The sequence below is a fragment of the Schistocerca serialis genome, chromosome 5 (assembly GCF_023864345.2).
Source record: "Schistocerca serialis cubense isolate TAMUIC-IGC-003099 chromosome 5, iqSchSeri2.2, whole genome shotgun sequence".
Lineage (NCBI taxonomy): Eukaryota > Metazoa > Arthropoda > Insecta > Orthoptera > Acrididae > Schistocerca > Schistocerca serialis.
Window position 1 is genome coordinate 402,513,604 of NC_064642.1, and position 436,385 is coordinate 402,949,988.

Sequence of the window (436,385 nt, forward strand, 5' to 3'; positions counted from 1 at the left end):
CAATTTGGGTCAGTGGCTGTACTTCTCTACAATAGATTATCATTAACTGGAGGTAGCCACAGAGGACCGGCCAAAAACTTCGTTTTCAGTTCCTTTGGCTCATTACCAATATCAACAAATGTCACTCATAATGAAAAATTCACTAGTTATGTTTCAGCGGTTGTTGGATGGAGTACTGAGGGGTTTGAGACCTAGGCAATGCATGGAGTACCTTGATGATATAATTGTGTTTTCAGGAGATATGAAGGGGCATATATGGTGGTTGATGGGGAGCATTTAGTAGGTTACGGGCTGTTCATCTTACTTTAAGTGTGGAAAAGTATCATTATGCCCTGGAGGAAGTGAGTTATTTGGAACATGTGATTAGTTGGAAAGGGGAAAAACAGACGCAAAACTGATGCAGGCAGTGCAGGATTTTCCAGCTGCGTGGATATGTAAGGAGATACAATCATTCTTGGAGTTGGCCCGTTATACAAAAATTCATGAGTGGCTTTGCAGACATTGCATGGTCATCTGTGCAATTACTAAAACAAGGTGTAAAATTTCTTTGGGCATTGGAGTGTCAAGCCACATTTGAAAAGCTGAAAGAGGCTATAATACTGAGTCCATCTTCCTGTACTTTGAGGAGGATTTTGTACTATCATGTGATCCTTCCAACTAGGCAACGGGGTGGTTTTTGAGTCATGTGATACATGATGAGGAACATGTGGTTTACATCTCAGGGAAGATGAAAAAGACCAAGATAAATTGCACCACAACAGAAGAGGAGGCGTTAAGCCTGATATACGAGTTACAGAAAAAAATTCAAAGAGGTAACTGAACGTGCAGCGTTGAAGTGGTTGTGGGCTTAAAGGATCCTTGAAGCAGAGTTGCAAGGTGGGCATAGCGAGTTTGAGTTTCAGGTAGTCCATAAACAAGGCAAGAAGCACGGAACGTAGACAGTTTGAGCAGAAATGTTATGATAGTATGGGCAGTGTGTCACAGTCTTGTAGAGTTGCTGACAGCACAGGCTGCTGATGCAGACTGTAAGCTCCCTTGATGCAGCTGCAGTTCATGGTGCACAATGGGTTGTTATGTAGGACAATGGGACTGGGGCTGCTTAGTAAAGCCTACTAAGCTGAGGGAAGAAGTGTTGAAGGAGGTACCCAATCAAAATCTATCTGGGTATGGAGGCAATAGGGCTATGGACTGAAGAGTGGCAGAGTGTTACTGAGGGAGGACAAGGAAAAGATATATACGTCAGTATATAAAGAACTTCAAAAGTCCTGTGCACTGTGCATGCATGACAATGTGCACAGCGAGCAAATCTGAGCTATAAGCAACTACCGCTACAAAGGCTACCAGAGGCAACCAAATCTTTTGAAAATATGAGAATGGATATTTTAGGACCTTTTAGCCAAACATCAATAGGAAACGATAACTTTCTGACTACGAGGGTAATTTCAAAAGTCCTGCACACTGTGCATGCATGACCATTACAGTGACATAATCAAGTTGAAATTCATGTCAGTTATGAGCGAGACTTAAGGCGTGACGGTCGTATATGTGTTTGCTGTTTCACGTGACTGTGTTGTCAGTAATTCAGTTTTAAAATGGAAGCTGAAACGTAGTCAGATGGAATTACAGATAGTGACGAGCATTCCTCTATCAAAATCGATTCCCTATGTGGAAAGAACCCAACGAAAATTTACAACTCTTTGAGAAAGGTGTGTGGGAATAGTATACTGGATCGTAACACAGCCTCACGGTGGTCTGCTTCTTTCTGTGAAGGTCGGGTAAGCGCTGAGGACAAACACAAGAAGTGGAGGGCCATCTACTGCAACAAACTACACCTATTAGGCTATTGTTAATGACATTTTGAGAAAGGATCGACAAAAAACAGTGAAGAAATTGCGTGTGAGGCTAGAATGTCTGTCACTTCAGTTTACGGAATCATAGTTGAAAAGCTAAAGATGTGAAAAGTTGCTGCCAGATTGAGTTCTGCCTGATCTAAGTGAAGAGGAGAAAGCAGGTCGCAAAAGAGTTCCAGAAAAATTGCTTCAGCGGTATCTAACAGAAGGAGGACACTTTCTGGAAAGGATTGTTGCACTTGATAAAACCTGGATACGAGATTTTGGGCCAGAAGTGAAGTCTCACTGTTCGCAATGGGAATTTTCCGATTCTTCATGCCCGAAAAAATTCCACTGCCAACAATCAAAAGTGAACTGATGATGATCGCATATTGCCCTACCAGTGAGAGAAACCCTCGACAAAAAAGGATTGGAAATACTTCCCCACCCACTACACAATCGTTGGAAAACTTCTGAATACTGTAGGATAGAACTGAAGAAAATAGTTTATTTTAGAGAATACCTTTATAGGCCTTCAATATAACCTCCAGTCTTGCTTACGACAGCTTCTCAACGTTATGGCTACTTCTCCACCTCGGATAGGGCACCTCCTTTGTTGAGCTGCCTGATCATTCGGGTCACCTCACTGGAAGCTTCATCAGTTGTATCAGAGCGTTTCCTATCGAGTTGTTTTTCCAATTTGAGGAGGCAAACCAAAGTCTCGTGCTCTCATTTCATGACTGTATAGTGGGTGGGGAAGTATTTCCCATCGATATTTGTCGAGAGTTTCTCTCACTGGTAGGGCAGTATGCGGTCTTGTATTATCGTGTAAAATAAGGACACCAGTTGAAAGAATGTGAGGCCTCCTTGTCGAATTTTCGGGTACAAAACATTTTGTTGAAACAGCTATTGTACGCGCCTGTACAAACGTCCCCTGGGGCACTCTACTTGTAGCTATGACTCCAGTCATGTCATACGCAATGATCATCACCAGTTTCATCTTCGATAATTGGTGGCGGAATTTTTTCGGGTGTGGACACCAGGAACTTTTCCAATGTGAAGACTAAGACTTCAGTTCTGGCCCAAAATCTCGTATCCAGGTTTCGCTCGCTGTGTTTTTTAGACTTTTCTGTGCGTTGAAGGCGTTTAGTAAACTTCGTGCGATAGTTTTAGCTGACGTTTCTTATTGTTTCTAATGAAATATTTCAGTAAAATTTTCGTTCACTGTTTTAACTTCGCTGAGTGTCCCAGTGGCCGATTGAGTTTTTTGTTCTTAGCTAGTAAAATTTGTGAAGTTTTTTTTTTTGCTTTGGTATTAGTTGATGTTTAGTAGTATTAATAAAAGTTGTTGCTTCCTTAGTAGAGAGAGATTTTCGAGATCACTATTGTTAGTTCTGTAAATAGTTCTACTGGTGTAATTCAACTTAGGTAGCGTAGACGTTTAGTTTTTTTTTTTTTTTCAGTAACTGTAAAATTTTACCGTAAGTGAGAAGTGTGGGATTTGTCGTAGGTTTGTGAGTAGTGGGTTACGGTGTGGGATTTGTTCAAAGTATTTTCACTGGGAGGAATGCAGTGGGGAAGCCAGTGGCCATTCTAGCGAGATTCTCTCCTGTGAATGCAGTTGATAGAGGAGTAGGAGCGTAAGATCTGTGCCCTGCAGGTGCGGTTACAATACGCAAATGGGGAACTAGATAGGTTAACGAGGATGAAGGGTGTTGGGGAATGGGAAGTGGCAGTTGACAAGAAGACAGTTAGGAGGAAGAGGTATTCACACAGTTGTACCTTGCTTATAAGCAATAGGTTTGACCAGCTGTCAGAGTTGAGTGGAGAGAAGCCCCTTGTAGCTGTAGGTGTAGGAAACAGGCAGCAGTCCTCAGCAGTTAGGAGACCTAAGTCAGTCGCAAAGTCTAACAGAAAGAAGAACGTTCTACTGCTAGGAGGTTCGCACGGTAGAGGTGTGGGCCAGCAGTTGCAGGAAGTATCGGGGCGTGAGTACCAGGTCACCAGCATTGTGAAGCCTAGTGCAGGGTTGGCTCAGGTGACTGACACCACAGGGGAGTTATGTAGAAATTTTACGAAAGAAGATCAGATAGTGATAGTGGGTGGAGCAGGGAATAGTCTTGATAAGAACGGGCATTATGATGTAGGTGGAGACCTGGTAAAGATAGCTACTCAAACAGGTGGCACTAATGTGTATTTCGTGCAACTGTCTCAGCGTTATGATCGGCCCCACCTTAATGCGGCTGTTAGGCGTGTTAACATTGGGCTGGAGAAGGCACTGATGGCAGAGGGCATGGGTCTCATTGCAGGGGTGCCAGTTGAGTCTATCAGTAGATCGGGTTTCACTAGGCATGGTCTGCACCTCAATAGGTATGGGAAGAGGAGGCTGGCAAAGTTTATTGGTGACTATGTAGTGGGTGGTGTTACAGCTGCACCTATTTTAGACTGAAGTCAGCTGACAGGTATACCTGCTAAGAGGAAACCCCTCTAATTAAAGTATCACCTTATGAGGAGGTCAGGTATCCAAGTGGATCATGACACTGCACTGAACAGATATTTGAATGTTGTGCAGGAGGAGTTGAATTTATTGAAACTAAACTTCTAATTGTTGTTGTTTATAGGTCCCCCAACTCTGACTTCAGAGCATTTCTGCTCAAGTTAGAGAGGGTTCTTGGTCCATTTTATAGGAAGTACCAAACATTAGTTATATGTGGTGACTTCAGTATTAATTTTGTTTGTGATTCTGCAAGAAAAAGGATGTTGGTAGAGCTCCTAAACTCATATGACCTGATTCAGATTGAGTTTTTTTTTCAACTATGGCGCAGGGGAACAGTAGCACAGCCACAGACAACATTTATATTCATTCTTCATTACTAGATGGGTATTCTGTTAGTAAAAGGGTGAATGGCCTTTCAGACCATAATGCGAAAATTTTAGCTCTGAAAGGCTTTTGTACTCATACAAATGTCATATGTAGGAAAGCTGATACAACGGCAACAGGTAGTTTTTTAAACCTCGTTAAGGAACAAGAGTGGCAGGATGTTTATGGTGCCGATAACATAGATGACAAATATAATGTTTCCCTTAACATATTTATCATGCTATTTGAGAGTTGCTTTCCATTAGAACGTTCTAAACGGGGCACTAGCAGTAAAAGGCAGCCTGGGTGGCTGATTAGTGGGATAAAGATATCATGTAGAAGAAATCAGAAATTATATCAAAATGTTAGAAGTAGTCACAATCAAGCTACAGTAGCTCGTTACAAACAGTATTGTAAGGTGCTTAAAATGTTATTAGGAAGGCAAAGAGTATGTGGTATGCAAATAGAATAGCTAATTCACACTATAAAATTAAAACTATATGGTCAGTTGTGAAGGAAGTGTCTGGTCAGCAGCACAAGGTCGACGATATAAAGTCAGTTAGTAGTAAAAGTATTTCTGCTACTGATAAGTCAGATATATGTACAGTATTTAACAATCATTTTCTGAGCATACTGATGAATTAAATAAAAGTTCTGTTTCTGCACGGAATCATATAACTCTCTTGGAAAATGCCTTCCTGAGACTGATGTCTGAAATACTCCTCTGTGATACTGACAAGGGGGGGATTGAGTCAGTAACAAAATCACTGAAGACTAAGAACTCTCACGGATTTGATGGAGCGCCTAGCAGAATATTAAAGTACTGTGCTGCACATGTTAGCCCTGTACTTAGCCATATTTGTAATTTTTCCTTTAAGATTGGTCAGTTTCCTGAACAATTAAAGTACTCAGCAGTAAAGCCGGTTCATAAAAAGGGAGAAAGGGATAATGCAGACAATTTTAGACCTGTTTCTGCGCGATCAGTGTTTGCTAAAGTTATTGTAAAGGCTGTGTACGTAAGGGTAATTGATCATTTTATATGACATAATTTGCTATCAAATGTACAGTTCGGCTTTAGAAGACGTCTAACAACTGAAAATGCTATATTCTCTTTTCTCTGTGAGGTACTGGATTGTTTCGAACGCTAGGCATATTTTTTGTTTAAGTAAGGCGTTTGATTGTGTTGATCACAAAATACTGCTCCAGAAGTGGGACCATTATGGAATACGGGGAGCAGCTCACAACTGGTGCACCTCTTAGTTCAACAACAGACAGCAAAAGGTCATTATTCACAGTGTTGAGGATGGCTGTGATGTAGGGTCTGAGTGGGGTACAGTCAATTAGGGGGGTGCCCCAGGGATCAGTGATGGAGTCACTCCTGTTCCTTATTTATATAAATGATATGCCCTCTAGTATTTCGGGTAGTTCTAAAATATTTCTGTTTGCTGATGACAGTAGCTTGGTAGTACAGGATGTTGCGTGCAACATTGACTCCGTTTCAAATAGTGTATTTATGACTTAAGTTCATGGCTTGTAGAAAATAAACTCACGCTAAATCACAGTAAGACTCAGTTTTTACAGTTTGTAACACACAATTCAACAAAACCCGACGTTTTAATATCACAGAATAAGCATATGATTTGTGAAAATGAACAGTTCAAATTTCCAGGTGTTCCGATAGATATTAAACTGTCGTGGAAAGCCCACGTTCAGGATCTTGTTCAAACACTTAATGGTGCCATTTTTACTATTCTAACGGTATCTGAAGTAAGTGATCGTTCGACACGAAAATTACTTTGTTTATTTTCATTCGCTTATGTCGTATGGTATTATACACTGCTGGCCACCGTAAATGCAACACCCTGAAGGAAGCATCCGAATCAAGTGAAATTTACACCATGGGTTTGCAGCGATGAGATATGCAACTGATTAGAATTTCAGCGCAGACGCACATCACGCGCGCCTGTGGCGCCACCTCATACCGCCATTTAAGGCTTGGCGATTTCGACGAGTGTACGTTCGGCACGTGTGTTTACCTTGTGGTTGTTTCACAAGACGATCAGTTATGCCTCGTAGACAACAGCGAACATCGTTTGATCAAGTATCCGAGTTCGACAGAGGAAGGATAGTGGCTTACCGAGATTGTGGATTATCATACAGAGAAATCGCTAGTCGTGTTGGACGAAACCAAACAACTGTAATGCGGATATGTGACCGTAGGATGCGGGAGGGTACGACGGACCGACGTGGTCGATCGCATTCACCTCGGTGCACCACTGCACGTGCTGATAGGCAAATTGTGCGCATGGCAGTGACGGATCGCTCAGTGACATCCCGAACCATAGCACAGCACATTGCGTCTGTAACGCATCATCCAGTGTCTGCGCGTACCATTCGACGCCGTTTACAGCACAGTGGTCTGTCCGCAAGACGTCCATTGCTTCGTCTACCATTGACGCAGAACCACAGACGTCTCCGTCGCCAATGGTGTGATGACAGACGGATGTGGACGGCAGAATGGAATGACGTTGTCTTTACTGACGAGGCACGCTTCTGTCTGCAGCACCACTATGGTCGGATTCGAGTGTGGAGACACCGTGGAGAGAGGATGCTGGGCAGCTGCATTATGCACCGCCACACTGGTCTTGCACCGGGTATTATGATATGGGGCGGTATTGGATATTACTCTCGCACGCCTCTACTACGCATTGCCGGTACTTTAAATAGCCGGCGCTACATATCCGAGGTGCTGGAGCCAGTTGTCCTTCCTTACCTTCAGGGCTCGGCCACAGCCATATTTCAACAGGATAATGCGCGACCACACGTGGCCCGCATTGTCCAAAGGTTCTTCGTTAATAACCAGATTGAATTGCTTCCCTGGCCGGCTCGCTCTCCTGATCTTTCGCCGATAGAAAACATGTGGTCCATGGTTGCTTAACGAGTGACCCAGATTACATCCCCAGCTGCCACACCAGATGATCTTTGGCAACGTGTGGAAGCTGCTTGGGCTGCTGTACCCCAGGAACACATCCAACGTCTCTTTGACTCAATGCCGAGACGTGTGGCAGCGGTGATCTCCAACAATGGCGGCTACTCTGGCTACTGATTCTGGCAGGAACCACATGTCACAGACGTCTGTAAACGTAATCATTTGATACTTGGTCAACATGTTATCTACAAAATAAATTTTGTTGTGCTACCTCTTGTCTTTTTTGGTGTTGCATTTACGGTGGCCAGCAGTGTATTTTGGGGTAACTCTTCTCATTCTAAGAGGATGTTTTTGGCTCAGAAACGGGCAGTTCGGTTAATAAGTGGTGTAAATTCGCGAACATCTGGTCGACCCCTGTTCGATAGTCTGGGTATTTTAACATTGGCCTCTCAATATATATATATATATATTCTTTACTGTCGTTTCTTGTTAACAATATCAGCTTATTCCCAAGAATCAGCAGCTTTCACTCAGTTAATACTCGACAGATATCCGGTCTGCATTTGGATCGCACTTTCTTAACTCTTGTGCAGAGAGGTGTGCAGTATACTGCTGCAACCATTTTCAATAAACTACCACAAGAATTCAAAAATCTTAGCGCCTTCAAATTGAAACCGAACTGTTTCCTCATGGGTCATTCCTTCTATTGTATTGAGGAGTTCCTTGATAAATCAAGCTGATTCTTACGTTATATTGTTGATTGCTTTTACTTAAACTTATGGCTTGACTTTTTTTGGGTTCATAAAGATTTTATTTTTTATCGGTTATTACCTTTATGTTGTAATTTCATGTACTGACACGTTCCATGATCATGGAGATTTGCTCCTCAAATTGGTCCTATGGAACTAAACATGTAAATAAATAAATAATAAATAAATAAATCAAGTGCATCAATCCTTTCCAGAAACCGTATCCGTTCAGGTCGATAACGTCGAGGCAATTCTTCTGCAATTCTTTTGCTACCTGCTTTCTGCTCCTCTCTCAGATCATGCAGGACCTACCTGGTAGCGAGTTTTCTCATCACCTTTTCAGTTATGGTTCTGTACACTTAAGTGACGACATTCCGGCCTCATGCGCAGGTCCCTTAGATGATTTTCGTCCATCCTATTTTAAAATGTCATTAACAATGACCTTGCCGGCCGGTGTGGCCGTGCGGTTCTAGGCGCGCCAGTCTGGAACCGCGTGACCGCTACGGCCGCAGGTTCGAATCCTGCCTCGGGCATGGATGTGTGTGATGTCCTTAGGTTAGTTAGGTTTAAGTAGTTCTAAGTTCTAGGGGACTAATGACCACAGATGTTGAGTCCCATAGTGCTCAGAGCCATTTGAACCATTTTTTGAACAATGACCTTATAGGTGTAGTCTGACGCAGTAGATGGCATTCTTGCGTTGTTCCCAGTGCTATCGTCACAGAAACGTGGTACTGTGGTACGATCCAGTACACTATTCCCACACACCACACACCTCCCTGAAAGCGTCGTAAATTTTCCTTGCGCTTTGTCCACGTAGGGATTCGATCTTGACGCAAGTATCCTGCTCATTACATGTAATCCGACGTGACTCGGTTTCAGCTTCTATTTTAAAACTGAATTACTCACGACACAACCTCGTGAACCAGCAAACACATATATGACTGCCACTCCTAAAGTCTCATTCACAACTGAGATGAATTTCAATTTGATCGTGTTACTGTAACGGTCACGAATGCCCAGTGCGCTGGACTTTGGAAATGATTCTCGTATATTTCAAACTGTTTTTTCCAATTTCATTGCTCTTCACTTTCGTTTTCAAAAAACTTTCTGTTCCTTATATTCTGTCGGCATTATTACCTCCAACAATCGATACTAATTGTGTAACCTTACCACGGTCTCTCCTGTAGTTTACTAACACCATCTTAACATTTTACCAAGGGTGGTCAGAAAGAGTCTGGAAAGCTTATAAAGGTACTGCAGAATAGTTTGGGCTGAGAGACAATTTTTAAGAAAAAAATCGATAGCCCGCTATTTCCGAATTAATTAGCGCTGTGCCGGCTGCTGTGGCCGAGCGGTTCTAGGCGCTTCAGTCCGGAATCACGCGGCTGCTACGGTCGTAGGTTCGAATCCTGCCTCGGGCATGGATGTGTGTGCTGTCGTTAGGTTAGTTAGGTTTAAGTAGTTCTAAGCCTAGGGGACTGACGACCTCAGATGTTAAGTCCATTTGAATTAATACTGAATTTATCCAATCAGGCCGTTGTCGCGCAAATTCAAACGGCCCGCCATAGAAATGGCGTCGCCAAACGTGTCCTTCATTTGGTTTCCTAAAACCGAACAAGATAGCGATGCAAGTAAAGCACGGTAGTAAGGACCAAACACAAGCCATAGCCCGAGCAGTCTCGTGCGCTGTCGTCTACACTATGAGAATAACTGAACGTTGCCGCGCAGAGTGGCCGTGCGGTTTGAGGCGCCATGTCACGGATTGAGCGGCCCCTCCCGCCGGAGGTTCGAGTCCTACCTTGGGCATGGGTGTGTGTGTTGTTCTTAGCATAAGTTAGTTTAAGTAGCTTGCAAGTCTTGGGACCGATGACCTCCGCAGTTGGGCCCCTTAGGAATTCACACACATCTGAACATTTGAATAACTGACATTAATTGTACAGGATGACAATTATTGAAATATATGAAAAAAAGTAAATTAATTACAAAATACAGCGTGCACACACTTTGTTCAACATGTAAACGTCACTAAAGATATTCGAAATTAGATTATGACATGTTCAATATGCCAGCCATCATTGGCGATGGTGTGACGCAGACGAATAGCGAAATTCTGCACGACCCGCTGAAATGTCAGAACATCGATGCTGTCGATGACCTCCTGAATGGCTATTTTCATCTCAGCAATGCTTCTGGGGTTATTACTGTACACCTTGTCTTTAATATAGTCCCACAAAAAGGAGTCACTTGTGTTTAGATCCGGAGAATATGGTGGCCAATCGAGGCCCATGCCAGTGGTCTCTGGGTACCCTAGAGCAAGAATGCGGCCCCAAAGTGCTCCTCCAGGACATCAAACAGTCTTCTGCTTCGATGGGGTAGGGCTCCGTCTTGCAAGAACCACATGTTACCGAAATCAGGGTCACTTTGGATAATGAGGATGAAATCATCTTCCGAGACTTCATGTACCGTTTGGTAGTCACTGAGCCATCAAGAAATATCGCACCGGTTATTCTGTAACTGGACATTGTACACTACACAGTTACCCACTGAAGGTGAAAATATTTCTCGATTGTGAAACGTGGATTCTCAGTCCCCCAAATACGCCAGTTTTGCTTATTGACGAACCCTTCCACATGAATCTGGGCTTCGTCGCTAAAGCAAACAATACAATTCCCATCATGCCCCGCGGCCAACCGTGCAGTTTGAACGTCCTAACGCCAACTGTTCAGAAGTTATGACGATTTGATTTCATATACACTCATCCTCATAACTTAAGGATAATGCTGATACATGGTGAAACAACGCTCTGGTGGGCGGTTTGCGGGTTTAAATCACCTCGGGGTACGACTGTGCGGTGCATTTGACCTGCGGTCGTCGCACGGTGGCGCTGGCAGCAGTCCACATACAAAGAGGTGTGTTGGTGCATGTCAGAGTACGGTGCAGCGAGTAAGTGTGCAGACGTCTTCTGACATGCTGATGGTGACTGTGTGTTGAAAATGGCTCAGAGAACACATATTGTAGACGTTATGAGGGGTAGAATACAGTGGCGTAGCGTGAGGGGAGACTTTGAGACTTAGTCTCCCCTGTATTCGTGCTTAAAAAAGCTGTAATAGTAATTCGTAACAGAAATATAAACAACTTTCTACTAAGAGCACTAAATGTGCGAAGACATCAGTTCTGTAGCCCGCGCCGCCGCACCCTGTGTATTGGTGCATCTGCCTGCTTGAGACTCGACTGCTCTCAGTCTCTGCCTTCCCTTCCCTTGCCTGGCTGTGTTAGTGGCATTCTCGGCTCCCCGCCACTTCCCCTCTTCCACGAAGCCCGGTGCGCTGCACTGGCTAGCAGGTATCGAGACTAGTCTCTGCCGCTTCTATGTTGGCTTTTAACACGGAAGTGAACAGTCGCGCGGTTTGTGTTCATAGTCATTCTTGTGTGATTTTAGTGTACATTTTCGTTGTGTCGCTAACATGAGTGAGCCAGCAACTGAACACCTTATAGAATTTTTATTAAAATGCCTTTTTCTACGTTAACGTACGAAAAATGTGCGAATTGAAGGACAAACGACCTACTCCTATACTCAGTGTAGTTTTAGGTGAAGCCAAACAAAAACGCACTTTTCAGACAGCCTGGTACGAAAAGTATGCTTGGCTGACTGCGAATGCAGTTAATAACATAGTATATTGTTATATATGTCTTCTGTTTGGTGGTGAAAAGGAATGATGCAATGAGGGCATTTGTACAGTAAAGAACTTTGACAGGAAAGCACAAAACTATCAGATATCAAAATGTTACCTGCAGAACAAAGAATCATTTCAGTTATTGGGCAAAAGTAGAATTGAGCACGCCCTTTCTGAAGCCGTTCGTCTCACAGAAATAAAATACAACAAACAAGTTGCATCCAGCAGGAGAGCATTGGCTGGCCGGCCGGAGTGGCCAAGCGGTTAAAGGCGCTACAGTCTGGAACCGCGCTACTGCTACGGTCGCAGGTTCGAATCCTGCCTCGGGCATGGATGTGTGTGATGTCCTTAGGGTAGTTAGGTTTAAGTAGTACTAAGTTCTAGGGGACTGATGACCTTAGAAGTTAAGTCCCATAGTGCTCAGAGCCATTTGAACCATTTTTTGAGAGTATTGGCTCGTCTTATTCAGGCAATTTTATTTCTTTGTAAACAAGAACTCGCCTTTCGCGGCCATCGAGAAGACGAATCCTCCAGCAACAAAGGTAACTATCTGGAATTGTTGGATTTACTAGCTCAAGAAGAGCAGTTAATCCGAGACTATCTGTCATCATCTTCAACCTTTAAAGGAACTTCGCCAGATATACAGGATGATGTAATAGAAATGATAACTCTGGCAGTTAATGAGAAAATAAAATCTGAAATTCAGAACTGCAATTTCATTTCGATTCAGGCTGGTGAAACATTAGACGTGTCATGCAAGAGTCAAATGAGTATAATATTCAGATACTGTATTGCAGACAAAGTTGAGGAAAGATTCGTTGGATTTTACTATGTTTCTGGAGATAAAACTACCGAAGGTTTGTCAAACATTATTCATGCAGTATTGAAAGAATGGAATGTGGAAGGAAAAGTGGTTGGTCAAACATATGATGGCGCTTCAGTAATGGCGGGCAGAGAAAGAGGACTACAACATATGATGAAGCAGTTCTGTCTCCACGCGCTGTTTATTCACTGTTACGTACACCAACTGAATTTGGTACTGTTACATGCCTCCAAAATCATAAGACAAGTACGCATGTTTGTAAGTGATCTTACTGCATTCCATTCGTTTGTCAGCAAATCATCAACACGAACTGTATTGCTAACTGAGAAAGCATTTAAATTGTCACATGCAAGCAACACTCACTGAAACTTTCGTTCCAGGGCAGTTTCAACAACATCTAGTCATTTCTCAGGGCTATATAGTGTTTTTTAATTATGTATTTGATGATACAGACTCTCAGTGGGACCCAGAATCTTTGAGCTGTGCTGTGGGAATGAAAGGACGGATGGATGATCCTACGTTTGTCTACTTGCTTTGCTTCTACCGAGGGTGCTTTATTTATGTTGATCATCTCTTTAATGTTCTTAAGTCAAAATCTGTCAGTATAGCTGCTTGCCACGACGAAATAAGAATTGTTTTGAGAAACTTACGACAGTTAAGAACGGAAACATTCGTTGATGAATGCATTGAATACAGCTTGTGTTTGAATGGCAACTTATCATTTTGTGACAGTCAAAAGACATCTCTCAGGGCACTAACTTACGAGATACTGGATTTGCAAATTGTTCGGATGGAAAGAACGTTTCAAGACTTTCCCCAAATTCAGTTTGTTGAACTTTTGAACGAAAAGTGTTTCCCGAACTATCAAAAATAATTCCTAAAGTGGAAACTGCTTCAATTATTACAACAGTACCCTTTTTTCAAACAAGAACAACTTGAATATGAACTGTGTAACAAATACGCTGATGAGAAAAAACACTTATCTCCAAGAATCCTCTTAAAGTACATTGTCAAAAATGATTTAGACTCCGTTTATGAAGAAACAACGGAGTTCCTGCGATTGGTTTTCACCCTACCCGCAACTGCAGCAAGCAGTGAACGAAGCATGAGAACTCTTAAACGGGTGAAGAATTATTAAAGAAATTCAATGTCCAACATCCGGCTGTCGTATTTGAGTACGTTAGCAATAGAAAAGATGCTACTTGGAGAGCTATCCAGTGATCAGATCTGTGTAGACCGAGGTATAGACTTATTCGTGGAAAGAAAAGACTGGCGCATTGCACTTGTCTACAAGAAAATATAAGTGCTTCTTCTCTTGCTGCTTGAGTTCTACGAATTTGTCTTCGTTTCTTGAACAAGTTATCATTATTATTGTTATTATTATTAGTGGCGGATGTAGTGGTAGTGGTAGTAGTAATAGTATTAGTTGTTGTTGCTGTTTGATGCAATTGGTTTCATTTATTTAAATTATTGTACTACTTTGTCTCCCTGTAATAACTGCGGTCTCTCCAACCTTTACAACCACGCTACGCCACTGGTAGAATACTAGGGCGACTGGAGACCTGGTCAAACACAGCAGGTCATATCACGGGCCCTCCGTGTGCCACAAAGTGTGATCTCAAGATTATGGCAACGATTCCAGCAACAGGAAACGTGCCCAGGCGCTACACTACGAGACGTCCACAGAGTACAACATCACAAGAAGACCGATATCTCACCATCAGTGCCCGCAGACGGCCTCGGAGTACTGCAGGTAGTCTTGCTCGGGGCCTTACCGCAGCCACTGGAACTGTTGTTCAAACAAATTTCGGGCTTGCAGCCGGTCGTCGTTCAATACTTCGCACGCTATTTCAACTGGGGACCTGCCAGTCATCTTCAGGTGAGCCGTCGCAGACTGGCGAAAACGTCCTCCGTTCCGCAATATATAGCGTACTGTAACTATTCTGCGCATGCGTCGAAAACTTGATAGTTGAACCACACTGCCCGCCACAGCGCCCTCGCTGGTGGAATAGCGGAACTCAGTCGCCCTCTGCGTTGCTGTTTGCCACGGCGGTCGACGCAATCTGTCGTCTTCGATTCGAGCAAATCGTGGAGATGATGGGATTCCATGCACTGTCCAGCTGGTAGTCGCTGTCACGGTTTAACAGATTTTCCGCCAGTCGTATTTCTACGGATTCTTTAATAATGGAGTCCCAGAAAGACGTTGCTGTGGACAAAATCACTGTTTTCTCAAACTCCATTGAATGTCCAGTAGAAATACAATGTTCAGCAATAGCGGACTTGCTTGGCTGCAAAAGGCGGGTGTAACGTTGATGTTCAGTGCAGCGTTTTTTCACGGTGCGTGTGGTTTGACCTATGTAAGCCATACCACATTGGCACGGTATCTTGTAAATTCCGGCCTTTCGTAGTAACAGATTGTCCTTAACTGATCCCACAAGTTCCGCAATCTTCGATGGTGGGCGGAAAACCACTTTTACCTGAAATTTTCGGAGGATTCTTGCTATTTTAAACGAAGTGTTGCCAACGAAAGGAAGAAAAGCTAAAGATTGTTCCGGCATGTTCTCCTCTTTATTCACTTCCTGCTTCTTAGTTTTAACTGTTAGTGCCCTGTTAATCTGCCGGATGGAATACCCATTTTCGCTGAATACTGTCTTTAGATGGACGAGTTCTTGAGGCAAGCTATCTAGATCTGAGACAGTATGAGCTCTATGAACAAGTGTTTTAAGCAAACTCATGGTTTGCGATGGGTGATGGCAACTCGACACTTGCAGGTACAAATCAGTATGAGTTGGTTTCCGGTAAACTGAATGCCCTAGAGAACCATCATTCTTCCTTCGAACCAGGACATCCAAGAAAGGCAAACAACCATCTTTCTCTATTTCCATGGTGAACAGGATGTTGCTATGAATGGAGTTGAGGTGATGTAGAAACTCCATTCATTTATCTTCTCCATGTGGCCACACTATGAAAGTGTTGTGGTTGGCAGGAGAGCCAACACCGTGTTACTAGAGGAAGCCGAAAGGCACGCGTTTTTGCTCACGCAGGCTGGCGTGAGGTCTGGAACAGGACAAGGAAATTAGAATTTAAAAAAAACGGACGTAGCTGGTGGAATACTTAACTTTAATCCATTAATGGTGAACGTCGCTCTTGACGGTACATGATTCAGTATCAATAGTAGCTGGTAATGGCGCCTTGCTAGGTCGTAGCAAATGACGTAGCTGAAAGCTATGCTAACTATCGTCTCGGCAAATGAGAGCGTATTTTGTCAGTGAACCATCGCTAGCAAAGTCGGTTGTACAACTGGGGCGAGTGCTAGGAAGTCTCTCTAGACCTGCCGTGTGGCGGCGCTCGGTCTGCAATCACTGATAGTGGCGACACGCGGGTCCGACGTATACTAACGGACCGCGGCCGATTTAAAGGCTACCACCTAGCAAGTGTGGTGTCTGGCGGTGACACCACATTCCTCCCCCGCAAATCGGCGTACGTTTGTGGCATGGGGAGGATCCCATGTTGACGTATGCGACGAGGTGGGGAGCCTAACAACAGGCGAGGCTGTGCCACCCGCACCCTGCCATTCGGACCGCGGGGAGCTAGGAAACGCCTGAAAACCTGCTCCAGGGTGCACGCCAACATGCGATGTATGCGCCCGCAGAGAGACAGGAGGGGCCGAAGGGTCGACCTCCATCGGGCCGGGACACCCGACGGGCGAAGACGACATACGGTCCGGAGCGGACAAGAGTTCCATGTCGGAGGACAACTGGTCACGGGAAGTGATCGGCGGCGCGTGACCCAGGGAGGCGCCGGCGGTTGCAGCGACGCGTCCACTGCGGACGTCGCCGGCGGGAGAACCGGCGGCGGCGGCGGCGGCGCGTCGCCATGGGGCAAAATGGAAGGCAGCGTCGGTAACACCTGGGGCCGAGGCGAGCCAGTAGATGGGTCCCCAGGGCGCTGACGGCACCGTCGCTGAAAGCAGACGGGGAGCGGAAGATCCCGTGCGACGACAGAGGCGCAGCTGATTGAGATGCCGACGCACCTCACCCGAGGCCCCCAAAACCAGATACATAGCGCTGCCGAGGCAGCGAAGAATGCGCCCTTCGAGCCAACGCCGTGAACCTCGATAGTGGCGGTAGTAGACAACGTCGCCTGGGGCAAATGCAGGTTTCTGCCGCTGCACAGGAACCTGATGCGGCGGATGTAGCAAAGACATCAAGATTCGATGAGGGCGACCGTGGAGCAACTCAACCAGCGAGCGACCATCTCGGGGCTGAGAGCGATACGAGGACAAAAAGAGCAATAACGCGTCCTCCCGAGAATGCGACTCTTTCAACTTCAACATCTGTGACTTGAAAGTCCTGACCAACCGTTCAGCGGCACCGTTTGACTGTGGCGAAAACGGCGCGGACTGAAATTCTGCGGACATGAATTGTTGGCCATTGTCGGAAACAATAGTCTGTGGAAGACCTTCAATGCAAAAGATAGCAGATAACGCTTGAATGGTGGCAGATGACGTGCTGGAAGACATCCGGACAACAAAAGGAAAATTACTGAATGAATCTACCACAACCAACCATCGAGTATTCCAGAATGGACCAGCAAAATCGATGTGTAAGCGTTGCCAAGGGGAAGTGGCTTTCGGCCATGCAAAGAATTTCCGCGGCGGTGCGGATTGTTGTTCGGCACACGCCATGCAAGAAGAGCACATACTCGTAATCGCAGCATCGATTCCGAACCAAGTACAGTGCTGACGAGCAAGTTGTTTCGTGCGCACTATACCCCAATGTCCTTGGTGGAGAAGCCGTTAAGACAGAGGACTGTAACGAACTTGGGACTACGACCCTGGACTGATCATTATCAGAACGCAACAGCAAAACACCACGTCGAACAAAAAGTCTCTCCTTGTGAGCAAAAAATCGGCGAACCAACGGATCCCCGATCCGTGACTTTGACAAGGGCCATTGCGTAGCAACAAAACGCAGAACGGTAGCAAGGAAAGGGTCGGTGGCTGTGGCTGTAGCTACACGACGAAAATCAATCGGAAACGATTCGACCACGTCATCGGTTTACGAATCAATGAACATGCAAGCAAGTTCGGAGGAATCGAATGCTCTATCCTCAGCAACAGGCAAACGGGACAACGCATCTGCGTTTCCGTGCTTAGCAGTGGACCGATACAAGATATCGTAGCGGTACTGCGAGAGGAAAATAGACCAGCGAATGAATTTCTGCGCTGTATGTGGAGGTACAGGCTTGGTCGGATGAAAAAGCGATGTCAAAGGTTTGTGGTCCGTGATGATGGTAAATTGACGACCATACAAGAAATCATGGAACTTAGTAACACCAAAGACGAGAGCCAAAGCTTCTTTCTCGATCTGTGAATAATTTCTTTGCGCAGACGAGAGCAATTTGGACGCAAAGGCAGTAGAGCGATCGTGCGATCCATCTTTGTGCACAAGCACAGCACCGATCCCGAAATCCGATGCATCCACCATCAATCAAAAGGGGCTTCCGGGCATCGAATGGCGTAAGGCAAGTTTTGGAAAGCAACGCCGATTTCAACTGGCGAAAGGCGCGTTCGCATTCCGTCGTCCAGACGAACGGAACACTTTTACGGCGTAAGCGATGAAGCGGAGCTGAAATGGAAGAGGCATGCGGCACATATCTGTGATAATAGTTAATTTTTCCCAGCACGCTCTGTAGCTGCTTCAAATTCTACGGCGAAGGCAAGTCTTGTATGGCACGGAGGTGCTCGGGACTGGGATGTATGCCTTGGGCATTGAGTACATGTCCCAGGTAGGGCACGTCACGAGCAAAAAATACACATTTGTCCTTCCGCAAGCGAAGACCATTTTGTCACAAGACCTGAAATAACGTTCTGAGATTGGCTAAATGTTCTTCTTCCGTCTTTCCGGAGATCACAACATCGTCCAGATAGTTTGCTGCAGTAGGGACCGACGCACAAACAGTTTGTAGATATTGCTGAAACAATGCAGGGGTGGATGCACACCCGAATGGCAGTCGTTTGAATCGATACAAACCAAGATGCGTGTTAACCACCAAAACGCGCTGGGATTCTTCGTCCACCGGTATTTGCAAGTGTCCGCAGCTCGTGGTCGTGCGGTAGCGTTCTCGCTTCCCGCGCCCGGATTCCCGGGTTCGATTCCCGGCGGGGTCAGGGATTTTCTCTGCCTCGTGATGACTGGGTGTTGTGTGATGTCCTTAGGTTAGTTAGGTTTAAGTAGTTCTAAGTTCTATGGGACTGATGACCATAGCTGTTAAGTCCCATAGTGCTCAGAGCCATTTGAACCATTTTTTATTTGCAAGTACGCATCAGCTAGGTCCAACTTCGAAAAATATTTACCCGGGCACAGTTTGTCAAAAAGATCTTCCGGGCGGGGTAAAGGAAAAGTTACAATCACTAGTTGTGGATTCACTTGAAGTCCACACAAAGTCTCAATATTCCGGAAGGTTTTGGCAAAATTACTAAGGGTGATGCCCAGAGAGAAGCCTGCACACGTTCAATTACACCTTGTGATTCCAAATCGTGTAATGTTTCTGCGACCTCATCACGCAATGCGTGGGGAACATTGCGCGCTCTGAAAAATTTCGGTTGCGCGTTTACTTTCAGTTCCAAATGTGCTTTATAGTTCTTAGCGCAACCGAGGCCCAGTGCAAAAATGTCTGCAAATTCTTCACATCGACGAGAAACACTGTCGGAGGCATAATCTGGTTCACTGATAGGACATGATTTACTACAGACAAGTTAAACAACTGAAATAAATCGAAACCAAACAAGTTCACTGCAGAATAAGAACGAAGGACGTAAAATGACACAAGTTTTGTTTGTCCTTTGTATGTTGCAAGAAGGCTGCACTGTACTAACACAGGGATCGCTTGACCTGAATAGCTACTTAACTTAACATTTGCGGCAAGCAATGGAGGTGTGCCCAGCAGTTTGTAAGTGTCTTGATTGTTCAGTGAAACTGCAGCCCTGGTATCGAGCTGGAATGGTATCACTTTGTCGTTAATGTCGAAGTTCACAAAAAGTTTATTGCTCTGCTGACGACAAGAGCGACTGTCTCGTGCAACGTGAACTGACACTGGTACAAAATCACTTGCGACTTGACGGGAGTTCTGGCGATGTCAACGCACACCTTTTGGGGGACGAACATAGTCACTGTTAGAGAGAGTGGCACTGGGCGGAGTGGAATGAACTATATTAATGTCCATGGGCGAAGGTTCACGAGCCAGAGTATTCTTGGTTCGATTCCGGCTCGAAGCAAAGGGTCTGGAATGGTTGTGAGTGTCCGATCTAAGCTTTTTCTGGCAAACACTCTGAACATGTCCTTTTTTATTACAGTAAAAGCAAATAGCTTGGCGTGACGGACAATTCTCATGCGAATGTCTAGTAGCACACCGCGTGGATGATTTTGGCACTGCATTTGCTTGCCTGCGCGGCGCACGTGGCTGAGAGCCTGGCGGCAGCGGTGCAGCCGGGCGCGAGGACTGTTTACTGTTCTGTGCAGCTCGCCCGGTGGGTCGGTTAACCTGACACACGGGTGGCGAAGTTTCAAATGATTCCTGAGCAAAGTCAAGTGTGTCCTGCCAATCCAATATGTCCATCACTTGTTGAAGGGAGGGATTGACTAGTTTCAAAGTCTGTTCCCTTATACGAACATCAGAAACGTTCTGTGCAATTTCATCACGTACCATAGTATCTGAATAAGGGATTCCACATTGACACTGAAAAGCACAACCCCTAGTAAGGCCTTGCAAGGTTGCAACCCACTCCCGATTAGTCTGACCTGCCGTACGTTTTGTACAAAAGAAGGTATACCGTTTGGCAACTACATTGACTGAGTCTTTGAAATATGCATCTAATGCAGACAAAATTTCGTCGTAGGACAGAGTTGCTACGTCGCGTCGTGGAATTAATTTGACTGTCATACGGTACGTTTGTACGCCGACCGAAGACAACAAAAATGGCTGCCGCTCGTTACCTTGAATTCTGTAGGCGGCAAGATGGAATCCAAATTGGCGTGACCACTGCGTCCAGCTTTCCAGTGCAGCATCAAAAGGACGAAAAGTTGGTGCACCTGCGTGTGGTGGCTACGTTAGCGGTGGAGCGGCGGCTGCCGCGTCGTTTTGCATTGCACGTTGACCCTGGACGAGCTGTCCAAGGGCATCCAGTAATGCCTGCGTCTGCTGATTCTGTAAGCGATAAAATTCGGACAGTACATCTGGAGATGGTGGCGAAGCCATTACATAAGTAAATCAGGGCAGTATAGTTAAGAACGCGGTATTGCCTCGTCGCCAATGTTGTGGGTTGGCAGGAGATCCAACACCGTGTTACTAGAGGAAGCCGAAAGGCGCGCGTTTTAGCTTACGCAGGCTGGCGTGAGGTCTGGAACAGGACAAGGAAATTAGAAATTAGGAAAAACGGACGTAGCTGGTGGAATGCTTAACTTTAATCCATTAATGGTGAACGTCGCTCTTGACGGTACATGATTCAGTATCAATAGTAGCTGGTAATGGCGCCTTGCTAGGTCGTAGCAAATGACGTAGCTGAAAGTTATGCTAACTATCGTCTCGGCAAATGAGAGCGTATTTTGTCAGTGAACCATCGCTAGCAAAGTCGGTTGTACAACTGGGGCGAGTGCTAGGAAGTCTCTCTAGACCTGCCGTGTGGCGGCGCTCGGTCTGCAATCACTGATAGTGGCGACACGCGGGTCCGACGTATACTAACGGACCGCGGCCGATTTAAAGGCTACCACCTAGCAAGTGTGGTGTCTGGCGGTGACACCACAGAAAGTGTCATCCATACACCGCCAAAAAACCGTTGGCTTCAGGGCAGCTGATTCAAGTGCTCTCTCTTCAAAATCCTCCATAAAAAGGTTGGCCACCAAAGGAGACAGGAGACTACCCATGGCGACACCGTCAGTCTGTTCAAAATATTCTTGATTAAACATAAAATATGTTGAGGAAAGAGCGTGCCTGAACAAAGCAGTGATATCAACAGGAAACATGTTACCAATCAGTGTCAAAGAATCTGCAAGAGGAACTTTTGTAAAAAGTGAGACAACATCAAAACTTACTAGGAGGTCTACACTGCTAAGACGAAGAGCCCCCAGTCGATTGATAAAATTAGCTGAGTTTCGTATGTGATGTGAGCACTTGCCTACGAAAGGTCTCACTAAGAAAGCGAGATGTTTAGCTACATCATATGTAGGAGCTCCAATGTTGCTCACTATTGGACGCAGAGGAAGACCCTCTTTATGAATCTTTGGAAGGCCAAACAATCTTGGAGGTACACAACCATGTGGTCTTAACCTCTTGATGGTCTCTTGCGGCAAGGAGGAGGAATTTAATAGTGCTGAAGTTTTTCGTTGCACAATTCCTGTAGGATCGTAATCAATCATCCTATAGGTAGAGTCACTTAGCAGACCATACGTCTTATCTTTATACACACCACGAGGTAACAAAACAGTTGCATTACCTTTGTCAGCTTTCAATACCACTACGTCAGGGTCCTCTCTCAGATTTCGTAATGCAGCCCTTTCTGCAGAGGTTAAATTACTGCATTGAGTAGGAGCCTTCAACAGAGCACGGCAAGTTTCCCTTCTTATTTCGTCTGCAGCATCCAAAGGAAGACGTCGTACAGCTTCTTCAACACCACTCAAAATACTTATTAATGGCGGTGCTGTAGGTGTAGGTGCAAAATTGAGTCCCTTGCTTAATACAGACAGGTCCAATAGAGAGCAACATTGGAGCTCCTACATATGATTTAGCTAAACATCTCGCTTCCTTACTGAGACCTTTCGTAGGCAAGTGCTCACATCACATACGAAACTCAGCTGATTTTATCAATCGACTGGGGGCTCTTCGTCTTAGCAGTGTCGACCTTCTAGTAAGTTTTGATGTTGTCTCACTTCTTACAAAAGTTCCTCTTGCAGATTCTTTGACACTGAATGGTAACATGTTTCCTGTTGATATCACTGCTTTGTTCAGGCACGCTCCTTCCTCAACTTATTTTATGTTTAATCAAGAATATTTTGAACAGACTGACGGTGTCGCCATGGGTAGTCCCCTGTCTCCTTTGGTGGCCAACCTTTTTATGGAGGATTTTGAAGAGAGAGCGTTTGAATCAGCTGCCCTGAAGCCAACGGTTTTTTGGCGGTATGTGGATGACACTTTCATAGTGTGGCCTCATGGAGAAGATAAATGAATGGAGTTTCTACATCACCTCAACTCCATTCATAGCAACATCCTGTTCACCATGGAAATAGAGAAAGATGGTTGTTTGCCTTTCTTGGATGTCCTGGTTCGAAGGAAGAATGAGGGTTCTCTAGGGCATTCAGTTTACCGGAAACCAACTCATACTGATTTGTACCTGCAAGTGTCGAGTTGCCATCACCCATCGCAAACCATGAGTTTGCTTAAAACACTTGTTCATAGAGCTCATACTGTCTCAGATCTAGATAGCTTACCTCAAGAACTCGCCCATCTAAAGACAGTATTCAGCGAAAATGGGTATTCCATCCGGCAGATTAACAGGGCACTAACAGTTAAAACTAAGAAGCAGGAAGTGAATAAAGAGAAGAACATGCCGGAACAATCTTTAGCTTTTCTTCCTTTCGTTGGCAACACTTCGTTTAAAATAGCAAGAATCCTCCGAAAATTTCAGGTAAAAGTGGTTTTCCGCCCACCATCGAAGATTGAGGACCTTGTGGGATCAGTTAAGGACAATCTGTTACTACGAAAGGGCGGAATTTGCAAGATACCGTGCCAATGTGGTATGGCTTACATAGGTCAAACCACACCCACCGTGAAAGAACGCTGCACTGAACATCAACGTTACACCCGCCTTTTGGAGCCAAGCAAGTCCGCTGTTGCTGAACATTGTATTTCTACCGGACATTCAATGGAGTACGCGAAAACAATGACTTTGTCCACAGCAACGTCTTTCTGGGACTCCATTATTAAAGAATCCGTAGAAATACGACTGGCGGAAAATCTGTTAAACCGTGACAGCAGCTACCAGCTGGACAGTGCATGGAATCCCATCAGCTCCACGATTTGCTCAAATCTAAGACGACAGATTGCGTCGACCGCCGTGGCAAACAGCAACGCAGAGGGCGACTGAGTTCCGCTATTCCTCCAGCGAGGGCGCTGCCGGCGGGCATTGTGGTTCAACTATCAAGTTTTCGACGCATGCGCAGAATAGTTACAGTACGCTATATATTGCGGAACGGAGGACGTTTTCGGCAGTCTGCGACGGCTCACCTGAAGATGACTGGCAGGTGCCCAGTTGAAATATTGAGCGAAGTATTGAACGACGACCGGCTACAAGCCCGAAATTTGTTTGAACAGTCAATTCGCCGGGAAAATTTTAAAATTCATTGGAACTGTTGTCTCCTGACACACAGTCTACAGACGATTGAGCAGACATGATTTATTCGTCCGGAGACCTCCAAGGTGCATTCCACTGACCCCTGGTCACAGGAGAGCCCGTAAAGCCTGGTGTCGAGAATACAGTACATGGTCACTGGAACAGCGGTCCCAAGTTATCTTCACAGACGAGCCCAGGGATGGTCAAGAGAGATTCTCGCCAGTTTTTCATCTGGCGTGAACCATTAACCTGTATGGAGGTCGTGGTTTGATGGTGTGGGGTGGGATTATGATTGGTATACGTACACCCCTGTATGTCTTTGAGAGAGGAACAGGTTAGATGTATCAGGACGTCATTTTGCACCAGTATGTCCGCCTTTTCAGGGGTGCAGTGGGTACCACCTTCCTGCTGATGGACGATAACGCACGGCCCCACAGAGCTGCCATCGTGGAGGAGTTCCTTGAAACAGAAGATATCAGGCGAATGGAGTGGCCTGCCTGTTCTCCAGACCTAAACCCCATCGAGCACGTCTGGGATGCTCTCGGTCGACGTATCGCTGCACGTCTTCACACCCCTAGGACACTTCTGGAGCTTTGATAGGCACTGGTGCAAGAATAGGAGGCTGTACCCCAGCAGCTGCTCGACCACATGATCCAGAGTATGCCAACCCGTTGTGTGGCCTGTGTACGTGTGCATGGTGATCATATCCCATACTGATGTGGGGGTACATGCGCAGGAAACAGTGGCATTTTGTAGCACATGTGTTTCGGGACGGTTTTCTCAACTAATCACCAATACTGTGGACTTACAGATCTGTGTCGTGTGTGTTCCCTATGTGCCTGTGCTATTAGCGCCAGTTTTGTATAGTGCCACGTTGTGTGGCACCACATTCTGCTATTATCCTTAATTTACGAGCATGAGTGTAGTTCGATAATTGTCACCCTGGCGGGCCACTTGGATTTGCCGCACAACGGGCTGACTGCTAATTAAATGGGGAACGGGGCTACGTATCGAATATTTTTCTTAATAATTATTTCCCAGCTTAACCTACCCTGCAACACCCTTAAGAAGCTTTTCGGCAGTTTCTAACCTCTCTCTACATCCAATTTTCATGGGGTTGGGTTGGGTTGTTTTGGGGAAGGAGACCAGACAGCGAGGTCATCAGTCTCATCGGATTAGGGAAGGACGGGGAAGGAAGTCGGCTGTGCCCTTTGAAAGGAACCATCCCGGCATTTGCCTGAAGCGATTTAGGGAAAACCTAAATCAGGATGGCCGGACGCGGGATTGAACCGTCGTCCTCCCGAATGCGAGTCCAGTGTCCAATTTTCATGGACGAACGGTCTCTGAAAATAAGAGAAGACAGCCTTGGGGGATCTGGCAGTCGGTTTGGCTCCCAGCAAAGACCGCCTCTTACGATATCCGAAGCTCACCAACGAGGTCATTAGAGACGGAGCGCAAGCTCGGGTGAGGGAAGGATGGGGAAGGAAATCGGCCGTGCCCTTGCAAAGGAACCATCCCGGCATTTGCCTGAAGCGATTTAGGAAAAACCTAAATCAGGATGGCCGGACGCGGGATTGAACCGTCGTCCTCCCGAATGCGAGTCCAGTGTCCAATTTTCATGGACGAACGGTCTCTGAAAATAAGAGAAGAGAGCCTTGGGGGATCTGGCAGTCGGTTTCGCTCCTAGCAAAGACCGCCTCTTACGATATCCGAAGCTCACCAGCACAGAACAAAATAATTGTCTGTAGGCACACTCTACTACCGTCACTCTGAAGCTCGAAATATGGCGCAAATGACTAGCTAAATGTTCGTAGGCTATCGTGGACAATTTGAGACATACTTACAGGGCGTTAATGAGAGTGCAGTTCAATAGCATCAGCTTCGTGTAATACAGCAGTAGCAGTGGTGTGCTTTAAGGTCGTTAGTTGAAGCGTTATTTCCATTTCCGACAATCGATCCAGTATAACTTTCCCCTATATGATAAGTAGCTTATATCGGCGAAATGCAAAAATATGTCAAATTGCCTTCTAGCACTACTACGGGAGGGGCAGTTATGTTACTGAAAGTGGTAAAAATTGAAATTGACATTTTGTATGATCTTGGCTTTTTGCATCACTGACGCGAAAAAAAATACTTCATTATTTAAATGCAACTTCTTTTAATAGTGCACACTTTGATGATTAAATTTTAAATATAAACTGACGGAAAAAAGTCGCAACACCAAGACGGAGTTGTGCGACGTATGAAAAAATTTCGCAGCAGGCGCGTAAGAGTGGTGCTAGCAACGTCATTACGAGGATGCAAATCGGGTTTGCTATAAATACACGATGTAACGGTGGTGAGCGTTAGTTACCTTTGAGATTGGACGTGGCGAGAATTCATTTAAGGCGACAAAGACTTCATTATCAACACCTCACTGACTTTCAACGGGATCGTACAATAGGGATACTGCAAAAACACTTCGCAAGAATGTAGTCACTACATATGATTGCCGGCAGCGGTGTCAGGAATTTACCGTCGTGAGAAAATCGGGTTCCGGCACTAGCGAGAGGGAAGGCCACCGTGTTCTGTGTACGGCTCAGGGGCATCGTACTCCATCTGCGGCAGCAATCTGAACAGCAGTTTGTATCACTTGACACAACCAACTCTTACAAATCGGTTACTTCAAGGGCAGCTACGAGACAGGCGCCCTGTAGCGAGTATTCCACTGAACCCAGACCACCGATATTTGCGACTTCAGTGGTGTTAAGCGAGAGCACATTGGAGGGCAGGGTGAAGCTCCGTTGTGTTTTCTCAGAAAGCTGGTTCTGTCTCGGTGCCCGTGATGGCCGTGTTAGGAGGCCAGTTGAGGACCTGCAACCAATCTGCCTGCGTGCTAGACAAGCTGGACCTATACCTGGAATTACGGTCTGGGGTGCGATTTAGTATTACAAGGGAACATGCTCGTGGTTATCCCACGTACCTGACTGCAAACCTGTAATTCAGTCCAGTGATTCGCCCTGGTGTGCTGCCAGTCATGAACAGCCTTGCAGAGGATGTTTTCCAACAGGATAACGCTCGCCCACATAGCGCTGTTGTTACCCGTACAGAGTGTCGACATGTTGCCTTGGCCCGCTCGATCACCAGAGCTGTCTCCAGTCGAGCACATATGGGACAATTGCAGCGTTATCCACAAACTACATTAGCCGTCCCTGTATTGACTGACCAATTGCAACAGGGATGGAGCACCGTCCCACAAACTGACATCCCTGTATGTCTTTGACAGAGGAACGTCATTTTGCACCAGTATGTCTGCCTTTTCAGGGGTGCAGTGGGTCCCACCTTCCTCCTGATGGACAATAACGCACGGCCCCACCGAGCTGCCACTGTGGAGGAGTACCTCGAAACAGAAGATATCAATCGAATGGAGTGGCCTGCCTGTTCCCCAGACCTAAACCCCATCGAGCACATCTGGGATGCTCTCGGTCGACGTATCCCTGCACGTCTTCACACCCCTAGGACACTTCTGGAGCTTTGATAGGCACTGGTGCAAGAATGGGAGGCTGTACCCCCGCAGCTGCTCGACCACCTGATCCAGAGTATGCCAACCTGTTGTTTGGCTTGTGTATGTGTGCATGGTGATCATATCCTATATTGATGTCGGGGTACATGCGCAGGAAACAGTGGCGTTTTGTAGCACATGTGCTACGGTTTTCTCAATTTATAACCAATACCGTGGACTTAAAGATCTGTGTCGTGTGTGTTCCCTATGTGTCTATGCTGTTAGCGCCAGTTGGGTGTAGTGCCACATTGTTTGGCACAGCAGTCTGCAATTATTCTTAATTTATGAGCATGAGTGTAGAAAGTTTCTAAATAAGTTTTCATGAAATAGTTTGGGTCCATCTTCAAGTGTCTGCCAGTTTAGTTCTTTCAGTGTCTCCGTGACACACTACCACAGGTCGAACAAACATATGACAGTTCATGCTGCCCTTCTCTTTATACTTTCAATATCCCCCGTTACTCCTATTTGGTACGGGTTCCACATACTTGAGTAATATTCCAGGATGGATCGCACAAATGTTTTGCATGCAGTCTCCTTTGTACACTGATTGCATCTACCTAGCATTCTATCAATGAACCACTGTCTGCAATCTGCTTTATCTACGACTGAGTTCCATTTTATATCCCTACCAACTATTACATCCAGGTATTTGCATGAGTTGACCGATTCCAAGTGTGACTCATATTCATATTATAGTCACAGAATACTGCGATTTTTTTGTTTTCCAAAGCACCCAGTTTTATACTTCTAAACATTTAAAGCAAGTTACAAATCTTTGCACCACTTTGAAATCTTATCAAGATCTGACTGAATGTTTACGCAGCTTCTTTCAGACAGCATTTCATTACAGATAACTGCATTGTCTGCAGAAAATCTGAGGTTACTGTTAATGTTGTCCACGAGGTCATTGGTTCAAATGGCTCTGAGCACTATGCGACTTAACTTCTGAGGTCATCAGTCGCCTAGAACTTAGAACTAATTAAACCTAACTAACCTAAGGACATCACACACATCCATGCCTGTGGCAGGATTCAAACCTGTGACCGTAGCGGTCGCTCAGTTACAGACTGTAGCACCCAGAACCGCATGGCACGAGGTCACTAATGTACAACATGAACAGCACTGGTCCCACCACACTTCCCTGGGATGCACCTGGAGTTACTTCTACATCTGACGATGACTCTCCATACAAGATAATATGCTGCATCCTCCCCACCAAAAAGTCCTCAATCCAGTCATAAATTTCACTTGATACCCCACATGATAGTACCTTTGATAACAAGCGTAGATATGGTACTAAGTCAAATGTTTCTTGGAAATCGAGATCTACTGCTTCTACGTGACAGCCTTGATCCATCGCTTTCAGTGGGTCATCTGAGAAATGTACGAGTTGCGTTTCAGTGATGAATGTTTTTGAAATCCATGCTAGTTGGAATGGGGGACGTAACTCTGTTCGAGATACATCTTTAAGTTCGAGATCACAATATGTTCTGAGAGTCTGCAACATATGGGTGTCAAGCATATTGTATGGTAGTTTTGTTGATAACTTCTGCTACCGGTCTTGTAGAGTGGTGTGACCTGTGGTTTTTTCCAAGAACTGGGCACAGTTTTTTGTCCAATGAATCTACGGTAGGTAATAGTTGGAAGAGTGGCAGCCGCAAATTCAGTGGAACTTTGTTGAAAATTAAATTAAGCATTTCGGTTTTTGCTTTGCTGCCATCAATTTCAGTCCCTCTCTCGCCCATGTGCAACTGGACACTAACTTTGGTGCCACTAAGGGCTCTTACAGATTACCACAATTTGTTCGATTTTCGTGAAGGATCTGTCAGCAATATTCTGTTAGGGTAGTCGTTAAAGGCTTCGTACATTGCGCTCTCAACAGCCAAACATGTTTCACTCAGGATTTCTCTTTCTACTACAGCCCTATACTACGTTACACACATCTCATGCAGTCGTCTCCATTTGTTTTGAAGTTCCTTTTTAATGACTGTATACAATGGAGTGTCCCTTCTGCCATGAATTATTGTACTGGGTACATGTCTCTTCTTTTAAAGTTGAGGCATAGCTCCCTTATATGCTCCAGTCCTGAGCTAAAACTAACAAGGTGGGCGGTTCAAACCTGTGGCCGGCCATCCTGATTTAGGTTTTCTGTGATTTTCCTAAATGTCTTCAGGCAAATGCCGGGATGGTTCCTTTGAAAAGGAACGGCTGACTTCCTTCCCCATCCTTCCCTAATCCCATAGGACCGATGACCTCGCTGTTTGGTCCCCTGGCCCCAAACCAATCAACCAACCTAAGCTAAAAGTTTCAAGTTCCTCATTGAAATATGGAACTACTGCTTCTTTATCTAGTTCACTAAACTTATAAATCTTTCTTCTTGTTTCAGTTGCTCTTTGTGTTTCGGTTAACCATTTTTGCTGCAGCTGTCTCTCAGTCACTGATACCAATGAGGATGTGGACGTTGTCGAAGAGGTCATGTCTATTTGCTGCTTGCTGTTACATCTAATACATTTCCATGATGAGTAGGGTTCTGAACCGTCTGTTCTAGGTAATCTGCAGAGAAGACATTTTAGTAATGTTTCACAGCATGTCTCCTCAGGACTACCCCTAGCAAAATTGTAATTAATACAACGAGAAACCATTCATTTAACCTTGAGTCATCCTTGTTAGGTTAAACAATATAGTCATCACGCTTCACACAGAGATCTGTGTGTTTCCATGTCCTCTTTGACACCTTGCAGATATTTTGGATGCACTACCTCTGTTGTCACATATCTCAGCACTCTCATAAGAAATTAGACCAAACCTCTCTGTCCCAGGCAATAAAAATTCTGCTGCTTCTCTCTGAGATCGCTTCCTGAAATTAATTTTTAAAATTTTATGGCCATGTGTCTGCATATTATTCAAATGAACAAGTGTCAGACTTTGGATTATTTTGGTTACTCAAATTTTTCACTTATCAGTCTACATAGTTTAGTGCTAAAGCACATCAGCAAATGACTTTTAATTAGTTTTTTTAACAATGAAAAGCAAATAATGTCTGCCAACAGTATTGTGGTGCAAGTTTATAATAACAACAGCAGACAATGGAACAGGATATGTAAGTCAGTCTTGTACCAATTTTTAATACATAAAATGTGATTTAATGAAGTAGAATTGTGGCAGATATATTCTTGTAAACATACACAATCTTCCCAGGATGAGATTTTTCACTCTGCAGCAGATTGTGTGCTGATATGAAACTTCCTGGCAGATTAAAACTGTGTGCCAGACCAAGACTTGAACTTGGGACCTTCGAGTTCGAGTCTCGGTCCGGCACACAGTTTTAATCTGCCAGGAAGTTTCATACAGAATCTTATCTCAATTATCCATTGCTTCCAATATTTTAAAAATGCTACATAATCATGCAAACATAATCCTAAACAGCATTATTATTTACAATTTAATAGTTCTAACAGTTAATTTTCCCCAAAAATCTGGGTAGTATGACTGCAGTACCTCTGGCAGCCCAGAACCCATAGTATGTGCTACATAGATAAACTGCCTCTGTCTGTCAACGACATGGGAAGATTCATATGACAGCACCAGTGTTCTTGCCAGGGGCAGTGTTGGTTAAGAGTACACATATATAAATGCATGTGTTTCCTAGAGCTGCTGTGACATTCCATGGTGGTAACATGCTGCAGAGGAATTTCTCATGGTACATTCAGTCCTACATGCATCTGATAGGCGATAGTGTCCAGTTATTTAACCATTGAACCTGATGGGTGGTTATTTCTGAGACACTGTAGGACATAGTAATAGTTCTGAATGACCAACATGATTACATAATAACTGGTACTGTAAGCACTGATATGGTGAGGCTTGTTGAAAGAAATATCTTGTTATAGAGGAATAATGCCCTTTTAAAACAGTAATGGATTTGTGTGTGAGACTCATACTCCTTCCACCTGGGAGCTGGAGCTGCAACTACCTTCAGGTCTGGACATCAGTAATCAGTGCTGATTAAAACAATAAACTGGAATGTGTTAACCAATTTGGTACTGCTATGTTCATTTGAATGTCACTCACTTTCTACAGTGTGCAGAAAAGTCTCCATACTCTTAGGTGAAAATAGTATATTGAGTCATCATCATCATCATCATCATCATCATTTAAGACTGATTATGCCTTTCAGCGTTCAGTCTGGAGCATAGCCCCCCTTATACAGTTCCTCCATGATCCCCTATTCAGTGCTAACATTGGTGCCTCTTCTGATGTTAAACCTATTACTTCAAAATCATTCTTAACCGAATCCAGGTACCTTCTCCTCTGTCTGCCCCGACTCCTCCTACCCTCCACTGCTGAATCCATGAGTCTCTTGGGTAACCTTGCTTCTCCCATGCGTGTAACATGACCCCACCATCTAAGCCTGTTCGCCCTGACTGCTACATCTATACAGTTCATTCCCAGTTTTTCTTTGATTTCCTCATTGTGGACACCCTCCTGCCATTGTTCCCATCTACTAGTACCTGCAATCATCCTAGCTACTTTCATATCCGTAACCTCAACCTTGTTGATAAGGTAACCTGAATCCACCCAGCTTTTGCTCCCATACAACAAAGTTGGTCGAAAGATTGAACAGTGCACAGATAACTTAGTCTTGGTACTGACTTCCTTCTTGCAGAAGAGAGTAGATCGTAGCTGAGCACTCACTGCATTAGCTTTGCTACACCTCGCTTCCAGTTCTTTCACTATGTTGCCTTAGTCCCCCTTAAACATCCCAACAACCACCACCACCACTATGTTGCCATCCTGTGAGAATATGCATCCTAAGTACTTGAAACTGTCCACCTGTTCTAACTTTGTTCCTCCTATTTGGCACTCGATCCGTTTATATTTCTTTCCCACTGACATTACTTTCGTTTTGGAGATGCTAATCTTCATACCATAGTCCTTACATTTCCGATCTAGCTCTGAAATATTACTTTGCAAACTTTCAATCGAATCTGCCATCACAACTAAGTCATCCGCATATGCAAGACTGCTTATTTTGTGTTCACATATCTTAATCTCACCCAGCCAGTCTATTGTTTTCAACATATGATCCATAAATAATATGAACAACAGTGGAGACAGGTTGCAGCCTTGTCTTACCCCTGAAACTACTCTGAACCATGAACTCAATTTACCGTCAACTCTAACTGCTGCCTGACTATCCATGTAAAGACCTTTAATTGCTTGCAAAAGTTTGCCTCCTATTCCATAATCTTATAGAACAGACAATAACTTCCTCCTAGGAACCCGGTCATATGCCTTTTCTAGATCTATAAAGCATAGATACAATTCCCTGTTCCACTCATAACACTTCTCCATTATTTGCTGTAAGCTAAAGATCTGGTCCTGACAACCTCTAAGAGGCCTAAACCCACACTGATTTTCATCCAATTGGTCCCCAACTAATACTCGCACTTTCCTTTCAACAATACCTGAGAAGATTTTACCCACAACACTGATTAAAGAGATACCTCTATAGTTGTTACAATCTTTTCTGTTTCCATGTTTAAAGATTGGTGTGATTACTGCTTTTGTCCAGTCTGATGGAACCTGTCCCGACTCCCAGGCCATTTCAATTATCCTGTGTAGCCATTTAAGACCTGACTTTCCACTGTATTTGATGAGTTCCGACTTAATTTCATCCACCCCAGCCGCTTTATTGCACTGCAATCTATTGACCATTTTTTCAACTTCCTCAAATGTGATCCTATTTCCATCATCATTCCTATCCCATTCTACCTCGAAATCTGAAACATTACTGATCGCATTTTCACCTACATTGAGCAACTCTTCAAAATATTCCCTCCATCTGCCCAAGGCATCCACAGGATTCACCAGCAGTTTTCCTGACCTGTCCAAAATACTTGTCATTTCCTTATTACCTCCCTTTCGAAGACTGCTAATTACACTCCAGAATGGTTTTCCAGCAGCTTGACCCATAGTCTCCAACCTGTTTCCAAAGTCTTCCCACGATTTCTTCTAGGATGCTGCAATTATCTGTTTGGCTTTGTTTCTTTCTTCAACATAACTTTCTCTGTCTACCTGGGTTCTGGTTTGTAGCCATTTTTGATACGCCTTCTTTTTCCTTTTACAGGCTGCCTTGACTGTATCATTCCACCAAGCTGTTTGCTTCATCCTACTTTTACACACTACTGTTCCAAGACATTCTTTAGCCACTTCTAGTACTGTGTCCCTGTACCTTGTCCATTCCTTTTCCAATGACTGTAATTGACTACATTCAACTAACTGGTACCTTTCTGAGATCGCTGTTATGTACTTGTGCCTGATTTCCTTATCCTGAAGTTTCTCCACTCTTATCATCCTACAAATGGACCTGACCTCCTGCACTTTCGGCCTCACAATCCCAATTTCACTGCAGATTAAATAATGATCAGTGTCATCAAAGAATCCCCTGAATACACGTGTGTCTCTCACAGCCTTCCTGAATTCCTGATCTGTTATTATATAGTCAATGACAGATCTGGTTCCCCTGCCTTCCCAAGTATACCAGTGAATGTTCTTATGTTTAAAAAAGGAGTTTGTGATTACTAAGCCCATACTGGCACAGAAATCCAAGAGTTGTTTCCCGTTCCTGTTGGCCTCCATATCCTCTCCAAATTTACCCATAACCTTTTCATACCCTTCTGTTCGATTTCCAATCCTGGCGTTAAAATCACCCATGAGCAGAACACTGTCCTTGTCCTTTACTCTAACAACTACATCACTGAGTACCTCATAAAAACTATCCATATTATCTTGATCTGTCCCTTCACAATGCGAATATACTGACACAATCCTAATTTTCTTGCTAGACACTGTCAAATCTATCCACATCAGTCGTTCGTTTACATACCTTATTGCAACTACACTGGGTTCCATTTCTTTCCTGATGTAAAGCCCTACACCCCATTGTGCTATTCCTGCTTTGACTCCTGACAGGTAGACCTTGTATTCTCCCACTTCCTCTTCTTTCTCACCCCTTACCCGAATGTCACTAACAGCTAAAACGTCCAGCCCCATCTTACTTGCAGCCTCTGCCAGCTCTACCTTCTTCCCAGAGTAGCCCCCATTGATATTAATAGCTCCCCATCTCATTACCATTTGTTTGCCAAGTCGTATCTTTGGAGTCCCTGGTTTGTCAGTTAGAGGTGGGACTCCGTCACCTCCAAAGGTCCGAGTCATTTTGCTCTGATTGTTGCCAGCATCATATTTAAAGTACCAGGGAAGCAGGTTGCTAGCCTTACTTGCCCCGAGTCCCATTGGGTTTTACCCCTAACGGCTGAGGCACTAACCGGTGGATTTGGTAGTCTTTGCCGTATGAGCACAAAGGTGACCACGACTCAGAATATGTCCGAGATGCTCAGCCTTATTCCAAAGTAACTGGTATCCCGACTGTCGGGACCACTTACTTGGCCACTCATACATTGCCCGTGGTTCATGAACTAGGACATGACTACAGGAACCCACACCATGAACCACAGTATATTGAGTACCTACTTATAAAAACTGAGAATCCAGGAGATATGTATCTACATCATCATGCTTCACACAGAGATCTGTGAGTTTCCATGTCCTCTTTGACATCTTGCAGAGCATCTCAGGACTTAAACTTCAAAAGGATTCCTCAACATTTTTTTGCAGTTTTTCCATTAATCTTATACCAACATTCAGCCAAGCCACATTTTCAGCTCCTTATTTCCCAAGTTCTAATCTGATGTCTTAACTCATACACCAACTCATGCTGGAGAAATATAATGCTGAGTAATGAAGCAAACTGCACAAGTTTGATAATAACAGAGTCCAAGACAGTGTTAAGTATCCAAATTAATTACTGTTGATGACTGATGCCTCTGCGTCAACTTCAAACTGGATTTCCACGTGGTGAAAAACAAGTGTGGCATTAAGTTGTTTCGAGGCAGACTAGACAGAATTTTTCTCATGCTAACAAGTGTGTCCAATATTCTGGGGGTTTAGGCCATTTATACTATCAGAAACACTATCGACACATTTCCAAGTTAGAGCACCTCAAAGAAAACGATGACTCCTTCTGTTCATACAGATTTGTGACACTGTGGTTATATCCTGACATATGGAAGACTGCTTTCATTGCAGTATCCCATATTTTAATGCATATTTGCAGCTAAATCTGTGCTGATTGGCCAGATATGCCACTCTCAGAAAAAAGTAGAAACTAATATAACATAAGTGCACAATGTTATTTTTGAGATATGGATCTCTCTTCACCCCTCCCCCCATTTCCTTCTTCCAGAAAGCTGGTGCTGTCCTAATACATTTTAGTATCCTATTCTCCTGGTATGTTTCCACTTTTCGGTTTTTTTAGACTGTCTCCTGCAAAATGAAGACATAGGCAAGAATGAAATATAAAATTTAACGCTTAAATAAGCTTTTACAATGGCAGGTTACAATAAAAAATGATAAAACAAAGCAAATATACAATAACAAATGGTAAAACAAAGCAAATGAAGATATTTTTTTATTCTGTAAACAAGTATAACAATATCAAAGAACAAAGATGTATAAACGAGAAAAATACTGTCTTATTTTTATTAACAACAACAACAATAATGAGCAATACGGTATTAAGAAACCAACTCCAGTTGCTTGAAAAATTCATTAGTCAGTTACAATGTTTCACATTTCCGTTTTTGCAGTTATACTGACAGCTGAATTTTATTTCACCTCAACAAAACATTTTAAGATGAAACTTAATTATGTTAATGTCAAGACATAAACAAATTCAGCCATTGCTGTACCTACAAAGAATGAAACATTGTTAGTGATTAATAAATCATTCATCAAAATTTTACAGTCACACATGTGAATCAGAATAAACATAGTAATGAGCAAGATTGAAAAATCTTAATTTGATTCAATTAAAAACACCCAAAAGCCCCATAAATATTATGGAGCATATTCAACAAGGCATATAAAATATTCAACAATTGTGAAACTTGTCTAGCACACATTTGCACTCACATATGCAGAAATTAACAATGACAAAAACGGATGCTCCAAAGTGAACAAACATATGTAACAAAAATTGTGTCACAGTTAAACAAATACATAAAATACTCTTCTAGTGAATGAAAATCTAACAGGTAATATTGTCATTAAACAATCATTACTAATTCTTGCTCTCAGTAAGTGGACATAGTTAAAATATGGTCCAGGTCGAACTGTAAATATAAAACATCAGGCTAAAAACAATAAAGTTATACTTATCATTTTCAGTTTATCACTGGTACTTGGACTATTTAATCATCTTTTGGGCTTCAACACAAAATATGTATGGCACAATACTACTTCACACTGTTTATTTAAGCTTACTAAAATACTATTTTGATTTCGAGAGTCTTTTGCTCAATGCAAAAGGGACAAATATAAGAAAAATAAATCCGTTCTCATACTTTAAGATATATATGACACTATAACTCACATGTTTATCAGGTAAACAACCAGGATACTGCATGAAGGAACACATGGGGTACAGTGTCATTTGATTACATCTTTCCTTTCACAGTTGCTGACCAGAATTCACTGTGTTTTTAGATTATGTATATTCCTACCAGGGGATTTTGAACCAGTCATGTACTAAGAAGAATACCACTACACAAAACATGTGGACATTACAGTACTATCAGAGCAGCAGGAAGTGTTCCTTTCCTTTGAAAGCTCCCTATCTGATAACCAACAGCATTTAATGATTTATTTACACAAACAAAACATAAATGATTTGATTGGACTGTGTAAATCTCATAATTGGCATAATATCTTTAAGATTTTCAGTACCAGCAAATTCATTAATTTGGTTTGTACTGTACTAACCTCCACAAAATTCATCAAAGTGTGTCACATAAAATATAAAATACCAGACCTCCAGATGATTATTAGTGTAGAAAAATAGTTTGTTTTTTACATAATATTTTAAAACTATTCAATCTGCATTATCAAAAATAATTCACATCTTCATGGCAGTGTAAAATTATTCAGTCTGAGTTACATGTCACCTGGAAGTTATAATGTGGGAAGCACAACATATTGCAGACGGACAAAACATCACAGCCTATTTATTGCTTGGTAATGGATACCAATCTAAGAAACGTTCCATAGCATCTCTCCAGCGAGCTAAAGTGCTTTCATATCTTCGTCGTACTTCTTGCCTTGGCTCGAAAACATCTCTGACTTTCCTAAGTTTGCAGAGGTCGTTCTTTGACTTCCATACACCTAAAACAGAAACATACAAAATTTGTCCTTTCTGTAGTTAAACAAAAAAAAAAAAAGAAATTCAAAGAGCAAGTTGCACCAAAAACATTGCACTATGAGGGACACAGAGATGAAACAGTCCTGGTTAAAATGGGACAGATGAAGAAATTAATAATATGTTCAATAGGTCATTTAAAATCATTCATTGCATCATACTGAATAGATGGCAAAATAATATTCTCATTTAAAGCAGAGGTTAGGTATCAGCAAACACAGAAATATGACAAGCCCTAACTTCACCATATTAAACTATGGTCATTTAAAATCATTCATTGCATCATACTGAACAGATGGCAAAATAATACTCTCATTTAAACCAGAGGTTAGGTATCAGCAAACACAGAAATATGACAAGCCCTAACTTCACCATATTAAACTATTCAACACATGCCATCTACACGCAAATCACTCTTATGCAGGGCAAGTAAGTTCCCTATCGAACCCATCTGAGAGGAAAACTGAAATGAACACAGATAAACTCTCACAACACTCATCATAATACAGACAACATCCACAAAACTTAGATTACGGATTAAAGAGATAAAGTACATAAACTATTCTGGAATAAAACATTAAAATTTGTTTCTGAAAAGAAAATACGAAAAGGAAAGAGAAAGAGAAAAGAAACGAAAAATACAGTACGGTAAGAGACGGGCTGGTAACCAACCTCAATCAATCAGCTTAAAATCACAAAGTTTGCCCATTTTTTTAATGAACACAAGTCAACCATCAAGCTCTAAATCAGCCAGGCAAGCAAGAATATTGAAATACAGTAGAGTGTCGATTATCCAAAGTAATTGGGGGACATGGGTGTTCGGAAAACTGGTTTGTTCGGATAATCGAACTGTACATGTTTATTTGCCAAAAAGAAGTACTGAACAGTAAATTTATTCATAAAAAACAAGCATATCTTTTAGTATTACAAAGTAATATACAAAGGCAACTTCAGTAGGAATATATAGTAATAATCTCGTACTTGTCCCTCATAGAAAGGACAACACATTTACATTTAAGCATTTTGTATCGTCAAGTTCACTTCTTCACGCAGCAGCACACAAGTGGTCGTAACAGAGAACAGAAGGTGACTGTTTGCACCGTGAGAAGCTCTTCTTTGGGGTGCGCAAACCTTCAAACTGCGTGGAGCGGCATGCCTCAACTCTAAGCTCGCGCAGCTGTTGCTGTGAACAGCTTTGATACTGCTGCTACTTCTACTGCCATTGCCAAGCCGACAGAAGTGTGCTGATTGTTGAAACACAGCGACTGGTGGCTTGGCCGGTCAGCAGCGCCTTGTGAAGGCCCCATTAGAAGCAATGTTCCACCAGCGGTGCCCAGTGCGGCGACTACTGTGGGAAACTTGCTTTGGGAGTGAGGGGGATGATGGATGGTAGGGTGGGACAGTAACAGGTGCAAGCAAGTACACAGTTCGGTTAAGCGGTCGTTCGGTTGACCGACGTTCGGATAATCGACGGTCTACTGTATTCCTCATAAAACCAATATTACATATACAAAAGCTTAACAAATCACTCATGGTCACACACATCAGAGGGTCAAACAATAGTATCACAGGAAGAAATTCTGCAGATATTAAGCTCTCAAGAAATTTAATGAGAAGCACCTATCTAGTAGCATGTAGCACTCCATTTCATCCTGATGATGGGAGTGATGCATTATGGTGTTGTTTTCACAAGGATTGTCAGCTGTCCAGATCCTTGATTGGGCAGCTAATAACCAGTTCCAAACATATGTCGCAGATATTGTACACAGCGTAGAGATAAGAGAAAAATAAGTCTGAACTTCCAAGGAAAATTTTCAACTGGTCCATGTGGGATAGAATTATACCAAACACAAAGAAAATAAATGTCATGAATTTCAGTTTGAAGAAGGAAAATGGAAATGTCAAATTAAGTTGAACTGGTACCTATATATATTGTCTAACAAACACAAGGGTTCTAGAAACAAATACTAATTGTCCATTGAAGTATTGTGAATATGTAAACATCCTTGTGAACAGACCATCATTATCACATTATTATTCTTAGTTTCATGTTGTCATTGTTAATAGCCAGTGCCTTTCAGTTACATATTTTTCATAAGCAGGTAACATACAATTCTTAGCTATGGAATTCTTTTTAGAGGAACAAATGCATAAACTATTAAAATGTTTTCAAATTACATTAAAGGGCCATAAGAATACTAACTAAAACAGTCATTAGGCTCACTGCAAACGTCTGCTAAAAACTTTTGAGAGTTTAACTACATCACATAAATGTGGTAATGGAAAGCTTTCCTACATGAGACCTTTCACAAGCTTATCCCATTCTATCTGGGACAGGGCCACCTGTGAAAGTAGTCATGTCATATACCAGCTCTGCTGCAATTTCTGTGCAACATTTTACATGGAATACATTTCTCTCGGTAACATATTTAAGAGATTAACACTGCATGTTTACAGGTTAATGTAAGCGCAAGATAAGCCACAGCAAATATGAAATGCTGCTACATTAATAACCAGAGTAGCCACCAGAATGTTGAATGCAAGCATGCAAATGTGTGTGCACGCATTGTGTTGTACAGGTGCTGGATGTCATTTTGGGGAATGGAGATCGTAAGAGATGGAAAAGACCCACCGTGGTTCAACAACCAAGTTAGAAAACTGCTATGGAAGCAAGGGAACTTCGCAGCAAAATAAACATACCCAAAGTCTTGCAGACAAACAAAAATTACGCGAAGCGAAATGTAGTGTGAGGAGGGCTATGCGAGAGGCGTTCAATGAATTTGAAAGTAAAGTTCTATGTACTGACTTGGCAGAAAATCCTAAGAAATTTTGGTCTTATGTCATAGCAGTAGGTGGATCAAAACAAAATGTCCAGACACTCTGTGACCAAAATGGTGCTGAAACAGAGGATGACAGACTAAAGGCCAAAATACTAAACGTCTTTTTCCAAAGCTTTTCCACAAAGGAAGACTGCACTGTAGTTCCTTCTCTAGATTGTCGCACAGATGACAAAATGGTAGATATCGAAATAGATGACAGAGGGGTAGAAAAACAATTAAAATCGCTAAAAAGAGGAAAGGCCGCTGGACCTGATGGGATAACAGTTCGATTTTACACAGAGTACGCGAAAGAACTTGCCCCCCTTCTTGCAGCGGTGTACCGTAGGTCTCTAGAAGAGCGTAGCATTCCAAAGGATTGGAAAAGGGCACAGACCATCCCCGTTTTCAAGAAGGGACGTCGAACAGATGTGCAGAACTATAGACTTATATCCCTAACGTCGATCAGTTGTAGAATTTTGGAACACCTATTGAGTTCGAGTATAATGACTTTTCTGGAGACTAGAAATCTACTCTGTAGGAATCAGCATGAGTTACGAAAAAGACGATCATGTGAAACCCAGCTCACGCTATTAGTCCACGAGACTCAGAGAGCCATAGACATGGGTTCCCAGGTAGATGCCGTGTTTCTTGACTGCCACAAGGTGTTCGATACAGTTCCCCACAGTCGTTAATGAACAAAGTAAGAGTATGTGGAGTATCAGACCAATTGTGGGATTGGATTGAAGAGTTCCTAGATAACAGAACGCAGCATGTCATTCTCAATGGAGAGAAGTGTTTCGAAGTAAGAGTGATTTCAGGTGTGCCACAGGGGAGTGTCGTAGGACCGTTGCTATTCACAATATACATAAATGACCTTGTGGATAACATCGGAAGTTCACTGAGGCTTTTTGTGGATAATGCTCTATTATAACGAGAGGTTGTAACAATGGAAAATTGTACTGAAATGCAGGAGGATCTGCAACGAATTGACGCACGGTGCAGGGAATGGCAATTGAATCTCAATGTAGGCAAGTGTAATGTGCTGTGAATACACAGAAAGAAAGATTCTTTATCATTTAGCTACAATATAGCACGTCAGCAACTGGAAGCAGTTAATTCCATAAATTATCTGGGAGTAGGCATTAGGAGTGATTTAAAATGGAATGATCATATAAAGTTGATGGTCGGTAAAGCAGATGCCAGACTGAGATTCATTGGAAGAACCCTAAGGAAATGCAATCTGAAAACAGAGGAAGTAGGTTACAGTACACTTTTTTGCGCACTGCTTGAATATTGCTCACCAGTGTGGGATCCATACCAGATAGGGTTGATAGAAGAGATGGAGAAGATCCAATGGAGAGCAGCGCACTTTGTTACAGGATCATTTAGTAATCGCAAAAGCGTTTCGGAGATGATAGATAAACCCCAGTGGAAGACTCTGCAGGAGAGACGCTCAGTAGCTCGGTACGGGCTTTTGTTGAAGTTTCGAGAACATACATTCACTGAGGAGTCAAGCAGTATATTGCTCCCTCCTACGTATATCTCGTGAAGAGACCGAGAAGATAAAATCAGAGAGATTAGAGCCCACACAGGGCATACCGACAATCTTTCTTGCCACGAACAATACGAGACTGGAATAGAAGGGAGAACTGATAGAGGTACTCAAAGTACCCTCCACCACACACCGTCAGGTGGCTTGCGGAGTATGGATGTAGATGTCCATGCTTGTCACACTTCGTCAGTCAATACAGGGGCAGCTAATGCTATTTGTGGATGACGCTGGAGTTGCCATCCAATTATGTCACGTGTGTTCTCAATTGGAGACAAATCTGGGGATCAAGCTGTCCAAGACAACATGTTGAAACTCGGTACGGCATGTTGGGTTGCACAGCGGCATGTGGGGAAACATTATTCTGTTGGGAAACACCCCTCTGGAATGATGCTCATGAATGGCACACAACCGGTTAAAAGACCAGATTGACATACAAATTTGTTGTCATGGTGAGTGGCGTAACTACGAGAGTTCTCCTGCCGTCATACGAAATTACATCCCTGACCGTAACTCAACATGTAGGTCCAAAATGTCTAGCATGGAGACAGGCTGGTTGCAGGCCTTCAGCTGGCCTCCTCCCAACCAACACATGGCCGTCACTGGCACCAAGGCAGAACCAGCTTTTGTTGGAAAACACAACAGATCCCCATTCTGCCTTACACCATTGAGGTTCCAGGTAGCGGTTTTAGGCCAATGGAATGCAGGCTACAGGACATCTAGCTCAGAGCTGTCCTTGAAGTAACCTATTAGTAAGAGTTTGTTGTATCAGTGTGGTGCCAACTACTGCTCAGATTGCTGCTGCAGTTGCAGTACAATGCACCAGAGTCATACACCATACATGATGCCCTTCCCTTTCGGTAGTGCCCCGTGGCTGTCTGGAGCTCGGTTTTCTTGCGACTGTATATTCCTCTGACCACCACTGCCAGCAACCATGTTCAGTGGCTACATTTTTGCCAAGACTCTCTGCATTATTGCAGAAGGAACATCCAGCTTCTGATAGCCCTATTACACAACCTCCTTCAGATTCAGTGAGGTGTTGATAATGGCATCTTTGTTGCCTTGAAGGCAACTTGCCTGTTCAGTCTCAAAGGTAACTAATGCTCATGCCTATTACAGTATGCATTTAAAGCCAACCTGATTTGCATCCTCATAGTGGTGCTACTAGCACCACTCTTATGTGACAAGCGTAAAATTTGAATAGACATCATCTTTCAGATAAACTTTTGTTTATGTCGCACAACTCCTTCTTGGTACTGAGATTCTTTTCTTCCGTCAGTGTATATAGATGGGAGGTGTCCTGCAACAAATCTTCCATTCCCAAATCTTTCTGGCCTTGATCTCTGCTAGCCCCCTGCCCTATTCCTTCCCCACCCTGTCTGAGGACCCTAACTTCACTCATCCTGCACCCAAGCCATATTTCCTTCCTCTCTTTGTCACTCCATCCAATCAATTCCTCTACATAATCATCATTGCACACTGTATGAACTTAGCTGTGCTAGCGCACCTGCTGCCTCCCTCTGCGCTATCAAAGACTGGTTCCCCTCTCTCCCTCCCATTCCAACTTCTTTGCTCACCCTGTCCACCAAACACAACCCCTAGCCCCAGGCAAGCTGCATTACTGCAGTCCTTGTACAGAGTGTTCAATCGACACAGCATAGCTGAGCAGGTATGCATGGGTGTGTGTGTGCGTGTGTTTGTGTACTCTAGCCTAAAAAAAGGATTTGTTCAAACACTAGCAAAGTTTTCAGTTTCTCTGTGCGCATGTTAACAACTACAAGTCTCTACTATTTGGTGAATTGTTACCTTTATTCATGTGTTGTTGTTGTTGTTATTGTGGTCTTCAGTCCTGAGACTGGTTTGATGCAGCTCTCCATGCTACTCTATCCTGTGCAAGCTGCTTCATCTCCCAGTACCTGCTGCAACCTACATCCTTCTGAATCTGATTAGTGTATTCATCTTTTGGTCTCCCTCTATGATTTTTACCCTCCACGCTGCCATCCAATACTAAATTGGTGATCCCTTGATGCCTACGAACATGTTCTACCAACCGATCCCTTCTTCTAGTCAAGTTGTGCCACAAACTTCTCTTCTCCCCAATCCTATTCAACAACTCCTCATCAGTTATGTGATCCACCCATCTAATCTTCAGCATTCTTCTGTAGCACCACATTTCAAAAGCATTTATTCTCTTCTTGTCTAAACTATTTATCGTCCATGTTTCACTTCCATACATGGCTACACTCCATACAAATACTTTCAGAAACGACTTCCTGACACTTAAATCTATACTCGATGCACTCGGGAGGACGATGGTTCAATCCCGCGTTCGGCCATTCTGATTTAGGTTTTCCATGATTTCCCTAAATCGCTCCACGCAAATGCCGGGATGGTTCCTTTGAAAGGGCACGGCTGACTTCCTTCCCTAATCCGATGAGACCGATGACCTCGCTGTCTGTTCTCCTCCCCAAACAACCCAACCCTATACTCGATGTTAACAAATTTCTCTTCTTCAGAAACGCTTTCCTTGCCATTGCCAGTCTACATTTTATATCCTCACTACTTCGACCATCATCAGTTATTTTGCTCCCCAAATAGCAAAACTCATTTACTACTTTAAGTGTCTCATTTCTTAATCTAATACCCTCAGCATCAGCCAACTTAATTCGACTATATTCCATTATCCTCGTTTTGCTTTTGTTGATGTTGATATTATATCCTCCTTTCAAGACACTATCCATTCCGTTCAACTGCTCTTCCAAGTCCTTTACTGTCTCTGACAGAATTACAATGTCATCAGCAAACCTCAAAGTTTTTATTTCTTCCCCATGGATTTTAATACCTACTCCGAATTTTTCTTTTGTTTCCTTTACTGCCTGCTCAATATTCAGATTGAATAACATCGGGGAGAGGCTACAACCCAGTCTCACTCCCTTCCCAACCACTGCTTCCCTTTCATTCCCCTCGACTCTTATAACTGCCATTTGGTTTCTATACAAATTGTAAATACTCTTTCGCTCCCTATATTTTACCCCTGCCACCTTCAGAATTTGAAAGAAAGTATTCCAGTCAACAGTGTCAAAAGCTTTCTCTAAGTCTACAAATGCTAGAAACATAGGTTTGCCTTTCCTTAATCTAGCTTCTAAGATAAGTCGTAGGGTCAGTATTGCCTCACATGTTCCAATATTTCTACGGAATCCAAACTGATCTTCCCCTAGGTCGGCTTCTACTAGTTTTTCCATTCGTCTGTAAATAATTCACGTTATTATTTTGCAGCTGTGACTTATTAAACTGATAGTTCGGTAATTTTCACATCTGTCAACACCTGCTTGCTTTGGGATTGGAGTTATTATATTCTCCTTGAAGTCTGAGGGTATTTCGCCTGTTTGATACATCTTGCTCACCAGACGGTGGAGTTTTGTCAGGACTGGCTCTCCCAAGGCCGTCAGTAGTTCTAATGGAATGTTGTCTACTCCCGGGGCCTTGTTTCGACTCAGCTCTTTCAGTGCTCTGTCAAACTCTTCATGCAGTATCCTATCTCCCATTTATCTTCATCTACATCCTCTTCCATTTCCATAATATTGTCCTCAAGTACATCACCCTTGTATAGACCCTCGATATACTCCTTCCACCTTTCTGCTTTCCCTTCTTTGCTTAGAACTAGGTTTCCATCTGAGCTCGTAATATTCATACACGTGGTTCTCTTTTCTCCAAAGGTCCCTTTAATTTTCCTGTAGGCAGTATCTATCTTATCCCTAGTGAGATAAGCCTCTACATCCTTACATTTATCCTCTAGCCATGCCTGCTTAGCCATTTTGCACTTCCTGTTGATCTCATTTTTGAGACGTTTGTATTCCTTTTGCCTGCTTCATTTCCTGCAATTTTATATTTTCTCCTTTCATCAATCAAATTTAATATTTCTTCTGCTGCCTTCACTACTTCCTCCCTCAAAGCTACCCATTCTTCTTCTACTGTGTTTCTTTCCCCCATTCCTGCCATTTGTTCGCTTACGCTCTCCCTGAAACTCTGTACAACCTCTGGTTCTTTTAGTTTATCCAGGTCCCATCTCCTTAAATTCCCACCTTTTTACAGTTTCTTCAGTTTTAATCTACAGGTCATAACCAACAGATTGTGGTCCGAGTCCACATCTGCCCCTGGAAATGTCTTACAATTTAAAACCTGGTTCCTAAATCTCTGTCTTACCATTATATAATCTATCTGAAATCTGTCAGTATCTCCAGACTTCTTCCATGTATACAATCTTCATTTATGATTCTTGAACCAAGTGTTAGCTATTATTAAGTTGTGCTTTGTGCAAAATTCTACCAGGCGGCTTCCTCTTTCATTTCTTAGCCCCAATCCATATTCACCTACTATGTTTACTTCTCTTCATTTTCCTACTACCAAATTCCAGTCACCCATGACTATTAAATTTTTGTCTCCCTTCACTATCTGAATAATTTCTTTTATTTCATCATACATTTCTTCAATTTCTTCGTCATTTGCAGAGCTAGTTGGCATATAAATTTGTACTACTGTAGTAGGTGTGAGCTTCATGTCTATCTTGGCCACAATAATGTGTTCACTATGCTGTTTGTAGTAGCTTACCCGCATTCCTATTTTTTTTTTATTCATTATGAAACCTACTCTTGCATTACCCCTATTTGACTTTGTATTTATAACCCTCTATTCACCTGACCAAAAGTCTTGTTCCTCCTGCCACCGAACTTCACTAATTCCCACTATATCTAACTTTAACCTATCCATTTCCCTTTTTAAATTTTCTAACCTACCTGCCCGATTAAGGGATCTGACATTCCACGCTCCGATCCGTAGAACGCCAGTTTTCTTTCTCCTGATAACGACGTCCTCTTGAGTAGTTCCCGCCCGGAGATTTGAATGGGGGACTATTTTACCTCCGGAATATTTTACCCATAGGACGCCATCATCATTAACCATACAGTAAAGCTGCATGCCCTCGGGAAAAATTACGGCTGTAGTTTCCCCTTGCTTTCAACCGTTCGCAGTACCAGCACGGCAAGGCTGTTTTGGTTAGTGTTACAAGGCCAGATCAGTCAATCATCCAGACTGTTGCCCCTGCAACTACTGAAAAGGCTGCTGCCCCTCTTCAGGAACCACGCATTTGTCTGGCCTCTCAACAGATACCCTTCCGTTGTGGTTGCACCTACGGTACGGCTATCTGTATCGCTGAGGCACGCAAGCCTCCCCACCAACGGCAAGGTCCATGGTTCACGGGGGGGCTTTATTCATGTAAGTACAGTATTTCTATCAGTTAGTTTTCCACATAAAAAACTCTCATAATTACTGTGAAAACAGACCAGTTGGTGAGTGTGGAACAAGATCCAAACTGAACTTACAGTTGCAAAAGGGGACTAAATATAAAACTCGAAAGAGCATTTTCTATCAAGAAATAAAATTATACATTGAATTGCCAAAGGATATTAAAGAAATTACTAAAACAAACTTATTTAAAAAGTCAGCTGAAAACTACCTCTTAACCACATATCCTATACAGGGAAAGTTACTTGGGTAACACAGTGTAGAGTTTTGGTGAAAAAAAAGCCAAATAAGTAAGTAATAATGAAGCACTCCTATAATTTTACAAAACGTTTTTGCTCTATTTCTTTCTCTTTTTTCTGGAAAATGTTACACTAAATCTCTTCAAAGTTTTATACTAACATCTTATCCTGTATCTGTGGACATCATCTCACTCATAACAGAGGGATACTGACTAGGCTTTACAGGCAAAAAACGGATAGTTGCATTGAATGAAACTGGAATGGAAGATCTTCGTCTAGGTCCTGACATTAGTTAATAGTGTGTACAAAGTGTGTGTAGCACATGCAGTGATTGGTATTCAGAAATAGTAAACAGTGAAGAACTAGCCATTTCCTTAATGAAATATGTGCACATAAAGCATACAGTGACTGATGTTGAGAAATGAATGAACAAAGTATTACTAGCATTTTTACATGCGCTGTTTTCAATGCACTGCCCCAGCAGCCAGAGACACTTGTTGTGTGTATGTGTATGTGTGTGTGTGTGTGTGTGTGTGTGTGTGTGTGTGTGTGTGAGCTACATTTTTTTTGTAATATTGTCTTTATTCCATCCTGTATTTTCCATTGTTTGATTCGGCCCTGTATTTAGTAGGATGGAGGCTCTAAAATTGCCATCCAGGCATCCTGCTTTAGGTTTTCTGTAGTTTGCCAAAGTTACTTCAGGCAAAAGCCAGGATGGTACCTACTATTAGGCTACGTGACCTATACTAATGAAACTAGACCAGTAAATAAGTAAATGGCTTTATATATAAAGTACAATTTCATTCCTACAATATAAGCCATGACATGTCCAATATCCTTGTAAAAGTGCCCCATGGATACATAAAACAACAACTACTACTACTACTCCTGCTACTCCTGCTGCTGCTGCTACTGACCACTCAATTATCCAAAACTTACAGGCATTAAGTGAAGATGGGTTGAAAAGTGCTCATGTTGCTTGATGACTTCCAAGATGTGCTCAATATGATTAAAGGTGTGTGATCTTTGTGGAGTGGGGAGCAAGGGCAGAGTGGTAGGAGCAATGGCACACAAGTGCATGTGAAGTTTCCTTTGTAACAATGTTATGAGAAGGAATGTTGCTACTCACCATATAGCTGAGACGCTGAGTCACAGATAGGCAGAACAAAAAGACTCTCACAATTAAAGCTTTCGGCCATTAAAGCCTTCATCAACAATAGACACATATGCAAACACACACTCACGCAAATGCAACTCACACTCATGACTTCAGTCTCAGGCAACTGAAACTACACTGCAAGCAGCAGCACCACCGCATGATAGGAGTAGCGACTAGGTGGGGGTAAGAAAGAGGGTGGGGCGGGGAGGGGGATAGGCAGTATGGTGGGGGTGGCAGATAATAATGCTGCAGGTTAGGTGGAGGGCAGGGGAGAGGTGGGAAGGGAGGAGGGAAGTAGCGGAAAAGGAGAGAAATAAAAAGACTGGGTGAGGTGGTGGAGTGATGGCTGTGTAGTGCTGGAATGGGAACAGGGAAGGGGCAGGATGGGTGAGGACAGTGACTAACAAAGGTTGAGGCCAGGAGGGTTACGGGAATGTAGGATGTATTGCAGGGACAGTTCCCACCTGTGCAATTCAGAAAAGCTGGTGTTAGTGGGAAGGATCCTTTAGAAAAGCTGGTGTTGGTGTGTACCATAATCTCAATTGAAAACTCTGTGTGAGGAGTTTTCAGACTTGTTTTTGGAAGTTATAGGGTGTGCTATGAATTTTTCTCCTCAAAGTTCTTTGAAACCCACGGCCTGGCATTGCTTTTGTCGTGCACATCTGATTTCTGTTGTCCTGAAAGAACAAGTGCAAGCAGAATTGGACAGTCTTCAATCTCTAGGGGTGGTGCAATCTGTTATGGTTAGTGAATCATTATCTCTGCTGGTTGTAGTTGAGAAGCCATCAGAGAAACTTCACCTCTATTGTTACTTCAGTACTATGTCAACAAGCAGTCGATCATGGATACTTATTATCCTCTCCCATGCCAGGAAGAACTGTTGGCAAAATTATCAGGTGGCCACTATGTTTCTAAAATTGATCTGTCTGAAGCCTATCTGCAGGTTCCTGTGGACCAAGAGTCTCAGCAAGTTGGTTTCTATCAGTATTTGAGCCTTCCTATTTGGAATGGATAGCGCCCCTGCTATTTTCCAATGATTTTAGAGCAACTGACTATGCTTCTCACAGGTTGCATTAATTATCTGGATAATAATGTTGACGTGGGCACCTCCAAAGCCAATAACTTGAAAAATTTGTGCACTTTGTTTTCTGTCTTACAGTCCGCAGGCTTATGGTGTATCTGGAGTTTCTTTTAAGCTTCTATTGTTTATTTGGGGTTCATAGTCTCCCAGGATGGGATGTGATCTCTACCAGACCACATCTCCACTGTTACATCTATGCCTCGTCCCTCATCCATGAAGGAGCTTCAGGCCTCCTTTCGTAAGATAACCTATTACCATGAATTCCTGCCTGGGGCAGCCACATTACCCCACCCGTTACGTGCCTTGTTATACTACAATACTGGCCATTAAAATTGCTACACCCCGAAGATGATGTGCTACAGACACGAAATTTAACTGACACGAAGAAGATGCTGTGATATGCAAATGATTAGCTTTTCAGAGCATTCACACAAGGTTGGCACCGGTGGTGACACCTACAACGTGCTGACATGAGGAAAGTATCCAACCAATTTCTCATACACAAACAGCAGTTGACCGGCATTGCCTGATGAAACATTCTTGTGATGCCTCATGTAAGAAGGAGAAATGTGTACCATCACGTTTCCGACTTTGATAAAGGTCGGATCGTAGCCTATCACGATTGCGGTTTATAGTATCGCGACATTGCTGCTCGCGTTGGACGAGATCCAATGACTGTTAGCAGAATATGGAATCGGTGGGTTCAGGAGGGTAATACAGAATGCCATGCTGGATCCCAACGACCTCATATCACTGGCAGTCGAGATGACAGGCATCATATCCGCATGGCTGTAACGGATCGTGCAACCACATCTCGATCCCTGAGTCAACAGATGTGGACGTTTGCAAGACAACAACCATCTGCACGAACAGTTCGATGATGTTTGCAACAGCATGGACTATCATCTCGGAGACCATGGCTGTGGTTACCCTTGACGCTGCATCACAGACAGGACCACCTGTGATAGTGTACTCAATGACAAACCTGGGAGCACGAATTGCAAAACGTCATTTTTTCAGATGAATTAATGTTCTGTTTACAGCATCATTCATGTTCTGTTTACAGCATCATGATGGTCGCATCCGTGCTTGGCAACATCGCTGTGAATGCACATTGGAAGCATGTATTCATCATCACCTGTCGTGATGGTATGGGGTGCCACTGGTTACACGTTTTGGTCACCTCTTGCTCTCATTGATGGCACTTTGAACAGTGGATGTTACATTTCAGATGTGTTATGACCCGTGGCTCTACCCTTCATTCTATCCCTGCGAAACCCTATATTTCAACAGGATAATGCACGACCGCATACTGCAGGTCCTGTACGGGCATTTCTGGATACAGAAAATGTTCGACTGCTGCCCTGGCCAGCACATTCTCCAGATCTCTCACAAATTGAAAACATCTGATCAATGGTGGCTGAGCAACTGGCTCATCACAATACGCCAGTCACTACTCTTGATGAACTGTGGTACCGTGTTGAAGCTGCATGGACAGCTGTACCTGTACACGCCATCCAAGCTCTGTTTGACTCAATCCCCAGGCATATCAAGGCCGTTATTACGACCAGAGGTGGTCTCAGGATCTATGCACCCAAATTGCGTGAAAATGTAATAACATGTCAGTTCAAGTATAATATATTTGTCCAATGAATACCTGGGCCTGGGTCCTGAACTACAAAAGTTCTAATCAAATGTTGAAATCCAAACTAGTACTGAACCCTTGTTTAGATGTGTGTTCTCCCGACCAGCACATAGTTTTGGCGACTGATGACTCTCAGTATAGCATCGGCATGGTCCTAGTGCACTGATATGCTGACAGCTGTAAATGACCTGCTGCTTTTGCCTCTAAATCTCTGACTCTGGAGCAGCAGCGATACACTCAGGTGGAAAAAGGGCTCTTGCCATAGTCTACACTTTCCAGAATTTTCATGTTTTTGTATGACTCCAAGTTTCATCTTATCATTGACCATAAACCCTTGGTTTCCTTTTGTAACCCTCATACTTCCTTGCCTAACATGGCAGCACACTGCCTACAATACTGGCCGCTGTTCTTGTCTCACTATAATTTTGAAATCCATTTTCAACCTATGTCTAAACATGCCATTGCAGATGCCTTGTCCCACCTTCCTGTGGATCCTGATCCCAATTTTGATAATGAAGAATTGCTTTGCTTTCATCTTGATATTGAAATGCAGGCCACAGTCGAGTGTTTCCCAATTATAAGCTCATGCATAACAGACTGCTGTTACTGCTGATCCGATTCTCCACCAGCTACTTCAGTTTGTTCAACAGGGCTGGCCAGGTAAACCACTTGGTTGGGCTTTGGACACACTGTCTTTCCTTACGGTATCTCCTCTCTGTTTTTGATGGTGTTTCACTGTCACCCACAGAAGACCTCTCTCCCAGGTAGTCATTCCCATCACATAACAGCACGCAGTTCTATGCCATCTCCATCGGGGCCACTGGGTAGTTTGGCGCACTGAACTGTTAGCTGGGAGACATGTTATTTGACCAGGGACTGATGGCAAAATTGTCCATTTTGTCACAGCTTGTGAGCAGTGTGCCCCACAGCAGGCAGCTCTGGGGATGTCTCTGACCCCTGACCCACTCCACAACAGCCTTGGGAATGCATTCATGTAGATTTTGCGGGTCCCTTCTTGAATTGCTATTGCCTCTTGGTTGTGGATGCATTTTGCATTTTCCTTACTTGTTCGGTTGTGTGCTGATATCAGCCGAAGCCACAATTCAACTGCTTTTGGGGTTTTTTCTGTTGAGTGGTTGCCTTTTACCTTAGGTTCCAATAATGTATCCCAGTTCATTTCTCACACCTTTCATTTGTTTTGTTCCTGTCACAGCATTCCTCATGTTATGGCTCTCTCATTCCACCCTCAATCAACCGGTAAGGTGGAACAGCTAGTGCATATATTAAAGTCCAAAATGAATAATTTGGTTGTTGAGTCTTCATGCAACTGCTGTGGTTGGGTTCATCAGGCCACTTCATTCCAATTTCACCAGTGTGGGCATGAGAGTTTGTGCACCAGCCCAAGTGGATATCGACCACTGTTGTCCACCACCATGGACGCCATATTTGTGACATCCATATAGCCAACGGGCTGGTGGTGCGCCAGTTTGTTCAGTTGCACTCCCGCTCGCTGCCAGAAGCTACCAGTTCAAGGGTGTGGCCTCCTCATTGCAGTCTGCCCCACTGCCCTCTGCCTAAAGCCCATTGTCACCTGCTGTGGAGGCACCCCTGTCCCACTGGCTGCCTCTTCTATGGCAACACCCTGAGGTTTGAGCTTCCTGGCAATGCACACCAGTCTGTCTCTGGCCTCGGATCCATTGCCGCAGCCTGCTGTTCCAATTGGGCTGCCTCCCCAGTCCCCTCGCCATCATCCCCAGCAGACCCATTTCCATCTTCTCTGCACTGGGACCTGCCTGCTGATGATGATTCAGAGATGCCAATGGCACCCTCCTCCCTGGTGCTGACAGTGGGCACCGCATATGCCCTCTGCCTTCGGGCATGCCCGTGTCTCCACACATTCCAGCCCTATGCTCTGGTGTTCACCCAGCATCTCGTCCTGTCCTTGCCGACGCACTGGGTTCCACCACTTTGGATTTGATGCATTTGTCTATCATAGGCCCACCGGCATCTTCTTCATCGCCTGGGCACACTATTCACGTGACGGAGAGGACAGAAAGAGATCAGCTTTTAACGTCCAGTTGACAATGTGGTCATTAGTGACAGGGCTCAAGCTCAGGTTAGGGAAGAACAGGGAAGGAAATCGGTCATGCCCTTTCAAAGGAACCATCGCCGCATTTGCCTGAAGTGATTTAGGGAAATCACGGAAAACCTAAATCTGGATGGCTGAATGTGGGTTTGAACCATCATCCTCCCGACTGAGAATCCAGTGTGCTAACCACTACACCACCTTGTTTGGTACGAGGGAGAGGTGTGCTCTATCCTGTTACTAGTGCATGTGAGTGTAAGTGTATGTCGCCGTGCATATGCACTTAAAATCAACTGCCAACTGTATTAGTGCGGGCCAGCCACTAGAGGCTGCAGGAAGCATGCACATGACTCAAGTCTCACTGTGTTCTTTTACTTTGGACCACTCACATCATTTGTTCTGTGTATCACTTATGTTGACACTTCAGTATGATTCTTTTGTCTTGTTACATGTGGAGTAATGACAGCAGGATGTACACGTGGATGAGGAAAAAAAATTCCCTGATTGTTCCCGGAATTCCCGGTTAAAAGTACACTTCCTCCCGGGTGAAAATACACTTTTTCTGTGTTAAGTGAGAGTATACTTTTCCTCGGAATAGTAAAACTTATGTCTTTTGAATGGTTACGGTTTTACACATCGGCGTAGAATTTCCCAGCAACTCAGGGAACAAAACATGTTTTGGGAAAATGTCTGACGTGCAGCAACATGTACACTGGTGGAATTCGAATTTATACTTTTGTAATATGAAAATATGCAAACATCGCACATTACTTTCCGAAGCATTGAAATCAAGATTGCGATGCGCATGTGTAAGCCAGTCGTAGCTCTCATCACATGATCTTGCCAGCCAACAACAGTGGATATTCAGAACATAGGACACGTGATGTAGTCAGCCAATAGTAACATTATTGTTAAGAAGTGCGAACACACAAACAGGAAAAGTTAATGGTTTAAATTAATATACTCAGTGTTGCTACAAGAAAAAAAAAGGTTTCACATATAATATTGCCCCTTTTTGCACGTGTTACACTTTAAGATACATCACACAAATGTGCCAGCAAAATTTTTAAGAACAACATAAATGTCAGATGTTCTGGGCTCGAAATTATTCTAAATCATCATACTAAACGACCTGATTTTTAAATGAGAGTCAAATGCTCTGTGATTTAAGAAATTCATTGGACATTCTCACACATAATTCATCTTACGTAAAAGGAAATTTACTTTGAAAGCAACACTTTGCAAACCACTATTCACAATATTTTCCCGCGAGCTGTTAGAAATAGGTTTGTTTCAGCAGTTACCAGAGAGTGCCAGATACCAAGCGTTACCACACTTGCGCAGCTACAATGACGCAGGAAGTCCGTATGTCTGTATGTATAAAACATTAAAAGATCTTACATAATGTCATAAAAGAAACACAACATAAGAGGATACTCCAAGAGTACGGGAATTTTGTGAACCATGCTAAAATGCATAATCCAGCTTAAAGTGTACATTCGTATGTCCAGATTTTGATGTAAATTTTTTTGAAGTACCTGTACTGTATTATTTCATGTTTGGTTCTTCATTATGGCATAATGCCACAGATGCTAGAAGTTGAAAACATGCACTTGAAATGCAGTGAACAGTTGAAACTAGCAAATAGTGTGGAATTAAATGCTCTGTTTCAAATAAATTGGCTGGCTCAGTGGAAAAGATTAATTAAAGCTAAATTTCTTTAGCAAATCGACAAAAATAACTTCATTGTTCTGTAATGCAATTAATGCTTGACTGTCAGAAAGGGGAATTAAATAAAATCTGAAACTAATAACATATTTTAGCCTTCCATAATTATGTGAATGTCTTTTAATTCCCGGCCACAGAAATCCATTTTGTTTTCATTTGAAGTGAGAGCAATAAACGAAAAGGAAACAGCAAAATCACTAAACGTAAACACGGCTCACATGAGACTACCCACATCCCCATTACAGCTGTGTATCAGCCTCGGATTGATGATATTTCCAAACCGGGGCAATACCAGATAATGGTGCCCCTACTCCCTTGAGCATTTGAGGTAGGAGGCCAAAAGTTTTAAAAATCAACTTTTCACAAATATGTCCATTTTGTAGCGCAAGTCTTTCTGAAGAGTCAGGTAAATAAAATGTATGTGTTTGACAAAATGTAAGACATGTTATTTGGTCTTAAATATACCAAAGTGCAATGCCACGACTCTTCACACAGCATTCTTCTATCACATGTCACTGTATTTTGCTCTGTGGAACTCAAACGTGTAACATTTTGTAACGGGTGCCATCATACTATATTCAGGATAGTGGAAATTACAAAGTCCTGTGGTGCCTCTCCTGCACCCAGTCAGCCAGTTTGACAACCTGCCCCTGTCTAAAAAAACTCACAAATACTGGATGGGATTATTTGTAACTGGGAGAACAGGAACTCTTCACAAAATTTGCACTCTTTATTGCCTATTAGCTAATAACTTCTACATCTACATCTACATCCATACTCCACAAGCCACCTGACGGTGTGTGGCAGAGGGTACCTTGAGTACCTCAATCGGTTCTCCCTTCTATTCCAGTCTCGTATTGTTCGTGGAAATAAGGATTGTCAGTATGCTTCTGTGTGGGCTCTAATCTCTCTGATTTTATCCTCATGGTCTCTTCGCGAGATATACATAGGAGGGAGGAACATACTGCTTGACTCTTTGGTGAAGGTATGTTCTCGAAACTCCTGCAGAGTCTTCCGCTGGAGTTTATCTATCATCTCCTGTAACAAAGTGCGCTGCTCTCCATTGGATCTTTTCTATCTCTTCTATCAACCCTATCTGGTATGGATCCCACACTGGTGAGCAATATTCAAGCAGTGGGCAAAAAAGTGTATTGTAACCTACTTCCTTTGTTTTCGGATTGCATTTCCTTAGGATTCTTCCAATGAATCTCAGTCTGGCATCTGCTTTACCAACGATCAACTTGATATGATCATTCCATTTTAAATCACTCCTAATGCCTACTCCCATATAATTTATGGAATTAACTGCTTCCAGTTGCTGATCTGCTATTTTGTAGCTAAATGATAAGGGATCTATCTTTCTATGTATTCGCAGTGCATTACACTTGTCTACATTGAGATTCAATTGCCATTCCCTGCACCATGCGTCAATTCGCTGCAGATCCTCCTGCATTTCAGTACAATTTTCCATTGTTACAACCTTGATGTTTTGTGTGGCATAAAATTAAATATATGATACATAAAACCAGTAAAGACAATAGACAAGCAATACGGTACACATTACTTCAATCTTTAAGTCCTAGCATTGCTTTTCTCACTAACCTCAGTATAGCTTTACATGGCGTGCTGAAATTTAGAAGAATTTGCACTTACAGTTTTCTAATGGTAAGTACAAATTGTTCTAAATTTGGCCACTAACTTCACAAAAAGAATTGATACCCAACTAAAAAATCACGTGTTTCTTATGTAATGCAGTAAAAGTCAACGAAATGAAGCAGACCCACACACACTGACAACATCAAAAGAAATGGCTTAATACACACAAAAAACGCTCTTGAAAATGGGAATTATTTCTCGAAATGCATCGTGTGAAAAGTAAAATAAAGAAACATTGTGACTGGTAGCAGAAGATTTATTTATTAATAAACAAAACTATTGTCTGCACAGAAGCTGCAACTGTTGATTAGCTCATTTTTGGCTGAGATCTGTCAGAATAAAATGTGCAATTTAACTTCAAAGTGCTTTTCAAGTTTTATTCAATAGATTTTCCCTTCATATTCTGTAAATCAGATGCAGTCATACTCCCAATAGAAATAACTCAGTAGTATTTTTTCTAGTAAGCAAATGTAAACAACAACATTCTCAATGACTGAACAGACAAAGCTAAGTACTGTTGATTATAATGTGAAATCTCCTGTTATAAAAAATAAATTAGACTTGCAAATAAGTTTTGTATTATATATGAAACACTTGTGAAATAATAAACTGAAATGATTAAATTTTATAATAATTTATTGTTACAACAATACTGATACCATTTTGTTGCTTCTCAGTATTAATGACCTGTTACCTTAGAAGTTATATCATCATTAAAAAATAAAAACTCTGCAAGAAGGGATGGGATACCCATTACAGTGATTAAAACAGTGTCTGACATACGAGGTGGAATCCAAAATTTTCAGGACTAGTGCTGCCATCTGCAAAGTAGGAGTGGTAGATCTTTGCACCACTAGGAGGCAAGAGCTGCATATCTGATGAGTCACTGTGCAGAGTGGCATTCAGCTGGCAGGACGTCTTGCATGTCCACAGTGATTTCCATAATACTGTGTGTTTGGTATGTGGCGATTTTACTATGGATCCGCGAACAGAACAGTGCATGTGTATAAAATTCTGTGCGAATCTTGGGAAAAGTGCTACGGAGACCCTTGCAATGATTCAACAAGTGTTTGGGGGACAGAGCATGAGAGCAACAATCATCCCACTTGAAGAGCCCGGGCTCTCCAACACCCAAAAAAGCGAGACAGGTGAAGAGCAAAGTGAAGAGCATGATCATCGTTTTCTTTCATACCAAGGGAATTGGGCACAAAGAATTTGTCCCACCCAACCAAACAGTGAATTCTGCTCCATGAAAATGAGCGGCGATGACAGCCTGAACTTTGGCGTCTAGGGAAATGGCTGCTGTGTCATGACAATGCACCCTGTCACATGTCCTTGTTCACCAGGACCTTTTTGACAAAAAACAACATGGCGGTTGTACCCCACCCACCGTAAACACCCTCCCTGTGACTTCGCGCTATTCCCAAAACTGAAACTCAAGTTGAAAGGTCATCGGTTCGACACTCTAGAGAGGATTCAAGAAGCATCATTGGTGGTGATAAACATTCTTAAAGAAGAAGTCTTCCAGAAAATGTTTGACCAGTGGCAGAAGTGCTGGGACCAGTGTATATGTGCGGATGGGAACTACTTCGAGGGTGATGGTGACTATTAGTCCAAAGGTAAGGTTTACAACAGACGGCAGCACCAGCACCAAAAATTTTGGATAGCACCTCCCCTAACGAAAATATTCAACCGTTCTTTTGAACAGGGATGCTTCCTTGGTGTTTTGAAGAATGCTGAAGTCAGATCTCAGTTCAAGAAAGGGCCGAGGGAAGACATCAAAAACTACTGCCCTATTTCTATTCTTCCAGCCCTGTCAGAAGTGTTACAGAAAGTAGCTGCAAACCAGATCAAAAATGTTATTGTAAAAAAAAAAAAGAGATATTATTTTAAATAACCAATCTGGATTTCAACCAGGAAAAAACACTCTGGATGCAGTGAACAACTTTATTGAAAAGATATGCAAATCATCGGATCAGAGGAGTAAAGTTGCAGATATCTTCTGTGATCTAATAAAAGCATTTGACTCCATGAACCACATGCTTATCTACAAATTAGAGAAATAAGGGATTACGGACAATGCTCTAAATTGGCTCTCATCATACTTATACAACAGAAAACAAAGGGTATTTATCACTTCAGATTCAGTGAATTATTATTCTAAGTGGAGTACAGTATCTCAAGGTGTTCCTCAAGGGTCCATTTTGAGGGCAGTCCTGTTCCTATTCTACATAAATGACTTACCCCTAAATATAAATTCCCCATCAGTTCTATTTGGAGATGATACTTCTGCTTTAATTGAAGACAACAATACAGTAAAAATTCCGAGCTCCATCACAAGCACACTGGATACCTTAGAAAACTTGTTCCATTTAAATGGGTTGAAACCGAACATTGCAAAAACCCATATGGTACATTTCAAAACCTAACATTCAAAATGTGTGGAACTTAAAATACAACATAACAATCATCTTATGGAAGAAGTTGACACAGTCAAATTCCTAGGACTAAATATGGACAAGAACATAATCTGGAATACACGTTATTGACTTCCTGTCGAACAATTTTGCAATGCAAATACTAGAAATTTCTGCTGGCTTGAGTACACAAAAAATTGTTTATCACAGTTATTTTGAATCTGTTATTAGATATGGTATAATTTTCTGGGGAAGTTCAAGTAGTGTATCTCGAATACTGAAACTGCAAAAGAAAATTGTCAGATATATGTGTATTGCACAGGAAACAGAGTCTTGTCACCCATTATTGTGGAAACTACAAATCCTAACTGTTCCCTCCTTATACATTTATGAAATTATGATATCCCTACACAGAAGACAAAAGTTCTTTGAGGAGATTCATTTTAATTACACTTATAACACAAGAAATAAAAATAATTTTTTGCTACCCACACACTAGCTGAAATTATATGCACAGACTCCACTGTATATGGGGATGACAATATATAACAACTTAATGGGCAAAAACATATTTAATATGAAGTTGGAAATTTTAAAAACAAGGCTACAGCAGGTTCTGTGGGAGAAATGAAGAATTCATAGAGGATGAAATGATAATTTTGGGAAGGGGTAATTAAGTGTTAGATTTTATTATATGTATATATAACAAAATTCTATTATTATTATTATTATTATTATTATTATTATGCAGTTTGTCAAATTCAGCTGTTTTGTGTTTATGGTGAAATTTTACTGCAATTTTGACGTGTCTCCTGAATCTGAAGCAAAAGATTCAGATTATGTACATCATGAGACAAATAAACCACAATTCACAATAATATTTCCAGTACATAAGACAATTTTATTCTAACTCTGCTGGTGTGTTTACATAAACACAGCCCATAAACAGAGATGTCTGAATAGTATGTTCTGCTTTAAAAGTACTGTCTCTATACTTAGAAAACTCGTAGCATCATGAGTGGAAGAACACACATTGGCATTTTCTACCAAGTTACAATTCTCAAGGGAGGAGGCTTTATCTCAGTACAGCTGGGCCTATTTGGCAACATTTTTGCTGAATAAAGGATTAATTGATTTTGAAAGTCCAGGAAGGAATAACAACAAGATGGAAAGAATAGATCACTACTCATCACATGGAGGATGCAATAGGTCATAGAAACAGGCACAATGAAAGAGATTGCTAAAATATTTAAGCATTCAGACAATGTTCCTCTTCTGAAGTAGAAAACAGATATACATTCACACAATCATAACTAACAACTTTTCCTACCTTCACAACAAAAGTAAATTCGGTCATCCTTCAACTTTAGCTGAAAGGATAGTCAAGCAAATAAAACCCACTGGTGATATAGATGCATCCATTGTCAAAATGTTATTGTATTTTATGATTTAGCCCAATTTTTGGATAACATACATGTTTCAGATGATATTACATACCAGCTGTTGACAACCCACAGGCTTAAGTTTTTTATTCATTTTAAAAAGATTTATCCAATTCTAGTAAAGATAAATGATAGTTTCAGAAGAGGTGGTTGGATGCATTTTCCTGGTTGGTACATCTCTTATCTTTCAAAGGAGAAATTAGTAAATATTGTGTATTGTTTAGACAAAATTTAAAAGAGGTGTTTAGGTACCTTTCTGATCAGTGCTGAAAAAGGCTTAAAATATTTCCAAGAAGGTGCAACAGCATGTTCCAAATCCAATTTACACCAAGAAGTAGCAACTGGTGTGATTCATTGTCCACAGACAACTGATTTGCATGCAGTCTCCATGGACAGTTTCAAAATCTCTCTGAATGACACCAGTATTATGTATGCCACACTGAACATATGCTGATAAGAAAAAATGGAGGTGCTGAATAAGCAATAATATAAATGGTTTTAGAGCCTGGTTCGCACCATTTCATGAAGTTCCCTAATGTATGATATGAAACCAAGATTAATTATTTTCTAACTGATCACCTGCAGTGGCATAAAACATTCCATGTTCAGTATTTTTTAGGACCATCTCATTAAGGCACTTATTCAGTTATAAGAAAGAAGAGCTGTAAACAATACCAGCAGTTTCTTACACACACAACAAAGACAAATTTATGGCACTGGGAAATGTAAATTTCCTTACATCACTTTTATTTATACAGTAACACACCTGCAGCAAGTCCAGCAAGGAAACCTGCCCCCAATGCTGATGTGTCTGCTGTTGTTGAACGTTCAACTTTGACACCTGTCAGGTCAGCTAGCATTTGAGCCACAAATGTGTTTTGGGACACACCACCATCAATTCTGTAAAAAGAAAAACAATTTATGTGTGATTTTAAATTTTCCCAGCAGAGGAAGATTTTGAATATTTCTTCGTTATTCAGCCAGGTGGCATTGTTCAGAAGAATTGATATTTCAGCAAGCTGTCTTCTTGCCATCTTCAGTTTGATGACTGGCAGTCTTCTGCAAGGTGCCATACTTATATCCCCTCCCCCTCTCCACTGGCAGCCTCTAGCCAGATGTCTCTGCGTGAGTATCTGTGATGAGGGAAGCATGCCGCCAGGGCAGAATCCACTGTACTCACTCCTGCTACCATCAACGCTGAATGCAGGTCTCTGCCATCACGATGTGTCTGGTCTTTTTCATGTCATGATGGGAGCGGATTTCCCCAGACTGTCACTGTGCTTTAACTGTGCTCACAGCTGGTCTCACACCTTGCTTATTTAAACCTGCTGTCAAATGTTCATTAGTTCATTGTGTATCCAGATCTCTGCTGCCTCTTTTAGAATACAATCCCAGAAGGTGTTGGACCGTTGTGACAGCTTGCTCCCATTTTAATTCAGCATGCGCCCATGGAAGGCTAGACAATCCAGATGGCACAGGAGAGATGCGCAATGAATAAATCCCATACAGACAACGAACAGCCAACAAAGGCTGGTGTACCAGAGCACTGCATTTCCCACTGGAATTTCATGAATTACAATGGCACTAAGCTGTTGCAACTATCTTACTTCTCCGGGGATTGTATCCTAAAGGAGGCTGCAGAGTTCTCGCTACACAATGAACTACACTGGTTTTCATTTACACGAGGCCTGGGGGCCACCCTCAAGCATGGTCAAAGCACAACAACAGTCTACGTGGAAATCTGCTCCCACCATGGCAACTGAAGATGATAATGACATGCTGTCACCACATCAGAATGCCTGAAAATAACAAGAAGTTTCATTGCCAAAATTTTGCACCTTCTGGACAACATCACCTGGATAAATACCCAATAAATACTCAAGTTAATTTATTTTATTAGTTCAATAATTTATCCTTGAATACCAGTTACCATATTGACTTTTTTGTTATGAATTGCTGACAGAAAAAAGAGAATTTAGTTTCACTATAAAACAATTATTTGGCAATCACATTACATATCAATGACATCATTTCTATGCAATGGCTACATTTAAATTCCACAAGGGCTGCAAGATTCATTAGCTAAATATCATTGCCATTCTTGTGTAGAAAATGCATATTTTGGCATAACTAAGTTCACTACTTCTTTATCAGTCAACTGTTATAAAATATAAATGTTATAGGAAAGTTCTGGTAGGATGTAAATAATTATGGATTAAAGGAGACCACTCTTCAAAAAGCACAAACATTGAGTCATCAATAGCTACATTCAACTTACTAGTTTTCAGAGCAATTCTTTTCCAAGCTAGAGTAAAACACACACACACACACACACACACACACACACACACACACACGCACACACACTTTTTTTAATCTTTTTTTTTAACCGGGTGTGTGTGTTAGGTGGGGTGGGTAGAGGGAGAGAGGGGCAGAAGACAGGAAGAGTGATTGGGGTTGAGTGGATAGTGCCTCAAAGGAAGGCAGCCAGTTTGCTGGCTACGAAGGTGGGGGAGGGAGGGGTTGCATGTACAGGGGTTAACCATGTGATGGACAGTTGTTGGAGCCAGCAGGGCAAGGTGCACACTTAAGGTGATGTGGGGACATTAATTGGGAGGGGGTGACAGGGCAGAGGAAGAGGAAACTGTTTGGTGGAGCACGTGGAGATAGTGGGTTGCTAGAGGCCGAGGCCAGGATGATTACAGGAGTGGAGAATATATTGTAAGTGTAACTCCCACCTGTGTAGTTCAGAGAAGCTGGTGGTGTAGGTAAGAATTCAGAAGGGTGGTCATCTTTGTTCTTGGTAACAGTTTCGCAGTGGCCCTTCATCCTGGTAGACAGCTGGTTGGTGCTATGTTATATGACATGGCTTGTTGCACAGGTGGCTCAGCCTCTGGTGGAGTAAGGCAAGCCTGTGACAGGACAGAGGTACGAGGTGCTGGGTGCGTGGATTGGGCAGGCCTCGCACCTTGGTCTACCACAGTCCTGGATCCCTATTTGTCACTGTTAGTGCTACCTGCCTATACACCAACATCCCTCATGTCCGTAAACTTCCCACTATGGAACTCTACCACTCCCAATGCCCTTCAGACTCCAAACCCACCACCTCATTCCTTATACACCTTACTAGCTGTACCCTGACACACAATAAACACAACTACTTCTCCTTTGAAAAGAAGATACATAAACTAATCTGTAACAAAGAGTACCTGCATTCTGACAGCTGCCATCCCTTCCACACGACACCAAAAAGCCTTCACATACCACCTAGCCACCTGTGGACTAGCCACCTGTGGACAACGTACCTGCAGGGATGAGAAATTCCTTGCCCACTACGCTGAAGGTCTCATGAAAGACAAGCATTACCCCCAAACCAAGTCCAACTCCACCCATCCAGCATCTCCTACTACAATCCATCATTTGCCTATCCTACCCTATCAGAGGCCAGATCACCTGCGAGAGCAGCCACATCATATACCAACTCTACTGCATATGCTGCACAGCTTTTATGTCAGTGTGACTACCAACCAGCTTTCTACCAGGATGAATCGCCACCACCAGACTGTTGCCAAGAACAAAGTTGGCCAATTGGGGATACAACAAGCAGCTGAGCCCAACATGCCCAATTTCAATGGCTGCTTCACAACCCAGGCCATGCCGATCCTTCCCTCCACCACCAGCCTCTCTGAACTATTCATGTGGGAGTTACCTTTACACATCCTCCACTCCAAACTTGCCAGACGTCCATAATTCTGGCCATTTTAATTTGTGCATCTGCTTGCTGGCTCCAGACTTGGGGGAGGGGGGGCACTGATCTACAGCTAGCTGCGAGGCAGTAGCATAAGTGCCCTTTCTGGTGGACAAGAGGTGCACATTTGCGATGAAGAGAAAGCAGTCAGCTCTGTGATTCGGTGTCCATAGACCTTCTGGTTTGATTGCTGAAACAGCATTGTGGGGCTTGGGCATAATAGGGCAAAGAGTTAATGGTTGGTGCCTGTAACCAAATTGTTGACCTGCAGCTTTTTCAAATATTAATTCCACACAACTCGTCTGAGTTATCAGTTTGAAAGGATTGCATTACACAGTGTGTGGGTTTGTTGATCCAAAATGCAGATACCCAGTTATTGAGTGGACGCTGTTCTTGTACGTTGGTTTGTCTTTTATCATAGGTTTTTTTTACGTTTTTTAGTTAATGCCACAGCCATACTTGGCAGCTGTCTTGTGTGGGCATGGTCTCATGGGTGAAACTTTGGGTAGCACGCAGGTGGATCTTGTTCCATTATTGCTGTAACCATGAGCACTTCATTTCACTTTTGTGCCAAGTGTTCACTATTGGGTTATAGAAAGAATCTTGTAATGAAGAAAGATGGTGTTGTGTGTAAAGCAACCAGGACTGGAATTGTGAGGAAACACTCAGGCAGCAGGCACCACAACCTAAACTATGGACTTTGTGTGCTGGGTTATGGGCACTGATCAAGGTCAATGTTGTTGAGTTGATGTGAAGTGTTTGCACAGGTTGCAGCCTATGTCATACATTCCAGCAATGTACTATGGTACTGCTGTTGTTCAGCTTGTCTTGCTTGAGTCTACATCAAGTTGTTAGTTGTTCATTTTCTTTAACTCCGTGCTGATTGCAATAACGGGTTTATATTGATATTTTACACCCTTGCCTGGGTGTGTGAGTCCAGAAATTATGCATATGTGCTGATTATGCAAGGCTTTATTTATTTGGAATTCTTCTTGAGATTTTTATTTTCTTGTGTCACATGTGCAATACAAGTGAGAGGTTTGCTTGTCAGCAGTAGTGCTTCTGAAAGTATTATGCACCTCCGGCATTCTGGTGAAAAATGCCAGGAAGTATATTTAAGGTTTTGTGACAGCAAGTGTGAGCAGAAAACTGATAATTTTCTAAGTTTTGATACAGCACAGTCTGCATGGCTTTTTTTTATACTGGTGATCACTGTTGTATTTAATTCCAATCACAAGCACTAATATTAAAAGAATTTCCTTGCATCTCAATAGAACTATCCCTTAGTTTTAAGTTTAGATGTGGTGCAGCACAATCCACTAGGCTATTATACTTATTAGTTATGTAGCATAAGGAAACCTCTGAAAACCTAAGGGCTGTTGTGCTGGTCTCCTTTAGAATATATCTATCTTAAAGCATGCTAACCTACCTAAACTGTCCTGCATGAGAAATGAATTTCTTGGGCTGCTGATGTTTCGGCATGCAGCAAGTGTATTGGATAACACTGTGCAGCCAAATTGGTGCATCAGGCACAAGTAGTTCCATGTTACATGTTTTTTATCCAGTGGCGATAAGGGAATAGGGTTCATTAATTGCTCTAAGCATCATGGTGGAGTAATTCTTGAGGCAAGGACAAACAACATGACCTATGGATTCACTTGCTTTGGTTATTGTATTGCGCAAGCCGGTTGACAGGGAAACTTGATCAGTGGCATTAATTATCAAAAGCTGAGTGAATACTATCACATCACTAAAGTTCAATTTTTTAAGTAATGACAACATTTAGAGTCAGTTTTGAAATTTCTTTTTTCAAAGTGAGAATCTGTAGATTTTGGAAAGATTTTTTAAAATATTTTATTTCTTCAGGGCTATATAATTTTGTTAATACTGTATGATTAAACTTTAATCTTTTGGCATCAATTTCGAAATTTTTAAAATGAGAATTTGTGTATCTTAGAAAGTTTTTAAGACTACAAAAATTTATTAATACTGGTTATGAAACTTTAAAATTAATATCCCTTCTGAATGTTATTGATGTAAAATTGTCCTATCATTCCATATTCATCTCACATGCCATGCTGTGTGCCATATGTAAGAGATTGATGATGTGATTGGGCAGTGGTTCTTACACCAAACTCAGTTACAGGTCTTTGACCTTTACTGGAGGATCAGTGGTGCCCGACATTGACTTCCAAGCTGTTGGTCCTGCAGCCATGACGGAATATCTATGATAGCCTGAAAAATTATTGAACTTGCCACACACAAATGTTTCAATAAATGAGATACAGCTCAACCTAGTTAGTTAATAGAAGTCCAGTCCTCCATTCCTAACGACTAAAATTTCAGTTCACTGTAACTGTCCTGGCCTCAATCTCCATTCTTCCTCCAACCTATCACTCTCTCCCAATTAACATCCCACATTATCTTCAGCAGGCACCCCCCCCCCCCCCCACCACCACCACCACTACCACCAGCTCCAGTGACTGTGTATCATATGACCAGCCCATGTACCTGCCACTGCCACCCTTCTCTCCCGCACACCTAGCTGGGAAAGTGCCTACCTCCCTCCGAGCCACTAGCCACCCACTCCAATCCCTCTACCTGCCTCCACCTCTCTGTCCCCTCTACCCATCCCATGTGACTCTACCCCCACCACAACCTAGTCCACCTGCTGAAATGCAGCACTGGCACTGTTTGCCCTGCTGGAAACATATAGGGATATAGGCAGGTGCATGTGTTGTACTCTTGCTTGAAAAAGGATTACTCTGAAAGCTAGTAAGTGTTCTTTCTTTTTGCCTATTGACAACTTAATGGTTCTGCTTATTGGTAAGTGGTCTCCTTTAATCCAAATGTAATATACAGGGTCATTACAAATGACTGAAGCGATTTCACAGCTCTACAATAACTTTATTATTTGAGATATTTTCACAATGCTTTGCACACACATACAAAACCCCAAAAAGTTTTTTTTAGGCATTCACAAATGTTCGATATGTGCCCAGACTCGGCGCAGCATGTCCCCATCAATGAGTTCGAAAGCATCGTTGATGCGAGCTCGCAGTTCTGGCACGTTTCTTGGTAGAGGAGGTTTAAACACTGAATCTTTCACATAACCCCACAGAAAGAAATTGCATGGGGTTAAGTCGGGAGGGCGTGGAGGCCATGACACGAATTGCTGATCATGATCTCCACCACGACCGATCCATCGGTTTTCCAATCTCCTGTTTAAGAAATGCCGAACATCATGATGGAAGTGTGGTGGAGCACCATCCTGTGGTACGTTTAGCTCCCTGCTTGCTTTATTCGTCGACTTCCGCGGGCTACGCGTGAAACTTGCCCGCATGCGTTCAACCATTTCTTCGCTCACTGCACGCCCGTTGATTTCCCCTTACAGAGGCATCAAGATGCTTTAAACTGCGCATACCATCGCCGAATGGAGTTAGCAGTTGGTGGATCTTTGTTGAACTTCGTCCTGAAGTGTCGTTGCACTGTTATGACTGACTGATGTGAGTGCATTTCAAGCACGACATACGCTTTCTCGGCTCCTGTCACCATTTTGTCTCACTGCGCTCTCGAGCACTCTGGCGGCAGAAACCTGAAGTGCGGCTTCAGCCGAACAAAACTTTATGAGTTTTTCTATGTATCTGTAGTGTGTCGTGACCATATGTCAATGAATGGAGCTACAGTGAATTTATGAAATCGCTTCAATAATTTGTAATAGCCCTGTAATATACTAATTTCTGGATAACTTTTTACTCCTGCAGGTCTAGTTTTATATCATACACTAAAATCCAATACTGAGTGCTAAAATCAAGTCAAATTTTAATTTCATAATTTGCTAATACATAATAGAAACATATTGATGTGATTTTCTACCAGTTTAATATATGAGAACCTTGACTTCTATCAGTTTTCTTAGTAACCTGATAAGAAAACCCATTTTAAAATTTTTCTTGGTACATATTACATAGCAGTTAATCAACTATGAACTACTGACTGAGTGTATCCTGTAACAACAGCTATGGCCCATGAGTGCACATACTGCACTAAATGGTGTAACAAGAATCAGAGCAGCTATTACTTCTCTGAGGATTACCACTCTCCATCATCATTTCATGCTTAAACATGGCAGGCCTGTGTGAGGCTAGGGGGTGATGAACCCAAAACATCAGAGTTTGGTGTTCATGATCCCAATAATTTAAGAAAAATATGACTGGAATGACAGTCACTGATGTGTTCTCACCCATGAACAGTGCTACTCAACCAGAGCCCAAAGAACCATTCACTAATTACATGGGCTATTAAAGTCATATTTTATCACACTTACTTGTTGCTACTTACCGTATACTAGTACATGTGTAATTGGCCTCTTCTTTCAGTGCTTCATATAACTGCAGCACTCGGAAAACCAAGCTTTCCAAAATGGCTCTAATTATATGTGCTCTTTCTGTTTGGGGAGTTACACCAAGGAATCCTGCAGTTGCTTGAGGATTGTTCACTGGTGCCTACAAATTATAATGGTTTGGAAACTCATTATACAATTGCAAAGAAAAGTATTGATTTACATCTAGCCTATACAGTGTAATATGCTTTAGAACTACAAACACTGACATTGGCGACCATCAATCAAGAGACTCTTAATATAAAATTAATAATGGTCTCTGATGAGTCCAACAAGAGAGTAAAGAAATGTCTTTTAGTTCACGAATAACAATCCATCATCTCTCTGTACTCTTGCCTTTTAGGTTTGTGTTACAGTAAGTATTACAGAGTGAAAGCTCTATCATCTGTATTATTGACATCAAAATGCTGAACTTTCATTGTACACAATATTGTTAGACTCAAACACAAACTTCTGACAACTGCGAATATGACTCAATATCACAGAAGTACTTCTGATTTTTCTCAAAAACATACAAGGTCAGTACTTATGGACCTCTGACAACTGACACTTCACCATACATGGTGCATTCCAAGTAACTGATAGCTGATAAAGAATATCAAAGACTACAGCTCACCGAAGTGTAATTTGAGACATAGTGGTCCTAGTGCATGTTCATGAAAGTAATAATGTATCTGAATAATATTAAGTTCAGTAAAAAAAATATGAAGGAAAATTATATCATCTTCACTAACATTCATTTTGAAATTACAGGAGGGAAGCTTTCAGGTGTGCTAATATGTTTATTGGAGACCATCAGCATTATGATTTAGTTAAAATATTGAAATTATATGATTTAAAGAAACAACAGCTTAGTTACAGATTTATTTTTTATTTATAAATTAGTAAGAAATATTCTTAGTTCGATTGGTTCTAGTGGTTTATACCAATAATGAGTTTTGTGTCTGATTTGTAACATATATTTGTGAACTTGGATATTACTATGTGTTTAATCAGTGAGGTACACTGTTATGTTCATACATAATGTCAGTCAAGAAAAAAAAAGAGTTATACTGAAGTAACTGGGTGTGGCATATGTTTCATTTTGAATTTATAAGTAATTAGAACATTATTGGTTATAATATGAAAATAGTATTACTTTAAATACATGCAACACTTCAAAAAACCTTATACACATGTCTCACAAGGTAATGAGTGCTATTGATAACAGACTCAAGTTGACTCCATATTTCTAAGATTTCCACAAAGTTTTTGACTGTATTCATTAGAAATGACTTCTAATCAGGTGGCTTGTTATCAAGTACTGTCTCAGTCATGTGACAGGTTTGTTGGAAAATGACAAATTAACATTTGTGTTTTTATGTGTCTGTAAATTGTTTGCCATCATAATGTTGGCATAAGAGCATTACTATGTTTCGGATGTAGCAAAAAAAGAAGGTTGTTACTCTAATGTTATTGTAATTCAACTTTCTTTGTGTGCAAGAAAACAATATACAATAAATGGAAAAGTGTGAGTTAAATTGAGTTCTTAATTACCATAGTTCACAACAAATTGGTGATTCCGACATGATTGGTGAGATGACAATATTTGGAACATGATTTGTTTCAAAATTTTTAATGTAACAACGAAAACAATCAATTATTGATAAAATTATTTAATTGTCAAAAAACAAAGATGATGTGACTTACCAAACGAAAGTGCTGGCAGGTCGAAAGACACACAAACATACATGTGTGTATGTTTGTGAACTTAATATTATTCAGATACATTATTACTTTCATGAACATGCACTAGGACCACTATGTCTCAAATTCCACTTCGGTGAGCTGTAGTCTTTGATATTCTTTATCAGCTATCAGTTACTTGGAATGCACCATGTATGGTGAAGTGTGACACACAAACATACATGTGTGTATGTTTGTGTGTCTTTTGACCTGCCAGCGCTTTCGTTTGGTAAGACACATCATCTTTGTTTTTTGATAAATTTTTCCCACATGGAATGTTTCCCTCTATTATATTAAAATTATTTAATTGGATAGATAAAAAATCTACTCATCACATAGTGCCAGAAAACACACTTAAAAGACTGTTATGATTGGTAAGCTTTCGGAGCCAGTGGCTTCTTCTTCAGGAAGAAGGGTTGAAGGGCAAGGAAGAAGGGTGAAGGAAAAGGACCGGAGAGGAGGTCTAGGAAAAGGGGTAGATTTTGGGAAAGACACCCAAAACCGTGGGTCAGGGGAGACTTATTGTACAGGATGAAAAGGAAAGACTGATTGTTGGAAGAGATTTGAAAACCTTTTCAAATCTCATCTGATGCAGTCCCCAACAACAGTCTTTCCTTCTCATTCCGTACAGTAAGTCTCCCCTGACTCACGGTTCTGGTTGACTTTCCCAAAATCTACCCCTTTTCCTAGACCTCTCCAGTCCTTTTCCTTCACCTTTCTTCCTTTCCCTTCAACCCTTCTGCCTGAAGAAGGAGCCACTGGCTCTGAAAGCTTGCCAATCACAACAGTCTTTTATGTGTGTGTTGTGCCTCCACTTTATGTGTCTTCTACTAAGCTCCTGATGATGGTGCTGGTAGAACAGTGCAGAGACACTTCAGTCTCAGATAAAATGCCGTTTCATAACAACTCAGCACGTAAAGAAAGCAAAAAATGTGATTAAAGGCATCCTATGTGTGAAATGTAACTTCTGGTTACATGAAAAGTGTACAAATGTGAATCTCAATTTCATAAATGATGATATTAGGTGGTCATGTCATAACTGTATTAGTGATGAAAGTGAACATTTTCTCAACACAATAAATTCAAAAGACGAAATTATCAAGTTACTGAATAGTGACATTGAGATGCTCAGAAAAGAAATAATACTCTTGAAGCATGAAAATGCGAAACTATTAAATAAAAAATCTTTATGGATTCATGGAAACAGTGAATCAGTGAAGGAAAATGGCCAAATGAAAAAAAAGGTCAAATTCAAACCGTTAAAAGTGATATGCAGACCAAAAAATGTGATAATATTGATGAAGATTGTGCACAAAGAAATACAAAATATGTTGAACATAGAAATAAATGTAAGTGCATTGCAGTAACACACAAAAACAAAGTGAGAAAGCATGACATGTGAGACAAACAAAGCACTGGAAATGACTTCTCAATAATTGGCAATTCACTGATTAAAAACATTGCAGTACCAAATACTAAAATTGATGTCCGCCCAGGGATAGGTGTACATCATGTAAATAATCATTTCAAGGACATGCAGACAACAAAACACAAGGCATTCCTGCTGCTAAAATTGCAATGAAAACTATAAAGGTCTTTTCATCCACAAGGGAACGAACTCGCTACATAACAACAGTGAAGAAGAGCTCATTAACGAAGCATGAAATCTAATCCGGACAGCAAAAAATGTGTACCCAGCATCAAAGTTAATTATAAGTAGTATCCTGTGCAGAAGGTCGGTAAGTGAGAAATACATAGACAGGATAACGAATCCCATCAGAGAGCAGTGCAACAGACTTGGTGCAGTTTTCATTGATTTGAATAAGTTTATCAATCATAAATATTTAGGACAGCATGGGTTGCATCTGAACAGGCTAGGATCAGCAACATTCAGCAATATGTACAGTGGTATTTGTAAGATCATACTTAGTAAGGGAAACTAGCATGCAGAGATGGGGGTGTAAAAACTGATTACAAAGTTGAAATGAAAATACAAAAAGTGTGTTTCAAAATAGATGTCATTAGGGATATTCAAAACACTAAAAATATGATTGTAATGCAATTGAACATAAATGGGTTAAGTTCAAACTACACAAATGGCAGAGAAACAAACTTAACGAGTTGCAAATCATTTTGTCAGAAATACCGAATATCAAGGTTGTATGTTCAAACTAAAACTGGATTACAAAGGATAGTATCAAAATCTTAAATAACCTTGATAATTTTTATGTTGCCAGCAGCTTCTGTAGAAGTAATTGAACATGAGGAGGATTGTGCATACTTGTGGAAAGATCAATGGAATATACAGCAAGATTCAATTTCAATTTCCTTGTATGTTTCATAGCTGCTGCGTAGTGTTAGGGCAAAATATTGTAATTTTATCTGTGTTTATAACTCCAAGTGCAGAAATAACAAAACATTTTTTGTTGAAATTCCAGTGTCTACTGCAAAAACTTCAAAAAGAAACCAAGAAAACAGCCATAATAACTGCTGATTTCAACACAGACCTAGCCAGTGAAGCCAACAGTTCAACAAATTTCATTGGTGCGATTCAAATATCAAGTTTCAGTGCTAATTTTGCTGATTTTACTTGAGTAAACGAAATGTCAGCAAGTATAGATACTATTTTAACCAACTATACTTATACTGAGGCAAGTAAATTTCGTTTAGATTTAGGACTTTCTGATCACTGTGCTCTCTTTATGGAGTTACCAAAAACAACAGAACCTTGCTTGAAAAAAACCTACACCACACACCAGTTCAGCAAGGAAAATATGAACTTATTCCATCATACATTAAATAAGGTGGACTGGGCTACAGCTCATAGTATTTCATATTCTAAAAACTTTGCTACTTTCTTGGAGAAGTTCCTACATGTTTTTAATGAAACCAGTACATTATAATAAAGTAGGAAATAAAGTAAAGTGGATTACTGAAGGAATAAAAATCTCAAGAGCACAAAAACAACAGCTACATAAGGAAATAAAGCCCTGATTTTGTTTCCTATGTAAAAAATTACAAAAATGTTTTCGGAAAAGTTGTAAAGGCTGCAAAAGAACTGGCAAATAATACATTTATTCTGGATGGTGAAAACATATCAAAGGCATAGTGGTCCGTCATCAAAGCTGAAACAGGTGCCACAGCTAGAGGCCAAGATATTCCTGCAATCAAGATGCAGAACAAAACTATTGTAAATCCTATTCAGATTTCTGAATGATTTAATGAATTCTTTATAAATGTAAACAAATCAAACATCAATGTAGCAGAATACCCAGATAAGGTAAATTTCTTCTACAGTGAGCAATTCAAAGGCGAACTTTTCAGAACATCCAAAACTACTGTAGAAGATATAGAAAATGTTATACTATCACTAAAAAGTAAAACATCAGCAGGATGGGATGGGATCCCAACAAAAGGGTTAAAAACAGTTTCTACAATAACTGACAGCCACTATCTACAGTAGTTAACCACCCCCTTCAAGAAGGTTATTTTCCGACACACTGAAGTACTCAGTAGTTAAGTCACTATTCAAAACAGGCATAAAAGGACATATGGGAAACTATCACCCAGTCTTTCTTCTTCCAGCACTATCAAAAGTATCTGAAAAGGTAGTCACCATACAAATTCAAAATTTCATAGAAAAATTTAAAATAACTTAAAAAAATCGGTATAGATTTCAAAAACACAAAACTACAGTCTCTGCTATAAACCATTTTGTGGACAAAATTAGCTCGTCTCTAGACAATTCTCTGCATGCCACAGGAATTTTTTGTGGCCTATCAAAGGCCTTTGAGAGTGTGAACCACTCCTTGCTACACTATAAACTGAAAAAGTATGGAATTAGGGGCATGGTATTAGAATAGTTCACGTCCTATCTAACCAAACAAAGGCAAAGAGTGGTTATATCATCAGCGAGGGGAACTTATATTTCACAACAGAAAACCATGTCACAAGGAGTACCCCAAGGTCCTGTCTTAGGTCCCACTCTGTTTCTGTTTTATATAAATGATTAATGTTGTCTGCCCCCGGCAGCTGAGTGGTCAGCGCGACAGACTGTCAATCCTAAGGACCCGGGTTCGATTCCCGGCTGTGTTGGAGATTTTCTCCACTCAGGGACTGGGTGTTGTGTTGTCCTAATCATCATCATTTCATCCCCATCGACGCGCAATTCGCCAAAATGGCGTCAAATTGAAAGACTTGCAGTAGGCAAGCGGTCTACCCGACGGGAGGCCCTCGTCACACACCATTATTATACTTAATGTTGAGAGTCACACAGTTTTGTTTGCAGATGACACATCTGTAATCATTGAAAGTAACAGTACTGACCAAATTCTCCAAACTGTATTAAATACTTTAGAAAAATTAGATACATGGTTCAATTTAAATGGGTTAAAGTCACACATGGAAAAGACTCAGTTAATGCAGTTTAATACAAACAAGCAAAATTAAATGATATTCAGGTCAGTCACAGAAACCAAGATTTACAGAAGCTAGCTCTGTGAAATTCCTAGGAATGCAACTAGATAAAAATCTATCATAGTCTCACATGTACAGTACCTGCCAAATAAATTAAATAGCCTAGCATTTGCAATGAGGATATTGTACAATGCTACCAGTATGGGCATAAGAAAAGTAATATATCACAACTACTATGAGCCAGTATTAAGATATGGAATTGTATTTTGGAGTAACACACACCATGTGCATCGAATATTAAATTATCAGAAAAACATCATTAGAAATACGCACAATGTAGGACGAAGAAAATCATGTCACCCACTCCTAAAAAAATCTAAGTATATTAAGTGTTCCCTCACTATACATCTATGAGCTGACTATCTTTGTACACAATGACCCTGATTTATTTGTAGCAAATCATTTTCAACATGATAACAACCAGTTAAAACTTTACGCCCAAACTCCACATTATGTGAGTACGAAAATTTATAACGAAGTGATAGAAAGAGAACTCTCAGCATAAATTTAGAAACACTGAAAAAAAACCTTATATGAGAAACCAGTGCAGAAATGTTACTATTCAGCAGAAGAATTTATGAATGACAACCTGAAAATTTGAGCAAGAGAGCAAGTACTTAGGACCGTTAATTTTTTAAAAGTTTGTTATTTTTTAAGAAATATTATTAATTGCTTGGTTAATTAATTATCCAGTACAGTATATTATATTACTGACACTATAAGAAAAATTGTAAACAGTTATTTTGTTTTGATGAGTCTCCTGTACATTATGTCAATGACATGAAATTGTATATTACGAGACAATAAACTTCTATTTTATTCTGTTGACATGTCATTTGGATGTTTCCCACACGTGTTGCACGTAAGTATTGCAATATGTGCTGTGTTAACTTGATAAACTATATTTAATAGTTTACTTTAACATGTATTTATCAGAATGGAACAGTAGCAGTCAATGAGACTTGCTTGTTAACATATACTGCTGAACAAAAATGGCTAGTTCTTCATCAAAGGATTAAGGAGCTTTTTCTGCTGGTGTGAAATTCCATGTCATCTCATCTCAGCATTCCATATATATTATTTCTGAATACACACTGTGAATACAATGTTGATTCCAGATTGACACAATACATGTAGTCCAACCGATTATGATGCTAAGAATTACAATGTAGCAGGATCCCTAGATGAAAAATTTTGGGGTATTAAACTCCTAGTGGACAAAATGCGAATACAATTGCTGAATGTATAATGCCTAAGTTTGATAAACTTTTGAAAAAAAGCTGTAAACTGCTACCAGAAATTTTCATTGGTACAGCAGTAATGAGTACTGCCATCAACTGAGTGCAATCTTAAGTGAGAGAAGCAAAACCTAGCACACATTTAATTCACCATTTATTTCATCAACTACATTCTCATCCATACAGAATATTGGTTTTAGGTGTAAACTATTTTATCAAAAGTACCCGGGCTTGAACTCTGCTGGGGACCCTTTTAGCAAGATGTTTGAATGTCTGTAGAGGAACGGCATCCCATTTTTCCTCAAGAGTGAGAAACAGAAAATGTTGTGATTATTTATTTCTTACACTGTAGCCTGTTACCTGTAAGTTAAACAAAGGACATATTCATTCTTACAAAAATTATTCCTATCAACAGCAATATTTCCCCTGTAAGAAGGTAGTGATGTTAGAAACTGTGGTCCGGAGCAAAGGCAACATTCTAACTCATTCCAAAGGGCAGGCCACCGGCAGGGCAATCCATTTCAGGTAAGTTATTGTCCACAAACAGCTGCCTCACAGATGCCACTTTATAACAGGGAGCACTGTCATCCTGATACAAACTTCATTGTCTCTGAACTGTTCCTTTACTGTACACAATAGACAATGCTGAAAAATGTGTTCATATCCTTACATACTTAGCATTTTCTTAAGCATAATAGGGGATCACACCCTAACAACAGGATATATCCCCATACTGTAACACCTTGTCCTCTGTACTTCACTGCTGGCACTGCACATGACAGGAGAACATTCTACAGGGATCCACCAAATCCAAATACTTCCACAGGAGTGGCACAGCATGCAGAGTGATTCATCACTCCAAATCACTTGTTTACAGACTCCACATCACACCACATTAAGCAATATGTAGCATTGACTCCAAAAATGTGTGGCTTATGAGGAGTTGCTCAACCAATGTACTTCATTCTTTCTATCTTCCTAGACCATGGTCACAAAGCTACCTGGACTGCTGGTAGTACTTTGGAACTCGCAAGAGATTCCTTCCACTAATTTCATACGAATATTTATAGCTGCTTTCCACATTCCTTGATAGTCTCTGTTAATCAGCAGATAAGGACCATCCAATCTTGATTTAGCTGTGGTTGTTCCTTTGCATTTATAATTAACAATCACATCACCAAAAGTTTATTAGGGCAGCTTTGAAGGGGTTGAAATGATCCTGATGGATTCGTTATTCAGGTGGCATTTAATGACTAGTCCACAATCGAAACCACTGAGTTATTCTGATTGACCCTTTCTGCTGTTGCTGCTTCTCTACTGACAACACAATACGCCCCTCCTGCTTTTATACTGGCTGGTCTGCCTCTTGTGCCATCTGGTAGTCACTTCTGCATTACATATTGTTGTCTGGATACTTTTGATCAGACAGTGTATATGCCACTCGATTGGTTGCTAGCAGTATATCAACTAGATAGAATTTAAAATCAAGCACACCTGATGTTACCTGTATCAGAAGAAAATTCTATAAGGTAAATTAATAAATTATGAGACAGATTTTCTGGTCAGTGCTTACTTTCAGAAGGCAGGATTTCTGGAGACAAGCACATACAAAAGTAAAAGACAACTGCCTAGCTTTTGTAACTAATAGAACCTTCCTGCGGAGAAAAGTTGGATCAACTGGGGCAGGTTAAAAGAAGAGCAGGTCACTTAGACCCAAAGACAGGAAGGACCCCACCAGTAGTCTTTGTCTACCCTTGTCCTCACTAGCTTATTTTAATATGTGTATTCTCTTGAAGTTTTCCGAAATTCCTTCACCAGGGAAGACGAATGGAATATTCCAGAATTTGAAACACGAACAGCTGCTAGCATGAGTTTCTTAGAAGTAGATACCTTAAGGGTTGTGAAGCAACTCAAATCGCTTGATATGGGCAAGTCTTCAGATCCAAATTGTATACCGATTAGGTTCCTTTCAGATTACGCTGATACAATAGCTCCCTACTTAGCAATCATATACCACCACTCGCTCACCAATAGATCTGTACCTACAGATTGGAAAATTGCGCAGGTCGCACCAGTGTTTAAGAAGGGTAGTAGGAGTAATCCATCGAACTACAGACCTATATCATTGACGTCGGTTTGCAGTAGGGTTTTGGAGCATAAACTGTATTCAAACATTATGAATCACCCCGAAGGGAACGATCTATTGATACGTAATCAGCATGGTTTCAGAAAACATCATTCTTGTGCAACACAGCTAGCTCTTTATTCGCACGAAGTAATGGCCGCTATCAACAGGGGATCTCAAGTTGATTCCATATTTCTAGATTTTGACACCGTTCCTCACAAATGACTTCTAATCAAGCTGCGGGCCTATGGGGTATCATCTCAGTTGTACGACTGGATTCGTGATTTCCTGTCAGTAAGGTCGCAGTTCGTAGTAAATCATCGAGTAAAACTGAAGTGATATCAGGTGTTCATCAGGGAAGCGTCTGGGACCTCTGCTGTTCCTGATCTATATAAATGACCTGGGTGACAATCTGAGCAGTTCTCTTAGGTTGTTCGCAGATGATGCTGTAATTTACCGTCTAGTAAGGTCATCCAAAGACCAGTATCAGTTGCAAAGCGATTTAGAAAAGATTTCTGTATGGTGTGGCAGGTGGCAGTTGACGCTAAATAATGAAAAGTGTGAGCTGATCCACATGAGTTCCAAAAGAAATCCACTGGAATTCGATTACTCGATAAATAGTACAATTCCCAGGGCTGTCAATTCAACCAAGTACCTGGGTGTAAAAATTACGAACAACGTCAGTTGGAAAGACCACATAGATAATATTGTGGGGAAGGTGAGCCAAAGGTTGCTTTTCATTGGCAGGACACTTAGAAGATGCAACAAGACCACTAAAGAGACAGCTTACACTACACTCGTTCATCCTCTGTTAGAATATTGTTGCGCAGTGTGGGATCCTTACCAGGTGGGATTGACAGAGGACATCGAAAGGGTGCAAAAAAGGGCAGCTCATTTTGTATTATCACGTAATAGGGGAGAGAGTGTGGCAGATATGATACGCGAGTTGGGATGGAAGTCATTAAAGCAAAGACGTTTTTCGTTGCGGCGAGATCTATTCACGAAATTTCAGTCACCAACTTTCTCTTCCGAATGCGAAAATATTTTGTTGAGCCCAACCTACATAGGTAGGAATGATCATCAAAATAAAGTAAGAGAAATCAGAGCTCGAACAGAAAGGTTTAGGTGTTCGTTTTTCCCGTACGCTGTTCGGGAGTGGAATGGTAAAGAGATAGTATGATTGTGGTTCGATGAACCCTCTGCCAAGCACTTGAATGTGAATTGCAGAGTAATCATGTAGATGTAGATGTAGAAGTGATTTGGAAAAACCCACATCATGATGGCAGGATAATGACCTGAAATCTAATTCTGAGAATGACATTCCACTTTTACACTGCCTAATTGAGTCATTCATGTTTCAATTAGGACACTGAGAAAGCATATCCATTATTGGTATGCTGTAAAAGTGCACAAGAATAACAGCACTGTAGAAATCTATTCCTTGTAATGTAAAACTACCCAAATTGGTCATTGATGGTAAGAAGCACATGTGTTTGTCATTTTAAGATTATCTACAGGTCTTGTTATGAAGATCAACAACACATCCAAGTTAATTACTCTGAGATGTAAAACTAGTGCAGGCTGAAATGCTCCAGACCCCCACCCCTCACACCCTCAAATTTTGAAAGTAGGAGCGCTAAACACGTCAATGTGTATTACTCTACAAAAATCCTGTGAAACATCATTCCATAAAAAATGTTTTCAGTGTTCCAGTAACACATACTACTTCTCCATACAATGCATACAATGGCAGCTAGCATTTGCTTACGCAATTCTCAACTTCTGGAAGTTGGTCAAAATAACCAGTCCCTCATTCATAACAATTGTGAGCATAAATGTATACCCAGAAAACTATGGAGCATGTCTGTTAATATGGTAATTGGTGATTCCATTGTCTCTCTGTGACTCATCAACAGCAATATATAACATACAGTAGATGAAGTCATTATGTCTACATAATCGTTTCCTCATTGGTGTCCATAGGTTTTATGATGAGGAAGTAATTTTTAATTGTAGAATTAAAATATGAAAGATCGAAACAACTGTTCAGTTTTAATACAACTGGTATAAAATCAAAGCAGGAAACATCATTTTACTACCAGCATTTTATGTACCATACAAGCCAAAGGGGCTCTTTAAGGCCTATCCTGACTATATATGAAACATTATTATGAAGAGAGTTACTTTTTTTAAAGTCAGGTAAGAATGTTAACAGTCCTCTCTATTACCTGCAACCCACTGAAAGCGGGTATAAAGAAAACTCCACCTGAATCCTTAACAGATGTCGCAAGCTGTTCAGATTCCTCTGGACTTTTCAACCAACCTACAAACAACAAAACAACAACAACAACAACAACAATAATAATAATAATAATAATAATAATAATACAATAATAATAATATTACCAAGCAACAAACCTAGGAACCAACACAACTGGATACAGATCACAAGTATACACAACATTTATTACCAGATACCCAGAATTAAAATTTTTAACAGAACAACGACTAGCTGATCAGATCCATGTAATAATAAAAAATAACAGGATACCCCAGTCAGAATTAGAAAACATCAAACAACAAGTACAACAAATACTGGAACAAAATTATGTGCAATCAGAAGAAGAAGAAAATACAGTAATGGACTCAAACATCCCAGAGAAAACAAAGAACAAAACGCGTCAATTACATAATCAGAGGAAAACGAAATCTTAAGACAGCCACCAGAACAAGCACAAATAGAACACAAAGTGACACACATATTAGATATAGAAGAGAAATTTCAGCTGACATATATAGAATACAAAGACACAAATACAGACATTAGACCATTCTTGCATTGACCCCCAATTAACCCACAAGTCGAAACAACAATATCAACTATCAACACAATCATACACGACAAAATAAATGAAAATACAACTATAGAAGAGTTACAACTACTGGTTTATATAGGAGCACTCACTACACTAGATATACAAACTAGGCAGAGATCAGAACCAACCAACACACAGAAGAAACCCACAAAACCAGCATGGCAACACAGGCTACAGATCAGAATAGAAAAACTGAGAAAAGGCATCGGACAGCTAACACAATTTATAAGAAATGAAATGTCAGAAAAGAAACGAAAAAGGTCAGGTAAAATCTCACAAGAAGAAGCGATAGAGCAATTAGATGAAAAGAAGCAGAAATTACAAGCATTGGCCAAACGACTTAGAAGATACAAAAAAAGTGAAAATAGAAGGAAACAAAACCAAACATTCAACACAAACCAAAAGAAATTTTACCAAACAGTAGATAACACACACATTAAAATAGACAATCCACCAAACATAACAGACATGGAACACTTCTGGGGCAATATATGGTCAAACCCGGTACAACATAACAGGCTTCCACGGTGGATACAAGCAGAAACAGACTCATACAAGATGATACCACAAATGCCTGAAGTGATAATTTTGCAACATGAAGTCACCCGACCAATTAATTCTACGCACAATTGGAAAGCCCCTGGAAATGATAAAATAGCAAATTTCTGGCTAAAGAAGTTCACCTCAACACATTCACATCTAACTAAATTATTTAACAGTTACATTGCAGACCCATACACATTCCCTGATACACTTACACATGGAATAACTTATCTGAAACCTAAAGATCAAGCAGACACAGCAAACCCAGCTAAATATCACCCCATAACATGCCTACCAACAATCTACAAAATATTAACTTCAGTCATTACACAGAAATTAATGACACATACAACACAGAACAAAATTAAAAATGAAGAACAACAGGCTGCTGCAAAGGAGCACGAGGATGTAAAGAGCAACTGATAATAGATGCAGAGGTGACATATCAAGCTAAAACTAAACAAAAGTCGCTACACTACGCATACATTGATTACCAAAAAGCTTTTGATAGTGTACCCCACTCATGGTTACTACAGATATTGGAAATATACAAAGTAGATCCTAAATTGATACAGTTCCTAAACATAGTAATGAAAAACTGGAAAACCACACTTAATATCCAAACAAATTCAGATAATATCACATCACAGCCAATACAGATTAAGCGTGGAATATACCAAGGAGACTCATTAAGTTGTTTCTGGTTCTGTCTTGCTCTGAACCCACTATCCAACATGCTAAATAATACAAATTATGGATATAATATTACTGGAACACACCCACACAAAATCACACATTTGCTATACATGGATGATCTAAAACTACTGGCAGCAACAAATCAACAACTCAACCAATTACTAAAGATAACAGAAGTATTCAGCAATGATATAAATATGGCTTTTGGAACAGACAAATGTAAGAAAAATAGCATAGTCAAGGGAAAACACACTAAACAAGAAGATTACATATTGAATAACCACAGTGACGCCATAGAAGCGATGGAAAAAACAGATGCCTATAAATATCTAAGATACAGACAAAAAATAGGAATAGATAATACAAATATTAAAGAAGAACTAAAAGAAAAACATAGACAAAGACTAACAAAAATACTGAAAACAGAATTGACAGCAAGAAACAAGACAAAAGCTATAAATACTTATGCTATACCGATATTGACCTGCTCATTTGGAGTAGTGAAATGGAGTAACACAGACCTAGAAGCACTCAATACACTTACACGCTCACAATGCCACAAATATAGAATACATCACATACATTCAGCAACAGAAAGATTCACATTAAATAGAAAGGAAGGAGGAAGGGGATTCATCGACATAAAAAACCTACATTATGGACAGGTAGACAATTTAAGAAAATTCTTTCTAGAATGAGCATAAACTAGCAAAATACACAAAGCAATCACTCATATAAATACATCGGCTACACCACTGCAATTTCATAAGCACTTCTACAACCCTTTAGATCACATAACATCAACAGATACGAAGAAAGTAAATTGGAAAAAGAAAACACTACATGGCAAGCACCCATATCATCTAACACAGCCACACATCGATCAAGACGCATACAACACATGGCTAAGAAAAGGCAATATATACAGTGAGACGGAAGGATTCATGATTGCAATACAGGATCAAACAATAAACACCAGATATTACAGCAAGCATATTATTAAAGATCCCAATACCACAACAGATAAATGCAGACTTTGCAAACAACAAATAGAAACAGTAGATCACATCACAAGTGGATGTACAATACTAGCAAATACAGAATACCCCAGAAGACATGACAATGTAGCAAAAATAATACATCAACAACTTGCCATAAAACATAAACTAATAAAACAACACGTTCCTACATACAAGTATGCACCACAAAATGTACTGGAGAATGATGAATACAAATTATACTGGAACAGAACCATTATAACAGATAAAACAACACCACATAACAAACCTGACATCATACTCACCAATAAAAAGAAGAAATTAACACAACTAATCGAAATATCCATACCCAATACAACAAATATACAGAAGAAAACAGGAGAAAAAATGGAAAAATACATCCAACTGGCTGAGGAAGTCAAGGACATGTGGCATCAGGATAAAGTTGACATTATACCAATTATACTATCAACTACAGGAGTCATACCACACAATATCCACCAGTACATCAATGCAATACAGCTACAGCCAAACTTATATATACAACTACAGAAATCCGTAATTATTGATACATGTTCAATTACCCGAAAGTTCCTAAATGCAATATAACATATTCCATACAGTTAAAAGGAAGTCACGTTTGATCAAGGTCCGCGTCACTTTCCATTTTTGACCAGACATAACGTCTGAGAAAAGAAAGAAATAATAATAATGATAATGCAAAACATTTGGCAGCAGCAAGTGGGGAAAAAAGATACCAGAAAAAGCCACTCAATGTAAGTTTATGTGCCAAACAGTTAGTTGATTGTGCGGAAAGCTTTAGACAATTTAAATACACAATTTTGGGCATCTAGCCAGGTTAATAATTCTATTCTTCTGCACAGTTTTTCCACAACTATCACTATCTGGGCTCTAACTACACAGTACTATATTGTTTGCAACATGACAACATACCGTCATATCCATTCTAACTCAATTCCCTACACTGGTCATGTTCCTCTTTACATGCATTTGTCTTTTGGTCATGGCATCAGAACACCACATTGTAACTGGTCCATGGCATTTCCTAACTGACAGATATACATTGATATCAAACAGAGTTCTGCATCCCACACCTTGCTTACAATGAACTCTAGGTTTTTGTTTATGAAGGCTTCCAACACATAAGCGGATTTCACTAAGAAAAATGTGTTTTTGCAAACAAAAAAATGGTTTTTCTAACAAAAAATAAAAACACACAAAAAATTAACATGAAATGGAATAATAAATGTACTGGATTATATTCAAATTACACAGAAATAATGCATCATAGTTCAGCTTTAAACCTGATCAGAATTTCTAGTGATTACAGGATTGTAGCTATAATGAAACTAAAGACCAAATTAATGAGAGCTGAACATATTAAGCACAAATCTTGTTTCACTGCTTCAGGGAATTTACATACAAACAAAGAAAATAAACAACAAGGTAGTTTAAGACTCTAAAGAATGAAAGAACTGCACCCTTAAATGTGAGATATGAGATGGTATTACAACACAGTTGAGCAACCACAAAGGAGCTATAAATAATTAAAACATAAAATGACAAAGTTTTCAGAAGAAACACAACAATATTGACTGAGAGAAAAGAATTAAGTGCCTTTGGATTAAAGGACACCACACACCAAAAGGCGGAAGCACTGTGTTGTGCCAGCTAGAGTAAAAATGCCACATTTTAGCAGGTCGACTATGTTGTGGTGGATGTAGTATCAGCAAGGTTGGGTAAAGGGAGAGAGAGGTGGGAGGTAGGGAGAGGGATCGGGGTGGGTGGCTAGTGGCTTGAAGGGAGGTAGCCAGATTGCCATCTAGGAGTGTGGGAAGGAGACATAGCAGGTAAACGGGCTAGGTATCTGATGCATAGTTGTTGGAGCTGGTAGGGAGTGGTGCATGTTGAAGGTGATGTCAGGATGTGAATTTGGAGGGGGTGACAGGACTGAGGAAGGGGAAAATGTTAGGTGAAGGGCTATGTGAGACAAAGTGGAATTGGAGGTTGGTTGGTTGGTTGGTTGGTTTGGGGAAGGAGACCAGACAGCGAGGTCATCGGTCTCATCGGATTAGGGAAGGACGGGGAAGGAAGTTGGCCGTGCCCTTTCAAAGGGCCTGGAGCGATATAGGGAAATCACGGAAAACCTAAATCAGGATGGCCGGACGCGGGATTGAACCGACGTCCTTCCGAATGCGAGTCCAGTGTCTAACCACTGAGCCACCCCGCTCGGTTGTGGAATTGGAGATTGAGGCCAGAATGATTACAGGAGAGCAGCATGTGTTGTAAGGATAATGCCCAGCTGCATAGTTCAGAGAAGCTGGTGGTGAAGAGAAGGACCCAGATGGCCTAGGTTATGAAGCAGCCATTGACATTGGGCATGCTGTGCTTAGCAGCATGTTGTGCAGTCGAGTGGTCAACTGTGTTCCTGGAAACAGTTTGACGGTGGCTATTCTACCAGGTGGACAGTCAGTTGCTAGTCATAACATAAAAACCTGGCAGTGTTCATAGCAGAGTCGATAGACAATGTGGCTGCTTTCACAGGTGGCATGGCCTCTGACTGGGTAGGATAGGTCAGCGAGAGAACTGGAGTGTGAGGTGCTGGGTGGGTGCATTGGGCAGATCTTCCACCTTGGTCTTCCACGGACAAGGTCTTGGGAGTGGGGGTGGCATAGGGATGGGATGGACTAGGATATTGTTTAGGCTGGGTGGTGATGGAACACCAATTTAGAATGTGAATACTTCTGCATTAAAGGAGACCACTCATGGGTTGTTGATAGGCGCACACAAAAGAAATAATACTTAGTAGCTTTTGGAGTAACCCTTTTATGAGCTAGAGTAAAACACACACACAGTGCTGCATTTTGGCAGGAGGTCTAGGTTGTGGAGGGAGCAGTGTCAAGTGATGTCTGTAGAGGGAGAGTGAGGTGAGAGGCAGGAAGTGGGCTTTGGGGGGATGGGACAGTAACAGTTTGGAGGGAGGCAGCCGGTTCGCCGGCTAGGAGTGTGGGAGGGAGGGGTAGCAACACAAGTCAGGCATCTGATGCATGGCTGCCAGAGCCAATGGGGAGTGGTGCATGGGGAAGGTGACATGGGGATGCAAATTGAGAAGGGATGACAGGATGGAGGAAGGACAAACTGTTGGGTGCAGAGACAGTGGCTACTGGAGATTGAGGCCAGAATGATTACAGGAGAGGAGCGGGTGTTGTAAGGATAATCCCCATCTGCACAATTCAGGGAAGCTGGTGGCAGAGGGAATGATCCAGATGGCCAGCATTGTGAAACAACTGTTGAAACTGGGCACATTGTGCTCAGCTCATGTTGTTTCACCGGGTCATCAACTGTGCTATTAGAAACACTTTCTGGTGGCCATTTGTCCTGGTGGGCAGCTTGTTGGTAGTTGTACTGATGCAAAGAACTGTGCAATGTTTGAAACAGAGTTGTTATATGACATATCTGCTTTCACAGGTGGCTTGGCCTCTGATGGGGTAGGATTAGCCTGTGACAAGGTGAGTAGGGGCACTGGGTGGGTGGATTCGGCTGGTCTCGTAGCTTGGTCTGTCACAGGGATCGTAGGGATTTGATCCCTGCAGCAAGAATTTTGGTATGGGAGAGGCATAGGGATGGACTAGGATGTTGTATAGGTTGGGTGGATAATGGAGAACCACTTTAGGATGGGTGGGTAGTGTCCTAGGTAGAATGTTCCTCATTTCAGGGCATTATGAGAGATAATGAAAGCCTTGGTGAAGGATATGGTTCAGTTGTTCCTGTCCAAGGCAATACTGGGTGTCAAGGGGAGCACTCCTTTTTATCTGATTCTTGGGGGTACTGGGAGGTTTGGGAGTGTGTGAGAATATGGCATGGGAAATTTGTTCTTGTCACTGCGTATGTCATCCACAGGGGTTGTGAGTTTTGAGAGGTTAGATGGCCCGTAAACAGTTTCATATAGGTGGGTGCCATATAGGTGCCCCTGGCTAGGTGTTAGTATGCAATTGTTATGGTGTATAAGGAATGAAGTGGTGGGTGTGGAGTCTGAAGGACATTGAGAGAAGTAGAGTCCAATAACAGCAAGGCCAAGCACATGCAGGATGTTGTTGTATAGAGAAGTGGCATCAACAGTAACAAGGAGGGATCTCAGAGGTAATGGGATGAGGATGGTGGAGAGTTGGTGATGGAGCTGGTTAGTACCTCTGATGTGCGAGGCTAGTTTCCAGGCAATTGGTTGGTGGTGTTGGTCAATAAGAGCAGAAACTCTTTAATGGGGTGCACAATTTCCAGCTACAAAGAGACATCCAGTATTGTTGGGTTTGAGGAGTATGTAGAAGGTGGATGTAAGGGGTGTTGTTGGGGTGAGGAGGGAACTGGACTCACGAGAGAGGCCCTGGAAAGGGTCTATGGAGTTCAGTAGGAATTGGAGTTGTGTTGGACTTCTGGGATGGGACCATTGTGGCAGAGCTTGTAAGTGAGTAGCCAGACAGTTGGGAGAGTCCCTGTGGCTCCTTGCGATAGTAGTGGAGCCATTGCCTGCAGGGAGGATGATTAAGTCAAGACCGGTTTTTGGGTTGTGTATGGTTGTCCTTTTGTCTGTTGAAAGGTTAGTGCTCTTGGGAAGGGATCTGGAGAAGGACAGTGAAGCCAAGTTGGAGGTAAAGAATTACTGGAAGGTGACCACAGGATGGTTAGGTGGAAGGGGCAGGTTCATGGTTGGATGGTGGTATGGACTGGGAGAGGCAAGTTTCACTGTTGGAGCTAGGATGGCTTTGGTTGGAGGGATTGGTGGCAAAGACGCGTTTACACTGGAGGGATTGGGCAAACGAGAGAAGGTCTTTGACAGGTTCTACATAATTAAACTTGAGCATGGAACTGAGGGACACGCCTTCAGATAGGACTGAAACTTCTGTGGGACTGTAATTTTTGGTGAAAAGTTTAACAACAGTGTTTTGGGTTTGCTTGGGTCCTGTGTTTTGTAGGATTTTGGGAGGGAATTTTGGAGGATGTAGTAAAGTGAAGAGGTCAGCTACATAAGGGCTGCGTGCCATGAGGGGTTGGTATGGGAGTTCACTGTGAATAGGATGGGTGTTGATAGATAGTAGTGCCCCAAGACAGTAGTAGGATGTTAAGAGGTTGGATAGTTTATGGAAGTGCTGTTCAGAATGCTTTTCCAGCTGTTGGAGTATAACAGTTTCAATTTTGGAGATGTTCTGTATGTAGTGAGAATTGCACAGTAACAGTATCTTGTGGAGGGAGTAGACCTGGTTCTGGAATGCCTGTACCATGGAAAGGTGTTTGTTCAGTATCAGATTTGTGAGGGATAGGGATTGGCAGAATCTGAAAAAGTGAAGGTCATTGTAAAAGGAGGGGTGGGATCCAGAAAAGGGGATTTTTATAGTTATGCTGTTGGGGGCAGCTTCATGCCTTAGACAGCATTTAAGGAATAGGATGTGGGACTGTTTTAGCCAGGCAAAACATTACTTCTTGAACTGGTGCAGATAGATGGAGCAGGAGTCCACTAGGGTAGGATGCTATTAGGAAATGGTGACACAGGGCATGGGTGAGTGGAAGCATTAGGTGGTAATAAGAGAAACTGGATAATATAGCATAAGTTTGGGTAGCGAAAAGGATGGAAGAAACTGTGCTGGGAGCAATAGATGGCCTTGTGACCTGATAGCATCTGATCACATGTAAGTTGTTAACACACTTGGGCAAGAAGGAGGAAAGACCTAAATTTCTGACAGAGCAATGTGTGAGGAGGTATGGATGGATTCAGTGGTGAAATGTAGTGGTTACTTGTTGGGAAAGTGTGATAACTGTGATCTGGTGGATGGGTGGTATTTAGAACAGCATGCAGCATAGTCATACCTAATCTAATCATCCTCCCTGCAGACACAGGTTCCACCACTGTCATGATGAGTCACAGTGACTACCTGACAGAAGGCATCCACTAACTGTGTGACTACTCCACCTACAAGCTCTGCCATAGTGACCCCATCCCAATATCCACCAAGCTTCCAGTCCCTACTGAAATCCATAGGCTCCTCCCAGAACTCCTCCCATGAGTCCAGCTCCATCCTCACCCTAACGACACCCTACATGCACACCTTCTACATTCTCCCCAAAATCCACAAATCCAACAATCCTTGACATCCCAATATAGCTGGCTATTGTGTGCCCACTGAAAGAATTTCTGCTCTTGTTGACACACACCACCAACCATTTGCCTGAAACCTAGCCTCCCACATCAAAGATACCAACCATCCACCATCCCCACCTCTTTATGTCCTGGATCCCAAATTGTCACTGTTGATGCCACCCCCCTATACACTAACATCCCTCATGCCCATAGCATGGCTGCTACCTAACTCTACCTCTCCTAACATCTTTTAGACTCCAAACCTACTACCTCATTCCTTATACCTCTTACCAACAATATACTGACTCATGACTACTTTTTCTTTGAAGGGAAGGTATACAAAGAAATTCACGGCACATCCATGCATGCCCTCATATGCCATCCTGTTTATGAGTCATACGGATGAAACCTTCCTAATCTCTCAAAACTCCCAACCCCCAAACCGATATCAGTTTCACTAATGATATCTTCATGATTTGGTCTCGGGGCCAAGACACCCTATCCACATTTCTTCACAAACTCAACAACTTCCATATCTGCTGCACTTGGTCCACCTCAGCCCAATGTGCCACCGTCCTGGATGTTAACCTCCACTTCTCTGAAAGCTACATCCATACATCTGTTCACATTAAAACGTCTAACCACCAGCAGTACCTGCATTTCAACAGCTGCCATCCCTTCCACACCAAAAATAATCCATTCCATAAAGCCTAGCCACCTGTGGATAGCACATCTGCAATTATGAGAACTCACTTTCCCAGTATGCTCAAGGTCTCACGAAGGCCTTCACAGGCAGGCAGGCACTCCCCCTCAACCTAGTCCACAAACAGATTACCCATTCCATATCCTCACACACTCCCAATCCTCCCACCACTCCCAAAAAACAGCTACAAAGGAGACCCACCTCCCCAACTCACCCCTCCCCAGTCACCCAGTATCACCCTGGACTGGAGCAACTGATCTATATCCTTCACCAGGAATCTGAGTGTATCTCATCATGCCCTGAAATGAGTAACATCCTAACCATGGTCTTTCCTAGAACAGAAAAGAATTAAAAGACTATATCATATGGAATTTTTGCAGAATTTATTGACATAAACCAAACTTCTGTCAAATGTTTACTTGGGGAATCATAACGGAAATACGAAAAAACCTGAATTGAGACACGCTATAAGAGAGATGCAAATTATCCTGCAAAAACCTTTTAACAAAGTTACAAGAATGAAGAATCTAGGAATATATTTCTGTCTGCTACATATCACTCCCAATGAGAAATGATGAATTGTGTGCTTCACAAAATGAAAATAATCTACATCTAACTACATTAATGATTCACACTTAAAATCAGTCAACTCATTCAGATATTTTTGTGTAACATTTTGTAGGGACATGAAATGGAATGATAACATAGGTTGAGTTGTAACTAAGTCAGGAAGCAGACCTTGGTTTATTGGCAAGGTACTGGGAAAATGCAGCCAGGCTAAAAAGGGGACTATTCACTGGCATCCCCGATCTTAGTACATTGTTCAGTTGTGTGGTACCCATACTAAACAGGACCGACAGCAGATACTGGAAGTAAACTAAGACAGGCAGCAGGAAAGATGACAGGTTTGCTTGACTTTTGAGAGAGCACCATAGCAATGTTTAAAAATTTGAACTGACAGATTTTTGGAGATAGGTGCAAATAATCCCATGAATGGCTACTTACAAAATTTCAAGGACTAGAGTAAGTAAGCTTTAGTAGCCGCATCATGTATAAACGGAAATACAGACGCACTGATACACATGCCATCACTCATGTCTGGGAAGGGCACTTTCTACTGGGGAGCCACCAATATCACAGGCCAGTTATATGAAATTCTGTAATGGACAAATACAAGGCCAAACAGAGGTTGGCGGGATCTCAGTTTTTCTTTCACTAGCTACTATCTGACTCTGCCTCTATGAAGTAAATCATGACCACCACTGCTGTTTCCAATATCTGACATGTTCTGTTTATTATTCAACTTTTTTTCCAACAAAATCCATGTGGTAGCAGCAAAGCTACATTTTTTACATCACTGCAGATCACATGCTGTAAGTTATTAGTTTTGGATTCCAGATTTGCAGGAGACGAATAGTAAACATAAATTCGTGTGTGTGTGTGTGTGTGTGTGTGAAATATCACAATTTGTGCAACAAACTTTTCCAGCAGACTTTGTCCACATGTGGTCCAGAACTGTACTGATACAGTGCCATGCATTTACATAAAAGACTCTAAAGTGGTAAACAAAATCCATTCCGCAGCAGCCAACTGGCACTATTCTCCGCTGATCTGGGCTAGTACCAGGCTCCATTTGCAATGATACAATTTGTTTCCAAGTTGCCTTGTTAGTTTATCCTTGCATTCCAGATGGGAAAGTTGACATTATGGGGATGAGTGCTGTAAGTGTTTACACAGAGGTCATAATGCAGAAGCAAATCATAGTGCTGTGGGCACCAGGCACTGGCTACAGCCAGTTCTTTGTTACATGCAAAAGTGCAAGACATTCCAGCAACTTTTCTTACTAATACCAGCACATCAGTCTCAGTCATTAACCAGTCTGCTTACTTTAATATGGGCACTCCCTTGCTCAGCAAAGTGCAGTCAAAGTTGTGGGACTGTGGCTGCCATGAGGTAACACCACTTTTAGGTTTGTTCAGCAGATATCACTTATAATTAGGTGACTTGAATGTTGTCATTTTGGGTTGTGACAGATCCACTGATCAAGACCATTCTCTCCTTGGTGTACTCTGCTTTTGGATTTTCATTACTTAATGAAATGTACTTATTCTTGTTGGTACCCTGTGAAGCCATTTGATGTATTTTGTATGTGATTTGTGCCATTGTGGGCCATATTTGGGGACAAAGGGTGACTTTCAGGTCCACACTGTCTTAATTCAACAGCAAGTCAACAATTCTGTAAATCTCACCCAATTCCATGGACCATTAAGGATAAAGGTAAGACTGAACTTGATAGGAATATAATAGAGGGAAACATTCCACGTGGGAAAAATATATCTAAAAACAAAGATGATGTGACTTACGAAACAAAAGCACTGGCAGGTTGATAGACACACAAACATACACACAAAATTCAAGCTTTCACAACCAACGGTTGCTTCATCAGGAAAGAGGGAAGGAGAGGGAAAGACGAAAGGATGTGGGTTTTAAGGGAGAGGGTAAGGAGTCATTCCAATCCCGGGAGTGGAAAGACTTACCTTACCTTAGAGTCTGTGTCTGTGTATGTGCGGATGGATATGTGTGTGTGTGCGCGAGTGTATACCTGTCCTTTTTTTCCCCCTAAGGTAAGTCTTCCTGCTCCCGGGATTGGAATGACTCCTTACCCTCTCCCTTAAAACCCACATCCTTTCGTCTTTCCTGATGAAGCAACTGTTGGTTGCGAAAGCTTTAATTTTGTGTGTATGTTTGTATGTCTATCAACTTGCCAGCGCTTTCGTTTAGTAAGTCACATCATCTTTGTTTTTATATATATTGAACTTGATAGATTAGAAACAACAGATTTTGTTCCCTATTTCACAGAGTCAGTGGGCTTCAACATTAATTATGGTTAGGAAACCTGGGGAATCTCTTTGGTTGTGTAGAGACTTCAAGTAAACCATTAACACAATGTAACAGGTTGCCTTTTGGCATAGCCAGTGCCCTCGCCATATTCCAGAGGTTTCTTGAATGGACTATTGTCAGAATTCTGTGTTACGAAATTTTCTTTAACATTGTTCTGGTCATCAGATGTACAACAAATGAATAACTGTGTAAACTAAACTTGGTTTTTGTGACCCTTGCTCAGAAAAGACTAAAGTATATTTATTCCAAATGCAACTTCTTTCAGCCAGCAGTCACTTATTTAGGTTACATCCTCAGGGCACATAACAACAATAGCCACAGTAATAGAAAATGTCACATACAGGTGTTGGAAACAGTCAAACACATTCTAACATTGCTACCCACTTGTTTAGGTAAAAATTGTTATTCGATTTTGGCAGAAATAATATGTTTTTAATTTGCAGGTGATTTAATTGGAACATAAACCCTATACATATAATGATTAGGGGAGGATACAGGAAAGAAGATTGAGGGGAAAAGTGGAAGTTGAGTTAATAGAGGAGCAGTTTGGCTTTTCAACATGGCCAATGAACACTTCCTGTATGTCTGTCCGCAGTAGACAACAAAAATGGCCACGGTGGGAGACTTCGACTAGATTTTCACAACAGAGGATACATCCCACATGCTGGTTACTGACAATGCTCCCCAATTCACAACTACTGATTTCAAAAGATTTTACACCCGTAATGGAATGAAATCTCTTTCCATGTCCCCCTTCCATTCAGCCTCAAACAAGCTGGTAGAACAGTTTGTTGGTACATTAAAAATTCAAGTCTTGAAATCATTAGGGTCTGCTAAATTGGCTTCTACACTAAATGCCTACCTAGATTCTGACAGGTCTATGCCCATCAATGATCAAAGCCTGGCAGAGCTCCTTCATCCTCCTCTCGATTGCCTGTTTTGACATGCAGCATATAAAGTATATGCAGCCACACAGTTCCATGTGGGCTGCACATTTGGGAGGAATCCAGGGTGGATCCAGGGATCTGAGGCAGAACAGCAGGGGTGCCAGGTGGTGTTACTGACCACAATACCTGGGATGCTGTACCAGTATTGCAACCAACTCTGGTTGAGGCACCCTAGTGAGTGACTTTTCTCTTCAGGGAGTCTACTGCCGCTGCTGACAGAACCATAAGGCAGTACTGACCACTCATGGGTCACAGAATGATGACCACTTGGTCATCCCATATGGCTAACTCTACCCTCAGCAGCTTCTAGGCCTACCCAGGATGTTCTGCACCCATCATCATCATCACTGGTGGCCGGAGATGTCTCTTTGACCATGACATTTCCAGGATTCCAGCCCCTTCCATCACACTGTCCTGCCCTAACTCATGTGGGAGCTTCTGTCCCTACATGCAAATTTAAGGGAACATTTTGTAACTCTAGAAAATGTGCAAATGGAGCATATGGATGTATCGGTATGCATAACATTGCCCATGTCCAGTGAGGGCATATTTGGTGGGGAAGCTGCCAACATCACAGGTCAGTCACTTGGAGTTCCTTAGCTAGCTGCTATTATCTGATTGTCTCCATGAAGTGAACATAACACCACTAGTGTTTATTTGGATTGGATTAGACTTATGTTTAGATACTGACTGCTGTGCTTTCTGATTTACTTCATGCCTGGTGTAATGGGCCAGTTACCTGCACTCCACAGGCTGGTATAACATTTCCATGTAGCCATATAGTGCTTCTATTTGATGCGTGTTGGATTTCCCTCACCATAAGATTTATTCGGAACTGTGCTTAGTACTATAATTGGTATACATACTCACAACAAAGTAGTTGTGCTGAGACTTACATAATTTCAATCAGGAGCTACTACTGTTTGGTTTTGTGGACTGATAGACAATAGAATGTCAAATTTATTTTCAATAAACATTTGTTGTCCCTAAAGTTCACATGTTGAAGAATCTAGAAGTATTCTTCAACCCTCTATGTATCAGTCCATCAATAATCATGAAGACAAAATTAAATTAACTACAGTGTGCACAGAGGCATTTAAGCACTCATTCATCCCACAGTCTATATGTGAATAGAATAAGAAGAAACCTTTACATTTGAAATATCATCTGCCATGCACTTCATAGTGGTTGTATAGAATCTCGATGTCAATGTAGATATAGGTGTAGAAATACGAAGACAATTAAACAAATAGTAAAGCTGTGAACATGTATTTCCCATCCACCAAAATGTCAAATTGCATTGATATAAACATGGAGAACATTTTATTGGTTCTCAAAGACTTCTGCAAGTTCATTAAAGAAATGGAAATGTAGCAATACACTGTGTGAATAGACATCATCTTGAAAATAGATATATTTTAATGTCTCGTTAAGAAAGACAGATCAGTAGCTTAGAGTGGATAGTAATAGCCTCTTTCATGATCCTCCAAGCCAACCACACCCTGGCCCACACTTATTTCACCTTCAAAGACCAAATTCTGTTAGCAAATCCATGGTACTGCCATGGTTACTTGAGTGGCAGCATCCTATGCCAACTTTTTTATAGGCTATGTGGAAGAATTCATCCTATGTGTCAAAATGTAAGACCCATTTTGTGGTTCAGATTTATTACTGACATTTTAATTATCTACACTAATGAAAGGGACAACCTTTGCTCTTTTTTCCACAACTTCAACATCTACTCTCACATTCCTTTCACCTGGTCCTTCTCAATTCAATGAGACACCTTCCTGGATGCCGATCTCCACCTCACCACACCTGTTCATATCAAGTGTACCAACCACCAACAGTACCTCCACTTTAACAGTTACCACCCATTCTATGTCATAAGTCTCTTCCTTATCACCTCGAAATATATGAACACCACATCTGCAGTGGAAAGCAGGAGCTGTCCAAGTAAAGTGAAAACTCTACCAGTAACTTCATTGACGGGCAGCATCGTATCCATCTCATCCACAAACAGATCTCCAGTGCTGTCACCTCCTCTGTCACTAGTAAACCTGTTAACCAGCAACCATCTAGCACTCCTCTGATCACCCAGTATCACTTTGGCCCTGAAAATCTCAGTCACTTTTATCACCAGGGCTTCCACCACCTCTTGTTGTGCCCTGAGATGAAGACTACCCTTCTCAAAATCCTATCCAAATCATCCTAAGGAGTGTTCCTGCCATCTAAACCTACATAATATCCTTGTGCATCCCTACTCCAAAGCTGCTTCCATGGGTCACTCCCTTTTGGACGATCCAGGTACAAAACCTGTCCCAAACACCCACTCTTCACATCCCATTGCAGTCCAATCACAGGAATTTCCTACCCTATAAAAGCCAAGACTACATCTGAAAACAGCCACGTTGTACATCAGCTATGCTTTAATTACTGTGTATCATTCTATATGGACATTACAAGTAACGAGCTATCTAGTCACATGCATAGTCACCACCAAACTGTGGCAAACCACACACTGATCATGTAGTTGCATAAAACACTGTGCAGCACAACACAAATGACTTCAACAGCTAATTCACTGTGTGAGCCATTGAGATACTCCCTTTCAGCACTGATTCTCTAAACTACGCAGGTGGGAATTTTTTGGAGATATGTTGACGACATGTTTGTAGTGTGGCCCCATTGTGAAGACAAGTTAAAAGAATTTTTAGATCATCGGAATTCCATTCACGGACACATTCAGTTCACGGTGGAAAATGAAGAAGATGGATGCCTTCCATGTTTGGATGTCTTGGTAAGGCACAAAGACGATGGCTCTTTTGGGCATGCAGTATATCAACAACTGACCCATACGGATTTATATTTAAGTGCAAACAGCTGCCACCATCCTTCACAGACGATGAGTGTGCTCGGAACTCGAGTACACAGAGCACATCTCATTGCTGATGAGAGCAGTCTGGAGTACGAGCTTCTACACCTGAGAAGAGTTTTTGAAGCCAATGGGTACTCTCCACAGCACACACATAAGGCACTAGAAATGAAACCAACTGAGGGTATAAGAAAAGCAGAAGAAGACAAGGAAAGTTTTAAATTGATGACTTTTATGCCATAAGTGGGAAGCCTATTGTCAAAAATAGGATGGATCCTCAGTAAACATAAAGCGAAAGTGTTTTTTCTCCCTCCACCAAAGACAGCAGCATTACTGGGTTCCATTAAAGATGATTTGGTGCTGTGGAAGCCTGTGGTTTACAAGATCCCCTGTGATTGCAGCTGTTCATACATTGGACAGACCACACATACTGTCCAGGAGAGATGCACAGAGCTCTGCAGGTACACCTGGATCTTACAATCTAATAAATCTGCAGTGACAGAGCAAAGTATTGACATTGGGCACTCTATGGTGTACAATAACGTCGAAATTTTAGCCTTGACTACATCTTTCTGGGACTCGGTGGTGAAGGAAGCAATTTGAATTTGGATGGAGATGAATTTAATCAATAGAGATAGCAGCTTCAGCTTGGACAAATCATGGAATCGGGCAATTTCTTTAATAAAATCACAAAGATGTCGCAACAGCGTAGCTCACAGTAATACATCGATATCACTGTGTGTATTGACTGCCCAGCCATAGATCTATTTCCATACATATGCCATACCTCTTTGCCGCCAATTAATGTCTCTGGTGCCTTGTGTTTCTGTGGCCGTATGCACACTGGTGTGGTCCACAGGTTTAAAAGGACAGAGCAAGTGCTGGAGCGTCAGTCACCGTGGCTCACTCTGAAGATGGCTGGACAGCATTCAGCCGAAGTACTAGAAGTTGTTGTTGTTGATGTCTTCAGTCCTGAGACTGGTTTGATGCAGCTCTCCATGCTACTCTATCCTGTGCAAGCTTCTTCATCTCCCAGTACTTACTGCAACCTACATCCTTCTCAATCTGCTTAGTGTATTCATCTCTTGGTCTCCCTCTACGATTTTTACCCTCCATGCTGCCCTCCAATGCTAAATTTGTGATCCCTTGATGCCTCGGAACATGTCCTACCAACCGGTCCCTTCTTCTTGTCAAGTTGTGCCACAAATTCCTCTTCTCCCCAATTCTATTCAATACCTCCTCATTAGTTATGTGATCTACCCATCTAATCTTCAGCATTCTTCTGTAGCGCCACATTTCAAAAGCTTCTATTCTCTTCTTGTTCAAACTATTTATCATCCACGTTTCACTTCCATACATGGCTACACTCCATACAAATACTTTCAGAAACGACCTCCTGACACTTAAATCTATACTTGATGTTAACAAATTTCTCTTCTTCAGAAACGCTTTCCTTGCCATTGCCAGTCTACACTTTATATCCTCTCTACTTCAACCATCATCAGTTATTTTGCTCCCCAAATAGCAAAACTCCTTTACTACTTTAAGTGTCTCATTTCCTATTCTAATTCCCTCAGCATAACCCGACTTAATTCGACTAAATTCCATTATCCTCATTTTGCTTTTGTTGATGTTCATCTTATATCCTCCTTTCAAGACACTGTCCATTCTGTTCAACTGCTCTTCCAAGTCCTTTGCTGTCTCTGACAGAATTACAATGTCATCGGCGAACCTCAAAGTTTTTATTTCTTCTCCATGGATTTTAATACCTACTCCGAAATTTTCTTTTGTTTCCTTCACTGCTTGCTCAATATACAGATTGAATAACATCGGGGAGAGGCTAAAACCCTGTCTCACTCCCTTCCCAACCGCTGCTTCCCTTTCATGCCGCTCGACTCTTACAACTGCCATCTGGTTTCTGTACAAATTGTAAATAGCCTTTCACTCCCTGTATTTTACCCCTGCCATCTTTAGAATTTGAAAGAGAGTATTCCTGGCAACATTGTCAAAAGCTTTCTCTAAGTCTACAAATGCTAGAAACGTAGGTTTGCCTTTCCTTAATCTATTTTCTAAGATAAGTTGTAGGATCAGTATTGCCTCACGTGTTCCAACATTTCTGCGGAATCCTAACTGGTCTTCCCCGAGGATTCGTCTGTAAAGAATTCGCATTAGTATTTTGCAACTGTGACTTATTAAACTGATAGTTTGTTAATTTTCACATCTGTCAACACCTGCTTTCTTTGGGATTCGAATTATTATATTTTTCTTGAAGTCGGAGGGTATTTCGCCGGTCTCATATCTTGCTCACCAGATGGTAGAGTTTTGTCAGGACTGGCTCTCCCAAGGCCGTCAGTAGTTCCAATGGAATGTTGTCTACTCCCGGGGCCTTGTTTCGACTCAGCTCTTTCAGTGCTGTGCCAAACTCTTCACGCAGTACGGTATCTCCCATTTCATCTTCATCTACATCCTCTTCAATTTCCATAATATTGTCCTGAAGTACATCACCCTTGTATAGACCCTCTATATACTTCTTTCACCTTTCTGCTTTCCCTTCTTTGCTTAGAACTGAGTTTCCATCTGAGCTCTTGATATTCATACAAGTGGTTTTCTTTTCTCCAAAGGTCTCTTTAATTTTCCTGTAGGCAGTATCTATCTTACCCCTAGTGAGATAAGCCTCTACATCTTTACATTTGTCCTCTAGCCATCCCTGCTTAGCCATTTTGCACTTCCTGTCGATCTCATTTTTGAGACGTTTGTATTCCTTTTTGCCTTCTTTATTTACTGTGTTTTTATATTTTCTCCTTTCATCAATTAAATTCAATATTTCTTCTGTTACCCAAGGATTTCCACTAGCCCTCGTCTTTTTACCTACTTGATCTTCTGCTGCCTTCACTACTTCATCCCTCAAAGCTACCCATTCTTCTTCTACTGTATTTCTTTCCCCCATTCCAGTCAATTGTTCCCTTATGCTCTCCCTCAAACTCTGTACAGCCTCTGGTTCATTCAGTTTATCCAGGTCCCATCTCCTTAAATTCCCACCTTTTTGCAATTTCTTCAGTTTTAATCTAAAGCTCATAACCAATAGATTGTGGTCAGAGTCCACATCTGCCCCTGGAAATGTCTTACAATTTAAAACCTGGTCCCTAAATCTCTGTCCTACCATTATATAATCTATCTGATACCTTCTAGTATCTCCAGGATTTTTCCATGTATACAACCTTCTTTTATGATTCTTGAACCAAGTGTTAGCTATGATTAAGTTATGCTCTGTGCAAAATTCTACCAGACGGCTTCCTCTTTCATTTCACTCCCCCAATCTGTATTCATCCACTATGTTTCCTTCTCTCCCTTTTCCTACTCTCGAATTCCAGTCACCCGTGACTATTAAATTTTCGTCTCCCTTCACTACCTGAATAATTTCTTTTATCTCGTCATACATTTCATCAATTTCTTCATCATCTGCAGAGCTAGTTGGCATATAAGCTTGTACTACTGTAGTAGGCGTGGGCTTCGCGTCTATCTTGGCCACAATAATGCGTTCACTATGCTGTTTGTAGTAGCTTACCCGCACTCTAATTTTTTTTATTCATTATTAAACCTACTCCTTCATTACCCCTATTTGATTTTGTATTTATAACCCTGTATTTACCTGACCAAAAGTCTTGTTCCTCCTGCCACCGAACTTCATTAATTCCCACTACATCTAACTTTAACCTCTTCATTTCCCTTTTTAAATTTTCTAACCTACCTGCCTGATTAAGGGATCTGACATTCCACGCTCCAATCCGTAGAACGCCAGTTTTCTTTCTCCTGGTAATGATGTCTTCTTGAATAGTCCCTGCCCGGAGATCCAAATGGGGGACTATTTTACCTCCGGAATATTTTACCCAAGAGGACGCCATCATCATTTAACCATACAGTAAAGCTGCATGCCCTCAGGAAAAATTACGGCTGTAGTTTCCCCTTGCTTTAAGCCGTTTGCAGTACCAGCACAGCAAGGCCGTTTTGGTTAGTGTTACAAGGCCAGATCAGTCAGTCATTCAGACTGTTGCCCCTGCAACTACTGAAACGGCTGCTGCCCCTCTTCAGGAACCACACGTTTGTCTGGCCTCTCAACAGATACCCCTTCATTGTGGTTGCACCTACGGTACGGCCATCTGTATTGCTGAGGCACGCAAGCCTCCCCACCAACGGCAAGGTCCATGGTTCATTAGAAGAAGAAGTTGAATTTATGCACCTGCAAACTCGAAATTTTATGGATCAGTCTTTACGCCGTGAAAATATAAATATCTTGTTTTTTACAACTGTAGTTTACTACAGAGCATCAAGGAGAAGTGTCAAAATAAATCAAATAAATTAAATGTATGTTGAGTACCTAAATTCAGGGAACATCATTGCCACCAGATGCAACTGGCATGGGCAATAACATACTTATGACATTGTGTAGTGTCAGCTATTGAGGATTGTAACAACAGATATATAGGCCACAGTGCAGAAAATCACTTGCCAGTCAATGCTGGACAGCAATAACAAGAACAACAATAACAAGAACAACAACAACAACAACAACAAAGACAACTGGTGGGTAGTTATACCATCCAGAACCACCTCCTTACTGTGTAATACAGAAGCCATCATCAGGTATGTGTCACTGCTGTCGACGATATATAGAGCATAGAAATTAATATGGGCACAGAAATATGGTCACTGGAGTCTCAAAGTGTTGCACAGACATGTTCCAGTTATTAGACTAAATGATTATTTTGTGATTCCCCTAAGTTTTCTACTGTAAAACTAGGAGAGAAAAGTGTAATAATTGATTTGTTTTAATGGCTTGATTGATGTCACAACTCACTGATCCCTGCCAAGCAACTCACTGATCACTGAATTTTTCACCTTCGTAACGTATGTAATTTTCCCTCCAAATCATGTTGGTGTTAGTTGTCTGTGTGCATGGTTTTAAAATGTGTTTACAGTAATGTTTTATGTTTCTGTGGTATACTTCAGCTTGTCATTTATTTTGTCAACTTCTCGCAGCATTAACAAGACAGTATATAGCTTGTGAACTTGCACAATTTTAGCTTTTGGAATAAATTGTGGAGTTTCCAAACAAAGTGAGGTTATGGATAAGACAAAAGGTGTTTCACTTTGGAAAGGTATGCCTGTGATACCACTTCTTGCTGAAAATCGTTGTACATGGCAAGAAATTGCTGACAGAATGAGAATAACACAGAAAACTGTCAGCAGAATCAAACTTTCAGTGTAGAAAGGTGTTGAATATAAGCCAAAGGAACGTAAAATGTTGTATGAAGTCTGACCCCTCAAACATTTCATAAAAAAAAAAAAAAAAAAAAAAAAAAAAAAAAAAAAAAAAAAAAAAAATTATCACTGAAATGACTGCTGAGCCAGTTACAGTATCCACTGTTGTGATGTGTTTATGTGTACAAGGTGTGCCTCATATATATATATATATATATATATATATATATATATATATATATATATATATATATATATCCCCACACACACACACACACACACACACACACACACACACACACACACACAAACTGGTGTGTGTGTGTGTGTGTGTGTGTGTGTGTGTGTGTGTGTGTGTGTGTGTGTGTGGGGAGGGGGGGGGAGGCAGGGGGGGGGGGAGGACAGGGGGGGGGCATCCATACCACCTTTGGTAGGAAGAGGCAACTGTTCTCCCTGAATTCATTGCTCTCATATGGAGAATGTTAGCATGATATGAAAGAGGACCCCCTAAGACATCTACCAAAGACTCTCATTGGTGAATCAAACAGTTGCATCTGTTTGTGCACCTACAGTTCCTTACAGATGACCAGTACCTTCAGCTAAGCTAATGCCTCAGTCAGTTACTGCTGAATTGCCTCAGAATAGTTTGAGGAACTCGTTATGGACTCTAGAATGCTTTGTGATCCCTCCACTGAATGTCACTGAGCAAGATGTGTACACCTAGGGCTTTGGCCTAGCTCTTACCAACCTGTCTAGTGGTTGAGTGCTTACAGGGAACCAATGCTTTTAGTGTCTCATTGAGTCCAGAACTTGACGTGTTGGCACCGTAATTAGAATGAAAGTCGGTACTATACACCATTAGGTAGGTGCACAAGACAATTTTTCATGAGTATAAGTTTTCGCTTCATAATTTTCCGATCACCATAAACAACAGAACATAATTTTCTCATTGGTTAAGTGAGGTGACACTGAACATGAACACATTTTCCTCATTTGATTATAGTGCCATGGATAGCAAGAAATACTGAAGCACAGATATCTGAGTGTTCCTTTACTTGGTGACATGTCAGTTTCCCTAAGGTATTTGACAGCTCTCCGACAGCAATCCTGTTCTTCTTTGTCATGGATTAATCAATATTCATTCCATGCTGCTATAGCCCATGAATATTTTCATCTTTGAAATTCCGCACAAAAGATAGGAAGTCGTAAAAGCAATTTCTTCACTTTTCAGGTAACTAACATTTACTCAGTAACTGTCTAAACAACTGTAGACTCATCACTATGTCTGGCTATTTTGTGGCTCACACTACTAAATTTTCTTCATGTTTTGTGTGTACCACGACATTCACAATATGGCAAACATGATATATGTTATGGAAATTTAATACAGCAGATATCTTGGTGTAGTCAGTATGGCACTCATGCCCCTATGCCTCCAATAAGGAATTCAACATTTAAGCACAAATGTCACCTTCTGAATAAAGTTTCCTTAAGACTTAATGATTATAAATAAACTGATTATTATAACAGGAACCACAAGAAGATCTGTAAGCGTACTAACATTGTCCATCACAAGATCCTTTATGAAAATAGCAAATTTTTTTCTTTCTAACCACTGTCAGTTCTGATAAGAGGTTCATCATCTGGCACTGACACTCACACAATTAAACAATTTCATTTTATTTTCTTTGAAGGAGAATCTACTACAAAACATTTTACCATTTTAATTATTTTACAAATGAAAACTCACAAAACCATGTAATATTTATATAGCACTCAAATGCAAAGTTTTTGGTACAGTTAGTAATAATGCCAGACTTGACAATACAATATCCTGTTCTTCTGACATACACGATGCCCAGAAAGTTGCAGTTTATCATATGCATGTAAATTCCATGCTTGTAATTTATAAAACAAGAACTGAGTGTGGTAACTTATTTTTCCTCTGAAGAAAACATATTATGTTAAGAGTGAGTCACTGTGACAGTGCCTCATACAGAATTAGTTTCATTGTGTTTTCACTTACTTCATTGTCAAGAACAGTTAGCTACCTACTGAAACCACACAAGACAGTCAAGTAGCAAAACCAGTTATCAGTACTGGGAAGACAACACGAGGTCAAATGTACATTCATGAAATTGAAACTAAATGTTGTGGAAATAATAGCCTCATAAAAGGGTACAAAAAAACTGGAGTACAATCACATAAGTATCAGAAACATTGAAATAATGTGCTGGTGTAGGGCTATGGGATGGAAGCAGTGGCACTGGTACTGTTTGCATCTCGATTCTAGAACTTTTAAAATAGATTATTATGAATTCATAGCAAAAATGACTGTGAAACCAAACAGGAAAAGTTAACATAAGTGTGGTATCATATTAAATTCTGGTACGCAGACTTGTGTGGTAAGCAGCTATAGTAAAACATATATTACATGTTAAGATATTTCTTTTTTCAACCTGAATATTCACATTTGCAGTAAACTATCAATCTTTTGTAATTTATTTCAGCTGCCAAATCACGTAACTTACCAACAGTTTGTGCCCAGTTAATTAGGGATCCTGTGTCATTTGAAGCCCCCTCTACTATGTATGTAATTTCATCATCCAGCTTCCAGCCAATAAGTGGATATAATCCTGGAATAAATAAATGTTATTTTCATTTATAGAGTGTTTCTCTTGACATTTAGACTCCACATTTATATTACACAACTACTAATTATGTGCAAATCTGAGAAAATCTCATACAACTGCAATTGTCTTTAGTGCAATGTAACTGCATCAGACATGATTTGCAAAAATGAAGCCAGTCAACTGAAATTAATAATAATTTACAAGAAAAATGATTACCATAAACAATATTCAGAATGACTAATGGGTGATATAATTGTAATTTTTACAGTGAGCATAGCAAATTAGAACACTATGCTGGATTTTATATTTTATCTCTAGTTGGACATTTCCCAACTGTCTAAGCCTGTAAGATATATCAGTGGATAATTCAAGCCGGTCGCAGTAAATAGTCTCAAAGTGAATGGGATGTTTGTTTTCAGCATTTTTTGTGACTTGTGGTCCCATCATTTCTTTCCCGTCAACAGATAGTAATTTTGGAATGAATTCTAGTGGATAATTTTTGCCACAGCATTGTATGTCTGTTTGTAATCAGTCTGAGCAATCTTTTTGCAGCAGCTCAAGATTTGGTCAATGGTTTCCTCAGCTTCTTTGCATAGTTTGCATTTTGAGTCTTCTGACAATTTCTAGGTTGGTTCTAATGGCATTAGCTTGAAGACTTTTTATGGTGCTGTAAAAATCAGTCACTCAGTTTAGTTCTTTAGGATTCCATTGCTCAGCCAAGATTAGGTCTTTCTCTTATCTATTTTGCTTTAAATCTTCTCCACAAACTGCCCATGTAATGCTTTATTGGATGAACTGTCAATTATACTGCAGTTGTAACATAACAGGATAAGATTTTTTACAGGAGTAGATGATACACAATTTCTAGTTAAATACTTGATGCATTGCATATTTTATTATGTTATCACATATTTACGTATGTGTTTATTGCTTTCACATTTATTATTCATTATCTAACACTATTTGGAATAACTGTATGTCCTATGAAAACAGTTTCATTTGCAAGATTATGATAATTTGGAATACATTCTCATTCTGTTCAAACAATAATTTTTAATTCAGGAAGATAATAATTCACTCACATTAGATACTTTTGTATGAAGTACACAAAATTAATTAACAGAAAGCTCTAGACTCTGAATGCACTCTTTCCTGACCACATTTTTTTCAATGCCCACACTTGATGTTTTTCAGCTGCAAAATGCATACATAGCTTATCTATACACAAGCCTCTGGCTGCTGGCACATCATAGTTTGCCCATTTGATATTTCATGCCTTCACTTTCTGAGATTTTGCCCTTCTTTAGCATCAGTGTAGTACACTTGTCTAAGCAGAATTCAATGTGAGTGTCACTGCTGAAGACTCAACCTGCAATCATTAGAGAGCGGATTTCAATTTCTGGTTTTCCATAGAGCTTTAAGAAATCCCTATAGACCAGATGTGTTATTTTCTGGAAATTTCTCACTTTTCAATAGCACAGGTTTGTTTTCTGTAAGATGGTTGACAGTGCGATTGGGGTGATGATGAACAGCAGTGGGGACAAGTGCCCCCCGGAAAATATATCTCTTGATGTCAACCAGTCCGTAACATTCATTTCCAACATCACTATCCTGTAATTTTCATTGCTGATGAATAGTGATGCTTCCTGATGCTCCATCACATTTTCTATGAATCTGCTAATGTTTTTCCTGGTTTCCAGGCACTTTATGGTTCAACTGCATGCAGCGAGTCAAAGGCCTTTTTTTTTCAGTCAATCTAAGTCATGTGCAGATTTGTTTCCCCAAATTTGCAGATATCCACATAATTTTGTCAATCATGAGCTGATCTTTCGTGCCCCAGATTCTTCACTTATTACCTTTTTGTTCTGCTGGTATGAGGATGTTTTCTTCCCGAAAGTCCTGAATTTTGCTGGCTATAATGCCTATCAGCAACTTGAAAATGATTGGCAGTCATAATATTGAACTGCAATTTATAGATATTGCCCCTTTAGCTGTGCCCTTCTAAATGAAATACTTTTTCCAGTTGTTTGCCATCCACCGATGTTTCCCACCTGTAGCATTGTATTAAAGTGTTGACCTGTTTTCATATGCTGTTTGGTCACTTGTTTGAGCTAGAAGTCGTGCAGTTATTTGTTGCAAAGACATGTCTCATTCTTGACTTTCTTCACTCATTTCAAATATGATCTCCAGCTGTTGCATTCCATTCTTAGAAAAGTTCTTCTCAAATTCCCTTATCCACCAAGCAGTTTTGTTGTACTCTTTTTCAATTTCCCAAAGACCTTTCCAGAACTGAGTTGTTGCCTCTTCCTTTTGTCTTTCATCTGTTGAGTCTGCTGATTCATGCTTCGGTGGAAATGCATCTGACTGGATTGGAAAAGATTATTTTGCCTGTACTGAATGATAGTGGCCTTTTAACATTCGATTTTTCTGAATGTTGTAGTTACTTATTGCTTCACTTGCACAATATTTCAGCATACTACTATGTTACCAGCATCAGTGCTCTGACGAACTGATTACCTATGACCTGATGCAGGGCTTATATCTCCTATCCCCTTCATCTGACCTGGCATTCTGCACCTGGTCCATGTCCAAAAGTGGGCATTCGTCCATCACCCCCCCCCCTCCTTCCTCCTCCCTCCATCAAGTCCCCTCTGTCCGAAATTCGCCCTCAGGGATGTCTGCTGAGAGCATCTCCACTGCTGCTCTGCCTTCCCCCCAAGTCAGTTCACTGTGGGACACCGCTCTCCTCTTATCACTCAAGACTCAATGTGGGTCCCCAGGCATTACTAAGGACATAATTACTATTGCAATTCATCAGCAGTTCCCTTATTTGAATCTCAATGGATTCTTTAATGACACATTCCAGCAGTTTGATGTCTGTGTCAGAGTCTTAGCATGGTCCTAATCCATTTCGTATAATTTTGATAGGCAATTTCTGTGACTGCCAACTTGTTAGGCTGTTGAAGTCTGGTGTGCTGTCGGTATTCTCGGCAATGATCTTTGACAGCACACACCGTTTGATCTATATAAGTCAGGCCACATTTGCAGGCGATCTGATAGACCCCAGATTCCCGTAGTCTGAGGTTGTACTTAATACTACTAAGCAGTGCTTGTGTTTCACTTGGTGAGTGGAAGACAGTCTTCACTTGATGTTTTCGAAGTATTTGTGCAGCCTTTCTGTATAATGTGCCACAAAATGGATTAAATGCAATGGGCATTGCAGGAACACCGTCCTCAGATTTTCAAGTTCTTGGTTGAGGCTCTCAGTGCTGCAGAGGATGTGACTTCTATGTACCAATGTTTTGAGCATGTCATTCCTCTGCACCAGGTGGTGACAGCTGTCTGGATGCAAATACAGGCTTGTGTGTGTCATGTCTTCTTATGCTACATGCTATGGCCCAATGTGCCATCTGCTCCTCTTTTTTACCAGGACATCCAGAAATGGGAAAACTCCTTTCATTTCAACTTCCATGGTAAAATTGATGTTCTGATGTATGGAATTCAGATGTATGAGGAAATTATTTTTCTTGCCTCTTCTACGTGGCCTTATGATGACGGTGTCCTTCACTAATTTCAGGGCTTCCTCATTAATGTTCCACTGGTGAAAGTGGCATCCCATGGCTACTTCCTCTGTCTGATCCCAGCAACCACTGTTAATGTCAAGACATGCCTATAAAGGTCTGTCAAATTTCTGGCCAATCAGTTCCAAAGATTTGTATACAGGTACTCTGGTGAAAACAGAGACAGTGGCAAAGCTCACAAGGATGTCACAATCACTAATCCTCAGGTAAACTTCAGGAGGATGTGACCATTGCATTTATTCTATTTTGTGGTGCATTATCTACAAAGATTGAATTCATAAAGCCGGCCGGTGTGGCCATGCGGTTCTAGGCACTTCAGTTGGGAACCGCGTGACTGCTATGGTCGCAGGTTCGAATCCTGACTCGGGCATGGATGTAGGTGATGTCCTTAGGTTAGTTAGGTTTTAAGTAGTTCTAAGTTCTAGGGGACTGATGACCAAAGATGTTAAGTCCCATAGTGCTCAGAGCCATTTGAATTCATAAACATCAAGTGAAGATTATCTTACATCCACTAGCTAAAATACAGGCACTGCTTGGTACTGTCAAGAACAACTTTGGAGTATGGAAATCCAGGATCTATCAGATCCCCTGCCAATGTGGCATGACCTACATAGGTCAAATGTGCTTAGTGTCTATGATCATTGCTGAGAACATCAACAGCACACCAGACTGCAGTAGCCTAAAAAGTTGGAAGTTATGGAACATTGCCTTTTGGAATTAGACAGAATGGAGTAAAACCATATTAGGGTTCTGACACAGATGTCTTACTTTTGTGACTGTGTCATTAAAGAATCTATTTAGATTTGTGCAACAGAACCATTGATAAATTGTGACAGTGACTACATTCTTAGTGAGGCCTAGGAATCTGCAGGGAGTCTGATAAGAAGAGCAAGGTGATGCCTGACAATGCATTGGCTCTGGGGGGCAGGCAGAGCAACAGTGGAGGTGCCACCAGCATGCGTCCCTGGGCACAAACCTCAGACAGAGTGACTTGGTACTGGGAGGAGAGAGAGCGGAGATGCTGGATGAACCCCCACACCAGGACACGGACTGCATGCAGAACACCAGTTAGGAACAAGGAGGGAAGAGCTATAAGCTTTATACTAGCTCCTAGTCAATCAGTTCACCAGTGCACAGGTTGATGGCAATGTTGTCAGTTGCTGAAATGCTGTGCTCAGTGGACAGTGATAAGGAGCTGTTCACTCATGAACTTTTTCATCAGAAATTATACTGGGAGCAGTTGAAGAATCACGTTACTCAAGAGTAGTCTCACATGTAAGTAGAAATAATTTGCCTAGTACATCACAGTCTGGATTCCACCAAGGGTTGCACAACTGAGAATGTTTTCATACATTCAATCACCAAATATTACAAGCGTTACATAATAAAATATTACCAGCTGACATTTTTTGTGATCTCTCTAAGATGCTGCACTGTGTAGATGTTACAATCTCAGAGAAACTTATGTTTTTATAGAATTGATGGCTTTACACACAACTGGGTTGAATCATACATAATTAACAGAATGCAAAAAGTTGTTCTGAATAATCTGAATAATGTTGGAACGAGAGAAAATTTTTGTGACTGGGGAAAAAAAAAAAAATCACAAAAAGGGCCCACAGGCTTCAATTCTGGCTCCACTCCCCCACAAGCTCATCATCCTTCTCCCTCTTCTCTCCTGCTCTTCTTCTGAGATCTTCCTTCAGTATCCTCTTTTTGTCTGCTACACTGGTGACATACTATCCTTTCTGTACATCCTTCTATGTCTTCAGTCCCTGGCATAGTGGTCAGTTTCTACTTGTTTCTCCTATTCTCCTTCCCTTCCACTTTGATCCCCAATTCCAACCAATCCTCCTTAAGTTCAGCAACTCATTTGGTTTCGGTTTTTTTCTCGTCCTCCCTATTTTCTCCCATACCCTTTTCTTCATTCTATCCATGTTCATACTGATTACATGTCTGGCAAATTGTGCCCTTTTCCATCTGATTTCTCCTAATATTGTCCTAAAGCTTCAGTACTGCTCCTTCCTAGTTCTTTGCATCTCTCTCTCACCAACTATTTTAGTGCCTAGTAGTATCCTCAGTATTTTTCTCTCGTTTTCCTACATGTTCTGCAGCATTCCTCCTTAGTATTATCTTCTCAGCTGCATACAGTACCACATTCCTCACCATTGGCTTGCAGTATCTTCTCTTTGCATCTGTGGATATAGTCTCTTTACAGTACATATTTCTGATCATACAGAAGCCTGACATCATCTTCTTCACTCTCTCTATTATTTCCTCATTTTTCTTGTTTCTTACTTTTATATATTTTCCCCAGATATTTAAATTTGCCCACCTTTTGCATGGTACCTTCTGGTGTTTTCCAATCTCCAGTGGTATTCAATGCCTTTGTCTTGTTCTAGGCAATCCCCAGCCCCAACCTTCTGGCTGACTGACATAGGTTGTTAGCTATATCTCTGCATCTTTTTCTGTCTCACTTAATACTGCTATGTTATCTGTAAAGGCTAGGCAATCCTCTTGGGCCCAATTATCCTTCTTGCATGTCTTTGGTATATCCATTTTCTCATTTACTGCTCTCCACATTGTCTGATCACTTCATCTATGCTATGGTGAACAAAACTGACAACACTCCATCTCTGTGTGTGACACTGATTTTTATCTAAAACTCTTCCAAGAGTGCTCCTCTGAATCTCACCCAAGCCTTTGTGTCTGTCAGAATTTCCATTATTATTCCTCATGTAATGCCACCTAGTCCTTTGTTCTTCAGGATCCTTCTAAGAGTATGTTTATCGAGTTACTATCGTTTGTGTTTTAAGGCCCTATGTTCTATCAGTTGTTTCAGGTTAAATATCTGTTCTATGCATTCTCTTTCCTTCCTACAGCCTGCTTGATCATCTCCAAATGCACTTTCTATGTGTTGCTTTAATCTCGTCAGGAGAACTTTCAACAGTATCTTGCAGCCAACCTCTAGTAGTGATATTCTTCTTTAATTTTTTGCTTCCCTTTTGACCCCCTTTTCATGTTTTGGTGCTATAATCAAATCCTCCCATCCTTCTGGTAACATCTTTGTCTATAAATCTAGCAGAAAACCTCGGTCATGTTGTCTACTGTCTTGACGCATCCCAACTCTATCATCTTATCTGATACTCCATCTTCTTCAGTTGTCTTACTATTTGGTAAATCACCTACAGCCTGTTCAGCCACATTCCTGATTGGAAGGCATGCCTCTACCCTCCCTTCCCCCTTCCTCTCCTATTCTGTGCCCGTTACCAATTCCAGCTCATCTTCAGGTGGTTTGCAGTTCAGCAGGTTGATTAAGTACAATGCAATTATCCTATAGTTCTCCTTCGCACTAATGGCCAGACCTCCTTTAATATCTTCTACAAACATTTCTCTACCCCTGAAGCCGATCAAAATCTTTTTGAATTTCCTGATATTGTCTCTACTGTTGAGTTTCCTAAACTTGTTCTAAATTTCGTCCTGTTCCATCTTCATCCCCTGTCTTCTGGTCCACCTTACCTGTTCTGGCCGCTTCCTTCCTTACTCTGAAGAAAATCTCCCATTCTTCTGGGTTGTTCTTTCTGCTCGCTCCCATCTTTACTGTTCTTCTCTACTGCTACCCCACCATCTTTGTTCCATGTACCAGTGCTTTTTTTCTTTTCTTCTTTCACTCATAGTTCAGCCTGCTTGCCATGTTCAGCTTCATGATTTCCCTTTATGAATGTTCCACTTCTCCCTTGTATGTGTCTCAACTGAGTCTTAATTTATATCTGTCTATCGTAATGCTTCTTATTATCTAATAGGACAGATAAAAAGTCTACTCACCAAGCAGCAGCAGAACACACACACATAAGTAGGCTATAATTAGGCAAGCTTTCAGAGACAGTGGCTCCTTCTTCAGGCAGAACAGTTGAAGGGGAAGGAAGAAGGGTGAAGGAAAAGGACTGGAGAGGTCTAGGACAAGGGGTAGATTTCAGAAAAGTCACCCAGAACGACATGTCAGAGGAGGCTTACTAGATGGGATGTCTTTCATTCTCATCCTGTCCAGTAAAGTCTCCCCTGACGTGTGGTTCTGGGTGACTTTTCTGAAATCTACCACTTTTCCAGGATCTCTCCAGTCCTTTTCCATCACTCCTCTTCTTTCCCTTTCAACTCTTCTGCCTGAATAAGGAGCCACTGGCTCCAAAAGCTTGCATAATTATAAACATTTTTTATGTGTGTGTTCTGCCACCGCTTGGTGACTAGATTTTTTTATCCATCCAGTTATATTATACAGTCAAAAATGGATATTTTCATTGTTTAATGTTTCTTATTGCCTTATTCATATGCACCTATGGCTCTCCTCCTTTGTTTGGCCCTGAAGTATGTTGTCATCAGTCTCATTTTGTGTCCTCAACGAAGTTCAGTTAATCTTTCCTCATTTTTATTTGTCCTCTGGTGTGCTGAATATTCGCCTACTATTCCCTTACGTTCCCCTCCGGTCTGTACATTACAGTAGTGGAAATCAGTATAAAGGCAGGGTTTCTACAACAGTAATAGTACAATGTCTGTAGCATACTGTATTGAATTTGACATGAAAGGAGTAGATACATGTAAGACATAAACAATTATCACGAAATTACATAGTTTCTTTCATGACATGAGTACCAAAATAAGGTGTTTGTATTTCATGGTTAGAAACTGTCCTGTTGTGTTATTGCATTGTTGGTACTTTGTCCGATTTCCATTCCTCACAATTACCTCAAAAATTCTCTTCTGCGTCAATTTTGTTAGGTTTTGTAGTTCTTACAGTGAAACTGTTGCCCCCTCTTCTCGTATCGCACTTTTCAGCTCACGTACGACCTCAGAGTGCCTTCTATTATGATAAACATGCCTTGCAAGTATTCCCCAAAGGTTTTCCATGAGGTTCATATCTGGACTACGTGCAGGCCAGGGCAAGACAGATATCTTTACCTTCAAATGATTTTTTGGTTGCAGCAGGAACATGCACAAATGTATTATCTTGTTGGAACATTAGACTTCTGTTCCCTAGGTCCTCATACATTCTAATCAGTTATGTCCCTAGCATCTCAGTGTGCATGTTAGAGTTCATTGTAGTGTTCAATCAACAAATGCACGATTTTCCTTTAGTGCAGAAGGCTGCCCAAATCATAACACTTCCACCACCAAAATTTTTGCTCATTCTTACCTGTGCTCTGTTCTCTGATCATGCCAATAGTACTGAAATTCATCAAGCCCATATAAATTAAACTACTTCTCTTCAGTGAAAATCACTCTATCCAATTGTACGCCCAATCTACTGAAATTATCAATTGCTGTGCTTGAACAGTTCAACTTCTTGGTTATTTGATGGTTAGAGAGGCCCATTTCCATGTACACACTGATTCTTGCTTTTTCATCTCGTAATCACTGTTTTACATGTGGCATTCTACAGTCCTGGTTTATGCACACAACACACACTGTCACTAATGGTGTCTGTTTCCTTTCTGCAGTAAAGGCACATGTGCACACACTAACAACACAAAGAGCCAACTGCCTTTATAATGAGTTTCACCCTCTACTACCTGAATTGCTGGTATACTGTACTACTGACATTAAATGCAATACCATTTGACTGTGTTTGTCAGTATACTGGATTTGATACTATTACATGTAAACTGTGTACAACTGTTCGAGCTGACAATGTTAATTTTCCTACAAATATCCATGCCTTTATACTGATTTCCACTACTCTATAATTGCCTATGATTATCTTCATTTGTCTGTGAGGTGTGCTTTTCAGTACAGTCCTATTCCCTATATATGTGAGTGAGCTTCCATATAATATTCATCAGGCAGAGTTGGCACTTTCTGCAGACAACATTAGTGTTATAATAAATCTTATTAGAGGGAAAGCAACAGACGGAATTGTTAATGATGTTTGATAAATTATTAATTAGTTCTCCAAAAACAGACTTGCCTGAAATTTTGAGAAAACACACAAAACTACATTCAGTTATGCACAACAAACAGAGTCATACCAACAATTCATGCAGCACATGAACAGGAGTTAGCAAGCAGGGTAGAATGTTCCAAATTTCTGGGTGTACATATAGATGAAAACTTGAACTGAGAGAAGCATATTACTGCACTGCTCAAACAATTATGTTCAGCTACTTTTACTCTTCATACAATTGCTAGTCTTGGAAACAAACAAATCAACCTCCTAAAGTATTTTGCATATTTCCTCTCAATTACAGCTCATGGAATAATTTTCTGGGATTACTCATCACTTGGATACAAAGCACTGAGTGCTCAAAAGTAAGCAGTATGTGACGTTCACTCGCAATCATTTTGTATGTATCTCTTCATGTAGTTAGGCATTTTAACTGCTCTTTTGCAATACATGCAGGATGTAAAAAGACTATGCATATAAAAGTTTAGAGTATTTATAGGAGGTTAAAAAGAAACAAATTCTTGTGCGACAAAAATGTTACATGTGCACTGTTTCCCCACTAGAGTCCATGAAGGTTTTGATAATAGCGATGTTCAGAAATGCTGTTGAAACTGCCACGTGATGGAAACTGTTTTAGGGATGTTGGTGGAGATGTTGTCTGTTTACATTAATGCACAACTGACACCTGGGTGCTGATCATTTTGTAACATGCTCAAAACAACCAAGTATTTCACGAATAATGACTGCACTTTCAGCCAAAGAGGCAACCAGCTCTTCTCTCTTGGTATCTTGTACACCAAGTGCTTCATCTCCCCACAACAAAAGAAGTCCATAGGTCAGCAACATCTCTAAAACAATATTCATCACATGGCAATTTGAACACTGTCTCTGAACATCACTAGCATCAAAACCTCCATGAACACCTAACAGAGAAACTGTGCACCTGTGACATTTTCATCGCTCAAGAAAAGTATTTGTTTTTCTCTCCTCTAAATACACCATAATTTTGTGTACATATAGTTTTTTACACATTATATATTTACTAACAAAATTCATTTTAGTAATCAATCACACTTTGACAAGTTACACACTACCTAGCTGTCAGAACTTTCAGATGGACGTACACAAAGATTGAGGGGTAGGTGTAAAAGAAAGTAGGTCAGAGATGAGACACTGGTAAGCAATATGTCAGCTTCGGTCCTGAGATGATAAGGACACAGTGAGGAGTAAAGATACACCAGGGACAAGAGAGATGAACAGTGCTACTAAGAACTAGGAAATGGAACAAAAGTCATAATAAATGCAGTATAAAGGATGTCCAAGGATGAATATCAATATTCATGGATGTAACAGGAATGACCATGTGAAGCAAAAATGTAAAGTAAACATGGGTTCTAAAATGCATACCTTAACACCCACGAGCATTACTTCATCACCGATATTGTGAAACAATGCACTTCTACTGCAAGCTCTTTGCTTTCCATATTTTGAGAGATGGCAGTGTGGCACAAAAAATATAGTTCACTGAATATCGGCTCTAAATAGAATACCTCAAGAGCTTCTTCTGTGGAGGAAGTGCTCATAACTCTTAAGGTATGCATTTTAGAGCCCATGTTTAATGCACAATTTTTTTCTTATTTTGATCCATACATCCTTCTCCCAAAATATGGAAAGCAAAGTGATTGAAGACGAAGAAGTGGTCATAGCACTTAATGCATTTTAGAGTCCATGTTTAATAGACGTTATGCTTTGAAAGATCATTCGTGCCATGTTGCTGAAGGTTGACCATTCCTCCTAGAACACCCTGTATGTGTATATATAATAAAAAGTATAAATAAGAAAGAGAGGAGGGATATGATAATGGAGATCAAGCACAGGAGTCGCTGGATGGAATGATGTGACATTTGTATGTGTGTATCAGCAGTACTACAGATTTCACCTCCTGAGGGTATGAACTGGATAGTAATTCTATCTCATAATTTATGTCTGTTTAATTGAATTCTCCTTTCATAGAATTACATGAAAATCTTCTGCACAAATTGGATGAAAAGATGTGCACAAAAATACCTGGATTGCAGAAGGAAAATTTTGTAATTTGTGTGGATGATGCACCTGCCCACAAAAGTGTTTTGGCAATGAGAAGAAGTAAAGTATATAGTGTACAAACTGTTGGTACATATACTATATTCACTGAATTTGGTAACCTCTGAATCTTTCTATTCCAATGTCTAAAGAAATTCATGTTTTGACAATGTTTTGAATTTACTAAAGAGATACAGCAGTGGTAGGCAGGTATTTTGTAGACACACTAAAATTGCACTTCAGGGGGTGAATATATGCAGTGGAAAAATCTTACAAAGTTCATTAATAAAAAAGTTGACTGCCCAAAAAAAGGCATAAAAAATACAGTCTTTGCTGACAGAATGAGGAACTTCCTTCTTGGCCTCATACAGGGAAGTAACAATGGAATAACAGCGAAGAGACAAAATCCAAAATAATAATGAGCAGTAGATGCTCAGTTTGACAAAAATGGGAATGACGGATATAAACAGAACAGAAATGCTTAGGAAATACAAGCAACAATGTAACTATTCTGACCGTAGATGGGCCAACTGGGCCTGATCGACAGTCATGTCATCCATCAGCCAATGGCATCATGTGAATGCAAATTGGATGGAGGGGGGAGGGAGAAGGGGGGGCGGGGGGAGTTCTCATCATCACACTCCTGACCATTGTCATGTTAGCAGATACCACTACTACTCAACCAAGTATCTTCTCATCTGACAGAGTGCACCCCATTCCAGTCCTCGCCTCAAGAAAAATTCCCTGGCAATACTGGGAATCAAACCCTTGTCCCCCATGTGGCAGTCAGCTACATTTACCACTCAGCTCCAAGGCCGACAAGAAATACAAGGATCTAATGGACATTAAAAGTCTGTCATTTCAAAACGGATATAGGAAGAAAATAGAGGAGAGTGCAGCAAGAAGTATAACAATAATTAGAAAGTGACAGGAAAAATCAGGGGGAGAGAAAAATGAGGAAAAAAGAATGAATGGCTTTGTACATAAAGGGACAACAGAATACTGACAGAAACATAGGTATAGACACAAAGAAAGAATGGCAATTTAGAAGAAAATAAATAAAAGAGAGGAAAAGGATGTCATTGGACAAGAAACAAGGAATGAAGAAAATTACGATTAGTGGAAGGTAACTGAGCAGTATGTGTTCATGAGCTGTCTCCCATATTTGAACATCATATACATAGGTGTTGGAAGAGATTGTTCACATAATTTCTGCAGGGGAACAGGACACCAATGCCCTCCTGTTACATTCCACAGCATGCTCCACTGTTGCTACTGTTTATATTTTGACCTCCATTTAGATCAATAATTTACATACATTTATCAACTAGATGTGTTGCCAACAACACTGCTTCTTATCGCACTGTGTAAATAATCACTTGCTCAAATCGGAATGCTGGCAGATAATATAGTATTTCCAGAAGTCAAGTCACAATTTCTGTATTTCGAGCCAGGTACTCATTCTGGTAATTCCTTTCATCACCTATACATAACCATGAACCAGTAAATTTTTCACCTTGGATGTTTATATTTGCACTGTGATTAGTGTGAATATATTGGAAAGGTCTCATACTTGTTCTACTGGGCAGTATTATCATAGTTTTCACTAAATAAGATGATAGAATGTTTCATTACAGTTAAAATGTCTCCAAAATTTTTTAATGAAGGGTAGCAAAATTTAAATAGCAACCATGTCCCTAAAATCCAGAAACCAGTGTAAAAACTGTTCATTTGAGCAAAGTATCACTGTCTAAACTGCTTAGGTATAGAATTCATAAATACATGGCCTTGTTCCTGCCATGTAACTGACACAGAAGTAGCATAAAATTAATTATACAGCGTGATTTTTCCACTGCGTTCAAACTCTAGGGTTTGACAAATGAGAGGACACAGAACAAAAAAGTTATAGTGAGCTTATGTTCAGAATTGCATAGGTTCCATGGCAGAGACTATTTATTCAACCATACTTTGTTACTGAGACTGCAGTCTAATATGCACTGTACCATGCAGCCACAGCTACAGTATACATGACTTCCTCCTAAAGGATGGTACTGTTCGTCATATGCCGTGCCCTAACACTGTCTTCTGCCATAGTAATCGGTAATGTTGTATTTGATTCACTTCTCTTGCTGACTCATGACTCACCTTGTAATGGATGTGATACAGTGTTGTACACAATGGTTCCATATTCCAGTCAAGAGCTTGTCGACATAGTGTTTATGTATGGAAAGACAAATGGCAATGGGTGGCGGGCAGCAAGGTTGTATCAAGAGACCTATCCCTGCTGACAACAACCACAGCATTCATTGTTTGTGACAGTGCTTCACTTTTTCTCTGAGACTGAGTCATTTCAGTAAGCAGGAAACCATAAAGGATGTACCCAAAATGTTCTGACACCTGACTTGGATGAAAATGTGATTAACAATGTGGAAGGCAGCTGCCATGTCAGTGCAAGGCAGTTGGCCCATGAGTACAGAGTAAGCCAGAGGACTATGTGGAATATTCTCCATGACAATTGCTACAAGCCTTATCACTTGCAGCATGTGCAGGGCTTACTAGCGACTGACTTTCCACATCAGGAGCAATTTTCTCTCTGGTTTCTTCACCAGGCAACCTTGATTCTTGCATTTGTGTCATCCATCCTATTAATAGCTGAGTGGTATCTCCAACTTTCATAACATTCATCTACGGGATAGTATGCAGAACCTCCATGGTATGGTGACAGCGAATCATCAGCATTGGTGCAGCAGGAGTGTGTGGGCTGGGATAACTGGCGGTAGTATTTTGGGGCCAGTCTTCCTTCCAAGTCGCCTAACAGACTGGAACTATTGGTGTTCCTTGTGGATGACTTTGATTCCTGCTTGAAGAAGTGCCATTGATGATTCGAAGGGTTATGTGGCTGCTACATGATGGTGCTCCAGCCCATTTCACTGTTAGCATCCGGACGCATCTCAATTATGTCTTCCCTGGTCAATCGATTGGATGAGGGGGTCCAGTTGCATGGCCCGCTCATTCATTCACTGGATCTCAACAAGTGCAATTTCTGGTTATGGGGTCATCTCAAAAGTATTGTGAATGCAGAGCCCATTCCAGACATGAGACACTGGAGCAGCATATTCATGCTGCCTTTGACATTGTTCGGATGCAGCCTGGCCAATGTGAATGTGAGAGACAGAACATGCTACAGCACATACACACGTGTTGAGGCACATGGAAACCATCTTCAACACATACTATAGCTGTGGCTTTGTAGTACAGTGTGTATTAGACTGCAGTCTCTGTAACAATGTATGATTGAATAAATTGTCTCTAGTATGGAAACCATGTATATTCAGACATAACTTCATTAGACAATTTTTGTTCCGTATCCTCTCATAGTTTGTACACAATGGAAGAAATCAACCTGTATAAAAATTTATTATAACAGAATTGTTAACAGCAACAGCAGATAATGTGTGTGCTCATAATATTACCTGCTACAGATGCATGTGGTGTTTGTCCAGTATTTACATTAAGGAATGTTCCAGTACCCAAAGTAACCTTTGCATCCCCTCTGCTAAAGCAGCATGACCCAAATGTTGATGCTGCCTGATCAGCAATCTGTATAACAGGTGAGTGATACCAAATAAAAATTAAATAGCAGAAAATGTTTGATTAAATCTGTAAAAATTATGTGTCAGTTATACATATCAAAACTGACGTGTGTAATCTGAGTAAAACTGATTTAGATACAGATCACTAAGAATCTAACAGAGTTTATGTAATTAAATGTGCAATGTTCATGTTGATAGAAACTTGAGAAAGAAATTAAATTTAAAATAACTTACTATCAATCACAAAGGCCACTATAGTCATGCTTGTGACATCACTCACTGCAGAACCTGAAATGAAGTATTACCAACCCAGTTTTTGTTATGTGTCTTATAATTCTCATGGAATTTCTTTTGCAATCTTTTTCCTGCAATTACTGGATATGGTGGACAGTTTATGAATAAATGTATGCAACACGGCAGAATTTACTTTTCATTCTCTTAATAAGTTATTTATTAATGCTAAATTTGGTTTGTATAATCAACTTTCTTATATGCACGAAAATCAATGTTGTAACGCGGATCAGTATCCTGTACCAACTAGGGGAAGCATCACAATGTTCCCAAGTGGTAATGATTGGCTTAGAACACCACTGTATGCTTTCTGAATACAGAATTGATAATACAGACTCACTATAGATGTAATCATTTTAATTACCAGAAACTGACTGCTGCTTTGTGCACGATTCCTATTTATAGACATGCATAGCACAGAAATTACAAAATGGTAAAATACAGGTTTATTACATTTTAGACATTAACATGAAAGATAAAAAAGGTGAGAGACAGAAAAATATAACAGGCAGTTATGTTGATTTGTTTGACCAAAAGCTGTACAATTAGAAAATGATACAGTAATAGGTCTTATTTTATGAGAAAAGACGTTTTCATGTACACTTGGATTCCAAAGTTCACCAAGAATTATCTGGTAAATTACATTTCACAAGTTGAATAATTAACAAACAGACATGTTTTTTTTTTTTTTTTAAGTAAAAGTTACATTTTTGCAAACAGAAAAATAATCAGGGGTACAAAACTCTAAATATGGATTTTGGAAAGAATTACATTTTAAGCTTGGAAAATTCTGGAACACAAAAAAATATGAATATAAATAATTTGAGATCTCAAGTTTTGGAAAAAATAAAACTTTTGTTTCAAAGAAAAAAATAAGAGCCTTCAAATTAGCTCTGACAATCTTAAAACCAACAATTTTAGCAGGGTGGCCCCTTGATATGTACCCTGTTTACTGCTGTCGCACTTTATGAACATTTCTTTAAATAAAATGTTACCACATGAATTAAATATAATATTGTTGTTGTCAGCCATTTGTAAACTACACTGAATAATTGGAGAAATTAAACATTTTTAAATGTTTAATGCCAAAGCTGCTATTTACTTACTAGCTGACTAGTTTTAGGTTTGCCCATATTCACAAGCCACCTATTACAGAGAACAAAATTTGTTACTAGTGTATATGTCTAGTGTATACAATAAAGATATCAGGAAAAATATGTTTCATTTGGTAACTACTAACATAATTTGTACTTTGGATATTTTTATTTTATTTTATTTTATTGCAAGTTCTGTTGATCCTGATAGCAATGGAGTTGCAAGGATATGGAACGAATCAGTATTTTTACAATGTTAATAATACAGCAGCACACAATATGGTTAATTCATGACAAAACTCATTGTAACAACATGGGGCACTAGAAGAAATAAAAAACATATTACATACATCAGAATTAACACTTATATGTACACAGTCAGATTAACAATATCAAAGTATTTGAGCAACAATATAACATTACAGCAACAAATAGTTTCATTTATGCTTACATTGCATGGCTAACTTGGTTGTATGATAAAAACTTGCTCCTAAGTACTAAAAAATTCACTAATTGAATGACTTTTGTATTAGGTATTACTTCAGTTTGCTCTTCAACTTTGGTGTTTCAGAAGCAAGACTCTTAATGACACTGGGTAGAGCATTGTAAATTTTGATGCGTGTACAATTTACTCCTTTCTGTACAAGGGTATAGTTTGACTGGTTACTATCAAATTCATCTTTTGATCTTGTGTTGTGACCACGATATTCACTATTGGTGTTGAAGAGAGAGTGGTTTTTATTAATGAAACATACAAGGGAGTATATGAGCTGAAATATCGTTGTAAATACCTGTAGTTTCCTAAAGAGACTCCTGCATAAGTGCATTGGTTGCACACCACTCATATGTACTTCTGAGCAATAAAAACTTTTTTTGCCAAGGGCTGGTTGCCCCAAAAGATGATTCCGTAAGCCAAAAGTGGCTGGAAACATTGAAAATAATCAGCTCTTATGGCTTCCTTATGTGTGGTTGATGCAATTTTGCGTAAGGCAAATGTTGCAGAATTTAGCCATTTTTCTATATCTAGGACATGGTTGGACCAATTTAGCTTGCAGTCTATGTACAACATCCAGAAACTTAGCTGAGTCGACTTGCTTTATTTGTTCCAGAATGAGATTTTCACTCTGCAGCGGAGTGTGCGCTGATATGAAACTTCCTGGCAGATTAAAACTGTTTGCCGGACCAAGACTTGAACTCGGGACCCCTGCCTTTCGCGGGCAAGTGCTCTACCAACTGAGCTACCCAAGCACGACTCATGCCCCATCCTCACAGCTTTACTTCTTTATTTGTTGTCCATTACATTCTATATTTATATCCCCCAGTTCTTTATGTGCCACGAGAAACTGTGCATAATGAGGTTTTTTTTTATATTTAGAGAGAGTCCATTACAGTTAAACCATTTCAGAATGTCATCGAATGCATTGTTCACAGATGTTTCCCGGTTGTTTCCTGTTGCTTTGTCAACTAGAAGAGAATTATCATCAGCAAATATGGTGAAATTGCTCAATGATGTCATGTAGTATGGGAGGTCATTTATACGCATATCAAAAAAAGTTTTGCATCACCCTGGTTCCCAGAACTCCTGAAGACAGATGTCGACTGTGGATATTGTATCACAGACACAGTCCCTCTGACTGTTCACATATGACACGAAACCCACCCAAACAGGAGGAACAGGCCTAGTACTTTGTCTGACATCTTCATGGTGAATGTGGAAAATATATTTGACCTGTTGCTTCAGTTAGAAGCTGGAGAGCCTCAAGCAGTTGCAGGTGTATACGGGGCACAACAAACGTTCAGCAGCAAATTGAAAAGTAAGAATGTAGGGAAATCAGTAAAGAGAAAGAAAGTGTTGTTGTTAGGTGGTTCCCATGCAAGAGGTGTTGGTCAACTTTTGCAGGATGAACTAGGATCAGAATACCAGGTCACCAATGTTTTTAAACCTAGTCCTGTCTGGAGCAGGTGACAGATGATTTAGGATCACTTTGCGTGGATTTTCCTGGGTGGGACAGGTAATAGTATTGACAGAGAGCCTGGGTACAGTATAGAGTGTGACATGGCAAAGATTGCATCAGCATCGAAGCATATTAGTGTTGAGTTTGTATGTGTTCTTGGGTGCCATGACCGACCTCATTTGAACTCTTCCGTCAAGAGAGTTAATTTGGAGTTGGATCGGTTGCTTATGTCGGGTGCACAGTCACACATTGGTGTGGTTCCTGTTGATTCTCTCAATAGGTGGGATTATACTAGGCATGGCCTTCACCTCAACAGGAAAGGGAAGGGAAGGGAAGGGTAAACTGGCTGGGAAAATAGCAGGAAAGTTGGGGGGTGGGGGTGGGGGGGGGGGGGGTGGGGGGGGGGAGTAACTGTCATGAGTGATAAAATACCAGTGGTTATAGGGTTCAGAAAAGACCGTTTTTTTAGGGTAGGGAGGACAGAAAGAAACCAAATTTTAAGAGAGGTTAGGAGTGAGACAAGCCTTCAGTTTGAGAAAGAAACCAAAAAACATAATTCTAGCTTATTACATCGGCATAAACAGCTATCGGTTAAGAATTTTCAACAGTCGTCAGATATTTCAATTCTACCCAATATTAACTCAGTCAGTGTGAAATGTCAGCTATCTTTATTGCATCAAAATGTTTGAGGGCTGAGAAATAAAATTAATGAATTAATTGTCTGCATAGACGAGTTAGAGTCTTCAAACCCAACTGACAATCTGCCTCTCCAAACATCATGTGACCACTGGTATAGAACTTTTAAGTGTTACAGGGTTTAGGTTAGCATTTCACTTTTGTAAAGCAGAAATGGAGAAAGGAGGAGTTGCCACATTCATCAGAAACTGTCATAAATTTAAGAACATAGACATTCACAAATTTTGCCGAGTACAGCATATGGAAGCATCTGCAACAGAAGTAGAATTTCACAAAAATCCTTCATACTATTAAGTGTATACTGAGAACCTGCAGGTAACTTTAATCTGTTCATAAACCACCTTGAAGCTGTACTGGCCCATTTAACTACCAAAAACAAAGAAATAGTATTTGCTGGTGATTTCAATGCAGATTTCCTTAAAGACTCTCCCAATAAGAACTTCTTTGAGTTAGTAACACTATCATTCAACTTAATTCCCACTGTAAAGTTCCCCACTAGGGTAACCAATTGATCACAAACAGCCATTGATAATACCTTTATAGAAAACTCCAATGAACAAAATTATATTACAAAACCAATAGTCATTGCACTCTCAGATCATGACATGCAGTTCCTTCTGTTAAATGTTAATATTGAACAGGATATAAAATCTGTTAAATCTGAGGTCAAGAGGGTAATCAATAACCCAAAAATTGATTATTTTAGGGCACTCCTCAGAGGCATTCACTGGACTGATGTTTACTGTGCTCATGGCATGAATGAAAAATATAACACTTTTGCTAATAAAGTGCTTACCTTATTTGAACACTGTTTTCCCCCAAAACTAATGAAGGTTAGAGCAAAGTCCACAAAGAAACCATGGATTACTCAAGGAATAGGGGTATCTTGTAAAACAAAAATAAAACTGTATCTGTCAATCCGAAACAGTTCTGATGTTGATGCTAAAGCACATTACAAGAAATACCGCAAAATATTAAAGACTATAAAATGGACATCAAAGCAAATATATTACAAGGAAAAGATAGTCATATCAGATAAGAAAATAAAGACAATGTGGAATATAGTGAAGGAGGAGACCAGTAGAACCAGACATGAAGAGGGACAAATAGCATTAAGAGTAAATGATACATTGGTGACAGATGTGTATAGCATTGCAGAACTTTTTAACAAACATTTTATAACTGTTACTGAAAATATGGCGTTGTCAGTTTCTGTTGATGCTGCTATGGAATACCTCAGACCAGACATTTCAAGTAACTTCCATAATATGAATTTGACCCTCACTACCCCAGCAAAAATAATGTCCATCATAAAATCTTTAAAATCAAAGACATCTAGTGGGTATGATGAAATATCAAAAGAGTTAATTAAAGAATGTGATTCTGAGTAAGTAACATATTAAGCTATCTGTGTAACCAGTCGTTTATCAGTGGAATATTTCCTGAATTGTTGAAATATGCTGAAGTTAAGCCACTATTTAAGAAGGGAGATAAAAAAATGACATCAAATTTCTGTCCAATTTCACTTTTGCCAGCATTCTCAAAAATTTTAGAAAAAGTAATGTACAATTGGCTTTATAACCATCTTATCTTAAATAACATACCGTCAAAGTCGCAGTTCGGATTTCTAAAGGGTTCTTATATTGAGAAGGCTATCTACACTTACAGTGAACATGTGCTTAATTCGTTAGACAAAAAATTGCAAGAAACTGGTATATTTTGTGATCAGCCAAAGGCATTTGTCTGTGTAAATCACAATATCCTTTTAAGTAAATTAGAATATTATGGTGTAACAGGAAGTGCTGCAAATTGGTTCAAATCTTATATCTCTGGCAGGAAACAAAGGGCGTTATTAGGAAAGAGACATGTATTAAGCTATCAGTCATCATCCAACTGGGAACTAATTACATGTGGGGTCCCACAAGGTTCCATTTTAGGCCCTTACCTTTTCTTGTGTATATCAATGACCTTTCATCAGTAACATTACCAGAAGCCAAGTTTGTTTTGTTTGCCAATGATACAAACATTGCAATAAATAGCAAATCAAGTGTAGTCTTAGAAAGATCGACTAATAAAATATTTGTGGACATTAATCACTGGTTCCTAGCCAATTCTTTGTCACTAAACTTTGAAAAACACACTACATGCAGTTCACAACATATAAGGGGTGTTCCATGAGTATATGCCTGACATACGATGACAAGCAGATAGAAGAAGTGCACAATGTTAAATTCTTGGGATTACAGCTCGATAATAAATTCAACTGGGAGGAGCAAACTACAGAACTGCTGAAGCGTCTTAACAAATCTCTGTTTGCAATGCGAAAAAGCTGGCATACTATGCTTTTCAATAACTTCCCAGCAGCCATAAAAAGCTTAACAACCAATGAAATTCAGTTTAAGAGAAGCCTAAAGGAAAGTACGATATAACTTCTGCACAATTTCAGTGCAGTAATGTGTTCATTGTAAGTAAGTATTATAGTAGTTCTATTACATGTTTATTACCTTATAAATAAAAAAAAAACTTTTTTATTTTAATTTCAGTGCATTAGTGTTTGTAAAATGATTCTTTCATATAGTGTTCATTAAAAAAAATTATGATCATTCCACTTGGAACATGTGAAATGGTACATTAGCTTATTTCTTTTAGTTGTAAATATTTGTCATGTATTATTGTTTTTCTGGCATGTTCTACATCCTGGAGGAACTCCTCACTATGGATCAGTTGGAATGAAAGTAAATCTAATCTAATTAATCTTGTAAATGACTTCCTTCAGGATAATGACATTGTTTGACTAGAGTGGCCAGCATGTTCTCCAGACATGAGCCCTATCAAACATGCCTAGGAGAGATTGAAAATGGCTCTTTATGGACGACATGATCCACCAACCACTCTGAGGGATCTACGACAAATCGCCATTGAGGAGTGGGACAATCTGAACCAACAATGGCTTGATGAAGTTGTGGATAGTATGCACAATGAATACAGACATGCATCAATGCAAGAGGACATGCTACTGGATATTAGAGGTACTGATGTGTACAGCAATCTGGACCACCACCTCTGAAGGTCTCGCTGTATGGTGGTATAACATGCAATGTGTGGTTTTCATGGGCAATAAAAAGGGCGGAAACGATGTTTATGGTGATCTCTGTTCCAATTTTCTGTACAAGTTCCGGAACTCTCGGAACCTAGGTGATGCAAAACTTTTTTTGGTGTGTGTAAATATAAGAAACAGTATGGGTCCCAGTACTAAACCTTGAGGCACTCCAGTGTTGATTGTGCCCCACTAGGATAAAGCTGGGATTCCACTACTGTCAGAAATTATTACCCTTTGTTTCCTATCTGTAAGGTAGGATTTAATCCATGTTCCCATTATTCCACTTAACCCATAGTAGCCTCCTTTATTTAACAGAACTTCATGGTTGACACAGTCAAAAGCTTTGGATAGGTCACAAAGGATTCCAATTGGTGCCAATTTTATGTTAAGAGATTCGAGAAATGATCAGTGAAAAAGCAAATAGCATCATCAATTGATAGGCCTTATACTTTCTGGTATTATGTTAACTGATATGCATAATATACATTTCTCTTAATTGTGGTACCTTCATTATCCAGAATGATGTGATACAAGTGACAACTATATATTATATGTAATGGAGAATTTGTACTCACTGGATTACCTGGTGTCTCATGCTCTCTTATTTAATGTAGGTGCCATAATAATTTTGACAGATGTTGATGTGAATAATTTTTATTGTAAGCTCTTATATAATTTCTGATGCATTCAGTTTACTTCATGATGTACTAATATCATTGACTATATTCAGAGTGAGAGACAGTGTTTCATCACATCACAGTAGTATAATACATTTTCCATTTCCCTTTCAAGACTGTTTAACAGGAAAATATTGTTTCATTCATGTTTCATAGTCATTCACATAAGAACATAACAATACTATGGTATGTGGATCCCATTGACACACAAATGAAACAATATGTTTCCTATTACACAGTGCTGAAAAGGAAATGAATTTTTTTTTATACAACTGTGATGTGATGGAACACTGTCTCTCATACTGAAGACATTGAGTGGTGATAACACATCACACAGTAAACTGAATACATCAGAGATTATATAAGGCCTTATCATAAAATTCTTTGTATAAACATCTGTCAAAATCATGACCATTAACATAATATAGTATAATAAGGTTTAAATACAATTGTGACATCTTTTAATGCAGACCTGAGTAACATTTAATTGTGATGACATTAATAGAACTGTCCACTCCAAACACATCCTAAATACAGAATACATAAGTACTTACCCTGTGAACCATATTATCATCAGTACCTTAATATTCCACATTTGACACATCTATTCACAAAAAATTTTGTTCTTTGTAAGAGATGGGCTTGTAAAAATGGGGACAGCCCGAAACTAGTCAGCCAGTAAATAAATAGCAGCTTTGGTGATAAACATTTAGAGATGTCTTTTCTTCAACATTTGAGAGCTGCAAGAAGCAATACACTGAAAACATTTATATGTTAATACTAAAGTTTCATAAAATATAGCTTAAGTAGAGATTTAACAATTTTAGGTACACATTATGTGTACGCTGGAAAACAAAAATAATACTCATTTATTTAAGAAGCAGAATTAGAGCAAGTGAAGTGATGCAATCTGCTACATCTCAAAGGTAATACATTGCTGAAAATTGAAATTGCAACACCAGAAAAGATAATGAAATTTTAATTACTGTGCATATAGTACATAAGGAAGAATGATACACAAGGTACAAAATTTAGTAATGCAAACTGTCACCTCTGGCAGCAACAGTGACTCTACCTCAGCTGGGCATCAAGTCAAAGTGAGACTGGATGAGAAATATGGGTAACTCACTCCATGCAGCTTCATTTCTTCATCAATCAGAGTGGCTGGCAGGTGGTGGAATGCTAACTTTTCAGCAGTCCATGTTCATATGTTTTCATTGGATGAGAAACTTCGAGAACATGCTGGCCAGGGTAACTGTAGAACACCCTTGTACCAAGACAGGTCAGGACAGCAGAAGCAACATGCAGACTCACATTATCTTGTTGGAAGATAATGTCATGGAGACCTCCAATATAGGGGACAGCCACCACATTAAATGTCAGAACTGTAATTCCTGCTGTCCAAGTTACCAGCCATGTGAACCAGAGGTGAAAACATTGTGTACCCAATGGCACCATACACCATCACTTATATGCTGAGCCCAAGTTATGATGGTAAATGCAAATTGGCAGATTTCATTCTTCTTGGAGCCTCATAAATGGGTATATTCATCCTGATGATGTATGCAGAATAGGGATTCATCAGAAAAGATATGTGGTATCACTCCTGTGTGCAGTGTTGTGACTGGCTGTACCATTGTCAGCATGCCTCTCTCTGATGACACTGGAAGACAAGTCGCAATAATTTTTGTTGTGCTGACAGTCTGTGGTGCTTCAGACATTGTCACATTGCCCATGTGGATCCTTGTCTTGTTGTAAACAAGTCCACTTCCTGATTCCAGGTACTTGATGTGGACGGAAGACTTGGCACTCCCAAGAAACAATATACCAGTCCTCTCGGACTTATCCATGTGTGGTCAGTGAGATGCTGCATGCTGTTGAGTATGATCCTCTTGAATCCACTGACAGGGCCATTTCGAGAACATTTTTCCACACAAGTGACATATCATTTGATGATCCCCTCTCTCCCCCACAAACATTAGTTGCAGTTCATTGTACTCTTGGTAAGACCTTTAAAAGTGTATCTAAATACAGTGATTGGGAAAACTGGTTGTTTTTTCTTTTAAAATAAGTACTACATTGACACCCCTCTGTAACCGAAATGTATATCTTAATCTTATTCTACTCCTAAATATTAAACCAACAACAACTCATCCCTCCAAAATTTTATATGTACAGGGCAGCAATATGATTTGGCAGTATGACTCAAATTTATTCTATAGGCTTACTGCTTTTTAAAGGGTATTAATCTTGACAGCTTCAGTTTATGACAATTGATTTGTTGGTTCAGAATGTTGAGAAAATGATGTTTTCCTGCCATGAACAAGTCTGTCATCAAGGTATATTGTAAATCATCAGGGTTTGGTGTTGTGTTACCTGCCACTAACAAGGCTTTTCTCTCCATTTGTGACATACCAAAGGGTTGCAATAACTTATGAACTTTGTTATCCTTGCAGTGGGGGGAGCTCAAAATTTTCTGACGATGGAGTTAGTTTTTGTAAGATATCCTCCAAGACACCCATCCCTATCAGCTCCCTTCATTTAGTCGCATTCTTGTTGTGGTAGCAATTGATTTTAGGCCATAGTTCACCCCTCGTGTATCTTTGGTTAGTTTAGAGCAATATTCTTCCCAACCTTTACTTTTCTTCTTATTTTTCAACAGTGGTTTTCATTTTGCAACTATGTGTTTCAGATGTAAGTAATTTTCTAGTGTTAACATTTTTCTTCATTTAGTGCCTAATGGCAATCTTTCATGCAGTCACTGTGTTTTGACATTCCACAAACCACCAAAGGCAAGGTAATTGCTGTAATGGTCTAACTATGGTATGTTCTGTGATTGTTTTTTCACCTCATTTTCTACAGCCTCAAGGCAATCATTGTAGTTACTTCTTAAGTCCCCACTGTTTTCAGTGTCAGATTATATTTCTTCCAATTTGTCTTTCTGACATTCCATTGGTATATGGGTACATGGCTGAAAGGATGCTTTAAACAGGTGTGAGAGGGATTATGATTGGAAAATGATCACAGTTAAGAGTGTCCTGTTGTACATTCCACTGACTGATCTCATCAATGAGTCTGATGCCGACTGGCATTGCTGAGGCAGACTAATGTGAGAGGGGGTTTAATCATTCAGAAGTAAGAGATTTTCTTGAGCCATTAGTTCCATGAATAATCTACAAATCTACTGCTGTGCCTGGAATCCCATGCTGGATAAGGGGCTTTGAAGTTTTGTAGCTGATGTCTGATGTATTATCATTCATAGTGATTCTGTGTTTGGTGCCTTGTTGAGTGACCTAAGAGATAACATTTCCAGGAAAGTATCAATTTGAATTGCACATGCCTCAGTCCTCCTGGTATGTTATTTATATTAACATAAATGCATGTGATACCCCTGCAAATAAGCAGCAGGTCCTCCAAAACCATCTGTTTTTGTCTGCTTGGACAACTTGGTAACTGGGAAATGAGAAATTAGCTTTTGGCAATATCAAGGATTCACTAATTATAAATTGCGGAATAGATTTGGGTTGAGCAGGAACCGTAAGAGAGATTTTATTGCCCTTTGTGAACCTTGCATTCCACTGTAACACTGTATTCCCTGATAATTTTACTGACAAAGGAGGTATGGATGAGTAGCACTGACTTAACCTTTCTTCTGGAAGTTATTTCAGATAGCAAATACTCAATGTTTTGCCTCCCTTCATTCGTTCAAAAATTCATGGAATGAGGTCATCCAGATGTTCAACATTAGTACCTGGTGGTACTGGTTCTCTCATTTACTTTCTTGGGTGTGGTAATGATTGATGTCTATTGCAGTACAACTTAGGCCACCAGGATCATTTTTGTATTGAGCCATGGGTGTATATCTGCAACCATTCTGGTGATTTGCAATTCCACTTCACTGAAGTCATAATTCATTCTCAAGAAAATATGTAATTATTGTATGAAATTCCAAAGCTGATGCAATGGCTGTATGTTCAATGCAGTTTGGGTGTGAGTAGGAATTTTACTGTACAGGTGTTTTCTACAGGTCATCGTGGTAAATCTCATGCATTCCATGAGTAATAGGTATCTGTTTACACAGGTGAGCCTTCCATAGGCATACACAGTTGATGACAATGTATTCTGACTGCTTGTGCATATGATTTTTCTCTGAACAGCTTCAGAAGCATCTCTGACATGTTGTGTAACGCAGTGAATTCATGTATTTGTCAGTGTCGTTCATACCCTGCACATAGTTTCTTGGTTGTTGCCAAGTGTGTCTGTCCACATCTGGTGCAGTATATTGGGTCAGAGCTGCACAGGTGTACAAGTGGGGATTGCCTTACATGGCAAACCATGTACTGTTTGCTTATATGTCCGAACTTCAGACTGTTATAGTAGATTCTAACTGATAACACATATGATGCACTGCAAAATGTTCCCATGCTGACAGAGCTAGTAAGGAAGTTATTTTCCATAAAATATCAGAATACATACACTACTGGCCATTAAAATTGCTAAATGCAGATGATAAACGGGTATTCATTGGACAAATATATTATACTAGAACTGACATGTGATTACATTTTCACGCAATTTTGGTGCATAGATCCCGAGAAATCATTACCCAGAACAACCACGTCTGACCGTAATAATGGCCTTGATATGCCTGGGCATTGAGTCAAATGGAGCTTGGATGGCGTGTACAGGTACAGCTGCGCCTGCAGCTTCAACACGATACCACAGTTCATCATGAGTAGTGACTGGCGTATTGTGAAGAGCCAGTTGCTCGGCCATCATTGACCAGATGTTTTCAATTGGTGAGGGATCTGGAGAATGTGCTGGCCAGGGCAGCAGTCGAACATTTTCTGTAGCCAGAAAGGCCCCTACAGGACCTACAACATGCGGTCGTGCATTATCCTGCTGAAATGTAGGGTTTCGCAGGGATTGAATGAAGGGTAGAGCCACGAGTCGTAACACATATGAAATGTAACATCCACTGTTTAAAGTGCCGTTAATGCGAACAAGAGGTGACCGAGGCGTGTAACCAATGGCACCCCATACCATCACACAGGGGGGATACGCCAGTATGGCGATGACGAATACACGCTTCCATTGTGCGTTCACCACGATGTCGCCAAATATGGATGCGACCATTATAATGCTGTAAACAGAAGCTGGATTCATCCAAAAAAATGATGTTTTGCCATTCATGCACCCAGGTTCGTCGTTAAGGACACCATCATAGGTGCTCCTGTCTGTGATGCGGCGTCAAGGGCAACCACAGCCATGGTCTCCGAGCTGATAGTCCATGCTGCTGCAAATATCATCAAACTGTTCATGCAGATGGTTGTTGTCTTGCAAACATCCCCATCTGTTGACTCAGGGATTGACACGTGGATGCAGGATCCGTTACTGCCATGCGGATAAGATGCCTGTCGTCTTGACTGCTAGTGATACAAGGCCATTGGGATGCAGCACGGCATTCCGTACTACCCTCCTGAACCCACTGATTCCATATTCTGGTGACAGTCATTGGATCTCGACCAACGCGGGCAGTAATGTCGCGATACGATAAACCGCAATCACAATAGGCTACAATCTGACCTTTATCAAAGTCGGAAACATGATGGTACGTATTTCTCCTCCTTAGACGAGGCATCACAACAACGTTTCACCAGGCTACGCCGGTCAACTGCTCTTTGCATATGAGAAATCGGTTGGAAACTTTCCTCATGTCAGCATGTTGTAGGTGTCGCCACCGGTGCCAACATTGCGTGAATGCTCTGAAAAGCTAATCATTTGCATATCACAGCATCCTCTTTCTGTCAGTTGAATTTCACGAATGTAGCACATCATCTTCGTGGTGTAGCGGTTTTTTACACACACACACACACACACACTCACTCACTCACTCACTCACTCACTCACTCACTCACTCACTCTCTCTCTCTCTCTAATGACTTTGACAGGATATGGAACCTAGAACTTTTAACAAAAGTTGTTCTACCAATTCATCACTCTCCACTCCATGAATAAGATCTTGACAATGGAAATTTGAATGAAGACTTTGAGTTTTCTGTCCTCCAGTTGCCAACATTATGCAGTCAGCTGCTGTCACTGCAATGGTTGCAACTTTTTTCCTGTCAATTTTGTGTTGACTGTCTGACCAAGTAACCCAGATATTTCTTGATGCCACAATTTTCCTATAGTTATGAGGTGGATGTTGCCAATATTTGACACTCTTCCATTTACAAGGATAAGTGTGATCGAATATCTGTCATCTTATAGAAGTTGATCTTGCAGATACTGTGTCTGATCGAACTCTAATTCTATGTGCTGTAATCTAGTGCACTGTTTATTTTGTGTCCTAGTTCCAATATTGTCTTAACATTTTGTACATCTTGCTTAGTTGATACATTTGCACTGCCAAGTATTTTTCTGTGCTGTTGCGTACTTCTTCCTTGCTGAGTCTTAATTTAGTCAAGGCGGTTTCAACACTCTGTGAATGTAAGTCATTTCAACATCTACTACTCCACCATGGAGCAAACTTACAGCTTCAGTTATCATTTTTGTGATGACTGACAGCTGCAATGCTCCAGTTGGTCACTGTGCATAGCCCTATTCCCTTGTTGTATCAGCCACTGTTCATTCTCGGTGGTGGCTGAAATTTTGAAGCTAAACTGCTACTCTCATTAGTGGGCACCAGAACTAGCCACTAATACTGATTCAACTAGCTGACAATCAAATACAGATTGTTCACTTTCAGGCAGGCAGGTGCAGCTCTAGAATCTGGGTCTTGAGGGGTCATGGTTTGTTATTCTACACCTCCCCCCTCAGTCCTCAACACCCAAAATTCAACTTGTCACATATAATAATAATAATAATAATAATAATAATAATAATTTTTGATAAGCATAGACGCCAAAGTAATGAATTAAAATTTAAGCCAAGGCTGGTAATTGAAGCCGAGTCTCCTGCCTACTAGGTAGATGTGCTATATACTAAACCACCCCAGCATTACAGCTAATACAGCTGATACAACCGATCTTGGGCTGAGATGTGAATTGAAGTTTCCATTAGGGAGGATAGTCCATGTAGTTATGTTATCCACAATGCCAGGGATGTGCCTAGCAAGTGGGAGACCTGGGTCCAAGTCCTGACTTTGGTACAAATTTTAATTCGTTACCTCAGCCTCTATCCCTATCAAAGATAAACTGAGACTCAAAAGATCTTCATGAAACTGTAATTCCATCAGATCACTAATAATTTGTTTACACCAGTGCTGAATACATGACTTTAGTGTAATTTCTAAGAAACTGAATTCAGAGAATAACAATTTTTGGAAAGTGTTCATCATAATATTTTAGAAGTACATGTGTCGTGCAATATTTTGATAACTACACTGCTGGCCATCCAAAATGCAACACCAGGGATGACGGACACATCACAGACAAACTGATTTGGGAGATAAAGTAATTCAAAATACAGCCCCAAATGAAGAGAGGAAGATGATGAAATCAGTACTGAGTGTTGTCGCTATTGTTAGCTATTAACGCTGCTACATGCCTTGTCACTGAATCAAAGATGCTCTAGATGAATTATTGAGGTACTGCAATCCATGCTGCTTCCACAAGTTGCAATAGTTAATATTGTATGACAGCAGGTGATGTATCCCAGCCCGTTGTTCCGCAATCATCGACCAGCCATTTTTGATAGGTGATCGGGAGAACAGGGAGGTCAAGGCAGCAATGCCATCTAATGGGCAATGAAGAAGTCTTGAACATTGCATGCCACATGTGGTCACACAGTATCCTGTTGCAATGCGGCCACTGTCAAGCTCTGAAGGTATGGGAGGACAATAGGCTCCAACATTTCAGAGATGTAACAATGGCTGGTTAGTGCACTGACAATGCATAATAGGTGGTGCAGGAGTGGAATCCAGCAGCAACCCAAACCACAATACCAACAGCAGGACCACTATCGCGGTGCAGAAGGCAACAGTTCAACAGTCTCTCACTACAGTGTCTTCAGACTATAATCCAGTGATTGTGGTAGTGCAGGCAGGATTGGGATTCATCAGCAGAAACAATTTTGTTCTATTTTGTTGTCTGTGTCCACCATTTATCCCACCACTGCCAGTGCAAACACCTGTGGCATTCACTCAATGGTAAATACAGCAATGGACATGTTTCAGACAGTCGACACTCCTGCACGTTGAATGGTCAAACTCTGACACGTGCTCACTGTCTTCTACAAGACACACTGAAGCTGTTGACGCAAAACAATTGCACGAAAGAACAATTCCAGTACGTCCACACGGTCGTTTTTCCCACTTTATATAGCGACTGCAGGTGGCGCTATTGGCGCCTGTGATGTGCGCCTGCAACGAAATACTAATCAAGTGCACCTCTCGTCGCCGCAAAAGTATGCCGCAAATTTCTGCTGATTTGGATGCATCCTTTGGGGTGTTGGATTTTGCGTCGCCAGCAGTGTATAACAGCAACAAATTCTCATAACGCTGACATCAAAAGTTGCACTATATAAAATCTAAGAGTGTAGTCATTACTATGAATGTTTCACTGAACACAGGTCTGCAGACTAGGCTATGTGGGCATGTAAAAGTGAGGAATGTTGTTTCAATCAGTCATTTATGCCTACGCTCAAGCAAGTCATTTTTTCTTTTACATCTTCTTGTGTGTGTGTGTGTGTGTGTGTGTGTGTGTGTGTGTGTGTGTGTGTGTGTGTGAATGAGGGGGCAGATTCTTTCCACATTGATTCATGCAATTTCTTGTGGTTTATCGGTCCAATCTGTGGACTGTCAAACCCTCTCAGGTAGATCGTTGACAACACATACAGGATTATTACAAATGATTCAAGCGATTTCACAGCTCTACAATAACTTTATTATTTGAGATATTTTCACAATGCTTTGCACACACATGCAAAAACTCAAAAAGTTTTTTTAGGCATTCACAAATGTTCGATATGTGCCCCTTTAATGATTCGGCAGACATCAAGCCGATAATCAAGTTCCTCCCACACTCGGCGCAGCATGTCCCCATCAATGAGTTCGAAAGCATCGTTGATGCGAGCTCGCAGTTCTGGCACGTTTCTTGGTAGAGGAGGATTAAACACTGAATCTTTTACATAACCCCACAGAAAGAAATCGCATGGGGTTAAGTCGGGAGAGCGTGGAGGCCATGACATGAATTGCTGATCACGATCTCCACCACGACCGATCCATCGGTTTTCCAATCTCCTGTTTAAGAAATGCCGAACATCATGATGGAAGTGCGGTGGAGCACCATCCTGTTGAAAGATGAAGTCGGCGCTGTCGGTCTCCAGTTGTGGCATGAGCCAATTTTCCAACATGTCCAGATACACGTGTCCTGTAACGTTTTTTTCGCAGAAGAAAAAGGGGCTGTAAACTTTAAACCGTGAGATTGCACAAAACACGTTAACATTTGGTGAATTGCGAATTTGCTGCACGAATGCGTAAGGATTCTCTACCGCCCAGATTCGCACATTGTGTCTGTTCACTTCACCAATAAGAAAAAATGTTGCTTCATCACTGAAAACAAGTTTCGCACTGAACGCATCCTCTTCAATGAGCTGTTGCAACCGCGCCGAAAATTCAAAGCGTTTGACTTTGTTGTCGGGTGTCAGGGCTTGCAGCAATTGTAAACGGTAAGGCTTCTGCTTTAACCTTTTCCGTAAGATTTTCCAAACCGTCGGCTGTGGTACGTTTAGCTCCCTGCTTGCTTTATTCGTCGACTTCTGCGGGCTACGCGTGAAACTTGCCCGCACGCGTTCAACCGTTTCTTCGCTCACTGCAGGCCGACCCGTTGATTTCCCCTTACAGAGGCATCCAGAAGCTTTAAACTGCGCATACCATCGCCGAATGGAGTTAGCAGTTGGTGGATCTTTGTTGAACTTCGTCCTGAAGTGTCGTTGCACTGTTATGACTGACTGATGTGAGTGCATTTCAAGCACGACATACGCTTTCTCGGCTCCTGTCGCCATTTTGTCTCACTGCGCTCTCGAGCGCTCTGGCGGCAGAAACCTGAAGTGCGGCTTCAGCCGATCAAAACTTTATGAGTTTTTCAACGTATCTGTAGTGTGTCGTGATCATATGTCAATGAATGGAGCTATAGTGAATTTATGAAATCGCTTCAATCATTTGTAATAGCTCTGTATTATATGTAAGAACACAAGTCCGGCCAGGGACTGAGCTTGTTGTGAGTGGACACAAGGAGAGTTTGCTGCTGTCCGTAAACAGCTGGAAGCTGCGTTGGCTACCGTCGACAAGCTTCTAGCTAATGCTCGAAGTTGCGGTGATGTCGGGGTGCCAGTGACGAGACCTGCAACGCCTTTTGTGCCACTGGAATACCCTGGTGACCCGGACGTTGCTGCGGCTTCCGGTGCGCAACGTCTGACCGGTCCGTCCTCAGTCCAAAGTGGGTGGCAGACAGTGGTGGGTTCGCGTGTCACTGGGCGGAAGGTGGAAGGTACGAGGTGCTTCCCAGTGTTGTTGATAACTCTAAGCCAGCACGGGAGACCTTTCGTGTTGGGCTAGCAGTCGATTTTCCTGCCCAGTCCGGACAAGTACAGAGAGCGGGTATGCTTGTCACTGGGAGCGCCAATGTTAGGAAGGTGATGGAGCCCCTCAGGGAGATAGCAGGCATGGCGAGAAAGAATTCCAGTGTGCATTCAGTATTTTTGCTGGGAGGTCTCATCCGTGATGTGGAGGAGGCCCTGCCGGCGGCTGTCGAGCGCACAGGGTGCAACCAGCTGCGTGTAGTGGCACATGTCAGCACGAATGACGCCTTCCGCTTGGGTTCTGAGGCCATTCTCGGCTCCTTTCGGCGGCTGGCTGATTTGGCGAGGGCAACTAGCAATACACGCGGGATGCAGGCTAAGCTGTCTATTTGTAACATCGTATCCAGGGTTGATCGCGGTCCTCTGGTTTGGAGTAGAATGGAAGGTCTAAACAAGGGGGGTTCAGACGGCTCTGTGACGGTACCGGATGCGAATTTCACGACCTCCGCTATCGGGTGCAGTACTGTAAGATTCCCCTTAATAGGTCAGGCGTGCGCTACACGCAGGAAGCGCCTACTAGGGTAGCGGAGTACGTGTGCCGTGCACATGGGGCTTTTTTAGGTTAGAGTACCCCTCCCTTGGGAGCAAAGGCGATTTGCCTGTTAAATCAGCCGCAGCGACCTAGGAGAATCTTGGTCTTCGCAGATCAGAGATAGAAAAGGTTAATATGATTTTAGTAAACCGTAGAAGCATCCAAGTAAAGGTCCCAGAATTAGTATCGCTTACTGAAGGTTATATTGGGAACAGAAAGCTAGTTGAAGCCAGACGTCAATGACAACGAAATCCTAAGTTCAGACTGGAATGCTTATCGTAAGGTTAGGTTAGTCGCCAATGGTGGCGGCGGGTTTATTGCAGTAAAAAGTTACATAAAAACTAGCGAGGTTACCACAGATTCCGAATGTGAATTAATCTGGGTGAAATTGAGTATCAAAGAATGGTCAAAAAAGGTGATCGGATGCTTTTATAGACCACATGGGTCAGGATCTGTAGTTGTAGAGCGCTTCAGACAGAGCTTTCAGAATATCATTAGTAATCTTCCTGACCTTGCCGCTGTAATAGGGGGTAACTTCAACTTGACAGGTATAGACTGAGAGTGTTATGCCGTCAAAACTGGTGCCAGCGACAGGGAATCGTGTGGTATTATTCTGGAGGTCTTATCCGAAAATTACCTTGAGCAGATAGATAGAGAACCAACAGCAGATAGATAGAGAACCAACTCGTGAGGGTAACGTCTTAGACCTCCCGGAAACAAACAGACCTGAACTTATCGAATCGGTTAACGTAGAGGAAGGTATCAGTGATCATAAGGCTGTGACATCATCTATGACGACGGGTCCTACAAGGAATGTCAAGAAATGTAGGAAGATATATTTGCTCAGGAGGGGTGATAGGATCTCAGCAATCAGCATCAAATATTCGGTGATGAAGACGAAGTTGTGGAGAACAAATGGAAAAAAATTCAAAGGCATCGTTTAATATGCACTAGACAAGAATGTTCCGAGTAAGGTTTTAAGGGATGAGAAAGAGCCACCATGGTTTAATAGCCGTGCTAGGAAAGCGCTACGTAAACAAAGAGCACTTCATCTCAGATTCAAGAGAGGTAAAAACCTAGCTGACAAATAAAAGCTGAACGAAGCGAAAACGAGCGTAAGGAGAGCAATGAGAGAAGCGTTCAATGATTTTGAAAGTAAGACATTGACAATCGCCCTGAGTAAAAACCCTAAGAGATTTTGGTAGTATATAAAATCAGTAAGTGGGTCAAAATAATCTATTCATAAACCGGCACCGAAACGGAAGATAACAGAGATTAGGCCGAAATACTGAATTCGGTCTTCCGAAGTTGTTTCACCACGGAAGATCGTAACACTGTCCCTCCTTTCAATCGTCGTGCGAACGTCGAAATGGCACATATTGATATAACCGATAGCGGAATAGAAAAGCAGCTACAATCGCTTAGTAGTGCAAAGGCTTCAGGACCAGATGAGATACCTATAAGATTCTGTAAAGATTGTGCGAAAGAACTTGCTTCCCTTCTCGTAGCAGTTTATTGTAAATCGCTTGAGCAATGAAAGGTACCTAACGACTGGAAAGAAGCGCAGGTCATTCCCGGTTTTAAGAAAGGCCGTAAGACAGAGCCACACAATTATAGACCTATATCATTGTCGTCAATCTGTTGTAGAATTATGGGACATGTTTTTTGCTCAAGAATTATGACGTTCTTGGAAAATGAACATCTCCTCTATAAAAATCAACATGGATTCCGCAAACAGAGATCCTGCGAAACTCAGCTCGCCCTACTCCTCCATCAGATCCACAGTGCGATGGACAACGGCCCACAGGTTTGATTTCAGTAAGGCATTTGACACTGTCCCGCACTGCCGTTTAATGAAAAAAATACGAGCTTACAGGCCTGCGATTGGATTCAAGACTTCGTTGCAGACAGAGCTCAACACGTTGCTCTTAACGTAACTAAATCGACAGATGCAAAGGTAATATCCGGAGTGCCACAGGGAAGTGTGATAGGACCGTTGCTGTTTACAATATATATAAATGATCTAGTAGAAAGCGTCGGATGCTTTTTAAGGCTATTCGCAGATGATGCAGTCGTTTATACCAAAGTAGCAACGCCAGAAGATAGTAAGAATTTCTAGAACGACCTGCAGAGAATTGATGAATGGTGCAGACTCTGGCAGTTGACCCTGAACGTAAATAAATGTGACATATTGCGCATACATAGTAAAAGATATCAACTATTGTACAGCTACACTATTGATGACAAACAGCTGGAGACAGCGTCTGCCGTAAAATATCTAGGCGTAACTATTCAGAGCGACCTTAAGTGGAATGACCATATAAAGCAGGTAGTGGGAAAAGCAGACACCAGACTCAGATTCATCGGAAGAATCTTACGGAAAATGTAGCTCATCCACGAAAGAAGTGGGTTATAAGGCGCTTGTTCGCCCGATTCTTGATTATTGTTCATCTGTCTGGGATCCCTATCAAGTAGGACTGACAGAGGAGATAGGAAAGATCCAACGAAGAGCGGCGCGTTTCGTCACGGGATCGTTTAGCTGGCGAGAGAGCGTTACGGAGATGCTAAACAAACTCCACTGGCAGATGTTACAAGAGAGGCGTTGTGCTCCACAGAGAGACTTACTATTGAAATTTCGGGACAGCACTTTTCAGGAGGAGCCAGACAACATATTACTTCCCCCCCACATACATCTTGCGTATTGACCACGAGGAGAAAAATCGAGAAATTAGAGCCAGTACAATCATTCTTCCCACGCACTATTCGCGAGTGGAACAGGGTTGGAGGGATCAGATAGTGGTACCGAAAGTAGCCTCCGCCACACACCATTAGTTGGCTTGCGGAGTCTGATGTAGATGTACATGTAAATGTACAACGCTTTCACTACTTTTTTTGCTTAGTTTATGGCCGTTCAATGGCAACGTTATCAGTGCCTATACGAAAGTTAGTGGGAATGAGTGTGGTTAAAACAGCTAAACCGTCATCGAATAATGAGTTCACATACAGAACTACATTAACTGACTCCAAATCTCACTCACAGAATCACTTGTGGGGAGGGGGACGGGGGGATGATGATCGGCATGGCAACCCCCTGTACTGCGATTACTACCAAGGCTGTACGACGCACTTCGCTACATGTTCACTCCGAGAGCTAGTAGCAAAACTGTAGTTAAGGTGCCATTAATCATTGTCTCCATTCAATGTCAAACAGATTTCATTAGCACTTCCGATGCATTTCTTTAGTTTCCTTATCTTGAATTAGTCACCAAGAACACTGACTTGCTCGTTCCAAATCAAACTGCAGCTGCTGTCTTTAATTTACGACATCGCTATCACTGACAGGTTGAGCTTTGGCCCACTATGTGCTACATGGTCCTTCGGACGACACACCTGTTGCTGTATGACACGTCTAGCGCTGACTTTTGCTGTTCCCAGAGCCCGTGATACACGTAGCAAGAGCGAAAACTCGCAGTGGTGCAGAGTGCTAGCGTGAATGTGCCTAATAATGCATGGGAGACTCTGGAAGAGATCTATTGCCAACAGCGAATGTTCAATAGCTAATTATAATAACGATGTCTACATTAGAATAGTGAGTATAAGATGTTCCTGGTTTACTCGTCACGTCAACTTCCTACAGGAAAGTAGTATCACACGAAAGTTGTGAACAGATCAATGAGGAGTTGAGAAAAATAAATGCGTGGTGTAATGACTGGCAATTATCTCTCAATATTAGTGAGTGTAACCTACTGCGTATAACAAGGCGAAAATTATCATTAATGCATGAGTACAAAATAAATGATCAGTCTTTGGAAGCGGTAACATCAGTCAAGTATCTGGGTGTGACTATTCGAAATGATCTCAAATGGAATGATCAGATTACACAAGTAACGAGTAAGGTGAACTCTAGATTGCGGTTTATTGGTAGAATCCCGATGCGATGCAGTCCTTCAACAAAGGAAATTGCTTACAATACGTTAGTTCGTCCAGTCTTAAGGTATTGTTCGTCTGTGTGGGACACAGACAGACGACGCGCCGAACAGTAGGGGCTGCTCACTAAATTCCGAAACACAATCTTCGCCGAGGATGTGGAGCATATACACTCCTGGAAATGGAAAAAAGAACACATTGACACCGGTGTGTCAGACCCACCATACTTGCTCCGGACACTGCGAGAGGGCTGTACAAGCAATGATCACACGCACGGCACAGCGGACACACCAGGAACCGCGGTGTTGGCCGTCGAATGGCGCTAGCTGCGCAGCATTTGTGCACCGCCGCCGTCAGTGTCAGCCAGTTTGCCGTGGCATACGGAGCTCCATCGCAGTCTTTAACACTGGTAGCATGCCGCGACAGCGTGGACGTGAACCGTATGTGCAGTTGACGGACTTTGAGCGAGGGCGTATAGAGGGCATGCGGGAGGCCGGGTGGACGTACCGCCGAATTGCTCAACACGTGGGGCGTGATGTCTCCACAGTACATCGATGTTGTCGCCAGTGGTCGGCGGAAGGTGCACGTGCCCGTCGACCTGGGACCGGACCGCAGCGACGCACGGATGCACGCCAAGACCGTAGGATCCTACGCAGTGCCGTAGGGGACCGCACCGCCACTTCCCAGCAAATTAGGGACACTGTTGCCCCTGTGGTATCGGCGAGGACCATTCGCAACCGTCTCCATGAAGCTGGGCTACGGTCCCGCACACCGTTAGGCCGTCTTCCGCTCACGCCCCAACATCGTGCAGCCCGCCTCCAGTGGTGTCGCGACAGGCGTGAATGGAGGGACGGATGGAGACGTGTCGTCTTCAGCGATGAGAGTCGCTTCTGCCTTGGTGCCAATGATGGTCGTATGCGTGTTTGGCGCCGTGCAGGTGAGCGCCACAATCAGGACTGCATACGACCGAGGCACACGGGGCCAACACCCGGCATCATGGTGTGGGGAGCGATCTCCTACACTGGCCGTACACCACTGGTGATCGTCGAGGGGACACTGAGTAGTGCACGGTACATCCAAACCGTCATCGAACCCATCGTTCTACCATTCCTAGAGCGGCAAGGGAACTTGCTGTTCCAACAGGACAATGCACGTCCGCATGTATCCCGTGCCACCCAACGTGCTCTAGAAGGTGTAAGTCAACTACCCTGGCCAGCAAGATCTCCGGATCTGTCCCCCATTGAGCATGTTTGGGACTGGATGAAGCGTCGTCTCACGCGGTCTGCACGTCCAGCACGAACGCTGGTCCAACTGAGGCGCCAGGTGGAAATGGCATGGCAAGCCGTTCCACAGGACTACATCCAGCATCTCTACGATCGTCTCCATGGGAGAATAGCAGCCTGCATACTGGGGTCAGTGAAGTGAAATGGAAAGAAGACAGGGCTATGGTCAGATGAGTATAGGGTAATATCAACAGCAGCAGAAAATGGAATATCAGGAGTAGAATTTATAATGAATAGAAAGGTATGGCAGAGTGTGTGTTACTGTGAACAGTTCAGTGATAGGGTTGTTCTCATCAGAATCGATAGCAAACCAACACCGACAACGACAGTTTAGGTACAGTATATATGCTGACGTCGCAACCTGAAGATGAAGAGACAGAGAAAGTATATGACGATATTTAACAGGTAATGCAGTACGTAAAGGGAGATGAAAATCTAATAGTTATGGGGGACTGGAATGCAGTTTTAGGGGAACGAGTAGAAGAGAGAGTTACACGAGAATACGGGCTTGGTACTAGAAATGAGAGAAAAAGAAAGACTAACTGAATTCTGTAATAAATTTCAGCTCTTAATAGTGAATACTCTGTTCAAGACTCACAAGAGGAGGTGGTATATTTGGAAAAGGCCGAGAGATACGGGAAGATTTCCGTCAGAGTACATCATGGTCAGACAAAGATTTCGAAATCAGATACTGGATTGTAAGGTGTACCCAGGAGCAGATATAGACTCAGGTCACAATGTACTAGTGATGAAGAGTAGCTGAAATGTAAGTGATTACACAGGAAGAATCAGTACGTGAAGATGTGTGAGGCAGAAGTACTAAGGAATCAAGAGATACAATCGAAGTTCTCTAAGGCTATAGATACTGCAATAAGGAGTATCTCAGTAGGCAGTACAGTTGAGGAGGGGCCATCACAGAAGTTGGAAAGAGAAACATAGGTACAAAGAAGGTAACTGCGAAGAAATCATGGGTAACAGAAGAAATACTTCAGTCGATCGATGAAAGAAGAGAATGTAGAAATGTTCCTGGAAATTCAGGAATAAATAAATATAAGTCACTGAGGTATGAAATAAGTGGGAAGTGTAAAGTAGCTAAGATAAAATGGTTGGGTGAAAAATGTGAAGAAATCGGAAAAGAAATAATTGTCGTAATGACTGCCTCAGCATATAGGCAAGTCAAAAGAACCTTCGGTGAAATTGAAAGCAGAGGTGGTGACATTAAGAGTGCAAGGGGAATTCCACTGTTAAATGCAGAGCAGAGAGCGGCTAGGCGGAAAGAGTATTTTGAAGACTTGAGATCAAATAAGGCAGAAGGCATTGGTAACATTCCATCAGAATTTCTAAAATCATTCTGGGAAGTGGCAACAAAATGACTACTCACGTTAGTGTGTAGAATGTATGAGTCTGGCGATATATACCATCTGATTTTCGGAAATACATCATCCGCACAATTCCGAAGATTGCAAGAGCTGACGAGTGTGAGAATTATCGCACAATCAGCTTAACAGCTCATGCGTCCAAGCTGCTGAGACGAATAATATACAGAAGAATAGATGACGATCAGTTTGACTTTAGGAAAGATAAAGGCGCCAGGGAGGCAATTCTGACGTCGCGGTTGATAATGGAAGCAAGACTAAAGAAAAATAAAGGCACATTCACAGGATTTGTCAGCATGGAAAAGCGTACGACAATGTCAAACGGTGCAAGATGTTGGAAATTCTGAGGAATATAGGTTAGTTGGTTGATTTGGGAGGGGCCAAATAGCTAGGTCATCGGTCCCAGAGGATTAGGGAAGGAAGTTGGCTGTGCCCTTTCAAAGGAACCATCCCAGTAAGGAAAATAAGGGTAAGCTATACGGAGAGATGCGTAATATATCACATGTACAAGAGCCAAGAGAGAATAATAAGAGCGGAAGACCTAGAACGAAGTGCTCGAACTAAAAGGGTGTAGACAGGGATGTAGTCTTTCGCCCCTACTCTTCAATCTGTACATCGAGGAAGCAATGATGGAAATAAAAGAAAGGTTCAGGAGTGGAATTAAAATACAAGGTGAAAGGATATCAATGACATGAGTCGCTGATGACATTGCTATCCTCAGTGAACGTGAGGAAGAGCTACAAGATCTGCTGACTGGAATGAACAGCCTAATGAGTACAGAATAGGGAGTGAGGGTAAATCGAAGAAAGACGAAAGTAATAAGAAGTAGCAGAAATGAGAACAGCCAGACACTTAGCATAAGAACTGAATGTCACGAAGTAGATGAAGTTAAGGTGTTCTACTACCTAGGCAGAAAAAAACCAACGTCGGACGGAGCAAGGAGGACATAAAGCAGACTATCACTGGCAAAAAGTGCATTCCTAATCAATAGATGTCTACTAGTATCAAACATAGGCCTTAATTTGAGGAAGAAATTTCTGAGAATGTACGACTGGGGCACAACATTGTATGGTAGTGAAACATGGACCGTAGGAAAATCAGAACGGAAGAGAATCGAAGCATTTGAGATGTGGTGCTATAGACGACTGCTGAAAATTACATGGACTGGTAATGTAAGGAATGAGAAGGTTCTGCGCAGAATCAGAGCGGAAAAGAATATGTGAAGAACACTGATAAGAAGAAGGGACAGGATGCTGCTACATCTGTTAAGACGTCAGGGAATAACTTCCATTGTACATGAGGGAGCTGTAGAGGGCAAAAACTGTAAAGGAAGACAGAAATTGGAATATATCCAGCAAACAACTGAGGACGTTGGTTATAAGTGCTACTGTGGGATGAAGACGTTGGCTTGAGGAGTTCGTGTCGAGCTGCATCAAACCAGTCAGAAGACTGGTGGCAAAAAATAACAAGCTGATGGTAGCGTTCAAGCGTGGCTCTGGCCCCAAGAAGCCGTGGACCGAAGTTGTCAACACTACAGTGATTGTGTCAGCTGGTGGTGGCTCCATAATAATGTGGGCTGTGTTTACGTGTAATAGACTGGGTCCTCTGGTCGAACTGAACCGATCAAATGGTTATGTTCGCTTACTTGGAGACCATTTGCTGCAATTCATGGACTTACATGTTCCCAAATAACGATGGAATTTCTTATAGATGACAATGCACCGCCGGCCGCTGTGGCCGAGTGGTTCTAGGCGCTTCAGTCCGGAACCGCACTGCTGCTACGGTCGCAGGTTCGAATCCTGCCTCGGGCATGGATGTGTGTGATGTCCTTAGGTTAGTTAGGTTTAAGTAGTTCTAAGTTCTAGGGGACTGATGACCGCAGATGTTAAGTCCTATAGCGCTCAGAGCCATTTGAACCGTTAGACTTCATTCAACAACAATGCAGTCTGCTACCAGTAAAACTCTACTACACAACACCGCATAGGTATGTAACAAATTGAAAAACCCAAATTGACTACCATTTAAAGGAATAAACTTACCTGAATAAGAACAAAATTACTCTCATTTAAAATATATACGGACTCCAATAGTTTTTACCCTTGACACCTTTTTTATATGCTGATTTTTTATGGATACTGTAGTCTTTTCCGCGTATGAAGCTGTTGGAATGTAGTTCTACATACGTAGGCTCCACTGGGACCAGAATCTCAATTTCGCCAGAAGTAGATTTCGACTCTTTTCCCCCATTATATAATATGGAAAAAATGTCCTAATGTGTATTATGGAAGAGGCGAAGAAAAAAAGTTCCTATAAACATTTGTCATAAACCTAGTATCTTTGGCGGTACGTTCTACTAGCGCCCCTGTCAACAATCACCACGTCTCTGCGCTAGTTTTCACAACATGTGCTCAATGTGAACAGGGTACTGAATATCTTTACAGATGCAGTGCAGCATTGTGGATATTTGGCAACATACAGCTTATATATTTGTAGGATGTTCCCATCCGCTTGCCTGTAACAGAAGACTGTATCTGCCACCTCATGTATTGAATAGTAGGCCTCTATTAGGAGGTGTACATCCAGTGACAGACACGGATACAAATTACACCAATGCGCTGCTGTGTGACAGCAGACAAGGCACCATATAAACATTATACAGGTTCACCAGATGAAAATAACATACTTGACCGATACATTACATTAGTACACTGTAAAATACTGTGCATGTTCTTGCGTTGGGTGTGTGCGTGATACTATTTTCAGATACATCGCACTGGATAAACGTCTGTTAGGACTAAAGTGGTTCATGTACACGATATGCTCCTTGTACACATGCAGGCTATAACACTGAAAACGTCAGGTTTACGAGCAATGTTGACAGGAACTTTTTGTCTTCCTTAATGCGTACTACATAACTCTGAAGACATCAGGTTTACGACCAACGTTGGCAGGAACCTTTTGCCGGCCGGGGTAGCCGAGCGGTTCTAGGCGTTACAGTCTGGAACCGCCCGACCCCTACGGTCGCAGGTTCGAATCCTGCCTCGGGCATTGATGTGTGTGATGTCCTTAGGTTAGTTAGGTTTAAGTAGTTCTAAGTTCTAGGGGACTGATGACCTCAGAAGTTAAGTCCCACAGTGCTCAGAGCCATTTTTCTTGACAGGAACTTTTTGACTTCCCTTAATGCATACTGCATCCTCTGTAAATATTGGAACCTGTTCTAATATTTACACAGGATGTAGTATGCATCAAGGGAAGGAAAAAAGTTCCTGTCAATATACAAGGTGACAAACTATATGAAAAAAAACTAAATCAGTTACAAACTATGGCGTCCAGGCACTTTAATCCACATGTAAACGTCACTATAGACATTCGGATGTAGGTTATGATATGTTCGATATGCTTGCCATCATTGGTGATGATGTGGCGCAGACGAATAGCGAAATTCTGCATGACACACTTAACTGTCGGAACATCGATGCTGTCGCTGACTCCTGAATGGCTGTTTTCAGCTCATCAATGTTTTTGGGGTTATTGCTGTACACCTAGTCTTTAATACAACCCCACAAAAAGGAGTCGCATGTGTTCACATCCGGAGAATATGGCGGCCATTCGAAGCCCATGCCAGTGGCCTCTGGGTACTGCAGAGCCAGAATGCTTATTTCGTGAGATATTTGGCCCGGTCACGATATATATATATATATATTGTGGGTGTATGCATGTGCGTGTTTGTTTTTCATGTACTGTGTTATTTGTTACATTGTGTTTAGCAATTAACTTATATCTCATTTTTAAAATGTTTCATGGACTTTATAACTACCCTGTACCGAGCAGAAACTTTTCGCTAGTTTCTCAGTGTACCACGGGCCCTTAGAATGGAAAGGCTCACTGCTAGAAGATCCGTCACGTGAATGTTTTATATGAGGCTTGTTCGCGAGAACCTCGGATCACACAGAGTATTTATTTATTTATTGCCATATTATAGACCTGTTTCCTGATGTTTAAAGCAGGTCGTACATCTTACAATTTTCGTTTTTCATCTTTTTACAGTTATCGACAACATTTACAAAGAATGATACTTTTCAAAATAACAATAATTTAAGGCTGAAATATAAATAAAATTTTGTTGTTTTTTAATAAGAACATAAAAAGAAGATAGGATAGAGGAGAGATTTCATAGTACCATCACCGAATGTGACTGACGGTGAATACCTCGGAATGGTTTCTTCGAGCCGTTGACCGCCAGTCATACACACACACACACACACACACACACACACACACACACAAATGGTTATTAGTAGAGAAATAATGTTGCTTATCCTATTTATTACTACTCCTATGTATTAATTACTTTCGGTGCCCATCTATGTACCGTATTTGGTGATTTCTTGGCTAGATCGCCAGCACCTTATGCTTATTTACTGTCACATCTCTGCTTCCTCCTCCTGTTCCTCCTCATTGTCACTATTTTCGCTGCCATTGTGGGTATCGCTGTCCACCCTCTGGAGATTGTTGTTACGCTGCACATAGGCATGTCTGTAATGTCGGGTCCGTATGTAGTCTTCATGTGTTGTTTTTGAAATACTGGTTGTCAGTGCATTTAATTGTGCCCATTGTTCTTCGTCTCTTATTGCTGTGTGTATAACTATGTCTGTATGTGTATAGTCTAAGTGTAGTGTATGTCTATCGTCCGCGTATTGCCCGCAGAAAAAGACAGTGTGTTCTGGGGAACCTTCTTCCCCGCATGTGCATGTAGGTGTCTGCCTCAGACAGATCACACAGAGTAGCGGAAAGCTTTTGGGAGAGCGACTGCGGCGAAAAAGAAACTCACGAGGCATCGGATGGGGACGGCCGCACCCAGTATGTCCGGCGCCGTGCAGCCGAAGTCCGCGGTGGCCTCGCAGACGCGGGGCAGCATTGCGGCAGGGATGCCGAAGTAGCCCTCGGCCAGGGAGGACCACTGCACGATGAAGGGGTCGAAGAAGCCGGTGGCGGCGGCGGCGCTGTGGTCGGTGAGGTGGGCGGCGCCGGCCGTCAGCCGCCACAGCAGCCACGAGTCGACGCCGCCGTAGAGCGCGCGGCCCGCAGACGCCGCCTGGCGCAGCGCCGGCACGCGCTCCAGCGCCCACAGCAGCCGCGGCGTCACCTGCCGGCACGCACGCACAAGCACTCCCTGAACCACCTCTCTGCAGACTTTTCCAACGCACATTTAGAAATTTTCATTACTTTGTACGCGGTTTCAATTACAATGAAGCACGACGAAACCAAATGTCCAGTGAGATTTAATATACACTGAGGTTCAAATGGCTCTGAGCACTATGGGAGTTAACTTCTGAGGTCATCAGTCCCCTAGAACTTAAAACTACTTAAACCTAACTAACCTAAGGACATCACACACATCCATGCCCGAGGCAGGATTCGAACCTGCGACCGTAGCGGTCGCGCGGTACCAGACTGAAGCGCCTAGAACCGTTCGGCCACATCGGCCAGTATACACTGAGGTGGCAATACGTTATGGCATAGCGATATGCACGTATACCGGTGGCGGTAGTATCGCGTACACAAGGTACAAAACGGGCAGTGCTTCGGCGCAGCTGTTATTTGTACTCCTGTGATTCACGTCAAAAGGTTGCCGACGTGATTATGCTGCACGACGGGCATTAACAGCCTTTGAACACGGATTGGTAGTTGGAGCTAGATGCATCGGACATCCCATTTCGGAAATTGTCAACGAATTCAACATTCTGAGGTAGATGCACGGTGTCAAGAGTCTGCCAAGGATACCACATTTCAGGCATTACCTCTGCTGCGGCCACATGTAGTAAGCGTTGTTTCACGCAGTGGAGAATGGCTAAACAGAGGCACACCGGCGACCGAGGCGTCGCAAAGTAGGCAGGCACAGATAGCCTCGCTGACAGCAGCAGTCTACCGACAAGTTGACGCAAGGACGCACACAGACAGAGCGCTGCGCAGAGTCTGGAGAGTGCTGAGTAAGGGGAAGTGAGGCCAGCACGCTAAGTTACGCTGCAATATACTGCGGGAGTAATAACAAAAGCTACCACCGAGGGTAAAAAACGTCCTCCTGCCACATATAAATAGTGGAGCGCAGGCAGCAACAGACAGAAGCCATTAGGAAGCAGTTCGGATCTGAGGACGGACATGGTCCGCGTCCGAATGTTCAATCTTCGTAGGTGACGATTCCAGAAGTCTGTTCCAGCTCGCAGGAGTCATCCGTTCGCCGCCAGATGTCGACTTCAGCTCTGGAGGTCGACCCGAGTTCTGTCGGCACCATGGCTGACTAACTACAGCGAGAACTTCCAGCAGGACCGGCCGCAGCGCGATCTCGGTCACAGGCGCCGCCGTGGACTGACGCCCGGACTTCACGGCAACCCGGCCCCACGGCGCGTGGTCCGTCCGTGACGGGACCTCGCGGACATCGCGACTGACGGCTTCCCAGTCGCCGGTGCAGCAGGCGTCGGCAGCTGACCTCACGTACTGGGGCACCGAGCGGCGACGAGTTCATCTCAGCCACAGGGCATCCTGGCTTCAGTGGAGAACTGGTGGTCTGAGGCTCCCAAGTGCGATCAGCGGCGCGCGTTGCGCGCATTGTCGGAGAATCTACACAGCAGCAGCCAGGCGGAGGTATCCACAGGCCTGGGCAGCGACGGCGAGGGAGAAATTGCAAAGGAAGTTCAATAAATAATAGTAAAACACGCAGTCTCAGTCTTTGGCGCAGTCACTGGGTCTGCTGCTAACAAGTGGTGCAGAAGCCGTAACACCTCTCACAACAGACAACACCGTGCCTGGCGGCCTCCACTTAACGACCGAGAATAGCGGCATTTGCGAAATGCTGTCAGTGCTAACATACAAGCAACACCGAGAGAAACAAACGCAGAAATCAATGTCGGACGTACGATGAACGTATCCGATACGACAATGCGGCGAAATTTGGCGTTACTGGTCTACGGCAGCAGATGACCACCGCGAGACTCTTCACTAACAGCAGTGCCCCTCCTGGGCTCTGACCATATTGGTTCGACACTTAACTATTGGAGAACCATGGTCTCGTCAGCTGTGTCGCGATTTCAGTTGCTAAGAGCTGGTGATAAGCTTCGAGTGTGACGCAGACCCCACAGATCCATGGACCCAAACTGTCAACAAGCACTGTGTTTACACGAAATGTACCGGGGTGCTCTGACACAACTGAACCGATCATTGACTGGAAATGGTTATGTTCGGCTATTTGGAGCCCGTTTTCAGTCATTCGTGGACTTCATGTTCCAAAACAACGTTGGTATTTTTATGGATGACCATGTGCCATGTCAGCGGGCCACAGTTGTTGGCGATTGTTTTGAAGAACATTCTCGACAGTTCGAGCAAATTGTCTGGCCAGCCAGATCGTTGTTGGTAAGGCGGGTACCAGGTTGAGATTCATTGGGAGAGTGCTTAGAAAATGTAGTCCATCACCAAAGGAGGTGGCTTACAAAACACTCGTTCGACCTATACTTGAGTATTGCTCATCAGTGTGGGATCCGTACCAGATCGGTTTGACGGAGGAGATAGAGAAGATCCAAAGAAGAGCGGCGCGTTTCGTCACAGGGTTGTTTGGTAACCGTGATAGCGTTACGGAGATGTTTAATAAACTCAAGTGGCAGACTCTGCAAGAGAGGCGCTCTGCATCGCGGTGTAGATTGCTCGCCAGGTTTCGAGAGGGTGCGTTTCTGGATGAGGTATCGAATATATTGCTTCCCCCTACTTATACCTCCCGAGAAGATCACGAATGTAAAATTAGAGAGATTAGAGCGCGCACGGAGGCTTTCAGACAGTCGTTCTTCCCGCGAACCATACGCGACTGGAACAGGAAAGGGAGGTAATGACAGTGGTACGTAAAGTGCCCTCCGCCACACACCGTTGGGTGGCTTGCGGAGTATAAATGTAGATGTAGATCGTCCGACATGAAGCCCATCGAACATTTATGGGACATAACTGAGAGGTCAGTTCGTGCACAAAATCCTGCACCAATAACACTTTTGTAATTGTGGACGGCTATCGAGGCAGCATGACTCAATATTTCTGGACGGAATTCCAGAGACTTATTGAGTTCACGCCTCATCGAGCTGCTGCACTTCGTCGGGCAAAAGCAAGTTGACACGATATTAGGAGTTATCTAATTACTTTTTTTCGCATCATTGTAAGAACTATATAAATTAGACCTTTGACAATAGATGACACAGACCACATTGACAGGGCAATCATAACCATTTTCAAGAATTCGTTTCGATAAATGGCTTAACATAAACTAAGATATGATACAGAACGTGAAATATAACTCTCTAAGCTTTCTTTCTTTCTTTCCAAAGTGTTGCCATCAAGTTAGTTTGCAAAACCGGCATCAAACAGTGCTGCATCAAGGTGGTCCTGTGCCTCTGGCAGGAAATAAGAAGCTGCACCGCCGCTCCCGACCCACACCACAAAATATCTTTCTCGAATTTTTTTATACAGATTTAAGAAATTTTGTAATTTTTAAAGTATATTTATTACAAATGATTATTGAAAAATACGGGGTGTTCCAGAAATGTTGGGACAGCCTTCGAGAAGTTGTAGAGTGTGTCTCGGGCAACGAATCGACAACAGGAACCCGTGTCCGGAAACGTCATCGAACGATGCTAAAGAGCGTTGAAGTTACAGGCGTCCGCTGCTGCCAGTAGGCCACTCCTTCGGCAGCAAACGAGACACTGCACGCTAACACACCGCAGGCGGAAAGTCTCGCAATGTTGTTTGTTAGTCACTGTCACGATCGCCAGCGAAGAAAAACGCTGGAGATTTTAGAGAGTTCTAGCAGAAAAATAAATTGTGTATGTAAAACTACACTCCTGGAAATTGAAATAAGAACATCGTGAATTCATTGTCCCTGGAAGGGGAAACTTTATTGACACATTCCTGGGGTCAGATACATCACATGATCACACTGACAGAACCACAGGCACATAGACACAGGCAACAGAGCATGCACAATGTCGGCACTAGTACAGTGTATATCCACCTTTCGCAGCAATGCAGGCTGCTATTCTCCCATGGAGACGATCGTAGAGATGCTGGATGTAGTCCTGTGGAACGGCTTGCCATGCCATTTCCACCTGGCGCCTCAGTTGGACCAGCGTTCGTGCTGGACGTGCAGACCGCGTGAGACGACGCTTCATCCAGTCCCAAACATGCTCAATAGGGGACAGATCCGGAGATCTTGCTGGCCAGGGTAGTTGACTTACACCTTCTAGAGCACGTTGGGTGGCACGGGATACATGCGGACGTGCATTGTCCTGTTGGAACAGCAAGTTCCCTTGCCGGTCTAGGAATGGTAGAACGATGGGTTCGATGACGGTTTGGATGTACCGTGCACTATTCAGTGTCCCCTCGACGATCACCAGTGGTGTACGGCCAGTGTAGGAGATCGCTCCCCACACCATGATGCCGGGTGTTGGCCCTGTGTGCCTCGGTCGTATGCAGTCCTGATTGTGGCGCTCACCTGCACGGCGCCAAACACGCATACGACCATCATTGGCACCAAGGCAGAAGCGACTCTCATCGCTGAAGACGACACGTCTCCATTCGTCCCTCCATTCACGCCTGTCGCGACACCACTGGAGGCGGGCTGCACGATGTTGGGGCGTGAGCGGAAGACGGCCTAACGGTGTGCGGGACCGTAGCCCAGCTTCATGGAGACGATTGCGAATGGTCCTCGCCGATACCCCAGGAGCAACAGTGTCCCTAATTTGCTGGGAAGTGGCGGTGCGGTCCCCTACGGCACTGCGTAGGATCCTACGGTCTTGGCGTGCATCCGTGCGTCGCTGCGGTCCGGTCCCAGGTCGACGGGCACGTGCACCTTCCGCCGACCACTGGCGACAACATCGATGTACTGTGGAGACCTCACGCCCCACGTGTTGAGCAATTCGGCGGTACGTCCACCCGGCCTCCCGCATGCCCACTATACGCCCTCGCTCAAAGTCCGTCAACTGCACATACGGTTCACGTCCACGCTGTCCCGGCATGCTACCAGTGTTAAAGACTGCGATGGAGCTCCGTATGCCACGGCAAACTGGCTGACACTGACGGCGGCGGTGCACAAATGCTGCGCAGCTAGCGTCATTCGACGGCCAACACTGCGGTTCCTGGTGTGTCCGCTGTGCCGTGCGTGTGATCATTGCTTGTACAGCCCTCTCGCAGTGTCCGGAGCAAGTATGGTGGGTCTGACACACCGGTGTCAATGTGTTCTGTTTTCCATTTCCAGGAGTGTATGTCCGAAACGGTTATTTAGCGAGGCAACAGAGCATCGCATCACAGAGGGCAAGGCCTTTCTACTCAGCAGCTGGCTCCATTTTCTCCAGTGGCGATCGTGGCAATAAGTCGCGATCACTGAATAACAAACAGCATTGCGAAAAGTTCGCTTACGGTGTGTTTGCGTACAGTGTCGTGTACTCCGCCGGACAGGTGGCCTAGTGGCAGGTGGTGGCACTTATAACTTCGACCCATGTACCGTCTTTGGATGAAGTTTCCGAACACGGGATCCCATACTCAATTTGTTCCTCAAGACAACCTCTACGACACCTATAATTTTTTCGCCACGTTTCAGGAAAACCCTGTATTTCTTAAATGGGCTACATAGATAATAAATAATGCACAAAACTAATGAGATCCATCACTGAAGTACATAAATCACAAATTGTATAAATCTTCTAAAGGAATTTACATTACAACAAAATCAATGCCTTACTCTTTATGGCAGCTACTATATTTTTTTATGAGCTATAATATAAATCCTCACCCCATGAACCATGGACCTTGCCGCTGGATGGGAGGCTTGCGAACCTCAGCGATACAGGTAGCCGTACCGTAGGTGCGAACACAACAGAGGGGTATCTGTTGGGAGGCCAGACAAACGTGTGGTTCCTGAAGAGGGGCAGCAGCCTTTTCAGAAGTTGCAGGGGCAACAGCCTGGGTGATTGACTTATCTGGCATTGTAACATTAACCAAAACGGACTTGGTGTGCTGGTACCGCGAACGGCTGAAAGCAAGGGGAAACTACAGCCGTAATTTTTCCCGAGGGCATGCATCTTTACTGTATGGTTAGATGATGATATCGTTCTCTTGGGTAAAATATTCCGGAGGCAAAATAGTCCCACATTCGGATCTCCTGGCGGGGACTACTCAGGAGGACGTCGTTATCATGAGAAAGAAAACTGACGTTCTACGGATCGGAGCGTGGAATGTCAGATCCCTTAATCGGGTAGGTAGGTTACAAAATTTAAAAATGTAAATGGATAGACTAAAGTTAGATATAGTGGGAATTAGTGAAGTTCGGTATCAGGAGGAACAAGACTTCTGGTCACGTGAATACAGAGTTATAAATTCAAAATCAAATAGGGGTAATCCAGGAGTAGGTTTAGTAACGAATAAAAAAAAACATGAGACCGGGTAAGCTACTACGAACAGCTCAGTGAACGCATTATTGTGGCCAAGATAGAAACGAAGCCCACACCTGCAATAGTAGTACATGTTTATATGCCAACTAGATCCGCAGATGGCGAAGAGATTGAGAACATATGATGAGATAAAAGAAATGATTCAGGCAGTGAAGGGAGACGAAAATTTAATAGTCATCGGGGACTGGAATTCGATAGTAGAGAAGGAAAAGTTGTAGGTGAATATGGAAGGGGGATAACGAATGAAAGAGGAAGCCGTCTCGTAGAGTTTTGCACAGAGCATAACTTAATCATAGCTAAACTTGGTTTAAAAACCATGAAAGAAGGCTGTATACGTGGAAGAGGCCTGGAGACACTTGAGGTTTCAGATATATTATATAATGGTAGGACAAATATTTAGGAACCAGGTTTTAAATTGTAAGGCATTTCCAGGGGCAGATGTGAACTGACCACAATCTATTGATTAAGGACTGTAGATTGAAATTGAAGAAACTGCGACAAGGTGGGAATTTAAAGAGATGGGATCTGGATAAACTAAAAGAACCAGAGGTTGTAGAGAGTTGGAGAGAGAGCATTAGGGAACGATTGCCAAGAACGGGAGAAAGAAATACAGTAGAAGAAGAATGGGTAGTTTGGTGGGATGAAATAGTAAAGGCAGCAGAGAATCAAGTAGGTAAAAAGTCGAGGGCTAGTAGAAAACTTCGGGTAATAGAAGAGATATTGAACTTAACTGATGAAAGGAGAAAATATAAAAATGCAATAAATGAAGCAGGCAAAAAGGAATACAGACGTCTCAAAAATGAGATCGACAGGAAGTGCAAAATGGCTAAGCATGGATGGCTAGAGGTCAAATGTAAGGATGTAGAGGCATATATCACTAGGGGTAAGATACATACTGCCTACAGGAAAATTAAAGAGACCTTTGGAGAACCACTTGTATGAATATCAAGAGCTCAGGTGGAAACCGTGTTCTAAGCAAGGAAGGGAAAGCAGAAAGGTAGAAGGAGTATTTAGAGGGTCTATACAAGGGAGGGCGATGTACTTGAGGACAATGCTATGGAAATGGAAGAGGATGTAGATGAAGATGAAATGGGAGATATGATACTGCGTGAAGAGTTTGGCAGACCACTGAAAGATTTAAGTCGAAACGAGGCCCCGGGAGTGGACAACATTTCATTATAACTACTGATAGCCTTGGGAGAGCCAGCACTGACAAAACTATACCATCTGGTGAACAAGATGTATGAGACAGGCGAAATGCACTCAGACTTCAAAAGGAATACAACAATTCCAATTCCAAAGAAAGCAGGTGTTGACAGGTGTGAAAATTAGCGAACTATCAGTTTAATAAGTCACTGCTGCAAAATACTAACGCGAATTCTTTACAGATGAATGGAAAAGCTGGTAGGAGGAGGATCAGTTTGGATTCCGTAGAAATGTTGGAACACGTGAGGCAATACTCACCCTACGACTTATCTTCGAAGATAGATTAAGGAAAGGCAAACCTACGTTTCTAGCATTCGTATACTTAGAGAAGGCTTTTGACAATGTTGACTGGAATACTCTCTTTCAAATTCTGAAGGTGTCAGGGGTCAAATATATGGAGCAAAAGGCTATTTACAAAATATACAAAAACTAGATGGCAGTTATAAGAGTCGAGGGGCATGGAAGGCTAGCAGTGGTTGGGAAGGGAGTGAGATAGGGTTGTAGCCTACCCCCGATGTTATTCAATCGGGGTATTGAGCAATCAGTAAAGGAAACAAACGAAACATTTGGGGTAGGAATTAAAATGAAGAGAGCAGAAATAAAAACTTTGTGGTTTGCTGATGACATTGTAATTCTGTCAGAGACAGCAAAGGGCCTGGAAGAGCAGTTGAATGGAATGGACAGTGTCTTGAAAGGAGGATATCAGTTGAACATCAACAAAAGCAAAACGAGGAGAATGGAATGTAATCAAGTTAAGTCAGGTGATGCTGAAGAAATTACATTAGGAAATGAGATACTTAAAGTAGTAGATGAGTTTTGCTATTTGGGGAGCAAAATAACTGATGATGACGGAAGTAGAGAGGATATAAAATGTAGACTGGCAATGGCAAGGAATGCGTTTCTGAGGAAGAACATAGAGGACAGATTAAGTGTCAAAAAGTCTTTTCTGAAAGTATTTGTATGGAGTGTAGCCATGTATGGAAGTGAAACATGGATGATAACTAGTTTAGACAAGAAGAGAATAGAAACTTTCGAAATGTGGTATTAGAGAAGAATGCTGAAGATTAGATGGGTAAATCACGTAAATAATGAGGAGGTACTGAATAGAATTGGGGAGAAGATGAATTTGTGGCAAAACTTGACTAGAGGAAGGGATCGGTTGGTAGGACTTGTTCTAAGACACCGAGGGATCACCAATTTAGTATTGGAGGGCAGCGTGGAGGGCAAAAACCGTAGAGGGAGACCAAGAGATGAATACACTAAGCAGATTCAGAAAGCTGTAGGTTGCAGTAGTCACTTGGAGATGATGAGATTTGCGCAGGGTACAGTAGCATGGAGGGATGGATCAAACCAGTCTCTGGACTGAAGACGACAACAACAACATAATATAAATAGATTTTATTTTCCATTTCCTAGTGCTTAGCGAAGCAGTCTCGTTGATTACGTCACCGATGTCAAATTTAGGTGCTATGTCGTATTCTACAAACAAAATAGCAGAATTTGTTTCACATATATTCGACATTAAGTAGATTTTTATAATCTTCAGCTTCCTGAAACTGCATTGAAAAGATGCTGCAGTCACTAGAACTGTCATAACTATCCTCAAAGTTATTTCGTTGTTTATATAAGATTTTGTAATCCATATTTTGAAAAAAGAAAAAACTTCAAAAAATCGATATCGGAAGATGTAGTGGTATTGTCCATTAAGCTAGGTGTGCACGCCAGAGGTTTTCCCTCTCAGAGAGCTTTTTCGAGTAATTCGTGCAGCGTAAACAGCGTCAAGAGTCAGTTAGCTGGTAGTGTACGGGAGTGGGGCAAGATCTCAGATAGCCGCGTTCTGTGATTTTAGGTGTCTCGGGTAGACGACAACATCTATCTCACAAGAGCTGCTCGCCGTAGCTTTCAGACAAGGAAAACTAAAAAGACTATATTGGCATTGTCGGGAGAACTGAGAGTATTTCTTGGTGAGTGCTGAGCAGCCATATTGAGCTCAGGACTTGTACCATTTTTTGCGCTACATCTTGGTAATATATTTTGCCGTGCCCATGCACATACAGGGTGGGGCAAATAACAGTGGCCTGGACGAGTGAATACGATTGGACGTGAATGTATGTATACATCCACACCCCATGACGCGCACACCACTTGTACGCCTGCCACGTGATCAACACCGGTTCAGAGCGTTGTGCGGGCTGTGTCGGTGTAAGTGGAACAGTGCAAAAGGGACGACGGTACAGTGGAGCAGCGGGTGTTCGTTGTAGAAAGATACGTCACAACAAATTCGTAAAAACGGCGTGGTCAGATGTTTGCAGAGAAGTTTAATCGTGTCAAAGAGTGCCATGCAACGCTTAGTCCGAAAATGGTGTCAGACACGATCTGTTTTGAAGAGGTCACAAAACATCCCGAAATGTGCCCGCACACCAGAAAATGTGGCTGCAGTTCACCAGTAAATGCTTCAGAGTCCTACCAAATCAACACTACGCCTGTCGCAAGAGACCTGCATATCACGTCGATCATGCTGACGAATACTCAACCTGGACCTGCAGATGCATCGCTATCGAGTGTTTGTTGTTCATGTACTAAACCCAGCAGATGCTCCTCAGCGCCTCCAATTTTATAAGTAGCTATTCACTGATATAACAATGAATGGCTTCAACATAGACCTGTTCTTTATGTCTGATGAAGCCTGGTTTCACGTGAGTGGTTCTGTCAGCTCACAGAATCACAGCTTGGGGAGAAGTGGAGAATCAGCTTAACCCCCACGAAACACCATTGCACGATCAGAAGGTTCCTGTCTTTGCTGTCTTTGATTACTCTACGGCATTGCGCTCGGAGTCGTTTGTATTCAATACAATTCGCCAACGTAGGATGGCGGCGAAAGGTGCGTAAAGCACGTCGTCGAGCACGGATAGCGTCTCTACAAGCCTCATTCCACCAGGGGACAGAAACGCGACGTGAAGAAGAGGTAGTACGAGGAATGGAACGTTCGGCAGCATTGATGATAACAGCCGTGAGGTATTCGACCTGACTGTCACAACTGAGAAAATCGTGGTCCGGAAAGGTCGCCAGGGAGGAGTAAAGTCCCCAGTCAGCTTTCGGTATGTTCCAGCGCGAAGGACGTGGGGATGGGGTGTGGTGCAGGAGACGAACGACACAGGGGAAGTAGTCGCTCGAATAGGTGTCAGAAAGGACATACCACTCGAACCGATGGGCAAGAGTGGTAGAACAGATCGAGAGGTCCAAGTGGGAGTAGGTATGAGTAGAGTCCGAGAGGAAAGTCGGGGCGCCAGTATTGAGGCAGACAAGATTGAGATGGTTGAAGACATCCGCCAAGAGTGAGCCTCTGACAGGATGCAGGAGAGCCCCAAACGGGATGATGGGCATTGAAGTCGCCTAACAATAAAAACGGCGGGGGAAGCTGAACGATCAGGTGTATCATGTCAGCCCGACTAACAGCAGATGACGGTGGAGTGTAGATGGTACAAACTGAAAAAGTAAAAGCAGAAAGAGTAATACGGACAGCTATTGCTTGGAGTGGGGTGGTCAATGGGATGGGATGGTAATAGACATCGTCCCGAACGAGCAACATGACCTCACCATGAGCTGGGATACCGTCCACAGGGGTGAGGTCATACCGCTCTGAGGTATAGTGGGGAAAGGCAATACGGTCAGTCGGGCGCAACTTGGTTTCCTGGAGACCAAGGACGAGCGGACAGTGCAGGCAGAGGAGCAGTTGTAATTCCTCCCGATTAGATCGAATACCTCTTATGTTCCAACGTAACAAGGCCATCGCTAGTCAAAAAGTTGGGGGAACGAGACGGGGGAAGAGCTGGTCACCTCGACGGCCGCGGAGGGCCAGGTTGCGAGGGAACAACGCTACAACCGGCGGGAGGCGGATCCGGCTCCATCGAGTCGTCGCCAGCTGCGGCCGCTGTCCCTGGTTGTGTAGGAGGGGCAGCATCACTTGCCGACGAGAGGCCAGCTGAGCGCCTGGCAGCAGAGCGTCCCGGCGAAACTGAGGACGGCCGGGAGCAGCGACTCACGGATGGAGCGTCAGACGAAACGCGCCGGGGTGGAGAGGGGAGAGACTTCTTCTTGGAGGCCTTCTTGGAAGGCCGAGGAGGCACAGGGATGGTGGGCTGGACCCGAAGAAGGTCCTCACGCGCGGGGTCCGTTTTGGAACGCCGGACCTCAGAAGCTGGGGTCCGGAACGTTTCCCCGATGGACGCCTGAGAAGAGGATCGCTTCTCAGATGGCGGGGGGAGAGGAGGAGGAGGAGGAAGGGTGGGCCCTGGGGCAGAGGGGGCGGGGGCCACGGGGGAGAAGGATTTGGAAGGGAGGGATTTGGGAGGCGGAGGCAGAGTCCCCTGAGGGGCGGAGGAGGCGGAGGGGGGACAGGATAGGGGTGAGGATACTGCGGAAGGAGTGGACACAACTGAGGCAAACGAAGTGGGCAACGGCACGGGATGGAGGCGGTCATACTTCTTCCTGGCCTCAGAATAAGAGAGCTGATCCAAAGTTTTGAGTTCTTGTATCTTCTTCTCCTTCTGATATGCGGGGCAGTCGGAGGATCTAGGCGAGTGGACGCCAGGACAATTAGGGCACCGAGGTGGTGGGGTGCATGTATGTTCCTCATGAAGAGGACGTCCACAATCGCCACAAAGGGGCTCAGCCTCACACCGTGACGACATGTGCCCAAAGCGCAAACACCGAAAACAGCGCATAGGAGGCGGGACGAAAGGTCGCACGTCGCACCGGTAGCACATCACCTTTACCTTCTCCGGGAGAATGTCCCCCTCGAAGGCGAGGATAAAGGCCCCGGTGTCGATGCGACAGTCTTTGGGGCCGCGCTGGACTCGCCGGACGAAATGCACGCCTCGGCGCTCCAGGTTGGCCCTGAGCTCCTCATCAGATTGTAGCAGGAGGTCACAATAAAAAATAACCCCCTGCGTCCTATTTAGTGCCAGATGCGGGACAATGGACACTGGGATGTCCCCTAGGCAGTCGCACGCCTGGAGTGCCGCCGACTGTGTGGCGGAGGTGGTCTTGATAAGAACAGACCCTGAACGCATCTTGCTGAGAGCCTCGATTTCCCCAAAGATGTCCTCAATGTGCTGAACAAAGAACATGGGATTGGAGGTGGCGAACGTCCCCCCATCGGTTCGAGAACAGACCAAATAGCGGGGGAAGTACTTCGCCCCAAGCCGGCGGGCCTGTCCCTCCTCCCAGCGAGTGGCCAAGGGGGAAAGGGCAGGAGAATCAGAACTAGAAACGGTACCTTTTCTTTTGGAAGACTCGGCCGCAGAGCGACCTGATACGTGTTGACGTTTCATGTGCGAAACGTCCGCCCCGATACCACCCACTCCGACCAGGGGCTCTCCCCACGGGCGCCACCCAGCCGCAGCAAGGGCCACCTGGCAGGATGACCATTGCCGGGAGTCCTGATGCCCCAAGGAGACGGGCATCTACTCCTTGGCCAACGTGGGGAGGGTGCAGCTCAGGTATCGGCAGTACGATCCCTGTGTTGTCAGGGGGCTACAACCTAGAGGGTACATGACGACCGCACCACAACGGGCTGGCTACCGTGCTGGACTTCTGGTGCCATGGAAAGTCCATCATGATCGCTGGTGCAGATGGGGACACACTATGGGCGTAACTTGTACAACCCATCACGCGTTTAGGCCCAATTTGAGGAATAGTGGGTATGGTTACAGCGCCAGTACAATGCTGAGTGCCAAGGTCTTAGTGCACTTAGGACCAGTGGTACACCATGTAAGGTGTCCTTCCCCAAAAGGGTCGTACTTCTGTAGAAATTTGAAAAATGGAGGTCAAACCCCAAGGGGGACTATCACATGGAAGGCCGAAACGGTTGAAACTCCTTTTAGTCACCTCTTACGACAAGCAGGAATACCTCGGGCCTATTCTTACCCCGGACCCGAAGGGGGGTCGTTGGGGGAGGGGTGAAGCGGTGTTATGGTCGAAAATGACGAGTCGCATTTTGGCAAAAGAAGTACAACAGGGGGGAACCTCCGGTGGGATTATGGGTTTGGGAGGCTGCAGTTTCAGGTCAAGAGTGTGACGATGTAGTGTTTAAAGTAGTACCCAATCTAAGGAAGGAAGTTTTGGTCAGCTTAATTGAAGATCACGTTGCAGAGGGTTCCATTGTCATTTCAAATGGTTTTTCTTCGTATAGGGATTTAGGGGAAAGGGTTTATCAGCACCTCGTATTTAATCATAATATTGAGTTCAGATCATTATCCACAGGGGCTTGCACAAATGGCATAGAGGGTTACTGGTCAGCTGTGAAATCTCTTGTAGGGAAAGGGAAACACTGGATTTCCACACTTCAAAGTCACTTAGACGAATATTCATGGAGGCGTAGTATTCCCCAAACATATTGCCCGTTTAAATGTTTTGTTAAACGTGTTGGGCAGATGCACTGTCCGAAACATGTTAGCTAATTTCATATTAGGATGGTGGGTGGGTGGGTAGGGGGGGGTGAATGTGTGTGTGTGTGTGTGTGTGTGTGTGTGTGTGTGTGTGTGTGTGTGTGTGTGTGTGTGTGTGTGTGTGTGTGTCTGTGTTTCGTAATGTTTTGTTTGTTGTGTATGTGGGTATGTGATTGTTGTGTACATAGTTCCGCGTAGTCAGCGCGTACACAACTTTCCCACTAGAGTGCGCCCCTCTAAGCACATCAGCGCAGGCGCAGCGCTCATCTGTCTCCGCACTACGAGATGGTGCTGCCATAGAGACGGACCAAATTCTGCTTCCGCCGATCCGCGTATTAATATATAACGCAGCCAAAGAGATTGCTGCTTACGTAGAACCTTTTCTCCTTGCTGATCACACTAGCGCAGTGATACATGAACGCACGAGGTATTATAACGAATGCACAGACCTCCGATTAGGTAGTCTGCATCACTCTGTACAAGCTTGCATTTGTCTGCACCAGTCTGTAAGAGTTCTACATTTGTCTGTACCAGTCTATAGTCAAGTTTCAGTCTGCGCCTAATACGATTACCATATCCCTGTACATAGCCACGAAGATAAATGTATAGACACTTTTGTCAAGTATCAGAGATATATGTGAGAATAAGATTAACATACCAATACCAAAGGAACTTCAGATTGTCAATTGTAAATAGCACCCAGAACCAAGTTGAGTAATTTTTATGCTTGTCATTATTTTAATAAATGTGTGTGAAAATTAATCCAGTTCTGTTTAAAGTTGGTCACCGTCAATCTGCTACTCTAAGCGTGGAAGTGGCATTTCTATCGTCTGACCTAATGGCAGAAGATAAACACGCCACGATAAGACCACGAGACATATTGCTGACACTTGCCTACTTCGTTAGAGCGACAGGTCAAATAATCTGATGGTGTGTGTACTGAAGGTCTTACAGTACGCACACCACAGTGATTTTTGCTGATGTATTTCCAGGGGAGCTTCGGTTCTTTTAAGAAGTTCCTGTGGGGTAAGTTCAGTCTTCCATTATTTTCTTTTACAGCATTTGTCTATTTTGACGTATTTCATTGTTGTACTACACTATTACGTATGTTTTCGTATACTCCACTACGTAATAGGAATTTCGCAGCTGTCGTTCTTCTTTCGTTTCCCAGCACGAGTATCAGTACGATTTTTTCGAATCTGTAGTAGTAATATTAAAGGCGAAACGCCCGACACAACTAAAATTTGTATCCCGCCCTTCAGTTGACCTTTATACTGACACTATCTACTCGAAAAGAACGACGTATGTAAGAATTATGAGATTTACCTACATATGTCAGCTGGAGAGCAGGATACAAATGTTGTGTATAGCTATATAGCTCAACTAAAGAATGGGATACTATTGTCACTGCTGTGATCAAAACTATAACTTTCAGTCGATCCTATTAGCATCCTAGGCGAGAACAAACTGTACCCCATAGTGAAGTACGGGATACAAACTGTATATGTGTCGTCTTATTGTCTCTTCGAGTAGTTCAACTGAGATACAAGTTGCAAATGTAAAGTACGTTTACGTTAGCAGTGTACATATATATAGGCCAACGGAAGTACGGGATACAAATATTATGTACGTAGCTCCTTCTGCCATCGGTAGTGGTACTATCTACGTAAGAACAGACTATTACTGGTAGCGGAGGCGAAAGAAACAACACATGTAAAATTTGTATCCCGTACTTCAGTTGACCTATATAGTTCAACTGAACAACAAGATATTAATGCTAACGAAAACGAAGAAATCGACGTACGCTAAACTTGTATCCCGTACTGCAGTTAGCCAATACACCGAATGAATTTCAAACAACCAATTATTTAAATAAATGCAAACGAAGAATATTTTGAGCAATATGTAGCGATCTCTTTTAAAATCACATTCAACTATTTTAATGTACAATGATAGCGCATGACGTCATTGTTCAAAGGCGACGGGTTGTATCCCTGCTTCACTAGACACGTGGTTCTTTAAGACAACACAAGCAAAAACGTTCAGATAAATATACGTCTCGAAATTTTTAAATACATTATCTGCCTATTTGGCTTTTCAACGAGTATGGGTATCAAGTTGTTATCAGGTGTAACGTTATTTCATCGTAGTTGTTACTTTACCAACTGCTTAAGAGAGTAAAAGTACCAGATTCTAGAAATCTTAGTGTCACAAGCACTCTGTCTTTAACACTAATGGATTTGCAGATAATGGTATCCAATCTCCATCGCTATCACTCTCGTAAAATTTCGATGTTGTTGTAGATCTTCCATCACCAGCTCTACAATAAGATTATTTCATGCTCCAAAATCATCCCACAGCTTAATTCACGCGTATCCAACACGAACACGGTCATTTACGTTTTTTCTTTTCAATTAGAAGTATTAAAAGTGCAGCTGCAGCCCGACATTCTCCACCGCACGCTCTTCCTTCACGCACAGAACTACGACTGAAAAGTCTCGCGTAGAGTGATGTCTCAGCTCTCACTGACTCTTTCAGCCTGCTGTCTGTAAACGTTTCCGACATCTGCTCTCTTAAGACTCTCAGACACTTACTGAAAGTACTCGCAAGTGACTATCATACAGCAACTAACCGAAAATCCGCCCCTATAGTTGATCACTGACAGTCGCAGTGGGCTGGGTGCAACAACTTCGTGCAACGTAACGTTATTTTGTAAACGTCTCTATGGCAACGCCTCAGTATTCTCACAGCTCTGTAGACGACGCTGTTTTCGCCTGCAGCCGTTAGCCCTTCGCAATTGAAATCTTACACCAGTTCTGCGACTATCGGAGCTCATCTTACGCCGTCTCGGCTGTAGCGTAAATTATTCTGGGAGTGCTATCTGAAAGTACCAAACTGACAGAGCAAGAACCTCCCACGTGTATCCTAGCTATCGGATTTTTCTTCTGGCAATGAAAGCCGCTATTTCAATAACTAGCTCAGCTGTATCGGTAGTTCTGATATATTTGGCATCAAAATTTGCTATAAACTTTTCAAAACAAGATACAGAGCTCTCATTTAACACATCCCCGACAGGAAATTGAAATGAGATGAAATGGTGTGTTAGACATGAGAGCTGTTTCCCATTTCATTTACAATTCTGTCAGCTACTTCAAAGTACCCTAGCTTAAACAGTTGCACTCTAGTCCGCAGCAGCCAGATATCGGCTGAAATCGGAAGCCTTCGGTCAAACAGCATACATATTTGCTTTAGCTCACTAAAATTTGCGACCCCACAATTCCCGTAGCGAAAAGTCCATTGCTAAAAATGAGCTAGCTGTGTAGCAGGCAGCTGTATCAACCAAGTGGACCGTTGACACATAATGGTACGAAACACTGTGAAAAAACAGCATTCGCATCTTAACACATACTCCTAAATGTCATTCATAATTTTGCACCACCGGAAAAAATAGTACACATGGAAAGATGGGATCGATTTTGATCCGATGACGGCATTTGCCAACAGCAGGATAGTAGATGTGTTGATAATGGATCCAACGTCGTCCGCCGACAGATAGCGTAGTGTCATAGTTACCAGAGCGCCATCTGTGTCTACCGTTCATAGGGAATGCTCACAGCCAGAAGGCTGAGGGTGGTGCAAAGTTGTGAAGCAAGCAGACAACCATGCCATGGGGACGCACTAGTGCTTCCTATAGCCAACCAAACGGTTTAGAAAGGTGTCAAGTTGTGGCCTTCTAAGTGGTGGAATGGTCCTTTTGAAGAATTCCCACACAAATTGGACGTGCTATGTCAGTTGTGCAACGATGTTGGTATCAGTGGTCACGTGAACATTCTCACACCTGTAGACGAGGTTTTGGACGCCCACTCAGCACAGACGCTCATCAGGATCGTTGTATTGTAAGGGCAGCAGTGGCAGATCATACAGCTACCACATCACTGATAAGAAGGCTTGTAGCCCAGATGTGCTAACACAGACTGTTGCGAATCAGTTATTAGCAGTGAGACTGTGGACACGCACATCTCTAGTCTGTCTTCCATTCATGCCACAGCATTGAAGTGCACGGCTTGACTGGTACCATCAGAGGATCATTTGGAAAATGAAATGGCGCGCTGTGGTCTTCAGCAATGAAAGCAGATTCGGCCTGCACGCAAGTGTTTGTCGTTTGTGTGTACGATGGAGTCCTGTTGAACCCTGTCTCAGAGTGCATGCGTCCCAGACACACTGGCCCCGGCCGTGGCCTTATAGTCTGGGGTGAATAAGCTACAACTTTCGTTCATCTTTTGTGTTTCTGTAGGGGACTCTAACCAGCGCCAGGTACTTGTAGAATGTAGTCAGACCTGTTCTTTTGCCGTTCTTACAACAGAAAGGTGATGTGTTGTTTCAACAGGACAATGCTGGCCCACACACTGTCCATGAAACTGTCTCCGACCGAGCACGTGTTATATGTGATGGGATGAGAAGTGACTGGTGCGACTTGTCAACCAACAACTCTTACAGAACTTCGTGAATGGGTCGAGTAGGCGTGGCATAACGTACCCTAGGACAGTGTTCGCCATATGTACGATCGACTGTCTGCATTGCCGCACGCGCAGGCTACAAATAAGAATAAAAATTTGCGCATACACAAAAGGAACAGTAAAATTGAGACGGTGTAAATCTTATCACTTTACAGATAGAAACAACGAAACTTTGACAATACAGAAGGAAGACACATTCCCGATTCTCTATCGAGCTTTTCCATGTAAATATGTCCATACCACACGGTAGAGTAATTCAAGATTGAGTTACATTGTATTATTTTTTCCTTTGTCTTTTTACAAAATATTTTTTTTCTTGGTAATGTAATCATACTCTCCACTAAAATATGGGTCTGACATATGCAACTCTATTGCAGCTTCTAAGTAGGTACTGTAGAAATCCTTCCCTATACGCTGTGGAATGTAGTCACAGGTGTAGACGTGCAGAATTCTGATGAAGGTCGTGATGTGCAGTGGAGAATTGACTAAATAAGGTAGGTCCCTTTGCCTGAAATAGGAAACAACCTCGAATTACCCTAAATAAACTTTCAAATTTTCTTCTGTCCTTAAAACAATGTAACGTAAAGAAGAGTGGCGCGTCGAAAGTCCTCGCATTCTTTAAAAATTCTGGTTCCAAAAGGTTTGTGATGAAAGAGTATCTAGTACGTTCAAATGGTTCAAATGGCTCTGAGCACTATGGGACTTAACAGCTGAGGTTATCAGTCCCCTATAACTTAGAACTATTTAAACCTAACTAACCTAAGGACATCACACACTTCCATGCCCGAGGCAGGATTCGAACCTGCGACCGTAGCGGTCGCGCGGTTCCAGACTGTAGCGCCTAGAACCGCTCGGCCAGATTATGGCTCTGACAAGAAAGTGAAACAGTCTACAGTGACAGCATCAACAAACTGGTCTCCCGTTGGGAGAAAAGTATTCGTCGCCACGGTGACAGATAAATACTGGTTTGGATAAAACGTAGTGGCAACAAGGTTACGATTCATACCAGACTTTACGACAGACGTTCATCTTATTAGACGCCGTCAATATAATCGCCCCACAATTTCCCCCACAGAGACAGAAGGCTTCGTACACCATCAGCACATCCGTCTCTGTCGACTTCTCGCACGGACCGTCCCATGGCACGGATGACGTCTTCTGTTGTCTTGTGCCACGCCCATGAAGAACTTCCTTCACTTTGGTGAACAGGTCGTAATCACACGGACTCATAACGGATGAACACGCTGAACGTTCCAGTACCTCCCATCCCTATTCACGCAGAAGCTCTGCACAACATTCGCTGCGTGGCATCATGGATTGTCGTGAAGGATAATGGACTGCAGTGCCAGAAGGAAACATTGTTTGCGCTCCGACCATGTGCCTTTTCAATCTTGATGCACAAATGTTGTTCGCGTTTCCTAAACATACTGTTAGGGTACTTGAACTAGCCTCCCGCACTTTCAGACAGCATACAAAGCAGCTGATCCAAACACAGCCATCGCCGCTCATACACTACTTCCACCAACCCTCTGCTATCAGCTACATACAGCGGGCATGCCTTGTGACTTACATCCTTAATGCTTCAGCAGTGCTGCCTTTAATTTTTGTCCGACGCATGGGTTGTCTCATGAAGAATAGAGATGTAGAAGGTATTAACGTTTGCCTTATTTAAAAAGCTTTAATAAGAGTTTTCACATAAAAAAATCTAAGGCATTACATTCCGGCATGCTCTCATACAATGTCCTTAGTAAATTTTACAGTTTATCATAATATATGAAAATTAGTAACCTCGTTTGTTGTCTTGAATTCTGTATTCCCTAACGTTTCGTCAGCGCCAGTGGCCGGCCTCCTAGGAGCTGTCACCGACCATTGCTGGTGGCAGGCTGCAGTCGGGCCCACGGCAAGAACGTACAATTAAGTGGCGACATTGGGACTTCCGCTTGTCGCTAATGACATGGTTTCTCCGCTTCTGTGTTGCAACGGCCGTATGACGTGACGGGAGAATCTGTGCCCTGTATTGTAACGCTTCCTAGCTGAAGCTGCTGCGGTGCTGCTGTGTGTTTAGCAGTTCACCGGACAGCCAGAAGCCAAAAGTGGAGTTACCGCGTGGTTATAATTAAAGTACAGCTACTCAAAACGTTCAGCGTGGGCTTTAATAATCATATGGCTGCGAAGCTTCGTAGATATTATAATGCGCTGCTGTGGAACCGATTCACGCTGGAAAAAATTACTTACATTTTGCCACCAGCTGCAATTCTGGCGCTGTGAATGCAAGAAAGACATATAGAAATGTTTCCATATGTAATCGTTTACGAACGGGACGACGGCAGTAAAGGTAAAAAACAGTGAGAAAGGCATTATGTTGACGTCATTATAAACCGCTGCCTACACAATTTGTCAAATACGAGCACCAGAGACGTCGACGAGATGCTGCATCCGTAAAATTACGTGATCAAGTTTCTCGCAACATTTCCCGTGGAATCTCAGCAGCGTGTTCCTGTATACTGCATACCAGCCTTCACTCAGATACAGACTGAACGTGTCCCTGGTAAACGCGGTTCTTTTAGATATACCGAGAGCGAAAAGTCACATGGATTCAGATCAGGTGATCTTGCAGGCCATGCATAGGGAAGAACCTCTGCAGATAGCACTTGTGTGGAAGTTTGCATTACACAGATCTTCCACTGGACGACATGAAGCGTTGCCCCATCTTGCACGAGAACAGTCGTTTCTACACAGCTGCGTTCTTCCAAAGTAGGAATCACATTTTTAATAATCATTTTCTAAATGTTGTGGATATAGTAGGATCCAGGTGTTCATTAGAAGATGCTAGGCTGTTAATGGAAGAAGCCATACCTATGAAATTTGATACAATTGAAATCTCACCCACTTCTCCCTCTGAAATCAAGAAAATAATAAACTTGCTTAAAAGCAAAAACTCACATGGAATTGATGGCATTTCCAGCAAAATACTAAAAGCTTGTTCTCAACAGATAAGTAAGATTCTCAGCCACCTGTGTAATAGCTCTCTGGAACAGGGCATTTTCCCTGATAGACTGAAATATGCTATTGTTATACCTTTGCATAAAAAGGGGGATAGATCTGATGTCAACAATTACCGTCCAATCTCCCTTCTAACAGCTTTATCTAAACATTTTGAGAAAGTAATGTATTCAAGAGTAGCTTCACATATCTGTAAAAATGAAGTACTAACAAAATGTCAGTTTGGTTTCCAGAAAGGTTTTTCAACAGAAAATGCCATATATGCTTTCACCAATCAAATTTACCGAGCGAGGTGGCGCAGTGGTTAGACACTGGACTCGCATTCGAAAGGACGACGGTTCAATCCCGCGTCCGGCCATCCTGATTTAGGTTTTCCGTGATTTCCCTAAATCAATCCAGGCAAATGCCGGGATGGTTCCTCTGAAAGGGCACGGCCGCCTTCCTTCCCCATCCTTCCCTAATCCGATGAGACCGATGACCACGCTGTCTGGTCTCCTTCCCCCAACCAACCAGCCAATCAAATTTTGAATGATCTGAATAACCGAACAGCACCCATTGGGATTTTTTGTGATCTCTCAACGGCTTTTGATTGTGTAAATTATGAAATTCTGCTAGACAAGCTCAAATATTGTGGCATGAGTGGGACAGTGCACAAATGGTTCAATTCGGACCTAACTAGACGAGTGCAGAAAGTTAAAATAAGCAATTCTCATAATATGCAAAGATCAGCAAATTCCTCAATCTGGGGAACTATCAAGAATGGGGGTTCCACAGGGGTCAGTCTTGGGTCCTTTGTTGTTCTTAATATATATTAATGACTTGCCATTCTGTATTCATGAAGAGGCAAAGTTAGTTCTCTTTGCTGATGATACAAGTATAGTAATCACACCTGACAAACAGGAATTAACTGATGAAATTGTCAATAATGTCTTTCATAAAATTACTAAGTGGTTCCTTGTAAACGGACTCTCACTGAATTTTGATAAGACGCAGTACATACAGTTCCGTACAGTAAATGGTATGACACCATTAATAAATATAAACGTTAATCAGAAGCATATAGCTAAGGTAGAATATTCCAAATTTTTAGGTGTGTCCATTGATGAGAGATTAAACTGGAAGAAACACATTGATGATCTGCTGAAACGTTTGAGTTCAGCTACTTATGCAATAAGGGTCATTGCAAATTTTGGTGATAAATGAAGTGTTGGCAGAAGAGCCAACACTGTGTTGCTAGAGGAGGCCGAAATGCACGCGTTTAATTACACGCTGACTGGCGCGAGGTCTGGGACAGTTAAGGGAATTAATAGTAGCAAATAAAGTACGTAGTTGATATAATACTTAACTTTAATCCACAATTGGTGTACATCGCTCGTGACGGTACATGTTATAATCTCAATATCAAATGCTATGGCGCCTTGCTAGGTCGTAGCAAATGACGTAGCTGAAGGCTATGCTAACTATCGTCTCGGCAAATGAGAGCGTAGTTGTCAGTGATCCATCTCTGACTAAGTCGGCTGTACAACTGGGGCGAGTGCTAGTAAGTCTCTCTAGACCTGCCGTGTGGTGGCGCTCGGTCTGCAATCACTGACAGTGGCGACACGCGGGTCCGACGTATACTAACGGACCGCGGCCGATTTAAAGGCTACCACCTAGCAAGTGTGGTGTCTGGCGGTGACACCACAATAAACATCTTAGTAAATTAGCTTACTACGCCTATTTTCACTCATTGCTTTCATATGGTATCATATTTTGGGGTAATTCATCACTGAGGAATAAAGTATTTATTGCACAAAAGCGTGTATTCAGAATAATAGCTGGAGTCCACCCAAGATCATCCTGCAGACATTTATTTACGGATCTAGGGATATTCACAGTAGCTTCTCAGTATATATACCCTCTCATGAAATTTGTTATTAACAACCAAACCCAACTCAAAAGTAATAGCAGTGTGCATAACTAAAATACTAGGAGGAAGGATGATCTTCACTATTCAAGATTAAATCTAACTTTGGCACAGAAAGGGGTCACTTACCAAATAGTATCAAAAGTCTGGCAGATAACCAACAAGTATTTAAGAAGAAATTAAAAGAATTTCTGAATGACAACTCCTTCTACTCCATAGAGGAATTTGTAGATATAAATTAAGAGAAAAAAAGAAAAAATTATTAAAAAAATAAAAAACAAAAAAATAAAAAAGTTGCTATACTAACTTAAGTACGTTATTAAATTAACTTAATTATGTCATGTATTGGAAAATTTGACTCGTTCCACATCATTACGAAATATCGTATTCATGATCCATGGAACTAGTATTAATCTAATCTAACATGCTGTACAAGGTCTCGATAACGTACAGACGTCACGGTACACCTGACAGGCCGTCTGGCTGTATGCTCTTCAAAGAAGAACGGACCGAGGTTCTTGTGAATCCACACCACACACGCACAGTCACATACGGCGAGTGGAATAGCTCTTCATGCATAACATGCGGTTTAACAGCACCTCAAAGTCGGCAGCTCTGTGCATTCACTGCATCCTGTAGTGAAAACCCTACCACATGTCATCAACTGCGATCCGTGCCAGAAACCGAAGAGCAAATTCAGAATGTTCCTGCAGGTCATGAGACTTCAGTTGTTGCACCGTCTGCAGTTTTTGCGGGCACCACTGTAATATAGACCGTAAAACTTTCCGTACTCTTAGGGATCCGTCGCGATGTATGGGGACAGTCACCATTATGGACCTTCCTGTCCCGACATCCCGACAAGATCCAATTTTGCCTCGATTTTGCAAAATACTGTTACGAGCTTCGCTAAAGTAATGCCATCTGTTAACGCAACATGTGAATGCAGCCTCAGTTATAGTTTTATTTGTGTCAACAAATTTATGTTGAGAAGGTCGTCTCACAGATGGCGTTGCATGTTGCGTATCCTTCATCGACGAGGCATGCACCTTCTGGATCTCGCGCCATCATTCGAGAAAATACCAGATTTCTCCATTAGTGTGGGGCTGGGACTACTTAAGCAGCGCCACGCGGAAGAATCGGGTCACCCACCCTTTTTCCCCCCCTCATCCGTCCGGATTCTCCCCCCCCCCCCCCAATCTGCTTTAGACTGGGAGGCTGTGGTGTGTTATCTTCGTCTCTAATCTCTGGTGCAGTGTTTAAGTGTACAGTGTTGTATGCCCCCTTTTTAAAGTGTTGCAAACAGAAACCATACTGTCGCCGTGTTTCTTAATTGTGCCTATGTACTTACTGTGGGTCTTCATTTGCATCGTCAACCCCGTGTTTTTTCTATTTTAACTTCCGCAACTTTCCGCCATTTTACTGTTTTTACCGAAGTCACCGTTTTATCGCCTTTACATATTGTTTGTCATCTTCCCATTATGTTTTTTTAACTCTTCTATCGGCTGTAGAGCGGCACATTAAGATGCTGTCAGCCCCCCCCCCCCTTTTGGAAAAAAAGACGAAGAATCGGTAAGGCCCCATCTGAACAGCCATCTGATAACACGATCCTCTCCAAACGGAAGCAAAACGTGTAAAGAGCGTAGAGAAGAATGAAGTCTCGATAACTGAAATAAGAAATATATTAATCGACACTCAAACATGTCTTAATGAAGGGAAGACTATCAATTTTATTGGCATGCACACCAAGATGAATTTGAATAAATTAAAAAATGAGAACCCTAACTAAGAAATAATTAATCTGATTTCGATATCTGAGAAAGAGACAACGGCTTTCCATACCATAACATTTGATTACTTACAATGGAACCTCCATATCACACCCCCCTCAGATTTAGTTATAAGCTGGCACAGTCGATAGGCCTTGAAAAACTGAACACACATCAATCGAGGAAATAGGAAGAAGTTGTGTGGAACTATGAAAAAAATAAGCAAAATATAGAAACTGAGTAGTACATGCGCAAGACATGTAACACCAAGGGCAGCGTCAGCTCAGGAGCGCCGTGATCCCGCGGTTAGCGTGAGGAACGACTTAACAAGAGATCCTTGGTTCAAGTCTTCCGTTGAGTGAAAAGTTTACTTTCTTTATTTTCGCAAAGTTATGATCTCTCCGTTCGTTCATTGACGCCTCTGTTCACTGTAATAAGTTTAGTGTCTGTGTTTTGTGACCGCACCGCAAAACCGTGCGATTAGTAGACGAAAGGACGTGCCTCTCCCATGGGAACGGAAAACATTTGATCGCAAGGTCAGGTCAACCGATTCCTCCACAGGAAAACACGTCTGATATATTCTATACGACACTGGTGACGGCATGTGCGTCACATGACAGGAATATGTTGTCGACCCACCTAACTTGTACACTTGGCGAATGGGTAAAAAGGTTCTTCTACCTTGCCCGATTGAGGTTTTCTTGTGGATGTGATAATCACTCTCAAAAAAGTGATGAAAACATAAGAGTTTGTCACATAAACTGCAACAAATGAATGCAACAGTTTCACAGTCGCACAGTTTTCCCTGTGTTCTGTCAAAACATATGTTTTTAACGTATTCAAATTTTTCCGTGTGTAGACAGTCAAATCCTGCATATGTCCAAGCAAATCTGAACACGTCCTGGAATTTTGTAGAGCGAAGTTGATTATGTGTGAGTGCCTGAACTTTGATAATTGTCTGAAAATAAAAAATTAAAATTTTCAATTCAGGGAAGATTTGAACTTGTTCCGCAGCTGCTCACGCTAACCACGGGACCACGGCGCTCCTGAAGTCCCACTATCCTTGATATTGCTTATCTTGCCTATGGACTACTCAGTTTGTATATTTTGTTTCTTTCTTTCTTAGTTCCACATAACTTCTTCCTGTTTTCCCGATTGATCTGTGTACAGTTTTTCAAGTCCTATCCACTGTGCTAACTTACAACTAAATCTGAGGGGGGTGCGATGGGGAGGTTCCCTTGTTAGAGAAATGGGCTACTTCTTTTACTAAATATCAAGTATTTTGTTGGATGACGCTACCTGAAACCCCACACTACGTGATGACTGAAAACACTATTGTATACCTGACTAAAGGCGGTACGAAGGTTTTCAGTAACAAATGTATCTGAAGAGCTTTATAGAAATCAAGCGTAACTCGGAAGAATGAAAGTCTAAACGCTCTGTGGAAAAAAGATGGATTTATCCTGAACGCAAATGCAACATCTGAGAGTATTTATTTTCTATTTCCGCACACAACGCTACTCTGGAAAGAGTATTTTCGCTGATGTCGGTCCATTGGAATGATGAAAGAAACCGACTGCTGCCAGGGACGATGAAATAAATCTTACAGTGCCAGTTTTTAACTACAAGCTGATTAGCATAGGGTTTTATAAATACGTAAAACGGAAAAAAGACTCGCTGAAAAAGGCGAAACCTTCCGAAAGATATGGTGTATGAGCTACTTCTGCCGAAACAAATTGCAACTGTACTCGGGCTCATTCACTACCTATTTTACACGTGGCCCATCTGCAAAGAGGGTTCTTAGTGAACGGTTGCATTTGCGCCCCTAGTACTGAGTCATATATTGGCAACACAATTGTCTATACCACAAACTCGCGCAAAATGAGGTACACTACACAAGTTCAGATGGAAACTTATCTATATACATATAAAAAAAAAACCACTTCTAACTTTGTGGCCATGCATATTAAAGATTACAAATAAATCCGATCTGGATAAATGAAAATCGGTGCAATTCGTACGCATGGTTTATTGTCTCGCACCTACACTCTTTCACGTTGTTTCTTCACGGTTTATTCGCTTACACTGGCGTCCATGCTTACAGTCGCGGCACTTTGCCGCTTCGAACTTACCACCACAACGGACAACGACCTAAAGCCCCACTTTCACTCTCATATCCCCAGTCGGGTCACGCGACACTACATTAATCAAAATAATTCTTAAACATGGCCACAATTCGTTTACAATTTTATAAGATTTAAGTACTTAAACCTAAACACTTTATAAAATTTTACACACATTTATCACCACATAATTTTATAATTCGTTGCAATTAAAAACAAACACTATGCAACGGAACTACGAGCGCACTTCGAAACACAAAACAAGTCCTTTCATGTCCATTTTGCATTACATTATTTTCTCTCTACATTTAATACATAATTTTATACTTAAGCACGAAAAATTAAAATCAATACAAATGTATGACATGCTATCAGATTTACATAATTAGGAATAACTCCATGTTTTGGCAGTTTCACCCCTCTCCCTTCATTTAACGACGTCTTTGCACGAAATATGAGACATACAAATACTTGTCTGGCACTACAAAGATCGAAATTGAATGATGTCTTCATAATAAAACAATGACTTACTTTGCAGCTGTACTAAACATTTTTGTAACTTAATTCTACAAAGAAACGTTTGGATCGAAGTATACCAGCCCAGCATATTATTTCTGCTGCTGTGCTTTAAATTTAAATTACGAACTACTTGGAAGAACTCGTTTTCGCATGACTTCTATTTCAATGATTAGGTATCAAGCAAATCCAAGGACTCACATTACAAGCACACCCTAGATTATTTACTTAAGTGCAGAGTCATGTACAGTAATTATATGCAATTATGTAATCAAGTAATTTTAACCCCTACCTACCATACTGCTGAATGCTGCCTTCTCTTTATCAGGGAAAGATGAGTCTATAAATGTCCATTTACCCATAGCAGATATTTCCATTGCCAGCAGAGCTGCTGTATGGCCATATTATCCCCAGTTACCTTACGTACTGTTGACCATGGGATAGGCAGTTCTCGCACTGCGTGGTCAGTTGCAGCAACAGCGACCTCGCCAGTAACTTCCACTGTTACAGGATGCCGTCCTCTCGCCGGTGCCACACTTGTGTTTTCGAATTTCATTATCTTCTTTAAACCATTTAGTGACATGTGGACCTCTAATCAGACCTTTCATACTCTGTCAGTACAGCACTGTAATTGCTGCCGTTCACATAAAACAGTTTCACTAACAGCGCACGATTTCTCTTCTCAATAGCCAAGTTATGGCTTGCCACGTGGCAGCATGGATGTCACACCACCATACAAACGGCATACGGCGCCAGCTTTGCACCTGGTGGCCACAACTGCAATTAGTATTTTTTTTTCAGCGTAAATCGGTTTCGCATTAACGCATTAGCATACCTACCAAGTTTCACTGTCATACGATAATTACAGCCCACACAGGAAATCCCTGAGTAGGTGCACTTTAATAATAACCACCAGGCACGCAAGTTAGTCGTAAAGTTCTAATTATCACCTTGAAAATATCAAACTCCCACCACAACACTAGGTGATGGTGTCAATCCTCCTCTACATATTCACTCTTCAATGCTACACATTTCTCTCAAAGATGGATGACTTTGCCGAACCTTGGTTGTTGTAATATGAATTTTGGCAGTTAAAGAAAAGTTCCATCTCGAGCACCACCAGGTCGTCGTTCTGGTCTTCATTAGAGAAGAGAGGAAGAAGTCACTGTGTGCCAAGCGCTCCCATACGCTGGGCAAGGGAAAGGAAAAAATATAGTGTAGTCAAGTGTTTTCCTTTCAATAAAATTATTTAAAAATCACTATTACACCGGTTTTAACAGAGTAGGAATTTGAACTTTTAAATGGCTCCTTGCAAGTCGCCACTCGTCTTCCAAAATATTAAAAATTCCTCGTACATACAGGTTTAGCCCCCCCCCCCCCCCCCCCCCTACAAACTACCGTATTGGCGCCCTTGCTGTGTGCAATGTCAGGAGAATAACTGGGAGGGGCAAAATTATTGGACTCAAAGAAGCTGCAAGTGTGACTGTGACCTTTGCAGAATGAACTGGAGTGTTGCCGTGGAGAAAAACACGCTGTCGTGGATAGCTTTCCAAGACGCTTCGTGCAGCCGGCCGTGTAGCCGAGCGGTTCTAGGCGCTTCAGTCCGGAACCGCGCGACCGCTACGATCGCAGGTTCGAATCCTGCCTCGGGCATGGATGTGTGTGATGTCCTTAGGTTAGTTAGGTTTGTTCTCAGTTCTAGGGGACTGATGACCTCAGAAGTCCCATAGTGCTCAGAGCCATTTGAACCATTTTTTGAGCGCTTCGTGCAACCAGCCTCATGCAACCTCGTCAGGAGATTTCGGCTCCTGTGAGGGTTTACCTCTTACGAGCATAACCTGTTAGTACTACGCCACGGCAGTCCCAGAAAACACTCACCATCACCTTCATGCGCGGCCCTTCCCGCCGGATGTTCGAGTTCTCCCTCGGGCATGTGTGTGTGTATGTGTGTGTGTGTGTGTGTGTGTGTGTGTGTGTGTGTGTGTGTTGTTGTTGTTGTTTGTTTAAGTTAGGTCTAGGGACCGATGACCTAAGCAGTTTGGTCCCTTAGGAATTCACACAAACACACACACACACGTATCACCTTGCTCGATGATGGTTGGGTCTTCGCCTTTTTCGGGGTGATGACTACACTCTATTTGGTTTGTTTCTTTGTCTCGGTGTCATTGTGAAAAACCCAGCAGTCGTCCACGGTGATTCAGCATCTACCGAAGTCATCTGAATTGGCCGGACAGAGCGGCGACATTTCCGCCGGTGCCTCAGTTTGGCGGGTGTGAGCAGTCGTGGACGTACAAAGCAACTCCTCTGTCATGTTCAAAATGAGGGGCAAGGTGTTGGAAACCGATGTTTGAGCAATTTTCGTTTTTTCACCATCGCCTCGTCTGTGAAACGAGGACATCTTCGTCTCTTTCAATTCTCAGTTCTTCACAAAGAGACGGTCTGTCACTTCATTTTTCATCACACATACTTTCATGACCACACTGAAAGCCATAGCGCCTCCTAACCACTTTCTCATTTGAAGGTGCATTGTTGCCGTACGCTTCCACCAACATAGAATCGATTGCTGCAATGCAGCTCTTCTGCAAATACAGAAAACGAATTACCTCGCGATAGTTCACTTTATCAATGGCACGCGTCGTTTTGTATTAGGTCCTCTAGCGACGAGCTAAGGTACTGTGACGCACGAATTTGAACGTGTACCAGGACTGTAGGCATGTTTTTGGAAACACGCAAACAATTACATAATTGCAGTGATTCTTCAGTTTCTCCCGGCGTATTTCTTGCTCAAGCAGTCCACGGGTGTACTGCCGGTCCATAGTGTCCATTAGTACTACGCCACGGCAGTCCCAGAAAACAACCACTTCGAGCAATTACATTATTAACTTAATTTATCGACGTGATCCCAACAACTGTCAGTCTGACAAGAATCTGTTCTTCTGACCCTATTTTCAGCCGTTATGCGCATTCCCCACCATTAACTGCTAGTAGCCAAAAGATTCATTCTCTTTCCGACCGCCTAGCCGCGAGTTACAAACTGGACTGCGAGAATCTCCCTCCCACGTGCTGCGCAGTTGCCGAATTTTGCGACAATGCAGTTTCATTCATAGAACGACGGAATTATTCATTCAGATGTCGATGTTACTTTCTTGTAGCAGCATAGCTGTGAATGTGAATCTGTAAACGTTTTAGTGCGGTTTCCAAACGCGACGGCAATAAACGTGAAGTTCCTCACAAGCAACTTTAATTAAATTGTGTGTATATGGAGTATCGTCTTAGTTGTGCGACTGGGTTCGTGACTTCCTGTCAGAAATGTAATCCGCGGAAAATCACCGAATAAAAGATTTAAGAGACAATCTGAGCAGCCCTCTTAGACTGTTTGCAGATAATGCTGTGACTTACCGTCTTATGAAGTCATCAGAGATTACAACAGATTAGAAAACGACTTAGACAAGATGTCTGTATGGTGAGAAGAGTTGCAATTGACTCTAAATAATCAAAAGTCTGAAGTCATCCGCATGATTACTAAAAGTAATCCGCCAAATTCGGTTTACAGGATAAAACATACGATTCTAAAGGCTGTGAATTCAATTAAACACTTATGGGTTACAATTACGAATGACTTAAAATGCAACTATCACATGGATAACATTGTGTGGAAAGCAAACTAAAGACTGTGATTTATTGATAGAACGCAACAGGTCCTCTGAAGAGACTACTTACACTATGCTTTTCCGCCTACTACTGGAGTATTGACGTCAAGTGTGGGATCCATAGCAGATAGAATTGATCGAATAAGTTCAAATAAGGGCAGGTCGTTTTGTATTCTCGCGAAATAGGGGAGAGACTGCCACGGATATGATACGTGAAGTGGGGTGGCAATCATCAACACAACGTCGTTTTTCGTTGTGGTAGAATTTTCTCACGAAATTTCAGTCACCAACTTTCTCCTCAGAGTGTGAAAATACTTTGTTGGCGCCCACCTACATAGGGAGGAATGATCATTATAATAAGAGAAATTACAGTTCGCAAGGAAAGATAAAAACGTTCGTGTTTCCTGCGCGCTATTCGAGAGGGGAGCGGTAGAGACAAAGCTTGAAGTTGAGTCTATAAACGCCCTGCGAGGCACTTAGTTGTGAATTACAGAGTTATCATGTAGATGTAGATGCTTCACAAGCAGTCGAGGAGGATTAAGTACATCATTTACAACATCTTCAAATTTGAATCTGAAACCGATACTTCATTTTTTGATATTTTCAAGACTCAAGAACGAACTGCAGAAGCACTGTACAGAGGATAGTAAACAAGTGTCTGAACTGTACAGAGAATAGTAAACAAAAGTTTCGGAGCTGTAGAAAACTCAAGAAAATTTGTTTTCGTGTCGCCTGAAAGTCATAGAAATCGCAAGAAACCTGTGACACAAATAGACGGTTTTGACAGCGAGGTTTTAAAGCGCTCCGTCTTTGAAATGTATATAAGAAGCGAACACCCAACATCACAAAAACTTGTTGGAATTATGCCTGAGCAAATTGGCTTCAAAGGTAGCGTTTCATCAATGTAAATAAATTTAAAATATATTGGTTTTAAACATGTTAAGAAGAGAGTTTCTAATTAAAAGAAGTGATATAGAAGCAGCACGAAGCACATCCGTTACAAAAATGCACGACACAAGAGGAGGAGGTAGTTCTACATTGTATTACCTTGATGAAACATGGGTAAATCAGAATCATTCCATGAATACCTACTGGAAGATGAGTGATGGTACTGGCAGTTTTAAAGTTCCGTGGGAAAGGTTCTCGGATTCTTATTCTGCATGCTGGCTCTGCTTCTGATTTGGTTCCTGAGAGTAAACTTGTATTTAGATGTAAGAAAAACGGGAGTGACTACCGTTCGGAAAAGAGCTATGTCACTTTCAAGAAGTGATTCACTGAACAATTCTTACTATGCCTAGCTCCGAAGTCGTCATTGTAATTACCGTGTCAGTTATCATTCAGCTGTTGCGAGAAATGAACAAGTACGAGCACCAGGAACGGGGTATTGTGCTCTGGCTGAAAAATGAAAATAACCCGGACAATATAAGCCAGACTCGTGCTGAATTCTTGCAGCTCGTTAATTTAGAAAAGGCACGTGACAAAATGCACAAATCTGACTTTCTTGCATGAGAATGTGGTCACACGGTTTGGCGTTTACCCACATATTACTGTCAGGATAATCCGATAGAATTAATTTGCGCACGAAACATTCAAGATAAAAGGCATTGAAAGGCTTGTGCTAGAAGCAATAGACAGCATCCTCTTTCGGCACACCGTGTGTGTCACGCTAAAAAGTTTTAAAAATAAGTGTTTCATATGGAGGTGAAGATGGATAAAAGCCTTGGACGTATCATCCTAAATTTACAATCAGATGGTTCGGACATGGACTGAGATAGTAGATGGTATTGCGATGTCGACTTTGAAACAAAGTAATGATTTTTCTTGGCTTTAAAGACTCATGGTTTAAAAACTTTTTGACAACATATCAATTGCATACACTGTACACGAAAACTTACAGCTTTTATTGATTAGGAATCTGTAGCCTGTGAAATATTCAGACTATAATGTTCAATACATTGCCCAGCCTGTTTTATTGCTTGCGAGAATGTGGCTTGATAAATTCGTCACAAACTCCTGTTCAAATGGTTCAAATGGCCCTGAGCACTATGGGACTTAACATCTGAGGTCATCAGTCTCCTAGAATTTGGAACTTAAAAACCTAACTAACCTAAGGACATCACACACATCCATGCTGGAGGCAGGATTCGAACCTGCGACCGTAGTGATCGCGAGGTTCCAGACTGAAGCGCCTAGAACCGCTCGGCCACCCCGGCCGGCCGAAGTCTAGTATTTCGACAACTACAGCCCTGTCATTTTCATAGCACGAATTGGAAAATGCCTTAAAATGAAAGGGAAACTGTCGATGTATCGCATGTTTTCGACGTAATCGGTCAGCATTCCATCGAGTTAAATACAGAAGAGGGTTAATTGTTAGCTTGTTCAATGGCTCATAAATGCGTTCTCCCACTGTAATGTCGACAAGTTAGTTTAAACTCATAATGCCTGCTGACACCGAAAAATATGATAACGTACTGACAATTTTTACAATAGTCTTTTGCACTAGTGTTTGCCACCAGTAATTCTTTTTTACAGATGGTGATTTACACTGAACAGCAGCGAAACACACCAAAATACGCCCATTATACACGATTAAAAAATTATATGGAGTAGAAGTAATTACCAAAGAAATATATTGATTTCGGTTTGAGTTTGAAGTTTGTTTTGTTTCGTATTACATTTTTACTCATAATACAGTCTAAACAGCAATAAATGGCAATTATTGCAATTATTTTCGATGATCTTGTCGTTAGACAATCGTGGTTTTGAGAAAAATGGTTCCTGACGTCTTCAGAAAGCTGTATCGGCTGTTCTCGCCTTCCAACGTCATACAGACAATTGCTGTGGAGTAGTGGACACAGCCTCAAGACCCATAAGTAAGGTTTCTCTCATGTAGACGAATGATCGAAATCGGTTTTAAAATGTGTTATTCCCTCGTAGATTTGAACGTACGAGGGCAGTTCAATAAGTAATGCAACACATTTTTTTTCTCGGCCAATTTTGGTTGAAAAAACCGGAAATTTCTTGTGGAATATTTTCAAACATTCCCGCTTCGTCTCGTATAGTTTCATTGACTTCCGACAGGTGGCAGCGCTGTACGGAGCTGTTAAAATGGCGTCTGTAACGGATGTGCGTTGCAAACAACGGGCAGTGATCGAGTTTCTTTTGGCGGAAAACCAGCGCATCTCAGATATTCATAGGCGCTTGCAGAATGTCTACGGTGATCTGGCTGTGGCCAAAAGCACGGTGAGTCGTTGGGCAAAGCGTGTGTCTTCATCGCCGCAAGGTCAAGCAAGACTGTCTAATCTCCCGCGTGCGGGCCGGCCGTGCACAGCTGTGACTCCTGTAATGGCGGAGCGTGCGAACACATCGTTCGAGATTATCGACGGATCACCATCAAACAACTCAGTGCTCAACTTGACATCTCTGTTGGTAGTGCTGTCACAATTGTTCACCAGTTGGGATATTCAAAGGTTTGTTCCCGCTGGGTCCCTCGTTGTCTAACCGAACACCATAAAGAGCAAAGGAGAACCATCTGTGCGGAATCGCTTGCTCGTCATGTGGCTGAGGGTGACAATTTCTTGTCAAAGATTGTTACAGGCGATGAAACATGGGTTCATCACTTCGAACCTGAAACAAAACGGCAATCAATGGAGTGGCGCCACACCCACTCCCCTATCAAGAAAAAGTTCAAAGCCATACCCTCAGCCGGTAAAGTCATGGTAACAGTCTTCTGGGACGGTGAAGGGGTTATTCTGTTCGATGTCCTTCCCCATGGTCAAACGATCAACTCTGAAGTGTATTGTGCTACTCTTCAGAAATTGAAGAAACGACTTCAGCGTGTTCGTAGGCACAAAAATCTGAACGAACTTCTCCTTCATGACAACGCAAGACCTCACACAAGTCTTCGCCCCCGAGAGGAGCTCACAAAACTTCAGTGGACTGTTCTTCCTCATGCACCCTACAGCCCCGATCTTGCACCGTCGGATTTCCATATGTTTGGCCCAATGAAGGACGCAATCCGTGGGAGGCACTACGCAGATGATGAAGAAGTTATCGATGCAGTACGACGTTGGCTCCGACATCGACCAGTGGAATGGTACTATGCAGGCATACAGGCCCTCATTTCAAGGTGGCGTAAGGCCGTAGCATTGAATGGAGATTACGTTGAAAAATAGTGTTGTGTAGCTAAAAGATTGGGGAATAACCTGGTTTATTTCAATGCTGAATAAAACAACCCCTATAAAAATGTGTTGCATTACTTACTGAACTGTCCTCGTATAATACGATGTCCGTAAGGTGAGCCGGCCGGAGTGGCCGAGCGATTCTAGGCGCTACAGTCTGGAACCGCGTGACCGCTACAGTCGCAGGTTCGAATCCTGCCTCGGGCATGGATGTGTGTGATGTCCTTAGGTTAGTTAGGTTTAAGTAGTTCTAAGTTCTAGGGGACCGATGACCTCAGAAGTTAAGTCCCACAGAGCTCAGAGCCATTTGAACCCTAAGGTGAATGAACATGATAGTTGTCCGCAGCAACACAGTTCAGCAACACGGACTTGGTTTGCCCGCTCTCTGCCGCCACGCACACTCAAACCTCATCCCCTCCACGCCTTCCTATCGCTCCGCATGTACGCGCGGAAGCGCCGTCTTACGTGAAGCGGGCTGTAGTACGTTGTGTGAAATGAACTCTGGAGTCAGATCGGGCCTCGAATGTGTTTTTTGCATATCGCGAGTAATCGCCTTTGGCCATTAAGCCATCCTCTTATAGGGCGTGGAAACGCTCGTGGACGAGGAGCTGTTGAAGTCATAGTGTGGAATTGCACGTTTCACTACACTCATACAGTATGTGGTATGAATATATTCTGTTTCAAAGCATCAGAAAACTGAGGACCTCTCAAAAACTGGGCTTATTAGGCACGACTTGTTATAAAAAATGACAGTAAACTAAATACGAGTAGATCAAGACTTCTTCTAGTTGCTTTTAGTGTTATACCTTGTGTGCTATGAAAGTATACCGTTTGTGTACTAAGGCACAATAATTGTCTATCAAAAGCGAATCTTTTTGGTACAATTTGCATATCAAATACCAAACAATGACATTTGTAGATACAGTGTTTGCAGATTTTAGACCACATAAGGAGACGGGACTGCAATATCGAAATTGTAGCTCGGTGGATAGCGTCGGGGGCTGTGAGCTGTGGAGAGCAAGGTAACAGGATCGCGTCCCTGCTCATATAAATTTTTTTCCACCTTTTCTTTTTGAAGGGATTTTGGGACTCCTTTATTCATTTAATAGAAGTATTATCTCAAAAATCGATGTTACTTATTACATCTAATGTACTTGCTGCAATTCTTCTTGCAAACGGCAACGACTGGAATGTTTCCCCAGTGGCCAGAAATACATTTCTTATCTTGCCAGTAAACATCTTTTTCGAAAAAATTTCCTCTTCCATTCGAATGAAATTACGAAACGAAATTCGATCAAGAACTGTATGTGATGAAGTATGTTGTTTCAGAGTGTTGCAAGCAAATGCAACATCGGGAATATGGATATTGAGAATGCGCGAGCTGACATTAGACATTATACTATAACTGTATTCAATTTAAAACCGAAAATGGGGCGAAAATTCTATCGGGTTAACGAAAAACTTTATACCAGTATGTATCTCAAATCGTGGTAGAGCATTAGGTATTGTTCCTGTACCAGAAATTCACTATTCAATCCCTCGACGAGTCCTGAATCTGCTACGCAATTTTTTTCGCTCTTCTTCGACAATCACTAACAGAATTAATGCACCTGTTTTACACGTGTCCATTTCTGTAAAGAAGTGTGGACTGAAGAGATCATCCTTGATTACTTATTCTTCTAGGATGGGATGTAAGGCTAAAAGGAAAACATTTTATTTATTACATATTCAGTTAGGCTTGGGCACGCAATGGGTCCTTTAGCCTGCTGTCTTTGGTGATGTCTATCTCCTGTGGAGGGTGAAATGTGTCAAGGCTGTTATGTGTGACTGCTTCCTCGTGTTATGACAGATTGCCTATGGGGGTGAAACGTTATTGAATTTGGTACTCGATACTTGTGCCATCTTGCAGGGTTTACCACTCCTACCGAGTCTAATTGTCGAACTTCGTCCCTAAGGACATCGATCTTGTCAAAAACTCGTAGAGCCTTGTCATGGACCTTCTCTTGTATAGTGGTTTCGTGGAGTGCGGTGCGGATGTCGACGTTTCTTGTCCACCATGGAGTTCCTGTGATCCATCGATAGCAAATGTTTTGCAGCGCTTGGAGTTTGTTGTAGTTGGAGACGCACGTAGTTCCCCACGAGGTGGAGCCATACAACATTGTGGGTTCCACCGTTGCCTTATACAATTGGAGTTTAGTCTTAGGGTTGAGATCCTTACTCTTCAGGAACGGAATCAATGACCTGGCCATCTTCTGGGCTGCCGTCTTCTTGTCGTCAATATGCTGCGTAAAGAGTAATTTTTTGTCAAGGTAGACACCGAGATACTTCACTCCCGGCGACCATGGGATAAATTGGTCAGCTATTTGGAGTCTGTCATTCAGAACTGGTTTCCTCCGGGTGAACAGAACGGGTGCCGTCTTCTTCGGGTTGATCGTTATCTTATTTTGCAGCGCCCAGCGTTCCATTACATCAAGTTGCCGTTGCATCCTAGCGATTAGCTGGTCCAAGTGTCGTCCAGTTGTCAGAAAGGCCGTATCGTCCGCATAAAAACTCGCCGTAACAAGGGGGACTGTTGGGATGTCATTTATATATAAGTTGAAAAGCAGAGGCGAAACGACAGAGCCCTGCGGAATTCCTGCGGAGATCACTTTCATTTCGGAGTTTTTATCGTCGACTCGGACATACAGTTTTCCTGTCCTGCAGAAAGCTGTCTATGAGTCTAATGTAACAATCCGCAATAGGGGTAGTGCGATGCAGTTTGACGGTAAGGTTCGGCCGCCACACCTTATCGTAAGCTTTTTCGATGTCAAGGAAGACACCAATCGTGAAGTGCTGCTTGTTGTATCCTTCTTGTATCCGTTCGGTGATCCGTAGAAGTTGAAGTTCGGCAGATAACTTGTCCTTGAAACCGAATTGTTCGGCTCGTATAACATCATGCGCTGTAAGCGTGTCATGGAGCCTCTTCAACAGCACTCTCTTGAGCACCTTGCCAAGAGTCGGCAAGAGGCTAATTGGCCGGTAACTGTTGGGTTATGCTGGGTTTTTACCTGGCTTGGGTATTGGAACTACTCGAGCCGTCTTCCATGCCGTAGGAAAATATCCCTGCAGAAGACAGCTGTTGAGAATTCGGGTAAGGAGCACAGTTGGCTTCCCGGGCAACTGTTTCAAATCGGTGTTGCTTATGGAGTCGTTGCCCGGCGCATTATTCCGAGTCTTTCGGATAATTTTACGGATCTCTGCTGGTGTGGTGAGTTGTGGGCGGCTCTGCACAGGCGCAGTACGAAAAGCAGTCCATTCTGCTGTAACGACGGCTTCCTGTTCTTGCAGGCGGACGTCGTTCACGGGGGTCGCTGGTGCAGACATCTGTTCTTGGTAAGTCGTAGCATACAGCTCCGCCTGGGCGAGTTCGTCATAGAGGAGGCAATCGGCTTGTTTAGGTGGCCGTTGGTGTCGTATGTTCTTGACTACCTGGCATTCGTTCTTGGTTCGAAGTAAGAATTCATCCATCTTATTTTCCCAGACCTGCTGTCGCCACTCGGCCACTCTCCTGTGCAGTTCTCGTGTTAAAACGCGTGTTTCTCGCCGATCGATCGGGTTTCTATAGCGGAGCCAACGTCGCCTGCTCCTGTTTCTCTGTGTCTTCAGTTCTTGGAGCAGAGGCGGGAACTCGTCGAAAGCTACTACAGGGTAGACCGTGTGAGTAGTTGCCCTCCGTTTGGCTACCTTTATCTTCTGCGTCAAAGTTTGTACCGCGATGTCGATGGCTTCCGGTGTTGAAACGTCCTGCGTCGGGCAGATATTGTTGTCAAGATATGTCCGAAATTGATCCCAGTTCAGAGTTTGTGAGGTTGGGGGCGGAAGGTTGGCGGTTGCGCTTTCCACTATGCTGATAACAGGTCGGTGGTCAGACGAAAGATCGTCGACGGCGCGGAGCTGGAGGTTCGTCTCAATATTTTTGATGATAGCACTATCTAGGACGTCTGCTTCTTGCCGATCGACGTAAGGAATCCGTGTGGGCTCTCGTGCGCCATGGACTGTGATGTCCAGTTCTTCTTCCATGGCAATCAAAGTTCGTCCACGAGGGTTCGTACGCCGGGAATTTCACGCGACGTGCTTGCTGTTAAGGTCACCTCCTAGGAAGATTTTGTCAAAATTGGTGAAGATACTCCGTAGGTCGTTTGGCACCAGGTTTTTACCGGGGCTGTTGTACGCCGCAATGAAAGTGATGTTGCCCGCCGCCGATCGAGCCGTTACTGCTGTTGCCTCCAGATGTTGGAGGTGTGGTAGTGTTTCATGATGGTGCCGCAGTTCCCTTTCAAGCAGAACTGCGGTCCCTCCACCTCGTTGGCCTTGTCTGTCCGTTCTATAGACGTACATGTTACGAAATCTGAGCTCAGTTGTTGGATGAAGGTGCGTCTCCGATACAAGTGCGATGTCGATTTTGTGACGTTGTAAGTGAATTCGGTTTTCTTGTGTTTCATTCCATTGGCGTTCCATGTACAGATTTTCAGGTTTCTCGTGGTCCCAGGGTGATCCATCTTAAGGTATTGCAGAGGCCTTCAATACACTTTCGATTAAAGAAAGTATCCCCACTAGTTGCTGCACGGAGGTGAGAAGTTTCGCGACATCAGAGAGCGCTGGAGCTATAGATTCCATCAAATGAGCTGGTGAGACGTAGGTTTCCGGTTCCGGTCGGCGTGGTGATGCTGCGTGGGCGTATGAATAATGCTGGCGGTGCTGTCGAGGTGGAAGTGCTTCAGGAGGAGGCTGTGTTACTGGCTGCCGTGTCGCCGCCGGCTGTTCTTGTGGCGTTTGCTGACGGTGGGGCGGAGGGTGTGGCGTCAGGTTGGAGTTCCGTATTACACGAGTCCTCCGTTGAGAGGGCTGCGGGGAAGACCGTCGTCTGTATTTCCTGAGAAGTTCCTGGTACTTCTGGCAGCCACGCCATGTGGAAGGATGGTCCTTTTCACAGTTAGCACATTTCGGCGGAGCCCCTCGTGGATGAGTACATGCTGAAGATCGGTGTTGCCTTCCACATCGAACGCAGCGAGCAGGCAAGCTGCAATAATTAGCCGTATGTTCGAATCGCTGGCAGTGGCGACACTGAACAGGTTCTTCTTGTCTGTTGTAGGTTTCAATAACGACTTTAGTATATAGAAGGTATTTGATGTCGTAAATCTTTTAGTTTTCCTTTTGGGCTGGCAACGTGACACAGTAAGCATCTTGAGGTCGTAGTTCCTTCGTGTTGTCGTCTCGATTTTTAAACTGGTGGACGTTGATGACAGGGAAACCCTTCTCTATCAGTGCGTCTTTCAGTTGTTCCTCCGTAACTTCGGCAGGTAGACGTTTGACAACCGCTTTGAGGTCCTTGTCCACTGCGGCCTGGTGTGTAAAAAAGTGGATGTCATTCGACACAAAGAAATTGATGAACCGCCGTTGATCTTCATAGGAGTCAAAGTGATATTTGATCCTGTCTCGTTGGTAGATGGCCTTAAGACTGCCGTCAATATTCACTTTCAGCGCCTTGTTGAGTTCCCTGTAGTTCTTGGTATGGTAAATAGTAACGGCCGGGACTTTGCGTAGTAAGTTCCGGCCAGAGCCATCTGTCCCCTCTTTATCTGCTTCGACATTGACGTCACTCGTCTGGTCCATACGTTCTGGAGCATCCGTAGTATCTTCCGTCGCAATAGCCGCATAACGGTTGGAAGTTTTCAGTTCTTCTGGACGTTGTCGCTTCCGAGAGTTGTTCTGCTTAGGGGAAGCGTTGAGTCGTTTTCTTTGGCGAACTAGTGTAAAATCGCCCTCTCCGTCGGTGGGCTGCATGGTCCAAACTTCTTCAGAGGAGACTACCTCCATTTCGTCGTCGTCTTCTGGAGGAGAAAATTGTTCCACGTCGTCTACTTGTTCTTCAGGCTGTGAAGGAGGAACTGTACTAGTGCGGTTGTCGTATACTTCCTGACTTTGCAGAATCATGTGTTGTTTTCACGTCTTAGTTCCCGTTGTTGCCGATCGTTCTGTGTTAGCTGATGTCTCTCGTCAGAGGGGTTTGACGTATGTCGGCCTCCGCTCTGCATTCGCATAGCGCTCGTCGTGGTCCTGTCCTCATTATGTTGCCTGTCAGAATCCGTTGTCGTTACAGAGGTCGTCACCACTGTACCCGTCCTGTGGGGAGCGGCCGGCGGGGCAAGCCCCACCGACCGGCCAGCGGCCGGCCCCGGCGCGACCGAGCCGGCTGGCTCGGACGCGCGCGTTCCGTTGCCCACACTCATCGGCATCGCGCGCTCAACTGTGAAAGAAAGTGTGTGGTCTGCGAGCCACATAATACCTACAACAGCCACTGGAGAGCGCTCAGAGCGTTGATCACATTAACCAACGCCCCATGTGCCGGCAGCGCTGTCTCTCGTGAGGTCGAATGTCGACAAACTCTCCTCCTGATATTGCATCTCTTGACACTGACGAGTTCTGTATTGACAGCAGTCATAAACGGCGAACTTTCTTGTGGCTACTTTCATGACAATCCGCGATATCTTAAACTCCTATTGCTAGTAAAATGTTCTACACATTCTCAAAATGTGGGTCAATTGGAGCTACTGTTTCTGGGTGCTGTAATTTTCATAAGTTTTTAAGTGAACACACCGCTATTTGATTATTGTTGTTTATTTAATTATGACACAGATTTCGACCTTTTATGCCATTTTCAAGGTACTGAGTTTATGTCATTAACATATGTGGCACGACAGATTTTACATCTGGCATTTCGTGGGGCGCCAATAGTTTTCTTCATTTATGGCCAATTTCAAGCCTGAGTCCTGCAATATATGTTAATGACATAAACTTATTAACTTGAAAATGGCATAAAAGGCCGAAACCTGGGTCGTAATTAAATAAGCAGCAATACAGTCAAACGGCGGTGTGTTCATTTAAAAATTATTGTATGACTGTAGTTTTGTACTTGTCATCCTCTGGCAAAGTGTCTGGATCATGTCGGAAGCCGCCATTATTCGTTTCCGCTCGCATGTTTCCTCAGACCTTCCCGTTCGTTCCTAACGCCCTAATCAGGGAACGCGCCTACGATCTTTTGATAATATGTCTTCTCAGGCTGAGATGAGATGGAAGCCTCAGTGGGTCCCGGGACTCGACACGCGGCCACTCCTCCTCCAATTTCACCCACACGGCCTGGGACTCCCACTTCTGAAAGCTCTCTATAGCTGCGCCTGGTGCGATTTCGGGAGATGAAAGATAAGACCCGAAAAGGATAAAAAGCTATAATATTCCCACTGTCAGCACCCATCACGTATTTCCACCTGCACGTGTGTTCTATCCTCTTGTGCCCTCACCCCTCGTGCAACCACCTCTACTAGGTTAGTACGCAGTTGGCCATTAAAATTGCAGCATAAAGAAGGTGTCACGCAACAAACGTCGAAGTGGCATGAAATATACTAAATGCTTGGATATGCAAGTAGGTAGCCTTTCAGCATAACCGCATATGGCAGTTAGGAATAATGCCCTCTGTATACAGAGTGATTTTGCTAGATTGGGACAAACTGCACATAGTGATCCTTGAGAGGATTAAAAAAAAAAAAGTCTGGCCGGAAATGCGTTCCAAGCGAGGTAGTAAGGTACACCCGCTTGAAGGCGGAGCTATAAAAATTTTGACAGTGACCACCGTGACAGCACCAGGCAGGTGAGTCCGCAAGCATGGGGTCAGCCAGACGAGCGAGTGGAACATTCTTCACGACTACCACTATTCATTTCACTTATAAAGCCCGCAGGTCTTAGTATCTACGGACTTGGCTTCGCGGCAATGGTTTTGTCACTGGTTCTTCGCACAAGCCACCACAGTGGGGGAATTTCTGTCATCCATCCTATTCACAAATGGGGCTTCCTTTGCGATGGGCGATCCTCAACCTTCACAAAATCCCCTTGTGAGCTTCAGAGAATATCCATGACACTGTGGCGACGAACCACTGCGTCCTTTCAGCCTCAATGTGTGGGCGGGGATTATTGGCGACCGCTTTGTGGGACTATTCATCCCTCCACAGCGCCTCACAGGCAACGCATTTTTGCACTTCCTCCTGGTGACCCCGCTTTTCCTGCTGCAAGTCGTGCCTTCAGTGGAACGAGGGGTATTGAGGCTACTGCAATATGGCGTTCCAACTCACTGCCCTCTTGAGAATGGAACTAAAACACTGATACAGACAGAATATTCCAAATTACTTGGTGTGTCCTCGTGAGTGCTTTCAATCATTGAAACCCAGAGTCTCCACCTTCAAGTACGTGTACCTCCGGCAGGACGCATTTCTGGCTATACATTGCAGTGGAACTGATCAGTGGACCACCTTTTTTTTATATACTTATAGGGAAGTATTCGATATGATCAAAGAATTAGAGCACCCGACATACAATTTATTGAAACTTCCTGGCAGATTAAAAGTGTGTGCCCGACCGAGGAAGTCTGGAAGGTAGGAGGCGAGATACTGGCAGAAGTAAAGCTGTGAGTACCGGGCGTGAGTCGTGCTTCGGTAGCTCAGATGGTAGAGCACTTGCCCGCGAAAGGCAAAGGTCCCAAGTTCGAGTCTCGGTTGGGCGCACAGTTTTAATCTGACAGGAAGTTTCATATCAGCGCACACTCCGCTGCAGAGTGAAAATCTCATTCTGGAAACATCCCCCAGGTTGTGGCTAAGCCATGTCTCCGCTATATCCTTTCTTTCAGGAGTGCTAGTTCTGCAAGGTTCGCAGGAGAACTTCTGTAAAGTTTGGAAGGTAGGAGGCGAGATACTGGCGGAAGTAAAGCTGTGAGTACCGGGCATGAGTCGTGCTTCGGTAGCTCAGATGGTAGAGCACTTGCCCGGGAAAGGCAAAGGTCCCGAGTTCGAGTCTCGGTCGGGCACACAGTTTTAATCTGCCAGGAAGTTTCATATCAGCGCACACTCCGCTGCCGAGTGAAAATCTCATTCTGGAAACATCCGCCAGGCTGTGGCTAAGCCATGTCTCCGCAGTATCCTTTCTTTCAAGAGTGCTAGTTCTGCAAGGTTCGCAGGAGAGCTTCTGTAAAGTTTGGAAGGTAGGAGACAAGATACTGGCAGAAGTAAAGCTGTGAGTACCGGGCGTGAGTAGTGCTTCGGTAGCTCAGATGGTAGAGCACTTGCCCGCGAAAGGCAAAGGTCCCGAGTTCGAGTCTCGGTCGGGCACACAGTTTTAATCTGCCAGGAAGTTTCATATCAGCGCACACTCCGCTGCAGAGTGAAAATCTCATTCTGGATACAATTTATTATTCACAGATTATAATAATTTTGCTTTTCATTTTATGTAAAAAAGTTGTAAAGTAATATGTCACCCTTTCCTATTCACAAAAATTGTACTGAATCGCTCTTAAGTAAAGAACCAAGTATACTAGAAAGTTATCTTACGATTTTTTAGCAAGTGTTTGGAATTATTAGTTACTGTTACTGCCATTGTGGTTATTTCTGCAATTATTCTGCATAATAGTTCAAAATAATTTGTAAAATAAGTAATTAATCATATGTAAACTCGCTGGATGTAAAAAGTCTGTACTTTGTAAGATTGCTGTTCTAATAGTTGTTTTATCTTCGTTCTTCTTGAATTGTAGAGCACTGAGGTGGCAAAAGCCATGGGATACCTCCTAATATCCCATCGGACCTCCTTTTTCCCGGCTTACCATAGCAACTGGATATGGCATGGACCCAACAAGTCGATGGAAGTGCCCTGCGGAAATACTGAGCAATGCTGTGTCTACTGCAGTCCATAATCGCGAAAGTGTTGCCGCTGCAGGATTTTGTGCACTAACTGACCTCTCGATTATGTCCCATAAATGTTCGACGGGATTCATGTCGGGCGACCCAGGTGACCAAATCATTCGCACGAATTGTCCAGAATGTTCTTTAAACTAATCGCGAACAATTTTGTTGCCCGGTGACACGGCACATAGTCATCCATAAAAATGAAGTACATGAATGGATGCATATGGTCTCCAAGTAGCGGGGCATAACCATTTACAGTCAATAATCGGGGCAGTTGGACCAGAGGACGCAGCCATTTCATGTAAGTCAGCACTCACCATTATAGAGCCACTAGCAGCTTGCACACTCGACCCCACCATCAGCTCTTACTACCTCAAATTGGGACTCACGTGACCAGGCGACGTTCTTCCGGTCGTCTACGGCTCAATACATTTGGCCAGGAACCCGTGAGAGGCGCTGCAGACGATGTCGTGCTGTTAGCAAAGGCACTCACGTCGGTCGTCTGCTGCCACAGCCCATTAACGCCAAATTTCACCGCACTGTCCTAACGGAAACGTTCGTCGTACGTCTCACATAGATTTCTGCGGTTATTTCACGTGGTGTTGCTTGCCTGTTAACGATGACAACTCTGCGCAAATGCCGCTGCTTTCGATCGTTGTCTGTGGTGAGAGGGAAGGCCTGAAATTTGATATTCTCGGCACACTCTGCACCCTGTGAATTTCTGAATATTGAATTGACTAACTATTTCCGAAATGGCATCTCCCATGCGTCTAGCTGCAACTACCATTCCTCATTCGAAGTCTGTTAATTACCGTCGTGCAGCTGTAATAACGTCGGATACCTTGTCACATGAACCACTCGAGTTCAAATGACAGCTCCGCCAATGCACTTCCCTTTTATACCTTGTGTACGCGATACTTCTGCCATTAATATATGTGCCTACTGCTCTCGGTGACGTTTGTCACTTCAGTCTGTTATGGGGCGAGTTGGTAATAAAAATACTTATGTGAAGTACAAAAAATGAAAAATCCGACGGACAAAATCAAATGGTGCAATGTTCTTGTCTGAACTAACAAATCCAATCAAACTTCCTAGATTAAAAATTATTCTTACAGGGAGCCATGCTTTTCAGCGAGCCACGTTTTCGACGAGGAGCTACAACAAGCAGAAATGTAAAGTGTGTTTTATCATTGTTCTATCTTCCTTCTCGATTACTATGGTTGCGCTATACTGGCGAAGGAATGGGCAATGAAATGCACTCGATAATGGTTCTTCGTAGTAATCGAGGGGGATGGTCGTAATAATGTTCATATAACCTTATTTGCTCCTTATCCTCCCAGCGATCGTTTCCTGCAGTTTGTCCCCATGCAGCAAAATACCCTGTGTACGGAAAACTAGAAGTGCTGTTCACTTGGCCATGCAGAATCGTTCAGCCACGTCATGTACTTTGACAGGAAATGGGCTCTTTTGGAGCAGGGGCAGTATCCGCAAGGACAGTCGCCGACGTCCGAAGCCCCGAGTCCTGTGAGTATGACAACCATTGTCGACTGCTTGAGGCGGCAGTAGCTAACAGTGGTACGCCGAACGATACATTGGACAAAGGACACATGCATCAGACCATGTTGCCTTGTCAGATGCGTGCCGGTTCAGCGTACAGCATCACAATGGACGTATCCACAACTGGAGGCTCTGAGGAGGATAAGTTCAGGAATTACCACAACCTATCACCTGGTTGTGATAATTTCTGAAAACTTGTTAATATTACAGTTGCAGTATCCACATCCACAATGGATAAAATTTTTATTTTTCTTTCATCAATTTCATCCGGGCCTAGCACCTGCCGTGATCATCTCTGGTCCGCATGAATTTGGACAGGAGCCGTTATATTCCTGACGTGTTAAAGCCGGTGGACATGCCCTATCTCCAAGTCTTCTGACGTTATCTTTGAACAAGATAACACAAGACTGCCACATGTGCTGACTTTATCTACCTCGAACAGAGGGCGTTCGAGCGCTGCTCTGACCAGCACGTCCTCTCCAGATTTCTCACCCAATAAAAAGATCAGGTCACGGGTGGCAGAGAGACTGACTCATAACCACTCGCCACTGCCACTGATTAATTCTAGCATGGAGCTGAAGCAGCGTGGGATGACGTACACGTATCTGTCATCCAACCTCGTGTCGACTCGATACCCAGCCGGTTTAGAGCAGTTCTTGCTGCCAGCGGTGGCATCCTTGTGAACTGAATTTCACATTCACTACACCTAGAAAATGTATTGATGTATTCTTCCTGCAATACGGCATACATACAATTTTGTACCTTTCCTAGCGCTGCAGTTTTAATGAGCAGTGAAAATACAGGGTGGCCCACGAGAAACCGGCTCCGAGTAGTAGACTGCTCATTGTCGCCCGCCAATTGTCATCTATTGGCTCCAAGTTATTGCGACTGCGTTCATAGTTGGCAACCGTATGGACATGTCCCTATGCGTAGGGACTTTCTGACTTTTTCTTCCACAATATGGGGATGGCTTTCCGACCCCTCTGCAAAACGTAGGGACTTTTTATTCAAGAAAGAAAAATTGAATCGTTTATTCCAGAAACCAGTCAAGCACCAAGTTTGTCCATTTTGGGAAAACACAAAAAACTGTCTACCATCATACTAAATGTTTCGGTAGTGACTTCGATATTTGTTTTCTGGAAGTAGTATATGTTGCAAATCATTGCATCAAAGAAAAAATATTTTGGGTTATTTAACACTGCTGTCAATGGAACGAAAAAAACTTTTACTGAACTGTTTTCTGCAGTAAATGAGTAGAGCAAACGTAGTTTTATGGTATAATTCTCCATATTTTTAGGATTTACAAATAAAACTCCTATACTTGGAAAAAGACAGTATTTTTAATGATATTGAGACTATATTACTAATACACAGATGAAACAATCAACTACTTCAACCATCATGGTAGGAGCTACTCAATCGTCATAAACAAATTCCACAGCACATTCTGCCTCTGTAGTAGCCATTGTAAAATGCTGTCATAAAATGTTTCATACCCCACCAGGTACGGTGTTAGGGCATTTAGGTCTCGCAGCTTATGGATATTGATAGAAACGTAAAACAATAACGAAGGAATTAGGGCTCACGAATGGAGAATGGAGAATGGCCAAAAAATATATTATTTCAGACTGCACTACATTATTTCAGGTAAACGTTTGAATGAAAGAGAATAGTTACACCTAAAAGTAATTTTTGTGTAAGTTGCCCAATATGTTATATTATTTATAAACTTGCTTTTCCTGAAGGATAGGCCAAATTAGTGGATAAGGCAGGAGCAGGCTCTGTTTTCAGCTGTGTGAAAGTTGACTGAATGATTCAATCAATATGTGGCTTTACTGCCACTTTTCCGGGTGTATTACCGTTGTAGCAAAATTGTTTGTATGTGGATAACTTGAAATTCTCCTTTTAGTCTTTAGGAACACGTCTACTGGAAGTTTCGTCTGAATTTGTAAGCTTTTTGTATGCATGACGCCACCATGTTTTGAAACTTCTTATGCCTTGCAAGGTAACTTTCAGTATATATTGCTCTGGTGTATAAATTCGATCCACTTTTTTCACGATACGCTTTATAGCCCCAATGTGTCTGTCACGTGGTGAATGCGAGTGACCACGAACAGGGAAGTTGTGGGTGATACTGTCAAATCGCCCTTTGTCTAAGAGGTTCATCAAAACCTAACAACTCTGTGGTTCTTGTTATGCCCTGATGGACCATCACTAAAAAGAGTCATCTCTTTACTCTGCTAGATGTTTCAGTCTCTACGTAATTCAATAAAAACTGCACACCTCATCTGGAGACTTGTTACCTTCATAATAAAGGTAGATTTTGGACTTGTTGCTTTTCAAATCATGGATACTAAAAACGTTAACCGATAACTGCCGCGTGTAAAAAATTTCCTGAACAGTAATACTCGGGAGCGGAAGTTTTGCACAATACACAAAGCGGCAGTTTCTTCGTCATAATTTTGAGACACTTCTTTCATACTCATATAAAACTTTTTGGCCCTCTTCTTGTGTACAATGAGCTCTGCAGTTGCCGTACGTTTAGCATTATCGTTCAAGGATTTATCCTATAGTTTTGCGTTTAGGCTTTCACATTGACCCCATACATCAACCTGTGGTCGATCGAACGAGTACCCAAAGTTCTAACGAAAATAAGAATAGTAAAAATGGTACTTGACAGTATCTTTTAACTCAGGGATGTCATTAACGAACAACTCTAAGTTTTGTGACATTTAAACGAGCATCCAAATACTTTTTGTGTTGCCCACCATAATGGGTCTCTTTAACTTCAAATTTTTCAATATGATCGTGGATACGTACACAAATGTTCAGGAAGAGCATTGCCACTCCTGCTCTGGCCCCTCATGTCTTTGTTGTTGTTGTTGTGGTCTTCAGTCCTGAGACTGGTTTGATGCAGCTCTCCATGCTACTCTATCCTGTGCAAGCTTCTTCATCTCCCAGTACCTACTGCAACCTACATCCTTCTGAATCTGCTTAGTGTATTCATCTCTTGGTCTCCCTCTACGATTTTTACCCTCCACGCTGCCCTCCAATACTAAATTGGTGATCCCTTGATGCCTCAGAACATGTCCTACCAATCGATCCCTTCTTCTGGTCAAGTTGTGCCACAAACTTCTCTTCTCCCCAATCCTATTCAATACTTCCTCATTAGTTATGTGATCTACCCATCTAATCTTCAGCATTCTTCTGTAGCACCACATTTCGAAAGCTTCTATTCTCTTCTTGTCCAAACTATTTATCGTCCATGTTTCACTTCCATACATGGCTACACTCCATACGAATACTTTCAGAAATGACTTCCTGACACTTAAATCAATACTGGATGTTAACAAATTTCTCTTCTTGAGAAACGCTTTCCTTGCCATTGCCAGCCTACATTTTATATCCTCTCTACTTCGACCATCATCAGTTAATTTGCTCCCCAAATAGCAAAACTCCTTTACTACTTTAAGTGCCTCATTTCCTAATCTAATTCCCTCAGCATCACCCGACATAATTAGACTACATTCCATTATCCTTGTTTTGCTTTTGTTGATGTTCATCTTATATCCTCCTTTCAAGACACTGTCCATTCCATTCAACTGCTCTTCCAAGTCCTTTGCTGTCTCTGACAGAATTACAATGTCATCGGCGAACCTCAAAGTTTTTATTTCTTCTCCATGAATTTTAATACCTACTCCTAATTTTTCTTTTGTTTCCTTTACTGCTTGCTCAATATACAGATTGAACAACATCGGGGAGAGGCTACAACCCTGTCTTACTCCCTTCCCAACCACTGCTTCCGTTTCATGTCCCTCGACTCTTATAACTGCCATCTGGTTTCTGTACAAATTGTAAATAGCCTTTCGCTCCCTGTATTTTACCCCTGCCACCTTTAGAATTTGAAAGAGAGTATTCCAGTCAACATTGTCAAAAGCTTTCTCTAAGTCTACAAATGCTAGAAACGTAGGTTTGCCTTTCCTTACTCTTTCTTCTAAGATAAGTCGTCTTTAAGGGTAGTATTTTGAAGTAATAATTGACAAATTCTCCCTAATCTGTTATGTGATATACCATGGATTTCCATAAACACATTCTTGCAAACATGTTTTAGTAAACCGACAATCTTTGGATTATATCTGTAAGAGTGATTTCTTTTAAAACTGCTTTCAGTATGCCTACCACTTTCTTTGCCCGACCTTTTGTCTGGACCATGTTGTCCACGTCTACGCTTAACTTCATTAGCCTTAATCAAAGTATTAATGTAGATATCTTGACAGTTCTTATTTTCAAGAGATTGAAAATATCTCCACGTTTCATTAATGACGTCCTGGTTAATGTTTAAATAAACATTTGCATTGCACTTACAAATGATACTGCTGGGCTTCTTTTTCGTAGGTACTTCGTTGCCAGAGTAAGAAACATAACCTTCACCTTTCACTCTAGCATTCCGAATACGATTACGTTTGTACGAGTCATCGTTTCGTTTTGTGTTGAGGTTCGTCTTCTGCACTTGCAGACATCTCACTTTGATATAGGCTTACTGTTATCACATACTTATGAACACTGGAGAACAGAATGGGAATTATTCGAAAAGCTCAAGCTAACTGACCAGTGACGACAGTGAAAACATATGATAGCTGACTATTGTTCATTCAGAACGCGAGTACCAACTGACAGCAAAGAAACAAAGTGTCCCCACAGTTTACTGCAGAGAATGGCTCTGAGCACTATGGGACTTAACATCTGTGGTCATCAGTCCCCTAGAACTTAGAACTAATTAAACCTAACTAACCTAAGGACATCACACACATCCATGCCCGAGGTAGGATTCGAACCGGCTACCGTAGCAGTCGCGCGGCTCCGAACTGAGCGCCTAGAACCGCGAGACCACCGCGGCCGGCTTTACTGCAGAAACCAGACAAACGGAGTCGTTTGACTGGTTTCTGATTTAAACGCGAAATTAACGTCATGCCAGACAACAGTTGGAGACATTTGACTGCTTTCTGCATTGAAATGTGCAATTACCCTCAAAGACAAATACGGCGCCATTTACTCGTTTTTTCTGGATTTGGCGCTTGACTGGTTTCTGAAATAAACAATTCAATTACGAAATAAGAAATTAAAAAAGAAAAAATCGCAAACTGTATGTTTTAAACAATACACTCGTCTACCACCATTGCGTACGGTAAGTTGGTCTGTAACGGCCTGCCTCAGGGACGAGACGAAGTGCAGAAGAAAAGTATTTTAGTCACTCTCTGGAGAGGGTACATGACAGTGGAAATAACTGACGTGTTTGTTGCTTAGCGTTACTCGTGCCGATAAGCTGCTGCCTCTAAATTTCTCATGGAAGTAACACAGATTAGGTAATGCGCGTTAAGAGACAATCATTTTCAAATGCGGTACTTATTTGTAACAAAGAAGATAAAATAAAGTTGTTGCAATACAACGCAACGATCAGAAGAAAAATGACCAATGTTGAGGAAACCCTGACGCTAGCAATAATCGTGAGTAGAAGAACGCGAAGTGCTCAGAATGAGGCCGACATGCGACGACCGAAATCAGGGATCCATCAGCCAACTTTTAGAGCGTCTACTGTAATCTTTGCACCATTGTTACTTCCACAGTTACATTCTTAACTTCAATGGCGGCGATGTGGTTCTGTCTTTGTTCTGTGTTCACATGCTGAAAATAAACAACTCGAGTAGATCAGTTCCTTAAGCCTTACCATAATCTTCTACTATTTCTTTTTTGGGGTGTGTAACTGTAGTATTAGTATTCTTTTTATTATAGCTTCAACACCGAAAGAGTTACAAAACAGTGACAGCCAAATCCGAAAACAGACATTTAGGAAAGCTTTTGCAGGGCGTATGATATTAGTTTGTGTGCAGGAAGAAGCGAACTTTTGAAACTGCATATCGTGATTCTCACAAAAGTCGAGTGTCACAATTTAATAAACAATCAGTGATTTCATCGTGGGTACAGCAACCTACCACAAGCACCGAAAGTCTTGTGCTTGAGGACACCAAAGGTACTGAAATAAGGTAGGCGACAGCCCTTCCTAGGCACTCAATATCGTTGTCAACGATAGATCACATAGGTGAGCTCATAAAAGACAGTTTTGTCGATTCTAAAAGTGCTCAAAATCCGAAAATTCATAGAACAAAATGCACATGTATTTTGTTTGAAAACAGTGACCGTTCAGTGTACAAAATTGTTAATAAAGGGGAAATGTTACTATCCAATACGTGAACAGCTCTTTTTTTTCGTCAGTCTAGAACTTTTAGACGTCCTTAGGGCCTTCCTAGGTGAATGCAGGAACTTTTCACATGTCGTGTAGGGACATGGTCGAAAGTGCGTTGGCAACACTGTTGTCAGTACGAAGGGAGTTGCGACTTGGTTAAGACGTGTGAAGTTAATACTTCAGCGAGATGTATCCTGTTCAAGAAACAATCGCAATAGCGGAGGCGTACGTGTCTATCGTTTCATTTAAGGAAAAGCGGGACATTTTTGCGGAGAAGTTTCCGTACCAGCAGAGAGCTACACAGGATTTCCTGATAAAGTGGCGTACTACAGGGACAGCAGCATACGCAAAAAAGAATCGGGGACCGTGCGTTCGTACACCTGCCGTGATCGCGGATATTCGAGCAACGTTTTGTCCAGCAGGGTTTCCCACACTGCGCTCCGTGAACACTGGTGTTCCGTGGGGAGTGATTGGAAGCGCTCAGCGAAAAACTGTTAATAACGTGGCGTTCTTTTTCCCAGACATGTTGCCAGCACTAATCACTTTTTAAAATTTTTTGCGATATCTGTGTAATTAGTTATGCTCTACAGTTGAAGTAATCGCTGAATAAAAAACGTTTTTCTCTTTTCTTAAATTGTATTAAGTTCCAAAATAGACAAGATGTTCCATCAAAGTATCACGATTCTCGAAGTGTTCCGTCGGAGGAAAAATTTGAGATCCCCTGTTTTAGACTATATACGGATGAAGCCCTGTAAAATGGTATGTGACCAAGAACTGATGGATGATAACGCAAAACGTGTGAATTACTGTACGTGGCTATATCAAGCAATTGAGAATGCAATGATGGATCCGCTGTTGTATTTCATGGGTGATAAAGCTTGGTTCCATCTGACACTACATGTGAATTCCCAGATACTGATCAACAAATAATCCCTATGCAATTAATGTGCGACCTCTTCACGGTGAAAAAATTGGAGTGTGTTGTGCCGTGTTAGCAAGTAGGATTGTGGGTCCCCTATTTTTTACGCAACAGGAAACACTGCTGTGTATATGTGATTCTTTCAGGAATTTTACGCACAGTTGACCCCCATGAACGTACTTACGCTGTCTTTCAAAAGGATGATTGGATGGTTGATTTGGGGAAGGGGACCAAACAGCGAGGTCATCGGTCCCATCTGATTAGGAAAGGGTGTAGAAGGTAGTCGGCCGTCCCCTTTCAAAGGACCCATCCCGGCATCTGCCTGAAACGATGTAGGGAAATCACGGAACACCTACATCAGGAAGGCCACACGCGGGTTTGAACCGTCGTCCTTGTGAATGCGAATCCAGAGTGCTAACCACTGCGCCATCTCGCTCGGTGAATTGGATGGGGCGACATGCCACATTTCACACGCGTCAATCTCACGAATTCATGAAATATTCACAGAAGAAAGGACTGTCAGCAAAGGATTGTGGCCGCAGCGTCCGCCGGACCAAGCTACTTGTGATTTTTATCTGTGGGGCAGTCTAAAGTCATAAGTGTACGCAGACAACCCAATAAGGTAAGAAGACTTGAATGGTCAATGCTCGTAACGGAATTCTGAAAACTGCTGCTGCAGAGTAGCACATAGCGTACACTGATCAGCCAGAGCATTATGATCACCTACATAATAGCCTGTATGTCCGTCCAGCTTTGGCGCGGATAACAGCGGCGACGCGTAATGGCATGGAAGCAACGAGGCCTTGTTAAGTCGCTGGATGACGTCGGCACCGCATCTGCACACACAACTCACCTAATTCTTGTAAATTCCGTGGACGGGGGCGATGAGCTCTGACGGCACATTCAATCTTATCCCAGATGTGTTCGATCGGATTCAGATCTGGCATGCTGGGGGAGCAGTACATCACTTGGAATTCGCCGCTGTGTTCTTCAAAACACTCCGTCACACTCCTAGCACTGTGACTCGGCACATTATTTTCCCGAAAAAGGCCACTGCTGTCAGAAAATACAATTGTCGTGAAGGGGTCTTACGTGACCTGCAACAAGTCTACGATACTCCCTGGCCATCATGGTGCCTTGCACGAACTCCACTAGACGCATGGATGCCCATGTGAATGCTTCCCAGAGCATAATGGAGCCGCCGCCAACTTGTCTCCATCCAGCACTACAGGTGTCAAGGAGCTGTTCGCCTGGAAGACGACGGATTCGCGCCCTCCCATCGGCATGATGAAGAAGGTATCGGGACTCATCAGACCAAGCGACGCTCTGCCACTGCGCCAACTTCCGCTGCCGATGGTCACGTGCCCATTTCAATCGCAGTGTCCGCTGTCGTGGTGTTTACAATGACACATGCAAGGGTCGTCGGCTGCGGAGACCCATCGTAAGAAGCAGTGACAGCATTCTGGTTGTTCATCAATTTTTAGACTCTGGTAATTTGAGAGAGTGAAATTAACAGCATCTGCGGAGTAGCAGTTACGCTTATGAACTAATTTTTACAACCACAGCCAGTGCCAATAATACTAATACTACTAATAGTAATAATGCTAGTAATAATAATAACAATATAGAGGGTCTATACAAGGGCGATGTACTTGAGGACAATATTATGGAAATAGAAGAGGATGTAGATGAAGATGAAATGGGAGATATGATACTGCGTGAAGAGTTTGACAGAGCACTGAAAGACCTGAGTCGAAACAAAGCCCCCGGAGTAGACAATATTCCATTGGAACTACTGACGGCCGTGGGAGAGCCAGTCCTGACAAAACTCTACCATCTGGTGAGGATGATGTATGAGACAGGCGAAATACCCTCAGACTTCAAGAAGAATATAATAATTCCAATCCCAAAGAAAGCAGGTGTTGACAGATGTGAAAATTACCGAACTATCAGCTTAATAAGTCACAGCTGCAAAATACTAACACGAATTCTTTACAGACGAATGGAAAAACTAGTAGAAGCCAACCTCGGGGAAGATCAGTTTGGATTCCGTAGAAACACTGGAACACGTGAGGCAATACTCACCTTACGACTTATCTTAGAAGAAAGATTAAGGAAAGGCAAACCTACGTTTCTAGCATTTGTAGACTTAGAGAAAGCTTTTGACAATGTTGACTGGAATACTCTCTTTCAAATTCTAAAGGTGGCAGGGGTAAAATACAGGGAGCGAAAGGCTAATTACAATTTGTACAGAAACCAGATGGCAGTTATAAGAGTCGAGGGACATGAAACGGAAGCAGTGGTTGGGAAGGGAGTAAGACAGGGTTGTAGCCTCTCCCCGATGTTGTTCAATCTGTATATTGAGCAAGCAGTAAAGGAAACAAAAGAAAAATTCGGAGTAGGGATTAAAATTCATGGAGAAGAAATAAAAACTTTGAGGTTCGCCGATGACATTGTAATTCTGTCAGAGACAGCAAAGGACTTGCAAGAGCAGTTGAACGGAATGGACAGTGTCTTGAAAGGAGGATATAAGATGAACATCAACAAAAGCAAAACAAGGATAATGGAATGTAGTCTAATTAAGTCGGGTGATGCTGAGGGAATTAGATTAGGAAATGAGGCACTTAAAGTAGTAAAGGAGTTTTGCTATTTGGGGAGCAAAATAACTGATGATGGTCGAAGTAGAGAGGATATAAAATGTAGGCTGGCAATGGCAAGGAAAGCGTTTCTCAAGAAGAGAAATTTGTTAACATCCAGTATTGATTTAAGTGTCAGGAAGTCATTTCTGAAAGTATTCGTATGGAGTGTAGCCATGTATGGAAGTGAAACATGGACGATAAATAGTTTGGACAAGAAGAGAATAGAAGCTTTCGAAATGTGGTGCTACAGAAGAATGCTGAAGATTAGATGGGTAGATCACATAACTAATGAGGAAGTATTGAATAGGATTGGGGAGAAGAGAAGTTTGTGGCACAACTTGACCACAAGAAGGGATCGGTTGGTAGGACATGTTCTGAGGCATCAAGGGATCACCAATTTAGTATTGGAGGGCAGCGTGGAGGGTAAAAATCGTAGAGGGAGACCAAGAGATGAATACACTAAGCAGATTCAGAAGGATGTAGGTTGCGGTAGGTACTGGGAGATGAAAAAGCTTGCACAGGATAGAGTAGCATGGAGAGCTGCATCAAACCAGTCTCAGGACTGAAGACCACAACAACAACAACAATAATAATAACAATATGCATTACTTATCTGACAAAAGAAAGAATTGTTTTTGTGTAATTATGTTGTTTTGTACGTATTTAAATACAGTTTACGGCAAGAACAAAGTAATCTGTAAGCTTTCGTTACTCTCCGTCTCGCGTTTTTGTATAAGTGAGAGTTTTGTGCTCCTTGCAGAAATGTACAATATCCATAATACTTGTTGAACTATAAGGGACTGAAGCAAACTGACATCGATCCCATATTTAAGTCAATATCAAAGAAATTGACATAGTCTTCGTTATTGTTCACACCCGTGTATACAATGTGGGCCTACATCATAGATAAATCTGACTCACCGTAAGATCAATGGATGTCCGAAGCACGAATAAATGCTAGTCTCACAATCGACGATCATGTGCTGTACAGGGTGGTCCATTGATCGTGACCGGGCCAAATATCTCACGAAATAAGCGTCAAACGAAAAAAATTACAAAGAAAGAAACTTGTCTAGCATGAAGGGGAAGTTGGCCCGCTAGATAGCGCTGCCGTAGGTCAAACGGATATCAGCTGCGTTTTTTTAAAATGGGAACCCCCATTTTTTATTACAAATTCGTGTAGTTCGTAAAGAAATATGAATGTTTCAGTTGGACCACTTTTTTCGCTTTGTGATAGATGGCGCTGTAATAGTCACAAACATTTGGCTCACAATTTTAGACGAATATTTGGTAACAGGTAGGTTTTTTAAATTAAAATGCAGAACGTAGGTACGTTTGAACATTTTATTTCGGTTGTTCCAATGTGATACATGTACCTTTGTGAAGTTATCATTTCTGAGAACGCATGCTGTTACAGCGTGATTACCTGTAAACACCACATTAATGCAGTAAATGCTCAAAATGATGTCCGTCAACCTCAGTGCATTTGCCAATACGTGTAACGACATTCCTCTCAACAGCGAGTAGTTCGCCTTTCGTAATATTCGCACATGCATTGACAATGCGCTGACGCATTTTGTCAGGCGTTGTCGGTGGATCACGATAGTAAATATCCTTCAACTTCCCCACAGAAAGAAATCCGGGGACGTCAGATCCGGCGAACGTGCGGGCCATGGTATGGTGTTTCGACGACCAATCCACCTGTCATGAAATATGCTATTCAATACCGCTTCAACCGCACGCGAGCTATGTGCCAGACATCTATCATGTTGGAAGTACATCGCCATTCTGTCATGCAGTGAAACATCTTGTAGTAACATCGGTAGAACATTACGTAGGAAATCAGCATACATTGCATCATTTAGATTGCCATTGATAAAATGGGGGCCAATTATCTTTCCTCCCATGATGCCGCACCGTACATTAACCCGCCAAGGTCGCTGATGTTCCAGTTTTCGCAGCTATCTTGGATTTTTCGTTGCCCAATAGTGCATATTATGCCGGTTTGCGTTACCGCTGTTGGTGTGTTGATGATGATGTTGGGGTTGTGGGGCGCTCAACGGCGTGGTTATCAGCGCCCGTACAATTAACCAATCTTTGCTCAGTCCAATTTCGCCACTTTCCTGGATGATGATGAAATGATGAGGACAACACAAACACCCAGTCATCTCGAGGCAGGTGAAAATCCCTGACCCCGCCGGGAATCGAACCCGGGACCCCGTGCTCGGGAAGCGAGAACGCTACCGCGAGACCACGAGCGCCGGACTCCGCTGTTGGTGAATGACGCTTCGTCGCTAAATAGAACGCGTGCAAAAAATCTGTCATCGTCCCGTAATTTCTCTTGTGCTCGGTGGATGAACTGTACACGACCTTCAAAGTCATCGCCATACAATTCCTGGTGCATAGAAATATGGTACGGGTGCAATCGACGTTTTTGAGATTCCCGATTCTCGCGCTGTTTTTCTGCTACTGATATGCGGATTAGCCGCGACAGCAGCTAAAACACCTACTTGGGCTTCATCATTTGTTGCAGGTCGTGGTTGACGTTTCACATGTGTTTGAACACTTCCTGTTTCCTTAAATAACGTAACTATCCGGCGAACGGTCCGGACACTTGGACGATGTCGTCCAGGATACCGAGCAGCATACATTATCATTTATTATTATAGGCCTACCTCCACTAGAAAATTGCGCCAAATTCAAATTCCAACACGATATTGTCTCGAAAACTGTACTTCTATTTATTATTATCATTTATTCAAGATGTCCGATTTTCTCAGTGAGAAAGCCATTTTCCTTGCATCCATAACAAAAATCTATCACAAGTTCAAATCCCAATACCATAATTGATCACATGTACGAGCTTTCTCCGTCACTTACCTTTTTTCACTGGTAGCCTATCATAATCGCGTCAAATAATAAACTGCACTTATAGTTACGTAAGTCACGTCCTTTGATGTTGCAGGGTGGAAGGGACTGAAGACTTTATTTCAAGCACTACGGTCATCACTTCTTCTCCAACACAGTCAGCACACACATCTTTGTTATCTCAGTGCAGTCACCACGACGTCCGCGCTCCAACTGAATTAGTTCAAATCCTCGCCACCACCTGGCCAGCGCGCGGACACACTGCCTACAACTGTCACGTGGGGCGTTCGGCCACTAGTGCGGGTGTGTGTGTGTGTGTGTGGGGGGGGGGGGGGGGTGAGCCCAGCGATCACTCCCACGTCGTAAACATGTTTTCGCTGGACACGCTGAAACTTGCTGAGTTTGACGTCACAGTGGCCCCTTGTCCGCTCACCATGTGTATTCGTCGCCTCCGCACGTTTCCCGCCAAAATTCTCTGCCTCGCAGTTGACTCACACAACGGTCGACGGTTCGCTGCCACACTTTTGGCGCCAGGTTCAAACCTGTCGATGCCGACCGCTCACCGACCACCACGTGTCCATGTGCGAGCAAGAACGCAGTTCTACACTTTTGGCGGCAAAGTTTGCTCGACAGTGGAATCCGCCATGACTATATGACAGCACGTTTCGACCGCACTAGAACGCCCGCTAATTGACTCGCTCTCGCACGCACGTAATATCTGTACAATCGCTGCACTGCCGCCCCGCGCACACACCCTCCATACACGCGACGGACATAGCCTTCTGTAAATACCTGGAAAATGACTCTTCATTTCAGACATTACGATCATGCATGTGTGTTGCAACTGATTTCTCCATGATGCTGACACAGCGAAACTCCAGAGCGCAGCTGAGATACGCGCGGCCGGCTGAGCCCGCTCCATCGGCAGCTCCCTGGCCGGCTGACGTCAAGCGACCAGCGGTGCCCGCACACCCCCATGGCCAGCGCGCCAAGTGGGTGGCGAGCGGCGCCTCAGGGTCCCGCCACAAACGGTAAGCTGCGCTCGTCTCAGAGTCCGACTACGTAAACATCTTTCCGCGACCGCGAGCACTTATCACCGGACACGATGGAACCTGTCGACCACGTGCCGCACAAAGGATACGTATGGCGCCAGAGTTTGACCGACACTGAAATCCACCATGACCGTATAACAGCGCTTTTGCTCGTCGCGAGAACGATCGCTAATTCACTCTCACCACCCCGCTATATTAAATACTTGAATTTACAATTTCATATACGTATGCAAACGTGTTCAACTCCCTAATTTCAACTACTTTTTGAGGACCAGACCGCCACCTCTTCCTCCTCTTCCTAGGAACCAGCGCCAAGTTTGAAATCTACCAATAAACAAAGCTCACTTGCGCTTCCGCCACCAACGTAAGAAAATTGTTTCAAACTAAGCCAACAGCACTCAACCTCTTCCTACACGTTTCTTGTAAACGGACTCACCCTGCACGAGGTCCATGAATGGAGGAACGAATTTACTTTATTTAGGAATGGAGTATATGTATCACACCGACATGTCCCACATCATACAGACCTGCAAAACACTCCTACATAACTCGTCTATAATGTTCTAGACACACGCTTGCTAATTGTAAACAGTTAAAAATAACTTATAGCACAGCCTACAGACATGCGAACCGCTCGTAAATAATACAAAACATTTACCTCCAAATAGCCAAACAACTGCTAATTTTCGGAAATAATTTCAGTGCATAGGCTGATGGAAGGAGGAACGAGTGTACTTTATTTATTTGCGACATATCTTTTTGAAACTTTTACTTCTCATAGGTTTCGATATGTAACGCTCACATAAGGCAGTTTCTGAACTCCAGTAGTGCACTACACTTGGCAACACAACCACACCCATCAAGATATTCATTCCAGTCCAGACCTGTAACTCCTCTACAGATATATTTGTCTAGTTATTTTTCTACTCACCCACATTCTGACCAGATTGCCGTTATTGTGCAAAAATAGCTCAGACTGTGCTGTGCTGCTTGGGGAAGTAATGAGGGGCTGCACTCTATTTATTTGGAGCCCTTTTATTTAGTCGTGGAGTATATTTGTCACAAAACACCCCCACTGATCCCACTGTGGTCATCTGACACAGGCCACAAACATGTAAGCAACTCCTAATTTCACCACACAATAGCAAAATGGTTCAAATGGCTCTGAGCACTATGGGACTCAACTGCTGAGGTCATTAGTCCCCTAGAACTTAGAACTAGTTAAACCTAACTAACCTAAGGACATCACAAACATCCATGCCCGAGGCAGGATTCGAACCTGCGACCGTAGCGGTCTTGCGGTCCCAGACTGCAGCGCCTTTAACCGCACGGCCACTTCGGCCGGCCACACAATAGCAAACAGCTCTTAAATAATGCAGTACACAATATCAGCAGACGAGCTCTGTACTCTTAAACTCTCCAAATAAAGCACCGCACAGTGCACAGACATGCACGCAAAATAGTGCAACAGGCGCGCCCAAACATCACCAGCTGCCAAACCGTCCAAAAGTCTCTGCTCGGCCTCCCCCAAACATGACCTCAACACAGTCGCATTCGCACCTATCACCGGAGAAACTGATATCGCCTATGCGCCTTAGATTAGGCTCCAAGGCAGGCCGCACGTGCGTGCGGTCGGCGAGGAAGGGGATTCCAGAGTCTCCAGCCAAGTTCAGCTTCCGAGCGCTCGTGACAGCCAACACATATGAAAGCTGCATTGTTCTTCTCATGTATACCGCTGGCGTCTCAGGTCTGGACCTGCCTTCAGGTCTATTTTCAGAATAGCTCATAGCTCGTTGAAACACTCGATTAACGAGGCCGGGAAAACATTTACTACTCGCATGCAACCGAGATGGTGACGGAAAACCAATCACTCTGATCTGCGCTGCAGGCACATGTAATCATTGAGAACACTATTTATTTTTTTCGAACAACTTATTTAACCACACAGTGTATCTATCACGCTATCACAAAACACCAATACCAGATGTGCCCTGGGTCATGTTGCACAGCCCACAGACATGCACCCAATCAGTATTGGACTATTCTCCCGCCAAAATCCGCCATCTTGGATGACGTCATGCGATGTTGCCAAGTCTACATGCCGCCATCTTGGATGACGTCATCGCCGCCATCTTGAATAAATTCGGCAACAATGCAGCGTGTCTTGATGCATAGGTTGTTCCTCTACTACTAGCGCCATCTGGTTTCCCGCTTCAAGCTAGTCGAGTTTCGTTGTTTGTAGTTTTTTCGTTTGATGCTTATTTCGTTAGATATTTGGCCCAGTCACTATCAATGGACCATCCTGTATTCGCGTATGGCTCTCGGCGCCTCAAATGGGTGACTGTATGATAAATTCAGAACTTAGCATACTATAACTCATTCAGAAACCCAAAAGATACGTTTTGCTATAAGTGTAACATACACTGCTGTCCGATCTATGTAGTAGGTGAACTGACATTTCTGAGGAATATGGTAGCGCCTAGCGGGATTCATGTCAACAGCAAGGGGATAAAAGTCTGCTGCAGTGCGCTCCCACCTGATGGCATTGTCGTAAACTTGTAGTTGAATAGTAGGGACTAGCTGGGCACTCCATGAACCGTGCACATTGTACATCAAATCTGTATGAATTTCATCCGTAAGGCAAGTACGTCAAGCCAGTTGCGCATGCGCCAAAGCTCCTTAAAACACGCACAAATCAAGATGTACTCGCGGCCATGATGCCAGCTTTCACGGAGACTTGAGGAGTAGCAACGTAGCACAGCGCAGTACATTAAGTGACGTATAGTTCAGATCATCGCATCTACGTTACGTGTAACAGCATTCAAAGAAAATTAACCAATTAATACGCAACGTGTCAAAAGTTAGGGTGTTCAAGTGCTCCTGTGCTGTTACATAGCAGCTGCCGCTAGTTAGGAGTGTTCTGTGCACTGTCTGTTCAGACACACTTGTACTCTGCCAAACATTAAAGTCTGATGTTAGTTCCGCGACAGCTGACCGTCTGTCCTGCTTTACCAGTGCATGACGTCCGACATCTGTAGTGAGGGGTGACCGCCCATCCCCACGTTTAGACAAGTCGTGCAGTTTCGAAATGCTCGTGCCGAGCCTCCAGGCCATCACAAACTGCCCTCAGTCAAACTCAGATAGGTCGCGCGCCATACCCATTCTACATACGGACAGCACGCAGTCGTTTCTCGCCAGGTGAAGCTGCTATCGCCTGGACTGGTTAATATCGATAGTAGGTTGGTGGTCATAATGTTCTGGCTGATGAATATTTATTAGCATGTTAGGGCACGCGCAAAAGTGCATTGAAATACAAGATTATTTTCAGCATTAAACACAATGTAATGTAAAAGATAAGATCAATTCAGTACCTATACATCTTTGCATTACCTTATTTTTTATTTATTTATTATCTAATTTTTACATGTTTATCTTCTTCCTCTTCATGTGCCGTCTCCTCTAAGAAGGTTGGCTGTCATCATGGCAATTTCTGATCTTGATTTGGCTGATCTAAGGAGTTCTGACGTTGAACAGTTGTACCAATTTTTTAAATTGTCAATCCAGGATGTCTGTCTTCTACCCCTCGTTCTCTTCCCACAAATTTTCCCTTCTAGTATTATTTGCAATATTTTGTAATTTACTCCCCTAATAACATGGCCTAAATATTGTAGCTTCCTTACTTTAATAATTTTAATTAATTCTTTTTCCTTTCCCATTCTTCTTAGGACATCTTGATTAGTAATCCTCGACACCCAACTAATTCTTAGTATTCTTCTATATGCCCACATTTCAAAAGCTTCTAAACTGTTCATGTCCTTTTTCAATGTCCACGCTTCCATTCCGTATAATAATTTTGAGAATACATAGCATCTTAGCAACCTCATTTTTGTGTTTAAACAAATGTCTCTAGAACAGAATGCATTTTTCATCTTATTAAAGATACTTCTGGCCTGTCCTATTCTCGATTTAATTTCTTCTGAGCTTTCAATCTCCTCATTTACAATTGTTCCGAGATATTTAAATTTATGTACTTGATCGACTCTTTCCCTATTGATTGTAAGATTTTCTTGTTGGTGTGTTTTAGATATCACCATGAACTTAGTCTTGCTTACGTTAAGAGTCAAGCCAAATTCTTCACTTTTTTCTGCGACTTTGTCAAGAAGTAATTGTAGATCTTTGAGGTTTCCAGCTAGTAGTGCAGTGTCATCAGCAAACCTAACATTGTTAATGTTTAGCCCATTCACTTTAATGCCAGCTATTTCATCTGATAGAGCTGCCTGGATTATATCTTCTGAATACATATTAAACAATAAGGGTGAGAGAACGCAACCTTGTCTCACACCCCTCTTTATTTCTATATCATTCGATAACTCATTTTCTACCTTCACGGTTGCGGTTTGATTGTAGTAGAGGTTATATATAATGTGGATGTCTTTCTTATCAAGTGTTTTCTTTTCTAACAATTCTATGAGATGATCATGACGAACTTTGTCAAATGCTTTATTATAATCCAGGAAGCACACATATAGTGGCTGGTTAACCTCCATACATCGTTGCGCTAATATGTTAAAAGCAAACAATGCTTCTCTTGTACCGAGGGAACTTCTAAAACCGAATTGTGTTTCACTTATACCTTCTTCTACTTTTTTGTATATTCGTTGGTGTATAACTTTTAGAAATATCTTTAAGGTGTGACTCATTAAGCTTATTGTACGGTGATCATTACAAGTTTTGGCATTAGCCTTTTTGGGTAATGTAACAAAGGTAGATGTCAACCAATCCCTAGGAATAATTCCCGAATTATAAATATCATTAAACAATTGTACAAATATATCTATATGGTCTATTCCTATGAGTTTCAGGATGTCATTTGGTATCTTATCCGGTCCAGGGGCTTTTCCTGTCTTTGATTTGTTGATAACATGTAATATTTCTTGTTTCGATATGCTTGGTCCTCGTTCTCCGATCATGTTATCATAAAATTTTTGATCTTTTCTTGTATCTTCAAATAGTTCTTTGACATATTCTGTCCACCTGTCCAGTTTACCTTTAACATCAGGAATTATTTTGTCATTTTTATCTAACAATAAACTTGTACTTTTCTTTTTATTAAGTCCAGCTAAATCTTTAACTTTTTTGTGTAAGTTGAAACTATCATGTCTTGTTTCATAACTCTCAATTTCAGAGCATTGTTCCTTGTACCATTCTTCTTTTGCTCGCTGTGTTTCTTTTCGTATTTCTGCACGTAATCTTTTATACTCACTTTCATCTCTATTTTTAAGTATTCTTCTTTATTCCATCAATTGTAATATCTTCTCTGTTATCCACTTCTTTTTCATGTTGTCGTGTTTGGTCGCCATTGTGTTTTTACATGCATTATTTAATGTGTCTTTTATAAGTTCCCATTTGCCATCAATGTCTTCTGTTTGATTATTCTTTATCCTAACTAATTCCTTATTAATCTCTTCAGAAGTCTTTTGTTTAGTCAAGGGGTCTCTTAGAATAGTTGTATTTATATAGTCCTTCTTTTGTTTCTTTTGTATGGCTTTCAGTTTCACATGGAACTTTGCTACTAAAAGGTTATGATCAGAAAATATATCAGCTCCTGGATATGTTTTCACACCATGAATAGAATTTTTGTACCTCTTGTTTATAAGTATGAAATCAATTTGATTTCTGCAAACTTCTTCATTACAGTCTCTTGGTGATTTCCAAGTATAAAGTCTTCGTTTAGGGAGTTTAAAAAATGTGTTTGTAATAGACAGATTGTTTTCCTGGCAAAATTGTGACAGCAAATCTCCTCTTTCATTTCTTGTTCCTAAACCAAAAGGTCCAATAAGATCACCTTCACTTCCTTCACCTATTTTGGCATTAAAATCTCCCATGATGATAATAATGTCTCTGCTTTTTGAGGTTCCTATTGCTTGTGTTAATTCTTCATAAAATTTTCCTATTTCTTCTTGGTCTTTGTCGGCTGTTGGAGCATAGATTTGGATTAAATTAATATTTGTTTGTTTCGTTTGTAAATGTAGACTGATTACTCTATCTGAGATTGGTAAAATGCTTTTGACAGATTTACTAGCATACTCATCTAAAATTATTCCTACCCCATTCCTGTGCTGGCTATCAGAATTTCCCGAGTAATATACTTTCATGTTGTCAACGGTCATTTCTCCTGAGTCAGGCCATCTTGTTTCACTTACACCCAAAATGTTAATTTTTAGGCGTTTCATTTCTTGTATAACATTATTTACTTTGCCTGGTTGGTATAATGATCTTACATTCCAAGTTGCTATTGTTGCATTATTTTTGTATTTACTTGTGGCATTGTTCAAGGCTCCCCCCCCCCCCCCCCCCCCGGAGATCCGAGTGGGGGAGTTGAAACTCCGGATAATTTGACATTGAACCCTGCCATGATGAGTTTTCCTGGGGATATCCATTGGATCTTTAATGCTGTGGTTTCCCGTTGCCTTCAGCATCCTATGCCGTTGACCACCCTTGGTGATTCTTCCGTCTTTAGGAGTGATTTCTCACTCCAAGGACAAGAGGGTGCCCTTGCTCTACCAGCTCATCCGCCCTCTAGAAGGTCGTTGGCTTAGTAGAGGGTTCTCCTTATCCCGGGAGAAACTTGGTCGCCAGAGCCTCGTTAGCGTAGCAGGGGATACCACGTGCTGGAGAGGTTGACATTTGTGTGGGAGAGACTATTGGTGACGCATCCCACACCTTATCCCTTATCTATGAGACAGGAAAGGTCCTGGAAGAGCAGCTGAACGGCATGAACAGTGTCTTAAAATGAGGACATAAGATGAACATCAACAAAAGCGAAACGAAGATAATGGAATTTAGTCGAATTAAATCAGGTGATGCTGAGAGAATTAGATTAGGAAATGAGACACTTAAAGTAGTAAATGAGTTTTGCTATTTGGGGAGCAAAATGACTGATGATGGTCGAAGTAGAGAGGATATAAAATGTAGACTGGCAACGGCAAGGAAAGCGTTTCCGAAGAAGAGAAATTTGTTAACATCGAGCATAGATTCAAGTGTCAGGAAGTCGTTTCTGAAAGTTCAAAAGTGGTTCAAATGGCTCTGAGCGCTATGGGTTCAAAATGGCTCTGAGCACTATGGGACTCAACTGCTGTGGTCATCAGTCCCCTAGAACTTAGAACTACTTAAACCTAACTAACCTAAGGACATCACACACATCCATGCCCGAGGCAGGATTCGAACCTGCGACCGTAGCAGTCGCGCGGCTCCGGACTGAGCGCCTAGAACCGCTAGACCACCGCGGCCGGCCATCAATTTAGTATTGGAGGGCAGCATGGAGAGTAAAACTCGTAGAGGGAGACCAAGACATGCATACACTTTGCAGATTCAGAAGGATGTAGGTTGCAGTAAGTATTGAGAGATTAAGAAGCTTGCCCAGGATAGAGTAGCATGGAGAGCTGCATCAAACCAGTCTCTGGACTGAAGACCACAACAACAACAACAATGGTTGAGGAGTCTGTACTCGGGCTTGTTTTTCGTGGGGAGTCCTGTACAGTTTGGCTTGCGGTGTTGCCAGTTATCATTTAGAAAGGAACAGCAGAGACGGGCCTCGCAGCAGCACACGGGGCGATTTGCCCAGCCACTCACCTGCGTGTTCATGAGCCGCAGCACGCTGGCGGCCAGGTAGCGCCTGCTCCGGCTCACCGTGTACAACAGGCGGGCGCCGAACCGCATCGCCTGCGCAGAACAATGACGAGCTGACACTCACACAGCACGGTACAGCACAGCTCAGCCTATATATTGCTCCTGCAAAAACATTCCAAGTTAATCAACTTCATTCATGCAAAAAGCAGCTTCCTTCTAGTGGAGCATATAAAATCTACGTTGTTTTTTCAAAACCACAGTTACGGTGCACAAATGATGATTCACATTTCTTTGTAGCGAAAATAAAGCTTCGAATAACGTCAAAAGTTCAGTACAAATTATCTGCAATGCACTGCGGATCGTAGTTCACACGTTGCTTTGATGAAGTTAACGGTCACGTGATTACGCTATAACGCTTCTGCTGCTGCTATAGTGCGGACATTTAAACGTGAGTGTAAACGAACGAGAACTTAGACCGTTTGGGGGAGAGAAACGGTCCGATGGGAACAAGGCCCGCCTTCCTCTCGCAGTACTGATAATCTACACCCGTGATTTGTACTCTTGCAATAACAGGACTGATACGTCGCCTTAGGGGGTCAGCGGTCTTTTCTGGTGTCGACAGAGTCGTTCTCGAACCCCGTAATCGACCAGGTTTAGTCTCTTCACAGACTTCAAAATGAGAAAAGAAAACAACGAGCAACACGCTCACACTGAGTAAAGCGGAGAACACAAAGCACTCGCCAACGGCTACCGCGCAATCCCATGGTGAGGTCGGCTGTGTCGTGAACGAAAGAGTACAGGCCAGACATCGGCCGGTATCATACAGAGTCATCGTTCAGAAACAGCCTCGCTAAACCTGCCACGAAGAAGTGTGCGCACTATACAATTACTACTACTACTACCACCACCACTAAAAACAACAACAATAATTTAATTTAACGGGTATACCAAGAGAATTCTGGATATCCGACAAACCAAACAGATATTGGAGTACACGGAAAGCAATAAGAACATGAAGCGGATCACCGGTGTCAGAAAAGAAATGGAGGTTGCTGCCATAACAACCTCACAACAGATATGCAAGGCATACAAACATCAACTCAATACTCAAGTGGGAAGTGTGGCAAGAGGCCAAGAAACTGAGGACAGAAGAATCTTCGTCGGAAGGAAGGAAGAAAACGCACAATGAAGTATGAAAGAAACGTGGAGCCTGAAAACAGACAGGTGTCAAATAGACGTTCGCTTGGTCCTCTAGCGTCCTATGCGTGTATAACAGTAAGTTTTGCCCCATTGGCCATCTAAGGACCACGGTATTGTAGCTGCATTTTTCCTTTACTTTGCGCCTGGACTTAACAAATTGACAATTATTGAACTATATGGAATAAAATCGTCATAACTTCCGAACAGTTTGCCTTAGGACGTTCAAGCTTCATGGTTGGCCATGGGGTATGATAGGAATTAGTATGCGTTGTATGGTTTGGCCCACTTTCATTTGGATGGATTCGTCAATAAGCAAAAGTGACTCATTTGGGGGACTGAGAATCCCCACTTCGCGATAGTCTCTTCTTCCTCAACGAATGACTGTGTGCAGTCACGGAATAATCGGTGCTATATTCATTGATTGCACAGTGACTACGGAATGGTATGTGACGTTTTTGGAAGATGATTTCATCCATATTATCCAAAGTTACCCTGATTTCGACAAGATGTGGTTCATATAAGACGGAACTCGACCCCATCGAAGTAGGAGAGTGTTTTGATGTTCTGGAGGAGCACTATGAAGACCACATTCTGGCTCAGGGTAACCAGAGGCCACTGGCATAGCCCTGGATTTTCAACCATGTTCTCTGGATGTGAATACATGCGACTCCTTTTCCTGAGGATATACAGGGTGATTCAAAAAGAATACCACAACTTTAAAAATGTGTGTTTAGTGAAAGAAACATAATATAACCTTCTGTTATACATCATTACAAAGAGTATTTAAAAAGGTTTTTTTTCACTCAAAAACAAGTTCAGAGATGTTCAATATGGCCCCCTCCAGACACACGAGCAATATCAACCCGGTACTCCAACTCGTTCCACACTCTCTGTAGCATATCAGGCGTAACAGTTTGGATAGCTGCTGTTATTTCTTGTTTCAAATCATCAATGGTGGCTGGGAGAGGTGGCCGAAACACCATATCCTTAACATACCCCCATAAGAAAAAATCGCAGGGGGTAAGATCAGGGCTTCTTGGAGGCTAGTGATGAAGTGCTCTGTCACGGGCTGCCTGGCGGCCGATCCATCGCCTCGGGTAGTTGACGTTCAGGTTTCATAACTAACCTTTTTCGTAGGACTCTCCATACAGTTGATTGTGGAATTTGCAGCTCTCTGCTAGCTCTGCGAGTCGATTTTCCTGGGCTGCGAACAAATGCTTGCTGGATGCGTGCTACATTTTCATCACTCGTTCTCGGCCGTCCAGAACTTTTCCCTTTGCACAAACACCCATTCTCTGTAAACTGTTCATACCAACGTTTAATACACCACCTATCAGGAGGTTTAACACCATACTTTGTTCGAAATGCACGCTGAACAACTGTCGTCGATTCATTTCTGCCGTACTCAATAACACAAAAAGCTTTCTGTTGAGCGGTCGCCATCTTAGCATCAACTGACGCTGACGCCTAGTCAACCGCGCCTCAAGCGAACAAATGTACAACTAAATGAAACTTTATAGCTCCCTTAATTCGCCGACAGATAGTGCTTAGCTCTGCCTTTTGTCGTTGCAGAGTTTCAAATTCCTAAAGTTGTGGTATTCTTTTTGAGTCACCCTGTATTAAAGACTAGATGCACAGCAATAGCCCCAAAACCATTGCAAAGCTGAAAACAGCCGTTCAGGAGGTCATCGATAGCATCGATGTTCCGACACTTCAGTTGGTTATGCAGAATGTCGCTATTCGTCAGCGCCACATCATCGCCAATGATGGTACGCATATTGAACATGTCGTAACCTTAACGAATATCTGTAGTGACGTTTACACGTTGAATAAAGTGTTGTACCTAATTTACGTTTTTTTCATATAGTTCAATAATTGTCACCCCGTAACTTTAGCCCAATAAACCCCCGCAATGGATTCACATGCAGTTCCTTCTTCCCTTTTGTCCTCGTATTGCAAGTTTTAACTTTTGGCTTCTCTTTGAAACCAAGATGCTCTAGGAGTTTCTTCTTGAACGGAATATATTTCTGTAAATCCTCCCGTGTTATTCAAACTTCTTGCACGTCCTTTTTTATATGCCGACGTGTTCTCTTGGTCTTTTAGTGAAAAAGTAGCGGAAGACATGGTTGCTCAAACCTTCAGGTATCACATGAACAATGTGGCAGTAGGATAGAGTTTGTCATTTTTTTCTCCATGTGTATACAGTTCACAGTAATGTCGACTTCTAAATTCACTATTTGTTTTGACTGACCTAAGATTTTCCCTGTGATCTGTGTTTCTCTAAAGGGCTCCGTTCCTCAACCGGTAAAAACGGAACCGTTACAGAATCACTTTGGTGTCTGTCCGTCCGAATGTAAATAAAAAAAAAAAAAAAGTTTTGTCAGGAACGGGTAGACGAATCAAGCAGAAATTTATGTCACATACTGAGACGTATGGTCCTTTGGTGTTGTAAAAAAGGTGAGCTAACTCAGTGCAGTCAAAGGTACAGTCATTTATATCACACACTTTAATACTCGCAAACTCACTCATTAAAACCTAGAATCATGAAATTTAGAAGAAGCAGGGCTACACAATACAAGGAAAAAATCTGAAAATTGTTAAATTGTAATTAAATCACACGAGAAATATCTGTTTTATCAATTGTTATCCGATTTCAAACTTGAAGTTAAAACATCCTCGAAAGTCTTGGAAATCCCGGGACCGATACGTTGCCAGTATCAACGCCGATAACAGGAAAAATCTTCGAGATTCTCGATTCCCGAAATGGATGAACTGTCTGTATACATAATTAAGTTTGTACGGAACCTTCAGAGCGCAAGTGCTAGTCGCATCTGGCCAGCTTTTTTTTTTTTTAAATTTGCCTATACGATTTTTTTTTATTCGTAGCAGGGCATTGTGCATCACACTCGGCATCCGGTGTGCCGTAATGTTGCGTCTTACTGTTACTAGATATCTATTTCTTGTTGTAGACGCTCTTTGTTAATTGATATGCCGTTTCCACTTTCCTAATTTCCAACACAAAGGCTTTTTTCTTGGAATCTGTCCACTCTCCTAAGTGACCTACCGCTGTTCGGTATGCCTCCTGACACGTAGTTGCTGGACATCGGGGCTCAGTTTGAAGCGCGAATCATCACTGAAGACAACTCCGCTCCAGTCAAGGAGATTCCAGGCCGAAGACGGCGTCTGGAGACGCCCAGGATACCAACCTGACTCTACCACCATACGGCCAGACAACCAGGAGTAATGGTCTGTGGTGCCATTTCTTTTCAAAGCAGAAACCTTTTGGTTGTTATCCGCGGCACCGTTCTGATAGTACGATATGCTCCGCTCCGTTTTCTTGCTTCTCAGCCCCGTTTTGTTGTCCTTCATGGCAAACAATCCTGGGCTTACATTCCAGTAAGATGATGTCCTCCTTCCGCCCCCCCCCCCCCCCCCCGTCACCGACACGACGGGAGTTTCTAGTGCCTGTCTTCGTGTTTGGCAAACCCTACCTTGTCCAGCAAGATCGACGGATTTCCTCCCAAAGGAGTACATTTGGAGCATACTGGGGAGGGCCTTCCAAACAGCAAGGGACTTTGACTAGCTAAAGCACCAGTTGGACAAAATTTGGTACGATATCTCTCAGAAGGATATTCAACAACTGTATCAATCAGTGTCAAGCCCAGTAACTGCTTGCATAAGACCCAGAGGTTGGCCAACGCGTTATTGTCTTGCTCAAGTTGTGAAGCTCTTTCTTTTGAATAAATGAAGCTCTTTCTCTTGAATAAATCGTACAATTTTTCTGAAACTGTATGCTTATCTGTACATGTACACCACATCTATCAAATTCGGTTCCATTCGAATAACTCCTTCGTTGTGCGTCGCCATTTTGCCTTAGAGTGTAGTTTTTGAAACGGCAGCACGCCATCAGATGCGATGTAACTATGTGACACAATATTACGCATTTATGCAATTTATATGGCATGTAAACTTAATTGTAAATGATTTTAAATATTTTTCCTCTCAATGTCATGTACACATTGTGCTTCTTCTTTCATGGCAATTATGGTTCAAATGGCTCTGAGCACATCTGTGGTCATCAGTCCCCTAGAACTTAGAACTACCATGGCAATTATGTTCCATTTAACAGATGTTCTGATGATGGGTTATGCCCGAAACGCCTAGGCAGATATAATTTTCAACAACAAGTGAGCTGTTAATTTCATCGATCTAATGTAACACAGTTATATAAGACGTGCTCAGATATTCCATCTTTGTCAAATCAAATCATGATGGTCTTGCTTGATATCCTTATATTTACAGATTCTACTGACAGTGAGAGTCGTTATTAGAGTGCGGTTTTTTTTTTTTTTTTTTTTTTTTTTTTTTGCATCTTCTAACAGGATGTCAATCTGAATTAAAAAATATAATGATATCGCAGCCCTGGAATATCCGAAGCTGATATGGTAGAAACTGTGAATGACCTTGCTCAAAATGCGACCACAGTCGTTCTGAAAATATATGCTGTGAAGGCTAAGTCATAGTGCTATTTGGAGAAGCAGTGCAGACGGATCCAACTGCATGTTGGAGATTCGAGTTTGGTTAGCGAGAAAGCTTCAAGTATCTGAGCACGTAGTTTAACGATCGCAATAACTTGGCGCTTGAGACCCAAGACATATATTGCAATAAGAGTCCCTTTGTCATTACATAGAAACAGAGACTTCGAGTACCATAAAAGTGGACGACGCAAACTTTTAATGTCTGAACGAAAAATTTTGTGCATAATCTTTGGTGCAGTGCGAGGTAGCGATCGCTGAAGAAAACTGTACGAAAAGATAACACAACCAAATGTTGTCAAGGAAATGAAGGAAATGAGAAATTAATGGACAGAAAATGTCATTCCCTTTGAGTCATTTATTTTTAGCCATGAATTTTACTCTAATATTTCTAGGCTGCCACTGACAGCGTTACTCTTGTATCCGTTGATTTTAAGTTAATGTAGCTATCGCGTTCATCTACACTACTGGCCATTAAAATTGCTACACCACGAAGATGTGCTACAAACGCGAAATTTAACCGACAGGAAGAAGATGCTGTGATATGCAAATGATTAGCTTTTCAGAGCATTCACACAAGGTTGGCGCCGGTGGCGACACCTACAACGTGCTGACATGAGGAAAATTTTCCAACCGTTTTCTCATGCACAAACAGCAATTGACCGGCATTGCCCGGTGAAACGTTGTTGTGATGCCTCGTGTAAGGAGGAGAAATGCGTACCATCACGTTTCCGAGTTTGATAAAGGTCGGATTGTAGGCTATCGCGATTGCGGTTTATCGTATCGCGACATTGCTACTCGCGTTGGTCGAGATCCAATGACTGTTAGCAGAATATGGAATCGGTGGGTTCAGGAGGGTAATACGGAACGCCGTGCTGGATCCCAACGGCCTCGTATCACTAGCAGTCGAGATGACAGGCATCTTATCCGCATGGATGTAAAGGATCGTGCAGCCATGTGTCGATCCCTGAGTCAACAGACAACAACCATCTGCACGAACAGTTCGACGACGTTTGCAGCAGCTTGGACTATCAGCTCGGAGACCATGGTTGTGGTTACCCTTGACGCTGACGCTGCATCACAGACAAGAGCGCCTGCGATGTTGTACTCAACGACGAACCTAGGTGCACGAATGGCAAAACGTCATTTTTTCGGATGAATCCAGGTTCTGTTTACAGCATCATGATGGTCGAATCCGTGTTAGACGACATCGCGGTGAACGCACATTGGAAGCGTGTATTCGTCATCGCCATACCGGCGTATCACCCGGCGTGATGGTATGGTGTGCCATTGGTTACACACCTCTGTCACCTCTTGTTCGCATTGACGGCACTTTGAACAGTGGACGTTACATTTCAGATGTGTTGCGACGCGTGGCTCTACCCTTCATTCGATCCCTGCGAAACCCTACATTTCAGCAGGACAATGCACGACCGCATGTTGCAGGTCCTGTACGGGCCTTTCTGGATACAGGAAATGTTCGACTGCTGCCCTGGCCAGCAAATTCCCCGGATCTCTCACCAACTCAAAACGCCTGGTCAATGGTGGGTGCATAGATCCTGAGTTATCAGTACCCAGAACAACAACCTCTAGCCGAGATAACGGCCTTGATACGCCTGGGCATTGAGTCAAACAGCTTGGATGGCGTGTACAGGTACAGTTGCCCATGCAGCTTCAACACGATGCCACAGTTCATCAAGAGTAGTGACTGGTGTATTGTGACGAGCCAGTTGCTCGGCCACCATTGACCAGACGTTTTCAATTGGTGAGAGATCTGGAGACTGCACTGGCCAGGGCAGCAGTCGAACATTTTCTGTATCCAGAAAGGGCCTTACAGGACCTGCAACATGCGGTCGTGCATTATGCTGCTGAAATGTAGGGTTTCGCAGGGATCAAATGAAGGGTAGAGCCACGGGTCGTAACACATCTGAAATGTAACGTCCACTGTCCAAGTGCCGTCAATGCGAACAAGAGGTGACCGAGACGTGTAACCAATGGCACCCCATGCCATCACGCCGGGTGATACGCCAGCATGGCGATGACGAATACACGCTTCTAATGTGCGTTCACCGAGATGTCGCCAAACACGGATCCGACCATCATGATGCTGTAAAAAGAACCTGGATTTATCCGAAAAAATGACGCTTCGCCATTCGTGCACCCATGTTCGTCGTTGAGTACACCATCGCAGGCACTCCTGTCTGTGATGCAGCGTCAAGGGTAACCGCAGCCAAGGTCTCCGAGCTGATAGTCCATGCTACGGCTAACGTCGTCGAACTGTTCGTGCAGATGGTTGTTGTCTTGCAAACATCCCAATCTGTCAGGGATGAAGACGTGACTGCACGATTCGTTACAGCCATGCGGATAAGATGCCTGTCATCTAGACTGCTAGTGATACGAGGCCGTTGGGATCCAGCACGGCGTTCCGTATTACCCTCCTGAACCCACCGATTCCATATTCTGCTAACAGTCATTGGATCTCGACCAACGCGAGCAGCAATGTCGCGATACGATAAACCGCAATCGCGATAGGCTACAATCCGACTTTTATCAAAGTCGGAAACGTGATGGTACGCATTTCTCCTCCTTACACGAGGCATCACAACACCGTTTCACCGGGCAATGCCGGTCAACTGCTGTTTGTGTATGAGAAATCGGCTGGAAATTTTCCTAATGTCAGCACGTTGTAGGTGTCGCCACCGGCTCCAACCTTGCGTAAATGCTCTGAAAAGCTAATCATTTACATATCACAGCATCTTCTTCCTGTCGGTTAAATTTCGCGTCTGTAGCACGTTATCTTCGTGATGTAGCAATTTTCACGTTTGGCTGAGCGGAGGGGGACGAGACACCGCTGCCCAGGTAACAATGGCGAGCCGGCTTTCGCTACCAACCCCGCTAGCGGTTCGGATGGTAAAGCGGCCCTGTTGCCACACCATGAATAAACATTAATTACCACATAGTGACACACATCAACGTTTGTCAGCTCTCTTTATAGAGTCGTATTTTCTCGCTTTGAAATGTTCTGTAGTCAATCAGGTATTGTGAACAAGTGTTTCGTGTTGGCGTTGCATCAATAACAACAGTGCAATACATCTGAATACGAGATACGCAATAAAATTGTCGTCCAAGAACACGTTCACTGGCTGACAAGACAACGTTCTGTTGCAAAACATTCCTCGCACTTCGACAATAGTAACGGACAAAACCCATAACACGCTGTTGCGATGCACATAGCTTCAACACCGCAGTGGACAAAAGCTGATATTTTGCTCTGGGTACAAAGAAATGTTCCGTGAGATAAAGTTTAACGTAGCGTGTAAAAGGCGAAGTTAACGGAACAGTATTGTACAAGTCAAAACTCCATGCTACAAGGTCGACGAAATGGCTAACGGTAATGCGCATAGTTTCAATATGCTTCCTCCGTATCAAGCACATTTCAATCCGACTGACAGTATATGGGCCTAAGATGAAAAGTACTGTGGCTAAAAACAGCAAGACGTTTACGGTCATTGATGTTGAAATTCTGACAAAAGAAGCTACTGCAAATGTTACACGACAGGACAGGTCTTGAGTTGTCAGTCATACCAGAACGGTAGTTGAGGAGCCATTCATGAAGGACTGTGACTATTTCAGGGGAATAAGTAACTTCTCTTGTTGCTATGTTAATATCTGCTTCTTTTGTCAGAACACGGCAGAATTTAGAAATATTCATCTCACTAAATTGTAACGCAGTTGAAATTGCGACAGAATACCGAAATAGTGTATTGTTAAACTAACAACTGCGTGCAAGTAAGGTCAATAGTTTACAAAACAGATCATTCTCAGTATAAAAATAAACGTGTAACTTCATCTCTTACATTGTTACAAAATCCACAGCAGTTCTCGTTTAACCAGCTACCGATCGCCCTCATTAATTACATTATTTGATTGAAAAAATCTGTAGTCTCCTGAAAATAGCGGTAGATATGTAAGTTTCGCACATTAATCATATGGCAAAACACTCTCGTCTCTGCGCAGTATCATTTGCCAAGATCTTGTTTCGATATCTCAAAACATTTAAAAGGTACGAAGAATTTACGAGTATTTCATTCTAGCTTTTTCACCGACACGTTTTCGTGAAGGAGCGCTTTACATTTATTCCATTTTCTCGAGATTGGAAACAGACTGCTGGATCCTTACAAATATAAAGAATAATTCAATATGTTACCTACATTTAATCCACACGAACGTCTAACCTAACACGCACCACACACAAATTCATAGCGACACCTGTTTTTCACTGCAAACTAAGAATTTCTTGCATTAGTTTACGTATTATTGAAATATCGCAACGATCATGACCATTAACGGAATGATACGCGGTTCATCACAAAGCTGACGAATTAAACTATAAAATTTGGGAGAATGAGAGTTTACTACCGAATCGTTTCTTGAAAATCGTTTCAGAAAGATCGCAGATCGGATGGCCGGCTGTTCACGCAGTCAAACGACCCTGCCAGATACCGCGCCGAATAGGATTGGCATTATACTGTGGTCACCTGCACACGCTGGAAACTACGCTCCCCTCCACTCTCTCCGTACTGAACTGTCAAAAGTCGCAACTTATTTTAAAAGTACTATAGCTATCCATCGTGTAACGTAAACATTTTCATTCACAAGTACTTTAAATGACCTCACTTAAGTTATGTTTCTGCGAATGTGACTGAAGTAATGGTGTTGACTACGTTTGGCCGCACCTATAATTAAAATTTGTTGTTTATTTTGAAATCGTGGGCTTCATGAGCAATGTTCGCTTTTTTAAATTCTATTTACGATGTATATTTGTGCTGTAAATGCGAACTGATAATTAGTGTCCATTAAATATCGGGCATGCAGCCACGGAAATTTAATTTCTTCCACTGATATTTCGGCCGCATATCGTCCGACCACACTCAGAGTGGGTCGCAAAACTGTCGATAAGGTTCCAAGCGCGGCCTTATACACTACCTGATCAAAAGTATCCGGACACCCCTAGAAACATACGTTTTTCATAGGTGCATTGTCCTGCTACCTACTGCCAGGTGCTCCATATCAGCGACCTCAGTAGTCATTAGACATAGCGAGAGAGCAGAATGGGGCTCTCCGCGGAACTCACGGACTTCGAATGTGGTCAGCTGATTGGGTTTCACTTGGGTTACACGACTGTACGCGAGATTTCCACACGCCTAAACGTCCAATGTGATGGTGAAGTGGAAACGTGAAGGATCGCGTACAGCACAACAGCGTACAGGTCAACCTCGTCTGTTGACTGACAGAGACCGCCCACAGTTGAAGAGGTCGTAATGTGTAATAGGCAGACACCTATCCAGTTCATCACACAGGAATTCCAAACTGCCTCAGTATCCACTGCAAATACTATGACAGTTAGGCGGGAGGTGCGAAAACTTGGATTTCATGGTCGAGCGGCTGCTCATTAGCCACACATCACGCCGGTAAATACCAAACGACTGCCAGTTTGGTGCAAGGAGCGTAAACATTGGACGATTGAAAAGTGGAAAAAGGTGGTGTGGAGTGACGAATCACGGCACACAATGTGGCGATCCGATGGCAGGGTGTGGGTATGGCGAATGCCCGGTGAACGTCACCTGCCAGCGTGTGTAGTGTCAACAGCAAGCCGCCCGCTGTGGTTGAGCGCTTCTAGGCGCTTCAGTCCGGAACCGCGCTGCTGCTACGGTCGCAGGTTCGAATCCTGCCTCGGGCATGGATGTGTGTGATGTCCTTTGGTTAGTTAGGTTTAAGTAGTTCTAAGTTTAGGGGACTGATGACCTCAGATGTTAAGTCCCATAGTGCTTAGAGCCATTTGTATTTGAGCCAACGGTAAAATTCGGAGGCGGTGGTGCTATGGCGTGGTCGTGTTTTTCATGGAGGGGGCTTACACCCCTCGTTGTTTTGCGTGGCACTATCACAGCATAGGCCTACATTGATGTTTTAAGCACCTTCTTGCTTCCCACTGTTGAAGAGCAATTCGAGGATGGCGATTGCATCTTTCAACACGATCGAGCATCTGTTCATAACGCACGGCCTGTGGCGGAGTGATTACACGACAATAACATCCATGTAATAGACTGGCCTGCACAGAGTCCTGGCGTGAATCCTATAGAACACCTTTGGCATCTTTTGGAACGCCGACTTCGTGCCAGGTCTCACCGATCGACATCGATACCTCTCCTCAGTGCAGCACTCCGTGAAGAATGGGCTATCATTTACCAAGAAACCTTCCAGCACCTGATTGAAGGTATGTCTGCGAGAGTGGAAGCTGTCATCAAGGCTAAGGGTGGGCCAACATCATACTGAATTCCAGCATTACCGATGGAGGGCGCCACGAACTTTTAAGTCATTTTCAGACAGGTGTCCGGATACTTTTGAGCACAAAGTGTATGCTCCATCGCGGCGGTACGTGCCTGCGAGACGCAGACGCTTGTCGGCAACGAAGACATCGCTTACATACGCATATGGCGAAGGCGCACAGACATTCGATTCGCTTATCGATGTATGTTCGGCGGCGATGACACCATGACGACTTCATTGCAGTTTAATTTTCCCAAGAGCCGAATTCCACGCTCTGTCCAAATTAAAACCATTACCTCTATTTATTAAATTATTATTAACTAATCTATACAGCTTCCTTGAAGACAGAATCCCAAAAGGAAGAGGTGGATGTTAAAATCTTCACATCACTGTTGTTCATGGAATGCCCTGTATCGATACAATGTTCGGCCATAGCTCACCTGTCTGGTTGTGATAAGCGTGTGTATCTTCCATGATCCACACATCTCTCATGAAAGGTGCGTGTTGTTTGGCCTACGTATGACTTCAAACAATTTCCGCAAGGAATCTGATACACACCCCACTTACGAATCAATAAATCGTCCTTTACGGAGCCGAGTAAAGCTGCAATCTTCGTGGGAGGCCGAAAGATCACCTTAACACAATGTTTCTCGAGAATACGGCGTAACTTCGAGGAAAGAGCACCCACATAGGGCAAAAACGCAGTTGGTCTGAAGGAATTACTATCTTCTTCCTCATCACATACCTGCATTCGCGGTTTTACATTGAATGGTCTACGAATTTGTTGCGGAGAAAATCCATTCGCTTTAAAAATGCTCTTGAGGTGTGTGAACTCTTCTTGCAAATTATCTTCATCGGATATACAGTGCGCCATATGCACTAAAGTCGTAAGGAAACCTATGGTCTGTGAAGGGTAATGGCAGCTACTGACGTGTAGATACATATTTGTATGCGTAGATTTACGATATAAGGCATGTCCTAGAGTGCAATCAACTTTACGGCGAACGACAACATTCAAAAAGGGTGGCAGCCGTCTATTTCTATAGTAAATTTTATACTAGCATGAATAGAATTCAGATGCTCAAGAAATCGATGTAATTCAACCATCCTGTGTCGTCCTCCTGAGGACCGTTGGTTTAAAACTCGTTCAGTCCAGTGCCTTGTCCTCGAAGTCTTCCATAAATAAATTAGCTACCAGACGGGACAGGGGGCTTCCCTATAGCAGCTCCATCAATTTGCTCATAAAATCCACCATTAAACCGAAAATAAGATGATAAAAACACATGTTCTTATCAAAATGTTGGCCGATAAGAGATAAAGAGTCCTTTAAAGGTACTTTAGTATATAATTATACCACGTCAAAACTAACGAGCACATCCGTACTGCCGGCCAGGGTGGCCGAGCGGTTCTAGGCGCTACAGTCTGGAACCGCGCGACCGCTACGTCGCAGGTTCGAATCCTGCCTCGGGCATGGATGTGTGTGATGTCCTTAGCTTAGTTAAGTATAAGTAGTTCTAAGTTCTAGAGGACTCATGACCTCAGCAGTTAAGTCCCACAGTGCTCAGAGCCATTTGAACCATTTGAACATCCGAACTATTTAGCCTGACATTTCTAAGTCTAATTACGAATGTGGTGACTACATTTTCCTATCAATGGTTTTAATAAGTCGTCAGTCTTGCGACTCTCTCTGACGATGGCCGGACAATACGCGACTGAAATATCAGAAGAAGGAATTTTATTTGCACGGCTGCAAGCCCGAAATTTAACGCCGCGAAAAGTTGAAACTGTTAAATAGTGGTTCGTATGCTACAGGATAGCTTGATGTATCTTTTGTTTATATTGTGGGTCCAACTAAAAAGGGCTGGGTACGATAAACGCCGTTACTGAGACCTCTATCTCTCTAGTGGCGATCGCCATCCACAGTTATGTGAAGAAAGAGAAACTGCTTGGCTCTGCAACCTCCAATTGTGTCATCTTTGAATTTAATGTTGTCAGGTTATTCAGCTTCCTTGGAACCAGTGGTCTTCTCTCTAATTCTCTGCAAACAGTCACGTGAGCCGGCCGAAGTGGCCGTGCGGATAAAGGCGCTGCAGTCTCGAACCGCGAGACCGCTACGGTCGCAGGTTCGAATCCTGCCTCGGGCATGGATGTTTGTGATGTCCTTAGGTTAGTTAGGTTTAACTAGTTCTAAGTTCTAGGGGACTAATGACCTCAGCAGTTGAGTCCCATAGTGCTCAGAGCCATTTGAACCAGTCACGTGATAGTGGATGGCTGAGGATAACGATTTGTAAAGCTATTTTCAATATGTTTTTGAAACTCGTAATGTGGAATATGAATGTTAATTTATAGACTTATGATCTGATTAGATCTCTGTGCTAAACATACATTGATTTTTTTTTAACTTTTGTTCTCAAATAATATTTTGTGAAATTTCTGTCATTTCTGAAAGTTATGCAATATCTACCAACGGTTGTGTTGTTGGAAATTGATTTAATTTCGGGGCTAGGTGCTCGGACTGCCTAGCATCATTTTTATGTTTTAGTAAATATGTTAAAAAATTTGTGGGCCAGTATCCTTCCACTCCACACCAGCTCCCTCCCACATGGCAGTTATGTCTGAACATCAAGCCAAGCAATGATAATTGGAATACCGGAAGGAACAAATCCAGCTGGCAGACTAAGGAAGCGATAGATGGACGAAATCATGAAAGATCCACTACAGCGGGGAATTGAATATAACAGGTTACAAATAGGTCAAGCGTGCACTCAATTCAGGAAAGAAAGAGGGAAGATTGGTTTCAATGTTCTGTCGACATTGAGGTCATTAGAGACCCAGCACAAGCTCTAATTGTGTCAAGGATGGGGAAGGAAATCGGCCGTGCATTTGCATGGAGGGATTTAGGGAGAACGTAAATTTGGATGGCCAGAGGCGGTATGAACCGTCCTCCACCCGAATGCAATCAATTCAGGCGGATGCTGAGGTCAGCACATTATCTTCAAGGACGATAAGCGGCTGATAAGTAAGCAAACGGTGTACTTTGGAGTATCTTCTTTATCTTCAATAAACATCTCAAAACGCTTCTCGCTGGATAGGGAGAGAATGAAAGGAGGAAACATAAGCAAGTAAAACAACGCTAAAGTAGACATACTAAGGTCGTTCACATTCGATATGATAACACACAAGAAGCACAGAGCCAAAGACATTACACTGTTATCTTCACACTTCACAATGTATGTATTTCTGAAATTGAGTGGTCACATGAGACATCAATCACTTGATAATCACTTGGTATAATAGTCTAGTATAGCTCATGCTGATAGACTTTTCCTTATATCTTGTTGTTGTTGTTGTTGAGGTCTTCAGTCCTGAGACTGGTTTGATCAAGCTCTCCTCTCCATGCTACCCTATCCTGTGCAAGCTTCTTCATCTCCCAGTATTTACTGCAACCCACATCCTTCGGAATCTGCGTAGTGTATTCATCTCTTGGTCTCCCTCTACGATTTTTACCCTCCACGCTGCCCTCCAGTGCTAAATTTGTGGTCGCTTTATGCCTCAGAACATGTCCTACTAACCGGTCCCTCCTTTTTGTCAAGTTGTGCCACATACTCCTCTTCTCCCCAATTCTATTCAATAGCTCATCATTAGTTATGTGATCTACCCATCTAATCTTCAGCATTCTTCTGTAGCCCCACATTTCGAAATCTTCTATTCTCTTCTTGTCCAAACTATTTATCGTCAATGTTTCACTTCCATACATGGCTACACTCCATACAAATACTTTCAGAAACGACTTCCTGACACTTAAATCTATACTCGACGTTAGCAAATTTCTCTTCTTCAGAAACGTTTTCCTTGCCATTAACCAGTCTACATTTTATATCTTCTCTACTTCGACCATCATCAGTTATTTTGCTCCCCAAATAGCAAAACTCCTTTACTACTTTAATTGTCTCATTTCTTAGTCTAATTCCCTTAGCATCACCCGACTTAATTCGTCTACATTCCATTATCCTCGTTTTGCTTTTGTTGATGTTCATCTTATATCCTCCTTTCAAGACACTGTCCATTCCGTGCAACTGCTCTTCTAAGTCCTTTGCTGTCTCTGACAAAATTACAATGTCATCGGCGAACCTCAAAGTTTTTTTTCTCCTCCATGGATTTTAATCCCTACTCCGAATTTTTCTTTTGTTTCCTTTACCGCTTGCTCAATATACAGATTGAATAACATCGGGGACAGGCTACAACCCTGTCTCACTCCCTTCCCAACCACTGCTTCCCTTTCATGCCCCTCGATTCTTATAACTGCCATCTGGTTTCTGTACAAATTGTAAATAGCCTTTCGCTCCCTGTATTTTACCCCTGCCACCTTTAGAATTTGAAAGAGAGTATTCCAATCAACATTGTTAAAAGCTTTCTCTAAGTCTACAAATGTTAGAAATGTAGGTTTGCCTTTCCTTAATCTTTCTTGTAAGATAAGTCGTAAAGTCAGTATTGCCTCACGTGTTCCAACATTTCTACGGAATCCAAACTGATCTTCCCCGAGGTCGGCTTCTACCAGTTTTTCCATTCGTCTGTAAAGAATTCGCGTTAGTATTTTGCAGCTGTGACTTATTAAACTGATAGTTCGGTAATTTTCACATCTGTCAACACCCACTTTCTTTGTGATTGGAATTATTATATTCTTCTTGAAGTCTGAGGGTATTTCGCCTGTCTCATACATCTTGCTCACCAGATGGTAGAGTTTTGTCAGGACTGGCTCTCCCAAGGCCATCAGTAGTTCTAATGGAATGTTGTCTACTCCCGGGGCCTTGTTTCGACTCAGGTCTTTCAGTTCTCCGTCAAACTCTTCACGCAGTATCATATCTCCCATTTCATCTTCGTCTACATCCTCTTCCATTTCCATAATATTGCCCTTGTATAGACCCTCTATATACTCCTTCCACCTTTCTGCTTTCCCTTCTTTGCTTAGAACTGGGTTTCCATCTGAGCTCTTGATATTCATACAAGTGGTTCTCTTTTCTCCAAAGGTCTCTTTAATTTTCCTGTAGGCAGTATCTATCTTACCCCTAGTGAGATAAGCCTCTACATCCTTACATTTGTCCTCTAGCCATCCCTGCTTAGCCATTTTGCACTTCCTGTCGATCTCATTTTTGAGACGTCTGCATTCCTTTTTGCCTGCTTCATTTACTGCATTTTTATATTTTCTCCCTTCGTCAATTAAGTTCAGTATTTCTTCTGTTACCCAAGGAGTTCTACTAGCCGTCGTCTTTTTACCTACTTGATCCTCTGCTGCCTTCACTACTTCATCCCTCAGAGCTACCCATTCTTCTTCTACTGTACTTCTTTCCCCCATTCCTGTCAATTGTTCCCTTATGCTCTCCCTGAAACTCTGTACAACCTCTTGTTCTTTCAGTTTATCCAGGTCCCATCTTCTTAAATTCCCACCTTCTTGTAGTTTCTTCCGTTTTAATCTACAGTTCGTAACCAATAATTGTGGTCAGAGTCCAAATCTGCCCCTGGAAATGTCTTACAATTTAAAACCTGGTTCCTAAATCTCTGTCTTACCATTACATTTCCTTATATACACAAAAGTAAATACAAATACAGTAATCTCAAAAAATGGTTCAAATGGCTCTGAGCACTATGGGACTCAACTGCCGTGGTCATAAGTCCCCTAGAACTTAGAACTACTTAAACCTAACTAACCTAAGGACATTACACAACACCCAGCCATCACGAGGCAGAGAAAATCCTACAGTAATCTATCTTCGAAGGACAGTGACTACATTTGTGACAAAATACGTTGGTTAATAAGTTGCAATACTTCCAGAATGAGATTTTCACTCTGCAGCGGAGTGTGCGCTGATATGAAACTTCCTGGCAGATTAAAACTGTGTGCCCGACCGAGACTCGAACTCGGGACCTTTGCCTCTCGCGGGCAAGTGCTCTACCAACTGAGCTACCGAAGCACGACTCACGCCCGGTACTCACAGCTTTACTTCTGCCAGTACCTCGTCTCCTACCTTCCAGACTTTACAGAAGCTCTCCTGCGAACCTTGCAGAACTAGCACTCCTGAAAGAAAGGATATTGCGGAGACATGGTTTAGCCACAGCTTGGGAGATGTTTCCAGAATGAGATTTTCACTCTGCAGCGGAGTGTGCGCTGATATGAAACTTCCTGGCAGATTAAAACAGTGTGCCCGACCGAGACTCGAACTCGGGACCTTTGCCTTTCGCGGGCAAGTGCTCTACCAACTGAGCTGCCGAAGCACGACTCACGCCCGGTACTCACAGTTTTACTTCTGCCAGTATCTCGCCTCCTACCTTCCAAACTTTACAGAAGCTCTCCTGCGAACCTTGCAGAACTAGTACTCCTGAAAGACGAGGTACTGGCAGAAGTAAAGCTGTGAGTACCGGGCGTGAGTCTTGCATCGGTAGCTCAGTTGGTAGAGCACTTGCCCGCGAAAGGCAAAGGTCCCGAGTTCGAGTCTCGGTCGGGCACACAGTTTTAACCTGCCAGGAAGTTTCAAGTTGCAATACTGTTTTGTTTGCGAAAGTGAAAAACGATTTCATTGCAAAAAGCGTGAGAGTATTGTTTTGTTGCATATGAAACTATCATTTAAGTGTACAACACATTAGTCATTGAAATGTCTTTTCATAGATATCATAACTGAATAAATGTGGATTGGTGATTGTAATGGTGAGTTAAAACTTGACTAAAATATTAAGTCTACAACTTTGCTTCCGCTGTCTTGCAACAGACGGCAGTAGCGGCAAGTGGGGTTCAAGTGGTTGGTTATAGGTGTAATACAATAAGCTTAGGCATCTGTAAACACAATGCCATAAAAATATTAGTCAATTTGTAATTGCATGATAAGGTTATTCTCGATTAAGTAAGTCAACTTACGTATCCATTTCTCGCGATTTGCGGGAAGTTTTAATCTTCTACTTCAACATGAAGAAATCTGCGGCTGTGGCTCTTGAAGTGCTGAGAAAGAGCAATGATGAGGGAACTATTAGTGGAAGAACGTGCGGAGAATGTTTTCAACGCCTTAAGAACGGTGATTTTGATGTCGAAGACCGGCATGGCGGGGGAAGACAGAACGTTTTCGTAGCTACTGACACAGACGAAGACAGTCACAGGACATCATTATCGAAAACAATTGATGCGTTGGAGTCCAGCACTGAAACACAAACGGCCACAATACAGCGTTAGACACGTAAAGGTAATTTTGCAGCATGTCAGTGCTCGACCCCATGTCGCAAAACCCGTCAAAATATACATGGAAACGTTGAAATGAAAAGTCCTATCCCTCCCGCCGTATTCTCCATTTGTTGCTCTCTCTGACTACCACCTTTTTCGATCAGTGGCATACAGTCTGGCTGACCAGCACTTCCGATCACATGAACAAGTGCAAAACTGAATCGATTCATGGATCCCCGGCCGGCCGGAGTTGCCGAGCGGTTCTAGGCGCTACAGTCAGGAACCGCGCGACCGCTACGGTCGCAGGTTCGAATCCCTCCTCGGGCATGGATGTGTGTGATGTCCTTAGGTTAGTTAGGTTTAAGTAGTTCTAAGCTCTAGGGGACTGATGACCTCAGAAGTTAAGACCCATAGTGTTTAGAGCCATGGATCCCCACAAATGACGCCCAGTTCATCCGTCACTGGATTCATATGCTATCCGAAAGATGGGAGAACGTAGTGGCCAGCTATGGGCAATACTATGAACCATATTTTTTTGTAAGGTTTTCACAATAAAGCCCAGAATTTCGAGAAAAAACGGCGGAAGCAAAGTTGTAGGCCTAGCACCTATTACCGATCGCGCAAAATTGACAAATGAAATTGATAGCGTGTAGGGGCATCAGTATGGATGACTTACTTATGTGGCCTTGTAACATTAGCTCAGGCTTAGCTGTTTGGTCCTGCGAAGCACAAGAAGCAAGGGGAAACTAAAGCCATTATTTTTCCGGAGGGCATGCAGCTCTTTTGCATAATGACCTAAGGCATATCACTTACCCAAAACAGGAGTAAATGCCCCTGCTGATCTACATAAATACACATACTCGGCAAGCCACCATACCGTGCACGTCGGAGGATCCTTTGTACTACTAACAGCCACTCCCTTTCTTGCTTCACTTGAAAATAGAGCGAGGGAAAGACGACTACCAACGTGCTTCCGTACGAGCCCTAATTTTTCTTATCTAGCTTTTGCGGTCATTGCGCGAGATGTCCGTTGGTGGCAGTAGAATCGTTATGCAGTCTATTGAAAATGCCGGTTTTCTAAATTTTGTCAATAGCGTTTCGCGAAAAGAACTTCATCTTCTCTCTACGGAATCCCATTTGAGTGGTGATCGAAGCTGCCATTAACAAATCTATAAGCACGCCTCTGAGCTGCTTAGATTTCCTCCATTAAACCGACACGGTGGGGACGCCGAACACACTAGCAGTACTCAGTAATAGGACACACAAGTGTTCTATATGCGCTACGTTTTTCTAAATTTCTCCCAATAAACTGCAGTTAACCATTACCTTCCCAACTAACGTTCTTAAGTGCTCGTTCCATTTCATGTCGCTTTGCATTGTTACTCCTAGATACTTCACCGACGTCAGTGTGTGAAGCAGTACACCATTAATATTGTATTCGAAAATTACAGGACTATTTTTCCTGCTCATTTCCGTTAAATTAACCATCTGTTAATAGGGAGCATTATGTGCCACTTTTCGCAGTATCCACATGTACTGACGCGAAAAAAAGAAAAAAAAAGACGTAATACCAAGAAGGAGTTGTGCGACATAGACGAAAGTTGGTAGGAATGTTTCTACATCTGAAAGAGGTCTGTCCAAATTTCGCGCCAGTCGCTAAGAGTGGCGCTAGTAACGCCACTATGAGAATGCAAATCGGGTTTGCTTTAAATACACGCTGCAGAGTCGTGAGTATGAGTTAGCTTTGAGATTGGACGTTGTGAGCTGATGTTAGTCAAGAATGCCTTTAAGGTGACGACGATGACGTCACTATAAACACCCCACTGAGTTTAAATAGGGGTCATGTAATGGGGTTACGAGAAACGAATATTCCTTCTGCGATACTGCACAATGACTGGCAGGAACGTAACCACCATACGGGATTTCTGGCAACAGAGGAAGAAGCCCGTGCTCTGGACGGCCACGTGACACTGCAGAGTGGAAGATCATCATCTACTGCGTCTGGCTCTGGCGCATCGTACTGAATCTGCAGCAGCAATTTGAGCAGCAGTTGGCACCACTGTGACACAACGAACTGCTACAAATCGGTTACTTCAAGGACAGCTCCGAACCAGACGCTCTGAAGCGTGCATTCCACTGATTCCAAACCACCACCATTTGCGACGTCACCGAGGTCAAGCGAGAGCTCAGTGCAGGGTGGAGGTCTGTTGTGTTTTCTGATGACACTCGATCCTGCCTCGGTGCCAGTTATGGCCGTGTGTTGGTTAGAAGGAAGCCTCTTGAGGACCTGCAACCAAGCTGTTTGCCTGCTAGACAGACTGGGCCTACACCTGGGGTTATGGTCTGAGGTACGATTTCGTATGACAGCAGGAGTACTCTCGTGGTTATCCCACGCATCCTGACTGCAAAGTTATACGTCAGTCTGGTGATACGACCTGTTGTGCTGCCATTCACGAACAGCACTCCATAGGGTGTTTTCCAACAGGATAACGCTCGCCTACACACCGCTATTGTAATCCAACATGCCCTACAAAATGTCGACATGTTGCCTTGGCCTGCTCGACACCAGATCTGTCTCCAATCGAGCACATATGCGACATCATCAGATGACAACTCCAGCGTCATCCACAAGCAGCACTAATCGTCCCAGTATTGACCGACCAAGTGCAACAGGCATGGGAGTCCATTCCACAAACTGACATCCGGCACCTGTACAACACAATTCACGCACGTTTGCATGCTTGCATTCAACACTCTGGCGGTTACACCAGTTATTACTGTACCCGTATTTAATTTTTGCAGCGGCTTATCCCCTGCTGACAATAACCTGTGATCTTGCAATTATTAATGACTTAACCATGTTACCTAGACAAATGTATTCCCGAAATTTCATTACTCAACGTTAACTATTGCTTGGTTTTGCGTTTTTTTTTCCACCAGTGTAGTTGTCAAGCCATTCTATTCAAAACGACTCCCCGTCTCCAGTGTAGCTGTGTAGATCCTCCTATCGAATAACACCAATGGCCCGCCGATCTTATTGTCCACAGCCAATGTATGGAGCTCAGGCGACAGTATCACTCAACCAGACATTGCGGGGGGATTTGGGATTTAAGACAGAACAGTGCCACACAGTCTGGTGAACAGAAACTTCGCGTGCACAAAATCCCAAAGATGAAAACCTCTTACACCACCGGATTTCGAATAGCGTAACTTCGATCTCAGCACCTATACACTAGCGTTATTTAGCGTATCGGATCTGGACGCGTTTGGTTTCCAGTATCCGTGAGATAGTGCTGAAACGTGCACAGGCAGCCGCTGTGCGTGATCCAAGCTTGTCGATCGAGATTACACTCACGACGAGAGAAAATTAAAGGTTTCTTCTCGTGCCTGGTTGTAATAAGCCGGTATTTCGTGGTACTGAACATCTCTGGTAAAATCTTACCTTTTTAGGACCATTGTTTCTTCTGATATTCTCACAGCTGTTGCGCGATAAGAATCGAAACGAAGAGCGTGAGAGTGTCGTTGATTAATCTGATTTGAAATGTTTTGTATCAAGTTACTCTTAATAGGACCTTGACGACAGACTCAATTAAATCTATAATGAATGCCACAAGCTCAATGCACAACATGAAAATCCAGTTAATATCGTAAATAGACATAGCGCCACGTCTCGAAGCGGTTCTCTTCTTCTTCTTCCTCTCCTTCCACTCCTCTTCCCAGAATCCCAGAAGCGGCGTGTTAAGGCACTCGTCTATTGGACGGGTCACTTCTCCTTGCGATATATCGATCAAGAATTGCGGTGATATGTTATATCATCCCTCACACAAGATATACTGAGTGACGGTTACAAAAAATTAATTCTCTTAAATTAATTCTTTTCACCAAAATACATGAAAATTGCGGAAATAGAAGAAAGTTTTTTTTGGTTGGTTGGTTGTTTTGGTGAAGGAGACCAGACAGCGAGGTCATTGGTCTCATCGGATTAGGGAAGGAAGTCGGCCGTGCCCTTTCAGAGGAACCATCCCGGCATTTGCCTGGAGTGATTTAGGGAAATCACAGAAAACCTAAATCAGGATGGCCGGACGCGGGATTGAACCGTCGTCCTCCCGAATGCGAGTCCAGTGTCTAACCACTGCGCCACCTCGCTCGGTTTTTGGTTCTAAATGGCTCTGAGCACTATGGGACTTAACATCTGTGGTCATCAGTCCCCTAGAACTTAGAACAACTTAAACCTAACCAACCTAACGACACCACACACATCCATGCCCGAGGCAGGATTCGAACCTGCGACCGTAGCGGTCGCGCGGATCCAGACTGTAGCGCCTAGAAGCGCTCGGCCACCCCGGCCGGCCACTGAGGTGATTCATGTGAAAAGATTTCCGACGTGATTATGAGCACTCAACGAGAATTAACAGAATTTGAATCCGGAATTGTAATTTGAGGTGAAAGAAGTAATAAGTAGCAGATGAAAATCCTAGGACTGCCAGATGAAAATCCTAGGACTGCCTAGGAATCGTATGTGGGACTCTTTTGGATCCGTGTTCTGTCGCTTTACAACCGAGCTACCTCACTACACCTTCTACTTGCAGTAGTACCCTGTCAGCAAATCAGCCAGTACTATGTTGATAAATTATCCGTTGTAGAAGCTCAGGACTGAGCAAGATAAATGATGAGCCATCCCAGAATTTTAATGTGCTTTCTCCTAATCTACGCTGGTCGGCTATAATCACGTCGCGGCATTCTTGAAGTTAGTAATCGGAGAAATAAAGACAGTTACTTTAAAAATAGAGAATGATCTTGGTTGGGGGAGAAAAGAATGGGTTAGAAAGAAACAGAGCGAATCGGCAGGGCAGTGAGGCAGGGGGAAGGGGGGGGTAGAGAGTTATAAACGATATCGCTAAGCACCTGTGTTTATAGCTTATATGCGGTAGTCACTAAAAGGTATTCGTGAGCCTACTAGGTAAATACGGGATTCACACACTGCTCTGAAAAGAAAGCCGCAGCTTTTCGAGTGGCTTCGTGCATCTAGCCGAAGGTAAGCATCAGAGCTTGATCTATACTGCTATAGATCAAATACCTTTGCAACAGTACTGGCAGAAAGCTTCATAAGAAACAGTGAGAATATCCCGAACGAATTTCCTTGTCATTCTATTGTAATAGGGCTAAAAAATGGCTCGGAGCACTATAGGACTTAACTTCTAAGGTCATCAGTCCCCTAGAACTTAGAACTACTTAAACCTAACTAACCTAAGGACATCACACACATCCATGCCCGAGGCAGGATTCGAACCTGCGACCGTAGCGGTCACGCGGTTCCAGACTGAAGCGCCTAGAACCGCACGGCCACACCGGCCGGCAAAGTTTTTTTTTCCTTTATTGTTATTTCATCCCCGTCACCCCACTGGAGCACTGCACTTTCACTTGGCAACTGAAGGACATGCACTGGATGAGAAGTATTGAGGAAAGAGAGAATATGATCCACAGAGGTTGAGGGGTGTGGGTAAGGAGATAGTGGTCCGTTAGGTGGGGAAACTATAGAGATGATAGGTGGGAGGTGAAGCGGATAGTGGGAATACAGATGGTGGGAAAGACAGGACGAGGAGTATGGCATGTGTGGAGAAGGTAGTGGTATAACAGGAAATGGATAGGCGTGGATGGAGAGGAAAAAAGAGAGAGCAGCCCTAATGTGGGGTGGGATAGTTATGGAAGTGTTAAAGTTGGTAGGAGAGATAAATATCAGGGCGGATCTCATTGTCTGGGAGTTGGATGAAATTGCGTGGAGATATTGAGTGGAGCGTGTGTAGGTGTAAGGACGGAGGGATACGTTGGAAAATTGCTCTATACTTGTACTGTTCGAACACTGTGACTGCGGAAACAGAGTGAGATGGTCGCACACGAACAAAGTTTAACGTGGTGCCTACTCAACGCTCACTGTTCTTTTGCTAGAATCCTAACCAGGGCCGGTTGAAGGCGCAGACGACACAAGCAGTCGCTTGAGGCGCCAAACGGAGAGGGGCGCCACAGTCGCGGAAATGCAATATTTGTACACCAGAGCGAAAACTAACACGGGTGGAAGTGTACGTGGGTACAAGCGCAAACGTTTCGGTAAACGCGGGTCCGCAATCGACACGTTTGCAAGATGACTGCGAACGTATTTTTACAGATACAGGTTCTCCTTGAGTATCGATATCTTTACCTTACACAGAACGGCCTAGCGCAGCAACACTGCCGCCAGGGGAACCCCCCAGTGGTCGAGAAGCTCGGTTTGGCGCAAACCGTAACGGGTGGCGCGGAAAGAAAGGGGTGGTGGGGAGTCGTATCTGCAAGTTACACGGGGTTGGACAATACAGGGCCGCATGCCGTAAGAATTTCGATAGATCCGCTAAATGTTGCAGTGTTCGTGGACGGGATTGAGAAATCGTCAATATCAGAAGCGAGTCGTTAGCAAATATCGGTAGAAGCAATGGTTGCCTCAGAAAAGTAGTATTTGGGTGATTATAATTAAAGTTAAGCTTTCAAAACGCTGTAGAAATAACACCACTGGTCAGAATGACGTCAAATTGCAATGGAATATTATCGGAGAGGGGGGAAAACGTATGGCAGAAGAAAAAAATAGTGTGACAATTGATCAATAGATGGCGTTGTATGTGTCAGAATACGTAAATGAAAACATGCGCACAGCCTATTGAAATTAGTATAAACAGGCCGGGTACACGCCTTTTCCTCCTTTCGCGTCTGCGACGTTCGCCATGACTGTCTCAATGCAGGATCGCGCTCTGCTTGTACAGCTGCATTACAAGAAAGATGACTGTGTACACGTCGCTCCGCAGAAGTTCCGCACACTGAGCGATTTGAAAAAAGGCGTTCGTCCGATGACTGCAGTAGGTTTGGAGAAAATGATTCGGAAATTCGAAAAGACGGGTTATTTTGGTGTGCAACCTGATAGAGGGAGGAAACCAATTGATTCGACGTCAGTGGAAGCAGTAGCCACAACAGTGCAGGAGGAGACGAGTGGTGGTGTGCAAATGTGTACTGCACGGAGAACTGCCCTAACATTGGGCATACCCGTGAGCATGGTGCGTAAAATCCTACGAAACATCCCTTTTTGCTACCTACTCAAAATTACCCACGTAAAAAAGTTGCTTCCTGTTGAACTGCCAGCAAGAGAGACCTTTGCTTTAGGATTTCTTGCTCGCATGGAAGTGGACAACGATTACCTGTGGAAGATTTTGTGGACAGACGAAGCCCACTTCCATCTGACAGGGTACGTCAATACACAGAACTGTCGAATATGGGCAACAGAAAATCCACACGCAAACCAACCAGTACAAATTCATCACGAGAAGGTCACTGTGTGGTGCGGGTTTATGGCATCATTTATCACAGGGCCATTTTTTAGGACTATGCACTCGTCGCTCTGCAGGAGTTCCGGACAATGAAGGGTTTAAAAAAGGCGTTGGTCCGATGACAGCCTTGGGTCTGGAGAAAACGATTAGGAAATTCAAAAAGACGCGTTCTTTTGGTATCAACCTGGTAGAGGGAGGAAACGAATTGATTCGACGTCAGTGGAAGCAGTGGCCACAGCAATGCAGCAGGAGACGAGTGGTGGTGCGCAATTGCCCGAACATTGGACATACCCACGAGCAGCACGGTGCGTAAAATCCTACAAAACATCCTTTTACTTCCTGTTAACTTGCCAGCAAGAGAGACCTTTGCTTTAGGATTTCTTGCTCGCATGGAAGTGGACAACGATTATCCGTGGAAGATTTTGTGGACAGATGAAGCCCACTTCCATCTGACAGGATATGTCAATACACAGAATTGTCGAATATGGGCAACGAAAAATCCACACGCTAATCAACCAGTGCCATATTTTTTCGAAGAGACAGGTGCCCCGGTCCTGTTACCTGTACCATCACTGGTAAGCGCTACGAGTGTCTTTTGCGCAACCACGTCATTCCAGCTCTCCAACAGAGTGGATGTGTGTAGATGGGATCATTTTTACGCAAGATGGCGCACTTCCGCACATTGCAAATTCAGTTAAGCAGTTGCCGAAGCACCATTCCGGAAATGCTAGAATTCACTCACTACAGCCTGGCCGTCCCGGTCACCCGATCTTAATTCGTGTGACTTCTGGCTGTGGGGCTGTCTGAAAGATGTTGTGTTCAGTGTTTCGATTGCAAACTTAGCTGCACTGAAGGCACGCATTGCGCAACACATTCTGAACGTGACCCCGGAAACACTTCATCAGTAGTGGAACATGCTGTCATTCGATTTCAACTTGCAGAAAACGGTGGACAGCATATTGAACATGTTTTGCGTCAGTCACGCGAAAATTAATAATCCGATTTCATTTTCAAGGATGCTTTTTATCGGTTTTTGGTCTCAGGACAATTAAAAACCATGTGATTGATGCTTTTATGCGGTCTTTGGCCTCAGAACAATGAAAAACCGTTGTGAGTGATGCTTTTTAAGCAGTTTTTGGCCTCAGGACAATTAAAAACCAATTTTTACCATCCGATGTGGTATGACTTTGCTGTGGTGGATGGGCTTACGTAACTGAACGCCCATGCGCACTGGGTAGTACAGGTTGTTGAACGTCAGTCGTACACCTTACGCACTGTTGTATGATTCATTTGTCATATTTAGTCGACCACTATAAAATTACGAAGCTTACAGCGCCAGCTATTGCTACATTTTGTAACTATTTATTTTTCTTCTGCCATACGTTTCCCCCTTATCTGATAATATTCCGTTGCAATTTGACGTCATTCTGACCAGTTGTGTTATTTCTAACTAATCATAAGCACCCTGTACATCTGAAATTACAGTGAAAGTCAGTACGTATGTGTAGAAACGTTACGAACGTGTACCGTGCCTTGCACTATAGACAATGAACCTTTCAGTTCTATCGAGTCAGGTTCTCCTTTCGAATCATATTCGTATCTATGAGAATTAACTGAGTGTGGAGATTTTTAATGCACGTAAGGTGATTTTGATAGGGCTAGTACCGATAGGCACACGGTTCCGGTTTTAGTCTTCAGGTGCATGATCGTTGGGAGTAACATGCTCACTGAAAGCTGTGGAGCATAAACATCAGACCGAGCACCGTGGTTACATCAACACAGTTGGTTTTAGAGAGAAACTTGGCCGTGACAGGTACGAATAATGGGGTAGGATCTTACAATGCAACTGGCTTCAGTATCAAATACTGTTCTAATGGGAGTTCAATAATAGTTTCCATTAAAAAATACATACTAAGACAATATTTCATACTGAAATCAGCGGTGGCTCGTAATAACACATTCGCAATCACCTCACGAACGGGTCGTTCGCGGACAAATGTTTACTGGGAAGTTTTGGTTTCTGTTGAATACAATGACGTGTGTGAATTTTCATTCACTGTAATCGACCCTGCACACAGGTTGAGGCAGCAAAGACAGTCTACCCCAAATGTATACAGACTAAATAACTGTATCAAGGTGTGATTTTCGCCAATTTATAGCGGACAATATGGGAAATTTTCCGACGTTGGAAAATAATTTTCATCGTTTATGGAGCCGAATTACGACACTGGCTTCGTTTCTTTTTTTTCTAATGGGATTATATACATTTTTCTGCGACATTTGAAATAAGCTTTTAAGAGAACTTCAATAACACAACATACGTGGAACTTGATCAAGTATTATAAGATAGCTGCAAACCGTTAGCCCGCCGTTAGGAGAATAGGTTCCATGAACGTCTGCCCTATTATACCAAATGTAAGCAAAGACGTAACTCAGCTATGCTTCTTGTGTTCAACTGTGCGCTCGAAGCCGACCAGTCTTTGTTCTGCTGTTGTAGCAATCCGATAGCCTGCTCGTAAAGCTACTGAGACATTCAGAATGTATACGCTAGTCGAAAAAGTGAATAACGTTAATGGCGAACGTTGCCCAACTATCAGAGCAGCGGTGCGGTCGTATGCTGAAGAGATCCAGATAGTGCCAAGTACTCACGATCAGTCTTTGCAAACTTTATAAAAAGACAGTTCTAGAAACTGGAAGTGCGGAGAATAAAATACGCCAAGATAAAAGAGGAGCAACTGATGAAAGAAGTGAAACTAACAATTTAGCATCTTATCACGGGCGCATTTGGCCCTGACTTCATTTTTACGGATGACAGTGTGTGATCGGATCGAATTGGGCAGGTGGATGAGCTCTTGGAACGAGAGGATATTCGACAAATGGGCTGGCCTGTGGCCTGTCCGTTCCCCGACTAAAATCCCATCGAGCAGGTGTGGGATGCGTTGTAGCTCGTCCACATGCACCAACCACCCCCCAGCTGTTGTGAACCGCGCTGATGGAGGAATGGAACGCCCCACCACAATAACTCTGTACCGATCTCTGGAGAAGCACGTTGCAGAGCATGTATTGCCGTCCGTGGTAAACACAGACCCTACTAAGAACGATGTCCAGCCTTTTGAAATATCCAGTGGATCATCATGAATGGCGATGACTTCGGCATCATTATTATCTTCAAATTTTAGTGTCATTTCTGTTCGTATCAGTACGTATATCTTTCAGTTACCTTCTATATTATACTATAGCAATTCTTTCTATGTGTGGTCCAAGTTTCATCGAGCTATGTAACTTGGCAGTGACACGTCATGTAACTTGGCAGTGACACGTCATGCATGCTATTGTATATCATCTCTGGATCGGTGTCAGTACTGGCACTGAGCGACGGAACAGATGTTTTCGATCCACTTATTGTGTTCACCTGAAATCAATACTATTTGGAATTTTTTAGTAAGATTACTCGTCAAAAACTTACTTTAGAATTCATTGAACGCTTCTTACATTTCTCCCCTCGCCCTCGTTCTGGCGTCGTTCACATTTAATTTGTTAATTAGGCTTTGACTTCCCTTGAATCGGAGATGAAGGTTTCTTTGGTTTCGTAGCAAACCGAACCGCGGCGCGTCTTTTTCATCCCTCACACTTCTGTTCGGCACATACTCGTCTGAGGTATATTGTACAATGACTTTGAATGTTATCAATTTTTGTTGCCTACTCAGACATTCTGCAGTATGTTTCCTGCTCATTCGGAGAGAAAAAGTTTTTCTTACAGACTTAATATTCATTTTAAGACGTCTGGTCAGTGAAGCTGTAGTAGTCTTGTGGCCACTGATTCCCTCCTCTCCTTTAACGGATTCTTAAAGTTTTGTGTGTTAGTTAGAAAGGGATCTAGACCGTTGCTCTCACAAGACGGTACTCTAGTTACTCGAAGTTAATTTTCAGAAAAGACGTCCAGTGCGATCTCACAAGGATCTCTCTCCCGCGAGCAGTTTTAATCTCGTGACTCTCGCATTCTGTAACTGGTTTATTGAAGCCTGCCCCTATTATACGAGCGGTTCTACGCGCTACAGTCTGGAACCGCGTGACCGCTACGGTCGCAGGTTCGAATCCTGCCTCGGGCATGGATGTGTGTGATGTCCTTAGGTTAGTTAGGTTTAAGTAGTTCTAAGTTCTAGGGGACTGATGACCTTAGAAGTTAAGTCCTATAGTGCTCAGAGCCATTTTTTAGCCCTATTACAATAGAATGACAAGGAAATTCGTTCGGGATATTCTCACTGTTTCTTATGAAGCTTTCTGCCAGTACTATTGCAAAGGTATTTGATCTATAGCAGTATAGATCAAGCTCTGATGCTTACCTTCGGCTAGATGCACGAAGCCACTCGAAAAGCTGCGGCTTTCTTTTCAGAGCAGTGTGTGAATCCCGTATTTAGCTAGTAGGTTCACGAATACCTTTTAGTGACTACTGCATATAAGCTATAAACACAGGTGCTTAGCGATATCGTTTATAACTCTCTACCCCCCCCTTCCCCCTGCCTCACTGCCCTGCCGATTCGCTCTGTTTCTTTCTAACCCATTCTTTTCTCCCCCAACCAAGATCATTCTCTATTTTTAAAGTAACTGTCTTTATTTCTCCGATTACTAACTTCAAGAATGCCGCGACGTGATTATAGCCGACCAGCGTAGATTAGGGGAAAGCACATTAAAATTCTGGGATGGCTCATCATTTATCTTGCTCAGTCCTGAGCTTCTACAACGGATAATTTATCAACATAGTACTGGCTGATTTGCTGACAGGGTACTACTGCAAGTAGAAGGTGTAGTGAGGTAGCTCGGTTGTAAAGCGACAGAACACGGATCCAAAAGCGTCCCACATACGATTCCTAGGCAGTCCTAGGATTTTCATCTGGCAGTCCTAGGATTTTCATCTGCTACTTATTACTTCTTTCACCTCAGGCAATGTTTTCAACGTCGCAGCACGAATCGGAGGCAATATTAGGCTGTAGCTCCCCTCAAAACTAACCGGGATTTCTAAGGTCGGAAAGACGGCAAGGGCAATGGTATAACCCACCTCCAACAGGGCCAACTTCTGAGTTGAAGGCAGCTGTACTTTTCATAAATTCACGTAAGTGAAAAGAAATTTGCTTTGGAAATCAACTGCACACGCAGCTTTACAAGTATACCTTTAACAGTGAAACCATACGCGCGGCTAGGCTACGGTAATCGCTCGGTCTGATGAACTAACCGCTGCGTGAACGCGGATAGCTGGCAAGGCGCCAGGAGGCAGATTAAATTTCCTGATGGAGCACGTGGTAGACATAGCTCTCTGAGAGCAACCTCACTTCGGCCTTGTTATTTATTTGGCGCCGCACGGTCTGGGCGTTTTGTGACGGTCCGCACGGCTCCCTGCGTCGGAGGTTCGAGTCCTCCCTTGGGCATGGGTATGTGTGTGTGTGTGTGTGTGTGTGTGTGTGTGTGTGTGTGTCATCCTTAGCGTAAGTTAGTTTAAGCAGTGTGTAGGCTTAGGAACCGAAGACCTCAGTACTTTGGTCACGTAAGACCTTACCACAAAAAAAATTTATTTGGCGTGGCGTCCGCCACGTTGTGTCACTAACAGAACCTGCTCTTGCGATGTTGACGGTGGCGCTGCTTCATTGCCGAATCACGACTATCGCAGTCAAGTATGGAATATCGAATAGATCGTGCCTTGCCTTTTGCACGGGAAAGGTTCATCGTGGCAGTACTGTAACAAGATGCTGGTCGTAGAACTGTGACACCGTTGAGTATAGTATGCAGAATGCAGCGTTTGGTGTTAGTATGGAAGTGGAGGCTGCGCCGTTCCGTGTAGCTGCTCCACCGTTCCTAACGTGCGAGTTTTGTTGTGGATGAGGACGATGAAAGTTCAGGCTCTTTTCTCGAACAAAGCCTAAATGTTCTGCTGACGCCAACGCACATTACGCGGCTCGCTCCATTTGCGTGTGCACCCAGAAAAGGAAGTGACTAGTAGTGGTAAACGGTATTCTCCGCTACGTACCACATGGTGGCTTGCGGAGTATGTATGTAGATTTATCTAAAGACTCCTACATAGTTTAGTAAAACTGTAACGTTATCTACTGCACCTCCTCCACTGCGAAATTACAATACCGAAAATGATTCGTGACGTATTCTTCGAATAACAGAGAACTATTTCGTGCACGTAATAATATTCGCACTAGTTTACAAGTTTCTTACGTTTGCAGTTGAGTTATTTTAGCTTCATGCAATATTTTGACTACTTCCCTAGGTGTCGAGTACAGAGTTAGTTGCTCTCTGTTTGGACTTTAACTTAACTGTAGTAGTATAGTTTTATTCATCCGTAGACAACTTTCCCAAAGATACACTGCTGGCCATTAAAATTGCTACACCAAGAAGAAATGCAGATGATATTCCGGTATTCATTGGACAAATATATTATACTAGAACTGACATGTGATTACATTTTCATGCAATTTGGGTGCATAGATCCTGAGAAATCAGTACCCAGAACAACCACCTCTGGCCGTAATAACGGCCTTGATGCGCCTGGGCATTGAGTCAAACAGCTTGGATGGCGTGTACAGGTACAGCTTCTCACGCAGCTTCAACATGATACCACAGTTCATCTAGAGTAGTGACTGGCGCATTGCGACGAGCAAGTTGCTCGGCCACCATTGACCAGACGTATTCAATTGGTGAGAGATCTGGAGAATGTGCTGGCCAGGGCAGCAGTCGAACATTTCCTGTATCCAGAAAGGCCCGTACAGGACCTGCAACATGCGGTCGTGGATTATCCTGCTGAAATGTATGGTTTCGCAGGGATCGAATGAAGGGTAGAGCCACGGGTCGTAACACATCTGAAATGTAACGTCCACTGTTCAAAGTGCCGTGAATGGGAACAAGAGGTGACCCAGACGTGTAACCAATGGCACCCCATACCATCACGCAGGGTGATACGCCAGTCTGGCGATGACGAATAGACGCTTCCAATGTGCGTTCACCGCGATGTCGCCAAACACGGATGCGACCATCATGATGCTGTAAACAGAACTTGGATTCATCCGCAAAAATAACGTTTTGCCATTTATGCACCCAGGTTCGTCGTTGAGTACACCATCGCAGGCGCTCCTGTCTGTGACGCAGCGTCAAGGGTAATCGCAGCCATGGTCTCCGAGCTGATAGTCCATGCTGCTGCAAACGTCGTCAACTGTTCGTGCAGATGGTTGTTGTCTCGCAGCACGTTGTAGGTGTCGCCACCGGCGCCGACCTTGTGTGAATGCTTTGAAAAGCTAATCATTTGCATGTCACAGCATCTTCTTCCTGTCGGTTAAATTTCGATTCTGTAGCACGTCATCTTCGTGTTGTAGCAATTTTAATGGCCAGTAGTGTATTAAAAATTTATTAATTTTTGACTCTTCATTCAAAGATGGGAAGATGCAATTAGTTTGATATTTTACACATGAGATTTCCTTAATAATTTTATATATAAGTAATCACAAATCATAGACTTAATGTGACATTTAACTCTGAATTTGGGAAACTTATGTATACATCAGCTTCGATTGAAGTGGCTGCAATTCTCCGAGTGTCCTCAAGGTGTTCATCTGAGCTTCTGGCTCTATTTTATTCTTCCTGTGCTTTACTCTTCAAATCAAATATTCACAAACGCACATTCTTCCAAAAAAGGATGACATATATGACGCATGGCTGTCCAGAAAGGGGCATTTGTGACATATGCAACGCCTTACTGTGCAAAAAGTGACATTTGTCGCTGGGTAGCTATGATTTGTAGAAATCAAACGAAGACACAAGATGAAATTTTTCTTTCAGTTGGATATCAGACTGTAACTGGACGCATTCCATTTGAAAGTCTTCTGGAAACATATTGATATTATTTGTAAAAGATGTCGCATAAATACAAAAGTTTAGATTATTTTTTCGAAAATCTTGAAAATGATTTTCACATTCTTGCATCAGATCGAAAAATGAGGCTGCGTATTTCATCCCGTCTTTAGGATTATGTCTCTAAATCTTTTGTTTCGCAGTTGAAACTAAAGTAGGCGTAAGATAACACAATAGTGTGTCTGACGAACTGGGCGGTTAAAAGAACGAGACTTCGGGGGTTCAGGCATAGCACAGGCGGAAATGTTAAGAACGGGGTGGGCCAATGAGAAAATAACAGTGTGTGGCGATAGTTACAATTTGAAAATATTCAGTTTATCACATCTTCACATAATGAGAATAGTGTGATAGATGTCCATTTCTTCAGCCTCATTGGTACTTGCTTTGGGGCGTGCAGCCGGCGGGTTGGGCACCCCCGTATTACAATTTAAGGAAAAAAATAGAAAAAAACATACTTCATGTTACAGGCATTTACATACTTAAGGTCTGGTTTAACAAGGATGGAACAGGTCGTCTGCCGTGGACTTAAAAGTGAGAACGATTCCGGCATTTGCTTGCCTCACCGACCGACAGCGATATCTCTCCTCAGTGCAGCACAACGTGAAGGATGGGCTGCCATTCCCCAAGAAACCTTCCAGCACCTGATTGAACGTCCGCCCCGGTAGCTGAGTGGACGCCGGCACGGTAGCTCAGCGCGTTCGGTCAGAGGGACGCCGGTACCGTAGCTCAGCGTGTTTGGTCAGAGGGATGGCTGCCCTCTGTAATAAAAAAACTGAGGTAATGGATCAACAACGAACTGAAACGGGTGTCTTTCGACGTCCGCCCAGAGCAGATACAACGAATGAAAACGAACAAAATGAGATGGAAGCTGTTTCAAGGCTAAGGGTGGGCCAACACAATATTGAGATTTTTTACCGATGGAGGGCGCCACGAACTTGTAAGTCATTTTCAGCCAGGTGTCCGGATACTTTTAATCACATAATGTATCTAAGAACTTATTCCACATGCTTGGATCTTCCGTAACAGTATGTAGTGGTGCACTGTGCCAAACACTTTCTGGAAATCTGGGAATTTGGAATCTGTCTGTTACCATTCATCCTTGGTTCGGTGAACGTTAGGCAGGAAAAGGCAAGCTAAGTTTCCAATTCGCTATGGGTACATTCGAACTTACTTTTACGTCTGAAGATGTTTCTCTATCAAGTTTTTGCAGTAATTAATGCTACCTCTATCAGAAACAATGATGTCCAGCTTCTCCACAAACTAAAGCATTTGTCAGTTGACCTTGTCTTCCTCTATAATATAAGTGGAGTGTTTAGCACATTAGAGGATACAGAACTGTGGCTACTGACGATGCTAATGTGGGTTGTACCTAAAATCAGACACCATCATACGATACACAGTGGAGAGAGAATACTTCCATCATTTAATATCTGTCATACTTGTCTATCAAGAAAAGCAATCCACTTCCACCATGGGTAAGAATGCTTTCACAACATACATTAAGAGTGATTACTGACACTGGTCGTGAGCCTACAGAGACTGTTGCTACTTCTACATTGCATGCCAGACGCGAGCAGCATGATCTTCACTTTACAATACAGCGACCATCATTCCACGAAAGCTGCATGAGAGGTCGACATTAGTTCTGCTGTATCGGCATACAGATCACACTAATGCATGCTTATTAATAGCCCCTCAGCCAAGACAGCACAGACAATTGTGCTATATTATGGATCATAAGGTCCTCTTTTTCGATCCAACATCAGTCAGTCGCAGGATTTGTATCTGCCACTTCCCTCGACTTTAGTAATGTTCATTATATGTAGAGTCACACACTGAAGTCACAAATCGAAGTTCAGTACTACATTCTTCTTTCTCCAGGGGCCTTAACCAATTGCTTCCCAGTTGTTAGATGCATACTATGGTATTATGAATGCATTGTAGAATGTAGCACAAAATACTGCTTGTTAGCATGAAAAATGCATAGTACCACTGCCATAAAGTTGTAAATGTCTGTCATAAATGTCTCTCATGCCAGAGGTATCATGCAAACTAATGCTTATTGCCACATGGTACAATCACATTAATCTGCCCACCTATGTTCGACATAAGCTCCAGTAACCACTCACAGATGGCAGAAGATAGCACCAATAGTGGAGGGTATGTACAGTATTTTGAGGGGTGTGGAAAATAGTGCAGTCATTATCTTAATACATAAACGGAGCGATTTATCTGATGTCCAACAGGACATGATTATTTCCTGTTGGGTCAAGGGTGGAAACGTTTTGGAAACGACTAAGATAGTTAATTTGTTAGTGTCGCCAAAGACAATTTTAAGTATTGAATCAGATGCTTGCCCTACAGCAATTCTGCACATATTGAGTAAATGTGAGTTAATGTCGTTGGTTATCCGGATTGCAGTGAACTAATTTCCACTAGAAACAAGTGCTTTACATTTATCACACCAATTGAGGAACTGTGTTGAACAATATGATACTTAACATGATATGTATAACAAAGCACTCAAGTTGCTCCGAGAGTTTCTTATATTACCTGTTCAAAAGTAGCTGGCCCAATAGGGAATTGACCACTATATGTCACGAAAGGCGGACCGGCCAGCATAAAAAGAGACATGGAGTACTGTGTTGTCAGTAGAGAAGCAGTAACAGCTTGATGGCTTGGTCATGAGAGCTCAGTGACTTTGAACGTAGATAATCATTGGATATGACCTGAGCAACAAATCATCAGCGACATTTCACACCTCCTAAAGCTGTCCAGGTTGACAGTTGGTGACGCAATTGTGAAGTGGAAACGCGAAGGAACAGTGCCAGCTAAACGAAGAGCAGGCAGAGGCCATGTACTGAAGGACAGGGACCGTCGAGCATGGGGGAGGGTATTTGAAAAAAAAAAATGACGTACCAGCGAAAAGAATAATTCATGAGCTCCGAAGTGCTACAAGCAGTCCAGCTTGTGCAGTGACTTAGCGTAGGGGGTTCAAAATAATGATGGAGTAGCTCCTTATGAGGCACACATTTCAGTAATCAATGCTAAGAAACGCTTGAGGTGGTTTTAAGAGCGATGCCACTGCACAGTGGATGACTGTGAAAGAGTGATTTGGAGTTACGAATCACCTTATACCCTATGGCAATCCGATGGAAGGGTTTGGGTTTGGGGAACGTGCAGAGAACACTGCCTGCCATCATGTGTAGCGCCAACACTGACGCTTGGAGGAGGTGATGTTACAGTAGAGTGGCGTTTTTCGTGGTTAAGGTGTGGTTCCCTTACTGTTCTTAAGCGAACGCTTAATGTGAAACGATAGGAAGACATTTTGCAGCACTGGTACTGCACACAGTAGAGGAACAGTCCGGAGACGATGACTGTTTGCATCAGCATGAGAATGCATCCTGCCATACAATTGCATCTGTGTGGCAATGTTTTGCGGGCAATAACAATCCTGAAATGGAGTAGACTGCCCAGGGTCGCGACCGGCTGCCAATGGAACATCTTTGGAATGAGTTAGAACGTCGAACTTGCACCAGTTCAAATTGTTCAAATGGCTCTAAGCACTATGAGACTTAACATCTGAGGTCGTCAGTCCCCTAGACTTAGAACTACTTAAACCTAACTAATCTAAGGACGTCACACACATCCATGCCCGAGGCAGGATTCGAACCTGCGACCGTAGCAGCAGCGCGGTTCCGGACTGAAGCGCCTAGAACCGCTCGGCCACAGGTGCCGGCACTGTTCCAGTATCCAACGTCCAACATCACATCCTTCTCTACTTTCGGATCTTTAAAAATAATGGACTGCTATTTTTCCATAGACTTTCAGACAACTCCTTTAAATTGTCCCCACCAAAGCTGCATCATAATGCGCGATGGGTGGTCACTTCACATATTAACGTTCACTAACAGATGACACTTTTACTCAGATGGTGTACTCTATCTCTTATCGCCATGAGGTTTCCCATGCAAGTTGGCTTCTGGAGGGGGTGGTTTCTCGGCAGCGACTTACTCATGGTACGTTCTCAACACAGTGACAAATGACAGGCCCAGTGCCTGTACGAGCTTGGAGATGGACTGTCCCAAGAGTCTGGCGCACACATTGTGACTGCTATCAAATGAACCGATATCGCGAGTCTCGCACTACTCCTTTAGACTGTCACGCTGTCTGCCAGTAAAAGAACTGATAACATCCCAGAAGCGTGACAGACCATACTATTCCATTTCCCGTGACGAAGAGGCTGTGCATTCTGCAACACAATAGCTATCTCTAAGTGAACTGTTCACGACTGTAATTAAATTCATAGCGCAAGCTTGTGGTCATATCATTGCATCTACACATGGTCCCAAATCAGGGACAAGAATAGTGTCTCGAACAGAGGTTAATGCTTTTCGTGGACAGTGATTTACAATCTCAATTTCCCACTTCTGTCTCCTGTTTTCTGCATTTCGTGAGAACCTCCAACTAACCGATACTGGTATAGTTAGCGCCCCTAGAGGGGAAAAGGACTACCTTTTAATGCCTGTCCTACAGAGACCACTAGAAAAGACGTTTGTGGAGCATGGAAAACAGGAAGATCTATACACTGATTCAGGGTAATGTCTCCCACCATAAACACTGGTCGTACCACAGAGAACTGATGATTGTAATTCGAGATCCATATCAGATCTCAGATCATTCCGAAATTTTATTGTGGGCATATTCCTCAGCAGATGTGAAAGTTGGCTGATTTCTGCTAAGAGTCTTACTCTTATTACTGCCGCCACAACTATTACCTCCCTATCAGCAATCACTGACACCAATGCCGCAATAACAACACTTGCTGATATCGTTAGTAATTTTCAGCCGAGGCTACAGTAACAGGTACAAATAGCGGCCGTGGAGCTTGGCCTTACGGACTTCTATAACCCTTAAACCGCTAACTGAGGTTGCGCTTCAGCTGCAGATGTTGATGTGCTTACCTTCATGGAGAACGAGTCGTTCCACTGTCGTACGATGGAATCTGCACGAACGTCTTTCCACGTGATGAAGTTGTGGAAGGGCTGGCCAGTTTCCCGGTCCCACGTGATGAATGTGCATCGTTGGCTTGATATGCCCAGTGCAACCAGCTGCGCTGCTGACAAGCCAGCATCTGCAAACACGGAAATTGCACGCTGCTAGAAACTGCTAATACAAAAACGAAACCAAGAGCGAGAGAGGAAGTGAGACAGAAGGGAAAGGAAAGAGAGGGGAAGGGGAGAGAGAGAAGGTATGTGTGGAAGTGAGATAGAAGGTGGTGACAGACGCAGAGGGGGAGGACAAAGTGCGGAAGAGAAAAGGAAAGGAAAGGAAAGGAGAGAGGGGGGGAGGGGGGTAGAAGTGAAGGAGGAGGGAAGAGGGAAAAGATGGGGGGCGAGAGATAGGGTAAAGAGATGGAAATGGAGAGATGGAGACAGGAAGACACATCCACTTTAATACAAGTAACAAAATGTCCGATACTTGCACACTAATCTTAAAAATCTAATGAATGGAAATTTTACAGAAGTATCATATAAAATACAGCATGTTCGCAATTCTCTTGAAGTGATCTACGCAAAGCACATCGCTATGATAAGCCACAAATGAGAACACTGATAAAGGCACAAAACATGGATTAAATGTAAATTTGAAGTAGCTGACGTCATCGACATATCAGAGGAAAGAATAAGATATATCTTGCAAAAAAAAATCCCACAGTTCATCCTTTGTGTGAATTGGGTGTTGTATTATTGAATGTTGAGAAAATGCTAATCTGAATATGGCTCTTTCGACTGTTTTAATAAGAGTCCAACTAATTTTATACGCCCACTCTTTGTTTACTCAAGTAATTAAACTGTTTTCGAAGCGTTGGGCGGTGTCGGTGACACTGTGACAACAAAAGTCGACTTCAGCTGCCGGAGGTAATGGCCAGTGTTTTCTGCGATCTTACTGATTGCCTTTAAAAGGATAAAGTAACAAGTGCAGAAAACTACGTCAGACATCTGAACCAACTGAATGAAAACAAGCACGATAGGAGGACTGAAAAGAAAAAAGAAATATCATATTTCATCCATACAGTGCATTTCCCTATAAATTTGTTTTGGTAAAACGGACAGATGAAGTACAAACTACACATTTACCCCCATTTACCAGATTTACCACTCTTTGATTTCCATGTATTCCTGTGTCGTTAAATTTGTGGCTAGAAAATGTTCTGCGCGCGATAAAGAGGTTATAGCAGCCATAGATAGGTATGTGTAGACCATCTAGGATCACATTTCAAGCAAGAAATCATCACTCTACTAAAATTCTGAACAAAATGCAGTGACCAAAGAGAGAGCAAATAGACGAATGTGAATATTTTTGTCCTAAAAAACATTATTTCAATGTCAGGCGGAGAAAGTTTTACCTTAGCCTCGTGTAACAACCATCGTTGTGTGAAAGTAAAAATTTCTTATTTTGGGGCAGATTCATGACATTCGATAGTTTTTAGCGTGACTGAGCGACTTTTGTCCTGCCAATACTTCCGCTGCCTTTTATTTCGAGGATAACATTGCAGAGATGTTGCATCACTTTGAAAACAAAGCCAGTTAATAGAGCTACTCACATTATACAGCACTAGTGGTAACCTCTGGTAATTGATTAAGGAATAACTGTGACGATCAAGAGAAAACGATTAAAACTACTGGCAGATGGTCTTTCCCGGGCAGTAGTGTTAACAGACTGAGCTACCCGCACACGACCCAATAGGTGCCCGCAAAGAACAGGCGCTACCAGTACATCCTTCCTTCTTTCCAAACTTCACCAACGCTCATTTGCACACCTTGCTGCAGAGGGAAATATTCATGCTGGAAAAAATCCCCTGGACTATGGCTGACAAGGGGAATATCACAGAAACAGTCAACTGATTAGGCTCATGTTATGCAGGTCCCTTGTGCACCGCCTAAAATGAAGGACTCTAAGATATTTTAGTTCATTGCCATCCCTGTTTTTTTACATACGCAACCCTAAAGTTTTTAACGTGCAACAGACTCAGAACTGGCGGAATCGACAAATAATGAAAACCGAGCACTTTTAATAATCATTTACGTGGTCCGAGGAATCGAGAAAGGAAACTTTCACGACTAGGACTTGTGTACCCATACAGGAAAGTGTCGCTGGCCAAGCGACCAAGCGAACTGACCGGGAAAGCGGATGAGCAGTGTCCATTCCTGTAAGTGTTCAGAAGTTTATTGTAATACGTGTTTTCTTAAAATAATTTTCAGATTGCACTGCAGAACATGACTGGGTAACTTTGAGAGACGAAATAACGAAGGTAGCAGAGGATCAAATAGGTAAGGAGACAAGGGATAGTAGAAATCCTTCGATAGCACAATATACACTACTGGCCATTAAAATTGCTACACCAAGAAGAAATGCAAATCATAAACGGGTATTCATTGGACAAATATATTATACTAGAACTGACATGTGATTACATTTTCACGCAGTTTCGGTGCATAGATCCTGAGAAATCAGTACCCAGAACAACCACCTCTGGCCGTAATAACGGCCTTGATACGCCTGGACATTGAGTCAAACAGAGCTTGGATGGCGTGTACATGTACAGTTGCCCATGCAGCTTCAACACGATACCAAAGTTCATCAAGAGTAGTGACTGGCGTATTGTGACGAGCCAGTTGCTCGGCCACCACTGACCAGACGTTTTCAATTGGTGAGGGATCTGGAGAATGTGCTGGACAGGGCAGCAGTCAAACATTTTCTGTATCCAGTAAGGCCCGTACAGGACCTGCAACATGCGGTCGTGCATTATCCTGCTGAAATGTAGGGTTTCGCAGGGATCGAATGAAGGGTAGAGCCACGGGTCGTAACACATCTGAAATGTAACTCCACTGTTCAAACTGCCGTCAATGCGAACAAGAGGTGACAGAGACGTGCAACCAATGGCACCGGGTGATACGCCAGTATGGCGATGACGAATACACGCTTCCAATGTGCGTTCACCGCGATGTCGCCAAACACGGATGCAACCAATCATAATGCTGTAAACATTACCTGGATTCATCCGAAAAATGACGTTTTGCCATTCGTGTACCCAGGTTCCTCGTTAAGCACACCATCGCAGGCGCTCCTGTCTGTGATGCAGCGTCATGGGTAGCCGCAGCCATGGTCTCCGAGCTGATAGTCCACGTTGCTGCAAACGTCGTCGAACTGTTCGCGCAGATGGTTGTTGTCTTTCAAACGTCCCCATCTGGTGACTCAGGGATCGAGACGTGGCTGCACGATCTGTTACAACCACGTGGATAAGATGCCTGTCATCTCGACTGCTGGTGATACGAGGCCGTTGAGATCCAGCACGGCGTTCCGTATTACCCTCCTGAACCCACCGATTCCATATTCTGCTAACAGTCATTGGATCTCGACCAACGCGAGCAGCAGTGTCGCGATACGATAAACCGCAATATCGATAGGCTACAGTCCGACCTTTACCAAAGTCATAAACGTGATGGTGCGCATTTCTCCTCCTTACACGAGGCATCACAACAACGTTTCACCAGGTAATGACGGTCAACTGCTGTTTGTGTATGAGAAATCGGTTGGAAACTTTCTTCATGTCAGCACGTTGTAGGTGTCGCTACCAGCGCCAACTATGTGTGGATGCTCTGAAAAGCTAATCATTTGCATATCACAGCATCTTCTTCCTGTCGGTTAAATTTCGCGTCTGTAGCACGTCATCTTCGTGGTGTAGCAATTTTAATGGCCAGTAGTGTATATTGAGATTAACCGATGAATCGCGAAAATATCGAAATGCAGCAAATGAAGTAGGCGGAATGGAATACAACGTCTAAAAATGAGACAGTCAAAGTGCAATACAGCTAAGCAATAATAGCTAAAGGGCAAATGCAAATCTATAGAACCATGTGTAACTAAGAGAATGATAGATACCACCTACAGGAAAATAAAAGAGGTCTGTGTAGAAAAGAGAAACAGCTGTACGAATATCAAGAGCCCATATGGAAAAACAATGCTATGAAAAGACTGCAAAGCTGAAACGTGCAGGAGAAATGGTCAGTATGTAGGGACACGACAGGAACGATAATTCAGAGCAAAAAGTCTAATAAACATAGACTCTAAAATGTATATCTTAAGAGCTATGAACATTTCTTCATCTGAGATATTGCGCAACAAATATCTTTTTACTGCAAGCTCTTTGCTTTCCATATTTTGAGGGGCGGTAGTATGGACCAAAACAAGAAAAAACTGTCCAATAAACTTGAGCTTAGAAGATAGGTTATGAATGGAAAACCTCCATTTATAGCTTCTGTAGACTTATAGCAAGCTTTAGCCAATGATGACTGGTACACACTCTTTGAAATTCTGAAGAGAGTAGGGAGCGAAAGTCATGAAATGGAAGCAATGGTTGAGAAGGGAATGAGACAGGGCTGGGCCTATTCCCCATGTTATACAATCTTTACGCTGAGCAAGTGGTATAGGAAATCAACGAACAAATTGGAGAAGGAATTAAAGTTCATGAAGAGGAGATTTGCCAGTGACATTGCAAATTTGTCACAGACTGCAAAGGACTTGGAAAAGCATTTGAATCGAATGAACAGTGTCTTGAAAGGAGGATGTAAGACGATCATCAACAAAAGCAAAACAAGGCTACGGAATGTAGTCGAATCACATCAGTTGATGATGAGGTAAATAGATAAAGAAATGTGACACAAAAAGAAGTAAATATGTTTTACTACTGGAGCAGTAAAATAACTGATGATAGCCGAAATAAGGATGATATAACATGTAAACTGGAAATTGCAACAAAATCGTTTTTGTTGAAGAGAAATTTGTTAACATCAAACACAGATTTCAGTGTTAGGAAGTCTTTTCTGTAGGTTATCAGCAGCGTGGCATTGCACGGGAGTGAAAGGAGTGAAACGTGGACGATAAGCAGTACAGACAAGAGAAGAACGAAAGCTTTTGAAATGTGATGCTGCAGAAGAATGCTGAGGATTTGATGAGTAGATAGTGTAACTAATGAGGAAACGCTGAATAGAATTGGAGAGAAAAGAAATCTGGGGCATAACTAAACTAAAAGAAGGACCGGTTGATAGAACATAATCTGAGGCATGAAGAAATCGTCGGGCAGCCAAATGAAAATGAGAACGGATGTCATAAAAGTAGGTAAACTGTTTATTATTTCAAAAGTAATCGTCATAACTGTTGACACATTTATTCCATTGTGAGACGAGAGGGTCAATGCCATCGAGGGGAGTTGTTTGCGATTGTCTACGGAACCACGATTGAACGCAGACGTGCAACTCTTCGTCCGACGCAAATAGACGGCCACTAATGTCTTTCTTCAGGACTGCAAACATATAGAAATAGCGTGGAGACAGATCTAGACTGCTGGAGAATATGTAAGGGTTTACCAGCGAAACTTCTGCAGCTTACTTGAATAAATGTTAGCACCACGTGGGCAGGCCCATGAAAGCATTGACCGTTATGTCCAACAGTGGGATAAATATATAAACAGTTATGGCTACTATTTTTGAACTTTTTTCTTTCTGTCTAGTTTTAATTTAACAGCCTCTTGCAGTATAGGAGAGACAGAGTAGCGTGGAGAGCTGTATCAAACCAGTCTTCGGACTGCATATTACAAGAACACGTACTTTCCTGCGTATCAAAGCTGGTGGGACACGAGGATTAACAAGGTAAAGAAATCAATCACAAATACTGTATAGCTAATAATAAGGTAGATAATTTCTAAAACAACTTGTATTAGTGAAAGATTAACAGGTTAATCCTGGTCGTTTAACGATCCGTCTTTAACTCACTCTGTTACATATCTGCACAGTCACCCGAACAACAGTATGCGTGGTACGTATCATAGACTCGAAGCAAATATATTCGCGGCATCAATACGATCTAATGAATGGAATCTTGAGCAGCTATATCGTTCCAGCCCAACATTATGCAGAAAACAAACTTCCTTTGAATTTTATAATACTTCTTTTTCGAGAGTTAACTTCGATGCATAGTACACTCATGATAAAATCGCGTGATAAATCGATGATGGAAAGTTAATCATGAATAATGCTATGGATCGTTATACCGTCCGCGCGGTTGTGGAATTCCTGCTGGGTTTTCACAAGTGAACTGCAATTATGAAGCCTCGAAACAAAGCTGTCAGTGCACCCTAGAGGCGAAGTCGGAACAGTCTTTCTAGGAGTTTCTTTCATATGACGAGGATTAAAATCGTAATTATTCACTAATCGTAGTTGTTTGAAGAATTTATTTACGTCTGTATCTTCCCGTAATTGCTTATTTATTACCTTATTAACCAAGCTATTCCTACAATTTCGATACGAAGAAAAATGTATATGAAAAAAAAAACGTTTAGAATTCACGTAGGAATCTAGCGGGGTCCCTCTGCCCCTCCTGCTAGTTGCCTTTGTCAGTCAGCCAGTGCTGCTTCCGTGAAGGGCTCTATCCTTATGAGAACATAAGGGCTTAGTCGCAGAAGTAGCTTTACTCGAATTAAAAAAAGAAACACACACACAAAGCTTTTGCAGACTTCATAAATACTAATCAAAATGCCCAATATTTAATTAGCTGTCGATACTGTCAGTTTTGAGAGCACACTACATTGCAGACTGAAAGATTCATTCTGGATGACAAAAGATTACCGATACGAGCTCGAAACATCAACGACTCAATGAATAGCTGTACATTACCATGACCACATCTACCTGCAGCGTGTCTATATGAGTTGCTTACTTTTTTTTTCGAGTCTGTGTCAACACATATAATTCTCCCTGCAACGTATCATGACGTTGTAATGGAATATCAAGTTTTCTAGAATACATTTAATGTAGCACGTAAACAATTCGTCCCGCTTACCTACGAAGTTGCTTTTGTTCATCGATAATGAGTAAGCAGAGACGAAATCAGACTTTATCGAATATTTATTAGTAAATAACTGTACTTTACTGTCCTGAATCGAAAATAATAACAACAATATTAATAATAATCGAATTACAACTGAGACATAGCCTACCAGATTCAGGACGAACAACGGGAAACGTGATATCCTATCCACACTGGCGACATTTATTTACTTATCAGTCATTAGATATAATTAATTGCCACGTGACACATCAATGCATATTAGCACTGTAATTGTACAGTTTTATATATTTATGGCACTTTACAACTGATTCATATATATATACACAACCAAATATAGAATGACAAACATATGACATCAGCAGCATAGCTTTTCTTCGAATTATCTAAATGTCTTTTAAATATAAATCTCTTTGTCTTCACCATCTCAAACGTTTGGATTATCTCTTCCAGTAACCAAAATATTCATTTAAGCAATCAAGTGGACTCTCTTCCAGCACGTGTTTAACATTATATTCAAAAACATAAGTCTTTTCTATATGAGTAGCAATATTTGGAAGGCAATTGTTCGGGCATACCCCGTATACGTTACACTTCTCTCACAATGACCTGTCTGGATCACGGGGTCCCAGGTTCGATTCCCAGCACGGTTGTGGATTTCCTCTGCCTGGGGACTGGGTGTTTGTGTTGTCATCATCATCACCACCACATCATCATCATCATCATCATCATCATCATCATCATCATCATCATCATCATCATCATCACCACCACCACCACTCGTGGTAGTGCCTAGATTGGATTGTGTAAAAAAAATTGGACTGTGTAAAACTTGGGACTTTGTACGAGCGCTGATGACCGCGCAATTGAGCATCCCACAAACCAATCACCATCATCACAATGACCTGTCGAGTTAATAAATTTTACTACAGTTAAAATGTTTAGCAGTTTGAATTTTGGTATATAACTCACTCTCTCTCTCTCTCTCTCTCTCTCCCCTCCTCATTATATTGATTGCTCTTATCTGTACGACATTTTTATTCTTATTTATAGAGCTTCCTCACGGCTCTGAAATTGTGAATTATTCTTCTGACGTTCTCTGCCCAAGTTGATTTACGTATAAGCCAGATGAAGACCCCCCAAAAAATAAAAAAAATACATTTGCTGCTTGCTGAAGTTCTTCGTCTTTGGTTTCCTTTGGTTGTATACAAAAAAACTCTTGATTTGTATACACGAATAATGTTCCGAAGAAATGAGTACTCAAATCGTCAAATTGGGCGGGAGTTCCAGTTAAAATCAAAAACGCTCGAGAAAGAGGTTGAGATTGACACAGAGAGAAATGCCAAGAATCAGTTATCTATCTTACTCTGACCAAATATTCGGAAAATTTGGCAGACACCTATAGTTAACACGAAATTCGGTGTATTTCGCTCCCGTCGACAAAGATGAAACATCGTCTTTGTAATATTAAATACGAGCTATGTCTCCGAGAGCCATTCCATGCGAAAGTGGCATATTCTTACGTCGAGCAGACTATTACAACAGTCAAGGACAGAGGCAAGGTACATCAGCGGCACACCCGACTAAAACAACCAAGAAAATCGGTTGACGCCGAGCGCTGCCTCGAATACAACTATAAAATGAAATACAATGAGACCAGTATAATGGTTTAATCGCCAAGTTTCTTGGAGCCTATCGAAATGAAGGTGTCAAGAAATCTAAAGAAGAGATACGGTCGTTTCAATTTAAACAAGGGTTAGGGTCCGCCACTCAATTTATGAAGATATTGCAGACCACCACATCCACTAGATATGGGAAAAACTGAAGGAATATGCGTTACACGGAATATCAGCGCGGGCTCTGAAAAGCAAATAAATATAAAAGGGCGTAGATCGTGTCGGGAGACGAACCGTGTTATAAATAGTCCGCAGTCTGATTGGGGGTGCAGGCACATAACAGGAAAACTCTCAGGACCTGAAGAACTCGACTGGGTTGGTCGTCGAAATATTATGCGTAAAATGGAATGGAGACGACAACTCAGCTGAACACCGGAAAGCACACACATGGTCAAGTATAGGGTTTCATCAGTTTGTGCGCATTGCCTCCAACCCTACACACTGAGATGACAGAAGTCATGGGATACCTCATAATATCGTATCGGACCACCTCCTGCTCGGCGTAGTGCAGCAACTCGACGTAGCAAGAACTCAACAAGTCGTTGGAAGTCCTCTGCAGAAATATTGAGCCATGCTGCCCCTATAGCCGTCAATAATTACGAAAGAGTTGTCGGTATAGGATTTTGCGCACAAACTGACCTCTCGATTATGTGTCACGAATGTTCTATGGGATTCACGTCTGAAGATCTGGTTGGCCATATCATTCGCTCAAATTGTCCAGCATGTTCTTCAAACCAATCGCGAAATAATCGATTCAGTTGGACCAAAGAGCCCAGTCCGTTGCATGTAAAACACAGCCCACATCATTACGGAGCGAGCATCAACTTGCACAGTGCCTTGTTGACATCTTGGGTCCATGGCTTCGCGGGGGTCTACGTCACATTCGAACCCTACCAGTAGCTCTTACGAACTGAAAGCGGGACTCATTTGACGAGACCACGATTCTGCAGACGCCTACGGTCCAACAGATATAGTCACGAGCCTAGGTGACGCGCTGCAGGCGATATCGTGCTGTAAGCTAAGGCACTCGCGTTGGTCGTCTGATGCCATTGCCCGTTAGCGCCAAATTTCGCCGCACTATTCAAACTAATACGTTCATCGCACATCCCAGACTGATGTCTGTGGTTATTCCACGCAGTGTTGCTTGTCTGTTAGCACTGACATCTGTAGGCAAACGCCACTGTTCTCGGTCGTTACGTGAAAGCTGTCGGCCACTACGTCGTCCGTGGTGAGAGGTAGTGCCTGAGAGAGAATTGGTATATTCTCGGCACACTCTTGACCTAGTGGATCTCGCAATATTGCATTCCCTATCGATTTGCGAAATGGAATGTCCCATGTTTGTAGCTCAAATTACAATTCCGCATCAAATTCTGTTAATTCTCGTCGAGTCCTCATAATCACGTCGGCAATCTTTTCACATGAATCACATCAGTGGCCGGCCGGAGTGGCCGAGCGGTTCTAGGCGTTACAGTCTGGAACCGCGCGACCGCTACGGTCGCAGGTTCGAATTCTGCCTCGGGCATGGATGTGTGTGATGTCCTTAGGTTAGTTAGGTTTAAGTAGTTCTAAGTTCTAGGGGACTGATGGCCTTAGAAGTTAAGTCCCATAGTGCTCAGAGCCATTTTGAACCACCACCTCAGTGCAAATGACAGCTCGGCCAGTGCTCTGCCGTTTTGTACCTTGTGTCCGCTATACTACTGCCGTCTGTGTTAATGGAAATCTCTGTCGCATTTTGTGTATTATCACGTGTAAATAATCTGTTACTGTAACAAGGCATGTCTGGCTGCGAGGCCGGAAGCAAGAGAGAGAGTCTGATATGTTACGTGGAAGGCAGGAGTGTGGTGTACCACAAATACACAAACCACTAGGCGTGCGTGCTGGAAGAGCTCCGCACGAGGCGCAGCGGGGGCGAAGGTCAGGACGCCCCGTAAATAGACAACCTGTCGCGGGAGCGAGACACAGCAGGCGCAACAAGGAGGCGTCCCTGAACGTAGACCGCTCAAAAAAGTTGTCGTCTAACCACTTTCCGCCTCAACAGGTTTTCGCGGCTATCAAGAGTCACGGAGGCAGCTGAGCAAGGCTTTTCACACACTCAGGTTTCCACGAGGGGAGGCAAGAGGGGGCACTCTCCGCCTCCAGGAATCTGAGATAGACTTTTTATTAATTTCAGAATTCTCGCGTATTTCTAGAAACGTGCTACGTTCGTAATTAGGCACGGGATTATTTGGCCTTGGATCGGGCTAAACTTTGGTATAAGGATCCTTGACTGGCAAGCCTCAGAGCCCTCCTATGTACCATTTATTTAACAAACAACCAAGTCAATTTGCATACATTGGTACCTAACAAACAGTTGCATAGCATCATTAATATTCAAATGGTTCAAATGGCTCTGAGCACTATGGGGCTTAACTTCTGAGGTCATGAGTCCCCTAGAACTTAGAACTACTTAAACCTAACTAACCTAAGGACATCACACACAAACATGCCCGAGGCAGGATTCGAACCTGCGACTGTAGCGGTCGCGCGGTTCCAGACTGTAGCGCCTAGAACCACTCGTCCACCCTGGTCGGCCATAAATATTAACAATTAAAACTTAGTACAGGTACTAAGTACCAAAATTTTAAGAAATTATAAAAAAACAGGCAGTGTAAACAGACACAAAAATTTGGTTTGTTTAAAAACCTGCACATCTTAATCCCGAGACTGTAATGACAACCAAGCAAAACTCGATGATTTAAACTGAACGTCGAGTGGCATCAAATTACACAATACTTTGAAATTCAAAATTCTACTCAGCTCGCCACTCTGCGTGAAAATCAGAATCATTAGAAATTAAGAATAGATAAAATAAATATTATGTAAACTGAAGGTGCAAGGGCGGGGGAGGGGGGGGGGGGGAGGGGGAGAAAGGGAAAGAATTCTTGATTCAGCTGCCTCGGGACATTATCTTCTTCCCTTTCCTTTCCTTTCCTTTCCTTTCCTTTCCCTTCTTTTCTTTCCTCCCACCCCCTCCACCTTGAGTTTGCATAATACAGAGGGGTCCATAAAAATGTATCCACTGTTTAAAAGTCCATAACTTGCAAACTAATAGACGGAGTTGTCTCATTTTTGGTGAAAATGTAGCTTAAAGTCCAACTTAAAGATATCACTGTAGGTGTTCGAAATGGTCACCACTAACTTCCACACACCAACGATTCCGCCGAACTGCAGCACGAACTACTGACTTCAAGTGTTCAGTTGGATATTTTCACATGAATGTACGATGGATTCTCGAAGTTCGTCCAATGTGCGTGGCTTTTGTCGATAAACGACGTCCTTTAGTGTTCCCCACAGGTAAAAGTCCAGAGGAGTTAGGTATGGGGAACGTGGTGGATACTTCACAGCACTTCCACGGCCTATCCATCTTCCTGGTAGATTTTCGTCGAGATACGCCCTAACACGATTTTGGTAGTGGGCTGGGGCGCCATCTTGTTGAAAGTAAACTCTTCCGTCTCCATACAAGTCACGATGGCAGGTAAAATGTATGTCTGGAGCTTCTGAAGGTACACCTCACCGGTAACTGTGCCGTTAAAGAAGAGTGGCCCAATCAAACCCCGGTAAGACAACCCACACCACACATTTACTCCTGCCAAATTCACGGCTTTGTCTACATGGACGTTCGGATTTTCGACGGCCCAGTAGATGCAATTGTGGCGATTTACTGTACCTCACTGAGTTTCAACTGTGCCTCGTCAGACCACACAATCATCTCTGCAAACTCTTCATCGTTGCGCACCATGTTAGTAAACCACTTGCAGTACTCGATTCCACGATCTGGGTCGTCCTCGTTTATTGCATGTAGCAATTGTGGGATGTAGCACTTCCAATTTGCTGTCTTCAAAATTCGCCGAACACTTGAGCGACTCACTCCAGTTTCACGGCCACACTGTCTCACAGACAGTTGCAACTAAGAACAAAACATCTACATCTACATACATACTCCGCAATCCACCATACGGTGCGTGGCGGAGTGTACCTCGTACCACAACTAGCATCTTCTCTCCCTATTCCACTCCCAAACAGAACGAGGGAAAAATGACTGCCTATATGCCACTGTACGAGCCCTAATCTCTCTTATCTTATCTTTGTGGTCTTTCCGCGAAATGTAAGTTGGCGGCAGTAAAATTGTACTGCAGTCAGCCTCAAATGCTGGTTCTCTATATTTCCTCAGTAGCGATTCACGAAAAGAACGTCTCCTTTCCTCTGGAGACCCCAATCGAGTTCCTGAAGCATTTCCGTGTCATGATCAAACCTACCAGTAACAAATCTAGCAGCCCACCTCTGAATTGCCTCTATGTCCTCCCTCAGTCCGACCTGATAGGGATCCCAAACGCTCGAGCAGTACTCAAGAATAGGTCGTATTAGTGCTTTACAAGCGGTCTACTTTACAGATCAACCACATCTTCCCAAAATTCTATCAATGAACCGAAGACGACTATCCGCCTTCCCCACAACTGCCATTACATGCTTGTCCCATTTCATATCGCTCTGCAATGTTACGCCCAAATATTTAATCGACGTGACTGTGTCAAGCGCTACACTACTAATGAAGTATTCAGACATTACGGAATTCTTTTTCCTATTCATCTGTATTAATTTATATTTATCTATATTTAGAGGTAGCTGCCATTCTTTAGACCAATCACAAATCCTGTCCAAGTCATCTTGTATCCTCCTACAGTCACTCAACGACTACACCTTCCCGTACACCACAGCATCATCAGCAAACAGCCGCACATTGCTATCCACCCTATCCAAAAGATCATTTATGTAGATAGAAAACAACAGCGGACCTACCACACTGCCCTGGAGCACTCCAGATGATACCCTCACTGACTATCTGGCGACTGTCATCTGACAAAACAAAACAACGCAATATAACGCTTGTGTGGCGATTGCCGGAACTACCCACTATTACACTACTAAAGATGAGACAAGTCCGTCAATTAGTTTGCCAGTTTGGACTTTTAAACAGTGGATACATTTTTTTGAACCCCTCTGTATGTATCTCTGCTGCGGATTCCGCGTGGTGTCTGTTCTTTCGGACATGTCCGAATAAAAACAGGCACCACGCAGTCACTTAACTGATTCGCCTCAATGGGCTATGAAACCACCACCTTCGGTGCGAATGCACAATCACGACCGACGTTCTGCGGGAATCTGAAACTAGCGAACAGAGGTGACATGGACGGGGACTGCAGATACGTGGCGCCAGGTGGAAGTGTGGGTCGGCCTAGAGGCGTATCTATGCAGTCCGCGCAATTGCGATAAACAGTTTCCGAGTGGCGCAACTGCAAAGTAAGCTGGAGATCCCGGGTTCTAATCTCGGTCCGACAAGTATTTTCGCTCGTTCCGCTGAGTCCGCATAAAGTCCCGATGCAGCCGATATCATGAATGCCTTACCTTTCTTTTCCTCGTCTTGCCCCCTCCTTCCACATTAAATTTACATAATGTGTATCACAGCTCCGGATTCTGTATGGGCCGGCCGGTGTGACCGTGCGGTTCTAGGGGCTTCAGTCTGGAACCGCGTGACCGCTACGGTCGCAGGTTCGAATCCTGCCTCGGGCATGGATTTATGTGATATCCTTAGGTTAGTTAGGTTAAAGTAGTTCTAAGTTCTAGGGGACTGATGACCACAGATGTTAAGTCCCATAGTGTTCAGAGCCATTTGAACCATTTTTTATTCGGTATGATACCTCTTCTTTCGGGCATGTCAGAAAAGAAAAATCAATAACAATAAATGCAACAGTAGTCTTAAGTTACATCTGACGTTGCCTTTACCCAAACGTACAGATGATGTCCAAGTGGTACGCATCCAAGAAAACGAAGTCGGCTTTGTCACACCTGGTTCAGGTAAAACGTGAGCTATTCGCACACCCGCCAGAATGCTACGTCTCGTGCCAGTTACCTTATCACACACAATTGTAACAGACTTCTACAACAGAGAGAAAACCAGAATTAATTTACGCATTACCATAATGCAAATCAATTATGCATGAATGCAACAAATCGCCCAACACAGGCACGCAAAAGGCTGAATCAGTCAGTGCGAAAATTTGACACTCTAGTAAATCTCGGCTGCATTACTTAAGACCTGACTATAAATAAGACAACTGAGCAGACTATCATAGTCCAGCGTTCAGAGAGCGCATGCTGGCAGCTGTGTAGCTGGGAAACATAATGTGCAATTCCACTCTTTAGTTTACACGCACAAGTTTGTTACTGACATGCCACTTAACATCCTAACCACCTAGCCAAATTAAGAATACAGGTAATCTGGGGAAACAGTCAAAATGCAATGTCCGGCAGATTCACACCTTAATCAGACGGCAGAGAGGTGGTTAGGACAGCAGCCTTGGAGATGATCCAGCTGTCGTGCCCTGCACACAACCATTCGAGCCAACTACAGCTAGCTGCGCTCTCAAGTATCTCTTCCGGTCGGCGGCGGCTACAAGACTCCCTCCCAGCTGACCATCCGCCTCCGAACTGGCAGTCGGCATGTGACCAGTACACTGTGGTGTCGCTCTCGGCTACCGGCGGCCCACTCTATGCTCGACAGCCAAACACCGGACACAGATAACTTTCCCGCTTGCAGGCGTCCGTAAGACCCTTCCCAAGGCAAAGAGTGCACATGGTATCAGCGGGACGTCTAAGCTCTTTGCGTGAGCGATACTTACCCGTGTAAGAATCGATATACATGTATGAAAATGATTACCTGTTTCGCCGGCCTAGTGTGGCCGAGCGGTTCTAGGCGCTACAGTCTGGAGCCGCGCGACCGCTACGGTCGCAGGTTCGAATCCTGCCTCGGGCATGGATGTGTGTGATGTCCTTAGGTTAGTTAGGTTTAAGTAGTTCTAAGTTCTAGGGGACTGATGACCACAGATGTTAAGTCCCATAGTGCTCAGAGCCATTTTGATTACCTGTTTCTATTCATCCGTAGATTTAGCATTGCTGAATGCAAGAGGATACTGTGGCTTTCATAATGAAGAAAACCTGGTTGTCAGATTGTTCACCGTTTTATTTTCGTGCTGGCGGTTCCGATACCGCGCTGCAGTCCTGGGGAATTAGAACCTTCCCAGAACATTGGCGAAATAGAGTACTCATGTTTCCTCTGTTGCTTCTTTATACAGCCCTTGGCGAGCTTTAGAAAGAGACAGTTCCAAGACCCAGCACAGTACAAACGCGGCTGCACTGTACCTAGGCGACAGACACCCGGTCCCCAGTTCCCGAAAAGAACAGCCGCTTCGCATGCTGCTATTCTTAATTCCAAAAGTGGGATTTCATTTGACATGTCAAGGCTGACCGAGACTTCATTCAGTTTTACAAGGCAGAGCGATTGTATCAGAGTACGAAGAACACTACCTTGCCGGTGTATTCACTTATATTTCATCTCTGAACCCAATTGCAGATGACATATCATTTTTTGCGCCGAAAGGAAAGGTGAATGAAATGTTGTTTGGATCTACTGAAACTGTATGATTCTTAAACTATGAGAGCGCACTGAAAAGTAATGCCTCCCAATTTTTTATGTCAAAACTCAAAACTTTTTCAATAAAACAAACTTTATTAATATTCTATGCCTTTATTCTTCATGTCTACATATTTATTTCTCAATACAGTCAAACCTTGCGACGAACAGATTTCTTCAGACGAGAGATCAGTCTGTTGAAAACGTCAATGTAGAATATTTGGCTCTGTTGACGGAGCTACAACTTCACCCCTGCTTGCACCGCTTCATCATTATCAAAATGAAGTCCTCGAAGGTGTTCCTGGAGTTTCGAAAAGAGATGAAAATCGAATGAAGCCAAATCGGGACTGTATGGAGGGTGTTCGATAACAGTGAACCAAAGGCGTCGGCTTGTTGCCAACGTCACAGCGCTCGTGTACTGTTTGGCATTGTTATGCTGAACGAAAGGGTGCTCCATATGGTGACGAACTCTTCGAATTTATGCTTTCAGTTTTCCGAGAGCCTCGCGGCACCTTGAAGAGTTTATAGCGGCGCCTTTAGGCATAAATTCCGAAGGCTCCACACGTTGACCATCACAGAACACTGTAAGCATGACTTTGCCTGCTGATGGCAAGGTCTTGAACTTTTTTGGAGTCAGTGATACTTTGTGACGGAACTATAATGATGCTCTCTTGTTTTCGGGGTCCAAATGGTGCACCCAGCTTTCATCACTTGTTGCAATGTTGTTAAGGAACCTGTTACTCTCACGCTCAGAACATAAAAGAAATTGTTGACGGATGTCCATTAGCCTCAGGAGTGAGCATTCGAGGCAGCCATCGTGTGCACAGTTTTCTGTACAGCAGTTCTCGTGAGACACCATACTTACCTAAGAGCTGTGTCCGTGTTATCAGACGAATTTCTCTGATGAGTTCATGAACCAGATTCCGATGAGTCTCGTTCGTTACTGTATGCTGTCAACACCGAGCTCTGTGATACACGCTGACGTTAGCACCACCGTTTCCTGCATTACGAGCACGAATAAAACGTCACACATTCCGCTGTCGAAACACCCATCCTACGGATTTTTATTGGAGACTTGTTTTACGCTGTTAGAAACACGATTACAGCATACTGTTTCTTACGCATCGACATAGTTACGTTACACATCACCATGATGCACGCCACAATTCGGAGCTTTCAAGACACAGTGTTGCAACTTGCATCAGCATGTGCGAGAAAGTCGATCGAGTGATATGCATGACATGTAATATCTCAACCTATACTGAGAAAAGAATAAAAAATTTGGAGGCATTACTTTTCAGCACATCCTCGTTTAATGCGTGCAATCCAGCGCCACATCGCGCCCCGAGTTCTGCAATCCTGTTGCCTTGGTTACACATTCACATGGCTAGCCTGGGTGTTCTACGTCCTTAAGACTTTTTTTAAGCGACCAATCAGCTGTCCGTTTTCGTAGGTTCCCTACATCCAAATTCATATTAATAATATTAAAGGATATATTTCTAAAATACCAATGAAATAGGCTTGCCTTCAAGATATAACAGTAATCTGCCTTAAAAAAATACTGACTGGATATCAAACGTTTATGGTACAATAAGCTTTGTGTACTTCCTGTCAAACTTATTTCTTGAGGCACGAGATGTTCTAAAACTCAACTAATTAGTTATATAAAAAATGACACTTTTGGAATCTTGCCTCCTCTTGGATAAATTTCTGCGGACACCCATGTTCTTACACATAAGATGTCTGAAGAGCTGAACTAACAGACCTGGAGGCACTATAGATCATAGTCACCTATTTTCTCATAACAAACATTTATTTCTTGTGATTGTTTAAGCTTCTCGATGAATTTGACGATACCGAAATGCCTAGGTTTGCAGCCGAGTTCTACGTCTACATCCACGAGCGGCTAATGTTCTTATCGGAGCAGAAAAGGGTAATCATGATCCTGTTTAAAAGATTGACTGAGAAGTGGTGAAACAAATGCCTCATTCTTTCTTCCTCGGCACCTTTAAAAATTTTCCCAAAAATAGCTGTAAGTCGCTCATACCCGTCCATTCCTAGTTACCACCTCTCACTCACTCATTCAGCCCAACTCACTGTCACTATCTCTTTGCGACTCTCTGTGCCTCCTGTGTCACAGCCACAGTCTCCTTCGTTCTGCCAAAGTGTTCTCCCCTCTCACTGTCACAGTTTCCCTCTTCTTCTTTCTCTCTTACTGCTACTAACTCATTCACTTCTACCCTCTGCTGCTGTCTCTTCTCAGTGTCACTATCTTCCCCTTCCTCGTTGTCATCGTCATAGACACTGCCTGTCATTATCACTGGCTCTCAACCACTTCCACTTTCTCCTTCTCTTTATTCCTCTCGCACTGGCACTGTCTCCTTCACCCTTTCCCTAGCACTGTTCTCTCAACTATGTTCCACTGCCACTGTGTCTCTCACTGCCACTGTCACCTACTCTCTTTCTACACACATCAAAGAAAGTTTTGTATCACCCCGGTTCCAAGAAATCCTGAAGACAGATGTTGACTGTGGATATTATATCACAGACACAGTCCTTTTGACTCTTGAGGGATGTCACTAAACCCGCCCAAAGATGTAAACAACCATGCAAGAGTAGCGCCTATTAGACGGAGGGGGTCCGTCAGGCGATCAGTTCCAGTCATTCCACCGCGAAGGAGGTACACGGCTCGTGTTGTCTGTAGTTCAACCATGCCTAGACGGTCAATACCGCGGTTCGATCGCGTCCGCGTTGTTACGTTGAACCAGGAAGGGCTCTCAACAAGGGAAGTGTCCAGGCGTCTCAGAGTGAACCAAAGCGATGTTGCTCGAACAGTCCACAGGTATACTGCCGGTTCGTAGTGTCCAAAGGGCACAATATTTCGTCGATCAGTCATGTCGCCATCGTCAGATGCGCTGACGAACTGAGCTCCTGAGAGCGGGCGGCCGATTTAAATCACCTCCCCCCGCGGGCCGCTCTCTTCGCCGTCCGCGCCCGCCTCTGAGAAGGGTGATGGCAGCTGTCTGCACGCAGCTGTCTCCATACATCCAAACATCAAATTCACTGTGGAGACCGAAGCAGAAGGAAGATTACCATTCCTGGACGTCATGGTCAATAGAAGAGCTGATGGTACACTGAGCCACGGTGTGTTCGGGAAGAAAACGCACACTGACCTGTACCTGCACGCAGACAGCTGCCACCACCCTTCTCAGAGGAATGGAGTACTAAAAACACTAGGACACAGAGCGCGCAGCATCTCAGACGCAGAGAAACTGCCCGAGGAATTGGAACACCTCAAAACCATATTCCGAAAAACGGGTACTCGGAATGGCAGATCAGACGCGCTCTCTGTCCCACCACCACAGGACAACCTGTGGAGACGGATGAAGTCACGGAAGAAGAGGTAGCCACTGCCTTTATTCCGTACAATGGCGCACTATCGGGGAAAATCGGCCGTATATTAAAGAAATGCCGAGTTAAATCCGTATTTTTCCCGCCCAATAAAACACGGGGATTATTGGGAAGTGTGAAAGATGACCTCGGTTTGAGGAAGGCTGGCATATACCAAATTCCCTGTGAGTGTGGGAAGACTTATATCGGACAAACAGTACGCATCATTGAAGATCGTTGCCGAGAACATCAAAGGCACACTCGACTGAAATATCCAAATAAGTCGGCGGTAGCAGAGCACTGTTTGTCCGAGAAACACGAGATGGATTATGAGCGTACCAAGATCCTGGCTCAGACCTCTAAATATTGGGACAGCGTTATAAGGGAGGCTATCGAAATTCGCACCAGGGAAGATCTTATCAACCGAGATTGCGGCTACAATCTCAGTAAGGCTTGGAACCCGGCTTTGAATGTAATTAAGAAGACTCTCAGCAAGAAGTACGAACTGCCGACCAGGGCGGACGTAGCAAGCACATCGACGCTACGACAGATTCCGATGCCACTGTCGCTGTCACGTAAACATACGAGTCTGCCCTGACTCGTGAAGAGGGCAGGCTAAGCATATACTGCTATTTCTGCACAAACCTATTTTTGTGGAGTGGCTTCCTCTCGGTCCGAATTGGCCTGAGGTGTTTTCTGGGGAGTGTTGTCCTTGCTCTGTCACGAGATATTACTCTCGTAACAGAACAGGCCAACGCGTGGTTGGCCTGTGGTGAATAGGCTGGCCCAAATCCCTAATGAGCCTATTGTTGGACCGTTCGGCCTGCTCATAGAAGACGCGCGCCGATTGTTTAAATCGGTCGCGGAGTAAGGGGATGTCTGCTTGCTGGTGTAGCCGAGCAGTCGAATAGAGCCTCGGCAGGCACAGTGCGAGCTTGAGCGCCCTGTTCTGCACCCTCTGCAGCTTGTTGATGTGTGTGTCGGCTGCGTTGCCCCACACCACAGCCGCATATTCCAGCACTGGACGAACCAGTGCCAGATATAGCGTGATGCCGTGGTGGGGACGGAAGGCAGACGACGGGTTGAGCAGAGGGTACAGAACGGGTAGGCGTCCTATTGCTCTGCCCCTGACGTCCTCGATGTGGGCCTTCCACGTCAGCTTCTGGTCGAGGGTGACTCCCAGGTAGCGGCCAGTCTTGCTCCACGGGACGGGGCTTCCCATGACGGTGACTGGCGGAAGATCGGGTGGCAGTGGTCTTCGTGTGGACACCACTGCCCGACTCTTCGCCGCATTCTATTTCAGGCGCCACTTACTCGACCACGCACCAAGGGCCGCACATCCACGCTGGAGCAGGCGGCGCATCTCGACCGCCTTCATACTCCGCACGAATAGCGCCGTGTCGTCTGCGTATAGTGCCAACTTCACTGGCGCCTCGCGCGGAGCGTCGGCGGTGAATAGGGAGTAGAGCAGTGGGCCGAGAACGGACCCCTGCGGCACTCCAGCACGGATGGGTCGGTGCATGGACGTCCCCTCTTCCAGCCGGACATGGAAAGTCCTGTCGGCGAGATACGATCGGAGTAGGACCCCGTGTGACGTCGGGACCCCGTGCACAAAAAGTTTGTACACGAGGCCGTCGTGCAACACGGAGTTGAATGCCCTGGAGACGTCGAGGAACACCGCCCCAAAGTATTCCCGAGTGTCCAGGGCACACATGGCCTCTTCCACCAGCCGCATCAGCTGATGAACCGTGGAGTGTCCCCTCCGGAAAGAACGCTACGACAGATTCCGACGCCCACGTCTTCGCGACCGCCGGCGGACGGCGAAGAGAGCGGCCCGCGGGGGGAGGGGGGGAGGGGAGGGGATTTAAATCGGCCGCCCGCCATCAGGAGTGATAATATATCTTTCTCTCTTTGACAGGAACCGCAGGAATGACAAATTTTGTCTAAACTGCACCACCTCGAGCCAAGGATAGGCTCGTATTTTCAGCGACAGCGTCTCAGGAGCTCAGTTCGTCAGCGCACCTGACTATGGCGACATGTCTGATCGCCGAAATATTGTGCCCGTTGGACACTATGAACCGGCAGAATACCCGTAGTCTGTTCGAGCAACAAATAGGCCGGGAGAAACTGAAGAATCACAAAGCGATGTTGTTCGGACATGGAGGAGATACAAAGAGACATACCTTCAGGTCGCCCAAGGGCTACTACTGCAGTGGATGACCACGGATTATGGCTCGGAGGAACCATGACAGCAACGCTGAATAATGCTTTTCGTGCAGCCACAGGACGTCCTGTTACGACTCAAACTGTGCGCAACAGGCTGCATGATGCGCAACTTCACTCCCGACGTCCGTGGCAAGGTCCATCTTTGCAACCACGACACCATGCAGCGCGGTACAGATGGGCCCAACAACATGCCGAATAGACCGCTCAGTATTGGTATCACGTTCTCTTCACCGATTAGTGTCGCATGTGCCTCCAACCACACGATCGTCGGAGACGTGTTTGGAGGCAACCCGGTCAGGCTGAACGCCTTAAACACTGTCTAACGAGTGCAGAAAAGTGGAGGTTCCCTGCTGTTTTGGGGTGGCATTATATGGGGCCGATGTACGCCGCTGGTGGTCATGGATGGCGCCGTAACGGCTGTACGATACGTGAATGCCATCCTCCGAGCGAAAGTCAACTATATCGGCAGCATATTGGCGAGGCATTCGTCTTCATGGGCGACAATTCGCGGCCCCATCGTGCACATCTTGTGAATGACTTTCTTCAGCATAACGACATCGCTCGACTAGAGTGGCCAGCATGTCTCCAGACATGAACCCTATCGAACATGCCTGGGATAGATTGGAAAGGGCTGATCATGGACGACGTGACTCATCAACGATTCTGAGGGATCTACGCTGAATCGCCGTTGAAAAATGAGACAATCTGGACCAACAGTGCCTTGATGAACGTGATGCCACGACGAATACAGCCATGCATCAATGCAAGAGGACGTGCTACTGGGTATTAGAGGTACCGGTGTGTACAGCAGTCTGGGCCACCACCTCTGAAGATGTCTCTGTATGGTGGTACAACATCCAATGTGTGGTTTTCATAAAAATAAAAAGGGTAGAAATGATATTTATGTTAATCTCTATCGAAATTTTCTGTACACGTTCCGGAACTCTCAGAAGCAAGGTGATGCAAAAGTTTTTGTGATGTGTGTATAATACAATCATTATTTGCCATCTTCCAGTATTTATTACTTTTCCATCTTTTTTCCACTGCCACTGTCTCCTCCTCTCTCAGCATAAAAAAAGTGCGAATATGTTCGCACGGCAAAATTTTTGTGGAAAATTTTAATGATGCTAAGGAAGTTAGAATGAGCCAGCCGGTATCCCACTTTTCAGTCAGAGTCTTTTGAACATGAGAATATTCCCCCTTTTTGTGCTCCGACAGTAGCATTTTCCGCTGGTTCCCTTCTTTTCCCTGCTAAAGCAAGGCATGCCACTCATATGAAAAGATATGTACTAGTCTAAAAAATGTTGATAGCTTACTGATGTGAAATTGAAATAATGCAAAAGTAAGAGTAATCTTACACCTCAGACCGGATTTTACATGCACAAGAATTTTACTTGCGCTTCAGTACTACACTAGATTATCACAGACACACTTTACAACATATTTCTCCGTACTACGTCACTCTATAAACTACGTTTTCACCTCACACCAAATTTTACGTGCGTATTTTACGTGTCCCCCCCATGAACCATGGACCTTGCCGTTGGTGGGGAGGCTTGCGTGCCTCAGCGATACAGATAGCCGTACCGTAGGTGCAACCACAACGGAGGGGTATCTGTTGAGAGGCCAGACAAACGTGTGGTTCCTGAAGAGGGGCAGCAGCCTTTTCAGTAGTTGAAAGGGCAACAGTCTGGATGATTGACTGATCTGGCCTTGTAACAATAACCAAAACGGCCTTGCTGTGCTGGTACTGCGAACGGCTGAAAGCAAGGGGAAACTACAGCCGTAATTTTTCCCGAGGGCATGCAGCTTTACTGTATGGTTAAATGATGATGGCGTCCTCTTGGGTAAAATATTCCGGAGGTAAAATAGTCCCCCATTCGGATCTCCGGGCGGGGACTACTCAAGAGGATGTCGTTATCAGGAGAAAGAAAACTGGTGTTCTACGGATCGGAGCGTGGAATGTCAGATCCCTTAATCGGGCAGGTAGGTTAGAAAATTTAAAAAGGGAAATGGATAGGTTGAAGTTAGATATAGTGGGAATTAGTGAAGTTCGGTGGCAGGAGGAACAAGACTTCTGGTCAGGTGACTACAGGGTTATAAACACAAAATCAAATAGGGGAAATGCAGGAGTAGGTTTAATAATGAATAGGAAAATAGGAATGCGGGTAAGCTACTACAAACAGCATAGTGAACGCATTATTGTGGCCAAGATAGATACGAAGCCCACACCTACTACAGTAGTACAAGTTTATATGCCAACTAGCTCTGCAGATGACGAAGAAATTGAAGAAATGTATGATGAAATAAAAGAAATTATTCAGATTGTGAAGGGAGACGAAAATTTAATAGTCATGGGTGACTGGAATTCGAGTGTAGGAAAAGGGAGAGAAGGAAACATAGTAGGTGAATATGGATTGGGGGACAGAAATGAAAGAGGAAGCCGCCTGGTAGAATTTTGCACAGAGCACAACATAATCATAACTAACACTTGGTTTAAGAATCATGAAAGAAGGTTGTATACATGGAAGAACCCTGGAGATACTAAAAGGTATCAGATAGATTATATAATGGTAAGACAGAGATTTAGGAACCAGGTTTTAAATTGTAAGACATTTCCAGGGGCAGATGTGGACTCTGACCACAATCTATTGGTTATGACCTGTAGATTAAAACTGAAGAAACTGCAAAAAGCTGGGAATTTAAGGAGATGGGACCTGGATAAACTAAAAGAACCAGAGGTTGTACAGAGATTCAGGGAGAGCATAAGGGAGCAATTGACAGGAATGGGGGAAATAAATACAGTAGAAGAAGAATGGGTAGCTTTGAGGGATGAAGTAGTGAAGGCAGCAGAGGATCAAGTAGGTAAAAAGACGAGGGCTAGTAGAAATCCTTGGGTAACAGAAGAAATATTGAATTTAATTGATGAAAGGAGAAAATATAAAAATGCAGTAAGTGAAACAGGCAAAAAGGAATACAAACGTCTCAAAAATGAGATCGACAGGAAGTGCAAAATGGCTAAGCAGGGATGGCTAGAGGACAAATGTAAGGATGTAGAGGCCTATCTCACTAGGGGTAAGATAGATACCGCCTACAGGAAAATTAAAGAGACCTTTGGAGATAAGAGAACGACTTGTATGAATATCAAGAGCTCAGATGGAAACCCAGTGCTAAGCAAAGAAAGGAAAGCAGAAAGGTGGAAGGAGTATACAGAGGGTCTATACAAGGGCGATGTACTTGAGGACAATATTATGGAAATGGAAGAGGATGTAGATGAAGATGAAATGGGAGATACGATACTGCGTGAAGAGTTTGACAGAGCACTGAAAGACCTGAGTCGAAACAAGGCCCCCGGAGTAGACAATATTCCATTGGAACTACTGACGGCCGTGGGAGAGCCAGTCCTGACAAAACTCTACCATCTGGTGAGCAAGATGTATGAAACAGGCGAAATACCCTCAGACTTCAAGAAGAATATAATAATTCCAATCCCAAAGAAAGCAGGTGTTGACAGATGTGAAAATTACCGAACTATCAGCTTAATAAGTCACAGCTGCAAAATACTAACACGAATTCTTTACAGACGAATGGAAAAACTAGTAGAAGCCAACCTCGGGGAAGATCAGTTTGGATTCCGTAGAAACACTGGAACACGTGAGGCAATACTGACCTTACGACTTATCTTAGAAGAAAGATTAAGGAAAGGCAAACCTACGTTTCTAGCATTTGTAGACTTAGAGAAAGCTTTTGACAATGTTGACTGGAATACTCTCTTTCAAATTCTAAAGGTGGCAGGGGTAAAATACAGGGAGCGAAAGGCTATTTACAATTTGTACAGAAACCAGATGGCAGTTATAAGAGTCGAGGGACATGAAAGGGAAGCAGTGGTTGGGAAGGGAGTAAGACAGGGTTGTAGCCTCTCCCCGATGTTGTTCAATCTGTATATTGAGCAAGCAGTAAAGGAAACAAAAGAAAAATTCGGAGTAGGTATTAAAGTCCATGGAGAAGAAATAAAAACTTTGAGGTTCGCCGATGACATTGTAATTCTGTCAGAGACAGCAAAGGACTTGGAAGAGCAGTTGAATGGAATGGACAGTGTCTTGAAAGGAGGATATAAGATGAACATCAACAAAAGCAAAACAAGGATAATGGAATGTAGTCTAATTAAGTCGGGTGATGCTGAGGGAATTAGATTAGGAAATGAGGCACTTAAAGTAGTAAAGGAGTTTTGCTATTTGGGGAGCAAAATAACTGATGATGGTCGAAGTAGAGAGGATATAAAATGTAGACTGGCAATGGCAAGGAAAGCGTTTCTGAAGAAGAGAAATTTGTTAACATCCAGTATTGATTTAAGTGTCAGGAAGTCATTTCTGAAAGTATTCGTATGGAGTGTAGCCATGTATGGAAGTGAAACATGGACGATAAACAGTTTAGACAAGAAGAGAATAGAAGCTTTCGAAATGTGGTGCTACAGAAGGATGCTGAAGATTAGATGGGTAGATCATGTAACTAATGAGGAAGTATTGAATAGGATTGGGGAGAAGAGAAGTTTGTGGCACAACTTGACCAGAAGAAGGGATCGGTTGGTAGGGCATGTTCTGAGGCATCAAGGGATCACCAATTTAGTATTGGAGGGCAGCGTGGAGGGTAAAAATCGTAGAGGGAGACCACGAGATGAATACACTAAGCAGATTCAGAAGGATGTAGGTTGCAGTAGGTACTGGGAGATGAAAAAGCTTGCACAGGATAGAGTAGCATGGAGAGCTGCATCAAACCAGTCTCAGGACTGAAGACCACAACAACAACATTTTACGTGTACAAGTAGGATAACTTTGAACTCTACATTTCGGAAACGAATGAATATGTTTATTAGTTTACTCATACTGAGTACGAAGGAGTGATCTGTATTTACTTTCTTAGGAGAGGAAAAACTTCTAAGCCAAAATCGCAATAAAACAATGTATTGTGGATGACCGGCTCGGTAAACTTTGTTACCATCATGAAAAAAATTTTCGACATTTTTCGAGATCGGGATCTTATGAATATATCGCAACAATTACGGCCATTTGCAGTGCGCAGCCGTCTTGGAATCCGCGGCTCGATCTAGATACCCAACGGATAAATATTTTTGGAAACGGGAAGATAGGACTTATACATAAATGCCTAGAGAATATACCATTAAAATTTGAGCAATTTTCTGCTGTTAGTTATTTAGGTATCAACTGGTGAAGGTGAAAAAAAAAATGGTGAAGGCGAAGTAACGGTGAAAAACGCCTTTTTCGGGATTTTCTCAGAAATCGTCCGTGAACTACATGGCACCTCCACAAGCCCCTTAAGCCGCACCGTGGACCACATCTAATGCAAAAAGAACCAATCAATTTGCTCTATTTGCCTAAGCTGGAGGGACTGTGTAATATTCAAACATGGATACTGTGCTGTAGGATAGCTACAGTAAGACGACTCTTCTGACGGGTAAACAAATGATCGCTAGCCCAAGCGCTATCCAAAACACTTGACCCTACCTTTTGATCACCAGTAGATCAAGAGGAAAGCGCCTGAAAAAATCCGTTTTTATATGCGGCATTTTGGAACATATTGCAAGGCATGCTGTCGTATGAGTAGTGACACTCCGCAAGGTATCTTAATGTGTGTGCCATAGTGTACTTCTGGTACCAGTGTCTTCTTCTCCCCCTCCCCCCGCCACTTCCCCTCGCTAAACCCCTACTTGGCGCGTGAGAATAGTGGTAGTCGGTAAACTTCCATATGAGCTCTGATTTCTCGAATATTCTCGTTATGGTAATTTTGCCAGACACATGTGGAAGGAAATAATATTAACTTGAAACAAATGATCCCTCGGAAATATGTTGCCCGACTCTTCTACATGTGCATCTACACTCGGCAAACCACTGAGAAGTGCTTGACAGAGAGTGGATCCCATTGTACCACTTATGAACGTATTCTCTCTGTATTTCAATTGTAAACTTTTCCGAGAATCACTACGCCTCTCTTCAGAACGCAGTTAAGAGCCAAAGGACATGAAAGAGTACGCAGTCGAGATGAGAAGCGGACGGGCAAACCGAAGAGAAATTTGGAATTGGAATTAAAACTGAAAAAGAAAGCAGAAAATCTGCTTGATTTTCTGGTTACATTTGTAACGGTCAGAGACGGCAAAAGACTTCGTAATCAGTTGCCCGGAAGGGACAATATTTTTACAAGAGCTTGTAAGACGAATATGAACAGAAGTACAACAAGGGGAATCGAATATAGTCGAATGGAGTCATGAGATATTGAAGGAAAGAGATTAGGAAATGAGATGAAAAGTAGTAAATTAAATGCACCGTTTCGGCAGCAAAATAACTGACGATGCCCGAGATACAAGGGATATAAAATGCAGACTGCCAATGACAAAAAAAACGCTTGTAGGAAAAAATGTAAGTATAAAGATGCTCATACGTATTATTTAACGCTATTTACGGGATATTGATGATGACTGGTCAGTCGAAATCGATACATATATTAAACATTTTATATACGTACTGACTGGAGGAATACATACTAACGCTCTGATAATAGTATGGCGGACGTGAACAATATAAATTTAATTGACAGGAAATTTTATCTGAAGGTACCTATGTGTAATGTAGCCTAGAACGGAAGTGAAACGTGTGCGATAAACAGGTCAGACAATACATCTGGGAGGTATACGAGATGGATCTAATGAATATCAAACATACTCAACAGACTAGTGATAATTTAGTAGCAATCTTAGTAACGAAAATAATATTTAATTGTTTATATGAATTGGTTGCAGTTTATAAACACTGCTGGTCATTCAAACTGTAGCTCCAACAAAGGCAAAAAATAGCGAAATGTTAATTACTGTGTGTATACAGTATAGAAGGAAAAATAAACGACAAATGTTTTACGTGATTTGGGAATAAACTGTAAGGTGAAAAATTTAGCACATAGAGCTGCCAACTCTGGCAGCAACAATGTATCTATCTCTGCTTGAATGAAAGAGGCGGGTACTTCATTCCGTGCTTCTCCAGTTCTCTGCAAGAGCTCAACAATCATACGGGTGGCGGCAGCTGGCGGGTGGTTTAGTGAGTGAGAGATGTGAAGAACATGCTAGCCACGTCAACAGCTGAACACCCTCTCTATCGAGGTAGATCAGGACACCACGTGCGACATCCTGTCTTGCGTTACATATTTCAAAATTAATGTCACGGAATCCTCGAAAATAGGGTCATAGACACAGGCCTTAACACATCAGGAATGTAGCGCCTGCGTCCTTAATTTAATAGCTACACAACCAGAGGTGACCATGTTGTGTTCCAGTGGCATCCCATACCTTCATGCGAGGTGCTGAGGCCGTATGAATACGTCCACAGTGAGGCTGTACGCAAAGAAATGACCAAACAGACGATGTGGTGGCACCTCTGCGCTGTTTGCACAGTAAAATAAATAAAAAATGAAACCGCACAAACGACTCATCACATAGGAATTATACGGATGGGATTGATAGCCGGCCGAAGTGGCCGCGCGGTTCTGGCGCTGCAGTCTGGAACCGCGAGACCGCTACGGTCGCGAGTTCGAATCCTGCCTCGGGATTGATATACGCAGATGTGATGTACATGAGCAGACAAAAATGATTACTATTTCAGAAAAATTGTATGATTTATTCAAGAATAAGAGCTTCACAAATTCAGCAAATTGATAACGGTTGGTCCACCTCTGGCCCTTATGCAAACAGTTATTCAGCTTGACAATGATTGATAGAGTTGTTGAGTGTCCTCTTGAGGGATATCGTCGCAAATTCTGTCCGATTGGCACATTACATCGTCGAAATCCTGAGATGGTTGGAGGGTCCTGACCCTAATGCTCCAAACATTCTCAATAGGGGAGAGACCTAGCGAATTTGTTGCTCAAGGTAGGGTTTGGCAAACACGAAGACAAGCAGTAAAAACTCTCGCCGTGTGCAGGAGGGCATTAACGAGCTGAAATGTAAGTCCAGGATGGGTTGCCAAGAAGGGCAACAAAACGGGGCGTAGAATGGAGTTGATGTTCCGCTGTGGTGTACGGATGTCGCGGATGACTGTCACGTGGGTACCCCACTGCTGTCCGAGGCGTCTCCAGACACGTCCTCAACATGCAATCTCATTGACTGGAGTCGAACTGTCTTCAGTGACGAGTCCCGTTTGGAAGTAAGCTCCGATGACCGGCGAAGATGTGTCTGGAGGCTCCACAGACAGCGGTGGGGTTCCGACCTGAATGTTGCCCGGCATACAGACCGACAACTAGGAGAGATGGCGAATGGACCCATTTCTTTTCATAACAGCACCCCTTTCGATGTCATTCGCGGCACCCTCACAGCACGGCGTTACGCGAACGATATTATATGCCCCGTTTTGTTGCCTTTCATGGCAAGCCATCCCGGTCTTGTATTTCAGCAGTATAATGCCCGCCCGCACACGGCGAGAGTTTCTACTGCTTGTCTAGGTGCTTGCCAGTCCCTACTTTGGGCAGTAAAGGTCGTCTGATCTCTCCCCAACTGAGAACGTTTGGAGCATTATGTGCAGGGCACTCCAAATTTTGACCACCTAACGCGCCAATCGGAAATAACTTTGCAAGACACCCCTCAGGAAGACTTCCAACAACTCTACCAATCAATGCTTGCGAAACGGCCAGAGGTGAACTAACGCCTTACTGACTTGCTCAATTTGTGAAGTTCTTTCTCTTGAACAAATCATATAAGTTTTGAAACTGTAATCATTTGTCTGCCTGTACATGCACTTCATATCTATCGATTTCCATCCCATAAGAATAATTCCTTTATGGTGTTTTTTTTTCGTTTTTTTGTTTTGGTCTTAGCGCACTTGGGTGCAGCACCGTCGGCGCACCTTTCTGCTACCGCGTCAAGAAAAGCCGTAGCAATCGTAGCTGTGCTGACACTTCACAATGTTGTACATGTAGCAGCACTGCCCTAGTGGACACTTGCCTTGTTGCAAACAACCCCACATACTGAAGTGGCGTGCCTCTACGATCCTGCACAGCAGAGCGAATAATACACACTATCTGATCCAAATGCATCCGCCGACACGCGTATGTAGCGCGGAATTGATCACTACATGTCACGAGGGACAGGTCTGCCTGTACAAGAGGGGGGAGAAGAGCACTGTGTTGTCAATACAGTAGCAGCTACAGCAGAATGGTTCGGTCAGGAGAGTTCAGCGACTTCGAACGTGGAATAGTCATTGGAAGTCAATTGACTAACAAATCCACCAGGGACATTTCAACCCTTAGAAGGAAGCTAAAGCCGACTGCTGGTGATGTGACAGCGACGTGGAAACGCGAAGGAACAACCACACCTAAACCAAAATGGGCAGACGTAATGTACTGAGATGGTAGTTTTAAATCAGCGGAAGGAATCACCTGACAGTTCCAAAGAGTTACCAGTAATCCAGCTAGCACGATGAATGTGTGTAGTGTGGGGCGGCAGATGGATTTTATAATTGCTATTCGTCGCCGTTTTTACACGAGCCTGTAAACTATTTTTGCGGTCAGCCAGAAAGCGATGAAGAACATACTGACCATAATTTCCATTCTGCAAGCCCACATTATTCTTGTGCTCACTGAAAGAAAATGTTCCTGCTTGCCATCCACTCAGCGGAATCAGGAACTATAACTATAAATAAAAGTTTTGAGTTCTAACTGATCAATATATTCAGTAAAAGTTCACATGCACAAACATAATAACAATAATAATAATAATAATAATAATAATGCCCCTATCGCCACAAAAGTGGAAAATAGTATCACCAATTGCCACGCGGTTCTGTCAACATTACGGGTGGCACACAAATCAAAATCTAACAATCCAGGACGGTGTAAGTCCTCGCGGATTCACTTCCTACTTTTACCAAAAATGCGTTTGGTAGCTGCTGGTTGTGACGTCATCAGGGACACAGCGTACGTCGCTGTTTGACTGACGCAGACGGATTGATAGCTCAGTGAGAAGTGTCTTTACTGCTGCCTCCCTGGCCGTATTTGCGTATATGTGAGCGCAGCGCACCGCCGAACCGAACATCTGCTATCAACCGCTGAAGTCAAGGTAGCATCTAAATGACCCCTATCTATATTTATTAGTATCTCTAATGTGAAACAATTTACAATCTTCGTAATTTTTATATAATTAGAGTTATGTTAGCTTTAGTTACTGAAAAAGTTTTAACTCGATTGCATTTAAAGTTTGCCGGCAAGAATTTTTAGAACGGAACCAACAGTAGGACATAACCATGGAACTACCTTTTTAAGAGACAAATGCTTCAAATGTCTCTAAGCACTATGGGACTTAACATCTGAGGTCATCAGTGCCCTAGACTTAGGACATCAAACACATCCATGCCTGAGGCAGGATTCGAACCCGCGACCGTAGCAGCAGCGCGTTCCGGACTGAAGCGCCTAGAACCGCTCGGCCACACGGCCGGCTGTAGGAGTCGTTGTACTGATTGTTATTTACACTAATGTCTTGAAACTTGGTACAGTTCAATTATTTAACGAATATAACAAGTGCTGTAATTAGAACTTTCTATCATAAATACAAATGATTTTTAATTCATTATGAATAAGAATGTTTCTGTTCCAAATTTGATTTTTTAGTAAATAACTTGAAAACTAATAGAGGTAGCTTAATGGAGTCACATAGTTAATGTTTTTATGTGAAATTGGGGGCTACATACGACTTTTCATCTATCTGAGCCTAAAATTTAGCGCGTTCAATTTTTCGAAAAAAAAAAACAACGCTGATTTTGGCCAAAATATTGCTCCGATCAAGTTGAGGCTTGTAGTTTTTGATTGTGACATACATTTGCACATTATGAACTATTTTTTGGCTTTCTAGATTTATTATTTAGCGCCACTTATTTTTCTCTTAAAACAGTGTATATATTTAGTGAAATATATTTATTAAATCACACTGAGCCTTCACAATGTTAAAATAAATACACTGAAGCATACATTCACAAAGTTTGGGAAAGTTACTTTAATTTTTAATTTCATTCTAGATTATGGCGCAATACTCTGTATGCTACGCACAGGCGGATTATGAAGACGTGACGCAAATGCCAGTGAACTGGGGTAAGTCCCAGCACAATCGCTCGCCTCTGTCTCTACAGCAGGAAGTTAAAAAGAATAGAGGAAAATGGTCCAGCTTGCGTAGTGACACTTGAGGGTGGTGTAAAGGGCGACACCTCTAGGCAGTGACTGACTGGAAACGAGTGACTGGAGTGATGGCTCACCCTGTGGCAACAGATGGAAGGGTGTAGTTTGGCGAATGGCTGGAAAATGTTATTGCCATCATATGTAGTGCCGCAGTGAAGTACGGAGGAGATGGTGTTGCAGTATGGGAGTGTTTTTTGTGGTTAGTGTGCGGTCCCTTCATTGCGCTTAAGAAATGCAAAATGATATGAAACATCGTACTGTGCACAGTTCAGACGATGTTGCTGGTGTCAACATAACTAGCTACCCTGTCAAAAAGTAGGATCTGTGAGACAACGGTTTTAGTACAATAACATTCCAGTAATGGACTGGCCTTCCGAGAGTCCCGTTCTCAACCCAACTCAACTCCATTGTTATGAGTTAGAACGTCGACTTTGCTGCAGATTCCAGTGTCCAATATCAGGACTTTCTCTGATTTCGGCTCTTGGGGATAAATGGGCTTCTATTCCTCCACAGAGATTCAGACAGCTCATTCAAAGGGTCCCCTGCAGAATTCAAGCGGTCGTAAAGGCGAGAGTGCACAGACCCCATATTAATTGTTCACTAACATGGCGAGAGTGGACAGATCCCTTATTAATGTTCAGTAAAATGAGTCCAGATAGTCGCGTGGAGCCGTTAAGATCCTGTCTGACGCTATGTATGACCGTCCCGATTCCATCGATTGCATATTTGCTTCACAGTCGTGGGGTCCAGACCAATGCGAGTAGCGCTATCATGGAGTGACAAATCGAAGTCCTGACACACGCCATTATCCTGCAGCTTTCTAATTACGACACGTGCTGGTAGGTAGGCGTTTCTGTTTCTCACTTGAAGCATGGCAAGATCTTGTTACGAACGAACAACATTCAAATTAAGTGATTTGTGAATGGAAAGTCCACCGTGTAATCTTTCCACATAAACAAAAATGTGGGTAGCGTTATTCCTTTGTGCAATTGACCTGAAATTCTACGAGGGCACGCTGGAAAGTAATGCCTCCGAATTTTTTTTGTAAAAACTTTCAAAATTTTTAAATTAAAACAGACGTTATTACTTTCTACAACTCCATTCTTCATATCTACATATTTGTTTCTCAACATAGTCACTCTGGTGCCGAACATATTTCTCTCAACGAGAGACCAGTTTGTCGATACCGTCACTGTGGAATGTTTTACTTTGTTCACGGACCCACAACCTCACCTCTCTTGCATCGCTTCATCACTATCAAATTGAAGTCCTCCAATGTGGTCTAAGTTTTGGAAACATGAAAATCGGACGGGGCCCAGTCGGTACTGCTTGAAGGAGGATCGATGACAATGAACCGAAGGTATCGGTTGGTTACAGACGTCGTAACGCTCATGTGTGGTCTGGCACGGAAAACCAATACCGCCATTAAGACAAATGACGAATAGTAATTAGTACATCTGCGTAATCATACTGAAAGGGTACAGTACCGCCCAACATTGAAAATAGGTACGAAATTCTTGTCAGAACAACACATTTTTTGTGTAAAAGTAACTCAATTTCAATTAATACAGCGAAGCCGGATACCAGTGTGGGAAAGAATGACAATTTATTTATTTAATTGATCACATGTGCACTCCCTCAAAATAAATCCCTACATCCAGTTTGGTGAGATCTGTGAAAGGAATGAATGTATGGTCGTCTGCTAACCACAGATAGTGAATCGGAATATATGATCATCTTTGAGTCGATCCTTTGGCTACCTTTGGTGAGACCAAAGAGATGGAAGTTACCAGAGCTTTGAGCGTCTGAAATGTGGCTGACCAATAAGGTAGCAGGGTGCTTCTCCCACTTCGAGAGAGGTGCGAGAGAATCGAGAATACGGCCATGTTTCAGCACTCTGCCGCTGAACCTTCTGCTGTAAAGACCTGTTTTTTTGTTGTGCTCCGTAATGAAAGAGTGGAGGCATGGTATGGATGTGGAATATTTAAGAGTAGTTAGAATTAATACTTTCTCTTTCACAGGACCTTTTGTGGGGAAAATTACAAAGTGAGGCAGGTAATTTTAAGGGGATTGTAGTAAACCAACGGTCACAAAGAGCCCACGTGTAGTTATAAGTTGAGATACTTCCGTGAGCTTAAGCTGAAATATTTAAGAATTAATAGCGTGTGTACAATAAGCTGAAATATTTAAGAATTAATAGCGTGTGTACAATAAGCTGAAATATTTAAGAAATAGCGTGTGTATCATAAGTTGAAGTATTTAAGAAATATCATTCCGTGTGACGCTGAATTTAAACTCTGAGAGAGAATCAAGGTGAGTCGGCCGTTTTTCCAGCAACGCCACTTGGCTTGCATTGCACAGGAAGACGTGCGTTTATCTCCAGAGTTCACAGTAGGAAAGTAGAATTACAAAGTGGGGCAGTGTCGTGTGAAACTGGGATAAATATTGATTGAAGTGGGAAAGCGGAAAGTGATGAAGTTGTAACCGTTCTTTGTGTAATATTTCATATTGTTGTGTTGTGTATGTCTTGTAATTTGGGTATGTGTGTTTTGCATGGGAGTAGCAAGGTAGTTTCGAAAGATTTGTGGGTATGCCTGTTCCTTCTGTATCGCTCGATCTGGAGGAAAGTTTCGTGAGGATAATTGTGAGAGGCGAAGTGTGAGGTATAATAAAAGATCCACCATCCGATCCAGGGAGTGCACTGTTGCGGTAAATAGATTACGAGACCATAGTATAGAGATTCACTAACGTAAAGCCATGCCCACTGGGCGGAATTTCTCATGTGATTTTGTTGTAGGTTGTAGAATTTGTGTGTTTAGGAATAAATCAAATAGTGAAAAGAAAGAGATTGGTGGCCTTTTTCATTAAATTGTATGTTATCGTAATGTCCCGAATTTATATAAAAGCCGTTAAATCAAAGACAAAAGGTAAATGTGGTATTGCCAGTGCGTAGTGTACAGTCAGAGTTCTATAAATCACTGATAGTCAGATGCGTGTTTCCGTTGCGTATTATTCATACAGGAGGATAATTTGTAACTAAATAGTAAGATACGAGAATTCATGTTGCTCGATAAATTAAGGAAGAATCCACTCGCTTGGCAAACCACTCATCTTGCAGGCCTGACTGCTTGATGCCACAGTATGAGAAAGGCAAGTGGGTGCCTCTCAATACAATGGTTATTCTTAAACTGTTTGAGGTAACCATGAGCGTTGGGTGCCTTAAATTATTTATGCATACGAGGATAGCATTATCGGGGCTTCACAACCGTTGGATTGACCGAAATAGAAAATTAATTATTATGTTCAGCGTTAATAATTATGAACCTGAAACTGCAATAAATATAATAAAATCAAGAGAGCAACTACCAATAAATCTCAACAAAATCAAATCAATAAAAATAAAGAGAAAATAGTTGGGAAGGATGGGGAAGGAAGTTAGTTGTATCCTTTCAAGGGAACCATCCCGGCATTTGCCTGGAGCGATTTAGGGAATTCACGGAAAACCTACATCAGGATTTCCGGACGCGCGTCTGAATCGTCTTCCTCCAGAATCCGAGTCCAGTGTGCTAACTATTGCGCCACCTCGCTCGGTAATTGAGCATGTTATATGGACATATAATCAATAAACTGAAATTAAAACTACGGCATGGCTTTGCACCTGGGACAGACGAGTTCTCAGCAACAGGATAGCATAATATTACAAGTCAAGACTACAAGAAAGAATACACAGACGTGCAAAGACGCTGACGTAATCTGCATAACTTCTCTTTTAACTTGCAAATGTGCTTGTCTTGTAGACCTGGGATGGCCGGTGACTTCTTACTGAAGTTATTGTCATTATGCAGAACAATAAATTATTTTCATAACTAGCAATTACTGTGCTTCTCCAGTTCAAATGAAATATTTTTCTTCCCAAAAGGAGCATGTAGCGCAGGGGTTAACAACTTACTGATTCTGAGCGTGAGCACTCGCGTTTGCTCGCGAGTTGGGCAGTTGCCGCGTGGTGAGTAGTGAAGGAACTGCGCGAGAAGCATGGGGTCCCCACAACACGTGGCGCCAACTGTGAAACAGGGGGAGGGTCAGTTTTAACAACGGTGCCATCTAATAATAGCAATGGCGACTCGGCATTTGTAACAGTAACAGAGTCTTCGTATTTCAATCCGCAGTAAAAGGAATCTTATTATACGCAAAATGATGGCTTCGCAAAATATTTAGTGTATCATAAGAAGCTGAATATCCTCAGGAAGGCACCGTACGTCTAACCCCGTCACTCAATACGGAAACGGAAAATACGAAGGACTCGAGCGTGTACAAGAGGTCTGAAAACCTACAAGGAAGGTCTCTGAAGAGGAAGAACAAGAAGAAGAGAGTGCTGTTCAGCTGAGCTACACAACTGCATTACTTTTAACGAAGTCCTTGCTCCCTCTCACGGACGGTTTTTTTTAATAAAAGACTACTTGGTACTTGCAGCTGAATATTTATATCCATTTCAAGTAGAACAGTTTCCCGTGGTGCCGTTATCAAACATGATAGTCACGCTATCCTCACAGATTATGGCAGACGCTCAAGCACACAGCTGTGACATTGGTAGCAGTCTTGAAGAAAATGTGGAAAATACGAGGGTGGTTTGATAAGTGTGGTTAATTTCCATGCAAGAATGGAACATTATTGTTACGCCTTCATGGTCGGTAAGCCTGATTATTCCACGGATCTTATAAGGAATTTCAACAATGTACAGCGCACAGTTCATTGTTGACAGCCGTCTGAGTTTGTTAGTGTGTTGACTGCAATTGAAAAATGGAGAAAATCGTGTTACGTGCTGTTATTAAACATTGTCATTTGAAGGGTTGGAATGAAGTTTAGGGAGACTCTGCACCATCAATAAAGCTATTTACTTTTGGATTAATGAAGTTAAACGTGGTTGGACCAGCACCGAAGACGAAGTGTACTCTGGCCATCCAACTGAGGTCACCACAAAGGAAACCATTGACAAAATCCAAGATATGGTAATGCAAGACCGCCGAATAAAAATTCATGAGGTTACTGCGACTGTAAGCAACTCAACTGAGAGAGTACATAATATCCTGCGAGTATATAATATCCTGCATAGAGAATTGGATATGCAAAAGCGGTGTGCGATGTGGGTGTCATGACTGCTCACAGTCGATCAAAAGCGCACCCGGCACAACATTTCAGTACAATGTCTGGCGATGTTTAATCGCAATCCGCAAGACTTTCTACGCCTATTTGTGCTAGTTGATGATCCATGGATTCATCATTACACACCACAGACGGTGAAAGTGCACCAAATGAGGCAAAGAGCATTTTGTCATCCCCTACGCTCTGTAAAGAAGCATGGGACTTCATTTCATTTTCAAAAGGATACCCATTGTTTTTTGGGATTCTCAAGGAATAATCTACATCGACTACCTGTAAAAGACAGAACCATATCTGGACTCGTTAAGTTTCATTATCGGATAATTTGAAACTTGCGTTGGCTCAAAGAGGACCAAGAATGGCCGGCACAAAAGTGCTGTTTCACCAGGATAATGCACCATCTCACATATCAGCGATAACAATGGCGAAAGTGCATTAAATGGGCTTTCAATTGGTTCCTCATTCACCAGAATTAGCCCCAAGTGACTTTTTCCTGAAACTTTGGCTTTCTGGGAGGAAATTTTCATCAAATGAGGAAATAAAAGTGTCAATAAATGATACTTTTGCAGAATTTGGCAGAGCATATTTCTCCGATGGGATGAAAAAGCTGTAGGATCGCTGGACCAAGTGTATGTCCCTCAAACGAGACTATCCTGAGAGGTAAGGTGAGTTGTTTACGAAACAAACATTTTTCTTAGTTTTTTATCATACTTATTAAACCACCCTTGTACAGGTTTGTCACTGAATTTGTTACGTTTGTGTATCCACAGACGGACCGCCCATCCTGTTTGTGGGGGGCGGGGGGAGGCGAAAATCAGGATTCGTAGCGCAACTGAACGGAAAAATGAAAAAGTTAGTAACACACGAAAAAGCTTGCATTACTAAATTAGCACTGATCTGCAGCTTTACGCAATTAATCTGTAAATCGACAAAGAATAGATAGAGGGTCTAGATTTTTCCCAAAATCTGCCGCAGGATCGATTTCCTCGTTTGTACTAGTCTCCCCCACCCTATTCCCTGTGACGATGGAGGGGGTACAGTACCCCCTGCTCGCACGCATGCGCTTACCGTCTGCTTGCGGAGCACATTTCTTGTGAAGCCTAGTTCTAGTGTACTAGACATGGGCAAACTGAAACACATAACTGTTTCGAAACAGTGAAACAGTTTGTGTTTCGTAATTGTATAGGCCTACACATTATATGATATTGAGTGTCTACTGTATAAACATTGTCATATAAACACAAATGAGGTGCGAGAGCGCTAATCAGTTTCGTATTTCCTGCAGCAAATGCGCTGCTTTCGTGTTATGTGACTTTCATATTTTCCAATTGGCTGAGGTCAGAGTTTGTATGATTGACATTACAGATTTTGCCAAACTCGTTTCCTTGTACTCTAGTGCCTAATTTTGATGGGTTTTGTAAGTGTGCGCTTGAAAAGGCATATCATGGAATATAATTTATTGAGATAGCATTCTGGGAAGCGAGGCACAGAATTAACATTTATGAGTGTGCCACTCCCACTTTTCTTACTCACAGTTAAATTTTACATTGTTTTCGGTATGTTCCCTTGAAGTAAAATCCAGCCTAAAATTTAAAACAATTCATACAGTGTAATGCCTTGATGATACCTATATCATGGCAGATCTGGCTCTATTCCACTTACAGTTCTTGATAAGGAAGTTTGTTTGATGTACAGGTATGTCGAGTTCCCTCAAGTACTCACAGCAAGCAGATATATTATCAATTTATTGCAAACTTCCCCAGGAAATCATTGATAAGTTAAGTTGCTGTTGAAATGCAATTTTTATCACAGTATCTGAATGCCAAAAACAAAAGTATCAAAGTACCGTTGTTGATTTGCCTGAGAATTATCTATGACACACAAGTATTAAGATGCCTATATTGTGTAATAACCAAACATAGCACGTTTACAACACACAAACATATACATACATAAATCAGATAATTATTCACGAACACACAAATAAACATATCCAAAAAATTAAACTTACTGAATGGTCAGCAAAAACGTGTCTTCTGCGTGCAACAAATCTGAGAAAACTGTTCTTGTAAGGTAGCTTCATGTAAGATTTAGTGGACTAAACAAAATACAGTCAAATACAAATTCAGTGCACATTGGCCAGAGAAGAACAAAATCATTTGAAATTTTAATGTTTAATTTCTGAGTTTATCTACTGTACCTATTCTAAGTTGTAGTTTAGAAATATCATTTTTGATACTTTTTAGCTTGAAAGACGGGATCGTCTGTCTGTCATTGTTTGCCCCTGCTTTGAAATTATGCGCTCACATGGAACGGAGGTGGCCATAACAGACGTTGTTTCATTATTTCAAATAGCGTAGGAAACAACGCATGATTTTCTTTCTACCACACTAATGGATCTTGTGATCTGTGTATCAATGGCATCTTCATATATTTATCAAGCTCGACATTATTTGCAGCACCTGTATGCTATGAGAGATGTGTTATTTGACTGAATGTTTTTCGCACTTTTATTATTTTGAATGCGAATAGTGTGCGTTATTTTATTGTTTGTTGGTGTTTATAAAGCAGATATTACTCCATTTCCGAATAGGGCAATCAATTAGAAACGAAGTTTTATTTTCGGAAACCTTAAGCTTCGTGCTGTTGTGTGTCAAAAAGATTTCGACACACGTGAAAGTGTTTCATGAAGTGAGATGTTAAATGTGTTTCAGTATCTGTACCGTGCCCGAATCTCGTCCGAGACAGAGCGGAATGAAAAGTCACTGTTTCGATACATATAGTCCGTTCCAAGCGTAAGTGGACTGAAACAGTGTTATTTTGAAACAGCGATACAGTTTCTGTGTCTGCCTCGAGATCGAATCTGGTCCCGGTATCCGAGACACCACTGTTTCGAAACAGCGAAACATAGCCGTTTCGAAACACTGAAACAGTTCCACGTATCGATACACTGCATCGAAAAGTAGAAAGAGTGACCAAGTCTATAGTGTACAGTCAGGATGACATTAAAACGCAGATTAAATCGTCCCGGTGCCGAAAGCTACAAACAATACTGTTACCAGTGGAAATCGCGAATAGGACAATGTATCTATTGTGGTGAATTAAAAACTTGTATGAGATCCAATAACACTGACATTAGTGTCATTTGTCACGGACTTAAAACTTAACCTCAACCTCTGTCCGCCGCGTAAACAATGATTAAAGAAATGTATCATCTCTCTTTCACTGCGGACGATAAGAATACTTTTTAGCGTATTTCTGAAATATGACTTTATATTCTGAAGAAACTGTCCTGCAGCTCGGGAGACTTTCAGAATCCAAAAGAGAGCCATTAAAAGTGTTACATGGATCTCAACTAGTCAGGCATACAAACCACTATTTACAACGCTAAAAGCGTTGCCACTGGCATGCAAGAGTTGTTGTTGTTGTTGTTGTGGTCGTCAGTCCTGAGACCGGTTTGATGCAGCTCTCCATGCTACTCTATTCTGTGCAAGCTTCTTCATCTCCCAGTACCTAATTCAACCTACATCCTTCTGAATTTGCTTAGTGTATTTATCTATTGGTCTCCCTCCACGATTTTTACGCTCCACGCTGCCCTCCAATACTAAATTGGTGATCCCTTGATGCCTCAGAACATGTCCTACCAACCGATCCCTTCTTCTAGTCATGTTGTGCCACAAACTCCTCTACTCCGCAATTCCATTCAGTTCCTCCGCATTAGTTATGTGATCTATCCATCTAATCTTCAGCAATCTTCTGTAGCACCACATTTCGAAAGCTTCTATTCTCTTCTTGTCCAAATTACTTATTCTCCACCTTTCACTTCCATACATGGCTACACTCCATACAAATACTTTCAGAAACGACTTCCTGACATTTAAATCTATTCTCGATGTTAACAAATTTCTCTTCTTCAGAAACGCTTTCCTTGCAATTGCCAGCCTACATTTTATATCCTCTCTACTTCGACCATCATCAGTTATTTTGCTCCCGAAATAGCAAAACTCCAAATGTATTATGGACATATTAAAGGGGTCCATACTGGGATCAGGGAAAATAGTGACAAACGTAATCACAATACAAGATTAAAAGGAAAGTTGAAATTAACTCATCCAATACAAGTTTGTATTATAACGGTACGTTCTGCACGGTAATAAAATTGTTCAAAAACTGCCACAAAATATAGACTGTGTAGTAAATAAAAATGCATTGAAAAGATCTATTAGATGATATGTTGAGTACTACTGCTTGAATTCAGTAAGTGAATAAATGAATTTCTAGTACAAGTACATATTTTTCTTTCTAAAGGTTAAACTTGACGTAAATGATCGCTGCTATGTACTACATTCTGCTGCATACCGTCAAATAGGCTAAAGATAATAAGTAAACGGCCCATCAGCACTAGTGGCTAAGTAGTACTGACGAACAATAAGACACACAGGCTTCCATTGCCGATAGCGGAGTACAGCAGAACTCTTTCGTTACAAATAGACAGCAACGACTTTCAGTGTAGGCCCCATCAGCATCGTACTGGATGTTTAATGCCGTTTCACCTACCACTAATAGCGAACTTTCGCTCGTCGCAGCACTCAAGTAACTTCGCAACGGAGAAATCAATTACCTACTTATTTCGTGTCCGCGTTCCTTGTGTCTAACGAGGATATCGTGCTTGTGAATACCTTTTGTTTTCGTAGCGGTTGAGGTGGTGCTGTGGCAGATCACCGAACTCGAATTCTGGAAGAGAACGGGTTGAATGCCTGTACGGTAACCAGATTTAGTCTGCGTGGTTTGACCACATCAGAGGAGGATTTTAGTAATTTTTTTGTTTCAAGTAAAATGACGTACAATGCTAAATATGTTGATACAATTTTATTCATTTCACTTTAAGATATAGTTTTTGTGTCCACATCGGACGTTCCTTGTAACCGCTGCACCAGGTGGAAACACCCTGAATCAGCCAACTACAGAGGTAGATGTTAGTCCTGTTAAGAACTGTGGTCAGTGAGGTCGAGTCATAAGCTCTATCCATCGAGAAAGCGCAGAGAAATTACTTAAGCTATGGATGAATACACTACAGCAAAACTGACCACACTCTTCAAGGTAGAAATTCCATCTTCAGAAGAAAATGAACCAAAGCACTCTTGCACTTTTTGCCATAAATTTCTCACAAATTTCAATTCAGCTGTTGAATATTGTGAATCCCACAGTGAAAAGGTGCAAGTTTTAACTATTATTCCACAGAAATTTTCAAGGAAAACGATTTTGAACCACGTTCCATCAGTATCAAAGTACATGGTAGACAAATCAAGAAATGTGAGGTCTGTAAAAGGAGTCTTTGGAAGACCAGATCCCTATTATGGTCATCCTGTAGAAGCAGCTCTAGTTCAAGTAGTGCGGTCATTTTATCGGGAAGATAAGTGGGACTGTTCTCGCCAGAGTGCCAACAAAAAAGACACTATAACTGTAACAGTTGAAAGTCAAAAAGTTGTGAAAGTGAAGAGGTATATGACTCGCACTATTAAAGAAACTTCTTCAATTTATAAGAGCAACTATACAACTTCACATATTGGAAGACCAAATTTTACGTTTGTGGCATGTGTGTATGACTGGTGGGTTGCAGAGATTATAGACACCAGTTATGAGTTAAACGAAATTGTTGTGAACTTTATACTACCACATGGACCAGCTGCTGGATATATGTTTCCAGCTGAAGGACAGCAACAACGCCATCAGTGCTCACTTCCTGTTCACAATGTTTTGAACCATTTGTTAAGTACTCCAGTTCCTATTGGTTCAACAAGAAGGCATTACTCTATGGAACAGGAAGATAATGAAGCAGTGAGACACATTTTTAGTTCATTGACTGGCTAATTTCAGTACAAATCAGAGTGCACAGAAGTTGTATAAACTGAAACCTTTAAGTCTTTGGACCTTTCACATACATTTTGAACCATTTAAAATGTTAGAAAAAGAGTCTGTTAATCACCTTTCAAAACTAAAATTATGTTACATAAGGCTAGGTTGTGATTTTTATGAGCCTGTTATGTGATAATGTGGTAATAAAACAGGTTTTATGTATGGCAAAAATTTCAATTGTTTGTAAAGCCCGCTCAACCTAAAAGTGGAAGCTCTCCTTTTCATGGAATGTAGAACTATATGGTACTAATCAACAGAAAAAAAAAATCAAAATTTTATGGATTGGCATTTAAAAAAAAAAATTCCATAAATCATAAAAAAAGTTTCAGAACGCTTTGGCAAAAGAACTTTGATAGATAAGTCCAAATGGAGGATTTCTTTGTAATCATAAAGCTTTCAAATAAAAAACCCCAACAAAATATCTAGAACTTCCAGACATACAGCGTTTTATATTTTTTTCCAAAATTCACATCTTTAATATGGTATGCGCAGTGTCGTCTTTGGAGGGCTGTATCTCTGAGCAGAATTTTTTTTGGAGAAAAAAAAAATACGCGTTGCTTACTTAGTCCTTCATTTTAACATTTGCTAAATTCAATAACATCCGAGACTATGAAGGTACGATTTTTTCCTAGCCTGCCTGAATTGATATGGACTATGCCATGTTAAATGAAACAAAGTTTTAATGGGAAATAGCTTTGACTTTTTTACCAAACCACGTACTAATGTAACTAATTTTATTGCAACACACGGATCTGAAAGTATCTGTATTGTCACAAAGCTACCCCTATGATCTACGGAAATAACTCTTTTCGTTGTCAAATGGCTGAAGAATTTTTGTGTAAAATTTTACTCTCGTGTGTAAAATCTGATCGGCACAGATAACTTGTTTATATCAAATTACTTTCAGTTAGTCAGCTCTTCAGAGTTATCAGCAGTAGTAGAAAGTTTGCAGGAAATCTACAAACAAAATTTTGTGCCTTGTCACTAACTCAGGTGTAATGAACGTCCTTGCAGCCTCCATTAAAGCTCTGCTTTAACCTCCATCACTAATGACAGCGCTCTATTGTCACAAAGTAATACCTCAGCCACAAGGTTGCCAGCTTTCACGGTACTGAATTGACAAAAAGAGAAAATTTACAAAGGAGCTAATGAAGCAGATAAAAAAATACAGACGTCTAAAAAATTAGTAAGCCAAAATACGCAAAATGGCATAGCAGGAATATAGCTAGAGCAGTGAGGGGTCTAACAAGGAACGCCTTAACTGCTTTGTTAAGGAAGGCCAAAGATGTTTACGGCATTCGACGCCCCTTATAGCTGGCCGGTGTGGCCGAGCGGTTCTAGGCGCTTCAGTCTGGAACCGCAAGACCGCTACGGTCGCAGGTTCGAATCCTGCCTCGGGCATGGATGTGTGTGATGTCCTTAGGTTAGTTAGGTTTAAGTAGTTCTAAGTTCTAGGGGACTGATGACCTCAGATGTTAAGTCCCATAGTGCTCAGAGCCATTTGAACCAAGGCCCCTTATATCGTCTACCATGCGACCACAACACTAGCTGCTAATGGCAACAGGGGATGGGTATAGAGGTATCCAACAGTGAGTACGGCATGAGGCTACGGTGCGTCGCTGAAATGCTTCGTCAAGGAGAAACTGGCTACCGAGTTACTGGTGTTGATACAAAGCAGAGCAATGACAACGATAAACAAAGCAAACATCGCATTATACCAACAACAGTTGCTGAAGTTGACATTTCGTCAGAACGAATCCAAGAAATTTAGCAGAGTGAGAAAGAAGTGGCAGATGAAATATTAGCGTTTCTGCAAGATGAGTCAGTGAATGTGCGGACAATGAACATGAAGAGTACAATTATGACAATACGTGCTTAACAAGAGAAAGTGATACTGAAACAGTTGTCGAACCATGCGGTTCATCACCCTTGTCGGTCAGGAGCCAAAAATCCCGTCTCCAGTGGAACGCAGCGTAGGAAATCGTTGTCCATGAAGCGGGACCTAAACATAATTACATACATTGAGGATCATTCGCAGCATAATAAAAAAAAACTGTGAATAGATTTCGAAAAAGTCTGCAGCAATACGACCGTGCAATGCATAAGGAAAAACTACGGGCATTCAATGGAGGACAAGGCGCACTTGTTACAAAAACTGGGGTTTGCGCGTTTCACGGATGCTCGATAAAGTTTACAAGATGTCATGATAATGATTTACTACTAATGAACATCAAATTGCACGCGACGTAGATTACAGTGATTTCAAGAGAAGCAAAGAGGTACGATAACGAAATTTCAAACAAAGCACAGAAAATTGCGGAATCGGCCCGAATATGTAAATGAGATAAACAAAATTATCCCACCTTTTAACAAGAAATTTGTTTTCAACTCCGATGAATCGCGATCTGAAGATGGAATCCTTTCATTAGAAAGGAACTCTGGAAATTAGAGGTACCAAGAGCGTTGTATCAAGATCAACCATTATCAGTGCCTTAAAACATTCTTATGCAATTGTGGCGACTTTTCATCTGGATAGTAAATAGGCTGGAAAATTATTTATTGTGCTGCGAGATGTTAGAGATGCTCTGGCCCATAAGAGTCGTTCTCATATGCGTGATCTTGCAAGGGTAGTAGGGAATATTTACGTATCAGTAAGCAAGAGTCGGTAAATGGGCATAAGAAAACTATATCTATGTTATGAGCACTGCTTTTGGCCAATAGCTGGTCAAAATAATTTGCTTTTGCTTGATTTATGGTCTGCTTATGAAAATCATATGCCTTCAGAGGAAACTATCCCTAGTGAAAAGTGCATGACATTGCAGTTCATACTACCTTAACCACTGGACAAATTCAGCCTCTGGATGTTTGTTTTTTCCGGGCCTATAAAACACATAATCGCAGTATCCGCAGCTACACCTTGAAGGATAGCCAGTTTCACGATAAGCTCCATGACAGACTGTTTCGCATTCGGTTGCATGCCATTACATTCAATGAGTTTTGATCGCCTTGTTACACCAATATGATTGTGCACAGAAGAGCCAAAGAAGCTGGAACACCTTCCTAATATCGTGTAGTGCCACCGTGAGCACGCAGAAGTGCCGCAACACGACGTAGCATGGACTCGACTAATGTCTGGAGTAGTGCTGGAGGGAATTGACACCATGAATCCTGCAGGCCTGTCCACAAGTCCGTAAGAGTACGAGGGGATGCAGACCTCTACTGAATAGCACTTTGAAAGGCATCCCAGATATGGTCAATAACGTTCATGTCTGGTGTTTGAACTCAGAATAGTGTTCCTGGTGCCACTCTGTAGCAATTCTGGGCGTGTGGGGTGTAGCGGTGTCCTCCTGGAATTCCCCAAATCCGTAGGAGTCCACAGTGAACACGAATGGATGCAGGTGATCAGACAGGATACTTACATATGTGTCACCTGTCAGATAGTATCTAGATGTATCAGGAGTTCCATATCACACACACCAACTGCACACGTCCCACACCATTACAGAGCTTCCACCAGCTTTAACAATCCCCTGCTGACGTGTTGGGTCCATGGATCCATGAGGTTGTCTCCCTTCCCGTACACGTCCATCCGCTCGATAAAATTTGAAACGAGACTCGTCCGACCAGGCAACATGTTTCCAGTCATCAACAGTCCAATGTCGGTGTTGATGGACGTAGGCGAGACGTAAAGCTTTGTGTCGTGCAGCCATCAAGTTACACTAGTGCGCGTTGGGCTCCGAAAGCCCATATCGGTGATATTTCGTTGAATGATTCGCACGCTGACACTTGTTGATGGCCTAGCATAGAAATCTGTAGCAATTTACGGAGGGGTTGCACTTCTGTCACGCTGAACGATTCTCTTTAGTCGTCGTTGGTCCATTATTTCAGGGAAGTTTTCGGCCGCTGCGATGTTTTACCTGATAGTGCCGAATGGCATGTCTTCTAGTGCAGAGACGATGAACTGGACTTGACACGTCTGTTTCGCAAAAAAAGGGATCCTGACGTTCTCAGTCTATATCTATATGATTACAAGGCGCGGTGATGGAAGTGAGTAGCAGATATGAACACCCATAAGATAGACAGAGCTCCCCGTTATACGCCACCTTCCGTTGTTTTCATTTGCTCTGCTACAGTAGAAGGGTTACTTTTCAGGATTAAAAGCGGCTATTAATCAAACTACGTGCATATGGAGTATCGTCTCAGTTGTGCGACTGGATTCGTGATATCCTCTCAGAGAGGTCACAGTTCATAGTGATAGACGGTAAATCATCGAGTAGAACAGCAGTGATATTTGGCGTTCCGCAAGGTAGTGTCATAGGCCCTCTGCTGTTCCTGATTTATATAAATGATCTAGGTGATAATCTGAGCAGCCCTCTTAGATTGTTTGCACATGACGCTGTAATTTACCGTCTAGTAAAACCATCAGACGATCAATTCCAATTACAAAATGTTCTAGAGAGAATTTCTGTATGGTGCGGAAAGTGGCAATTGGCACTAAAAAAAGAAAAGTGCGAGGTCATCCACATGGGTACCAAAAGAACTCCGATAAATTTTGGGTATACTATAAATCGCACAAATCTAAGGGCTGTCAATTCGACTAAACACCTAGGAATTACAACTACGAGCAACTTAAATTGGAAAGTCCACATAGATAATATTGTGGCGAAGTCGAAACAAAGACTGCGCTTTGTTGGCAGAACTCTTAGAAGATGCGACAAACCCACTAAAGAGACAGCCTACATTACACATGTCCGTCCTCTGCTGGAATATACTGCGCGGTATGAGATCCTTACCAGGTAGGATTGACGGAGGACATCGAAAAAGTGCAAAGAATGGCAGCTCGTTTCGTGTTATCGCGCAATAGGGGTGACAGTGTCACTGATATGATACGCGAGTTGGGGTGGCAGTCACTGAAACAAAGGCGGTTTTCTTTGCGGCGAGATCTATTTACGAAATTTCAATCACCAACTTTCTCTTCCGAATGCGTAAATATTTTGTTGACATCCACATACGTAGGGAGAAATGATCATCATCATAAAATAAGAGAAATCAGAGCTCGAACGGAAAGATTTAGGAGTTCCTTTTTCCCACGCGCCATTCGAGAGTGGAATGGTAGAAAAGTAGTATGAAAATGTTTCGATGAAACTTCTGCGAGGCATTTAAGTGTGAATTGCAGAGTAACCATGTAGATGTAGTGATATTCACGGTACACTCGTGAAAAGGTCATACGGGAAAATCACCACTTCATCGCTACCTCGGAGATGCTGTGTCCCACCGCTCGTGCGCCGACTGTAACACCACGTTAAAACTCATTTAAATCTTGATAACCTGCCATTGTAGCGGCAGTAACGGATCTAACAACTGCGTCAAACACTTGTTGTCTTGTACAGGCGTTGCCGACCGCAGCGCTGTATTCTGCCTGTTTACGTTTCTCTATGTTTGAGTACGCATCCCTGTACCAGTTTCTTTGACGCTTCAGTGTATATGCATTCTTCAGAAATAGACACCTAGGTGAACGTCCTGTACTGTTTGTAACTTTCAAGGAGTTCGCCGTCAATCTTGATGGTGCGAAACTTGGTGATCACTGTGGCGCGCCATTTTTCATTCGACGTTCATGGTGCAAGTTAATAGTCTGTTTTGATCAGTTCTTGAATGTCGACGATGTCCATTTTGGGAAGTGTAATACCTAAAAATGTTTAAATGTGTGTGAAATTTTATGGGACTTAACTGATAATGTCATCAGCCCCTAAGCTCACACACTACTTAACCTACATTATACTAAGGAAAAACACACACACCCATGCCCGAGGGAGGATTCGAACCTCCGCCGGGACCAGCCGCACAGTCCACAACTGCAGCGCCTGAGACCGCTCGGCTAATCCCGCGCGGCAAGTGTAATACCTCGTACATCCCCTAGAAGGCTGATCTTTGCATATCATGAACACTCATTTTCTGTCGCTCTCCTGATGCAGTTGTGAGTAATTAGCAGTTAATATTTTTCTTGTGAGAATTGTTAACACAACACTTCGAAATGAGCCATAAAAAAGACTGAAATCGCGACCCCGCATTCAAGGAGTTCCTTGTAAGTCGAAACAAGACATGAATGTTACCGAACTAACTGTTTAATAAGTCATGATTGCAAAATACTGACACGAATTATTTACATAAGAATGGAAAAACTGGATGAAGCCGACCTAAAGTAAGACCAGTTTTGGTTATGGAGAATGTCGGAACACGTGAGTGAACTCGGACCCTACGACTTATCTTGGAAGATAAGTAAACCTACATTACAGCATTTGTATGCTCACAGAAAGTTTTTGACGAAATTGACTAAAATATATTCTTCGAAATTCTGGAGGTAGCAGAGGTAATACACAATCAGTGAAAGATTATCTAAAACTTTCACACACACTAGAGTGCAGTTATAAAGAGGCAAAGAACATAACAGGGGAGAACAGTATTTGCGTAGGGAATGAGAGAGAGTTGTAGCATAAGTCCGATTTTCTTCATTGTGTACACAGGGCAAGCAGTATTGTACACCATGGAGAAAACAGAAACGGAAATATAAGTTCAGGGAGAAAAAAAACTTTGAGGGTCTTTGATGACATTGTAACGATCTCGAAGATGGCAAAGGACTTGAATGATCAGTTGGACAGAATGGTTAGTGTCTTGAAAAGAGATTATAAGATGGAAAACAACAAAAGTAAAGCACAGGTAATACAACGTGTCCGAATGAAATCGGGTGATGCTGAGGAAATTAGAGTAGGAAACGAGACACTAATAGTACCGTAGTCTATGAGCTTTGCTATCCGGATATAAAAAAAACTGATGGTTGGCGATGTAGAAAGGATAACAAAACGCATACTATTTATAAATTTGACTGTTGCGAAGTTTTTTGTTAAGGTATTTGTGTGGAGTGTGTATGGAAGTGAAACCTGTACGATAATCAGTTCCGACAGAAGATAAGCTTTGTAAGTGTGGTGTTACATAACAACGTTGAAGATTAGGACGAAAGAGATTCAAGCAACAACTTAATTAAAAGAATGAACCGGTTGATAGGAGATATCCTGAGGCAACAAAGAACTGTCCATTTTGTAATGTAAGAAATAAGGGGGAAAAAAGATTGTAGAGGGGATGCAAGGCCGACTGAGTAAGGAGTTTCAAATGTATATAAGTTGCAGTGGGTGCGCAGAGGTACAGGCTTGCTCGGGATGGACTAGTGTGGAAAGCTGCGTGAAATCAGTGTTTGGACTAAAGATCCCAACAACTAAAATTGTTAAAGTTATTAATTTACACAAATTATACTTCACAGAACATTTACAAAATACATATCTATGCCAATAATAAATCTCAAACTGTCGTGACTGTCCATCTGTCTGTCTGAACACACTTCTCCAAAACTACACACATCAAAAAAAGTTTTTCATCACCTCGATTCCGAGAGTTCAGGAACCTGTACAGAAAATTGGAATAGAGATCAACATAAACATCATTTCCGTCCTTTGTACTGCTCATGAAAACCACACATAGCTTGTTGTACCACCATACAGCAAGACCTTCAGAGGCGGTGGTCCAAATTGTTGTACACCCCGGTACCTCTAATACCAAGTAGCGCGTCCTCTTGCATTAATGCATGCCTGTATTCGTCGTGGTATACTATCCACAAGTTTATCAAGGCACTTTTGGTCCAGATTGTCCGACTCCTCAGTGGCGCTGCCCTAGAGTGGTTGGTGGGTCACGTCGTCCATAAACAGCCCTTTTCAACTTATCCCAGGCATGTTCGATAGAGCTCATGTCTGGAGAACATGCTGGTCACTCTAGTCGAGCGATGTGGTTATCCTGAAAGAAGTCATTCACAAGATGAGCAAGATGGGGGTGCGAATTGTCGTCCATGAATACGAAGTCTCGCCGATATGGTTGCACTATCGGTCAGAGGATGGCATTGACGTATCGTACAGCTGTTACGGCGCCTTCCATGACCACCAGCAGCATACGTCGGCCCCACATAATGCCACTCCAAAACAGCAGGGAACCTCGACCTTGCTGCACTCGCCGGACAGTGTGTCTAAGGTGTTCAAATGGTTCAAATGGCTCTGAGCACTATGAGACTTAACATCTGAGGTCGTCAGTCCCCTACAACTTAGAACTACTTAAACCTAACTAACCTAAGGACATCACACACATCCATGCTCGAGGCAGGATTCGAACCTGCGACCGTAGCGGTCGCGCAGTTCCAGACTAAAGTGCCTAGAACCGTTCGGCCACATCGGCCGGCCTAAGGCGTTCGGCCTGACCGTGTTGCCTCCAGACACGTCTCCGACGATTGTCTGGTTGAAGGCATATGCAACACTCATCGGTGAGGAGAACGTTATCCCAGTCCTGAACGGTCCGTTCGGCATGTTGTTGGGCCCATCTGTACCACGCTGCATGGTGTCGTGGTTGCAGAGATGGACCTCGCCATGGACGTCGGGAGTGAAGTTGCGCATCATGCAGCCTATTCGCACAGTTTGAGTCATAACAGGACTTCCTGTGGCTGCACAAAAAGCATTATTCAACATGGTGGCGTTGCTGTCAGGGTTCCTCCTTCCTGGCACAAAGTAACAATGTGGACGCGATCGAACCGCGGAAATGACCGTCTAGGTATGGTTGAACAACATGAGCTATGAATCTCCTTCCTGGTGGAATGACTGGAACTGGTCGGCTGTCGGACCCCCTCCGTCTAATAGGCGCTGCTCATGGATGGTTGTTTACATCTTTGGGCGGGTTTAGTGACGTCTCTGAACAGTCAAAGGGACTGTGTCTGTGATACAATATCCACAATTAGTATCTATCTTCAGGAATTCTGGAAACTGGGGTGATGCAAAACTTTTTTGATGTGTGTATTACACGAATTTTTATGGGGTTTTGAGCAAGGCTTGGGGCATTACATAAGGTTTATGATAGGTGCTACATGATGCGATTCAAAGTAATGAATACGACACTTATATCACCTTCAATGTGTTTAATTCACACTTCCACACTATTTGTTGCACAATGTACTCGCTGAACAACGTATAGCTACTTCAATAGCACATTGCAGAGATGGGCGTTCCTGCGCAAGCCCCTCTGTACGCACTGGTCGGCAGCGACTCTGGCTGCGCATGCCGATGCATCGTGCGTTGGGTCAGCTTGGGAGGGGGAGTATGACACACATCGAGAGTTATCCTTACTCAAGCAGGCAGACATGCGAGGGCAGCTGATGTTATTGCATGTACAGTAGCTTGCTTACTCACCATCGCTCATTATAACAAAACTACTGATATGCGAGTGTAGCCACAGGTAACAGCTAGTAATAAATAATTTTGTGAATTTCTGTTGTGTAACTGAATAACTCTTAGTACGATTTTGGTTGTTATTGTTGTCGTTGTAATCAGCAGAAAGAACTTCGTTGCATCCCCTTACAATAGTGTCAGTCGATTAACTGCACTCATCTTGAGTCATCCGTTCACGGAAACTGTTGCAAAATTCCGTCTGAAACATTCGGCATACTGTCTACAGCTTTTGTTTCAAATCTTCTAATCTGCCCGACAAAAAATGGGAAGCACCCACAATGGGAGCAGGATGCGAGATGGAACTTTACAGACTGTGAGGATATGAAATGTTAATGCAGTGGCTTCAAAATCGAGTCAAATTTACGAAAAACTTGGCAGTATGAGCCCACTTGTCAGTGTGATGCTGCACACACTCTGATCTGGATACATGCACTGATTTGGCTATGAATGGTGTAATAAAACCGCTATATCCCCTACTGACGTAAGCTGGCCCACAATTGTTGTAATTGGCCCTTGATATTGCAGATACTGGCACTGGGATAGAGTTGATGCTCCACACATGGTCTGTCGGGGACAGATCTGAGGATTTTGGTGGCCACAGAAGTACCTCAGCATCACGAAAACATTTCAAAGAGACATTCACACGTGTGGACGGGCATAGTCCTGTTGATAATGGCACTACAAGTCACATGAGAAGTAATAACATGAGCACGAAGGAAAGACTTAACGCACCGTTGCGCCGTCAGAGTTCTGGCAGCCGTGACGTGCAGTTACACCCGATGGCCTCTCACACCATGATGCCAGGAATTATTTTGCTCTGCCTCCACAAAACAATGGAAGAACCGGACGTCTCTCCAGGTCGCCGCCATGCTCTCATCATCCGAGGTAGTGCAGAACCGCGATTCTTAGCGGAAGACAATGCTACGCCATTCATTAGGAGTCCACGCTTCCCGGTCGCGGCATCACCACCCCAAACGCAACCGTTTGTGTAGTGGTGTTAATGCATGGCACAGTGATTCCCTTGTCCAGCTGCTGTTAGTCTCCAGCGAATGGTGTGGGACGACAATGAATGTTGCTTAAAGTGCATTACTTGTTGCCTCATGACAGGCGCAGATGTGAAGTTGTTACGTTGTCTTCTGTTCACAATACGGTGGTCCTCCCTTGAAGTGGTCAGCAATGGTCGACCGGAACTTTGACTAGTATGCCTACCCGCAAGTTCCCATCCAGTTCAATAACGGGGCACTGTCACATGCGAATGTTCACAAACCTTGACACTGAACGATTCGACCAGCTGGCCAAATTAAGCCCCGTGCAACGAGGCCCCTTTCAAATGCAATCACACTGGCGTACACGGCACCTCGGTGTGCCTCACCCTTATATGACCTGCCAAGATTTGTAACCGCAGAAAAGACGAACAACAGTAATCCACTCTGGTAGCCATTCTACCTGATACGGAGAATTGCAACTCTAATGATTTACACATCCGCTAATGGTATGTCAATGTACGAAGTTACGTTGACATTCGATATAATATCACATTCCGCCGTCTGTGATGTTTCTTGGCAAAAAAATTTACAGATCGTTGTTTCAGCACTTCCACAACAACCAAATCGCCCAGCAGGTGAGGAAGCACTGACAAAAGTAAGCTCTCCTACCTTAAATGACCCTTCCGCACGGACGACTGTTGATCAGCTGATTCATAGTCAGAGTGTAGTTTTGTAGCATACACACCTAGCAAGGGATCCGTCGTTACTGGCTCTCTGCTGTGATACAAAAACACCATCCCATGCTGTGCTCGCACTGCATGGCGAACAGACTCAAAACCGCTAAGTATGAATAAGGTAGTTAGGTGGCAAGATCTCACTCAACTCTTTCTCTCGGCCCGCTGCCTGTAAACGCGCGCTGTTTACCACAGCGTCATATCTACAGTGTCGCTTCGTCCACGTAGCATTAAAAAGAAATGATTTCAGACACGTCTATTGCTAACATAGTTAATGTTACAACCATGCGCTTGATTTAGACGTATGACGTCTATACAGCTGTCTCGCATTCAACAACGTTCTTGTTGCTGCTTCACTACATTATAGCAAGATCTCAAAAGTGAGCGAACAAGGGCTGAAATAAATATTCTATTTGCCCGAAGACTTCAGATTGCTTCCTATTTCTGCCGACTGACTGAAGCGACATTGAGCTAGAGTGCTTTGAAGTATTTGATAGAATACTCGTAATAAGTAAAATCAAAACAGAGCTGACATATATCAGAACCTGTAATATGACTTTAATTTCCGGTCACGAATCGCGTTGAATGATAGCTCTGTATCTTATCTTGAAAAGTGTGCAGGTGGTTTTGGCGCCAAATACTGCAGAAGCAGTGACAGAGCGGTTAAGGTCCAAGCTCCAAGTGGAAGAGCTAATGAAGAGCATAACACACCTTCCCATTAGGATATTTTGAGGACGACTTTTTTTCAGAATATGAGGCAAGAGATGCTTAACCAATAACTCAAACAGCTTTCAGGGTATTTGTGACAATTACAATGATTGTAGAATTTTGTGGACGCAGTTTCAGCAAATTAAAGATGGAGAAAGCTACTTAATGTGGAGTATGGGTGAAAATAGACTGTTAAATTGAACTATCTTGCTGATAGAATACGATACGGCTGCTAAATTTGTCTTCAATGGGTTACTTACGCCCAAAGTAAGGAAAGTTGAAGTCAACTTACTATAGATTTTGCCTTTTATACAATTTATAATTTATTGAATATATGTAACTCCTTGACTGCAACATATTTCATAAATAGAGTTCATTTCTTAATATTTTTCAATAGCGCCTCATTTTTTAAACCTAATCACAAAATTATAAAAATTTCTTCCACCTGAGTAGAAAAAACTGCAGTAGTTAGTTTTACGAGTGGGGGTGGGGGAGGTGCAACTTCGTCAGATCTGCTAGGGCCACAGCATAATCTTGGTACGGCCGTGGGTACGACCCTCTTCTATCCACTGGTTCCAGACACCCAACACTCTTGGAGCATCAAGTCCAGCACAACTGTCACGGTATGAGACCAGGCTTCCAGGAGATCAATCATTTTTGCTTTGTTAGTATCCAGTCACGCTTTGGCTTCCAGGAGGCATATTCCTAATTTCTTTCTCGCTGCCTCTTCATTTGATTTCTCTTCACTGCCTACGCTCGACGATACATAAATCGTTCCAGTCACGTTACAGCACGCTACAGCACGCTACTGAGCTTGCTTAAACTTCATTTCTCTCCATTCTTAATAATCTATTTATTTTAATTGTATTTATTTAGCCCCTCGATGCCCATTATTTGGCCAACTACGTTGTTCTTTTAATATGTTTACAATTACTTATTAATTTGATATGTTTACAGTTAAGTTTCAATACATCAGTTTCTTTTTCTTAATTACATAATGTTACCCCAAACAACATAAATATATGAACTTTTTTCTTCCAAGTATCAGTGATGCTGCTGTCTTGTGCTGAGGACGTTACAAACCAACAATCTTATTTAGCTCATAACAAGCTGTATGAGGTTCATTACTGGAAATAAACAAGTAATAGGGCTAGGAAATGACACTGTGAGCAAATAGCCATTTAATGAACATTAATGGACATGTTTTCTTCTTCTGGCAACAGCAGAGCGTTGTGCAGCTGAGGAGTCAATCATGTAATATGGTTGCTGTGGCTCGCTGTATTGTCATCTTGGAATTGAGAGATGGATGTTCATTTCTTGAAAATAACTAGTGACATGGACAAAGATTTCCGGCTGTCGAGCACGGTTCATGATCCCTGTAGGTAGTGCGAGCTCAGTGTGACGACTGCCATACAGAGTTTGGCCTGCTGACCGGAGTATCGGGAATATTGGAGCGGTAGGTGCCAGTTGTGAAGAAGGGTATTTACATAATAATGGGGAGCTTAAAACTCTTACTTAATGTTGTTAATTGTTGACAGTCTTGCTTCCGTGCCTGTGCCACCTTCGTAAAAACTTTTGCTCTGTGGATATGTGCAAGGTAACACCCCATCCCATGTCTCATTCTTACCGTTGATGTTATATGATGTGCAAGACTGAATTCTGAATATCATGTTCTTTTAGAAATGAATTGTTGTAACCTTACAAAGGTACATACTGTCATTATCTGAGAGGTTTCACAAAATCGGTACCACTTACCAGATACCCCTTTCGTAACAGTAGCTACAAAGTCCGTAAAGGATAGAAGCATACGGAAAGGTATTGCTAATTAGTCGACTGTTTCGTTGTCTATGGTACCTGAATGTTCTTTAAATCAGAGAAGTTGCACTCTATTGTGGTGTCTGATACACTGATGAACTAGTTTCTGTACATCAAAGAGATAATAGTTCGTTTTCAAGTTCCAGGATTGATGTTCTCGTCTTTCGAAAAAAAATGGTTCAAATGGCTCTGAGCACTATGGGACTTAACATCGGAGGTCATCAGTCCCCTAGAACTTAGAACTACTTAAACCTAACTAACCTAAGGACATCACACACATGCATGCCCGAGGCAGGTTTCGAACCTGCGACCGTAGCGATCGCGCGAGAATGTCTTACCAGAATATTGTTGATATTATGTAATCCGTTTTGAGTGTATCTTTTATTGCTAGAAGCTAGGCATGGGGTCCTTTTAAGTGGAAGCTTGTAAACGTCTCTGGTTTCCACAGTTGGATGGAAATACGCAAGGCCGGCCGGAGTGGCCGAGCGGTTCTAGGCGCTACAGTCGAACGCCGCGACCGGTACGTCGCAGGTTCGAATCCTGCCTCGGGCATGGATGTGTGTGATGTCCTTAGGTTAGTTAAGTTCAAGTAGTTCTAAGTTCTAGGGGACTGATGACCTCAGCAGTTAAGTCCGATAGTGCTCAGAGCCATTTTTTGAAATACGCAAATACTGTTCCTTCTGTCACTTCGGACCCGTCAGAGTACTAGTATATTGGGCTCGCTGTCGGGCACACCGCTAGAACGGGATTCCGAAAATGTTGTTATTGCAATACCCAACTAGCTGTTCATTCAAACGAAGGAATGAGTGCTACTGACAGGCGATCTCAAGTTATTCAATATTTATATAGTTCCAGAAGGCTTTTCACACAGTTCCTCACAAGAGACTTCTAATCAAGTTGCGTGCCTGTGGGGCATTTCAGCTGCGCAACTGCATCCGTGACTTCCTCTCGTAGAGGTTACAGTTCGCACTAATTGACAGGAAGTTATCGAGTGAAAACAAAAGTAATATCTGGGGTTCCCCAATTAGGTGCAACAGGCCATCGGCAGTTTATCTACGAGGCCGGAAAAAAGCAATATTCTCGAAGATTGTGTTCAATGACACCAAGGTACAATATGTGCATACTATAAGGTTGTAGTGTTAGTGATTCATTTGTCACGGTCATTGGAGCTCAGGAGACCTGTCTGTGTACGCTCTGTTTTGACCATGTTTCCAACATTCATACAAACATGCCACACCGACGAGGATACAGTCCTGCCGAACAGGGTCACATTGTGCTCCTGTGGTAAACTGAAAGGATGTATCGTCGGATTTCTGCATAAGACGGACGCAGAGTATCTGTGGTGTGTCGATGCCTTCAACAATGGTCTGTGGGACATTCCCACACCTACAGATCAAGGTCTGGACGTACGCGTAGTAGAATCGCGGGTCACAATTCACGTATTGTGAGAACAGTGGTGGCCGGCTGAACATCATGCAGGGATGAAATCTGAGCACATGTTGCACTTGCTGTATCATCAGGGACCATTGGGAACCGTCTGGTTGCACCAGAATTAAGAACACATTATGACTCTCGCCAGGTTACCACTGATACCATGACAGCGCTAATCATGGTTTCTCTGGTGTCATGAAAGAGTTGACTGGAAAGTGGATTGGCGCTCCGTTGGTTGACTGGAGGGTGGAATGGCTCTCTGTTGTCTTCAGTGATGGAAGTAGGTTCTGTATGTATGCGAGTGATGGACGTACACGAGTAAGGCGCAGATCTTGTGAGATACCTGTTCCAGAGTGCATTCGCCCACAACACGTCCCATCTAGGCATAGTGATGGAGGGGCCATCAGTCACAACTCGCGGTCAAATATAGCGTTTCTGCAGAGCAAAGAAAGCCGTGCCCGCTACATTTCACAGGCTGCTATTCCCGCGCTGCTGCCACTTCTTCGAGAGGAACGTGATGTGTTTTTCTTTTTCAGTACGATAATGCACGCCCACATACGGGTTCTCCGACGCAACGTGGTCTTCGTGGTGCACAGCAGCTGTCCTGTCCAGTAAGAAGTGACTGTCTCGGCAGCCTTTACTTTTATATGTTTGTTTAATTTGGCCTGAGTTTGTTATCATATACTCCTACAATAGTGAAATACCTGTCACCTCACTTGTCAATAAAACACTCTTGTCCTTGAGCGTGCTAAATTTTTTCCCCGCAATCCCTATAAACGATTAGGAGACAATCTGAGCAGCCCTGAAAAGCCAGTTAAATTTTGCTTGCACGACAAATCAGACCAGTTTAAAGGTTGTCGATTCAACTTGATACCTCGCCATTACAATTAGTAATAACTAGAACTAAACCATCACATGGAAAATGTGGGAAAGGCGAAACAAAGACTGCGATTTGTAAGCAGAACACTTACAGAATGCAACAGCTCTAGTGAAGAGACCGCCTCCACTAAGTTTGTTCGACCTCTTCTGGAGTATTGCTGCGTGGTCTGGGATCCTTACGATAGGATTGACGGAGGACATCAAGACAGTTCAAGGAAGGGAAGCCCGTTTTGTATTACCGCGGAATAGGGGAGAGTGTGTCACAGATATGATCCGAGAGCTGGGGTGGCAATCATTAAAACAAAGTCGTTTTACGTTACGGAAAGATCTTTTCACGAAATTTCAATTGCCAATCTGCTCTTTCGAATGCGAAAACATTTTGTTGATTCCCCATGACGTATGGCCAAATGACCATCGTAATAAAATAATAGAAATCAGATATCGAACAGAAAGATTTACAAGTTCATTTTCCCCACGTGCTGTTCGAGAATGGAACGGTGAAGAAATAGTCCGAAAGTGGCTATAAGATCTCTGCCCAGCGTATAAGCAGAGTAGTCATGCAGACGTGGTTAGAGGCGTCTAAGAACGTTATCAAACGAATACATAAAAGCAAAAATAGGAACAGCAGACATCAGGAAAACGTCCATTCCCTACTTTGGTCCTATTTCATAGAAAATTACTAATTTATTGAGACCATGCAACATAAGAATTGCTTTTTCGAACCAGCAATAAATTATGTACTAGGTTCATACACTACACAAAAAGTAAGAAAGACAAATAACCCAGTTCGGGCATCTAAATTATAAAATGTAAGGACTTTCATGTAATATTCTTTGTAGCTCCGGACTAATCTTCCTAACTAGATTTGAGGAACATGTTAGTGCACTTGGGTACAACATCTCGAGTAAATACAGGGTGCACATAAAGTCCGGGAACATTTTCAATTATTTATTGCACAAGAACCAAACATTGCACAGATATCACACATATGTCATTTTGAAGAGAAACCCTGAATTTTTTTTTCTCATGTATACCGCCACATCGTAGTTTGGTAATTTGCCGATAGTCAGCGCTAATCGCAAACATGGCGAGTTCCGGTGCGAAGCGAGCTTTTTCTGTGTTGGAGTTCGACAAAAACAAGTGTGCTACAGCTGTTCAACGGATGTTTAGAACCAAGTACGGTAAGAAGCCACCAACAAGGAAGGCCATTTACCACTGGCACAACAAATTCGTTACGACAGGTTACTTGTGCCCGGCAAAGAGAAGCGGACGTCCCTGTGTGAATGAATGTGGAGCGCGTACGAGAGAAATTCAAAAGGAGTCCGAAGAAATCCGTACGTCGTGCATCCTGTGAACTCGAATTATCTCCAATGACAGTGTGAAAAGTACTGCGACAGAATCTGTATATGAAACCAAATTGGAGCAAGTGCACTGCTGGGACGGGTATGGCAAGAATTCGATTAATGTATTGATGTTTGCCAGATCACTGATGGTTCGCATATCGAATGTTTGTAAAAAACTTTCAGAGTTTCTGTTCAAAATGCAATATGTATGACACCTGTACAATGTTTAGTTCTTGTGCAATAAATAATTGAAAGTTTTCCCGGACTTTATGTACAACCTGTATTGTGTAGGTACAAGGTGAAAAAACCGCAGATATGGTAAATTAAAATTTATTTAAAAAAATGATACAGTGATAACGACAGAATCAGAGACCGACTATAAGCGTCGGCAAAGACATTAGTTATGAACGGGCAGTAAAGCATAGACAAATGACCATAACACATCATTCACTTTTTTGTATATGATTTTGTTTCAGTCTCTCGTATGTAGAAGTTTGGTTAAGATGTGCTGCTCGGAGTATGGCGGGCTACGAGTGTTTTATATCACATGTGTTTCTGAATAAGAGAAAACTTAATAAGAGTATTAACTATTTTTATTAAAGTAAAATAGAACCAAGTTAAGAGGAATTCCCTCATATTTTATGTCATCTTGAGAGGCACTGCTGTTCCCTGGAGTCCGCTGCCTCCATCTACAATTTGAATGGAGGAAAAGAAGTCCACCGTCATATTTTCGTAAAATTAACGGAAGGAGAAGCTTTCAAAAGACGACAAATATAATCAAAATACACTCCTGGAAATTGAAATAAGAACACCGTGAATTCATTGTCCCAGGAAGGGGAAACTTTATTGACACATTCCTGGGGTCAGATACATCACATGATCACACTGACAGAACCACAGGCACATAGACACAGGCAACAGAGCATGCACAATGTCGGCACTAGTACAGTGTATATCCACCTTTCGCAGCAATGCAGGCTGCTATTCTCCCATGGAGACGATCGTAGAGATGCTGGATGTAGTCCTGTGGAACGCCTTGCCATGCCATTTCCACCTGGCGCCTCAGTTGGACCAGCGTTCGTGCTGGACGTGCAGACCGCGTGAGACGACGCTTCATCCAGTCCCAAACATGCTCAATGGGGGACAGATCCGGATATCTTGCTGGCCAGGGTAGTTGACTTACACCTTCTAGAGCACGTTGGGTGGCACGGGATACATGCGGACGTGCATTGTCCTGTTGGAACAGCAAGTTCCCTTGCCGGTCTAGGAATGGTAGAACGATGGGTTCGATGACGGTTTGGATGTACCGTGCACTATTCAGTGTCCCCTCGACGATCACCAGTGGTGTACGGCCAGTGTAGGAGATCGCCCCCCACACCATGATGCCGGGTGTTGGCCCTGTGTGCCTCGGTCGTATGCAGTCTTGATTGTGGCGCTCACCTGCACGGCGCCAAACACGCATACGACCATCATTGGCACCAAGGCAGAAGCGACTCTCATCGCTGAAGACGACACGTCTCCATTCGTCCCTCCATTCACGCCTGTCGCGACACCACTGGAGGCGGGCTGCACGATGTTGGGGCGTGAGCGGAAGACGGCCTAACGGTGTGCGGGACCGTAGCCCAGCTTCATGGAGACAGTTGCGAATGGTCCTCGCCGATACCCCAGGAGCAACAGTGTCCCTAATTTGCTGGGAAGTGGCGGTGCGGTCCCCTACGGCACTGCGTAGGATCCTACGGTCTTGGCGTGCATCCGTGCGTCGCTGCGGTCCGGTCCCAGGTCGACGGGCACGTGCACCTTCCGCCGACCACTGGTGACAACATCGATGTACTGTGGAGACCTCACGCCCCACGTGTTGAGCAATTCGGCGGTACGTCCACCCGGCCTCCCGCGTGCCCACTATACGCCCTCACTCAAAGTCCGTCAACTGCACATATGGTTCACGTCCACGCTGTCGCGGCATGCTACCAGTGTTAAAGACTGCGATGGAGCTCCGTATGCCACGGCAAACTGGCTGACACTGACGGCGGCGGTGCACAAATGCTGCGCAGTTAGCGCCATTCGACGGCCAACACTGCGGTTCCTGGTGTGTCCGCTGTGCCGTGCGTGTGATCATTGCTTGTACAGCCCTCTCACAGTGTCCGGAGCAAGTATGGTGGGTCTGACACACCGGTGTCAATGTGTTCTTTTTTCCATTTCCAGGAGTGTATATATAGTGATGGACACAGGAAAAGAAACGACACAAGCAAGATTTCGTATACGCAGAACATTTCGTAATAATGCAACTGTACTAACATTCTCCTTTCATTGCAAGCGAAAGGACAATTACCAATCAAATTCCCACCATTCTTTCCTTCTAATATTAATTTTATATTTTTTTATTATAATACAATATGTCATAGCTACTCACGTTGATGAAATAGGACATTCTTTTAACAACATTTTAGGTAACCTAATGATACTTCATAAACTAAACAAGAATTTGACATTTTCATTTACAAAAAAAAAGAAAAATAAATACACTCCTGGAAATTGAAATAAGAACACCGTGAATTCATTGTCCCAGGAAGGGGAAACTTTATTGACACATTCCTGGGGTCAGATACATCACATGATCACACTGACAGAACCACAGGCACATAGACACAGGCAACAGAGCATGCACAATGTCGGCACTAGTACAGTGTATATCCACCTTTCGCAGCAATGCAGGCTGCTATTCTCCCATGGAGACGATCGTAGAGATGCTGGATGTAGTCCTGTGGAACGGCTTGCCATGCCATTTCCACCTGGCGCCTCAGTTGGACCAGCGTTCGTGCTGGACGTGCAGACCGCGTGAGACGATGCTTCATCCAGTCCCAAACATGCTCAATAGGGGACAGATCCGGAGATCTTGCTGGCCAGGGTAGTTGACTTACACCTTCTAGAGGACGTTGGGTGGCACGGGATACATGCGGACGTGCATTGTCCTGTTGGAACAGCAAGTTCCCTTGCCGGGCTAGGAATGGTAGAACGATGGGTTCGATGACGGTTTGGATGTACCGTGCACTATTCAGTGTCCCCTCGACGATCACCAGTGGTGTACGGCCAGTGTAGGAGATCGCTCCCCACACCATGATGCCGAGTGTTGGCCCTGTGTGCCTCGGTCGTATGCAGTCCTGATTGTGGCGCTCACCTGCACGGCGCCAAACACGCATACGACCATCATTGGCACCAAGGCAGAAGCGACTCTCATCGCTGAAGACGACACGTCTCCATTCGTCCCTCCATTCACGCCTGTCGCGACACCACTGGAGGCGGGCTGCACGATGTTGGGGCGTGAGCGGAAGACGGCCTAACGGTGTGCGGGACCGTAGCCCAGCTTCATGGAGACGGTTGCGAATGGTCCTCGCCGATACCCCAGGAGCAACAGTGTCCCTAATTTGCTGGGAAGTGGCGGTGCGGTCCCCTACGGCACTGCGTAGGATCCTACGGTTTTGGCGTGCATCCGTGCGTCGCTGCGGTCCGGTCCCAGGTCGACGGACACGTGCACCTTCCGCCGACCACTGGCGACAACATCGATGTACTGTGGAGACCTCACGCCCCACGTGTTGAGCAATTCGGCGGTACGTCCACCCGGCCTCCCGCATGCCCACTATACGCCCTCGCTCAAAGTCCGTCAACTGCACATACGGTTCACGTCCACGCTGTCGCGGCATGCTACCAGCGTTAAAGACTGCGATGGAGCTCCGTATGCCACGGCAAACTGGCTGACACTGACGGCGGCGGTGCACAAATGCTGCGCAGCTAGCGCCATTCGACGGCCAACACCGCGGTTCCTGGTGTGTCCGCTGTGCCGTGCGTGTGATCATTGCTTGTACAGCCCTCTCGCAGTGTCCGGAGCAAGTATGGTGGGTCTGACACACCGGTGTCAATGTGTTCTTTTTTCCATTTCCAGGAGTGTACATGGGCAGAACATAATCGATGACAAAGCTGAGACAGGGGCAATGAAGTTTTCCAGAAGTTTCTCGCACATACTAGAGGACACACAACAAATTTTACCGCCATTTAGTCTTCAGTGATGGAGATTATACACGGCTAAACTCAATGACCGAACAACCACAACTCTCATGGGATCTACTAAACTGTTAAGATCTTAGCAGTGCCTTGCTGTACTCTTTCAATGTCCGCTGTCGTGCCTACGAGGTAACGATTCCAAAGACTAGAGCAGCTCTATAGAAATGAAGATAGCCCCACAGTGCACATTTGAAAAAATCCTAGGAAAGTACGCTCAACGAGCAACGCTCACAAAAAAACCACCAGTTTCTTGGGCATCTATCACCTCGTTATTGACTATTTCTTTTAATTCTTTGAGCATTCAGGGCTTTAGTAGCATCGGTGGTTTCATTCCAAAGGCACTGGTACATCAAAAGAAAATCAATAACAGCCTGGTTCGCGGTAGAAACCACTGGTATTCAAATGCTTAAGATACTCTTCAAGTTCGAAGCTATATCCATATATTTGTAAACTTGCTCTTGTAAACAGTTCACGACAAGCTATCAGGCATGTCTCTTCGGGTCGTGACAATAAATCCACAGCGAGCTTAGCGTAAATTATATGTATTCGCAATTACAAATATATTTGTGCCGAAACAGGACACGAACTCAGATGTTCCGCTTATCGCGAGCGGTCGCCTTACCATTTGACTATCCGAGCACGGAACCAAACTTTCATCGTAATTAAAAATAAGAGAGGCAATGCAATATCGCACTTATCGTAGTATTAACCGTAGGCTTAACGTACTGCAGTCTTGAGATGTGATACGTGTTTCGGCTTCTAGTGTGTTTGGTGTCGTCTTGGTGCATGTCTTATCCGAGGTTAATTCTACGTCGGAGGACGCTGCCTACCGATGGAGTAGCGCCACTGACTGCTTGTAGCTGTCGTGGTTGTTGTTTCTCCTCCGAAGTTGGCGAATGTAGGGGTTGTGGGAAAGACGGGATTTGGTGTAGAGTCTTCTCGCTGCGCGCTGGCATCTATCAAGGGCGTAGGGCTCGCCAGCAGCGTCATGCAGGTGGTGTCCCGGAAAGTCGTTGGCCACATGGAACACTTGGCGCAGCATTTTGTTCTGGATTGCCTGCAGTCGCTTGACCGACTAGGAGCTGCCTATCCCCATACTTCGTTGGGGGAGCAGACTGGCCGAATGCTCATTCTGTAGGTATAGAGACCACAACTGACCGACAGTGAAGACCTCTCGTTGAACAGTGGATATAGAACGGTAACTTGCTATTTGCTTATGCACATGAGTAATGTGTTCCTTCCATGTGAATTTATGATATAAGAGGGTCGCCAGGTATTTCGAGGACAAAATTCGAGAAATCAGAGCCAATACAGAGGCTTATCGACAATTATTCTTCACACGCGCTATTCGCGAATGGAACAGGGTTGGAGGGCTCAGTTAGTGGTACAAAAAGTACCCTACGCCGCACACCATTAGGTGGCTTGCGGAGTATGACGTAAATGTAGATCCCCAAGGAACACAACACTGGCAACCGCTGGTGGACTACGCTTGGTCAGGATCATGCCTCGGTTTTCGGCGGCATTGAAACCGACCCCCCAATTCGCAGCCCATTCACCAAGCTGATAGCGGGCACCTTGGGTGCGGTTCACATTGAGGCGGTAAAATATGCGATTCGATAAGCGATACAATATACGACGGGATGCGATGCGGAAGCAACCCGCACAGAAACAAAATGGAAGCGACTTAACTGGTCCACACTGGGACAACAGCGATATGACACCGATATGTATCTCTGTCGCATCACCTGGCGTCACAGGGAGTGCTCGTCGCTCCACACAACTCCTATCGTATCATATGTGGGGAGTGAAATTTTGAATCCATCAGTTTACCTAGAAAAATTGCTTTACGTAGATGAAGCAAAGCTACATCCATCTCTGTAGTTAGTTTCTCGGTGAAGCTTTACCCACTGTGTTGGGTTTCGTGTACGTTCTCCGCTACAAATTTTTTTCATTCGATTATGAGGAAACTAAAATTTAAAAAAAAATTAATTTTCCGTATCTTATAGCCCCACATCACAGCATAATGTTAAACTGGCTTTCTTTTCGTTATTGGCCTTAGTTACTGCGATACTTCGAAGTAAAGTAAAACATCTAGCATATTTTGAAAAGTTTGAAGTGAAAAATGTAGTTACTGCATCTGAATTATTGCTAAGATCTAGAAACTTTTTAACGATGGAAGGAGACCATACCTCTTTCCATACTCGAAAAAATACGTGAGATATACGAGGTCTGCTCAAACAATTCCGGAGTATTCGTAATTGCGTGAGAATGGTGAGTTTAATGTGTGACTGCCGGAAGTTTCAGTGCTGCGTATCTGTTAGCTATTGTTCAGTGCTGTATTGAGTAGAACGTTCTGTCGCAGTTCGCGAATTTCGGGAGGCAGAGTTCGAGGAGCAACGCGTCTGCATTAAATTTTGCGTTGAACTCAAGTAAAAATTTACAGTCACACCAAATGTTGCAGGAAACCTACGGAGATGACAGCTTAAGCCGTATCGGTTTTTACGAATGGTTCACACGTTTTAAAAATGACCGGACAAGATGACCCTCGTTCAGGACGCCCTTCGACGTCTACTGACGAAAGACTGACTGTCCAAGAGATTGCAGAAGAATGTAACATTTCAACTGGATCATTTCCTAAAATCCTGACACAGCATCTTGGAATAAATCATGTTGCCGCCAAGTTCGTCCCTCGGGTCTTGAGTCAAGACAAGAAAGATCTTTGCTTCGCAATCTGTGAACAGCTTTTCGATCACGCAAATGAGAAAGAGATGTTCCTTAAGAGAATCATAATTTGTCATGAGACATGTGTCTACGGTTATGATGTTGAGACAAAGGTTCAATCTTCACAATGAGTCGGGAAAGGTTCTCCAAGACTAAAAAAAGCCCGACAGGTCAGATCAAATGTCAAAGACATTTGCGTGGTGTGAAACCAATTGAAATTCATCGACAGTTGAAGGAGACATGTGGTGATGGAGTTATGGATGTATCGAAAGTGCGTTCGTGGGTGCGACAGTTTAATGAATGCAGAACATCGTGTGACAACAAACCGAAACAACCTCGGGCTCGCACAAGCCGGTCTCACGACATGATCGAGAAAGTGGAGAGAATTGTTTTGGGAGATCGCCGAATGACTGTTGAACAGATCGCCCCCAGAGTTGGCATTTCTGTGGGTTCTGTGCACACAATCCTGCATGACGACCTGAAAATGCGAAAAGTGTCATCCAGGTGGGTGCCACGAATGCTGACGGACGACAGCATGGCTGCCCGTGTGGCATGTTGCCAAGCAATGTTGAAGCGCAACGACAGCATGAATGGGACTTTCTCTTCGTCGGTTGTGGCAATGGATGAGACGTGGATGCCATTTTTCAATCCAGAAACAAAGCGCCAGTCAGCTCAATGGAAGCACACAGATTCACCGCCACCAAAAAAATTTCGGGTAACCGCCAGTGCTGAAAAAATGATGGTGTCCATGTTCTGGGACATCAGGGCGTATTCCTTACCCATTGCGTTCCAAAGGGCACTACGGTAACAGGTGCATCCTACGAAAATGTTTTGAAGAACAAATTCCTTCCTGCACTGCAACAAAAACGTCCGGGAAGGGCTGCGCGTGTGCTGTTTCACCAAGACAACGCACCCGCACATCGAGCTAACGTTACGCAACAGTTTCTTCATGATAACAACTTTGAAGTGATTCCTCATGCTCCCTACTCACCTGACCTGGCTCCTAGTGACTTTTGGCTTTTTCCAACAATGAAAGACACTCTTCGTGGCCACACATTCATCAGCCGTGCTGCTATTGCCTCAGCGATTTTCCAGTGGTCAAAACAGACTACTAAACAGGTCTTCGCCGCTGCCATGGAATCATGGCGTCAGCGTTGTGAAAAATGTGTACGTCGCAGGGCGATTACGTCGAGAAGTAACGCCAGTTTCATAGATTTCGGGTGTGTAATTAATTAGAAAAAAAATCGGAGGCCTTAGAACTTGAATGCACCTCGTACTGCTAATCCACAATAACGTCCTCTTCAGAAGAGCTCATGATTGCAGCTGAGCCAGAAACGTGATCCGTGCTGTCTTGTCCTAACACACGTACCACGTACGAGGGGCGTTTGAAAAGTCCGTGCAAAGTCCGAGATATGGCACCCACCAGCGCGTATCGAGGTCATGTTTAGTTTAGTAGCATCTTTGGAAGGAACGCACACCACGTTTCAGCCATATTGGTCTATTTCTGAGTGTTTGGCATTCGTGTGAATAAAGGAAATCGAGTGATTGTCAAAAAAATGGACGAAGAAGAATTTCGCGTGGTGATTAAACATTATTTTATGAAAGGCAAAACGCCTCAGGAGACTAAAGAAAAGCTTGATAAACATTGCGGTGACTCCGCGCCTTCGGTAATAACAGTTTATAAGCGGTGTCAAAATTTTCGGAGTAGCCATATGGGCACAAGTGATGCTGACGTTCTGGACGCCCTGTGGAGGTTACGACTCTAGAAATCATTGATAAAATCCATGGTATGGTGATGGATGACAGAAGAGTTAAGATGCGTGAGATTGCTAGTGCTGTGGGCATCTCGAATGAACGGGTACATAATATTTTGCATAAACATTTGAACATAAGAAAGCTATCTGCAAGATGGGTACCGCGATTGCTCATGCTTGACCAAAAACGGAATCGTGTGAAGTGTTGCAAGGATGGTTTGCAGCTGTTCAGGAAGAATCCGCAGGACTTTAAATCGTTGTTTCCTCACTGTAGATGAAACATGGATACATTACTATACTCTTGAGACCAAACAACAATCTAAACAATGAGTTACCAAGGGAGAATCTGCACCAAAAAAGGCGAAGATCAGTCCTTAATCCTCGTCGACTACCTGGAAAAGGGTAAAACTATTACAGGTGTATATTATTCGTCGTTATTGGACCGTTTGAAAACTCGAGCTGCAAGAAAAGCGCCGGCGATTGGACTGCAAAAAAGTCATTCTCCATCACGACAATGCACCAGCATACACATCAGCAGTTCTGGTCGCAAAATTAATGGAAATAGGATTCCAACTCGTTTTACATCTCCCCTATTCTCCAGACTTGGCTCCCTCGGACTACTATTTATTCCCCAATTTGAAGAAATGGCTGGCGGGACAAAGATTTTAGTCAAACGAGAAGGTGAGTGCAGCAACTAATAGCTATTTTGCAGACTTGGACAATTCGTATTATTCGGAAGGCATCAACAAGTTAGAACACCGTTGGACGGAATGTGTAAGTCTAAAAGGAGACTATGTCGAAAAATATAAAAGATTACCTCAAACACGTAAGCAGTTTTTATTTTTGCATGGACTTTTCAAATGCCCCTCGTACTGTATCGCTACGATATCGTTCCTGTGGGAACGAAAGCGCGTTGCACAGATAAGCGTCACGTCGTGCTCTCTTTACTATAACGAATCGTATCGCATACACTGGTCACCATGCAAAATTTCAAGAATGGAAATGGGTGTTTCTTATGCATTTTACCCCCCAAAAACGAAATTTTTTTTAGCAACCTCAGTTTTAAAGTACTGAATTGCATTAGAATTGTTATAAAAAGCAAGTTGGTAGATTTCTTAAGAAATGCAACCTATTACGGCCGCCCTCATGACGAGATTACTGAAAAGTTTTTCTATAAGCAATCTTTTACAACAGGGCAACAGTGCGTGTGACTCATTGTCTGTTGCTTCTGAATACAAGGTTTTCATCAGTCGTGAAGAAATGCTTCCATTGTTTGGCTGTGCATTCACGAGTGTTAATCAGCGCGATATAAAAAAAACCTTGTGCTGAGTGTTTCGTTTTGCTTTAGTGGTGCATTATTGTTAGTGTTTGTACAAAGTCACGGGTTTGTTTAAATCAACCAAACAACTTTTGCTACATCTGTGGGGAGTACACTATTAAATCATGCAGACGACGTTATAACACCCATAGCGAAGAACTTTTATGATCTTTATGTCGGGTGCAAGTTAGGTGAGTAAGACCGAAAATGGGCACAACATTTATTTTCTGTTTGTCTCGTCCTAATGGATGAGTGAAAAAAAAAGGTAAAGTTGCAATGCCTTTTGCTATTACGACGATGCGTGGAGGGAGCCAAACAATCATGCAGATGACTGATAATTCTGCATGGTTGAAATAACAGGGATGAAGTACAAGGATAGAAAGACGATCAAGTATCCCTCCATCAAGTCAGCTATTCGACCCGTACCGCACAGTTCTTCCTCCCCGTTCCTCCAGACACGTGGTCATTGGAAGTTGAAACCCAGGCCCAATATAGAACAGACGCAAGGAATGCAAGCTCTGATTTCGATGACGAAGAAACATCGCCACATCTCCTGACACAAATAAAAGATTTGAATGACCTTGTTAGCGGCCTGAATCTTTCTAAGCTACAGTCTGAACTCTTGGGTTTGTGTTTGAAACAGTGGAATTTACTAGACGAAGATGCTAGAATTGGTTTCTTTCGACGTCGCCAGGCTGCCTTCGGACCATTCTTCGATATAAAGAGTCAATTACTGCAATGACGTGAATTGTCTGTTTAATTTTATGGGAATGAAACATGTATCAGTAGAATGGCGACTATTCGTTGATGGCACCGAAACTAGTTCCAAAGCGGAAGTCCATCACAATAGCAATGTACAGCCTCCTGTTCCCGTACCGTAAGTCACTATTTTGAAGGAAACGTACAGCAGTATGGAACTTTTATTTAATAAAGTTCAACATAACAGTAGGTTAGCGCAGCGTTTGTTGGCGTCTGCCGAGCGCGAGCCGTTGAAGCGGCAGAACTGGGAAATCCCCTTACAGACTTGCAAGGAAAAACGACAGAAGCAGCGCAACGTGCGTCTGTCAATACAAATTATACACAATCGTCAAAAGATATCAAATAAATGCTCTTGATAAACTTCTAGTCGCTCATTCAATATATGATACAGCGTTCTTTTGTTATAACTCCAAATTTCTAACCCATTCTCTCCATCTTGAAAATGTCGGGTAATAGTCTGAATACTGTAACGTAGGGACATCCTGGCTTTTAACACGCAGCGCCTGCTTCAATGTAAGGAGCGGCAGTTCACGGCCTTGTCCCAGACGGTCAAGGTCGCTCCATGGTGGCCATGCGGGCGCCGCACTGCAGATAAATCGCTGCCGATAAACGATCTGCAGGTGACGACGCCTTAAGCTCAGCTGTGGACAAGCATCTTCCTTAGCAGCGGCGGCGACACTTGTCACTATCACCAACCAGCAGCGGCAGCTAGGACGTACGGCATGCAGATCTCGGTGAGTACCACACTCGCCTGCCATACCTTGCGCCAACGCGTATTGTGCTGTTAGTTTTTCTGCTTTGCTATACACCATTCGCACAAATTAGACACTGCTATCAGTTCCGTAAGGTCTAATCAAGTGTCAGGGAAACCTGTTTTTTCGATTGTTTACGTTCTGCCACGTGACTGTTACGTAGGCTATCTGTAGTCACATCTACGTTTTCGTTCCGCGGCTGAGCAGATCGGTTATGGAGCTACAGTTTGATTTTAATTGGTTAATTAGTTAGCATCTGACGTTTAAGATTGAAAGTTACGACTTTGTCGTAGTCTGCAGTCAGCCACCACATCTTTCCGCATTCCGCAGTGATAGAAAAACGTTTTACAGTCTCCGTCTCCTAGAAAAATCACGAAAGAAACCTGAAATACACTATCTGATCTTAAGTATCCAGACACCTCTACATAATGTGGAATTCGTCACTAGATGTCAGGAGAGGCCAGTAAAAAAAGGAAGTGTGGAGTATTGTGTTGTCAGTAAAGAAGCAGAATCATCAGAAGACGTTGGTCAGGAGAGCTCTGTGACTTTTGAACAAGGACTAGTAACAAATCCACCAGGACATTTCAACCCTTCCAAAGTTGAAAAAAGACAGTTGATAGTGATGAGCATGTGAAGTGGAAAAGCGAAGGAACAACCACATCCACATATACACAATTACTTTGCAATTCACAATTAAGTGCCTCGCAAAGTGTTCATCGAACCACTCCTAGTTCTTTCGGCGCGAGCTCTGATTACTCACTTTGACACTCTGGGGAGAGAGTTCGTGATTGAAATTTCTCCTATCACAGCGAGAAACGCCACTGTTTTAATGACACTCCGTCGTCAGGCCACGAGTGGCCTACCGGCACCATCCGACCACCGTGTCATCCTCAGAAGAGGATGCGGATAGGAGGGGCATGGGGTCAGCACACTGCTCTCCCGGTCGTTATGATGGTATTCTTGACCGAAGCCGCTGCTATTCGGTCGAGTAGCTCCTCAAATGGCATCACGAGGTTGAGTGCACCCAGAAAAATGGCAACAGCGCATGGCGGCTGGATGGTCACCCATCCCAGTGTCGGCCACGCCCAACAGCGCTTAACTTCGGTGATCTCACGGCAACCGGTGTATCAACTGCGGCAAGGCCTTTGCCATTGTTTTAATGACTGCCACCCCAATTCGTGTATCATATCCGTGGCACTCTCTCCCTTATTTCGCGATAATACTCGTACAAAACGAATTCCCCTTCTTTGAACTTTTTCGATGTCCTCTGTCTATCCTGTTTGATGTGGATCCCACACCGCACAGAAATACTCCAGAAGAGGGCGGACAAGCTCGTATAAGCAGTCTCTTTAGTAGACCTGTTATATCTCTAAGTGTTCTGTTAATAAATCGCAGACTTTTGTCTTTCCCCACAACATTTTCTATGTGATCGTTCCAATTTGAGTTATCCGTAGTTGTAATCCCCAAGTATTCAGTTAAATTTTCAGCTTTTAAATTTGTGTGATTTATCGTTTAACTGAAATTTGGTGGATTCTTTTTAGTGCTCACGTGGGTGATTCACATTTTTCATGATTTAGAGTCAATTGTCACTTTTTGTACCATGCATACGTCTTTTCCAAATTATTTCGCAATTCGTTTTGCTCATCTGATGACTTTACATGACGATAAAGACAGCATCATCTGCAAACAACCTTATAGGGCTGTCAAGATGGTCTTCTAAATCGTTTATGTAGATCAGCAGCAACATAAGGCCTATACCACTTCCTTGGAGAACGCCAGATATTGCTTCTGTTTTTACTCGATGGCCCCATCAATTACTACGAACTGTGATCTTTCTGACAGGAAACCACGAATCCTCTCACACGACTGAGACAATGTTGCTAGGCACACAATTTAATTAGAAGTCGCTTACGTGAGGAACAGCGTCGAAAACTTCCTGGTACTGTAAAAATATAGAATCAATTTGACGTCCGCTGTCGATAGCACTCATTACTTCGTGACAAAAGAGAACTAGTTGTTTTTAACAAGAACAGTACTTTCTGAATCCGTGTTGGCCATTTGTCAATAAACCGTTTCCTTTGAGGTAATTCATAATGTTATGTTCGAGCACAATATATGGTCCAAAATCCTACAGCAAATCGAGGTTAGTGATATGGGTCTGTAATTCAGCAGGTTACTCCTATTTCCTTTCTTGGGTATCAGTGTGACTCGTGCAACTTTCCAGTCTTTGGGTACATATCTTTCTACGAGCGAGCGGTTGTAAATGTTTGCTAAGTATAGAGCTATTGTTATCAGCAGTCACTGAAAGGAACCAGACTGATACACAATTTTTCGACCGGAAGCCTTGCCTTTCTGAAGTGTTTAGCTGCTTCGCTATACCGATGACATCTAAGTTACTCGTGTTGGCAGTTGTTCTTATTCGAGTTATGTAATATTTACTTCGTCTTCTTTTGTGAAGGAATTTCGGAAAACTGTGTTTAGTAACTTAGCTTTAGTGGCAATTTTTACCGCGCAGTGGCCGTATTGATTGCGTCTTGCCACTGGTGTACGTCACATACGGCCAGAATCTCCTTGGGTTTCCTGTCACATTTCGAGACAGAGTTTCACTGTGGAAACTATTAAAAGCATCTAGTCCAGAAGGTCGCGCTTCTGTAAAACTTCGCCAATCTTGGGGATTTTGCGTTCTTTTAAATTTGGCACGTTTTTTTCATTGCTTCAGCAATAATATTCAGATCTGTTTTGTGGACCAGATCTTATTTGATACATACCTCTCAACTGCCGTCGATACTATTTCTTTGAATTTAAACCACATCTGATCTACAGATCAACGGAGTGTGCGTTTATATGAAACTTCCTGGCAAATTAAAACTGTGTGCCGTGCCGAGACTCGAACTCGGGACCTTTGCCTTTCGCGGACAAGTGCTCTACCATCTGAGCTACCGAAGCACGACTCACTAACCGTCCTCACAGCTTCAATTCTGCCATTACCTCTTCTCCTACTTTCCAAACTTCTCAGAAGCTCATTTGCATACCTTGCAGAACTAGCAGTCCTGGAAGAAAGGATACTGCGGAGACATGGCTTAGCCACAGCCTGGGGGACGTTTCCATAATGAGATTTTCACTCTGCAGCGGAGTGTGCGCTGATATGAAACTTCCTAGCAAATCAATCCTTTCTTCCAGGAGTGCTAGTCCTGCAAGGTATGCAAAGAGCTTCTGTGAAGTTTGGGAAATAGGAGACGAGGTACTGGCAAAATTGAAGCTGTGTGGGCGGGTCGTGAGTCATGCTTCGGTAGCTCAGATGGTAGAGCACTTGCCCGCGAAAGGCAAAGGTCCCGAGTTCGAGTCTCGGTCCGCCACACAGTTTTAATTTGCCAGGAAGTTTCACATCTGATCTACGCTTACATAGTCAGATTGGAAGGAGAAGGGACTGTCTTATGGGATTTCAAACAATTATCTGTTTTCTTAAACAGATGAGGCTAAACCAAGCCCAGGCAGACCACATGTACTGATGGACATTGACCGTCGAGCATTGTGGCGGATGGTTGTAAAAAATCGCATCAAATCAGTCTAAGGAATCACTCGTGAGTTCCATAGTACTACCAGCTGTCCGGCTAGCTGCTAGCACAATGACTCTACGCGGTGAGTTACAAGGAAGAGAGTACAATGTTCTGAAGCTCCTCATGAACCATATTTTTCTGTAGCCATTGCTAAGCGAGGCTTGACGTGATGTAAAGAGCGACGCCAGTGGACAATGGATATCTAGATACGAGTGATTTGGACTGACGAATCACGCTGTACCCTGTGGCATTCAGATGGAAGGGTTTAGGTTTGGCATATGTCTGGAGAAAGTCACCTGCCATCTTTTGCAGCGCCAACAGTGAAGTACGGGAGATATGGCATTAAGATGTGAGTTAGGGTGCCATCCCCTTATTGTGCTTAAGAAAACGCGAAATGTGGAAAGATATGAACACATTTTCCTGCAATGTGTACTGGGTATAGTAAAAGAACGGTTCGGAGATGACTGATTTCATCAACGTGACAATGGTCCCTGTCATAAATTGTGTGTGGCTATGGTTTATCGACAATGAATTAAATGGAGTGGCCTGAAATGGACTGGTCTGCCCATAGTCCCAAACTGTACCCAATGGAACACTTTTGGGATGATGGTACGGGCGTGGTGGTGGTACGTATAGCGTGCTCAGCAGTGAGGTCGTCATTGCACCTTTGAGGTGAGTTAGAACGTCGACCAGACCGCAACGTCCAACATAACTACCTTTCCCGGTTTCGGCTTTTGAGGTGAAATGGGCTGCCATTCCTCCACAGACATTCACAGACCTCATTGAAAGAGTACCGAGTAGAATTTAAGCCGTCACAAAGACGAAGGGTAGACACCCCTCACATTAATGTTCTCTAGCAAGTGTCCGGATACTTTTGATCAGGTAGTGCAGATCTCTGTAGTGCCTCTAAGCAGGTAAAATATTTGTTCTTACTTTTAATTATGGCAAGAGTTAAGTTTTGAAAGAGGTGAAATTACCCGGTACGGGAAACCCCTAAAATAACTGAACTCACTGACGTGATTTCTTTTTTCATTGTTTACCAAACCACTTCCCTTGGCAACGAATCTTTCCGAAGTGGCGCATCAAGGTGTGTTCGTCATCTGTTGTTGTGACTGGAAGATCTGTGCGTTATCTTTAAGTGTTGCTATCGGTCGTCACCTACTGTAATGTTAACGATGAAATTTGGGATGGCTGTGTGTTCTGTGATAAGGACACCTGCATTGGGCTCGGCTAATTGAGAAAATCTCCGGAAATGGGACAAATCCCAAGGAACTATGCCGAAATTCAGTAGTTTCGTATTTTGATAATTGATGAATAATAGGGCAATTTTTAAGAACGGAGGATGTTTTAAAATAGTAGTAATAACTAGTTTATGCCGGCCGGTGTGGCCGAGCGGTTCTAGGCGCAACAGTCTGGAACCGCGCGACCGCTACGGTCGCAGGTTCGAATCCTGCCTCGGGCATGGATGTGTGTGATGTCCTTAGGTTAGTTAGGTTTAATTAGTTTTAAGTTCTAGGCGACTGATGACCTCAGCAGTTAAGTCGCATAGTGCTCAGAGCCATTTGAACCATTGATAATCCTGTAATCAATATAAAATCTGTTCCTCAAATTCCACGGGGGGAGGGGCAAGGGGCAAGTGCTCCCCTTGATCCTTCCTCTTCTCCCCCTTGCGGTCGCCTGTACTAAGAAAAAATTGAAAAATGAATGGGAATTTTTCTTCATCCCCCTTAGAGTCATAATCTAATGCTGAATGACAATCATCTTTTGAGATGTCTCAAGTACAGGCTTGAGATCTAGTTGGTTTGAGGAATGTAAGCAAGTGAAAATATCAGTGCAAAAGTGGCCCAAACTAGAAGTGACGGAATTAAACGCAAGTTTGAAAAATCTTGTTTCACGACAGTTTGAAACGGAATGGTGATTACGCACAAAAATAAATACGTAAACTTTTCAATAATAAAGAGGTTTGTCATTTTTCATTTGGTTGCTGAACGGTGGTTATTTCTGAAGCGCACCTCGTATGTAGAAGAATGTCGTAACAGCGTCTTTGTAACCAGAAGTTCGGCTGAACACGAGGGAACGTCAGTCGAAATCTTTCTCGTTATCTCAGACTGTGACCTTGAAGCCAAGAAAGTTGCGCCGCCACTGCAGCCGAGGTCGTAAATGCACGCTAGCGCCGTATCGTTCGACCCGGGGCAGGGCCGTACCGAGGCGATCCTGCGCTTGCCCCTCGCAGAACTGTCAAAAATCCGCTCTCGCACCCCCTCTCTCCTCCTACAAAACCACCTTTCAGTAATTTTTTTGCACATTTAGCAAATTTTATAATACTGCAAGTGGGTTTAATAAAACTCAAGTATTACTGAAAAATATTACCTAAATGAACCGTACTAATCGCAAATACTGCACCAACAAATTAGAATAAAAAAGAGCCGCAGGTCATTCCCGTTTTCAAGAAGGGTCATCGAACAGACGCATGAAACTATGTGCCGATATCGCCGGCGTCGGTCTGTTGCAGAATTTTGGAACATGTTTTTTGCTCTCGTATTATGACATTTCTATCGAGACTGGTCATCTAGTGGTAAAGTGCGAGCTTGGAAACCGTAAGGTTACGAGATCGAATCCCGGTAAGACACCGGAATTTTTTCAGTCTGCCTTAACGCTCGGCTCCACATTCCAATGATGTGAAGAAATGTCAAGACGAGACGTGGGGCGCACAAATCAAACTACAAGAGTCACAGAGCTTGAAGAGTCACAAACTGAAAGAACTTGTAAAATCATGTCATACCAATGTATCTACTAGACACAAAGTCTCCTGTGTAGTAATCAACATGGAATCCGAAAACAACGATAATGTGAAACACAGCTCGCTTTGTTCCGCCACGAGACCCAGAAAGCATCCGCAATGTGTTCAATACAGTTCCGCATTACCACCTAATGGACAAAATCCGAGAATAGGAAATATCCGACTACCTATGAGATAGAGCTAACAACATCCATCCATCTTAGACCAACGCGAAAATTTAATGTTTCTCACATCAGATTGTAGAGAAAACAATCATTCAAAAATACCCGCAAGCAAAATGGTATACCATCTGGCGAAATATCCATAGCTCTGTTTACATTGTATCTAATCATCAACGACAAAGTTCCAACCACAGAGAAACCCCAAAACGTCCACACGAGCCTCACGCCCGCCTGCACGGTATGTGGTCACGTGGACGCCTTAATTCATGGGTTCACCTGTGGTACAGCTGGACTGATCACGGCACACATGCGAAGCAGACTGCCGATAACTGGCAAATTGTTCAAATAGCTCTGAGCACTATGGGACTTAACTTCGGAGGTCATCACTCCCCTAGAAGTGGGAACTACTTAAACCTAACTAACCTAAGGACATCACACACATCCATGCCCGAGGCAGGATTCGAACCTGCGACCGTAGCGGTCACGCGGTTCCAGACTGAAGCGCCTAGAACCGCTCGGCCACTCCGGCCGGCGATAATTGACCACACGGTTGCACACAACGTCGACATCATGGAATTAACCAGACCAGAAAAAATACGGTATCCCCGCAGGAAGCAAAATGCCGCCATTTGGATTTTAGGTCAACTGCTGCTTATATTGTCAATCATCGTCATACAACACTTGAAGAATACTGTGCGTATATGGAATACGAACATGTAAAGATAAGAGGACAAAGGGATTACATCGACACGTATGATAGCATGTTGAAAATTATGGTGCAGATGCAATCAACTATTTAGTGCAAAACAATGTATCACAAGAACATGGAAAAACCAGCAAAACTTACTGAACTATCCTATGTTAATATAATAATAATAATTACTATTATTATTTTATTTTATTTTTTTGCTGCCCGGAGTGGTCGAGCGGTTCTAGGCGCTACAGTCCGGAACCGCGCGACCGCTACGGTCGCAGGTTCGATCCTGCCTCGGGCATGGATGTGTGTGATGTCCTTAGGTCAGTTAGGTTTAAGCAGTTCTAAGTTCTAGGGGACTGATGACCACAGCAGTTAAGTCCCATACTGCTCAGAGCCATTTGAACCATTTTTTTCTTATTTTTTTTTCTTAGTTTGGCAAGCAGCCAATTTTAGTTTCGACATGAAGACATTTTCAGTCATCAGAAGATTACTTGTCATCTACCTGAAGACAGATATCACTTGTCATACAAAAGTGGCACTGTTCTTTTTGTTACGGAAAAGGGTAAGAAAAATACAAGAAGGCAAAAAAGAAAAATTTCTGTTCCACAACTATGCAGGAGAAGATTATTTTGGGAACAATAGTAGGGTATTGCTTAAAATTTAATGGCTCCTGTCTCCACCATTACAAATACCAACGTCCTATATTTATATGCAAGGCCAATAGACTTTCAACAAGAACATTTCAAGATTTGGAAATTAAACAGCCCCTTGTGGTTCAGTGTACTGGTGGAGTAATATTAACAAAACCGCTATTTCATAAGATCCATGTGTTGCCGTCTGTATACAAGTTAATTAATTTATCCTGTGGTTCAATGATGGAAATGGAACAGTTTACTACAAGATTACTTAAAGTACTGTTTAACATAAAACTATTGGCTCAAGTGCAAAAATAAATTTGGTGAAGGTACTTATTCTTATAAACTGTTAACTGTATTGCGTTTAGCACGTATGTTCACAAATAAAGAAAATTTTCTTATAAAGTAAACTAAATTGCAGTTTGCACATTTAACTGAAAAATATTTCCGTTGAGAATCTAGCACTTATTGTTCAAAAATGTTAATTGGGTGCTTATTCATGTATGTATGTATTAAAAAAAACACACAAGAAGACTTTCTAGCAAACAGAACTCAGCATTTCATTCTTAAATGAGAGAAACCCTAAGACGTAAAAATAGCTTCGCAAGTGCCCCAAGGGAGGGTTAAACACCATAACTGTCACAATATATATAAATGACCTACTGGATAACGTTGAAAATTCCATAAAGCTTTTCGTGGATGATGCTGTTGTATATAGAGAAGTACAACGCAAAAACAAAACAAAAAAACAAAAAAATGTAGCAAAATGCAGGAAGACCTGCAGAAGATCGGCGCTTTTTTTTCTCGGTCTGGACGGACGTCATAAGACATTGATTCCTTTACCCAGTTTTTTTTTATTACAGAGAGCAAACAGCCCTCTGACCGAACACACTGAGCTACCGTGCCAGCATGCTTGGTGCAGGGATTGGCAATTGACCCTCGGCATAAAAAAAATATAACATGTCGCGGGTAGATAGGCAGAAAGATCCATCATTGTATGCTTGCATCCATTACATATCTAGGAGTATGCGTATGTTTTTTTTATACTAATATCATGCAACGCAGACGCCGTACTGAGGTTCATCGAAAGAATAGTCAGAAAGTGTAGTCCATCCACAAAACAGGAAGGAATTATCCCAATGGAACGAAATCGGTAGATGTGATGTACAGACAAATGATAACAACATCAGAAAAACTAGATGATTTATTCAAGAGACAGAGCTTCATAAATTGAGGAAGTCAATAACGCGTCAGTCCACTTCTGGCCCTTAATCAAGCAGTTATTCTGTTTGGCATTGATTGATAAGAGTTTTTGATGTCCTCCTGAGAGATATCGTGACAAATTCTGTCCATTTCACGCGTTAGATCGTGAAAATGGCTCAAATGGCTCCAAGCACTATGGGACTTAACATCTCAGGTCTTCAGTCCCTTAGACTTAGAACCGCTTAAACCCAACTAACCTAAGGACATCTCACACATCCATGCCCGAGGCAGGATTCGGATCTGCAACCGTAGCAGCAGCGTGTTTCCGGACTGAAGCGCCTAGAACCGCTCGACCAGTACGGCCGTCGTCGAGAAAATCCCGAGCTGATTGGAGGGCCCTGCCCGTAAAGCGACAGTAAAGTTGGTATCTCATCACTGTGCGGGACGTCTCCAGACACGTCTTCGACCTCTAATCTCATTGTCTCGAGAAGACTTGTCTTCAGTGATGAGTCCTGCTTCTAAATGAGCCCCGATGACCAGCGAAGATGTTAGCTGGAGGCGTCCAGGACAGCGGTGGGATACCATTCTGACTGTCGCCTGTCATATAACCCGACAACTTGGAGTGATGGTCTGAGGTGCCGTTTCTTCTCGTAACTGGACCTGTTTGCTTTTCATGCGTGGCACCCTTGCAGCAGAGCGGTACGTCGACGATATTCTACGCCCCGTTTTGTTGCTCTTCGTGGGCAGCCATCCTGGGCTCACAGCAAGATGATGCCCGCTCGCACCTACCGTTGCTACCAAGTTCGTCGGATCATTCCCCAATCGAGAACGTTTGGAGCATTATGAGCAGGACCCTCCAAATATCTCGGGATTCTGACCACCTAATGCGCTAATTGTGCAGAATTTGGTACGACATACCTCAGGAGGACATTCAACAACTTTATCAATCAATAACTAGCCGAATAACTGCTTGTATAAGGACCAAAGATGGACCATCGCGTTACTGTCTTCCTCAAAATATGGCTCTGAGCACTATGGGACTTAACATCTGAGGTCATCAGTCCCCTAGAACTTAGCACTACTTAAACCTAACTAACATAAGGACATCACACACATCCATGCCCGAGGCAGGATTCGAACCTGCGATCGTGGCGGTCGCGCGGTTCCAGACTGAAGCGCCTGGAACCGCTCGGCCACACTGGGCGGCTGTCTTGCTCAATTTGAGACGTTCTTTCTCTTGAGTAAATCATCCAATTTTTCTGAAACTGTAAGCTTTTATTTGCCTGTACATGTAAATCACATCTACCGATTTCCGTCCCATTCGGGAAATTTCTTCATGCTGCGTCGTGTTTTTTTTTCTTTCCTAGAGGGTATACTGTCCAAGAGTGTGTGTGAAGGTACTGTACATTGCTTTTAGTATGATATGTTATGAAGAGCAGATTTAATTTTCTCCCCATAGGTTATTAAAAGTCCTCAGTCAGCAGAAATCAACAAAAATTGAGAATCGCATGCCTTCGATATATGGAAATGTCGTGTGGCTAGGGCCTCCCGTCGGGTAGACCGTTCGTCTGGTGCAGGTCTTTCGATTTGACGCCACTTCGGCGACCTGCGCGTCGATGGGGATGAAATGATGATGATTAGGACAACACAACACCCAGTACCTGAGCGGAGAAAATCTCCGACCCAGCCGGGCCCTTAGGATTGACACACCACCTACGCAGTAATAAAAGAATTCATTGCAGTTCGTAAACTTCCATTGATGATTTCCATGGTGTGGCAAGATTGCTACGACTTCTTACAGCAACATACACGGAAGAACCAAAGAAACTGTTACTCCTGCCTAATATCGTGTAGGGACCCCGCGAGCAAGCAGAAGTGCCACAACACGACGTGGCAGGGACTCAACTAATGTCTGAAGTAGTGCTGGAGGGAACTGACACCATGAATCCTGCAGTGCTGTCCATAAATCCGTAAGAGTACGAGGGGGTGGGGATCTCTTCTGAACAGCACTTCGCAAGGCATCCCAAATTTGCTCAATAATTTTCATGCCTGTGAGTTTGGTGACCAGTGGAGAGTTTAAACTCAGAAGAGTGTTCCTGGAGCCACTGTGTAGCAATTCTCAACGTATAGGATGTCGCATCGTCCTACCGGAATTGCCCAAGTCCGTCGGAGTGCACAATGAATGGATGCAGGTGATCAGATAGGATACTTAGGTACGTGTCACCTGTCAGAGTCGTAGCTAGACGTATCAGGTGTCCCATATTACTCCAACTACACACGCCCCCCCACCAGCTTGAAGAGTCCCCTACTGACATGCATGGTCCATGGATTCATGAGGTTGTCTCCACACCCATACACGTCCATCCTCTCGATACAATTTGACACGAGACCCGTCCAACCAGACAACATGTTTCCAGTCATCAACAGTCCAATCGGTGTTGACGGGCGGAGACGAGGCGTAAGGCTTTGTGTCATGCAGTCATCAATGGTACACGAGTGGGTCTCCGGCTCCGACAACCCGTATTGATGATGTGTCGTTGAATGGTTCGTACGCTGACACTTGTTGATGGCCCAGCATAGAAACCTGCAGGAATTTGCGGAAGGATTGCACTTCTGTCACGTTGAACGATTCTCTTCAGTCGTCGTTGGTACTGTTCTTGCAGGAAATTTTTCCGGCCGCAGCGATGTCCGAGATTTGATGTTTTACCGGATTCCTGTTATTCACGGTACATTCGTGAAATAGTCGTACGGGAAAATCCCCATTTCATCACTAACTCGGAGATGCTGTGTACCATCACTCGTGCGCCGACTATAACACCACGTTCAATCTCGGTTAAGTTTTTAAAACCTCCCGTTGTAGCAGCAGTAACCGATCTAACAACAGCGCCAGATACTTATATAGACGTTGCCGACCGCAGCGCCGTATTCTGCCTGTTTACATATACCTGTACTTCAATATGCATGGCTGTACCAGTTTCTTTGGCGCTTCAGTGTATTACGGACAACAGGGCATCAGCAGCAAGAAGATCGAAAAGTTAACTATTAAATGCTACCGTCGCGTTCAGATCACCCACAATATTTATTGACTTTTTAATTATTATTAGTTTCAGTCTAAATTTTCGGTATAAGCACATCGTGTTCTGTGCCTGGCGGAAGAACCTTTTTTTATTATTCATTTTTGGTGAGACTACTCAATGAAATTTCAAAGTCAACATTACTATTTAGCAGTTTTAAATAATTATATTTACTCACATTCCGAGTTCTCACTATTTTTAAATACCAGACAGCCTCTCCTGGGTGTTATTTTAAGTATCATGAATTAAAAGCGTCTTTTAAAGTATTTCAAAAAAACATCTGTATATAGTTCATCGTTTTAAAATTTTTATTCCATCTTTGTACCGACTCTATGCCTGGGCGACCTGTCTAGCGTAGCGGTAATTTTGTTTATGGGCCACTGCGTAGAGCTATGATTGAAATTCAGAGAATAACGTTACGTAACCGAATAGGAACTCCAAATTCTAGATAACCTAAACGAAAGAAGCAGTGCACGTCAGAGAAGTTTTCAGGAAGCGCGACTTAATCAACAAATAACATGATAGTTCAACTAATTTGCGTGACGTATTCATAAATTACATATATAAACCTTCCTCGTGAATCGGTCTATGCATTAGCGAAAACCATATGAAAATTCCTAAAGTAGTTCCTGAGCTTAGCCTTCACATACAGGCAGAAAAACGCGACAGAGGACTTCAAATGGCTCTGAGCACTATGGGACTTAACTGCTGAGGTCATCAGTCCCCTAGAACTTAGAACTACTTAAACCTAACTAACCTAAGGACGTCACACATCCATCCCCGAGGCAGGATTCGAACCTGCGACCGTAGCGGTCGCGCGGTTCCAGACTGTAGCGCCTAGAGACTGATGACCTCAGCAGTTAAGTCCCATAGTGCTCACAAGGGAACATCCCCATCGCACCCCCCTCAGATTTAGTTATAAGTTGGCACAGTTGATAGGCCTTGAAAAACTGAACACAGATCAATCGAGAAAACAGGAAGAAGTTGTATGGAACTATGAAAAAAATAAGCAAAATATACAAACCGCGTAGTCCATCAAAAGATAGGCAACATCAAGGATAATGTGAGCACAGGTGCGCCGTGGTCCCGTGGTTAGCGTGAGCAGCTGCGGAACGAAAGGTCCTTGGTTCAAGTCTTCCCTCAAGTGAAAAGTTTTAATTTTTTATTTTCACACAATTATTATCTGTCCATCCGTCCGTCCGATGCGATCACTTTTTTGGGAATGATTATCACATCGACAAGAAAACCTAAATCGGGCAAGGTAGAAGAATCTCTTTACCCATTCGCCAAGTGTACAAGTTAGGTGGGTCGACAATATATTCCTGTCATGTAACGCACATGCCGTCACCAGTATCGTATAGAATATATCAGACTTGTTTTCCTGTGGAGGAATCGGTTGACCTATGACCTTGCGATCAAATGTTTTCGGTTCCCATTGGAGAGGGACGTCCTTTCGTCTACTAACCGCACGGTTTTGCGGTGCGGTCGCAAAACACAGACACTAAACTTATTACAGTGAACAGAGACGTCAATGAACGAACGGACAGATCATAACTTTGCGAAAATAAAGAAAGTAAACTTTTCACTCGAGGGAAGACTTGAACCAAGGACCTCTCGTTCCGCAGCTGTTCACGCTAACCACGGGACCACGGGACTCCTAATCTAGCACAACCCTTGTATTGCTTATGTTGCACATGGACTACTCAGTTTGTATATTTTGCTTTTTTTTTTTTCATAGTTCCACACAACTTCTTCCTGTTTTCTCGATTGATTTGTGTTCAGTTTTTCAAGGCCTATCCACTGTGCCAACTTATAACTAAATCTGAGGGGGGTGCGATGGGGAGGTTCCCTTGTCAGAGCCTTTTGTAGCGCCTAGAACCGCTCGACCAACCCGGACGGCAGAGGACTTCAATTTAGTACCATGTAGTAATACCTAGTGGTAGAAAATAGGCATTACAGTTTGTGACATAGGCTGCCTATCGTTTGCTTTCGCGTAACGAAGTGGTGGCGGTCGTGACAGTAGTATATGGTGCAGTCGCATTAACGTGACCATCGGTGCAGCATTAGACGTGGAGTGTATATAAAGCGTGTCGGGGGACTCGCACAACAGTGTAGTTGTTAGCGTATTGCGGAAACGGAGCTGTTTATCTGGCGACCAAAAGAGCGTAATTGTTGGCTTTCGGTGCCAGGGCAAAGTATTTCCGAAACTGCGCAGTTTGTGAACTGTTCGCGTGCCGCCGTGTTTTAGGCAGACCGTGTATGGCAAGATGGCGCTACCCAAAACCGGCGCGCAGTCAGCTGCGATGTATCACGGGCCATAGATAATAGGGGTGAACGACGGTTCCCGAGATGTATACGAGCGAACAGACGTGCAACTGTTCAATAACTGACCGCTGAAATGAACCAAGGGACTCTAACTCCCATTCAGCGAATATTGCTGCGCATGAGCCTCCACATCAGGCATCCGTTCATGCATCCGTGCTGACTGCTATTCATCGGCTCTTGGCTCTGAGCACTATGGGACTTAACATCTGCGGTGTTTAGTCCCCTACAACTTAGAACTACTTAAACCTAACTAACCTAAGGACATCACACACATCCATGCCCGAGGCAGGATTCGAACCTGCGACCGTAGCGGTCACGCGGTTCCAGACTATTCATCGGCGACGAATGCTTGAGTTTGTACTCCAGTATCGCAACTGGACGTCCACTGAGTAACGATAGGTGACCTTTTCAGATGAATCATATTTTACGCTCCGTCAGACAGATGGCCGTTGGCGTGTACGGTGTGAAACGTCTGAAAGCAAGCACCCTGCAACAATCGTCGGGAAGGTTCAGGCAGGAGGAGGAATGTTTTCGTGGTGTTCCCTGCGTGATCTCGCTATTCTGGAACGCATAATGGGTCAACACAAGTAAGCATCTATTCTTGGAGACGATGTCCACCCCTACATGCAGTTTGTTTTTCCTCGACACGACATCATCTACCAGCAACGTGTCACACAGCTCGCAGTGTATGTGCGCGGCTCGAAGAGCGAGAGGATTAGTTTACCATACTTCCGAGGCCGCCACACTCCCCGGATGTAAACCCAATCGAGCATATGTGTGTCCACCTTGATCGGACTGTACGTGCCATGAATCCTCAGTCGAGAAACCTAGCGCAACTGGCCACAGTACTGGAGTCACCATGGCTCCATATCCCTTTTCGCTACTTTCCAGAACCTCACTGATTCTCTTCCTGCACGTCTTGTGGTGGCCTGCGCTGCAAAAGATTTTTGAGAGGCAATCACATTGATGTGACTGGACAGTGCAGTAATCCTAGGTTTCAGCGATGGCCTTTTTTGAGTGTGGAGGGATACGCCTCATTATCAAGGAGATTACAACAGCGTATCCATTGACCCCTGCTATCAGAGACGGCAAAGAAAACTTCATAACTTCTGCCGGATATTCGTTTCCGGGACTTTAATTCGCCTGTTCGTGTCGATGCGTCTTTGTTTGAACTATAAACCGATTTAGTATGGCACGTGTGTGTGTTATCACATCACCGAAAACGCTAGTGCCTATCGCTGATATATCGCATGTACAGATAGCTACTTCCTTCGGACTTCGGCACCTCATCAATCAGTTTTTCTACACAATACTTCTGAAAGCCGCGGGAAAACATTCCACTCAGCATCTGGACCATGGCTATCGGCTTTGTTAATCCCCGTAATTTAATCAGACAACGGCGATATTGTCCAGCGTCGGAGAAAAACGTCAGCAGGAAGGGAACACTTTACAGTGAACAATACCTGAAAAAAATAAGTATAACGAACCAGCGGGAAAACGTTCCTATTGGAGCACAAAAAATGCGCATACGTTCCTGTTTATTTAGAAGAATCATAAAAGTGGTGTACCTGATCCTCATTCTACTTTCCTCACCACCCTTTAAAATGTTCCCAAAAATTTTGGCATGCGAACATATTCGCGCTCCTTTTTATTATGCAACTCCGACAAGCTCCTCGAACTGTCACTAGCTCGTGCCCATTAGTCCATCACTAGAAGCCGCTCCTACCCATCTGCTACCACTTGCCTAATCTCACTCACTCATTCAGCCAACTCATTATCATCAGCTCTTTGTTTATCTCTATCTGTCACTGTCTCGTGTCCCACAGTGACAGACTACTTCGTTCTGTTCTCCCTCTTGCTGTCTCTTACTGCTATTATCCATTCATTCCTTTCCACTGCTGCTCTAACTATCTGTCTCTTCCATGTTGTCACTGTCTTACACTCCATCTCTCATTATCACCGGCTCTCAACCATACCCATTTCCTCCTCCTCTTCATTCCTCTCCCAATGGCACCGTTCTATTAACTCTTTTAGTAGCACTGTTCTTTCACTCCCCACTATGTTCGACTGCCACTGTGTCCCTCTCTTTTTCTCACACTGCCATTGTCCCCTTCCCTCTTTCTGTACCACAACCATTGTCTACTAGCTTCCAATATTTATTACTTTTCCGTCTCTTGCCCACCGCTACTGTATCCTCTCTCAGCATAAAAAAGCGCGAATATGTTCGCATGTCAAAATTTTTGGTAAATTTTTTAAAGGTGCCGAGGACGTACAATGAAGCAGCTTATACCCCACTTTTATGAGTCTTTTAAATAAATAGGAACACATTCGCATTTTTTGTGTTCCGATAGAAGCATTTTTCTGCTGGTTCCCTTCTTTTCCTTGCTGCAGCAGGGCATGTCAGTCATATGGATAGAAATATATTGGTCAATAAAATTCTGATAGTTTACTTATTTTAAATTGAAATAACGCAGAATTCTCAGACCGAATTTCATGTGCAAAAAAAATTTGCGTGTGCTTCAATACTACAATATGGGGTTCCCAAAAACCCTTATCATGATAACGGACTCACTTTACAGCATATTTCCCCTGCTGCTTCACTTTATAAACTACGTTTTCGCCCCACACCGGATTTTACGTGTACACGTAGGGTAACTTTTAACCTCTGTACCTCGGAAACGAATCAAGATATCAACAAAATTTTCAAGATTGTTCTAGATTTTAGGTATATATCTTAAAAATTACAGCCATTTTCTGTGCTTAGCCGTCTTTGAATCCATGCCTAGGTCTTGGTACCCAAAAACCAAGTTTTTGTGTTCTTTCAACATTTCTAGATAAATGCCAAGACAATATACCATAATAATCTGAGCAATCTGGTGGTGTTTCTTATTGATTTCGTCTCATACCGGTTTGTACGTGCGTATTTTACGTGTAGAAGTAGGGTAATTTTTAACCTCTGTATCTCGCGCACGAATGAAGATATCAAGAAAATTTTCAATGTTGTTTGGGAAATATATCGTAAAAACTGCAGCCGGTAGCTGTGCATAGCCATATTGGAATCTGCGGCTCGGTTTTTGTATTCATGGGTATTTTCCACTCTATAACGCTGCCTGCAGTTTTCACACTCAAGTACCATGTTAAGTTATTCCCAGATATCTTAAAACATGTTATCATCCTGTCCCTTCTCGTCAGTTTTTTTAAAAGTTCCTCGACACGCTGATTCCACGCAGGACCTCCTCATTCCTTATCAGTCGGCGTAATTTTTAATATGTTTCTAAAGCACCACGTTTAAGACGCTTCTGTTTTCATTTCCGATTTCCCACAGCCCATGATTCATTTCCATACAATGTGTCCTTCAAACGCTCATTTTCTGGCACTTTTCCTCAAACGAAGGATGGTGTTTTATACTAGTAGACTTCAGTTGGACAGGAATAGCCTCTCTGCCTGCGTTAGTTTGCTTCTTATTCCCTGCTTGCTTCGTCCGTAATGCATTATTTTTACTCCATGGTAACACAATTAACTCACTACTTCTACTACGTTCTACTGTGAAGATCCCAATTTTAATGTAAAATTTATCGCTAGCCTCATTTCTGCTATTCCTCATTACGTTCACGTTTTCTTAGGTTTGCCCTCAATCTACAATATTGGCCATTAAAATTGCTACACCGCGAAGATGACGTGCTACAGACGCGAAATTTAACCGACAGGATGAAGATGCTGTGATATGCAAATGATTAGCTTTTCAGAGCATTCACACAAGGTTGGCGCCGGTGGCGACACCTTCAACGTGCTGACATGAGGAAAGTTTCCAACCGATTTCTCATACACAAACAGCAGTTGACCGGCGTTGCCTGGTGAAACGTTGTTATGATGCCTCGTGTAAAGAGGAGAAATGCGTACTATCACGTTTCCGACTTTGATAAAGGTCGGATTGTAGCCTATCGCGATTGCGATTTATCGTATCGCGACATTGGTGCTCGCGTTGGTCGAGATCCAATGACTGTTGGCAGAATATGGAATCGGTGGGTTCAGGACGGTAATACGAAACGCCGTGCTGGATCCCAACGGCCTGGTATCACTAGCTGTCGAGATGACAGGCATCTTATTCGCATGTCTGTAACAGATCGTGCAGCCACGCCTCGATCCCTGAGTCAACAGATGGGGCCGTTTGTAAGACAACCATCTGCACCAACAGTTCGACGACATTTGCAGCAGCATGGACTATCAGCTCGGAGACCATGGCTGCGGTTACCCTTGACGCTGCAGCACAGACAGGAGCGCCTGTACACAACGACGAACGTGGGTGCACGAATGACAAAACGTCATTTTTTCGGATGAATCCAGGTTCTGTTTACAGCATCATGATGGTCGCATCCGTGTTTGGCGACATCGCGGTGAACGCACATTGGAAACGTGTATTCGTCATCGCCAGACTGGCGTATCACCCGGTGTGATGGTATGGGGTGCCATTGGTTACACGTCTCTGTCACGTCTTGTTTGCATTGACGGCACTTTGAACAGTGGACGTTACATTGCAGATGTGTTACGACCCGTGGCTCTACCCTTCATTCGATCCCTGCGAAACCCTACATTTCAGCAGGATAATTCAAGACCGCATGTTGCAGGTCCTTTACGGGCCTTTCTGGATACAGAAAATATTCGACTGCTGCCCTGCCCAGCACATTCTCCAGATCTCTCACCAATTGAAAACGTCTGGTCAATGGTGGCCGAGCAACTGGCTCGTCACAATACGCCAGTCACTACTCTTGATGAACTGTGGTATCGTGTTGAAGCTGCATGGGCAGCACGCCATCCAAGCTCTGTTTGACTCAATGCCCAGGCGTATCAAGGCCATTACTACGGCCAGAGGTGGTTGTTCTGGGTACTGATCACTCAGGATCTATGCACCCAAACTGCGTGAAAATGTAATCACATGTCAGTTCTAGTCTAATATATTTGTCCAATGAATACCCGTTTATCATCTTCATTTCTTCTTGGTGTAGCAACTTAAATGGCCAGTAGTGTATATCCTGTACTCATTAGACTGTTCATATCATTCAACAGGTTCTATAATACTTCTTCACTTTCAGGGAGAACTGCAATGTCATCAGCAAATCTTGCCACTCACATCCTTTCACCCTGAATTTCAATCCCGCTTCTGAACTTCTATTTCGTATTCGTCAGTGCTGTTTCTATAAACAGATTGAGGGGAGAGATACTGCATCCCCATCTTACAACCACTTTAATTTACATCTCCATATCTACATATATACTCCGCTAGCCACCAAGCGGTGTGCGGAGGAGGACACTATTCGCACCGAAGTCATATTTCCCCCCCTTTGTTCCACTCGCGGATCGCGCGAGGCAAAAACGACTGTCGAAACGCCTTGGTACGAGCTCTGATTTCCCTTATCTTTGAATGGTGATCACTGCGCGATTTGAAAGTTTGTGGTAGTAATATACGCTCTACATCCTCGGCGAAGATCGGATTTTGGAGTTTAGCGAGCAGCCCCTTCCGTTTAGCGCGTCGTCTTGTCCCACTTCAAACTTTCTATGAGATTTGTAACGCTCTCGCGATGGATAAATGTACCAGTCACGAATTTTGCCGCTCTTCTTTGGACCTCAGTCTGTTGTATCAGATCCAACTGTAAGTGTCCCATACAGACGAACAATACTTTAAGACTGGACGAACAAAAATATTGTAAGCAATTTTCTTTGTTGAAGGCCTGCATCGCTTCAGGATTCTACCAATAAACCGCAGTCTAGAGTTCGCCTTACCCATTACTTGTGTAATCTGATCGTTCCATTTGAGATCATTTCGAATAGTCACACCCATATTCTTGACGGATGTTACCGCTTGCAAAGACTGGGCATTTATTTTGTACTCGTACATTAATGGGGATTTTCGCTTTGTTATACGCAGTAGGTTACTAATATTGAGACATAACTGTCAGTCATTAAACCACGCATTTGTTTTCTGCAAATCCTCACTGATTTGTTCACAACTTTCATGTGATGCTACTTCCCTGTAAACTACAGCATCATCGGCAGACAGTCTAATGCCGCTCTTATCAACGCGATCGTTTATGTAAATCGTAAAAAGCAACGGGCATATTACGCTGCCCTGGGGCACACTACATGTTATTCTTGTTTCTGTTGATGTCTCCCAATTCAGGACGACATACTGCTCTCTGTCAGTTAGAAAACTTTCTATCCAACCGCATATCTCATCGGAAAGACCGTAAATGCGCACTTTTTCGAGCACTCTCTTTTTTTAACATATTATACCATTTCTCTGGAAATTTCGAACGTCTTATACAATTTTACGTTGTCAAAAGCTTTTTCTTGATCGAGAAATCCTAGGAATAGAATAGGTACAATGGCTTATATTCGTTCCCAGCAGGCACTGTGTGAAGTGCCTTGCTGCAGTGCATGAGGCGTGATTAAAAAGTAACGGGAATTTTTTTTTTAATTTCGTGTGCTCATACATCCGATTTTTTATCTTGTACAAAATGTTCCTGACGTATTTTTGCATTTTAAGCTCTTTTGAATATTTAATTTACTGTTGACACTCGAAAAGGTTATACGTGTTTTTGAATGGTCAGAGTATTTTTACTTTCGAAAAAGGTGGATCAAAGAGTTTGCATTGAATTTTGCGTGAAAAGTGGAATAAAGTGCAGCACCGCATTTAAATGTTGACTGTGGCTTTTGGCGGATCATCATGGCTAAGACAAGAGTTTACGAGTGGAACAAACGTTTCTAAGAGGATCGAGGGAGCATTGAAGAAGACGACGATAGCCTTGGACGCCATAGCACATCAATTACTAACGATAATGTGGAAGAAATAAAGAATTGGCAAAGGAAATCAGCCATGATCTTTGAAAGAAACCATCTCGGCACTCACCTAAAGCGCGTTAGGACAATCGCGGAAAACCTAGATCTGGATGCTCGGATGTGGATTTGAATAGTCATCTAGTGTCTCACCCCTGTACAAACTCGCTATGTCTGGGTGCAAATAATCGTATAACCGTAGTTTTCCGTAGTTTCCCTAAATCCCTTAAAACGAATGCCAGTTCCTTTGAACGGACGCGGCCGACTTCCTTCCCCAAACTTTCTCAATCCGAGCTAGTGTTCCGTCTGTTATGACCTCGATATTGGCAGTCGTTAAACACTGTTGCTCCATTTTTCGTTTTTACTCAACGATGTAGAAATTCTTTTTATTGTTGTCCCCTTTCAATAGCACTGGGTCGTTGACACAATTTGGAAAAGGGATAGGCATTACATACACAGGGTGTGTACGAGGACAAGGAAAAAAATTCCCGGATTTCTCCCAGATTTTCCGGTTAAAAATACACTTTCTCCCAGGTGAAAACATACTTTTTCCCTGTTAACTGACAGTATATTTTCTCTCGGACTGTATGACTTATAAGTCCTTTGAATGATTATGGTTTTATACATGGGCGTAGAATTTCCCGGCGCTTTGGAAACCTAAGCACAGAAAAAAAACGCGTTTTGGAAAGATCTTTGATGTGCAGCAACATGTATGCTGCATATTTTTGTATTACGACAGTATAAATTCGAATTCCACCAAACACTGCATGTTACTTTCCGAAGCATTGAAATCAAGATTGCGATGCACTTTTGTAAGCCTGACATAGCTCATGTCACGTGATCTCGCCAGCCGATGAAAGCGGGTATTCAGAGCTTAGTACACGTGATGTAATCAGCCAATAGCAACATCATTGCTAAGTTTTCACAAACAGAAAAAGTTAATGGTTTAAATTAATATAAATAGTGATGCTATGCGAAACGCAAAGCTTTCACATATAATATTGGTCTATAAGATTAATATGCTGCAAGAGAAGCTAATCTTTCACATATAATGTTACTCTTTTATGCACGTATTACAAATTAAGATATATCACACGAATGTGCCAGTAAAATTTTCAAGAACGACATAAATGTCTGATCTTCTGGGCTCGAAATTCGTCTAAATGGCTCGTCATCAAATAGTTGACTTTTAAATGAGAGTCAAACGCTCTGTGATTTAAGAAATTCATCATAAATTATCGCACATAGTACCGGTGTAACTGCCAGAATGGTACTTTGATGGCGACGCTTTTCAAACCACCATTCGGAATATTTTCAAAAATGGCTCTGAGCACTATGGGACTTAACATCTATGGTCATTAGTCCCCTAGAACTTAGAACTACTTAAACCTAGCTAACCTAAGGACATCACACAATACCCAGTCATCACGAGGCAGAGAAAATCCCTGACCCCGGGAATATTTTCCCGCGACCTGTTAGAAATGGTTCGTTCCTGCGGTTGCCAGAGAGCGCCAGATGACAGGTATCATCGCTCTTGCGCAGCTACGATGTAGTAAGGCAGGGGTCGGCAAGTAGTTTTCAGTGGGGTCCGGATTCGGTGTGAAATTTTTTATGGAGGTCCAGAAAACAACTAATAATTAAAAGGTACTGTTTTTTATTTTGTTTTCAAGTCGAGTTAGTTTCCAAAAAAAAAAGGGTAAACCAAGTAAAACAAGTAGTTATCAGTTAATATTGTAATACATTCAACGTGAGAAATTACATTGACGGTCTTGAGTCAGTTTTTTAAAGTTCAGTAAACGAGGGGTACAGCAAATGCGAAGTATGTCTTCGAGGTGGGCGTCCGTCAACCTTGACCGATATGTGGTCTTGAAACATGTTTACCCCAAAATTCTTCAGTCGATACAGTTTTATACATTTGCAAAGAAATATCTTCTTGCAAGTCGATTATCTCCACTTGAAGTGAAGACTTTGAAACGCTGAACAACTTAGCAGCCACGTCAGTCCATTCTGCCGATGCATCAACTTCATAAGGAAATTTTAGGAATTGAGACAGCTTTCTAATATCTGTAAAGTAGCAAATCCGTCCCTTAGATCGGACAGAAATCTTACAAACACTGCAATGTCTTCTTCATAATTCTGTTTTTTGTACTCAAGAATTGTTGGGAAATGAATAAATTCGTGCCTTGCAATATCTTTTTCAAAAATATCCACCTTACGACGAAAAGCAGACACGCTTTGTATCAGATCACATATTAATTTCCCATTCCCTAGTAACTCTATGTTGAGCGCATTTACATATTTCAGAATATCCTTCAGAAAAGCCACAGCTAGCATATTGCGCTCGTTTGTTATGAGCTCTAAGCGCTTCTTTGCTCCCTGCGTATCCAAGATTTGCAAGGAGGTTAATTCTTCCTTTATTAGCAAGACACGTTCAACAATTTGACCTTTACTTAACCAACGAACATTGTTGTATTGCAATAAGTCAGAATACGCTGCATCACATTCTGAAAGAAACTTCTTGATCCTTCGGTGTTGAAGAGAAGAATGAGATCTCATAAAATTAATGAACTGCACCAAGCGGTCCATTACTTCTTTCAGTGTAGCACTGAGTTTTCCACAAAGGGCAGTCTGATGAATTATACACTGATACGATATTAGACCTGGATTCTGATCCCTGATTTTCTTTACTGCACCTTTTTCTTTGCCAATCATCGCTGGAGCGCCGTCAGCTGAAAGCGACACTATTTTATCATAACGAATGTTGGAATTATTAATACATTCGTCAATAGCTTTGAATGAATCTTCTCCTCGCGCAATATTGCGAACAATTCTTTCCTGAATATCTTATTTTCAATGTCGAAAAATCTCACGTAAATAGTTATTTGTTCGTCAGCAACAATGTCACTTGATTTGTCAAGTGCAATGGCGTAGCATGGTGCCTTTTCCAAAAGTTCAAGCAGAATGCTTTTAATATTAGTAGTTAAAATTTCCGTTCTTCTTGTATTACTTCTTGCTGACATTGGAATACTTTGAATGCTGCGCGACAACATCCTTTTTTTCTTCAAAAAGTGCCGAGGCTACTTCCAACACAAATTCTTTCATTATTTCAGAATCTGAAATTGGTTTTTGGTGATTACCAAGTGTCCAGCACACACGTAACGCTGCTTCTGCCGATTTTTCGTGCTCACTCATGAAGCGAACAAGCAATTTCTTGCTTTTTTCGTAAGAAGTGAGATATTCCTGTAATTTAAATTTATATTTTATCGTGATAAGTTTACAAAGCAGTTATACATATCACATTTATACTTTATCTAATAGAATTATATTACCTGTACTTTTCTTTACGAGCCTCACTGCCAAGAGGAAAGTTTTTGTGGAATTGTTGATGAGTTGTTTCATAGTGTCGCTTTAAATTGACACTTTTAATAACAGCGACGGTTTTATTACATATTAAGCAAACTGGAACTGCTTGAGGCCTATCAGGTAGCGTAAAATAATATTGTTCAGTCCACTCTGTCAAAAATCTTCTTTTTCAGTGTCCTCTTTTCGCTTTTTAGGACCCATTATTAATGTAGGTATGTATGTACGAAAAGGATTTTCACACGACAAATTGTAAATTAAATGAATAATTGCTCTGCGGCCTGCGTGCGATTGAAGAAACGAAGTGAAGACCGACCGCCCTCTGTGCTCTCTTTGACTAAAACGACAGGTTCGGACTCGTTTAACAAATGAACAAGTAAGCAGTGACGCGTGGTGCGAAGCGCTACTCGCCGAGAAAAATAGAATGAAATGGATCGGCTCGACTAAATGATTTGCTATTCCACTCGACTAAATTTTTGTTTTTCAGGCACGTTTAGTTGCTAAATTACTTAGTTCAAAATGGTTCAAATGGCTCTGAGCACTATGGGACTCAACTGCTGAGGTCATTAGTCCCCTAGAACTTAGAACTACTTAAACCTAACTAACCTAAGGACATCACAAACATCCATGCCCGAGGCAGGATTCGAACCTGCGACCGTAGCGGTCTTGCGGTTCCAGACTGTAGCGCCTTTAACCGCACGGCCACTTCGGCCGGCCTAAATTACTCAGTACTCGACTAAATTACTAGCCTAGTGCGAACGAGATGCGTTATTATACTTAGTTGGACGCCGGACTGTATTTAAGAATATTTGGCGGTCCGAGATTCGACCTTCCGCGGGCCGTATACGGACCGCGGTCCGCCTGTTGCCGATGTGGGTCATAGAGAGCCCGTATGTTCGTAAGTGTAAAACATTAAAAGATCTTACATTATGTCATAAAAGAAACAAGACATCAGAGGATACTCCAAGAGCATCGGAATTTCGTGACCCATACTAAAATGTGCACATTTAAAGTGCACATTTGTATGGCCAGATTCCCAGTGAAGTAGGCCACGACCTGATATTAAGCTTTCCAATGTGGTTTTCGGGATGTAAATTTTCTTGGAGTACCAGTACTGTGTTATCTCATGTTTGGTTCTTTACTATGGCATAATGCCATACGTGCTAGTAGTTGAAAACGTGCACTTGAAATGCAGCGAACAGAGTGTGGAATTAAACACTTCGTTTCAAATATATTGTCTGACTCAGCGGAAAAGATTAATAAAAGATAATTTCTTTAGCAATCCAACAAAAATAACTTCATTGTTCTGCAAGGCATTTAATGCTTGACTGTCAGAAAGGTGGAAATAAAATAAAATCTGCAACTAATAAAACATTTTTGCCTTCCGTAATTATGTGAATGTATTTTAATTCACTTGATAGCTCCCGGCCACAAAAATCTGTTTTGTTTTCATTTGACGTGAGAGCAGTAAACGTAGAGGAAACAACAAAATCACTAAATGTAAACATGGTTCACGTGGAGACTACCCACTTCCCCACTTTAACTCTGACTGCTCAGCGCATCAGCCCCGGATCTACGATATTTCCGAACCGGGACAATACCCCGCCACTTCCTAGAGCGTTTGAGCGTCAAAAATTTAAAAAATTGAATTTTCAAAAATATGTTCATTTTGTAGCGCACATCTTTCTGAAGAGTCTGATGCATAAAACATATGTGTTCGAGGAAATGTAAAACGTGTTATTTGGTCGTAAGTGTGCCAAAGGGCAGTGCCTCGCCTCCTCACACAGCATTCTTCTATCGCACGTCACTGTACTTCGCTCTGTGGAATTGAAACGTGTAATGGATGCCATCAAACCATATTCAGGAGAGTGGAAATTAAAATGTCCTGTGGTGTCTCTCCTACTTACAGTCGGCCGGTTTGACATACTGTCCCTCTTTTTTTAAAAAAAGAAACTCTTCAGAAAATTTGCACTCTTTATTCCCTATCAGCTAATAACTTGCTGCTTTGTGTGACATAAAATTAAATATAGGATACATAAACCAAGTAAAGACATGAGACAAGCTAGGCAATACACATTTCTTCAAGCCTTAGCTCCTAGAACTTTTTTTCTCTCCAATCTTGCTACAGCTTTACGTGGTGTGCTTTCCTTTCTGCGAAAGAATCAATTACCTCATCAAAGTTCGTCAAACGTTTTGCTACATGAAAAGTCGAAATGCCACTGTCTAATACTGAAAAAGCTGTTAATACAAATAGGACCCAAGACTGGTGTGGTTTCCCGATCTGATTAAGTCTATTTTGTCACTGTCTGCTACATAAAAAAATAGGCCTTTCTAACACTGCAACAATTGTAATACACCCCAAACAAACGAGACTGTTTTGGCACAAAGGGTCTTTTTTGGAACGACAGAATATAATTCACAAAGTACCAATATCAAATGCCTATTACGCCTACTACAAGCAAAAAGCTTTACGTTAGGAAATAGTTTCACACTTCATTCATACTCTCCAGTTTCTCAAGCATGAGATCGAAAAGTAGTAGCACGAAAATTTTATACAAACTTGGAATCATCATATTGTTCCGTAATTTGTGTGTTGTCCCCGTTTCTTCTCCTTCCTCGCTTTAACAAACAGTCTTGTTATCACTAATTCTGTAACTATTCCTGCCAATGTCAAAGCTTATTCGCTTATTCTATGCCAGAATCACCCGTTTAGTTATCCCGCGATTATTCTCCGATCAGGCGTTGTTACATGTTCGTACAAGGCGTTTCCGCGGTTCTTCCAGAAATAGAACTTAAAGCGGCTGCTAGCCGGGGACTGTACAACTGGCCCTTACTAGTATAGCGATCTGTATAAAAATTTTCTGTCAAAATTTCATTTTCTTGGGCACACCGAGAAGGTAATACGTAATCTTTCTTACCTGTTATTCGTTTATTTTCACCCCTGTAGTCTGAATCTATGGATTTCGCTAGTAATTATAACAACGCTCATCATCCGCAAACCCAATCAATCACACAGTCAGACAGCGGTTGGCATTCATCCGTTCGGTCTTACTCCGCTGAGCTCGTATAGCCCCTTTTGTCTGTAGGAAAGTTTGTTTCTACATGCGACGAGGATTCCCCTAACAGAGACATCTTGTACACTATGCACGCATTCACAAATCAACTTATGATTCATTCAGAAATCAACTTATAATGTTTTCAATAATGTTCAAAAACCGACAGGGATGCGTTTCAGAGTCATATGAATAATCGGTAGACTGACGTGCGCTGGATGCTAGTCGCTTTGTGAAACAAAGTTTTTTCGCCTCAACAATACGAATTTGCCCCCCTCTCCCCCCTCCTAAAGCTGGGCCTGCTGCGCATGCATGTATCTGGCAGCTTGGGCACTCCAGTAAAATTTTTCCCGGTAGCATCTAGCTGCTTGCTGCGACTGCTTACACATTCTGTAGCCAGAAGCGGGAAAAGGTACTACTCTGTTGCGCCTGAGCATGATCCCGCTCGTAACTGCTAAAACGAATCTAATATAAACAGTTTTGTCGTCACGGTCATCGGAGGCAATTTGTTGTTACGGAGCATTGCATAGTCTTCCTAAAGCCTTTGACACATTTTGCTGCAGGTGGACGCTTGTATGAGCACTGTGTTTTGTTACTGTATATGGCGCATTTCCTTTGCAATTTAAGTTTTATTTTCGTGTTTTTCTCTCGTTCATGTTTTATTGCTGCAGTATTATTCTGCAGTAGCGGGATACAGGAATATCCTTTGTTAGAGTATCGATTCTTACCAGTCAAAATTACAAAAATTTAACTGAAAACATAAACAATGAATAATTCCCAGAATTCTAAAAAATTCCCGGGTTTTTCCCGGATCTCCGGGGTCGTATACACCCTGATACAGCCGCCGCGACTCATGACATCACGCAGTTAAAGGAGATAGTCATGCAAGTATACACATCTACAAAGCAACAAAGAAGTGACCAATGCAGACGATAATACGAAGATTAATTATTAGGCTTTGACTATCAACTCGAAAAATCAAGTTACGTAATTATTTCAGAATGAAATTTTCACTCGACAGTGTAGTATGCGAGACCGAGTCTTGCCCTTCACAGGCAGGTGCTCTACCGACTGAGCTACCCAAGCACGAGGCAGGGCCCATAAAAAAAAAGGTTCAAATGGCTCTGAGCACAATAGGACTTAACATCTGAGGTCATCAGTCCCTAGAACTTAGAACTATTTAAACCTAACTAACCTAAGGACATAACACACATCCATGCCCGAGGCAGGATTCGAACCTGCGACCGTAGCGGTCTTGCGGTTCCAGACTGAAGCGCCTAGAACCGCTCGGTCACAACGGCCGGCCAGCACCCATCCTCACAGCTTTAGTCTCCTATCTTCATAACTTCAGGGAAGCCAGAGCCTGGGGATGTTTCCAGAATAAAATTTCACTTAGCAGCGGGGGTACTGGCGGAAGTATAGCTGTCAGGACGGGCCGTGGATCGTGATTGGGTAGCTCATTCGATAGAGTACTTGCCCGCGAAAGGCAAATGTCCCGAATTCGAGCCTCGATCCGGCATACAATTTTAATCGGCCAGGAACTTCCACGTAATTATTTTTTTGTTTGTTTGTAGATTTTTGTCTACAGTCCCGGTACACGTGAAATCCCCGTGCGATGGTTCCGTAACACGGCACTAGAGCAGCCAAGAGAAAATGGTGCAGGCCATTTTGTCTTGGCTGTTCTAGGGGCGTGCTACCCAACTATAGCTCAGGGATTTCAACGTATACCATGACTGCAGATATGTACCTCCAAATAAACAAGAAATTAATTACATGACCTTATTTTTTCAAGGTGACAGTTAAAACTTTATGTCTATCCATAGTAGTTATGTGTCCCATCACGTAATGATTGCTAGACCACTGTACTACTTCCTTGTTCTTGGTCCTGTTATTATACAGTTTGTGAAAGGCTTCTGAAACAATTTAAAGAAAATGCAATTTACCTACAAAATAGGTTATAAGGAGCACTGGTAAGACCTACACTGCAATACTATTCGAATTTGTATGATGTATTTGCGGTTGGACTGAAAGTGGACACAGAGCCGACCGAGGTGGCCGAGCGGTTCTAGGCGCTACAGTCTGGATCCGCGCGACCGCTACGGTCGCAGGTTCGAATCCCGCCTCTGGCCTGGATGTGTGTGGTGCCCTTAGGTTAGTTAGGTTTAAGTAGTTCCAAGTTCTAGGGGACTGATGACCTCAGAAGTTAAGTCCCATAGTGCTCAGAGCCATTTTTTTGGACACAGAGCTCGCACAAAAAAGTGCAGCGCAAAATGTTCGTAGGCTTAGCTGATAGGCTGGAGAGCGTAAGAGGAATGCTGAGAAGTCTCAACTGACAGAGATTGTAGTACATACAGAATCTAGTAAATACAAAGAGATTTGTAAGTAGCGATTTCCTGAACGAATATACTTCATCCGCTACATACATCTCGCTTACAGGCCATTGATATGAAATAACGCTAATAAATAGTTTACACAAAGAAATATATGCAATCATTTCCCAAGCTCAAGTAGTGTATGGTGAGATTACTGTGTTTTCATCGTTGTTTTGGTATGTATGAAACTTTTGTTGTACATCGTACAGTGCAGCAAAATGTGCGAGCCTTTTTTTCTCCTAAATTGTTGTAATAAATTGTTAAGCAATATGTCTATCAACGTTCTCAGTAAAAAAACAGTAGTCTTAGGCAGTCCTCAAAATTGACCTAGAAATGCGCTGCGCCGCACGAATCGTGACACTTTATTGTATTATTACAATAATATGTCACAATCTTAAGAGAGAATTCGTTTGTGCATCATAGAATCTCTTTTTTACATATGCACTTTATTCCTTTATTTATTTTGTCACAGCCGGCCGGTGTGGCCGTGCGGTTCTAGGCGCTTCAGTCTGGAACCGCGTGACCGCTACGGTCGCAGGTTCGAATCCTGCCTCGGGCATGGATGTGTGTGTTGTTCTTAGGTTAGTTAGGTTTAAGTAGTTCTAAGTTCTAGGGGACTGATGACCACAGATGTTAAGTCCCATAGTGCTCAGAGCCATTTGAACCATATTTTGTCACAACAAGTTTAAAGTCCGAAGTCTCATTATCAAATGCTCCTTTATAAGAAATACTTAAAGAAATACAGTTGACATAGAAATACAACGTTTACGCAAAAGCAATTAAACTGAAGCAGCATGTTATTGGTAATAATTAAAGGACAGGAAAAAAAGCTATCAAGTGGTACGCGAGTCCTTAAGTAATGGAAATACGAGTATGGGAATAAAGCATGTACAACGCAGCAAAATTTTCAGGAGAGAATAAACAATAATAAACCGCATAAATACAAGGAAACACGTAAAATCAACACAATTATTTCACAATCAAAACCATATGTCATAAACATCTACTTCATACAAAGATAAAAATAACAACGGGCCAAATATATCCAAGCTTAACATGAAGCATAAACAGTAAAATTCCCTCTCAAAAAATGGAGAAGTTTATAAACAGCCGTGCGCCATTCTGCCACATGTTCATCGGAAAGCCGTCCTCGCACGATTTCCAATGTGATCATATCTGGTTTCAGATGTACATTTATTAATTGGAACCAATGATATCGAACATAATCCAAAGCACACGCAATTGCATATTCCATCCACAGATGTCGTCGATAAAAACGACTATCTTCTTCTGAATGTATATTCATTTCTAACGTCATGCTGCTGCACACTTTGCGCAACATACAGTGTCGAAGGAATGGTCAATGTTCAAGGATATGACAGGAATGAGCATTCGAAGCCAAACTGTCTACTCAACGTGCGTACCTTAAGATCTGTGAGAACTACTATATCTTCGAGACTGTGAAGCAAATCCCTTCTACTGCAAGCTCTTTGTTTTCCGCATTTTGTGAAGTGGTAGAGTGAAAAAAAAAACCAGTAAATAGGAGCTTAAAGAGCATACCCTAAGAGATGTGATTACTAGTTCAACTTCGCTGCTGTTAATCAGCCCTTCTACTGAACAGGTACTTGTAGTTCTTAAGACGGGCATTTTAGAGCCCATGTTTACTATATCTCTTTACAGTGAATGGTTATTCCTGTCACGTCCCTGAATACTGACAGTTCCTTCCGAGAAGCCCTTTATAGATTGCAGGGAGTGATGGAAGTACAATAAAATAATAATAATAATAATAAATTTTTATAAAACCTTAGCAAAGTCAAAAGAAAAATGGGGTTTGCAAAGTATTCGACAGCGTTCTCCGACATCGAGAAGTCATCTGACCACACAGCGTACAGGTATGTTTGCAAAACACGAAATTGTTTTTTATATCGTTTCGATACGATCGTGATAGCTAAAATAGTTGAAAAAAAAAGGATTTTAAAGTATTTCACGAAAAATTGCCTCCAAAATTCAGGTGCATCTTATACTCTAAATTAATATAAAAATGTCCAATTAGAATTTCCGCCAGTCTTAAAAATGGCCATATATTCTATCTAGCAACGCTTGGATCAGCAGCAGTGCGCCGATGCGACGAACAAGAGTTGCGGTGATTCACAGCGTCTCTGCCCCGCCATCACAAACCCAGAACACTGATGCATCATTGCAGTCTACGTTGCCTACTGTATTTGAAACCGATTTGTGTTATCAGTAACAGCACAATATTTTTGTTAGTAGCTGGTTTCGTAATGGAAAAAAATAAAAGGCATTCATATGATGCTATAAATTGAAAGTAAAAGCATATTGGAAACGACTGAGGAAAATGTGGTCTCAAGAGGACTGAGACAAGTCTGCTGTCTTTCCTCATTGTTCTTTAACACATACCTGGGCAAAATCATCGAGAACTGCTCAGCAGGAAACGTGGAGTTTATGTGGGAGGAGAGAGAATAGAATTGTACCATTTATGGATGATATGGTGCTGCTTCCACCATACTCAGTCAGTGGGTTGTGGAGCTATAAACATAGATGTACGCTGAAGAATTACATTATTAAGGGGAGTGTCTAGTATACACAATCAGTTTGCAGTACGCGAGGTATGCTCGAAAAGAAACTGTAATATTGTAATTTTGCCCTTGCGTTAGTCCGAGTCGCGCGTTTTATTCGTTGTTGTGTTGTTAAACACGTGTGAAAAGAATCTTTACCGTGTTAGCCACATAAAATAGTCTGTTCTAAGCTATCGAAAAGGTTACATACGTATAGCTAACATCGGCCATTATTAATTTTGTATAAAAATGAGTTTGTATATAAATATAACAGAGTTTTAGAAATGTAAAATATTTTTATTTGAGAGTCTGCTGCGACTAAATCTAGGGCTTACGGGTAGTGTTCGGGTTTCGAAGAAAACTGTGAAAATGTTGAGAATGACTAGCACCTTGGACGCTCGTGTTGAGGATGAGTAGCACCTTGGACGATCAAGTACACGATCGACCGATGAAATCGTCGAAAAAGTGAAATAAATTGTTATGGACGATCGCAGAGTCAGAATCAAAGAAGTCGCTGATGATGTTGGAATATAAAGTGGCTCACACCATGAAATTTGTTTTGGGTATGAAAAGAGTGACAGCAAAATTTGGTCCAGAACTGTTTTCATTTCGAACAAAAACAGCGGCGAGCTCAAGTGTGCCAAGAATTGCTAGATGAAGTCAACAAAGATGCAGGACTACTGATATCTTTGATAACAGGTAATGAAATACTGGTTTCCGATGTTGTTGTTTCCGATGTTGTTGTTGTTGTTGTTGTTGTTGTTGTTGTTGTCTTCAGTCCTGAGACTGGTTTGATGCAGCTCTCCATGCTACTCTATCCTGTGCAAGCTTCTTTATCTCCCAGTACTTACTGCAACCTACATCCTTCTGAATCTGCTTAGTGTATTCATCTCTTGGTCTCCCTCTACGATTTTTACCCTCCACGCTGCCCTCCAATGCTAAATTTGTGATCCCTTGATGCCTCAGAACATGTCCTACCAACCGGTCCCTTCTTCTGGTCAAGTTGTGCCACAAACTCCTCTTCTCCCCAATTCCATTCAATACCTCCTCATTAGTTATGTGGTCTACCCATCTAATCTTCAGCAGTCTTCTGTAGCACCAAATTTCGAAAGCTTCTATTCTCTTCTTGTCCAAACTAGTTATCGTCCATGTTTCACTTCCATACATGGCTACACTCCATACAAATACTTTCAGAAACGACTTCCTGACATTTAAATCTATACTTGATGTTAACAAATTTTTCTTCTTCAGAAACGCTTTCTTTGCCATTGCCAGTCTACATTTTATATCCTCTCTACTTCGACCATCATCAGTTATTTTGCTCCCCAAATAGCAAAACTCCTTTACAACTTTAAGTCTCTCATTTCCTATTCTAATTCCCTCAGCATCACCCGACCTAATTCGACTACATTCCATTATCCTCGTTTTGCTTTTGTTGATGTTCATCTTATATCCTCCTTTCAAGACACTGTCCATTCCGTTCAACTGCTCTTCCAAGTCTTTTGCTGTCTCTGACAGAACTACACTGTCATCGGCGAACCTCAACGTTTTTATTTCTTCTCCATGGATTTTAATACCTACTCCAAATTTTTCTTTTGTTTCCTTTACTGCTTGCTCAATATACAGATTGAATAACATCGGGGACAGGCTACAACCCTGTCTCACTCCCTTCCCAACCACTGCTTCCCTTTCATGCCCCTCGACTCTTATAACTGCCATCTTGTTTCTGTACAAATTGTAAATAGCCTTTTGCTCCCTGTATTTTACCCCTGCCACCTTCAGAATTTGGAAGAGAGTATTCCAGTCAACATTGTCAAAAGCTTTCTCTACGTCTACAAATGCTAGAAATGTAGGTTTGCCTTTCCTTAATCTTCCTTCTAAGATAAGTCGCAGGGTCAGTATTGCCTCACGTGTTCCAACATTTCTGCGGAATCCAAACTGATCTTCGCCGAGGTCGGCTTCTACCAGTTTTTCCATTTGTCTGTAAATAATTCGCGTTAGTATTTTGCAGCTGTGACTTATTAAACTGATAGTTCGGTAATTTTCACATCTGTCAACGCCTGCTTTCTTTGGGATTGGAATTATTATATTCTTCTTGAAGTCTGAGGGTATTTCGCCTGTTTCATAAATCTTGCTCACCAGATGGTAGAGTTTTGTCAGGACTGGCTCTCCCAAGGCCGTCAGTAGTTCTAATGGAATGTGGTCTACTCCCGGGGCCTTGTTTCTACTCAGGTCTTTCAGTGCCCTGTCAAACTCTTCACGCAGTATCATATCTCCCATTTCATCTTCATCTACATCCTCTTCCATTTCCATAATATTGTCCTTAAGTACATCGCCCTTGTATCGACCCTCTACATACTCCTTCCACTCTTCTGCTTTCCCTTCTTTGCTTAGAACTGTGTTTCCATCTGAGCTCTTGATATTCATACAAGTGGTTCTCTTTTCTCCAAAGGTCTCTTTAATTTTCCTGTAGGCAGTATCTATCTTACCCTAGTGAGATAAGCCTCTACATCTTTACATTTGTCCTCTAGCCATCCCTGCTTAGCCATTTTGCACTTCCTGTCGATCTCATTTTTGAGACGTTTGTTTCCTTTTTGCCTGCTTCATTTACTGCGTTTTTATATTTTCTCCTTTCATCAATTAAATTCAATATTTATTCTGTTACCCAAGGATTTCTACTAGCCCTCGTCTTTTTACCTACTTGATCTTCAGCTGCCTCCACTACTTCATCCCTCAGAGCTACCCATTCTTCTTCTACTGTTTTTCTTTCCCCCAGTCCTGTCTATTGTTCCCTTATGCTCACCCTGAAACTCTGTACAACCTCTGGTTCTTTCAGTTTATCCAGGTCCCATCTCCTTAAATTCCCACCTTTTTGCAGTTTCTTCAGTTTTAATCTACAGTTCATAACCAATAGATTGTGATCAGAGTCCACATCTGCCCCTGGAAATTCTTACAATTTAAAACCTGGTTCCTAAATCTCTGTCTTACCATTATATAATCTATCTGATACCTTCTAGTATCTCCAGGATTTTTCCATGTATACAACCTTCTTTTATGATTCTTGAACCAAGTGTTAGCTATGATTAAGTTATGCTCTGTGCAAAATTCTACCAGACGGTTTCCTCTTTCATTTCTCTCCCCCAATCCATATTCACCCACTATGTTTCCTTCTCTCCCTTTTCCTACTCTCGAATTCCAGTCACCCATGACTATTCAATTTTCGTCTCCCTTCACTACCTGAATAATTTCTTTTATCTCATCATACATTTCATCAATTTCTTCATCATCTGCAGAGCTAGTTAGCATATAAACTTGTACTACTGTAGTAGGTATGGGCTTCGTGTCTATCTTGGCCACAATAATGCGTTCGCTATGCTGTTGGTAGTAGCTTACCCGCACTCCTATTTTTTTATTCATTATAAAACCGACTCCTGCATTACCCCTATTTGATTTTGTATTTATAACCCTGTATTCACCTGACCAAAAGTCTTGTTCCTCCTGCCACCAAGCCGGCCGAAGTGGCCGTGCGGTTAAAGGCGCTGCAGTCTGGAACCGCAAGACCGCTACGGTCGCGGGTTCTAATCCTGCCTCGGGCATGGATGTTTGTGATGTCCTTAGGTTAGTTAGGTTTAACTAGTTCTAAGTTATAGGGGACTAATGACCTCAGCAGTTGAGTCCCATAGTGCTCAGAACCAAGAACCTCCTGCCATCGAACTTCACTAATTCCCACTATATCTAACTTCAACCTATCCATTTCTCTTTTTAAATTTTCTAACCTACCTGCCCGATTAAGGGATCTGACATTCCACGCTCCGATCCGTAGAACGCCAGTTTTCTTTCTCCTGATAACGACGTCCTCTTGAGTAGTCCCCGCCCGGAGATCCGAATGGGGGACTATTTTACCTCCGGAATATTTTACCCAAGAGGACGCCATCATCATTTAACCATATAGTAAAGCTGCATGCCCTCGGGAAAAATTACGGCCGTAGTTTCCCCTTGCTTTCAGCCGTTCGCAGTACCAGCACAGCAAGGCCGTTTTGGTTAGTGTTACAAGGCCAGATCAGTCAATCATCCAGACTGTTGCCCCTGCAACTACTGAAAAGGCTGCTGCCCCTCTTCAGGAACCACACGTTTGTCTGGCCTCTCAACAGATACCCCTCCGTTGTGGTTGCACCTACGGTACGGCCATCTGTATCGCTGAGGCACGCAAGCCTCCCCACCAACGACAAGGTCCATGGTTCATGGGGGTAGGGTTTTCCGATATGATGTCGAAATTAAGGCTCATTCGTCCCATTGCAAGCATTCTGGGTTGCCAAGACTGAACAAAACTCCGAAACTGCAGTTAAATGGTTCAAATGGCTCTGAGCACTATGCGACTTAACTTCTGAGGTCATCAGTCGCCTAGAACTTAGAACTAATTAAACCTAACTAACCTAAGGACATCACACACATCCATGCCCGAGGCAGGGTTCGAACCTGCGACCGTAGCGGTCACGCGGTTCCAGATTGAAGCGCCTTTAACCGCACGGCCACACCGGCCGGCCTGCAGTTAAATGTGAATGTAATGTTCACTGCGTTCTTACATTTTAAGGGCATAGTGTAACATGAGTTCTTGCCACAAGGAAGAACAATCAATACGAGTACTTCTTACTTCTGCAATGCCGTCTGTGTGAAGAGAGCCGGAAAAAAATAAAAAATAAATAAAAAGCGCCCCGAGAAGTGGCGAAAGAATGCATGACTTTTCCACCATGATAATGGACCTGCTCACATTTCGTTGCTTGTTCGAAAATTTTTGGTCCAAAAAGTACTTTAATAATCATATTGCTGGCATCGTAAGCTCCTGCTGACGCTTTTTCAGCGTTTGCGAATTACATTTTTTGGAAAGATTTTTATCGATTCCTCTAATTAACGTTAGTAAAGCTGGGGATGATTTCTAAAAAGAAGACCGAACGCTAAAACGTAAAGTACACGAAGAAAACTGATCAAGAAAATATAAGTAAAAAGACTAATATCAAAAGAGACGGACAGTTTCAAGCAATTTTATATTGGCACTGAAAGTGTATGTCTGTTCTGTTCTTCAGTCTGAAGGCTGTTTTGACGTATCTACTGAAACCTACAGTCATTTACACTCACTCGAACCTGTTTCGAACATTCCAGTATTGGTCTCCTTCTGCCAATTTTTCTCTCCACACTTCCCTCCATTCACAAACTGACGATTTCTCGATGCCTCGGAAAGTGTTCTGTCAACCGATGCCTTGTTTTAGTGAAATGTTCTCACATGTTTCATTTTTACCCTATTTGATGGAATACTTACTTGCTAGTTACTCGACCTACCACCTAATCTTCCACATTATTCTGCAGCACATTTCAAAAACTTCTATTCTCTTCTTGTCCCGACTAATTATCATCCATGTTACACTTAGGCACAAAGTTATGTTTCAGACAAATACCTGTAGAAATGCACTTCCTAACACTTAAATTTACATTCGATGTTAAGAAATTTCTCTTCGTCAGAAACGTTCTATTACACTAGTGGCCATTAAAATTGCTACACCAAGAAGAAATGCAGATGATAAACGGGTATTCATTGGACAAATATATTATACTAGAACTGACATGTAATTACATTTTCGCGCAATTTGGGTGCATAGATCCTGAGAAATCACTACCCAGAACAACCAACTCTGGCCGTAATAACGGCCTTGATACGCCTGGGCACTTAGTCAAACAGAGCTTGGATGGCGTGTACAGGTACAGCTTCCCATGCAGCTTCAACACGATACCACAGTTCATCAAGAGTAATGACTGGCGTATTGTGACGAGTCAGTTGCTCGTCCACCATTGACCAAACGTTTTCAATTGGTGAGAGATCTGGAGAATGTGCTGGCCAGGGCAGTAGTAGAACATTTTCTGTATTCAGAAAGGCCCGTACAGGACCTGCAACATGCGGTCGTGCATTATCCTGCTGAAATGTAGGGTTTCGCAGGGATCGAATGAAGGGTAGAGCCACGGGTCGTAACACATCTGAAATGTAACGTCCACTGTTCAAAGTGCCGTCTATGCGAACAAGAGGTGACCGAGACGTGTAACCAATGGCACCCCATACCATAACGCCGGGTGATACGCCAGTACGGCTATGACGAATACACGTTTCCAATGTGCGTTCACCACGATGTCGCCAAACACGGATGCGACCATCATTATGCTGTAAACAGAACCTGGATTCATCCGAAAAAATGACGTTTTGCCATTCGTGCACCCAGGTTCGTCATTGAGTACACCATCGCAGGCGCTCCTGTCTGTGATGCAGCGTCAAGGGTAACCGCAGCCATGGTCTCCGAGCTGATAGTCCATGCTGCTGCAAATGTCGTCGAACTGTTCGTGCAGATGGTTGTCTTACAAACGGCCCCATCTGTTGACTCAGGTATCGAGATGTGGCTGTACGATCCGTTACAGCCATGCGGATAAGATGCCTGTCATCTCGACTGCCAGTAATACGAGGCCGTTGGGATCCAGCACGGCGTTCCGTACTATCCTCCTGAACCCACCGATTCCATGTTCTGCTAACAGTCATTGGGTCCCGACCAACGCGAGCAGCAATGTTGCGATACGATAAACCGCAATTGCGATAGGCTACAATCCGATCTTTATCAAAGTCGGAAACGTGATGGTACGCATTTCTCCTCCTTACGCGACGCAACACAACAACGTTTCACCAGGCAACGCCGGTCAATTGCTGTTTGTGTATGAGAAATCGGTTGGAAACTTACCTCATGTCAGCACGTTGTAGGTGTCGCCACCGGCACCAACCTTGTGTGAATGCTCTGAAAAGCTAATCATTTGCATATCACAGCATCTTCTTCCTGTCGGTTAGATTTCGCGTCTGTAGCACGTCATCTTCGTGGTGTAGCGTACTTTCAGTGTCTCATTTCATTATGTAATTCTACTGGCTGGTTTAGCTCGACTACATTTCATTAGCCTTGCAGTGTACTGGCGGGACGGAACAATCAGCTCGTCATACAATAGCCGCCTGAGAATGGAGCGACAGACGTTTATGCGGCTGGGGGTCGCAGGCCAAGCAGGGACCTAGGGCGTTCACCCAGGTGCTGTTGTATCTCCCAGACGGAATCGGGACATTTGCCAAGGTGGAGCGAAAGAGACTTTTGCAAACGTGAAGGCAGAGATGACAGGCAGCAGTCCCATCAAAGTCCGCCTGTCAGTTCCGTTTGTCTTTTAGCAACCACAATGGTAACAACACTGACACTCGTTTTATTGTTAAAGTGCATATTATTATTTTATTTCATTGATAGTGATGGAAAGAGATTGGTATTTGCTATAAAACTCGTTAAGCGTTTACATTAACAATCTGTAACACTTTTATCGGAGGTATTTTGAATCCGTCTTCGTAATTACAAGAAAACGTGTATTTTTGTTACTAAAAGCGTTTCGTTTTATTGAAATAAATGATCATCAGCGATATGCAACGAAAAATGCACTACTCAAAACAGTTAGGGGAATATGAATTTTGGTGTCCGCCATATTCGACTCAGCGATAACTGAGAACTGGTTATGTTACCAAATTACATATTTATGTTTCACAAATTAACTACACAACAAAACATCATTACACTCTCGTTCCTTACATGACAAGAACTGAAATTTCTGACAGGTGTCGAAAACCAAGTGGAGACAATCATTCATCGCGTCATCCTGGATGCTTTTCATTGAAATTCGGGAGCTTCACTAACTTGTATGCCCTTCGTGAGCGTTGATCTCTGCCTTACGTGCTCCATTAAGTCTGCAGAGGTCATCCTGTGGTAGCCGTTCCTGTTCTTCAACGATAGCTGTTGAGAGTTCTTGAAGAGTCTGCGGTGGAGAAGAGCGACCGTGAACGCGTCTGTCAAGTGTGTCTCACGCATTCTGGGTGGAGTTTAGGTCGGGACGCCATTCCTTTACTTCACTGTCCAGGTTTCGCAGGGCACCCCTCGTGAAGCCCGCCGTATGGGCCCTGACATTATCGTGCACGAGAAGGAGTTCAGGACCACCACCTTACTCAGCAGCCACCACACGGTCCAACAGGATGTGTTCGATGTACTGCCTGGTGGTAAGGCGACCATGGACAACGACAAGATCCGTACGGCTGTCAACACTGACGCCTCGCTACACTTTCACAAAATCTTGACCGACTCTGTCGATTTCCTGGACAAAATTTGGCAGGTACCACCAACACCGACTCGAAGGAAGGCCTCGGCGCTCGTTCGTGACGTCACGTCAGCGAACGCCAGGTCTGTTGCAGGCATACTCATAATGGTGGTGCCTCCCTCTCTGACTCAGGAAAATGTGAAACTATTGGCGTTAGTTGACCAACACACATTGTTCTGAGAGATTTCTGCAATCAGTTAATTGTGAAACTCATTACACTTATTAACATATAGCGTACTCAAAAAAATGGCTCTGAGCACTATGGGACTTAACATCTGAGGTCATCAGTCCCCTAGAACTTAGAACTACTTAAACCTAACTAACCTAAGGACATCACACACATCCATGCCCGAGGAAGGATTCGAACCTGCGAACGTAGCAGTCTCGCGGTTCTAGACTGAAGCGCCTGGAACCGCACGGCCACCGCAGCCGGCTATAGTGTACTCCTGAACTTAAATTTCCACCTGTTTTAAGGATTGACATACAAAAACAACTTCATGGTCCAGCAGCAACAGAATTCGTGCTTTTTTACCTTATTTGTAAATCTGAGGAAGTTACGTTTGTACTGGGTTGCTTTTACAAGAAACTGTGAACATATTGGTGCTCTTCTTTAGGTATCTTGGTTGACTATGGGTGAGGAGCACTGAATGTTAATGAAATATCTTGCGATTGTACACGTTGGGGGAGGGGACAGAAGAAGAGGCAAAAAGAGAGATACTTGTTTTAAAAATTAAATTTTTATCTTATAAAGTTTCTCCTTTCAGTTGCAAGAGGGGAATATTTATCTTTTCTAATGTGCATGTTTAAAAAAGTTTAAGCTCAGCAGTATTTTCGATGTATGAAGCTATTTTGTTTCCTGTTTAGAATTCCTTTCGTTGAAAACGACTACAATCTAATGACTGGGAACAGTTGGACATTTACACATGTAACATTTCCAGTGACGATGTCAAACGAAAATAAACAAATAAAAGAAACGAGTTAATTGTAAGTGGGTTGGGGTAAGTTTCGATAGCAAAATGGATCAAGTATATATAGTTACTTGAATGTAAAATTTCCGAAGCTTGCAATGGGGCAAAGCATCTTCTCATATTGATCTACGTTTGTTTCGACAGGATTCAGTAATACAGAATTACGTCTTCATTTGTAGCTTTACGATAGTAAGAAAATCTTTCATCTAAATAAAACTGCAGAATCCAAAACAATACCAAACATTTTGTCCAAAAATAAGAGATTTATAGTGATAAGCACGCCCAGGCGTTTCTGCCTGCAACAGACCTGGCGTTCGCCGTGCCTAGCTGACGTGACGTCACCAACAAGCGCCGAGGCCTTCGTTTGAGTCGGTGTTGGTACCACACACCACCGCGTTAGCGCACACGAACACGAACACGACCGTCGCCTAGAGTCAGGGGATGTCTGGACTCGTCTGCGAATAACACGTTTCGCTACTGATGAAGTTGCCAGTTGACAAGGGAACGGCAGAACTGAAGGCTACCTGCGAAATGGTGTCGTGTATGTGCGGTCCTCAAACAGGACATCTGTGTCTTAATGTCCTTTCTCGCAAGCTGTTCCTTACGGTCAGATGTGGAGTTAAATTCATTTTACGTTCACTCCATCTTCAGACGTTTACATTTATGTACGTCTCGTCATATTGTTTCTTTACTTACAACGTTTTACAATATCTGTCTGAAAGCACTTCTATTTCAAAATTCTGCAACGCTGTTAGTAAAGAATCAATGCCCCCGACATGAAAATAAATGTAAACATATGAAGATGAGATGCCTGGCGTCTTGAAATGTTGTTATGAAAACATGAACTCCTATAAAACAATTAGTTGCAGCTGCTTCATTAAATTACCTTCAGTTTCCATAGTAACAGTGTTGTAATACGTACACCACGGATAATAACTATTTATTTATGTCAACAGGGGGAAGAACAGAGAAACAAAATACAGAAATGAGACAAGCAATTCCAGTCGACAAGCAAATAGGAGTAACGTCGAGATTTTTTGCCACAGGCACATCATTCCAAAGTTTGCAATTTAATATGCTAATATCCACAATCACTATCAGCAAGCATTTTTTAAATATTTGTCCAAAAATGCATTTGATAACTGGTCGCACAGGTATGAGCTGTTGCTGTAAACTGTAAGTAACGTGAGTTGTCAGCTCTGATACAGAGGCGAAAATCCTTCTCCCCGCACACCTTCAAGTCTCTCCCATTCTCTGCACGCACATGAACACATGGGCCGTAATTTCGCGCTCAGATAGGATACGTGGTTCTCTGTTGTGTAAATCCTGCAACAATGAAAGGGCATTCTGCTTGCAGGGAGTAAGTAAATCTTCAAGTAAATCCTCTATTGGTCTGTAAACCCGGGACGAGCCGAGCGAAAATGAATCCCTGGCAGAGTACAACATGAGCGCCTCGCTTTCTTTTCTGCAAATTTCTTCCGCGGTCCGGACTTCGCGGGCCGTTGCCCACCCTTGATGCAAGGGGTGTTGAAATGAAAAGTAACAAAACGTCTTAACAACCAAACCGGTTGAAACTGGCATATCCGCCATGGGATAACATATCTAGGAACTCTAATGTAGTGTCTGACGTAGTTGAGCGCATGCGTCGTCACATCCCTTCAGAAAATTAAAAGCTGTGGCCTAGGCAGGCAAGGTGATGCTGTCTTTTTCGCAGTGCGATAGTCATCGAATTCCACGAGCACGGGGCAACCATTAACCGTGGCGTGTAGTGTGAGACATTCCGTAGCGTATGCGAGTTCATCAAGAGCAAACGGCCTGGAACGCTCACAGAGAGACTGATTATGCTCCACGATAATGCGCGTTCACACGCGTCGAAGGTCAAATGTGTGTGAAATCTTATGGGACTTAACTGCTAAGGTCATCAGTCCCTAAGCTTCCACACTACTTAACCTAAATTAGCCTAACGACAAACACACACATGCCCGAGAGAGGACTCGAACCTCCGCCGGGTCGAAGGTCACACAAAGTGTCATTGCCAGATTCAATTGCGAGCAAATTGAGCATCCGCCATGAAGCCCGAACATGTTGTCCTGCAACTTCCATATGCTTCGTCCGCTGAAAAAAAAAAAAAAAAAAAAAAAGAAAAAAAATGCTGAAAGGGAAGCACCTCAACTCGGACGACGAACTGAAGGACACAATGTAGGACTGGTTCCTGTCACAGCCACAGGAATTTTGGGAACAAGGAATTCTTCGGCTCGTGACACAGTGGGATAGTTGTGCTCAGGCCTCTGGTGATTACTTTTGAATCAAGGCTTCAGTTAAACTCACAGCGTTGTTTCGTACTTTTTTCCTTTGAACATCGCTCATAGATTCTGATCGGAAGCGAAAAATGTTTGAAAGTAAAGGGTGTCATAATTTAGTAATATATTGGCTTAATGCACAAGCTCGTAGCGTTTTTCTCTAAGTTTAATAAACACAACAGATACACATAACAGAGACTTGAGTCATCAGTAATATAGTATCCTCCACTACTTACAAGTCTGCCAACGATGGGGTATCTTTTCGATTCCGCGATTGTAGAAATCACATGGTTTTGAGACGAAGAACTCGTCAAGCCATATTCGGAGCGCATTTTCATCCGGAAAGGAAGTTCCTTGAAGATTGTTCGATAGAGAGCGGAAAAACTGAAAACCTGAGGGTGCAAGGTGAATGCGGAATGACTTCCCAACCCAACTCCTGTATAGTGTTGTTTGTCAGTCTAGAGAAGTTTGGGTGGGCGTTAGCGTGGAGTAGCATCAATTCACGCAGTCTTTCTGGTCGCTGTTCTTGGAGTGCGTCTGCAAGATGTCACAGTTTTTGACAAAAAATGTCAGCAGTATTGCTTACATCTCGGAGATGCAATTCGTCGTACACCACAACGTCTCTGTTCCACCACATGCATAACATTATCTTTTGTGGATGCGCGCAGGTTTTAGTACGGGAGGTTGCTACTTCCGTTTGGGTTCAACCATTCCTTTCTTTTCCCTAGGTTAGCATAAAGACACAATTTCTCGTCACCAGTAACGATCCGGGACAGGAAAGTCACCAGTAACGATCCGGGACAGGAAAGGCCGGTATGGTTCACGAGCCAATTGATGACTAGCAAGCAGAGATGCATATGTGGCCATCCGCTGATTTTTGTGATTTTGGCTTAGAGCATGCGATTTTTGAACATTACTCATTGTACACAAATGTCGCACGATGGTGGAATGATTACAGTTCATCAGATTTATCAGTTCCCGAGTACACTGACGTGCATCACTGTGGATTAATGCGTTATAGCAATCTTCATCAAACCCCAAAGGTCTTCCTAAACGTAAGGAGTCACTACCGACAAAATCATCTTCCTTAAAATGAGAAAACCATTTTCTTGCCGTGCTTTGTCCAGGACATTATCCCCGGGTCAAATGCTTTTGGCTGCCTCCGATGCTGTCACCCCTTTACTGAACTCAAACAGAAGAAAAAAATGGCTCTGAGCACTATGGGACTTAACTTCTGAGGTCATCAGTCCCCTAGAACTTAGAATTACGTAAACCTAACTAACCTAAGGACATGACACACATCCATGCCCCAGGCAGGATTCGAACCTGCGACCGTAGCGGTCGCGCGCTTCCAGACTGTAGCGCCTAGAACCGCTCGGCCGCCCCGGCCGGCTCAAACAGAAGAATATGTTGGAAACGTTCAGATTTCTCCACTTGGTACTCCATTTCTTAGTGTCCACAGCTCCACACACTACCTCTAAATAACAAAATGACAATACAAAAATGCAACCAGCAACAGTAAACTACAAATAGAAAATGAAAATCGATAAATAAAGCCATAGCGAACGGAATAACAACATGCAAAAGAGAAACGATACGAATTTACACAATAATCTAATAAAACTGGCAATCTGTTTCAAAACGTGAGGAAGGTGGTACAATATCGATGGTAGCGTTGAATTCCAATATCGAGTAACGAAAATATGGTACGAGATTTTTACAGTTGTATCCAATCCTGACCGTGGGGGCGGGAAATTCTTATAAGCTGGTATTTTGTTTATGAAGTCTTGGAGGTGATGGAGTAAAAGATGTAAGAGGAATATAGCTTTGGAAGAGAAGCGTCGTCGTCGGTATTTAATGACAGCACAGGGTGTACTGAAGTGAGTTGTTTTTGTGGTGAACGAAAAAAAAGTAATGGTTGCTCAATAGAAATTACTGAAATATCGGCACGTTTTGGGATATTGCACTGATAAGAATTTAATAGTGGGGATGCACTGTGTGTGTGATGGATGGCGTCAGAATATGAAAGAGTAGACAGTTCCTAAAAAGTACATCGATTTCTCGACAGACAGAAATTTAGTGACGGAACGAACAAAGAAATTATTTCACATGCCGCAACACAAGATATTCCTATGATACAAAGGGCGTTCAAAAAGTTTTGCACAGTCGCCTCTAATTTTTTTTATTTTTTGCTACATTGCGTAGGCTCAGTGCATAGCTAAATGTTCCAAGTATGTTCACAAAAATTTCATTCTCCTCCTGGAAAAAAATAATAAAATTAGAGACGACTGTGCAAAGTTTTTTGAACGTCCTTTGTAACAATACTGCGAACGAAAGGTTGCGGAAATGTCACGAAATGAATTGCAAAGGCTCATAGACAGTTTCTACGAAAATCCGATAAAAATATGTAGGTGTGAGTGTTTGCAGAAAGAGATGATCATAAGAACCACAAATTAACCGATGTATAGAGAAAAGAAATTTTAAAGTTATTCCGTTCGTGAATCGAGACACAAGTTTTCTATCTGTGATTCGGCTACACGAGAAAATTGGAAGCTTCTAGGTAATTAATATGACGGATTCTTTTTATTAGAGCATTTTCTTTTATGAAAAGTGGTTAATTTCAAGTAGGAATGAGACAGCGTTGTAGTTAATGATAACTTGTACATCAATGATAGGAATGTGGTAAGTTTCGTTGCGTGAAAGTGATGGACGGATGAGTCGACGATTGCAGAGAACTAGAAGGGCGAAGAACTTTCACGACTGGTGAAAAGTGCACGTTTTGATAACAGAATGTGGACTAATAAACAGTTCGAGTGAGCTAAGGTGCAAAGGCCATTGTGCATGAAAAAGATATTTTTTTATACGCGGTAAACAGTGAAAGGACTGTGATACCCATGTCGCTTGTGTTTATAAACGAGAGTGAATAATTACGTTTCTCTATCTGAATTACTTTGCTTTTTTTATTACGTTTAAAACTTTGCTGCCGATGTTTTTCTCGAAGTTCGAGGCTTTATTGTGAAAAACCTACAAAAATTAACGATTCAAAGTGTTGGTCACAAATGGCCACTTCCGTACTTTCTCCCATATTTCGGGCAGCATACGAATCCCGTGGCGGAAGAACTGGACATCTTTTGAAGAGATACATAATCGATCCAATTTTGCACTTTTCATGTGATCGGAAGTGCTGGTCAGCCAGGCCGCGCGCCATTGATCAAAAAAAGTGATAGTCGGATGGAGCAACGTCTGGAGAATTCCGCGGGTGGGGTAGGACTTCGCATTTCAACGTTTCCCAGTATGTTTTGACGGGTTTTGCGACATGCGGTCGAGCAATATCAAGCTGTAAAATCATCTTTTCATGTCTGTCGGTGTATTGTCACCGTTTGTCTTTCAGTGCTCGGCTCAAACGCAGCAACTGCTTTCGATAACTATCTCCTGTGATTTCTTCCATCAGTTTCAGTAGCTTCGAAAACTTTCTTTCTTCCACCGCCATGTCGGTCTTCGACGTCAAAATCACCGTTCTTAACGCGTTGAAACGATTCCCCACACGTTTTTTCAATAATAGGTTCTTGACCATAGGTCTTCCCATGCATGTGATGAGCGTCAGGCGCAGATTTCTTCATGTTAAGGGAGAAAATTAAAACTTCCCGCAAATGACGAGAATTGGGCTCGGAAGTTGACATATCGAGAATAACTTTTTATGCAATCACAAATATACTAATTTTTGATGGCGGCGGAAGTAGATCTAATATAGTATAACTATGTGTTTTCTGTTACCTCTATACTTGTCTCACGCAAATACGTCGCCAAAATACACTAAAATATTTGTATGCAAAGTGTACGTACACTTTGGAGTACGGAAATGGTAATTATTTTTGTTTTCTTATTGCATATATTTTTATAATGTTTTTATGTACTTCTGCAGATATTTGCCGCCAATACGATCGACAGCCCTCTTATATATTTTTGCAGTTGAACGTAAGAGTATATGTAAAAATTTTAAAAGTTCTCAGAATGTTCAATTTCTATATCACTGTGTAGGTAAAGGTATCTTTTTTTTTTTTTTTTAGTTGTGTAAATATAGTAATAGGTGCTCAAGATTAGCAACATATTGATACAATGGTTATGTTAAATGCAGCCCTTGATCATAGTGACGAACAATGAGTACACGTATGCAAATGTGAGACTGCAGTTACAATAGCCGCCTGGGAACGGTGACGGCAAGCACCTGTGCTCTTTGGAGCAGCACGCCGGAGACGACCCAGGGCATTCACCCAGCCACCATTCTATGTTCGGGCAGGATTCAGGGTGGTCGTGGGCCCGAATACACACACTGTCAACCAGAGTGAAAGCAGATTTTGCAAATGTAAATGAACTTCTGTAAAGTTTGGAAGGTAGGAGACGAGGTACTGGCAGAAGTAAAGCTGTGAGGACGGGGCGTGAGTCGTGCTTGGGTAGCTCAGTTGGTAGACCACTTGCCCGCGAAAGGCAAAGGTCCCGAGTTCGAGTCTCGGTCCGGCACACAGCCGAGCGGTCAGGGGCGCTGCAGTCATGCACTGTGCGGCTGGTCCCGGCGGAGGTTCGAGTCCTCCCTCGGGCATCGGTATGTGTGTTTGTCCTTAGGATAATTTAGGTTAAGTAGTGTGTAAGCTTAGGGACTGATGACCTTAGCAATTAAGTCCCATAAGATTTCACACACATTTGAACATTTTTGAACAACCCCCCCCCCCCCCCCCGTCCTGCCCCTTACTCAGCCTTCTTTGAAAAGTGAACAAGGTTTAGGTAGTGCTAAGCACAAATTTCTAAAAGTGTCAAGTGGTAATCAGAGACAAAAAAATCTGGGAACCCCTTGTACCAGAACAAGAGCTGTGGATAAAACAATGGACACATCCACACGACTTCAGCTCTTAATGGATGGCATACAGTTCGCGAAGCGAGGGAATGCAGTGCACGAACAACTTTATCGTAATAGTACGCGGTCTTTTCGCTGTGAGAATTGTGGGTGGTACTAAATACAAGCCTTGGACAAAAATATGGAAAAGCCCTGACGAATGTGTGCTTGAACATAAAAGCAGATGCTAGCCAAGAGCAGGCTGTGCTGTAGTATTTCACCACGAACAGCACCTCTGCAATGTTCTCCATACGTTGCAAGAATCATTTGTGGTCAGAGCAATGATCTGTGTAGTTGTGAGTGCGTTATGTCGTAGTTAAGTGAAATTGAACGTGAGCACATTGTTAATGCTCGTACGATGGGTGCTTCCGTAGCCGGATTGTTCGATGGTTCACGAGGCACCGTATCGTCGAGTTGTAGAGCATACAGGGAAAGCGGAAAAACATCGTCCGCTAAGTCAAAACGCGGACGAAGTATGCACTGCGTGATCGTGACGTATGGTCAATGAAGAGGATTATGACGAAGAATAAAAGGATGACAGCTGCAGATGTCATTGTAGAACTGAATGTCGCACTCGCGAACCCCCTCAACACCAAAACAATGGAATTGCAGAGCGAGCTGGAATTACAAAAGCACTCATCTATGATGTAAAAGTCCGTAATAGGAAAACGTCGTGCCGAAGCCATAATACCTGGGACATGTAGCAATGGAAGACAGTCATTTGGTCAAATGAGCGTTGTTGCACATTGTTTCCAACTTCTGGCCGAGTTTACGTCCAATGAGTGAAAAATGGAGCTGTTCTATGATGATTTTGGATTCCATTTAGCGACATTACACGGACCCAATGATTACTCTGAAAGGTCGCATTACTGCCAAGGACTGTAAGATCATTTTGGCTGATCAGGTTCCTGCCAATGTACAATGTTTGTTCACTAGTGATGTTCCACGAAGACACGGCCCCTCTTCACACAGCTCGCATCGTCCAGGACTGGTTTTGTGAGCGCGAGGATGACTTGTCGTATCTCCCCTGGCCACCACTGTCACCAGATCTCAATAGCATTGAGCCTTTGTGGTCTACTTTTGAGAGAAGCGTGCGTTATCGCTATCTATCTCCATCATCGTTACCTGAACTTGCCATTATTTTGCACGAAGAGTGGTATAACACCCACTTGAAAACCATACAGGGCCTGTATTTATCCATTTCGAGACGACTGGAAGCTGTTTTCAATGTCATCGGTTTTCCTATACGGAATCAGGCATGGTAATGTCTTGTATTTTTTATGCTTCCATATTTTTTATCCACCCTCTATAGTTAACAAGGGCGTTTGAAAATAATTTGATTGGGCAGAAGAAGAAGATAAACTGGTCAGTCAGGGAGAGAGAGAGAGAGAGAGAGAAAGATAGAGAGAAAGAGCTCTGTGGAACGCTAAGAGACCGTCCTGGTGAGGTAGAGTCGACTTGCGGACTCCAAAGGAGACGCCTTCGAGCGAGATTCGGTAGGAGGCGTCATATGGAGACGCCCGAGTAGAATAATCGATTATGGCCTTAACGAGACTTGGCTTCTGGTCAGCACTGCCGCTAAGACAGACTTCCAGCTGAAACCGATGCCAAAGAAACACACCGCGCCACCACTGGGAGATACTGGTAGCCGACTCCAGCACGTATTGACGTCGCCAGCAGTCTGACCGTCGCCCACTACAGCACTCCCATCAAAATCGGCTTGTCAATTTAGTTTGTCTATTGGCAACTACGAACAAACCCTGGTGGCGACCCTGAGAATCTTTTTCTTGTTAACTAGCTGTCCCCGTCCACGCGCTACTGTGACTCAGTCTGGTTAAATGAAAAAGAAAGAGCAGAGAAATCACCCGTGTTTAACACGTTTGGGGACCGGATATACGTCCTGATCGCATTCTGCCCCCTGTCTCTGTCGTATCCTCTCCCCCCCCCCCCCCTCTTTGACAATCTCCTGTTTTCCCCTCTCTGTCCATCACCTCCTCCCCCTCTCTACGTCCATCTTCTCCCCCCCCCCCCCCCCTCACCATCTCCTCCTGACCTCTCTCTCCGTCCATCTCTTACTTTCCGTTTTCGTCCCCATTTTCTTCCACCCTTCCGTCCATCTCCCCATCTCCTCCCCCTCTAACTGACCACGAACGACCCTTGTTCATTGTTATTGCATATAAAGATTCTATAGTAGTATTCTAATCACAAACCAATAACCCATAAATAGAACTTACCTGTTTGCTAACAACGTTCCACTAATATCCATCCGAATATCCATTAGAGACGTGTTTAAAAATTTAAAGTAAATATTTCAAAAATAGGTATATAAAAACAGGCACATATTCGAATGACACATTGTGTCAAAATTTCGAAGCAATCGGCGAAGAACTTTAAGACATTTACGGTTTTGTACAAAGGAGCATTTACATTTTTACTGATTTCGCCTGTAATTACTACATATATATTTATAACTCATACTTAGCGCTCTAGAAGGCATACAAAAACGCGCGCGTATTCGAATGCAACTTCGTGTCAAAATTTCAAAGCAATTGACGATGAGCTTTCGCAGAGGAGATTTACGATTTTGTACAAGCAAACATGTACATTTTTAACAATATGCAAGTAAATGTTCCTTTTTATAAAATCGTAAATCTCCGAAAGCTCTTCACCAACTGCTCAGAAAATTTGACACAACGTCGCATTTGGTTGGTTGGTTGGTTGGTTGTTTGGGGAAGGAGACCAGACAGCGTGGTCATCGGTCTCATCGGATTAGGGAAGGAAGTCGGCAGTGCCCTTTCAGAGGAACCATCCCGGCATTTGCCTGGAATGATTTAGGGAAATCACGGAAAACCTAAATCAGGATGGCCGGACGCGGGATTGAACCGTCGTCCTCCCGAATGCGAGTCCAGTGTCTAACCACTGCGCCACCTCGCCGTCGCATTTGAATATCTTTATACACCTACTAATGAGCCATATGGTATATAAATATACGTTATATATACACTCCATTTTTATTACCCACACACATTTTCCATATGGCGCTCCAGTAGGTACATAAAAACACACGCGTATTTTATTTGAATGCAACGTTGCGTCAAAATTTCAAAGCAATGGGTAAAGAACTTTCGGAGAGCTACGATTTTGCACAGACGAACATTACGTTTTTTAAAAATTTATACAGAAAGATAGAAGGGCATGTTATCATAATATTTAATTAGCAGTAATGGAAAGGGATCAACTATTTGTAGGAGGGAAATCCAATAATTAAAGAACAAACTGATGTGGAAAAAAATTTTGTATTTTAACCAAATGAGACTCTTACTAGCACTTAACATAATCCCCACCAATATTAATACACTGTCTCAAATATGAAATAGTTTTTTTTTAATATCTGATGCAGAAAAGTCTTTGACTTGTTGTTTGAACCACTTTCCTACATATTTTTTGACCTCCTCGTTGTCGCTCAACTTTTTTCCACGTAATGCCTCGCTGAGTGGCCCAAACAATGAAAATGCGAGAGAGCCAAATCTGGACTTTGGGGAGGATAAGGTTGTCTTTCCCAATACATTTTATCAATGGTTCATCGTGTCAGCTGGGCAGTGTGAGCGTGTAGCAATATCACGCTTTTCTTTGGGATCCGTGGCGTTTTTCTCTCACTGCCGGCCTAAGTAGTAAGTAGTGTTTATTGTATGGTGATCTCCCAAAGACGACACATCTTGGGCATCCCAAAAACACGATCCAATTGACTTTTCCCGCTGACGCTGAATTTCCTTCGAACAGATGAGCTGGTGTGCTTCCATTCCATGCTTTGATTATTGGACTCTGGTTCAAAATGGTGAACCCAAGTTTCATCACATGTTAAAATAAAGTTCAGAAAAGAATATCCTTCCTTTTCATGACGTTCTCTCGAGTCTGTACCCAACTCTTCTGAGTCTTATTTCCTTGTGTTTATAACTCTTTCGGAACTCACCTTGCACTTGTTTTGCTGTACTCGAGCTTATTGCTGATAAAGTTATCAAGTGTGCTAACATTTCTGCAACTGTTTCTTGCTGTATATTTTACTGTAACACGTCGGTCTTCATGAGTGAGGTCAATGCGTGTTCCAAACGTAGTTGACACTTCAGCTGTACGGGCAGAACGTTGCTCGACGGTCACTGAGGTACGCACGACCGTTCTACCCACTTACAAAAATTTCTGCGGTTCATAAAACTTTCACCATACTGTAAAATAATTCGAAAAAATAGTTTAGCCGATTATTCACTTTCAGTAAGCACTGAATATTGTTTAGGTAATTTGGAAACTTCAAGCGGGCACGTCATCCTCAAATAAAATATTGAGATTATAAACAAAACAATTTTTATCCGTCAGCAGTTCTCGGCTCATCCCGATGATTTCAGCCTAAAAGTCGTAAAATTCCCCATACAAACCGTTACATTTCCTACATCAATTTGTCTCTTTAATTGTTGAATGTCCATCGTATATAAATTTATTAAGCATTTATAGCTGCAGTCCGTAACGCTTTTGTTTGAGGAAATTAATTTTTTGACAATCTAATTGCATCCTTATGGTTGGTGCCCCCATTCTCTTTATTTAGTATGCAAATGCCGCGCTCAAGTGCAAATAAAATTAAACTATTACAATTAGTAAGTCCCAAATCGATCAAAACACTCTTGTTTTACTTTTGGTAAAGTTCATCCTATAACCACTTTCGGGGTACTATTGAATTTCAATACGTTCAATTGTCTTCCAAACACTTTGCGGTTCCTGGAAGAATTACAATGACACCGACAAAGCTAAAAGGTTCCATTTTCAGAATTTCCCCTTGGTTTCCTTTACTGCCCGTTCAGTGCGCAAACTGCACGATTTCAGCGATGGGTTACGACACTATATCTCTCCCTTCTCAACTACTGCTTCTTTACCATACCCTTCGAGTGTTACCAAATGTATGTGGTTTCTGTAAAAGTTTACATAATCTTTCGCTCACTACATTTCATCCCTGCCACTTTCATAATTTCAAAGAGTATATTCCAGTCAACAATGTCAAAAGTTTTCTCTGGATATGCGAAAGCTACACACTTTGGGTTTGCCTTTCTTAAATCTTACTTCTGACAAGGGGAGGCCGCCAATTGTGAAATTCAGATTCGATTCATACTGCGCATAATAAAAGCTCATGGCCAGAGGTGTAATGTGGCAAAGCACCAAGATGCACTTCTTAGCTGTTGTCGAGAAAATCGACAGTTAAAAGAAACCGTTGCGGTGAAATATTCTCTACGATGAAAGGTTTACTACAGCGTCGTGGCGCAGCGGTAAGCGCTCGGGTTAGTAATCCGAAGGTCGCAGGATCGAATCTCGCACCATGCAAATATTTTTGTTTTTAGTATTTGTTTTTTGTAATGGCAATCAGTTGCAACAATTATGCATACAATAAGTTGTTGAAAGTCGTTTGTCGTGGAAAAACTGGCGACTTCGAACATCATTATGCTTTCCGCAAACAAAGTTGTATTTCACAAATGTTATTAATTGTCTTCATAATGTTAACCACGTATAGTTAACGGAAGATGTAGAAACGATATTCCGAAACGAATACATGTAGCGTAAGTCAAACGTTCGAATTAGAATAGAGACCCCACGAACACAAATTCGCTGTGGCAGGTATGAAATATAAACTCCGTTACTCGCTCGTTACACTTGAAGGACAGATGTTGAATGGGCCGAAACGAGCCGCCGCATAACAGCGTAGTTACCTGACAACTTTGAAAGAAGGTAGATGGGGTCCCTAGCGCAACTAATAACATCGTCGAAAATCAGTGCGGACGGGAGAGCTTTGGTACACCCTGTTAAAAAAACGGAAAAATGGAGGCGGTACAATCGGAGAGCGATCCGCCTTCACCAACATGCATAAGCAATGCATTAATAGTATATACATATTTGAATTACAAAAAACTAATAATAAAAAAAATTGCATAGCGCGAGATTCGATCCGGCGACCTTCGGATTACAAACCCGAGCGCTTACCGCTGCGCCACGACCCTGTAGTAAACCTTTAATCGTAGAGAGTATTTCACCGCAACAGTTTCTTTTAACTATCGATTTTCTCGACAACGGCTGAGAAGTGCATCTTGGTGCTTTGCCACATTACATCTCTGGCCATGAGCTTTTATTATGCGCAGTATGAATCGAATCTGAATTTCACAATTGGCGGCCTCCCCTTGTAAGATAAATCGTAGGATCACTACTGCCTCGCGTAGTTCTATGTTTCTCCTGAACCCGAACTGATCTTCCCTGAGGTCAGCTTCTACCACTTTTTTCCACATTCCTGGCACTATTCTGCAATCGTGATTTATTAAAGAGATAGTCCGTTGACAGTTACACCTGCCACCACCTGCTTTCTTTGGAAATTGAAAGTCTGAGGGTATTTAGCCTATCTCACACACCAGGGCGACAGACGTCATGGGATAGCGATATGAACGTATGCAAATGGTGGGAGTATCGCGTATTCACGGCACAAAAGAACCATGCACTGAAGGGGCTGTGGTTTGTACTCAGGATATTCACATGAAAAGGTTTCCGACGGGCTTATGATCGCACGACGGGAATTAACAGATTTTGAACGCGGAATGGTAGTTGGAGCTAGATACATGGGGTATTCCATTTCGGAAATCGAAAGGGAATTCAATATTCCGAGGTCCACACTGTCAACGGTGTGACGAGAATACCAAATTTGAGGCATTACCTCTCACCAAGGACGACGCAATGGCTGACAGCCTTCACTTAACGACCGAGAGCAGCGGCGTTTTCGTAGAGTTGTCAGTGCCAACAGATAAACAACACGGTGTAAAATAACCACAGAAATCAATGTAGGACATACGACGGACATATCCGATAGGACAGTGCGGCGAAATGTGGCGTTAATGGGCTACGGCAGCAGACGACCGACGCGAGGGGCTTTGCTAACAGCGAGACATCGGCTGCAGCGTCTGTCCTGTGCTTGTGGCCATATTGGTTGGACCCTTGACGACTGGAAAACCGCGACCTCGTCAGATGAGTCCTGATTTCAGTAGGTAAGAGGAGATGGTAAGGTTCGGGTGGGACGCAGACCCCACAAAGCCATGGACCCAAGTTGTCAGCAATGCACTCTGCAAGCTAGTGATCATAATGGTATGGCTGTGTTTATATGAACTGGACAGGGATCTCTGGTCCAGCTGAACCGACCATTCGCAGTCATTAATTGACTTCATGTTGCAAATATGCCACCAGGCCACAACTGTTGCCGAGTGGTTTGAAGAACATTCTGGAGAATTTGAGCTAATGATCTGCCACACAGATTGCCGACATGAATCCCACTGAACATTTATAGGATACGATCGAGAGGTCAGTTCGTGCACAAAATCTTGCACCGACAAAATTTTCACTATTATGGACGACTATAGAGGCAGCGTGGTTCAGTATTCCTGCACGGGACTTCCAGCGACTTGTCGACTCTATGCCAAGTCAAGATGCTGCATTGCGCCAGACAAAATAAGGTCCGACACGATGTTAGGAGGTATTCCATGACTTTTGTCACTTCAGTGTATTTCTAGCACATCTGGTGGAATAGTTCGTCATAGCCGGCTCTCCCAAGGATTTCAGTAATTTCGAGGGAATTTCGTCAACTCCAGGGGCGCTGATGTGACTTTAAGAGCTCTTTCAAATCCTTCCCACAGTATCATATCTCCCATCTTATCTCCATTTATTTTGTCTGACCTTTTATAATGCTGCTTGAAGTTCACTTTTCTTGTATAGCTCTTCTATGCTTCTTTCTTGCTAAGTACTGGCTTGTCATCTGAGTTCTTGTTATTTACTCACGTGCTTCTCTTTCCTCCAAATATCTCTTAATTATTCTAGAGGCAGCATCCACGTTTCTCACGGTTACGCATGCTTTTACAGCCCTGCATTTGTCCTCTAACTGCTTAGACATCTTGCACTTTCTGTAATTCTGATTATGTAGACAGATGTATCCCCCTTTGCCTTTATTTGCTGCATTTTTATGTTCTCTCTTTTAATCTATTAAATTTGCTATGTCAGTTTACTTTTGTTGCGTGACAATTTAAATTATAATTAACAATGAGCTTTTGGTACGAAGTGATTTTACGTATAGTTCGAGTTCTTGCAATCGATCTTCGATTTTCGAAAATGTCACTAGGACTCTCATGAAGACTGGTAACTGAGGAAGTACTTTAATAATAACGGTTCTGGTACGACGCGGCTTATTCGTTGTCTTCAGGATGAAGGAATCAAATCCTATTGGACAAAGTTAGAACAAGTGATGGTTTGCTTCTAGCGCGGTCCCGTTTCGCACAGGACGTCTTCATCTGCTGCCAGAAGCCTTCATAAGTGAGGTCGCTTATATGCATTTCCGATCTCGCGCGGTTATGTGCCGTTGTAAGGCCACCAAATTGTGCCTTTTCTTCTGAATGTAGCGCAAAAGGATAAATTGGAGCTAGTAAACAAATACTTCTTCAACAGAAATCCGGGCAGCACTACACGTGTTACATCGTCAGTCAGACAGGTAATACGAATGACTTTATTGTCGACGACTAGGAACATTCAGAAGGGAAATGAATGGCAGCCAATATTAAAGAAATGGTACAGGAAGTAGATGAAGGTGAGATGGGAGATTTGATGCTGCGGTAACTATCTGAAAGAGGACTTAAGAGAATTACTGAGATCCTTGCGAGAGACGGCTATGACGAAACTATTCCACCTGACATGCAAGATGTATGAGACAGGTTAAATAGCCTCAGATTTCAGGAAATATGTAATAATTCCAATTCCAAAGAACACAAGAATAGGTGTGAGTGCTACGGAACTAGCAGTTTTGTAAGTCATGGTTGCAAATAATAGCAGGAATTGCTTACAGAATTATAGAAAAATTGGTAGAAATCGATCTCGGGGAAGATCAACTTGCGTTCCTGAGAAGTACAGGAATATCCGAGGCAGTACTGGCACTGCGAGTTATCTTAGAAGATGAGTGAAAAAAGGAAAAAAATACGTTTATGGCTGATTAATTTCCCATGGACTGCGTTCACTGCCATGGAGAATTTTTGAAGGACGTTATATTCGCCGTTGACTTTACAATCAACGGCGGATACGATGTCCTTTTACAAAATACGTTTATGACATTTGTAGGGCCAGACTCTGAAGGGTTAGGGATAAAATACAAGGTGAGTCAGCTGTCCCTACCGTTGTCGTTTTATGCAGCCCGCAATGTTACAGCTGGTCTTCATAAACAACATCCGAAATTTTGAATTATTAGTCCATTTCCCCCCCCCCCGCAAAAAAAAAAAAAAATTCAAAGGATCTTTTTGTAGGAAATTTAATGTAGTTAAATTTTATACTGGATACGTTTTCGCTAGAGGCCGTAGTTTTCCACGTATACAGGAGTAAACGTACAATAGTGACCTTCAAACGCACCTCCAGTTGCACACACTGACCCCCCGGTCAGGATTTCTAGTATGTAATTCATGCGACTCCCTCTTACTACTGTACTCCTGTACAAGTATTTGCGACTGCACGAATTATTTCCCCACATTCGACCTCTTTTGGTCTTTATTAACTGGCCTTTTTGAGCCACCAGTGTTTAGTTGAGCATTTACAAATCGTAAAAGTAAAAGTTATTAATGTGTAAATTTTAGCTAACAGTTTTGTGAATTTCCACAACATAAAATAAACAGCTAAATCGTCGTAATCGCCAGGCCTTCTGACAACGAAACTGCTGGACCTGTAAGGATTAAGTTTGGACCGAATTGTCTACGTAATCAGTTTTAGCGTAACGTTTACAAAAGTCGTTTTTCGTTCATTACTCTATCGGGTATGTTTAAGTTAATAATGATAAAGAAATAGCGCAATAGCCCAATCAATAGACACCAAAGAAGTCGATTATGGGGAACTGTTCCTGTAGTCTGAAATTTTTGTACAGTGGTAGGGGAGTGCTACAAAGAACATGCTAGAGATCCTGACTGTAAAGGATGACTATGGAGTGGAGGTGCATTTCAAAGCCACTGTTGTACGTTCTTCTTGAATAACTGGCAAACCGTGGCTTTCAGCGAAAACGTATCCCAATACAGAATTTAGCTACACTAAATTTTCTAAAAAAGGCCCTGCTCGTTCTTCCTGTAGGACTAATTCTTTGAGCGTAGCATGAGAGCGAATGTGAAATCTCAGGCGTCGTTTTGAAGGCCAGCTATAATATTGCTGATTGTATAAAACGACAGCGGTAGGGGCAACCGAATCACCTCGTATATGGAGCGAAAATTTACCTACAACTTGTACAAAAACCATGCTGCAGTTTTAAAAGATGAGGGGCATAAATGGGAAGCAGTTGTTGACGAGGGAGTCATTCAATTTGTACACTGAGCAAACTGTAAAAGAAACCAAGGAAAGATTTGGAAAGGGAATCAAAATTCTGGGAGAGGAAATAAAAACTTTGAGGTTTGACAACGACATTATAATTCTGTCAGAGACGGTAAAAGACTTGGAAGCGCAGTCCTAACAAATGGATTGTGTCTTGAAAAGAGATTGTAAGATGAATGTTAACAGAAGTACAACAAGGGTAATGGAACGTAGTCGAATTAAGTTATGCTATGCTGATGGAAACATTATAAAATGAGGCACTAAAGTAGTAAATAGGTGTTGCTGATTGAGCAGCTAAATAACGCGATGGTTGGGGTAGAGAGGATATTGTATAGAGACTGGCAATAGCAAGCAAAGTTTCTGAGGTTTGGTGGCATCGAATAAAGGAAGTCTTTAGTAATTAAAACTTTCGGGCTAAGAGGCCGTGGTCCAATAGTATAAATACGTCTCCCTGACGTTTCGTTGCCAGCTGCGGGCAACATCATCTGAGGTGAGTCTACGACTGGCTGCTAGCCGCGCGCACTCGCACATTTAAGGAGGGAGATGTCCTCGACTGTGAACGAAGTTCTAGCGCGCGAGGCGCTTCTCCTTCTGACATGGTGGTTTGGGGAGAGAAATTCTTGGCTTTATGGTAGTGCTTGACTTTGTGCTTTTTTTTATATATAAATAAAAGAAAGATTAAAGGATAGTGAGAGGGACAGTGAGAGAAGTAGAAAGCGAACGGCCTAAACGGCTGGCCGGTGGTTTCAGCAAGTCTCCGCTACGTCTGGTGATGGCCTCGCATGATCGTCACTGAACTTGGCCCTGTTATTTCCCTAATGTATAACATTCCCTGTAGTTGTGGGAAGGTTTACATTGGAACCACAAAAAGAAGTATCAATACTCGCCTAACTGAACATAAAAGGAACTGTCGACTGGGACACACGGACAAATCGGCTGTAGCGGAACATGTTTTTGAAACGGGTAACCATGAAATAAAATTTAGTGAGACGAGCGTGCTAGCTAAGACATCGCATTATTATGCACGTATGTATAGAGAGGCTGTAGAGATTTTTTAACACCACAATAATTTTAACAGGAAAGAAGAAGGCTTGAAGTTAGATAAGATATGACGATCGACTCTGTACCAAAGATGTGATAATCGATTACCTTCGATCGAGAGTAATGACGCCAGCCAGAGATAGTTTTACTGTTGACAACACGTGACGAGTGGTGGCGCCCTCTACACGCTCTATATAAACAGGACCTCCACGGCCTAGCAGCCAGTCGTAGACTCACCTCAGATGATGTTGCCCGCAGCTGGCAACGAAACATCAGGGAGAAGTATTTCTACTATTGGACCACGGCCTCTTAGCCCGGAAGTTTTAATTACTTAAGACGCCTGCCGTGAAAGCTACACGCTATGAAACGAAGTCTTTTCTGAAGATAAGAGGGTTGCCCAGAACGTAAGCTCCGATCGGTCGCGAAATGGAAAACACTGTGAAAACCAAAAGGTTTTTATTTGCAACTGTCAGCTACATCTTTCCACTACTTCTCAACACAGTCGCCATTCTGATTCAGACATTTGTCATAGCTGTGTGTCAACTAACCAACACCCTCGTCACTGAAGGAAACCGCCTGTGCTTTCTGCCAGTTCTCTAAGCTGGTCTGTGGCTCGTTCTCTCTGCCAACGGCTGATGTGAGGAGGCCGAACCGCACAATGACCCTGGTTTCGGTGTAGGGCAGCGGTGGGGTGAGTGGACTGCTGTAGCCTGTTGTGGGGTTGTGTACTACTGAGGGCTACGCCGCTGACGAAGCCCCTCCGTCGTTTCTAGGTCTCCAGATCGATACAATACAATGCCTACGACGGTTGCAGCGCGTATTTAAAACAAACCTGCATCCTGTATTTATGCGACTGACACGAAATTTGAATAGATGTTGCATTTCAGATGTAGAAACAAGCATACCAACTTTCGTTTATCTCGCACAACTCCTCCTTGGTGCTGAGATTTTCTTTTCGTCTGTTTTATACTTTACAAAATATTTTGTAAGGAATAAGATCCATAACGATATTGGCACTTGATGCCGGATGGTAGACACGATGGGCAGTTTTAATTTGGGCTGATTCCATTACAAATACCTAACTGAAAATATTTCCATAACTACCAAAGATAGCGCTCTGACGTCTATCATGAGACACCTGATAAACGGCTTCTGCAAGTCAGTCATTAGCTGTTTGCCTGTTTCTGATACGCAGGATGGTCAAAACTAAACTGGCCCGGATACTGGGCACCAAATTGAAATCTTGTGCAAAGACTGTTCAAGGTACTGACGCATGACGTCATGTGTTCTTTGAGTTCACATAACACGATATAATAAACCAACTCTCTTCGGAAAAAAGAAATTGGTGTTTTATTTCCCGTCGACAGCCAAGTCATTAGAGAAGGGGCACAAATCCGGATATATTAAAGATGGGGAATTAAATCTGTAGTGCCATTTGAAAGGAACTATCCCGAAATTCACCTTAAGTGATTTAGGGAAATTACGGAAAACGTAAATGTGGATGGCTGAATGTGGATTTGAGTGTATGTGATTTTTTTTTTTTCTTTTTTTTTTTTTTTGCAGATGTCCTATCATCCTGTCCCTTCTCCTTATCAGTGTTTTCCACATATTCCTTTCCTCTCCGATTCTGCGTAGAACCTCCTCATTCCTTACCTTATCAGTCCACCTAATTTTAAAAAATGGTTCAAATGGCTCTGAGCACTATGGGACTTAACATCTATGGTCATCAGTCCCCTAGAACTTAGAACTACTTAAACCTAACTAACCTAAGGACAGCACACAACACCCAGTCATCACGAGGCACAGAAAATCCCTGACCCCGCCGGGAATCGAACCCGGGCGTGGGAAGCGAGAACGCTACCGCACGACCACGAGATGCGGACCCTAATTTTCAACATTCGTCTATAGCACCACATCTCAAATGCTTCGATTCTCTTCTCTTCCGGTTTTCCCACAGTCCATGTTTCACTACCATACAATGCTGTACTCCAGACGTACATCCTCAGAAATTTCTTCCTCAAATTAAGGCCGGTATCTGATATTAGTAGACTTCTCTTGGCCAGAAATGCCTTTTTTGCCATAGCGAGTCTGCTTTTGATGTCCTCCTTGCTCCGTCCGTCATTGGTTATTTTACTGCCTAGATAGCATAATTCCTTAACTTCATTGACTTCGTGACCATCAATCCTGATGTTAAGTTTCTCGCTGTTCTCATTTCTACTACTTCTCATTACCTTCGTCTTTCTCCGATTTACTCTCAAACCATACTGTGTACTCATTAGACTGTTCATTCCGTTCAGCAGATCATTTAATTCTTCTTCACTTTCACTCAGGATAGCAATGTCATCAGCGAATCGTATCATTGATATCCTTTCGCCTTGTATTTTAATTCCACTCCTGAACCTTTCTTTTATTTCCATCATTGCTTCCTCGATGTATAGATTGAAGAGTAGGGGCGAAAGGCTACAGCCTTGTCTTACACCCTTCTTAATACGAGCATTTCGTTCTTGATCGTCCACTCTTATTATTCCCTACTGCTTGTTGTACATATTGTATATGACCCGTCTCTCCCTATAGCTTACCCCTACTTTTTTCAGAATCTCGAACAGCTTGCATCATTTTATATTGTCGAACGCTTTTTCCAGGTCGACAAATCCTATGAAAGTGTCTTGATTTTTCTTTAGCCTTGCTTCCATTATTAGCCGCAGCGTCAGAATTGCCTCTCCCGTCCCTTTACTTTTCCTAAAGCCAAACTGATCGTCACCTAGCGCATTCCCAATTTTCTTTTCCATTCTTCTGTATATTATTCTTGTAAGCAGTTTCGATGCATGAGCTGTTAAACTGATTGTGCGATAATTCTCGCACTTGTCAGCTCTTGCCGTCTTCGGAATTGTGTGGATGACGCTTTTCCGAAAGTCAGATGGTATATCGCCAGACTCATATATTCTACACACCAACGTGAATAGTCGTTTTGTTGCCACTTCCCCCAATGATTTTAGAAATTCTGATAGAATGTTATCTGTCCCTTTTGCCTTATTTGACCGTAAGTCCTCCAAAGCTCTTTTAAATTCCGATTCTAATACTGGATCCCCTATCTCTTCTAAATCGACTCCTGTTTCTTCTTCTATCACACCAGACAAATCTTCACCCTCATAGAGGCTTTCAATGTATTCTTTCCACCTATCTGCTCTCTGCTCTGCATTTAACAGTGGAATTCCCGTTGCGCTCTTAACGTTACCACCGTTGCTTTTAATGTCACCAAAGGATGTTTTTACTTTCCTGTATGCTGAGTCTGTCCTTCCGACAATCATATCTGTTAGTGGACATTAATAATCCACATTTCGCCTTTGTGACGGCTTGAAGTCTGCTGGGGACAATTTCAGTGAGGTGTTTGAATATTATAATTCATCAGAAAGGCGTGCCATTGAGTTCAGGTCGGGACTCTCGTCAGCCCGACCATTGCAGGAATCTTACTGTCCACAAACCACTGACGCACAAATGCTGCTTTGTGACAGGATGCACTGCTTTGCTGTTACAATCATCGTCTCAGAGCTCTTCCTCTATCATAAGCTTTACTCAATGCTGTACATCGTTCTTTTTAGTGCAATAAGGAAACCACATCCTAACCGCGAAAGGGATCCGTATACCGTAACACCACTTCCTCTGTACCTTACTGTTGGTACTACACATGATGGCAGGTAACTACACTGGAGCGCCAAAGAATGCGTATTCAAATACAGAGATATGTAAACAAGCAAAATACGGCACTGCAGTCGGCAACGCCTACATAAGACTAAAAGTGTCTGGTGCAGTTAGATCGTTTACTGCTGCTACAATGGCAGGTTATCTACATTTAAGTGAGTTTGAACGTGGCGTTATAGTCGGCGCACAAGCGATGGGACACAGCATCTCCGAGGTAGCGACGAAGTGGGGATTTTCCCGCACGACCATTTCACGAGTGTACTGTGAATATCAGGAATACGGTAAAACATCAAATCTCTGACATCGCTGCGGCCGGAAAAAGATCCTGCAAGAACGGGACCAACGACGACTGAAGAGAATTCAACGAGACAGAAGTGCAACCTCTCCGCAAACTGCTGTAGATTTCAGTGCTGGGCCATCAACAAGTGTCAGCGTGCGAACCATTCGACGAAACATCATCGATATGGGCTTTCGGAGCCGAAGGCCCATTCGTGTACACTTGATGACTGCACGACACAAAGCTTTACGCTTCGCCCGGGCTCGTCAACGTCGACATCGGACTGTTGATGACTGAAGACAGTTTGCCTAGTCGGACGCGTCTAGTTTCAAACTGTATCGAGCGTATGGACGTGTACGAGTATGGAGACAACCTTATGAATCGATGGACCCTGTATTTTAGCAGGAGATTTTTCAAGCTAGTTGAGGCTCTGTCAAAGTGTGGGGCGTATGCAGTTTGAGTGACATGGGACCCCTGATACGTCTAGATACGACTCTGACAGGTGACATGTACGTAAGCATCCTGTCTGATTATCTGCATCCATTCATTTCCATTGTGCATTTCGATGGACTTGGACAATTTCAGCAGGACAATGCGACAAATACACATGTCCAAAATTGCTACAGAGTGGCTCCAGGAACATTCTTCTGAGTTGAAACACTTCCCCTGGCCACCAAATGCCTCAGACATGAACATTGAGCATATCTGGGATGCCTTGCAACGTGCTGTTCAGAGGAGATCTCCATCCTCCCCCCCCCCCCCCCCGTACTCTTACGGATTTATGGACAGCCCTGCAGTATTCATGTCAGTTCCCTCCAGCGTCACACATTAGTCGAGTCCACGCCACGTCGTGCTGCAGAACTTTTGCATGCTCGCGGGAGTACTACACGATATTAGGCAGGTGTACTAGTTTCTCTGGCTCCTCAGTGTATATCCGCGCACTCGCCAAACCCAAGCCCTTTCCATCGGATTCCCCAGGCTGTAACGTGATTCATCAATCTTTCCCAGACATCCACTGTGCAGTGGAGTCGCTCTTAACACCGCCTATAGCGTCGCTTCACACTGACTACAAGAATGTGTGGTTTATGATGAGCTCCTCGAACATCGTACCCCATTATTTTTTACTCCCTACTCACAGTTTTTGTGTCAGATGGACTTTTGTCTGTACTCTGTAGCTCAGGAGTAATTACTTCCGCTGATTTCATGCGATTTTTGCAGCTCCCTCCACGAAACATGACGAACACTGTCCGTCAGTAAAGGAGGTCTGCCTGATCTCGGTTGGCCTATGGTTGTTCCTTCGCGTTTCCAACTCACTATCGAATCACCAGCAGTCGGCTTGAGCAGCTTGAGAGGGGTTGAACTGTCCCTGATGGATCTGTTGCACAAGTGACATCCAAGGACTCGATCGCATTCAAGGTCACTGAGCTCTACTGACCAACCCGTTCTATTGTTACCGCTTCGCCAATGACAAAACCATACTCCCCGGTTCCTTTTGTACTAACGGATCCGCCTCTTGTGGCATCTAGTGGAGAATTCCGTAATACATAGGGGTTTCTGGATACTTTTGATCAGATAATGGCCGGCCGCTGTGGCCGAGCGGTTCTAGGCACTTTAGTCCGGAACCGTGCGACTGCTACGATCGCAGGTTCGAATCCTGCCTCGGGCATGGATGTGTGTGATGTCCTTAGGTTAGTTAGGTTTACGTAGTTCTAAGTTCTAAGGGACTGATGACCTCAGATGTGAAGTCCCATAGTGCTCAGAGCCATCTGAACCATTTGATCTGATAATATATTACCACTGAGCCACCTTCCTCGTTCGTTTCTGAAGACATCCAGAACAGGAGGTCTAGACAACTGACAGTACTAAAAAACTAGTACAACCACGTAAAAAGGGTGCCACCTGAGCGCCTGCCTTGGCAAGCACTACATTTCAACCAAACTAGAAAACGGGATATGGGACGTTCAATGAAGAGACAGAAACAGCAATTTTGTTAAATTCTTTAGGTTCAGAACGGACCAACATCCATTCCTTGATATGGAAGAAGAAGAAGAAGAAGAAATCCAGATGTTCCGTTATCACTGTGTTCAGAAACCATCGCTGAAGTGGCAAGCAAGGGTTGGACTGACAGCTTGACACTGAGGTGACAAAAGTCATGGGATATCTCTCAATATTGTATCGGACCTCCTTTTGCCTGGCGTGGTGCAGCAACTCGACGTGGCACAGAATCAACAAGTCGTTGAAAGTCTTATAGCTGTCCATAATTGTAAAAGTGTTGCTGGTGCAATATTTTGAACACGAACTGGCCTCTCGATCGTGCCCCATAAATGTTCGACGGGATTCATGTCGGGTGATCTGGGTGGTCAAATGATTTGCTTGAATGGTCCAGAATGTTCTTCAAAACAGTCACGAAGAATTGTGGTCCAGTGACATGACACATTGTCACCCACAAAGATTCAGTCATTGTTTGGGAATGGCTGAAAATGGTCTCTAAGTAGCCGAACATCCAGAGGACCCAGTCCATTCCATGAAAACAGCCCACACCATCATGGTTCCACCACCAACTCGCACAGTTCCATGTTGACAACGTGGGTCCATGGCTTCGTGGGGTCTGCGCTACAATCTAACCCCATCATCAGCTCTTATCATCTGAGATCGCAACTCATCTGACCAGGCCAAGGTTTTCCACTCGTCGAAGGTCCAACCGCTACGATCACGATTCCTGGACGGGTGCTGCAGACGATGTCATGCTGTTAGCAAAGGCACTTGTTTCAAATAACTTCCGGGAATTCAGCCAGGTAACACTTTCAGCGACCGCCGATATTTCAGCGGGAGAACACCCCGCCATTTTCAAGGCAAACTGCAACGGACAGGCGGCGTACATGCAAATTTAATACCTCGGTTCTCGGACCCAAGCAGGAAAGATAACACACACACACTGAACACTAGTGCCACCAAAGATGGCCAAAGTCAGAGCTATCGATAGTGAGACTATGAATTCGCAGGAGAGGTAGCATTGAGTCTGTCCCTCTGTTTCTTGACAAGGGAGAGAGCCGGATTCCAAACAGAGTTTAAACAGAAACCTCCATCCCTGTTAACAAGGTTGCTCGCTAATTTAATCTCAACTGCCTCCCGAATAACACTGTCCCAATAGCTGGACGTGCATGCCAATATCTCGGTGTTATTATATAACATGGGGTGACCAGTATCCAAGCAATGTTCGGCAATAGCAGATCTATTTGGCTGCTGTAATCGTGTGTGCCGTTTATGCTCAGTACATCTGTCCTCCACGGTCCTGATAGTTTGACCAATATATGCCATGCCGCAGCTACAAGGGACACGATATACACCCGCCTTACGCAGTCCAAGATCATCCTTAACGGAACTCAAAAGTGCTCTAATTTTAGAAGGAGGTCGGAAAACACATTTCACATCGTATTTCCGTAAAATACGACCGATCTTATTGGACGTGTTTCCTACGTAAGGCAAGAAGGCAGTAGACTTAGGTGTTGACTCAGAATTATCATCAATCACCTGATGTACAGTTGGTCGATAGCGCAACGCACGTTCAATCTGTCTATCACTGTAACCATTTTGACGAAATGTAACTTCAAGATGGGACAGCTCAGCTGGCAAAGTCTCAGCGTCAGAAACGATATGTGCCCTGTGTACCAAGGTACGAAGTACCCCTTCACGCTGAGCCGAATGGTGACAACTATTAGCTTGTAAGTACAAGTCGGTGCTACCTCACCTGCGAATTCATAGTCTCACTATCGATAGCTCTGACTTTGGCCATCTTTGGTGGCACTAGTGTTCAGTGTGTGTGTGTGTTATCTTTCCTGCTTGGGTCCGAGAACCGAGGTATTAAATTTGCATGTACGCCGCCTGTCCGTTGCAATTTGCCTTGAAAATGGCGGGGTGTTCTCCCGCTGAAATATCGGCGGTCGCTGGAAGTGTTACCTGGCTGAATTCCCGGAAGTTATTTGAAAGTTGTATACGCCAGGAGTAACTCAGGTCTCAAAGGCACTTGTGTCTGTCGTCTGCTGCCACATCTCATTAACGCCAAATTTCGTCGCAATCTGCTTACAGATACTTTGGTCGTGCGTCCCACATTGATTTCTACGGTTATTTCGCGCAGTGTTGCTTGTCTGTTAGCACTGACAACTCTTCGTAAATGTCGCTGTTCTCGGTCGTTAAGTGAAGTCCGTCAGCCACTGCATTGTCCGTGGTGAGAAGTAACGTCTGAAACTTGGTATTCTCGGCGCACTCTTGCCACTGTCGACGCCGGAACTTGAATTCCCTAACGATTTCCGAAATGGACTGTCCTATGCATCTAGTTGCAACTACCAATCCGCGTTCTAAGTGTGTTAATTCCCGTCGAGCAGCCATGAACACGTTGGAAACCTTTTCACATGAATCACCTGAGCACAGATGACAACTATATGCGAATCGCTATCCCATGACTTTTGTCACCTCAGTGTACCTCATCCACAGCATAAAATTTGAAACGATAAAGGTGCAGGTCCTATTTGATAATATTCTCACACGACAATCTTCACCACTGATTACTGCCTAACGAGAGATTGAATGCCACCAGGTGGTGCTGCGGGCACCAGATTCAATGACGAAAGTATATAAATGGAGCAGAGACGAATGGGGAATCATTCTAGCGACGATACTAGACGCGAAAGAGAATCCACTGACACAAACGACTTTGATGAAGGGCAGATTATTATAGCCTGGGGCCTGGGAACAAAGCACCTTTGAAACGGCGAGGCTGGTCAGCTGTTCGCGTACTGCCGTCGTGAGTACCTATGGAAAGAAACTGAACGACGTTGGAACTACGAGTACGCGACAAGTGTTGCATGTCCATGCCTTATCACGGAACGTAAAGGACGGAGGATTGCCCGCTCTATAAAGTAGAATAGGCGGCGATCTGTGGCAGATCTTACGACACAGTACAGTGCTGGTGCAGTGTTCCGGAGCACACGGTTTACTGCAAATAGCTGAATATTGTGCTCCGCGGTACATAAACCCAACGTGTTTCAGTATTGACCCAATGACATCGCCAATTAAGATCGGAGTGGGCAAGGCGTCATAGCGATTGGATCGTGCATGAATGGAAAAGTGTCGCCTGGTCGGATGAGTCGCGTTTCGTGTCACACAGCGTCAATGGTGAAAATACTTTTCTCGCCGTATTTATTTTGGTCCCCCTTGATCTCTTCTTCAAATGGTTCAGATGGCTCTGAGCACCATGGGACTTAACATCTGAGGTCATCAGTCCCCTAGAACTTAGAACTACTTAAACCTACTAACCTAAGGACATCATAAACATCCATTCCCGAGGCAGGATTCGAACCTGCGACCGTAGCGGTCACGCGGTTCCAGACTGAAGCGCCTAGAATCGCTCGGCCACAACGGCCGGCTGATCTCTTCTCCCTAGCAGTTTTGAGAGGTAATCATTCACTTCTCATTGTCCAAATCTGTTCAGTGAACTTTGCTATGTTGTCCCTTTTTTTCTCATCCTCTTTAGGTTGTGCTCCTCAGTTTTATAAAAGGCATTTTCAAGCATAGCACCACAAAGCTGCTAAAACCTTTGTTACGGACAATTTATGTCACCATCTGATGAACTTGAGAACAAAATTTTGTAAACCACAAGTCCATTATTTTTTTAAAAAATGTACATATCTAGTTTCTGCTGTGGAAGCAACTGAATTGTAGGAAACTATGCAATTAGTTCTGGAAGGAGGAAGACAGTGACATCAAAGACAAGCGTTGTAAAAAAAAAGTTGGCGCTTACGTAAATATTTCTCCGGCTGACGGCAGCATCCAGTGAAGCGTCAACGAAAAATCAACTATACTATTTCTGAAGATAGCAGAGTATTTTATAGCCTGACCTGTTAGAGCACCCTTGAGGACACCAAGAACTGCATCCCACAGCGTTTCGGGGTCGATTTCCACGTAGCCTGGCTCTGGATACAGTAGCTCCACCTGACCACAGAAAAAAAAAATAATCCAGAATTGGTAGCGGCTAAATCGATACCATATCATACACGTCAGGACCATGCTATGTCTGCTTATCTCTGTAGCTTTATTCCAAACAAAAGCTTTTTGTGCTTCTGGTACCACTTCCCGAGTCTCTAGAATCAATTTTATTTTCTCTCTATCGAGACAACTCAGGACACATTCAGTGTTATGAATAATTGTCTGTGCTTTAGAAAGTAGAAGAGGCACTGGCAGTTTGAAGCTTTGAGACGAATGGTGAGTTTTCAGCGTAGTTGTCACGAGCATTGTCCACCGAAGACGAGGCCCAGGTTCGACTGCTATTAATACATCTACCTTTATAATCCGCAAACCACTACATGGTGAGCGGTGGACGGTACTTCGTGTACCATACACTTTCCCTTTCCCGATCAGCCGCAAATGGTGCGCAGGAATAAAGCTGGTATTCGTTAAGTCTCAGTGCGAACTTCAGTATTACTAATATTACCAACATGATCTTTTCGCGAGATATATACACACATACTAATTTGTAGCCCTCTGCTTCGCTCGTGTAGACTGTACGGTCTGCACAGTTTTTTTTTTATTTTCCTTTAATCGAATTTTATATTGTTCAAAAATTGGACCATCAACTAAACTTTTCATCCTAATGAAGGACATGGAAGCATGGTCTTTTCCGAATTGCTGGAGTCGGAAGTCTTTATTACCGATAATGCTGCCTTTGAGTTCTTGTGATGATAATTCCATAAAAACTTTCATCCCCTAAAGGTACATTTATTTACAAGTCAAATGCCAGGTTTCATAGATTTAGCTTCAAATATGTTTCAATGTAATGAAATATTTTCAGAAAAATTTTCATCCCTTATTTCACCCCCTTAGGAGTTGATTGTCTAAAAAACAAGGAAACACGTATTTTTTTAATTGTTAACTGGGAAGCCAAATACAAATTTTCTTAGTTTCAAAAACGCTTTCACAATCAAATATTTCTATACAAACTTCCATCTCTTTTTTTACCCCCTTAGGGGTTGAATTTCTACAAACACTTAAATGCATACTATTTACTAGGGTTGTCCAGAAAGTAAGTTCGCGAAATAGAAACCACAGTGAAAACCAGAAACGTTTCATTTGCAGCAAGTAAGTACACCTTCCTCCTACTTGTCTACATAGTCGCCGCTCCAACTTCGAGACACTGGACTCGCATTCGGAAGGACGACGGTTCAATCCCGCGTCCGGCCATCCTGATTTAGGTTTTCCGTGATTTCCCTAAATCGCTCCAGGCAAATGCCGGGATGGTTCCTTTGAAAGCGCACGGCCGACTTCCTTCCCCATCCTTCCCTAACCCTATGAGACCGATAACCTCGCTGTTTGGTCTCTTCCCCCAAACAACCAACCAACCAACTTCGAGGTTTGTCGTAGTGTTGCATCAACTTTCCAATATCGTTGTCATAGAAATCAGCCGACTGTGCTTTCGACCAGTTATCCACACTGGTCTGCAGCTCGTTTCTGCGGAAAATTTTTGTCTTCATAGCCAGTGGTTCTTGTGAGCAGAGATGAGACTCAGTGAGAGCCAATTACGAACTGTATTGTGAGTGATCAAACATTTCTCATCGGAAATGCTGCAGGAGCGTCTTCATTGCCCCTGCAGTGTGCGGCCGAGAATTGGCATGAAGAAGGAATTGCTCGACAGTTGTGTTATGTGGGCTGCATGACACAGGCGAAATCTCTAACCAGGCCCTCACACTTGGCGAGAGACGCTATGCCCTATGCATCTTTACGAGCTTACTGTTCACTCAAAACTGAAAAGAGCTACGCGACACGATCGACAGGCATACTGGAGACACTGCCCAACACATCTGTGCAAAGCTTTACCGGATTTTCCCAGTGGTTTCCATACGCGACCGATCGGAACCGACTTCCTGGACAACCCTCGTATTTCTAGCCGAGAAGCCAAATACAGAAGTTCTTAGATTTAGCTTTAAAAATGCTTTCATAATTAAATATTTTCAAAACCATTTTTCCCGTATTTCATCCTCTTAGGGGCTGAATTTTGAGGAACACTAAAACTCGGATTTTCTTTATACCTAACGAAGGAGTCAGATACCAAATTTCATAGATGTACCTGTAATGGACTGACAAGGCAGCCAGTCCACAGTGACGGGTAGCCGAAAGAAAGGCATGCGTACACACACGCCGACTGTCGTGACTTCTGGAACAGGATAAGTAGTGAATTCTAATAAGAAAAGTATGCAGCTCCTCGAATACTTAACTTTAATCTATTCTTGTTGTATACATCGTTCTTCTTGAGACATTTATACGATAGCTATCAAACTATGTAAGGCTAATGGCGCCTTGCTAGGTCGTAGCCAAGGACTTAGCTGAAGGCTATTCTAACTGTCTCTCGGCAACTGAGAGAAAGGCTTCGTCATTGCAGTCGCTAGCAAAGTCGTCGTACAACTGGGGCGAGTGCTCTTCCGTATCTCGAGACCTGCCTTGTGGTGGCGCTCGATCTGCGATCACACAGTGGCGACACGCGGGTCCGACATGTACTAAATGGACCGTGGCCGATTTAAGCTACCACCTAGCAAGTGTGGTGTCTGGCGGTGACACCACAGTACCTTTACAAATGCTTTTTTGTTGTTGTGGTCTTCAGTCTGAAGACTGGTTTTATGCAGCTCTCCATGCTACTCTATCTTGTGCAAGCCTCGTCATCTCCTAACAACTACTTCAACCTATATCCCTATGAATCTACTTAATTTATTCGTCTCGTGGCCTCCCTCTGCGATTTTTACGCCCTGTGCTTCCCTCCAATACTAAATTGGCGATCTCTTGATGTCTCAGAATCTGTCCTGTCAACAGATCCCTTCTTTTAGTCAGTTTGTGCCCCAACTTTCTTTTCTCTCCCGTTCCATTCAGTACCTCCTCATCAGTTACGTGATCTACCCATCTATCTTCAGTATTTTTCCGCAGCACATTTCAAAAGCTTGTATTCTCTTCTTGTCTAAACTGTTTATCGACCCTGTTTCACTTGCGTATATGGCTACACTCCAGAAAAATACCTTCACAAAAGACTTCATAACTTAGTCTATATTTGATGTTGACGAATTTATCTTCTTCCTTGCCATTGGCAGTCTACATTTCGTATTCTCTATACTTCGGCCGTAATCAGTTATTTTGCTGCCCAAATGGCAAACTTTATCTACTACTTTAAGTACCTCGTTTCCTGATCTAATTTCTTCGCCATTACCTGATTTAATTCGACTACACTCTATTATCTTTGTTTTGCTTTTGTTGACGTTCATGTTACATCATCCTTTCAAAACACTATCCAATCCGTTCGACTGCTCTTCCATCTCCTTTGCTGTCTCTGACAGAATTACAACTCCATCGGCAAACCTCAAAGTTACAACTTCTTCTCCTTGGGCCTCAACTCCTACACCAATTTTTTTCTTTGGTTTCTTTTACTTCTTCCTTAGTGTACAGATCGAATGACATCGGGGATAGACCACAACCCAGTCTCTCTCCCTTTTCAACCAATGCTTCCCTTTAATGTTCCTCGACTCTAATAACTGCCGTCTGGCTGTTGTACAAGTCGTAAATAGCCTTTCGTTCCCAGCATTTTACCCCTGCTACCTTCAGAATTTCAATGAGAGTATCCCAATCAAGACTGTCAAAAACTTTCTCTAAGTCTACAAATGCTGTAAACGTAGGTTTGCCTTTCCTTAGTCTACCTTCTGAGAGAAGTCGTAGGATCAGTACTGTCTTGTGCGTTCCTACGTTTCTCCGAAACCCACACTGATCTTCCCCTGAGGTCGGCTTCAACGAGGTTTTTCATTCTTCTGTAAAGAATTCGTGGTAGTATTTTGCAATGATGACTTATACTCGCACCTGTAGGCGTCGGCTTTCTTCGGGATTGTAACTCTTATGTTCTTGAAGTTTGGGGGTATTTCGCCTGTCTCACACATCTTGTGCACCAAATGGTAGAGTTCTTCATGACTGGCTCTCCCAAAACTATCAGTAGTTCTTACGGAATGTCGTCAACTCCCAGGGCCTTGTTTCGACTTAGGTCTTACAGTGCTCTGTCAGATTAATACAGTATGTCCCACCTCATCTTCATATACATCCTCTTCCATTTCTCTAATAGTACCTCTAAGTTCATCTCCATTGTATAGACCCTCTATATACTCCTTCCACATTTCAGTTTTTTCTTCTTTGCTTAGGACTGCTTTTCCACTTAAGCTCTTGACACTCATACTTGTGGTTCTCTTCTCTCAAAAGGCCTCTTTAATTTTTCTTTAGGCGGTATCTACTTTTTCGCCACTGAAGTATGTTTCTAAACCCTTACATGTGTCCTCTACTCACTCTTGTTTAGCCATTTTGCACTTCCTATCAACCTCAGTTTTTAGACGTTTGTATTCCCTTTCGCCTGCTTCCTTTGCTGCACTTTTATATTTTCTCCTTTCACCAATTAAATTCAATATCTCCTGTGTTATCCAAGGATCTCTACTTGGCCTTGTCTTTTTACCTATTTGATCCTATGCTGCCTTCACTATTTCATGTCTTAAAGCTGCCCATTCGTCTTCTACTGTATTCCTTTCCCCTGTTCTTGTCAACCGTTCCTTAATCATCCCTCTGAAACTCTCAACAACCTCTGGTTCTTTCAATTAATCCAAGTCCCACCTCCTTACTTTCCTATGTTTTTGCAATTTCTTCAGTTTTAATCTACAGTTCAGAACGAATATACTGTAGTCTGAATCCACATCTGCTCCTGGAAATGTCTTATAATGTCTGGTTCCGAAATTTCTGTCTTACAATTATATAATCAATCTGAAACCTTCTGGTGTCTCCAGGTCTCATTCACATATACAACCTTCTTTCATGATTCTTAAACCAAATGTTAGCGAAGATTAATGTATGTTCTGCGCGAAACACTTTAGAAGTTCTTTAATAATGATTTATTTAAAAAAAGTTTTACCCACTATTTCGCCCCATAGGTGTTAAATTTAAAAAGATTCTGAAGCACTAATTTCTTTCTTTCTGACAGAAAAACCAAACACCAATTGCCATAGTCCTAGCTTCAAAATTGCCTTAATAGCGACATATTTTCAAAAAAACTTTTCATCCGCTATTTCACTCCCTTAGGGTTGGAATTTTGAAAAAACTCTTCTTAAACCACGCCTTCAGTATATGATCAACGCCCTCTCCAAACTTCATGTTTTTATAGTAGCGATTTGCGCTGGGCGATGGTGGGTCAGTCAATCAAGACATTCCCTTTTATACAGGGTGTTCGGCGATTCCCATTATAAACTTCTAGGGATTGTAGGGGGGGGGGGGGGGTGAGTAGATCATATTTTGAATTGGAATCCATGCTCGGAAACGCACCGTTTCCGTGCTACAACCACTTTAAAAAGGGTTGGTAACGCGACTACTTTTATAGGTAATTAAATAGCCGCAACACAGTACATCACTCGTTTTATAATTCTACTCATTCATAGCCAAAGAAATCGCTCGCGTACTCGTTGATGCGTTTCCTTCTACGTGATACAATACGGTTTCTTCCAATTCGGGTGTGCGGCGTCTCCTTGGAGCACAAGTCACGTCTGCTGACGGTGGTGAAGTTACCCTTCCTCGAAGCTGTTGCGTAATTGTGGCGAAAAGGGTATGCGATGGAATCGGGCGTTGTGGAGAACGATCTTCATGAAGGTGACGAGCAGCTCTTCCACTCCCATGAGCTTCGCCGTTCAAAAGGATCATGTCGGTGTAATCTGCAAACGTGTACTCAATCATGTTGCTCTAACACTCACAGGCACGTGAACTAGACTCGAACCAGGTCAGAGACGTAGAACAGATGCCAAATGACATAAGCCGATCCGATGTAACCCCCTCCCTCCATGACTACCCTGTTGCCTGCCTACCTACCTAACAAACATGTTTTCAAACGGCTGTAGCACGGAAACGGTACGTTTCCGGCCATGGTTTCCTAGTCAAAATATTATGGACTCAGCCCCTCTACAAGTCCTATAAAATTCTAACGGAAATTTTAAAACACCCTGCCTACAGGAATAGTACGAAGCAATAATTTGATTGACTTTTCCAGACGCTCTCAGAATTTTAACAGGAAACCGCAACATAATAAATAATAGGCTCTTGCAGCGTCTACCCCTGGTTTTGGGTGAGCATTTTCGTGAAGCTTTCGCGCTTATTAGACGTACGTTTGACGAGGAGCAACTCTTCTTTGGGTCTCTTCTTGATTACTGTAGCAGCCCTCCTCGCTTCCCAGGAATTCTTCAACGAGCCGCCTGGCATCTGCCTATCCGACAGTTAGTTTTACACTGAAGCGCCAGAGAAACTGGTACACGCATGCGTATTCACCCCAGAGGATACGGCGCTGGGGTCGGCAATGCCTATATAAAACAACAAGGGTCTGGCGCAGTTGCTAGATCGGTTACTGCTGCTACAATGGCAGGTTATCAAGATTTAAGTGAATTTGAACGTGGTATTATAGTCGGCGAACGAGCGATGGGACACAGCATCTCAGAGGTAGCGATGAAGTGGGGATTTTCCCGTACGACCATTTCACGAGTGTGCCGTGAATACCAGGAAACCGGTAAAACATCAAATTTCCGACATCGCTGCGGCCGGAAAAAGACTCTGCAAGAACGGGACCAACGAAGAACTGAAGTGTCAGCGTGCAAATCATTCAACGGAACATACGGCTTTCGGAACATATGAGCTTTCGGATCCGAAGACCCACTCGCGTACCACTGATGACTGCACGACACAAAGCTTTACGCCTTCCCTGGACCGTCACCACCGACATTGAACCGTTGATGACTGGAAACATGTTGCCTGGTCGGAGGAGTCTCCTTTCAAATTGCATCGAGCGGATGAATGCTTACAGGTATAGAGACAACCTCATGAATCGATGGAGCCTGCATGTCAGCAGAGAACTCTTCAAGATGGTGGAGGCTCTGTAATGGTGTGGGGCGTGCGTAGTTCGAGTGATGTGGGACCCCTGATACTTCTAGATACAACTCTGACAGGTGACACGTACGTAAACATCCTGACTGATCACCTGAAATCATTCATGTCCATTGTGCATTTCCGACGAACTTCGGAAATTCCGGGAGGACAATGCGACATTCCACATGTCCAGAATTTCTATAGAGTGGCTCCAGATACACTCTTCTGAGTTTAAACACTTCCGCTGGCCACCAAATTCCCCAAACATTAACATTATTGAGCCTATCTTGAATGCCTTGCAACAAGCTGTTCGGAAGAGATCTCCTCCCCTCATACTCTGACGGATTTATGGCCAGTCCTGCAGGATTCGTGGTGACAGTTCCATCCAGCACTACTTCAGTCATTAGTCGAGTCCATGCCACGTCGTGTTGGGGCACTTATCGTGTTCGCGAGGGCCTACACGATATTAAGCAGGTGCACCAGTTTCTTTGGCTCTTCAGTGTATTTGGTGGTTCCACTTGATATACGGCTTTGTATGCATATTTCCACATATGTAGTGGATGTTACTGCTTCCAGCAATTGTTCGGCAGTCATATAATCATACAGTACCTTAAGATCCGAGCACTACATCTTCGATACTGTGCAATAAATCTCTTTTACTGCAAAGAAGCTATTTGCTTTCCATGTCTTGAGAAGTGATAGTCTGGAGCAAAATAAGAAAAACTGTCCAGTAAACATGGGCTTTAAAATGCATACTTTAAGATCTATGTGCACTTGTTCATCATCGCTACTGTGAAAACATCTCTTCTCCTACACACCCATAGCTCTGAAAGTATACATTTCTGAGCTCATGTTTACTAGACACTTTTTCCTTCTTTTGGTCCATATCACCTCCGCCAAATACGAGGCGTGTTTTTTAAGCAAGTACCGTTTTGAAATGTAAAAAAGACGTGCTAAGATAACCCAATACCTTTATTTTTACATGAAAGCCTGTACCTTAATCAACTTTTCTACATAATTTCCGTCAATATTGAGGCACTTGTCATAACGTTGTCCCAGTTTTTCAATACCCTCCTCATAGAAGTCTGCCGCCTGACTTGTTAACCACTGCATCACCACTGTTTTGACTTCGTCATGAAGACGCTGACCGCCCAGTTGTTTCTTCAAGTGCAGGAACAGATGGTAGTCACTGAGCGCAAGATCGGGGCTGTACGGAGGATGATTTAGAGTTTCCCATCGAAAAGATGTGATGAGATCTTTGGTCTGATTCGCCACATGGGAACGGGCATTGTCTTGCAGCAAAACGATGCCCTTGTTCAACTTGCCACGTCTTTTCTTCTGAATTGAACGGCGCAGATTGTGCAATGTCTTACAGTAAGCTGCTGCATTGATTGTCTCATTACGAGGCACAAATTCCACAAGCAGTGCTCCTTTTCTTTCCCAAAAAACTGTGCACATGATTTTCCGGGCAGAAATTGTTTGCTTAAACTTCACTTTTCTGGGTGAATCTGAATGCTGCCATTCCGTAGTCTGTTGCTTTGATTCTGGTGTGACGTAGGCCACCCATGTTTCATCGCCCATAACAATTTGGCTTAAGAAATCATCACCGTCGTCGTGGTACCGCTCAAGGAAAGTCAATGCACTGTCTAAACATTTGGTTTTGTGCACATGCGACAACATTTTCGGTACCTAACGTGAGCGCAATTTTCGGTAATTCAAGTGCTCGGTCACAATGCTACACAAAACACTACGAGAAACCTTAGGAAAGTCATCCCGCTAGGAGGAAATCGTAAAGCGTCTGTTTTCTCTCACCTTATTGTCCACTTCCTGCACCAAACTTTCATTAACGATCGAAGGACGCTCACTCCGTTGTTCATCATGCACATTAATGCGGCCATCTTTAAATGCTCTCACACACTTTCTTACCATTCCATCACTCAATGTTTTCTCCGTAAACTGCATAGGTCTCACGATGAATATCGACCGCTTTTAGGCCTTTAGCACTAAGAAATCTTATAACAGCCCGTACTTCACAGTCGGCGGGATCACGATTATCGGAGGCATCTTAAACACTCAGTACACAACGTAAACAAGGAAGAATCAGACTGTAATGGCGTCAGTGCGTAGACAACAGATGTAGGTACCCAGTGCGCATGCGCAGAACACCGACCGCAGAGATGCGGCCGCGGCGTGGCAAAACGGTACTTACTTAAAAAACACGCCATGTATATGGAAAGCAAAGAGCTTGCAGTAGAAGAGATTTCTTTCACAGTATCGAAGATGACGATGTGCTCATAGCTCTTCAGGTATGCATTTGAGAGCCCATACTTACTACATTTTTTTGCTTCTAATGCTTGCTCCTGTCTTATCCCTGAACACTGACCGTTCCTCCTGCGACAACCACTATAACAGCATCATCTGCGAAGAGCCTTGTAGAGCATCCGACATTATCCACTCTAAGGGAATATCCGAACGGGGCGGAAATTGGTAGTTGTGGTGTACATGTACAGACAAACAAATAATTACAATTTCGGAAAACCTGGGTTCTGCAGGCAGTTATTCAGCTTCGAATTGATCGACAGAGTTGTTGGATGTCCTCATGAGGGATATCGTGCTAGATTCTGTCCAATTGGTACGGTATATCGTCAAAATCCCGAGCTGGTTGGAGGGACCTGTCCCTAATGCTCTAAATGTTCTCAATTTGGGATAGATTTGGCGACCTCGCTGGCGAAGACAGGGTTTAGCAAATGCTGAAGTTTAAGCCCAGGATGGCTTGCCATGAGAGGCAACATAACAGGACGTAGAATATTGTCGACCTACCACTGTGCTGTAAGGGCGCCACGGCTGATGACCAATGGAGTCCTGCAATGAAATGAAATGGCACCCAGACCATCACTCTTGGTGTCGGGCCGTGTGGCGGACGACAATCAGGTTGGTACCGCATTGTTGTCTGGAGCATCTCACGTCTTCGCTGCTGATCAGGACTCAGTTCGAAGCGGCACTCATCGCTAAAGACAATTCTACGGCACTGAATGAGACTCCAGCGAGAAGTCGTGCGGAGATGGTCCGGACAGCTGTGGGGTAGACTCCTGTTTGAGGATAAAACTCTTTCTCAAACTATGTGTAATGTCTTATGTGTTCCCCTCAAGCCCACTCACCTTTCCTCTGTTCAGCTAATTTAGTTGATTTTCTATAGTGCGTCCGCTTATTTTGATATCTATCAGTCCAGTCTAGTAGTCACTTTAAATTTATCGGTAAGTTTCATAATTCACAGAATCAAACGGAGAAAGTTTCATTCCTGAATCATTTCGTATAGATGAGGACCATCTTTGGGACTGAATAAAAGAATTTTAACAGATGTGCTTCTCGATATTCACATTCGAAGTATATGCAGTGGTTGGACAACAGTGGAATGTGTAAGACAGTGCTAAGCTGATAAACACAAGCAGAGAATCATTTAAGATATCTCGATACATTTTCGGAAGGGGGAGGAGGGGGTATTACTCTTTTACACGTCCAATTTCAAGTACAAAGTGTCAGTACTACCGTAGGAAGAAGAATGAGGCCACTCCACTCACACACGAGACTAACACGCGTGCGCACTTTTCGGCACCCTCGGAGGCGGCGCAACGTTTCAGCAATGTGATTCGTCAGAATCTGTACTATGCACGAGCCATTTGCAGGATAATAAAGTGATGGCAATCTGTAAAGCACTCGCAGATAGATGATTTTACGAGGTTAGTAGCGTATGGGTTCCAGATCCTTCGATATTATGTTTTGCCATACCCTAGTACCGTAAACGACTTTTTACCATTTCTCAACGACGGTTCTCGTCCCTATAATGCTTACTAGTTCATGTCCATGTGCAACAGTGTGAAGGAATTGCCTGATCACGTCTATTTCAGTCAAGAACTCTATTGAACATGACTGCAAATCGCTTAGAAGATATATCGTAGATGGCCGACATGTTGTTAACTTGCAGTGATAAGAGTTATACGACACACTCGTGACATTTCAATATCATATACCGAATCTGAAAGATATTTTCTAATATGTGACATCGTAAAAGTAGACCCCGTCCGTGGGCCCACCGGTAGGGCCTACTGACAGATCGCCGTGTCAACCTCTGTCAAAGGCGCTAATGGATGCGCCATGGCATCAGCAACACACCGCTCAACCACTACTACCCGGTCAAGTAGCTCCTCAGTTGGCCACACGAGGCTGCCACCCCAACACGCACTCCCACCGAGGAGGAATTCCTGGTAGCACCGAGAATCGAACACGGGTCCTCCGCCAGGGAGTCAGCCGCGCTGACTACTCAGCTACGGAGGCAGGTGAATATATGACATCAGACCAAATTAATTTCTTATTTGTAACCTATATTTCATTATGTCTCATCCTGTAACTGTTCTGAGCAGCGTACGTGAACATAGTAAAAAATCCAATAAAGAACAGTTTATACCTAAGGAGAAAAACGACAGTAAAATTAGTAAAATGTTAAATCTTATTGAAAACACGTGCGCCAGAAGTTGTTTACAACCAAATCAGTATAAAACTTAAATTCCACAATTATTTCAAACATATACTTTTTCAAGAGATAAACAGTCTTGGCTGCAAAAAAGGCTATGTTATTTTATATTTGGGAGGCCAAAACCTGCACAACTACATTTCTTACTTGTTTACATTTCGTGATGCATTTGTTTAGGCCTGATCCTGCTTTTGATATCCTTTCGACTCCGCCATATACTCTACAAGGTAATCTACAGTCTCCTTACTTTTCAGTACATAACTTAAAAGAGACATAAGCAGATTACTCGCCTTGAATGCCGTTTTGGTTATCTTTTGGTTTGTTTTACTTTAATAGGGCACTCGACAAGGGCTACTACCTGGTGAGACTTTATGTGTGTTTTAAACGTGACTTCCCGTGTAATCAACACTATTTTACATCAGTAGATTGTTTTAAAATATTCTGTGTCGTGTCTATTGGTGTCTTACGAATAAGAATAGTTACTGGCTCCTGAATACTTTCGGTTATTATATTCCATTTCCTTTTATTTTAAGGGTTACCACACAATGTTCTTAAAACACTGACAATGGCGTTTGTCAGCTAAGACATTTGCGTGGACGACAGCAAATGCGTTTAGCATCTGTTAAGTCCAAAAGTTATACTAAATCGTGTTCGTGGCATTTTCTAAGAAAAGTTTTTATTTTTCTTTGTAGGCCAATCTGAAGATGCCTCAAACAAAGCGAAACACGTTATTGGCAAAATATAAAATAATAAAGCCCATTTTGCAACCAAGACTGTTTCTCTCTTCAAAACATTTATCACTGGTTATTGTATCATACCGCCATCAATTGGAAAAAGTTCCATATACTTTTTCAATTACTTTCAATCATGTTTCACAAGGGACTGAGAATTCTTCGAAAACAGATTAAGCGAAACGTTGGTCTCAAATTAAAAAAAAAAAAAGAACACATCAGCCAGACGACGAGCACGCTTGGAAGCATAAATTACAATTTATTTATCTTCACTTGAGAATGTTTCACTTGGTACTTCTTTCACGCGTCCTTTTGTTCCAGATGCCCTGACTACAAAAACTCTTTCTTCATTCAAATGAAAACGAGAAGTAAGCAAACTATTATTTAAAAAATACTAATAACTGTTAATACATTTATTCCACTGTGAGACAAGGAAAAACGTTCGCCATTATCTACGGAACCCGGGCGTGCAGCTCTTAGTTCGCAGCAATCGGCAGCCACGACCATCGTTCTTCAGGGCTCCAAAAATATGAGAATTGCATGGAAAGAGATTGGGACTGTATGGAGAACGTGTAAGCGCCTCCCAACCAAATTTTTCAGCGTACTCAAGACAACCTTGGCAACACGTGGGCCCGCCCACACTGTAGAAGTTCCGCTGGGAAGCCTTTACACATCCTCTATACAGTCCCGAGCACTCCCTCTATTTTTGGAGCCCTAAAGAACGATTTTGTGACAGGCGATTTGCTTCGGACGAATCACAATCATGGTTCCGTGGGCAACCGCAAACATGGGATAAATGTATTAACAGTTACGGCGATTACTTTAGAAATAATAAGCACTTACTTGTTTTTTCCCATCTGTCTCGTTTTCATTTGGCTGGCCCTTATATTTAAACTCAGTTTGGGGAGAAGAATCTAACTGCAATATGTTTATGGTCATAATCGTCACTATACCGTAGGCTTGCTTTTATTGTCGGTTTCAAGCCCTGGCAAGAAGTCGATGGTTTATGTTTCTTAGCGCTACATATCCCACAATGCTCCTTTATGGTGTGCCTTGATGCGTTTACAAGCTCTAATTTGCAAAGTAGCTACTGGTGCCGTGGCTCCCAAGTTTTCTCAAAGGAGTTGTGTAATGATTCTTTCCTCTTCTCTTTGATATAGCTACCATATGAGTTTAATTTAGGACATTGCTCTACGTTATCGAGTGCGTTACGAAATATAACTGCACAAAGGGATGAAGGTCCCACAGTCGGCGAAGTCATCAGAGGCTGCTCACAGGTGGGAGGGTAAATCGACAACGGAATTTTTCCCGTCATTCGCCACAATCGGTGTAGGGAAACCACAGGAAAACTAAATCAGGATGACTGGGTGGAGTTTTGAACAACGCACCTCTCGAACGCGAGTTAATTTTTCTAGGCACTGCGCAGATTATATTTACATTCAACAGGTGGATTCTACGTAACATTCATGTCGGATGTAGTGCGATGGTTTTTTTGCAGCAAAAAAACTCATCACTTTTGTTAAGATGTTATGCGTAAACTTTTACAACTCTGGAGAGTATAATTTTTTGGCGATATGAAAGCTTTTATCAGAGTTCTAGCTTTAAGAGCAGCGCGCTGCGATCGACCTTTTATCATGTCTCACGAAGAGTGAGATAAGAGCTAAATAAATTTGCTTTCTGCCCAACTGAGAGACAGGAGCTGTACAGTTACGATTGCCGCTCACCATTATTCTGATAGCGCTCTACCAATTCCAAAAATCAGAAAAATTAATAGGAGATTTGGGTTATTAAGTGTGAGATCACAAAGTGTAAACCAAGTATATTACAAAATAAAATCTATCTTTTTTTTCTTATCGCTGACCTATGATGTATGGAATAAAGATAAGTAAATTACATGGCGTTGACTTCGATGTATGCAATTACAAGTACAGGGATATCAAAACGTGATCATGTATTATTAAAAAAAAGTAACAGGAAATGTGTCTCAATCCGTAGTGTTTAAAATTTCGCGCTACGGCATTGTTGGACTGAATCCCTGCAGGCGTCGCGAAACACACTGAAGTCTCACGTATTGCTAGCATTACAAACGAATCCTTTGAGTAAGTTACCAACTCACCTGTCTGACAGCTGTACCAACTACCGATGTGGTTTCGTCAAGAATGTGACAGCGAATAGTTGTTGTGCCCACGTCCAAAGCAGCAACAAACAACCCGTCCATCGCGTCAACACAGCCAGGTGGGTAAATACAACTTGTAAGCTACCTTATATGTAATGATCTCTGATCTTTCGGGTCAGTTCCACTTCTCACTTTGGACGTATTGCACAGTATTTTCAACTCACTGTTGCCTACAATCTTGCACATTGAGCGATATCCGCACTTCCCTGCAACGCCTGACTGCTCACGCCACGCTACTCCTGTCAACCGACTAATCCATGGCTATGAAACAAGCGCTCGCCACTATTCAGCTGTTTCGCGCATGCGCAGAGGTGTTTCTTGTGAGAGTGATGTTAGGTGCCTGTTAAATTTCGCGTAGCGAGTTTGAGTTACAGGGCATTGTAAATACCAAAAGAAATTATATATTGAGATAACACTGTTTTGGATTTACTATACGTGACGCGGGCATGTTGCTATCGTTGCCTGGTCTCCAGTAATGTCTAATTTTATTCATCTTTTGATCTCGGTGTAATTGTGTTACCAAAATAGTGAAGTAACGTCAAAGGGGTTAAAATTTTAAATTTCTTCCAGTTGACCTAGGTATCCATTAGCAGAAAAAATATTAAAAATTTAAGATATATTACTTACATACCAGCCACTACATCTCGGCGTAAAAGCAATCGTACACTCCCTTTCTTTCATTACAATATGTTAATGTTCTCGCGCAGACAAAGCATGGAACTATACCACTTCCATGGGTAAAATTGCACTAACGTTGTCGGCACCAATTTCCGAAAATCAAACCCCTACAACGAGTTCTCAGTTCGAGATACTGTTGCAAGTATATCAGTGTAGTATGTGACTACAGTTGCAGAAACCATGATGATTTAGCTTGCGTAAATTTTGTAGACATCAATCACGTTGACCATAGTGAAGTTCAAACGTGTAATCTTCATAGGACATGTGTACAGTGAATTTAAGGAAAGTACTCGGGAGCAGTGCTTATCCTCTTCCATTTCAAGATCTCAAAAATGTGTGTTAAACAGTTTATAAGTCATTTAATGGACCAGCACCTTGAATTTTTCATAGTTTATCTACAATATATGTACAAAATATGTCACAGTACTTGTCAGAATGGGACTGATGACCTTCGCTGTTTAGTCCCCCTTAAACATCCCAACAACCACCACCACCACTTGTCAGAAACATGCCTATTAAGTAATTTGAGTTTTTTTTTAATTTACCTTCCAATTTGTTCTTATAAATTAAGTATGGCATTAAAGTTGACAACTAGCTGCACTACTGAACAGTCTGTTACCACAACCATTGAGTTCATGTTTGTTGGCTAGACCAACTCCAGTCAAATTGCAACCATCCATCCTAACATAGGGCTACGCTACAGATCTATGTCGGACCACTATGTAAATTTCCTGGGAAAAGTGAGAACATTACCAAGCTAGCCATTATACAGTTATGAATAGCTGTTGAAGTAGAAAATGCCTACAATCGTAACTCTTACACTCTTTGATCTCCATTAAGCCATATGTCTTGTTGGCATAGTGTGCTATTGGCAGCCCCTCCATCCCCCCTCCCCCAGAATCTCATAATCTCGACTGGTTGATCTGTGGTGTAGCCCTAGGTATAGTTTAGATTGGAAAATAATTTCGTTGAGAGTTGGTGAAGCCAACAAATGTGGATGCCAAATGAAGACAAGAAAACTGTACCTTAGCCAATGAATATAGTCATGCTATATTTAATGCAGTTTGCCATATTCAACACACTTAATATGCATGTATATCATACGTAAAATATGCAAAATTCTGGAGGAGGTGGGGAAGGGGGTCTATTACATAAGTTTTATCAGCAAAGGGAACCAAGTAAGCAGTTGGAAAAGAATACGTAGTGGCAGGGAGGTATACAGAAGAAGTGCAGAGGATTACAGTCCTACATCACTGAAGATTAGGATAGGCCAATAGTGTAGCTATGTTGTATACTGATTCATCTTAAAGGAAGTAAGCGTTCTACAAAAGACTATTTATGGTATGGGAAGTAGTCACATAACCTTAAAGGATAGGCAGCTTGTGGATCATCTGAAAATGAATATAAGGTGCATGTATGTTGTAACTGGTCACTGAAGTTTTGCTTTACTGCCTGTGGTAAGATATTTATGCTGAGGCTGTACATTAAAGGAATCATCATTTTTGACCACCTACACAATGAAACAGAATAACTGCCTGTGACTTAACAGCAAAGTTAAATTTGAAAACAAACTGAAAATATGTTTCTCGTTAACTACTCCTTCAATTCTGTTTAAGAATTTCCATTTTTGTAATATGTGAAGAGTCTGCTTGTAGTCGTATTTACGTATGAATGTGTAACGTGACTGTAAAGTGTTTTGCTCCACATCATTACAATTACTTATACAAATAATCTGTGGAACTTGAAACTAACTAACTAATGAAGTTAAGAAGGTTTCGTAGTCTCTCAGCTGGGTTTGTCTCGGTAATTATGGAACCAATGATGATTCTTCGACTGCATTGCAACATTTCTACGCACTTGGTATACTGTATTCTATGAAGACATGTTCCCCAATAAGGCAGTTAGCATGTTCAATCACAGGTGAAGTTTTACTTTTGCCAGTGTAATGCTTGCAGATATATAGTCATTTGTTTGATCCCATTGTGCATCTTTCAACAGTGCAACTTTTTCTTGAAAGGAAATAAACTAGGCCTCTTGTACAACTGTTTGCATTGTCTTAAGTGAAATAATAATAATAAAAAAAATAGATTTTGTGAGCAATTTCCAAGCAGAGAAAAAAAACAGGTGCTAGAACAAATGTGAAGTTTGGCTTTTTATATCTCTGGAAGTAAGTGCAGGATAAATCTGAAACTTTGTATGTAATAACTTACCAATACAAGGTCTTAGAATATAAAACATAATTCTCATACTGCTTTCCATTACTTATAAATTGAGGGAAAGTTGACAGTTTTTGTAAAAAATGTAACAGATGAGTGTTATTAGCTGACTTTTACAAAAATGAGTTTTCCGCAAACTTTTTCAAATAATTTTCATTAGAAAGACCATGTTCTAAACCACCTAAAAACTAGATTTCATTTTGTACTGCAAGCATATAAGGGACTGGAAAAAAAATATGGCAAGAAGGAGGTGCATTGTAAATATGCCCACATTCTGCTGATACTCAAATTAAATCTGTCATTTTATTATGTTCTACAATGTTTAGTATTTTCTGGGGCAAGTAATATCCCAAATCCTGATGACTAGGAAGTCAGACTGAGTCAGAACAACTTGAAAAAAATTAAAAAGGGGTGTCTTTTCTCACAACCCATCACAACATATTTCAGCCCATGTTTCTGCTATAAAAACTACACATTTAACATGCTTAAAACTTCAAAATTTAACTGTGCATTACCAAGGTACTGGAGACCACGATAGTACAATTGTTGCATAACAGCTGCAACACACATCATATAAAACTGCCTTAAAGTTTTATACCAATGTCATGTTCTGAAAGTTTTGGTCAAGTTCGTAGCAGCCTGGCAGACAGTTTTTGAAAAGATTTCATGTTACAGAGAATTTTTAGTATGTCATTTTATCACTCAATGTTATTGATGTCCTAGTTTAATTCCAATTTAAAGTACAGCTTTTTTTGTATAACAAAGTTTGCATTTTATTTGGAAATTTAGTGTACTCCCAAAAAGTTATGTAAGTGTGTTGCTAAGGTCCATGGTGACTTAAACACTGCTGGTTTCTTTTAAAGTGAGAAAACCAGCATTCCCATCTCCATAGGTGCCACACCCAATAACTGTGCAAAGCAGGCATGGGTGGGTTTCTTTACCACAAGTTTTGAAGCTGATAATCATTTTTTTTTACACAGGGCCCTAAGTCTGACTCTACATTTCTTAAAGTATCAGAGGCCAAAGCTAGAAGAAGTCTCTTTTAGGACCCTAAGCTTATGTTTCTTCAAGCTACTTGAATTTTTTACTTGTTTCATTAATTTTATGTTCACTGTCCAGCCAGATCCTGTCACTGATGGTGCTGGAATAATTTTCAATAATGTGCTGTTCCAGAGTCCAGATTTGTCACTCCTCTATGGCCATGAAATAAATTTGCTGGGTCATATGGCTGCATAAAGCTTTTTAAAGTATTCTTCTGCGCAGCAACTGTCTGAAAGATCTTTCCAATCAACCACTCTTTGTCATAAAAGCATCCAGCATATAGTCCTGACCGGAGATCCAACGTTGATATGTATCCTTCATTGATGTCACTAATCTTGGCCAGAAAAGATGACACATCATTTGAAAATCTGCTGACATGAATTTTTGTTTCATCAACAGGGAAAGTAATTGTGACATTCTCTAGCTGCTGAAAGAGTATGCCCATGTTTAAACCTGTCTTCTTGTAATGCTTCATTTTGTTCACTTCCTTGTTTGCTGATGAAAGCAAATTTAATGCTATTTCTTGCCAATTGAAGAAACAAAAATTCAGGACAGCAGAGTTTCAAATGATGCATCATCTTTTGTGGCCAAAACTAGAGACAGCAATGAAATACATGTATTAGCATCAGACCTCTGGCCGGGACAATATGCTGCATACTCATAACATGTAGGCTTTCATGGCTGGTGTCTTCATTAGTTAAAACTTCTGGGCTGAGATAGCCTTACAGTCGGCCCTACGTGGTATATGGTGGTGCCCTCTATGCACTCTATATAAACGGGACCTCCACGGCCTGGCAGCCAGTCTTTGTCTCACCTGGGAAGATGTTGCCTGTAGTTGGCAACAAAACATCAGGAAGTAGTAGTTTTACATATCGACCATGGCAGTTTTAACTGATGATGCTGCATACTTCTATGAAAAAGGTGTGGTGGATTGGAAGTATCTGTGAGACATTTGCTGAGCAGAGGAACGCTTTAATAAGCTTTATGCACCCATTTGACCCAACAAATTCATATCTGCATCCAGCGACACATGTAGGCTGAGGATGGCATGGCAGCTGGTCAGTACCATTGGGCCTTCATGGCCTATTGAGGTGGAGTTTAGTTTTTTAGTAGTGGTTAAGTCACCATGGATCATAGCAACACATTTACAGAATTTTGTAAGAGTACACCAAGTTTCCAAATAAATCGCAAACTATGTGAACACAAAATAAGGTATACTTTAAACTGGAATTTAACCAACTTGTCAGTTGCATTGAACGATAGACATACTCAGAATTCCTTATAACATGAGATCTTTCCAGAAAATGTCAGCCAGACTACCATGTACGTGACCAAAAATTTCACAACATGAAATGGTGTAAAGCTTGAAAGCAGTTTTATATAATGTGTGTTGCAGCTTTTATGCACAATTGTATTATCATGGTCTCCAGTTCCTTGATAATACTCAGTTAAACTTTTTAAGGTTTATAAGCAGTTTAAATCTGTAGTTATTATAGCAGAAAAACAAGTTGAAATATGTCATGATGAGCTGTGAGAAAAAAGATTCTTTTTTGAAGTTTTTTCAAGTTTTTCTGACTCACTCTCACTTCCTAGTCTTCAGGACTTCTTGATGTTCTCTTCACTAGAGTATACTATGCATGGTAGAACAAATAAAATGTCAGATTTGTTTGAATCTGTGGGTGTATTTTCAATGCCGCTCTGCCTTGTCATGTTTTTTTTAGGGTCTTATAAGCTCACATTGCAAAACCAAATATATTCTTTTAGGTGATTTGGAACATGGTCTTTCTAATGAAAATGGCTTTAAAGAGTTTGTTAGTAAGACTCATCTTTGGTGTTTTTACAAAAATGGTCAACTTTGCCCTCAGTTTGTAAATTATTGGAAAATGGTAGGAGAATGAAGTTTTATGATCTAAGATCTTGTATTGGTCAGTTATTATGTACAAAGTTTCAGATTGATCCATCACTTACTTCTGGAGATATAAGGACATGATTTGAAGGAGACTGTGCTTCAAATTACCCATACTAAAATTGCTGAAGAAATCTGTTTTTTATTCTTATTTTGCTGAAGATAGTGCAAGATGTTGTACAAGATGGGCAAGTTTATTTTCTTTCAAGAAAATGTTGCTGGAGATAGTCTCTAAGTTGTCAAGAACTGTGCACTGTTGAAAGCTGTGCTACAGGGTGAAACAAATGACTACATTTGTGCAAGTATTATGCTGGCAAAAGTAAAACTTTACCTTTGTTTATTCATAATAGTCGCACGTTCAATATATTAAAAAACAATGGTCCACCTATCTTCTCCCACGATTTAACTAAAAGACATTGATCCACCTACCTCCTCCCATGATTTAATTAAAACACTGATCCACCTAAATCACTGCGCTCATGCAGATAGATTGCATGTTGCCAAAGTTAGCACACTTTGCTGCTGCTGCCATGAGTAAAATTTTACCTCAGGAGCATGTGTGAATGTTCACACAAAACTTCAGCAAAATCTGTGGTGGTGATGCAGGAACTTTTTCCAAAATTAGACCACTTGGCATAGAATGGCCCAGCTGTCATACTAATGTAGTGGTCACAAACCCTTACAGACCAGATGCTATGATTTGTAACCACATATTGCTATCAAAAGCTATTTTTTATCAATCTCCTGATTTATGCAAAGTTTCGACACCTCTAGTTACGTGATCTTAATGCCATATTTGGGACCTTCATGCTGCTTTCAGACCATACTATTCAACCATTGACAGTGAGACCTTTTTGGGAAATACTGGAGGATGCCTATGACACAACAGTGAAGGTCATTTAATAGGCTGAGTTAATAATGAAAACAGTTGAGCATACGAATGCATGGGATTTCCTGGTGTAATAATTCTTGTTAGTTTCCTTGGGTTTGCTGGTAGATCCTAACATGAGGTTGACTGAACTTTTCAGAGAGCCATCTGTCCACCACCTTGAGGAGAGATGATGATGATGCTGCTGCTGCTGTGTCCCACTGAAAACTGATGCTGAGACTGGAAATCATCATCCTATAAAGGCCCCCAATACCATACATGGCGCATGCCCCGTCCACCACCAGTAATGTCCCAGGATTGGGCTTGCAGCACCACCCTGGTGTTCTAGAGATACATTGACAGCATGTTTTTTGTCAGACCCCTTGAGTGTAATCGTCTTATTTGATTTCCAGCTGTCTTTGTCTCAGCTTTACATTTACATGGAGGTTGAAAGTGATTGGGAGCTTTCATTTTTGGAAGTAATGGTTTACAAAAAACATGATGGTACTCTGGAAAATAGTGTTCACCAAAAACCAACACATACCGACACGTCTTCATCTGCATCTACATGTACATACGTACTATGCAAGCCACAGTATGGTGCATGGAGGAGGGTACCTTGTACCACTACTATTCGTATCCTTTCCTGTTCAGCTCGCTAAAAGAGAGAGGAGAAAATGTCTGTCTTATATGCCTCCATATGAGCTCTAATTTCTCATATTTTATCTTTGTGGTCCTTATTCAAAATGTGTGTTGATGTCATTAGAATTGTTATGCAGTCAGTTTCAAATGCCATTTCTCCAAATTTTCTCAGTAGTGTTCCTCGAAATGAACTTTAACTTACCTCCAGGGTTTCCCGTTTGAGTTCCCGAAGCAGCTCCGTAACACGTGTGTTGTTCAAACACGCAATAATAAATGTAGCAGCCCACCTCCAAATTGCTTGGAAGTATTTCTTTAATCTGACCTGGTGTGTATCCCAGACACCAGAGCAGTACCCAAGAATGGGTCACACTTGCATCCTATATGCAGTCTCTTTTACAGATGAACCTCTCTTTCCCAGAATTCTCCCAATAAACCGAAGTCGACAATTTGCCTTCCCTATCACAATCCTCCCATGCTCATTGCATTTCATATCACTTTGCAACATTTTGCTCATATATTTAAATGTCAAGACTGTGTCACCCAATATGTTTTAAAACAGTTAGTCTAATTCTGAAGACTACGCTCATAGTAGCGTCGAAACCTGGTCAATTTTGGCGTAATATTTGTGACTGAGGGCTTATTTGTTCTAATATAATTCTGACACGGTCACCGAACCTTAGCAGCTATGTTCAAAGTTGTTTTTTTTGTTGTTGTTTTTTCCACATGGTGTTATTTACACTCGCCTCCTTGACGATCTGACTGAGGCCAAAATCCAATCTTACCTCCCTGATCAGGGTGTCATTGCCGTACATCAGGTAATGAAAAAGGTAGATTCCTCGTTAGCGCCCATCCACACTCTTTTTGCTACCTTTGATAGAGTGGTGCTTCCATCCAAGATCAAAGCAGGCTAAGAAATTATCACAGTCCGACCATACACTCTGAACCCAGTGCGCTGCTACCCGTGTCATCATTTCAACCACACTAGAACATCCTGTCGACATCCAGCCAAATGTGTGACCTGGGGTACAGATGCGCACGAGGGCGATTGTCCGCCTCCTCCTCCCCGCTATATCAACTGCGACAGCAGCCATGCCGCCTGCTCTCAGGATTATCCTGTGTATCTTGATGAGCAGGCTGTCCAAGAGATCCGGGTGAAGGAAAAAGTGCCTTACCCACTTGCTCGCAAGTTTCTGGCTAGTCGCAAACCCTGCGTTCTCCTGTCTGGCACCTATAGTTCTGTTCTTGTCACCCCTCGCTTCGTGAAGGACATTGCCATGTAGACATGTGGCCTCAGATTCAGCTCTGAGGTTGTGAAATCACCCAGTGTCAAGCTAGCATCAGTATCTCCCCATCCAGCTATGCAACAAGCCATCAAACTCTCGCCTCAAGGGGCAAAGCCACCAACTACACAACCAGTAGGCCAGAAAGGACACGAGGATTACACCCATGAAGACTTCCTACACTCTCCAGCAAACACCTGAGTCTTCCTCCACTAACTGGCAAGGATCAAAGATCTCCAACAAAGGTAAACTGTCTTCTCCTTCGCTGACTCAAAGATCCTCTTTGATGGTGTTTCCACGTGATACCTTAGCTCGGCCAGCCTCTGTGTCACCTGTGCACACCACCAACCGGTTTTCTGTGTTGGACTCCACAGACTGACAGTACAAGCAAGCCGATGCTTCTGTGGACCTCATGGAGCAGGATCCTCCTGCTTCTGTGCTCTGTAGTGGCGACTCTTCGCTGGCTGTCACTCGGCAGCTGCTGAGGTGACACCCCCTTCATCTCTTTCTCCTCAGGACTCTCCTTCAATGGAACATTCACAGCCTTCGGCCCCACAAAGAGGATCATCCAGCATCCCCTTGTATTCTGCCTTCAGGAAACAAAATTACATCCTCACGACCGCTTTGAGCTTTCATATTTCTTCTTGGTTCGTTTTGACCTTCCCCCTGAAGTTGGCATTCCATCTCACGGGGGCGTCATGCTGCTCATACAAGATGACATTCATAGTCAACCCACCTCCCTGACTACCTATCTTCAAGCTGTTGCCGTTAGCCATTTCCTTCCTCACCTGCCTTTTTCTCTCTGTACTATTTATGTCCCTCCATCACTTGATGTCACCAGGGCGACTTTCTTCAGCTTACTGGGTAGCTACCTCCCCCATTTCTGCTACTTGGTGACTTTAATGTGCAACATCCCCTTTGGGGTTCTCCCAGAACCTGTCCGAGAGGTGCCTGATCTTCTTAATCAACTGAACCTCTTCTACCTTAACACTGGAGCACCCACATTCCTTTCTGACTCCTTGCACACCTATTCCCATTTGGACCTATCCTTCTGCACTGCCTAGTTTGCCCATCATCTTGATTGGTCCGGTCTTTCTGACATGAGCGACCATTTCGCATGGGCTATTCGCTTGCTGACTCATACCCCACCTGCATGCACACCCTAATGGCAGCTTACTAAGGCTGACCGGCAGATTTACTTCTCTCTGGCAACCTTTGAAGAGCAGGATTTCCCCATTTGTAATGACCAGATGGACCATCCCACAAACATATCCTTACTGCTGCAGGACGTTCCATTCCTTGCACTTGCTCTTTACCACGCCATGTCCCCGTCCCTTGGTGGACTGAGGCATGCCACGACACAATTCGTACCCGGAGATATGCTCTCCATGGTTTTAACAATCATCCTATGATGGCAAACTGCATTCTTTGTAAACAGATGCATGCAAAGTGTTGACACGTTCTTCAGGATAGCAAAAAAAGCTAGCTGGATTTCATTCACTAGTCCTTTTAATAGTTCCACCCCTTCCTCTGTCGTGTGGGCCAACTTGGGATGGCTCTCGGGGACTAGGATCCATTCGCTAATTTCTGACCTGACAGTAGCATGTGATATTATCATGGGCTCTGTTGCTATGTCCAACACTTTGGGCCACCATTTTGTGGAAATTTCGAGCTCTTCTCACTATCACCCTGCCTTCCTCCATCGGAAACAAGCAGAGGAGGCTCGGGAAATACCCTTCTCTTCTCAGAATCATGAGTGTTACAATGCCATCTTTACTATGAGGGAGCTCGATCATTCTCTCAATTCATCCCAATCCTCTGTTCCGGGGCCAGACGCTGTCCACATTCAGATGTTGCAGCATCTTTCTCCATGAAGCCAACATCATACCATATCTAAGCCTGGTAAGAACAAAAACCTTCCTTCTAGCTACCAACCCATCTGTCTCACCAGCAAGGTTATGGAACATATGATTCAACGGCTGGTATGGTGGCTCAAGTCTTGTCTTTTACCAACGACTACACAGTGTGGATTTCGAGCACAGTGTTCTGCAGTTGAACATCTCGTTACTTTGTCCACCCATGTCCTGAATTGTTTTCTGTGGAAATCCCAGACTGTGGCTGTGTTTTTCGATTTGGAGAAGGCCTACGGTACCTGCTGGAGAACTGGTATCCTCAGTACTCTTTACATGTGGGGCTGCTATGGCCACCTGCCCTGTTTCCTTCAGGAATTTATAAAAGGCCGAGTTTTCAAGGTGCATATGGGTTCTGCCTTGTCGGACACCTTTAATCAGGTCTCTACTTTACATAACATAAGGAAAACTTTGGTTGTCGTTCAACTGCGGTTCAACTAATGTCTTAATGTGAATGGTTTGATCGTATGCGTCTTCTCTCTCTCCCCTTCACAAATATCCTTCACTAGGGTTTTTCAATGCTTAAACTCAGAGGCTTCTAACTTCATGAAGTGACAATTGTTCTCCGCTCATTTTATCTGACAAGTATTACTTAATAAAATCAGTAAATTATTTTTTTTTTCTCCCCCTCTTGGGACTGGACACACCTCATTCCTTCAAGTGTTTGCTTCCACTCACACAGTACCTGCTGCCATGCAACTTTAATGGGATGAAAGAAGGCAGTGTCTAAAGGTTGAGGTGAGATGAGTCGAGTTTGGTGGAAGACACACAATATGAATGTCATTTTCTTTACATGTCTGGAAAACTTGGATGTTCAAATGTGAAGAGAGATCGTCAGAATTCACAACCAGTTTTCCTTCCGGTTTCTTCAGCTTGGGCAGCAGTATGGTGTCAAACCAGTCACTATAGGTCAATGCATCAAATCATCCTGAACTTGAATGATTACATCTGCATCCTTTCAGACTTCCCTCCATCTCTGTGTTCCACAGCTGCCCAGACTTCTAGATGACATAGGGTGACAAAAGTTCCCGTACTGCACTGCCACACATCCTAATGGAGCAACTAGATTTAGAATAGTTACAAATGCTTTCTGGGTATTTTGCACATCAGCGACAGATAACTCTGCTTTTACCAGGATCATCTGTGAGATTTGTCTCATCTAGATTCCAGATGTGTGATAGTGTTACATCTCTTATTACGTGGAACAGATTTTCAATGTATTTACACAAAGTGGTTTCATCAATAGCTGCCCTGCTGCATTAGATGTTGATGGCAAAAGTTTCAGTCACTTGAGGATGTCATTGAAAGAAACCTTTTTTCCAATCTTTCCCTGATATATTGTTGGAAAATGCTTGCACATTACACCCTGTTCTATCCAGGTAAGATTTTACTACATAATGCAGATCAGCAGAATTTAGTAGGAAGCCATAATCACTCATGTTTTTTATATATGATGCAAACGCATTCTCATCATCTCCATTAAAAACAGGCTTCATTCCTGGGGTATTTGGGTGTTTTTGTTGAAGTTTGTTTAAAATCGTACATCCCAGGATTTTGAAGTGATCTGCAGCATTTCTTTTGGAAAATGTATCATTCTTGATACTTTCTAGGCATTGCTCCAACTGTGGGGGTGAATAATCGAAGTATCGACATGGTCCTTATCTTCTCTTATATTCACAAACCATATCTATGAGAAATAATACAGAAATATAATTAAAATACATTTTATAGAGATGAGTGGGGTTGGTTTGCTCCATTTTATGAGTGGTTGTGGAAAATGTAACCTCACTTACTTATTTTTGAAGAAGAGAAAAACAAAGGCAACTGCATTATTAGGTGAAGTAAATTTTAATTCACCATTAAATCCTACAACAGATGATCATATACTTACACTTTCAGTAATAAAATACTGTTCTGTAGAGAGAACTTTTAAAACACAAATTTCGGTTTAATAAATAAGACTTCAACTCAATCAACCAAACACAAAATAGCAGACCCAGAAAGTACTGGAAAGAAGACTGTGATGCCATCTATGATTTAAAGCTGAAAGCTATTGATTTTAGTTGAAGATTTCTCCCCCAGAGGGCTCTGAAACTTTTCCCATTTCTGGAGCAAAGTAATCCCCATAGGAGCAAAGTAGCCCCAATTTGTTGTACATGGACAAATACTTGTTCTGGCAGTTATTCCTTAGGAAAAGTCTTTCTTTTAAGAATCAAAAGTGGCTGCAATTTGGTCTCATTAACAGAGCAGGATAAAACGAATCAGTAATGAATCTTTTTGTGCCCCTGGAATCCACAGTTCTATTAGAAGGCAAATCAGAGGTTAGCAGAGTCTCATCTATATTTCCAGTGTTCAAAAGTTCAAACTTTTCTCTTTCCTTTGCATCAATGACTAACTGATGAAATTCAACAATTTGTTTTGTCTGGCATCAACTGTGTAATTTTGTCTTGGTCTGCGTACATAGCTGATACCTCTTCACAAATCTTGAACACCATGACATTGATGTTGATCCAGTAAAGTCAGCAATCCCTGTGTTACTGGATATTGCTTTCACTTGATGAATTATCATTTTCATAGAAACTGAAATTTCTTCTTGTTGGTTCTTTAAAATTCAAGTGTTGAGTTCCGCTTCAAGTTCTGGCCATTTAACAATTCCGCTTCTCAGGTTATGTTTACTGTAAGGTGCACTTCCTGATTCTGCCAAGTTTTTACCATTTTTCAGTTGGAGGTGGTCTGAAATGCCTTTCTGCAGACCTGTTTCCATGCTCTGTGGCATGTGCAATCACTTGCAGCTTAAAAGCAATAGTATAGCAATGCTGTTTTTCAGCCATAGTTTGCAAATAAAACCACAATAGAGGTACGACACAAATGGACATCCACACAAACACAATGGTAATTGAAACTTGAGCAAACAGTTTAAAACCATTTACAATGGCGTACATGCATCCACTGAACTCTATATAATTGGAATGCTCAAAATCTGCAAGGAAGCTAACAATGAATTTGCTTCAAGTAGAAACATAGAAATTTTGAAGAAATGGAACTTACAGGTATCTATCTTAACTTGCGCCAGCGTGTAAGAAACATCCAGTTTTTGGGCCTATTTTCGAAGGAAAAAAAGTGTGTCTTATATTCTGTCAAATATGGTAACTCTTACCAATAATGCTGCTTCTAAGGGTGTTTTGACTGAGGACTTACAGTAAATGTTCTAGGATTGTAATGTATGTGACAATTTTTTGTTTTCTTAGAGGTAACAACTGAAGTAGGAGGAAGACTGGTCTAGTGGACAGCATAAGCCAATGGTATGTTCTTTCAGATGTGGCATTATACATCACGAGATGGCATCTTTATGCTTTTATTTGTGTGTTTCAGTTATTGACATGCTTGTGTTTTGTGTACACGATGTCATTTAGTCCTTATGTGTGGTGGCTTAGATCATGTTTTGGTACATGATAGTTACTAATATCTACATTTCTTTACAGACATCTCACATCTGTCCAACAGAGAAAAGGGAATGCAAACATTTAAAAAATTAGGTAGACAGGAAGTGCAAAATTGCTAAGCAGGAATGGCTAGATGACAGATGTAAAGATTCAGAAGAATATAGATAGATGACACCTACAGGAAAATTAGAGGGGCCTTTGGGGAAAAGAGATGCAGCTTTATGAATATCAAGAGCTCAGATGGTAAACAAGTCCTAAGCAAAGAAGGGGAAAGCTGAAATATGGAAGGAGTATATAGAGTGTCTATACAAGGGAGATGAAAGTAATATTATAGAAAGGCAATTGGGATGAAGATCTGATTGGAGATACAATACTGCAAGAAGAATTTGACAAAAAATGAAATACCTAAGTCGAAACAAGTCTCCGGGAGGGGACAATATTCTATCAGAACTCCTGATAGCCCGGGGGAGCCAGCCATGACAAAACTCTTCTGTCTAGTGTGCAAGATGTATGAGACAGGCGAAATACCCTCAGACTTCAAGAAGAATGCAGTAACTACAATTCCAAAGAAAGCAGGTGCTGACAGGTGTGAAAATTACCGAAATATCAGTTTAATAAGTTGTGGTTGCAAAATACTAAGACGAATTTCTTACAGAATATTGAAAAAACTGGTAGAAGCGGACCTTGGGGAAGATTAATTTGGATTCTGAAGAAATGTAGGAACATGCAAGACATTACTGACCCTACGACTTACTTTAGAAGAGACGTTAAGGAAACACAAACCTACATTTATAGCATTTGTAGACTTAGAGAAAGCTTTTGACAATATTGACTGATTACTCTCTTTGAAATTCTGGAGGTATCAGGGGTAAAATCAGGGAGTGAAAGGCTATTTACAACTTGTGTAGAGACCAGATGGCAATTATACTGGTTGAGGGACATGAAAGGGAGGCAATGGTTGAGAACAGAATGAGATAGGGTTGTAGCCTATCCCCGATGTTATTCAATATGTACATTGAAGAAGCTGTGAAGGGAATCAAAGAAAAATTTGGAGTAGGAATTAAAATTCAGGGAGGATAAATAAAAACTTTTGAGATTTGCCAATGACATTGTAATTCTGTCAGAGACAGCGAAGGACTTGGAAGAGCAGTTGAATGGATTGGACAATGTCTTGAAAGGAGAATATCAGATGAACATCAACAAAAGCAAAAGAAGGATAACAGAATGTAGTCGAATTAAATCTAAGGGAATCAGATTAAGAAATGAGACACTTAAAGTAGTAGATGAGTTTTAATCTTTGGGCAACAAAATAACTGATGAATGGACGAAGTAGAGAGAGAACACAATGTATATTGGAAATGAAAAAAAAAAAATCATTTCTGAAGGAGATAGATTTAAATTTTTTGTGGTCTTCAGTCCTGAGACTGGTTTGATTCAACTCTCCATGCTACTCTATCCTGTGCAAGTTTCTTCATCTTCCAGTACCTACTGCAGCCTACATCCTTTTGAATCTGCTTAGTGTATTCATCTCTTGGTCTCCCTCTATGATTTTTACCCTCCACGCTGCCCTCCAATGCTAAATTGGTGATCCCTTGATGCCTCAGAACATGTCCTACCAACCAGTCCCTTCTTCTTGTCAAGTTGTGCCACAAACTCCTGTTCTCCCCAATTCTATTCAATACCTCCTCATTACTTATGTGATCTACCCACCTAATCTTCAGCCATGTATGGAAGTGAAATGTGGACAATAAACATATTAGATAATAGAAGCTTTTGAAATGTGGTGCTACAGAATAATGCTGAGTATTAGATGGGTCGATCATGTAACGAGCGAGGAAGTACTGAATAGAACTGGGGAGGTACGAAATTGATGGCACAGCTTAATCAAAAGAAGGGATCAGTTGATACGACACATTTTGACACATCAAGAGATCACCATTTTAATATCGGAAGGAAGTTTGGGAGGTAAAAATCATAGTTGTTGTTGTTTGGTCTTCAGTCCTGAGACTGGTTTGATGCAGCTCTCCATGCTACCCTATCCTGTGCAAGCTTCTTCATCTACCGGTATTTACTGCAACCTACATCCTTCTGAATCTGCTTAGTGTATTCATCTCTTGGTCTCCCTCTATGATTTTTGCCCTCCAATGCTAAATTTGTGATCCCTTGCTGCCTCAGAACATGTCCTACTAACCGGTCCCTTCTTTTTGTCAAGTTGTGCCACAAACTCCTCTTCTCCCCAGTTCTATTCAATACTTCATCATTAGTTATGTGATCTACCCATCTAATCTTCAGCATTCTTCTGTATCACCACATTTCGAAAGCTTCTATTCTCTTCTTGTCCAAACTATTTATCATCCATGTTTCACTTCCATACATGGCCACCCCCCCCCCCCCCCCCCACACACACACTACACACACGTTCAGAAACGACTTCCTGACACTTAAATCTATACTTGATGTTAACAAATTTCTCTTCTTCAGAAATGCTTTCCTTGCCATTGCCAGTCTACATTTATATCTTCTCTACTTTGACCATCATCAGTTATTTTGCTCCCCAAATAGCAAAACTCCTTTACTACTTTAAGTGACTCATTTCTTAATCTAATTCCCTCAGCATCGCCCGACTTAATTCCACTACATTCCATTATCCTCGTTTTGCTCTTGTTGATGTTCATCTTATACCCTCCTTTCAAGACACTGTCCATTCCGTTCAACTGCTCTTCCAAGTCCTTTGCTGTCTCTGACAGAATTACAATGTCATTGGCGAACCTCAATGTTTTTATTTCTTCTCCATGGATTTTAATACCTACTCCAAATTTTTCTTTTGTTTCCTTTACTGCTTGCTCAATATATAGATTGAATAACATCGGGGAGAGACTACAACCCTGTCTCACTCCCTTCCCAACCACTGCTTCCCTTTCATGCCCCTCGACTCTTATAACTGCCATCTGCTTTCGGTACAAATTGTAAATAGCCTATCGCTCCCTCTATTTTACCCCTGCCACCTTTAGAATTTGAAAGAGAGTATTCCAGTCAACATTGTCAAAAGCTTTCTCTAAGTCTACAAATGATAGAAACGTAGGTTTGCCTTTCCTTAATCTTTCTTCTAAGATAAGTCGTAAGGTCAGTATTGCCTCAGGTGTTCCAATATTTCTACGGAATCCAAACTGAGAGGCAGATCAAAAGATGAGTACAGTAAGTAGATCCAGAAAGCTGTAGGCTGCAGTAGTTATTTGGAGATGATGAGGCTCACACAGGATAGAGTAGCATAGGGGAGTTGCATCAAAACAGCCTGAAGACCACAACAACAACAACAATAAAATAATAAGATAGCTCATTTCCTGAGGCTCGAATCTTTGCCATGTTAATGATGTCATTGGCCTATTGACGCAGTATTGCAGTGTTTACTAATCCTGGAAAGGTGACATTGCTTACTTTCAACTTTTTTAAAGCATCAATGAGTTACGAGATGGAACTAGCTGCCTGCCATGAAGTGGAGACTAATGACTTTAATAAAAAGAAAGCTGTTAATCAATTCATGGATTATATAGCCACTCATTTTGACCCATTCACAAATGTTGTGCTAATTCTCTCATATGCGTACATCAGACACACTCAGCATCACTTTTCTAATCTGTCTGATGTATGCTAATATCTGTCTTACTATATGAATTGTCATTTCTGTTGCTCCTTTTACTGCCAGGTTAATTGTTCTTGCAAGCCATTAGAGGTATTTTGCTGTCTTATCCATTTTCTGATGAGTGTTCTCTTCCACTGTCTATTCTTCCTGTTACCCCTTCCTTCCCTATTTTATTTGCTCTATAATTTGAAACATTGTCCTGTAGCACCAGACTGCAAAGTTTCCAGTATCTCTCTACCCCCACCCCTCCTCCTGTTCATAGCATATTACTCACTTTCAAACAACGCTTTAACTGAATATTTACTCCTTCAATAGCAAAAATCTCTTCTTCTTTCTTCTTGTCCTTTGCCATGTGTTTTATTGGTATTGATGCCTGGATAGTTTCTGTTTCTCTTCTGACTCATCGTCACTATTGTATTCGATTTATTTATTAATAAAGCAAATGCTCTTCTTTGTTGGATGGTTATTCCAGTCCACACTACTTTCAGGTCTTTCTGTGCTTCTGGCTGGAATGCCTGTGTTCATAACAGGCACCTTAGGGCTACATGAGGATTTTTTTAATGCTGCGAAATAGTCTTACAGGTGAAATCTACAGGAACTCATGGAAATTGGTCAGAGTTGGGTTGAAGGCAAACACGTGTCACTCAGCAACATCAAAGATGTGGGTAGGATTGAAGTCAGGTTATGTGGAACGAAGCAGAGGACTTCAGGGGACACAAGTACCCTTATGTCCAGGAACCACTCAGCAAACAATTCTGAAACAGTGATGTGATGAATTGCCTTGCTGCAGATGACATCTCTGGGGTGCTGTAGGCGAACGAGTGGATGCACCTAATCAGGCAAATGGTTCATCTATCTTTCCACTAGTGAAGAATGATGGCACGTTTCAGACCTCATTTCATTCTGCCTAAGCACCCCTCTCCCCCGTGTGACAAAGCCTCCACCATGTGCCTAAATGGTGCTCTGTTGGCAAGTGGACTCATCACATCATGTGGTTTCATACTTATCCTCATGCTCTACTGTCAGCATGTACCAAGAGTTACTAGTTCATGTGATCTTTTTCCAGGGTTTGTGTTTACAGTGGTGTATTCCTGTGCCCATGATAATCTCTTTGCTCTGTGACTGCCCCAGCCAAGTTGTATGGTTCTGGGAGGTATGGCAGCCAGCCATTTGTTGTTGACTACTATTTAATTTGTGAATAATTTGCTGCACTGGGACCATCAGTGTGCTGCTATGATCAACAATAGTAAATGGTGACTGCTGTTATCAACATTTTGTTGCCAATGGCAGTGGACTTATTTCCCAAATGAAGGTAATAAGAGGACATCCTTAACAGCGTCACAACCTCGGAGCTGGAATGTACTATGCCTGAGCCTCCCATGATTGATACATGAACAGATTTGTTTATATGGTGCATCTTGCTCATTCTGAGCCAGACTCCTGATGAGAACCAGTACAAGGACTGACTCATCTCATTTGGATGGAGTCTTACCATTTTAAGAGAAACCAAAGGCTCACATGGGCAGATCTCACCACTGGAAAGAAATATAACTTTGAATGCAGGAGCATAAAGTATGGAACACCACAGGGTTTGGAATTAAGTCCACTCCTGCTCTTGACATAGAAAAGATTCTAGAAACTGCTGAAAATGCTTCACTGTGACATATTAGTACTAAAGAAGGTCTGCAGCTCAACCACATAAGAAACAGCCCAGATTATAGCTGAAAAGGCTTGCACCTGGTTCACAACAAATACGCTGCTGGTCACCCAAAATGCAACACTAACAAGGAAACATCCCCATCACACCCCCCTCAGATTTAGTTACAAGTTGGCACAGTGGATAGGCCTTGAAAAACTGAACACAGATTGATCGAGAAAACAGGAAGAAGTTGTATGGAACTATGAAAAAATAAGCAAAATATACAAACTGGGTCGTCCATGTGTAATATAGGCAATATTAAGGGCAGTATGAGACGAGGAGCGCCGTGGTCCCGTGGTTAGTGTGAACATCTGCAGAACGAGAGGTCTTCAGTTCAAATCTTCCCGCGACTGAAAATTTTAACTTTTTATTTTCAGTTTATGTGAAAAACTCTTATGTTTTCATCACTTTTTTTGGAGTGATTATTACATCCACAAGAAAACCTAAATCGGGCAAGGTAGAAGAATCTTTTCACCCATTCGCCAAGTGTAC

At 42.7% G+C, this 436,385-nt stretch overlaps 1 protein-coding gene across 2 annotated transcripts; it reads right to left on the bottom strand.

Annotated features, from left to right (window-relative positions):
• Nucleotides 1-36,310: 36,310 nt before the first annotated feature.
• LOC126481310 (putative glycerol kinase 5) lies at nucleotides 36,311-416,824 on the bottom strand. 2 transcript variants are annotated; one of them, XM_050104966.1, is made up of 11 exons: nucleotides 416,511-416,824; nucleotides 402,073-402,166; nucleotides 259,166-259,335; nucleotides 219,691-219,780; nucleotides 151,059-151,373; nucleotides 120,596-120,722; nucleotides 105,423-105,527; nucleotides 81,171-81,265; nucleotides 69,318-69,481; nucleotides 61,995-62,128; nucleotides 36,311-38,072 (listed from the first exon to the last, which is right to left on the bottom strand). In XM_050104966.1, exons 1-11 carry the CDS (start codon nucleotides 416,610-416,612, stop codon nucleotides 37,912-37,914), a joined length of 1,557 nt encoding a protein of 518 aa, XP_049960923.1. In that variant the 5' UTR covers nucleotides 416,613-416,824; the 3' UTR covers nucleotides 36,311-37,911. The 2 variants fall into 2 exon arrangements, with proteins under 2 accessions (XP_049960923.1, XP_049960924.1); XM_050104967.1 differs by lacking the exon at nucleotides 402,073-402,166.
• Nucleotides 416,825-436,385: the final 19,561 nt, after the last annotated feature.

Coding starts and splice junctions, on each gene's coding strand:
- LOC126481310 (XM_050104966.1), bottom strand. CDS start 416,612: ATGGACGGGTTGTTTGTTGCTGCTTTGGACGTGGGCACAACAACTATT. Junction 151,374..219,690: donor TGCGGCTCATGAACACGCAG/GTGAGTGGCTGG, acceptor GCGTGCCGGCAG/GTGACGCCGCGGCTGCTGTG. Junction 120,723..151,058: donor CCGTCCCCATCCGATGCCTC/GTGAGTTTCTTT, acceptor CCTGTTATACAG/ATTGCTGATCAGGCAGCATC.